This window comes from Haliotis rubra, unplaced genomic scaffold (genome assembly GCF_003918875.1).
Source record: "Haliotis rubra isolate DU_JTF1 unplaced genomic scaffold, ASM391887v1 Scf19, whole genome shotgun sequence".
Taxonomy (NCBI): Eukaryota; Metazoa; Mollusca; class Gastropoda; order Lepetellida; family Haliotidae; genus Haliotis; species Haliotis rubra.
Genome location: NW_025765891.1, coordinates 912,028 through 1,488,743, shown reverse-complemented (window position 1 = coordinate 1,488,743; position 576,716 = coordinate 912,028). Strand labels below are relative to the sequence as shown.

Here is a 576,716-nt window from a genome sequence, read left to right as displayed (position 1 = left end):
CATCTGGTGTACGATGACTTGTGTCAACCAAGTTAGCGAACATGACCACCCGATCCCTTTAGACGAACTCCAGCATGTCGATCATGCCTCCTTTTCCACACATGAACCCACATGCACAAACGCACTCTCATGCATTCACTCACATCACCGTCAAGCCTTCAAGCTCCTGTGTCACTGTAAAAACCAAAAAGTATATCGTGATATAATAAGTCCTGGTGTATTTTTCACCATGTGGATCCTGTCACGGCGAAGTAACAAAGACGCAACGGCCGTCAATGTCAACAACAAAGAGGGCTGATTCATGGCCCCATGTCACAGGAGTACATAGCTCACATGGGCCAAGACACTGCACCCAGCAGGACGTGGTTTGGCACATAAAGGGTGAATGGTTTTGACGCGAGTCTCTTTCTATCAAATGATGCTTCATCCTTGACTGGTCAGCTTGACCTCCACCACTCTAAGCGTGGTGGACAGGATGACAGGACGCGCTGACCTGTCGAGGAAACTCCAATACCTCTAACGTGATCATTATTCCAATGGTTCAGTGACTCTTCACCCCATATTGCTGACGTTCATGTTCAGGTGTTGGAGATAGGATTGAATTAGTTGGTGAGTTAGATTTAGTGCCGCTTTGAACACGAATTTGCTTCACCGAAGGTAATGTGGAAGGCATCGTAGATGGTTCGATGTTTCACAGCGATGTGGCAAAAAACCTTGAGGAAAATGGTTCCGATAATGATCGTCGTCAGCGGTACTTCTGTTGTAAGATCTCTGCGCTTAGGACGACGGCACCTCATAGTATGCCACCCCTTTGTTTGGCTTGTATTAATGTTAAAATATATGCGTGCTCTTTTCTTTTGCAAAGAGTGATAAATCAATGAAATATTTAGCTGTAAGTGTTTCACGCGCGGTCTATGTGACATCCCCTGTGTATTTACTTGTACTAGCTCTGTACATCAAGTTAAGTGGTATGCCGGTACACACTGGTTTGGGTTGCTGCTCTGCAATATTCCAGCTATATGGCGGCGGTCTGTAAATAATTGAGTCTGGACCAGACAATACAGTGATCAACAGCATGAACATCGATCTACGCAATTGGGATACGATGACATGTGTCAGCCAAGTCAGCGAGTCTGACAACCCGATCCCGTTAGTCGCCTCTTACGACAAACATGGGTTACTGAATATCAATTCTAACCCGGATCTTCACGGGTCCGGTTGTATGGAACTGGTTCGGGGTAGAGGTTGGGGTAAGGGTAGGGGTTTGGGTGGGGGTGGGGGTAGGGGTAGGGGTAGGGGTAGGGTTGGGTGACGCACTCTCGTCTTAGGCAATTTGATGAGAAAGTTTGTAACTGACCGTCAAAAGAAACTTTACCACTTTGAAAATGAAATTACAAAAATATAGAAAACATAAGTTCAAATTAAATTAATTGAAATCACATCGTCCAAACACACCAAAAAAAATGCTCTTAGCAGAAAGTGATTGGTCTTGTTTTGTTTCGTTTTTATCTTTTGTTGAAATTATGAAAAAGTGAAGCTTGGGCAGCCGTACTTTCCTGCACAATCAGGTGTTTTAGATGACACTGCCGGCATGTGAGACACTTACACTGATACCGGAACTGACCGAGTTCTATACAAATATTAGAGGTCGGTTCTGTGACTGTGCATTCAGGAGGTCGTGCCGTCTAGTGGTGGGGATGTTACTGTGTGGGAAGGAATTTGTGGACACGAGATAACACCCGTATTGTCCACATCCCTGGTCATTGGACAAGGATAATTTGACAGCTCAGCGGTACATGGATAACATTCTTCTTCCAATCGTCCTACCATTTCTTCAACAGTTGTCACGTGGTGGCTTTCATCAGCATGACAACGCCAGACACAATGCAGCCCGAACTGTTCGGACACGTCTTAACGTCAACAACGTCAACGATCTGCCGTGTTCTGCGTACACCTCTGTCATGTTGTGGGACATCGTCTACAGCGACAACATCATCCAGTCATCCGACAAGAACTGACCCAGGCCCATCCAGAAGAACGATGACTAGACCCACGTCACGACATCAGACGACCGACAAGAACTGATGACTAGAAGAACCCCCACGTCACGACATCAGACGACCGACAAGAACTGATCCAGGCCCACCCAGAAGAACGATGACTAGACCCACGTCACGACATCAGACGACCGACAAGAACTGATCCAGGCCCACCCAGAAGAACGATGACTAGACCCACGTCACGACATCAGACGACCGACAAGAACTGATCCAGGCCTACCCAGAAGAACGATGACTAGACCCACGTCACGACATCAGACGACCGACAAGAACTGATCCAGGCCCACCCAGAAGAACGATGACTAGACCCACGTCACGACATCAGACGACCGACAAGAACTGATCCAGGCCCACCCAGAAGAACGATGACTAGACCCACGTCACGACATCAGGCGACCGACAAGAACTGATCCAGGCCCATCCAGAAGAACGATGACTAGACCCACGTCACGACATCAGACGACCTGACCGACAAGAACTGATCCAGGCCCATCCAGAAGAAGAACGATGACTAGACCCACGTCACGACATCAGACGACCGACAAGAACTGATCCAGGCCCCACCTAGACCCAGAAGAACCGACAAGATGACTAGATGACCCACGTCACGACATCAGACGACCGACAAGAACTGATCCAGTCCCATCCAGAAGAACGATGCCCTAGACGATGACCACGTCACGACATCAGACGACCGACAAGAACTGATCCAGGCCCACCCAGAAATACGATGACTAGATCCACGTCACGACATCAGACGACCGACAAGAACTGATCCAGGCCCTCCCAGAAATACGATGACTAGATCCACGTCACGACATCAGACGACCGACAAGAACTGATCCAGGCCCACCCAGAAATACGATGACTAGATCCGCGTCACGACATCAGGCGACCGACAAGAACTGATCCAGGCCCACCCAGAAATACGATGACTAGATCCACGTCACGACATCAGACGACCGACAAGAACTGATCCAGGCCCACCCAGAAATACGATGACTTGTCACAGGCGACTGAATGTCTGTGCTCTGAAGAATTTGTGTGTAACTTGTAGCAGCGGGAAGTCATACGCACTATTAAAAAGACGTCCAATGAACTTGAGCAAGTTTGTCCATTACGTACAACTCATTCCTACCCAAACTCAACTGAGGCGACTGTCATTTGGTGGTGTATGACCGTCATCTTGAATGTTGCGATTTCTATTATTTCAAAACATTTTACTTTATGCATCTTTTGTGTTTTGTAAAGTAGACTGAATTAAAGTTTCTTTTAGCGCCATTTTATACATCGGTAGGCAAAAGTATCAAAGTAAAATTGTTTATTCATATGTGCAATGAGTTGAAAACAAACACCAATATATATTTGGATGTCATTATGAGTATCAATTTTGTGTATCATGGAATGTAAAATCAGTCCCTAATAAAAACGGAGGAGTATATATGTGGCAAACGAATACGTCATACGTATTCCTGAGCAGTGTGACATACGAAGAAGGGTATCTGACATCATTTGTTCGTAACAACGTGCAACATAAAAGGAATGACACACAATTCCAGTGTTGATATTGTATTGGTCACATGTCATAAGATTCATCTGTATTATAAGTGCGTATAAGTGTGGTCCCGATCCACTAAGCGTTCGTAGCGCTACGACACCCGTAAGCCTATGATAAACTATAGAGTTACGACAGGTCGTAACGTTACGAATGTTTGTGGATCGGGACCCAGAACCGTAAAGGTGCTGGAATGTTTTTTCCCAAGACGTGTCCTCGCGAAAGACGTTGGTGTTCTTTACTTGCAGTATATATTCCTCTGTACTAAGATGAACAGTTGACTAGCCTTTGCGTGTGTTTGTGACGAGTGTCACTGGTGGGGCAGGATAAGATCACCTTCGCGAGCATCTAGCTTCACCACAACTGATAATGTTGATGATGCAGGTACAGATGTGTCATGGTGTTCCCGAAGTCGCAAAATCCTCTTTGGGGTAGATATTTCTTAAGTAGATGAAATATTTTTGTCGATATTATTTTCAGGGTCCAAAGAACCATATCGACAGAACAAACCTCGAAGAAGTATTCAAATACAACAAAAAAGTTCTCTTTGACTGTGATTGTCTTAATTGCCTTCTCGCTACTATCGCAGGACAGGTAGCGTTGAGATATGCTAAGAATGTGTGTGTGAATCTCAGAAGGACAGGGTTTACACGAGTTTTCGATGTCCGTCAAAATGTACACAAAAAGATACCAAAATACACAAATTTAACAATCTAGACAATAGCACCCAATATGAAGCAGGACGAAGGTAGGTGTCAGTGTCCCATGGTTAAGGTCAAGAGAGCAATTACGGTCAAGGTCAGCTCATTGAAGGGCAAGGTTGTTAATCCGGCAGTCGAGTAGCCTGCAACAGAAATAAATGTCGTCAACGCATGACCATCTCATTCCCTCTAATACATCGACTAGATGAAACTGTGAGAGTAAATAAAACGTAAACGTTAACTGTGAATATACTCTGCAAAAGAAGAAACGCAAAAGTACCAACAAAATTGAAATATCTGTCGGAGTTTTACTGACATTCATACAAAATGAATTAATTCAAAATATAAATTTCTCATGTCTCCATACATCGGGAGTGATTTGTGCGGATAGAATAAATTACAACAAACAAAACAGCAAAAAGTAAGGAACCGCAACAACGCAACCAAGTGAGAGCACGTGAGAGCCAAACACACCAACATGAAAAGAACGTGCAACATTAATATTGTGCTGTGAAAACGATGGGTTATATTTGTCTGTCATCACAATTGTACATTTAGTGAAAAGAGAAACATGCCACGACTGAGAAAAGCCCAACGTAACACCATCGGCCGACTGCAGACAGGCGACTCGGCTCCGGAGCCAGTTTTATTTTCCACGTATCGGCAAGCATCATTACAAAACTATGGAACCGTTATCAGACGCAGTCATCACGTGACCTATCCAGCTCAGGTCGACCACGTGTCACAGCTGCAGCGTAGATTCATACGGGTTCGTCACTTACATGATAGACTCACCACGGCCACCTCTACAGCTACAGCAATACCGAGAATGCCTACGATTTAAGCCAAGACAGCGAGGAACCGTCTGCGCACCGCAGGTATTCGGCCCAGACGACAAGTTCCAGGCGTCAGTCTGACTGATCAACGTCGTCGGCCGCGACGTCAATGGCGTCAAGGACACAAAGGTAGGCACAGCGATGGAGACGTGTTTGTGTTAGGGCCGAGTCATGTCTTTTGCTTCTCCATACTTCTACATACGGAAGACGTCGTGTTTACAGACGTCGTTGGGAACGGTATGCTCAAAACTACATGCAGGAAGTTGACAGGTTTGGTGACGAAAGTGTAATGATGTGGGCCGCCATCTCCCATGCCGACAGAACAGCAATTTCGAGGGTAACAACGTTACACAGACAAAAGTCTTCAGCCACATGTCCTTTTCATTATGCAACAAGCAAACGTCATATTTCAACACGAAAACGCCCGACCTTACACGGCAAGAATGACATCGGCCATTTTGAGAAACCACAACATCCATGTCCAAGATATTTTTATGGATTAAACTTCTTTGTTAATTTCTCTCACGACGTTTCGAGACCATTCCAGGTCCCTTCATCAGGTGAACTGACAGTTAGGACTATGACGTCGTCACTATGACGTCATAACTGAGTTATGACGTCACAATGCAAGTGACATCACAGTACACTAGGAGTACTGTATAAGTGAGTTTGAAGAGTTAATTACATAATGATGAAAATTCATGCTAAATAATAGAGTTGAAAGTTGAATTGTCAATACACACAACAACTGCTAATTACACAAAGGTTACTTGATAGCAGGCTTTCAAAAAAGAATAGTAAACTCGTTTTTCTTTTTATCTAAAGTTCATCAAAAGAAAAAACGAGTCTACTATTCTTTTGAAAGCCTGCTATCAAGTAACCTTTGTGTAATTAGCAGTTGTTGTGTATTGACAATTCAACTTTCAACTCTATTATTTAGCATGAATTTTCATCATTATGTAATTAACTCTTCAAACTCACTTATACAGTACTCTCCCTAGTGTACTGTGATGTCACTTAGATTGTGACGTCATAACTCAGTTATGACGTCATAGTGACGACGTCATAGTCCTAACTGCCAGTTCACCTGATGAAGGGACCTGGAATGGTCTCGAAAACGTCGTCAGAGAAATTAACAAAGAAGTTTAATCCATAAAAATATCTTGGACATCAATGTACAACTTCTAAATGCCACTGAAAGACATCACAACATCCATGTACTGCCATGACCCTCAAGGTCTCCAGATGTAAACCCCGTCGAACATTTATTAGATGCTCTTGAAGAACGTCTGCGATCAGCAACAGCCACACTCGAAGCTGCAGGAAGAGTGGGTGAACATTCAACAGCAACACTCCAAGCAGTGCAGGAAGAGTGGGTGAACATTCAACAGCCACAATTCGTTATCTGATTGGTTCCGTGAGGCGACGATGCTAGGTTCTGGACTCCCATGGGGGCTATACAAGATATTGAGTACAGATGACCTTCACCTTGACATTCGATTGTTTCAACTATGCCATGATGAACCACGGTCAGTGACGATGATTGTGCCAAATTAGAACAATTTATTGTGGTGTCATGCGATGTTGCTTATTCATATAATACATGAACTATACAACAGAAAACAACAATTTTGCGTTTCTTTTTAGCAGAGTATACATAAGGCCAACGGCAGTCAACAGACGTTACCCTTTGTATAATTGAAATAATGCAAATATATTTGTAAGATCTTACCTCAGCATTTTAAAAGAATATTGCTTTTTTTTCTATTTACACGAATTACTACATTACGCATATATTGTCAGATGTACCTGAACTTGTCACAGATATGGCAGGTTTGTAGGAAGATGGCCATGTTTTATGCAAGATAGGTACGCCCCGGAACACTTTCAACATGTCATCTCTGCTACAAGTTTTAGTGATTATACCAAGCGAGCGACACATGTCACACACTGAGGTGATAAATGTATGAAGTTAAACATAACCTGTGTTTATTATCGTTTATGAAACATACTCAGCATAGAAGATGGATAATATGTTATTACAAATAAGCACATCTTTTGATTAATTTCAGAATTAATTTTGATGGATGAGGGTTTGCTGATATAGAGGTTAATTATACACTAAAAATATTTTTAAGCTACATTTTGATAATCACATTCAATTCTCTTCATAAAGAACAAAAACAAAGAATACTATGTTTACACCAGCAACAGTTATTAGAAGTCTTATATTCTTTCGACATGTAACATTCAAGGACAAAACCAGTCCTGGTGGGATAGTAGACCCAACCACGATTGTGACGAACAATCCATTTACCACTAGGGTAACATTCAAGGGATAGCGGGAGTGACACAAACAAGTCCTGCCAAACAGTGGGATAGTAGGAGAACTCAACCACGGTATTGTGACTTTAAAGTATGTGACAATGTGGCGACACAAGCCGGTCCTGTCCAACAGTGGGATAGTAGGAGAACTCAACCACGGTATTGTGACTTTAAAGTATCTGACAATGTGGCGACACAAGCCGGTCCTGTCCAACAGTGGGATAGTAGGAGAACTCAACCACGGTATTGTGACTTTAAAGTATCTGACAATGTGGCGACACAAGCCGGTCCTGTCCAACAGTGGGATAGTAGGAGAACTCAACCACGGTATTGTGACTTTAAAGTATTTGACAATGTGGCGACACAAGCCGGTCCTGCCAAACAGTGGGATAGTAGGAGAACTCAACCACGGTATTGTGACTTTAAAGTATCTGACAATGTGGCGACACAAGCCGGTCCTGCCCAACAGTGGGATAGTAGGAGAACTCAACCACGGTATTGTGACTTTAAAGTATCTGACAATGTGGCGACACAAGCCGGTCCTGCCCAACAGTGGGATAGTAGGAGAACTCAACCACGGTATTGTGACTTGAAAATATCTGACAATGTGGCGACACAAGCCGGTCCTGCCAAACAGTGGGATAGTAGGAGAACTCAACCACGGTATTGTGACTTTAAAGTATTGTGACTCCTGTAACAGTATATGACAACGTGGCGACACAAGCCGGTCCTGCCAAACAGTGGGATAGTAGGAGAACTCAACCACGGTATTGTGACTTTAAAGTATCTGACAATGTGGCGACACAAGCCGGTCCTGTCCAACAGTGGGATAGTAGGAGAACTCAACTACGGTATTGTGACAAGTCAGCTAACATTTTCATTAATTCTTAAGCTGACAATATACGTATAATACGATGGAAAATGACGAAGCAGGACGATCGTGTAAAGATTTCATTACCAATACTCCAATATTTTACTGAAAATTAACAATTGTCAGACTCAGTCCTTCGTGTATTTTCTTAATATTTTCCCGCACACATCCAAAGAGGTTATAAACTTTTAATCCCTGTTCGTGTTTGAAGCACACTCTTACATTCCACACAATTTATTCACAAAATGACTCCCGTGGCTTGAGCAATCTTGCCTTAAAATTGTGACTTGCCTCCAGCAAAAGGTGTCTGATATTCCACGCTATAATGATGTCATCGTTATGACAAGAGTCAAAGATCATAAAAACCTGGGCAGGTATAGGAAGAAATATGAATGAGTGAAAGATAATAGCAATTGTTTATCCTATAACAAATTCCGGAATACTATATCTCAATGAGGGTTAGTTGATACATTGTTGTCTTGTTTATATGTGTTGTTTACTGACAGAAGCATATTGGCCACCCACTGGCGTCAGTGGAATGAGGGGCTCGTGGGTAGCCTAGTGGTTAAAGCGTTCGCTCGTCATGTCGAAGGCCCGTGTTCGATTCCCCACATGGGTACAATGTGTGAAGCCCATTTATGGTGCCCCCCGCCGTAATATTGCTGGAATATTGCTAAAAGCGGCGTAACACCAAACTCAGTCAGTCATTGGAATGAGACCATGACGGACATATTCACTGTGTACTCACTATATCTGGGAAGGTTTACTGGTGTTCTAGTTAGGGGGGCTGCTACCTGCAGGATAGGACGTGCTTACCCTTTTTTCGCGAACACCTGGTGTTCCCCAATGTTTAGTAATCCATTTATTATCCATAGCTCACAAAATCCGTTTCGGGGGAAAATCGAGACTGGTTAATGTATCTCGTTGACATCGTATATTGCTGCCAATAATCATGTATTATTAATGCTGGTGTTGAATTCTGAACAACCAATCAAACAAAACAATTCACCATCAAACAGTGTATATTTTCGTGGGGCGGTGGGGTAGCCTAGTGGTTAAAGCGTTGGCTCGTCACGCCATAGACCCGGGTTCGAATCCCCACATGGGTACAATGTGTGAAGCCCATTTCTGGTGTCCCCCGCCGTGATGTTGCTGGAATATTGCTAAAAGCGGCGTAAAACCAAACTCAGTCAGTCAGTATATTTTCGTCCCATTTCAGTTTTTCCATTCTGCAAGCTCCAAATCAAGGATAAAGCGACCCAATTTCTATCTTCACTTATATAGTATATATGACCAGATACCGCGATGTTTTGTTGATGCAAGACCCATTTATGTAAGTCTGACAGCCAGTACTATGCATATGTCGCCCACTCATCCACGTGTTATCTCAACACGCAAACTTATAAAGTGATGATCATTCAGGAGGTGGCTTGTTACCTGAGGCTAGCCAAACAATACACCCGTTCATGACTAAGCTATACATACGCATAGCCAACAACACACCCGTTCATGACTAAGCTATACATACGCATAGCCAACAACACACCCGTTCATGACTAAGCTATACATACGCATAGCCAACAACACACCCGTTCATGACTAAGCTATACATACGCATAGCCAACAACACACCATGTTCATGACCAACAACACATACATACGCATAACCAACAACACACCCGTTCATGACTAAGCTATACATACGCATAACCAACAACACACCCGTTCATGACTATACATTCGCATAACCAACAACACACCGTTCATGACTAAGCTATACATACACATAGCCAACAACACATCCGTTCATGACTAAGCTATACATACGCATAACCAACAACACACCCGTTCATGACTAAGCTATACATACACATAACCAACAACACACCTGTTCATGACTAAGCTATACATACGCATAACCAACAACACACCCGTTCATGACTAAGCTATACATGCACATAACCAACAACACATCCGTTCATGACTAAGCTATACATACGCATTACCAACGACACATCTGTTCATGACGCAGCTGTACGTACACTTAGCCAACAACACATCCGTTCATGACGCTGATGTACGTGCACTTAGCCAACAACACATCCGTTCATGACGCAGCTGTACGTGCACTTAGCCAACAACACATCTGTTCATGACGCAGCTGTACGTGCACTTAGCCAACAACACATCCGTTCATGATGCAGCTGTGCGTGCACTTAGGCATCACAACACCTCTGTTCATGACGCAGTTGTACGTGCACATAGGCAACAACACATCTTTTCATGACGCAGTTGTAGGTACACTTAGACAACAACACATCCCTTCATGACGCAGCTGTACGTGCACTTAGCCACAACACAGCCAACAACACAACCGTTCATGACACACAGCTGTACGTGCACTTAGCCAACAACACATCCCTTCATGACGCAGCTGTACGTGCACTTAACCAACAACACATCTGTTCATGACGCAGCTGTACGTGCACTTAAGCAACAACACATCTGTTCATGACGCAGTTGTACGTACACTTAGCCATCAACACATCCGTTCATGACGCAGCTGTACGTGCCCTTAGCCAACAACACATCTGTTCATGACGCAGTTGTACGTACACTTAGCCAACAACACATCCGTTCATGACGCAGCTGTACGTGCACTTAGCCAACAACACATCCGTTCATGACGCAGTTGTACGTGCACTTAGCCAACAACACATCCGTTCATGACGCAGCTGTACGTGCACTTAGCCAACATCTCATCCGTTCATGACGCAGCTGTACGTACCTGAAGCATACTTCTCACATATGTAACCCGACTTGGCTGAACACGTGGCGTCGTTTAGGCGGCCCCCGAAGGCGGTGCTCACGCAGTGCTCATTGTTATGCCAGTTGTTCGGTTCCGTGTTCCATTTACTGAAAACATGATACTTATGTTCACTATTATCATTTACGATACGAGGTTCCAAGTTGTGACAGGTTGATTAAAGAGTTCGTTCGTCATGACGAAGACCCGGGGATCGTTGCCCCACATGGGTGCAATGTGTGTCCCCCGTCATGATATTGCTGGAATATTGCTAAAAGCATCGTAAAACAAGTTGTGACTGTAACAGTAGTAGTAGGAGTAGTAGTAGCAGCAGCAGTAGCAGCAGCAGCAGTAGTAGTAGTAGTAGTAGTAGCAGCAGCAGCAGTAGTAGTAGTAGTAGTAGTAGTAGTAGTAAAGAGTAGTAGTAGTAGTAGTAACAGCAGTAGTAGTAGTAGTAGTAGCAGCAGCAGCAGCAGTAGTAGTAGTAGTAGAAGCAGCAGCAGCAGTAGTAGTAGTAGTAAGAGTAGTAGTAAGAGTAGTAGTAAGAGTAGTAGTAAAGCCAAGCATGTCTTGCGGTACCGGTAACACCCGCAACTCACATGGTTTGCACAAATAAGAATGTGATTGTAAGCATTGACACCTCTTCAACTCGAACGTAATTATATCGTGTAAGACGAAGTACCGTTATTTAGTCCAGTAAGGGTTGTGTTCACTATTCAAGCTCTGTCAGTTATGTTTCGGTTCAAGTTAAACCACCTGAGCGACACGGGGCAATATAAACGTCCGGACTTTTCGTTGTATTCCGGGTTCTATAAATTACACTTACATCAGCCCTTGGGCCGTGGGAGAGTTGTCGGCACTCCTACTGTACTGCCATAGGCCCTCCAGTGCCCTGTCCGTCAGACCCGTCCAGAAATAGAAGGGACTTTTTGTCACGCCGGCCAGCTGACCCAGAATGAAATCCTGGAAATATAAGACGGCTGAATTAAAACACTATTAATTCTCCGACCACCTGATACTGGGTTTGAGGGCTGAAGTTTGGGCTGAGGCAGGGGCTGAGGCAGGGGCTGAGGCTGGGTTTGGAGGGGGTCGGGGTGATTGGGGTTGCTTTGTATAGAGACGAGATAGTGGTTCTGCTATAGATGCGAAACCAGATACTTTTATCTAAACATACAATCATATTTCGTTTCTTTTTCAAAAATAATCTAGCTGTAATGTATGTTTGTGGTCGACAGGTTCTTCCCTTTAATAATCGTGTTTATTGCCAGCTTTATCCTTATTCCAACGTGTCATCTGGCGGCTTGTGTCGACCTGTTTTGACCTATGTCCCCATGTGTTCATTCTGGTTACGAAGGTATTTTGTAAAATCAATCGAAATTTATTTAAGATTACGGTGCCTTGTTAGCACGTTCCTTTGCTTAGGGGACTGACTGACTGACTGAGTTTGGTTTTACGCCGCTTTTAGCAATATTCCAGCAACATCACGGCAGGGGACACCAGAAATGGGCTTCACACACATTGTGCCCATGTGGGGATTCGAACCCGGGTCTTCGGCGTGACGAGCCAACGCTTTAACCACTAGGCTACCCCACCGCCCCTTGCTTAGGGGAACAGACTTATCTTCGAATATCATTACAACCGATACTTGTCAATTTCCCAAACTAATTTCAGACCAATATTTCAGTTTCATCCAGTTTTGAATAAGTATTCCCTTATCAGATCTGTAAACTATTAATTGATAGTGATGACCAGGTATATAAACAAAGCTAGGGCAGAGGATACAAACACTGAGAACTGGGGCATCGCTCAGTTTGCCAATCCCTACAGATGATATTTGACCACAACAGGGCCCCAGCTACTCACCTGTTCCGCTTGTGTGTCTATTGCCAGTAACGTACCGGAACCATCCCCCGACAACGTGGGGCACTTGCCCGAGGCCTCGTGCCAAGTGGTCCAGTTCGAGGCGATGAGGTAGCACGTGTTGCTGGCGCTGTTGAGAACCCAACTGGTAGGACAGGCCTGATTTTCTGCAAATATTTATTTGTGATCATTTAGACCAAATAAAAAACAGTGCCAAACCAAATTCCACAAGTTGCCTCACACATACAATACAACCTCAATGTGTTATTCAACGTCACAATCAGTAATAATCCACATATAACAAACATCAGCGGCCTCTTGCCTTAAGTAATGACTCCTGGGGAACTATTCCAGGTCCCAACGAAGGTATGAATAATTAACTACCAGTTTGAGGAGACAGGAAGAGCTGTTTGTGGGTAACGATGTTGTATGTGTCGATGGGCAGTGATGCTCCTGTGTGTTCAGTGTCATGGAGCTTATTTGTCATGAAACATGAAACAATATTTATATACCAACTTTTTAAATCTGAATATTGACGCACAGGAATGTACATCGAAACGTGCCAAATACAATACTCCAGAAGTCGTTATCCACAAAGCTGTATGATTTCTTCTATACTCACTGGACGGCGGGGTAGCCTAGTGGTTAAAGCACTTGCTCGTCACGCCGAAGGCCCGGGTTCGATTCCCCACATGGGCACTATGTGTGAAGTCCATTTCTGGTGTCCCCCGCCGTGATATTGCTGGAATATTGCTAAAAGCGACGTAACACTCAACTCAGTCAGTCAGTTCTATACTCACCAATTTCAAACAGTTTCTGAATATAAGAATTTCTATAAAATATAAATAAATGCACGTTACGAATAATTAAAATAACCACGCATGCAGCAATATCATGGTATGGGTGACACCAGAAATAACCTTCACTAACGGCCTTCGGTGCGATCTTCGCTCTCTCCACTCAGCTACCGCCTAAATGAGGGAGGGAAGCAAATCTCACTAAACACACAACAGTCAGGGCCCCCTTACTTTTTGGTTTCTCACAGATGAATCCATTATGGAAGTGCTCGCAGTTCCAGTCGGTGTAGACGCCATCGGTTCCCAATGCGGCGCAGTCCTCATCACCGTTCAGGTCGTCGGGCTCTTGATTCCATACCCTAAACATCAAGTTGGAGTATAAAATTAGACCCATGGGGTGAGCGACGCGGTAACATGGCACACGTGATGAGTAGGGTATGTCATACTGATGTATTAGCAAACACAGTGTTTCAGACACAGCCTCGCCATGAATCATCTTGACCCCCCTTCTTTCACCCAGTAATCTATATAAGACTGACTGACTGAATATGGTTTTACGCCGCATTTAGCAATATTCCAGCAATATCACGGCGGGGGACACCAAAAATGGGCTTCACACATTGTACCCATGAATCTATATACGAACCGCATAGGCTAATTTTGAAACATTTCACAGTGTTCAATTAAATGTGCATATTTCATAGTATTTGATTGATACAAGGATGAATAGTATGTCGATAGTTTCATGTTCTTTAGACAATCGTCCCATCAAGAGACACGAGGTCACACGACCGAGGCGTACCTCTCAGTACCTAGTGTGACCATTCTGTGCTGTTATCACTGCTCTACACCTCCTTGGCACAGAGCGAATGAGTCTACGGTTTCAATCACGTAGAATTCCCCTCTCATATTTTCTGTTCAGTTGTCGCTGTTATGTTTATTAACGTTGACGTACACGTCTATAGAGTTCAGACCCATGCACGGAACAAAATCAACATTCTCATGCCTTTTTGAAGAGTGTATAAAACAATGTCGTCTTACAAGTAGGACGTATCGGCCTTGCTTCCGTCCGCCCAGTTCCAATTGACATGATCCATGCTGGACTGGTCATTGAGGCCAATCCAGTAGCCGCCATAGGACATCTTCGACGTCTTCGACTGGAAACTCAACCAGTGCTGGAAGTATACCCAGTATGAATCATTCCTCATAATGACAAAGAATGACATGCAGCCTCGGATCATATATGTTATATATCTGTGATCACAAAACCAAATGCTAGTGACAGTGCCAAACATCAAAACCAACTTTGGCAAAAGGTCGTTCGCTTTCAATGCAGCAATGAAGTGGAACGCGCTACCGCTTGAACTCAAAACCAGCGAGTCACTAACATTTTTTAAGACTGGCCTCAAAACATTTCTTGTCAAGTGTCAATTTCCATCTTAAGCGCAGAGAGCAGTTATTAGTGAATGAAGCGCTATATAAATGCAATTATTATTATTATTATTATTATCTGCGGTTAGAGGTATTCCTTAACTGCCTGATTAATATTCCTTATTTCAACTGAGTACAACGTCCTGAGGCCCTTTAAAGGCCAATATTTCTTCTATGAATATGGCACAACGTGTTATAGATACATACTTTCAACTTGTGTTTATTGTGTATAGGAAAGTATATACTTGGACGAAACATTACAAACGTTATCAAAATGTTACTAGGTGAAAACAGCCGTCGACACTGTGATCACTATACTCGTATCAGATACAGTACTATAGAATAATCATTTGCCTGTTCCTTCTGAAATAGGTGAATATATTCTGTTGCCCTGTTGTTTATGCCAGGGTGCATTCCAACATACCGACGATCTAGACAAACATTTATTCCCAGAAATTATTCCAGAATCATCTTATCTAAAAAATATATATCAACAAAAAAGAAACTATACTCGAAATGGTGCCCAGAACGAGATTTCATTTCATGGGCTGAGGCGATATAAACTTTCAAAATGATTCCAGTCTTGAGTTTGAGACACACTAGTGATCAAGTGATTATGTGCACTAACCATTTCATCGTGATTTTCTATCTTCATCAGATTACCCCCCAGCGACTGGCAGGATGTCTTGGCGTCTGACCAGGACTTGGTAGGCGAGGAGATGGTCTGGTAACACTTCTGTCCCGCCCTCTCCCAGTCTCCGCAGCCGAAGTTGACCGTATACTGCTCTGGAAGCGGACAATATAGTGGTTATACCCCGGTACTACTGACCTCTGACACGTCATACAGTGGTGACCAGAGTTGACCGTATACTGCTCTGGAAGCGGACAATATAGTGGTTATACCCCGGTATTACTGACCTCTGACACGTCATACAGTGGTGACCAGAGTTGACCGTATACTGCTCTGGAAACAGGGAATATAGTGGTTATACCCAGGTACTACTGACCTCTGACACGTCATACAGTGGTGACCAGAGTTGACCGTATACTGCTCTGGAAACAGGGAATATAGTGGTTATACCCGGGTACTACTGACCTCTGACACGTCATACAGTGGTTTCCAGAGTTGACCGTATACTGCTCTGGAAACAGGGAATATAGTGGTTATACCCCGGTACTACTGACCTCTGACACGTCATACAGTGGTGACCACAGTTGACCGTATACTGCTCTGGAAACAGGGAATATAGTGGTTATACCCGGTACTACTGACCTCTGACACGTCATACAGTGGTGACCAGAGTTGACCGTATACTGCTCTGGAAACAGGGAATATAGTGGTTATACCCCGGTACTACTGACCTCTGACACGTCATACAGTGGTGACCAGAGTTGACCGTATACTGCTCTGGAAACAGGGAATATAGTGGTTATACCCAGGTACTACTGACCTCTGACACGTCATACAGTGGTGACCAGAGTTGACCGTATACTGCTCTGGAAACAGGGAATATAGTGGTTATACCCAGGTACTACTGACCTCTGACACGTCATACAGTGGTTTCCAGAGTTGACCGTATACTGCTCTGGAAACAGGGAATATAGTGGTTATACCCAGGTACTACTGACCTCTGACACGTCATACAGTGGTGACCACAGTTGATCGTATACTGCTCTGGAAACAGGGAATATAGTGGTTATACCCGGGTACTACTGACCTCTGACACGTCATACAGTGGTGACCAGAGTTGACCGTATACTGCTCTGGAAACAGGGAATATAGTGGTTATACCCCGGTACTACTGACCTCTGACACGTCATACAGTGGTGACCAGAGTTGACCGTATACTGCTCTGGAAACAGGAAATATAGTGGTTATACCCCGGTACTACTGACCTCTGACACGTCATACAGTGGAGACCAGAGTTGACCGTATACTGCTCTGGAAACAGGGAATATAGTGGTTATACCCCGGTACTACTGACCTCTGACGCATCATACAGTGGAGACCAGAGTTGACCGTATACTGCTCTGGAAACAGCGAATATAGTGGTTATACCCGGTACTACTGATCTCTGACGCGTCATACAGTGGTGACCAGTGTTGACCGTATACTGCTCTGGAAACAGGGAATATAGTGGTTATACCCCGGTACTACTGACCTCTGACACGTCATACAGTGGTGACCAGAGTTGACCGTATACTGCTCTGGAAACAGGGAATATAGTGGTTATACCCCGGTACTACTGACCTCTGACACGTCATACAGTGGTGACCAGAGTTGACCGTATACTGCTCTGGAAGCGGACAATATAGTGGTTATACCCCGGTACTACTGACCTCTGACACGTCATACAGTGGTGACCAGAGTTGACCGTATACTGCTCTGGAAGCAGACAATATAGTGGTTATACCCGGTACTACTGACCTCTGACACGTCATACAGTGGTGACCAGAGTTGACCGTATACTGCTCTGGAAGCGGACAATATAGTGGTTATACCCCGGTACTACTGACCTCTGACACGTCATACAGTGGTGACCAGAGTTGACCGTATACTGCTCTGGAAGCGGACAATATAGTGGTTATACCCCGGTATTACTGACCTCTGACACGTCATACAGTGGTGACCAGAGTTGACCGTATACTGCTCTGGAAACAGCGAATATAGTGATTATACCCGGTACTACTGACCTCTGACGCGTCATACAGTGGTGACCAGAGTTGACCATATACTGCTCTGGAAGCGGACAATATAGTGGTTATACCCCGGTACTACTGACCTCTGACGCGTCATACAGTGGTGACCAGAGTTGACCGTATACTGCTCTGGAAGCGGACAATATAGTGGTTATACCACTTCAACGTTTCAGTGAATACGTCCAAGGTCCGAAGTCGACGACAAATGAATATAACTGACGAAGGAGCAATTTCTATGAATAAAATGATTGTCGGTTATCTGACATTTGATGTACTGAGTATAGCCATACCCAAAACGTTATTGTGAAATATATATGTCCCTAGTTTACTCGGCTGTCTCCACATCTGTTCCCAAAAGGTATAACATGGGATTGTGACTATCTCTAAGGCCGCTTTCAGTTAAACTACTGCGTGAGTTTGACGTAAGGTGAAAACCCAAAGTGATGCAAGTTTAACACTGGTGTTGTGCGTGGACATGAACCTACTATATCGATCACTGGTATTTCGTGAACCATACTTGACGCAACTCTGTACAGACAACCTTCTGGGACGATTTTTCCAAAGCTAGAGTAAGTGAGTTTTAGTTTTGCGCCGCTTTTAGCAATACTCATTTCACGGCGGGGGACACCAGAAATGGGCTTCACACAGTGTACCCATGTGTTGGAATCGAACCCGGGTCTTCATCGTGACGAGCAGACGCTTTAACCACTAGGCTACCCCACTGAACCCCAAAGTTATAGAAATACACAGTGTTTGTTTCTCGTTGTAAAAATACGTTATGTTTATGAATGATTACTGGACAATGAAGGATTTATTTTTATTCTGAGAAAACTATATGCTTCATGTTTCCACTGGCACTCTAATAGTTTCAGAATATTTCCAGATGAGGACTACTGAAGAGTAAAACGATTTCTGCGCATGCGAATGTTTACATTAGCACCAATAATGGGAAAGATTGAAAATTCATATTGTAATCATTATGACGTACATTTAATGCTTATCGTGTGTATATTCAGATGGGGTGATAAAGCGAAAACGAAAATGTTTGTTTTTTCGTGTTGATATGGAGACAACGGAACAATGTCCCTTCGAGGTTTGCATAGATTTCCAAAGGTGAATATAACAATTGTCTTACGACTGGGTTGTTCCTTCCTGCAGATGTAGTTGTTGCTCTGGGTGCAGTCCCTGTCGCTGAAAGTGCCCTTCTGTAGGATGGTGGCACAGTGTTCCCGGCCCAAGATGTTGTCAGGCTCCTGGGTCCACTTCCTGAACATATACATGACATTGTCCATCAGGGAAGACCCTTGAACCAATCCTCGCACGCGGGGCAACATGCAAGCACGCACACGCACACGCACACGCACACACACTCCTACATACGCGTGTACACACCTATACATAAATAACTTGATCTTATTGCACAAATGTATATTCGCGTATATGAAGCATTAACTTTTTCAGGGTAAATTCACGGGAGAAAATCACTCACACTAAGCTGTTATTGAAAACGTTGCCATTCATCCACTTGTACACCCCCTCTTTTTGCTTGTCCGTTAGGTCTGTCCACCACTTCTGAGTGGTTCTCGCCGACCATTGTGTCGGCATTTTCTCGGTGAAGAAGGTCTGTAAACACAGAACACAAGTGTCTATTAGTTTGTTCTCTCTCTCTCTCTCTCTCTCTCTCTCTCTCTCTCTCTCTCTCTCTCTCTCTCTCTCTCTCTCTCTCTCTCTCTCTCTCTCTCTCTCTCTCTCTCTCTCTCTCTCACTGTCCCTCTTTCTCTCTCACTCTTTGTCTCCGAATCTCTCCCCATTTCTCTCTCCTCTTTTATTCTCTCGCTTACTCACTCTCTATTTCTCGCTCCTTCACTCCTCGCTCCCTCTTCTCGATCACATTCTGTCTCTCTCTCTCTCTCTCTCTCTCTCTCTCTCTCACTGTCCCTCTTTCTCTCTCACTCTTTGTCTCGGAATCTCTCCCCATTTCTCTCTCCTCTTTTATTCTCTCGCTAACTCACTCTCTATTTCTCGCTCCTTCACTCCTCGCTCCCTCTTCTCGATCACATTCTGTCTCTCTCCCATTTCTCTCTCTCTCTCCATCTCTTTCTCTCTCTCCCCTCGCTCTCTCCACTTTTCTCTCTCCGTTTTTTCTCTCTCCCTCTCTCTCTCTCTCTCTCTTTATCTGCCCTCTCACTCCCTCTCTCTCACCGATTCCTTCACCGTGTCCAGCGTCACCAAGTGTGCTGTTCCCCTGCCCCCGGTATCTGTGTTCTGGCAAAGTGAGTTTGCTGCGTCCCAGGTTAGGAACTGGGCGATGTCACTGGTGTTGCTCACCAAGTAACAATTCCCCCCTCCTTGTAGCCAACCAAAGGGGCAAGTATCTGCAACCACAAAACAAATATCATATACATTTGTCAACTTCTATGTTAATGTAATGTACACTTCATTACCCGGTAATACCTTAAAACCAGATCAAAGAGTGCACCTGTTGAGTGAATGGTGACTCCCTGATTTGCACAATTAAACATACTCTCCACTCACATACTGACTCATTTACTGTTGTTTAACCCACTGGTTAGCCCGGGACGCGCAAAAGAAAGTACACCTCATTTGTATTTGACCGAAACATTATGAAAACGTGAATAGGTTCAAAGGTCACAGAACGCTTTAAATGCGTAGCCACACAAGAACCATGTTGTTGCTTCATATCGAACTCCATTAAATATGAATGTTTACTGGCCCTCGTGTTCTGAAAGGCCACTTATAACCAATTTCGGGAAACAGCACTCAAATGTTTGGACAGTTAAATAAGAATAATCAATTCTTGTTTACTGTTTCGTGACTAGGTGACAGAGTACGTTGGTGCATCCATGTTGCTATACAATCATAAATATAATCAGCCAAATTGAATAGATATGGCGAAAATAAACTTTAGCTTGTTCTGTTGTAAATGTAAAGCATTCTGGGCTCTGTAAACATGAGAGCGAGAACCAGTTAAATTAGAAACTCAGTGTATGGCAGTTAAGAATATGTTGAGAATATGTCTGTCCCAGAGTCAAGAATCCGGTTATCTTTAAACAGGATTGTGGCACAGTTTGCGGATACGATTTCCCTGTGTCGCAGTAATGCTCGGGGAGCAGTATCTGTGCCCCAACAATTGTATCAGTGCGGAAGCCATATAAAAGCAATGACACCTGATCTCCAGAGCACCAATATCATCACAGCCGCCAACCACTGTTTCCTCCTTATCTTTTCTTCCCGGGCTCTTATTTTCCCTCTTGGTGTTGGGTGCACTCCTGTTCAAGTTCTTGCTGAACTGACTCACTCTTCTTTTCTCTGTAGTACCTCTGGCACAACGAACACTGATCCTTCTTTGGTACGTGAAAAGTATAGTTATACCCCTCGGTGAATACCTTCCAGTAAAGTGATGACACTGTTTTGGTAGCATCACTGATGCACTTGTCTTTGTACAGTTCGTACATTTCTTTTTACATTTAATGTCGATCCCAAACACTTTCTGTTCGTATGTCGCCAGGTGTAGTGAGCATCAACTGTTGGGAATGATTCTATGTGCTCTCGAACCAGTTTTAGTGTACTTGTGGCAGTCTTTTTATGTGGCTCGTGGTGTCCCCTCTTTTCAGTCCAAGCAAATATCCATTGGTTCTTATTTAGTAGAGCATGATTGATATAGGATTCACCAACATCCAAAGTTTTTCTGTAAATGTTTTACAGCCATTGTGTCGTTCTCCATCAAGTTGAAAAGTGTACGTTCAACGTTCGGTGAACTTCGGGTTTTTTCTGTACATCATTTTCTTCTTCATCCAGGTATGTGCGAGTCTTCTTTTCTGTTGTGTTTGAGCAAACGAAGTCTTTCTGTCTTGTGTATGAGGAAAAGTTCCAACAGGTTTTAAGAAAGATGTTTACAGAACATTTGTACCTCGATTTAGAACAGTCGACTCTTGTACAGACGTAGCCCTCATAGTTTTCTCTTCCTGATTCACATATTCTTGTCCAGAGAGTCTTAAGTGCTTCCTTTTATTTTTAATCCAGGTTTCAGGAGTTGCACGACGTTTCCTGAATAATGTCTCCTTTGGAGGTGTGTTAAAGCTGCTGACTTTCTTGGTGCTGGTGGTTTGGGGATGTTAAGAGTGGGTGTTGGATTATCAGCATCGTTTGTGGGAGTACATTATGATGTAGCAAAAACATCGTTACCAGAATTTAATGTAACGGAAATTGTATTGGAGTCGTCAGAATTGGCGAATGAATGAATTGCCCTGAGGTGTTGCTGAAGCAGACGTCAATGCAGTACTGTCGTGGCAAATGTGTGTTGATGACGTGGGTGGCATTGCCGAAGTCCTGAAATCGATGTATATGCCAAGAAAATTCGTGTTTTATTCTCAATTCCTTGGGCAGTTGGCGTAATGTATATGAGAGGGATAGATTCTGCAAAATATTCGAACACATTGGCCCGACCAGTTTGCCACTGACAGAGGGAGGAAGTCTGCAACTCCGTTGGAGAGGTAGCCAGCCTCACGCAGCTTTTCTACTTCCAGCAAATAATCCTGCCATGTTTCTAGATTACTGTCCTCCTTGATAGGAAAAAAGACAATGTACTCATTCATCCTCTCTTCTAAATGATCACAAAGTTGTTTTCTCAGTTGAGTGGCTGTCATACTTCCGGATAGATGGAGCGCTGACGCAGTAAAGAAGCAGTCACCATCACGAGGCACCTGTTATATAATGTGTCCGTTAAACTGAGCAAGCTGTAACAATCTTCTTTCATGAATCTGGCGCATTTGAGCTGAATAGCTTGGGACCTGTCGACTTTTTAATGCAGCTGACAAAGTTGGGGTCTTGGAAGTATCTAGGCTTGCTTTGTCATGTGGTTTCTTTGTCTTCAATTTTCGCTTTTTGAACAAAAGTTCATTTCAAGATTCTGAACTGGAGTAAAACTCTGAGTCTGATGAGTCGAGTGTGGTTGTATCTGGATCATATTCTTCACCTGACGATGATGCTGGGTCGTTGTCAGGGACCAGTCCTTTACTACTCCTTAGTGTTGACAATACTTCATTTTATGAACTGTCAAAGTCACTGTCACTATCCCTCAGGGACGAAGTTCCTCCGCGCCCAACACTGTACTAATAAGTCTGACTGGTATGTCTATAGGCGCATCAGTCTGTACTAGTATGTCTGTAGGCGCATCAATCTTTTCTGGTATGTCTATAGGCTCATCAGACTGTTCTGGTATGTCTATAGGCTCATCAGACTGTTCTGGTATGTCTGCAGGCGCATCAGTTTGTTCGAGTAAGCCTATAGGCGCATCAGTCTGTTCGGGTACGTCCATGGGCACATCACTCAGTGCCGGTATGTGTATAGGTGCATTACTCTGTACTATTGTGTCTATAGGCGCGTCACACTGTACTGGTATGTCTGTAAGATCAGCACTCTGTACTGGTATGTCGGTAGGCGCATCACACTGTACTGGTATGTCGGTAGCCCCATCACTCTGTACTGGTATGTCTGTAGGCGCATCACTCTGTACTGGTATGTCTGTAGGCGCATCATGTCTGGTATGTCTATAGCATCACTCTGTACTGGTATGTCTGTAGGCGCATCAGGCGCATCTACTGGCGCATCTACTGGTCTGTCTGTAAGATCATCACTCTGTACTGGTATGTCGGTAGCATCATCACTCTGTACTGGTATGTCTGTAGGCGCATCATTCAGTGGTGGCATGTCGGTAGGCGCATCATTCAGTGCTGGTATGTCTGTAGGCGCATCATTCAGTGCTGGCATGTCTGTAGGCGCATCATTCAGTGCTGGCATGTCGGTAGGCGCATCACTCTGTACTGGTATGTCTGTAGGCGCATCACTCTGTACTGGTATGTCTGTAAGATCATCACTCTGTACTGGTATGTCGGTAGCATCATCACTCTGTACTGGTATGTCTGTAGCATCATCACTCTGTACTGGTATGTCGGTAGGCACATCACTCTGTACTGGTATGTCGGTAGCATCATCACTCTCTACTGGTATGTCGGTAGCATCATCATTCAGTGCTGGTATGTCTGTAGGCGCATCACTCTGTACTGGTATGTCGGTAGGCGCATCTACTGGTATGTCTGTAAGATCATCACTCTGTACTGGTATGTCGGTAGCATCATCACTCTGTACTGGTATGTCGGTAGGCGCATCACTCTGTACTGGTATGCCGGTAGGCGCATCATTCAGTGCTGGTATGTCTGTAGCATCATCACTTTGTACTGGTATGTCGGTAGGCGCATCACTCTGTACTGGTATGTCTGTACCATCATCACTCTGTACTAGTATGTCGGTAGGCGCATCTCTCTGTACTGGTATGTCTGTAGCATCATCACTTTGTACTGGTATGTCTGTAGCATCATCACTTTGTACAGGTATGTAGGTAGCATCATCACTCTGTACTGGTATGTCTGTAGCATCATCACTCTGTACTGGTATGCCGGGAGGCGCATCATTCAATGCTGGTATGTCTGTAGCATCATCACTTTGTACTGGTATGTCGGTAGGCGCATCACACTGTACTGGTATGTCGGTAGCCCCATCACTCTGTACTGGTATGTCTGTAGGCGCATCACTCTGTACTGGTATGTCTGTAGCATCATTCAGTGCTGGCATGTCGGTAGGCGCATCATTCAGTGCTGGCATGTCTGTAGGCGCATCATTACCAGTGCTGGTATGTCGGTAGGCGCATCTACTGGTATGTCTGTAAGATCATCACTCTGTACTGGTATGTCGGTAGCATCATCACTCTGTACTGGTATGTCTGTAGGCGCATCATTCAGTGTACTGGTATGTCGGTAGGCGCATCATTCAGTGCTGGTATGTCTGTAGGCGCATCATTCAGTGCTGGCATGTCTGTAGGCGCATCATTCAGTGCTGGCATGTCGGTAGGCGCATCACTCTGTACTGGTATGTCTGTAGGCGCATCACTCTGTACTGGTATGTCTGTAAGATCATCACTCTGTACTGGTATGTCGGTAGCATCATCACTCTGTACTGGTATGTCTGTAGCATCATCACTCTGTACTGGTATGTCGGTAGGCACATCACTCTGTACTGGTATGTCGGTAGCATCATCACTCTCTACTGGTATGTCGGTAGCATCATCATTCAGTGCTGGTATGTCTGTAGGCGCATCACTCTGTACTGGTATGTCGGTAGGCGCATCTACTGGTATGTCTGTAAGATCATCACTCTGTACTGGTATGTCGGTAGCATCATCACTCTGTACTGGTATGTCGGTAGGCGCATCACTCTGTACTGGTATGCCGGTAGGCGCATCATTCAGTGCTGGTATGTCTGTAGCATCATCACTTTGTACTGGTATGTCGGTAAGCGCATCTCTCTGTACTGGTATGTCTGTACCATCATCACTCTGTACTAGTATGTCGGTAGGCGCATCTCTCTGTACTGGTATGTCTGTAGCATCATCACTTTGTACTGGTATGTCTGTAGCATCATCACTTTGTACTGGTATGTAGGTAGCATCATCACTCTGTACTGGTATGTCTGTAGCATCATCACTCTGTACTGGTATGCCGGTAGGCGCATCATTCAATGCTGGTATGTCTGTAGCATCATCACTTTGTACTGGTATGTCGGTAGGCGCATCACTCTGTACTGGTATGTCAGTAAGCGCATCACTCTGTACTGGTATGTTGGTAGGCGCATCACTCTGTACTGGTATGTCAGTAAGCGCATCACTCTGTACTGGTATGTCGGTAGCATCATCAGTCTGTTCGGGGGTGTCTATAGGTGCATCACTGTGTAATATTGTATCTGTAGGATCATCACTCTGTACTGGCATGTCTGTAGGCGCATCATTCAATGCTGGCATGTCTGTAGCATCATCACTCTGTACTGGTGTTGTAACCTGTTGTGGTACCTGGGTGTTGTATCCATCTTTCTTTGTAAATCAAGAGGCACACCACGCTGCATTGATACAAACTGGGCTTGATTATCCTCAGTGGTATGACCCGGTGCTGGTATATCCACTGACTCATCCTCTTCATCATTTGCGTCATACTGTATTGGCATATCCGATAGTGTATCAGATTGTGCTGGGGTATCCAGTCACACCCCACATGGGTTTGGTTCATCTTGAATATAATCAGAATTGACTGATATATTAGTGGCAAGTGATCAACTTGTAGATGTGGCCAAGTCAGATTGTAATAATTCCTCTTTATCTGCGTCGGACCATAATTCAGTAATCTTGCATAGACCTAAAACAAGAGTACTAAACTAAGGGACAGGTTAATATCACACACTGAATTTGATATGTTATTAATAATAACACTCAATAATTAAAGCAATTTAGTTTCAATTTTGATTAGTGCTGGCAAATAACTTTTATACTGACAGCATAATGTGGGGTATATTTAAGAGTTATTCAACAAGTACTTACTATTTACCTATATGAATTACCTCTGATGTTTCAGTGGGATTTTCGTACTGTAAATCTTCCGAGTACAAATACATACTTTGGAAAATAGCTCCTCCCTAAGGGTTAAAATAACTAACCCTGGCTAGTGTGAAACAAGCCCTGTAAACAGCTGGGAATGGCACGCTTATATATGGCAACAACAGAATAATAGTAATTAAGACCATCTGACCCGGAGAGAGGTCCTTATCAGCTGTAAGACCAAAGAGCCAGAACATTCCTTCAGCATATCAGTTGTTTTAACCGGTAAGGGAACTCTTGCCCGACACCACGCAGGCTGCCAGTTAATGGTTTAAGGCATGATAAATATCAAGCGTGGCTAGAGCAGTTGAGCCGGACTGAACAGTGTAAATTAACATAACATAACCTGGTCTAAACTGAAAGGAGAGATAATTCATAAGTTGTTTGAACTCTAATGCATAACCACCTAATCAGGCATAACCACCTAATCATAGCCCCTGATTGCTACTCGCGTTTTAGTATGAATAACATATCAGTATGTGAGCGCATTAATACTTTTAAATAAATTTGACAGAATTATTTACTTAAGGTGTTCTGGCACTAACCCGTCATATTAATTTCACAAATATAGCCCATCTTGCTGGAACAGTGTTCGTCGCTGAGCGTGGCGACGCTGTTCATGGCGATGCAGTCTTCGTCATCATTGTTATCTGGTTCCTTATCCCAATGGGACTTTCTAGAAAAAAAATTAAACCTGTTAATCCGGGCCATACTGTTAATACATGTCCGGATTAACTTTTTAAGGATCTGATGTAATGTACCTGAGTGTATATAGGCATCCCTAGCACATTGGTTCAGAAGGCAGGTTTCCGGACAAACGGGGTACTGTAATTGAAGGGTTCTGTTATCCTCGTGTTTTCACCAAGCCACCAGGGTTATTTGAATCTACGTACACAACATTACACTCTGTTGTTAGTGACATTATCACCATTGTTGTCACATTGAAAACAACAAAAGTCCGATTATATGTGTTATTACAGCCATGGTAATATATGTGAGTATGGTTGTTATTACATGGAAAATGTGATTATAGTTGTTACCGCATGGTAATTGTGGTTATGGATGTTATTACATGGTAAATGTGATTATGGCTGTTATTACATGGTAAATGCCATTATGGTGCTTATTATATGGTAAATGGTATGTATTATAGTTGTTACTACGTGGTAAATGAGATTATAGATGTTATTACATGGTAAATGTGATTATGGTTGTTATTACATGGTAAGTTAGATTATGGTTGTTATTACCTTGTAAATGGTATTATAGTTGTTACTGCATGGTAAATGTGAATATAGTTGTTATTACATGGTAAATGAGAATATGGTTGTTATTGCTTGGTAAATGCCATAATGGTGCTTATTATATGGTAAATGGTATTATAGTTGTTACTACATGGTAAATGAGATTATGGATGTTATTACATGGTAAATGAGATTGTGGTTGTTATTATATGGTAAATAACCTGTGGTACGTACACAACGGAATCAATTGTATATTCATCAGTGCCCCAAAGCCAGATTCCAGTTCCAGCGCCTGTGCCGGACGGGTCACGGTCATTTAAAGCCGTCCAGAAACCGTTGCCACTTTGGTCAAGGGCCATGTTGTTCTTCACAAATGTCTAACTCAAAGATAAGGGGCAGTTTTGTATTATTGTCTATAAATCAATAAACATATGCATAGTTATAACACTCGGCTATTTCGTATTCATAGATACTTGACATAATGAAATAATTAGACTGACTGACTGAGTTTAGTTTGACGCCGCTTTTAGCAATATTCCAGCAATATCACGGCGGGGGGACACCAGAAATGGGCTTAACACATTGTGCCCATGTGGGGAATCGAACCCGGGTCTTCGGCGTGACGAGCCAACGCTTTAACCACTAGGCTACCCCACCGCCCCAGAAATAATTAGAAATATGATAAAGCCAAGTCAAGCATATGCAAACAAAATGATAGTTTTATGTTGCTCAGTAAATTTATACTTTGTTGGCTAGAACTACATTTTGTTCAGAACCCAAACTCACATGCAAATCAATTGCTTGTTCACTTACTTTGCTTTCGTTTTTACCATATAGAATATCAAATCTATTCTGAATTATTTCAAGGTGTAACATAAATATGAACAAATATTATCTCTTACTTAATTCCGAAGGGTCTAAATAGTATCTAGAACAAATATGAGACTGTGTAATTGTTATGCTTTCAGATGTACTAAGCTCCCCTTGATTTCACAGACAGTGGGGCCAGAAACTGACCTATTGACGTTAGAGAATGTACAAATGGTATCTAAAGCTACAGTCGGCAATATTTCACATTGTGAAGTTTCAGCATGTAAGTTTAGCCAAATGATATAATTGAGAATTGGAGCACAGGGGCTTGTAACTTAAACAGATATTGCCCAAGCACTATATAAAACTATATGAGGTCATCACACCTAATTTGTTTCAGGACGAATTCAACAATGTTCACTGTGTATACCCGTATAACTATAGACGCATTTCAAGCCAATAGATCTTCCTACAAAATGAGACATGCATTATTCTTGTTGATTGCAACGTGTACACTGACGACACGCACGCTGTCATTCTTTCACTTAGACCTAACTATCACAATGAGTTTACATACATTTGTTTATCGGAAACAGACCTCTGTCGTGCCCGTTCGCCATTGACGACCTTGACCTCGAGCAGTGTTTGCCCTTAACCCTGAAAAGCTGCAGGCCCTATGAACCCAGAACCATAACAAGTTGTGGGTCCTGATCGGAATGTGTAGGTCCTATATCTTAATATGGAAATAACACTGTTAGTTATTGGGGATGAGAAGGCTGTCGGTCATAAGGACCTGCAGAAAACAAAAGCTGTGGGTCCGAGTGGTTTTCAATCGGCTTTGGGCCTAAGGACCGACGTCATTTTAGAACGCTGACCACGAGTTGCCCCGCACTGAAAAGAGTCAGCGATCTGATGGGGCATATTTTATTCATAGCCAATCAGCTATCTGTCCCTCTCCAACGTCTGGGGACGTGTTCTATCCTATTCTACCCTATTCTGCCCTATTCAAGCCAATATCCGCACTGGATACATTTAATTTATAAAGGAATCGAGTGATCAAAATCAACTCCATACTCATTACACACTGGGAATGTCAAAGGAATATTTGGTCAGCTATGTCTGCCATGAGGCCCCTTTCCTGGTTTACCCAGTCCAGACTTGAACGCTCCCTACCGGGAAGCTTGCAGGCGCGCCACTGACTGACTCACCCACTCATCCATACTCTCCAGTCTCAGCAACTTGGCCAGCCTTGTACTGCATTCATCTTGAGCGTCGGCCCACGTCACTCTGTCCTTGTTGTTAAAGAAGTAGCAGTAGTTGGTCCCTGTCACCCACCCCGATCCCGTGGGGCAGGGGGGGCTTGTGTCACCCCAGACATGCCCTGGAATTATAGACATTGTATTTCAAAGTGAGTGAGTTAAATTTCAACAAGTGATGGGATTCAAAACAAATTGTCACTACATTGAATTGATGTATAAAATAGTTATTATGCTATTAAGTGAAATATCCGACAGCAAGATATCGCCATTGACAAAGTAACGACGATCAGTGACGGGTCATGGCAATGGTCAGTGCTTATAACAGCTTCAACAGGAATCAGTCAATATAAAACAAACTATATGTATAACAACTTCTTATATTTCGTGAGTGCGACGTTTCAATACAGATGCTTGTACAGTTGTTATCCGTAACGTTTGTTCTATAATGTACTTACCAACTTCTAAATGCCACTCAAAGAAGGAAGCAGTCAGTACATACACGCAATAAGGAAACTCCTATAACAAGGGGGACTACTCGTAAACTAAACTCAGCGGAAAGAAAGTGTTCGTTCGTTTTGTGTTTAACTGATTTTTTACATAGAAGTAAATAAACTGTTTCCTTAGCCACAAAAAATCTCCTAGTAAATGTAAGTTATTGACTAGGAACGGTATTCGGAGAGACAATTGCTATATCTGGGCACCAACGCACATCACAGACAACATGCTCTGAATCTCAAGCATGTGTATCACATCTGTTAAATATTGTTGTACATTATAGGAAATGTAAGGCAATATTTTGATGCCATATTTTAAAGGGAATTATACGATATCTAGAATTTAGGAACAACGACCATGTAGTCTTTAATCTGACAAACAGGGTTCTTACATCAAGCATTGTGCTGTGATCGTCTTCAGACAGTGGAACCTGGCTTTACCCTAACAGTATCCATCCTGGCACAATTTAAACAACTTGCCATTCTGTTTAATATTCAGATCAGAACAACTATAGAAACTCATATGCCGATCGGCGCTGCATCACGACTACAGCGATTAGGTGGCAGCTCCGTGCACAGATTTCTGGGTAAGGTGAGCTACAGGTCTCGCATACATGAAGTAAGAAGAAAATGGGTCATACTTACCAATTAGTAGAAATACTGCTGAAAGTAATGCCTTCATTGTTTATTATTGACGATCACAGTATCCAAGGAGGGGTGTGACAATCTGTGTTGTCAGTAGCTTATCAGACTTTGGTCTGCGATTGAAAATGTTATCTCCGTGATAGCGAACATGAATGTCTTGTATATCAGTGTATATCAGTGTATATCGCAGAATATCACAGCTGACCCATATACTGCCCTGTTATCTGTGCATTGAGATTGTCTATTCGGGCAGTGTATATCGACGTGTACTTTTACGGCAGGATATTTTACGGCAGGATATTAATTAGTGGCAATTACTGTTTAAAGAACATCATTGTGTTCTGGTGTCTTCAGTTACCTGTTTATAATGTAGCTTCCTTTTTAATATACACTGGTATCAGAATACCATTATGTCTAGTTATAATACATCTTGGTGCGGGAATATACCGCCACACCTGAACAGTATAGGTCTGGTTAGAAAACGCCTGAGTGTGCGGATAATAATATTGATGCTCATAACATACTTAAGGACATAAGACATTCTGTGTGGTTGTCTGCCACTGTTGTTTGATATTGTCTCCGTGACGTATTATCTGCCCATGTGACGTGATATTGTCTCTGTGACGTGTAACCTGCCACTGTTGTTTGATATTGTCTCTGTGACGTATTATCTGCCCATGTGACGTGATATTGTCTCTGTGACGTGTAACCTGCCACTGTTGTTTGATATTGTCTCTGTGACGTATTATCTGCCCATGTGACGTGATATTGTCTCTGTGACGTGTAACCTGCCACTGTTGTTTGATATTGTCTCTGTGACGTATTATCTGCCCATGTGACGGGATACTGTCTGTGACGTGTAACCTGCCACTGTTGTTTGATATTGTCTCTGTGACGTATTTCTGCCCATTGTCTCTGACTACCTATGCGCCCGTAACTTCAACTGGAATGGCATTAGAAGTTGGCGTGATGAAACAAGGAGGAGAGTTCTATGGATATACTTCTTTCATTTTGGACGTATTATCGAGCTACGTTTCGTTGTAGCTACTAACACCGTTATCAAGTAAAGAAGTGACGTACAATATTTGAGGCAATATATATATATATAGTAAATATAGCATTTGAACAGTAAGTTGATTGATGTTTGCACAATTAATGAGGCTGATGTACAAGGTTGGAGGATGTTTACACAACAAGGATATTGTTACACAAACAGAATAAGATATGGGGGATTTTGGGGAGGAAGCCAGTGATAAGATAGACGGGATATAATAGGATTAAGATTGCTTTGTGACGACTTTGTGGTAGGCAGTCGAGATGTAATATCCTTGGTCTCTGTTCATGGCCGGTTGGAGTCTCTTGATGTGGATGGCTTTTCAGTTTCCTGATCTTGTAGTGGGTGTGATTACTGTTGAGTACATTCATGCTGTTCCAAAGGATGTTGTGGTCTGGGGGAGCTTGGCTGTGGTCAGGGATGGCAGACTTGGAGTCTTTCTTCTTCACAGAGGATTGATGTTCTTTGATTCTTACAGGAAGGGGTCATGAGGTTTCGACAATGCACGTCACATTTTATATGGTAAACTGTGCGTGAAGGGTCTTCTTTAGTTGTGGGGGTTGGTCTGCCATTGGGTTTTAGAATGTTCCTCCAGCTGTTTCAATCTTCAGGAAGGACAATCATTTGTTATGATCTCTCCTATCAATGTGCTCTCAAAATGAGCTGGGCTTTAACGCTGCTTGTAACTGTTATGTATTATGCATATAACAAGGAGTTTAAGTTTAACTTCATATTAATGACAAGGCCATCAGTACATCCATAGAACAATATCCAGTTACAATCAAACCAACAATGGAATTCGGCATTATTGATTACATTACTGATGGAATGGCAATATTTCACACAATGCGGCCACGAGATAACGGAGAAGACAAATACTAGTTTCCTGAATGACCTGATGACCTTTGGTAAGATAGCACTGGAGACTCCTCGTTCAAGGTCATCCATACCATCATCCCCTGCTGACATGTGCAATACCGTAGTCCCTCTGTGTAGAGCCCGTGTCCTTGACCCTTCCATCAGAAGTAGGGATCGGAAGTGTAATGGAATTTACATGTTCCCTACTTCTATCCGTGGGGAATATGCATTCAGAGACACTACTAATATTTAATATTGTCATATAGAGTTATGACGATGATGATAACACGGTGATATCATGATGAAAACATGATATCAAATAATGTTTATGATGAGTGAGATGAGGTTAAGAAAAAGGAAAGAAAGACATTTCTTACTTTTAAGTTGCTCAGTAATTCAGCGTAGAAATTATTGTATGCACGATTCAATGTATGCCTTTTTAACAGATGGAAAGTTGCCAGTAAGGGGTGTTGACATGACAAGTGGCTATATGTTTACAAACATATTTGTTTAGAATGTTTCTCACGGTATTCAGTAGACGTTCTGACGTCTAACCTATGTTGGTGGTAAATCAGGATAAAATTAGCATATGGAGTCGCTGTTGTCGATATTTAGTTAGATTGGGTTCGTTTGCACTCGGGTATTTAGGCCCTGTGATGTTCCTGCAGTTCGTTTGAGCTCCCATCCAAGATACGATCTGGGGTCTGTGACGTCACTGATGACATAACAGTGCCATGTCCCAAACTCCCCGTGACGTCACTGATGACATAACAGTGCCTTGTCCCAAACTCCCCGTTGACTGGCAACAACCCAGGAATAATACACACGTTGCTCTTAGACGGTTACCATAAACACGTGGACAGGGTATACTTGTTAGGTGGAGAGTAACTTCAGTTTGAAACATTTAGTTGGGAATCTTCTGTTTGAGCAGTAGGGTTTTGAATGAACAATGTGAATACCATAGAAAGGCTTATAATGGGCTATGTCTGTGCATGACATTGTAGGGCCATGTCGGGTTTAATCAGATTTTTAACGGCAGTGTTTCACGAGGTATTCAGAAAATGCAAGGCATGTTTTGTTTGTAAATGGTATCTGTATCTGTGTAGAATCCTCGTCAATCATGTATGTATGGTCCGGTTACAGATGTGTACGTTTCACATTATGTTGCTCCCGCCGAACCGCCCCAATCGGATCCATGGGATCCTAGGACTGAATACTGACATACGTATCCTGTATTTGCCTGCAGTGTGTCATATCCCTTAGAACCACTGGTTAAACTACTCGCTGACTGCATTGACTTTCAAAAACCTAGGTTTGTAAGAATCCAGATTTGCAAACAGCTTATTTCAAACCCAACAGTGAAGCCTCGTTAATCTGGACGGTTGCGTTTCTCAGCAAATTCGTCCGGATTGTGAATCGTCCCGACTACTGAATCAAGACCCAAGTTCAAGCAAGAGTTGCTTCCCTTACTATTACAAAAATGACACGAATCTGGATAAAACCGAATTTCCGGATTATCGAGGCAAAATAAATAGGCGTAGATTTGTAACAAGCTAAAATCGTCCGGGAGGCGAGACATCCGGATTACCGGGGTCCGGACTAACGGGGCTTCACTGTATTTGTTTGGGCCAATCAAGACTAACCTGGCAACAAAGTATAAACTTTCAAAAACAGGTCGGGGATATTCCATTTTGTGGTTTGGAAACCAAGTTGTATGGTCGTATATGGATTCAGAACATTGTTCTTCCTCGTGTTTTCCAACGAACACGACAATTTCGTGCATAATTTTGCATGATGTGCACGTGAACATGGTCGGGAATTAGATATTACATTGAGCCGCATCAGTGTGTTGCTGTACATTTCAGTGGTAGAAACTACACTGAAAGTTTATTTATTTTGGTGTTTTTTTTATCTTATTCCATTTCAATTCTCAGATGAAATACATTTGACATAAAAGACAATATATATAACATCATCATTGGTGTTTTGTGAGGTTATAACAAATATATAGATACATAAGATATAATTAAAGTTTCTGTAGTGGGCATATAAAATTGAAGGAATAAGGTTGAATAGTATGATTGTAGTGGGTGGAGTCTGGAAATATCAGCTGATAGTATAAGTAGGATTTAGTGCTTAGTACATAATAAGGTAGATAAATGTGTCCACTTCCTTATAAAGGGATCTAAGCTATTGTTTTTCCTAGCTATATATTTTTCAGTTGTACATATATCTTTTAATAACTTAAGCAATCCCTCAAGAGAAAGTGCTTGTTGTGTATGCTTGAATCTTTTGGCAAGAAGTATAATATGATTTAGTATTTTATTATTTGAGCACACTCCAAACATGATAGTGAATTTTGTAGATGTGACATTACACTGGAGGTGGGTATTTAGAAATTGTTCTACATTTTGCCAAAAGATTTTAACTAAATCACAGTAAAATAAAAACATGCAATATGTCTTCTGAGGTATTTTTACAAAAAGTACAAGTGTCATTATCAACTAGCTTCATCCTCAATAGTTCTTTCTTTGTATAGATTATTCTGTAAATAAATCTGTACTGAAAATCTAACAGCTTACAATCATTTGTACATTTCCTGTAATATCTGAATACATCACTCCACATTCTATCCTGCTGAAAGACAGTATTCAAATGCTCTAGTACCTTAGGGGTATTGTTGTCCTTAATCAATTTATCATAGAATATCCTTGAACCTTTAACATTTGAGATCATATCTTGGTAAACTCTATTAATGTTTAATTGATTTAAGCAGAGACTTCTGTTTCCTACAAGTTGTCTCCAGTTCACTGGAATGTTATTTAACAAATGATGATAATCTAAGAACGTTCCTCTTATTTTGTACCTCTTGTTTTAGATCTTCAAGACTGAGAAATCCATTTTCATTACAAATATCTCTGACATAATGTATACCGCAATCAAACCAATTAGACTGAAAGTTGATCTGATATTGTATTAAACGCAATGAAACGTTTTTTCGACATGCGGTGTTACGTGATGGGTTGGAGTAAGACAGATCAAAGTGGCACGAGCACAAGACCGTTTTATTAGAACGAAACCGTGGTCGAAGTGCCTCTCAAACTGGAGATGGGCTTCTCAGAGCTCCAGGTGTTGGAGTGAGTAGACAGACGGCTACACAGATGGATCCTCCCGACATCCACGTATTATCCCACGACTGACGGGCCGTTACGTTACTACAAGACGTCATCAGTGACAAACACGGCCAATCGTCGTTGGGCAGACGTTGTTTTCGAATGAATGAAGGTTTACTCTGGATTTCCCTGACAGAGTGCCACGTATACAGAACGATAGTTTTGGGAGGGAGGCTTGGTAATAGTGTTGGTTGGGATCATTCTGTCTGGCAGACTGGCAGACCATGATAACGTCTGAGATATTCTTGGACGGCGCGTCCGACAAAACTCACCGGCCACTGTCAACGAGCTTGGCGCTGCCCTCAGGGGTGAGTGAGTGAGTTTAGTTTTACGCGCACTCAGCAATATTCCAGCCATATGGCGGCGGTCTGTAAATGATCGAGTCTGGACCAGACAATCCAGTGATCAACAGCATGAGCATTGATCTGCGCAATTGGGAACCGATGACATGTATCAACCACGTCAGCGAGCCTGACCACCCGATCCCGTTAGTCGCTTCTTACTACGAGCATGGGTTACTGAAGATCGATATTCTAACCCGGACCTTCACGGTACCCTCAGGAAGAATGGGAAGGAATGAACCAAGTTGGCATGAGGGGGTTGATTAGTATTCCCCAGTTGTCCTGAGCATAGAGGCTGATATCAAGTTATATCTCATGGTAAATGACGTGGTGGACACATTTTATGGTCATCTGACGCATCTGATCAGATGTCCCTGTTACAGTGTTAAATTATTTATCTTATTAAAGATATAAAATACCAATAACTGTGACACCTTGTTTATTGAGTATCCCCTACCTATTATAATAGTGTGTGTGTGTAAGTGCGTGCGTGCGTGTGTGTGTTACCACAAGTATAGACATTCGTACATTATTTTACCCGACAGTTACATAAACAGAAATCTGACCCTTATCCCTATTGAATAGATCGATGTTCACTATGTCAGTCACTGGATCGTCTTGTCCAATATATTTGGAGGTCATTTCACCTGAATATACTGACACCTTGTGGTGCATTGTTAGGTATGCTTATGTGCCCAGAAATACGTGGCCTTGTCATACAGCAAGAGTATGGGTGACTATTTCCTCATAAGGCGTTGAGTACTCCTGTTTTTGTCTTCCAGAAATGTCCTCAGTGAATCAGTGAGTGAGGATTAACGGTGCTTTAACCATGCAATGACAAAAGCTGATGTGAATGTGAGGTCAAAACTCACACCGACGGATGCATTTGTTTTACGTAAACTACCAACTCGTAATTAAAAATAAACATATTTCATGTTGCAACCATTTATTATTCCAGAAAACACAATGTGATTTTGGCGGCATTAAAAAGCACAATAGAACATATTTTGTATCTGTCGAACTATCGTATGTCTCAAAGAAAGACATAATACTTGAAAATGATCAATACCCGTAAAATCCTTTGGTTGATTAACAAAGCTTGTATGAGTTAGGTGTGATGGAGAATTGATGAAGACCTGTTGGTAGGGGGTGGGATGTGTATGACGCGACTGGTGGTCGTTGGTAAGGATTGGGGTTGATATCAGATATACGTTTAGATTAATAAATGTACGTATTCTATCAGAGAAAACCCTAACTACTGTGATCTTTGACGTCATGTAAGACTCCATATCACCATGGTAGCTACAACCCCCAGGAGAGCGTCGCTTGTCTGTGGGTCTGCTGCACCTGAAACAAGGAACACTGACTGTTCAGTCGTTTGAGTTAAAAGATGATGTTTGCACCCAATATATAAAAGACTTGGATTAATTTAACCACTTCAACAATATTGGTCTTAGCTTATTTTGGGAATGTGTCGAAAACGAAAACTCGACAGGAAATGTCAAATCGTTCTTCGCCTCCATTACCCCTGCCAGCTTCTAGTTCAACGGAAAGAAGGAACAAGAATAAGCAGAAATTAAACACAAATATCATATTGCATAATTTTACCGTTAAACTGGTGGGGATTATGTTTCTCATCTGCCGTCCTTATTGTTAGAATTTACGTAACATTTATTCTACTAAAAACACTTGTGGCGTGACGGGTAAATGAAAGCAGATTTAAATTTAAGTCCCCTGTTCCTTCACTCCGTTGAACCGGAAGCTGGCAGGGGTAATGGAGGCGAAGAACGATTTGACATGCCACGAGTGGCGCTTAAAATGTTGAATTAAATATATTGTACGTGAGTAATTATTAAATATGAGGTTGGAAATCTGAGAACACAACTCTGTGAGGAAATAAATGTCTACCTTTGATGATGGCGATATTTTGTTTTGATATTAAAAATATTTTGCGAACCGAAGTGAGGGAAGCACGTTGCCAAGCTTTGCTCGCTTCGCTCGTATATGGAAAGACTGGTCATTTTCTCTTTGTTGCGCAACCCTATTTGCGCTACAATTTGCGTGTGGACCAATGCACACTACCCGATCCGATCCCCGCCACACCTTACCTCCCACGCCCCAGGCCATTTTCTCACAGGCTACGTTGGCTCTGACGTCACAAGGGACATCGTTGTATTGGCCGCCGTAGTACATGACAGCGCAGTTCTCGTTGCCCCCATGATTGTTTGGCTCCTTGGCCCAATTGCTACAACAAGATTAGGGTGTCTGTGTAAGGCAAGGTAAAACGTAGTCAATGTTAAATATGGTACAGCGTTGTGATTCATACAGTCGACCACATGGGTACAATGTGTGAAGCCCATTTCTGGTGTCCCCGGCCGAGATATTGCTGGAATATTGCTAAAAGCGGCGTAAAACCATACTTACTCACTTACTCACTTCATACGGTTGATATGAGTGAGTGAATGAGTGAGTTTAGTGCTACGATGCACTCAGCAATATTCCAGCTATATGGCGGCGGTCTGTAAATAATCGAGTCTGGACCAGAAAATCCAGTGATCAACAGCATGTGCTTCGATCAACGCAATTGGGCGAACGATATGAACTAGCACAGATCAACATTACCAGACATGAATACATCGAATATCTTTCTTGTCCGATTCAGTTCGCAACATGTCCACCCGTCGCATGTACCTTTTGTTCTCGTATTGTGCTTTTTCGATTCTGGACAATTCACTTGTCTTTGCATGTGTTTATAACGGGTCTGACCGATGGAGCAGGATACGCTCAACATTCCTCGAACACCTGCTATCATCATTAACTGACATGATAAACACTGGACTCTAATGACATGGCTTTGGTGACTACGGAGAGGGGTTTGCCCGTTTAGTTTACCCTATTGACACAAGCCTGGCATTTACATGGCACTCACATAGATCCCGGCTGAGGGAAGGGTTCCAGTTGTCGGCGTACTGCCACACACCTTCAGAAGCAGCGTCTGTGAGGTCTGTCCACCAGCCGACGGGGGACTCTGGGTACGACCCCAGCTGGGTCTCAATATAGGTCTGGGGAAATAGTTGGAAAAGTGAATAATAAATATTTGGGTTTCACTTTACTGAATATCAACAGCCCTCACGCACATCGACTTGAGGGCGTATCAACTTGGATTTAGAGAAATTGTTAGTGTAGCATTGCCAATAATATCGCTTTTTTATATCTTTTGTTTTCTCGATGCGCTTCCACGTGTTTCTTGCTACCGTCATAATTGCGTTGTCTTCAAAAAGTGCAGTAATACTTATCTGGCCCGATTCAGTGTACTAACACGTGTTGCCATTCCATGGTTTACTCTGAACACTTTGGCGAATGTCTATAAACATGTCTGACGGATGAGAGGGAAATAATAATTCTATAATACTGGTTGATGACGTAGGAACGCGTCTAGCGTGACGTGTGTGTGACGTCAAGTACTTTAGTTAGTATCAGTACTTGGGGAACTTACGGATCGAAGACGTTTATCCATTGGCGAAACACACACACGTGGTTTCGGTTTTGCCAGTAACATGAATAAGATGTAAAATACAAATAACTATAAATTAATTCATTAATTAATTGTATTTTAACAATGAATTCATTGCCTGTTCGTGGTGATCGTTGACAGCCAGCAATGAAGCCTCGTCTAACCCCGACAGTCTCCTGCACAACTCGCGTGCCTCCCACCACGTGACAACGTCGGAAGTAGTTCTGTTGCTGATGTAGTAACACGTTGTGTCGTCATCGTAGTTACGGGTAACCCATTTGGACGGGCAGGGCGCACCTGTAGCATAGCTCTGATTTAATCAAAGCGATGATCAAAACACAACTCACTGATTCAAAACCTTCTGCCTGTATCTTACAGATGGTGAATATATCTCTATCTTCTGTTTCTATGCCACAGATGGTAAATATCTGCCCAACCTTCTGTCTGCATGTCACACTTGTGAATATCACTCTACCTTCTGCCTGCATCTCACAGATGGTGAATATCACTCCTCCTCCTGCCTGTATCTCACAGATGGTGAATATCACGCTACCTTCTGCCTATCCTTGGTGAATATCTGCCTGTATCTCACAGATGGTGAATATCACGCTACCTTCTGCCTGTATCTCACAGATGGTGAATATCACTCTACCTTCTGCCTGCATCTCACAGATGGTGAATATCACGCTACCTTCTGCCTGTATCTCACAGATGGTGAATATCACGCTACCTTCTGCCTGTATCTCACAGATGGTGAATATCACTCTACCTTCTGCCTGTATCTCACAGATGGTGAATATCACGCTACCTTCTGCCTGTATCTCACAGATGGTGAATATCACTCTACCTTCTGCCTGTATCTCACAGATGTAGCCGGCCTGGGAGAAGCAGGAGACGTCCTCATAGCTGGCGTCGTGGCTGATGAAGGCGCAGTTCTCCTCACCCATCAGGTTGTCCGGCTGAAGTTCCCAAGGTCTGCCATGCATGTATATGTCAACAGTTACGTTTTATCAATGTCTTTTCGAAATCTTAAGAATTTGTTCATCTTATTGAAAATATGAACAACAATTAATTAATCTGATGCGAAGCAGAGACGTTGGATGTGTAATGCCAACGTCAAAACGTTTTCGGTGATGATGCAAAGACCGACAATTATTCTCGATCATTACTGTTTGCCCCTTACATGAGATTCATCTGCGCCGAGTCACCATCAGACCACCGCCAACTGCTGCCTCCCGGAGGGTGCCGTTCCAGTCCTGTCCAGAAGTTGTTGCCTAGGATACGCTCTGTCTGCAGCTGAATCCATCTCTGCAACAAATGGTGGTACCTCCATTACACGGGTGCCAACCACATTTGGGTCACTTGTGTAACTTCGTCACAACAGAATCACTTCCCTCAACTAATGATGACGAGATTTACATACAATTACTCGTCAAAACGCTTTCCATTAAATGGAAGCGCTAGGCGCTGTAGGACTATTTTAAAAATTCCTTAAGTGTGTCCATCAATTTGAAGGGTAAATCCATCCATCGGAAGTACTTGACTCTCTTGTGAACACTATTTTCAAGGAATGTGCAGTTTAACACGGCCGTTCAGTATTGAACGAGGCACGTATCTGACATAACTGCCTGCCAACCTTCAAGGGGTCTCACCGCTACCTCCAAAGAGATATTCCACTACGGTTACATCTACCTAAAGGTGGATATAGCACGAATGCCACTACCTAACAAGAACACACTTCCACCAAAGAGCATTATCTAAGACCACTACCACCAAGCGATCTTACTTCCAAGACGAACCTACAAATGTGAAGGGTAACCCACCATCTCATCCTCTGTCTCGACCTTCAATAGACGCCCTCCTCTGTGGCGGCAGAAAGCGACTGCCTGACTTTGGGTCAAGGTCACGTTGGTGTTGAAAACATAACACTTGTGTCCCGCTCTCAGCCACAGTCCAGGACAGCCCAGCTCCTCCTCCACGTGAACGTCAGCTGGGAGTATTCATTAAACCTGACATCTGTGTATCATGGAACTATTTCCTGGGAAAAAACAGGTTCATCTCTTGACACCATTAGAATAGTTAAGTTTTACCTGACATATGTGTCTTCCTGACTAAATCAGGTGCTCTCGGTCATTTCAAAGTGCCTTTGAAAAACCACATTATTAGTATGATGCGCCTGGTAGTGGCTGCCCGAGTTGTATACCTAAAGACCAGGGAGTTGAGATTGAAAATACGATAGAGGTGAGTTGAGTGAGTTAAGATTTTAAGTCACATCGGCAATATTTCAGCCATATCTGTGAATGATGAGGGCAAGACTTTGCCAATCTTGTTAGCCATCGCTGTATAAAAGCGTTAGTGTTACTAAGTATCGGATATGATTAAGACTTTACCAGCAAACAAAGCTAGATTGTATTATTAACATGAGGATGTTAAAACGAATTTGTACATCAATAGCTGAACCTCTGTGTTTACTGTATAATATTTCTTTGAGTCAGTGTGTTTTTCCTTCAGTTTGGAAAACAGGCAATATTACCCCTATTTTCAAAAAAGGAGATAAATCCCTCCCTACTAATTACAGACCCATAAGTTTATTATCTATCCTCGGGAAATTTTTTGAAAAAATAATGTTAAAGCATTTACATAACCATTTCAATAAACATAGCATTTTAAGTAAATTTCAATCAGGTTTTACTACAAACCACTCTACCACATCTCAACTCATTGAAATCTATCACAATATATGTTCAGCTCTAGATACTCATCACCTTTATTGTATGATTTTTTGTGACATTTCAAAGGCCTTTGACGGGGTGTGGCATAAAGGGCTATTGCACAAATTAGAAAATTATGGTATTCGTGGCCATTTACTTAGTTGGTTAACAAACTATTTATCAGATAGACGACAGAGTGTTTCCATCAATGGTACATTATCAAAAGAATTGAATGCTACTGCAGGGGTTCCTCAAGGATCTGTCCTTGGTCCATTTTTGTTCCTTGTGTACATCAATGATTTACCTGAAACTCTAACAAATGTCACAAGACTGTTTGCCGACGACACTTCAATTGGTGTTGCAGGAAAAGATGTAAAAACCATAGAGGCTACTCTTAACTATGATTTAGCAAAATTGAAAGAATGGGCTGACAAATGGTTAGTTAAGTTTAACCCGAACAAGACCAAATTCATGCTTTTTAAAAATGGAAACTGTCCACAAGTTCCTGACTTGATTTTCAATAATGAACATTTAGAACGTGTACATCAACATAAACACCTCGGTGTCATCTTTTCAGATAATACAAAATGGTCTCATCATGTATCTGCTGTAATAGAAAAGGCCTCAAAAATTGTTTCCTCATTACGGACGCTAAAGTACGTATTACCTAGATATATCCTTTCTAGTATGTACGAAATGTATATTAGGCCTATTTTAGAATATGCATCTGAGGTCTGGGATAATTGCCCTAGCTATATTTGTGATAAACTTGAAATGTTACAACTTGAAGCAGCAAGAATTGTAACCGGATTGTTTAAATTCGCTTCAAGATATAGTTTATACAGTGAAACTGGTTGGTTACCATTGAAAGTTAGACGAACACAAAGGAAACTCTGTACATTCTACAAAATTGTTAATATGCAAGCTCCTGATTACCTGATAGATTTACTTCCACCTTTTACTGAAACCATTTCCGGATACAATTTGCGTAACAAATCAGATTTGGCTGTTCCTAAATTTCGCACCTAAATTTTCCAAAAGTCATTTATTTATGATTCTGCAAGTTTATGGAATGCTCTCCCCTCTACAACAAAATGTACAAATTCATTATCATCGTTTAAATCAAAGTTACCTGAAAAAAATGACAAGGTTCCAAAATATTTTCTATTTGGTGAAAGAAAGACAAATATACTACACGAAGTTAAGACATTCGTGTAGTTCATTACATGCAGATCTGTTTCGTGTTAATCTATCAGGGAGTAGAGCTTGCAATTGTGGTGCTCCGGTGGAAGATGCTAACCATTTCTTTTTAAAATGTCTAAAATTTGTCAGTTGCCGTTTTGATCTGAAGCAAGAATTTGAACTATCAAAAGTTCAATTAGACATTGATACCATTCTTTACGGAAACCCTGCTCTGCCAAATGCTATTAATGAAAATATATTTAGACATGTGCATAAATACATTGTACGAAGTAAGCGCTTCGATTAATCAATAATATGTCTTAATGTTATTATGTCCGTTCATTACGTCCATTCATTATTGTTCATGTCTCTGATAGGAGCGGGCGGTAATAAGTTACATAACTTGTGCCCAATCCATTTCAACACTGAATAAAATATTTTCAAACAAACACTTTATCCATTGGCCACAGTCGCGCCTATCCATGCATGCGCCACTGACATAAATAATCATAACTTGACAGAGAATAATGTTAAATGGTTGGGTATGCATGTCATGAGTTTGAATCCCTGATTCCTTGGTGTGGTTCCACTATAGCTGATAGAGAAATGAAAATATATATGCACCTAAGATTATGAACAGGAATTAGTGACCTCCTCTCCTGGAGCCTGGTGATACTGTTAATTTACTTCAGTTATACAGGTAATTGTGTCAGCTCAAACGCCCCACACGTCAGCGTGATTCGAGTCTTCTGTGGTTGCATGTAATGACGTTAATGTCAAAGGCTTGTTGGTTTGTTGTTTAACGCCACACTCAGCAATATCCCAGCTATATGGCGGCGGTCGTCAATGACTGATCTATCTAAACAGGACAGGCATTTCACAACAATATGTACTTCTCAACGCATTCATCATAATAACTCAACATATATGTTCAAACAATATATAACCTGTCATCTTGTTTTAGCAGTAATACAGTCGGAAGAAAGTTTAAATATTGTTAGTTTTTCTTACACACATGACTGACAGTGATAAGGAAAAATATAATTATCTCTGATTACTCATTCAGACAGCCTACCAACATTGGGTTGGAACATGGGACGGGCATAGGTGCGGTGGTCGTTTTCCTTACAGCAACATCCACCTAGACTTGCCCAGGTCACCTACAAACCTTTACATAACGTGTGTGGAATAGCTGTGCATTACTGACGTGAACACCTTTCCAAGATTGTTTGTCGTGTACCTTCCGTGCTGTGATACCTGCAGGCGAAGTAGTTGTCGTTGTCGCAGTAGTCGTAGGAGATATGGCCGTTACTGTGCACCACTCCACACTGCTCCGTCGCCTGCAGGGAGTTTGGTAGGTTTTGCCACTGGCTGCAAAAGAGGGTTCGCCCTTATTCTTGGGCTCGCAAATATTCTTGATTCGTTGTGTGCTCTTTACATGTGTTCGAATAACTAAAAAATAGTGAGACGGTATAAGGATACTTGTTAGAATTACTTAAGTATATACTGGGCATGCACTAGAGATAATTGCCATGCATACAATATTCAATGTATCCAGTACATGCATCAACAATATCGGATTATTTAATGAGTTTTATAATATTGGGAACTTGTTAAACATGCATCATACAATGTTGAACGGATTTAGTATATTCATGAGACAATAGTTGATTCTTTACCATATATTACAGATTGATTTTTATGCACATGCTACCTGTGTGATCAGTAAATCAGTTAACTGATTAGATACATATTGATCCTCATATACATCGTAGGACTACTATGTGATCATATTTCATGGTGGAAGCTGCGGTGGCTGAGTGGGTTAGATGGCTGACTTAATGTGCTGGCGATTAGGTGCCCGACTATGAGAGTGTAGGTTCGAATCCCGAATTAGACTCAACCAAATAAAAGTACTTTTCTGAGGAAGTGTAATCCTTAATATAACATATGCTATATTTCATGGAATTCATAACTAAAGTGAGAGAATTTGTTATCGGCAGCACAGTGGCTTGTAACGCTAAAAACTGCCATCAAGGTGTATACTGTCACTGACGGGGTCTTGGTACTATACTCATGCCAATAATGGTTGTCACCCCCTTCAATCTTTTTAATTGGAGAGGGGTGTGGGTGGGGTGAGGTGTGCGTGGGGTTGGGGTGGGGAGGGGTGACAACCATTATTGGCATGAGTATATATAAAGAAAGGATGTAACGAGGTCAACACACCATTTCGTTTCAGGGCGAATTCAACAATGCTCACTGTATTTATCCCATTTAAAGTATACACATATGCATACTTTAAATGGGATAAATACAGTGAGCATTGTTGAATTCGCCCTGAAACGAACTTGGTGTATTGACCTCGTTACATCCCTTTCCTTTTTTTTAGTACTAAGACCCCGTCAGTGACAGTATATACCTGGGCGGTGGGGTAGCCTAGTGGTTAAAGCGTTGGCTCGTCACGCCAGAGACCCGGGTTCGAATCCCCACATGGGTACAATGTGTGAAGCCCATTTCTGGTGTCCCCCGCCGTGATGTTGCTGGAATATTGCTAAAAGCGGCGTAAAACCAAACTCAGTCAGTCAGTCAGTATATACCTTGATGGCAGTTTTTAGCGTTACAAGCCCCTGTGATCGGCAGTAAATGAATATGTTACATAATGGATGCATCTGCATGGGTGCTGCTGTTGGACCACATCCACTGTCCCTCCACAGCCCTGTCATTGAGGCCAATCCACCACCGATACTTCAGGGAGTACGCTGTCGTCAGCAGCTTCACCACAGTCGACTGCAACATAACGGTAGATTTAAGATAGGTGTATGACCACTGACCAACACTCCTAGTGATGACCGATTAGTGTTGTCAAACTTTCCTTTGGTTTCATTTATTATGTACAATCAATTAAATCACATAAAGAAATTAACCGTGACTGGAAGGGGCTTTGACGAGGCCTCAGTGGGGCATACGACATAAGTCCATCGGCTTTCGATGCAGGTGTTACTCACGTATTCCTGGTTGTCCGTGAAGCTGGCAAGCATTGGGCGGCTCAAAGTTGCTGACCCTTTCTGATAGCATTTGGTCAAGGCCGTTTCCCAGGTGACCAGCTGGGTGTAGTCTGACGTATCACTGACGTAGAAGCACGAGTTCCCCACCAGTGACCATCCGTCATCACATCCGTCAGCAACTGTCCGACAGAAAATTACCATGACAGCACAGAATCTACGCGTTTACTCAGCCTAGCCGATCCTGGTTACTACATGGGTGAGCTGTGTGAGCCCTTTATCAAAGTTGGAGTCACTTGTACCCTGCCGTGATCCACCCGTGAAGATCCGGGTTAGAATTGATCCTCAGCAACCCATTCGTGTCGTAAGAGGCGACTAACGGGATCAGGTGGTCAGGCTCGCTGACTTGGTTGACACATGCCATCTTCTGGCAATTGCGTAGATCTATGCTCATGCTGTTGATCACTGGATTATCTGGTCCAGACTCGATTATTTACAGACCGCCGCCACATAGCTGGAATATTGCTGAGTGCATCGTAGCAGTAATCGAGTCTGGACCAGACAATTCAGTGATCAGCAGCATGAGCTTCGATCTGCGCAATTGCCATAAGATGAAATGTGTCAATCAAGTCAGCGATCCTGACCACCCGATCCCGTTAGTCGCCTCTTACGACAAGCATGGGTTGCTGAACATCAATATTCTAACCCGGACCTTCACGGGTTCAGATACATAACTACTTTGTGCAATGAGCAGCCAGTAAATAGCATCTTTTCAATTATCAAAATAAATCTCGTCTATTTAATGACTATGGTTGAATATATGGTAAGCATGTGTCTATGAACCACTTTCAGCCTTTCCCAGTGTCACCCGTTACAAATACATGGTACAAGTCAAAATAAAGATTCGCATCTGGCATCGTTATTGTTACTGCTGCATTAAGTCTGCAAATGTCCCAAACATGTCTACTATGAACATTTTGAATTTTGAAAGATTTCCTGAAATCTGAGCTGGGTACCACCAACCTGTATCAGCCCTGCATATAAACCCAAGCTGTCGTGTGCACATGTCGTCGCTAGCTCTGCCGAGGTAGTTCACGGCGACGCAGTTTTCGGCGTGTTTGACGTCGTCGGGTTCCTGGTTCCACACCCTGGCAAATCATAGTTTTGTTGAAGCGTCCACAAAATGTACTCTCTTTTTATATTAAAGATAAAGGGAATGAGGTCTTTATAACCATTCGTAAATGGCATTATTATCTTCGACATTTCCCATGCATGTTTTCATAATAACGCTCTTTAAGTTGTTGAAGGAATATATTGTTATTTGAAAACCTGGGCCCCGTTCAAACAAACGATATCAGCGCTGCGTCTGTCGTAATTGCGCTCTGATAAAAAACATGGTGTAATTTGCTAGCAAACGAACGCGCAGCGACAACCGTTGATTTGGACTATGTCCTCTCAAGCAAATCCGTAAAGACTATCAAATCTCTTGATCAATCGTAAATCCGAAGATTACTTCTTAAAATATATTTAGAACACCCGATGATTTCACATTACAGGAGTTAATCCACAGTGTCAGAATTCTGTTACTTCTTCTGAGTAAGTCGTATACAGACTTTCCCAGTGTTAATCGCCCGGGTCCACACATCGACATTAGCAGTATAGACTATACGTTAGTGTTAAGATAGCTTAGTGAAATGGGGCCCTAGAAAGCCGGGTAATTGCGGATCTGGACTAACGTCATGTTACTGCATTATACACATTGTGTAGATAAGACATTTTACTGACACGGTGCCGTTGCCGACTGCCTGGTTTTCCCCCCACGTCCACGTCCCCACGTGGTCCTGTGTGGTTAGGTCCGTCCACCAACCGTCCATCTCGAGGGTCTTGGCAATGGCGGAGAACGCCCCCTGGTGGCACAAAGTACAAACACCACACTCAAGATGTTAAACGTTGTTAGTTTCATGTCTCTGAGAAGATTCGATGGTATAAGGCCACAATGTTTATGTGGAAACGTGCAAACCTCACACATTGATTTGAAAGCGTTGTATAGAAATCCCTACGAAGCATAGTTCTTATAACTCAAGGAAGCCTTGTGGCACAAAATAAGATTCATGGTTACATTAGGTGAACCCATATCTAATGTAAAAATCAAATCTTAGTGCTTGCTACCGAGATACACCCAGATCTGATTTGTCGAAACAAACTTAAATAGTTTTCACTCCAATTTCAGACTGAGTTTGACAATTTGAAAGAGCTGAATTTCCAAAATAAAAGACCCATACAACTCAAGTAACCTATCTACTAAACTTACATTGTCTACGATGTTGAGTTCAATATCAATTTCAGTGTATTCCGGGAAATGTATTTTCCTGCGTTTTGTCAAATTTGAGAAAAAAAACGTTAACTTCAATCAAAACTGAGACTTCAGTTTGTTTCGAGGTCATCCTATTGCAGGGCATTAAAATGTCAAACGCCAAAGACAAAATCCGAATGTGTTTTCTCATCATGCAACCTCTGAAAGGTTATCACGAGGAATTCCGAGCGACAGTTAGTCTGTACGACTTATTTCGTCAATCATCGCCTCTCGGGATACACATCTGAACCGGAAGTACGGCTTGAGAAGTCCTGCCATACAATCTCGACCACCTACTGGACATGAGAACATACTGTTGTACAGCATGGAGGTTTTGGGTACAATATTGATTAAGATACACTGGAATTGAAGTGACCAGTGTGAAACTAGTTCCGTGGTGCTCGAGAAAGCTGCTTAATGACTAATGCCGACTTCCCTCGGGTCATTTCATTGGTTGGTCAAGGTTCACAAAAGGTCGTTCTGAGGTGACCTGTAATTTGATATCCTCGGACCTGAAGTAAATGGTCTCTACTATAATATGAAAATGCAGTTCTTGTAATCACTCACTCACTCACTCACTCACGCACACACTCACTCACTCATTCACTTAGACACGTGTTACATACAATATCCTCGGGCGTCTGGAATCTGATCAGGGTGGACGACAGAGCGGCACACTCGGCGCTGGCCTCCTTCCAATTGAGCATGCGCTGTTTGCCGAACCGGAAGCAGCTTGACCCTGCACGGAGTAGGCCATGATTGCAAGTAGGCGTTGTTGGACTTGTGCCAATAGTCGCCGTCGCCGCGTCACTGATGATGGCTGATGAAGACAGTAATTTCATACGTTTACACCTGTATACACCTGTACGTCGACCTTGACCCCTGAAATGCACTCTCATCAGCCGTAAACAACGTTGAATGTTGATGAGGTCTAGGAATATATTCATGACGCCCACGGGCATCCATACAGTTCTGACATACCGTGGGTCATCATCAGGGTGACCACGCTATTCATACAAGAAGCTGATCCTGCCATGACTAAGGGACGCAATTCAGCCTAGTTGCAGCGATCTGTAAACATTATCAAGCTGAAATGTTCTAGTCGTAGGGCCTACAGAACAAATTGTTTCCGTTTCGGGAGGTAATAACCTCACTGTATGGATCTTCACACAAGAAGAGATCCAACGCTGCTCTCAGCAATATTCCACTTTTGTAAATAACCAAGTCATGACCGAAATACCCTCAATCCTATTTAGGAATATCTGTAACTGAATGATGAGCGGACTGGTCGCCGGAGTTGTTAAATACTTACCCAAGCCGAGACATAACAGTTTCACTAGAACAATAACCTCATTCAAGATCCTCAGCGACACCATGGTATACGGGTGATGGCATGTTTCCAGGTCGTCGGCCAGTATATGGAACACCATCGGGCCAAAATCGTTTCCGATAATTCTTTTGAAATAACATCGACTTGCTCAAGGACGCGACTGTTTCATTAACGCCTCCCTCGATCTCAATCCCGTGGCCTCGTCAGGCTGATGACCTGGGTTCGATTCCCCACATGGTTACAATATGTGAAGCCCATTTCTGGTGTCCCCGGCCGTGATATCGCTGGAATATTGCTAAAAGCGGCATAAAACCATACTCACTCACTTACTCAGTATTATTGGGATCTTGTCCCTTTCACTAGTTACACCATTTGAGTTACAATTTTATGGAGTCGAGGGGTTTAGTTTTGATCAGCCTCTCCTTGCTTGCCCCTGCAAACGAGTTTGATATTAAAACGTGTACAATATTTATTATCTTGCCTCACACATAAATGTCGTTTTCTGATTGGCTGAGCGCTCTTCTATTATTTTCAATGTACCCCGCTTACAAGCGAGTAACATTTTCTATGTACCCCGCTGGGAATGCCGAACTCATTTGGTACTTCGTGGTAGTAATTCTTTATCTCGAATAACGTTGAATCACGTATAATGTACGGAAATTACCGATGTTTTGCGAATGCAAATCTATGGAAGGGAGATAACCCAAATTTGTTTTTCTTTTCGTCTGGTACTCCATACTAAGATCCGATACCGTGCTTCGAACAGTTCACAATTACCATTGAGGTGTTCGGTAAGATAAATACGTTGTTTACTGGTCCCTCGGGGCCAATGGGTTGATGTACCCTCGATGTTTCGTTAGTACCCCTCGCCCTTCCGGCCCAGGGAGCATAAACAAACATCGAGGGTATATCAGCCCATGTCCCCCTCGAGATCAGTGAACAACTAATAATAAACATCAGTTTATTGTTATTGATCTTAAATGTTTCATGGAGGAAATATAACGGACCAGACAAGCCAGTGATCGATGTTATGAACAACGATCCATGCCGTCGAGGAACAATGATACGTCAAGTCGCCGATGGTTGGCACATGTCATCGGTTCCCAATTGCGTAGATCGATGTTCATGCTGTTGATCACAGGATTGTCTGGTCCAGACCCGATTGTTTACAGACCGCCGCCATATAGGTGGAATATTGCTGAGTGCGGTGTTAAACTAAACTCACTCACTCAAGTCGCCTTGCCTGACCATCCGACACCCCTATGACAAGCACAGGTTACTTAACACCATTTCTAACCCTGTGGAATTATTATGCTTGACACCTGGTGTTCAAACTAAAGCATACCTACAATCAATCCCAAAAAAATATAATCATACTATTAATAATATTCAGTGACGTTACAATTAGATTTTATCCTACATGTTTTACGAGGTGGCCTCTATAGTGCTCCATACTGTTATCTGCATATCTGGGTGTTATCAGCCATATCAGCCCAATTCTGCCCGTGCTATCGCACACTGTTGCTCTGTCTCCACACACACCTCACTGAGATGGCGCGGGCTGTGACGTGCTCCCGGCAGCTCAGCTTCTGTAAGAGTGCCAGGAGTTATCTGCCCCTCACGTGACAACCTTTTCCCTAGCTATTTACTTTGTGCAGCGTTGCTATTGTTGCTCAGAGGTGAAATCGAGATGCAGATGATTCAAGGGCCGGTGACAAACTCTCTTTATCACAGGCTCATACCACCAAATTAGTTCAGGTTAAGAAGCTAAGTCACCGCTTTTATCGTGCCCATGATATAAGCATTTTGATATTACACTCATTCGCCACACGTAGACTTTGGGTTATTAAAAACTTTAGGTTTAACTTGAGATATAACAAAGTAAGTTATGGTTATATCAAGCTTCTCTTGGGGCACGGTACGTACAGGAATGTGCACCCAAGTCTTGTCAAGTTCCGGCTTATATCTGAAGCTATTGTCTCCTTCATCTCAAAATATACTTACTCGTGTTCTTGACAATGGATATGTGACTGGAGAGGTTGCACTGGATGTATACTGTTACATATTAGGTTGGTGAAAAGTTTGAAAAAGACTTTGAAAATATTTGGTACAGACTGCGGTTTCTTTTTCTTTAATGCTTCACAATCGTTTTAAAGAACAGCTAAATCGTTTCCGGTTATTGTTTATTATTTCATTTCTTTCTCAAACATTGGAAGTGAAGCCGCTTTAATTTTAATTCTAATCAAAGGGAGGCAATTCTTGAAAACAATCAGTTGAATAAAACGGAATTAATTAATAGTGCGTTTTGTTCCTGAGTGTTCGCAATGCTGTTATTAACTGTGTATGTAAAAAGGTGAAAATTTCTGAAATCGTCAGTTTTAGTCTACAAGTGAGCTGTTTAGTAAGCATCACAATGATGAGGAATCCGAGGCAACAACAAAGAGGCATGAAATACTCAATGCCCTTTTAGAAAGTGGTCAAATGTAACATATGTTATATTTGGGATTACACTTTCTCGGTAAGTGGTTACTCTGAGGGGTCCGCAGTCTAGACTACCAGTTGTCCGACTTCCATTTTTGTGGAAGCCGCGGTGGCTGAGCGGTCTAGGCGTCTGGCTTTGTGTGCTGGCGATTAGGTGCCTGACTCTGAGGGTGTGGGTTCGAATCCCGGATGGGACTCAACCCCTCAAAAAAGTACTAAATTAGAATCTGTACTTTACCGAGAAAGTGTAATCCCAAATATAACGTGTGTAACAAAGAGGCACCTGCAACATCAGGTTAATGTACCATTTCATATAACTTGGTGTCACAAGGAAATTGAAAAATGACACAATTCTAATTTTCAAATAAATTAATACTTGGAACATTTTTTATAATTGAAATGTAACCTAATAAACTTTTTTTTTATGTTACTGTTATCTTTCTTTCATGCTATTTTTCGTCCTTTTCGAAGACAAGAATCGGAAATAAGTCATCCAATCAAATTAAACTTATACTGATGGATGCTCCGGGTAGGAGAGATTCCAGTGATGACGTCATTTCTAAAAGGAGCGAAATGGTTCATGCGTATGTGAAGACACAATGTGTTGCATACTGGAAATATGGGGATAACATCAATTAGAAGCCCACAAAACAAACAATTACAAAGACTAATTATTTTATTAAAACAAAATATATTAAATGACATGTTAAATCACTTCATACAGAAATAGTTTACATTTGTGTGTAAGTGTCCCTACTGTTGGCGTAATGGTCAAGATCACGATGATGAAATCACCACGGTATCCACAACATCAGACCCCTCTACACTGTTAAAGCATTGTACTGTGGAAACGTCGACCGCTACGATTGTTTGAGGAGTGAGTGAAAATTGTTTGACGCCGTCTTGCAGCTATGAAACGTGCATACAATATACTAGTTCGCAGACGCAACTGGTTGGTCCCGATTTGGGGCCAGAAATTGCTGTAATATATACCAGTTCTGTTCTATTATGATATACTGAATATCAACTTCATCTAGAGGCGACCATCGGGATAGGGTGGTCAGGTTCGCTAACTTGGTTGACTCATCGTATCCCAATTGTAGATCGATGCTCATGATGTTGATCACTTGATTACCTGGTCCAATCTCGATTATTTACAGACATAATGTAGCTGGAATATTGCTGAGCGCGGCCTTTACAACAAACAAACTAACCAAATTAACTTCATCTCTAAGAACCAAAATAAAATTGAGAATCAAAATTCACACCGCTTTTGGAATATCTGTCCTGTATTTCAAATCCTGTAGAAAATTATATTCACAAATTTTTCTTATAACCGGTACCGTGTGACTTGAAGGGGGTTCTCCTCAACAGACAGTACCTCCTCAAGACCCCTGAGCTTGATCTCCATAACGAGGTAACGTCATCATACATGTACAAGACGTATGATTATAAACACATGAAAAACAACAACACATTGACTGCACACTTAATCATATTTTGTTTAAATTTACATCCATAATTACTCATCGCGTTGATGCTGACGCTGGTCCCAGCAGAACCCGGATGTTGACCATTATTTAACGCTATTCTATCTGGTGAGATGGGTTTGGCTCACAGAATCTGTAATCTAAGATACAATAACGGCACGATCTGGTATGTACAATATACATTGCACCTGTATTTAATGTCATACTGCGTATAAATAGATTTCGACGTGGAGCAAGATGAGTTGCAACAACGAGAATACCTTGCATCAGCACTTTGGGTTTTTTATCAATTAACATATTCTTATGATACAGTTGAAATGTTACAGATGTTGGATGTCGAACCTGTTGAAACTCACTCCTTACCCTTGGGGCAGCGACGTCAACAACAATCCGTGTGAAGCCGGTTACGTGTGAACCTCAACATTCGGTTCACCATTTCAAAATGAAGAATTATCGCAATCATTGCTTTATTGAAGAGAGAGGCACAAAAGGCGAATCAAATCGCGCATCATGTTTTACTGATGTCCCGAGCAAGCAGGGTATCATGCAACGACATAACGTCATGGGATGTTTGAGTAAGTTTGTAAACATGCCGAAAACAGCATAAAATCAAACTACGTAAAACAAAATAACCTCTATAATCCGAACAATGTGACATTCAAATTGTTGGAGAAACGATCACTTATAGTATAATCTGTACCCCATAACACTGTGTGCAGTTTCAACCTTCTTAATCCGAACCTAAAAAAGGCATAGGTTGAGCTTTGGGAACAACGGCGTTTGGATTAAGGTTGTCCGGACAAAGGAAGTTCTGCTACTCGGGTGTCTGGGTGTTATCTTGTAAGAAGGGCTGCCATCACCCCTATCCACACCAGCAGGGTCGACATCAACGCGCCGAGACCTGAAACGGGGAGATTTACTCACTAGTTTCATCATTATTTTATATTCACAACAGGATCTTCCGGTAAGGAGAGTTTGGGGAATAACGAGGTTTTGTTTATCGTACCTGCCGCACTCTCACAGATGTAGTAGGACTTGGCGTTGCAGGGCATGTCGTTGAAGCGGCCACCAGGCAGCATGACAGCGCAGTCCTCGTTACCTCCGTAGTTGTTGGGTTCAGTGTCCCAGGGACTGCAGTCATAGAGTGAGTGAGTTGGTTGTGAGTGAGCGAGTACATAAATAGGTGGGTTGGCGAGTGGATGTGTGAGTGCGGGATAAAGAGGAGTTAGCGAGTGATTTGAGCGCCAGCGTGAACATGTGTGAGTTGGCCAGTGTCATGAATAAGTAGCACAGAGGATAAAACCAGTGTTCAACTGTTTGTTCATGTCTAACACTCACATCAAAGTCAGGTCGACCGGGTTGGCGAAGTCTGTCGCCCACATCCAGACACCCTCGTTGGCGATGTCGTTGAGCCCCGTCCACCACATCATCCCGAGGTCCGGTTGCTGTTGTAGCTGGGATATCAACCATGTCTGCAAACCAATATAGACATAGAGCCATGGCCCGGTCATCTCTTGCCGCAAAGGGTTGCTACTTCATAAACATCCTCAAGAATGCATGCCTCGTCGATTACAGTCTGTGTGTATTTCCACGACATATCGATTACAGTCTGTGTGTATTTTCACGATATATCGGTTACAGTCTGTGTGTATTTCCACGATATATCGGTTACAGTCTGTGTGTATTTCCACGATATATCGGTTACAGTCTGTGTGTATTTCCACGATATATCGGTTATAGTCTGTGTGTATTTCGATGTCGATTAAAGTGAATGTATGCACTCACCCGATGTATCGATGACAATATATTAAGTAAATATGTACTGACATGATATATTGATTGCTGTGCACGTATATCTTGAACTATTATATCGATTACAGAGCATGTATGCATTGACTCGATATAATGATTACAATGTAAAGAAGTATGTATGTACATGCTTTAAACTACAAATTGAGATCCTTGAGATACCCTTTCTTTCAACTTACATTCATTATGTCTTAGCTGGAAGTTGTTGTTTTAGAGTGCGCATATTATTTTCTGACAGATATCACTAACAATTTTCATAATTTATACTACTCTGTTTTTTCTAGAGAATCGAAACCTCGGTTATCCATACATGTTCACTCGGTAAAGGTTATATCTGACTGTATCAAGTGTAAACAACAATTATTTCGACGGAACCCCGATATCAGAACATAGTTACCGGAAGCGCCCGGATGAACAAGTTCGACTAGAGATTAGGTGATCGTTCTCACCAATTCGGGCTTGCTCTCTATGTAAAGATAGAAGGCCTGGAGCTCGCTGTCGAAGACATGTGCCAGGTCTAGACACCTCTGCTTCACCTCGCTCCACATTAGGCCCTGACTCCGGTTGGCGGAGCTGATGTAGTAGCACCCTGACTGTTGGAACGTCGCCCACCCTGTCGCACACGCTGCCCCCGGGTCCTTGGTGTATTTACAGATGAAGCCGGCCCTGGTGTTGCAGCTGGCGTCACTGAAGGAGCCGTCACTCATCATCTTCGTACAGTCCTGGTTGTTGGCGTTGTCCGGCTCGCTGTCCCACTGACTGAAAGTTTAGCATTGAGAGAAAACATAGAGTTTGGTTTGGATTGTGTCACTAACCCAGTACCCTGTGTGTAATGTGATGACGAACAACACGCAGAAGGGGGTAGAACGTATATATAGTTCTAACTGTTGAAACTTTTACCGTGAGAATACGCTGAGTCGGCTGAGATTAATCGGCAAATCAAATCCTTGTCGATATTAGCTGCCTCATGGGGATAGGGCGGTGACAATGGCAGCTCGACATGAAGTAGAGGGTAACGTCCTCGTAACCCTCCGGGGCCTCGGCTCCATTATTTTTCGGGAATGGAGAGTTACGAGGATATTACCCTACTTAAATTACATTCAAAGTATTGGTAATTTTATAAGCCAAATGTAATGCAAAGAGTACGAACTATCAAGGTCTTACAATTGAAACTGGTACACATCGCTTCATTCCTGAAAAATAATGGAGCGAGCAGACAATGGAATGACGTCACAAATCTAATTTAATACCACTGCATCAACAGTACCGTAGGGTGTCAGCTACACTTTGTTCATGCTCCAAGCTTGCTTGTATAGGTGAAAACCTTTCACCATGATCAGATAACTGGTTTCTGGATCGTCCCTTGGACTCTCCGGGTATATGTTGCCTGGATTATCTTCACTGTAACTCGCAGTCAGGGTTAAACAAGTCGTGCACGGATTCGAACTGACTCACAACCAAACGCATGTATGTGTGTGTGCGTGCGTACGTGAGATCATTCCTCGCTGATATGGTTGACAACATGTCTTCGTCTCCCGACTGCGTGCATACATGTTCCTGATGGCAGTCTCTGCTGTACTATCTGGGCCCCTTCCTCAAAGCGATCGTAGCGTTACGACAGTCACAAGTCTATGTTAAAGTATGGGAGTTACGATCAAATTAGCGCTACGATTGCTTTGAGGAACAGACATCCATCATATAGCTGGAATATTGCTGAGTATGGTGCTAAATAACGTGATACAAACTACACGTACATGTATGAACATACCAGGACAAGCCATCATCGCGGGGTTGTCCAAACACCTTTGGGCTACAGGATAACTTACATAAGCGAGTTGTTTGGGGCGGTACCATCGGCCCACTTGAAATCTCCCTCCTTGGCCTGGTCGTTGAGCCCTGTCCAGTAGCCACGCCCCCCGGTCAGATACATGTGATCAAACCAGTACTGCAGAAAATACATGATACTGTACCAACACTAAATTCCAGGCGATCTGTAGCACCAAATGGATGATGCCGACCAACACTGACACAAATCTGTAAATCTGACTGACCCATCCGTCTGAGGCACAGCGAGGTAGGTAAGGTTTTAGGCTGACCCTGGGCCTGAAAAAGCCTAACTATCTGTCCAATACTTAGACTTGCACAAGGTAACAATTATTAGTGCTGAGCCGTTTGTGTCGTGTAAATGACAATATTCACATACAGGAGTGATGACTTTATTCAAAATACTTCTAAATCTATATGCAGTCAAGCCACAATGGCCTATATGAATACACAATGCCATTTAGAAAGTGGTCAAATGTAACATATGTTATATTTGGGATTACACTTCCTCAGTAAAGTACAGATTCTAGTACTTTTGTTGGGTTGTTTCCCATCCGGGAATCGAACCCACACCCTCATATTCAGGCACCTAATTGCCTTTTTTGTGGAAGCCACGTTGGCTGAGTGGGTTAGATGGCTGACTTTGTGTGCTGGAGATTAGGTGCCTGAATATGAGGGTGTAGGTTCGAATCCCGGATGGGAAACAACCCAACAAAAGTACTAGAATCTGTACTTTACTTCCAAATCTATATGCAGTCAAGCCACAATGGCCCATATGAATACACAATGCCATTTAGAAAGTGGTCAAATGTAACATATGTTATATTTGGGATTACACTTCCTCAGTAAAGTACAGATTCTAGTACTTTTGTTGGGTTGTTTCCCATCCGGGATTCGAACCCACACCCTCATATTCAGGCACCTAATTGCCTTTTTTGTGGAAGCCTCGTTGGCTGAGTGGGTTAGATGGCTGACTTTGTGTGCTGGAGATTAGGTGCCTGAATATGAGGGTGTAGGTTCGAATCCCGGATGGCACCCAACCCAACAAAAGTACTAGAATCTGTACTGAGAAAGTGTAATCCCAAATATAACATATGTTACACAATGACCTAGCCTGAGGCGAGTCAAAACAACTTTGAAAATATAATTGTGGCTCATCGTTCCCTACTGATGTAGTGTTTAATGGCCTTCCTGAATGCATGTCTCTCACCTTCTCATCCACGTCGTCGACCTTCAGCAGATGACCTTTCCCGTTCTTGCAAAACGTCTGGGCATCGGCCCACGTAGCTTTTTGTTTGGTTTTGTAGTAGATAGCAATGTTTACCTCCCCGAATCCAGTGGTCAGCGCACCCCAGATCTTTCGATTCTGCAGAAAACATTCGGCATTTGGGAAACCATAACATACTACTGCGGTGGTCATCCCAACCACATTGCAAACATCATCATCATCCGACTTTACGATTCAGCCGACCACGATTCAAGACTAATATGTCCTGCTACTGTACATTGGCATCTTGTATGTGTAATGTTCAGTACTTACTGTGTACAGCTGAGGTTTCACATATATACCCTGCTCTGGCTGAACACTTAACGTCGTCAACGACTCCGCCGGTGTACATGAGGCCACAATTCTGGCTGCGGTCGCCGCTCGGGGCGGAATCCCAGGGCCTATACAACAATTCTTGAATTAATCTTCAGGAACATGTATATGTACCGAAACGTGTTCACACAAACACGGGAAGCAGTAATTGTAGGGAATCTGTATCAGAAAATATATAAACAGAAGAAATATCTGACGTCATCTCTTGTTTCATGGAGTATGGAATCGCGGATTTGAAAGGTTCGAATGATGAATGTTATAATGATGCTTTGGGTGGCTCTACATTGCTCGTGTATTTTCATAAACACTTCATATAAACATGTAGCTCATCAAAAGTACACATTTGCATATGCTATTTTCTTCTTCTATCTTCTGAAATAGATCTTTACAAACATTACGATAACCTGTCTCTACCACTTCTACGTCCAAAAGGTAGCCTGGTGGTGAAACCGTTCGCTCGTCACGCCGAAGACCCGGGTTCGATTCCCAACATGGGTGCAATGTGTGAAGCCCATTTCTAGTGTCTCCGGTCGCGATATTGCTGGAATATTGCTAAAAGCGTCGTAAACCCATACTCACTCACTCGATGACACCTCTACCTCCAAACTTTTACATCCAACATATCAAGATGTCATACCTGCATTTTCCTTCTGAAAATAACCAAAACACCTACGTGGATCGTCCTTCCGTTCATCATTGTAGTGAACTTACTACCAATAGGTCCTGATTTCACTACTCATCGCCTCATGATACCGTCAATAAAACTATCCATTAAGTGGTACATACTCTATACAAGAAGCAATGTCCCTTTGGTTGTGGTTCTTAGAATAGAATAACAAAATTAATTCACCATGAAAATACAAACCGTAATACATTCGTAACCTAATATTGAATTACTTAATTATTATCCGATTCGTTTACTAGTCTGCCTGATGAATTCACAGCTGGTTTGTGGTTGTTGCCGAACTTGGAAGTCTTCCAGCTATGTCACGGCTAAGCTGGGCCCCGCAAAGGGAGCCGAGAACCAGCTTATGTCACGGCAGGTGGTATTGTACTAGCTTCTTGTACTTGTACTTGTTGTACAGTTGTATAACATGGTGTGGTTATTATGACTTGTAACCTCTGATTGACCAATGGGAATTGAGTATTATCTTACCTTCATGTAAAATAATTTAATTTCATTTCATTGTTTACATAGGTTGTACGGCTCCACGTGCTGTCCTCGAAGCCGACGGAGAGCGAACGATGCAACCAGTTTGATATCTAAATATGTACTGTCATAAACCTTACTGTCGTAGTTGTGGAAGAATATATAAGTAACAATGTAAAACATTGTGAAGAGCGCGCCGGAAAGCTTGCGTTAGGCAAGTCTCTCCTTATTATGTATATGCGCGTTTGTTTACAAACAAGAGAAAAGTCCGGTCACGTAATATGCAAATTAGCCTGTGGCAGTGATGTTATGCTAAGTCATCACTGCGCCGGAGTGTGTTCAACTTGTACAGATTTATTTTACCGACTTTCACTACTTTATTTACGCTATTTAATACATTGAGTGGTTTGCACACTCAGCTTAAACATAATGAATTTTTTATAGCAGTTTTATGCTAGTCGGAATATGCTTCACTGATGTTAAAAATCCAGTCGAGAGGCAGACGCCATTTTGTTTGCATGTCATATAGTCGGTAGCGATCTTTACCATAAAATAAAATGATATTTTGTACATTTAACATGGCGGTAAGATAAATACGTTGTATGCTTCTCCCTCGGGTAATACGGTCTGATGTACGCCTTTTTGTAGGAGTGTCATCCCTCGCCTACCGGCTCGGGTGACCGTACATCAGACCGTATTACCCTCGAGAGAAGCATACAACTTATATTGTTCAAGCCAATGTAGTAATGTTGCACTCACGTGTAGGATGAGTTCCAAGAGGATCCATCAGACCAGACATACATAGACTCAGCCTGTTGGTCATTGAGGCCAGTCCACCACTTCAGTGTCATGCCTGCATTCGACAGATCAGGTAGTTCTTCGTTGAAGTATCTCTAGAAGATGAAGTGAGAACTGAGATGCGGGAATCAGTTTAAATCTATAAACAACATGGTCGACCTAAGTTTTACTGTCAGTAAATGGAAAACATGAAACGAAGGAGGGATTAGATTATTTCGCTCCCCTGTGGCTAACGTTTTAACACTTTTTAAACATATGTTGTTTATTGTTTTTGCTGCGGCAATATGGTAGTTCAGAGACTAATTCGATTCGGCAAATCCGTTGTCCAGTAGACTGTTTCTCCATAGTAAATAATAATACAGCTATAATGTTTACACAAGTTGGGCACGGATTATCAACGATCTCAATCTCCCAGGCACGATGACACACGATTACCAGTGTCTCCGTTCAGCTATTGTAGTAGGTGGAACTCAGTAACGTCACCTATCAGTAGAAGACCATTATACAGTCTTTCCACAAAGATAATTATCAGGACATTGTTTAACAACTAGGTTATGTCGGTACAGGGACAAGGTTAAAAAATGTTCGTCTTGATCAGTCTTATATCCCAGAGATTCCGCATACTGTTGGCGGAAGAAATTTATGTTTTATTTTCTTTGACTAATGATTTGGAAAACCGACATACTAAGACACAAGTGCACGTCCTTGGTCCTGATCCAGAAAGCGTTCAAAGCGCTACGACCTTCCTTATCCAATATAGATAAAATATAGAGTTACGACCACAGGCCCTCGTGCCTCTGCGAAGATTAACGATTAATTTTTTATTTTTGAGATGACCCCCGACTCGAAATGCTACACAGTACAATACATTATGACATAATGCATTGTACTGTGGAGCATTTCGAGTCGGGGGTCATCTCAAATGTTTTATGTTTTTTTAACATCTTTAATCCTCGCAAAGACACGAGGGCCTGTGGTTACGACAGGTCGTAACGTTACGAACGCTTTGTAGATAGGGACCCTGATTCGGTGTTGCAAAAACCAATATTTGATGTTTCCATATTTCCAACACTCACGAACTCGTCAGCTGAAGCTATAGACAAAAGATCCATGTTTGCCGCCACACCCTTGGGTTTCAAGCCCTGGCATTTTGTCCTAGCGTCGCTCCAGGAAAGGCGGTCACTAGTGTCGGAGGGGTTGCTGATGAAGTAGCAGGCGTAGTCCAGGAACACCCAGCGTTCGTCATCGGCAGGCGTGGGGCATGGCTCGCCTGACAGAGACAGCCAACAATCACATGCTTCTCAGTATCAGACTTCTTCCAATTTGATGTACACCATATGGTGTGAACAACTATGTAAAGTACCATACGTCTTCCCCTAGGGTACACATCCAGTGAGAATCGGACCCAGTATCATACGTCTTCCCCTAGGGTACACATCCAGTGAGAATCGGACCCAGTATCATACGTCTTCCCCTAGGGTCCCAGTGAGAATCGGACCCGTATGGCCACATTGAGAATCGGACCCGTATGGCCACATTGCCAAGCATGGAAAACTTCAAATGTACTTTTCTTTGTCTGTTAGTCTATTACCAAGCTGCATCATTGTAGCCCACCCATCCAAATCTCACTCACTCACTCACTCACTCACTCACTCACTCACTCCACAAGGAAGGGGTTGGGGAATAGGGGTGGAGTTGAAGTATTCGTACTTTTAGTCCGTTGTACTTTACAGATGTACCCGTACTGTTCCCGACAGGCGTCGTCGCTGAACTTGCCGTACTCGTTGATGGCGCAGCAGTCTTCGTTCTCGTAGTTGTCGGGTTCAAGGTTCCACTGGCTTTAACAGACACAGACATAACTTCGACACCTCACCCTGAACTTGAAACTATGGTTATCAACTCATATGTACATTTAAGAACTGTTATTCCGGGACTCCCTGTTATCGCGGCACGTGAAAACATCGGCAAAGCGGAAATACCACGCCCCGCATCGGCTGTTTACATATGCAAATTACGTAAAATAAATTAATCGCTCTTGAAAAAGTAATTTATTCCATTGGAATATTATGTCTAATCGTAGAAATATTAAAGTATTCATCTTTGCAGTAACTTCCGGAACATTTTGAAACTAGTATGACCCCTACCTCCATTGCATCTTGTACAAATCAAAACTTACTTCGCCAAGAGTAATCCTGCGACAATTAACTACAAGGTCATTTGCATATTTTCCCTCCTAAACCTACAAGTGGAAGTGACGTATTGTGCAACTTCACCCTGCACATGGCAAAAAAATTGTAATGGTACGTTTTAAGGCGGCCAAAAATTATTTTTTTACGATATTGTTACCTTGCATCCAAATGAAATAAAGTTTTAGATGATTTTGTTAAAAACATGATGATATTACTAATCTTAATGAAATTGCTAAATAATATTTAATATCAAACCTATTTAGATTCATTACTTATCTTACGTAAACGTTTGACAATGACATTTGCTTGTACTGCGTGCTATAGTAAGAAAATAGCAATAACGCGATAACAGAGAGTTGCTTCAATTTCTGGGTCAAACGAGGCAATCGGGATTGCCGCGATCGTATTGAACGAGTTGCGACTATGTGTCACATTGTTTGCGACAGAAATGAAGATTAAACATCAGTCAACTGAAAATATATATAAAATGCCAAATGTCAGTGGGAGGTCATAATCCCGATAGGGACAACTTTCACTACTGCGATAATAGAGGGTCCCATGATACAAGTTGTACCGCCTCTATGTCATCTCGAACGACTATGTAATTGATAATAATGTGCGTTCAGCATGTTCATTTACTGTACACTTGCAGCATATAAATCACAAACTACCTCGCAAAAGAAAGTTTTCACTTTTAAAGTAATTGTATAAACAACAAAAACGCTGATACAGGTTTGAACCCAAGCAGAAAACATTCGTCAAAACGCAACATGATCCCGATAACAACGCATTCGTAACTACTCGCCTCTTTCCGTGATCCGGCTTGCCGGAATGACACGAGTAGTTACGACTGGATAACAACGCAGCAGTCAGAAAACATCGAACGAATCGTGCAAGTCCAGCATTACAATGAATTTTCAGTCAAATTATTGGAAAATGATTTCTGTTTGTAAAATAATTATCATAAATCTCAAATACGTCTTTCTTTCTATTTTTGGTCGGTGTTTACTTTCCTTTGCCCGGTAGCTCATATTCTTTCACCCGTGCGTTCGTCCAATTGTTATGAAGTTATGCTTCTACCCTTTAACTTCTTAGGACCGCCTCCGTGGTGTAGTGCTTAGAGCGTCCGCCCGGAGAGCGGAAGGTCGATGGTTTGATCCCCGACCGCGTCATACCAAAAGATGTTAAAATATGGTACTTGTTGGTCCCTGCCTGACGCTCGGCATTAATGGGTACAACAAGGACTGGTCGGCTCGGAGTCAGTATAATGTGTCTGAGTGGGGTATTCATGCTTCACTGCGGCATGGTATCTCAGTGAGCTAGCACTATAAAACCAGCTTAAGACTGGGCTAGTACAAGCAGCCGCACATACACATACATACGCATGCACGTCGTCATATGAGCGAAATATTCTCAAGTACGACCTAAAACCCAATTTCACCTCACCTCACCTTTAACTTCTTAATTATGTAATCAACCAGTCTTTAAATTGTCTCATAGGAACGCATGATATTGACAGCAGCAACAGATAAACTTGTGATTGCTGAATCAATATCCATCATACATCTCATTAAATCCCTGATATCCCTTAAAATGTACCCCTGGAAAAGGTTTAGCACACCTGAGGTAATGAGTATAACGCCATATTAATATCAACTGAAGACTTCATAAGGAAGTTACCATTTATGTTCGACGTCAGAACTCAAGTACAGTACAGCATGCCACCCCAACATTCATTACGCTATGTGCAGGCACCATATTTGGGTGTTCTTCTGTCCTACAGTGTTTACATGGAGGGGCTGGACCGACATTCAGATGACTCAGATTGTCATTTGTATCCTGCAATCTAACTCGTCGTATGAACTCTGCAACCCTCTACATAAAAGAATTATTCTTTTGGAGTGAAAACAGCACACGTGGTTAATTAAAAGCTACTGTCGGCTGACAATGGTAAGTGTTTCATATTGTCAATGTTTTTCTTACAAATCACATTCATCGTTAGAGCCTATTTTGTCGGTTGTCTCCAGCATTTCGTTAATCATGTACTTAACCCTTTTCCAGGTGTACATTATGCTCTCTGCACCTTGGGCAACACTTGGATAGATACTCGTTGTATTAGCCCCTAATGCTGCTAACAATTACTGACATGCCGTCGATGCTGACGGTAGAGTCCAGCCACTCCCACTGCACGTCGTCCACGCTGTAGGAGAGACCCACCCACCATCCGTCAGTCTTCGCCTCCCCTGTCTGCACGTCCACCCAGTCCTGCACACAAAACGTACAAAGTGACAGTGCCTTCTCTACCTGGTGTGAACATTCCACATGGTCAAAACTTGACGTGCCCTTGCATGTGTTTGTGACGGTTCCGCCATTATGGCACGACCCTTTACCGAACACCTTGTATCATCGCTATTTACTGGAGATTTATGACACATATTTATGGTCGGGAGCGTCCACGTTGGTAACGTTCAGGTGTGAGTACTCACCTGTTCTTTGGCAGAGTTGATCACCATCAGATCTGCCCCCCGAGACTGGCACTCTAGTCGGGCGCCAGCCCACGTGACCTGGTCAGCAACTGTCCAGTAGTAACAGCTGTTGTCCGCTTTCAACCAATTCGTGCGGCATGATATGTCAACTTTCTGGGAGTTTGATGACGTCACTGGTAGGCCTGTGCCAACAATATATGGTAAATATTAGGGCCAAACCCAATATATTGGTAACATGATCTATATATCAAATTAAAGTTAAAAGATGTGGAAATATTCGCGTGGACACTTTCTGGTAAAACCGGATTTGGGGTCAAAAACACTAAAAATCATAATTTTCCAAATATCTTTATTAATGTTCACATTCAAACAAATTCACCATCAAATGAAAGGTTGTTCTCTGTACAATAGAAAAATAATAGTTTTGCAATATTTAGGCATAAAATTTTCATTGCATGATTAAAATTTGGGTAAATAATAATTTTCCCTCCTTTGTCAGCATATAAAATGGTTCGCAAAAACATGTCGGTAAATAATGCACCCTCAATTTAACCCCTCACGTGGTTCCGTCTTGCACTAGCCAAAAAAACTTAATCCAACAGTCACCTTTATCATATTATCATCAGGTAGTTGGTTGGCCTACTGGTTACATCTTAACTTAGTCACGCCGAAGACCCAGGTTCGATTCTTGTTATGGATACAATGTGTGAAGCCAATTATTGTAATTGTGTTGCTGGAATGCTGCTTAAAGCGAGGAGACATTTAACTAGTGAAGTTACTCCTTTATCCCGAGGTCACTGAAGATGGAGTTGAAGCTGCTGCACAAGGCTGAGAGTAATCATTCCGAACCCACGATCACTGGCTCCTGGCACACTAAAGGGGTGCTACTACACAGTGAATTGAGATACCGAGGAAGAACTCGTTCAGTAGATTATATAACGGCATCAAATACACCTTCTATGTAATATGTGCTAACGAATTCACAGAACGATGCTTCGTGGGAAGATGCCAGTTTGGGCATATGTTATACCATGGAGACTATATAACGTTGTAGATTATCCCTGGTTATACCATACCTGTATACACGAGAAGAAAACACGCTGTAACCAGTAGAAGATTCAGACTACTTCCCATCTCGTTGGTCTAAATAGAAAATATATGTAATCAGAACACACGTGGTACAGGTAGAGAATTAGATCATACTTAAAGTTTTTTTAGGTTTCACTCTTTTATGAACATGTTAAAATATCATCTATTATCTTACCTCACACATATATATCGTTTTCTGATTGGCTGAGCCAATCAATGTACCCCGCTTACCATCCTCGATAATCTCCCGGGTATGTATACCCTGGAGATTATCGAGGATGCCGCTAGACGCGAGTAACATTTTCTATGTTACCCGCTGGAAATGCCGAACTGTGGGAATTCGTTTGGTACTTCGTGCTTGTAGTGTTTTGCCCGTTGCCTAACTCCGGTACTTCGTATTTATGATCCAATACCCGTCCTTCAAACAGTTCAAAATTAACATTGAAGTGTTCCGTAAGATGAATACGTTGTTCACTGCTCCCTCGGGGACCATGGGTTGATGTACCCTCTATGTTTGTTTATGTTCCCCTCGCCCTTCGGGCTCAGGGAACATAAACAAACATAGAGAGTACATCAACCCATGTCCCCCTCGTGACCAGTGAACAACTTATAATATAACCTACATTCTGAACCCTGGTCGGGGGTCTTCACCCGGAACCTACATTCAGAACCTTCATCGGAGACCTTCACTCGGAACCTACATTCAGAACCTTAATCGGAATATACATTTAGAGCCCTATTTGCAAACCTGTTTTCGAATCAACATTTGGAATCATTATTTCTTACTGGTGTTCGAGTTGTTCAAAAGGCAGTGACACAGTTCACCCTATGATAGCACTATCAGATAAGTTTGTCAGGTTCGTCACAATACAGCGGTCAACATTGTGAGAATGGTTTTACTTAAACCCACAGCAGTATGGTCAATACACCTTAAAAGTAAAAACAATCAACGCCCTGTTAACTATTTTAAATCCTTAATTGATTAAAATTATTAGAAAATCTATTATCCATTTGTAATCACACAGAACGAATGGTTATCGTCGTTTTTGATATATGTACTCACATATGGTTTACTTCAGCGCGAAATTACTGTCAGTTAACAGTAACTTCACATTTAAATGTGAAGCGGGAACAGGTTTTTAATGCATCAATTTCTGCATTTTACATATGATAGTTACGCATTAAAGAATGCTGACCAATGAAACAACCTACCTCGGTAGCCGATGGAGAAAAGGAGATTGTCCTTGAACCCGACGGTATCTCGTGTTATCATATAGACTGAATAATCAGGTCTCCATATATCAGCACGCTGCATATCTATAGGCTTTAGGCCTCACTGTCAGTACTGCAGTGACCGTGAGCATGGTCAACTACTCACACAGTGGAGATAGCTATATTTCAGTTACATAACAGCGTATCAGTTTAAAGTGGGCGAGCTATTTCAGCCACATAACAGCGTATCAGTTTAAAGTGGGACAGGTGTTTCAGTTACAGAAACAGCTTATAAGTTTTAGGTGGTATAATTCCATATTATGCATAATACGTTTACCTCTCAGGAACGAAAAACTGGTATTGCACGGAGGATCAAACTGTGGGCGCAGTTGGGATTCAAACTCACGCCTGGTGGATCCTGGTAGCTAAGTAGCTAAGGGACGCCACTCCTACCTTTCCGCCCTTGTTAACTTGTTTATGCTCACAGTCATGCATCAATATGGTTCACATTATAGGAGGTTGGTGGGGCATCTCCGTGCTTACATTGTTCACTTGTTACACTGAATTAGGTTCGATTCCTAGATGGGTAATGTGCGTACGACACATTCAGCAAGGGTGCAAGGATGGAATGCCAAAACTCAGCTTTAAAATCCCGTTCATTCACTCAACGGATATATTCTAATCGCAAAATGTACAGCACTTAAGGCGTGTTTCTGTTAATCAGAAACAGTCCATATACTGTGTGGAGTGCGGGCCTTCAAAATCGATATAATTTCCCAACATGTACGAGGCGGTGGGGTAGCCTAGTGGTTAAAGCGTTTGCTCGTCACGCCAAAAACCCGGGTTCGATTCCCCACATGGTACAATGTGTGAAGCCCATTTCTGGTGTCCCCCGCCGTGATATTGCTGGAATATTGCTAAAAGCGGCGTAAAAGCAAACTCACTCACCAAGCATGTACACCCTATCTCTGGCAGGTAACGGGGCTCCGAAGAGAATGAGGCCTGAAGTTTCGCACTATCCGTGCACAATACGTTATCAGGCGATGTGAAACATGTACGACAACACAATCTGAATGGGACTGTCACCTGTAGGATCGCTCTTCAAGTAATGACCTAACAATGAGTCACATATTGCTTCATCTTGGGTAAATGATATTAAGATTACTCACAAAAAGTCTCACTCTGTTGGCCTCTGTTGTAATTAAAGTCTTGAAAGATGTTTAGATCTGCCTGTTCATTGATTACCGGTGTCAATAAGCGATCATAAGGGGACATATACTTACATAGATCCGTATACCTCTAGTACAATGTAAATGCAAGATTGGTGTTATTGGTGTGGTAAGTACGATAAGCTGAATGCGCTCGTAAGTTGTACAGATTGGTTCTAACTGTTACACGGATGATAAATATGCAGAACGCTTTAATTAACCAAGTTAACAAACCAATGGGTACCATCTAAACTGTATCTAATCAATAGACAATAGGACCTGATGGCAAACCCAGGAAAAGGGACAGACTTAGAAAAAGAGTCAAATTATGTGTGTGCGTGTGTGCGTGCGTGCGTGCGTGCGTGCGTGCGTGCGTGCGTGCGTGCGTGCGCGTGTGTGTGTAACAGTAGCATAATTATTTTGTAACAGTAGCAAAATTAATTTAGAGAACAAGGTAGCAAAGACAATAACATAATAATAACCACCCCTCTGCAGAATTGAGGGGTGGTTGGGTAGCCTAGTGGGTCGTCACTCCGAAGACCTGTTCAACTCCCCACATGGGTACAATTTGTGAAGCCCGTTCCTGGTGTCTCCCGTCGTGATATTGCTGGAATATTACTAAAAGGGGCGTAACACTATACTCACTCACTAAAGAATAGAGGTCCTACCGCTTTCTTAAATATAGAAAAGAAAACATTCTAAATGGATATTTCGAATCCATATCTGGTGATGTTGAAACCCGTGTTCACTGAAATTTAGTTAACTTACAGAAATATTTCATATTTGCAGCAGTGAAGTTCCTGACTTTAACAATATTTCGCCAGTGTAAAGTGTCCCCTTGTACGTGTCAGTTCCTGACATTTAAGCCTTACTCTGTGTACGTGTCCTGTTCCTGACTTTATCCCCTTTATTCCTTACTCTGTGTACGTGTCCTGTTCCTGACTTTATTTCAATATTTCGCCGGTGTATAGTGTCCCCTTTATTCCTTACTCTCTGTACGTGTCCTGTTCCTGACTTTATCAATATTTCGCCGGTGTATAGTGTCCCCTTTATTCCTTACTCTGTGTACGTGTCCTGTTCCTAACATCCTGTTGATTCATATTGCGTGTAACTGCTGGGAAAGGGTGTTTTCTAACTTTGATAACTTGTGTGTGATCAGTTTTATTCATGAATAAAATATATTTAAATCATTCACTGAATGGACTGTACAGACTGATCGAAATATCCTTGCTTTACAAGTGTCGAAGCACCGTCTCAGAATATTTCCTACAATACAGAGATAATGGCGATTATAAGGTTTGTTTATGTTGCAGCCCCCACAAATTTACAAGAATATAGAAAACAAATTTTCGAAGACAACAATCGAGCGTAATAAAATGGAAATAGTCGTGACAGTCCACTCTCCCCATTCCCAGCAAAATGAAATAAATGACGGGTTAAAAGTACTGAAGATGAGGAGTTATTTGCCTCTAACAAGTGGTCAGTGTTGTAAATATATGTTCTCCCGTCCTACACTAAACGGTCTTTCTAACCTGACGTCCTAAAGCATCGTGAGTGGGTGAATGGGTGGGTGCGTAAGTGCGTGCGTGCGTGCGGGCGTGCGCGCGTGAGGGCTTCAGCATATACATTATATTTCAGTAATTTTCAATGCATATCCATATGGGAAATGGATCCCCGGTCTGACAAGCGAACGCTTTACCTGCTAGGCGATCCCACAGCCATATTAATGTCTATACTCGGATATTTCATAATCATTGCAATCAGCAGTAGCGCATGACAAAGCCTAAGCCAGGCTAGGCAACTGTACGGTCTTCCACATGGCCAGACCAGCAAGAGGAACAGGTGTGCAGGCGTGGGAAGCCAAGGTGTTTCAGTTCTGGTGGATATAAAGACTATACTTCGAGGCATCATACCTAGCCCAGGTCTTTACAATATCTGTCCCTGAGAAAACGGCATACGTCTTGAAACAGACTGGTCTGTATGTTGTTTCTCTGATTGTCCACCTACTCTGTGCTTCAATAGGACAAGGACACCTACATGGACTTGTGGAGCGAAGATCTATAAAAATACACGTGCACGTCCAGGGAAGGGGCCTCAAGTATGGTTTTACGCCGCTTTAAGCACTACCACAGAAATACCACGTTGTGGACTCCAGACATATAGGCTTAACATTCTACCCGTGTGGGAAGACAAAGCGCGAACAACAAAGCTAAACTGAAATATCTTAAGCCTTGAAATAACGGCGTCAACAGGAATACATGTAGTTTGAATTCCAGCTTGTGACAAGAACTGTGGACGAGATCTGGTTTGTGTGAGATATTGGAGCTCATTCTATAACAGCGACTCTTACATCGCAATATGCTGAACGTGATACCCTTTTAACTTGCTGTGAATGTATAAGTCCTTACTCGTCCAGATATACCATCATATGTGTTCAGTGTGTATGGCGGTCGGTTGTGGAGTTGGATACACATCGCCTTGCCGCTATGACTGAATTCATGACGAACAATACATCATATCTCAAATACTGCGCCCCCGAAATCGTCGAGAGGAGGTTTGAAGGGGCGTGGTTAATGGCCATCACTATTGTAGGCGTTATTGTTGTCATTGTCGGCAGCGTCGGTAACGTCATCGTCATTGCCGCCTTTGCGACCACGAGGACGCTGCATAAATCTTGCAACGTCTTCCTCGCCAATCTGGCAGCAGGAGACGTCTTTTACTGCACCGTCGGATTCCTTGTGAACATCCTCCCCGACCACATTCCGGATTTGTACTGTAGTCGATTTCAATATTTTAGACATTTCGTTATAGCTTTTTGTCTACAGTTATCAGTTGCAAACATCATGGTCTTGGCTGTTGAGCGTATATATGGTGTAGAAAAGCCATTTCACTACAGGAGCCATATGACGGTGGTTAGATGCTTCAAGACTGTCATCCTCACGTGGGTCGTTATAGCGGTCAACGCCGCCGTTCATTCAGCCCTCTATCCACGTCATTCATTTGTGCTTGGTCGTGTTTCCGGCGCAATGGCTTTGCTTTTTCAAGTATGTACAGTTGCCATCTATGCTCGAGTGTTTTACGTCAGCAGACGACATATTAGAAAAGATAAAGCGTTCGGAATCAGAAATCATAGTAAGTCTCAAACAGCAGCTATAGTGACACTTGTGTACGGCTCTACCGCAGCTGCGTCAACGGTGGTAGTTACTGGGCTTAATATTCCATACCGAAACGGACCCTGGTTTAGGATCCCATTCTTCCTCCGTTTGGCTGGAAGCTGTTTCAACCTCGTCATCTTCACGTATAGGATGGCGGATTTCAGAAGAGCGGTGTTTAAGCTTCTTCGCATCCAGCCTAAGATGGAACTGTTTGTGATAAAAGTGGCTGGTATAAGACTCCGCGATGATTTGAAGAGAATTGGGAAAAGAAATAAGAAGAAACCTCCAGAAGACACGAATGAATTCAACAATCTGCAACCAACATTTCAGACGACTGTTTCATCCTTATCAGATTTGGTAAGATGAACGAAAACAGACTGAACTTTGGTGTTAAAAAATGACCACATGATAGAAATTTCAAACGACTCATGTTTATATATATTTGGTATCGAAAAATATTAGAGTTGGATTCTGTTTATAATTTCAATTATTCTTCCAGTAATATTATTTTGCAAACGATAATATCCAATGTCTTGAGGGTACAGCTGACGAGCTGGCCAGAGCGATTAGTAAAGTCATTTGATTGAGACGTCATACTAATTGTGTGCGTCTTTTAACCTATGATCCTGAGTTCGAATCCCGGATTGGCCCCTATGTTATGTTCCTTGGTTTGCCAGTATCATATTGGTCGCGTGGTTTTCAAAAAGGGGTTAGTTGGTTTCCCCGGCACTAGGATATATAGGGCTAGAAAAAATAGTCTTGCAAGTCCAGACTGCCTGAAATTAAGAATTGTTTGTTTCTTTGTAATTTAACTTTTTCGTGGACTAAATGTCATTTTACTGATATGTAAGCGTCTACTGCTTGCATCCCTCCAGACTTCCTACATGAAGCTGATCGCCGCCATATAGCTGGAGTATTTGTCGCGTTAAAAATAGAGACTATGACTAACCAAAGTCACTCACTCACACATTGCTCTGGGTGTGTAGTTATGTAAGGAAATATCAGGCGATAACATTATATGAGTGATAACTGCCATTCTGTGTCTTTCGACGTATAGTCTTTATCGCCCTGCAATCACCCACTTCACCAACCAACAGTGAAGAGTCACGAGTGATTGAACGTAAGCTGGTCAATTCGTCAGTGTGAAAGTTGTCTGTTATAATATCGACTATTAAGTCATTTGCCATCTGAACCCGTTTATCTTCGTAATGCTATTTCGCCCGCGGCTACTTGGGTAGTCTGGAGCTGTGATTAAGCTGTGCAGTTAACGACTGTGGATAAGCCGATCTAAGAGTTATGTCGAATATCTAGCTTGATTCTTAATGTCTGTGTGAAAACTGTATGTCCGGTAGATACAGTCGACCGACGACCTTGTCGTAGTCAGTCATCGGAAAATAATATCAGCAAGTTCGGATTTCTCAAGTCAGGCATGTTGTCACAATGTCTCAAAGTATAACGTATTTCTCAAGTCAGGCATGTTGTCACATTGACTCGAAGTATAACGTATTTCTCAAGTCAGGCATGTTGTCACATTGACTCGAAGTATAAGGTATTTCTCAAGTCAGGCATGTTGTCACACTGACTCGAAGTATAACGTATTTCTCAAGCTAGGCATGTTGTCACATTGTCTCCAAGTATAACGTATTTCTCAAGTCAGGCATGTTGTCACACTGTCTCGAAGTATAACGTATTTCTCAAGCTAGGCATGTTGTCACATTGTCTCGAAGTATAACGTATTTCTCAAGTCAGGCATGTTGTCACACTGACTCGAAGTATAACGTATTTCTCAAGCTAGGCATGTTGTCACACTGTCTCGAAGTATAACGTATTTCTCAAGTCAGGCATGTTGTCACACTGTCTCAAAGTATAACGTATTTCTCAAGTCATGCATGTTGTCACACTGTCTCGAAGTATAACGTATTTCTCAAGCCAGGGATGTTGTTACAATGTCTCGAAGTAAAACGTATTTCTCAAGTCAGGCATATTGTCACACTGTCTCGAAGTATAACGTATTTCTCAAGTCAGGCATATTGTCACAATGTCTCGAAGTAAAACACGGTCATTGTATTTCTGTTTTATTAATCTTGTAATGTTAATCAATTACGGCGAAATCGTGTGTCCCTCCGATCCTTACAACTTCAGTTTAGGGTCTGCGTACCACGTACCACGCACCGTGACATGTGTCACAATAACCACAATCACGGTACCTTACTGGGCGATCAGCTACATGTGATTTCAGTGTTGAGCTTGGTTGATGAATGGGACAGTGTCCTGTACGATTCCCCCGCAACACAAGATGCCATATCCAGAGCAGATCTTGAAAACCGTACAATATTTCTTCACCTAACCTGGCTTATAGATTGGTGAACTCGAGCCTTTTGATACTTTTTGAATTGTTGAAAATATATATTTCAAGTACCACTTGCAACAACTTTGACTGCGGCCGAATATGGTCCGCGTTTCCGGAGCAAATCATAAAAACCCTTACAACATCTCGCCACCAAACTTGGCACATTGTTGGGTCCGGTTGTGAACTGGTGCCTTTTGAGAGGTTGGGATTTTTTCATATAAATTTTTCAATTTTCCATTGCAACGAGTGTGACTTGGATGAAAATTGCAGTAGTACTCGGTACGGCACAGATCTTAAGAACCATACTATATTAATTCTCCAAGCTTAACACATTGAAAGGTCTTGTGGTGAACTGTGCCTTGTCATATTTTGGAATTTTTAAACAATTGTTATTCGAGTTTCGATGACAAGTTTCATATTTTTGTTCATGAAAAATATTTACAACTGTCGAGGAAATCGTTAACTTTGTCCTGAGTATTTTGTGCTTATGGCTGTTAGGTTTGTGTGCCACATGTGGAGTGTTGATAATTAGTTAACAGACGTTTGAGACAAAATGATACCGATGAATTGCAATCTAAGACAAAAACCAATAGACATAAAAGAATCAAACCACCGCGGAATGCAATAAAAACAACAGACCAACTCTAGAAAACAATTGCATAATTTTTGTCACAAAAATAAACAAGTTGCTTAAGAAACTGTCATCATTTATTTGTGCGTTTTCCAAGTTTGTTACAAGGGCGCATTAGCAGCTAAAGGAACAGCGCGAAAGGCGAGATGCACGTGCGTTAACGTGTTCTCAACATATTTTTGAGCTGGCGAGATGACACTTACCCCAGCTGCACAGGCAGTGCGCTGTATGTACTTAGTAATTGCATACTTGGGTCACCCCCTGTTATTTTCATCCTTGATGAAATCATAGACTTTGTACATACGGACTGTACATTTATTTTTTTACATATGTTCTAACTTTGTGTCGACTTTAGTTTATTTTGACTGTTTAAAGTGTTTTGCTACCTCTGAGTTCTGGTTTTCATTTTAGCCCCTGTAGCCTTTGGCAAGCCGTTTCCACATTTATTTCGAATTACTGACGTCTTATATTGTTTTAAAGATAGCTTGCATTAAATTAGAGATATCTTGAATTGAATTGACAGTATGTTGAGGTGAGATAACGATATCTCGAATTGAAATAATTACAGATATCTGCAATAACCTTCAAGGGAAAAAATTGCTGATATCTTAAATTTGATCAGTAATATCAGAATAATATTTAAAGATGTAAACAAAATCATGTTTTAATGCTATCGGTAATTCCATTCCTGAAATCTTGCAATGAAATACAGATATTATCAATTAATTCAGTGGAAGATATATCAAATTAAATTAAAGATAGCTTAAACGAATTCTGCGTTTCGTGGTATGTATAAATTATTTCAAGGCTTTTTCTTGATAAATGAGTAACATTTTAAGATATCAGTAACTCTACTATGAAGGTCAGAACCAACAAAGTTATAGATAGTTCCGGTAGTGGTCGCCTACCACTAACGACCTATATGTCAAGACCAACGGATTCGAGCCACGCACCAGCTGCGACACAGGTTCCAGCTGGCAACCCTTACAGCCGGTAACATACCTGACAACAGAGGTGTCTATGTGAGAACAGATCGACCACGTCTACACATCTACGGCATCCGTGGACGAATGTTTTTGTTGTGAACGTCGCACTCAGCAATATCCAAGCTAAATGGCGGCGGTCTCTAAATAATCGAGTCTGGACAAGACAATCCAGTGATCGACATGGTGAGCATCAATCTACACAGTAGGGATACGATGGCACATGTTAACCAAGTCAGCAAGGCTGACTACCCGATCCGTTATTCGCCTCAACACGTTGCTGAAGGCCAATTCTACCCGTGACTTCACGGGTGCCGTGCAAGACACCCAGTCTGACGGCCAGTTCCAGGCCAGAACGTCGACCTCTAGAAGCCGACCAGACATTCTGCCAGTTGTACAGCAGAAAGTCAGTCAGAACAATCTTAATGTGCTACCCTTACCCCCTATATACCTTATTTGCCATCTATTGTACACGTCTAGGATGAAAACGAGCAATGTTTAGGATGAGATTTCTATCCTCGGACATGGAACGATCTTTTCCTAGGACTGTCAGCAAGTTCCGAGTGAGTCAGTCAGTTTAGTTTTACACTGCTTTAGCAATATTCCAGCAAAATCACGGCGGGGGGACACCAGAAATGGGCTTCACACATTGTACCCATGTAGGGAATCGAACCCGAATCGGCGTGACGAACAAACACTTTGACCACTAAGCTACCCCACCACCCCTCTACCTGGCCTTAATGAGGCTAAGGTGCATCAAGACACCACCTCTCCTGTTGTGTTTCATTTGCATATGCAAGGTGTGCTGTATCGTACTTTTAATCGTTACATTACCATGAAACCTGTCCTTCCACCTAAAATCATTTCATTCCAGATAGTAAAAGTGTAGCACTGATTCTGCTTGTTTGTGTGTCACAATAACTTTTGCCTTTGAGTATATTCATATTAAACACCAAATACCTAAAATTGTTCATGAAAACAAGGTGAGGTGAGGTGAAATTGGGTTTTACATCGTGCTTGAGAATATTTCGCTCATATGACAAGGTGCATGCATGTGTATGTGTATGTGCGGCTGCTTGTACTAGCCTAGACTTAAGCTGGTTTCATAGTGCTAGCCCACTGAGATACCATGCCGCAGTGAAGCATGAATACCCCACTCAGACACATTATACTGACTCCGAGCCGACCAGTCCTTGTTGTACCCATTAATGCTGAGTGCCAGGCAGGGACCAACAAGTACCATATTTTAACGTCTTTTGGTTTGACGCGGTTGGGTATCGAACCCGCGACCTTCCGCTCTCCGGGCGGACGCTCTAACCACTACACCACGGAGGCGGTCCTCATGAAAACAAGGATTGTGCTATATCCCAACATGTGACATTGAAGTGCACAGATTACAAATTCTCAGTAAATATAGGCGGGTCCAGAGACTTGCAAGGGTTTGGATCTTGCCATTCTCTGAAACCCATGTAGCAACTGTGGTGTTCCCTTCGGCAAGTGCCCTGGTTCAAATATGCCCTGCTCACACAGCAGAAAAACAGAATACCCTCATAGGATGAGAAGGTAGTGTGACTGCTACTTAATCTTAAACACTATTCTAACCCAGAATCATCACGTGAGACCAGCAAACGCACCTGCAACTCCGATTCTGGCCCTGAATCAAACCTTTCTTTCATGGAAAGATAGAAAAAGTCATTATCTGATAATGTTTATTTAAACCATGTAAATATTAACCTAAAACATGTAAATGTATAGTTTAACATACCTATTATGAAAATATGGCACTGGATAGAAAGTTATTCACTACACTGGCAATTCTCCTTGAACATTCTACATAAGAATCATACCCAAGGACACAGCCATTCTTATTTCTTGCTATCAGTTAATGTCAGAAGTACTTGAAGCAACCATAAAATCTTCTAGCACGTAAAACTGTACATTTTACTGTTGTGTACAAGACTGCAATACACAATGACCAAACTCTATGCACATTTTTACCAAATGAGGTAGGCTCTAGGTGTTTGTCTTCAAACAACAAGTAAAATTTAGAAACTAACATTCATCCATCACAGGTAGGCCTACCAGTTGTCTCCCTTAGGCCTTCCAAGTTCTCTCCCTTAGACTAAATGTGTATTTAAAGACTATCCATACATTAACACCCTACATTCAGAAACATTGGCAACAAAAGACAAAGTGTTTTTATCTGAAATAATCTCAGCCAAAACATGAATGCCAGTCCACCAAATTATTAACTGTAAGTGACAAATCAAATGATATATACATCATATCTACAGTATCCATAGGATACGTACACAATGAAATGAAGTTGCTGTTTAGAATGGATATGTACAATGATGAGAACAGTGTAGTGATCAAGAAGTGGTTATGTAAACAGGCATGATGATCTCAGAAACTGGCCAAAGTCCCTCTTTTCTGAAAGTCTGGTATGAAGAAACCTCGCTGCATGTGGATCATCACAAAAATAAGTCTGAGTAGACACAACTGCAGCATGGCATCTTTCCACAGCTTCATCGCCATCATAGTGAGCTGGATTTGAATCAATCTGAACAGTTTATACACTTCAGAATATCACAACCTTTTGAAAAGTATACGGTGTCTGAGAGGACATCACGTTCCTGTGACAGTCTTTGAATAAAACATACTTGGTTGAGAAGAACTTGGAGAGTGTAGATGACGGGCGATACAAGATGGAAATGTGTTGCATCACACAAGCTAACAGCTGAGAATTATATGACGATGAATGTTGATCATGGACTTGAGTGTTAACAGACATGCAAATCCACAAAATGTTGGCGGTTCTTAAACAACGGACCCCATGATGCATTAAGGTGAGAGGTCATTGGATTTGAATCTTCCTCCTTCACCTTGCGCTGTTTTAACACTGGACCATCACTCTGTGGTTTGGGGCTTCCATCCCGCTTCCTGAAACACCAGCAGAATTAGTCAGAAAGTCCTCTTAGTTACTACTCAAAAGATTCTTCAGCATTGCTTTACTGAATTTGCCATTGCATTAAAGTCTTTGGAGTAGTATACATCAGGAACAGAAGCATGTAAAACAAATAACGATAATGTGTTCCGCCATGTTTGCCAAACTAGACTTACCAGGCTCAAGACATTAAAGCCTGAGGGATGTTTAAATTTATATATGGAACTGAACAAACAAAAATGTATATCTGATTTTTAGAGTATTTCCTAAATTCAAGTTGTAAACCAGTTGGTCTCCCTGTCTGCATGTAACCACTAATAACAACATACCTGGAATACTCAGTGATCTCCCCTTTCTCTTCACAACACTCGTCTTGAACTGGGATCATGGTGATTCAGACTGAAGAAAGAAAATGTCAACATAAGCTTTTGAACACGACACCCCTATGATATATTTGTGAAGATCCTATAGACATTTGACACACGAAAACCTCATTTTACAATGACCTTCAAGTTTCACGCAACATCTTGAACAAAAAGTTAACACCTTACTTTCATAGGTTCAAACAAAATCCAATTTCCATTTGCCATACTGCATAAACTTTAAAGTATAAGAAAAATAAAACGATAAAACTAAAATAAGATTATCATACAAATTATACTTCAGTAACTATTACCCGTTTAAATATTTGATGAAATGCATTCTATCAACAAACAAAAATAATCATGCAAATATCTTTGGTAACAAAAACAAAACAACTGCATAAACTATAGTGAGTGAGTAAGCTTAGTTTTACGCCGCACTCAGCAATATTCCAGCTATATGGCGGGGGTCTGTAAATAATCGAGTCTGGACCAGACAATCCAGTGATCAACAGCATGAGCATCGATCTACACAATTGGGAACCGATGACATGTGTCAGCCAAGTCAGCGAGCCTGACCACCCAATATCATTAGTCACCTCTTACGACAAGCATGGGTTACTGAATATTCTAACCCGGACCTTCACGGGTCTACATAAACTATAACAATAATGAGCTAATGAAATATGTTTTTATTCTCTTCTCAGCTGATCTTAGTATTATGACTCAGTACAGCAGTATAACGAATAATACTGAGCCTAAGTTTACTTAGACTGATGTCAGTTAAGCCAGATTCCATAAAGCACGACATACACATACATGAGGAATGAATGTACATAAAAGTCTAGTACAAATTCATTATCAAACACATTCTACAGCTTCAATCCTTTACTTGAGTACCGGGTAAGTGATTTGGATTAACATGCTGTCTTTCATCTTTATCACATCATGCAAGCTTGATGAGGGAGGAAACACCCAAGTATTACAAGTCACGACACTTAACAATTTGTTGATACCCAGGACATATATATATACTGCTTACAAAATCTAGAAATATAATCAGGGCCAGTGGAAATAAAACACTGCATCATGCCATCAAAGACAGCAAGCCTGACAACCTGATCCTGTCAGATGCGGAGGTAACATTGCTGAGGTCCTATATTTTGTGACCTCAAAAGCCCATAAAGATTAAATCATACCCGAGAAGTGGCCACAATAAAGATCTAGCCACATGGGCTGCTGATATGTCAGGGTACAAAATTTTCTACATTATTAGTATATTATTGATTCCATATTCCTCAAAATGTAAAACAATACAATGTGAAGTTTCACATTAGATCTATCACATACTACAATTAATACCTGAGATAATACATTGATAAACACATCCTTGAATGATGTGCATAACTATACACGGGATTGATTACACAATGCCATTTAGAAAGCAGTCAAATGTAACATATGATATATTTGTGATTACACTTTCTTAGTGGAGTAGATTCTAGTACTTTTGATGGGTTGACAAAGAATCTGTACTTTACTAAGAAAGTGTAATCACAAATATAGCATATGTCAGATAAACGGGATTACCTGAATACACGTCTACCGGAGGCAAGTGCTGAATTTTTCAAATGCGTTGTGGGTTTACTGCATTTTCATTTATAGTGGCATTGAACCTTGACCAAATAACCCCAAAACGTGTCCTCCCAGCGCTTGTATGTCTAAGATAAGGCACAGACTGTATGCTGTCCACGCTAGCCCGAGTTCAGAGTCCACGCAGTGTCCATATCTCAACAACATAAACAAAATATGTCTGTGCCCCGATTTCGGTACATATGACAGATCAGCTGATTTGATACACTTGTACATGGTTCCTGTGTGAGGAATAGATACTTTACCTATCTGTTGAGGACGGGTTTCAGCGGCTCCGATGTTGCATGTAATGAAATGACGTGACCACGAATTGTGTCAATCACACACGTGCAGTGGATCACGTTTTGACGTGAACTTGTATCTTTTTGAGTTCGGACGAACTGACCCATTATGTCACGCTGACTTTTCTGTTCTCTGTCTAAAAATGCATTGCACAGGTTTCTAATAATCATGCATTGAACACAATACTTACTCACTTACTGCTTTGCCAAACCTGCTTCTAGCCGACAGATATATACCTTCGATCTTCTCAGAGATGTTTCTTCCTTTACCTCTCTCTCATTTACCAATGGATGTTTTGTTTCTAATAATAGAAGACCACGCGTTGTCGCCGTGCTAAGCTGACGTCTATAAAAGAGCGGGGAGATTTCATTGGTTGATTATGCCGGTCTCTCAGATTTCATTGGTTAAGACTTTGTATAGGGTTCATGATATCTGCTGTGCGTGACATCAATCACAATGACCATGACCAAAGATGTTATAATGTACGTGACCCGCAAAAGTACCCCAAGCATGTGAACGAAAGTCAACAACCCAGTTAAATGTCAAGGAAACACCATTAATCGCCATCATGTAAAACTTGTCAGGCCGTGACGTGTGTAAGGAAAAGGAACGTTATCAAGTTTCTGATCATGTTAAAATTTATACGTTAATACGTATGTTTCTGTTAACCAAGTGTAACCGATAAGTGTAAGTGAAACGGAGACAGTGACACTGTATACTCATAAACATAAGACTTATATACATGAATACACAATGCCATTTAGAAAGTGGTCAATTGTAACATATGTTATATTTGGGATTACAGTTTCTTAGTAAAGTACGGACCCTAGTACTTTTGTTGGGTAGAGTCCCATCCGAGATTCGAACCCAATCCCCCAGTGTCAGGCATCTAATCGCCAACACACAAAGTCATACTTCTAACCTGCTCAAAAACCGATTGTTATCATGTGACTCTTGTTAAATACGCCACGAAACACTACAATTGTGGAAACAGGTGTAAGATGCTTTAAACGTCTTCTTGTTTGTGTCATATCATATAAACTTGAATCAAAACTGCGGAATGACCTCAACGCCGTTTGTCAGATTACCTCTCTTACAGCTTAAAGACATTTGCTAGTAGATCGTAAATATACATGGACGATCAATAATGTGCTATATATGAGTACTGTACCCTCATATCAATGCTGTATGGCTTATCTCAAACATTACATCCATTCGGGAAGTTTAGTAATATCGTGTTCCGAAGTGCATATGGATGATATTTCACCTATAATTTTAATAGGCCAAAAAGTATTGTGATATACGAACACATTATGCGAATCTGTACGTGCAGTATCTCATTATGTCTGATTCATTTTAACAGAAGGAAGACTTTCTGCTTGTGAACATGCAATGTTAATATATGTTTTTTACCTTTTTTGTAAAAATGTTTCAGGTCAGTCTTTCCACGGAGAAGAGACACAGTTGTGGCCAGACTTAACGCTTTGATTGTAAAAAATGTTTGAAGGTTTAAAAGGTTAATGTGTGGTTTTAAGTACAAAACAATCTACCAACGTCACCAACATGAATCATACCCGCCCACTTCCTTTCCGTGTCAATTGGGTACAGGCGGATGACATGAAACAAGTTGAGATTGCGTTAAAAGTGTTATGAATCTGTGACCCAAGTACATACCAGTCGCGATCACTCGTCTTTTGAACTGTAACGAGCAAAATGTACTTATGGCCTCGTTCATGTAAATATTATTACTAAACAATACATTCAATCGAAATACACAACGATGTTAGTTTCATTTCAGATTCCATGACATTATTTCGAAAATTATATTTATATAATAAGTTTATTATTCCTCATCGTAATCAATGAAATAAACACGACCCACAGTGATTCAATGCCCGTGTCTTACACCAACATTCCACCATGATCTTCTTGTATGTTAAACCACGTGTACTCAGCAATATTTCATCTAAAAAAGCGACGGTCTGTTGACAGTCGAATCTGGGTCAGACAATCTGGTGATTAACATCATTAGCATGGACCTAAGCAACTGGGAACAATTACCTGCAATCAATATGGTCATCGATCTTGGTGACTGGATCCACATTGTCGCCTCTCCCGACAAACTAAGACTACTGGGGATCTATATTTCTACTTGGAATTTCCAAGGTTCACATTCTGATTGAAAAAAAGCGGGTTAGAAGACTTACAAAGACCACGGGCGATGGGGTAGTCTGTCATACAGACCTGGAAGCAAACATATCAACAAAAGCCCACGCAAGTCTAGAAAATGGGGCAAATCTCTGAAAATGAGGAAAGTCTCAGGGTTCCTTTTCATTATATTTTTTTTTTTTACAATGAACTTTTTTTCTGTAAAATATGTTCATTTCAGACGCTAGTTGATAGTCTAGCAATGGAGTAGCCTATAGTGGTTTAAGCGTTTTCTGTCACGCCGAAGATTCGATTCCCCACACAGGTACAATGTGTGAAGTCCACTTCAGATGTCACCACTGTGATGTTGCTGGAAGAATGCCAAAGCCGGCGTAGACCCGAAGTCACTCACTGACAAGGATGACAACAGACTGGGAGCTTGGCACTACTGGTTCTCTGGTACAGAGACGCATAACACAGTCTGGTTTCCTGGTTATGTTGCGCTGACGAACCAGGATGGGCATAACTAATTTGTAGACCAGTTGAATGTGGCGGTGTTAAACGCCTTTCTCTTGGGCTCGTGTACTTCTTTCTGATAATTAAAGATTTTATCGAATTATTAAGCTTCAGACGATATCATTGCATTCTATAGATACGGTCCCGTGAAGATAATTGGCGATTTTACCCAAACTTGTAAATGATGGATTGGGTTGTGACACTTGCACGAATGTTGTCCCCGCACTGGTACGCAATTTTGATAGCCAATAATGAGTAAATTCAACTTAAACTGTTGTGAAGTGTGCATAAACTGTGCGGGACTGCGTGCCAGTGCGCAAAGAAAATTTTGAAATGTTCAAACATTCTGGTACGCATAATCTTCGTGCCACTTGGGTGAACTAGACGTAAACATTGCACAACCTACTCGCAAACACTGCGGGCGGTGCGTATCAAAACGTGTCAATTTCCGGCCCTGCGCGCATTGACACGCAGTGTCGCGCATTGGCCGCTTTGACCACGGACTGTGTGCGACAAGGTCGCGACTGATTGCGTTAAGTTCACGCCTTCTATAGTCTGTTTGCAGTGAAAACGTACTGATGAGTTTCACTTTAAGCAAAAAAGTAACGTGAACAAGTCCTGAGACAATACACAAGTCCCACCCCATTCGTAACTACTCGCCCTTTCCGTAACCTGAAAGTAGACTCGTACCCCTAACGTAGCCATTTTCTTCACACTAGCCTTGCTTCCTTTTTCTAGTTGGGGTTACGCCTTCTTCTTTGGCCTGCTCTTGCTGCATTTGCTGGTCTTCAAGAAGTAATAGTGCTGCACCTGCCAGATATTGACACCTTTTCTTTTTTCTGGTGTTCAACATCTTGTAGGTCCACAGCAATGCATGAAGCTGGGGTGACGCCTGCTATATAGCGTGGCGTCAAGCGGGACAACGTGGGACCAATTATACCACGACTGTTTCACGCATGCACGAAGTGGTTGTGGCAATATGCATGCCCATGCTGGAATAATACGCGTCGTGCGTACCATGCCATACACTAGACGTAAACAATGCGCCAACAATACTTGACCTGGGCCCTTATTCTCGAAACGTTCGTAGCCCTAAGAATTCTTAACTTTGATCGTAGCCAATGTGTTAAGAATGGGCTTAAGAAGTTCGTAGGGCTACGAACTTTTCGAGAATAGCTAGCCAGGTCGTAAACAGGTCGTGCGATAGCGTGCCAATGCGTGCCAATGCGCACCATTATTGTCGGTCACGCATTGCATGCCAAGTGGGTAACTTATGCGAAAACAGGACACGAACAGTGCGCAAACTAGGCTTCACGCTTTCATGCGTAGCATCTAAATAACACGCATTGCCACGACGAATTGCGCGGAAAGGGCTGGGACATAATTCGTGCATGTGTCAGGATGAGTTCACTTGTTCGGGTGCATATTATAGAGTCCGAACTGCTCCATGCAGGACAGAGTCGGGTTGTCAGATTCGATGACGTGGTCGATGCACATCAGTTTATTTCATTTGATCACTGGATTGTCTGATTTAGGCGGTAATAACAGACAAACGAACGGTATATTTCAAAATAACAATTAAACTGGACTTTGCCTGTTCCTTAAAAGATAAGATGGCCTGAAATGGATTAGGGTGGCACAGTGAGCTAATCTTTTTCTTTTTGACCAAGTCTGCGTAAATTGTGCCAATGTCAGATAAAATACGCAGAAAATAGTAGTTCAGTGTGTGATCAGATAGGTAAACTAGTTACTCCAAGGTTATGTTAGATAATGACAGTGGGAGGTAGGCCAAGGGCACATTTTTTAAGTTGCTTAAAACGCTTAAATATTGGCATGTGAATTATCAGTTCAAATGGCTCAGGACTAGGCCTTAATAATTTTTACAATTGTACCATTTGGATATGGTTAAATACTTAAGATATGACTGAAAGGGGTAAAAGACTTTCCAGAAGATCAGATGATTTGGTTTGGTTGTTGTTTTAACACTCGGCAATATTCCAGCTATAGGGCGGCGGTCTGTAAATAAGACAAAACTGTGATCAACAGCATGAGCGTTGATCTACGCAACTGGGATACGATGACATGTGTCAACCAAGTGAGCGAGCCTGACCACCCGATCCCGTTAGTCGCCTCTTGCGACAAGCATGGGTTGCTGAAAACCAATTCTAATCCAGATCTTCACGGGTATAGGTGAGGTGAGGTGAAATTGGGTTTAACGTCGTACTGGAGAATATTTCGCTCATATGACGACGTGCATGCGTGTGTATGTGCGGCTGCTTGTACTAGCCCAGACTTAAGCTGGTTTTATAGTGCTAGCCCACTGAGATACCATGCCGCAGTGAAGCATGAATACCCCACTCAGACACATTATACTGACTCCGAGCCGACCAGTCCTTGTTGTACCCATTAATGCCGAGCGCCAGGCAGGGAACAATAAGTACCATATTTTAACGTCTTTTGGTATGACACGGCCGGGGATCGAACCCGCGACCTTCGTTCTCGGGGCTTACGCTCTAACCGCCAGATAAGATGTATAAAGCACTGTTTAGGCTTATGTATGTTTAGATTTACACTCCAGTTTACTACTAAGTAACCCACGAGGATGTATTAAGGTAAGTTTGTAATGCTCATGTACATATATAACATCCCCATACTTCAATATCAGTATACCTCACAAAACCTCCACAACAATCATTTTACATGCTCTTCATCCTCACCAAGGATAACCATTACCATTCTTCCACAACAATCATCATTTTACATGCTCTTCATCCTCACCACGGATAACCGTTACCATTCTTCCACAACGATCATTTTACATGCTCTTCATCCTCGCCAAGGATAACTGTTACCATTCTTCCACAACAATAATCATTTTACATGCTCTTCATCCTCACCAATGATAACTGTTACCATTCTTCCACAACAATAATCATTTTACATGCTCTTCATCCTCACCAAGGATAACCATTACCATTCTTCCACAACAATAATCATTTTACATGCTCTTCATCCTCACCACGGATAACCGTTACCATTCTTCCACAACGATCATTTTACATGCTCTTCATCCTCGCCAAGGATAACTGTTACCATTCTTCCACAACAATAATCATTTTACATGCTCTTCATCCTCACCAATGATAACTGTTACCATTCTTCCACAACAATAATCATTTTACATGCTCTTCATCCTCACCACGGATAACTGTTACCATTCTTCCACAACAATCATCATTTTACATGCTTTTCATCCTCACCAAGGATAACCGTTACCATTCTTCCACAACAATCATCATTTTACATGCTCTTCATCCTCACCACGGATAACTGTTACCATTCTTCCACAACAATAATCATTTTACATGCTCTTCATCCTCACCACGGATAACTGTTACCATTCTTCCACAACAATAATCATTTTACATGCTCTTCATCCTCACCAAGGATAACCATTACCATTCTTCCACAACAATCATCATTTTACATGCTCTTCATCCTCATCAAGGGTAACCGTTACCATTCTTTCACAATAATAATCATTTTACATGCTCTTCATCCTCACCACGGATAACCGTTACCATTCTTCCACAACAATCATCATTTTACATGCTCTTCATCCTCACCATGGATAACTGTTACCATTCTTCCACAACAATCATCATTTTACATGCTCTTCATCCTCACCATGGATAACCGTTACCATTCTTCCACAACAATCATCATTTTACATGCTCTTCATCCTCACCAAGGATAACCGTTACCATTCTTCCACAACAATAATCATTTTACATGCTCTTCATCCTCACCAAGGATAACCGTTACCATTCTTCCACAACAATCATCATTTTACATGCTCTTCATCCTCACCACGGATAACCATTACCATTCTTCCACAACAATCACCATTTTACATGCTCTTCATCCTCACCACGGATAACCGTCACCATTCTTCCACAAAAATAATCATTTTACATGCTCTTCATCCTCACCAAGATAACCGTTACCATTCTTCCACAACAATAATCATTTTACATGCTCTTCATCCTCACCAACGGATAACCGTCACCATTCTGCCATGAGAATTCTGTCCGTTTGTAAGGAAATGTTTTGTACAACAAACTGAAGTCTCCTTAATGGTGCTTAACCATGAACCAGAAACAAGATAAGGTTGCAACCATCTGCTCACAACTCATCTGTCTCCTACAAAATGTGAAAATATTGCAAAAACAAACACATTATTTACATTTTATTTACTCTCATGTGCAAAAATGAATTTGATGATAAAACTGAGGTAACATTTATAAGAACACATCGACAAATACGCAATTTCTTTAGACAGTGAAGTTTAACAAACAATGAGGTGACTGTTGAAATAAACTTGAACTAACCAATTCAAACGTCAACACCATAGTACACCATTTACAGCAAAAGCAGTAAACGTACAGACATGTTCATTGGTACATACATGTAACATGAACCATGTGTTCATACATGTAACATGAACCATGTGTTTTAACTCCTGATTCCTACACACATTCCCTGTAGCAGGTGTTCAAAAAGACAATACACAGGTACAACACAGGTGTTACTAACAACTGTTTCAATTTAGTCTTATTCACATGGTTTAAGTGTAGGGAGCACAAACCTTTATATTCAGGAATTTCTTTGTGGGACAAGCCAAGAAAGTACTTCTACATCATTTGTCAGTTTGATCTGTCAAAGGCTGTTTTTATTTCAAAATATCTTATTAATAATGGGTGAATGAACTGAAAAAATGGCTTAATTGATATCTGGATAAAATTAATTGTTTAGTGAACATTTCTTACAAAAGTAATTATTTCACAAATCTAAAACTCAGCTATTCAACCTATATAAAAAATATAACCTGATAGTCTGTACTTGTACTGAAAGAAAATGTCCTTTGAGGATGTGTCCATACTACTGGGATGCTGGGATCTGATGAGCAGAAAGAACCATATATCACCATCTTGCACTGCCCATACTTCCTCACTGGTCTATACTAAGGCATCTCTACCATATATATATAGCTCAATACATGGCAGACTACAGACTGTGTTTCACACTTGCTTGACATTCATAAAGTATCTATTTCCACCCTGAATGGAGACCCTGATAGCCACGGTCCGAGATGTTGCACTGTGTAGCGTATATCTACTTGCATACATGTTTGGTATCTCCAGGAAGAAACTGGTATCACAAGTGAGCTGCATGGACACATCTGAGAAACGACCAGAACATGTTGATGCGTTATTATAGGAGCTATACATCATCTTCCTAGAGGAGGTACTTGTAGTCTTTTACCAGGGTGTCAGTTGAAAATTGAGAGACAGAATACACATTTTATGCTGCACTAGCAAGTTTACAGCTTTCAGATGATTAGTGACAAAGCATTTCTGCCATGATTGACATGGAGTATGATACACAGTATGGGAAAACACCTTTGTTATTTACAACTACATAAAAATCACTCTTGGGTCCACAGACCACAAACATACAATCCACCATTTGGGAGATGATGCTTTCTCTAACGTAATCCTTTCACTCAAAACAGATGTCATGATTTACTTTGATTCTCCACCAATAAAAATCATATTCTGATATATTTATATACCTCAAAACTTCCAGTCTGGTAGCCAGTGATTTAAAATGCAGTAACCATAACGATGAAACATAACAATTTGAAGATGGTCTTTTACATATGAAAAACACTTTTTCAGTTTTTTACTTAAAAATGAAACAAGAAACAATGGCAATGATTTCTGAACTTAAACATGATACAGTTTCATGAAATGATGTTGAACAACATTTAATACTCATATCCAGCAACTATCAATTGTTAGCACTTCCTGCGTGGGTTCAAACCCAGACTCTCTCCAACACTCAGATCTCCTCTGTACAGCACAATGACAGCAAACATTAAGTGCATATTTATATACAGATGGCACCTGCATTTCAAGAGCTTTAACAGTAAATGACAATTCTTTTTAGCAAATCTATCTGATCGTTTTTGGGGACATTTTCAATACATTATTCGTCCTCCCAACGCTGACCATGCCTGTATATCCAGTACCTCAAAGGTACCTCAGCTTACATTGCAATACATGTACTTTGACTTGGGGTCTTTGATATTAACAACGCTACATGTAGTTAGGAGATACAAATCAGAATCTAGTTGCCCACATGCTCTATGGCCTCATCTTTGATGTGGTCAGTTGCAAACTGCCCTTATACTAACTTTAGACAACACTTCTGAGCAAGTCACCTGTCATAATAGACTGATATGGATTAGCCTCAGCTGACTAGTAGCAGTTACTGTGTTTAATACAAGACAGGTGATTCTGAAAGGAGGGAAAGTAATGTTTTAGATACATCTACTGTCTCGTTCTCGTCACCACTGCATGATGAACATGAAATATTGGATCCAGCTTAGCACTGGGCCGCTACAGCTTTGTATCCTGGGTGGTCACACAATTATATATCCCAACTTGAATACAGGGCACACTTTGCGTCCAGGGGTAGCCTCAGTCAACATCAACATCATCCAGTTGAATATTGGGCACACAGACTGAAGACAGAAGGGCCTTTGAGATATTGGTCCCAGATCTTGCACAATATAACAGTAGATAACATTTCCTAGAGGCAAGGCTGATCAAAAGCCCTCTTGGTACTGCTTGCTCTCCAATTTGGCAATAATCCTCTCCAGCATCCGGCGGGCTTCACAGTTGGGGAAGTTGGACATGTCGTAGTACTGCGGCGCAATCTTGATCAACCTGCACACGCAACCAACATATAGCAACATTTCACAAAGTCTTCAAAAGTATTTCAATTTAGTTCCCTTAAAATAACAGCTTAATGTGGGAGGGCCCAAGATGGTGCTCACAGGCGAATGATTAGATATTAACAGTAAATCTCAGAATCAAAACCTGACCACTGTGATCTGTCGTACATTGCATCAACATGTATCTAAGATTTCACGTGACATCAACAGCATCACTAACATACTGTAAGGGTCAATAATAGTAGCAGGCGCAGTCGAGACAGAACCTCGTCCCGCCTGCATCTCTGGTCACTGCTTACAAGCAGTACAAGGACCTATTCTGTCCTACAGGAACTCATGGGAAACAAAGTCATATGCTGTTGCATAATCAGTAAGAGTCCTTTAGCGTTTGTTTAACAATTCCCACAGCAATTCCAGCTATATGACGATGGCCTGTGAATAATCAAGTCTTCAGCAGACAATCCACTGGCTGATATACAATTACTGAGTTCTAGTGAGGTTGGACCCGTGAAGATCGACCTTGGACATGTGGTATTCACCGAGGTCGATATCACATGTCCAAGGTCGATAAATCATTAGATCAACCGAACTGAAGTCAATAATTGTTTTATTACATGACAAAAGTACTGATACAGTCATGAATCTTCGTGGCGTCGTGGCGTCTGCCATTTTGATACAGATGGGGCGTAACTCTTAACCAACACAGTCACAGGGATGAAGCGATGCCTATCGCTTCCTTATCTAACGTGACGCACACAGCTACGTGGCGAGGCTGACATCGCTTAGCGTCAAAGCTGTCATGTGACCAAGTGGGAAATCAGAAGGGAAATCTACCCGTCATATAATAATAGAAAGTATCAAACACCATTGTCATCTAAAAACCTGACCATACATCCATTTAGTCATCTCTCCTATGCAGTACATGTTGCTGCGGACCTATACAAACATGGAATCCTGACACCAGCTTCGTTATTTCCCACAACTGGCCAATATCTTTCACACATTTAGTCTGACATCCGATTCTACAAGCTCAAAAGCAATCTCTACAACTCAAGACTCAACCTCCTAATTCTTTCATACTTACTGGACAAAAAAGTGAGGGATCACAAATATAATTTGGATATTTTTATGAAATTGTGCTCAGTATTTTCTACAAACATCCGCAAAATATCCTGAATGATGCTAGAAACCTTTCTTGTTCAGAATACTACCAACATAAATCTGCTTGATCTTTTGAGTAATATAGATGAATTACTTACCACTCTGGCTTGATGTCTGTGACAGTCCTGATGTAGTTCTTGGTGGTGAGCACAAACTCATTGTAGAGCACCCACTCCGGCTTGTGGTCCAACACGGTGGATGGGTGAAGCTGTACAACCTGGTTGTCCTTCACTGTCAGGTAGTGACCAGTCCGTTCCAAGTGAGCGATCTACAGTACAGCCATAGAGGTTAGGACAAGCACACCTAGCTACTACCACAATCACCTGAACCAACGTTATGTCTGTTTATAATTGAACGACATTGTTAATCATGGTTCAAAACTAATTTTCAACTTTTCATCATCTATTACTCCCAGATCTTTTCAACAATAATTGACAAATAATTCTTTAATGTCCATTTGGAAATTAAAATCTCTTTTGTAAACTTTAAAGACAACCAATCATGCCACAATTAGAAACCACAATTAGAAAGCAAGCAATGTATCAAATTAAACATGGTGAATGTTTCTTGAACAATGAGGATAATGCACTATTTTCTACAAAACATTTACAATCGGGATAACATAGGTTGCCAATTTCATTTGACATCACAAATGATGCCATTCCGAGTTACACTCTCGACCAACCATGACTGTTCCCCACGGCCAAGGGGGACATGCATGCTGAAAGAAACTCATTATCTCAAGGGTTAAATCAAATCTAATTTGGCATGGTGAAAAAGAAAACATTTTATGCAGAAAACATATTTCAAGATATTGACAGTGAAATTGAACTGACACAAATTAGTAGCTGTCCTGTATTTAATATGAGAAAATCCTGCAACAGACTGTCATTCCAATGTATGTAAGGGAGACAACTCAAACACATTATTAAATATCAATTTACATGTGTTACTTTTGTGCAATGTTATTCAATGGATACGGTGTAGGTAAGAACAGGAAAGCTAACCAGTTCTTAGAAATACATACTGAAGGAAATAAATAATGAACAGATAGAAAAGGCAGAATGTGAAATTTCACTTGGTGCTTCTTTGAAATCATTCCATGGTCAATGCATCAGTGAACTTTTATCCTCTTCCCTGCAATGTTCCCTTACTTATTTCCATCAGCATATATAAAGTATTTTCCTCATAAATGTTTCTTAACTGTCATAATTGTAATAAGTTTGCATGAAGGATTATAGTTTCCCTCATTTCCTAAACATCGTACCTGCATGAAGTATCCTGAGACTAAAGCCTTCCTGATGTTGATGTAGTAGTCACGGCTGGTGAAGTCGGTGCTTGATCGCCGCAGGTTGAAGCGGTCCATGATGCGAGCCAGCTGCTGCCGCACATTGTCTGCGCTCTTCAGTGACCGAAAGTTAATGAAGTTGTCGTAGCACCATTGCTGGTCTTCCTGGTCTGGAAATGTAACCAAACAATGGTTAACAGGGTAACCTACTAATACTCTTCAATCATCATCATCATCATCATCATCATGTAAATAATCCAATCTGGACTAAACAATCCAGTGATTGCTATCATGGATATCACCAAACCAAACTCACCAATTAATCCATTTAACTGTAACTGATGTTCCATCCCACCCTCCTCCAAAGCATGTCATATCAAGCACAAATGACACAGCGGTAAGCTGGAAAGGCTAGGTTGATGCACACTATGATACCTACTTCATCAATCAGTTATCAAATATTTACAGACTGCCATGTACATGAATAGAAGCCCTGTGTTCCTATGTACTCACTTTGCTTGAAAGCGTGGTAGACGTTGAGCAGAGTGAGGTGATCACCATCGATGTGGGCGAACCTCATCTTAGCCTCGTCCGCAGGTTTCTTGGCCTCAGCAGGTCGCACAAAGCACTGCGGGACTAAACAGGGGTGGGTGGGGGCCATGACGGCCCGGCCCCAGCGCCATTAGTTCTCATAGGTCAAACAGCATCATGACTAAAAGGAAGCCAGTATGTTAGACAGTGCACCTGCCACTTCTCATTCACAGTGCTTCAACTACAACGGAGACAGATATTGACACTGCAAAAGCATTTACTTATTTAAGAAAATATTAACTGCATTAACACGTAACTGGCTGTGGCAGAGTGCACTGTTTGGAATCAGCATGACAAATATCATCATAAACGTATGCATGTTTCGCGAATATTCACAAGTTTGCTGTATTTTGAGACAGTTAGACAAATGTTGGTCTCGATTAACGATGAATTCCACTGAATTGAACCCACATGCAAATACTCAACCACAAGGGTTATAGTGAATCAGTGAGCTTGGTTTAACTCTATTTTGAACAGTTTGTCTGATATATCACTGCATGTCACTTTAACAAGGAAGGCACGTCTAAAGTGACAAGCATGATTTGGTACTGATAAACCAACAATGATAATCTGTACTAATCTGGCATTCAAATCAACGATTACTGGATCTATGGGACACAACTGGTCTGGAACTGGAACATTCCGTTCACATATCATTGATCAGGAATTCTGACTTTCATGATACGTGCAACTTAAGATCCATTTCTATACAAAATGAGATGTACAAAAGGAAAAATGCTGTTTTCTGCTAAAATCTACTAGCTATTGTTATGTCAACATGCATCTTGAATGACAGAAAATGGCAAAAATCCAGCTTTTCATATAGCAAATGGAGACAATACTATCTAAATACTTATGGAGTTATAATAACTTTGTGTAACAACTCCCAAACACAAACATATTTCATAACACTGTAATAGAAGATTAGAACAGGATGTATGAACGTGTATTATTCGTATGATTCAATCTTTTTACTAAGCCCTTCCTCTGCTTGCCTCAATCTGACCATCTACTACCTGATTCCCATTACCTGACAACATGGCTGTTATCGACAGAATCTCGTTGGAACAGCTGAAATCACAGCTGGCAATAACCATTTTAGCCAGCTGGGGATCCAGCGGAAACTCTGCCATCATGGAGCCGAGTTCTGTGATCTCTCCGTCATCATCCAGTGCAGCCAGGTAGTTCAACAACTCCAAGGCTCTCATCAACGTCTCAGGAGCTAGGGAAATATAAAGCTATCAATGGAACACCATTCAAACCAGATCTTCAACAGTTTTATGATGCCAGGGACTACTATGTGAAACACACTTTTGGAGGGATGGTAAACCCATCTGAGAGTAGGGAAAATTCAAACAGACTAGCTGATATTTTACATAAACCACTCGTCAGAATTGTGTGGTGGACAAGTTGCATATGACCAGGAGTGTCCACCCATGTCAATGATAATCAAGGTGAATCTATGATTTGTGCCAAAGTTAATGATTACACTACATTCCTAGAGGAATACACTAACACGAGTTTCAATAATTCCTTGTGGCACCTACCAGGTGGATCCATGAAGTCAAAGTGCACAAGATCATCGATACCCAGCTTCTTGAGCTGCAGAACCACAGAGCCGAGGTTCGACCGGAGGATCTCTGGGTATGTGTTGTCCTGCATTTCCTGTTTGTAGGCCTTTTCTGTGTACAGACGGAAACACTTCCCAGGCTGTGTCCGGCCAGCTCGGCCAGCTCGCTGCTGGGCACTGGCCTTACTGATAGCTGTCACCAGGAGGGACTCCACTCGGATACGGGGGTTATACACCTGGAATCAGTGGTTACCATGGTCACAAGAGGTCAGAGACAGTATCAGACACAAATACAGTAAACAGTGCTTATAACAAGCTGAAGCATAAAACGAACTGACTTTGGGGTCCTGATGATGTAACGTATATTATAGTCAACCTATGCTCATAAAGAACTTCAATTAATGGTCCCTTGAGTTCATTATAACTGTGATTTACTGTTGTACTAATAGTTCAGGGTTCATGTCCTAAACCGTCTCTTATGTTCATGCGAATAAAAGATTGAACTTTAGTGAACAAGAATAATGATCAAATCAAAAGGTTAAAATCACTTTGGTAGCCCTACCTTTTGTTTAGCAAAGCCAGGGTCTATCACAAACACAACACCATCAATTGTCAGGGATGTTTCAGCAATGTTGGTGGAGACGACCACCTTCCTGCCGATGGCCCCATTTGGTTTCTTGGCCGGAGCAGGTTCGAAGATGCGCTGTTGCTGGGCCGGGGGGAGGGTGGAGTACAGGGGGATACACTTCAAATTGCCAACATCAGGTCCCAGGTTGTCCACCTCACGGGCTAATCTCTTGCATGCCTCGTCAATCTCCTACTCAGCAATAAAGAAAGCGCATATTAATTTCCCTCGAGTGAAACTGTTGAATGTACATACAGTCGAGCACCGTTATCTCGATATTCATGGGACCAAGAAAAAATATCGAGTTATCCGAACTTTGAGATATCCGACCAGGGCATATCATCACATATCACTATGAAAGTTAACAAAACAAAAAGTAGATTTCATGTATATTTATTTGTATATACATTTTTACTCACTGGGAGCGCAATCACACATGATACCCTCATTGGATTCTCAGTATGTTTTGACTCAAAACTATAATCCGTTATCAGTAGTGTTTAGTCGTAACAGTGAGTACTTCCTAATTAATTCCTTCTTAATTAATCCTAATTAAGTATCAAACAAGTGACACCTTCGACTCAATTAGCCCTAATTAGTTTACACTACCGCATCCCTTTGATTCATGCCGCACTGTGTCTAAACGTGTGGAAACAACCTCAGTTCAGAGGGATACTTGCCCATGAAAGGTAGGTAAATATCGAGTTTCTTTGTAAATATCGAAGTTAAAGGGTAATTTTGCTTGTTGGGACCATGAAATAATATCGATATATCGAGACATCCGTATCGAGTTAAAAGAGCTTGAATAATGATAAATTATGAAGGATTTTGTCGGGACCGAGATGTTATATTGAGACAACCGAGATCTCGATTTATCAAAGTTCGACACAACGGTGTAGCTTAGCGTTTTTTTCATAATACAAGTATTAAAAACAAACCTGGGTACATATTATTATGCATTTTCCAAACTGAAAATGTCCTGTGACAGTTGTATCAATGTTTTTGAATAAAAGATTGTACAATAAATAAACTCTTTATTTATTATACGCTCCCCACCTAACGGAGTTACCTCCCGCTGCGCATAGCATGCTACTTTCAACTGGGTAAGCACCTAGGCCCGTATCATCATTCCTTCTGCTGAATACATCAGTGAACAGAATCATGGGCCCGGGGAGGCCCACCCAAGGATCGACTCTCTTGAAGAATTTAAAACCTCTTCAGGTTTGGTTAATTCTTCTTCATAGAGATCATCCTTGGGGTACATATTATGCATAAACACAGACTCCCAAAGACCGGAGGCCAGGGAGGAGGGAATTCTGTCCAAGCACACACAAATAGCTATCGTTAATGGGAAAAAATTGAACAGACGCCATAACACTCACCTGTCACATGTCCCACACACAGTCAGCCAGAGTGGCGGACGACTGATAGTAGCATGTAAATCAACTTCCGACCCTAAGCCCAGACATTACCGCCACCAGAAAACACAGCCTTCCAAGTTAACAACTGAATGGAAATAGCCGATAGGTGTGAGAAAGTTGGACCGACAGCCAATCGAAAGCACAATTGACAAATCCCAAGGTGGGCTGGTTCGCCTGACAGCAGGTCGAACCCGCTCCGCCAGCCATGTGAAAGCGCTAGACGAGGGTGCTGCCCCAGAAGAGCACCATCGACAGGGGTGTGAAAAGTGGAAATAGCGGTGGAGTAGCCGCGAATGGTCGGCCGCCATGCCTTCTTCCAAACGCGGGCTTGCAAAACTCCAATACTGGACTAAATCCGCAGAAAAGGGATCTGCAATCCCCTATCTGAACACCAGCGCCGCGATAGCGGGACCACCTATCCTCATACTGAACGCTTGTCGAATCCCCACCGGGCCAGAATTGTGTCTGCAACTGCTGCAGTAATTCCGCCTGTGAGCTGGCGTTGGGATTTCCAAGGGGACCCCCTGGTGAGATTCCCCGACATTGGTCCACCACTGAAGGTGAGGTGTCAACCACCCGACTGAGACTGCGCCCCAGGTCCTCCGAAAGAGCCCACAGACTCGCCAAAGCTTGCTGTATAGGGCTCATCCTCAACCACGCCCGCCACACTACAGAGATCGCCGCCGCCATATGGCCCAGTAGACGGAGCCAAGTCCGCGCTGGTGCCTGGGGCTGGGAGAGGAACGAAGACACCATCTCCTAACTCTGGTGATCCGGGTCGGGCTTTGCAAGGAAACTAGATCCTTGTGCGCTTGGAACCTTGCCCCGAAAAACAAGTCCTGGGTGGGTACCAGGTCGGATTTCTTGAGGTTGATGATCCACCCCAGTCGAACTAGAATGTCTATCACTGTGTGAGTAGCATCTAGGCTCGCTGGCTGTGTTAGTGCTCCGAGCAACCAGTCGCCGACGTAAGGGTAACAACGCCTTCCTTTGCCGCAGCAAGGGTAGCCGGACTAACATGAGCTTGGTGAACACCCTTGGGGCAGTCAATATGCCGGAAGGGGAGCACCTTGAATTGGTAACACATCCCGTCGTGAAGAGAACCGAAGGTACTGCTTGAACGATGGATGTATGGGCACATGCAGATATCGCGATCCTTTAGGTCGATTGACGTGAGCCAATCGCCGGGCTGAACAGATGAGATCACCGAGCGCAGTGTCTCCATCTTGAAGGATGGTACCCTCGAAAGCACGCGGTTCAACCCCTTGAGGTTGAGAATGGGACGGAACCCGCCGCCTTTCTTCGACGAGGAAGTACGCGGAGTAAAATCCCGCCTGTTCCTCTCCCGGTGGAATGCGCCGATTGCGGACTTGTCCAGAAGAGCCTGAACTTCGTCGCTGCAATATGTCCGCCTTGCCTGACATGACGGCACCGAGTGCGCGATGCCGGTGAAGTCGGGCGGACTCCGCTTCCACAGTGGTAAATGGCCTACACTGATGGTGGACAGCACCTGGCAGTTTTGTGTAGCCTTCTCCCATTCCGGCAGGAATAGAGAGAGGCGGCCTCCCACTGGGATGTCGGGTAAGAGCGCTGCGCGTCGCCCCGGTAGCGGAGCTGACTGGAGCGCAGACACACGGCTTGAACGACAGCCTGATGGGTTAACAGGAGCTCGCGGGCTTGCCGAGACAACCGCTGGTGCTCCAACAAGGCCTTGGAGTCCTTGAAGGAGGTAGCTGCATCGCAGCCTCCCCGTGATGACCTGCTGTGCCCCTGGAAAGAGGGTCGCCCCAGACGGAAGGGAGGGCCAGCAAGGTCTGCTGTGTCGCCGAAAGTAACGAGACGCCGACAGCCACAGCTTGCGCTTCCCCATGACTGGCGACATCACCGCCGACGCAGCGGACCGCAAAGAGTCGCTGAGGTGGGCCTGCACTTCAGACAACTGACGGAGTAGCACGACATACGGTGAAACGCCACCAGCATGCCCTCCGCTTCCAGGGCCGACCTCTGAATCGAGGTGAGGTAGGCCTCATGGACCACCACCCTGACCTGCTGCATAGCGCTTCCTGTAAACCTCCTCAGAGGGTACGGCACGCATGCCGCAGGGGCTTCCCGCAGGGGCAAACGGTGGAGTCACACGCCTTTGCCGAAAGCAGCCGAGCTGCTCGAGGAAGCCGAGCCTCCCCTGGCTGACTGAAGTGAAAACACACTCATCCACGATAGGTACCACGAACAGGGAATCCTCCCTAAGCTGGTATCTCCGGACAAGCTCCGGCAAGTCAAAACGGAGGTGAGAACCAGACAAGAGGGGATCGACCACATCCTGGACTAACGATGGAAGAATGCGGAGCTGCGTCTCATGGAACTCAGCCGAAGTCCGAGCTGCTAACAGGCACCGCTGCCTGGGGTAGGTACTTTCGGCAACTTTGCCTGACCTCCCGCAGAGCCGAAGAGAAACGGAAGGCACCCTCCTGCTCCTCGACCTCCCCAGTATCCATCGACTCGGCGCCCGAGCCCGAGTCTGAGGCTGGGTCTCCTCGCGAAGAGGACCCAAACCCCGACCCGGTGGGCGGCCTAGCACTAGGAACAACAGAGAGGGAGGAGCAGACAGAGTGCCCCGCGTCAGTGCCTGCAGGCGTGCACGGACCCCGGTCCCGAGACGCTGGAGGCATACCAGGCAGAACTGGTGCCTCCGCTCTCATGGGGCGGGAGGGCGCAGGGATCGGAACCCCAGGAATCATCAACGGTCCCTGCGCCAACTCCGAGAGGGGGACTGGGAGCACCTCCCTCTCCGGGGCAGCCGAGGCGTCCGGACCCGAAGCCAGAGGCAACGGGTCGACAGACGCCTCAAGGCCTAGGGATCGAGCCGGGCTCGGCGATCCCCCCCCAAGACTCTCCGCCCCACGCTCAGAGTGGGCGAGGAACTCCTGCCGGAGTCCTCCAACCGACTCATGAACGAGGGACCTCATCGAGTCTGCGTGCTGCTGAAACATCTGTGTGATTAAAGTCATGTCAAAACCGCTACCAGGAGCGGGAGCAGGGGACTGGCTACGGGATTTTTTCCCTTTAGACTTTTTAGCCTTAGACGGGGGGACCTGGGTAAGTTCCCCTCCCGCCTCCCGCATCTCTCTATAAAAGAGAGTATCGGCAGCCCTCCTTCTTGAGCCCGGGAAAACCCCATACAAATTTCACAGGTTTCGCCTCATGGCCGGTTTTCTAGGCAGACAATACATTTAATACAAAGTCACAATTATGAAAACAACCGATCGCTTTACTGTTCCTTTTGCAAAGGTAATAAAGACCATACATACAGGTGGTGTTCCAGACATTATTCTTTTCGCTCTGAAAAGGTCAGCTCTGCTCGACATTACATCGTCTGTTAGGGGCAGTGACAGCAGAAGGAATGATGATACGGGCCTAGGTGCTTACCCAGTTGGTGCGCATGCTACGGGAGGTAACTCCGTGAGGTGGGGGCCGTGATAATAAATAAAAGCGATCTTTATGATCACTGTTGGTAATTGTTTCTACTATTCTTATAATCATCAGCAGCAGCAACACATTTGAATAGAGTTGGTTTCAACAGAGCTTTAAGTGTTTCATTTACGGTATCACAGTGAGTATGTATCTGGGGATGAATACAGTTGATCACATGTTTCCACAAAAGACTACTGCAATGTGAATGTTACCTCCTGGCCTGTCAGAAAGAGAAGAATGTCTCCCTCTCCCTCCTCACACATGTGGATCTGTACAACGGTCCTGATGGCAGCCTCCAGATAATCCCGCTCAGGCTCGGGGGTGTAGAAGATCTCCACAGGATGTGTACGACCAGGGACACTCATCAACGGGGCCTTGTCAAAGTATTGCTGCAACACACAACATTAGGTGTTGAGTCGAGCTTGAAGCTCAGTCATGAAACACAATGCATATACTTCAATATCTGATACAGTTTACCACTGATGGGGTGAGTGAGTGAGTTTAGTTTTACGCCACTTTTAGCAATATTCCAGCCATATCACGGCGGGGGACACCAGAAATGGGCTTCACATATTGTGCCCATGTGCGGAATCGAACCCGGGTCTTTGGCGTGACGAACGAACGCTTTAACCACTACGCTACCCCACCGCCCCTTACCACTGATGGAACTATGCCACTAAAGATGATCATCACTACTTCAACTGCTTTTGGCTCAACAGCCATGGAATCAAAGCACTGGCAGACACAATATTCGCTCAACCACAGAGGTGAACTGATAGTTTCATAAATGTTTCCCCACATGAAATCCATTACTAAATAACATGACCATGATTAACATGACACCAGATGTACCTGAAATTTGCCAGCATCGAGGGTAGCACTCATCACAACTATCTTGAGATCTGATCGCTGTTTGGCCACCTCCTTCAGCAGCCCCATGAGGATGTCTGTTGCCAGGGTACGCTCGTGAGCTTCATCCAACATGATGACTCCGTAAGCTTCCAGCAGGGGGTCTGACATGGCCTCTCTCAGCAACATACCATCAGTCATGTACCTAAAAGCAGGGATGGCTCACATGAACAGAGACAACGCCCACAAACCACTGACACCAACAACTCCTACTGTACTTATCAGCACCACACAGATGATAACATATAACTAAACCATGTTAAACATACATAATACTTATAATTAGATAAATGTAATTTTCTGATTAAAATTGATATTTTATACTTATCCTCACTCATGCTAAATGCCTGTCTCCTTCTTCTTGCGAATGATAGTGGAACACTTGAAATCCCTTGAAGTTCCCTTCTAAAAAGCGGACGTAAAATCATCACTCACCAACGAGTAGTCTCCCTTGCCTCCTTTGGCGCCCTTTTGGGTCACATGACCAGCCATGTTTGTTACTCTCTCCGATTGTACGCCCGACACCCGGATTTACAGGGAAATCCAGAGTGCCCTGAGAGGGGAGGTTGGGAGGGCTGACCTCATGAGTCAGGATAAGTATAAAATATCAATTTTAATCAGAAAATTACATATTTTTCCTTATCCTGACTCATGCTAAATGCTTGCAGAATCCGTCGGAATCGGTGGTGGGTCAGGCCACTTCCTGGATTCACTGGCTGCTGTTTTACGTCCTGTATTACCCCCTATGGGAACTTATGACGGCACTGCTGATGATTCTGTTCTTCTAATTTCCATCTGATGAGCCGGGGGGAAACCACAACTTGTCAGATTTCTTCCGAAGCTTCTCATGACATGTTCGTGTGGATTTTAGATACTAGTATACTAATGTTCCATTAGTTATCTATTGCAACTCCATCTCTTGATGCGTGCATCAAGTGGAAATGCGACCCTTCTTCATGTACGAGTAAGTCCTATACAAGTACAGGGTCTATCACTCATGCTAGCCTGTCCTAGACGTGTGCATGGACCTTAACCATTTGCTCTCCAGAGCGTTGGTTTTCACAAGTCACGTGATAAAAGGGTGAGATTTTTCTCAGCGCCTTTGTGGAACCGTTAGTTGTTGTGCTACAACAAGTGGCCCAAACTGGTGAATGCCTGAGACGTCTTCGGTGGCAATGTCTTTGAGGTAGTGGTTGGCAAACACTGTGTCCAAATTTCCAAAAGCAGCCCTCCATTATTGTTGTAATCGAGCAGTTTCCATGCAGAGCAAGTGTAGACGCCAAGGCTCTGACTTCGTGGGGATTGGAGGCTCGTGGAGGCTCAAGTCCTGCTGCTTTGTAGGCCCTTAGTATGATGGCTCTCATCCAGATCGATATCGTTGTCCGTGAGACTTCCGTGGATAAGGGGATGAATAGGCGCTTGAATTTTCGTCTCCTTATTTTTGTCCTTTGTAGGTAGATTTTCAATGCTCTGACAGGGCATACGGATAAATCCTATGTATCCTGTGGCCCAAGGACTGTAGAAAGTGCTGGGATGTAGAACAATCTGTCAGGCTGGCTGGGCAGTTGGTTCTTGGCAATAAAGTCCCATATCAGTACAATGTCTTGATTCAAATCGTGTTCGTTCAAAGTCCAGAGCATGTATTTCTGACATCCGTGCTGCTGTTGCTGGGGTGATCAGAAACAGCGTTTTCTGTGTCAGTAGTTCAAAGGATGTCCGTTCTAGAGGCTCGTAGGCATCACTGGTGAGATGTTGTAGAACTACATTGAGATCCGAGGCATGAGCCTTGAATTTCTTTTGTTGTCTTCCAACTTGAACGAGCGTAGTAGTGCCAGTATCTCTGGTACTTTGGTCAACTTGACACCCGTCTTCATGGTGATAACTGTGCTGAGAGCAGCCAGGTACGTTGAGAGTGTTGAACCGTTTAAGTGTCTCGTCTGTCGCAAATGACACAAGTATTCTGCCACATGAAGATGGGTTGCTTTCACCGCTGTAAAGCCTTTGCTCGTTGCATACTGTTCAAATCTCTGCCACTTGCCGTCATACAAGTTGCGAGTTGATCTGCGTAGAGCTAGTGTTACTGCCTTCGCTGATCTGGCGGATTACCCTCTTGTCTTTAGGCAACCTTTGATACGCTCCAGGCAGGTAGCTGGAACAATGCAGGATTCCCGTGAGCTTGCTTGGTGTGTGGATGGACGAGCAGGTTCGACCACTCTGGTACTTTCAGGGTTGGACTTCCGAGTTCTTGTATGAGGATGGGAAACCATACCCTCGCTGGCCAATAGGGCGCGACCAAAATCAGTTGCAACGTTGTCGTCTGCTTGATTTTCTGTATTACTTGTGGTAATAGTGCTGGAGGTGGAAACGTGTAACATGTAGTCCTTCCCATGAGATACTTAAAGCATCTGTTGCCCATGCCTGAGGGTCTGGAATTGGTGAGACGAATGTTGGTAGTTGTTCGTTGAACTTTGTTGCAAACAGGTCTATCAGCGGAGATCCTACTGTCTGTATGACGAACCAGAACACTTCTGGATGTAACATCCATTCCGTCGGGGATGGTTGAAGTGGACGAGATAGGGCGACTGCTATGACATTCTTTGCTCCTGGAATGTGACATGCCTTCATGTAGGTGTTCCGGTCGTTGACAATGCTGAACAGGAGAAAGCTGAGTTTTAGTAGAGTGGTGACCTTGTTGATCCTTGTTTGTTGATGTAGAGCGCTACTGTGGAGTTGTCCGTGTGGACCGCGAGCCTTGCGTTCCTTAGTACTGCTTTCATCTCCAACAGGTTGATGTGCAGAATTTGATCCTGACTCGACCACTTTCCTGCTGCCACTTCGTTGTCGAGGTGAGCACACCATCCTTGTAGTGATGCATCCACGTAGAGATGAGTGTTGCAAGCCGGCTCTGACAAAAAGGTTCCTCCGCAAACATTCGACTTCTGAGTCAACCATAGGAGGTATGGTTTTAGGCTGTCCGGTAGTATCAGTGGATCCAAACTGTCAAGATGGGCGTTCACAAATATTTGTAGTGGGCGCAGCTGTAATCTCCCTCTGCGAGTCATGTCTTGAGCTGAGGTGAGTAGACCGAGCAAGCTTTGCCAAGCACGTACTGTCAACGGAGAGAGCATTGCTTGAGATATCATATGTTGAATCTTGACCCAACAGCGTGATGAGTCGTATTCCTAGAAATTGAAGATCCTGTTTCGGCTCCAGTTCCGACTTGAGGAGATTTACCAGCCATCCTAACTGAGTGAGAAGCCTGATGGTGAAGTCTAGTTGCAGTCTGAGTTGACTGGGTTCTTGATGAACTATAATTTAGATGTAAAGGTCCAAAAGAGAAAAGGATATGTGCCTCATAGGGACCCAGGTGCTCTCACAACCGTCCTCTAGGGCGAAGAAGTAGAGAGTGACAAACACAGCTGGTCATGTGACCAAAAAGGGTGCCAAAGGAGGCAAGGGAGACTACTCGTTGGTGAGTGATGATTTTACGTCCGATTATTAGAAGGGAACTTCAAGGGATCTCAAGTGGTCCACTATCATTCGCAACCAGAAGGAGACAAGCATTCAGCATGAGTCAGAAAAAGGAAAAATTTATTCTTTACTATATCAAGTTGGCAGCTGATTTCAGGTCACTGATAAAACTAAATGAGGTGACATTTTTAGTCAGCTTTATCATATGGCATCGTGTGGTCATAGCAACCATGACTGACTGACTGAGTTTGGTTTTACACCGCTTTTAGCAATATTCCAGCAACATCACGGCAGGGGACACCAGAAATGGGCTTCACACATTTTACCCATGTGGGGATTCGAGCCCGGGGATTCGAACCCGGGTCTTCGGCGTGACAAGCCAACGCTTTAACCACTAGGCTACCCCACCGCCCCCATAGCTACCATGAAGATTTCCCATTATGTTGCAGCTAACGATCTACTTCTTAGTCACCTCCTATAATAAACATTATTGACCAAGACCCTATTGTGACACATCTGTATCTGGAGCAGTACTGCTTTCAAAGAGAACTGTATGGAAACCTGCCAAATAGCGAGTGAGTTTAGTTTTACGCCACACTAAACAATATTTCAGCTATATGGCAACGGTATGTAATTTATCGTGTCTGGACCAGACAATCCAGTGATTTTTGGCATGAACATCGATCTACGCAATTGGGCACCAATGACGTGTCAACCAAGTCAGCGAGTCTGACCACCCGATCCCGTTAGTCGCCTCCTACGACAAGCATGGGTTACTGAAGGCCAATTCTAACCCGGATCTTCACGGGTACCTGCCAAATAAGCTGCTGTAACAAACACTGAGGGTTGAAATTTATGAGTGTAAAGTATGACCAGTAAAGATATCAGGAAAACAAGTGTTACAATTGTCCATGAACTCAAAGAGGACACACTTCAATAGAGTTTATTACATATTTCTGACGTGATCTAAAGAAATGAAGCCCCCCAAAATAAACACAGCTTTACACATAAAAACAATGCTTACTTCATGACTGTTTTCGATGAGGTACAATCCTCAAAACGGATGTTGTAGCCCACTTCCTGCCCCAGACCGACATCCATCTCCTCCGACACACGCTGAGCCACAGACATGGCTGCCACCCTTCTAGGTTGTGTACAGGCAACTGCCTTCTTGGCGTACCGAGCTCGCACCCACTCCAGACACCACTGGGGGATCTGTATGACCAGGAAGTAAATACATCAGATTCACATTGATGTCATACTTCAGTTCAAACAGAGTGAGTAAGTGAGTGAGTGAGTGAGTGAGAGTTTAGTTTTACGCCGCACTCAGCAATATTACAGCCATATGGCGGCAGTCTGTAAATAATCAAGTCTGGACCAGACAATCCAGTGATAAACAGCATGAGCATCAATCTACGCAATTGGGAACCGATGACATGCAGAGATGCCAACCCTATTTTGGGCCTAAGTGTAATACTAGAGGTCAAAAAGCGTAATTTTGACCTAAAAAGTGTAATATTTGTTTGCCGATCGCTTCAACATGGTACACGTTTTCACGAAAGGAAGATTCTAGACAGAAACACATATGACCAATCATTATGAGGCTCCATACATTGAAAATTGTTGGTCATGTGACTCAAAATACTTTAATTCCTTGCAAGTTCCTTGGAATGAGTGCATTGCTAAGAGTAAGCGATTCCTATCGATGCAAGGTCATTTCTGCACCCTCGCACCTTTGCGTTACGAAACACTTCCCTGTGAAATTTTACCCACTTTATTGATTTTCGTAAAACGAGTAGAAAAGTGTAATTTTCGCAGATTAAGTGTAATGGCATAATTTACTGGTCAAAATCGTAATAATTACGCCTAAAGCGTAAGGGTTGGCATCTCTGAACATGTGTCAACCAAGACAGCAAGCCTGACCACCCGATATCGTTAGTTGCCTCTTACATGGGTTACTGAAGCATATTTTAACCAGACTGGGTACTAATCAAGCCAATCAAGCCAGCATACATATTTTGTCTCTACGTTTCACGCATAATGTAATGCTTTAGTGCCTGAAAAAGGATAGTCAGGTGAAAGCTAATAGTCATGTTTCGGTGATTTGACATTAATTAGGCCAAGATGTTATAAAGTAACGAGTAACGAGTACCACCTGGATACAGTACAGAGTAATCAGTGTTTGTTGTTTATGTTTATTACTTAACGCCACATTTAGCAAATATTCCAACTATATGACAGCGGTCAGTAAATAATCGAGTCTGGACCAGACAATCCAGTGGCTGACATCATAAACATCAAACTGGGCATTTGGGATACGATATGTGTCAACCAAATCAGTGAACCTGATCACCTAATTCTGTTAATCTCCTCTTACAACAAGCATTGGTTGAAGACCAAATTTAACCTGGATCTTCAGAAACAACAGAAGTAGGATTCATTACCTGTGTTGTTTTACCAGAGCCAGTTTCTCCCACGAGCACAATGGTCTGATATTTGGTCATCATCTCCATGAACTTTTCCTTGTACTCCCATACTGGCAGTGTCATACGCTTGTTGAGCAGCTGGTAGTACCGGGGAGAGTAGGGCATCCCTGTAACCAGAACAGTCAGAGAGGGTTTCAACATCAGCAGGGGCACAACATACAGCGGGGTCGCAATATGAGGTGAGGTGAAATTGGGTTTAACGTCGTGCTGGAGAATATTTCGCTCATATGACGACGTGCATGCGTGTGTATGTGTATGTGCGGCTGCTTGTACTAGCCCAGACCTAAGCTGGTTTTATAGTGCTAGCCCACTGAGATACCATGCCGCAGTGAAGAATGTATACCCCACTCAGACACATTATACTGACTCCGAGCCGACCAGTCCTTGTTATACCCATTAATGCCGAGTGCCAGGCAGGGACCAACAAGTACCATATTTTAACGTCTTTTGGTATGACGCGGTCGGGGATCGAACCCGCGACCTTCCGCTCTCCGGGCGGACACTCTAACCACTACACCACGGAGGCGGACGTCGCAATATGATACTTGTCATGACACTATAGGGGAAATACAATTTGTATCTCATTAGAGTACCTTAATTTAATAAACATGAAGAATGGACATTATTTTTTAAAGCAAATGAGTCAAAAACCTAAATCTTTAATTCTTAAAACTTCAAAGATTGAAGGTTGGATACTGTAGGGTAGAAGTACAATACCTTGAGGACACTGTGAATGTAATGCATTGTATAGCAGAGCTGGAAATACTAGCAAATTGTTATTGGACAGTTTCCATTTACATTAAAAAATATGTTATTTATCACACGTATAGTAAGTCTCACCAATATAACATGTAACGCATCATATGTATCACAATACAAGGGTTATATATCAGTGCATTGGACCCTTACAGTTTCACCACCAACCAACTCATGACAAGCATATCGTGGCATGACATGAAACTGTTCCTGGAAATGAAGCACCTTACACGACCCATGATTCAGGTTGATCTGTTTTGCTAGAGTATGTTCCCGTATTATGGCAAGGGAATTAAGGACAACAGGTGTCTCTGGCTAATTGAGTCGTGGTATCATAATCAAGAAGTTGTTGATGCTATGCTCAACAAGCCTTTTGTACCTGTGAAGGGATTCATTTGCAGAGTGGGTCTCGGGATGTTGAACTGCTCAAATATGGACTTGGGCTTGTCCTTGTCCTTATCCTTGTCCCTGTCGCGGTCCCTGTCTCTGTCTCGGTCATCATCTCTGAGAAATTAATGAAAACCATTCTCAACACCATAAAACAGGCACATTGTTTATATGTTGAAACATATCTTAACTTTCATTTTTTCTTGTTAACCAGCTTGGACTACTAAGATAAAAGTCAGTAGACAGATTTAAGAATAAAGTAAAGATTACCAAGAAAAGGGTCAGTAGATGGTAAATATCTTTACTATCCAAATACAACTAGAAGCTTAAGTAAACTGAATATACAGTGAAGCCCTGTTAGTCCGGACTCCGATAATCCGGATGTCTCGCCTCCCGGGCGATTTCAGCTTGTTACCAATCTATGCCTATATAATTTGCCTCGATAATCCGGAAATTCGGTTTCCGGAACCGGACGGTAAGTAGCTGTCACCAATCAGTAAAATAAACAGTAAATTGCTTCACAGTCCGGACGCTGTAAGTCGTGTTCACGAATCGTAACAACACCTCCCGGCGATGTTTACTTAATTAACTGGCCAACTGGGTTGTTGTTTTAATTAGACATTAAAAGCTCCCGACTGAAGATACTGTACATTTACACTTTGATTGACACAATACAAAGGCGTGGATGACAAGTGAGCTGTTTTGTGATTGGTTAATGTACTTTGACAGACAGATGCGGTCACGTGGACTTAAAGTGATTTTGCTTTAAGACAATGCTGCAAGTCACAAGTGTGCTTCGCTAACTTTGAGAAATGTGACCAAATACCACGTCTCATATTCAACCGATGGATGCAGGAATAATTCGGACATTCAAGGCATACTACAATAGATCGCTTGTTAGACATTACCTCACCTGTACTGAGGAAGGACGTGATCAGACACGTCGGATCAACATGCGGATGTCACTCGGTAAAATTATTGATGTGATGAATTAAGCTTTACATTAAATGCTTATTTGTTTTATCCAGATTCGTGTCGTTTTTGTAATAGTTAGGGAAGCAACTTGGGTCTTGATTCTGTAGTCCGGACTATTAGCAATCCGGACGAATTTACTGAGAAACGCAACCGTCCAGATTAACGAGGCTTCACTGTACTTATCCAATCATTTTAATTTCTGATATTGCTACTACTAGACAGGTTTGATATTTTCAAATCATACATTTTTAACCTCTGGTCAGTTCATTATGTATTCAAGCCAACCAGGTTAAGTCAATTCACAAGGTTAATGATCGATTTCAGTTTTCAAATATTTGATCACCCTAATTAAAAAGAAACAATATCAAAAGGTTTGTCATTCATTCTTATGATCAATAGTCACTCTCTTGACAAGTAATAACATGTAAATTGACCATGGTAGTTTCCATAAACTGGGCCCACCTTTAAAAGTAGTCAGACTCAGTAAGTGCCATTTCATCATGAGCTACAGATTCGGTATATAAAGAATCGTTTCTAATATAGCCCCTCCATTTTGAGAAAATACTGCAATAGGGAATCGGGAATGTGCCTAAAACTGCTCCTCAAGAAAATATCACCAAGAAAAACAGCATGAAAAATACAAAACTTTGCCTAGAAAGCTACATTAAATAAAAACGTATACATATACTAGTACATAACTCGTTAACAATAATTTTCTTTTGCTGTCTTTTATTGGTGTTTGACCTACAGTAGCATGATTTGCTATGGTGCTGTTTTAGACTGCACTCCTTGACCATGTTGACTATAATAAAACAACATGCCAATATGAAACGTAGTAGAAAAACTACGAAAGACTTTTAAACCCCATTAGAAAATACGCGATTAAAGGTCGAGATCTAGATGATTTATGAATGTTGTTGATAGATCAATAAATTGGGTTTTTATGTGTGGCACTGGCTGGCCTAGGGCTATCACTACAAACCGTATTTTGAACGTTCATGGAATTACTCTTTGGCTACCGGCTTCAAAGGTTAAATCAAGAGAATATGATTCTGACCCGTCTGACCAAGAATGCTGATCAATTTGTAAGATTCAAAACAACGACAAATATGTATCAAGATGAAAACAAGTTGATCCAACGAATTTAATAAGATAATAACCTTGTCCTTTTGCCGTGAGAGTCGCCCACATCAATGCGATGCCTCTTCGACATGCTGAAAGTCTCCAAAATGGCGTAAACTACCGCTCACCACAGTTTATGATGTACGATAATAGCGTTTACCAGACGTTGAATGGAATGCTGTGTAAGCTGCTCCAGTTATTTCAGACTCAGGTAAGGACAGGTGCCCGTATGAACACATGGCGGATAAGTAACTCCAAACAGCGATATCGGCATCTTTACACAGTGTGCTGAGCGTACAAGAAAGTAGGGCATGCGCTGTTATAGAGTTACAGTATATTTTCCAAAAGTATTATTTTCCAAATAACTAGTACTATATATTTATTTAAAGAAGTGGTGTATATATTTACCTGGCATTGAAATTATACCCTTCAAAGAAGGTAATACGTTTCTATACATTAGATATTTTTTGAATATTTGCAGCAGACAAATACACTCTCTTAATCGATTATTTCTTATTAGCAGATACTTCCACTATTAGTTTGCCTTGAGGTAAAGTAGTTTGTGCAAACACATGGTAGTGTGTACGAGAAAACTTTCAATCATGTCAGACGATGATGTTGATTCCGAATGTATTGGCTTTCACGAAATGGGACTTGACGATCGCCTTTTAAAAGTAAGGAAAAAGACGTGAATGTAAAGTTATGATTATTATACAAAGACAGCAGTGGAAGGAGGATCTAACAATATATATTTTTTATTCCATTTTTATTCCAAGAAGACGTGTGCAAATTGTAATATCCATTTGACAGCAATCCTGTTTCTGATGTGTGTCAATCCATCCATGGTGTAGATCGTCACCAACAACCAGTGGTTTGTCTTGTGAAGACTTGGTCAATTGGTTTGGTTACTTCAGGATGGTTGATCCTCTCACCGTCTCTTGAGCTGAAGGGGTCATTGTGGGCACAGGGGCTACTACCCAGATAGCATTCAGACGTTGGCCCAACATTGGCAATGGTTTTGCCAACATTACCAACGTTGGGCCAACGTCCGAATGCTATCTGGGTACAGATATGTACACCAGGTACATTTAGACAGAAACGTACCTTAGCCGAAATCTGAATACAGAAACGTACTGCTCCATTCTGCACTGTACCGTTTTATTGATGAAAACTGTCATAATCTTTTACTAGATACATTTGATTGTGTTATATAAGAAACGAGCATACGCAGTACTTAACAAATATTTCGCGAAATATATCACTAGCAATCAGTTGAAAGGGTATAACTACATACCTTTTGGTTTGGGGTTGCAGAATATTAACTTGTCTGCCATTTAGGGTACCGGGAACGTTTCTATATTTTGATTTTCGTGTACATTTCCGAATACAGAAATGTACCTGGGGTTCACATCTGTAATACCTGTGCCGACAATGACCCCATCAGTGTCACTAGACTTCTCATTCTTGACCTGAATCCTAGCCAAAATAAGTACAGTACCCAGAACAGCCACTGTCTCTTATCCTGACTTCAAGATATTGTAGACCTGTGAAGGTCCAGGGTAGAATATTGGCCTTCAGTAACCCATGCTTGTTGTAAGAGGCGACTTACGGGATCGGGTGGTCAGGTTCGCTGACTTGGTTGACACATGTCATCAGTTCCCCACTGCACAGATCGATGCTCATGTTGTTGATCACTTGATTGTCTGGTCCAGACTTGATTATTTACAGACCGCTGCTGGAATATTGCTGAGTGCGGTGTAAAACTAAACTCACTAACTCACTTAAGATATTGTCTTGTTTTCTGGAGAAGCTGATATCTTAGAATTCTTGACTGGCCAATAACCTCTGCTGCACCACCTTTACAGATGTGTAGCCCAGGTATGTTTCTGTATACTGGTGGTGGGAATCGGCTGTGATTTCATAATCGATCATCAGTTACAATCGGATTGACCCAACCGATCAATCATCGATTAATAATCGGTTAAATTAAATCACAAGAATACCCTCTATAAATAATAAATATATTACACAAGGTCATGTGTTTGTTATTGTCTCAGACTTCTGAAGGTAAGCAAGTGCAGTTCAGAAACAGATGGTTGAACATGTAGAGGTACACAAAAGAATTTTTTTTTTTATGGTTTATTAGTTACCATCAACAGCATCAATTACAACCATTTAACAAACAACAGATGTCATAAAACACTACATGACTAAATGCCGGTGACTGACTAGAAAAGTGAATCAAAAACATTCAACCAAGGGGAATGAAACCTCCACTCAAACTTTTGCATCTGGGTACTTCTGTTCTACTATTACTATTTATTTAGATACATAAATATGGATACGTAAATAAAGGCGTTATTCACCAAGGGAAAAGCACAAGAAGTGACTCTCTGCTCGCTTTACCTCGAAGATCCAGTTTTACGTATTTAAACTCATTAAAGTCATTTCAAAGAAAGGTAATACCGTATATTACTGTAGATAAACCTAAGTTTGAAGACCAAAAAGTGCAGCTTGTAGAAGGGGTCGGCTTATCTACGAGTAACACTTTCGTCAAGCCCTTTTTTCTGGACGTCGTATCATTTCGCACAAGTGTAAAGAGAAAACGACTTTGTCAGTGAAGACATCAAATGTGCAATTAAACATCACTAAACAAGATTATTTACCTTTCAGTTCTAATTTGCTTTTGCTAGGCATTATGTTATATGCAGGGATTAAGATTACCGTGTGTATTTGTCTCGTATATAGAGCTGGAAATAGCAATCAGCTGTGCACACGTGTGAATAAGGCGGATAGTTATAATTATATATAATTATCGGTAACTGCCAGTTGTCTTGTGGTCGGAGTTGGGTATTCATTACTGTTTTCGTAAGAATTATTATCGACAATCGACTATGAAATTTTGCAATCGATTGTTGCGTCGGGAAAGGGTAACCAAGCAATTTTCAATTATAATCGATCGTCGGAACACCACTACTGTATACCCTAGCCAAAGTCTGATTACAGAAACATTCTGTATTGTGCCGTTTTCTTGATCGAAACTGTCATATAGAAATTGCATAAGAAATGAGCATACACAATAACAAATACTTTGCGATGCATAAGACCTCTCACAATCAGCTGAACAGGAACGGCTACATACAGTTTCAGTTTTTGGTTGCGCAATATGGACTTTCCCCTGTTTAGAGTACCGGGTACAGTTCTGTATACAGAAACGTACCTGGGGTACATACCTGTAGTACCTGTGCCGACAACGACCCCTTCAGCGCAAGTGATAGTGCTACTGTGGGACATTGAACATCATAAAGATGGGAACATTGATCAGTTGTTAATTGAACACTGTTTTCTTTAGATCTATTTCTATGACGAGGAAAGATGTCCACCAGTAAACCCTGATTGAAAGTTTGTCTGGGTTGGGGCAATGTATCTTGAACCAAACATAAATGATATTTCAAAACTTTTAGGTGTTAAATTTGAGGTAGGCTCTACAGGCAAAGGTTTCGCCCATGTTCAGTGTTACTGAACAACTGATTCAAAGTGTTTATGAACTATACATGGTATATTTTTATTGTTACAATATTTCAAACTTTCTCAATCTCATTATGTTTCATAACGTTGAAGTTTTCAGAAACCTACCGGTCCATACAACTTATTACATGTACTATTGTTTCAAGTAGCACTGTTGATTGTTGAACCTGTGATATTCCAGGCAATCTCTAAGTTAGGCTGGAGAAAACCAACCCCTATTCAAGAGAAAGCCATTCCTCTGGCATTAGAAGGCAAGGATGTGCTGGCTCGTGCTCGCACAGGATCAGGCAAGACTGCTGCATTCTGTCTTCCTGTCATACAGAAAATACTGGCAGCAAAGCAGGTGAGAGAAGTTATGACTTATCTTTATATACATATTTTCAAGTGTTCTTCGGAAACAGCGTAAGTTACATATACAACGTGTACATTAAGACACTAATTTATAACTTTCAAACAGAAAACCTTCGTGCATTTACTTTTTCATGCTCCAATATTATATACATGTATAGTTATAACTTATATATCAAGGAATGAATAAGGATATATCAGTGCACTAGGTATTACAGTGAAGTGAGCGAGTGAGTTTAGTTTGACGCCACACTTAGCAATATTCCAGCTATATGGCAGCTATTACAGTGAAGGGGTGAGTCATTCTTTATTATTTCTTTATTTTTTGACTGACACTTCAGCATGCTTAGAAAACAGAATGGTTGAATGTCATCAGCACTCTTCAGCTACAAAATGTGTATAATTGAATTACCATGACTTGAAGGCAGGCATTTATGTGCAATCAAGTTTAGGTACATTTCTGTATACAAGAAGCGACACACCAGGTACATACCTGTAGTACCTGTGCGACAACGACCCTTCAGCATAGTGATGGTGCTACTGTGGGACAATGAACATCATAAAGATGGGGTGATCAGTTGTTAATTGAACACTGTTTTCTTTAAATCTATTTCTATAATGACGAGGGAAAGATGTCCTGGTAAACCCTGATTGAAAGTTTGTCTGGAGTTGGGGCAATGTATCTTGAACCAAACATAAATGATATTTCAAAACTTTTAGGTGTTAAAATTTGAGGGTAGGTTCTACGGGCAAAGGTTTTGCCCATGTTCAGTGTTACTGAACAACTGATTCTAAGTGTTTATGAACTATACCGTGAATATTTTTTATTGTTACAATATTTCAAACTTTCTCAATCATTATGTTTCTAACGTTGAAGTTTTTCAAAAGCCCTGCTGGTCCACATACAACTTATTACATGTACTATTGTTTCAAGTAGCACTGTTGATTGGTGAACCTGTGATATTCCGGGCAATCTCTAAGTTAGGCTGGAGAAAACCAACCCCTATTCAAAGAGAAAGCCGTTCCTCTGGCATTTAGAAGGCAAGGATGTGCTGGCTCGTTAAGCTTACAGGATCAGGCAAGACTGCTGCATTCTGTCTTCCTGTCATACAGAAAATACTGGCAGCCAAAGCGGGTGAGGAAGAAGTTATGACTTATCTTTATATACATATTTTTCAAGTGTTCTTGAGCATGTGTAAGTTACATATACAACGCGGTGTACATTAAGACACCAATTTATAACTTTCAAACAGAAAAAACCTTCCGTGCATATACTTTTTCATGCTCCAATATTATATACATGTATATAGTTATAACTTATATATCATCAAGGAATGAATAAGGATATATCAGTGCACTTAGGTATTACAGTGAAGTGAGCGAGCGAGTGAGTTTAGTTTTCGCCACTCAGCAATATTCCAAGCTATGGCGGCGGCAGCTATTACAGTGAAGGGGTGAGAGTCATTCTTTATTATTTCTTTATTTTTGACTGACACTTGGCTTAGACACTCATCAGCATGCTTAGAAAATAATCAGAGGACATGGTTGAATGTCATCAGCACTCTTCAGCTACAAAGCATTACAAATGTGTATAATTGAATGACCATGAATTGAAGGCAGGCATTTCATGTGCAATCAAGTTTGTAATTTTGGAGGACATCTTCTCTCATAGTGAACATGCCTAGACCCTCCATATTCATAAATTCTCAACTCTGAAGCTGCTTTTGTGTTGACATTGAGTGGCACTACGATGCGCCCTGTTATGATATTTGCATCAATGATGACATGATTTATCCAATTTGTACCTATCCATTAAACTTCTACTTTAAGGTTAGGAGAAAACACTTTTTACTTACATGTTTAATGTCAGATATTGGCCACAATTGTAGTTACTGCCTGGACTTGTATTAATATTTTTATCTCTGTAGTGTCTGTGTGTGTTCTGCTTGGTGTAAGTGTAAAATCTGTGATAGTCCAGTTATTTTACTGTCCTTTATCGACAGTTATGTATATCATCTAGGTTTGTTTGTCCATACAAAGCGCCGCTTTGAATAGCGAGGATTCTTGGGACTATCTATGAACTGCTCAGCGACACCGTCCGTCCCCGTCCATTACATCCCAATTCTTGTTAACTTTGATATGTCATGAACTGTTGTACCCAATGTCTTCAAATTTGGTGACAGCCTACATTGGGGGATTCGCCTTGACCTTATCTTTAAGGCCACCAGTATATTTTGGTGACCATGGCGTTATCTTCAAAGGTCACCACAGGGGATTACAGCCATTGGGATACATGAAAACCAGTTTATTTGGGTGACCTTGACCTTATCTTCAAAGGTCACCACAACTTTGACAGCTTTTCAAGCTTATTTAGCGATATCTCATAAAACATTGCACCCAATGTTTTTTCATTATGTTGACAGCCTACATTGGGTGATTATGCAGACACCAGTCATTTCAGGCATCTTGTATGTGACCAACCAAATAAAAGTAGTAAATATAGATATTCCATCCTTTAGCGGGCGAGCGACATTGCCATATCAGTGGCAAACACTTGTTTTTATCAATATACAACTTTCATAGTCATGATATGGCTGAAATCCTGCCAATGCAACTATATATTTTACTTACTCACTCACCAATTGTTTTGTTTTTTGTTTATAAATTTAAAAGGACACTACAGTTGATTATAACTAGTCTGCAAACAATAACTAAGATTTTCTAATAACAGTGTATGAAATAAAACCAAAATCCAGCCAACCATCAGGGCTGGTAACTTCAAAATGTTACCAGCCCAAAATGGATATATAACCAGACCAAATATGATGAATTTCTAAAAATTTACCCGACCATCGGGCTGGCTAGCTGTAAATTGGACCCGATCCGACAGAAATCTTGCCCGTCTTGGCGGTCGGATGGGCCTTCTTTCATACACTGCTAATAACCTGTTGATTTTCTACGGCACATTACTAAAAGCGTTTGGGGAAGTTGGGGTAGCCTAGTGGTTAAAGGCGTTAAGCTCGTCACTACTCAAAGGCCGAGTTCGATTCCCCACATGGGTACAATAATGTTAAGCCCATTTCTGGTGTCCCCACCGTGATATTGCTGGAATATTGCTAAAAGCGTGAAAACCAAACTCACTCACTCACTCACTAAAGCGTTTAATAATTGGTCACCAATATTCCAATGTTGGTTGCTTAGTTACCGCTGTTTTAGTCTATGTGAGTACAGTCATCATGAGAGATGTGTTTGTCATGCAGGCTGCCTACAGAGCAGTGTGTCGGGCTGTCGTCTTGACTCCATCTAAAGAACTGTGTAATCAAGCCTTCAGAAACATCAAGGTAAAGGGTGACAGGTTGACTAAGTGACTGTGAGGCTGGGGGTTTGTCTAGTGCTTCAGGGTGTTTGCTTAGCCACCCCAGAGACAGTGTTCACGTGGAGGTACAAGTTGTGTATTACTAGGTGTCTTGGTGAATCTTTGAATGGTTTCTTCCACAGTATGCATGTAGAAAATATGAAGTGTCCTGTAGCTGAAAGACCTTAGCGTTAAAGTATACTTTAAACTGGTAAATTATATGTACTATTGAGGTTCAAGCCACACAAGTATTGTTGATGTCTACAGAATTTTATATTTGGTTGGAGTAGTTCAAGAGTTAAGTCCTGGATATTTAATTAATTTATCTTTTGCTTCTCAGACATCAGTTAAAATTTTAAATGTAAAACAAAATATCCTACATGACAAATCATTCCCTCAGCTATTATTATTGTTGATGAACTAGGACTTGACCAGCAGTTGCTCGGGAGGTGAGGTAGTAATGTCTATTATCTCCCAACCCAGCCCTCTGACCTCTCAAAGGTGAGATCATCTTTATCTGTAAAATGTCAACACTTTTGTCAATGTTTTTACCGGTACATTTTCTCAGACCTTTGTTCAGTTTAGGTTTTTGGACATGCATGCACGGCATGACCTGGTCTCGATGAATCAAGTAGCATCTATCAGCAGTTATTTATCTCTATTATACTGGAAAGCTGTAATGATAATTCCACCTATAACATGGATGTTTGTTGGTAAATGTTAATGGAGATTGTTTGTTATTAGGCGATGTTGATGGGCTTGGACGTAAATTAGAACACCTGATGGGTGCTGGCTCACATTGAGGCCAGCAACCTGTGTCGTGACTCTCTGGAGATGGTCATTATAGGCCGAAAGAGCAGACCTTTGGTACTTTCATTTGGATATGAACTTGACATCAAAGACTTCTGGAGTAAGACTTTGTTCCTATACAGGTTTGATTTCAGTATTGGACCTTGGCATCACTCCATTATGTAGAGGATGTTTGCTACATGCATGAAGCATTAACTAATTTAACTTGATATTGAATGAAGTGGGTAAACAGTATTTGAAAGAAAAACATTCCTATTTTTATTATTGTAAGACTACCTACCCAGAATTCTCATTGAAAGTCTAGTGGAGTAAACATAATTTGAAATAAAATCAGTATATTTTTGTGTATTTTGGACACCTGCCAAGGATTTATAATGAATAAAATTGGACAAACATTATTTGAAAAGAAACTATGATTTTTTTGTGTACCTTTAGACACCTGCCAAAGATCTATCAAGCATTTACTGATGTCTACCACTCTGACAGAAAGCGTGAAGGCCCTGAAGAAGATGGTTCTCCACAAGCAGCTGTTAGTACAGTATTTGTTTTGCAAGTGATGTGGAAAGTTTGATTTGATCTGTTGTTGTTTCATGAGTTCAGACTGAGGGATTTGTGATGTTCATGTTTTAATACGTTTGGGGGCAAGGGGATGGGTATTTGTATGTAGGAATAATTATAGGATGTGTCTGAGAGATTTAGTGTGATTTCACATGGTCTTTAACACCTATAATTGTGGCTTCCCAAGAGCACTGGTGGCCCTGGAAGGTGGGTCCTGTGCCAGCCAGTAATTGTGGCCAGGAGCTTGTGTGGCCCTGGATGTACAGACTGGTAATTTTTGGTCGAACTTCTGTGGCTCTGGATGGGGCTGACCCCTATGCTTGGTAGTAGTTGTGACTAAAAGATGTGAGGGTTCTATGCCTCCAACAGAAAGGTATGACAGCTCTGGCCCTGGATGGGTGGAACACTGTGCCAAACAGTAGTGGACTGACTGGCGCTTCTAGTTGGCCTAGTGATTCTCTTGTGATACTAATAGGATTCACACTTTGCGGGTTTGTGTTGATTCAACAAGCCAGACATTTGGATTCAAATCTCAAGTTCTCCCTGATTGGCTTTAGAACGTGTTGCTGAATAGTTCTCATTAGTGTGGTTCGCATTGGTGTTTTATTTTAAACAAATGTGAAAAGAGTTGGTTGCGTGGTTTCAGAACACCTCCGTGTGGAATGGCGACAACATGATGCAACTTGCTGCTTTAAAGTGATGACTTATATATCATGAACATAAACTTTCTGGAGTCTTCAAAAATATTCAGTCATGGCTTTTCAATTAGTGGAGTGAATTTTCTATGAGACTAAACACATTTTCGAAGCTGACAACTAGCGATATGTTCCATTGTCAAAGTATTTCAAAAGACTAAAAAGAAGTAGTTCAAAATGGATTTTATGTTCGATTATGAGAAAATTTGATCGATTACTTGGTTGTTTGGTCTTTCGACCAATATTGTTTTGTCAGTACTGAACTCATTCTCATAGGTTCAAATCAAGCTGATACACAGTAATAAGTTAACTCCAGTAATTCCCAGCCATATAAGCCTTCATAACACGATATGGTTGTGCTTGTTATTAAGCTGACTTATGGTGTGAAACAAACTAAGTCTGGTCAAAATGAACATTTGTGCTCAGCTACTTATCTTATCAAACTTTTTGTCAACAGGTGATTTTGAAACTGGAAGAAAGTGGGCTTCCAGAAACATGGCAGGCACGAGTACCACATCAAGTAGGTCTACATTGTCATGTCAACAAACACTGATGTCACACTAACAAGCAGAATGTTGTCTACCCACTGGAAGATCAGTGAAGAATAGAACAGTTCACATTGAAGACAAGATCTCAAGTGGATGAGATTTGTCATCCCACTTTAGAATGAGGTGTTGATTGTGAATTGAAAGAATATTGTTGTTCATGTTATAAGGTTACACAGGGGCATGAGGTGGGCCAGTGGTCACAATTCACTGTGAGAGTTGTGTAGCTTGCTTGTAGCAGGATCCACTGATTGCAAATTAAGAGCCAAGATTCATCTTGATTATGGACCTTCATACTGATTCTTAGTCATCACAATCCCTGTCCCATAGATTCATGCTCTTATTATTCATCGCTAAACTGAGCCAAGTGGGGATATAGTATTAAGACCACCGTCCGTCGTCTGAATGGAATATCTTAGAACCGCTTCACTAGATTCTTTTCATATTTGGTACCTATGTTCATCAGAGTATATAATAAAGGCCTAAGTCAGGCTTGGTGACCTTGACCTTCATTTCAAGGTCACAAAGGGGGACTTTAACGTTTACCTGCATGTTAAGCTATCTCAAGGACAGTTGACTGGATTTTCTTCATATTCCATACCAAGCTTTATCTAGGAAAGCGCAGGGCCCAGGTCAATTTTGGTAGACCTTCATTTAATTTTTCAAGGTCATGGCTGACACTTTCAGATTTCAGCATGTACACCTGCATGTTAAGCTATCTCAAGAACTGTTCACTGGATTTTCTGCATATTCTAGGCAGCAAAAGCTTTATCCAGGGAAGGCGTAAGGCTCAGTCGATTTTGGTGACCTTCACTTAATGTTCAAGGTCACAGAGACACTTTGAAGATTTCAGTATATTAACCTGCATGTTGTGCTTGTCAGCTGAGATGACTCAAGAACCATTCACTGGAGTTTCTTCATATTTGACACCAAGCTTTATCCAGGGAAGAGTTAAGGCCCGAGTGATTTTGGTGACCTTCATTAACTTTCGGGGTCCTGAATGACACTTTGAAGATTCCAGTATGTTAACCTGAATTGTCAGCAGAGATATTTCAAGAACGGTTCACTGAATTTCTTTTATAGACTTTCGTAAGACTTCCTTGGATGTTTTTCAATAAGCAATTTCTTTTAGTACTTATTTTCATATTTCATACACTATGACATTCATGTCAAGGTCAAAGCCAGTATTGAAAATATGTGTGTGTTTGAACAGCTAAAGAGCAAGATATCAAGAGAGGCTGACTGGTCATGTTTTTGTTGACATTTAACTTCATCCTAAACTTTCATTACTTTATAAGTTTGATTTGATAATTTGCAGGAGAATTATGTCACCTTAGTGACAATGCTTGTGTTAAAGTGTGAGGCATCCATAAGTTAGTGCTTCCTCCCTGTTCAAAGCTGTATTTTGCTCACTCACTCACTCACTCACTCACTCACCACTCACTCCTCACTCACTCACCACTCACTCACTCACTCACTCACTCACTCACTCACTCACTCACTCACTCCTCACTCACTCTATTGCAGGTGTGAAGGCGAGGACACAGTTCACTTTGATGTGTGCCCTGTTCAAGCTGGGGCTAATCAGAGGAAGTCCATCCTGTTTGTCAACTCCCAGTAGACCGGTGCTACAAGTAAGTGAGCACACACTCAGTAAATCCCTGGGGTAGAGGCTGTATGTAGAGACCCTAAAGGGAAGGCCATAGTTTACTGTTACATGTATTTTACTACATAGTCATCATATATATTCCTGATTAAAACGTGAAAGAACATGATCAGCTTAAAGTCGTTATTGACACTGTGAATGATGATGCCTTGAACAGATTAGTCTTGATTTGACAAGTGCTTTAATCCTAGTGACTGTTCGTACAGGTTGAAGCTGTTCCTTGAACAGTTTGGTGTCAATGCTTGTGTCCTCAACTCGGAACTACCAGTCAACTCCAGGTTTGTAATGGCTCATAGAATAAATGTTTTCCTTTTGGGGGTCCACGCAGGTACATTCTCTTTGCTATTACAGTCACAACGTTTCCTTTACTTTTGTGATGACAGAAGTGATCACAAAGAGATCTTTTCCATTAAAGTCGTGGCTTTTGTTTACTTGACAACATAGTCAAAAGTGTCTACCAAACGTCCATTTCATAAATAGCATGTAACAAAAAGGATCTTTGTGCAGTGCTTGCTCAATAAATTGTTTGTCATGCAGGAAACATTTACTCAAGAAGTGTATTGAAATTGGTCAGATGTAACATATATGATGTATTTGGGATGAAACTTTCTTAGTAAAGTACAAATTCTAGTACAGTTTTAGATGGAGTCCCAAATCTTCAGATGTCTTTCTGTCATGTTTTCGATTGTTGTTTGCCTTGAGAGTGTCTTCTGTAGGTTGTAGTTGCCATGGTTACCTGGAGTATCCTTGACCTTGACTTTGCAGGTGTCACATTGTCACCCAGTTTAATGAGGATGTATACAGCTACATCATCGCATCTGATGAAACACTGCTGGCTGATCCCAAACAGAAGCCACAGGACAAGAAAAAGTAGGTCATATTTATGTCGGTTTTTAATTACTGTTGTCAGAGAGGTGTGTTTTATGCAACATCACAAACACATTATGAATGTTTCATTGCCCATGTTGTGAGACTGGACTTGTAATGAATGTATATAAACAGGCTGCTGTGATGTACAATATTGTTTCACTGACCCTAACTCTGCATGACTTGGGGAATGTTTCAGACACAAGAAGAAGATCCATGAGTATGGAGTGTCCCGCGGAATTGATTTCCAGAATGTTTCAAACGTGATCAATTTTGACTTCCCCCGGAATGTAGAGTCCTATATTCACCGAGTAGGCAGGTAGGTATTTGACAGTTTTAGTGACTTATCTCACTGCCAAAGCATATAATGTGTGGATCCTGTCCTGACTGGGATAATGTTGGAAGTTTTCAAAAAGTAGCAAAACATCGAAACTCACCCAGTAGCTTATTGTGTACATCTAGGTCTACAGCAACCCATGCTTGTCATAAGTGCTGGCTACCAGGTTTAGGTTGTCAGGCTTGCTGGCTTGGTTGATGAATGTCATTGTATCACAGATCTGCAGACAGATGCTTGTGTCAATCACTGGATTGTCTGGTCCTTATTCACAGATCATTATGATATAGAGGGAATATTACTAAGTCTGGCTTTAAACAGCAAAAAAACAAACACTCAGTATCTTACCAGGATTGTTCCTCATCTTTTTGGGGGTTGGGGTGGCCTAGTGGTCAAAGCGTTCGCTCATCATGACGAAGACCCGGTTTCGATTCCCCACATGGTTACAATGTGTGAAGCCCATTTCTGGTGTCCCCCACTGTGATATTGCTAAAAGGCAGTGTAAAACTAAAGTCACTCACTTTCAACAAGCATCGATTGCTGATGATCAATTCTAACCCGTATCTTCTCGGGTTAAACAAAACAAATAAAACCATCTATGGAACATGGATGTCAGATCTCACAGCATCATGTGAACCATCCAATGTTGTAAAGATGTCAGCTGACCACATATATGTTGATGACTACAGGACAGCACGAGGGAGTAACCATGGCACAGCGCTGTCGTTCGTCAACATCAAGGAGATGTCCATGTTGCAAGAGGTGGAGGATGAACTAGCAGATCATGCACGTAGGTAGACTGATACATCCTTGCACATTTACGTACAATTGTTTTGATCCATATATCCACGACCCTCAGAATAATGTAATATATCTTTGTACCCTTCCTTCATCCTGTCAAGTGTTTTTGTCAGTTCCCTTCCTCCCCAACGTAGTTTATGTGTCATGATTACTCGTCTGTTTTTCAGCGGAGGGTGAAAATCTCTTCAAACCTTACAACTTCAAAATGGAGGAAATTGAAGGCTTCAGATACCGAGCAAGGGTGAGGTGCAAAATATGCTACAACACAAGGAAACTCAAATATGAATCAATTCTGTTTCAATTAGTTGGTAATTTGGAGGGGGTGATATTGATGAGGGAAAGAATAGTTGTGTAAAACTTTTCACGATGCCTAGTATTTCAGCATCAAACCTGTGATGGGAGTAGTTGACCTCTCTGATCTGTCGCTGTTTAAGTTTAAAAAAATTGAAACAGTTTTGTCATATTTCTGAAACACTTTTTGGGGGGGAACAGGTGGCCCAGTTGTCTGAGGTTCCACAACTTGCTGTGCATAGTTGCATTCTTTGGGCACAACAGAAACCTGATTGTAGGTTTGAATCCCAAACTGTCCTGATTATGGTTTTGGGTTTGCCTGCAACATTCCCGTGCTCATAGGTTTTTAGTGGTAAAGGTCTTTAAAAATAACTGGTATACAGCTAAAAGCAGCATTAAACCTAAGCCACTCATTCACTGATATATTGTTCAAAATTCACTCACTCTTAGGGTTTTAGGTTTTTGTTGAACAACAGACTGCTACAACATCATATTCACACTCACTCACTCACTCACTCACTCACTCACTCACTCACTCACTCACTCACTCACTCACCCACACACTCACACACTCACACCACTCACCCACACACTCACTCTCACCTCACCCACACTCACTCACCCACCCACCCACCCACCCCACCCACCCACCCACCCACCCACTCACTCACTCACTCACTCACTCACTCACTCACTCACTCACTCACTCACTCACTCACTCACTCACTCACTCACCCACTCACCCACTCACTCACTCACCACCAATGCTGCTGTGATGTAGATGTGTTGTTACTGGCAACTTTATAAAACACTATTTACTCACTCACTCACTCCAGGATGCAATGCGGGCGGTAACAAGGCTGGCCATCCGAGATGCCCGAATGAAGGAGATTAGACAGGAGCTGCTCACAACAGAGAAACTAAAGGTAGGCCACAGGTTGTTCATGAAGCATTATATCAAGCCTATACACATAGGCTGGTTGTTGGTTGTTAAAGGGGACCATATTGGGAAGCTGTGGGTGTTAAACTTCACCAGCAACTTCCAGCAACCTAAGCAGGTTGTAAGGAGTGACTGCTTGTATCGGGCTGCCAGACTCTGGTCTCCAGCAACCTAAGCAGGTTGTAAGGAGTGACTGCTTGTATCGGGCTGCCAGACTCTGGTCTCCAGCAACCTAAGCAGGTTGTAAGGAGTGCCTGCTTGTATCGGGCTGCCAGATTCTGGTCTCCAGCAACCTAAGCAGGTTGTAAGGAGTGACTGCTTGTATCGGGCTGCCAGACTCTGGTCTCCAGCAACCTAAGCAGGTTGTAAGGAGTGACTGCTTGTATCGGGCTGCCAGACTCTGGTCTCCAGCAACCTAAGCAGGTTGTAAGGAGTGACTGCTTGTATCAGGCTGCCAGACTCTGGTCTCCAGCAACCTAAGCAGGTTGTAAGGAGTGACTGCTTGTATCGGGCTGCCAGACTCTGGGTCTCCCCGCAACCTAAGCAGGTTGTAAGGAGTGACTGCTTGTATCGGCTGCCAGTCTCTGGTCTCCAGCAACCGAAGCAGGTTGTAAGGAGTGACTGCTTGTATCGGGCAGCCAGACTCTGGTCTCCAGCAACCTAAGCAGGTTGTAAGGAGTGACTGCTTGTATTGGGCTGCCAGACTCTGGTCTCCAGCAACCTAAGCAGGTTGTAAGGAGTGACTGCTTGTATCGGGCTGCCAGACTCTGGTCTCCAGCAACCTAAGCAGGTTGTAAGGAGTGCCTGCTTGTATCGGGCTGCCAGATTCTGGTCTCCAGCAACCTAAGCAGGTTGTAAGGAGTGACTGCTTGTATCGGGCTGCCAGACTCTGGTCTCCAGCAACCTAAGCAGGTTGTAAGGAGTGCCTGCTTGTATCGGGCTGCCAGATTCTGGTCTCCAGCAACCTAAGCAGGTTGTAAGGAGTGACTGCTTGTATCGGGCTGCCAGACTCTGGTCTCCAGCAACCGAAGCAGGTTGTAAGGAGTGACTGCTTGTATCGGGCTGCCAGACTCTGGTCTCCAGCAACCTAAGCAGGTTGTAGGGAGTGCCTGCTTGTATCGGGCTGCCAGACTTGGTCTCCAGCAACCTAAGCAGGTTGTGAGGAGTGACTGCTTGTATCGGGCTGCCAGACTCTGGTCTCCAGCAACCTAAGCAGGTTGTAAGGAGTGACTGCTTGTATCGGGCTGCCAGACTCTGGTCTCCAGCAACCTAAGCAGGTTGTAAGGAGTGACTGCTTGTATCGGGCTGCCAGTCTCTGGTCTCCAGCAACCGAAGCAGGTTGTAAGGAGTGACTGCTTGTATCGGGCAGCCAGACTCTGGTCTCCAGCAACCTAAGCAGGTTGTAAGGAGTGACTGCTTGTATTGGGCTGCCAGACTCTGGTCTCCAGCAACCTAAGCAGGTTGTAAGGAGTGACTGCTTGTATCGGGCTGCCAGACTCTGGTCTCCAGCAACCTAAGCAGGTTGTAAGGAGTGCCTGCTTGTATCGGGCTGCCAGATTCTGGTCTCCAGCAACCTAAGCAGGTTGTAGGAGTGACTGCTTGTATCGGGCTGCCAGACTCTGGTCTCCAGCAGCCCAAGCAGGTTGTAAGGAGTGACTGCTTGTATCGGGCTGCCAGACTCTGGTCTCCAGCAACCTAAGCAGGTTGTAAGGAGTGACTGCTTGTATCAGGCTGCCAGACTCTGGTCTCCAGCAACCTAAGCAGGTTGTAAGGAGTGACTGCTTGTATCGGGCTGCCAGACTCTGGTCTCCAGCAACCTAAGCAGGTTGTAAGGAGTGACTGCTTGTATCGAGCAGCCAGACTCTGGTCTCCAGCAACCTAAGCAGGTTGTAAGGAGTGACTGCTTGTATCGGGCTGCCAGACTCTGGTCTCCAGCAACCTAAGCAGGTTGTAAGGAGTGACTGCTTGTATCGGGCTGCCAGACTCTAGTCTCCAGCAACCTAAGCAGGTTGTAAGGAGTGACTGCTTGTATCAGGCAGCCAGACTCTGCTGATGTACCGTGACATCATGTATTGCTGACTAGTTAATGTCTGTGGTATAAGGACAGTTATACTATTTTCTATACCTGGATTTCAGTCTCACTTTCAAGACAACCCTCAAGACCTGAGAGTGTTGCGGCACGACAAAGCTCTCCACACAGTCAAGAAACAAGTCATTCTCAAGCACGTCCCAGACTACCTCGGTAAGTCACTGAACTGATGAATGGTTACGAACACAAAAGACTGAGAGCCTTGACTATGGAAACAGGCAATCAGCACTGCTGGCAGATGTAGTTCATTATACACTGTTGGGATTCCAAGTCACTGTAGTCAGCCAGTACCTACAACTTATTGTGAATAAAGCTTGCATCCAGTAGTCAGTTACTTGGCTGGTTGAATGTCGTCATGCCCTTCGATTCACCTGATGAAAGGGCAAGAAGTAGCCCAGAAATGTTGTGTTGTAAATATTAAAGAAATTGTAAATGCATGCCATACTTTGTTATGTTACCTTCCAACTTCTACATGCCAGCATCTCACCATGTCCTTGTGCTCACCCTCTAGGTGAGGTGAAATTGGGTTTTACGTCATGCTTGAGAATATTTTGCTCATATGACGACGTGCATGCGTGTGTATGTGTGTCTGCGGCTGCTTGTACTAGCCCAGACTTAAGCTGGTTTTATAGTGCTAGCCCACTGAGATACCATGCCACAGTGAATCATGAATACCCCACTCAGACACATTATACTGACTCCGAGCCGACCAGTCCTTGTACCCATTAATGCCGAGCGCCATGCAGGGACCAACAAGTACCATATTTTAACGTCTTTTGGTATGACGCGGTCGGGGATCGAACCCGCGACCTTCCGCTCTCCGGGCGGACACTCTAACCACTACACCACGGAGGCGGTCTCACCCTCTAGGTCACCCCTGAAGTACATAGCTTTGTTTTAGTTTCCAACACTGATAATATATCTACATTGAACCAAAATAGTTACAGATCAGGAATATTTGGGTGGATATTTATATGTAATTTGTAATAAAAAAAAGAAGTTTCATTTGCCACATGCCTGCATTCATGTATATGAAAAATTGATCTTCGATTTTAGGTAATATCAAGTGTTTTGTGATGTTGAAGAAGCCACTGTCTTGCCAGTCTTGTGACACAAACACTAACCAGCGAAGTTAATCTGGTTGAAGAATGTCTAATTGTGTCCACTTTCTTCTTGGTCAGAAATGTCATTGTGTTGTTGTTTCAGTTCCGAAGACTCTGAAGAATCTACAGCAGGAGGAAAAGACGGACAAAACCAGAAAAAGTGGCAAACACGGCCCATCAAGGGGACAGCTGAGGTTCAAGGTCAGCCATGAATCCCACCATATTCTGGGCACCATATTGTGTGAACCTTTGTTAAACCAGAAACCCCTTTCTTGGACAACAACTGATGTGATGTATTATGTACATAGATCTCAGTTCATGAGTGTATGTCAGATACCATTTATCTGTTGTTTCAAAAGGCATTTAGCATGTGAAAGTGGACTGGATACATTTTGGAACAAGTTCTGTTTCTTACACCTCTACTTCAGCACTGAATCAATGCATATTTTGTCTGTGACAGTGGCAGTGGCAAACACAACACATCCAGCTTTATACTTATACCAAGTGCAGTGCTCCACAAAAAACATTTTAGTCACATTTTAGGGTTATTGAGACAACAATTATGATGTTGCATGCATAGTTAATCTCTATCATGTCATAAATGTTTTAAGTTTTCGTCAGGTGATTTCATTGCTAACATGCTTCTTACAGAATGTTATGTTCAAGTAATTCCCAAAACAACTACAAATTTGATCTGTTTTCAGAAAAGACAAGGAGATCCTTTGAAAGGTTTTGAGTTCACTGGTCTCAGCACAAAGAAGAAGAAGAAGAAAGCAAAATAGAGGAGAGATGGTGCCGCTTGTATAAATCTGTAAATAAATATAAAAATTATTGAATATGGATGCCTGTGTCATTGTTGCCATGTTTGGTTTATAAAGTCACATTGACACTTGACCCGTGAAGGTCCAGGTTAGAATGAATCTTCAGTAACCCATGCTTGTCGTAAGAGGCAACTAATGGGACCAGGCGGTCAGACTGGCTGGCTTGGTTGACACATGTCATCAGTTCCCAATTGTGTAGATCGATGATCATGCTTGTTGATCACTGGATAGTCTGGTCCAGACTCGATTATTTACAGACCGCTGCCATATAGCTAGAATATTGCTCAGTGCGGTGTAAAACTAAACTCACTCACTCACATTGACACTTAACTCATGAGAACACAAAAGTGGGTGATATCTATTAAACAGACCTTCTGAGCAATATTTTTATTTTGTTACGAAATGTCAGCTTAATGTTGGAGGAACGCCCAAAGTGATGCAGATCTCGGACATCTACCACTTTAGTTAAACCCTGGTGAGTTGCTGAAAAACCTACCTTTGTACATAATGAGAGTGAGCGAGCATGTTTAAACGCCGCTTTTAGCAATATTCCAGCAATATCACAGCAGGGACACCAGAAATGGGCTTCACACATTGTGCCCATGTAGGAAATCGAACCCGGGTCTTCGGCATGACGAGCCAATGCTTTAACTACTAGGCTACCCCACGGCCCTATGTACATAACAAAGGCAAATGAAAATTTGGTCCAGCAATCATGAGTTTCAATCATGCACAAAGAACGCAGCTCTGTACAGTGAATTTAAAGGACTGGGCCACATTTGCAGCCCTACAAAATTCAGAAAATACGAGAGAACAACCAACTTATTTCCAGATTTATTGATATTTTCTCTACAAACCATACCTGACAACAGTAAGACGTGTTTGTTACCGGTATTATTACAGCTGCTCAGTACAAAGGTCACAAATACATAACAGTTACACTTCATACAGCTCAGACAGCATACCTGTATTCTACTCACCTTTTGGTGGGGATAATGAAATGTGGAAGCCTTTCAGTTGAACTTATAGAAAAATAGTAAATCCATAGTACTCAACCTTAAATAGGGATATTGAGGTGTTGAAGCCTAAAACTTTGGCACATAAGTACTACCCAGCTTTGATAGGGATGGGTTATGGAAACTTAGTCACATGAACTTGTGAAACTATATGCCTCTCAATACTTTAAAGGTATACAGGATATCTGTCCAAAATTCCTGTTTTTATTGGTTTACTGACGTGGACATTAGTAGGATGCACATGAACCCTCTACACTGGATAGCTTTGAAAAGTTGAGTGGCATTGTGTTCTATATAAATGGGAGGGATAGACAGTAGACTTTACAAAAGTTATTTATTTTCAAATTCAAGATTTAGTAGTAAAACCTTGTTAAGAAGTTTATGATGTCGTCTAGGACGACTCCAGACCAGGTTAGAGACTCCCTGGGATGCTTAGTAGCGAGGCTCTCTTTAGCCCAATTAAAATACACATGCTCATACTGGACACCAACGGTGAGACTGTAACATTTTTAAGTCAGTGATTGGATATGAACCACGGCCCTTCTGATCGAAGGTTGGGTCCCTGTCGACATGACAGAGGCGGTTATCCCGCCATTAATGCTGTCCTCTGTAAGATGACACTACCTCTCCTTGAACAAGAAGCTTTTTCTGAGTACAAAATATAGTGTTGCGTCAAGGTCAAATTGACTGGTGTGAATGATTGACTACAGCAGTGTTTGGCACATGGGAAACTCCAGCCTGCAACACAGCAATCACTGTACAACATCCCATCAAACATGTATTAGCAGTAGAACTGTACAGTATCCCAGTACACATCTAGTAGCGATGTAACTGTACACAGTGTAACAGTAAACCATTGCATCACTACATCAGAATATACACCATCGCCACATTAAACAAACACTGAATGGACCAATGAAACTGCACGTTGAATAACATTAAATGGATTTCACAACATGTTCTTTCAATATACAGTCATCCCTCGCTATAACGCTGGGTCAAATTTTCCAAACCTGCAGAGGTTTTCAATTCTTTGAAGAGAGTCGTCCTTGGGGTACATATTATGCATTTTCCGGCTGTAAAATGTCCTGTGACAGTTGTATCAATGTTTTTTGAATAAAAAGATTGTACAATAAATAAACTCTTTTATTTATTATACGGACCCTACCTCACGGAGTTACCTCCCTTAGCGCATGCGCACCAACTGGGTAGGCTCCTAGACCCGTATCATCATTCCTTCTGCTGAATTCTCATCAGTGAACAGAATTGCGGGGAGGTGGTGGGTCTACACCCCAAGGACGACTCTCTTCAAAGAATTGAAAACCTCTGCAGGTTTGGAAAATTCTTTTTCAGAGAGATCGTCCTTGGGGTACATATTATGCATAAACACAGACTCCCAAAGACCGGAGGCCAGGGAGGAGGGAATTCTGTCCAAGCACACACAAAATATAGCGATCGTATCATGGAAAAAAATTGAACAGACGCCATAACACTCACCTGTCACTCGACCCAGTTTCGCTTCCGCGAGAGGCATTATGGGAGGGGAACTGACAGGGAGGATTTGTGCTCAAAGACGACCTCTAGCATAATGAGACATTGCACGTAGTGCGAATGTCAGTGAAATCCGACCCACTAAGTGGCTTCTTCGTGAGAGCACCGTAGGGGGAAAACAAAAATACCACTCACTAACGATATCGTAACTCCTTAGAGAATCGAAAGGGGGTACAGGTTCTCTGAGTGCTCGTAGCAGACATGTCAATAATGGAATCATTGTACAGTAGCGTCAACACAAACCAATAAACCAAGACTCACTTGGTCAGGGTGGCAGGACACTGTCCACTGGAGAGAACGGTACGACCAAAGCTCGCACGATTGCGTGAATGTGTATCGAGCTGATAATGGCGTATAAAAGTGCTTGGCCGGCTCCAAATAGCGGCAGAGCAGATCTCTTCAATGGGGAGTGCCGCTGCAAAAGCTTTTGATGCGGCTACTGCCCTGACCGAGTGAGCCTTCAACCCCTCAGGGGGAGGCTTGCCCTTAGCCTGATAAGCGGCACAAATACACGAAACAAGCCAGCGAGACAAAGTTTGCTTGCTCGCTGGCAGACCAGCCTTCCCGCCACCGTAACAACAGAACAGCTGGGTACCCGTACGGATCCCCTGCGTTCGTTTGATATAGACTTTGAGCGTCTTACGGACATCCAACGGGTGAGTGCTCGTAGGAGTGGTCCCCGATGTGGAAGGCTGGGTAAGAGTAGGAAGTTCGATAGGAGCTGTCACATGGAAAGCGTGATCGACCTTCGGTCGGTAAGTATCTGGGAGGCGAATGCTGACACGATCCGTGTGAAACACAGTCAGCGCCGGGTCGGACGACATAGCATGTATATCGCCGACTCTTCGACCAGATGTTACCGCCACCAGAAACACAGCTTTCCAGGTCAACAACTGAATGGAAATAGCCGATAGGTGTGAGAAAGTGGGACCGGACAGCCAATCGAGCACGATCGACAAATCCCAAGGTGGACTGGTTCGCCTGAGAGCAGGTCGAATCCGCCCGCCAGCCAGCTAGAAAGCGCTGTACGAGAGGGTGCTGCCCCAGAAGAGCACCATCGACAGGGGTGTGAAAAGTGGAAATAGCGGTGGAGTAGCCACGAATGGTCGAAGCCGCCAGGCCTTCTTCCAAACGAGCTTGCAAAAACTCCAATACTCGGACTAAATCCGCAGAAAAGGGATCTGCAATGCCCCTATCTGAACACCAGCGCCATAGCGGACCACCTATCCTCATACTGAACGCTTGTCGAATCCTTCCACCGGGCCAGAATTGTGTCTGCAACTGCTGCAGGAATTCGCGCGTCTCGAGGTTAGACCTGACAGAGGCCAAGCCACCCACTGAATCCGTGGATTTGGGTGGGCGCCCGCTCTGAGTGAGAATGTCCGGTCGCAAAGGTAATAGAACAGGAGGCTGAGCCAGAAACCTGAGAATTACCGGAAACCAGCTCTGTGACGGCCAAAGCGGTGCCAGTAGCACAAGTAGCCGAGCTGGCTGGGTGGACAGCTGTGAAAGGACACGGGAATGAGTGGTAACGGCGGGAACGCCCAGAGCACTTTGCCCGTCCAATCCAGCAGGAAGGCGCCGGCAGCCAACGCCTCTGGTCCGTATCCGAGCAGAACACGGTGTCTGATGCGCCCCGCCGACGCAAACAGATCCACCTCGAACGACCCGCATAACTGGGAGATTACTGTGAATATCTGCCTGTCGAAAGCATCCACTGCAAGGGCCAGGATCCGCGAGAGCGCGATCTGCTCGCACGCTCTCCAGCCCCGGAGATAAACAGGAGTACCTGACAATCGCATTGGTCGCCCAGAGGAGAAAGTCCCACGCCTCCCGGAGGAGCGCTGGGACACCGCGCCTCCCCTGCTTCAGGATGTACGACATGGCCGCCTGGTTGTCTAACTGAAGACGGACTACCTGGCCACGGACATGCTCTCTGAAGCCCGAATACCAACCGCACAGCTCTCAGCTCCAACACGCTGATGTGAAGGTGAGCTTCGCTTCGACCAGAGTCCGGAAGCCGACAGACTGCCCAGAACGCCCCCCGCCCGTGAGGGACGATCTGTCTGAACTGTGAGAGCTGGCGCCGGATTTCCAAGGGGAACCCCTGGTGAGATTCCCCGACATTTGTCCACCACTGAAGGTGAGGTGTCAACCACTGGGACTGTGAGACTGCGCCCAGATCCTCCGTGGAGTCCACAGCCCAGCCAAAGCTTGCTGTATGGGACGATTCAACCGCGCCCGCCACACTACAGAGATCGCCGCCGCCATATGGCCCAGTAGACGGAGCCAAGTCCGTGCTGGTGCCTGGGGCTGGGAGAGGAATGAAGATACCATCTCCTCGAACTCTGGTGACCCGGTCGGGCGACAAGGAAACGAGATCCTTGTTCGCTTGAATCGCTTCCAAGAAAACCAAGTCCTGGGTGGTACCAGGTCGGATTTCTTGAGGTTGATGATCCACCCCAGTCGAAGTTAGAATGTCTATCACTGTGTGAGCAGCATCTTGACTGCTGGCTGTGTTAGTGCTCGAGCAACCAGTCGCCTAGGTAAGGGTAACAACGCTTCCTTTGCGAGCCAGCTAGGGTAGCTGGGACTAACATGAGCTTGGTGAACACCCTTGGGGCAGTCGATATGCCGGGCGGGGAGCACCCTGAATTGGTAATACATCCTGCCGTAAGAGAACCGGAGGTACTGCTTGAACGAGGGATGTATGGGTACATGCAGATACGCGATCCTTAGGTCGATTGACGGAGCCAATCGCCGGGCTGAACAGATGAGATCACCGAGCGCAGTGTCTCCATCTTGAAGGATGGTACTTCGAAAGGCATGCAAACCCTGAGGTTGAGAATCGGACCGAACCATGCCGTCTTTCGGACGAGGAAGTACGCGGAGTAAAATCGCCCGCCGTTCCTTCCGTGGAATGCGCCGATTATGGACTTGTCCAGCAGAGCCTGAACTGTCGCGCAATATGTCCGCTTCTGGCTTGGCATGACGGCACCCGAGTGCGCCAGATGCCGTGAAGTCGGGCGGACTCGCCTCCACAGTGGAGATGGCCTATGCTGACCGTGGCCAGCACCCGCTTGTTGGTAGCCTTCTCCCATTCCGCAGCGAATAGAGAGAGGCGCCTCCACTGGGATATGGGTAGGAGCGCTGCAGCGCGTGGACCTAGTAGCGGAGCTGACTGGGTGTGACACACGGCCTTGAGCGGCAGCCTGTTGGGTTAACGGGAGGTCGGGCAGACCTCCCGCTCGCCGCCTAAAAGGCTGGGGAGCTAGTCGGCGACTGCTCCTTGCCCCTACCTCTGGCGGACTCCACTCTCCGCCTACCCCTACCAAGCGCCGGCCAGCCGGGCAGACTCGGTGTAGGCTGCACCTCCGGAGGAAGGTGGCATCGAGCGCTGGGCGAGTGACACCCGCTGGTGCTCCAACAAGGCCTTAGAATCCTTGAAGGAGGTAGCTGCAGCGCAGCCTCCCCGCATGACCTGCTGTGCCCCGGAAAGAGGGTCGCCCCAGACGGAAAGGGAGAGAGCCAGCAAGGTTCTGCTGTGTTGCTGCCGCTTGTACCTAGACGCCGACAGCCACAGCTCTGCGATCCCCATGACTGGCGCGACATCACCGCCGACGCAGCAGACCGCAAAGAGTCGCCGCCGCAGGTGAGCCTGAATCCTCCGACAGCTGACGGAGAAGCACGACATGCGGCGACACGCCGCCAGCATGCCCCTCCGCTTCCAGGGCCGAATTTCTGTATCGAGGAGAGGTAGGCCTCATGGACCACCACTGCGCACCTGCTGCATCGCTGCCCGTAGACCTCCTCGTAGGTCCCGCACGCTGCGTCGCAGGGGGATTCTCGCGAGGGCAAAGGTGGAGGAGGCGCCTTGCCGAGCAGCCGAGCTGCTGCCGAGGAAGCCGCAGCCTCCTGCGGGCGACGGAAGTGAAAACACACTCGGCCCACTCCATCGGTACGACGAACAGGGAATCCTCCCCAAGCTGGTAGCGCCAAGACGAAGTTCAGGTAAGTCAAACCTGACTCGGTACCAGACAAGAGGGATCGACCACGCCCGCGCACTAACGATGGCAGAATGCGGAGCTGCGCCTGTGAGGGGTTGCCTAGGGCAAAACCACCAGGCAAGCGGAACTCAGTCGAAGTCCACGCAACCAGCAGGCACCGCGCCTGGGTAGGCCCCTCGGCAATTCTCTGCCGACTTCCGCAAGGTCGGGGCAAAACGGAAGCTGCCGTCCATGCTCCTCGACCTCCCCGAAGCCCATTGCCTCGGTGGCCCGGAGCCCGGAAGTCAGAGGCTGGTCTCCTCCGCGAGGACCCTAACCCCACCGTGGACCGCCTAGCGCTGGGCACCACAGGAAGGGAGGAACAGACCGACTGCTCCACGCCAGCGCCAGCCGGGCGGCGTGGGACCCCGGTCCCGACGCAGGAGGCAGGCCAGGCAGAACTGGTGCCTCCGCCTCATGGGCGGGTGTGCAGGGACCGGAATACCAGGAATACTCAACGCCCAAGCGCTAAGCCCGAGGGGACTGGGAGCACTCTCCTCTCCCGAGCAGCCGAAGGCGTCCGACCCGGCCAGAGGCAACGGATCGACAGACGCCAGGCTGAGGGATCTAGCCGGTGGCCGGCGCATCCCACCCCGGACTTCTCCGCCCGTCCGGAGTGGGCGCAGGAACTCCTGGCGGAGACCTCCAACCGACTTCTGAACGAAGGACTTCATTGAGTCCATCTGCTTCTGAAACATCGACTCCATTAGAGACATGTCAAAACCACTTTCGAAGTGGTAGGAGAGGGGAAGGGCCACGGGATTTTTCCTTTTGGGACGCCCGCTTTAGATTTTGACGGGGAACCTGCGTCAAGGTCCAGTCCCCTCCACCACGCCATCTCGCATGTAAAACAGGGTGGGGATTCGCCTGCGTGCCCGGGGAAAAGGCCAGACAAATTCGAACATGTATCAGCCACATGGCCCGCTCTTCTCCAGACAGGCCACGATTGGGAGTGACTGTCAGCCCGGGGAATACTTCCCCACAGACCCAACAACAGGTAAAGCCTGAAACAAACACGTAAACATGTTAGTTAACTTGTGGCCAGAAGCAGAGAAACACGTGAGAAACATTGAAAAAAATACGTGAAGGTTACCACGAAAGTAATAGTTGGTTTTAAACGCTAATATTACGCACCACGCCGCACGCCTAAACTTCCGCCATGGCAGAGCAAACTTGCGTGAAACCACGGAAAGTTTATGCGTATTTTGATAGTACTTATACAAAGTCATTAATTATGAAACAACCACTGTAAGGCTTTACTGTTATTGTTTTTAGACAAATAAAACCCAACATACAGGTGGTGTCTCAGACATCTTAAAATACAGCTACATCGTGCACGGCTCATGAAAGGTAATCACAACTAACGCCTGTTCAGGGCCGTGGACAGCAGAAGGAATGATGATATCGGGTCTAGGGAGCCTACCCAGTTGAAAGCATGCTTAAGGGAGGTAACTCCGCGAGGTAGGTCCGTGATAATAAGTAAAGAGTTTATTTATTGTACAATCTTTTTATTCAAAAAACATTGATACAACTGTCACAGGACATTTTACAGCCGGAAAATGCATAATATGTACCCCAAGGACGATCTCTGTGAAAAAGAATCAGAATTTCTGTTTCACATACAAGAAATTTCACGTTCTAACTGGTCGTATCTTGAAAATATTCATCAATCTTACAAGATGCCATGGAAGCACACAGATTCGTTACTACCAGAATTTCTACTTTTAACACAACACAAAAATTATCAGGTTTTCACCCATTTTGGTCTCATGAACATGTTACTTTAGGTTCTGTATTGCCCTTTCTTGAATTTCACTGTTCTGGAACCAAGTATGTTCCACTTGTATCGAAAGATATGTAAAGATACGGACAAGTTGGAAGCATATGATCTCATTTGGGCCTCCGTAACGGAGAATAAAAAGATGTGGTTAAATGAAACACAAAAAACATCATTCCGCGTGGCATGTACAGTGGAAGCCCTCTAAACCGGCGGCATTCATTGGGACCAGCAAAAAATGCCAGTATAGAGGGCATGCTGGGTTAGAGAACCTTTCCCTTTTGAACCTGAGAATGATCTTTCCTGTGCCGCTTTGAACTGTTTGATGTCGTGATCGCTCTCTTCCAACGTTATGCCAACCATCTGATGCCTTTAAACTCAAGGACATTTAATTCTAAGCAAACTGAATAGCTTTCTCTTTAAAAAATAGGGCCAGAAATGGCCATATTTTTACTGCGGGCAGTCAGCAACCAATCATGCGTCAGTGTGTTAATTTTGTCAAATTTACTGTTTTCATTCACACGACAATTTATTTATAATACAAGTGACACGTCACTCACCAATTTACCTCACCTACTTAGGCCTAATCCTTATCCATACTCCTTTTATCAGACAACATCAATGAGCTTAATGCTGATGGTAATCCACTGTGTTGTTAATACACGTTCAGCCAATCAACAGGAGAGCAGAGATACCGGATGCTGGTTTAGAGAGTGTTAATTACTGTACAAACAGTCAATTGGGCGGTCTTTCTTCTGCCGAAATACGGAATTAGACTGATGCTGGATTAGAGGGCATGTACATGATCATAAATTAACTAACTTCTGTGGGGACCAAATTCTAGTGCCGATATTGAGAGCATGCCGGATTGGAGGGCTGCTGGGTTAGAGGGCTTCCACTGTATATATATGCTACTCCAAAGAAGTTAAGAAAATCCTGATTCTTTCATATGACCACAGTTAATGTATCATTCAGTAACAGATGGACATTAGTAATATGAAAGAATAGTGTTTGTCTTCGGGGCTGCATTTAAACCAGACTTTGATATGAAATTGTACTATGCTTATACTTTGCACCAAAATTAAGTTGCATAGCAACAATAAGGAAACTAAAAAACTATCAATAATCCAGGGACCCAGTTTAACAAGCCATTGAAGTGCTACACATACTTTAACAGACGCAACAGTCTTTTGCTCGCGACCATTTTGTGAAATGGGGCCTACACTTATTCTCGAACGCTCATAGCCCTAAGAATTAACTTTGATCGTGAGCTACAGCCAATGTGTTAAGAATGGGCTTAAGAAGTTCATAGGGATTAAGAAGTTCGTGAGGGGCTTAAGAAGTTTTGAGAATAGCTAGCCTGGTTTATTGGAGACACAGACCTTCTACCCCAATAACAGACACACAATCACAACATCCATCACATTTCAAGAGTTTATTCAAGTGTTTGACAACTCTGTCTCTTAGTCTCGTCGATTATCGTGTCGAAGCTTATCTGCTGAGAAAGTCATTACTGCACGTCGAGCCTCCATATCATCCTCTTCGGCCCACTGTCCGCTGACTACCGAGTCCCCGCCACTGGCCACACGGAGTATGTGAAATGTGAGTCGCAAAACCTGGTGGATATATGCATGACATGACAGATCTCTGGACAAACATTGCCAAAACGCTCATCAATCTAAAATGTACACACCCAATAATGAATTACATCATCTATACCATGTTCCTGATATAAACATATTGAGCAATATCGGTACTATACAGCCCTTCTGGCATGATTCATGTTAAATGAGTGTATGAATACTATGTCTGTTTGATCACTGAGGGGGTGGTGGGGTAGCCTAGTGGTTAAAGCGCTGGCTCGCCATCAAGACCCGGTTCAATCCCCACATGGGTACAATGGCAAAAATGCCGGGTATAGAGGGCATGCTGGGTTAGAGAACCTTTCCCTTTTGAACCTGAGAATGATCTTTCGTGTGCCGCTTTGAACTGTTTGATGTCGTATCGTCTCTTCCAACGTGCCAGCCAACCATCTGATGCCTTAAACTCGTTGACATTTAATTCTGAAGCAAACTGAATAGCTTTCTCTTTAAAAAATAGGGCCAGAAATGGCCATATTTTTACTGCGGGCAGTCAACAACCAATCATGCGTCAGTGTGTTAATTTTGTCAAATTTACTGTTTTCATTCACACGACAATTTATTTATAATACAAGTGACACGTCACTCACCAATTTACCTCACCTACTTAGGCCTAATCCTTATCCATACTCCTTTTATCAGACAACATCAATGAGCTTAATGCTGATGGTAATCCACTGTGTTGTTAATACACGTTCAGCCAATCAACAGGAGAGCAGAGATACCGGATGCTGGTTTAGAGAGTGTTAATTACTGTACAAACAGTCAATTGGGCGGTCTTTCTTCTGCCGAAATACGGAATTAGACTGATGCTGGATTAGAGGGCATGTACATGATCATAAATTAACTAACTTCTGTGGGGACCAAATTCTAGTGCCGATATTGAGAGCATGCCGGATTGGAGGGCTGCTGGGTTAGAGGGCTTCCACTGTATATATATGCTACTCCAAAGAAGTTAAGAAAATCCTGATTCTTTCATATGACCACAGTTAATGTATCATTCAGTAACAGATGGACATTAGTAATATGAAAGAATAGTGTTTGTCTTCGGGGCTGCATTTAAACCAGACTTTGATATGAAATTGTACTATGCTTATACTTTTGCACCAAAATTAAGTTGCATAGCAACAATAAGGAAACTAAAAACCTATCAATACTCCAGGGACCCAGTTTAACAAGCCATTGAAGTGCTACACATACTTTAACAGACGTGCAACAGTCTTTGTGCTGCGCGACCATTTTGTGAAATGGGGCCCTGGGCACTTATTCTCGAAACGTTCATAGCCCTAAGAATTCTTAACTTTGATCGTAGCCAATGTGTTAAGAATGGGCTTAAGAAGTTCATAGGGATTAAGAAGTTCGTAGGGCTTAAGAAGTTTTGAGAATAGCTAGCCTGGTTTATTGGAGACACAGACCTTCGACCCACAACAGACACAATCACAACATCCATCACATTTCAAGAGTTTATTCAAGTGTTTGACAACTCTGTCTTTAGTCTGTCGATTATCAGGTCGAGTTTATCTGCTGAGAAAGTCATTACTGTACGTAGAGCCTCCATATCATCCTCTTCGTCCCACTGTCCGCTGACTACCGAGTCCCGCTCACTGGCCACGGAGTATGTGAAATGTGAGTCGCAAACCTGGTGGATATACATGACATGACAGATCTCTGGACAAACATTGCCAAAACGTTCATCAATCTAAAATGTACACACCCAATAATGAATTACATCATCTATACCATGTTCCTGATATAAACATATCGAGCAATATCGGTACTATACAGCCCTTCTGGCATGATTCATGTTAAATGAGTGTATGAATACTATGTCTGTTTGATCACTGAGGGGGTGGTGGGGTAGCCTAGTGGTTAAAGCGTTGGCTCGCCACGCCGAAGACCCGGGTTCGAATCCCCACATGGGTACAATGTGTGAAGCCCATTTCTGGTGTTCCCCCGCCGTGATGTAGCTGGAATATTGCTAAAAGCGGCGTAAAACCAAACTCAGTCAGTCAGTTGATCACTGAGGGTGTTCATTTAATGTCACTTTCATCAGTATTTATGTCAAGGCATGTCAGCTGGTCCTGGATCTCATCCGGGGGAAATTGATGACCCCTAAACCCATTAGTTGTTTATTACAGCCTCACAATGAGTGAGTGAGTGAGCGAGAGCAGTTTTATGCCGCTTTTAGCAATATTACAGCGTTATAGTGAGTGAGCGAGTGAGTGAGTGAGTGAGTGAGTGAGTGAGTGAGCGAGCGGTTTTATGCCGCTTTTAGCAATATTACAGCGATATCACGGGGGACACCTGAAATGGGCTTCACACAATGTACCCATTTGGGGAATGGAACCCGGGTCTTCAGCGTGATAAGCAAACACTTTGACCACTAAGCTATTTCACCACCCCAGACCACCCATACCTAAACCACTTCCTTGAAACTTATAAGGGTTAGTAATGCACTGCTACAACCCAGTACCTCATATATAAGCTCTTCCTCGGAGTTGCTGAAGAGCAGTTCATCACTGGCACCAGATTTCTGTCCTGGAACTTTCATCTGATATGTCTTGCTGATCATCAGGAAGTTGGCAAATTTGAAGTTCATCTTCTTGTTAATGGCTTTCTGGAGGTCCTTCCTGTAATGTATTGTGGATAACATATAAATAGAAAAATAGAAAACAAAAATGTCACAATAAGAGAGAATGTGTAAAGCTTTGTAACTTTGTAAAAATGTATTGCATAAAGTTGGGCAAAAATTCCAAGAGGACAGAATTCCAGCATTTACATATATATATCAGCAATTGACAGAAAACACACTGAGAGTTACCTCCCTTAGATCTATATTATTCAGAAAAAAAATATGTATCAAGAGAATAGTATTTGCGTCATAAACTTAAGATACAAAATTGTGGTTGGGATGTTGCAAATGTAATTCAAACAGTTCGCAATACAAGTTAGATATAAAACAAATGTACCTTAGATGTCAGCTCGGTACATTGAAAATAATAGTCTTGGTCTCATCTTATCAAAATCTGACATTCATGAGTATGGTAATCAAGTTTAAAATGTTCTTTGTCATCTAATTATAACAAAATGTAAGTGAACATGTTTTCATAATGAGCAACGATCCAGCTATAAAAGCACCTACTTGAGGGACTCGAATGATGGTACAGCAATCTGTGGAGGTATGTTGATGAAACGCTCACTTATAAGCAATCCAAGATGGCTGTCTGGATCGTTCAGTAGAAGGGAGAACTTGGACATGTCTACCTGACCTGCTGTCTGACACTTTTCCGACAACATGCCTGTGATCTGTTGGATACTCTCCCGGTCCTGGGGACACAAATACATACTTAATTACCAGCTTGGCAACACATCACCAGGTGACAACACAACTACATCGTCATTGAATCAACCTACAATCTATTGTGTATGGTTCCATATTGATCAAAAATATTTTTGCATATGACAGACAGCCAATTTAAAGTACCAACATTCATTGATACATGTCGGAATACAGATCCATAATACATGTCCAAAATAGATGTTTGGTATACAGGTGCACATTACAGATCCCATTGCACATCTTGGATACATGTCCAAAATACAGGTCTGGGATACAAGTGAAGAATAACAGGTCTGGGATACAAGTGCAGGTCTGGGATACAAGTCTACAGGATACAAGTGTCTGGGATACAAGTCCAGAATACAGGTCTGGGATACAAGTACAGGTCTGGGATACAGGTGAATACAGGTCTGGGATACAAGTGTGGAATACAAGTGTGGAATACAGGTCTGGGATACAAGTGTGGAATACAGGTCTGGGATACAAGTGTGGAATACAGGTCTGGGATACAAGTGTGGAATACAGGTCTGGGATACAAGTGTGGAATACAGGTCTGGGATACAAGTGTGGAATACAGGTCTGGGATACAAGTGTGGAATACAGGTCTGGGATACAGGTGTGGAATACAGGTCTGGGATACAAGTGTGGAATACAGGTCTGGGATACAAGTGGATACAGGTGTGGAATACAGGTCTGGGATACAAGTGCAGAATACAGGTCTGGGATACAAGTGGAATACAGGTCCGGGCTACAGGTACAGGTCTAGGATACAGGTAGTGTGGAATACAGGTCTGGGATACAGGTGTGGAATACAAGGTCACGAGGAATACAGAATGAATACAGGTCTGGGATACAGGTGCAGAATACAGGTTTGGGATACAGGTCTGGGATACAGGTGGATCTAGGTCTGGGATACAGGTCTTGAAATATGGGATACTAGAATACAGGTCTGGGATACAGGTCTGGGATACAGGTCTGGAATACAGGTCTGAATACAGGTCTGGGAATACAGGTCTGGATACAAGTACAGGTGCGGAATACAGGTTTGGGATACCAGAAAAATACAGGTCTGGGATACAGGTCTGGGAGAGAATACAAGTCTGGAATACAGAATACAAGTCTGGGATACAGGTGAGAAATACAGGTCTTGGGATGTGACTGCAGAATACAGGTCCGGAGTACGGTGCACAATACAGGTGGGAAATACAGGTCTGGGATACAGGTCCTGATTAAACACCTCTGGAATATATGTCTTAAGATTCACTGACTTAGCAAACCTATCAGCGTACAACTCAAACATATTAGGTTACTCCCCTTACTACCCTTTAAACATCAATTCATTTCAACTCCAACAACATTGATTTAGTATATTTAGTGCTAGCATGTCAGTGTGAGGTGAGATAAAAAGACAAAATAAAGCCCAAATCTGACCTTCTTGTCTGTGAGGTTGACGACAGTGAATATACCAAAGACAGGATCATCATCGTCCTCTTCTTCATCCTCTTCCTCCGGGGCATCGCACTGGTGAAACAAGCAGGCTGTCAGTCATTGAGTCAACAACATTTGTAACATTCATGCTTTCACTACCACTTGACAAGGTTGCTATGCAATTCTTGCTACTTACACTGTTTGTGTGTCAGCCTTCAAAATTCACAGCAGCACTACACACATAAGAGGCATAAAGTGAGTGAGTGAGTGAGTTTAGTTTTAGCAATATTCCAGCAATATCACGCAGAGGCATAAAGACAAGCCATAGGCAACAAACATACTGCTGGTATATAGAGCGGATGTAATTCAGACATTGAAATTCACTCTTGTAAGCTTGCCCAAGACCTCTCAAAAGTAAAATTTCGATGATGGTAGACCTCATAGTATAGTTGTGTTTGAACAGGTCTCAGTTGCTACAATTTCTACATTTGCTACAAATTCTCACTGAATAAATCTGACAGTTGTGAACATTGTTGTTTCATTTAAACTAGAGTATCCAGGGCATGCATTTGGGATGTTGGTCAGTGTCTAATATTGGATTTAGCATCAACTGGAATGGGACTGGTCAGCATGTCATTGATATTGCCAACTTGGCACTGAGGCTGGTTTGTAACTGACATTGTGACGGGTACGCTAGGCCTAGTAGCAGTGAGGTGAGGTGAACCACTACACCACGGAGGCGGTCCGACCTAGTAATGGTGAGGTGAGGTGAGTCCGACCTAGTAGCGAAATCAATCAAAGTGACAAACAAATGTCAGTATTTTGATTTCTCTCCCCTCAACATATTTTCCAGTTCATTCTGTTCAGGAGTAAAATCCTTTGACTGAAATATATCAAAGTCTCCCTCAACTGAAGCTGCTATATCAATTCTAGACCCATGCCAAACTATTGTTAAGAAGTGAGTGAGTGACGTTTAGTTTTACGCCGCTTTTAGCAATATTTCAGCAACATCACGGCGAGGGACACCAGAAATGGGCTTCACATATTATATCCATGTGGGGAATCGAACCCGGGTCTTCGGCATGACAAGCAAACGCTTTAACCACTAGGCCAAACCCCACCCCTAATGTTAAGACTGGCATGTTGATTGGTTGTTTATTTCAAGATAAAATCATTGATACTATTGTACAACATTAAACCACGGTTCTACGTCACCTTGATGACACTGCCAACATAGTTCTGGCCGATGATTGTGTCAGTCAACTCAGAGAGGTTGATGTTGGCTTTGAGGAACAACTGCACATAAACAGAAAAAGTTGTGAACACATTACTTCACACACATAGTTTACATGGTAGGCTCTGAAACAAATACGTTAAAACCAAATAATTAATATACATGCAGTACATGTTGTATAGTGTTGTACTAATATGATAAACATGTATGTCATAATATTTGTAAGTTGTAATCTTAAACGACAGATTTGTTATGATATTAAATGTGTTGAATGAACAACATGATCAAAGGCAACAACACTTTTAAGAAATCACACTCCTTAACATGAGTGAGTTTTTATTTTTACACCGCTTTTAGCAATATTCAAGCAATTTGACAGTGAGGTACACCAGAAATGGGCTTCACACATTGTACCCATGTGGGGAATCAAACCCAAGTCTTTGGTGTCACAAGCAAACACTTTAGCCACTAGGCTACCCCGCCATCACACACTGTTAGAGATTCAAATATATGTCTGCATGATCACAATATTTTCAACAGAGCAAAACCCTGACAATCTTGACATACCTGTTGGAGTAAAGTTTTTATGCCATGAAAATCTGAATCAATTGGCATCCGAGCCTCAAACTCCACTTGAACCTCCTGTGAAGGCAAACAGAATATCCATCAAATATAACTTTTCATATCTAACTCCACTTCATTATGAATATTTCACAGCAAGTTAAGTGTTTGGACTGACAAACCTATGATTTTGTAGTTGATATGCTTAATTAAGCAGGGATTCTTTACTGTCTCATATTCGTAATCCAAAGTTTTCTTCTTGCCATACACAAGTTGTAAAGGCACATCAAGCATTTTCTCGTGCACTGGAGATTCTTGAACAGAAAATGGGTGGATGGGTACCAGGTAGGATGAGATGGTAACGTGACTCATATTCCCAAGGGAGCTGGGAATGTAAATCAAGCACACACTGACCCATCGACCACTGTTTCAAGCATGCATTGTGTAAAGGGGTATGTACTTTACAAGTGAACAATTAGTATCAATAACAACAGTGTAGAACACATGGTAAAAGGGACAAAACTAGCTAATATTAGTAACCAACGATATCATGAATTGCCAATACATTGATGCAGCAATAATATTCTCTGACGATAAGTGATTGTCACTTACTGTATCAATTCACATATTAATATTATTAATCCTGTCGATTCATATCTTAATTCTGTACTGTCTTCCACACAGACCATTATAAATAGCAACAGAATGACTTTGAAAGCAAAATTAGTGACTGCCTACATTATAGTGATTAATTTCATCAGTAGTAATTTATGCTGTATCTTAATTACCAAATAGTACATAGTTTCAAGACACAAATTCTGTTCAAGTCCTTTTTCGGACAGCGTGTTTACTCTCCATTTTAATCTACAAAAGTACTGATTGCAATGAGAGCAGACATTCAGAAAGTAAAAAGACTTTTAAAGGTTTTTATGCCCTATGAAATATACAAAACTGGTACAATTAAGCATTGCAACATGTATGATATTCATGATGTCAATGTAGCAGTGATGTTTCACTTTGTATTTTAAATTTTGTTTTATTTAAAATGTCAATAAATAAAAAATCATATAAAAACATTTCTTGGTGGTGTTATACAGTTTTGTGGCCAACAGTATTATTTGTGCTTGTCCTGAGTAGGCAAGGTTAATGAATATGCATTTCACGTGCATTTCATGTTTATGGGAATCTTTGTTATAACACGGATGATTTTGATTGGTTGATTGGATCGTCTGCTTCAACATGATCATACCTCGTGGTGTCTTGTGATTTTCATTGCATTCTGAGAGCTGATAATGTGAGGTCGAGTCAGAGGAGTCACCAGGTTAGTTATATTTGGTTGTAAAATGGTTTCTAAAGTTTTAGGTTATAATATCTCAGTAATGCATATAAAATAAAGTTCTACACTAAAAACGTCTATTAAAATATTAATTAATGTTGGCAGTTTGAATATGTAAATATGTTGTGCTAATCCGTGATAGGTTGTAAAGTTTGTATGCCCCAATTGGATTGCTATTATAAAACATATTTTCACATAATGTTTCTTGGATAGGTGTCGTGCCTATGTCTTGCACGCTGCAGTGGTGACTGTTGAGAATATGATATTCACTTCTGTGCTAGTGATGGGTTCATTGTGATTCATGTTAAATTTGTTTTCACTTTATTGTATTAGCATCTAGTCACCCGTCATGCATCGAGCAGATGTCTAGGAGTAGCTTCGTCTTATAGACGGGTGAGCAAATTTTGAATATAATGTAAACGTGTAAATATTTCATTTTCCTTTGGAAAATGTAACCAATATGCATATGTTCCTATTTCATACTCAGTATGGTTATATTTGTGAACTAACTGAAAAGGAAAAATATTTGTTATTAATGTATTTATTTCTGTTCAATGTGATGTGCATCTCACTCAATGTGACCATGATTTATATGTGCTTCAGTTGTCTCCCTTTTCTGTTAATCAATTGTTACAAATGAATCTGTGATAATACCCTTGTGATAAAAACAAAACAAAAAACAACAAACCAACACACTGTGATATTAATATATATAAATGAAATGTTTACAGGGTATTCTTCTGGGAGCACTTTTAGAATACAGCACCACAACTTCTCGTGAGGACGATCTCTGCCGTAGGTCACGTGTCATTAAGACAAGCAGCCAGTTTGTGGGAACCCGTCGAACGCAAACCCGCGACCTTTGGATTGTTAGCTCGACAGCTAACCGACTGAGCTACATCCACACTGTTGCACAATGTGCAAATTTATCAAGTCATTCCTGTGATGTCACAGAAATGAACGGAAAGAGTCGAATAGGTCACGGACAATTACGAAGGTTATGGGTAGACTTGGTGTCTCGTGATCTGAATCTACGGACAATTGCCGAATGGACCAGATGCCATTTGGCACACTCGTCCCATTCCGTAATCTACAAGATAATGTGTTTAAAAACTGAAAAGGGTTGTTGACGTCAGGCGTCAGACGTAGATTTCACGGTGCGTTCATGAATGACGCGCTTTTATATAAATCGGTGATTTTGTGACAGAAAAGTGATGTAGGGAACACTGTAAGGATAATGTGGATCGCACTAAGGAACGAGGGAGACATGAGCATGTGTAGTGATGGCACGAGGGTGAGTTAGCCTTCGAATCATTACTGAACAAATGTTGCATGTGAAAGAGGCTTGAGTGCAAATTCCAGGCCAATTTCCATTAGCCCAAAATTTCTACATCAAATCATTTCATAGTGTACTTTCGACGTTTTGGTTTCCGGTTTTTGTGTGAAAAAAAGTATTAAAATGCAAAAGGAAAAACAACAAATGGTACTCACGTATTACACCGGACATGTACCTACTACATTGGATTAGGTCCCTAACCCTAACCCTCAGCCCTAAACCCTAACCCCTTGAAATAATCCTAATAAATAGAATGTATAGACCGAACCACCGGACATGTACCTACTATATTGGATTAGGTCCCCAACTCCAACCCTAAACCAAACCCTAAACCTAGCCCTAACCCCTTGAATTAATCCTAATAAATAGAATGCATTGACCGAACCGGCACAAACATGACTGACGTGTCTAATGTAATGCATTATTACCGCTTCGAAAAATAAAATACTAATAAAACACTTTTCTATGTAATGGTGCAAATTACTGAATGACAAAAATATATATGTAAATTTAAAAAATACAAAATACACAAAACATAACACATCAGCACCCCGTAATACAAATAAATATGAGCGTATTAGTGAAAAAAGAAAAGTATTTCAAACTGGTGCTTGCAAAATATTGCGCATCCGCCGGTATACAACTATTGGAAACTCTCAACATCGCTGGGCTTATGCAATGACATAGCTCGTAGAGATGAAACACCAGTGAGCGGAGCTTATACGCACTCGCTGAGCCAGACAACCGTGTTGCCATGCAGGCGTCATAGGGCATTGTTTCGAGAACGTGCTATCGAACAAAATCACATGACATTAAGTAAAAGGGTATTATGACGTATTTTTAAAGTTTGTGGTGCTATTCTAAAGGTAGGCCTTCTTCTGTTTCTTCCTGTGGTCTAAAGAATAAATGGATTCGCACCCTACAGCAAGTTGTTGTGTTTTCTTGGCATGGTAGCTGTGACATCAACATATGCATCTGGAGTTAGGCATATTGTGACATCCCCAGTAGCAAGTCATATTGTGACATCCCCAGTAGCAACATTATTGACAAATAAACTGAAGTTTCAGTCATTTGTTTTCACAAATATCATCTGTGTTTGGTTTTACTGCTCTGTCTCTGGCAACAAATACATCTTGTGAATAGTTAGAATAATTAGCACATTTGTCCAATCCTGTGTTCATTACCGCTTGCAAAGGCTGAAAGGGTTCACTCGTGTGGGTGTACATTCATGGTGACATACAAAATTCAGTCGTCGGATGTAGCTACATAAATTATCGTGGCCTTGTCTGAAGCTCATACCAAGTTCTCCATGCCTAAGTGCACACCTGATTCATACTTGAAACGATTGCAAATGCAAATGAAATATTGCCTGAAAATACCGTCTAATTATGCAATGACATTATCGTTAATTCCGGTGAAAATGAGCATATGTACTTGATCTATAAATTCATCATCCTCTTCATCAGATTCTAGGTCGTCATCGTCTACTTCATCTTCTCCAGCCTCCACATCTTCATCACGAGCTGCCAGACTCTCATTAACACGTTTCTTCTTGGAGGACGCCATCTTGATTTTACGATCAATCTAAAAAGTAGAATTGAACATCGGGTATACTAAATTTCATTCAGGAGAAATACAACCATTCATACCAATAAAACACTTTAATTAAGCAATATAATATACCAATTATTTTCCATTGATATCTATATAATCTGGATTGGTGGGAGTACATTTAAATATTAATCATTCAAAAGATACCCATTCGTCTTTTGTAAGAACCTTACCGGAAGTCCTTTTAATGTAGCAGGCATGAAATGAAAGCGCGAATCTGACGACTTGAAAAAACTAGATATCTTCAAGTTTGTCCTGATATCCGCCAGCGGTGGAAAGGATGGACCCCGGTTTTTACAATAGGGTACATTTTACCTTTTAGTGTAGTGTAATTCTCATGGTGATACGCCTTCGATCATGTTGGCTCTAGTTTTAGTCCAAAGCGGTGATCACACTTGAAAATTCATTCACCATAATCTTTGAAGATGTTTGTCTCTCAAACGCCCTCTTATATCTGTCAAAGATCATGTCATGAAAGTAGTGTTACTTGAAATTATTCAAGTTCAAATCAGCTGATAATAGATGTTATTAGTGTCTAAATACTGAGTCAATATAAAATATTGTGAATTTTTGGACACTTAAGAAACATTCGTTGTTATCTTTCTAAAATTCTACCCACATGATCGACAATGAAACATTTAATCAATATCCAAAAGTTGACTTTATCCTAAACACAAGCCATCATTCAAGAATCTACAATGTTTGTGTTACTCAACACTCCTTGTTGTAGTTCAAGTAAGCACTGCCATCCGAAAATTGATGTCCAAAATCTATGATCCGATGATAATGATGGTAGCTTGTGCATTGATTAAGAGTTATTTCCCAATCTGCTAAGGTTAATATATTTTCTGAAATTTTATTGGTTTGAAGATGAAAATTTATTTTTTAATTCACAGGGTGAATCCTCATTTGAGGCAATGTTGGATTCTGACCTGCCAGAATCCAGGCCAGATGAAAAGAGTAATATGTTCCGCCGTCGCAGTGCTGGGATCAACCTACAAAAGTGTATCCTTGGTTGCAGTTTTTGCAAGATGATTCAGGCTGAGGATAAAATTGACCTTTAGTTAGCTTAGTTATAAAGAAACGAACAAAAAAAAAAAAATATATATATCAGTATCAAGTCACCCTTCATGCTGCTCCCTCATACATTTCTAATAGGAGTCAATTTGTGTTTTTCCACAATTGGTCCAAACTTGTCACACTTGCATACAAATATCACAATATTTTCTTACATCACTTGATAAAGTAATCAATAATATTTCTTGTGTACATTACCTGTTTCATTCCAACTATGTACATTAACCCCATCCATTGTATATACATCCACCTGGCTTCCTATCAGTTGTATAAGCTCTAATTCAGTCCTTGTATGTCACCCTACTGGTTTCCTATCAATTTACTCAATCTCTCATACAAACGTTGTACATCAACCTCATCTATTGTATAAACAACTCATTCCCTATCTACTGTAACAACAACTCCTGGATATATTCTCTCAATTTGTTACTCATGTATCACTTGCTTGACAACGACATTAGAACCTATGTCGAAACGTCGCCTCCACAGAATAAAGTTGTATATCCATAATAAATTTCATTATTCTTCATCAACTCAACTTCTAAAATGCCCATCAAAGAAGTTACTGATTTTTGTCATTTTTATTTTTCTTGGTTTCCATGGAAACGATTTGAACTTAGTCTCAAAAGGGAGGGGTGTCCTTTGTTTCTGGAGCACAACTCGAAAACCGTTCAATATCTTTCTTCAAGACTTGGTAGATATATCAAACATAAGCTAAAGTGGTGCCTTTTGCTATTTGCAGGTTTTTGTCATTTTTGTTTGTCTTGGTTTCCATGGAAACGTTTTGGACTTAGTCCCCAAAAATCAAGTTGGACTTTAAGTAACTCTCAAATGCTTTGTTCTTTCAAATTTATTGGAGCCGGTGGGATTTGTCATCTTCTGATGACTCTTGTATTTATTATGAAACAAAATGAAACATTTTCCTTAGTTGCCATCAGCTATACACATGTTAGATGAGGCAGTAGGAGCAACATCCAGCACAGCACGTGGTCCTCGCACACCTCGCAACACGCTTCTCAAGTACAGCACATGTAAGTTTGAGGTGGGAATGACTAACGCAGTGGTGTGAGGTGTAACACTTCACCAGAGTTTAATTTGTTAAAATTCCGTATTTACGTATATAATGATCATGGTAACGATAAACTTTTACATTTTCTGACACTCAACTGAATGTATGACTTTGCAGTAATGAAGTGGCTGCCGAAAGACTTCGCTGTTAATACATGTTACAATGTTTGGTGTGATTTATAAGTAGAAATTCCATATGTTATGTTGTTATTGACTTATGTCTCAGTGCAAATTTATACCCTGTGTGAGTTTTTGTTTCTGATTGTGGGGGCACATTATGTCCCAGTCATCTGTGATGCTACAACTCGCTGTGCATTGACACTGCAATTGACATGCCTGAAACATGATACTGGTTTTGAATAGCAACATTTCCCTATATTATCAGGATAATCATTTTAGGTTTATCACCTTGTGTTTAGGTTCACAAAGCGCAGACCTACATTACTTGCCTCCCACCTCTGAGCTGACATGATATAACTGCTACAAATACTGTTCATAGCTGCGTAAAACCAAACCCACTGTTTCTGTTTGTAGACACCCCGACACATGTGTCCACCTCCGAGAAGTACGATGTGTCCCATGTGTTCACACCAACACCAAGGAAAGGTGGTCAGGTGAGTGCTTTTGTTAGACTAGGCAGAGCTCTCTTATTTGAATAAAAATTAACTTGAAGTTTTATGATCCATGGAATATGTTTTGGTGCATCTAGCTTGAGGTTTTAAGGACCACAGAATATGTGTGGTATATTCATGTTGAAGATATAAGGACCAAGATGTGTCACATTTTTCTGCATTTCGTTGAATTAGTTTTCAAACTATAGTTCGGTTTTTGTTTGTTTCGATTGTATAAGTGTCAAGATAATAAACTGACTGGGAGTGGATATTGCCATGTTGATGATGTAAATACTTTTTGACAGATGGGCCAGGATTCCTTTAATTCATCACTGTCAATGATTCGACCAACACCAACAAAACTGGGTGCAGATATGGTGAGGTTATCTTCTATATTCCTTCTTCAACATGTTTAAGCATGGTGGGCAAGCTGTCTATGGTGCCAAGCTAGTGATCCAGCGAGCTTGAGGTGTCGGGATCGACCCCACCTGTGACCAGATGTAAAAACCTTGAGTTAACTTTGTGTGCAGACTCTTTCAGTGTTGTCACAACCCCTAGTGTACAGTACACAACCTGTGCACTTAAAGAACCCACAAATCCGTTGGTAAATGACCAGATGGTTGCCACATGAATACATGCAAACACCTAGTTGCGGGTACAACAATGTGCAGTAAACTGGGACAAAGTACTGTGACTATGTGTCCCAGTCCACTAAGGGTGTAACGATGCATCGAACTATCGATTGATCGCGATTGTGAGCCCCCGATTGTACTTTATTGATAGGTGTATGAAATGACGATCCAATGCATCGATAATTGCATCAACTATCAATGCTATCGCTTCAATTTGTTTTATAAATAACGGTAACTTGAAAACATGTTCTGTCCTACAGTCCTACCCCCGATTGGGATTAATCTCTATTTGCTGTAAGCGACAGCATTTTGCAGTGATATATGGGGGGTGTAGAGTTACCCCCCTTACCAAATTGTCAGCTCAAGCAGACAGCGGGGATTTTGCAAATTTTGAAATCGTAAACAATACGTCAGCTAAGTCAACTGTATGGGAACACTTTGGATTTGTAAAAACAGATAAAGTGGACAAGAAGCGAGTTGCATGTCGGAAGTGTAAGCTGATATTGAAGTATTGTGGAAATACAACCAATTTGACTAATCATGTGCGTCGGAGGCACGGTCTTGATGTGCTGGCCCCAACCAAGCGTAGGCCTAAGAGACAAACAACCCTGACAGTGCTAAATGACATTACTCTACTTTCGTCGTCAAAACGAGCAAGAGACATTTCGGCAGCCATTCTTGAATTTATTGTGAAAGATTTGCGGCCTTTCAGTGTTGTCCAAAATGATGGGTTTAGGAACACGTTGAGAGTTTTGGAACCACGTTACACAATCCCCTCGCGACAGTATTTCTCAGATTCTGCCTTGCTCATGTTGTATGAGACTGAGGTCAGGAATGACCTTTCCTGTGCTGAGAATGTTTCACTCACAACTGATGGATGGACTAGCAGACTATTAAATCTGCACATGTGGACAGACTCTTGTTTCTAAAGAAGAATTGGAAAGTTGGAAACCAAGATAAAAAATGAACTATTATCTGCCTTCATCACACTATTTGAGTAAAATCAGAGTTAATGTGAAATATTGCCATTTGCCAATTATGTTAACCTATCTTTCAACTTGAGGCACCAAGTTACCTGCTGACAGGTTTATTTGTGAGATTTCTTGATACTTTCACAGTGACAAAAGATTATTGTCTTCTTCAAATCAATTGAGTCTGTTGACATCCTCATGTTGTTAAAACTAAAACATATCTACCTGTGAATTGTTTCATGTTCAACCTTTACACACAGTAAGTGTTTTCTATTGAAACTGAAAGGTGACCATTTGTCAAAAATGTGACAGAGACACAGAGCCAGTATTTATTCTTTTCTTTCTTTCTTTTTGTTCTTTTACATACAAAATTGTGGGAATCAAAGAGTCTGCAAACCACAGTTTTGTACTAAATAGTATAAAATCCTGTGTGAATGTGTTGGCTTGTTGTGAAATGTTTTAATACTAAGTCATGTTCATGAAGAAGTCATCATGACAACTTGACCAATACTGACCTGAAAGTTGTAAGGAATAAACAACTGAACACATTTTATGGTTTAAGTTGTTTAATGTGAACGGAGTTGGTAGAAAATGGCAATTTATCTGAAAGATGAATTTTGTCTGAACTATCGCAATAGTTATCGCAATAGACTATCGACATCGCAATAGTAGCTTGCAATAGGCTATCGACATCGCAATAGTAGCTTGCAATAGACTATCGACATCGCAATAGTAGCTTGCAATAGACTATCAATAGTAGCTTGCATCGCATCGCAATAGTAGCTTGCAATAGACTATCGACATCGCAATAGTAGCAGTATCGCTTGCAATAGACTATAGTAGCATGCAATAGTAGCTTGCAATAGACTATCGACATCGTAGCATGCAATAATAGTAGCATGCAATAGACTATCGACATCGCAATAGTAGCTTGCAATAGACTATCGACATCGCAATAGTAGCATGCAATAGTCTATCGACATCGCATAATAGTAGCATGCAATAGACCTCGCAATAGTTCTATCGCAATAGTAGCCCTACACATCGCAATAGTAGCATGTCCACCCAGCTGTGAATGGACATCGTACCTTGTAAGGATGGGAAAGATGCAATAACTTGGTGCGCCTTGTGGATGCAAGAGTTGTATGATCCCCAGGGAGTTGAGATTGATAATATGATGTGCCGTTGAGACTGATATCCAATAACCAAGGGGAAAAATACCAGCGCCATGAGCATGTACTAGTTGTGTGGATATGTGCTCTATATAAATATCCTATAATAACAAGCAGTTCAAGTTGTTGTAAAAGATGATATATGTGGTACTTGTCATCCTGCGGCTTGCTGAGCATTGAGGTCAAGGTAGAAGTTGTTGAGGATTGATCAGCTTGGAGCCAATCCATGGGGTATCCATGTTAAACTGATGCAGAGTATCTCAGTGGACTTCCACTACATATCAGCATTAGACAGAACTAATACAAGCTGCCATACACACAAATACAGATGTGTGCATGTATACTGCTGTGTAAGGGCTAGAACCTTGAACACAACATTAAATTCCATCTCACCTCACCTCACCACACCACACCCTCACCTCACCTTGCCACACTCTCACCTCGCCACACCCTCACCCACACCTCTTCACACCCTCACCCACACCTCTTCACACACCCTCACCTCACCTCCCCACACCCTCAACCACACCTCTCCACACCCTCACCCACACCTCTCCACACCCTCACCCACACCTCTCCACACCACCTCCCCACAGCCTCACCCACACCTCCCCCACACCCTCACCCACACCTCCCCACACCCACACCTCCCTCACCCTCACCCACACCTCCCCACAACCTCACCCACACCTCCCCACACCTCCCCACACCCTCACCCATACCTCCCCCCACAGCTTCACCTCACCTCCCCACACCCACACCCTCCACACCCACACCCTCCCCACACCCTCACCCACACTTTTCCACCACCCACCCACACCTCTCCATGTCTTCACCTCACCTCACCTCACCTCACCACACCACACCCCACCACTTCTCTTCACCATGCCACACCCTCACCTCACCCACACCTCACCTCACATCCTCACCACACACACACACACACCTCACCACATCCACCTCACCTCACCACACCCTCACCCACACCTCTCCACACCTTCATCTCACCTCTCCACACCCCTCACCCTCACCACACCACACCCCTCACCTCTCTTCACCATGCCACACCCTCACCCTCACCACACCCTCACCTCCCCACACCCTCACCCACACCCCTCACCACACCACCCACCTCACCACACACCTCACCTCCACACCCTCACACACCTCCTCATCTCACCTCTCCACCACCTCACCACACCACACCCTCACCTCCCCACACCCTCACCCACACTTTCCCACCCCCTCACCCACACCTCACCTCACATCCTCACCTCACCATACCTTACCTCACCTCACTACTCCACCTCACCACAGTACTCCCTCACCTCACCTCACCACTCCATCACCTCACCACAGTACTCCCTCACCTCACCTCACCATTCCCTCACCACACCACACCCTCACCTCACCTTTAATTGTATTCCTTGTTTCTACAGTTTGACATGACAGAGGAGGTAACCAGCACCAATCTGGCACTGCTCTTGGAGGATGATCCCGGCATGGCAGGTAGGGGATTACCTCCCTTTATCTTCTTACTCAACCTCAGTATGACAGGGCTCAGTTGCTCAGTTGCTCAGTTTCTCAGTTTCTCTCTTTTCCCCAATTGATTAAACTTAACCACCAGAGCTGCATGAATTGATCTATCTTTCACATGAGCATATATCCCACTGTTTATTGTAGACAGTTATAACTGCAAGATCATTTGTTGGACCCAACCCTGATCCCTTTTTATCCCCCCGGCATGTAATGCAGGGGGATATAGTCATCGCCTTGTCTATATCATTTTGTTTCCGGAGCATACCTCCAAGACCGTTCGATATATTTCAACAAAAATTGATAGATAGATATATCAAACAGAACCTAAGGTGGTGCCTTTTACTATTTACATATTTTTGTCATTTTTATTTTTCTCGGTTTCCATGGAAACAATTCGGACTTAGTCTCAAAAAGGACGGGTGGGTTTCGTTTCCGGAGCACAATTTGAAAACCGTTCAATATCTTTCTACAGAACTTGGCAGATATGTTAGGCAGATCCCAAAGTGGTGCCTTTTGTTCTTTACAGATTTTTGGCATTTGTATTTTTCTTGGTTTCCATGAAACGATTCGGACTTAGTCTCAAAAGGGAGGGGTGGGTTTTGTTTCCAGAGCACAACGCAAAAACTTCTTAATATCTTTCAGCAAAACTTGGCAGATATGTTAGGCAGATCCCAAAGTGATGCCTTTTAATCTTTACATCTTTTTGGCATTTTTATTTTTCTCGGTTTCCATGGAAACGATTTGGACTTAGTCTCAAAAGGGAGGGGTAGGTTTCATTTCCGGAGCACAGCTCAAAAACTTCTTAGCATCTTTCAGTAAAACTTGGCAGATATGTTAGGCAGATCTTGAAGTGGTGCCTTTTGCTATTTGCAGATTTTTGTCATTTATGTTTTTCATGATTTCCATGGAAACGATTTACTTTAAGTAACTGTCAGATGATTTGTTCTTTCAAAGATGTGGGGTCCGGGGATATGTCATCTTCTGATGACTCTTGTTTTATCCCCCATCATGTAATGACTGGGGATATATATAGTTGATGCCTCGTCCGTCCGTCCGTTATCATTTTGTTTCCGGAGCATAACTCAAAAACCGTTCAATATTTTTCAACAAAAATTAGTAGATATATCAAACAGAACCTAAGGTAGTGCCTTTTGCTATTTACAGATTTTTGTCATTTTTATTTTTCTCGGTTTCCATGGAAACCTTTTGGACTTAGTCTTCAAGGGTGAGTGGGATTCGTTTCCGGAGCACAACTCCAAAACCGTTCAATATTTTTCAATAAAACTTGGTAGATATATCACACAGAACCTTAAGTGGTACCTTTTGCTATTTACAGATTTTTGGCATTTTTATATTTCCCGGTTTCCATGGAAATAATTCGGACTTAGTCCCAAAAGGGAGGGGTGGGCTTCGTTTCTGGAGCACAGCTCGAAAACTTCTTAATATCTCTCAGCAAAACGTGGCAGATATATATGAGACAGATGCCAGAATGGTGCCTTTTGCTATTTGCAGATTTTTATGATTTATTATTTTCTCGGTTTCCATGGAAACGATTCAGACATAGCACCAAAAGGGAGGGGTGGGCTTCGTTTCCGGAACGTAATTCAAGAACCGTTCAATATTTTTCAACAAAACTTGGTAGATATATCAAACAGAACCTTAAGTGGTGCCTTTCGCTATTTGCAGATTTTTGGCATTTTTATTTTTCCTGGTTTCCATGGAAACGATTCGGACTTAGTCCCAAAAGTGAGGGGCGGGCTTCGTTTCCGGAGCTCAACTTGAAAAGAGTTCAGTATCTTTCAACAGAACTTGGCAGATATATTAGGCAAATTTTGAAATTGTGCCTTTTGCTATTTACAGATTTTTGGCATTTACATTACTCATGATTTCCATGGAAACGATTTGGACTTAGTCTAACAAAAATCAAGCTGGACTTTAAGTAACTGTCAGATGATTTGTTCTTTCAAATATGTAGGGGCAGGGGGATATGTCATCTTCTGATGACTCTTGTTTCAGTCAGGTCATAATTAGCATTAGTATTTTGGTTATGGCAGGGTAGTTCAGTAGATAAAACTCTGACATATCCCACTGAATTCCTATTTGTACGCTGACTACGAATACTGTAAAACTAAACTCACCTTTCTGCCCAGAATTGCTTCAAAATTAGTGCTATGTTTCATCTATATAGGCATGCTGTAGCAACCTCATTGCCCATGGTCCTGTCAATAAGACATCACTCTTGATTGAGCAGAGTTGTGTCCCCTGGGCACTCCAGGAACCTGTGATTGTGGATTCGATTAGTCAGCACCATACTCCTGCACGCGTGGTTCACCAGTGGTGAACATCTGAGACCTGCATCACTTTGAGCTTTGCTTCTACTTAAGATGCCAGCCATGCAGTGATGTAACTGGAATACTGTTCAAAGCTTCAATAAATTCCACTTGCGTATCACTGTGTTAGACTCTCTCCCCATTCAGATCAATGTTGTCATTGCAGCTTCTGCAGGACTCTATCGGGACTTTGAGCAGTGCATGAAACATAACTCGGGTCAGAACAGTGTCCTTGACCTTCTGCTGGACTATGAGAACGTTTGCTCCGACCAGGTCACCATCCTTAGAAAACTTGTAATCAGGGCATCCAAGCAACAAGACAGGTTGGTCATGCTAGGATTATTGAACTGTTTCGTTTATGATTAGATTTGGTGAATATGATATATCACCTTCAATACCACACACCACACATACATGTTGAGCGTGTTCATGGATGTGATTCATGTTAAACAGGAATGTTCTACCTGAAGGATATATTGGACATACAGCCAGTTTCTTCCCATGTAGGTTGTTGTTGTTGCAAGCTACTGAATCAGCAATATAACAGCTATATGATAAAATAATAATTATAATAATTGGCCACTTATATAGCGCTGAATCCATGCCGCATACATGATAGGCATTACTACCTCCAGTAACCCACGCTGCCTGTGAGGCACAAGAAGGTTAATGATTATATGACTTATACCACCGGGTACCCATTTTCTGCAATTTTGAACGAACTCACTTGCCTAAAGTATGACCACATAGGTGCTTTGTTGTGGGGCTATATGACAGCGTTCTATAAATAGTTGTGTCCTGACCAGATAATCCAGTGATTTTACATTGTGAGTAGTGATCTGTAAGATCTGTGTTTGTGATCAGTTACTAATGTGTGAATGTCCACTTGTAGATTCAAGCGTACATTCGACACATTTGAGTTGTTGGACAAGGAGAAGATGACTTGGCAGCTGGTGCGGTCACTGTACCGTGACCGCCTGGAGTGGGGTGTGACGGGGTCAGAAGACGAGGAGGACATGATGGTGGATAAACCTGCCCCTGTGAGTTTGTATAATATTCTGTATGCTGTAATGATAGAGAGAATCTTGCCTGACTTTCTTCCAGGATTAGATAAAATTGATTGAACTTTGTAATATTCAAAGCTTGCCGATGATATTTTTCCATTTATGAACAAATCTAAATATATTTGAGCATTCTGTTAATAATCCAAAATCATTTTTACAACCTTTTAGGTTGGTAATTCGTATTAGCAAGTATTTAGTACAACTAATCAACTTTAGTGGCAGAGAGAATAATGATGTCATTTGATTGAGACATCATGGTAGATGGTAGCCAATGATGTCACAATGGTGGCAGAGAAGATAGTGATGTCATTTGATTGAAACATCATGGTAACCAGTGATGTCACAATGGTGGCAGAGAAAATAGTGATGTCATTTGATCAAACATCATGGTAACCAGTGATGTCACAATGGTGGCAGAAAATAGTGATGTCATTTGATTGAAACATCATGGTAACCAGTGATGTCACAATGGTGGCAGAGAAAATAGTGATGTCATTTGATTGAAACATCATGGTAACCAGTGATGTCACAATGGTGGCAGAGAAAATAGTGATGTCATTTGATTGAAGCATCATGGTAACCAGTGATGTCACAATGGTGGCAGAAAATAGTGATGTCATTTGATTGAAACATGGTAACCATGGTAACCAGTGATGGTTATTAAAATGGACTCGATCAATCCGGTGCACATTTGTCTTTTCCGAACAGAACTCTAAAACCGTTCAATATTTCTTCACCAAACTTGGCACATACATGGATCTTGTGGTGTACTGGTGCCTTGTGGTAGTTTTGGAATTCTGAATAAAATATTTTTGGCATTTCCATGGCAACAAGTTGGACTTAGACTGAAATTGGTGGTTGTGCTCTTTGTATACAGAACTCTTGTTCAATTTTCTTCACCAAACTTGGCACATACATAGATCTGGTGGTGTACTGGTGCCTTTTGGTAGTTTTGGAATTCTGAATAAAATATTTTTTGCGTTTCCATGGCAATTAAGTTGGACTTAGACTGAAATTGGTGGTCCATTTGTTCTTCGGAGCAGAACTCTAAAACCGTTCAATATTTCTTCACCAAACTTGGCACATACATATTGGTCTGGTGGTGTACTGGTGCCTTTTGGTAGTTTTGGAATTCTGAATGAAATATTTTTGTCATTTCCATGGCAAAAGTTTGACTTAAACTGAAATTAGTGGTAGTGCTCTTTTCGAGCAGAACTCTAAAACCGATCAATGTTTCTTCGCCAAACTTTGCACATAGATTGGTCTGGTGGTGTACTGGTGCCTTTTGGTATTTTTGGATTTCTGAATAAAATATTTTTGGCATTTCCATGGCAACAAGTTTGACTTAGACTGAAATTGATGATAGTGCTCCTTTCTGAAGCAGAACTTTAAAAACCTTTCAATACTCTCCTTCCACTTTTCTATATACACACCTAAATATTTGACATAATCACAACTCGTAGACATAATCATGAAGAGTATTCTGCCATTGCGGGGGATATTGATGACTTTGTCTTCTTGTTTTCTTTGTGTCAGGTGTCAAGTCCAAGTGAATCGAACATCATGAAGATGTTGTTTGAGAGGGACAGCACAGTGAGGCAGAGTCAGGTACGTCAGCCATGTACAGATGTACAGTTGGTGGGGGAGGGATCTGTTGCCCATGGGGGTATGGATATGGGAAAATACTTTCAGGCATTGTCTCTGAACATTACGATATTAGCTTGATGGTAGTTGGCTGATTTGTATTTGAAGGTATTGTTGCAAACAGTTAAAGATGATGTCATTCATGACATCACAAACATTTCATGTGATGTCATTGCAACAATGATCATTTTTCATGAGATAGTTGTCTCCCTTCTCAATCTCATGGGAGGGGAAAACCCTCAATAATATATGAAATTACATACTCAACTTAAGTACTTCAGGAAAGAGTTGAAATATTTTTGCTTAGTTACTATGGTTACATGACCTTACCTGTAATCTTTATAATTGTTTCTGTTCATATTAGAATATTATTAAGTTAGTTTGAAATAACCATGAAATTCATTGTAAGAGTTAAAATATTTTTCATGTTATGGGTAGCCTAGTGGTTAAAGTGTTCCCTTGTGATGACACAGACACATGTTTGATTCCCCACATTTGAGCAATGTGTGAATCCCATTTCTGGTGCCCCCACCATTTTATTACTGGAATATTGCTAAAAGTGGCGTAAATCTATACTCACTCGTTCACTCACTCACTCCAAATCGTGTGTTTGCTCTCCCCAGCTGGTTGTGGACTGGTTGGAGAACTGTGCTGAGGACAGCCTGTCCATGTTGGCTGACAACGTCAAGTTCTTCTCGGATCAGGCCGTTGCATGGTGTGTACATGCGATAGTATTTTAGTGGGAATTGTCAACCTTGCATTTATCTTTTCAGAAAACAATATTTTGGAGAAGTAAATCCCAGTTGTTACCATCTTACCTTGATAAAAATTGAACTTGGTAATCAACCATTCACAAGGGTCCTCATGAAATGTCTGTTTTTGCAATCCTAGGACATCCCATAATGCAACATATTTTATATACGTCTGACAAATATGCTGCTTAGCTTATTTGATTAAAATACTTAACAGTTTGATTTATGATAAATTTAAATAACAGTGAACATGGCTTATTAAGTATGTACCAGGAGTGACCATAATTTCATTATAACTGAGACCGCCTCCATGGTGTAGTGGTTAGAGCTGTCCGCCGTGAGAGCAGAAGGTCACGGGTTCGATCCCTGATCGCGTCATACCAAAAGACGTTAAAATATGGTACTTGTTGGTCCCTGCCTGGCGCTCGGCATTAATGGGTACAACAAGGACTGGTCGGCTCGGAGTCAGTATAATGTGTCTGAGTGGTGTATTCATGCTTCACTGCAGCATGGTATCTCAGTGGGCTAGCACTATAAAACCAGCTTCAGTCTGGGCTAGTACAAGCAGCCACACATAAACACACACACGCATGCACGTTGTCATATGAGCGAAATATTCTCAAGCACGACGTTAAACCCAATTTCACCTCACCTCACCTCATTATAACTGAATTTAAAATCATCAATTTCACTTTTTTCACCTCTAAGTACATTGTGTCATCTGTTGTGTAGGGAGAACACTCTTCACCAGCTTCAGAACAAGGCCCGGGGAGTCCCCACCACCAGTGACCGACCCCTGGTGGACCAGCTGGTAAGTACACAGCAAGGTGGTCAGGTAGTCTGTGGGTAAAAGCGTTTTTTGCTCTTGTTGAATGGCCTGCTTTGATTGCACTTATAGCTAGCTTGTATGAAACCGTTTTTGCTGTCCCCATTCATAAATATAGAGCTGAGTGTTGCCAAAAGCATCATTGAAATTGATTAAAGTACTTCTTGAATATGTTCTGTTGAATAACAGTAATGTACAAGTTTGCCGTGATAAATATGAAAAGCAGCTGATATTGGTTAGATGTAGGAGTGAACCTCAAACCAGGAGGTATGGTCCATTGCCCCTGTTACTGTCTGGGGAACCACCTGGCCATGTTTGTCCTTTCTCGTTTACCGCAAGACTTGTAAAATTATTCAGCTCCAGAACCCAGCAGGATCAATCTGTGACATTTATTAAAGAGTGAGCTTCAAACTTGTCTTGTCCAACATGTCGTCTGTGGCCATAGCTTGTCAATTTTACCCTGCAGGACCCGGATGCCCCAATACGTCAGAATAAGATCCTTGACGACCTGGACAAGGAGGACGAGACGAGGCTCTTGCAGCATCTGTTTGCCTGTATCAGGGCCGGCCAGCTGGACAAGGTAGCCACCGACCTTGCTTTGTTTTACTATATATTTTTTATATCACTAATTAGCCATAAAACACCATTGGTTTTGCACCATATGCAAACTTGTGTTTTCACTATAATAAGAACTTTGTATACAACTGTTAGACTGCCAGACAGTTGGTTACAAACGATTACCTGAATCTGAAAGGTCATTGTGGCAGCTTGTTCTGATGGCAGACATAGATTGATCAATTCTTGTGTATAGTGTACTGGAACATACACAATGTTGGGGTTTTCAGTAATCATGTTTCATATGTGATAGGCACAAGAAGTATGTCAGACATGCGGTCAGTCATGGCGAGCGGCAACACTAGAGGGCTGGCGCTTGTTTCACGACCCCAACTATGAGGGTCTGGGTCAAGACGGTCAGATCGGCTCAGTGCAGGGCAACCCCTACCGCTGATGTATGGAAGCTGGTGTGCTGGAACATGGCGCAGGAGGTAGGTGCAGCCTTCCATACATTCTCTTTATGGGACACAAGGCTTGTGTAAGTTACAGATGTGCAGTGTGCCAGTTCAACTTTTTTGTGTTCAAATAAGATGCAAGATACAGTGTTTATGTTGAGTTCAGAATACAGTGCAAGATGTTGAGAGTTACCCTCAGTAACGCTTGACTATTGTGATGGATAACTCACAGAACGTAGCAGATTATTGTTGCATACATACTCAATACCTTGTTTGTATGATCATGCCCATAAACTATTGATACAAATTCTACAAATGTGTATAGTTAAGATTTTGTAAGACTATTAGGAGCTCTACTACATCACTAGGTTGGAATCTGAAAGAAACAGCAACATATCAATGTGATGTTTATGTATTGGACCCGTTGTGAAGTTCTTCAGCACTATACCCCCATTTACAGCATTTTGTTTCTTTTAAGACCAATTGAGGTCAAAGTGAGATTAAGGTGCTGGAAAATGTCTCTTTCCGTATCTTCAACCTGCTGTAGCCAAATGAACTGAAGTTATTTATCCCCCGCAACGTGTTTTGCGGGGGGCATTTAAATGGGCTCTGTCCGTCCGTGCGTCCATGCACATTTGTCTTTTCCGGAGCAGAACTTTAAAACCGTTCAGTATTTCTTCACCAAACTTGGCACATGGATAGATCTGGTGGTGTACTGGTGCCTTTTGGTAGTTTTGGAATTCTGAATAAAATATTTTTGGCGTTTCCATGGCAACAAGTTCGACTTAGACTGAAACTGGTGGTAGTGCTCCTTTCTGGAGCAGAACTCTAAAACAATTCAATGTTTCTTTGCCAAACTTGGCACATAGATAGATCTGGTGGTGTACTGGTGCCTTTTGGTAGTTTTGGATTTCTGAATAAAATATCTTTGCATTTCCATGCCAACAAGTTTGACTTAGACTGAAACTGGTGGTAGTGCTCCTTTCTGGAGCAGAACTTTTAAAACCTTTCAATTCTCTCCTTCCAGTTTTCTATATACACACCAAAACATTTGACATAATCATAACTCGTAGACATATTCATGAAGAGTATTCTGCCATTGCGGGGGATATTGATGACTTTGTCTTCTTGTTTGTCTTTGTCCACCTGTTTCATCTTCGGATTTGCACCCCACATGGGTACAATGTGTGAAGTCCATTTCTGGTGTACCCCACCGTGATATTGCTGGAATATTGCTAAAAGCAGCATAAAACCATCCTCACTACTCAGATTTACAAGTCAATATCCAATATTCATTATCCTGTACTTGACATCCAAACAAACCTGTTTGCGGTTGTTTCCCAGTCCAAGTTCAACTTGTATGAGAAGGCCATCTACGCTGTGTTGAGCGGGAACCTGAAGTCTGTACTGCCAGTATGCCGGACGTGGTACGACTATCTGTGGGCGTACTTCAAGGTCATGGTTGATGTGAAGGTGGAGCAGGAGCTGCGTCTCAACAGCCAGGCCGACAGGCTGCAGGAGGACATGCCCAATGAGTACTGGGAAAAACTGTGAGCACTGTTGGCGATCATAGAAACAGTGTTTGAGTGTGTTTTCTGTTCTGTATTTTGTTTCTGGAAAATTTATTGAGCACTAATCAATGAATTTTCAACCAAAAAATATTGCATACATTTGGACCCTTCTCTTTTAGACTTCTTGTATCATTCCTTCAGCGGGTTCATTCCCCGTAGCCCCCTGTTGTTACAAGCCACTAAGTGGTACGTCTAGCCTCTTGCCTGGCGGGCGGTAGGGTAGCCTAGTGGTTAAAGCGTTCGCTCGTCACGCCGAAGACCCGGGTTAGATTCCCCACATGGGTACATTGTGTGAAGCCCATTTCTGGTGTCCCCCGCCGTGATATTGCTCGATATATTGCTAAAAGCGGCGTAAAACTAAACTCACTCACTCACTCTTGCCTGGCTGTTCTGTTAGCTTCACTCACTCCCCTGTAACCGGATTAACTGCTGCTAAGCTCGTTAACCATGTCGGGGTGAGGTGTTGGGAGTGAGTAGGTGACTACCAGTACTTACGGAGATAGTAGAGAATCACTCCCCTGTAACCGGATTAACTGGTTCATTAAGCAGCTGATGGTTGTGAGAAGGTTGTTGATTTAACTATGTCGGGGGTGAGGTGTTTGTAGTGAGTAGGTGACTCCCATTTTTGTGGAAGCTGCGGTGGCTGAGTGGTCTAGGCGTCTGACTTTGTGTGCTGGCGAATCCCGGATGGGACTCAACCCAAAAAGTACTAGAATCTGTACTTTACTAAGAAAGTGTAATCCCAAATATAACATACGTTAGGTGACTACCAGTACTTAGGGAGATAATAGAGAATCATGGACAACTGATCATGTTATGTGAAAGAAATCTTTACTCATACCTGTGTGCCATTGGACATACGATGGACAATATGTATGTCGCATACAAACAACTGATCTGACTCTACCTTCAAGATCTGAGTGAGTGAGTGAGTTATAATTTATCGTCACATCGGCAATATTTCAGCCATATCGTGACGAGAACATTTAATTGTTCTACATAGTAATTTATGGTAAATTATAAAAACCTGTCATCGAAAGGACAGTAAAACCGACTAGAATATCACAATATCAAGAAATAAAACTAGCATATATCTCTAAAATAGGCTTTCAGATTGGCACCATGGCACTCCCACTAAATAAATGTTCACACGAATCTGATGATTCGTTGTCTTCAGATGATGAAGCGCAAACAACTGTCAATAATCCTGATAATTGGCCTCGTTTCATTGTATCGGTAGTCACCTACTCACTACCAACACCTAACCTAACGAGCTTACGTGTTAATTAATAGCAGCAGTTAATCCGGTTACAGGGGAGTGAGTGAAGCTAACAGAACAGCCAGGCGATGGGCTAGTGGTACTAATTAGTGGCTTGTAACAACAGGGGGATGGGGGTTAGAGGTTAGAGGGGTGGAGTCCCTTCAGCCCATTTGAAAAGATGTACTATCTTCACTTGAGACATTTAAGTTTTATGTCTTTTTAAAGGATATGTTACATGGTGGCATTGTACGAGGTGCATGATGTGGTGTGAAGGATTAGTTTCACTAATAAAAGTATTAGAGACCATCAAAGTATGTAAAGTTATCCATAGTGTAACAACTTCCTCAGTTATTCCAGTTGGAGTACGTTCTATGCCAGTCTTAAGAGGCGACTGATATTAATGAGTTCAGCATTAAACAACAAACGTTATCGGCGACTGAATGATATTCGTGATGAGATGTGGTTTCAGACAAGTGAGTGTGATTATGAACCATGGTATTGATATGTCAGGATCCTTAACTATAGAGTGTAATACAGTATTTGTATTTTACAATCGTCTAATATACCAGCCTTTCTTTGTTTTAGGATGGAACCAAGTCAAGTGTTTCAAGATATCGAAGCAAGTTTTGATGAGGTAATGATTCACAGTTCACACGGGCTTGAAAAAACTGACATCTGACATTTTACCCCAGGAGGCCCTACATTCATTTAAGCCTTGAAAAGACCCTAATTGCCAGTGATTTGCAATTTAAAGGCCCTATATTTACCAAAACTTGTCACGTCTTTACAGGAAATTAATTAAAATGATCTGTACTGGGTGTTAATTAATCTCCATCACGAAGCGTGAAACTTTCCCAGGGCAGCAATGTAGCTATAAGTTATTTCCCTCTAATGGTGGGTCCCACATTTGACCAACCTTGTGTGTATTCAACTCCTTATATGTTATGTGTTTCTATAGTTGAAGTTGTTGATTGGGCCTTGAAAACACCAAAAAAATATGATGATGATGATAATCTGTATGAACCCTATGATTGTAATGTGCGTAGTCATGTTAGGGTCATATGTACTTTGATTAAAACAGTTAAATGTTTCAGCAGCTTGTTTTAGAAACAAAGGCAGATGTATCAGTATTTCAGTGTAAAAGCTTACGAAACCCTTGTCAGATTTCTGAAATTGTTTTAAATAAGGAATCAGTCATTTTTAAGAATCTTGCCTACTATAAATCTGTTGATATGTATAACCATATGTTGATGCCATACCGTGTGTTTCTGCCAGTTGGTGAGGTCTGAGTCCCAGAGGTGGTTCCACGTCATACAGAAGTACATCATCCTGGGGGATGTGGATGGTGAGTCAACACTCTGTCGGTCAGAATCCCTTCATGTGCTCATGTGACCTGGAGAATGGCCAACTTTAACAAATATGATTTGTTCAGATATTTGCTTATGCTGACTCATAGTAACTGCTATGGTGAGATATTTTTGGGTTTTGTGGAACAGTACAGGAAATTTCCACTCTGTTTGTAACCTGCCAAATTATTTTGAACGACTCGTTCCAAAGAGACTAGGCATTAGAAATTGTCTAATTACATCTTTCGTGAGTGGAAAAGAAGGATCAGGTGGTCAGGCTGGGTGATTGCATGCTGTTTTTAGCCAAGCATCATGGCTCATAATATCAGTCATGGTTTGTCTGGTCTAAATATTTACAGGTCACTTTGATATACATAGAATATTGTTTAGTGGGGCACTGAAAACACCACAACCCAAGAAAGTCATGCATTTATGTGAGATGCTTAATAATTCCTGTGGAAAAAAAGACATTGCCAGATTTATTAATACAGGTATGTCAATGTGTATGTGTTGCCAGCTCTCATAGAGGTGATGTACAGCTGGGTGAAGCGAGATCGCCACAAGCTTCCTCCACATCTCATAAGGTTCATGGCTCACCTGGTTCTGTTTCTGCGGGCTATTGGACACAGCACAAAGGTCAGAACAACACACAAACTTTGAAACTTGTTCACTGGCAGAATATCTTTTAGAACTGTGCAATGGTGGCCTGGATGTCTAATTTTCTGCTGTTCGATATACAGATTTAACACCTTTACCTGGTCTCTTGGTCTAGGATCAAATCAGTATTCCCCCAACTTATGAACCTGAGTGTGTCAGCACTGCATGACTTTGCTCTTTCCCCAAAATTTAATTAATACATTTTGCAATGACTAATAATTCTGATGAAATCAGAGCCAAACCTTTCGCTCCTCACAATGCCACCTCCTTTAGATGTTGTTAGCAGGTTGCGTCTATGGCTTATAAATGATGACTCTGTGTTTGTCAGGAGGAGCTATGCACCACCATCCTAGAAACGTACGTGGAGGACCTCATCAACAACAGACACAAACATCAGGTGGCGCACTACGTCTCGCTACTCTCCCCAAGGAGTCCCAGGTCATCTGGTACGCCAAGTTTCTGGAAGGTAAGAACAGTCTCATGACCTCCCAGGTTAATAGTCATGCTTCATCTTTAAAATATATTACAGGGTATGGGGAGGCCCACTTGTTGGGAAGCATTTCCATCTGAATGGTTAGAACATGACAGCTGCTGTGACCAGAAGTAACATCATTGTCTGATTACTAGAACCTATGGTCCGTTTGGCTCAAAAGCGGACCGATGAATTGCACGTTCACAGACAAAGTTATTTATTCATTAACCTGTGCTGTGCCGTCTCCATCCGTTCTCGAACACCTGGCTGTACCTTTCTCTGCACTCCTCCCTCGTAACAAATAGTGAACTGTGTCAATATTTTAATGATAGATTGTTAAACAACTTTTTTATTTTTAGGACAAAAATTCTGCGAAAACCTCACAGAGTTGGTATGATGTTTTGATTATGATCAGCGTTTCATTGAGTATTTTATGTTTATTAGATTTTGAGTTAGATTGCAGTTCATCGGTCGCTTTTGAGCCAAACGGACTATGATATAATGGCCCTCGTGCTATATTAAAGTCAGGATCCACATGAAGTGGGTTTGAATCTGATAAATCGTCATCCTTCACAACTTGGACAGATAATGACAATGTTATCTTGCATTTTGCCGTTACTGTCAATGTTATCAAACAGGGTTGAAGTATTGACCTTTTCAGTCCTTAGTGTTGTATGTATTGAAAGTGTCACACGCACCTGTACTGACGATCCTTAAGTATACAGGTGTTGATGATGGTTCAGTGTACATTGTATTGACGATTTCACAATACTCTATATTGGTATTGTGACAGGAACAGGTATTGACTGTTACATTGTACAGGCATTGAGCGTATTGCAATATACTCACAATATTTAAATATACACGTGCTCATAATGTTCCAAACTACAGGTATTGATTGTTACATTGTACAGGTACTGACAATGTTACTATAGACAGGTACTGAGAGAACATACAGGTACATTACAATATATAGGTATTCACTATGTTAAAATGTACAGGTACTCATAATTTTCAATCTCAAGGTATTGACAACAAGGAGGAGAGACAGCATTGTCTCCAGCTGGCAGAGGAGGAGGGCCTCAACATCCCCCTCATCACCAAGACCGTTGTCGAGAACATCCGTCATCGGGACTCGGGAGAGGTCAAGGTCAAAGCTGACATGGCTGTCGAAACTGCAGTGTCAGAGGTCAGTAGCAGGTTGAAGGAGGATAACACCTAAAGAAGGAATTACAGGCTCAAATTCTTTTTACATGACAAGAGCTTTGAATTCTGTCGGATTATGCCAGACCAAGGTTTGATTGGTACAGTGTTAGTGTCCCCTAAGTGCCCTTGTTGCTGTGACATACATTCTTGCTGAATCTGCCACTATGGGAGCACTCTCTTCAGGGATCAGTCGTGACCTATTCAAATTATGCAGTTCTGTCTTGATATGTACCTTTGAAAAAGTTCCCAATTTACTTATGTTATGACTTTGTAGAAGTGTTATAACTTTGTAGAAGTGTTATGAATTTGTAGACGTGTTATGACTTTGTAGAAGTGTTATGACTTTGTAGAAGTGTTATGACTTTGTAGAAGTGTTATGACTTTGTAGAAGTGTCTTGTACAACAGCTAGGACTATCAAAGAGGAATATGTTCTTACGTTGAGTTTCAGAAAGATATCATTGCCAATGATACTCAGTTTTCGAATCCTGGATGCATTTATGCTATTGTTCATGTTGAAAGTCCTTCTGGATGAGGTTCTTATTGAGCTCTCTTTCTTTCTTTTAGGACGACCGCAAGAAGATCGAGGCAATAGACTGGCTGGTGTTTGACCAGTCACAGCGGTCCGAGGCTGTGAAACAGGCCAACGCTGTCATGAGGTCATTCATTGGTGAGTTTACTGAGGCTTATGTTGTCATTGGTTGCTTATGTCTGTCCTATCCAGAGTGAGGTGTAGGTTTGCTGCCGCTGTTTTCAGCCCACAGGGGATTCAGGTCAGGGTAGGAGTTATCAACAGGGTACTTTTTTCTTCATAATTTTGACATTTCCTTGTAAACAAATTCATAACAATTTACTGTATGTCTTCACAAAAATCATCTACATTCCTACATGTTGGCGGACATTGGATTCTGCACATGCCAGTTACTGTGGCTTATGGGACTATGACCAGCAGAGATTCATCTGTTATGGAATCTTGAACTTAACAATGATACCTGTACTTGGCAGCTGTGAAGAAGCATGCAGCTGCAAGAGAGGTGTTTGACAAGCTGCCCGCTGACTCGGTAGACGTCATCTATAGAATCTGGCTTTCAAAGGTAATCCAGAACACCAGGATATCAAACTGTTAATAGACTGTTCAGTTTTGGACTATGTCCATGCATTACAACATTATGTTCTTTTTGTAAGACACTAACCCCTCTCTCCCATCATTGTCAGTGAATCTGTTTGTTCAGCCTTGTGTTAAAACAATCAGGACGGTCTGCTGTAATTGCCGACTTTCTCACTTCATTGTGTCAGAAAGCCTTCAAACTTGAACCACGAAAATTCTTTACCACTATAGACACCACTTGCAAATATAGTAAAGAATATTTAGAATATTCCACTAATATCAGTTTTATGAATAAGCCTTTCAGTACATCTTTCCTTTCCTCTTCCAGACAGGTTCCACATCCTTGCCAGCATCAGAGGAGAACGCCATCCGAGAGTACATGTGTATCAAGGCCTACCTGGTGAGCATTTCTGTGTGTTTGGTGAGGGTTTACACAGAATTGGATGTCCTGTTCATGTTTTGTTTATTCTAAGGATGGAAGTTGCTGATAAGGGGCCCTTTTCACAAAGCGATTTTACCGCTACAACTGTCATAAGTCTGATGTTAAAGCATAGGAGCGCATCATCTTAGCGCTACATGTACTTCTCTGAGCTTAGCCTATATTTGATGCTTGTACTCATTGATGTTATTCATTTGAAAAGTATACAGAAACACTTTTGCACACAGTTGATAGTGGACAGTAGACTTTGATCACCATTATGTAAATTTCAGGATGCCATTGAGAGTTTCAATGACTGGTTCTCACTCTGTCATCACGGCAAGCCAGCCAGACCCGATCTGTCGGTGGGCGCCAGCTTCACAGACCGTGTGGCCTACGAACATCGCATGAAGCAGTATCAGATGGAGGTGGACAGATGGAAGCACACGCTCCTGATGCAGACCAAGGTGGGGCCCTATGATAACCAGCAGTCACAGATACATGCAGTCGCTTGTAGTGGTGTACCAAATACATACATGTTTGATCATTGCTATACTCTGTGACCTATAAAGATCTGGGTTATAATTGGTCTTCAGCAACCCATGCTTGTCATAAGAGGCGACTAACGGGATTGGGTGGTCAGGCTCGCTGACTTGGTTGACACATGTCATCGGTTCCCAATTGTTTAGACATGCTCATGACATCAGCCACTGGATTGTTTGGTCCAGACTTGATTATTTACAGACTGCCGTCATGTAGATTGAAAAAATTGAATATGGTGTTAAGCACCAAAACTGACACAGTACAAATATATTGACAGGATGCTATATCAAACTGCAAAATTTGTAAGACATCATACTTTGATGGGCATGTTTTCTTATCAAGTTTGAATGTGTCAGAAAAAATATGAAAATAATCCTGCACAACACTTCGGTTCGATCAGTTGTGTGTTATTTCTCTTGCATTGTGTTGGTATTCTTTCCATATCCAATGACTAATTTGTCTCTCAGTGGTGGTACAGCTAAGGGAGACAATTCTTGCTGCTCTGCGTATAACGTTATTCTTTTGTGTTGCAGACAACCAAGGACCATATATACAATGTACTGCTGTTCACTGATGGAGGCTGGATGGTGGATCAGAGGGAGGTATGTACACACTCTAATCTCCTCATCTGCAGTAACATCATGCCCATTGGGATTCTAAACATGAAGATCCGGGTTAGAATATTGATCTTCAGTAACCCATGCTTGTTTTAAGAGGCGACTAACGGGAATGGGTGGTTAGGCTCGCTGACTTGGTTGACACGTCATCGGTTCCCAATTGCGTAGATCGATGCTCATGATGTTGATCACTGGATTGTCTGGTCCAGACTCGATTATTTACAGACCTCTGCCATATAGCTGGAATATTGCTGAGTGCGGGGTAAAACTACATTCACTTACTCACCCATTGGGATTCTGAGGTGCAGTATATCCAAGTAACCTGTGCTTGTCTCAAGCATCCTGGTCCAACTCTGTTGAGCACAGCATATGCTGTTAAGCTCATCTTTGCCTGACCAGATTACACCACTATCACATACCTGGAACCAACTGCATTGAGTTTGAATGAATGTCTCTTGTTTGTATGTTTTCCAGCATGATTCCGCTATAACCTTCACTCACTTCATGCATGTCATAGTCATCCATGTCATCATATGTCGTCATCTTTCTACAGGAGGAGAACGTTGATGAGTCCCGCCACCACCAGATGGGGTTGCTACGACAGCTCCACCTACCATCACTGTGCCTGAACTTGCACTATGTACTACACACAAGTGAACTGTATGCCGAGTGCCTCCAGCTGGCTGACTATGTGTCAGCAGAACGGTATCAGTTGTACAAGGTAGGAGGCATATGATTGGTCATATCTCTCATGTATATATTTTAAGATTAATTTACAGGGGCAGATACAGCTTTTTGAGAAGTGGTGTGTGTGTGTGTGTGTCTGCGCGCACTATTGCGAAAGGAGGGGTGCCCACTTCATTTTCAAGAGCGTTTCAATGGTCATTTTATATAATTTCAGGACAAAAGGGGGGGGGTGCACACGCACGCACACACACACACACACACACACACATGGATCCATCTATGTTTTAAAATATGTTTGTAATTACACAGCCCCTCCGGTAAGACTGCAGCCACGTGACTCCTGTTGGTCCAAACAATGCGATCACATGTTGTCCTACATGTTGCAGTGTGCACCATTGATAAGTTTAGGAGATCAGAAGCAGATGCAAGAACATGTATTTCTGGTCCAGATTTGCGTCTATATCTGCATCCATCACCTTGCTCAATGGTCTAAAATGCCATTAACTTAGACAGTTGCGCCTGGTCCACACAATTAGCACTTTTTTCCCTTTCCTTTTCTTTTTTACATTTCATCTTCATTTTTTCTTTGGAAAAAGGTATATTCATAAAACAAGATTTAGAAAATAGTTTCCTTAATGGTAAATGTCTTCATCCTTAATGACATTGTACTGATGACAGATGTTGTGTTACAGGAATTCAACAAGGATGATTTGCAACGCCTGCTGCGCCACATACGTGACTCTTCCCTGGCGCTCCTAGACCAGAACAAGGATCCCCTAGGTTACCAGCTGGTGTAGGGGAGATCACTCTAGACAGGAAGCATGGTTTCATGGGAAATGTGTGCGAGCACTGCATCAGACTAGTGCTGTGTGTGTGAGATGGGTAATGCATGGAAGCACCAGTATAATCGGTGAATTACGTTGGATCAATCATGGATACGAGAAGTGTGACTGAATAATCACAGTAAACATGATGGAAGTATGATGGAGATGGCCATGCTGTGAGGTTTGAATACTTGAACAGAGTGTTGATGTGGTCAAGTATGTTTTAAGTGCCCAGGAGTCCAAATCTTACTTGACCTTACACAATGAGTTACATCATCAGTGTCATCAGATACACGTCATCAGCTTCTCCAGCAATCGTACCTCTCAAAATAAAGGGCAAGCGGAATCAGTAGGAGTCGGAAATGGGTCAGTTGTTCAGTGGTTGTTATTGGTTGCTAGCTACCTTGGCTGACCTGTAGAAGCAACAGAATGTGGTCAGACTGGTGTGTTTGATTGGGTGTATTGTGTCATAATGTCAGTCACTGGAGTGTCTGGTCCAATCAGCTACAGGCTGGAGTCATATAACTGGAGAAACCACAAATAAACGTCCTGCTGCAGTGTGGCTATCTGAGCCCCGACAAGATCAGTAGTTTGTAGATAATGTCTTTCTACAGACGAGAAAGGAATCAGTAACTTTTCACAAAGAAGACTTTGTAAGACCAATACAAAATAAGAAGAATTAACTACCTCCAGTCCCCCTCACCATATTGTTTGTTCCTTCATCATCAGTGTGTGTGGCTAGCTAACAGCTGGCCCAGCAGGGACATACATTTGGGTCAAGTGACTGTGTGCTGTTCCGTAGATGCATCACTTAACCTATAAATCATATTTGATATGTATCATGATTGCTTCATCCATCATGCTTCATACTTTGTACAAATTATATTAAAATAAATTGTGTAAATATGATGGATGTATTGTCTGTGGTTTGTTCGGGTGAGGGGAGCTATTGCTAAAAGGCCACGCACTTGAGTGTACACCAGTTGGGATGTAGTTGGGTCTAGTCTTGATTCAGTCATGGCCTCATCAGGCTCATCCTCATAAATCTCCACTATACCCTGGATGCATCTACGGCTTGAGCCGATGATATTATTACCTCCCTTGGTTGGCTTTTTATCCAATCGGGTGTCTACGCTGGGAAGTTGAGGGTACCAATCACAACTCACTTTCGCTTTTTAAATTATCTAACCGATTAAACTTGGCAACACAATATTATATTGTTGCAGAGGTACTCTGAAAGAGGCAGAAGGAGTTCTGACAAGAGACAGGCCAGAATAACCTGAACAGGTGAAAGAAATCATCTCAAAACTTAATGTTCATGGTATTGTTCATTAGTGGCCCAGTGATGTTTATAATTGCGCACAGTATTGATCACTGGATCATCTGGTCCAATGTGATTATTAACAACTGCTGTAAATAGAATAGTGACCCACGGCATCAAACACCTAAAGAAGGAACCCGGTGTTTTTTTCTGGAAACGTAATGTTATGATCTGTGTTTGATCATTACTAGAATTTCGGTTCTTTCATCTGTATTCCGTGTCAGGTGAATGTTTAAATCTTTCCCTCTGGGTTTACTAATGTAGGTGTTTATGTTTCATGATAATCTTCAAGTCCCTACGATAACATTCCACGAGCTTGGTTTACCTGTATCGAGACCATCACGTGTAGTGTTTCTCTTCGCCACTGTCACGGAACTGTAATAATGCGCAGTATTGTTCCGGTGATTAGATATTCCGCTCAAGGCTGTAGCTCGGCTGGGAACAGAGTGCTTTAAGTCCTCGTGATAAATAGAAACCTATTCAGTACACGTAAATATTTATGATAAATGTGACAAATATTTCTACTCCTACACAGAAAATGAAACAGGTGTCTGGAATGTTCGAGAGACCGTCAGTGGGTCTTACAAGGCGTCAAGTAAGCCTGTACGCGGGGGTATTTTGTTTAATATGGGTTTAATCCTACTTCCATCGATAGCTCTGAAATACCGGTAGAGAAAGGAGTATTTCCGTGTCAGGTGACTGTTTCACGCAGATTTAGAGAATAATGACGGAACGTTCCCATACTTGGCATTCGACAGTTTTCAGTGATGAAAATTGTTTTACGCCTCATTCAGCCATTTTCAGCAACATCATTGAGGGGTCTGCTGAGCATAGGCTCTACACTGTAACTGCCAAATATGTAATGTTCATAAGTGGTGTAGACAGTTCAGTGAGTTTAAGGATAAGCTTTGTATCGCCCTACTAAGTGTATTCTACAATATTGTCACCACGACATTCATGTAGTATGTTTCTACGTCGCCTTTAGCTGTGTTCAAGAAATATCACAGCACGTACCCCGGAAATGATTGTCATATTGTGCCCATGTAGGGAATCGACCCCGTGACCAGTCGAACGCTTTCTTGGCTTCCACACTCTGGGCGAGACAGGTTTTACCGCCGCTTTGAACATACAGTATTTCGGTTATATCACGGCATCGTGTGAAATAAACTCCAAACAGATGTCGGCCTTTAACGAATGTCATTTGTGACATTGTCGGAAAAGCCGTGGTAAACAACTCAGGGCATCGAGGGGAATCAGATTCATGCCATCACGAGGGAGGTCGAGGAGACGTAACCCCAAATACAAGAAGTGTTACATTTGACCATTTTCTTAAAGGCATTGTACAATCATAGCTTTTGACCAGGGGAGAGCCGTGTCAATTTACAATTATCAGGTGGTACATGGAGTTAGAGATCGAGACTGCCATTTACCAGATCATCTCTGTGGAAATCACGATGGCTGTAGGTGTGGGTCAGATCACTGACTTTGTGTGCTGACGATTTGCTGCCTGACTTTCAGACTGTGGTTGGACGGGACCCAACCCTATAGAAGGCGTAGAATCTGTACCTTACTGAGAAAGTCTAGTCAAAAAGATGACAATTGCTTTTCTAAATAATTTTATTCCGAAACTGATATCAAGGTAAATATGCAGACCATTTGGGCACGAAGAACCCATATGATGTACCTTGTCTGGTGTTAACCCTACTTCGGCCATATAACATAAACAAAGTATTCATACATGGCGTATAAAAGCTTCCAGGTATGATATGCAATGCAAACAGATTCCATGTTATAAGCAGGGCAGGACCGGACACGGGGGACACTCTACCCTCTAGATGGCCTTGGGGTTATTGACTGGTGAACTTTTCACTCGGACTATGGTCAACAAGTCAGCAGAGCGTTTGGTCAACATGTCACACGGAGCACGACCTCACTGCGAGGAGACTGCACCGACACGTGGTCGTAACCATAGAAGTCATACTGTATCAGTATTGTGTTTATAAGCACTTGAAGAAATCTAGGTAAAATATTTCTCACAATACTTGTTTTTCCCTTTCACTTCACGGTGACTTACAAAAAAAAAGTATGCCATGAGATGGGAAAGCAGGTGGACAACATGGCTCTGATAACCCAATGCCATTTAGAAAGTGGTCAAATGCAACATATGTAATATATGGGATTACACTTTCTTAGTAAAGTACAAATTCTCGGGAGTCCCATCCGGGATTCGAACCCACGCCCCCAGAGTCAAGCGCTGTGTGCTTGCGATTTGGTGCCTGGCTCTGAGGGTTTGGGTTCGAATCCCGGATCCCAAAACACACACACACACAAGTACTAGAATTTGTACTTTACTAAGAAAGTGTAATCCCAAATATATGTTGAACATGGCTCTGGAAGGAATAAATTGAACTTGCTGTAGTTCTACACAGTCCCCACTGTCCCCACAATGAACCACAGGGACTGGTAACATCACGTTATAGGCCTATATTGCTACTGGTGGTCTTGGCACTATAACGATCCTTGTTACCAACTGCCTTTAACAACATTCACCCACATGTCCGAAAGAAACACGAGTTTACATTATCTGCATAGGGGGCATGGTGACAAGGTAATTCTCTGCGTAAATTCTCTTGGCTGTGGCAGGCTCAGATTTGAAGTTTTGAAGATCCTTGTCTGTCGGGTTATCCCTCTCTTTAACGTGGTTTCAGTGTAAATGTAACCCTCCTGATTCCTTCAAATATCCTTCACTACTAAACAGGCTGTACGTTGTAAGCACCCCCATTCGTGCTTGATGTTTGACAATAATGTTAAGTGTCTCCTCAGCTTTGGGGTTCCACTTAAGCTGACACAGAATGACTTCAATCGTCTAACCTTGAGCCAAACTTAAAGATTTGATATACATTAAGGCAATTCGCTGAAACCAATGATATCTACCTTTATATGTGTTACATCTTAAGCCATGTCATTGAAAACACTCGTAAAACCATGTATGTAGCTTCCAAACATTTCACAGTGCACGGACTCACGTGCCAATACTCCCAACAAGTGCGTGTTTCAGCAGTAAATCGCCTTATAAATTATCATCTGTGAAGACGTAGACTCGGAAAAAAAGACAAAAGCTGGTGTTAGCACGTGTGTCTTATCAACACAGACATGTTTCATTATTACCCGTGAGAAGACGATGGTTCAAGTTGAAGTAGATCAGACGCGCACTTGTTCCAAGGACGTGCTTCGGGGTAGATCAGACGCGCACTTGTTCCTTGGACGTGCTGCTTCAACATACTTGGATGGTCTAACTCGAGTAGATTCTCTTGTAAAACACAGAGGTCTCTAGTATCTATCGTACCTGTATTCTGGTGATACGAGTAAATGTATGTCATATATGGGAGGGGTAAATGCATCAAAATTCTCATCTCAAGAACAGAAGCTTCCGTATATGCAACTTCAGCACCAGATACGTATATAAACATCTCTCGTCATGTTGTATTCCAAATGCGTTATATGTTACGAATTTTAAGGACGTCGTTCTGTGTAAGGGAACATTGCTTTAAATGGGACCAAATTAAGTATGGACCTAAAGGGCAACTTTGTTTGTTGCAGATGAGTGCTAGCTAAATCATGTTCTGTTCTATGCGATATCCATATGTAAGACGTAAGTTCTCGATGCAAGCACACAGGCTATTTTGTTTTTAATTAAAATTAAAGAGGCTTTCTCATGGGAGGCAATAATTACAGGCAACCAGAATTAAGACAGTTAAACAGTATACAGGATATCCCTCCCCTACGTTTACCAAACAAAGGTACATAATCTAAAAGATATATTTAATACATGTTTACACAGTTTTCTCCGCACACAGTCTATCCAGTCTACTTTAACAAATATATTCATGGAGGTGTAATGTTTCTATCAATATTTCAGGACGGGTTTTATTGAACGAAATTCAATAATTGACATGTGATAATTGCCGCACGAACTTGTTCAGATAAAGCATTACAAGAATCCAATCAAACAAACCTTGGGTTAACCATAACCAGTGTGCTCTATTGATGTACCAGAACAATCCCATACTGAGTGATGCCAGCGGGATCATTGTCGGACGTTGCCGTGATTCTGAGTGGGTTTACTGACATATGAAAGTATATATCATGTAATTGTTTGCTGTCTGCATGGCTGGGTAACGGCTCTGTGTACATTATTATTGTTATATCTTAAGACCCGATATCCATTAGGGTGTAAATGTCAGCAGGCAATAAATACCAATGCAGTGTATCGGAAGAAACACGTTAATTTACTAAAGCTTAGCTGAACACTTTGCCTCGGGGCAATATGGATCATGAAGTCGCTCAATTGTCCATACATGTCTCCCACTGGATTCCATCACGTCACGCACACACGCGCGCGCACATGCAAGCGCAGTCACCATACGCACACACAGGCACTGGCAATATTTTAATCTCTCAGCGGTATTCTGAATTAGAATAAACAGAAGCTAATACCGGATGTGTCTATTGTTGAATACTGTGCCTCTTAACAAATCCAAATATCGATTACAGCTAATAGCAGAATGGGTGATCGGCAGTGACGGTACAAACCTCATAACACGAGTAAGCGTTCCCATGTGTGAAAGACCGCATGAATACAACGTTAACACCGGCCGCGTTACATCTACAGTACAACCAGAAATTATTGAGAATTTAAAGATTGTAAATTTCTTATTTTTTCAGTTCATATTCCCTTCAAATACACAGAGGACCGTTGCCCCTAACACAGATATGCCACCCCACATGTTAAATTTCGGACTGTACTTTGGGCACTGATACAAAGGTTTTTCAGTTTGTTTGGTCCAGAATTTCAGTGTATTAGGAAACAGCCACACAGAACTTTCATCTGAGAAAATCACATTGTCCCAGTTAAAATTTCTATGCTGTAAGCACCAGTTCAACCTTCGCTCCTTTTGTTCAGGTTTCATGATCGCTGATGGAATTCCTCGACTTTTCTGCCAACCCATTGCATGCAGCTCAGTTCTAATTGTCTCCTTACAGGCAGCCACAGTTCCTCTATCAATCATATCCAGCCTTAACTCCTTCGTTTGTTTTTAGAAACAAGAATACCAAGCCGCCTCCCGTCACCAACAGTCAATTTTCTGGGCCTAACTGCGCCTCCCTGGTGCTCAATGCCATATCCATTTGCAATATTTTTCAAAACACGATAAACAGTGGACAAAGGGATGCCTGTTCTGCATGAAATCACTTTAGCTGATCTGATGTCCTTGTTATAATACTCTAAAATCAACTTCTTCTCTCAATCATCCATACTGAAGATCACTGAAAATGTCGTCTGCTAGCAAGTAAACAAAGGGGATAACTCTTCAGAAACTAATGAAAAGGATTAACGGAGTTGTCTCTCTTGAATGAAACCAAGCGCCCGATAGCTGGTCAAGGTTGTTTATACTAGAAATCCAATTAAACATATTCCTAAAATTCTCAATAATTTCTGGTCATACTATAGAAGCCTGTACTCACTTGCATAATCGTCATATCGTACTGACTTCCAACTAGGGTGGTGGAGTAGCCTAGTGGTTGAAGCGTTCGCTCGTCACGCCAAAACCCGGGTTCGATTCCACACATGGGTACAATGTGCGAATCCGATTTCTGGTACACCCCCACCCCCACCCCACCCCGCCGTGATATTGCGGGAATATTGCAAAAGGGCGTAAAACCCTCCTCACCAACTGTATATCTCTTTGATAAACCTTCCTTACATGGTTGTTGTGTGTAACGTCGGCCGTCACTGACCAATTAACGTAAACACACAGATAACGTTCTCTTTTTACTTGAGACGTGCATTGGGCCAAATGAGTGAGTGAGTTTAGTTTTACACCTCACTCAGCATTCTTCCAGCTATATGGCGGCGGTCTGTAAATAATCGAGTCTGGACCAGACAATCCAGTGATCAACATCATGAGCATCGATCTGCGCAATTGGGAACCGATGACATGTGTCAGCCAAGCCAGCGAGCCTGACCACCCGATCCCGTTAGTCGCCTCTTACGGTCGGGCCGAAATGCGACATATCTAGCTGATATATGTGCCTTCTGTATTTTACAATAATTTAATGTTTTTCATCGTCTCAGGTATTTATAAAAATCTGAGCAAAAATGTCGAAATGGTTGTTGTTTTCTTCAAGTACCTTAATAACATTTTGAAACAAACTAGAATTATTCTATTATGTAAAGTGGCCGTACATTATATTTCATATAAAAATATATGGTTATTTTAAAACGATTACAGTGGAAGAAATAATATGAAAACATTATTTTCCAACGGGTTTTTTTCTTACCAAGGTTTTACTTTCAAACAACCATGGGCCCCATGTTCCTTTCTGCCGTGAGTAATATATGTTATTTTGCCAGTGTATTCAGTGAGATTTGTTCCCAGCTATAACTCTCACACTCAATGAACTTATCAACCTCCAAACTGAAAGTGGAAATTCTTATTCAGGAAAACAAAAAACAATATAATCATAAAAAATAATTTTATTTAAATATATATGCAGCAAACCTATACGTAGATCAAAGATATATTTCGTGTGAACTATTATTATTAAACATTAACACGTATACTGCAAACTAGATTGAACTCTGGGGCATATCTATCAAGTACCTACACTATTTCCGCTGGTTTTGGCACTGAAGTAAACAGTAACACGTCAAATAGTATTTTCTCACGTTACTTGTGGAAGGCCGGCCGATCAACCAACCGCTCCTGAAAGTTTAATGGGTATTTTCTCCATCGACACGGAATTATTTATGAATGAAAACCGTAATGGCATCGATCATGAAGAAAAGCCCTTTAAGTCCGCATATGGAAATGCGAAGGTGATATGAGAGTCAGGTGGTTGATATCAGCTATTATTTCCCAATCACTTCCTGCACGACCCGGAACTGCCACTCCCACGCTTACTGAATACATCTATGGGAACTTATAGGATTGTCGGAAGGCTCTTCAACACGGCGTTGTAATTGGAGACTGTGAAAAATGTGACACTATGTAATTAAGGCAATATTTACCTTTAATAATTTCAAATATATAATAAAACCCGAGTTTTGAAACACGCAAACAGTTTTAAGAGATTTAAATCAAACTCAGAACAGATAATTGTCAGTCGTAACGAGTGAGTGAGAGAGTTTAGTTTTACGCCGCTTTCAGCAATATTCCAGCAATATCACGGCGGGGGACACAGAAATGGGCTTCACACATTGTACCCTTGTGGGGAATCGAACCCGGGTATTGGGTGTGACGGTCAGTCGTAACGAATAACAGCTGGCGACATAAACAGCGACCTGCGTCACTTCGGTCTTTCCTGGGACACGTCGCGAATTGACTGACTGACTGAGTTTAGTTTTACGCCGCTTTTAGCAATATTCCAGCAATATCACGGCGGGGGACACCAGAAATGGGCTTAACACATTGTGCCCATGTGGGGAATCGAACCCGGGTCTTCGGCGTGACGAGCCAACGCTTTAACCACTAGGCTAACCTACCGCCCCTGTCGCGAATTGACGGAATACTATTACAACATACTAACCCCAACACACGACATCGGAGTGACCCTGTATATCTGTCATACTGTCCTTGTATAGTTTATTGATGGAAGACAGTCGCTTCACTCAATCGTCCCGAACCATTAAAGGCTTGGCAAGGTCGTGGAGAACGTTATATCTACGATGTAGCTTATTGATTCCAGGTAGTGAAAGGTACTTTGACCACGGGAAATTTAGTGGAAACTAATTAACGCTTGAAGTAGATTCACATCATTTTTTCTTTTGTATGTAGATGAACAAGACTAAGAGTAGTCGTTGCTATGGCTACCTGGATGGAGGTAGGATAGCATTCGTCACCACTCGCCCCTTTCCGTAACACGAATTGGTCATGAATGGTAGGATAGCACTCGCATCCATTGTTTGGAGTGTCATTTAGTTCGAGCTTCCGTGACCTATGCGGCCGCAACTTTGAAGCCTGCTTTGTCTGAGATGGCAAAGATTAGTTTTAATTCATCTAGAACGAGTGTGAGTTTCTCTTCCTTCAGCCAGTCCACCGTCACTAATCGTGTCTGTTTGACGTCATCGTACACCAAACCCATGAAGGTCCGCGTTAGATTTGATCTTCAGTAACCCATGCTTGTCGTAAGAGGCGACTAACGGGATCGGGTGGTCAGGCTCGCTGACTTCGATAACACATGTCATCGTATCCCAATTGTTTAGATCGATGTTCATGCTGTTGATCACTGGATTGTCTGGTCCAGACTCGATTATTTACAGACCGCCGCCATATAGCTGGAATATTGCTGAGTGCGGCGTAAAACTAAACTCACTCACTCATCATACAACATCTGTCCCTCGTCATCACACCATGAGCCGTCATCACGCCCCAGATGACAGCAACCGCCTCGGTGTTGTTAAGACCACTCTAGCTTTAACGTCGCAACAGGCGTGGGGAGGAAGGTCGATGTTAGTATACCCGGCCGCGTCGTACCAAAGACGTTAACAATCTACTTGTCTCCCTGCCTAGTATGTGTCACAGTCCCTGAACCACATTATGTTCCCTACTGCCTAGCCCTCCCTGCAATGATAAAGCCCTAAATGAAGCAAGTCTAGATTTCTTCAGGTTCAGAATTTCCCATACCACAGGCTTCCTTTCCATATAAATGGGTGTAATTGTTACTGTCAAGATGATATGCATTCAGACACAAAGCGCTAGTCTAACCCCCGAATTGTGCCTCTGCATTGAAGGGATAAAATAGGAATGGACGGCTCAGTATACTGTGTTTAGTGGGGAATCCATGTTAATCTTCAACATGATGTCTCGGTGGGCTAGCGACATGAAACATTAGTCCGAACTAAGACACCCAGTCGCACAAACACACTCTCTAGGGACGTAAAGGAAAACCCAATTGTTTCATTTAACTGGCATGAGATATTAACAAATGATATGGGAGGATCTACAGTGCATTAACTTCATTTGAGCGGTACAAATATAGTAGTATTGTATATTCCTTTGACTGTCGGTCAATGTAGAAATATACTCGCGGAAAGGGTTGGAGATGGGAACTTCTCATATTTCTCTAAGAATGTTTACCTTTGTCTTGAGAGTGGATATCAGTGAAGCACTCTGTAGGGGATGAGACGTGATAGGCCCTACACCGTCTCTCTGACTGTGATAACGTAACAATGCGATCACTTTACATACATCGTGACAGGCTGTCAGGCGAACCTACAAGTCTCGTATGAATACAAGACTTACACACCCTTGTTTAAAACAAACCTTCCCTTCTGGCAATAATTACCATCGATTGTCTTGTGTCTAATGTATCATTTCAGATTAATACTCTGCCTTCGCTGCTGTAACTCTGAATTACGTCATCGTTTTAATCTCGTATATCACTAACTTTCCACACAATGTCTCTCGCACATGAATGCAGTTTCATTGGACAGCTATTTTAGAGTCGCTTCGTTCGAATGGAATTGGAGTTGTGCATGGTGACGTTGTACAAATTGACCTCAGCGCTACGACTGTTATATGTTAAGGTATGGGTACGAGAACCTCTGAGGACACAACAGCCATCTGGAAATCAAATGGAACCAGGGTGTTTGTTACATATCTAAATGGAGATACAATACTCTGAATGTTCAAGGTGGGGAAACATGACTTAGTACAGATGAACACATTGAAACAACCGCTTGTTCTGGGCAGACATCAACCCAAAGGCTTCGAGATGTTCTACACAAAGAATTACTCTTGAAGGAAGTGGGTGCGCGGTGCTTCGTGACCCCAGTGACCAAGAACACCGGTTTATGTCTATGTCCGGCATGAATGTTTTCGGAAATAAGGCCCAACAGTGTACATCCTGAAAAGAATTCCTCGTATTAATTAATGATGTAAACGGGTGTTCCCTGGCACGGAATCGGATGTGTGTGGACGTGTCTTGGTCGAGGGGGTGAGGTCTGGAGGGAGGGTGGAGAATGAGTGGTTTATAGGGTGGAGCTTGGGTGATTTACAGCTTGGGGAAGATAAAAGTGCTGGATATAAGGTGGGACGTGGGTGGGGTGCTTGGCTGAGGGTGAGTAGCAGCGTGGGAGGAGTACAGGACGAGGGGTAGAGTGTGGGTGGTATGTAGGGTGGGGTGTAGTGTGGGTGACATGAAGGATTTCAGGTCGAGCCCGGGCGGAAACTTGAGAGTAGAGAGGTTTGAATGACGGGAAGGAAAGCGGATTCGATATATAGTTGTGTGGGTGGCGGAATGGAATGGATGGGATACTGATGCGTGCGTGTACCTACTACTTTTCACAAATGTAGAAGTTTAGAGCGATAATCACCATAATACCTGCCTTGGTATAGGTTTTACCTCACTAATGAATCCAGATACCTATACTTCCAGCCAAACACAAGCCTAGACTAAACAATAGGACACTATACCAACATTTACCTTCCTCGACAAGTTTGGGAAAGCTTTGTCCTAATACTACAATCAACATTATATATTCAATATATTACAAATATACCCGGATCTAATCCGCCGCGACAACGTAATCCATTTCCGCGAGTGGACTTCTCTGGGGGTCATTCAAACGCTGAAACTCGTACCTGTTTGTCAACTCGACGTGGGGTATATCGGGGTGGCGGGCGTTATAACGAGGCAATGCGTCGTTGGGGGTTTCCGCTCGCTGATAAATAGTCCAGAGTAATGTCAACTCACATACAGAGACTGGACTAAGTGGTGAGTGCACTGGACCCATGCTCCGCCCTTAGGGAGCTGATCGATTGGTACTATTCTCTGACAAAAAGGTTGTGATTTATTCAGTTCCAGAGCCAACAGCGCATGAAGTTTATGTGAAGGAGCAAATTAGTTGTCGCTTGTTTTATTGAAGAAAAAAACGTGTCAGGTTAATGAATTTCGGACGAGTTTGATTGAACGTCTTCAATCAGTTTGTGAGATACTGGACACACGCAAGATCGGTGTGAAGTTTAATTACCTGAAGGACCTGTGGCTTGTAGCCACACACATCACTGGCGGCTTGGAACGCGTGGCTGGAAACTGGGGATGCCTTCTGTCACGCAGGACTTCATCCAATCGTTGGGACTCAAAGACAACGACCCAAACCTCGCCAACATCGACATGAGGTTACTGCAACGGATTCTCACAATCCCAGACCTCGACATGGCTAACAGAGGGAGGAAGGAACGCACTAGGAGAGTGAGCGTTGTCGGAAGGTATCCCCGCTACCTGGCTCACAGTCTCAACCTGTCGGACCTACCTAAGTATGATCCTGATGACCGGATGTGGCGAGATGCTCGGAGCGATATGTCTGAGGTCCACGGCAGCAGACGACACGATGGTATTCCCTCCATCAGTGACAGTTCGAGACAGTTTGAACATGTGTCCGAGTTTGGATTCCATGGTGACAGAGTAACCAACAAGAAGCCTCGACCCCTTCGGCTACCCCCTATCATCCTCCCCCCTCTATATACAGTCAAGCCCACACCCCTCCAGCCGAGGTATTTCTTCTCCACCAACTCCACCCGAGGGCCCATCACTGATGAAGAATGGGAGGATCTCCAAGAGTGCCGATATATTCGCCCCGGACTCAAGAAATTCAAAGAGGCGCTGGTGAGATGATGTTGTGAAAACGTTGGACATTGAAAATTATGAAGCCGTCACTTTCGTGATAATCGTCGTAAAGATTGTAATATTCGCCAGTTAATGGTCCGAAGATGTCGAAATGTCTTCGTTTGGAAAGTCTTTTTTTGACGTCGTATTCCGAAGACCTACCTTGCAAACTGTTTCGTTGAGACACATGCTGTTTAAGACTGCACATAGTGTTACGGCTTCCGGAGACGTGCAGTGAGCACATTTGTCTTATATGAACGTTCGTATATATGAGGACTGTCAGTGCAACCAGAGAAGTGTGTTTCAATGTCCGTGAGAATGGTGCCCCCATGATGGGCTGTCGGGTGATCTCAGGTTGTATGGACAGATGGATCAGCTATGTTGTATGTTTCGTGATGACGTTAACGCCATCCACAGCAAGTATTGTGATATTCACAGTTGTCAATGGCGACTGCCTGCTCCGCATGTCTTTCGGTGCAATAAACTGCCGGGCAAAAGACTGTACACCGTAATGTATGATGGAACCAAACGTGAAACTGAAAAGAAACCTTTAGTCGATGGTCTAGACGAACCTGAAGTATGCTGGGAATTAAGCTGCTGTTTGTATTCTTGATAACGTTTGTAGTGTATGTGGTGTTTTCGTTACATCCAGTTTTCAAGGGGCGGTGGGGTAGCCTAGTGGTTAAAGCGTTGGCTCGTCACGCCGAAGACCCGGGTTCGATTCCCCACATGGGCACAATGTGTTAAGCCCATTTCTGGTGTCCCCCGCCGTGATATTGCTGGAATATTGCTAAAAGCGGCGAAAACTAAACTCAGTCAGTCCAGTTTTCAAGTGTATGCTTCCTCTTGCCCGGCATGTTTCTGTCGCCATATATAATATTTGCTTTCTTCTTATGCACGGTTCCAGCAACGAATTATTGTCATACATATCCTTGTAATTCATATTTGCATCATTATTCAATTATTATACTTGTTATACTCATATAATATATACTTACAAATGATTGTACAATCCGCCATATGCAACGATGGCCAGCTTTGTGTTCATACCACCCGACTGGAATGGGAATCGGGTGGTTATGAAGGCCGAGTGTGTCCCAGTTTCAACCATCAATTTGTCCAGTACACGCCTTATAACAGACACACCTGGTATGTCTGCAATATGTCTGACTGTGGTGTAGAAACCACTTATTCATCGTGCCAGGTTCTAACTACCAGGGGGGCGGTGGGGTAGCCTAGTGGTTAAAGCATTGGCTCGTCACGCCGAAGACCCGGGTTCGAATCCCCACATGGGTACAATATGTGAAGCCCATTTCTGGTGTCCCCCGCCGTGATGTTGCTGGAATATTGCTAAAAGTGGCGTAAAACCAAACTCAGTCAGTCAGTCAGTCTAACTACCAGGGGCGGGTGGGTAGCCTAGTGGTTAAAGTGTTCGCTCGTCACGCCTATTCCCCACATGGGTACAATGTGTGAAGGCCGTTTCTGGTGCCCCCCGCCGTGATATTGCTGGCGTAAAACCGTACTCAATCAATCTAACTCCTAATACAGTGTACTATGGTTATAACGAACTCTAGGGGACCACTAATCAGGGGCGTAGCTACCATTATAAAGAAAGCCCGGGCTTACACTTGATTGCTGCTAAAAAATGTTGGGCAAGCCATCAATACTATCTAAATATAAAGCTTTGCAACCTATCGGGCTTACACGAAAAACTTGGCTTGCTGCGCGCCAGCTAATTTAATTTCGTTATCACCTGAGTTCGTTATACGAATTTCGACTAAAATATACATAAAGTAGTTATTATTCACACTTTGCTGAGGATCAAATCATGGGTTTTAACAGAAAACTATCATGTGGGGTCAAATTTGGTTTCAATATATAAGCTTATTGTAAGCATGGATCCCAGGTTTCAGTATGCCCTTTCATCTTGTGGAACCCATACCTGCTATTGACAGGTGTTGTGTACTTGTCAATGACTCGTTCCATGATATGCAAAGTGGTTGATTGGTGCCGTGAAAACCATTTTTATGGTTACAAACGTATTAAGAGCATAAGGTTAGATTCAAATGACTGTTTGCCTAAAGGGGGTTACCATATTATTATTTATCCAGTTTTAAATGGATACAATTTCAAATTATGAATCTACGTTTTTAAGTAAAGTTGTGAATTTTTGTGATCCTTTGCAAAGTGTGAGCAGTATATTACACATCTTGTAGTATAAGGGCTAAGGTGTATTAGCTGCTATATCTGAGACGAGAGTTCCATGGTGAGTGTCGTCTGCTTTCAGTCTCAGCAGATGACTTTACTTATGAATGTGCACGACTCGACCTTATTGTTGCGGGTGTTTCCTTCATGGCTAAATGTATCTCTCGAGAAATATGGAAGGCAGTCAGTCGGGCAAAATTGAAATCCCTTTTAAACAGATTCTACTCAAAAGGACAATGCAATGTTTTTTAAAAACTTTTTAAGTGTTAAGAACGTTTGTTGTTAAACCATGGACCTGACTGTCACCCTGGCGTGTTCGACCGACTTCTCTTATAGCGAGCTAGGAGAGATTGTGATCAGTTCCTGATATTAGAAGTTCGGTATTCCCATGACCAATTTAACATTTACATGTACCTCCTAGGGTTGACGTCGGTTCGCTTCAGCCGACTTCGATACATCCGTAATTGTAATAATCCTCACTCACTGGTAATTGGAGAACATAAAATGACCATACGCAACATATGTACCAAGGTCCTGTTTTACAGGGCGATCTTAGCACTACAACCTCTGGTAGTCTGTGTTACAGTAGTTGCGGTGGGGTAGCCCAGTGGTTAAAGCGTTCGCTCGTCACGCCGAAGACTCGCGTTCGATTCTCCACAATGGTACAATGTGCGAAGCCCATTTCTGGTGTCCCTAGACGTGATAGTGCTGGAATAATTTGCTAAAAGCGGTGTAAAACCCAACTCACTCTCTCACTGTGTTAAAGTAAGGAAGACTAATTAAGGAACGAGGCTCACAATATACAAGTATGTTCGCATAAAAGCCTGTAATTATTGTTTATATGAATATGCATTAAACTCATAAATTAGAGAGTGTTTGTTCTGTTATTACACTTTGTTTACGTGGAGAGTATTTGGTTTATCAATGAGTTACTTGACTATGTCCCGGATTTATATTGGCGTCATGGGACTCAGCCGAGAAATATTAAATGTTTCCATTTCGAAATCCCGGACCAAGCAGGATTATTTCTACACGACATAATGAAAGGTTTGTGTTGGCCCGAGTAAACACGGATGATAACAGCTTGAGTTGGTGACTGAAAGATTAATTACGCGCCATTGTAGGGGTGTTGTTATGAATATTCACTGATTGGTATCGCACGGAGGTTGGGGCGGTCTGACACGATACCCCTGCATGGAGCCTCACGTCCCCGGATGTAATACCCATCGACGGCACGCGGGATCATCGCCGGCGTCACACACAATACGACACGTCACACGGTAACTGACACGCTTATACACTCTCCCACTGGTAGCGCTGCCTATGTTTGATTTGTGTTTGTTGTTAACGCCGTACTCAGCAGTCTTCTAGCTATTTGGCAGAGGTTTATAAGTAATCGATTTTGGCCAGACACTCCAGTGATCAACAGCATGAACATCGATCTGCACAGCTGGGATACGATGACATGTGTCAACCAGGCGAGCGAGTCTGACCACCCGATCCCATTAGTCGCCTCTTACGACAAGCATATAGGTTGCTGAAGACCAATTCTAACCTGGAGTGTGTGGGTGTGGAGGTTCCGCAGGGACAACATCTATGTGAGCGAGTCTGACCACCCGATCCCATTAGTCGCCTCTTACGACAAGCATATAGGTTGCTGAAGACCAATTCTAACCTGGAGTGTGTGGGTGTGGAGGTTCCGCAGGGACAACATCTATGTGAGTTATAGTTGGGGTCATTCAGGAGATAAACACAGTGACGTACTCTTGTGTCATAGATCACGAGTGTTTTGTACAACACTCCCACCAGTCGTGATATACTGCCCCATAAGCCCACAGCTATTTATGAACATAATAAATCTTGGTATACATACAAGAGATTTCTTGCACTAATCTTACTGTAAATACTTAATAACTCTCTCGACGACATGATGAAGGATTGCCGTCCCTTGGCCTGTCAAGGATCCGCAGATCTTCCGATTGCTATACTTGGTCTGTCACCGCACTATCCCTACTCTTCGCTTTCACGGTGGTGGCGCATACCTACAATCTCCAAAACGAGGCTCTGTTGATACTGACTGAGTTTGGCTTTACGCCGCTTTTAGCAATATTCCAGCAACATCACAGCGGGGGACACCAGAAATGGGCTTCACACGTTGTACCCATGTGGGGATTCGAACCCGGGTCTTCGGCGTGAGCTCTGTTGATAAATACGTTCAATGTGATGCTAATCTCTCTCACTTAATATCTTACATTCTGACTACCTATTTTTCTCATTATTTCACAAGGGAGACATGGTCACAAGGTTGGTTGCTTTGGTGTTTAACGTCGCACTCAGCAAATATTCCAGCTATATGGCGGCAGTCTGTAAATAATCGTGTCTGGACCAGACAATCCAGTGATCAACAGCATGAGCATCGATCTACGCAACTGGGATACTATGATATGTGTCAGCCACGTTAGCGAGCCTGACCACCTAGTCGCCTTTTACGACAAACATGGGTTGCTGAAGACCAATTCTAACCCGGATCTTCACGGATGTGGTGACAAAGTATTTTACCCATTTTATATCAGGACGTTGTATATAGTACCACGCGCGAGACTGAAACATTGCCTCTGTGTGATAACGTCACGTCACATCACCTCATAACATTTAGTCATTAGACAAAGCCCAGTTTGAAATTTTGTTTGGACTGCCACTTTGTCCGGACGTAGTGTCCCTTTAATGTTAACAGAACCAGATCGTGCTGTGCTTTCTATGAAACACCTCCATCGACTACCGCGACCCAAGGAGCGTGTGTGTATGATTGTATACCTGACGTACCTGTCGGTAAGGAGATTAGTCCTGCCACAAAGTGCCTTTGTTCCGCTGATTGTGAGAATTCTTGCAACAATGTCAGACGTCGAATGTTCGCTCATGTTCGGATCGCGCACTCATACAGTGTGTGAATAGCGAGTGATGAGAGAGGTTTCCTATGTTAACGTGTTTCAACGTACCAGCTGTTGTATTTGGCGAGTGCCATTTGTCTGGTAATACTAAACCAGGTTGGTTAGCGCCACTTTTAACAGTACCCCGGCTATATCACGGTGTTTCAACTTGATATAACAGCAAAGTCCAAAGTGGTCCGTGTCCTAATAGAAAACACACAACCGGCTGCTGATAGAGCCAGAGACTTAACATGGGCGGACCGGGATTCGAACCCCTGACTTTAGGCGTCTAGCGCATAAGACTCGCATCGCTGCAACACCAAAAACTCATATGACTGGGCTCCCACACATATAAAGAACCCGACGCTTAGTTGTATTAATGTATTTGTCCTTCTGTTATCTTCCAGTACTTAGGGGTTAGGGCGTTCAGCGCAAACATCGGCCATGTTGCAGCTGGTTCAACCAGTGACTGGAACCTGACAGGCTAGCTAAGCGAGTGAGTGAGTTAAAGGCCTTAGTATTACAACAGTATTTTAGTTACACGGGGCGTGTCAGTGTGACGGGGAGGAAACCCCCGAGTGATTCAGGTCTATATGTACCGGTTGAGTGAATTCCACAAGTACATTCACGGTGTTTACAAAAACATTTAACATGAGTTAAGCCCACGATCACATGTCTCCGGTGTGTCCAAGGGTAGCACCTTTGCACAGCAAATCGGGCGCCTACGGTGCCCAATCTAGTTTTTAGACAAACATCCTAATCACAACAAACTTATCGCTTCAATGTCCTTACTGCTTGATGGGTTCTTTGAGTTCTACTGGGATGTAGGTGTAAGTGGGACAACTCGCCATCTTCACGGAATTGTGGGACAACATTCTATGGGTGAGGTCATCGTGCCCCGACGTCTGTGTTCTGTTCATGTTATCAATCACGGCATTGTCCGGCACATATTTGCTTTCCCTGCCGCCGTGATATAGCTGAGAAAAATAGGAAAGAACAGAAACCCAAAACACCATCTTATGACAAACTGGTAATTGAGCAACTACATTTTACAGAACTCAAAATACAGGCTTTCAAAAGGAACATTTGTGTACAGGTCATGACAGGTTTATCGTACAGAGAGGTTTATCGTACAGAGATTGACCTCTTCCAAGCGACAAGCTAATGATTTACAGTGGATTTGTAATGATAATATCAACACTCCACTGTCTGGCATTTATTGACATGCGCAGTAGAAGTGTTATTTGCCCTAAGTCATAACTGTTCGTATCGCACACAACTGTCACAATATGAAGGTGTATCTACTCTCGATGGGGAGGAATAAATCCTATATCGCCTTTTTACGGCTCACGGCATATGAGCACGCCGTGCCTAATCGACTTTGTACCATTACTGATCAGGTTAGAGCGGTTTATGGGTGCTCAAGTCTTATACAGCCCCGTTTATGAATGTCGATAAAGTCATAAAGTTGCATCATGAACAAGCCTCGTGATCGAATTCACTCTCCATGAGGCTTCGTCAAGAATTAAAATGTCTGCATGCGAAGTTTGAAGTGAGCGAATTAGTGAGTTAGTCGGGTGTAAGGTCACGCTAAAGCGTTATTGATTCATAAAAGGTTTTGTTAGCTTGATGGGACAGGGCAGTTGGAAGTGTTGCACGCCATGAACATTTACCATTTTAATGAAAAACCACGAGAATCAGAGCAAATGTGGGATTCGAAACCGCGATCATATTTCCGATCAAGCGTAATGAGCGCAACTCATCAGAGCGAATTGCAAGGCTTTATATGACTCGGACATCCTTTGTCCCCGTATCAGATCCATCTGTGGTGTTCGTTATAGTAATTGTATTAATAGTTTCATTTGATAAAACAACTGCTTGTATAGTGAACACAAAGGACAACCCTATCCAGGTCTTCTAACCCAGCCACCTTATTCTGTTTTAAGGGGCTTGGTGACCAAGCATTAAATTTGGAAGGATCTCGTCTGATTTTTGTTCAGTTGATCAATCGTGTTCAATACCATAATTCCTACATGATGTACAAAGAATTTGGGGTCTTCGCTGGAATCCCCACGGAAAGGCAGACATTCGGGACTTATTCTTCCCCTTAATTGTTTGTGTTGTTTAACCCTGTAGTGAGCAATGTTCCAACCATATGGCGGCGGCCTGTATGTCTGGACCAGATCATCCAGGAATCAATCCACTTGATTGAGGTAGGATGACATTTGGTCGTCTACTGGTTGTTGACAACCTACTCTTGTCCCAAAAGTCCCACAGGAAGCATGCAAAATGCGATGAGGATCCATTTTGACCAAGAATCTCGCCATGAGTACAGAGTGAGGGAATGTTCTGTATGACTGGCGACACCCACAAACAGCAGCGCCCAGGGCCCATGCATATGCTACATACAGGTAACACAGATAAAGGGGAACTATCTCATAATATATTATGTTTTATTTAGAAATATTTCTATGATGATGTCAACATTGTTATTTCAATGTCACATTTACATTCAGGAAACGCTTTCAAGTGCCTTGATTCATGACATTAAATTACCTGTTCACATAAAAATTATAACATCGAGATGTAAAACAAACATTTCACAGCAATCAAGTGTTCTATCAAGTTTAAGTACAAATGTTCTTCACGTTTACCAAGAACACTGACAAAGATTCTGAATAAATAGTCATTATTAGGTAAGCTTTCTGTAATATGTTTTAGATTCACAAGGCAATGAGATTCTGTTCTTACAAAATCTTGTAGAGACATTTTCAGGTAACATATATTGTATGACAATGATCATGAACAGGATGATCTAAATGAGCAAAATACAAGACAATTATCTGTGTTGCAAACATTCCACTCAAAATGCATTACATTCTAGAAATCAATGTTTTGAAGCAGCATTTTTACAATCAAAACCAAAGTTTAAGAAAATCACTAACTGGAAAAACTTGAGAATAGAAAATTTGCAAATATGGTAAAAAACATAGTAAATATAACTGGGCACAACCATATTGTATAGAGTCAAGTCAAAGTGTAAATGTGTATACTGGGTATACAGATGGACAATCATGCAGCCTACACAACCATATAAAACACTTAAATACAATAAATTACTCAAACCTCATTACATATGGCATCCTTGATGGGGGACCATGTCAACAGTTCAAAAGTCATTTATATTTCTTCTCAATTTTCAAATTATATATACCAAATATGAAATAAGTATGTAAACAAGCAGTCTCACAGATTTAAACGACACCAACTTTGTCCTTCTAAGCCAGGTTTTGCAATTATATTGATTAAAACAAAACTCTGTATGAAATCATCTGTCTTACCTAAATAGTCACCTCTCTTTTTTGAACACATCAGTGTTAACAACAACACAAGACAAGACAAAACAGAAACGTAACCATGGTAACAGACAATTCTACACATCCTGCTGAAGTACACATCTCTCTACCATGCACACACAAAACACACTTCACAGTTCAGTAACTATTGCTCATACAACTCTTGCCGACTATGCTTGAAGAAAATGATAATAAACCTCCTAAAGGCTGTTCCCATTGTCTTTATATCAGTAGGGTCTCCTGCAGCTTAGGGCTATATTGTAGTCATAACAGCTTAACGTGACAGGTAAGTCTGAAGTAATGTTGTGATGCTGACAAACCTAGTCAAATAATCATGTTGAACAAGGATTCAAACCGAAGATATAAAGTTGCTAAGCTTAAGTGACGGAACACTGCACAGCGAGTAGCTATGACATGATGACTGGGGGACCATGTCCCTTAGTATACCATCCTATCTTAAACAATACTATAACATCAGGAATGAATATAGGTCCACTTGTGCCATTTGGGGAATAGAACCAGGTGTTAAGTGAAACAAACACACCACCCACTGGGCTAACAAACTGTCTGGAAGGGAGATAACCCAGGATACAGGTTTAAAGCATCTTAACAAGACTTGTTGAACTAACTGATGACAAAGACAACACAATTACTGACATGGATCTGACATACACATCAGCCATTTACATATGTCCCTACAGTATTATATACATCATGAATTTCCGTTCTATTCTACACGGTAAATATATTTCACAAGGATCGGTCTCACAAGGAAATAGTCAATGAAGATGATCTATGACATGATCAGCACCATAGCAAGCACATTCATATATACAGCATCGGGACACAGGCGGAAGAAATACAGAGACTCGATCACATGACTTGTGTCAAAGGTGTTTGCGATCCTGCTCCAACGTCAAATAATCCTGACAATGAAGTTGACACGAACCAAAACTTATGTAAGCCTTCATAAAGGGAAATGTTTCGGGGGCATCAACATTACAGTCAATAAAAATATATCTCGAAAGTCCTGCATCAATCCAAGCTCACTCTATTATCAACCAAATAAAATGCTCCAAAGGGACATAGTATTATAGGGATCAATGAGCTTGGATAGGAAAAAAACAACAAGTGTATGGCTTTTGTTTTCAACAAAAACATGAAAAATATTTTAAAAGTCCTACTGCCATTGTTAATTCTTTCATGCAGTGTTTATAATTTTGTATATGTTGTACATGTTCTCAAACCAATAATTAAGTGGATTAAATAAATGTTAAATATTATTTTGACATTGTTAATAGTATATTTAACAATGGTAACCAACCTAATTATTGATGAACATTACTTTGCTGTACAGTTTTGTGTCAAAAGCATGAAATCTAAGTGGATTGTGCCAAGGGATCTGTCACATAAACAAAGACATGGATGCCACTAGTCCAGTAGTCAGTTCAGGCGATCATCTGGGAGAAACTAGTCCTCTACACTGCCGTACTCGTGGTTAGGTCTGACCCTGTTTACACATATCTTCAAAAATATTATCTGCATCTGAATATTTTGCGGTATAAAATGAGCCACCATCTTATCTTCGAGCAATGGTGGCTGTATCACTGACATGCAGGTGAAGCTGAGATCACACAGGTTTTGCTAAATCACATGTGGATATACAATTAGAAGCTTACACCTTAGAGGTAATGACAACTTAACGCTACAAACATCAGATTGTTTACAGCAGTAAGAAAACATCATCTAACAGAAATATTTTGATATGGAGTTCAGCATCTTCCTCAGGGCCATAATAGTCTGTGTTAGTCTGTCCTCACAGTTTAACTGCACCATTTTCAAGAGTGTGATGGTACTGTAACCATGGTAACCTTGGTCCAAGAACTTGAAAGGAGAAACTACTTTCCTCCAGCTATTTATCTGATATCTCACAATGATCCCAGTCTGTAGTGTTCATGTTTCCATGATCAAATCACATTCCATGCAAACAGTTGCTTATAGTCTTCAGGTTAACAGAAACTGTCTAGAGTAATTTCCTGGAATTCACTGAGAGCTTTGATTGGTTCAATTCTTTCCTTTCGTGCACTCTTGCGGATTTTGGAGCGTAGTTCATCGGGATCTTCTCGTCTGACAAGAGGCTTCTTGGCTGGTGCCTTCATTTTCCACAGAACAATCTGAAGCAGAAGGAAGATAGTGAACAGGTGAGCCAGTGAGTTGGACTTTACTAGGCTTTTAAACATATCCCAGTACTATCAAAACAGGACACTAAGAAAGGGTTTTTCCAGATGTGGCCATTTTCAATATGGCACTCCAGTTTACTAACACTGCACATCTCTCTTCATACTGTTCACTAAGTGTAGGGTATGGCTGAAAAGTCACGATAATTTTCATATGTGGTGCTGGTTTGAGGCCAATCCAGAGTTTGTTCAGATACTGTTGTGACACTGGAATACATGCAGGCCAGACACTTTGGTGAAATGTGACCTTTGATAAATAATTATATAGGTTATGTTGCGTCAGTCTAATCCTGTTAGCAGCAAATATGTCTCCAGATTCAGCTACACTCACTGTAAGTCAGTTAGCGTCCCTACTTGGATTTCTAGACAAGCTGAACATAGCATATGGACCAACATTTCTAAATTGTGACAGGGATTTATCAAGACCTGCTCAGAGGCCATTCACTCCCAAGTTGGCAGCAAATGCCAGTAAAACTTCAAAAATTGGAATTATAAACTTCCATTTTGTGTCACATATTTAAACTAATGTTATTGCTTTGTAAAAATGACTTGTATGTCACTGACCTATCTGAGTAACATAACATTTTGTTACAAATTGCCTGCCAAAGGCACTTAATTTGGAATCCTGGTTAAGTCTCAGGATGATAAGCTCCTTTCATGTCTCACCCACAGATGTCATTGAGTGACCTTGGATACCGAACAGCTCGTTTCCTAGAACCTATAGTTAGGGGTTATCAGTCCAATCTCTTTCATCATAAGCTGCCAAGTCCCAATCTGATCACATGCACTTATATTATGTTATTGAATATTTTGATAAATCACTGGACTCTTTTCAGTTTGTTTCCAAGCGGCACACATAAGGGTGGATGAGCTTGCTTCTAACAGACATGTTTTGACATGGGAGACAAAAATATTTTCACTTGAAGCATGATCGTTACCACAAAGGTAAACAGAAATATATCATATTTCCTGGTAGAATATATATTTTCAAAATGCGACTTACTACATTGAGATACAGAATTCAAATACTTACATTCTGATTGTTCTTGGGGTACTGAAATCAAATAGAAACTGTTATTAGACAACTGACAAAGCAAACATGATCATGTGCTACGACCAATACCACTCAAGAGAAGTGGAGGATCACCCAATTCTTTAAAATTATAATAGAATATCTGACATGACAAAGTTCACTTGATTATACAGGTGGACAGTACTTGCCATAGTAACTGCCCCTTATCAATTCCTACACCTGTCTATGAAGAATCTTTAACAGTGCCAGTACTAATCTGCAATGTGCACATCACTGTTTATGTATTTTCCATATACAATAATCTTCACATAAAACAGACATAAGAAGGGAATATAATGCCCAGTAAATATTTTCAAAAACAATTGCATTTCAAACGAAGTTTGTGCCCTACCACTCAATCACTAACAAACTGAAGTTCAATATGGTATTAACATGCGCCCCCTTTGTTAACTTTTAAGCACCAAGGACACGTTATGGCAAATATGGTATAGAAAAATACAAAATGATTGCTGCTTTATACGATAGTGTTAGCTACTCTCAGAATTGAGAGGAAACATCTGTTTCCCCTGCTTGACACAGCTCATATATTTGTGGACAGTGAACAGAACTGTGTACACAATTTAGCAAAATGGGACACTCATGTCACTCTTTGCTTCTGTAGAGAATAAAATCTTCCTTTCCCACAATAAGCTACATGTACCTGCTTTTCAAATTGTCTGTATTTCTGCATTACTTCAACACCTGCTAATACAAATGTTCAAAAGACTCACCTTCGTGTGGAAGCAACATAGCACGCTTTGACAGTCAACACAACAGCGTTCATCAGATTCTTGGCAGCCTGGATGAGTGAGGTCGCGCTGTCCAGCTGGAAAAACAACAACAGGTAACTGTGTATAGTCTGGTTCAGTAGTGGGTCAGGACAATGTACTTACTTTGCTATCACACACAGAGTGAGTGAGTGAGTGAGTATGGTTTTACGCCACTTTTAGCAACATTCCAGCAATATCGTGGTAGAAGGACACCAGAAATGGGCTTCACACATTGTACCCATGTGAGGAATTGAACCCGGGTCTTCGGCATGACGAGCGAACGCTTTAACCACTAGGCTACCCTACCAACCCGAACACACAGAAGTAAAAATACTCATTGCAGCAAAATAAAAGGGAATATCTAAAGAATTCATTTCCCAGTTAATAAGAGTTAGGACACTTGAGACATACACATATGTGTATGAGAGTAACTTATAGACCAATGTTCACATTCTGGATAGGTCAGGATTAGAACCTGCAACAAATCTGACAAGGAAGGCAACTCTGCAGAGAGAGCTCCTTGTACCACTGTGCCAACATGTTCCACACAATACACATTCAATATATTACTGTACTTCTTTGGCATCACCATGCTCTTCTTTCAGAAAGAAAAACAGCAGCTTACAAACCACAGAACTGGACAGTTTGGGAGTCAGTAAGTTTGAAGTGTGAATATCTGGTTAGAAACGCAAATGTTAAATACTTCCAACTGTATCGGAGATTAAAACAAGTACATACCCCTGAGACAATCAGCTCTCCACTGACACTCTGTACGTCAGCCTTCACCTTGCTGGTGATGTTGAGTTGATGACAGTACAGGGCGATTCTCTGCATGTACGCCTCAAGGTCCTTCTTTGACTGAGAGTCGGGGCACTGAGAACACAAAACAACAACATATCACACCAGAACAACAACAACAGGCAACTTTGATATAAAACTAAACTCACTCACTCACCTTGCCTGGCATTGAGTATTTGTCATACACAACAGTAAACACTGGTCTACAAGATGGCTGTGTGTATCCTCACGTCTTCCCATCAGTATACACATATACATGACCAAAACCACACATGGACTGTGCATATATATCTGATGAAGTCATTTTTCACAGACATGGAGGTTTAATGTGTATGTATTGTAGCTGGTCTGCATTAATGTGGGGTAACATAACATACCTGGTCTGCAACTGTTCGTGACAGTTTGTCTAATCTGGATCCAGCCTCGGAGATCTTCTTGGCAGCATTGATCACATCCATGGTGCTCTTCAAGGGACCACGACCTCTGTAACAGAGTACATATATCATGAGGGTTTTACATGACACGTAATCATTGTGTATTTGTCACAACAATTTTGTAAATTACTCCCTAAATAATATCATACGAGTCATAGCTGATGCAAAAGAAATATCAAATAAGTGATCTTGAATCCATTAAAATACATTAACCCTGCACCCCATAAGATTCCTTACAACATTGGACAATATCAAAAACATGCTTTTACAGTCCCAATTTAGTGAAGACAATTCATATGAGTCCAACTCATTCAGCAGTAACAGACTGACCTGGTGAAGTCTGTCATCTCCATCATAATCATACACATTTTCTTGGCCAGGACGATGATGTCATTGCCGCTGTCGTCCCACTTGGCCACCTCCCGGTCCAGCTTGTCCTTCTCCACACGGAACATCTCCACCTCCTGCTGGATCAACTCCCTCTGCTCCTTCGGCAGACTGCGCATGAGGGCGCGGTCACTCTGGTCAATTGCCTCCTGCTCCATCACACTCGCTGCAACATGAACGTGTGGGTGAGTGAGGGGATAAACGAATGGGTGATTGAGGGAAAAAAATGGGTGATCAAGGGAAATAAACATGGGTGAGTGAATAAACATGGGTGAGTGAGGGAGATAAACATGGGTGAGTGAGGGAGATAAACATGGGTGAGTGAGAAAATAAACATGGGTGAGTGAGAAGATAAACATGGGTGAGTGAGAAATTAAACATGGGTGAGTGAGAAGATAAACATGGGTGAGTGAGAAGATAAACATGGGTGAGTGAGGAGATAACATGAGTGAGTGAAGGAGATAAACATGGGTGAGTGAGAGATAAACATAAACATGAGGAGGGGAAGATAAACATGGGTGAGAGGATAAACATGGTGTGAGGGAGATAAACATGGGTGAGTGAGAAGATAAACATGGGTGAGTGAGGGAGATAAACATGGGTGAGTGAGGGGAGATAAACATGGGTGAGTGAGGGAGATAAACATGGAGAGTGAGAGGATAAACATGGGTGAGTGAGGAAGATAAACATGGGTGAGTGGGAAGATAACACATGAGGAGAAGATAAACATGGGTGAGTGAGGGGATAAACATGGGTGAGTGGGAAGATAAACATGGGTGAGTGAGGGAGATAAACATGGGTGAGTGAGGGGATAAACATGGGTGAAGAGAGGAGGGATATAACATGGGTGAGTGAGGGATAAACATGGGTGAGTGAGGGAGATAAACATGGGTGAGTGGGAGATAAACATGGGATAAACATGGGTGAGTGAGGAGATAAACATGGGTGAGTGAGGGAGATAAACATGGGTGAGTGGGAGAAGATAAACATGGGTGAGTGAGGGAGATAAACATGGGTGAGTGAGAAGATAAACATGGGTGAGTGAGGGAGATAAACATGGGTGAGTGAGAAGATAAACATGGGTGAGTGAGGGAGATAAACATGGGTGAGTGGGAGGGAGATAAACATGGGTGAGTGGAGAAGATAAACATGGGTGAGTGAGAAAATAAACATGGGTGAGAGTGAGGAAGATAAACATGGGTGAGTGAGAAGATAAACATGGGTGAGTGAGCAAGATAAACATGAGTGAGTGAAGGAGATAAACATGGGTGAGTGAGAAAATAAACATGGGTGAGTGAGAAGATAAACATGGGTGAGTGAGAAAATACACATGGGTGAGTGAGAAAATAAACATGGGTGAGTGAGAAGATAAACATGGGTGAGTGAGGAGATAATATGAGTGAGTGAAGGAGATAAACATGAGTGAGTGAGGGGATAAACATAGTTGAGGGAGGGGATAAACATTGGTGAGTGAGGGGATAAACATGGGTGAGTGAAGGAGATAAACATGGGTGAGTGAGGGGATAAACATGGGTGAGTGAAGGAGATAAACATGGGTGAGTGAAGGAGATAAACATGGTTGAGTGAGGGAGATAAACATGGGTGAGTGAAGGAGATAAACATGGTTGAGTGAAGGAGATAAACATGGTTGAGTGAAGGAGATAAACATGGTTGAGTGAAGGAGATAAACATGGGTGAGTGGGAGATAAACATGGTTGAGTGGGAAGATAAACAAGGATGAGTGAGGGCCATAAACTAGTGACTAGAGAAGAACACATGGATGGAAGACGGAGATTAAAAGTGGGAATGAGAGAGCACACAGGTTTGGGAGAAGACAAAAGACCATTAGGGAGATAAACACGCTTTTCAGAGTAAAAGTATGTTAACTGTTAATTTGATGACACTGAATAGAAATATATTGTACAACCAAATATGCTTTAGCAGTTACTGTTTGGAGATTGTGTGGGTCTCAATAAGCTATCAGTGAAGTGGTGTTTACTTCGACACCAGGAAGTTGTTTACTCACATAGCCCTTCTTGTTCATCTTCATATTCAATTTCACTGTCAGAGTCTATTTCTGCAACCGACTGGAAAAGGAAAAAAGTTCAACATGAGATCTGCAGGACAAACCCATACACCAAGGTTACATAATATACATGGGACTCAACACATAATAATGTCCATCAAGTGAAAAAACAACAGTTCATGCTGCTCATCGATGACTCACCCTGTTCATGAGGACAGCCTGTCTGATATCCCGGACGCCATCATAAACAAGCCTGCTTGCCTCAATGAAGTCATTCTCCTCCATATCCCGATGTGGGTGAGAGCTCAGGGCATCCACCGCTACCTCAACTTTCTCCGCAAAGTTGGGCATGACTGCAGCAATAGAACAGACCACAATATGAACAAGCTACAACAGTTTTGGCAGTTTTAAAAATCTCAAACACTAGGCCTGTATTTGATCCCACTTCTTGAGAAAGAATATATTATGTCACTTCTGGATTATCTTAGCCAAATAGAATCTCCAGATTACAGCATCGCACAAAATAAGTCAGCATATATAAATAAACATACAGTGTATGCATGACATGTCAGTTTACCACTACTGGTGAAAGGGATCTTGTTACTCTAAATTGTCTTCACAATTTGTCAGAAATACAAATTGCTGCGTGCTTGAATAAGGTCTTGACAGCATCTATTGAAGTTGGGAAGTTTTAGAGGACTGAAGTTACTCACTCTGATCCCGGAGCATGATGACGGCTTCCATCACTCTCTCTGTGTATGGTCCAGGCTCGTAGTTGTCCATCTCGGCGCCAACCACGTTGCAGACACGGGCTGACCGACCTCGGATAGCGCCAGCTGTCCTGTCTAGAGTATCTGCGTCTGCCTCCTGCAGGGCGATCACACACTTGTTCACATCCTCCAAGATGTGGTTCTCTGTTCAAGGAAGAATCATCAACATTATTGCCAAAACAACAATTATATCTGAGGCCTTTGATACTGCTTATTTTGAGTAACAGACACAAATTCTCTCCCTTTTTTTTTCTCTCTCTTAATCAAAGCCCTGAGACATCCAGCAAGTCATGCATAGTGGCAATGTCATCAACAGCCTTGGTTAGCAGACAGTCTTCTGTATCCCCCAAAATTATACCCCATGACTGTGTACACCAACCTGAGACAGCCAGGAAGTCATGTATGGTGGTGATGTCGTCCACAGCCTCGGTCAGCAGACGGACTTGTTTTTCCCAGGCATCCTTGAACACTTCCATGTTCTCCTGGGCAATCTTCGACCTGGGTCTGGCAGACAACACTCGGGCTGCGTTGATCACCTGACATTCAAGATCAAGAGTCCGTACTAGCTCTAACACTACTATGCACATGCAATTCATTCATAAAATACTATTAATTTAGAAAATGAAAGATAGCAACATACAGAAACGATTAACTATAACAACACCCTGTTGTTCTCACCCAAGAAGATATTGAACCTCAACACTTCTATTGACATGCCTGTCATATACATGATATAACTGGCGAGTATTGCATGTTGATGTAAAAACAATGTTCAATCAAACAAAAAGATCCCTGTATGAAGGTATTTATCAGTTTGTCCTGAAGTCAACATCCCAATCAAAATATGCCATATCACTCAATATCTTCACTCCCGCCAGAAGAGTTCATGTCATATTGTTGGTAAAGGGGAAACATTCCAATCACGAGTTACAAACCAAACTTCAAAGCAAACATCATGGTCAGACCCTCTATACTGGTAGAATGAGTGTAGGTCACCCACCTGTGGACACAGAGCCTCTATTTCAAAGGCAGCCATTCTGACCATCTTCACACCTTCCTCGTTGTTGGACATCGAGCAGGCTAGGTTCGCCACCTAGATAATCACAAAAAGAGTTGTTAAAAATTACATCAACTCATTCATCATCCTGCTAATTCCTAAACTCTACCTGATCAATTTTATTGACAAGCTGAAACTTTACTAAATAATAGGAGTACGAAATATCAGCAACACTGAATAGATTTTCTATTCTTCACATCATTACAAGTTTTAGCAGCTATAAAAGTGCCCTGTCCTGTGATCTGATTCGCACTGTGAACCTTCTCATCTGACACTGAGTGCCTTGTGCACATGAAAAAACAGATGAACCAGCAGCATACTGTCATGGTAAGGACGACATCAGCTGGATGACTCTACATCCCCCAACTCTTGCTAAACACTTTAATGAACACTTGTGTCAAAACTTCATAATGACTCCATGAAAATCACAGTGTACTCACCTCAACTAGTTTGTTGGCATGTTCTGAGAAGACTTGTGCATATTCCTCCACTCCCTTCTCATCTCCAGCTTTGGCAGCCTCGATGAGGACAAGCAGAGGGACGTTGGTCTCCAGGAAGGTGTCCGACACATGGTCCACCACCGCCTTGCGTAGCTGGACACAAAAACACAAGTCAACATGGCTGGAACATTAGTCACCTTATCATTGATGTTGTATTACTCAAGCCTCAACTTTCAGCCAGCAGTGTGTAACATTTACTTGCATCTATGGAATATTCCAATACAGGCAAGTGATTTTGGTTATAGAAAGGTAGTTAAAACTAGTTATCATTTTACTGCATGCTGCATCATCAACATTTTCAGGTGTATATGTATGATGTAAATTTACCCAATGCGTGCTTACATAAAAGCTGAAAGATATATCGCAACTGTTCTGGCACCAATGGTAAACATGTTACCAGTAATTTACTTTTACTTTTCCCAAAGAAACAGTCTTTCATATTACATAGCAAACTGCTACATTACTCACTACCTGACTTTGTGAACACAAACAATCTTAACACCATTGTTAACACAAGGCTCATCTGAAATATCTGTGTAGTGTAACACTCTTTACCTGTCTGCGTAGATCACGAGTCTTCTGGCACATGTTGTCAATGGCCTGGTCCAGAGATTCACTGGGCTCCTTCTGACCGGCCTGAACACAACATATAAATATATCAACATCTGGACATCTTCACCTCCAACATAGAACACAGACACAACATGCCTTACTTCAAGCACACGTCACACAAGTCTAACAATACACACAACATGAACTGATCTAGACTATTTTGGAATGGTAACCAGGTTAGTTAATAATTTGGGGGAAAATGAAACATTTTATTGAAAGATGGACCTTGTTTCAACTGTAACACTGATGTAAACCTTGATTCATGACACGCACAATAAACATAAAAGCAGAATAATATGAAACAAAAATTAGCAACATAACAACATTTCTGATTTCAACCTGTTTGATTTGTCACACTGTCCATGCTTGCATGCATGTGAAGTGGTTCTGGTGAAGCTTGTCACAAACACACATCATATTATCCTGTGATAGGCAAGAACAGCAGCATCCAGCAGGATCATCTTTAAACATGATTCGTAACCAGGCCAGAATTTCTAATCCAACATGTAGTGAGTGAGTGAGTTTGGTTTTACCCCGCTTTTAGAAATATTCCAGCAATAGCACGGTGGGGGACACCAGAAATGAGCTTCACACATTGTACCCATGTGGGGAATCGAACCCGGGTCTTCAGCATGACGAGCTTATAACCATCAGGCTACCCCACCGCCCCTCCAAAATGTAGATATTATTAAAATAAGACAAGGGAATCAAATCACAGCTAAATATTCATGCCATGGGTGATTTGAAGCAGAAATCCACCCTATTCACTCAAGAACCAGATGTACACAACACGGAGAATTATTATGAATGACAACTACTTAAATCTAGATACACATTTCAGGGCAAGGTTCATCAGGTGATGCACCAGCAAGAAATAGTCCTGAAATGTTGTGAAGGGCAAGAGGTTGTGATCCACAACAATACTCTGTGTCGTTTACAGGACTAACTACTAAACTCAAGACTCTCATCCAAACCCAACTGATGAAGAAAGACAAGAAAAACAAGACAAAAATATTCACTCAAAGCAAAAATAGTAAACAAAATCATAACATTACTAAAAACTGAAAGACAACTCAGCGTTGTAGAGGACATGTTCCTGTTCTGTATTGTACCAATAAACATGATCTGTATTCTTGTCAGTGATTGGCTGAAGGAGATTGTATCAGCCATGTGGTGATCTGTATTGAGGCGAATATTTTTGCGGGAAGACCAATAAAAAATTTGTGTTCTATGATTGCCATAGTTACTGTTTCAGCAAAGCATAAACAATTTACATTTTATTTCAATACAGCTTGACATAGAAAAATCATTCGAATATTGGTAAAATAACAAAACAAATGAGTGCACATCAAAGTCTATCTACAATCTGAAATCCAGTCAAGACAAGTGGTTTAGTCAAGGTTAGGCACAGTTGTGACACAAGCCATGTCAAACAGTCTCATTCTGCAGGCGAACACCGTGTTCAGGGGAGATAACTCCAGTCATGCCAAGTTACCTTGGCAAAATGGACAAAGAGCTTGGTCTGAGTGACTTTATTTTCTGTAGCCGGTGGTTTCTTAGTGCACTGATACAACAGAATGTATAAAGGTAGAGTTGGTATGATGGTGACAGAAAGAAAACATAATTGTGGTGACCATAGTGATGAAAATGAAAAAAACAAAATTCAACAAATTTCACAAATACAAGAATTCCAAGAGATCATTTGCATCTCCTGCATCTGAAACAAATATTGTTTCATTAACAGAGCTGATTACTCAAAAACATCAAAGTACCAAAGTACCATCAACTTAACAAAACATATAGTGACACCAAATCCACAACAGTACATGAGGTCAACAGTCATAACCTTGACCTTAATATACATCCTTGACCTTGTGACACTTACATTGTTCATGTACTCTGTGAGGAGATCCTGTAGTGCCTGTCGGACAGCATTACACTCCTGTACAATCCTCTCCCTCCGCTCATCACGGGTACAGGAGGAGTCGGCCATGAGTGCCGCACCACTGATTATGCTCTCTACCCTCTCCTCCAGGGACGGACGACTTCGGACCTCGTTGTACGACAGCGGATCCATGATGATCTTTTGCTGTAACAGGAACAAGTCATTAAACTAGGGCCTATAGTTAAATGGTAAATTTAACAGTATTAATGGTAAGTAGATATTAATTCATACACTGTAACTATTGGGGGGTAATGTGTAAAATATTCAACAAACACAATAAAGGAATACAGGTACAAGCACATGTAGTCGATCTGATCTCATCAACGAGGCATAAGGAATACAATTTCAGAGAGTCAATTAAACAAAACCATATGAATTCAGATCATGCAAGCTTACTTTCTATGCTAAACAAACAGTAGGATTTGGATTAAATGACTGAACCAGACTGGTCCTTACGACCAAGCAACAGAAAGCAATTTTCCATGATCAAACACAAATGGGTTTGCCTGCTATCTTGATCTTAAAATGTAAGTGTTGCAGTAACTATTGTTTGTTTATACTGGGTGTGATCTGGAAAGATTTTTACTGATCGATTGGTTGGGATGATAAAGACATGATCCTACAAGAGATTTCCAACACCAGCAACAAAAAAGTCAACACAATGAAAGAGTTTAGCTTCCCAACTTACATCTAGTTCATCCAGAGCAGCTGCCAGTTCCCCTGGTCCTTCGTACGGATGAGCCTTGGACGGACCTGTCTCCTGGGCAACCCCTGCTATAGTGCCCACAGCATCACACAGCTGTTTGTAGGCATAGTCCCGGTTTGCTCTTGCTGCCGCCAGCTCTGGATGTCGGACATAAGCCTGGAATACAGTGACAATCCGATTAGTAGTAATCATTAAGTGAGATGCATTTAGTCAGTGCCAAAACCTTTCAAGCACTGCTCTTTGCATCCTTTCAGCAGACTTTTGTGACATAATATGGACTATCATAGCTTAGCTTCCTATTACCAAGCAGAATTTAACAAAACTTCAGACTTGTGACCAAAGTCACAGACTGTGCATTGCTCACGTATACCTTTACTGTTTTCATAATTTCAAATTACCACCATGCAATTCCTTTTTCAGCAATATAAGAATCAGAATGAACTGAATTAATTAAATGCCAAAGGCAACAATATTTCAACTTTATCAAGGCAGTCTGTAAACAAATGCCTTGGCCGTGCTGACAGGTGACTGGCCGATACACTCCCTCATCTCAGCTACTCCTGACCTGGGTGCCGCTCCTCAAAGCGATCATAGCGCTACGACTGTCGTAAGTCTATGTTAAAGTATGGGAGTTACGATCATCTTAGCCCTACGAGGAACTTTGAGGAACAGGGCCCTGGTCACACGACACTCTACCTGTTAACCATCCTTACTGTAGTAATTGTAACACCTACCTTGGATGTGGTAAGCAGCATCATGCTGTTTTTCTTCAGAACAGCCCTTGCAGCTGCAAGGTCGTCACGTCGACGGGGATCTTTTAGGTCCTGCAAAACAAATGTTACGGGACTGAAAAAGGATCCAAAACCAAAAAGAATGCAATCATGCACAGTGAATTTCTGCATCCTACACCAAAGGGCCACCCTTGCCCCGAGATATTTCAGTCAAAACAATTATCAGCTTAATGCTGCAAAAAAATCCTCAATGCAGTGTTGTCCTATATGTAAATCATCTTAGACAAATATCATAGCAAGTTCACATATGGTCCTTACAGCTAAAAGAGCATAATGAAGTCAAAATCTGGTATTTAACCATAACAAGTGGATCCTGGTGCAACTAAGGGAGACAATTTTGCACACCGCGTACCTGTGTCCCCTGAAGAAAGAAGACAACATGGTATCAACTCACAGCTTGTCTCTTTGCAGCTTTCTCAGACAGCTCATTCACGCTCTTGGTGAACTCCTTGAAACTATCCATCAGCTCCTGCTGACTAGTGGCGTTCTTGATGCGGTCAAGGTCGTCCTCCACCTGTACATTGCAACAAGATTTTAACGTCACGCCACGTGTTGGTGTCTGGATTAGTAAATAAGCTACGACCACATTTTAACACAATCTTTTGAAACGAGCTTCTTCAAGAATATTTCCGCAATCTAGTTTGCATGACAACAAATGAGCACTTGTCACACCTTTTCATCTTTAAAATTGAGAAGGCAAAAAGCAACGATTTCAAAACATGATGAAAAGGTTTTGACATATATTTCAAGCTATATATTCAGATTCTAACTGCACTGCACATTAGTGAGGACATAGTACTGATTAAAACCATGGTTTGTAAAGATGTAGTAACATCAACAATAGGCATGAGAAGGCTTATATTGGTAGCCATTATCGTAGGTATATTTCAAAACAGCTTTTAACAGTATTTCAGTTTTCAAGCAGTGTCAGTTTGATATGGGAAGAAAGTCTGAAATGACAGAGGTCAAACCTAGAAACATACTGAGGAATAACATGCGATATTAAACAACAATCATAGGTTTCAGGCAAGCATAAGGGGGACAACTTTGCAGAAAAAATTTTGGTGTCTGAGACAACTGGGCCTGCAGTGTTCTCTAGTCCACATTACAGAAGAGTTTGCGGTGTTTGCGGACTCACCGAGTGGAGAGACTTGAGGAGGAGATGGACATCTACCATGTCGGCCAGGATGAGGAGGCGCGTGACGGCTGACAGAAGACCTCGAGCAGCTCTCACCATAGCCCCACGCTTCATGGATGAACATGGGTCTCCAGCAAACTCACGTGAGGCCTCCCCCATAGCTTCACCTACAACACCACACACAACATAGATAATTCCCTAATGTGGAGCAACATATAGTAATCATAATAGCTGCCATTTTCAGCCTTGTCAAGTTCATAAACGAAAGCTAGTGCTGATATCAATCAGCAAAGTACAATCCATTCCACTGCCTCCTCTTAATTATGTTAATGTCACCAGATCAAAAAATAACCAGCATGCTTGACATTTGAAGGAGTAATAACAAAATCTACCACAAACCATGATACAAGGATATGTGCTAGGATCTACATATCTATGTCAATCAGGGATGCCATGTATTCTCTTCATCAATTCATAAATGGCATTCAGTACATCTTCAGACAATTTCTAATGACAGAGTTCCTGGATCTCTCAGAGGCATGCATACACTCCAAACTCAATAACATGCCACTGACTTGAGCTGTAACCATGGGAACTAATGTTAAGACAGGACAGACCTGTGTTTTTAACTTCTTCTATTGCTGCCATCATGTCAGCATGGACCTCTGGGTTCTCCCTGGCAATCTCCTCTCCCCGCTCGATGAAGTGTTCGGTGGCTTTCTGAACAGTGGCACTGAGGACATGTGCCTTCTTGGATCTTCCCTTCTTCTTACTGGAGGGGCCATTCTGGTTCACTAATGTTGTCACCTGAACAGATGGAGATCAGCAATAATAACTTACTTCAACATCTGTCATGTACAATGTCTACTGACAGATCATGCTAGTAGGACTCACGGTATTACCAGAATAGCAATATATCACAATACAATTTAATAGCCAAGACACAGACCTAATGCTAGGTATCAGCAAACCAAATACAGTTAACATTCAAATCTATGACAATAATAAAATGTTTTTACAAATCAATTAGCTTAAGCTGATAAGGACATATACAACACAGGCATCTTTTAGACATTGTGACAGTAGGAATAAGTTTCCAATCTAAAACTAATACACAGTCATGGTAATATCAGCATGATCAGTCAGCTGTGTATGAAAATCTTGTCCATATCATGTCCACATTGCAAATAGTGCAGTGGCTGAACATCAATGTCTCCTCCATTCTTACTTGGGTGACAAGTGGTTCCAGGGTCTTCTCCACCGATTTTGTGCGGATTTCTAGATTCTTGGGGTCCCACTTGAGCTGCAGGCTCCCTGGAGGAGGACTGGTGGTCATCGTGCTGCAACAGTAACAACTGTAACATCATCATCGTCGTGGTGGAGGGAAGACCTTATAACAACTTTAGTTCCATTCCACCCTCACTTATCCAAAATATACTATCATGATTATAATCATTTGTAATAGATTAAGAGATGGTCTTTTAAGTTTGTTTTCAACATGTTTAAGATGCAGAAGTCAGATATGATGGTCTGATACTCAAATGATAATTAAGAAAACCTGTCACTGATCATGCTGATTACAAAGTTCACCTGGTGCTACTTTCAATGTCAAGGGAGTCAAATTTGTTCACACAAGTACTGCATCTGTGTAAGATAACTTTTTAATGGAGCTGGATACAGCCTATACCTTCCACAGGAGATACCACTACAATGACAATGCATCACCATGCTATGCAGGCCACTGTGTATAACCATGATATCACAATCAAAGGATATCATCTATCTCCCTGCCACTGAATAAGCTGGAGATATATCCAATAAACATGATAAATCATGTAAATGAGGTCCTTTGGAAACATGCAAACCCATTCAAATGTAAAACAAGACCTTCTATATGTTCAGCTTGTTTTCAACAACTATTCAGCTTGTTTTTGCAACAACTATTCAGCAAGTCTAATAACCATGTTAACAATCAATGAACTCATCTTTTAACCAACATCCCCAGAGAAAGGCTTTCTTAACCATGTTAACCAACACTAATAACCATGTTAACCAACACTAATAACCATGTTAACCAACACTAATAACATGTTAACCAACACTAATAACCATGTTAACCAAAACACCATGAAGCGACAATACAGCAGTATTTTATTTATTCATTAGTTTTATTTACCAGTACATCATTAAGCGATAATACTGTTTAGAAAAAGTTGTGTATCAATACACCATTAGTCAATCGTCAGAATTCAGATAGACTGATATAGGGATCAAACTTAAATGTTATCTGTTTGTTTTCATGCATCAGTGAATCATCCCTGATTAGCCCTAGTCAACTGTCAATGAACCTGATCAATACTATTTACAGTTTTAAGATAATACTGTAGCTTGTTTCGAGTAAGAATCACAGGGTTCAGTGAATCATCCCAGCATCAACTGCCATGTATGATAAACTATTTCAGTTTGTGATATCAAAATGCACATCATTGCCATTGATAAACTGTATGATATCAAGCAATTTGTATACTTACACTGTTGTTGTGGTTTTATGTTTTATCAAGCATTTGAGTTGTGAACATCAAACAGGATATGTATACATGATGGGTTGTAGAAACATGCAGTACAATTGTCATGATCATGAAAATTATGAAGCCATGAGAACAGACTACATTTGAAATGATTATGGAACAAGCAGATGCTGACACAAAGAAAGATGGAAGAAGCCAGTGTTGTTTATTTATGTGATGTGTACACACTGATCATGTTAGATTCCTCTGTTGAAACTGCATTGGTGTCTCCTTGTGTAGTGACTGTCTGTATGATTTCGTCTTTGAAGTTCATGAAGGTGATAATGGTGTCAGTGGTATGGGTTCGCTAAGGCAGGATAGAAGAGGATAGAAGATGTACTCAGACTATCTGTGTTCCTTGATCAGTACAGATATCTGACCTGTGTATGTATTGCTGAGTACAGCTGGTCTGTACCTTTCATCATGTTCAGTTTCATGGTGACACCACTTCATGGTGTGTTTTCTGTTTCTTGGAGCTTTACTTTTTATTCGCATAGGGATAGCATGTAAGATAGCATCAATATCCCCCAGTGCTTTATGAGTCTTCTTACTTTGGGTTGCTATTTGTTATTATTGTTGGTTAACATGGTTATTAGTGTTGGTTAACATTGTTATTAGTATGTTACAGTACTTATTTAGAGAAAAATATGCATGTATGATGGAGTTACTTGTTTATTTTTCACAATAATGTTATTTTTAAACACAAATACCTTGAAATAAATCATTTTAAATCTGGATACCGTGTCATTCTTTCAAGGTGTATGTATCGTGATACGTATGGTATCGCAGGTAACATATTGCGATATGTATCGTATCGTGACATAGTGTATCGTCCCAGCCCTACGTTTTACTGTTTGGCAAATAAACATGATCAGTGTTGCCAATTTCATTACTGGATGTTTGATCACGTTAATTGCGTGGATTGATATCAATTTAACATGGTACTGTAATGAAAGAATATGATTCATAGCCATGATTACCTGACATGATGTAACAAATGTATACTTGAGATAACTCTTTGCTATCAAGTACAAATTCTAGTACAGCAGAGTGCAGCATCTAAACAACAGGGCACAAAGCTTGCAATCTGACCCAGTCAGCCATCAAGTTTGATAACTGTTAGTCTAGATCATGTAGTCTGTGTACCTGTCAGATCAGTGTAAAATGACATGGCTATGCTTTTCAGAAAGTGGTCGTATGTAACAAACATTGTATTTTGGATTACACTTTGAGACATGATGTCATCAACATGACTAAGGTCAAGTGTGAAAGATGTTTGTTTTAGGCTTGCCATTATATCACTAGATCTATAAGTAGACTACAGTAAACCAATCAAGTGAAGCTGCCCTTGGATTGGCTTCTATAATCATGATAATTCCTCACATTTATCATTAGTTGCTCTGGTGTACCAAACCTATAATTTTTATATAAGAAATATTCTATGCTTTATCTAACTTATTAATTGACATCATTTGTGTGCACCTACACAACATACTGTTATCAGGGCATTAGTTTTAGGTTCTTGGGCTGAACTTTAGATGTCAACATAGGTAACATATCAATATTGTATATGAAAATCATAATATTTTCGGTGTTCAGAGATCATGCAGATCAACTGTTTCACATAAACATGGGTTCAGGTCCTCGTACTGTACAGACTGATCTTGGTGCAATAAATCTTTTCTGAGACTTCCTGATCACGTGTGTCCTCACAATTAAGCCACGAAATAATAAACATATTCTACTTTCTTATATGGTATGAGTCTGTCAGTACTAATGAGACATGGGGACCGAGACACATGTATGCCATCATGGATAATGAAAATGCACGTCCATGTGTATTGCGTTAAAATCAACGCTGCCAAGATTGTATCAAGCCGAATTTATAGGAAAATGACAAGTGTTTGTGCGAGGCTTTTGTTACGGAATCTTCAACCTCATTCACCATAATTCCAGCCTTATATTCTCATCGGTTTCGTTTGCACACAATTCGATAACTTACCTTGGTTATGGCGTCAATGTATATCCGATCTGAGTCCAAATAACTGTGTAATATGTCATCAAAATAAAGGTGTTCAAATACCTGACGATGAGTAACAGGGTACTTCCGCCAGTTGAGTTATCGTGCTTACTCCCTCGGTAACAAAATTTTGTTTTCAGTTAATTATATTGCTGATAATTGTCGTTTTTCTGTTTTTAACATAAATATTCCTGACTATATGAACATTCAATGGTGCTGATGGCATCTGCTATAAATCTTTATTTTCAGATATAACGTATTTCTTTGAATTTACGTGGGAGGCGGAACAGCCACACCGAGGAATGTTTAATCACGTGACCGTAATGGAATTTTCTAAGGGAGGCAATCAGTACATGACGTACATTTTTAAAATATTAAATGTTTGACAGCGAAGGAGGCGTTCGAATCCTGGAAATATTTGCTGCCTTTTATCATACACCGTCGCACTTAGCAATATTCATGCCATGTAACATAAACCAGTGGCTGATATTATGAGCCCCCCACCACAAAATTGAACCAGCTCATGAACAATTTTCACACTCATGGGTTCGAATTCCATGTTTTCCTTGACATAATGCTTCACACTTGTCAGCATTAAACCAGTGCTTGTGGCTTTTTACCAAACATCGATTAATACCTCATGATTCTCTTCCGCCGCGTTATATAAACACATGATTGGCAGCAGTGAACGGGCTGGACACATCGGTGAATAGCTAATTAAGTATCATAATGAATTCTGTTTCATTAATTTAACGAACACCTGTGTAACCACCCTAATTTGATTATATTGAACTGGTTCCAAAATGGAATAGTACACATTAAGGATATTTGTAATGACCATGATTTCCTTACATTTTCAGAACTTAAAGGAAAATTTGATATTAGGGGTACGATACTTGACCTAAATTGTGTTCTTCTCAGTATTCCAAAAGAATGGAATCCAAATAAATCAAAATTGTTCCAAATTGATTGAGCAACCCCAGTAAAGGCTCAAGATTATTTCATGATAATTTCATATCTGAAAATAATTTTCCCAAAGTCTGTCATAAATGGGACAGCAAATTGAGTGATAATTTAAATTGGAAGACTATATTTCTACAATATAGACAATCTAACAAAGACACAAAACTCCTAGACTTTCAATATAAATTTATATGTAAAGCCATTTATTCAAAGAGGGAGTTGCTTAAAATGAAACTGGTTGATAATGATTTATGTTCATCGTGTGGTTCGGTAAGTGAGAACATCTATCATGCATATATTGAATGTCCAACTATATAGTCTACTATTCCCAGCACATAATGTAATTGAATATGTAAGTGTGCCTTTCTATGCATGTTGTCTCCCACTTTAAGGCTTACAAAATTGATGTTTGTATCCAACTGAAGTCAATAAAAAAACAAATAAACAAAAACACAAGATAAATTGTGTCCAGGGACACGGATGCCCCCGCTGACATACATAAGACATGTGAAGATCAACAATTGAACAAAATTCACGAACAAGTTCAATAAACATCTATGCAACTATGAGATGCACACCTTTCGAGTCCCAATGAAACACATGTATAAGCTTAATCAATTCTGTTGAGCAGTTTTTGTGGAGAAGTGGATAGACTTAATCCCCTATTTCACTATCATCAGAGAGAAATTCAGCAAAATGTACCTAAGTTCAAATGTCTCTAAACTTACAAAAAAACAATTAAAAAAACAAAACAAAATATGAGATGCACACCATTAGAGTCCCAAGAAAGTCCATGTATAAGTTCATTGAATTCCACAGAGCGTTTTTTGTGGAGAAGTGGATAGAGTACATTCCCTATTTCGTACGGACGGACACGGAGGGTAACCCTATATGCCCCCAGCCATATATGGCGGGGGCATAAAAAATATAACGAACGGCGGAGTACTTTTGTAAATACCGCTAAAATATGGTGGTAACTGTTCGGTAGCCAGCATACTGGAGTCCTTGTGTTGTTTTTGATGAATACAAACTAATAAAGAATCTCACTCAAGTGTCTTTTGGTATCAAATACATAAACACGTGTCAATGAAAGTCTAAACTCCACGCCATACATCATTATTCTTTACACCTGTTCAGTGTGTAAACATTTACGACCAAAGTCTTGAGTGTAAAAAGTACAGCTGACTAACTTCAGAGATATTAGTGATGTTGTTGTGACATTGTTGCTATAACGTCACAATGACATAGCAATGATCTGCATATTAATGTGTTAAACATGAAACTGCAAATCTTCAGTAGTTTCAGTCTGTGGAAGACTGACTTATTAACTGCAACTTTGTGTACAACACAACTCCTTGATAGGCCAGTCAAGCAAGGAGCCTGTACAAACGGTATGCTACATACCACCATGTCTCACCTGTGGTATGATCTGTAACAGCATGATGGACATGTGGTTTGGAACATAAAACTATATTTCACACACGGTCGATATATATCAATATCTATGGAACATCAATGCTCACCCATGGTATAACAGATAACTCCATAACAGATGTATACCGATAGTAAACTATGTAGCATGAAATCACACACATGGTATGATATAAAACACATTTTGGATATATGGTAACATAATTATACCATATCTGACCCATTGTGTGATATATAACACCATATCAGATTATGGGATCAATCTAATATGATGTATATTGCCATCTGATATGAAACAAATATAAATGTCAAACTGTTTGAATAACAGGGGCTCATTGAAGCTGGAGGTTCCTCACTCCTGTGTCCTATGATGTTAACAAATATGAAGTAAACTGCAGACACAAGAAAAACTAGCAAAATGTAGAAATGGTTTATTGGTATAGCATCAGAATCTGAATCCTGAGTCGTTCCACTACCACCAGGCTTGGGTAATAACTTCAACATAACTGTACACTCAAGTACATAGCACTTACAAGGATGAGAAAACATGTGAAAGTAACATTTTCAATGTGAGTCCCGAAGGACATGCTCAGTTGGGTATAATTCATCAAGCACTAATGTGTAAAGATGATGTGGGCTACATCATATACAAGACTGAAATATAAACAATAACAAACAAAATTCCAATGCTGATTAGATCATGACACTGTTCAGAGGGATGAAAATATAAAACAAGGAGCACAAATATCTTCATATGACTGCTGTTTATCACAGATCAAGAAATTCATGACAATGTTTTTATTGGTCCATTTTGTTTCTTAGCATGATCTGTGTGATAGCCACCTTGCTACTGTCTGTCTCATATTGTAGGAATTGCCATAGGAAGTCTCTGATGGCATCATGCCCGTGTCAGTCTTATCACAATTGTCTTGAAACACTGCTTATTGAATTTTACTTTTGGTCATGTGGCCATAAATACTGAATAAAGCTCTTCTTCTAGAAACACTGTGCTTGCAAATTTGCCATATAAACTACTGTATAGCATAATCTGTGTCTTGGTATCAAATCATGAAAACACCTAAGTTCCATGTTCCGAAATACAATCAGCACTATGTTTTTTCATTTCATTCCCCAAACAGGACTGAATGACACATGAGGAAGATTTTCGAGGAATGGACTGAAAGTCACTGGATCTCTTACAGATGCTGAAAACTATATGGCTCTCAATGGCCCCCAGTTTTATCCTGTTTCACTGGCAGAACAAAAGTAACTGCTGGCATGAATACTGCAACATGGTCCCAGTGGCTTTCAGTTTCAGAGTTCAAATATAACATTCTGTTGTAGTCTTTGGTAATGAAATACACATCTGTATTGGTCCCAGAGTGCTTCATACTGTTACTGCTCTGGAACTGCTAAGACTCCATGGAAGTTGACGTCTGCTCATCTCCGTCTGCTGTTTGTCTCCTCTGCTGCAGAATGTAACCGATCTTAACCAAGCGGCTCAACCTCTCAACCAACTTCTTCTGTGGCTCACCTAAATTAAAAAACAAACCATGAACCTTTGTCTATCAAATTAACAATCATTCCATTCAAACAAAAGTGTCCTTTGAAAAGAAATCACAACTAAGCACAGTTGACTGATATTTCATATGTAAGAATATGATTGATCGGTTATGGTCAACAAAGTGACATGGCCTCTTCGGCTCAGCTTTTTTTAAATGTTACTAACTAGCAGGAGGTTCCCATATGTAGAGAGTGAGAGAGTTTAGTTTTACGCTGCTTTTAGAAATATTCCAGCTATATCACGGCGGGGGACACCAGAAATGGGCTTCACACATTGTACCCATGTGGGAAATTGAACCCAGGTCTTCGGCGTGATGAGCAAATTCTTTAACCACAAGGCTACCCCATCGCCCTCCATATGTAGAGACAATCCACTGTAACTGACATCACACACACTGACACACAAAACTGTTATCATGGTTACAATTAGTCAAATAATATGCTAAACAAAAAAGAGTTTGTAACTAGTCCTGCTTGAACACAACTAAAGTGTTTACTGCATTAATATTTTATGCCAATTTTGTTCAGTTCAAATATCAGAATTGAGAACTGGTTCAGAATAATACCATCAAATGGTATAGTCTAAGGTTTAGTGGTTTCGGGCTAGCAGACCAGTGATTTTGAAGGCTACATACCCTTGAAATGTGTGTGGAGAGATGGGTCCAGCTTCAGCTTGAACTGGAGTCTGTTGTCTGCAACCACAAGTCCATCCACCTGTACCTTCTCCAAGACATGCTTCATCTCCTCCACAGCATGTTCCGTCAGCCCCTCCATTTCAGCTTCACTTTTGTCACCAGCAATATGTTCCTTTGTAGCACACTCTGAAGGACTCACAGTTTCAGCAGAAATATGATCATATTTACCACCAGTTGAAAACTTTGGAGATTTAGCAGTTGTCTCTACAGGAATATGTTGATGATTATCAGTTTCAGAAAACTTGGGAGATTTGTCAGTTTCTGGAAACATTGCTCCTTCTACAGGACGACTTCGATTGTTATCACATACAGAAAACTCTGGAGATTCAGCAGCCACAGTTACATTCTTACTTGGAGCTTTGGAGCTTGGATGAGATGATGTAACACTGAGTTCATTAGTCATACATTCCATCTCTGGCATTATTGTTTTCTTTCTTTTAACCCGTTTGTGAATAGACTGACTTCTTTTCCTCTTCTTACTTTTCCTCTCTACAGCATTCTCTGACACCTTACTGCTTACATCTACAGCATTACTTGGCTCCACACTGCTTACATCTACAGCAGCATCTGGCTCCACACTGCCTCCATGGCACAAATCTGTCCCCCTCAGTCTCACCTTGAAAACATCTACTGTTTCCAGAGTTGGTTTCCTCAATTCCCTCTGAAGTCTGAAGTTGATAGCAAGTATCATCCATCATCAAGTCTGTATCCACATTTCGTCTTGCATCTAACCCTAACTCAGCTGCCTTGTCCTCAGGCCCTTGATGATGATGAGAAGGATTTCTTTCTTCAGGATCTTGAAGAGAAGTATTTCTTTGTTCAGACTCTTGATGAAGAAAAAGACCTCTTTCCTGTGAATCTTGATGATGGAGAAGATCTCTTTCAAGAACTTCTTCAGTTGACATCTGGGCATCCTCCATTTGCGCATACACTTTCCTTCATCTTCTGAACACTCACGTTGTTCCTCTGGCACAGATGAAGACTTCTCTACAGTTTGGTTTGGATTCAAACTTTTCAGTTGCAAGTCAAGCTCTGTACAGATTTCTATATCATATTCAATACTACTGCTAGAAAATCCTGGTGACCTGCTATCTCCTCCATGGGGCCGACCACATGAGCTTGAATGATCAGTATCAGAAGCAGACAATCTTTCATCATGGCTACACGCGCTACAACAGTCAGAATGTGAGCTCTTGTCAGAATGGCACTTTGCCAATTTATCATCGGGATTACACATATTTGGGTGGTTACGTCTGTTGGGATCTTTCAGATCTCCAGGGTCTGGCATTACTGTATGACTGGAGCCTCCACTGCCTGTGTAATTATTAGCTTGTGGATCAGTTCTTGCTGGAGAGCCATCTGAACAAGCTGACTCAAATATATCGGAACCCATGGCCTCATCTTCATCAGAGATGATAGTGTTTTTACACTTTGACCGCAACAATGGTGAACCCTCTTCTGCATCACCAACAGAGACCTCATGTTCAGTGAAGATGTCACTTTCTGTTTCCTGCAACAGAGGTGAGGTCTCTTCTGTATCACAAACAGAGGACCTATCATCTGGGAAGATTTCAGTGTTATTCCATTTTGCCTGCAACAATGGTGAAGTCTCTTCTGTATCACAAACATAGGACTCATCTTCAGGAAAGATGTGACTGTTACTTAGTGTTTCAGGCAAAATAGGTGAAGAATCTTCTTTTGAATCAGAACCCATGTCTTCATCTTCAGCGGAGATGCTACTGTTAGCATTACTCTGTGTTTCTGGCAGCAATGGTGAAGATTCTTTTGCATCAGCATCAGTGGCTTCATCATTAGCAATGTTGGATCTTCCATCAGCAGATCCTGATTCATTGCAGGGCTGATTGTCAACAGTCACTGATTGTACTTTGCAACTACCACCATCAGTCCCAGCGTCTTTACCATCTCCATCCTCATCGATGGCTTCAGCAACACTGGCCAGTACTGACAAGGAACTGGGAGAGTTTGACTTGTCCAAATTACACCGAGTTACAAGTTTCTTGTAGATAATGGCGATAACTGGACTTTTATTTGGTGAGCTTACTGACAGTCTTGTTGGTGTAGAAAATGGAGTGTCCATTGATTTAATAGGGGACATACTAGATGGATCTGTTTCATTTGTTTCAGTGGACTGAGACACATAAACACACATACCCTGAGCTTCTAAAACTCCAGATGTATCTGGTTTGTATTCTTCAACAACTAAAGACGTCACTCGGGACGCCTGCTCTGTTTTTGATTTCATGTTTTTGACACCCTCAGCAGATAAAGGTTCAGAATTATCTTCTCCACAAACACTGGAATTCTGGCTCTGATTTAAAGACATTGTGGGACCAACAGTACACGATTCAGACTTCCCTTCTGATCTACCCGAGTCAACACTCTTTTGGGAACATGCTGAATCAGGGCTGATGGTTTTCGGTTTCTCTTTCTCTGCCTTTTCAGGAGATACCACCAACAGACAGTCCTTCAGCTCATCCATAGGACCCAGTGCAGTACATTCATAATGTTCCCCATCCTCACTCTGGAACACTACGACATCACCTCCAGGTTTGGTCACTTCATGCATTTTGTTTGGGGACAAGAAACATTTTCTCCTTGGTGACCCAATAGGAGAGTCTTGGAAGAAGTCGACAGGCATGGACAGAAGTTTATCCTGTCCATCTGATAATTCAGATTCCGGCCTGCTGGGATTGTTATTGGAAAGGGCGGGAGTTGGCTCTACAGTCTTAATGTCTTTGCACACAGTGCCTACATTTGTTGTCACAGCATCAAGTCCTGGCACAGATTGAGGTTGAGTTGTCTGTTCAGACGTCAGTTGTTGCAGGATTGAACATTGCTCAATAGATGTAGATTGGAAACCCTGGTGACAAGATGAACCATTTGTATTACTCAATCCAGAATTGTCTATATCACTGGTATATTCACTCTTAGATGCCACCTCTCTGATCTCCTCAGCAGCAATACTAAGAATATCAATTTTGTTCTGTGAAGCAGTTGGTTGTTTCATGACTCTAAACACAAGTCCACTTTCACTTTTATAATCTGTAAAATTCACATTCTCCTTTACAAAATAATTACCTCCTGGAATCTGTGACCTCTCACCACAGAAAACAGAATTGGGTGGCACTATTGGACTCCTTTCTACTGAGTTACTTTGTGTCAATCCTGACACACACTGAATGCCTGGTACAGGATCAGAGGGTCTCGTTGAAGTGGTCGTATTTCCAACAATCATTATCTGACCAGAACCATCAAAGTTCACACACATCTGTTTGGTCTTATTTTGAGCAACAGTTTGAGTCTGACTAAGATTCCCAACATTTGCCACATCTCCTCCACTAACTATCGTCTGACCAACACTTGCATTCACGTTCAAACCCGTCTGGTCGTCTGTTCTGGTCCTATTTTGAGCAACAGTCTGAGTCTGACAAAGGTTCCCAACAATTTTCACACTACCACCAACAACTCTCTGACCATCACTTGCATCCAACCTTAAACCTCTCTGGTCGTGTACTCTCATGCTAGTTTGACCTGCAGTTTGAGGTAGACAGAGGTTCCCCACAGTTTTCCCATCTCTACAAACAAGTATTTGACCTCTAGCTGCATCCACTTTGACAACAGTCTTGCCTGGTGGTGCTTTCCTGACGTTATTTGCACTTGAGTTGGTTGTACTAACTTGGCTGTTGTGTACTTCATGTGAAGGAAGAACCCTTTTAGGTTCTGTCAGAGACTTTTCTGTCTCACCACCTCTGGCATCATATGGAAATTCTTCAACATATTTTCCTTGGGCTATCAAAGCAAGAATCTTGTTCTTCTCTAGATATTGTGTGTTGTTCATCTGACCCACTGAAAAACAAGCAATACATCTCAAATTCTGCACAGAACACCAAACCCTCCCATTTACAAGTTCTTGGGGGTATGCCAGTTTTTGGAAGAAATGACACACCTTCACTGGAGCCTCCATGAAGCAAAGATCCAGGCTTTTCACAAGGCTTACAAAATTCTCCCAGGGGAACTGGTAAAGATGTACCAGGAGGTGACGACAGCTAACATATGTCACTTCACCTTTCGAGAAGGCTGCCACATTTTTCTCACCAACCTTTATGTGTCCCATTATCACGGTCTGCAGTTTCCCATCTTCTCGGACAACAAAGGACGTCTGCTCCACCTTCTGCGTCTTGATTGCATAATTGTTGACAGTGGGCATCTGAGATTGTGGAACACTTGGTGACTCATTTGCTTGAAAGCATATGTCACATTCGTACCTTTGAGTTGTTGCTTCAATTGGTCTCTGTTCCACTCGTAAACACAGAGGACAGACATAATCTTGAGTCGGATTCAACATGGCAACTTTGCGACATGAATGTCCAAGTGTTAGACTGTACCAAGGACATTGTGAGACTGCAGTGTTAAATGCATCCTGTTGCAGAGCAGCCTGAGTTCTGTATATCCACCTCAAGTCATCTAGTGATACTAACCGTGCATTCCTGGAATCTTTCACTCTTCCTTTTTGCTTGAGGAATTCCACTTCTGTCCGAGCCAATGGAAGCAATCTTGACTGACTTCGCAACAGAGAAGAGAACTTTGTGAAGTTGTGTATCATATTTTTGGATTTCAGTTCAGAAACACTGACATACATTTTACCATTTCTTACAAATGTTACCAACTCATGTTCCTGTATTAATACAGAGCCTACATGAGGAAGCCTTACTGGGAATCCTTGAAAAGAGATAGTACATGCTCTAGCCATATCATCAGTGAATGAGGATATCTGACAGTCACAGTAAGGCTTCAGCACCTCTTCTTGCCACGGTACTTCTTTTGTCTCAATCCTCTGAGCAATATCCATCTGAGGCAGCCCAACCCTTCCCAAGTCATCACCACCAGCTGTATGTCCCACTGGTTCTAGGACAACCTGGTCAGCTCCTTGTTTCCTCACTGGCTGCTGCTGATGTGGCATGGACGAAGCTGCTCGGGTCTCACTATCTCCATGTCTTTGTGGCTTCTGCAATTCATCTGTTTTCATATCTAAATTTATGACCACAGAATCACCTGTGTGATCATCTCGAATGTGACTACCACACTCATTACCAGACAGTGGTGGAGGAGGTCGCTCCTCTGTAAGTGCCGTCCTATTTCCACAGTGACTGTTCATATGTACTTGTTCACTGTTATGAAATGTGCTTAGGCAAATAGTACTTGATCCACTCCCTGCTTTACCATGGCGATCATCTGGATTGTGAATGTTAGCTGTACTGTTCACAGATTTCACACAGTCTCTGTTCGTAAGTGGCAGTTTTGAGGTCTGAGGTACACGTGACAGATCTGTCCCAGGGACCGGTACTTTATACTGGGAGTAGCGACGGCGCTTTAGTTTAGATTGTACAACTTGATGGTCATTTAATTTCAGCATGAATGTATTGCTATCGACATTATCTGGCGCCAGTGATGTGGTCGGAGTTATATGGCTGACCAACACACAGTGTTCCATGAGGGTGTTCTGAAGATTCTGATGGGGTACTTTAAAATGCTCATTCCTGATCTTCAAGGGCACTCCAGCAGCAGTGTTTAGTGCTGGTCCAGGGTCATATTTTTCGGATATTTTATCCTCTAGGGCAGTGGTTCCAGATGATAGATCAGTATCACAAGCCATATTCCCAGAACTCTTTTTACAAACTTGGACCCTTCCAATTGACAGAGTTTCTGCAATACTCTCTGAACTGCCAGTAGAAATATTACTTACATCATTTGGGACCTGCAATTTCAGGGAACATCCATTTGGGATTATCTAGCCTGAGGTGGCATCAAAGCTAACAACTCCATTTTCATCCAATCTTAAAGTGTGAAATTCTCCTTCAGGATTCTGGCAGGCAATAACACTATCACTAATCATCAATATGGCTGTGTTATTCTTCAGTGGCTTTTGAACATCGGTAGATTCCAATGAGGTAGGGGACCCTGAATGATTGTCAGCCATTTGCGTGGACTACAAAACTTCCGCGTACGTGTTATGAGGCAATCTGTCTGAACTTGGCACAGTCTCATCCTGGTAGGATTACCATAAAGTTATCTGAAAAATAAAAATGGAATGTAATTTTCTGACTAAAATTGATATTTTATTCTTATCCTGACTCATGCTAATCATGCTTGTCTCCTTCCTCTTGCGAATGATAGTGGAACACTTGAAATCCCTTGAAGTTCCCTTTAAAAAAGAGGACGTAAAATCACTCACCCAGAGTAGCGTCCCTTCCTCCCTTTGGCCTCCTTTTGGTCACCTGACCGACCATGCCTTGTCACTCTCTCCGTATGAATGCCCGACACCCGGATTTATAGGGAAATCCAGAGTGCCACAAGAGGAGAGGTTGGGAGGGCTGACCTCATGAGTCAGGATAAGTATAAAATATCAATTATAGTCAGAAAATTACATATTTTTCCTTATCCTGACTCATGCTAATTATGCTTGCAGAATCCGTCGGAAACGGTGGTGGGTCAGGCCACGTTCTGGATTCACTAGTTGTATATTTATGTCTTGTATTACCCCCCATGGGAACTTATGACGGCACTATTGAAGATTCTGTTCTTTCAACTTCTCTCTGATGAGTCTGGGGGGACCACAACTTGTCAGATTTCTTCCGAAACTTCTCCTGACATTTTCGTGTGGATTAAGATATACTAATATTCCATTAGTTATCTATTGCAACTCCATCTCTTGATGCACACATCAAGTGGAGATGCGACCCTTCTTCTTGTATGTCCTATACAAGTACAGGGTCTATCACTCATGCTAGTCTGTCCTAGATGTGTGCATGGACTTATAGCCATTGCTCTCCAGAGCGTTGGTTTTCACAAGTCACGTGATAAAAGGGGTGAGATTTACTCATCGCCTTTGTGGAACCATTAGTTGTTGTGCTACAACAAGTGGCCCAAACTGGTGAATGCCTGAGACGTCTTCGGTGGCAATGTCTCTGAGGTAGTGGTTGGCAAACACCGTGTTCGATCTCCAAAAGCAGCCCTCCATTATAGTTGTAATTGAGCAGTTTCCATGCAGAGCAAGTGTTGACGCCAGGGCTCTGACTTCGTGTTGGATGGAGGCTCGTGGAGGTTCAAGTCCTGCTGCTTTATAGGCCCTTAGTATAATGGCTCTCATCCAGATTGATATCGTTGTCCGTGAGACTTCCGTGGGCGTCTCAGTGGATAAGGGGATGAATAGGCGCTTGAATTTTCGTCTCCTTGTTTTAGTTCTCTGTAGGTAGACTTTAAGTGCTCTGACTGGGCATAAGGATAGATCCTCCGTATCCTGTGGCCCAAGGACTGTAGATAGTGCTGGGATGTGGAACTGTCTGTCAGGCTGACCAGGCAGTTGGTTCTTGGCGATAAAATCCCATCTCAGTCCAAGATGTACAATGTCACGATGTCTTGTTTCAAATCGTGTTCGTTCAAAGTCCAGAGCATGTATTTCTGACATCCGTGCAGCTGTTGCTAGGGCGATCAGGAACAGCGTTTTCTGAGTTAGTAGCTCAAAGGATGCCTGTTCTAGAGGCTCGTAGGCATCAATGGTGAGATGTTGTAGAACTATGTTGAAATCCCAGGCAGGAGCCTTAATTTCTTTTGTTGGTCTTCCAACTTGAACGAGCGTAGTAGTGCCAGAATCTCTGGTACTTTGGTCAGCTTGATACCCATTTTCATGGTGATAACTGTACTGAGGGCAGCCATGTAAGTTGAGAGTGTTGAACCTTTTGGTAGCAGTGCAGGAGGTGGAAACTCATAAGTGTTTAGTCCTTCCCATGAGATGCTTAGAGCGTCTGTTGCCCATGCCTGAAGATCTGGAATCGGTGAGACGAATGTTGGTAGCTGTTTGTTGAACTTTGTTGCCAACAGGTCTATTAGTGGGGATCCTATAGTCTGTATGATGAAGACGAATGCTTCTGTATGCAACATCCATTCCGTCGGGGATGGTTGTAGTGGACGAGATAGGGCGTCTGCTATGACATTCTTTGCTCCTGGAATGTGGCATGCCTTCATGTAGATGTTCAGGTCGTCGACTATGCTGAACAGGTGAAAGCTGAGTTATGGCAGACTTGTTGATCTTGTTGACCCTTGTTTGTTGATGTAAAACGCCACTGTGGAGTTGTCCGTGTGTACCATCAGTCGTGCGTTCTTTAGTACGCTGGACCAATGTTGTAAAGCGTTGATTACTGCTTTCATCTCCAACAGATTGATGTGTGACTTCTGATCCTGACTCGACCACTTCCCTGCTGCCACTTCGTTGTTGAAGTGCGCACCCCATCCTTGTCGGGAGGCATCCATGTAGAGATGAATGTTGCAAACCAGCTCTGTCAAAAAAGGTTCCTCCTTAAACATTCGACTTCCGAGTCCACCATAGGAGATATGGTTTCAGGCTGTCCAGTAGTATTAACGGATCTAGGCTATCTATGTGGGCGATAACAAATACTGGTAGTGGCCGCAACTGTAGTCTCCCTCTGCGAGTCATGTCTTGAGCTGAAGTGAGTAGACCAAGCACGTAGTGTCAACGGAGAGAGCATTGCTTGAGATTTCATCTGTTGTATCTTGATCCAACGATCCTCTGGAACGGCTATGCGATTCACTGGTGTGATGAGTCGAATTCCTAGAAATTGCAGATCTTGTTTCGGCTCCAGTTCCGACTTGAGGAGATTTACTAGCCATCCTAGTTGAGTGAGCAGCCTGATGGTGAAGTCTAGTTGCAGTCTGAGTTGACTGGGATCTTGATGAGCTTGAACCAGGTAGAACGCACTGCGTAGACCTCGACGATGTAAATATGTGACAATGGGCTTGGTCACTCGAGTAAACAACCAGGGGGCCGACGATATTCCAAACGGTAGAACCTTCCACTGGAAGTGATGTCCGTTGAACAGGAATCGTAGGTATTTCCTTGAGTCTGGATGTATCGGGATGTGGAGGTACATATCTTGCAGATCTATGCTGGCGAGGTAGTCTGCTGGACAAACGAGATGTCGGAGCTGAGGAAGATGTATCATCTTGAATTTTGCTGGTCTGCGTAGATACTCCCGGTTGAACTTCCTCATGTTGTAGATGAGCCGAAATTTCTCCTTGGAATTCTTCTTCGGTACCAGGAAAATTGGGGAGTAGAACCCAGGGCATGATGAGATCTTGATCTATCTCTTCTACTGCCTCTTTGTCGAGCAGGGTCTTGATAGCGTCGTCCAGTTTCTCTACCTGGTCGGCTGCATAGTTGAAGGCCATCGGGTTGCTTGTGAGCGGCGGGGTGGCTTCCAACTGTATCTTGTACCCTCTGCTTAGTATCTGGGACACATAGTCGTCTTGTAGAATTCACCAATTTTCCAAGTATCGTTAAAGACGTCCACCCACTGTCGAAGGTTGTACAGGAACGGCTGGGGGTGGAAGACTCCAGTCATTCCGAACCTGGCCTTCAGCGCTTGATTCCTCTTGCACTCTCTGGACTCCTGCAAACTTGGATTTGTTGGAGTAGCATTGGGATGTCTAACGAATCACATTAGCCAAGGTGTTGATGGATTTAATCATCATAACCTCCCTCGAGTCGTGAGAGACTTCTCTGGCAACTTCTTCAATTCCTCCTCCAAAGATGTAAGATGCTGACCATGGGGCTCTGTATAAGGACTTGGTGAAGCGTTCACTCCCAGTGCATGCTGACAATAACCCTTGTCTTTTCAGGAGAGTCAGGCCTGCTGATGTGGATGCTAAGTGCTCCGACATAAACTGATGATCCCTCTTCTGCATTAGTAGAGCGGAGTATATCATCCGGTCTTCTTCGGCGGAGGAGTTCTTGAACTTCGAGATGAGTGTTTCGTTGATAGCCCTCGATCTGGCTAATCCGAAGAAGGTACGTCTGGTGGTTGTATCCAGCTGCGCTAACTTCTTATCCTCAATCTTGTAAGTTCTCTGACGGGGAGTCGGTGATAATCTTGTAGTCATCATCCACCTCTGGAGCCTTCAGGAAGGGTGCCATCCTATGTAGAGGGAATATCCTGGCGTTGAACGTCGGGATGTGCTGACTCTGACACTTGGTGGCTTTATCAAAAGTTGCGCTGAGGTTGTCTGATACTTGAGACATCGGGTCGATCGGTGGAAAGGTGAGCGTGTCGAAATCATCGTTAGACATCTTGTAGGTAAACGCCTCATCTGTGTCCTTAGAAGGTGATGCTAAGTCCAAGCCATTGGCGATCCAGGAGTTAACTTCCATATCTGAGAATATGCCTTCACCTTCTTCCTCTGATTTGGACATCTCTCACTCTATGGATCCACGACGACTTGAGTCTCTGTGAGATGCTTTGTATGAGGAGCTTCGCGCAGGCGAGAGCGATCCCGATGCGATCGTGTATCCTTTCTGGAGTCTTGAGATGATTCTCTAGGTCTTCGTGAAGGTGGGTTTCTGGACGTAGCTTCCCCTCTGTAGGAGTGCCTTCGCGCAGGTTCTCGATGGGCGTCAGAGTCCGATGGAGATGAAGACTCATATCTGCGACGTCTATGGGGTTCAGGAGAACGCCTCGATTTCTTCCTGCGTGGAGACTTCTTAGCAGCAATCTCTGGAGCGTCTACGGCTGAACTGACGTTGGTAGCGGTGTCCAGACTCCTCACTTCAGATGGGGAAGATCGTCGTGTCCGTGAGCCTTCGCGCAGGCTTCCCTCTTCATCCGGATGCGGTGGAGAGAGTGTAGAACCTTCACTCAGTCTAGTAGTCGTTGTAGAGGTCTTCATAGCAGCCTTCTCCTGAGCGAAGCGACGTTCCATCATCGACATCATCTGGTCTGTAAACTGTTGCATGAACAGTCCCGGGTTGAAGTTCTGCGTTGTCTGAAGAGACTGCTGCAGGGATGATGCATCTGATACTGAAGAGACGTCATCTAAGGCTCGCTGCACTTGTGAAGAGTTGACGCTGCTGCTATCTCTGGTACCCGATGTCTGCGTTGATAGAAGGTCTTCTGTCAATGTCTGCGCTGATAACAATGCCGATGTAGCTGTAGAAGCAGGCTTCGTCTTCTTACTGACGATGGAGACTTCCGGTATGAGGATGGGTGGATCATCATAAACGTCTGCTTCTTCCGGAGGAACAATCTCGGCTGAGAAAGACCTCGTCTTCTGCGTAGAGCTGAGCATAGACTTCGATGAAGTCTTCAAGGTAGTAGCCTTCTTCTTCTGCGTAGAAGATGATTTAGCCTTCTTCATCTGCGACGAGGTCAGCTCAGTAGACGATGATCTCTTATGGCCTCCGGCGTTCACCACTGGTACATCGACCTGCTCCCGAGAAACGTTCGGCAATTCACTGGAATTATGAATGTCTGCAGCAGTGGTTAACACACGGTTATCAGCGCAATCACTCGATTTAGACATGACTTGTGAATACCTACGTACCCAGTCCTTAGCACGTCTATGGATGGAAAAAAGGTAATTAGTAAATTCAACAGAGGTTAAATTTACACAAAACTTACAGCGAGAGCTGAAAGAACATGAAATAGTGCAATTAGGACATAATAAATGAGGGTCAGCCGCAGACACTCGGTACCTACAACGAATACAGGTTTTCATCAAATGTAAACACAATGAAAACACAAGTCAAACAACGGAAAATTTAGATCAAATTTCAAACCGTAATGTAGAATATAATCCTAAAAACCGTATACAGCAATAATTTTGATGTAAGGTCCGAAAATATAAAAGGATATGTGCCGTATAGGGACCCAGGTGCTCTCACAACCGTCCTCAAGGGCGAAGAAGGAGAGAGTGACAAGGCATGGTCGGTCAGGTGACCAAAAGGGCGCCAAAGGGAGGAAAGGGACGCTACTCTGGGTGAGTGATTTTACGTCCGCTTTTTTAAAGGGAACTTCAAGGGATTTCAAGTGTTCCACTATCATTCGCAAGAGGAAGGAGACAAGCATAATTAACTACACTGTTCCTATTTATATCCAGTCGGACCTGACATTTCGAGCATCACACGGTCGCTCAGTTATTTCTCACGCGTCTTCAAATACAAATACATGGTTGGAAATAGTGATCGATGAATCGTCCAGACAAACCACATCACCAACTCGCTCACACAAAAACATGTCAGTACTCCTTCAAAATTCTCAGTACACCTCCACTTGCAATATGATGTGTAAGTACACTCAACACCCAAAAAGTTATCTGGAGCCCTGACAATCAGCAGAGGTTCATATGCCGTACATATATGTAATAAGTTGGATGGAATGTATGTTTGGGGCAACCAGATATGACATGAATACTAAGACAAAGCACACAGTGTCAGTCACTCCTTCCAGGGCGGTGGGGTAGCCCAGTGGTTAAAGCGTGCGCTCATCACACCGAAGACCCGGGTTCGATTCCCCACATGGGTACAATGTGTGAAGCCCATTTCTGGTGTCCCCCACCGTGATATTGCTAGAATATTGCTAAAAGCGGCGTAGAACCAAACTCACTCACTCACTCATTCCAGACAGCAAGCTAAATCATTACTACCGTGCCCAAAGAAATCTCTACAATGGAAACACTGATAATAGAATTTAAAGCATGTTGCTGTATACATGGTATCAAAAAATCATTGCCTTTTCTCTTCAATAGACATTACTCATATACATGAAAGATGCAGAAATCATGTAGCATAACTACTTCACATGCATGTGTAGTTACAACTGGGCATTTCATAAGCTACAATAGTAATTGCAGACGAATATGATTGATACTGAGCCGGGGTGTGCTATCCCTGACGTCACTGCTTGGACACAAATGTGAACAGTTTCTGGATGGCAAAACTCACTTGGGTGATCATTGTAGCTCGCACACTGTTCAACATATCAAATCAGGGAGAATGATAAGATGAGATGCACAGACGAGCGTAGCGACATGTCAGAACCAGCGATGAACGGTGTATACCTGTCAACATGGCTGATGTGTCGGGTACCACTAGGGTGTGATAAAGTCCCAATCCTTGCTCTGTGGAGCACTATATCTATCACATTTCACATGAAACTTCACGGATCCCTTATGGATGTATACGATATAGTTTTAGATTCTGGTGATGTGTAGATTATTAATTACCCGATATTTTCCCTGACTGCTCTTTTTCAGTGACTCGTCTCTACTTGTTATGATTACACAATGCCATTTGTTGACAAAAACTATGCATTTACAGTCAATAAACATATCATACAAACATTTCATTTTATTCTTGTAATTCTTTACAAAAGCATTCATAACATGCAAATAACTGGTATTACCATGTTGTCTATACATTAATATTACTTTTGCTCTAATCAGTTTACTACAGTACTGTCGGAAATAGAAAAAAACTGTTTGTTCGCATTTATATCTACAATTTATGTAGTTAATATGTGAAAGGGTGAAATATCTGTTAAAGTAAGTTCGGCCTAACTACAGTCTCAGTGGTAGGGAGATAGGAAACATAGAAAAAGGACTTTACAGAGGAGAGATCAGTGCAGAAATTAGCTATGCAGTTTTTTTCTAAGTCCAAAGTGACTTAACTGGAACAGACCATGGCTTTATGCAAATTAGTGTGTGAGGATATTGTATTACAAAGGACACTTTTCAAATGCCCATTTTGAAATTAAACTGAGATTTATTATAAACGATAGCTGACATAAAAAATAATAACTTTGATACTGAAACGATTAAGGATGTAGCTACCATGGAGTCTCACTATCACAATAAAAAGAAACAGGTAGGAGGGGTTGTCTCAAAAGCAAAACCAGGACGGGTGTCACAAACGGTGGTTAGGGTTGGGCTAGGGGATAGAGATATCAGCTGAGATAAGATAATCCTTTAGGGAACTAAACTGGGGAAGCAAACGGCATCTCATAACAATTTACAAATCATATCCAGACCTGTCGATCTTTGGGTGGTCATGCCACCAATATATTGAGACATTTAATATGATGGCTGATTTTAAGTTTTTCTATGGGTATCACACTCTTTTACATATCTCAACATAAACTTACTTTAGATGTTAATCAATAGATGAGACATATTCAACACACATGAAAAAGCATAAAATATTTTTGAGATGACCCCTTGTGCCTGTAGGCAGCACATGCATTTCATGCCAGGTGAGTCGACAGTCCATCGTCATACCTGGCTGAGCGACCTAACATTGCCGTCTATAGTCCCATCTATTGCTTTCAGCAGCTATTCAAATTTTTTCTTACATTTTGCCCAATTTTATGAGTAAACATGCTTTTCTGGATATCCTATTACGCATCCTACTGAATGCCCAGTTAGGCTGATGTGGGTTATTTCGACATATGCTATTTGCAATTGTGTAAATTTTAGAGATACAGAGTAACAGCCTAAAAACAGGGTTTTTTTCTATTTCCGACAAAACTTTAATAGAACATTTATCAGAAATATTACTACATTAGTACATATCATATGAAGAATATAATATCGAAGTTGACATAAACTATGCATTTATGGTACTGAGTATATATTTAATCATTTTAAATAAATTGGGGCATTTTGACTACTCCCCTAGGGCAATTTGACCAAACCTGGGGCATGTCATAAAATTTGGTCAAAATACATCAGATTATGGGTCCAATTGACCAATAATCTGATGTATTTTGACCGAATTTGCAGGGGGCATTTTGTAGCTGCTGCGATTTGACTGGCACCCTTCTTATCCAGGGGCTGTTCCAAGCATACTCACCGGTTTGACCACAACCCTACCTAACATTTGTGTTTGAACAGCGGAATATAACAGACGACAATCCCAAATTACATGTTTCTTTTATTTTGACAGCATCCTAAATCATCACATAATCACCAAAGTACCACAAAACACCATCACATGTTGTCTATTGATTTCATACCAGCTGATTCGACACATCCGACACAGTAACACAGTTTTCGGTGTGCACACAAACATATACAAACTGACATATACTTCGTTTGGGAAAACGCATTTTATATGCGATGCACTTACCGGTACCAGATAAAAACAACAACAACAGAATATTAATACAGCTGTTGTATTTTGTCTAGTCAAATAGGTTTGACATAGCCTTCGATCTCTTCGTTCTGACGGATATGGTTTCCATTCGCGCCATGGTGAACACGATTATCTCCCCTTACAAAAGAGGCCGTGTGAAGGTTGTATATGTATTAATCTTTATGAGTGAGTGAGTTTAGTTTTTAGCCGCTTTTAGCAATATTCTGCAATATCACGGCGGGGAACTCCAGAAATGGGCTTCACACATTGTACCCAATTGATCTTTATGGCACAGAACCCGACATATAGTTTTATTTGAATAAATGGTAAGTAAATATGAAATACACAATGCCGTTTTAGAAAGTGATCAAATGTAACATATGTTATATTTGGGATAACACTTTCTTAGTAAAGTACAGATTCTAGTACATTTTGGGTTAAGTCCCATCCGGAATTCGAACCCACACCCTCAGAGTCATGCACCTAATCGCCAGCACACAAGTACAAAGTCAGACGCCTAGACCGCTCAGCCACCGCGCCTTCCACAAAAATGGAAGTCGGACAACTGGTAGTCTAGAACATGTGTTACATTTGATCACTTTCTAAAATGGCATTGTGTATTTCATAGCTTTCGGCCGTGGGAGCAGTGCCAATGAACACTTATCAGAGGGGTACACAAAGCCCGCAGTCTAGACTACCAGTTGTCCGACTCCAAATTTAGTGGAAGGCGCGGTGGCTGAGCGGTCTAGGCTTCTGACTTTCTGTACTGGCGATTAGGTGCCCGACTCTGAGGGTGTGGGATCGAATCCCGGATGGGACTCAACCCCAAAAGTACTACAATCTGTACTTTATTAAGAAAGTGTAATCCCAAATATAACATATGTTACAGGTAAGTAAATAGACCAGCAAATGCAATTTATTTTTATGCCGGAGCTTTTTATCATGACAGATGGTATGACAATCAACACATTTTTAAAAGTAAGCTGACACCATCACATGGTAGGCCTATGTGCTGTTTTATCCCGGAATTTTAACACACAAACCCCAAACAAAAAAACACAAAACAACAACAACCCTCAACCCTACCCAATAAGGGAAGCTCCGTTCATAATTTATAGCTAGGGCGGGTCATGATGATTTTTTATGGAGAAGTATGTACAATGTGAATGATCAACCTTAAATATAATGTACAAAGTAAGTGCCCCCCCCCCCCCCACATCTGCATGTCATGTACGAAATCAACGACTCCAGCCACCTTCCCATAATTTTTAAGCATACTTTTTTCTCATTCTATGTACAAAATTGCTGACCCCATTAATTAAATTATTAATTAATGACATTTCACCATAAAATAGCAACAAAATTACAACAGTTTCCGATATTTTGTATTTCTTTTCTATTTCGTGATTGAAATCATAAAAATACAGCTGTGCTTCACTGAAAAAGTCAAAACGAAATGTTTTTCATATTTGGTGCCAACTCTTACTTTCTGGAACAGTCATGCAATATCAACGACAGGTGCCCGTACGAGTTATCTGCCCCTGCTAATGTCGTTAACACCTAGCGTAAACGGGTCGTGGTGTCAACACGAGAAGACATCTAATGACAACTGTCACTGCATTAAAGGGTATTTTTTGACCAGAAACAGTGACAATTATGGACGAACCGATGGAGGATATGCAACCGGATTCTACACAAGAAAATCAATCCTCAGAAACGACACGGAAAGCGTGTGCCCCCCTCTTGAGACCAGGGAGTATGGGTAAGATTAAAGATGACTCGTGGGCTAGATTTACGACTTGAACATCAATCGTGTACAAACGGAGAGGCACGTTTAATTAATATTATAGAAGCTCATATTGATTGTTGTCAGTGCATGTTATCAATTGTCTTATGAATTGTCTTATCAAATTCACCCGTAACATCAGACTTAGAGAATTATAGTCGAGATAACTATTTCTCGTTTAAAAACAGTTTCTTCAGAGGTAAATACCACGAGGCGCTGTCCCTTCAGTGTCCCAATACTTTAATGATTAAACATGACCCAACCAATAAAACTTAGAACATAGCTTCAGCAGGTACACGAGATGGAATGCCAAATAGCAACGTATATATATAGCCAGACTAGTTTTGGAGGGTCATAACAGTGATTACAGGTCTTACACCTGCTCAGAAGCCCTTGTGTTCAGCTACAAGGCAGCAGTTCATGTCAGTTAAGAATCCCCAGTTCGTACGTCAGCACTCTGTTACTAGTATACCTCAGTATATTTTTCAGATAATGTTAAAGAATATATGAAGTTTTGTGATTAGCTCTGTGGTTTAAGAAAAAAATCTACACAGACTTCCATTCACAATTAATATTTACCTTCTTTGACAAATAGGATACTTTATATAATAAATAGTTTTTAAAAGTAAATTGAAACCCTAACTTTCCATGCAACCAATTTTGAGATTGCTGTTATCAGAACCATAACATTTATATTAAGGGCCACAGTATGTAGAAAATGGATCTGCACGTACAGTGTCGCTGTCAAACACTTTAGCTCCTACTATATCACAACACCCATACCTAAACACATGCTATATCACAATATATTGCAATTACATTTTATTTGCCAATACACAAACCTTCCAGTTTGAATAAACAACTTCACACTTAAATCATAGTTGTAACATATGTTGTAGTATGAATTTGTAATCATGGCTTGTATTTCACAGACCATGCAACAAAATGCAAGAGGACATAAAATAATGCTTATTTTTTTATTGCACCCGGTGCAGTTTTGTAACTACACTGCTATATAAATGTTAAATTCTTCTGAATTTAGAAGAAGAAAAAAATCAATAATTTCCTAATGGTTTGACGAGTATGTGAACACAACTATTGGCTAATTATGAGATGAACATGATCTTGAGTGAGTGTGAGGCGTTGATCATATTGATTACGTAACAAACAAGCATGCAGCTTCTGCGAGTTTATTCTGTACATCTCTTATTAAGTTGCTAGGTATTAGTAAGACAGTTACAACATGCGTGATATAAACATATAGATATGTATATAGTTATGTCATTTGCATGTTTTCAGTTTCATTACCTGACTATGTTGCACTAAACAGTGAAGAGGTGATTTACATAACAAAAGTAGATATGATCTTCCCTATCCTGGCCTTGAAGGGAGGGTGCAGCATGTGGGTGTTTGATTTCAAAGTAGTGCACAGATTCAGTTATCCCTGGTTATACAGGATTCCCTTTTGTCACCTGATGCATTTCCTTCCTGGTGGCTCACATCAAGTTGTCAAACCCAGTCATGTATTACATGGTTTGGTGGGTCAAAGCTTTTTCATGCACAGATACACAAGGTTGACAATCTTATTTGTATCAACAAAGTTAAACAATTTGAATCCTTTCACACCTCAACATCTGATAATGAAATTAAGTTAAGGATTTTCTTTGTCGGGCTTATGATCAAGGTTGATTTTCCTTCTTTGTCTATTCCAGTGATGATGACACTGACTCCAGAAGATTATCAAAATGAATACTGGCCGAAGCTGCAAGGCGCCATTGCTCAACTCCTGACCATGGACCCAGGCAGTTATATCCCCATATCATATGAACAGATGTACAGGTAGGGGTTTGTGACCATGGACCCAGGCAGTTATATCCCCATATCATATGAACAGATGTACAGGTAGGGGTTTGTGACCATAGACCCAGGCAGTTATATCCCCATATCATATGAACAGATGTACAGGTAGGGGTTTGTGACCATGGACCCAGGCAGTTATATCCCCATATCATATGAACAGATGTACAGGTAGGGGTTTGTGACCATGGACCCAGGCAGTTATATCCCTATATCATATGAACAGATGTACAGGTAGGGGTTTGTGACCATAGACCCAGGCAGTTATATCCCCATATCATATGAACAGGTGTACAGGTAGGGGTTTGTGACCATAGACCCAGGCAGTTATATCCCCATATCATATGAACAGATGTACAGGTAGGGGTTTGTGACCATAGACCCAGGCAGTTATATCCCCATATCATATGAACAGGTGTACAGGTAGGGGTTTGTGACCATAGACCCAGGCAGTTATATCCCCATATCATATGAACAGATGTACAGGTAGGGGTTTGTGACCATAGACCCAGGCAGTTATATCCCCATATCATATGAACAGATGTACAGGTAGGGGTTTGTGACCATAGACCCAGGCAGGTATATCCCTATATCATATGAACAGATGTACAGGTAGGGGTTTGTGACCATAGACCCAGGCAGGTATATCCCTATATTATATAAACAGATGTACAGGTAGGGGTTTGTGACCATAGACCCAGGCAGGTATATCCCTATATCATATGAACAGATGTACAGGTAGAGGTTTGTGACCATAGACCCAGGCAGGTATATCCCCATATCATATGAACAGATGTACAGGTAGGGGTTTGTGACCATAGACCCAGGCAGGTATATCCCTATATCATATGAACAGATGTACAGGTAGGGGTTTGTGACCATAGACCCAGGCAGGTACATGTATATCCCTATATCATATGAACAGATGTACAGGTAAGGGTTTGTGAAGTGTCAGTGTCATCATTTTTTACATCTTCCTGACTGAAAGTCCAGTCTCCTGTTTCTTACAGACTAGGCTGGAATTATGGATAACTTTGTATTTCGTCTGCTAATGAATCTATGCACAGCCCAAATATCATATGATGAAATCTATGAACTGTTTGCAAACATTATGATGGCAGCTTTGCAAATTTCAGTTGATTGCTAAAAGCGGCATAAAACCAAACTCACTCACTCACACGCTGTAGTTTTGTACATTATTCCAGGGATATTGTAATCTGGTTGTTATTTTGAAGTTTCCTGCTGTGTGCATAGTGTCCTGTTCCTGTGTTCCAGCTGTGTGTACAAGTGTGTTTGTAAGCAGTTCTCAGAGAGGCTGTACTCGGACCTGCTCGCCCTGATGACGTCGCACGTCCAGATGCTCAATACACAACTCGAGGGCAATGTAAGCTGAAGTGTCTGCTCCTAGCTTGATTACAAGTGATGTGCAGAAACTAAAATACTGCTATGATTGAAGATGACATGTTTATGATAGGGAATATATTATATACCTACCAGACCTAAGTTTGAATTCCATAAAATAAAAATGAATTTTAGCTTAGACTCCACAATCCTTATCAGTAGATGAGAGTAGAAATGTATGATAACTCAAATTGATTTAATGTTTTTAAGACACGTGTACTGAGGTCCCTAAAGTTATTATATGAAATCTCTTCTATTCTTTGTGTTTAATGTTTCAGATGGAGGATTCCAAAAAATTTATAGAATGTTTCTCCTTCACGATGCACCAGTATCTTCAAGCTCTGGCTGTCATTGTCCCCATCTTTAACTACATGGTGAGTCAGACAGGCTCCCACCACCTACTTCAGGGGTTTGAAATTGGGGTGGAAGCATGTTGGGTTTGATCATTAACATGTTTAAGATGTTGAGTTAAACTTGGCAAAGATCCACACCATAGATCTATCAGGGCCAGCCAGCCAGCACCCTGGATGTGGAGTATTCCTGTAAGCAACACATGTATTATAAGACCACATTCAACACTGACAACACATTGTAATACAAACAGCAATGATGAAGAGTAAATTTAGGAATAATATTCATGTTACAATTGGTTGCTTGGAAATAGGTTAGATATAGATCATCATCAATTTGCTTGGCTTCATTTCAGAATCGGTTTTATGTTGAGAACAAGTTAAAGAAGGATTTGAATGAAGAATTACGGCGACTGTTTCGAATCCATGTGGCGGACCATCACATCAATACCTTACTGCGTAAGTTCATTGTCATTTTGAACTAGGTCAAGGACATTAAGTAAGTGCTGGCAAGGTCAAGGACACTGTTAGTTCTAACAAGGTCAGAGACATTTTGTCAGTAAAAGAATGTTTCCGTAGCCATTGAAATGTAATGTATATCAAGTTGGTCTGTACCTTGTGTTCCTTTATCAGCTGCATTTGTGGCCTGCTCCTCTGTGTAACCCAAATTGTTAATCGGTCTTATAATATTCATCATTCTTCAGCTCTGTTGGAGGAAGTTAGCTGCCAACCATTTGCCATTGCACCACCTGTGATGGCTAACCTCATGAGAAATCTTCACTCATTAAACTCAGGTAAGTCTTCCTCCACTCAGAGCTTTGTGTGTGTTACACAAAGAGTATTTATTGATTAGCACTGTAGAAGTGTGTTGAGAATCCCACACAAGTGTGTTAGTATATGACAGTTGCCTTCAAAACATTATGCTGCATTATAACTGTAGTGATATCGTCTAGGAAATGTCACAACCATAGGAAGCTACAGGTGTACAGATCACTCATCACTGAAAACTCACGTTTGATTCCCCACATCTTCACACTCGTAAAATCCACTCTCTCACTAACGCTAGGAGATATCACTTGATCTCACCAAGCACAGTAGCAGCCACTGGATGATAACAGAATAAACCAGAAGCAATTTGTATGGATGACAGCATCTATATCAGGTGTGCGAGGTGACTACATCTAACAGAATACATGTGTTGGGACAAATGTGTCCATAACAAGTGGAATAATAGGCCTGTAGACATACACAAAGACATCGGTGATTGTTAGGAAGCATGTCATTAGCACACACTGAGGGGATAGGAAAGTGCTACATTGTGCTCAACTCAAGGTAGGCTGTAGTGTCTATTCAAATGGTGTTCTTCCTGACACGGGGGCAGTGGGGTAGCCTAGTGGTTAAAGCGTTGGCTCGTCACGCCGAAGACCCGGGTTCGAATCACCACATGGGTACAATGTGTAAAGCCTATTTCTGGTGTCCCCAGCCGTGATGTTGCTGGAATATTGCTAAAAGAGGCGTAAAACCAAATTCAGTCAGTCAGTCTTCCTGTCACCTGTGTTGTCAGGGTTTGCTTCCAGAAGATAATCGATGTATTCAGATGCTGACTACATTCATCAATATTGAGCAGATCACTGTATTATGACTGGTCCTTTCTGGTTTCAGAGTATGTGAGATTAAAACCAGCTTTATTTGCTAAGTTCATACCCAGTGTTCTTCCACCGACCTCTGTGGCAGATTTAGAGAAATATATCGACGAGGTGCAGCAGATGCAGAGGGATATTCACCTACTACCAGACTTCGCACAGTGAGTTGCTAGGATTATGTGTAACCATGGTAACAGAAAACCCAACAACTATGGAGAAATTAACCATTATGTAAATATGATACTGTTTTTAAACATTAGTAATGTCCCCGACTTCACAAAAACGTCTTGTTGATAAACAGATAACATGTTATAGGCTGTGGAACTGAATGATGTAATATCATTTTGAAGTAGTAAGTACAAGGGTTATTAGCATTGTGTGTTTTGATCAAACTTACTCAATAAGCTTTCATTGTTTCTCTTGCATGCTCAGTCTTGATTGATTGATTGTATTAGTTTCTCGTCCACGCGTCAAAGACCTTTCGAATCTCCACATGGGCACAATGCTACTGTTGCTGGAAATTGAAAAGCATCTTGTATCATTCAGCATCATTCAGCATAATACTTACAGTCCTAGATTTAGTAAGGGGAGGGTCAAACAGCCTTCAAATCCTGTACAATCTATTAGAGTAAGTATATATAAGACAACAGACTGAGAATAAGTAAAATACATTGATAGTAGTCCTCATTGGCAAGAACTCAACCTGTTCTCAGTGCTTCAGTTTTGCTTGTACACCAATAGAGCACATGCCCAGAAAAGGTTCTTGTCTTTTTCTAACAGGTCTTGCTACAAACTGAAGACCGTATTTTATTTTACTTAATGAACATGAACTCTGGGAATGGTCTGATTCCTGTTGTCAGAAGTGATAAAGATGGCAAATGGTTGGCCCTAAAGACAAAGTGCTGTGCTTTTCAAAATGTGGATATTCTCACCATGCTCACAGAACAGACATCATGGGGATAGGCTTACAAAACAGTGATATGGACAATTTGTATTTCAGCCATGATCAGAGCCGGAAGAGGGGGTGTGAGGAGGACATATCTGTCAATTGACACAAGGTGGGTACAATACAATGCACACAAGGTGGGTACCATACAATACACACAAGATGGGTACCATACTATACACACAAGATGGGTACCTCACAATACACACAAGATGGGTACCTCACAATACACACACGGTGGGTACCTCACAATACACACAAGATGGGTACCTCACAATACACACAAGATGGGTACCTCACAATACACACAAGATGGGTACCTCACAATACACACAAGATGGGTACCTCACAATACACACAAGATGGGTACACACACACACGAGGTGGGTACCTCACAATACACACAAGGTGGATGCCATACTATACACCTCACACACAAGGTGGGTACCACATCACAATACACACACAGGTGGGTACCACAATACACTGGCATACACACAATACCTACAATACACACAAGATGTGGGTACCATACTATACACACACAAGGTGGGTGCCATACAATACACACAAGGTGGGTACCTCACACATACACACACAAGGTGGGTACCATACAATACACACAAGATGGGTACCTCACAATACACACAAGGTACCTCACAATACCATACAATACACACAAGACACACAAGATGGGTACCTCACACAATGGGTACACACACAGATGGGTGCCATACCACACAACGCGGTACACACAACACACAAGTGGGTACCTCATCACACAAGGTGGATGCAATACACACAAGGTTGGTACCATACACACACCTGGGTACAACACACACACAAGGTGGGTACCACACAATACACACAAGGTGGGTGCCACACAATACACACACAAGGTGGGTGCCACACAATACACACACAAGCTGGGTATCTCACAATACACACACAGGGTGGGTACCTCAATACAATGCACACAAGGTGGGTACCTCTAACACATGGGTCACACAAGGTGGGTACCATACAATGCACACAAGATGGGTTCCCTCAATAATACACACAAGTTGGGTACCATACAATACACACAATACACACAAGATGGGTACCACACAATACACACATGGTGGGTACCATACAATACACACAAGGTGGGTACCATACAATACACACAAGGTGGGTACCATACAATACACACAAGATGGGTACCACACAATACACACAAGGTGGGTGCCACACTTTACACACAAGGTGGGTACCATACTATACACACAAGGTGGGTGCCACACGATACACACAAGCTTGGTGCCACACAATACACACATGGTGGGTACCGTACAATGCACACAAGATGGGTACCACAATACAGACAAGGTGGATGCCACACAATACACACAAGGTGGGGACCATAAAATGCACACAAAGTGGGTACCACACAATATGGGTGCCACACGATACACACAGGGTTTGGGACCATACAATACACACAAGGTGGGTGCCACACGATACACAAGGTGGGTGCCACACAATACACACATGGTAGGTGCCACACAATACACACATGGTGGGTGCCATACAATACACACATGGTGGGTACCTCTAAATACACACAAGTTGGGTGCCATACAATGCACAAAAGATGGGTACCACAATACACACAAGGTGGGTACCTCTCAATGCACACAAGGTGGGTACCTCTCAATGCACACAGGGTGGGTACCTCTCAATACACACAAGATGGGTACCTCTCAATACACACAAGATGGGTACCACAATACACACAATCTGGGTACCATACAATGCACACAAGGTGGGTACCATACAATGCACACAAGGTGGGTGCCATACAATGCACACAAGGTGGGTACCTCTCAATGCACACAAGGTGGGTACCTCTCAATGCACACAGGGTGGGTACCTCTCAATACACACAAGATGGGTACCTCTCAATACACACAGGGTGGGTACCTCTCAATACACACAAGATGGGTACCTCTCAATACACACAAGATGGGTACCTCTCAATACACACAAGATGGGTACCTCTCAATACACACAAGATGGGTACCTCTCAATACACACAAGGTGGGTACCTCTCAATGCACACAAGGTGGGTACCATACAATACATACAGTGTATACCTGAGGTATACAATGGGTATATAACAATGCACAATGATGCCTCACATCACACCTCTGCTGGGTTTTACACAACTCAGATATATAGTGAGTGAGTGAGTTTAGTTTTACACTGCACTCAGCAATATTCCAGCTATATTGGCATCTGGACCAGACAGTCCAGGGATCAACAGCATGAGCATCAATCTACGCAATTGGGATACGATGACATGTGTCAACCCAGTCAGCCTGACCACCAGATCCCGTTAGTCGCCTCTTACGACAAGCATGGGTTACTGAAGATCAATTCTAACCCGGACCTTCACGGGTCTCAGATATATACGTCCAGTATGCAGAGATGACAACAAAAGAAATGTAGATGACGTTCTTGGGGATGCACATTAATATTCACTGTTCCAAATTCTTGATAAAGATTAATCATTGACTTGCACATTTCACAACTTTATGGGAACCAGGAATATTATGGGCCCATCTCAGATTTCTATTTTCGCCTGTTGTGTAAATTTTTTTTGGTTAAAACTATTTTCCTGATAATTAACACTTATTTTTTTTAACTTTTTTTCAGAATCCCAAGATCAAGCAGTAATTCCCTGTGACCCTTTGGGGTTAAATGGAACCCCTCCATGAACAATTTTGATGAGGAGACTGGATAAGTCTGTTACTTCTCAGAGGGGAGTTGTTTGCTTGGATTTGAACTGTTATCATGCAGTAATTATATGCAAACTACAATCCCCTAATAATTCAAGATAAACGAAGAGAAAATCCAAGATGTGAAAGAGACACTGGAGTTTTTGTGTTGCTTCTGTTGGAAGATGAGGGTCATGTGTTGTATCCTTAACCCTTTGGGGTGTATGAGACTTACCACACCATCTCTTGTGTTGTATCCTTAACCCTTTGGGATGTATGAGATTTGCCGCACCATCTCATGTGTTGTGTTCTTGACTGGGGCAGAGTTTGGGATGTATGAGATTTACCGTAACCATCTCATGTGTTGTGTTCTTGTGTCCTAGGTCAGGGCTTTGAACCCAACTTCACCAGGATATGCTGTTCATAGGTTTGAATCAATGTTTGCAAGGATATGCCCATCATAGGTTTGAACCCAGGTCTGCCAGGATATGGCAGTTGTAGGTTTGAACCCAGGTTTGCCAGGATATGGCAGTTGTAGGTTTGAACCCAGGTTTGCCAGGTTATGGTGATTCTAGGTTTGAACCCAGGTCTGCCAGGATATGGCACCTGGAGGTTTGAACCCAGGTCTGCCAGGATATGCTGAATGTAGGTTTGAACCCAGTTCTGCCAGGATATGCTGATTGTAGGTTTGAACCCAGTTCTGCCAGGATATGCTGATTGTAGGTTTGAACCCAGGTCTGCCAGGATATGCTGACTGTAGGTTTGGAGCCAGGTCTGCCAGGATATGCTGATTGTAGGTTTGAACCTAGGATATGCCGGTATTTTTTAACCCAGGTTTGCCAGGATATGCTAGTAGGTTTGGACCCCTTTTCGCCAGGATATGCCAATGATAGGTTTGGAGCCAGGTTTGCCAGGATATGCCAGTTGTAGTTTTGAACCGGTAGATGTCAGTTGTAAGTCTGCTCCAGTCCACACCTCTCATCTATCTTACTTATATTCACGGACGACTTCACCAAACTGGTACAAGGCGATGACCAGTATCACATTGGCTTACCTCACATCTCACTTAAACTGATTTGAATAGAGACCTTAAGGCTACATTAAACCCAACAGTCTCATTCTGCATTATCTTGAAAACTATACCAGATGTAATTAACACGGCTGGTTGTAACTGTTGCCAAGGTGTTGATGAAAGCCAGAGAACCTACCAGGTTAGGGATCGTAACTTTCTGTTGGAGGACATGTTCTAATTGGCAATTTGAGCTGGTTTGGACTGGTGGCTGAGCATGTCATGGTTTGTCCGGGAATGCAGTATAGTGTGTGTTTCTCAAGTGGATAACATTTTGATGGAATCTGGATCAGGGTATGTTTTGCTGTTGTTTTGGCCCCCATCTTGGATTGGGAGTCCTCATGTACCTTTGAGGAGAATTGTCAAGCAAGCCCAGTTAACATGCTACAGGGTAAAAGGGTAAATTCTTGGTGTTTTTACATTTACTTGTCACCATTGGTCACACGTATAAATTGCGTGTAAGTATTTTTGTCTACAGTGTGTGTAGTAATTGACATGTTCGATGCATAGACATTTCATTTTGATTCAATGGTTTGAGACTGAAGGTTCAAATGTGAAGATACCTTGGCATGAAATACTCCCTTTTAGACATGTAAACAGCATGTACATCAGAATTTAAAGTACAAAAGAAATTTATACCTTTGGGCAGCACTTTTTTGTCTTTGAATTCAATTGTGCAAAATATATGTCACTTTGACTTGTATTGTATGCATGATGCCTCAGAATGATGCATGACCTCATTCAACAATCAATGATGTCTTTGTTCAGTGTCATAAAACACTTCATAACATCAAACAATGTCATCGAACAATGCATGACATGGTCTAACAATGTCTCAAACAATGCATGACATCATCAATAAACGATGTCCTTAAACAGTGTAATCAAAGCATGATGTCATTGAACAGTGTTGTCAAAGCATGATGTAATTGAACAGTGTTATCAAGTGATGTAAGACATTAAACAATGTCAAACAATGCATGACTTCATCAAACAATGAATAATGTCATTGAACAATGTTATCAAGTGATATTAGACTACAAACAGTGTAAAAGAATGCATGGTCAAAAAATGATAAGAAACGACCCTTTTGTTTGCTGGGCACTCATATGAGCAAATCATGTTCCCACTCTCATGGCAGGGACACTTCAGAATGTGTGACTCTGCTGCAAGGTTCGGAATGTGAGACTGCTGCAAGGTTTGGAGATGCACATGTCAGTTACTGCTGTGGAGATACTGCTTGAATAATAGCTAAATAACACCTCAGCATAATCATATGACAAGGCAAGGCCAGATTTAAAACTTAAATTTATGGATCCGCCAACAGTTAAACTCACAGTTGAAAAGACGCAGTTCAAGGCAGTCAGCATAGTCGTTGTTTTAGTTCACATCCGATACAAGTCGGCGACATCAAGACAAGCTACAATCAGCTGGTCATGTGTTCAGGTCCCTCATTTCTGTGGTTTGGTGCCACAAGGGCGTTGTTGTACAAAACAACCTTAGCGCTATGACAGTCGTTAGTCTATGTTAAGGTATGGGCGTTATTGTCACCTCAGCCCAAAAATCACTGTGTACAATGGCACCCATGGCCAATGGGTTTCATCAAAGGATATAAGGATGAAAAATATTTGGCCAGATCCACCCCCAGCATCCATGTATTATTACAACAAGACAGAACCTGTGTCATTCTCAGCTCATATTTATCTGGCAACTTGACATGACGGAAACTCTGATCAAAGTTACATAAGCAGAACTCACTCATTGTTACCACATAATGGAAAACTGTTCTTCCCAACAGAATGATACCAGGATGTAATAAACACCTTGTGTTTGTACTATAGTGTGTATATGTGTGTAAATAATGTGCCCATATGCTGTATATATACAACTGTAGCTTGTGTAAACATACCTGTAACCTTGTACATTATTGTAGCACATGTTTACATTGAGCCGTAGCTGTAGCTCAGGGGATGTGTAGTATTAGGTCAAGGTCATACCCACTAACACCACGTCTACTGGAGTAGCATAACACGCTAGCTCCACGTCTACTGGAGTAGCATAACATGCTAGCTTGTTTACTGAATAATAATTTCAATACATTGGATTTCATATTGGTCAGGGTCAGTGGGGTAGCCTAGTGGTTAAAGCGTTCGCTCATCATGCCGAAGACCCGGGTTCGATTCCCTACATGGATACAATGTGTGAAGCCCATTTATGGTGTCTCCCCCGTGACATTGCTAGAATATTGCTAAAAGTGGCGTAAAACTAAACTCACTCATTTTGGTCAATGAAAAAATCAGTTCTGTTTAAAATGCAATCCTGATCAACTAAACGTGGCAAAATAGAATGACTTCCTGAGTCCTTTACATGTAATAGGAATTTAATGGTCACAAAGACTGCTGTGTTAAGGAGCTGAGATAGCAAAATGGCCTCTCAGCTCTGAAATGACATGGAATAATTCTGCCAATTATCATCTCAATAACCCCATTGGATTGTCAGCCTAGGGCTGGGTTACCATGGTTTCTTAACTAATTTGCAAGTTTACCTTTGTGGCCATCTTGAACCTGAAATAGTTCATCTCGCTCATGGCTGCCTAGAACTTTCGGACGCAGATCTATTCTGATTTTGATTTTTTTTACCAAACCTGATTATCTATATACATAAAGTTTGAAATGTGTTTTTCTTTAAAGAATATTAGTTTGGTTTGAATGATCATGAAAGACGTTCTATATCCCCTTTAGTAAAATACTGGTGATGGAATCATGATATAAAGTTTTGTTGGAGAAAGACAACAGGGTGTTATGGTTGGTTATACACTGGAGTACATCTAGTGAAGGGATTATATCATTTCTATTCTTATTTGGATCGGTTTTCACTACAAGGAATGTCCACTATTTCCGTTCTTCAATCCCAGTGAGACACTCACTCATCCCATGTTATATTTGCTGTGTGTATTCAGTCACTTAAGTGGGAATAATGAATCATTTTTGTTCTGAAGTTATACTTTTGTTTCAGTGGAGCAATAAATTAGCGTTCTCTTACTGCTTGTTTGCTGTTCAGTGTTACCAAAGTCTGTTTCTGTTATCAAATTGTTTCCAATCCAAAACCCTCCCTGCTTATTATTTTAATGTTTTTCTATGCCATTTTCATTGTTTTATCAATCAGTTCTTGAACAAAATTAGTAATTCTTGCCTATAATTTCCTTGATCGTTTGCTTTTGTTAAAGTATGGGCATTAAAATGGGGAAAGTCATGGTGCTGAGAGAAGATCTACCAAGAGGTCCAAATTCATTCTCTTAGTAAGAGAACCAGTACCTTATGAATGTCCTGGGCCCCCTTTCCTCAAAGCGACCATAGCTCTAAGATGATCGTAACTCCCATACTTTAGCATAGACTTACGACAGTCGTAGCACTCCCATACTTTAGCATAGACTGATCGCTTTGAGGAACGGGACCTTGGACTATTATAGCCCATTTAGTAACACATATATTACACAGCAGCAATACTTCATAACTGAAATAAGGTTACTTTAGAAGCATCTTAAACATTTGGTGTCAGTGTTAAGGGGTTTGGGTATGGGAGAGTGTCATGGTGTAAATTCTTCTATGGGTTTGCCTTATTTATATGTTTACTGAATCACCAAATAGTTTTCAGATATTAGTACTTGTATTTCATGATACAATGTTACTGTGTGAGACGATATTTTTTACCCTGGGTCTTCAGTTAAAGGGATGGTTTCTAAGGTATTTGTAGTCAATCTGTCACACTTACTGGTATACATGTTCTCCAGAAACAATGACAGTATGTTGCTTTGTTCATAGTTTGTGTACAGAATTGTCAATATACAAGTTGTTATTCTTTGCAACATGATATTAAATGACTTAAATATTGTCTCTGTTTGGTTGTTTTTCAAGTTCCTGTTCACAATTAATCAACAAATACATCGCGGGAACAGTTAATGGCACAACTGGTCCATTTGTACAAGAAACTGACCGAGCGTATGCCCGGAGAGCGGAACTTCGCGGGTTCGATCCCCGGCCGCGTCATACCAAAAGACGTTAAAATATGGTACTTGTTGGTCCCTGCCTGGCGCTCGGCATTAATGGGTACAACAAGGACTGGTCGGCTTGGAGTCAGTATAATGTGTCTGAGTGGGGTATTCATCCACATACACATACTCATGCATGCACGTCGTCATATGAGCGAAATATTCTCCAGCACAACGTTAAACCCAATTTCACCTCACCTTGTACAAGAAACCACAATTGTCTGTACAGAGTTGTGTCCCTTTGCTCTGCCCAAACCTTAAGATCCCAGAATTTGAGTTTTAGGCTTGTCAGTAGCATACACTTTCTCATATGTTTCAGTAAAGTGGTAAAGTCTGACTCATCCCTCACAAGTCAAGTCAAGTCAAGTTAGCTGACTGATACATTTGTAATACTGTTAAAAGCAGGTTAACACAAACTCTCTCAGTTAAACTCACTACAATCAGAGTTACAACTATTGTAGAGATACAATAGTTTTGTGCAGGTGGGCCCAGTAAATTCACTTGCATGTCTTCCTTAACTACATTCAGTTCTTCCTTTAAATTACCCCACATGTGTAAAATGTGTGAAGCCCGTTTCTGACAATTAAATTGCTGGAATATTGCTAAAAGTGGCATAAAACTAAACTCACTCACTCACTTTAAATTACCAGTTCCACCCAACCAACATGAAGATACTGGGCATAAGATATCCGATTTAAAGCCTTATTTCAGCTGGTGAGGCCGCCTCCGTGGTGTAGTGGTTAGAGCGTCCGCCTGGAGAGAGAAAGGTCGCTGGTTCGATCCCCGGCCGCGTCATACCAACCGACGTTTACAATATGGTTCTTGTTGGTCTTTGCCTGCCGTATTAATGGGTACAACAAGGACTGGTCGGCTCGGAGTCATTATAATGTGTCTGAGTGGCGTATTCATGCTTAACTGCGGCATTATATCTTAGTGAACTAGTACAAGCAGCCACACATACACACGCATGCACGTCATCATATGAGCAAAGTAATCTGAAGTACGACGTTAAACCCCATTTCAACTCACCTTCTGCTGGTGCCGGTGTGCCCCCAAGGTTGTGTGCCCCTTATAGATTGATACTACTGACCAGCGACTCGGGGTCTGCTAAGGATCACCACTTTAAAACTAATAGGTCAAACTATGTCAGTACGTGCTTATGTTGATTTTTTTAAAATTACCTTTTTATTACAGAAATCCCTGTTACGTATAGGGTAGCAGGAGCCCAATTGCATTAAAGAATTAAAAAGATAATTTCTGAGTTTTTGTTTTTTCATAACATCAGACATGGACATCACATTCGCTCACGGGGCGGTTGGGTAGCCTAGTGGTTAGATCGTTCGCTCGTCACATCGAACACCAGTGTTCAATTTCCCACATGGGTACAATGTGATGAGTCCATTTCTGGTGTGCTCTTCGTGATATTGCTGGAATATTGCTAAAAGCGGCGTAAAACCCAACTCACTCACTCATTCGCTCACACATTCACACTCTGTACTTATGTTGAAATTGCCAAAGACCACATTTTGCGTGAAGACGTAATGAAATGACGTCCGTTGTCGTGTGCTACACAATAATCTACAAAGAAGACAGACCAATAATCGGTCGCATCATCCGTCAAAATAAGATATGAAACCAAACTTGACCAAGTCCATATGGTCTCAGTTTGCACGTACTTGGAGAGCACGTGCCTTACTTTTGTTTGCTCCGCGAAGCAAGTGCCGTTCAAGCTGTCTGCTCAAACTCAACATGTCTTCAAACATTACGTTGTTATGCTGATCACGTCTTGTTTTGTGTTGTTGACGACTTGCATGTCGATAGGAAAACCTAAATAATGATCTTCACAGATTTTCAGCCAAGGTTTAAAAATACACACAATTTCTGTTTCTTGTTAACAATCCGATCCGGGTTAGAATTTATCTTCTACAACCCATGCTTGTCGTAAGAGGCGACTAACGCGATCAGGTGGTCAGGCTCGCTGACTTGGTTGACATGACACATGTCATCGTATCCCAATTGGGTAGATCGATGTTCATGCTGTTAATCACTGGATTGTCTGGTGCTGACTCAATTATTTACAGACCGCCGCCATATAGATGGAATATTGATGAGTGCGGCGTAAAACTAAACTCACTCACTGTTAACAATCCCAAAGCCTTCTGCCAAGCTTATCATTAACGGTGTTCAAGTACAAGAAGTTTTTCTTAACTGATGCCTATGTTCTATTTTCTAGGGCAGATGCCCTTGGTAAAATAATATTCTATAATTCATTCTGAATGAAATTGTACGAAACATTTTTGTTATGTTTTCAAAGCAAAATCCACGAAGAAACACATAAGTAAAGCTCAATTGCTGACATACTTACTTTTCTGAATAGCTGCCTCGTGCATCGTGGGGGAGGTGGGGTAGCCTAGTGGTTAAAGCGTTCGCTCCTCACGCCGATGACCCGGTGAGATTCCCCACATGGGTACAATGTGTGAAGCCCATTTCTGGTGCAAACACACACACACACACACACACACACACCTCTTCCCGGAATATTGCGAAATGCGGCGTAAAACCATACTCACTCACTCACTCGTGCATCGTAATCCAGGTGACACGGCCCTTGCACCATCTGGTGAAACATTTGCTGCAGTTTTCATCAGGTGTCGGTACATATTAGATATCCATGTTTAACAAAACTGTATCAGTCAAATGATATATTATAACGTAATTACTCGGGGATACAAAGGTTAGTAATCTGTTTACAAACCCCCATATTTCTTAGAAGAAAAAGTGTCATATTTAGTTACACGTTGTAGATGGCGACATCAAAATGCTTTTTAAAGCACACAATCAGAAATGTGTATTATATGTTTGATGTGTTTGTATGATTTTCGCGATTGATCGAGCTTTCAGAAAGATTCGAATTGCACCTTAATATCTTTGCCCCTCTACATCATGTTATTCTTTAACGGAATGACGTTCACGCGGATATGCCCCCGAGTGAACACAGCAGCGTTTTGGCCATAAACCCCCTTCCCCCTCCCCCCTGTACAAACACATGTATTACAGCTATTGTCTTTACGATATCCGTAGTGGAGGAGAAGTGTGTCACATGGCGGTTTGGGTGTTAACAAGGTCGTTGAGCCTTTAATTGGTGTGTTGTGAAGATCAGCCCCAGTGTTGACTGCATTACGGCGCGTGGAGTCTCCATCCCATACTCTCATAACAGATCCAAGCTACTTGATGTCTTCATCCACTAAGCGTCTATTAAAGTAACAATCACTGACTTTTATACAAAGGTAATCAACAATGGGCAATTAATTTGATCAAGATCACGAGAAAGGTATAGTTAATATGTTTTGCCATTATACCAATAAGTTAGTATTCTCCGAAATTAACAGTTCTGTCAACAGTTCTGTGTTGCATCTCGCCTTCACTGAGAAGGGGTGCAGTATATTAACGCTGGTCTGGGTGCTACCCACCATCACTTGGATTCCAACACAACTGATTCTCAACACAGAGCTTTGAGGTAGGTTCATGGTCGTGTCATAGAAATGGTAAGGATAATAAAACGACTTTTTTTTCCATCTTCGTCATCAGTTTAATGGGAGCATTTATTACATAAGGTGATTCATAAAGTGAAATATTTAGTCTGTAACGAGCAAGCCCAGGATTGTTTTCACTTTTGATTTAGTAAAGGGTTGGAGTTTAGAACGGTATTTCGCCATCCTCAACACTGTACAAATAGAACTGTGTAATGTGATGATCGACGGAAATTAAGCCATGTACTGATGTTAATAAAATAACTCTTGGGAAAATATAAAATGAAACCTCATTTTACCTACAGATATATTGATGTTAATGGATTATATATGTTATGTTTTTAGTTGCTGTACTGATCTTGAAGACATGGAGAGCCAACCAGACAGAGATGACATTCTGGACAGGTGCGTGTTTCTTTAAACCGGAATACAGAACTTAGGGCACAAACTGCCTTTGGCAATAATATTGCCTAATATTCCACACATCACCGTGGATAGGGGAACATTTTTAGATACAATATAGTTTGATGAATCTACTGCAACTCTGTTCTCGTTTGTACAAGAAACATGATTATGCGTCTACGATTGGATTACAACGTGTCTGTTTCATATCTTTAGGTGTTCCAGCGACCCAGACTCGCCAGTCTTCCTGGAGGTTCCCGCCACTCACTGGCAGCAGAAGTCGCATGTAGGCAGCAGACGCCCTGGAACCATTCCAACCGGCGTCAGTTCCTGCATCCCGCGTTACCGTTTGCCCAGCGAGGACGACGACGCGTTCGCCCCAGACATCGTCTTCCAAACCAGAGGCACCAAACGCAGTCGTCTTGATAGTGACGATGACGTCTTCTTTCAGCCCCGAGCCCGGCTCACTGGTGAGAGTACACCTTTGTATCCACGAGCACGGCTACCCAGCGACAGCGACTCATCATCAGTGTTCTACCCGAGGCATCGACGACGTTTTCGAGGAAGACAGAACACGCCCTTGCTGCAGCGCCCACGAGACTCCTCCAGTATCCAGCTTGACAGCTCCCAGTACACAGCAGACGATACACCAGACCCCGCCTTCAAGACTCCCTACTCCAGACCCCCAAGACGTCGGAGCAGTGAAGCTTCCAGCGCCTTCCCAAACAGCACAAGGTACGGTTAGGTTGGAGAAATGGTTTAGATTTTAACCACAGCTATCGAACTGCCGCTCTAGATAGTCTTCTAGTCTGGAGTTAGTGAAATTCATTAACGACTAGTTGTCTCAACTTCAATTTTACGTCGCACAGACAAAGACACACAGTTGTGGCCAACAATGGCATTAATCCGTATCTAGAATATTCCAATGTCACGGGATGTTTCATAAAGACAATACACGAGTCAGTATTTGGTACATGAAAATCTAAATCTAAGGACCTAGGTAGTGTACCCCGGTATACCCAATATCCGTGTGACTGGGCTTCTGATTGGGCATGTATTTAGTTTTGTGTTAACATAGTGGTGTTTCTGTTGCCAGATGCACGTCTAATGACTACCCAAGCCACAGTACTAACCTCTCGGAACCTCCACGAGTGACCAGGACACCATTTGCGTGGATCTCACCCAACCTATCAGGCGTCTCTCCGCAGGATAACATCATCCCAATGTCAAGGAACAGCATAACCGACGTCAGGCAACGCCTTTTCCGACAGGTCTTCTCATTCTCGTCTGCGTCCAGCGACACCTCCGTACCTAACAACGCCAACATGACCTTCAACCCTGCTTCTGCACCCACCACATCGTCTCCAAAGACATTGATGAGGAGCCTAATCTGGCGGAGAGCATCTTGTCAGAAGAGATGAGACCCGACTCTGGATTTTCAAGTCTCCCATCCTTTGACGGCAAGACCTGTTTCAACCAGTACCAGAAGCGCTTCGAGGACAGACTAGTTGATGTCATGGTGAATATTCTGGCTAAGGTTGAACCTATCTCAGATGTGCCGCATCGAGACTCGGAGCGATCCAAGACCGTGAAATCAACTCCCAGTCTACCGGATATCTCGCCATTTCCAGCCCCGATTGGCTTCCAGTCGCCCGAAGAGATTTGTGTCTACTCAGCTGTCCCGGCATCATCTTCTCCAGTTGACGACGTCTTTTCCTCTTTGCCGCCAACACGTCTGCAATCTACAGCCGTCTCTGCTACGCCATCGTCGAATTCAGCATCCTTTTCCAACATCTCTGACATTTTAACAGACTTTTTAGACTTTTTCCCTGATGCCCCACCTCCATCACCATGTTCCTCAGTCTTCACACTTCCAGGATCTCAATCTTCAATCTCCTCTGACGTCCTCTCTTCAACATCGACGCCATCCCCACAGCTACATCACGACAACAAGCAGCAGCAACCATCACCATCACCCGTCTTTAGTCATCTCGTGGACCCGACCTCGAAGAAATCCAGAGAGTGCAAGATCTGTCACAAGATCCTGGCTAGCGCCTCAAACCTCCGGATTCACATGCGCATCCATACGGGGAACGTCCTTACCTTTGCCTATTCTGCTTCAGAGACTTCCGGGACCGTACAACCTTCCGACGCCATGAGAGGCTCCACACCGGCAAACCATTCGGGTGCAAGGCTTGCAGCAAGGCCTTCGTTACCAGGAGCGATCTGAGACATCACATAAACAAACACCACAGTAGCTAAAGATGGACCATTGGAGTACTGGTTGACATACCCAAATTTACTTGAGATTATGTCTTGTGTCTCATTAGGGATCTTGTAGCTACTCGTGGCTATGATGTTTCTTGGCAACGGTTGGCGGCCTGGGTTAGGGCATGACCAAGAGCATCCAGAACTGAGACTTACTCTTGTGTAACTTCTTCACAGAGAATCCATGTATCACATAGTGAATCAATTGATCTAATCATGATACCAACTGATGTCCATCCAGTTCTCCGTATGTATATTTCCTGACGGTGTATATATTGCCATCTCCCTCGATTGTATGTATGTATATATACCTTTATGTATATACTTGAATGTTCAAAATACAAAAAATACGAAATAACCTTGTTTCTTTGACGTTATTTTCCCCATGCTGCGTTGTGAATTGTATCCTCAGTACCAAAACCATGTAACTTCACAGACTCCGGAAGTCTTTTGACATTAGTTAAGTAATCCTATTGATAATACAAACTTGTTCAGAGCGTATTTACAGCTGAGGGCAACATCAACACATTAAATCATGGATACTCACACAAGATCAAAATATGAAAAAATATATTTATTTTACAAACTCATATATAAATGATTGCTATTAACAATGCTGATAAGTGTACTGTTATGATCATACAATTCAAACATGAGACATTCTAACATAAGTAACAAACACAACAGTGTTAAGCTCATAACAGTATCATAGCGGATGACCTCAACAGCAGTGACCATGGCAGTGTGTGTATGATGCTGGCTGGAAATGGCAGGAAATGATATGTATCCCACATAGTTGGTCAGTCTTTATCTGCCTAATCAATACAGTGCTATCACCAAGGTTTGGTTTGTTTGTTGTTTAACTCCACACTCAGCAATATTCCAGCTCTATGGCAGCAGTCTGTAAATAATCCAGTCTGGACCAGACAATGCAGTGATCAACAGCATGAGCATCGATCCATGCAACTGAGATACAATGACATGTGTCAACCAAGTCAGCAAGCCTGACCACCTGATCCTGTTAGTCGCCTTTTACAATCACCAATACAAGGACAATGGTGGTCTACTAGGCCGTGTTCTGGCAAAGACGCTGTATTGCCATCCATCTGAATATGGGTATCTGTACTCCAGTTAGTCTTGAGGTGCACGGTGTATTGGCAGTGCTTGACACTGAGTGTCAAAAGAGGTCTTATTTCTTATGAAACTCAGTCTGTATGATCAGTCATGGCTAGTTTGAATTCGTGGATAAAATGTGAGAGAAAAATCACTTCCACATATTCATTGTTTTGCTCAGTTTAATTAAGGAAAAACATCTTTTGTGATGAATACTGTGTAGATTTTAGGTTAAACCATACTAATTAAAGTATTTTCCAGAGCAATAATGCCACATTCCAGAGCAATAATTGATATTTTTGTCATACACCCTCTGGCCATGTGCTCCACTCTCTCCTGATTTAGCTTGAGCCCAACACTTGAATTTACAGGAAATCCAAAGTGTTATGTGGGGAGGATGGGAGGGCTAACCTCATGAGTCAGGATAAGTATAAAATATCAATTTTACTCTAAAATTACATATTTTTCCTTATCCTGACTCATGCTCTTTGCTTGTAGCATCCTACACGAACAGGTGGGTAACAGAATACTTTGGATTTATAATTAGTGATTTTGTATAGATATACTGTAATATCCCCTACGGGGAACTTCATGAAGCCTTAGATTTAGGATGTTTCCTGTATAAAGAAACCATAGGTTATATAAAGCCATTAAAGGGAATTACATTATGAATATATTGAACAATACATATAAATTATATATATATATATATATATAGGTGACTCTGATAGAGGCACTGAAATTGACTATATCCAAGTATATGCTTAAGGTTGAATACTTAAGCTGAACATATATACATAGCCCTAAAACTCCTTAGAGTTATAAGCTAGATGAGTGTGTATAAAATACATATTAATCTTGTGAGGCTAATATTTTAACGCCTCTCTGAGGGACTGTCAGTTGCTGGCGAGGACCAGTGGTCGAAATGGTGAATGCCAGAGACATCTTCTGTAGTGATGTCTCTTAGGTAGTGATTAGCAAATACCATGTTAGATTTCAATAGCATCCTTCCATAATCGTGTTCAAGGAACAGTTACCGTGTAGGCGAGGGTAGAGGCCAGTGCCCTGATCTCATGTGGATTTGATGCTGTTGGTGGGTCCAAGCCTGCTGCCTTGTAGGCACGGAGAATGACAGTCCTTATCCAAATAGATATTGTGGTCCGTGACACTTCTGTTTGATTCGTAGGCGATAATGGGATGAATAAACGTTTGAGAAATCTTCTCCTTGTTTTGGATCGTCGTAAATAAACTTTGAGCGCTCTTACGGACACAGTGATAGGTCTTGTGTATCTTGTGATCCGAGAATAGAGGATAGCCGAATGTGGAATAATCTGTCTGGTTGACCTGGCAGTTGATTTTTGCAATGAAATCCCATCTTAATCCGAGTGCGCTGTGTTATGATTGTCATCAAACTGTATCCTCTCAGTAATCCAGAGCGTGAATTTCAGACATTCTTGCTGCTGTGGCTAGCGATAGCAGAAACAATGTTTTCTGTGAGAGAAATTCAAAGTTTGTCGATTCCAAGGGTTCATAGACCTCACTCGTGAGGTGTTGTAACACTACATTCAGATCCCAAGCTGGGGCGTGGAACTTCCGCTTTTGGTCCTCCAATCGAACGGCTCGTTAGTAAGGCCAGTAACTCTGGAGATCTTGTCAATTTGACACCCGTTCTCATGGTGATTACAGAGCTAAGCGGCGGCAAGATATGTTGATATCGTTGAACCTTTTAAATGTTTGTTTTGGCGTAGTAGTAACACAAATAGTCTGCCACTTGAGGTTGTGAAGCCTCTCTTGCTGTAAACCCTTTCTTTGTTGCATAATTTTGAAACTGTGCCACTTGTCGTCGTACAAGTTACGAAGTTGAGTAACGTAAAGCGTGACTGCTTTTGCCGCCCTGGCAGAATATCCTCTCTTGTTTAAACACATTTGTATACAGTCCATACGTGTAGTTGGAACATTGCTGGGTTTCCGTGCACTTGTTTGGTGTGAGGATGAATTAACAGGGTTCTTGGCGGGTAGCTCCAGTGTTGGTTGACCGATTTCTTGAATTAGTATGGGAAACCACGTTCTGGCCCGACCAGTAGGGCTAGCGACCAAAGTGAGTTGTAGGCTCTGTGTTTGTCTGATTTTCTGTAATACTTGAGGTATTATTGCTGGCGGCGAAACGCTGCGTCACGCATTGAGGCCTTCCATGATAGACTTAGAGCGTCCGCGCCCAAGCTTGGGGGTCTGGGACTGGTGACACGAATGTCGGTAGCTGATTGTTGAATCGCGTGGCGAATAGGTCTATTAGCGGCTCCTAATTGCTTGATTATCTGTGCAAAAATTTCTGTTGATCATCCACTCTGTCGGTGATGGTAGATGAGGGCCGAGAGAGAGCCGCCTGCTAGTATATTTCTGGCTCGGGAATGTGCACTGCTCTGACATGTAGATTTAGATCTTGTATTAAATCAACAGTTGAAAGCTTAGGTTCAAAAGGTTCATCGATCTCGTTGAGCCTTGCTTGTTTATGTAGAACGCCACTGTCGAATTGTCTGTATGGATCATTAGTAGCATTTTGTAGAAATGTGCTCCAATGTAGAATGGCGTTGATTACAGCTTTCATTTCTAGACTGTTTATATGGAGTTTGCATTCTTGCTGATTCCATAACCCTGATATCGTGTGGTTGGTGAGATGAGCTCCCCAACCTTGGAGTGGCGCTACATACAGATGGGTTTGTATTCCTGCTCTGCTAAACAAATCCCTCGCAGACATTCGATTTCTTGGTCCACCATAGTAGATGTGGTCTGAGATGTTTCGTAGACTGAATGGTTGTACATCGTTGAGATGTGTTGATGAGGACCTGTAGGGGCGTAACTGTAATCTGCCTGTGACAGTCATGTCTTGGGCTGATGTGAGAAGACCTAGTAGGCTCTGCCATTGGCGAGTGGTAACGGAGAGTAGAGCTGGTGGAATGGTCTGTTGTATCTTGAAGCCAACGGTCTTCTGGTACCATAATACGGTTGCGATTTGTGATGAATCGAATACCTAGGAACTGTAGGTCTTGGCGATGGTACTAGGTCCGACTTGCGTAAGTTTACTAACCAACCTAGTTGTGTTAGTAGCTTTATGATGTAATTTAACTGTAGTTTGAGACGCAGTGGATCTTGATCTACTTGTATCCCGTCGTCGAGGTAAAATGCACTCGTGAGCCCTTGACGATGTAGAAATTTGATAATCGGTTTCGTTATCCTCGTGAATAGCCAGGGGGCTGATGATATTCCGAATGGGAGTACTTTCCACTGGTAATGTAGCCCTTCTAGAGTAAATCGTAGGTATTTCCTGGAATCGGGATGAATGGGGATGTGCAAGTAGGCATCCTGTAGATCTATGCTGCCCATGTAGTCCATAGGGCCGAATCATCTGGCGTAACTGAGGTAAATGTATCATGCGAAACTTCGGTGGTTTTCGTGAGATAGTTCTTGTTGAAAAAGCTCATGTTGTAGATGAGTCTGTATTTCTCCGTGGAGTTTTTCTTGGGAACTAGGAAAACTGGGGAGTAGAAACCTGGTTCGATGTTTGCTTGATCTATTACTTCTATGGCCTGCTTGGATAGGAGTGATGAAACAGCCTCTTTTATCTTTGGTAGTTGTTGCGCTTGTAAATCGAACTTGGGGGGTTTGATTGTCAGCGGAGGCTTGGCCTGTAGAGGGATACGAAATCCGTGTTGAATAATGTTGGAGACGTAAGGATCTTGCAGTATTCCCCAGTTTTCCCAGTGTAGTTGGAGGCGTCCACCCACTTGAGCTGGTTGTACTGGAACGGCTGGGGGTGGAAGACTCCAGTCGTTCCGAACCTGTGTTTCAGCGTCTATAATTGCGGGAACCTCTGGGTGTCTGCCTCTTCCTGATCCTCCTCTATAGTTGCCATATGGGCGTGAAAAGAATCTTTACCTCTAGAGCTGGCTATCTTCCTTTCTCTTGCTCTTTGTAGGCCCGTGAACTTAGATCTGCCTGAGTATCTTTGTGAAGTCTGACCTAATGACGCTGGCTAGTGTGTCCATTGATCTAATCATAAGGACTTCCCTGGAATCCTTAGAGACTTCCTTGGCGACCTTGTCGATTTCTCCGTCAAAGATGGATGTTGTCGACCGCACGGGCTGTATAAAGTGGGGCTGTAAAGTTCTCCCCAATTACAGGAGGCGAGGAGGCCTTGACGACGAGCTAAGGTCAGTGCTGCTGAAACAGATGTAAGATGATCCGTTAAAACTGCTGATCTTTCTTTTGCATAAGTAAGGCAGAATAAATCATTCTATCATCTTCCGTCGTGGAATCGGAATCTAGTAATAAGAGTCTCATTGATCGTCCTAGATCTATTTAACCCAAAGAACATCGTCTCGTCATGGTTTCTATATGAGCCAACTGCGATCATCCATCTTGTAAATCTTGTTCTTTACATCGCTGATGATCTTATAGTTCTCATCGATGTCCTGGGCCTTGTAGAAGGAGTCCATGTTATGCGTGGAGAACTTCTTGGCTTGAAAGTTGGGCAGATGTGGTATCTGAACTTTCGTAGCTTTCTGGAAAGCTGCATCTAGATTCTGTGGCACTGCCGCAATCGGGTCGATCGGGGGTAGAGTGATTGCATCTGGATCATCTTCCTTCATCAAATACGTCTGAGCTGTATTGCCACTTTTAGATGGTGATGTGAGATCTAGGTTATTGACCATCCAATACCGTATCTCTGCATCAGAAAATATGATTCCTCCATCATCCTCAAAACCATCATCATTAATAAATTGTAGATGCTCTTCGGGACTGCGTGTAGCTGTCTGTATATCTGATGAGGTTTGTGGCGATCTAGTTGACTTGTGCGCCGCTCTATGTGGAGATCTGATGGGTGATCGACCTGGTGATGAACGGAGTGGAGATCGTCTATGGGATGATCTTCTCGGAGACTTGTGAGGTGAATGTTGATAGCTTCGCGAAGCTCTTCGGCAGTCCCTCGATGTTCTTCTAGATGATGAAGATCTGGAATCATATGTCCTTCGCGAATGCCTTCGCGAAGCTTCATTTGCGTCCGGTCCGGGGGATCGATGATATGACCTTCGCGAAGGCTTCCGTGATGTCTGATGGTCTGAGTCCATATCTAGAGATGAAATCGAAGATGGTGATGATCTCTCCCCGCCTTTGCGAAGGCCTTGAAAGCTGTACATCTAGGTCGCCGTCAAGGTGGTGCGGGGACTTCCTTCGAAGGTGACATCGTCTTGGCTGCTACGTTGACGGGGGTGCCTCTGGGGTGCTGTCTCACGTTGGAGCCTTCGCGAAGGCTTTCGGACCTACTAGCGCCAGTTTGTAGTGGTCCTCCATGATGTTCATAATCTGCGCATCATGTCTTCTGGGATGATCTGTGGCGAAGTCGCCGGGCGATCTTTTCTGCGATGGGGTTCACATCAATGGCGTCTGGCGTCGGTGTAGAGGCATCAGGCTGCATGGAGATCTCTGCAGAAGTCACAGTCGCTGACACGGTCGCTTCTTCTGCCGTAAGTCGGGGATGATTATCGGCTGATCATCGTAGAGGCCCAACTCTGCTGCTGGAGCGATCTCGGCTGAGAAAGTTCTTGCTGTCTTCGTGAGATTTCCCTTTGGAAGTCTGCTGCCCTGGGTGTCCTCAATCTGCGTTGAGACGCACGATGAGGCCCTCTTAGACTTAGTCTGCAATGGCGGGATGTCTGGGAGGCCGGTCGTTTCTTCGAAGTAACGGACTCGTCCCGTTCCTCTGCCGCAGGGTCTCTAGCAGAACACCAGGCGGGAGAGGGTCGAGATCGCTAGCAGCTGACTGGAAGGAATATCTGGACTCTCTGCCATGTTTTGCCCTTGTTTGCGTGATCTATCTGCAGCACGTCTTAAGAGCCTAAAAGATGATATTTATTAAATGCAGAATGAGATAAATTAATGCAGTAACTGCAACGTGAATTAAACGCACCACGGCAGTAGAACAACTAGGGCATATTACATGTGGATCGGAGGCAGAAAACGCGTAATCTACAAATCGTACAGATTTTCATGAGCGTAAAGCTAGCTGAACAATCCGAATACACGTGAATAAACAGTAGAAATCGATAATTAATCAATACAAATAATAAAGGATACTAGCTATACCTCTATAGTAACCTATGAGAGGTAAAAACTAAGAGATTATCAAAGGATATGTGTGTAAGGAGACAAAAGGCGCTCTCACATCCTGCTCACTGGGCGAAGAAGGAGAGAGTGAAGCACATGGCCAGAGGGTGGCGACACCTTTTCCCGCCAGGGGAGACAAAGGGGAGCAACTCGTGGTGAGTACCAATTAGTGATTTTATTTTGAAGGGAGCTTCAAATAAGGAGATACAAGTGTTCCACTATGTTAGCAAGAAGAAGAAGACAAGCAAAAGAGCATGAGTCAGGATAAGGAAAAATAAACATATTTTGGAAATTGTATTGGTATGGTATACTGGAAAACTGTGCGGTCCTATTCACTATTCACTTGATCCCCTATTCACTTGATCCCTGAATTAGATTCATCGCTTGTAAATCAAGGAATATATTGCTAAAAGCGGCGTTAAACCATACTCACTCACTCACTCGTAAATCAAATTCCAGTTCCTAAGGCAACATGAGGAGCTTTGTCAGTTAACAAGAACTAGTAATTAAGAGTACTTGCAACAGTTCAGGTCAGACACTTCATCTGGACAGCAGGAACTACCCTGTGCAGGTCTCTTTGTGATGCATGTTTACTACCTGGGGAGTCCTGGCTGGCTGTTACACATCTTCATGTAATTATCAACACTGACACAGTATTTTATGTAGCTTGTATCAAGCATGATGGAATGCAGTCAACTGAAAACATTAATTATCCTAAAGCAACTTAACAGGCACTCATTCATGCTATACAATTCTGACATCTTGCCAGTGAGACAAGTTTCCTATGATGTCATCAAAACCACACAGACACATCAATCTTTCCAAATACTTCCAAATGTCTACAAAAAACCCCAAAAGAATGAAACCTGAAAAGAACAGATTTTCGATTAGTTTATGAGAGTTATGTCCCTTTCTGAAAAATGTTTGACTTGGTGCAGCCATTGTTCAGCTCCACAGTAGAAACCATTGGTCTGTGAGTACCATCAGCTCGGCCGGCAGTCCATGTCCCCATCACTGGTAGCTTTCATCTTCTTGAACTCTTCCTGCAGTTGTTTCTCTATATCCAGTATTTCTTTGGGTTTTTTATACTGTGAAAAATTAAGCATAGAATAAAATATTGTGGTTGAGGAATGAATGAATGAATGAATGAATGAATGAATGAATGAATGAATGTTCTTTATTTCCACCAATGGTTTGGAGAGTTATACATCCAGTTATGTATATATTTTTGACAAAATGGAAAGTTCAATAATATTTGAAACATTCAACAGAACATAAGAAATCATAGCTCTTGGCAACAGATGATCACTGGGCAATATCTACAACGCATTGCATGCTATTCTTATAAATACAGAATGCTGGCTAAGTTCCATGCACTGATGCGTTTTGCAATAATGCTCATGAACCTAGCCCAGCTATCAAGGGTCATGTCCTGCACAACCGGAGTAATGGAACCAAGGTATGTGAGGATTTTAACCTCGTCTTCAGCATCTTCGAGTCTCATATACGTGTCAAGAGACACGTTATCAAACAGATGCTCGCTCAGTGCGTTCCTGTTTTCTACCAGCTTGTCACAGTATAGGAGTTGATGTTTTACAATGTCCTCACTTTCAGTCTCGCATATAAGACACAGTCCAAGTGTGACGGGCAGTATACCCAACTTTATCAGAGCAAATGGCACCAAAATCTATGCATATTCGGAGAACAGAAAATCTTTAAAATTTATCATGTCATTACAATCACTGCTCAATTCAGACATCAGTGATATCAGCAATCAAACTAGTGAGAATGGCTTAATGTCTAAACTTTGTTGAATAACATCAAACAAATTTCTTCTAAAAATGTCAAACAAGCAAAATCGAACCTACTGATATTATAAGTGTGTTATTGGCATGAGCCAAGTGGATCTGATCAGCTGACAATTTCAGTCCCAAGCGCTCCATGTCTGGGATGTTAAACTTCTTGTAGTATCTGAAATCACAGCAGAACAAGTAACGTAAACTTTCTTATGTGGCTCCAACATTTAATGAACTGAGGAACAAAAACTGAAAATTAAAAAAATCAGAATTGACAGAATATACATTTATAAACACAAAAATGACCTAGTGCGTCTTCTTTATGTGAGATGAAAACCTAATGTCACACATGTACTAGTCATCTGCCACATATTGTTGGCATCCAATGATTATATTTGGTGCCAACAGAGACCATATGATAGATGGTCTTTGGTGCCAGTCTTGGATTCAACTCTGATCACCACATCGAACATCTAAGGGACATAACTCTGTATGGCACCATAGATGACTGGCAAACCACTAGAAAAATGTGTGAAAGTATGGCCAAAGTAGGTGAGTGAGTTTGGTTTTACACCGCTTTTAGCAATATACCAGCTATATCATGACGGGGACACCAGAAATGGACTTCACATATTGTACCCATGTGGGGAATCGAACCCGGGTCTTCGACATGACGAGGGAATGCTTAAACCACTAAGCTACCCCACTGCCCCGTATGACCAAAGACAACCTGAGCAACCACAATGATTCCTAACAGGACCATGCAATATCTAGAGTTATTTACCAGCTGTGGTCAAAATATCTTATCTGACTTTGCTATGAAAGTCTCAGTAAAACAAGTTGACCAATAGGCCTGTATTTTTATAACAACATGTACAACGTCGTTTATATTTGGTAGGTCATGAGACCTTTCTTCTGTTCATTGTTGTTTAATGCCTGCTGCAATATTCCAGTTATATGTTGTCAGTATGTACATAAATCTGGACCAGATAGTACAGTGACCCATCACAGTTATATGTTGTCAGTATGTACATAAATCTGGACCAGATAGTACAGTGACCCATCACAGTTATATGTTGTCAGTATGTACATAAATCTGGACCAGATAATACAGTGACCCATCACAGTTATATGTTGTCAGTATGTACATAAATCTGGACCAGATAGTACAGTGACCCATCACAGTTATATTATATGTTGTCAGTATCTGGACCAGATAGTACAGTACATAAATCTGTTGTCGACCAGATAGTACAGTGACCCATCACAGTTATATGTTGTCAGTATGTACATAAATCTGGACCAGATAGTACAGTGACCCATCACAGTTATATGTTGTCAGTATGTACATAAATCTGGACCAGATAGTACAGTGACCCATCACAGTTATATGTTGTCAGTATGTACATAAATCTGGACCAGATAGTACAGTGACCCATCACAGTAATATGACCCATCACAGTTATATGTTGTCAGTATGTACATAAATCTGGACCAGATAGTACAGTGACCCATCACAGTTATATGTTGTCAGTATGTACATAAATCTGGACCAGATAGATAGTTATATGTTGTCAGTGACCCATCACAGTTATATGTTGTCAGTATGTTGTGACCCATCACAGTTATATGTTGTCAGTATGTACATAAATCTGTAATACAGTGATTATATGTTGTCAGTATGTACAGTAATACAGTGACCCATCACAGTTATATGTTGTCATAAATCTGGACCAGATAGTACAGTGACCCATCACAGTTATATGTTGTCAGTATGTACATAAATCTGGACCAGATAGTACAGTGACCCATCACAGTTATATGTTGTCAGTATGTACATAAATCTGGACCAGATAGTACAGTGACCCATCACAGTTATATGTTGTCAGTATGTACATAAATCTGGACCAGATAGTACAGTGACCCATCACAGTTATATGTTGTCAGTATGTACATAAATCTGGACCAGATAGTACAGTGACCCATCACAGTTATATATTGTCAGTATGTACATAAATCTGGACCAGATAGTACAGTGACCCATCACAGTTATATATTGTCAGTATGTACATAAATCTGGACCAGATAGTACAGTGACCCATCACAGTTATATATTGTCAGTATGTACATAAATCTGGACCAGATAGTACAGTGACCCATCACAGTTACAGTACAGTTATATGTTGTCAGTATGTACATAAATCTGGACCAGATAGTACAGTGACCCATCACAGTTATATGTTGTCAGTATGTACATAAATCTGGACCAGATAGTACAGTGACCCATCATGAACATCAATCAACACAATTAGGGTGCAATAACATACATGAACCAAGTAAGTAACCACAACCACCTGTTAGTTGACAAGCATGGGTTGAAGAAGCATTTCAGGAAGAGATTGAAGTGAGTACAAGTGTTACGCATGCTTAAGATAATCATGTAATGGTTCTGATATTGGTAAGAATCAGTCTTTTGCAATCGAGGGTTGTCATAAGAGGCATCTAATGGAATTGTGTTGTCAGGGCTGCTGACTTGGTTGATACATATCTCCATCAATGTACCTGATGTCCGTCACTGGATCATCTCTTCCAGATATTTACAGACCACCTCTCTTAACTGGAATATTGTTGAGTGCAATTTTAAACAACAACAAAAATGGACTGTTCTTACTTTTTGTTTGTTGTTCTGATGATGACCTGTGTGGAGGAATCATCTAGGCTAGCATTGTATGTCTCAACAGGGTAGGGCAGGTTTCTCACTCGCCACTGGAACTTGCTCTTGATGTCTTTCCTGACAAACATTGGCTGCAAAGGGAGAGCTTAATTAGTTTTTATGAACAATATTGAAGTAACATTAAATCACCCCCTCAAACATAATGTGGATGAAACTAAAGAGGTAAACCTTTTTAAACACTTACAAAACTTTCTTTACTTTTTTATGCTATCTTCAGCTCTAACAGGCAGAATAGTGGGTGAGGATGATTTAGCGCTGCTTTCATTAGTATTTCCGTTTCTGGTATATCAAAGCGTAAATGAGGGAGGAAAACCTCAAGGGATGCAGGTCTAAGACAACTTTGGTGAAACCCACAAGTTCTGACTGACAAACCTAGAATCATAATTCAGGTGAGACAAGATTCAGACCAAGAACTATATCTTGTGCCCAAGGGATGTCACTCTGCAAAGCAATTTGCAGCAGCTTAGACGAGTGGGCCCCTAGATGGCAATAGTGATCATATTGATGAATGACTTACTGTTTCATCAATGCTGCCTTAACATCATTCTGTCCCGGTACAAAAGTGAGTGATACCACGTTAACCACCCAACTATGTAGGATGAAGATTCATTGTAGCCATCCAATAATCATTATTTCAATTCTTCCACAAATATTTCACACTATATCAGATGGTATCTGACTGGTGACAGATGAATCTATGTTGTGTTGGAGTAAGTGGTTGTGATTAGTAATACACAGAAACCTGTACAGATATGTGACTTACATTGCTGCTACTTTCCACTATGCCCTCCATTTCCAGCATCCGGGGCACACCTTCCTCTCCCACCTCTGTCTCCCACTTGCCTGCCCCGCCCAGCTTCCCTTGACGACGCCATCGACGAACTATTTTCAAACAAAAATAAATACATGTACATATTCAGTCTCTACAAAAGGAAACTGCCTCTATGTAATACAAACAAAATCATGCAACAAATAAAAAATGAAAGACCATTTTAAGACGTGTATGTAGTAATTATTGCCTTTTTGGTTGGTTGCAATATTCCAGCTTTTTAATGTGGACTGAAGACAATTGAGTCTGAACTGGACAATCAAGTGACTGATGTCATAAGCCTCAGTCTGTGATATCTGTCAACTGAGTCGACTGGGAAATTGACACATTTTAGTGGGACACATCTGTGTACAAATGATGATAAATATTGAAGAAATTTCAAAGGGACTAAAGGGTGAATTCAAGACAAGGAATTCAGCATATCCCAGTTCGATACAACAAAGTTCTATTGCAGTAAAGTGTAAGCCACAATTTCAAAATCATAATAATACGTAACATAGACACAGGATACTGACTCCAAGATGACCTGTCCTTGTTTCCTGTTTTTTTAATGGTCTTTGTGTTACTTACCGACAAGCTCGCTGGTCTGAAGGTCATATTCCTCTGTCATCTCTGCCCCATCTTTAAAGGTGAAGTGTATCTTCCTTCTGCCTACAATTCAATAAAACAGATTAACTTTTAGTACAATTAGTCACACACATTATTGGTGATGATTGCGTTTGATAATATAAAGAAAAGGTATGCATATCCTCTCAACTTAAATAGGCATCCAGTTAGAAACATGTCAACTTTGCCTGTAGTGAGATCAACAGTGCCCTGGGCAGAATTTCAATTAAATCATCAAGATCATGTCTTCTTACAGTCTGATAAAAGCATGCAGTGACCCAGATAGGAGACATTTACCACTTACCAGAACCAAACAAGTAAAGTAATAATCAGGATTGAATCAGATTGAAATCCACAACTGTCTGTACAGATTATTTATTACAAGGAAAACTCAAAAGGTTATTCAAAATGTCTAGCACTTCAATTTGACAGTGGATGATAGATACTTTACAGCATCTGAAAAAACATACCAAGGGCCTGCACACAAATAAAAACTAACACTAGTTAAACCAATGAAGTTTCAACATAATTTTTACTGGGAAAGTTTCCCCAATGTTTGTCTTATTGGTTCTTCTCATATGCCTTCTCACAGGCCCAATACAATGTCATGACATAAGAGCATGGTGATTGGCAAAAGCAGTGCATGTAAGGATGTGAAATTCTATAAAATAAACCTGACCCACGTAATTTTGTAAAGGTATTTTCAGATAGTCCACCGAGTAAATATCCAGTCGGGCTAGTAAATCGCCACAGTCACTGGCCCGACTGGCTAGTGAATTTTCATGGGTCATTATGTAAATATATCACTCTCTCTGACTTGTTAAGTTATAACACACTTTTAAATCATGCAAGATTATGGCCTGATAAAAATTTCACCATATTAGCAGTTTAATGATGAAACCTGTGTCTACATTCAGTTTTCGGACTAGTGAATTACTTTGTGGGTTAGCAACTCTCAGGCACAGCTAGCCCGGCTGGCTAGCAAAATTTTGAAACTATTTCGCACGCTGCTGTCGTGGTACCTAATCGGCTGTGTGCGGTCAAGCCAGCAACGGAGTTCTGTAGAGTAAGAAGTAGGTATATCGCAAGACAAATTCTTAGGTATCGTTTCAATGTTCTCTCGTGCCTCCTTCAGGCTTGATCCCTATGGTTAGTTTAGGCAGGGATACTCTATATAGTCTCCCTGGTTTAGGGCACTGGGTAGGGCAGGTTATACAAAATCCTTTGCCCTTGGCTCATTGGATATTTGCTTTTATAGTGAACATATTCTCCGATGTATTATGTGTCTCAGGTAGTTGCTCAATGCTTCGAAGAACACTCACCATCTTGAACTAAGCACGTTTTCTGTGCCTCTTTCAGTTTTTCCAACCACGATGACGCCATGTTGTTTATTGGATACTGCGGAGTTTCCATACTCCAGTTCTAGAGAGTTCTTTGTTTACAAAAGTTTCAACCACGTGTTGCAACCTGTCAAAATTATGTTTTCGAAAGGATCAGCCAATATCTACCGTAGACCAGTGGATTGGTAATAGACAACATGGATATAATTAATATTATTGATAATTGATGAGAATATGACCGAATTAGGGATGTTTTGTTATTTACTGAGCACCATATTAGAGTTACCCCTCTTACTACACTAAACGTGTCCTCATGCTTTCATTTCCTTGCTATATAGTGAAAGTAAACTTTTGTCAGGCAAATGTACGTTATTCATCATCGCTCAAATGGATTTCAATAAGACTTTAGTGGTGGCCGAATGTTTTTGTTGTTCTTTTTAAAACATTTCTATCAGCTGTTCATACGTATAAGCTTCAATAGTGGTAGTTATTATCATAAACGCTATTAATTACAGACTCGATCCATAGTCAATCGCCACTTCGTTAGTCTCCTAAATGAGGTATTATCATGCATCCCAGCAGTATATTAGATACTCACAGCCAAAACGCCACAGGTCTCGCTCTCAGTTTCGCACTCCACACAATTACAATTCAATCATCTGTACAGTTCCTATAACTGGAGCAATGCATAATTTAATTTTTCGTGGAGGAATCTACCGTTGCAATGCAAATAATTTCTCAGTATTCTCGACTGTATAGTCAGTTATTTTTGTCAAAATTATTTCCGTACATTAAACGGAATGTACATACTGTGAATGTAGAATGTTTGTTGTTTCAACACCTGATGCATATACATACAACAGGGAAACGAATAAGAAAAAAATACTTTCCACCGATACTGGGATTTGTAGGCCATACTCGATATGCAGCTGCATTGCTTTATACAATGTCTTCCCTCCGGTTCTTGAATTCATTTCGATCGTATTTTTAATTACTATTTTTGCGTACGAATTTGTGCGTTATTTTAAATCGAAGTGGTTCTTAATGTTTTGGGGCTATTTTTAAATCACGCTATCCAGTTTTGCTCGCGTCTTTTAAGGCAGACGTTTTCATAGTATAACTGGCCATGGCGTACCATAACTACAGAATATGAGGCCATGTGCACTCTCTGAATATATCACAGGAATTACGAATATGGGAATAACCGGCAAAATATTAAAATCGAGAGATTTTAATTAGCCTAAGGATATAAATTTATTCAATATGTTTTTGCACTGCATTTAAATACAACTGAGTCTGGTTAGAACTTGTGACTTTTAATATGAGCAACCCACAAATGAGAAAAACGTAAATGTCGAAGAGGCCTATATAAAATGAAGAAAGTTTGTCAAACTGTTTATTCAGTTTCCTTAAAGCATCTCAGGTGAAAGATATCAATTTATTCATAATTTATTTGTGACATAAACATATATAGCTGCGGTCCGTTATCCTATTTCATTGCACTGAAAATACTTTACTTTTATACCCGACATTGATCTGTATTAGAAGCGATCTATATATGACTTGCTTCTTATAACCAACCCATATTTATCCTTGGCATTAACGTATTTTCTGAGACTAGATATTGACAACCTCGCTTATTTCACGTAACGGTTTGTCAATCAATATTTATGTTAATTTCAATTTCCCGCCATCAGGGTCAAGGTTGGGAATGGCATTGCTATCCCCGCGAGCTTTGTTCACTACTTTCAGAGAAAAAGAATAAAATTGAACAGATTAGGTGTATCTACCAACAATCAGTTTCAAGAAATGGATCGAATTTCTAAAAAAAGAGGTACGACGCTTTTTGACACTCGGCCAAATTGCATTCAATCGACAATCGGGTGTGCAGCTTAACTCCGCCCTGATTGGTTGAGTGACAGATGACGTCACCGTGCATTCACCGACATAGCTGCATGGGAGCTGCACGTCGGGCAGGTGTTTGATGGCGAAACCTGACTGTTAATGGTGAAAATCTGCGTCCAAAGGGTCGCATCAAAGTAGAAGTGAGTATTGGCCCCCCAATACTTTATTTAGTTGGATGTTATGCGACAACTATCCTCCCATTGTGCTGTTTCCCCTCACTGAACCACTTCCATTCATCTGCTTAGAGGAACTGCTCTATAAATAGACCAATGTGTGTCAATGCGCTTTCTGAGAGCTGCACACTAAAATTTGAGACCCCACAATGTGGCAGATTTTGTTTCAAGAGAAATAATTACTGCTTCCTGTTTCAGAAGCTTAGAACAGAGTTATCAAGCTTGAGATTTCATGTGTTGTCAGGATATAATTGTTTAAATGAAAACCATGTATTTCACTTATCAAAAGAAAATGACATTAAAAGGCACTTAGTTTGATTGATTAGGTTTCAAATGTACTTTTTTTCCACAGTTAGGAATGCACATTAATTTCTAGACTGTCAAGTGAAAGTTTCCACCTTAATATATGTATCCCTCTTTACTTTGTGAAAGTGTGTTATGTCACTCAGAAATCATCTGCACTTCAGTGACATGTGAGACTGCCTTGTCAATTTGAGGCATCTTTGTGGAGGGTCACCTTGACATGCTGTCATATGAAACATTTTGCATTGTTAGGTAATACATAAAGTAGCAGAATATGAGGTCTACATGGCGTCATGGTGATGTACAAGTGAGTGTATCACGCCATGCAGACCAGTTGGTCAATAGTGATCAATGCTATTTTAATTTTGATAGACGCAATAACCTAACCTGATCACTTTTATTTTCATACATACAAGGTTTAAGATGGGTTAATATTTTTATCTTTTGTCTAAGTTTCTTGGTCAATGACAGATTGTGGCTATTGAATATGCCTCGTAAGATCCATATAAAATGTATATTGTAACGATTATACATATGTATAAATCTCCTTGAAAATCTTAAATAACCTGATAGGGGTGTTCATGATTGGAAATATTATAATTATATGATTAACAAGATTATGTTATATCGGTTTCAGTTAATCACCCTCAATAAATGTACGTAATGCAAGAGTAAATTAGGCTGATCAATTGAATTGTATTAAATGAATTTCGATTGTCACATGACAAAGTGCAACATGGCAAATTTGCAAAACATACCCACGCATCCATCAATCCTGCACAAGCGTGCACACACTGAAGACCCGGGTTTGATTCCCACATGGGTACAATGTATGAAGTCCATTTCTGGTGTCCCCCACTGTGATATTGCTGGAATATTGCTAAAAGCAGCATAAAACCAATCTCACCCACATCATACCAAAAGGGGGGCGGTAGCTTGGGTTTAAAGCGTTTGCTCGTCATGCCAAAGACCCAGGTTCTATTCCCCACATGGGTACAATGTATGAATCCCATTTCTGGTGTCCCCTGCCATGATATTGCTGGAATATTGCTAAAAGCGTGTAAAACCATACTCACTCACTCACCCCTTGTTAAACTGTACCAGGATGTCAGTCAGGCTGGCACTGAAAAACAGGAATTATTCCATACTAATGCAAGAATCCACACACATCACTATATGAGGGAGATAATCTCGACTGTGACTTTGACCCCCATTTCACATCACCTAGTTGCTAGTACAGGGTAAAGATTTGTTATCTTCTTGTCTGTGAGCCGAGCTGCCACCGTATACAAATATTCAAATACATTTGCAGTGGTAGCAGATATTGATGAGCCACCTATATGCATGGCTAGCTTTGAAACCAGTTTTAGCCTCGTGACTTTTAAGAAATGAAATGAAACATGTTTTTGTCATCAGTGCGCGACATATTGAAAAGTAATGTGGTCCAAAGTCTCTATCTTATGCCTGGCTTGAATCCCCAGGAACTTGTGTTTAAAGTTTGTTAGGAGTTTTTGTCATTTTTCATGGAGTTCATCCTGTGTTCATTGTGTCAATCACTGGATTGTCTTGTCCAGACTGGATATTTTACTGGAACTTTCAGACTGCTGCATCCAACAATCAAACAAATAACAGGCTAAGCATCAAGAACCGGAACTGGTGTACCCTGAAACTGCAAACTGCAACCTTAATTTTATACTAACTTGCACCCAGCGCATGCCAATAGTTTGCTGTTCAAATAACGAAGACTTCAGCTGGAGAACAGAATGATGATGAACTGGCTTGGAGCAGGGATTGCGATCTCTTCATGAACATAGGTTGAATGACTTTTACACAGACTTCAGCTGGAGAACAGAATGATGAACTGGCTTGGAGCAGGGATTGCGATCTCTTCATGAACATAGGTTGAATGACTGTTACACAGACTTCAGCTGGAGAACAGAATGATGATGAACTGGCTTGGAGCAGGGATTGCGATCTCTTCATGAACATAGGTTGAATGACTGTTACACAGATTCAGCTGGAGAACAGAATGAAGATGAACTGGCTTGGAGCAGGGATTGCGATCTCTTCATGAACATAGGTTGAATGACTGTTACACAGATTCAGCTGGAGAACAGAATGATGATGAACTGGCTTGGAGCAGGGATTGCGATCTCTTCATGAACATAGGTTGAATGACTGTTACACAGATTCAGCTGGAGAACAGAATGATGATGAACTGGCTTGGAGCAGGGATTGCGATCTCTTCATGAACATAGGTTGAATGACTGTTACACAGATTCAGCTGGAGAACAGAATGAAGATGAACTGGCTTGGAGCAGGGATTGCGATCTCTTCATGAACATAGGTTGAATGACTGTTACACAGACTTCAGCTGGAGAACAGAATGATGATGAACTGGCTTGGAGCAGGGATTGCGATCTCTTCATGAACATAGGTTGAATGACTGTTACACAGACTTATGACAGAATGATGATGAACTGGCTTGGAGCAGGGATTACGAATTCATGAGGTTGAATGACTGTTACACAGACTTCAGCTGGAGAACAGAATGATGATGAACCAGGGCTCGACTTTGTTACTTGCACTGGTGCAACAGCAATCTAGCTATTAGCTGAACTTCTGCACCTGGTGCAACTTATGGGTAAACTCACAATAAAACATCTAAATAATTAAATACCATATTTCTTACATTACATATTGCAATAAAAGCAAAAACTGGAATTTGACTGGTGCAACTATGTAATCTTAGGTTGCACCTGGTTTGTAGGTTAACATCTCTTAAATCGAGCCCTGTGAACTGGCCATCTGTTACTGTTCATGTTATGAATTTTTATGAAGTGAGAAAAAAAGAGCTTATCAGACCCAGAAAAATTCTATTATGATTCTGTTCTAATTCATCAATATCAAAATCCAAGCATAACATGTAATTATATTTTGCACTGCCATCTGTGTCTGGTGCAACAAGGTTATTACTGTTTCCAAAGTTTTCCATAAATTAAGTCATGCATAGCTTTTGTTGATTATTTTGAGGTCTGGCAGGGCAATGTCCAGATGATTAACTCTTAAGGCCCAATTGGATTTACTTTGGTCAATGTATTTGTGAAGCTTTAGGATTCCTTTATTTGTGAGGCTTTAGGACTCCTGTATTTGTGAAGCTTTAGGACTCCTGTATTTGTGAAGCTTTGTGGACTCCTTTAGGACTCAGGACTCATGTGTTTGTGAAGCTTTAGGACTCATGTATTTGTGAAGCTTTAGGACTCTGTGTATTTGTGAAGCTTTGTGTATTTGTGAAGCTTTAGGACTCCTGTATTTGTGAAGCTTTAGGACTCCTGTGTTTGTGAAGCTTTAGGACTCCTGTATTTGTGAGGCTTTAGGACTCCTGTGTTTGTGAAGCTTTAGGACTCCTGTATTTGTGAAGCTTTAGGACTCCTGTATTTGTGAAGCTTTAGGACTCATGTATTTGTGAAGCTTTAGGACTCAGTAATAGATTTTTCAAGGGCAAGGCATTAACAGGAGAATGTATAATGTACATCCTGGGTATTGCTGTATTCTTCATGTACACTGTGTGCCATATAAGATGTTATTGTATATACTCGGTGTGCCCTGCAGCATATCTTCTTTGTATATACTGTATGCCATATAAGATGTTATTGTATATACTCGGTGTGCCCTGCAGCATATCTTCTTTGTATATACTGTATGCCATATAACATATTATTGTATATACTCGGTGTGCCCTGCAGCATATCTTCTTTGTATATACTGTATGCCATATAACATATTATTGTATATACTCGGTGTGCCCTGCAGCATATCTTCTTTGTATATACTGTATGCCATAAAACATATTATTGTATATACTCGGTGTGCCCTGCAGCATATCTTCTTTGTATATACTGTATGCCATATAACATATTATTGTATATACTCGGTGTGCATATCTTCATTGTATATACTGTATGCCATATAACATATTATTGTATATACTCGGTGTGCCCTGCAGCATATCTTCTTTGTATATACTGTATGCCATATAACATGTTATTGTATATACCGGTGTGCCCTGCAGCAAATCTTCTTTGTATATACTGTATGCCATATAACATATTGTATAAACACTGTATGTCCTACAGCATATCTTCTTTGTATATACTGTATGCCATATAACATATTATTGTATATACTCGGTGTGCCCTGCAGCATATCTTCTTTGTATATACTGTATGCCATATGATATAACATATAAATGTGTACACTGTATGACATGTGTCATATCCTCTTTGTATACACATTGTATGCCTTACAGTATATGCTCTCTGCACTCACTGTGACACACAGTATGTCATCTTTGTATACACACTGTATTCCTACAGAATATCCTCTTTGTATGCACTGTAAATGCACTATCTGCCATACACTATATCCTCTCTACACTCACTGTGCCACAGCATATCTTCTTTGCATACAGGGAGCACAGGTGACACAGCCATCTATGACATTTCAGTTCATTGAGTTGCGTCCCTTGTATACTCCAGAAGCCTAGGCCAAACAAAAACAATGTTGTGGTTCTGATTACACCTCTTTAAAATTTAGGGTAGGTAGGTAAGAATTCTTTTTTTCACTTTTTTTATTTAGAAGTAAAGTATGAACAAATAATACATTTATCAATGTGTAATTGTTTATTCAATCAATCTTGTGGCCATCATGTTGACTTTCTCTATCAGAATGACCAATGTCCGTTGGTGCCAGGAACAAACAATGGTGTCTGAAAGCTTATTTTATTATACCTCTTAAAAAAACTAGGGTCGGCACCAGAACTCAAGGGTCGGTCGGGTAAACGGAACCACAGCATATATCTTTTTAGGCCCTATGATAGTGGTTTTGAATCGTGGTTCATGCTGATTATGTTTCTAAATTTGTCAGCAAAGTGGTAAATATGTGAGACCTGCATCATGTTGCCTTCCCTCCCACACGAAGATGACATGCTGTGGTATAAGTGTAATAATGATCAACGTGTCCTCTTTGTGTACACACATATGATACTCATATTACTAGTCTTGATTGTTACACAAAATATCCAAATGCATCATGTTTGTGGGATGTATAGGGAAATATGTTTTAGGAGATGGTGTTCATGTCATCAGTGACATTTCTTTACACATTTAACAATGACTGCTGGATCTTGAGGTTCAAATGATATCCAATGTTCAGTTTCAGAGTTGATATAATAGCATTCCTACTGTTCTCCTGTTCTAGGTGTTAGCTATTTGTATTGTTAGTTCAACTACAATCATGCTTCAAGGAATGTATATTACGCTCCTGCAGCTGTCTGAAGGCCAGTGCCCTAGGGCTATCATATTCAGCATGACAAAAGCATGTGTTTATTAAATACCTCCCAGTCGACAGGCGAGTCATGTGATCCGGCAAACTGAATCTGGTTGGGATCTTTAATGTGATAAGCATTTTAATGTGGTAAAGTGACAATAGAGGGAGCTAGAGTTACTGTTGGGTCCGTTATAGTTCAGAAGAGCCAACAGTTAACTTGTCATGCATACTATAGGCTGGGATAAAGAGGACATGCTAGCCCCATGGCATACTGGCATGACACCCTTTTGAGGCTGAATAATTATTGCATGCGTGAAGTGCCCCGACGTAAACTGATTGTGCCATTAAGGTTACATTTCTTTCAGGTCACCCAACCAGCTTATGTAGTTTATAGATTGATTGAGAAGAACTTATCGGATGATTTTGGAAGATATAAAGAAAACTTTTCGTTGTTATACTCAATGCCAATAATTTCTTTGGGTTGGTAGGTAGCTTAGTGGTTTAAGTGTTAGCTTATCACGCTGAAGACCCGGGCTCGATTCCCCCCTCTGTAATATTGCTAGAATGTTGTTAGAGGTGGTGTAAAACCATACTCACTCACTCACTCAATAATTACTTGAGTCAAAATTTAGTTGTATAATTGGGAAATTTTTAACATCATTACTGTATTTATATACTTGAAATTAAATGATTAATTTACTGTCGCAGAAATGTCTACGTGGGTTTACCATTGTTAAGTTGGACAGTAAGAAGGCAGAACATTCAATTTTTAAACATTTTACAAATAGCATGTAGAATAATAACGTATTATTTATTGACATAATATGTCGATAATTCTGTGATACCTGTGAATCTGTGCATTGATGCTAAAACTGATCAGTGACACCCTTTGGCACCTGTTTGACGTCTGCTTTCATAACACATTTAGAAGTAGACGTCCATGCCCACTCCACAAGATGCAAAATTTGTTGTCAGTTTTGATTGATGGTTGGTGCTATACCAAAGACATTTTATTGTAAAGTTTGTAAGTTCAATAAAATGTCAGGATAATATTTTAAGAATCCCAGTTGTAGTCTTATTATTTATTAAAGTCAGCATTACCTTGACACAGAAAAGGTAATACAGGCCTTGAATTTTGAAGTCCTTGAAAAACGTAGAATTTTGGTGACAGCCTTGAAAACCTTGAAAATCATAATAGCTTAAAAGGCCTTAAAATGACAGAGGCGTTTAGTTGTTGATAAAAGTATTAGATTGATGATATACTTAATTCTTGTTGATTGTGAAATCAAATCTTGTTGAAAAAATTACTTATTATTCAAACTGCTTTTTAGGTCTGACAAACTAGAGTTGATAATCAAGCTAAAACAACCTTGAGTAAAGTGGACAGCTTTGAAAATGCCATGACCTTTAGTGTTTCATTATCTACATGAATCTTGACATGACCTAATGCTAGAACAGATACAAGGTGGTGTCTAAATGTTTGACAAATACCTCCACCATGTCTACCATCAGTGTCCACTACTCTTGTTATTACTGCTGGGGGCGGTGGGGTAGCCTAGTGGTTAAAGCGTTGGCTCGTCACGCCGAAGTCCCGGGTTCGAATCCCCACATGGGTACAATGTGTGAAGCCCATTTCTGGTGTTCCCCTGCCGTGATGTTGCTGGAATATTGCTAAAAGCGTCGTAAAACCAAACTCAGTCAGTCAGTCAGTGTTATTACTGCTTGTAAAACTGAGAGTTTATCTGTTGGTAAAGGGTCAATGGGATAATTGGGTTGTGGGATGCATCGTTTACGTCAGTTGAGGTTTGTACTCAGGCTTGTCAGGATCATGGATAGAATTCCTTTTACTTTTTTACTGTACAATATATATTTACAAATTCTTGTAAACTCTTAACTGTGATTTGCAGGAGGTCATCCCTAATCACATTTTCTGCTCATCCCAGAACTGTTTCATGACAGGATGCCCCAAATATCACGTTGAAGTGTAATGGAATTCTACACTTTCCATGCTTCCGCTGCTGGGACACCATTCCAAGGAATCTGATGCTGATATACTGGTCTAGTGGTTAATGGAGTCCGAAGCCGATCAGTGGGGTCGTTCTCAGACGGCCTCTTTGCTGTATGTGAGCAAAATATGACAGTCGAAGTGTAGCAGATTGGTTGTCACTTCATGGAGCCAGTCTTGATACAGATTCAGGGGCGGTAGGGTAGCCTTGTGGGTAAAGTGTTCGCTTGTCACGCCCAAGACCCTGGTTCGATTTCCCACAAGGGTACAATGTGTGAAGCCCATTTATGGTGTGCCCCACCGTGATATTGTTGGAATATTGCTAAAAGCGACGTAAAACCCAACTCACCATGCTCACTCACTGATACAGATTTGTTGGAAAGTGAAACACTTCTGATGGTGACCTGGGTTTTCATATTCTTACATTTAAAAGGGCTGGTGGGGTAACCTAGTCGTTAAAGCGTTCACTTGTCACACCGGGTTTGATTCCCCACATGGGTATAATGTGTAAAGCCCATTTCTGGTGTCCCCCCTCATGCTAATGCTGCAATATTGCTAATAGTGGCGTAAAACTACACTCACTCAGTCTTACATTTAAAGGTATTTTAACTTTGATTTTAATGACTTCAAACAGAATCAATGCATTATTTCCTGTAGATTTTAGTTTTACCATATGACTCTGAATAATCTGAACTTAAAAGAGTGAAGAAATTTTCCTTAACTCGGGCTTTGCAGTGGTGTCCTAACAAAACCTCGACTTTTAGTCTGGCCCCTTTTTGCTAGAAAGTGGCCTTGAGCCAGTATACATTTTTGGGATAACTTTTTAGACCGTAGTAATACAGTCTTCCTCAGTGACAAGAAATGGTGGCCAGCACTCTGCATGAAATAAACAGACTACATGCTCTACATGGTTTGATGTGTAAATATACTTGAAGATCATATCTCACAAATACAGGTGTTCGTACAAATACAGAAAGATTATAGATAACACGTCTTCCATTTCCAATGTGCTGTGTACAAATGTAAATGTTAATGGTAGTATTCAGATTATTTTCTATACCTTTTTATGCCAAGGAGAATAACGAGTGGATTTTCTTTCAATTAATTGTCCCGTGACAGTATTGGTTGTCACAGGGCTGATAAAGAAAGGCCTTTAATGGCTGTGTATGTGGGGGTGGGCTGTGACAGAGAGTTGTTGTGTTGAGGGCCAGATAAATAGTGTGAGTTTTAACAGTTTGCTTACTCGATAGTCAGGATCTGATGATCATGACTGTATATATTCAATTACCATTTTTTTGTCTTCTTGAAAATGATCCTTGGGGATATGACCTTAATGAACTGTCACTCCACAGCAAGGCAGATCTGATGTTTCTCATGTGTGTCTGTGTGTGGGGATTCTTGGGCAGGATAGGTCTGATGTTTCGCATGTGTGTCTGTGTGTGGGGATTCTTTGGCAGGAAAGGTCTGATGTTTCTCATGTGTGTCTGTGTTTGGGGATTATTGGGCAGGATAGGTCTGATGTTTCGCTTGTGTGTCTGTGTGTTGGGATTCTTTGGCAGGATAGGTCTGATGTTTCGCATGTGTGTCTGTGTGTTGGGATTCTTTGGCAGGATAGGTCTGATGTTTCTCGTGTGTCTGTGTGGGGATTATTGGGCAGGATAGGTCTGATGTTTTGCATGTGTGTCTGTGTGTTGGGATTATTGGGCAGGATAGGTCTGATGTTTTGCATGTGTGTCTGTGTGTTGGGATTCTTTGGCAGGATAGGTCTGATGTTTCGCATGTGTGTCTGTGTGTTGGGATTCTTTGGCAGGATAGGTCTGATGTTTCTCATGTGTGTCTGTGTGTGGGGATTCTTTGGCAGGATAGGTCTGATGTTTCTCATGTGTGTCTGTGTTTGGGGATTCTTTGGCAGGATAGGTCTGATGTTTCTCGTGTGTCTGTGTGGGGATTATTGGGCAGGATAGGTCTGATGTTTCTCGTGTGTCTGTGTGGGGATTATTGGGCAGGATAGGTCTGATGTTTTGCATGTGTGTCTGTGTGTTGGGATTATTGGGCAGGATAGGTCTGATGTTTCTCATGTGTGTCTGTGTTTGGGGATTCTTTGGCAGGATAGGTCTGATGTTTCTCGTGTGTGTCTGTGTGGGGATTATTGGGCAGGATAGGTCTGATGTTTCGCATGTGTGTCTGTGTGTGGGGATTATTGGGCAGGATAGGTCTGATGTTTCTCTTGAGTGTCTGTGTTTGGGGATTCTCATTCAGGATTTCTCACATATGATATTTCATGAATGTCTGTGTGTTGATATTTGGGAGCAGTTTTGGGTCTTGCATTTATCTGGGAAAAAATATGTCGGATGTATCTCATGAACGTTGCCATGTGGGTATTACTGTAAAGATCACAAGTATCCCATGACTGTCTCCATAATTCTGGGACGGGACAGGTCCCAAGTCCCACTGTTTTCCCTGGGTATGCTATGTACATCAAATGGACTGATCTTAATGTGTTTCCTGTTTCCGTATCAAAGTGCATTCCTCCGAAAAATCTTCTAAGTAGTTCACAGTAAGCAGTACAGTGCTGTTTCGCTTTTCAATAATTATCAGTGTAAGAATACAGGGAAGTTACCTATTTCTTATTCATGCATGTTTTTTACAGAGGGTGTACTCCAAGAAATAACATGTCCCAGGCTGCATAATGTATGCCAAAACATGTACTTATCTTTTTTTTATATAACTAACATTGTTTGTCTTTGAAGAAGATATACAGCATACCTTCAAACAGTAGTGGTGGCTGAAAAGACTAATGATTGGAAACCTCTATTTGGGAAGAATTGTTTACAATTATTGATAAATTTTTATCCATGAGCCACTTTGGATTTATGTTCTGAACACTATTTTGTAAGTATCATTATTCACATGTTATGTGACATATGTCGATTTCTTTCAAACTTTTTTGGCAATTTTGCTCAAAGTTACGTCTCTTATATTCATTGATTGGTAATCAATCGATATTCTGTTGATTACCGATCTCTGACCTATATCAGTGTATGAAATAAGGCCCGTCCGACCGCCCGAGACGGGCTAGATTTTTTACGGACGGCCTAAATTTGGAAACAGCGAGCCAGCCCGATGGTCTGGTAAAAGGTTTTAGATGTTTCATACGTCTGAGTAAATTCACCATATCTTGGTGTCTGGTCTAGTTAAATCCATTTTGATCTGGTAACATTTTAAAGTTACCAGCCCTGATGTCTGGCTGGGTTTTGGGGTTATTTCATACACTACCTATATTGATGACCAGTTGTCACAAACCGCTGCGTGGATCCAACTGATCTCAATAATCTCCTACAATGGTGTCCCCTGCAAGGTGAGCTATAACACTCAGTGGTTATTTTAATAAGAGGGTTATGAAAAGGACCCCTTGACATACATCCTTGAACCACTGTTTATGCAGTGATTTCAGCCAACTGGGCGGACCAACTTGCAGCTGTCACGTGACTGACACTGTTTGTAAACCCACATGTTGGGAATCGATACAAATTGATTATCACTCGGGTGTGATTACTTTACAGGTTGGGTAAACTGTGTCATAAAACCTCGCCCGCCCACCCACTCACTCACTCAGGACGGTGGGGTAGCCTGGTGGTTAAAGGGTTCGCTCATCACGCCGAAAACCCGGGTTCGATTCCCCACATGGGTACATTGTGTGAAACCCATTTCTGGTGCCCCCTACCGTGATATTGCTGGAATATTGCTAAAAGCTCACTCTCAGCTCACTCACTTTTGTGAAAACAGATATGACAGCATTGTTCCCATCCCTTATGCATGTTCTGTAGGGCACTTGGTGGCCTTGAACCTGTGAAAGAGACTGGTAATAACAGATCCTTCATGTGTTTGCACCTGACACTTACGCTCAGGTAAACTTCTACAAGCTGTCACTGAGCATAACACCACCTGCCACAATACAGCCACAGTACTGTTCAAATCGGCGTTAAACCAACTCACTCATTCACCATGTACACCTAATTCTAAAGGGTTATTGAAGAATGCCTTACTGTTGTCACAGTCATTGATGTGGAATTTCTGTGTGCAATTATCAGCTTTACATGAAGATATTGATTGATGTAACTCTGGTGGTGGTGTTTTTTAATTGCAGTCTTCTACCTGTATTGAGACAGGTGTTGAGTGGGTGTAAGACCTTCATTACACTGTGACAGACTGCAGTTCCCAAACTGACCATCAGGTATTGAGATAGTGATCAAGGTGATACTAACTTCAGCTGACCTTTCCCTCACCTCTGTTGTTCAAGGTACACAGGTACAACTGCCTTGAGGGTGGGGCCGGGGGGAGGAAAATGCGGGAGATAAATTAATAATCAATACAGATCATTGCCCTGTGAGGTGGTGATCATTTCTCTTTGGGCAGCAAGTGGCAGCAAATTCTGTGGAGCCCAGGTGTTGTCCAGGTGTTGAAGAACTTCATGGCTGTGCAGGGTTTGAGTTCGATGCCCACAAGCCACAGGTATTAAGTCCCCTCTTAGTGTCCCTTTAATATTACGATATACTACTCAAAGGAAGTGAAGGACATCCACATTTAATCCCACAGATGATATCCTTACCTTGTCAGCTTGCTGACGGGGTTAACCTCTTTGGTCATGTGGAAAGGGAACTTCGGTGAAGAACACTCCACATGTAACGTGAGGACTATAGTTATATAAGACTATAGTTATTGTTATTATTTATCATTAAACAATAGTTGTAGTTACAGCTGGTGGGTATTGCAACCTAACAGTTATGACTGTTCCTTAACTTGTTTTGAGTAGTACAACAGTCTTTAAGTGCCAGCAAAGCCCCTAAAGAGCTGTGTGTAATCCTGGCGTAGACCCTTGTAATATACTGTGTAATCCTGACACAGCCCCTTATAATGTACATCACGGGGCAGTGGAGGGAGTCTAGTGGTTCGTCAGCCCCTTATAATGTACAGCCCCTTATAAGGAGTCTAGTGGTTCGTCAGCCCCTTATCATCACAGGGCAGTGGAGTCTAGTGGTTCGTCTTAGTACATCACAGTGGAGTCTAGTGGTTCGTCAGCCCCTTAGTCTAGTGGAATTCGTCAGCCCCTTATAATGTACATCACGGGCAGTGGAGGGAGTCTAGTGGTTCGTCAGCCCCTTATAATGTACATCACAGGGCAGTGGAGGGAGTCTAGTGGTTCGTCAGCCCCTTATAATGTACATCACACAGGGCAGTGGAGGGAGTCTAGTGGTTAGTTCGGCCAGCCCCTTATAATGTACATCACGGGCAGTGGAGGGAGTCTAGTGGTTCGTCAGCCCCTTATAATGTACATCACGGGGCAGTGGAGGGAGTCTAGTGGTTCGTCAGCCCCTTATAATGTACATCACAGGGCAGTGGAGGGAGTCTAGTGGTTCGTCAGCCCCTTATAATGTACATCACAGGGCAGGGGAGGGAGTCTAGTGGTTCATCAGCCCCTTATAATGTACATCACGGGGCAGTGGAGGGAGTCTAGTGGTTCGTCAGGCTTAAGACAGGTTCTATTCCACACATTTCTGGCGTCCCCTGCAGTGATATTGCTGGAATATTACTGAAAAGGGCATCATAAAAGCCCACTCACTCATTCACTGACTTCTTCCATTCATAGATAACTGTAAATAGATCTCAGACTAAAGGTCACGTGTAGCAAGAGTAGTTTCTGTCCAGAAATATTTTGATATATTCAATTTTTAAAAATATAGCGTTTTCATTTTATCTGGATTTCAATTTTATGAATATTGATACCAAATGTGACATGTATCACTCAAAAATGATCCAAGGTTGTTGTTTAGTTGTTGGCTTTGATATAAACTGATGTATAGGAGATGACACAAAGACCTTGACAAGGAGATGTACTCTACTTTTTGACCAGATTTGTTAAAGAGGCCCTCTTAGGGTTTGTCTCAAATGGAACTCCATTTAGATTGGCGGATCATGCTGATCGTAATTTCAGAGTTTGTTTGACCACCTGTTGAGCACAGCTTCACTTTGATTCTCGAGGTTTTAATTGTGTCCTGGCACAATATTATATTTGTTCATCAAACTGAAACCTTGCTTCAATTCCCCACATAGGTACAATGTTAAAAACCAATTACTAAACTTCCTCTGCTGTGATATTGATGAAGCCGGTAGGGACTTGGGACAGGTCACTGGTTGTCTGTGGTGGTAGAAGATGAAATGGATCAGTTGTTAGGCAGATTGTTTTTCAATGTACCCTTTTGTAGTGGGGCATTTCTCAGTGTCAATCATGGGTTTGTGTTTTTCAGATTCATGTATTTACTGCCATGGTATATCTTAAATATTGAACACCACTGATGAATTTTCAACAACCTAAAGAAGTTATATTGCTTGAATATTGCAGTGTTCACGAATGATGTTTCAAAATAACATTACATTGCGTCCTGTAAGTTTCAGATGTCTGTCTGACCCACTGAAAATTCACGGGACCCACAGAAGAAAAAATAAACACACAATTCAGATTTAACATTCCTTGTAATTAGCATTGAAAGTATTAACTTATTAACAAGCGTAAAATTTATAAGCAGCAAACAAGTGTCACATGTCATATATAACAACTTCAGTGAAAATCATTGTGAAATATACAGTCAGACATTGGGGCTGGGGGTTGTAGACTTCCATCGGACCAACAGCAAATCTGCCGGTTTTGTCCGAGGGTCCGACGCTATTCATGAACACTGTATTGATAGTGTCTGAAAAGTGTTACAAGTGATACAGGAAAAATGGAGTGGATTCTGAGGAGAACACCCAAATATAGATACTGCTGTAGATGTTTCATTGACGTATTCATCAAGTTTTCCCTACATGGCACAGCAAGCATGCCTGGTTGTTTTTGTTGAGCATGTTAAGAGTGATCAAAGCATAGTTTGATGCAGAACATTAGAAACAGGAAGTGTGTTTTTGTGTATAATAGTCTTATCAAGGGTTAAATAGTGCAGTGGTTAGGTTGGTGCACATATCAGGACCTGCATTCAGGGACAGTCTCAAAAGTTAACAAGCAACGACCATCTGCCCATCCTTGATTACTGAGAAAGTCCAACAGTCAGTCTGTCTCCTCCATTCAGCCACATATCGTGTAGCCCCTACTTGTTCCACCTTTAGTTGTTCAGCTCAAGTTGTTTTGTTCAGTTCCCAAGTTGTTCAGCCCAAAGCTTTTCGTCCCAAATCATTAAGCCAAGCTGTTTTGCCCCTAATTGTTCAGCTCAAGATTGTTCAGCTCCCAAGTTGTTCAGCCCCAAGTTGTTCAGCTCCCAAGTTGTTCAGCCCTGTTGTTCAGCTCCCAAGTTGTTCAGCCCTGTTGTTCAGCTCCCAAGTTGTTCAGCCTGTTGTTCAGCTCCCAAGTTGTTCAGCCCAGTTGTTCAGCTCCCAAGTTGTCCAGCCCTGTTGTTAGCTCCCAAGTTGTTCAGCCCTGTTGTTCAGCTCCCAAGTTGTTCAGCTCAGTTGTTCAGTTCCCAAGTTGTTCAGCTCATTCGTTCAGCTCCTAAGTTGTTCAGCCCAGTCGTTCAGCCCTGTTGTTTAGCTCCCAAGTTGTTCAGCCCAAGTCATTTAGCCAAAGTGTTCACACACCTGGTGTTGGTGTTCTGCTCTGTGTCTTTCAGGCTGAGGTTGTTCAATCCCTATTGTTCAGTAGAACTTATGTAAGATATTAGTGTGGAACAATGGTTAATAAGCTTCATATGATGTTGTGATGAATTATCAGTCCATGAACCAGGATATTACAACATACTGCAGTGTGTGTGTTTGCCTGAATCACTCAGACATGTGAAGAGACACACTCTCTGACCTTACACTGCGGTTCATGGTAGTAATCTGCTCATGTGTTATCTGGTTGTTTGTGGTCTCTGACAAGACCCTGACTCCCAACATTCCCCCCCATTTGTATCTTGAACCCTGCATTCATCAACAGTTCATCAATGATTTTTGCAAGCGTTGCAAAAATTCGGATGGTAATGTTAAGAGCCCATGTGTTAATGGTAAAGGGCATGGCCATTCTATTGTCACTGAAAAGAAAATTTCCTGTTGATATTTAAAATTAGCTGCAGTGTTGTGAGAAAAGGTTGCTAGGCATTCTTTCTGCTGGTTAGCGACAGTAGGGCCACTTACCACCATGATTCGTCATGTGAACACTTGTGTTTTTCACAACACTGTAACTAAGTGATACGTGGTAGTTCAGTAATTACATGGTGATTGTCTTTTGAAGCAGGAATATGGTCTTAGTGGATTTGGGGGCGGTGGGGTAGCCTAGTGGTTAAAGCATTCGCCCGTCACGCTGAGGACCCGGGTTCAATTCCCCACATGGGTACAATGTGTGAAGCCCATTTCTGGTGTCCCCACCGTGATATTGCTGTAATATTGCTAAAAGCGGCGTAAAACTAAAACTCAGACAGTCAGTCAGTCAGTGCTGGGCCTGGACCATGGGTTGAGTTAGTAGGCTGTCAGTGCTAGGCACGGACCATGGGTGGAGTGAGTAGGCTGTCAGTGCTGGGCCTGGACCATGGGTTGAGTTAGTAGGCTGTCAGTGCTGGGCCTGGACCATGGGTGGAGTGAGTAGGCTGTCAGTGCTAGACATGGACCATGGGTTGAGTTAGTAGGCTGTCAGTGCCATGGGTGGAGGCCTGGGCCTGGACCATGGGTTGAGTTAGTAGGCTGTCAGTGCTGGGCCTGGACCATGGACCATGGATGGAGTTGAGTTAGGCTGTCAGTGCTAGGCCTGGACCATGGATGGAGTTAGTAGGCTGTCAGTGCTGGGCCTGGACCATGGATGGAGTTAGTAGGCTGTCAGTGCTAGGCACTGGACCATGGGTTGAGTTAGTAGGCTGTCAGTGCTGGGCCTGGACCATGGTGGAGTGAGTAGGCTGTCAGTGCTGGGCCTGGACCATGGGTTGAGTTAGTAGGCTGTCAGTGCTAGACATGGACCATGGATGGAGTTAGTAGGCTGTCAGTGCTGGGCCTGGACCATGGATGGAGTTAGTAGGCTGTCAGTGCTAGGCACGGACCATGGGTGGAGTGAGTAGGCTGTCAGTGCTGGGCCTGGACCATGGGTGGAGTTAGTAGGCTGTCAGTGCTGGGCCTGGACCATGGGTGGAGTTAGTAGGCTGTCAGTGCTAGACATGGACCATGGATTGAGTTAGTAGGCTGTCAGTGCTCATGGACCATGGGTGGAGTTAGGGAGGCTGTCAGTGCTAGACATGGACCATGGATGGAGTAGGCTGTCAGTGCTGGGCCTGGACCATGGTGGAGTTAGTAGGCTGTCAGTGCTAGGCACGGACCATGGGTGGAGTGAGTAGGCTGTCAGTGCTGGGCCTGGACCATGGGTTGAGTTAGTAGGCTGTCAGTGCTGGGCCTGGACCATGGATGGAGTTAGTAGGCTGTCAGTGCTAGGCCTGGACCATGGGTTGAGTTAGTAGGCTGTCAGTGCTAGGCCTGGACCATGGGTGGAGTGAGTAGGCTGTCAGTGCTGGGCCTGGACCATGGGTTGAGTTAGTAGGCTGTCAGTGCTGGGCCTGGACCATGGATGGAGTTAGTAGGCTGTCAGCGCTGGGCCTGGACCATGGATGGAGTTAGTAGGCTGTCAGTGCTGGGCCTGGACCATGGATGGAGTTAGTAGGCTGTCAGTGCTGGGCCTGGACCATGGATGGAGTTAGTAGGCTGTCGGTGCTGTCCCGGACCATGGATGGGTAAGTAGGCTGTCAGTGCTGGGCCTGGACCATGGATGGAGTTAATAGGCTGTCAGTGCTGGGCCTGGACCATGGATGGAGTTAATAGGCTGTCAGTGCCATGGATGGCCTGGGCCTGGACCATGGATGGAGTTAGTAGGCTGTCAGTGGGGCCTGGACCATGGATGGAGTTAGTAGGCTGTCAGTGCTGGGCCTGGACCATGGATGGAGTTAGTAGGCTGTCAGTGCAGGGCCTGGACCATGGATGGAGTTAGTAGGCTGTCAGTGCTGGGCCTGGACCATGGATGGTTAATAGCCTCAATTGACCACCATGGATGGAGTTAGTAGGCTGTCAGTGCTGGGCCTGGACCATGGATGGAGTTAATAGGCTGTCAGTGCTGGGCCTGGACCATGGATGGAGTTAATAGGCTGTCAGTGCAGGGCCTGGACCATGGATGGAGTTAATAGGCTGTCAGTGCAGGGCCTGGACCATGGATGGAGTTAGTAGGCTGTCAGTGCTGGGCCTGGACCATGGATGGAGTTAGTAGGCTGTCAGTGCTAAGGCCTGGACCATGCCGGGGCCTGGACCATGGATGGAGTTAGTAGGCTGTCAGTGCTGGGCCTGGACCATGGGTTGAGTTAGTAGGCTGTCAGTGCTGGGCCTGGACCATGGGTTGAGTTAGTAGGCTGCCAGTGCTGGGCCTGGACCATGGATGGAGTTAGTAGGCTGTCAGTGCAGGGCCTGGACCATGGATGGAGTTAGTAGGCTGTCAGTGCTAGGCCTGGACCATGGATGGAGTTAGTAGGCTGTCAGTGCTGGGCATGGACCATGGGTTGAGTTAGAATAGAATAAAATAATACTTTAATGCTTTTTCAGGAATTTGTGTTACATCAGCAGAGCTACTGACACATTAGAGAGATACCAAACATATTTACATAAATTCTTTGATTTAGGTATGTTCACATTTGTTTAAGAGAGATATGGTGCTTGGAATAAAGGATGTATGGGCTCTCTTAGTTTTCACAATTGAAACTTTGTTGCGGCGGCCTGAAGGGAGGAGGTTGTATTCCGAATTTAAGTAGTGAGTACGGTCAGATATGATTTTGACAGCTTGATTCAGGATTTGCCGCTCATATATTGATGATAAACATTGAAATCTTACTCCAGCGATTTTACTTGCAGTGTTAACAATTTTGTCTATTTTAGATTTGAGATGATCTGAGAGAGACTCGTACCAACAATGGAAGGAAAATGTTAAAATACTCTGAATAAATGCTACATAAAAAGATGACATCACAGATGGGTTAACATTAAAAGATCTCAGTTTACGCATGAGATGAAGACGTTGTTGACACTTTTTGTATAGGGCTTCAGTGTTAGAGTTCCAGTTCAGCTTAGAGTCAATGAAGGTTCCCAGATACTTATATTCGGAAAGTCAATGATCAGTTCCTAGTAGGCTGTCAGTGCTAGGCATGGACCATGGATGGAGTTAGTAGGCTGTCAGTGCTAGACATGGACAATGGGTGGAGTTAGTAGGCTGTCAGTGCTAGGCCTGGACCATGGATGGAGTAAGTAGGCTGTCAGTGCTAGGCATGGACCATGGTTTGAGTTAGTAGGCTGTCAGTGCTAGACATGTACCATGGGTTGAGTTAGTAGGCTGTCAGTGCTAGACATGGACCATGGGTGGAGTTAGTAGGCTGTCAGTGCTAGACATGGACCATGGGTGGAGTTAGTAGGCTGTCAGTGCTAGACATGGACCATGGGTGGAGTTAGTAGGCTGTCAGTGCTAGGCATGGACCATGGATGGAGTTAGTAGGCTGTCAGTGCTAGGCCTGGACCATGGATGGAGTTAGTAGGCGGTCAGTGCTAGGCCTGGACCATGGAAGGAGTTAGTAGGCTGTCAGTGCTAGACATGTACCATGGGTGGGGTTAGTAGGCTGTCAGTGCTAGGCCTGGACCATGGATGGAGTTAGTAGGCTGTCAGTGCTAGGCCTGGACCATGGATGGAGTTAGTAGGCCGTCAGTGCTAGGCTGTCAGTGCTAGGGTCGAGCGAGTAGGGCTGTCAGTGCTAGACCATGGGTGGAGTTAGTAGGCTGTCAGCTGCTGAGAACGATGGACCAGGCTGTCATGGCCTGGGTGTTAGCAGGCTTCAGTGCTAGGCCCGGACCATGGGTCGGAGTTAGTAGGCTGTCAGTGCCATGGACCATGGGTGGAGTTAGTAGGCTGTCAGTGCTAGGCCTGGACCATGGGTGGAGTTAGTAGGCTGTCAGTGCTAGGCATGGACCATGGGTTGAGTTAGTAGGCTGTCAGTGCTAGGGCATGGACCATGGGTTGAGTTAGTAAGACAGCTATTCCCTCTAATCTGTGTCAAACCCTGTACCTCAACTTAATATTTACTTGTTTTTCTGATGTTTTAATTCAGTGATGAAGTATTAGATGTGATGAATCCATAGTATCTTAACAAGCAACTGATGCCTTTACACTTGTAATTAGCAGCCTCAGTCCATCAATAAGTAAACAAACATTTACAGCAAAAATAGAAAAATAAATATTGAGCACCTTTACCACAGCATGTGAGTGCAAGTGACCATAGTTGTTGGATAAAGCTGTGAGGTTGTCTGGCATGTTGCGTGTCGATACTGATGTAGCTTTCCCATGGTATGCACATCAGGAAGGAGGGACGAGGATGCCCCTTCCCCCTTGTCAACAAACACTGGATTGCCAGCCTTGCTGTTGTCAACAAAATCGAGGCTGTATTGCATTAGTCAAATTCTGCAAGTAAATTCACTGTGAATAAACAAAGGTTTTTGTCCGAACAGGAGTGAAAATAGCCGAGAAAAGAATAAAACATGCTACATCAGCAGAATCAAGAATAGCGAGGAAAAAGAAGTCATTACATAATAGGAGCGAGTTGTACTTGAGATGTACTTCTATTCCGCTTGCACAGTTAGCAAGTTTATGTTTGTGGGTTGGAGGCTGCACGGGTAGCACCTGACTGGTGAAGTAGTCTATTGTCAGTTCGTCTCCTGAGCTGCGTCGTAGTATGTGTGTTGTGTACGTCTTATCCATGTTGCTATTGGCTGGCTCATTACTTAGTATTGTCATGGTAACGCTTATTGCAACCAAGATGATGATTAATATCTATTAGTATTATTGTTATGATGATGAAGATGATGGTCATGGTGAGGGGATCAGAGCATTTTATCATATTTTGTTGTAATCATGATCAATGAGTTATTATCATTATCATGTTGATGAGAAGTTAAGGAGTTTCTAGATGTTGCTCTCTTTTATATTTATGATGTCACATCAAGGGCATAGACTGGTAAAAGATGTTATTTTTAAAATTCAGTGTGTTTTTAAAAAAAAAATGCATTTAACATGTTAATTTGTGTTTAATTGCCCTGTTATCACATTTGCAAAACTGAAATGGTAATCTGTATTATAAAAACTTGAAATTGATAATTTTTCTCCTTTAAGGCTCTTTACCATAGATTTATTAACTCTTAGAATATAAAGATTTACCTTTCAAAAGGAATTAAAGAACGGCCAGCTCTTTCATATTAGTAATTAGTATATGATGAAACTCAGTGAAAATTGGCGAATTCTTACGAAAATTTTACAGCAAAATGCAGCTATTCACTATTTGCACCTGCTTTTCAGCAATTTGATGTATGATCATCGTGCAATTCATGTGCATAAAGTTTGCAGCTGGTTCCCCAAGTTACTGGAGAAATTCATCTTCTATGTAACCATATGTATTTACATAATACATAGCGAGTGCTTTAAGTGAGTCTAAACTTTTGATGGGTAGTATATATGTTGAGGAGCATGCTAGCTTGACATTACGGTAAGGCAGGAAAGGATTTTGACATTGCGGACAAGGCAGCAACTCCTCCATTGTTAGTGGGACATCTGAATGTATGTAGTATTACAGTGATGCTTGAGACTTCCGGCGACATGATTCATTTCAGGGAGGGTTTGTGTTTTTCTTCATGTTCTAAAGAAGATAAGAGTTTATTTTATTTTTTCAAATTGCTGAATCTTCTGTGTTTGAGTGAATTCTGCTGTGTCTGTTTCAACCTAATCTGTCTTGGCTAAAGTACATCCAACTTACATGACTCCTGGAACAGATATTTGTTTCACCAATTGTATTTCCCATGGAGATTAGGTGTAGGTTTACCTGGAGTGAACTTCAAGGACTTCACTGCTTCTCCGGGATTAATGATCTTTTTCTCAAAGAATTTCAAGAGTTAACTTCACTGTCAATCAGTTTTTTCAAACCTCCTGTGTCTGCATCAGATAAGAAGTATTTTTATGTAAGACGAGTATACTGAGATCGTACCCAGCAAAGTTAAACATATACCCAGTTAAATGCAGAAAAAATCCATGTCCTTAGAATACTTATGGTGATGGGTGTGGGTGACATTGGAGAATGTCTTTGTGAAGGGAATTACAAGGCTGAATTCAGTTATATATATGATGTTTTAGAGATCATCTACTCCTACTGTATTTGTGTTGTGTTTATTTCTTATGCTATGACACACAATGTAAACACACAAAGCTTCCCTTCTGACCATATGACACTGTCAGCTAAACAGTGCTGTTCGGCCCAGGCACAGAAATGAGCACTGAGCAGACAGGATGTACTTGGTGAACAATTGCTGAAATTTGAAACTTGGAAAAACTTCTGTTTCTCATGCGTTGTGTAGTCAGCACCCATGAGTGGCCCTGTGATGACTGAGGTTTCATGTCCCATACAGATACTAGTCCATCTCTGGTGTCAAGTCCTGAGATGGCAGTACTGGCTGCTTCAACTGTCATCACTGATTCAGGGCTGTGGGGTAGCCTAGTGGTCAAAGTGTTTGCTCGTCACACCAAAGACCCGGGTTCGATTCCCCACATGGGTACAATGTGTGAAGCCCATTTCTGGTGTCCCCCGACAGTGATATTGATGGAATGTTGCTAAAAGCGGCATAAAACCATACTCACTTCACTCACTCATCACTGATTCATTGTAACTGAAGCCATGGTAGCCCAGTGGAGTAAGCATCATCATGTTGCAGAGTTGCCTCCCTTGGACATGCCAGAAATCATTCATCATTGGTTTAAATCCCAGTTCACTGAGTCTAATCATGTCTTTAGGTTTCTCAAAAGCTATATAGCAAGAATATTGCTGACTGCATGTCTTTAGGTTTCTCAAAAGCTATATAGCAAGAATATTGCTGACTGCATGTCTTTAGGTTTCTCAAAAGCTATATAGCAAGAATATTGCTGACTGCATGTCTTTAGGTTTCTCAAAAGCTATATAGCAAGAATATTGCTGACTGCAGTGTTAACGGCAAACAAACAAACAAGCTGGACATAAGTTGATTGATCTCTTGGAATTACACCATGGAGGTAGTAGTACCTTGCTGGTACAACTAACGTATGGATGGGGCTACTCCTTAGATAGGTGACCACCTTGGATTTGCTTTTGGTCTGGATAAAGATTTGTGATTTATACTTCCTGTATTGAACTAAAAGGGAGCAGTTTTCATCATCTCATTAAACTGTGTCACAGCCTGGGGAGCTCTGTGAGCATGGTAGTTCTTCCTTGTGGAATGGCAACAAAGATAGGGCATAAACACCTTGCACTCACACTCTTAGTGCTGAGTGGTGTGATAGAGATTCCTGAGGTCATGGCTAGGCCACAGTCCAAGGTACTGAAACTTGTGTTTTAGAGTTTTGTCACAGCATCAGCTTGTTGGTTGAGACCCGTCAGTTGACCCTGATCTCCGAGCACAGTGCAGGTGTCTGTCGGTTCATCTAAGGTACAAATGAAAGGCTTCTCCCACAATAAGCTAACACCACTGAACATTTAGGCCAATGTTAATTCCAACTCATTTTCGGGGCGGTGGGGTAGCCTAGTGGTTAAAGCATTGGCTCGTCACGCCGAAGACCCAGGTTCAAATCCCCACAATGGGTACAATGTGTGAAGCCCATTTCTGGTGTTCCCTGCCGTGATGTTGCTGGAATATTGCTAAAAGCGGCGTAAAACCAAACTCAGTCAGTCAGTCAGTTCAACTCATTTTCCGATGAGCTGTGTTTGACGTCACATCCTACAAACTAAAGCTGGCTTCACCAACATCTGTCGTTACCCTTCACTTATTATCTTCCTGATATTATGTCCATGACATAATCCGGTCATCTCCCTATCAGTTAAGATTTGTGAACAATAGTGATCTGGATGCTCTGCAATTGTTCATGCTAATAGTTATCAAACTTGCAAATACACCTGTCTACGTCATATTTGAGTTTCGTGGGTTGACTATTGGAATTTTGGTGGCCGTAACTGGTGTTGGTTGATTGTGCATGTGATAAATATGGTTATCGCCTCACGTCAAGTGACATAAGTAATAAGTCTGTATCCTGTTTCAACCATGCCACACACTATTGTTCACAAACCGTATCCATTGCGTTACTATCGCCACAGGTTAGCACAGCCATCAGGGAGATAGTATCTTGCACAATATTGGCTTGGTTAGGTACTTCCAAATGGAGGGTATATCGAGCAGCGTGATCCACGCCATTTATCTTTATGGAACTGAATCAAGATGGAATATCGGTCAAGGCATCACAATTATTGTCTTTGAGGTTGTGAAAACTGGGGTTGGGGGGTGGGGTTATATGTTTCCATTGTGTCATACTTTTTACCACAATGACTGTCATAGCATCATGCTTAATTACCACAATGACAGTCATTGCATTGTGCATATTTACCTTAATGACAATCAGGCATTGTGCATATTTGCCATAATGACATACATGGAATTAGAATTGAGTGTGCAAATTGTGGAGTGATTTAGCAGCTCTATTGCTCAACGTTGCTGATTTAGGTGGCCTTGCTATTCCAATACTTGACATGATACTTGAAACTGTAAGTCCAGTGGTAAAATTCAGGAGAGACTAGTTCTGGTGGAGTTACACTTGGTAAAGTTGATCATTATTGTGCAAAAAAGAAAATGAAAATAAACATCTGACCCTAATAAATAATTTCTGCCCCTACTATGGGAGCGAACCTGAAAGTCTCCAGAGGCACCATAATTGTGTCCCCTGCTGGCTGATACGTGTTACACACCATAATTGTGTCCCCTGCTGGCTGATACCTGTTACACACAACTAACAGGTGGCATGATCCGTGAAAGCCAGGTCCTTGATCATCGTCTTGGTACATGTATTGATGGGTGACATCAGATGGTGTCCTGGCTATTCATGTGTAAATGAGGTCACTATGTACTGAAACTAATGAAACTCAGATCAACGGACCTGTTTACTATTAATGTGTATAGTACAGTTTATTTCACTGCTGTGGAGTGTGCTGTCATGGCATTGTATAAATGACGTCCATCAATACTTCTTATAGTGAGTGATGTTCTCAAGGTCATAAATAATAATCGAAGATTGATCAGTTATGTCAATGCCAAGATTGTGTTGAAAAATCCTATTTGCGGCAAACCTTTATTCTTTATGTTCAACTGATCCTCATATATGTGAATAATTAAGCATAGACTGTCAACATGAAAACAATCAAGAATTTTATTAATGAAGTTCAACAGATGGAAAATACAGAAAAATAGCAACAAGTTCTAACAGATGATTGATCATATGGAACAAATCAGTCTTAGGCGTCGATTGATCCTCAGATCCACAACGGTTTTTTACCCTGACTACAACCCAGTTTGGCTAGATTATACTGATCTGTATGTTGTATAATATACCCAGGTTACCTAGCTGTTGTGTATTTGAAAGGGACAATATGGACCTTGAACTGAAAACCATACGAACACTTGCATGAATACACAGACAGACAGACAGACAGACAGACAGACAGGCAGACACACAGACAGGCAGACACACAGACAGGCAGACAGACAGACACACACGAGATTGAACATACACAGGCAAACACTCATAGACGAACACACACACATGAACACACAAACACACATGAACACCAAACACACATGAACATACAAACACACACAGATGAACACACAGACGAAGACATTCACAGATGCACAAACTCACACTTGAACACACAGAGACGAACACACAAACACATTCACAGACGAACAAACAGACGAACAAACACATGAACACATTCACAGATGAACACAAACATAAGCGTTATTGTTTTATTGGCCTGAAAGCGAACATCGACACTTACATAATGAGAGGGGCCCCTATCTTTAATGCTTACTTTTGAACGTGTTGATGAATGTTTCTGATAAAGACTATAAGTGTTTGGGCAATGTCTGTTGTGTGACACTATCTGATAGTGAGAACCTGGTGTTTACACACATGTGTGATACAGGCTATAGGTAACAGGTTTTTTTGGGCCACTGACAAGTTGCATACACAGCACGGTGTAATATCAGCAGGCAGTGTGCATACTGCCGGCACATGGCTCTCGGCTTGTAGACTCGGATTTTACTGACAGTGTTTGATAGTAAGTGAAACATACATCACTTACCTTGAAATGTTGACTTTCTTTGTTTAAATGTTTCACATTGATCTGTTTCATATTGTTTTCATGTCTTTAAATAAAGTACTCTAGTTAAGCCTTGAGGCAGGTTGAGACATTAAAAATGGTAGTCCACAAGGAAACGTGGTCCTGTCTGCATTTGACTAGATTCTTGAAAGGTTATTTCAAAGTTCTTACATTCTTGATCTCAAACATGGCAGTAACATTGTTTTGTCGTCATACAGGTTTGTCAGACATCGAAGCTAAGTGTTTTCTTTCTCCTTTACATAAATGTGCTTGATGGTAGGTTAGCCAAGTGGATAAGGTGTTAAGTCATCACACCATGTCCAGGGTTTGATTCCCTAACATGGGTAAATTGTGTGTCATTAGAACAGATTTGGAAGGTTATTGTGAAGTCAATATCTGTTTCTCACTGGCAGATAAGCTTCACTGGGTAAAACTTTATACATGATTACAGTAATGAGTAATGAAGAATTCCTTATATCGACTTGTCTGAAACTGTGTAGGCAAGGAGAGGTGATATTTTCAATATATCCTGCGCTAATATTCATGAGTTGGTATGAATACAAATATTGGTCACACTTCGCTTGTCAAGGACTAGTTTCTTGATACAGTGCCCTGGCTTATCTTGTGTAGAAGATGGTATCATGGGTCTAATAAGGAAAGGTATGTTAGGCCAAGATTACAAATACTCGCTTCTGGTAACATGGCTCTCTAAGTTCATTCCACATGTAATCCTGAAATTGTTAAGACATGCTTCTTGCTTAAAGCTGTACTGAGTAATCAACGTTTTAAAATAAAGGTTCCCCATCACTGATACCTTCTATGGTTTTACCAAGAAACATCTGATTCAGTAGTGTCCATTTTCTAATGATAACTGTTGAAAGAATATGTGAAAATATGTAAACATTACTCCAAATGTAAATATCCTGTAAAGATACGGGTTAGAATTGATCTTCAGTAACCCATGCTTGTCGTAAGTGATGACTAGTGGGATCTGGTGGTCAGGCTTGCTGCCTTGGTTGACACATGTCATCGGTTCCCAATCGTAGATCGATGCTCATGCTGTTGATCACTGGATTGTATGGTCCAGACTGGATTATTTACAGACTGCCGCCATATAGCTTTAATATTGCTGGGTGCAGCATAAAGCTCAACTCACTCACTCCAAATGTAGATACATCTAGACATGTGCTGGGCACTACTATAAACAGCAATATTGTAATAGTGATAGAAAATTGAAACTTACGAAACTGACTGAGCGATATGGAGAGTAACCCACTCACAGGGTCATTACTGACATTTAAGTAAAATTACTGAAAATTACGCCTGATTTAGCCAGATATTACTGAATGAACCTTTGCCATGAATCTTCTATTTTGACATCAGGGTCATGACAGGTTGAGTGCGTGTTTTGAATTTCAGAGACAAAGGAATCTCATAATCGACTTATTGTTTGTATTACCAGTTTGACGCTCTGATAAAACAAAGAGCATTTGTAAAGATAAGATATTACATGCTTCATTGCAAAATATCTTCAGGAAATGTTACGAGGGAAGGTTTTGTTTTTAACATTACAAGTAGTACGATGAAAACAGGTTTGTGTTCAGTGAACATGTTATAGTTTTAATTAACACAATGTTGCTGTAATTGTTCGAAGTATCATGAGCCAGTGGAGTGTTGTGTTGTGCCCTGTCTGCAGGCTGGTCGCCATGTATTATGTAGGAGGCTTCGGGATAACAAGGAGTTCAACAATTAGCTGCTATCTCAGGTAGATTGATTTTTACCTGTTTGGGAAATTACAGGTAATTAGACTAATTAGATAACCTGTTTTATTGATTGAGTTTAGATCAACATTTTTTGTGCAACAACACATGAATTCTGTCATGAAGTGTCCGATGTAATGGGTTCTTCCGTGACATGGGGACGTCTGCAACCCTTTGGGAAATATCCCTTTTGAGGCATCATAAGATCCAACTCGTTTGGAGTATAAATTATTTTGTCCCTGTTGGGAGTCCATGTTGGAATACCCCGCCGTGATGTTGCTGGAATATTGCTAAAAGCGGCGTAAAACCAAACTCAGTCAGTCAGTCAACCATGTTGGAATAGGTCACCAGCAACCTGTGCAAGCAACAAGGGGCATCCCAGTGGATTGGGTGTCTGGCTCCTTCACGTGGTTCATTTCATGTCTTTGATGCTCACTATATCTACCACTAGTTGTACAGTCGCGACTCTATAACTAACATGCTACCATTATACAACTTGAATATTGCAGAATTCAACTTTAACATGAAACAAACAAAGTATATTTGTTGAAAAACTTTGTAGACTTCATAGTTGACAGCAGGGTTATTTTAAAACCATTATTTCAGGTGTATTATGTTAATCTCGTGTGAACTAATGACATATTTTATGCTGAAGTCAGCAATAATTCAGCTATGTCCATAAATAACTTTGTCAGGGCCAGATAGACCTGTGGTTCATTGCATGAGCGACAACTAGTACTGTCACTATGACGACAATCAGCCTGGGACACACATTTCAACGTTTGAACCTCTTTAGAAATCCATTAGATTTGTTGTGAATGAACATGGACATATTTGCTGAGCATGAACTTGGCTATATTTGTTATGTATGAATTTGGACATATTTGTTATGTATGAATTTGGACATATTTGTTACGTATGAACTTGGCTATATTTGATGTGTATGAACTTGGCTATATTTGATATGTATGAACTTGGCTATATTTGATATGTACGAACTTAGCTATGTAGTACATAAGCTCAGAGAACCATTAGGATAAGCACAGAAAACCGTAAGTATAGTATTCATAACTGAAATAGTCTAGATAAATAACCTTTATTTACTGTGCTTAAAGGAATTAGATTTAGACTCTGCCACTTGTGTCCTGGTCGTAGTATTTGAGAAATGTTTGATAAAGCTTATCTTTCTTCTGGGAGTTTATGTTGTAACGAGGTGTTGACATTTGTAGGTGTGAATGGCATATGCTCAAGTGTTGGGCTCCTTCCACAACTGCAGGCAGACAGACAGGCAGGCATTATGACATTGGGTGTTTCACAAGCAGTAAATATAGCACGGCTGACTATTATGTATGTCTCAGCTTGTGGTCATGCTCTGTATCAACTCATTGAGACGTGGCTTATGCATGGCTGTGTGTGTTCACAGTTGAAACACCATGTTTGGTGGTCAGTCGACTGTGTGCTTGTACATGTTGGGTATTGTGTATTGTCTGGGTTTTTTTAAGACTATGTCAAGCTGTCATCTGCAAAATTCTCATTTTGTCTGTGTGATGTTCAATAGAGTAGGCAGCAATCAAATTTTATTTAGGTCCTGGGGTTCTTCATTTGAATCTAGGAATCTAGGTGATTACGGAAATGTCAGAATCAAGAATGCCCCCCTGCAGTTGTGCACTAAGGAATTGCATGGTAAATGTCCAGCATTTATGGTCTGTTTGGGGCATTGGGTTTTGGTTGCAAACACGTTCTATCTGTCATATCATAAAAGCTATCTGTCTTTTCACAACCGATCCTAACATTGACATGGCTTGATATCCTACATAGTTTTGAGAGCATATGTCATAGATCTTACTTCAGGGAGCCAGTACGTAATTCTGCAATAGAAACTGATCCTCATGATAATGTCAGAGCTTACATTCTCAGAAGTTCTGCTATTAAAAGAATTAATGCCAATAATTTATCACTGTTCCTTTAACAGGTGAAATTACATCATTAAATAATATATAAGTCAAGATAATGTGAAAGAACACATCTAGAAATGTGTAATACACACAGAAATAAAACATAAGTACGAGAAACATGAAATATTAAATCGAAAAATTGTGCAAGCATTAAAAGCTATTTTAAAGCCAAATATTGTGGGGATAAACGACTCTATAGGATCTGTTCTAAGATGCAGTGTTAGATACAATCATTGTTGGAGATTTTAACATTGATATTTACAACAAATTAGACGCTAAAATAAACAATCTTATGGTGGCTTACGGTTTGCACCAACTTATAAACTCACCAACCAGAGTCACCCAAAACAGTAGAACCCTTATTGATTTGATATTTGTTTCTCGTCTCGATATGGTAAAAGAGTCAAATGTTTTAGAACCTTTTTGTAGCGATCATTGTCCAGTATCCGTAACATTAAAAGAATGTATGAAGTCAACAAAAATATATCTGAGAAAAGTTTACGATTACACATTGGTAAACAAAGACGATATCTGCTTCCACGCTGACAATACTGATTGGGAAAACGCACTGTCATCACTTGACATAAATGTGAGCACAGGTGCATTTGTGAAAACCTTATCTCATATCTGCGATTCCAATATACCAAACAAAATTGTTAGAATAAGATGTAAAGATACTCCCTGGATGAATAATAACATTCGCAAACTCATGCGGAAACGAAATCGACAACATAAAAATAGCGAAACAAAAATGGTGAAAATGACTGGGCTACTTTTAGATCATTAAGAAATCAAGTGACTTCTGCAGTTAGAAAAGCCAAGAAAGATTATGCAACAAAAATTAGACACTCAAATAAACAATAATCATAGCACTAAACTATGGTGGCGTTTAGTTAAAAACTATATGAACAGAAAATCTGAAAGTATCTCCTTTCCTCCTATTACCCACAATAACTAAGTCTATCAAGAACCAGAATCAATAGCAACGCTTTTAAATAATTACTTTATTGACCAGGCAACAATCGCTGACCCAAATAAGGATCTTCCAAATATGACCTTAAACAATAATAGTAAATATATGAGGAATTTATATCTTACAAAGCAGGATGTTGAAGATGTTCTATCATCGTTAAACATTACCAAAGCGAGTGGACCAGATGGTATAGGAAACCGCTTCCTACGCTTGGTATCCCCTCCTTGTCACTAGCATTAACTAAACTCTTTAACAAGTCACTACAAACATCAGTTTTCCCAGACATATGGAAAGAATCATCAGTTATACCAATCCACAAGAAAGGTAATATTAACGATTGTTCGAACTATAGACCCGTTGCCTTAACATCTTGTTTATCCAAGGTCTTTGAAAATGTATATTTAAATATGTCTTTAACTTCATGAGAGATAACAATTGCCTTTCAAATTTACAATCTGGATTCATGCCAGGAGATTCAACAGCTTACCAACTCACGCATTTGTATAACTTTATTGCTAAAGCTATAGACAACGGAAAAGAAGTAAGAGCTGTATTCTGGCGATATAAGCAAGGCATTTGATAAAGTTTGGCACAAAGGGATTATCCATAAACTAAAAATCATGTGGGATAGATGGGAAGTTACTGAAATGGTTTGGAAGTTATTTGCAAAATAGAATGCAAAGAGTAGTTATCCAAGGTTACAAATCAGAATTAAAACCGATAATAGCCGGGTGCCCCAAGGATCAGTCCTTGGACCTCTTTTATTCTTAATATACATAAACGACATAGTTGATGGAATCGAAAGTAATATACCTTTTCAGAGATCTACACATCACTCTATGTAATAATCGAATCTTATCCCCATAATGAAAGTGCATTTATTCTTAACTCAGATTTAGACAGAATATCTAAATGGGCTGAAACCTGGCAAGTAAAATTTAATCCAAACAAAACTGAAACTATCCAGTTTTCACACAAAACAAGAAACCTTCTACTCTGAAACCTCCCTCTCGATGAATGGTACACCTATAAATGAAGTGCAGACTCATAAACACCTAGGCATTATTTTTTCAGGAAAACCTCCTCTGGCATTCCCACATTAATGAAATGATAAGGAAAATTAGCCCTATGATTAACTGCCTTCAAGTAGTTTTAAATATAGACTATCACGCAAAACTCTCGAAACAATGTATAAATCCTTTATCTTACCTCTGTTTGACTATTGCTGTCATCTCTGGGACAATTGTACAAAGGAACAGTCCTTGTCACTAGAAAACCTTCACTTAGATGCCTTACGCACAATATATAAGCGGTGCAGTTAGAGGCACAAGCCATGAGAAACTGTATCATGAGACAAACATGACTTCCTTATCAAAAGCGGAGAGAAACGCTTAAATTAACATTATTTTACAAAATGGTAAACCATATGGTTCCTGACTATCTTTGTGATCTTGCTCCAGCGAATGTGTCTGATAACAGTAACTACAATCTTAGGAATAATGAAAATTATCAGTCTATAAGATGTAAATCTGCTAATTACGCCAAATCGCTTTTGCCCGATACAATTAAACTGTGGAATGACCTACCTACAAATGCGACAAACGCCTCTGTTGGACAGTTTAAGAATTCAATCACACCACAAGTTAATACCAACACAATGTTCGATCTAAATTTTGGTAGCCGATTTTGTCAAATAATACACTGTCGCCTTTAGATTGGGATGCAGTGACTTAAACAGTGATAAGTATAATCGCTTCATTTCTGATAATGCTTCTTGTTCCTGCTCACAAGATCATGAGGATGTATTCCACTATTTTTTTTCATGTGTCCTAGATATAATACCACTCGATACTTAATCGTATTTCTATGTGAAAGGGTTCTCCCTGCGGATGTGCTAAATGGCAATAACTTCGGTATCTCATCAGACGAATATGGATATTCTACGGTCAATCCATCAATTCATTATTACATCAAAACGTTTTGATTCATAAAGTTTTGTAGCTTCTCTTATATTTTTTATTTGTATCAACTGGCCACGAAACTGAACCAAGATAAATTGTTGATATCCATGATTGTTATTATTCAGAGATAACTTGTTATAACCACTATAAATATGTATTTTGCACAAATGTGAACCTTCATATGTATTATGGAGCGGCATTAATATAAGCCACTTAGGCTTGTTTGCCAATCCTTTTCTTTCTTCTTGAATGGAATAAAATATGTTTAAACCAGATACTGCTAGTGAGATGGTAGTTGAAGTACTCATGTGGGTGGGACAAGATAGCATTTTATTTCAAAGATTGACGTGTCCTAAAGAATAAGTAAATGATCAAAAGGAACCTCGGAAAGTTTGTTTGCTATTAAAACAATTTTCGTTAAAGTGGCGTATGTTTTTGACACCAGGAGAGCCCTATCAACATAGATTTGAAAGGGTTGTAGTAATTTTAACAAAACAGTGGTAGCATGAAGACATACCAACAAGTGGAAATTAGTGATCTTTGGAACATGTCTCTCAAAACATCAGGAACTTACATTTTGTTGTCATGAAGGAGTGGGTGGGTTTTAGTTTTAGACCGCTTTTAACAATACTCCAGCAATATTACAGCAAGGGATGCCAGAAATGGGCTTCACACATTGTACACATGTGGGGAATCGAACTCGGGTTGTGACGAGCGAACGCTTTGACCACTGGGCTACCACTGCCCCTTGTCTTGAAGGATGACTGATGAGTAATGTACCGGTACCTCAATTCTTAAAGATGGTCATACAGTTGTGTTGCTGATCTGTTGTCAATATGTGGAGTGTCAGTCTTGTATCAGCTGTGTATGGAAAGGCGGTCCCTTGTGTATGTCTGATCAGTTGATGATCTTCCGATGATCTTCCGATGTGCTTCCAAGGGAACAGTATCACACTGACAACAGAAAGTATCAAACAAAAATACTAAATAATCAATGTCTAATGTCTGCTGACACAGCAGTCCTGGTTTCCGTGCAGATCATGGATTTACTAAGGTTTCATTCTGTGATTGAGATCCTTGTTCAGATACACTGTGTGAAATAGTTTCTAAATTTTGCTAGCCAGTCGCTCTAGCTATTCCTGAAAGTTACTGACCCACAAAATATTTCACTAGCCCGAAATTTGAATGTTGAAACTAAGCAAAAGATTACAATAAGGTAAAATACCATCAAATACAAATAAGAAAGCACATGTCTGAAGTTCTGGGATACGTCATCATTGAGCTGCAATATATGAGGATCATATTTATATGGCCATAATCTTGCATGATTTAAAAGTGTATTATAACTCCACAAGTTAGTGATATGTTTACAAAATGACCCCATGAAAATTCTCTAGCCAGTGGGGCCAGTGACTATGGAGATTTACTGGCCCGACTGGATTTTTGCTAGCCACAGTCTAGCAGGCCAGTGGCTATTTCACACACTGTTCAGATATCTACTGACATTCTGTGGACATAATGTTGCATGGGACTGTTCCGTCTCTGGTGTATACACATATACTACCGAAAATAGTCAGTGACCACCTGAGTATGTCTTTCTCTATACTTCAACTCTGCCAGAGTTACTGCCTACATATTTCATTACTTTATGTCATTACTGCAGACTTGATATCAGATCTAAATAACATCAGCAAATGACATCGCATGCCATGGTTGAGATAACACACCAGAGACCTATCATCTGAGCCCTGCTTGTATTCACATTATATTCACATGTTGTGAATGATGCATAGGAGTAGTTTGGTGCATGAGTTGTCAGTACTTTTGATTTTTACCTTTCTTGATTCACTGTAAGACCCGTGAAGATCCGGGATAGAATAGGTCTTCAGCAACCCATGTGCTTGCGATAAAAGGCATCGTGTGGTCAGTTTCGCTGACTTGGTTGACACATGTCATATAGCTGGGATATTGCTGAGTGCGGCGTACAACTACTCACTCACTCACTCACTCACTCACTCACTCACTCACTCACTCACTCACTCACTCACTCACTCACTCACTCACTCACTCACTCACTCACTCACTCACTCACTCACTCACTCACTCACTCACTCACTCACTCATTGTAAGAGGGACCCGTGAAGATCTGGGTAAGAATTGGTCTTCAGAAACCCATCCTGTCTTAAGAGGTGACTGGGCCAAATAAAAAAAATGTTGTGGTTCTGATTACACCTCTTTAAAATTTAGGTAGGTAGGAATTCTTTTTTTTTTCACATTTTCTTTTAGAAGTAAGGTATGAACTAATGATACCTTTATCAATGTATAATTGTTTATTCAATCAAGCTTGCAACCATCGTGTGGACTTTCTCTATCAGAATGAACGATGTCCATTGGCGCCGGGCAACAACAATGGTATCTGAAAGCTTGCTTTATTCATACCTCTTAAAAAACTAGGGTCAGCACCAGACTTCAAGGGTCGGTCGGGTTATCGGAACCATAACATTTTTTTTTAGGCTCTAATGGGATCGGGTGGTCAGGCTCACTGACATGTCATCGGATAATGTTGTGTAGATTGATGCTCATGCTGTTGCTCACTGGATTGTCTGGTCCAGACACAATTAAATACAGACCGCCACCATATAGCTGGAATGTTTCTGTGTTAAACAACAAACAAACAATTATTGTAAGAGGCAACTAAATGGTGCCCAGGTTTGGCATCAGGGTTGATTCCATGTCATAATATCCCAACTGTATGGATGTATGTTCCTGATGTTAGGAATGGTATTGTCTGGCCCAGACTTGATTATTTACTTCATTATTATTAGCACAATCTTACAGCTGGAATATTGCTCATCAACAAGTAAACTAACACCTACCTCTTTAGTCAAACTGTTGTACCTATTGTTTTCAAATGTTTTCATGTCTTTGTTCATAACAAAGTAAGGTTTTATGTTTTAAAAATCAAAATGGTTTAACTAAGTTTGGTGCATGAATTCTGTAAATTATCCAATTCTTTGGAATTGCTATTACATTTCTTGCGTGGATGTATCATTTCTTAAGTGGAGTAGCTTTAGTTTAATTTATTTGGATTTATTCAGCTTGTTAAAAAAAGGGCAGTGGGGTGCTAATGGTTAAAGCGTTTGCTCGTCACGCCGAAGACCGGGTTCGATTACCCACATGGGTACAATGTATGAAGCCCATTTCTGGTGTTCCCTGCTGTGATACTGCTGGAATATTGCTAAAAGCAGCGTAAAACTAAACTCACTCACTTCTTAGAAAAATTTAAATTTTCAATAAATGGTGGCTTTGTGACAAACTAGCTGGTTTACTACATCCATGCCTAGTTCTTTCACTTCCCCTGCTTCCGGCAGGAACAGCAGAGGAAGTATTCAGTCTCTCTAAAGAAATGATCAAAGTTGTTGAATTATTGTGAACAAAATGAATGGAAGTTTACTGTTTCCTTAGTGGACATGGTCAACAAGTTCATGTTCTGCATCTTGTGCATTGCCCTCGATAACGACTTAACGGTTTATAGACGACCCCACCTAATTTCTAACACCTGATCTCACAATGCAGGATCACTACAGTAAACATACTGCTTGTCTTCAAGAGTCCCAACTTGAGATATTATCGCAGTAATTTCCTCAGGCCAAATGAGTGGCTGTAATAACATACACCTGGCCATCTCCACTGTTGTATTGTCAGCGCCAGCGCTATTGTGGGTTTTAGTTTATACCGCAACAAAAGAGCAAGTGAATATTGACAAACAGATAGCTGTATGGGCTGACAGAGAGAGTAGTTCTGTTAGAGATCTGGCCATAACGGATTTAAGCCTTGTCATATCATGGTTCATCTAGGTAGGTGTTTAATGAGCTACTTTAGAATATGTTGTCTTTGGTGGATGTATTTGATATGTCTGTTTGAATAAGGTTCCGTGGTAATTTGATTGTCTACAAACACTTGTATTCTTAGTTAGAGTATTGGTTATTGTGGGTTAATGTTCATCTTTTCAATGTGATATGTTTTGTTTGGTTGTGAACGTAGGTTTCAGTTTTGTGGAGCACCATTTTTATGTCCTGTCACCTGGAAGCAAGATTCACTGAATTACGGATGTTGTAATTCCAGCTTGGATGTCTGTTAGGTGCCCTAAATTGGTTCTATTGTGAGTGAAGTTATTACGTGGAGTCTTGTTACATGTAGGTTGGATTTCATGCATCTTAAGCACAAGTAATCGATGTCAGAAAATAACCAATCTTGCCAAAACACACCACGTTGTACATGAAACACACCACGTTGTACATGAAACACCCCACGTTGTACATGAAAGGCAGAAAGTGGTGGAATGTGTGTAAGGGGATTGTGCCAGGTGCTTACCAAAAGTGTAAGAATATTTTGCCCCGTTGTTAGCACAAATCATTCACAAGATTTACAGGGGAAAAAAAAGGTGTTTTTTATGCCTTATCTTGGGGAGCAGATAGTAACACATGTTATATTTGGAGATTACACTTTCTCATTAAAGTACAGATTCTAGTTCTTTTGTTAGGTTGAGTCGGACTTGAACCAACACTCAGAGTCAGGCACCTAATCACCAGCACACAATGTCTGCTGTCTAGCCCACTCAGCCAGCTCGGCCTCCACATGTGGAATGTTAATTAGACAGTGACTTCAGCCACTTGTGCAGATACAAAATATAATTAAAAGTTCTGTCAAGTCAATGCTGAACAAAAACAGTTTTGATGGATATTTGTCTGTAGTGAAGATGGAGAACTTAAATTTAAAATTTGTGGTCCCTAACTTTTTCTGCTCAGTATATAAACTCAGGAAATAATAGTCCGCATTTCACCACTAAAATCTACTTTTAATGATGTCAAGAGTGGACTTAAGCCCTCAGATTTGAAAGATTATTGTGCAGGCGGCAGTTTATCTGGTGCCAGCTCTACTAAAAGCTGTAATATTGCTGAATATGTAATAAAAACTGAAGGAACAAACTAAGGAAGGTCGGTGAAAACACCCTTCCACATGTGCTGTAGTCGAAGCTAGTCAACAAGTGGGATGGTTAGCTCACACTGATGGAGACACTCAGCTGGGATCTTTGTCAGTCCCCCTGGAAGTGTTTACAAGATGTTTTTTCACCTCATTTTATTGACTGTCATATTAATCCCCATATAGCACTTGTTTGAGGACAAGGCTGTATTTAGAAATATGCTGACTGCGGTGTTTATTATTTGCCATATTTGCTGATATAACATGGGTCTGGTTGTATTTGGTTAACACAGCAATAGGGTACAAGTTTGAAGACTGGCTGTCAACAAGCCTTGCCAGTAGGGAGGAACATTTAATGCAGAAGTGTTGACTTAGATTATCCACTTCCATTTAGTGGGGTTGTTAATTTTATTTTATTTACATGGGAATGAATGTGATGAGTAAACTCAAATATACTACAATTTTCTATGAATATAACTAACTCCCAGGGTCCAATAATGCGAATTACGAACTATGTTTCATTTTAACTGTAGTTCGTAATGCATTTCTCTAAACTATAAAACATAAGGCTGGGACGGTAAGACCCATCTGTTTGTTTTATCCCTCAGTCAGTTATGTGCATGTTTGTTATTAGCTTGGTATATTCTGTTATTACTTGTATAAAGAAATGACAAATCAGCATCTGATGTTTGTTAATCACGTTTCATTGTCTCGAAGGAAATCAGCAACATATTCTGAAAATATTTGAATAATTTATTTGCTTAATTGCTTTTTAATACGTAATGGAACCCCGCCCAAGATTTTATGAAACTGAAGAAATCTGGACAATTGATTTAATGATGTTTTTGTCCCCCGCCGCAACGCTAAACGGGGGACTATGTATTCAGCGGCGTCCGTCTGTCCGTCTGTCCGTCCCGATTCTTGTTAACGCGATATCTCATGATCTGTTGAACCCAATGCCTTCAAATTTGGTGACAGCCTACATTGGGGGATTACGCAGACACCAGTGTATTTGGGTGACCTTGACCTCGTTTTCAAGGTCATGGCGACACTTTGACCACTTTTCAAACTTTTGTTTACAAGATATCATGCATTGTTGTATCCAATATCTTCAAACTTGGTGACAGCCTACATTGGGGATTACACAGACACCAGTCGATTGGGGTGACCTTGACCTTATTTTCAAGGTCACCACGACACTTTGACCACTTTTCAAACTCTTGTTAACGCAAGATCTCATGGACTGTTGTACCCAGAGTCTTCAAATTTGGTGGCAGCCTACATTGGGGGATTATGCAGACACCAGTTTATTTGGGTGACCATGACCTCATCTTCAAGGTCACAACGACACTTTGCACACTTTTTTAACACTTGTTAACATGTTATCTCATGGACTGTTGTACCCAATGTTTTCAAATTTATTGACAGCCTACATTGGGGGATTACGCAGACACCTTTATTTGGGTGACCTTGACCTTATCTTCAATGTCACCATGACACTTTGACTGCTTTTCAAACTTATTTGGGGCGGTGGGTAGCCTAATGGTTAAAGCGTGGAGGCTCTCGTTGAAGACCTGGTTGAATCCCCACATGGGCACAATGTGTGACCCCACCCGTGATGTTGCTGGAATATTGCTAAAAGCGTCGTAAAACCAAACTCAGTCAGTCAGTCAGTTCAAACTTATTTAAACGCGATATCTGATAAAACATTGCACCCAATGTTTTCAATTATGTTGACAGCCTACATTGGGTGATTATGCAGACACCAGTAATTTCAGGCATCTTGTACGTGACCAAAAAATAAAAAGTAGTATATAGATATTCCTTTCAATATCGGCGGGCGACATTGCCATATCAGTGGCAAACCATTTGTTGTAACAGTAATATAGACAGTGGTATGACCGTTGTAAAATAGCAATATAACATGGGTAGTATGACAGTTGTACAGCAGTAATATAACATGGGTAGTATGACAGTTGTACAGCAGCAATATAACATGGGTAGTATGACAGTTGTACAACAGCAATATAACATGGGTAGTATGACAGTTGTACAACAGCAATATAACGTGGGTAGTATGATGGTTGTACAGCAGTGATATAACATGGGTAGTATGACAGTTGTACAGCAGTAATATAACATGGGTAGTATGACAGTTGTACAACAGCAATATAACATGGGTAGTATGACAGTTGTACAGCAGTAATATAACATGGGTAGTATGACAGTTGTACACAGTAATATAACATGGGTAGTATGACAGTTGTACAACAGTAATATAACATGGGTAGTATGACAGTTGTACAACAGTAATATAACATGGGTAGTATGACAGTAATAAGACAGTTGTACAACAGTAATATAACATGGGTAGTATGACAGTAATAAGACAGTTGTACAACAGTAATATAACATGGGTAGTATGACAGTAATAAGACAGTTGTACAACAACAATATAACATGGGTAGTATGACAGTTGTACAACAGTAATATAACATGGGTAGTATGACAGTTGTACAACAGTAATATAACATGGGTAGTATGACAGTTGTACAACAGTAATATAACATGGGTAGTATGACAGCAGTTGTACAACAGTAATATAACATGGGTAGTATGACAGTAATAAGACAGTTGTACAACAGCAATATAACATGGGTAGTATGACAGTAATAAGACAGTTGTACAACAGCAATATAACATGGGTAGTATGACAGTTGTACACAGTAATATAACATGGGTAGTATGGCAGTTGTACAGCAGTAATATAACATGGGTAGTATGACAGTTGTACAGCAGTAATATAACATGGGTAGTATGACAGTTGTACAACAGTAATATAACATGGGTAGTATGACAGTTGTACAACAGTAATATAACATGGGTAGTACAGACAGTTGTACAACAGTAATATAACATGGGTAGTATGACAGTTGTACAGCAGTAATATAACATGGGTAGTATGACAGTTGTACAACAGTAATATAACATGGGTAGTATGACAGTTGTACAACAGTAATATAACATGGGTAGTATGACAGTTGTACAGCAGTAATATAACATGGGTAGTATGACAGTTGTACAACAGTAATATAACATGGGTAGTATGACAGTAATAAGACAGTTGTACAACAGTAATATAACATGGGTAGTATGACAGTTGTACAACAGTAATATAACATGGGTAGTATGACAGTTGTACAACAGTAATATATAACATGGGTAGTATGACAGTTGTACAGCAGTAATATAACATGGGTAGTATGACAGTTATATGACAGTTGTACAACAGTTGTACAACTAATATGACATGGGTAGTATGACAGTTGTACACAGTAATATAACATGGGTAGTATGACAGTTGTACAACAGTAATATAACATGGGTAGTATGACAGTTGTACAACAGTAATATAACATGGGTAGTATGACAGTTGTACAACAGTAATATAACATGGGTAGTATGACAGTTGTACAACAGTAATATAACATGGGTAGTATGACAGTTGTACAACAGTAATATAACATGGGTAGTATGGCAGTTGTACAACAGTAATATAACATGGGTAGTATGACAGTTGTACAACAGTAATATAACATGGGTAGTATGACAGTTGTACAACAGTAATATAACATGGGTAGTATGACAGTTGTACAACAGTAATATAACATGGGTAGTATGGCAGTTGTACAACAGTAATATAACATGGGTAGTATGACAGTAATATGACAGTTGTACAACAGTAATATAACATGGGTAGTATGACAGTTGTACAACAGTAATATATGGACAGTTGGGTAATATAACATGTATGACAGTTGTACAACAGTAATATAACATGGGTAGTATGACAGTATAGACATTGTACAGCAGTAATATAACATGGGTAGTATGACAGTTGTACAACAGTAAACATATAACATGGGTAGTATGACAGTTGTACAACAGTAATATAACATGGGTAAGTATAAGTTGTACAGCAGTAATATAACATGGGTAGTATGACAGTTGTACAGCAGTAATATAACATGGGTAGTATGACAGTTGTACAACAGTAATATAACATGGGTAGTATGACAGTTGTACAACAGTAATATAACATGGGTAGTATGACAGTTGTACAACAGTAATATAACATGGGTAGTATGACAGTTGTACAGCAGTTATATAACATGGGTAGTATGACAGTTGTACAACTAATATAACATGGGTAGTATGGCAGTTGTACAACAGTAATATAACATGGGTAGTATGGCAGTTGTACAACAGTAATATAACATGGGTAGTATGGCAGTTGTACAACAGTAATATAACATGGGTAGTATGACAGTTGTACAACAGCAATATAACATGGGTAGTATGACAGTTGTACAACTAATATAACATGGGTAGTATGACAGTTGTACAACTAATATAACATGGGTAGTATGACAGTTGTACAACTAATATAACATGGGTAGTATGACAGTTGTACAACTAATATAACATGGGTAGTATGACAGTTGTACAACAGTAATATATACATGGGTAGTATGACAGTTGTACAACAGTAATATAACATGTATGGCACAACAGTAATATAACATGGGTAGTATGACAGTTGTACAGCAGTAATATAACATGGGTAGTATGACAGTTGTACAACAAACTAATATAACATGGGTAGTATGACAGTTGTACAACTAATATAACATGGGTAGTATGACAGTTGTACAACTTAGCGTTAAAATAACCATATAACATGGGTAGTATGATGGGTACAACTATGATGGGTAGTTAGCAGTTGTACAACTAATATAACATGGGTAGTATGACAGTTGTACAACTAATATAACGATATAGGTTGTAACAGTTGTACAACAGCAACTATAACATAAGTAGTATGACAGTTGTACAACTAATATAACATGGGTAGTATGATGGTTGTACAACTAATATAACATGGGTAGTATGACAGTTGTACAACCAATATAACGATGTTGTACAACCAATATAACGGTAGTATGGTAGTTGTACAACAGCAATATAACATGGGTAGTATGACAGTTGTACAACTAATATAACATGGGTAGTATGGCAGTTGTACAACTAATATATGACAGTTGTACAACTAATATAACATGGGTAGTATGACAGTTGTACAACTAATATAACATGGGTAGTATGACAGTTGTACAACATAATATAACATGGGTAGTATGATGGTTGTACAACTAATATAACATGGGTACTATGACAGTTGTACAACTAATATAACGTGGGTAGTATGACAGTTGTACAACTAATATAACGTGGGTAGTATGGTAGTTGTACAACAGTAATATAACATGGGTAGTATGACAGTTGTACAACTAATATAACATGGGTAGTATGGCAGTGTGTGACTTGATTTCGAGACAAAGTGAGCCTATGAGAAGAAAGGAAGTATGGTTATTATGGTTGTACTGTTTGGTGGGAAACAACAGTAGGGTCACATGTGTACGCGGTCTAAACGATATTGCCTTGGTCTTGTTGAGGGTCTACTTGCCCTGGTTACCAAGAGCCTGATCACAGGGTTTTCGAGCCAAGGTAAGAATGCTATTTGTCATGGTATTAAAAGTCAATATGAAAAATTCTGGGTAAAATGCTTGGGTGGTGTTCTTTGTTTAGGTAAGTGTTTAAGTATGTAACATAGCTGTGTACTACAGCTCTTAACAGTTTCTTTATCTATGATAAGAGGTCTGTTGTGACTGAGTGATATAGTAGCAGACAGGGCAGTGACCATCAGCATTGCTAACTGAGTCATCGTGTGTAAGGGGTAGCCTGTTTGAGGAGATGGGTGGGGAAGGGGTAGCCTGTTTGAGGACATGGGTGGGGAAGGGGTAGCATGTGTTGTATGAGGAGATGGGTGGGGAAGGGGAAGCCTGTGTTGTTTGAGGAGATGGGTGGAGAAGGGGGTAGCCTGTGTTGTTAGAGGGAGATGGGTGGGGGAAAAGGGGTAGCCCTGTGTTGTTTGAGGGAGATGGGTGGAGAAGGGGTAGCCTGTGTTGTTTGAGGAGATGGGTGGGGTGGGAAGGGGTAGCCTGTGTTGTTTGAGGGAAGATGGGTGGGGTGGGGAAAGGGGTAGCCTGTGTTGTTTGAGGAGATGGGTGGGGTGGGGAAGGGTAGCCTGTGTTGTTTGAGGAGATGGGTGGGGTGGGAAAGGGGTAGCCTGTGTTGTTTGAGGAGATGGATGGGGTGGAGAAGGGGTAGCCTGTGTTGTTCGAGGAGATGGGTGGGAAGGGTAGCCTGTGTTGTTCGAGGAGATGGGTGGGAAGGGTAGCCTGTGTTGTTTGAGGAGATGGGTGGGGTGGGGATGGGGTAACCTGTGTTTGATGTGTATGTGTTTGAGGGGAGGGATGTTTTGGTTTCTAGGGATGTGTTGAAGGTGCTGATGAGATGATGTTCATGTTGATAATGGTAGGATATGAGTTGTGATGGGGTTGTATTGAGTTTGTGATTGTATCGACAGACAAATGTAAGCATTTATTCAAATCTGATGGCCAAATGTTCTTCCCAAGGACTGACAGTCTGTCGGCTTGGTGTTCTACAACACCACACCTCATGCACTTAACCCTCAGGAGTGTACTAGACTCTAAGCTACTTAAGCTATCCAGCTTTACATGGGTCTCTATAGTATCATTTTCCCATAAATTTTTAATGGCGTCACAAACAGGTGAAGCTGTAATGTTAACCTTTGAGACGGGGCAGCTTGCCAGCATCGTGCCGTCACCTGCGGAATAGTGCAACCTGATGCAGGTACACTACCCATCACTCAGCTGTTATGTGGGCGATCATCTTGTAATACGAACAGTCTCCAGTGTCATATGCCCACTTTCAGAATTATTAACAAACATCAAAGGATAAGTGTTAATTTGTTATGAGCCTGGCTTGCTTGAAATGGTTGTAGTTCACAACTCCCTATGCTGTTGGCAGCCAGATCTGCCCTATCATCCATTTCCCAGGAAGAGGGTTATAGGGTTGCACAATGGCCATAATTTACTAAGCACCTTTTTTGAAACATTTTTCACTGTGAATTATCTTCAGAAACATGATGGATGATCTTCACATGTGTCTCAAAAGCTGGTAGCCATTGCTGATGATGAACGTATTTATACAGCATGAGGGACTTCTGTTATGGAGTTGCCAAGTCATTAATTACCGCGATTAGTGTTCATGGTGACTTGTGCAACTATTACATACAGTCAGTAGTTCAAACGTGCCGTTATGATCCCGCTGGTGATCCGGCACAAGACTTGTGGCATTTGCCGATGTAATTTCAGTAATTGCATGTTGTAGTTGGTCCCAGCATTGTAATGACACAGAGTGGAGTGGTATTCAGTCACTGACAACGGAACATATTGGTTGCGCTCCGGTGAACTGTAAACCTGGGTATGGATGAACGTCACTCGACCCACACAAGAATTCACGTCTGCTCTTAGGAAGCAGATTCCGGGCAGATTATCAGACCAGAATTGGGACCATGCCAAGCAGCCATTGTTTGCAAATCTCTCTTCAACCAGATTTACATGAAGCAAAAACAGAGGTCTTGTACTTCTGCCATGGCCTTTTGATATGTCGTGAATGTGCAGCCTTGATAAACACTGGCCAAGGTCCAATTGAATTACTTCAATAATGTTTGGATAATGTGAACATTATTAATCAGGTTGTAAATTGGACTTCTTTGGACTTCAATGCAGCTGACCAGCTGTGGCCACGGTTAGTGTTGACTTTAAGAAGTGGCCATATCATGTCCATGTTTCCGCATGTTCCAGACTCTGTTTGACCTGTGGACCCTGTTTGTGGTTGGAGTCACAGGTCATCCTGATCATATTTGTGGTTTGGGGGGCAGTGGGGTAGCCCAGTGGTTAAAGCGTTTGCTCGTCACTCCGAAGACCTGGGTTAAGACCCACTGTCTCAATAATGTGCAGACACAAGGCCTCAATAATCTACTGACACAAGGCCTCAATGTGTACAGACACAAGGCCTCAATAAAGTTGACACAAGGCCTCAATAATGTACAGACACAAGGCCTCAATAATGTAAGACACACGTTCTCAATGTACAGACACAAGGCCACAATAAAGTTGACACAAGGCCTCAATAATGTACAGACACAAGGCCTCAATAATGTAAGACACACGTTCTCAATGTACAGACACAAGGCCTCAATAAAGTACACAAGATCTCAATGTACACACAAAGGCCTCAATGTACAGACAATGTACAGACACAAGGCCTCAATAATGTAAGACACACGTTCTCAATGTATAGACAGACACAAGGCCTCAATAATGTACAGACACAAGATCTCAATGTACTGACACAAGATTTCAATAATGTACAGATACAAGACCTCAATGTACAGACACAAGACCTCAATGTACAGACACAAGATCTCAATGTACAGACACAAGACCTCAATGTACACACACAAGACCTCAATGTACAGACACAAGACCTCAATGTACAGACACAAGACCTCAATGTACAGACACAAGACCTCAATGTACAGACACAAGACCTCAATGTACAGACACAAGACCTCAATGTACAGACACAATACCTCAATGTACAGACACAAGACCTCAATGTACAGACACAAGATCTCAATGTACACTTTCAATGTACAGACACAAGATCTCAATACAAGACCTCAATGTACAGACACAAGGCCTCAGTAACATTTTGTAACTTGTTCCCAAAAATATACGGGTCCACACAATTTGCCAATAATTCACAGTCACTAGTTCACAATAATGTTGTGTCACAGTTGCCAAATATGTACTGACATTAATTACAATAATGTTCTAAACATAACCAATGAAATACCCTGTTTTCATTAAATTGACTATCAGATATGTTGTTTATGTATTGTGTAGTATAAACAATATTAGGAGTAATATTAAATCAGTTCATTATTGACTTTTAGGAAAGGTAATGCCTAAAAAATATATCTTCAGTAGGATCAAAATCGATTTGTCATCCCGTACGTGATGAAAATCCATGTGCATTTTGGTAACCTTGAAAACATTTACAAAGTGCTCATTGTGTCGAATGCTGTGATCAGGGCCGGTGAATGACTCACCGTTTGTGGACATACTGGTGCAGGTTATTTGCATCGATATATCTTCTGGATAGTTCCCGTGTTTACAATACCTTGCTCTTATAGCAAGGCCTTTGTTCTGTTCAGGGTGTCGTTTGTCCGATGTGTTTGCTGTAGAGAATATTGATAATGTTGATCACACAGCAGAGTATTTCAGAAAACTCATGTTTGATGTGTGCCTCTCCAAGTGTTTTCAATCGTTTGTGTGTTTGGTCTGTTTCTTCAATAATTGATTGGTTTTCTTGTGAACAAAATAGTGTTTTGAAATGGTGCTTGTGACGACCTATCAGGAAATGATACCCGTGACTAACTCTTTCATGTGTATTTTTTATTGTATCTGAAGTAATACAATATTTGCCTGTTTTTGGTGCTGACTCCTGAAGTGGGCCCCACCTAGTTAAGGCCAATAGTTCATACTGGTGATAAATCGTGTATATCCTGCAGACACCTTGCTGTATGTTTGATGAGTCGGCAGAAATAATTCCTTTGTTAGCTGTTTACATTTGTTAGAGACAGTTGCCAGCCAGGTGTGTGGACGTCTGAAAAATAACTGGTTAGTTTTTCTGGGGTGGTGTAATGTTCCTGATGCTGTCATCTTATGACTGAACTCAAACATTCACTGATCCATTCATTCACTCACTCACTCACTCACTCACTCACTCACTCACTCACTCACTCACTCACTCACTCACTCTCACTCACTCACTCACTCACTCACTCACTCACTCACTCACTCACAAAACCCGTGAAGATCCGGGTTAGAATTGATCATCAGTAACCCATGCTTGTCATAAGAGGCTCGGGTGGTCTGGCTTGCTGACGTGGTTGACACATGACATCGGTTCCCAATTGCGTAGATCGATGCTCATGCTGTTGATCACTGGATTGTCTGGTCCAGACTCAGTTATTTACACACTGCCGCCATATAGCTGGAATATTGCTGAGTGCGGCGTAAAACTAAACCCACTCACTCACTCACTTGTTGCAGCTGTGTCACATAGGCTTTATCCTGTGTCTTGTTACAGCTGTATGTCACATAGGGCTTATCCTGTGTCTTGTTACAGCTGTATGTCACATAGGGCTTATCCTGTGTCTTGTTACAGCTGTATGTCACATAGGGCTTATCCTGTGTCTTGTTACAGCTGTATGTCACATAGGGCTTATCCTGTGTCTTGTTACAGCTGTATGTCACATAGGGCTTATCCTGTGTCTTGTTACAGCTGTATGTCAGAGACACCTGCAGCTGGCTGAGACTTTGCTTGTCAGTGGCATAATGCTGAGTACAGATAGGTCAGCAGGCCTTTGTTCTGACCATGATGTCCGTTCGTCAGGCACAGTTACCATATACTTTGATGTAGGATGTTGTGGTGACCTTACAATATGAATGGTCAATGATTGGAGAGGGTGGGAGATGATTGGATGGATACTGACTGGAGAGGGCTAGAGATCACTAGAATAAGATACTGATTTTATGTTTGTTTTTACATCAGAAGTGCTACACAATACGACTAATTTATAACAGGGATTGTTTGTAATACATATTTTTGAGTTGCCTTGCCATTGATTGCTTCTTGTAGTTGGAAGTCAAACTGCCCAAGTTTTTGTACAGTTTCTGAAAGAAAGCAAACAAATACCGTTAGAACATTTACTAAAATAACACCTTTCAAGAAAAATGTCAAGCTGTTATGGAATTTGTTTCCATTAAGGGCTGGCTGATCCAGAGTTGTCTGTCCCATTCAGCATGCTTGGACCAAAGAAGTTTGCCAGTGGTTGATTCAGTGTCATTCACTGAGGATGGATTCTGAGGGAAACTGTAATAGTCCTGATGCTATGAATGGTTGATTCAGGGCTCCATTGTTTCATATAGTGTATGCGGCAGTGGGGTAGCCTAGTGGTTAAAGCGTTCGCTTATCACGCTGAAGACCCGGGTTCGATTCCCCACATGGGTACAATGTGTGAAGCCCATTTCTGCTGTCTCCTGCCATGATATTGCTGGAATATTGCTAAACACGGTATAAAACTAAACTCACTCATAGAGTGAACCATTGGCTTAAACCATGCTTAACCATCTTTAATGATGGCTGCTCTCGAGGTTTAATAATGAATTTCATCACCGCACAAGCAGTGATGTCTGATTGTATGACTTGTCTTTTGAGTGGAACTGTTCAGTGTAGGAGGTGGTGAGAAAACTTAATGTGTCATTTGAAGAGGCCAGTTCGAGGTGTGTCATTGAGATGTTTCATTTGAAGACAGTGGGTAAATGAACTCGCGTATAAAACTCTCTCTGTGTACACCCTCACCTGTGAAATGTCAAGAAAATGTGATTGCAGTTCAGTATCAACAGATGTTTTATGTCTGTCAATGGACTACTTTATTTTTGTTTCTTTCAGAGACCATCAAACACGTGCGCTTGTCCCGACAAACCTCCCAGCAGTCCAGCATGGAGCTTTCTCACTCTCGCCTGGGGTCTGAGTTCCAAGCTCAATGATCCGATGTGGTGGCAGCCACTTGCTGATTGGTCAAGGAGTGACCACGCAACCACACCTCCATGGCCAGGCATTGAGCCCCTTCGCACCCTGGTTTTATGCCTTCCAGGCCTCGCTCTTATCTCAGACGATGCTAGCGCTGATAACAGAGAAGCTTCAGAACCAATCTCTTGATGATGCAGCCGCAGCAGCAGCCGCTGTTTCAGCCAATCAGGCAGCTAGACACTTGAAAATACCAGTAAGTCGAACATCTCAAAACAAGTCCGAACACCTTAGTTTCAGCCAATCAGGCAGCTAGACACTTGAAAATACCAGTAAGTCGAACATCTCAAAACAAGTCCGAACACCTTAGTTTCAGCCAATCAGGCAGCTAGACACTTGAAAATACCAGTAAGTTAGTTTCAGCCAATCACATCTCAAAACAAAGTCCGAATCTCAAACACCTTAGTTTCAGCCAATCAGGCAGCTAGACACTTGAAAATACTTTAAATCTCAAAACAAGTACCCTTAGTTTCAAGTCGGACATCTCAAAACAAGTCCGAACACCTTAGTTTCAGCCAATCAGGCAGCTAGACACTTGAAAATACCAGTAAGTCGAACATCTCAAAACAAGTCCAAACACCTTAGTTTCAGCCAATCAGGCAGCTAGACACTTGAAAATACCAGTAAGTCGGACATCTCAAAACAAGTCCGAACACCTTAGTTTCAGCCAATCAGGCAGCTAGACACTTGAAAATACCAGTAAGTCGAACATCTCAAACAAGTCCAAACACCTTAGTTTCAGCCAATCAGGCAGCTAGACACTTGAAAATACCAGTAAGTCGTCTCAAAACAAGTTCGAACACCTTAGTTTTTTGTATGACAATAGTTTATGTGTGGTACTAGGACGACTTCTTTTAGTGGCATTGCAGAAGCTGGTATGAGGAAGAGGATCAATTTATATGGATAGACAACTTCTTTATTGCAGTTTATCGTTATTCGGTTTAGATGCTAGTACTGTTATCAAGCCTATGATACACATTATACACAAGGAGACTATATATGTGAAGGGTATTTGAGTTGATGTACAGTGTACCGTGATGAGATTATTGATGGTTGTTGTGATTACAGGTACTAGGATGTCTCACTGTATTATTACAGCACACAGACCCGTGAAGGTCCGGGTTAGAATATTGGTCTTCAGTAACCCATGCTTTTCTACCCGTGAAGGTCCGTGTTAGAATATTGGTCTTCAGTAACCCATGCTTGTCGTGAAGCGACTAACTAACGGGTGGTCAGACTCGCTGACTTGGTTGACACATGTCATCGTATCCCAGTTGTGGAGATCAATGCTCATGCTGTTGATCACTGGATTCTCTGGTCCAGACTCAATTATTTACAGACCACTGCCAAATAGCTGGAATATTGCTGAGTGCGGCTTTAAACAACCAACCAACCAACTACAACATACAGCTTTCCAATTGTGGTTGGTCTTTAACTTGTTTTGAGGAGTATGTTAACATTTGGGCTATTCCTTATTGAAGTTTGGGCAGGTTCCATGTGTCAGACTGGTCTTAGAATTGAAAATGGCGTAGCATGCCTACTGCACTAGGATCTGCTGATCATAGGTTGAAGTTTTAAATCCAGATTGTACTGTCTGTAAAAGTCTGTGAAAAATCATTTTTCTGGACTGAAGCTAATATAGTCAAATATTTCATCCAACTCTCCCTCAACTGAGTCAAATGAAACATGTTTCAATGCCAGATTTAGACTAGTCAGCTTTTGGTGAACACAATTAACATCTGTAAATCATGTTATGGAATTAATGGTTGGTTGGTTGTTTAACGCCGCTCCCACAATATACTAGCTGTATGACAGCAATTAAAATTAATGAATGCAGCTGTGCCTTTGAACTTTTACAAAAACTGTTGACATGGAATTTCATGGTTTGTTTTTAGTGATACACCTTAATATTATCATCACGAACCTAGAAGCACTGTCTTGACTTTGTGCTTAATTGCAATATACATTGTGAACTTGGTTAAGCAAGACAATTGTTTCTGCCCAGACATTGTCCTAATAATCATGTGTCCAGTTCAGAACCCATAAGTTCATTAATGCAGCAATCACCATTAACTGCATCCTCATGTAACAGCCTAGTCTGTCTCACAGTCCCTGAACGTCATTCTATTTCCTACTGCCTGGCCCTCCCTGCAATGCTGAAATCCTAAATGAAGCAAGTCTAGATTTCCTCAGGCTCTGAATTCCCCCATCTCACTGGGGTTTCTTTTCAATTTAAATGGGATTATTTGTTCTGTAAGAATTATGTATATTCAGAGACTAAGTATTTGTTTAGTGACAGCCATACATGTTCCAAATCCTGTCATGGGACCAGTGAAGGTCCGGGTTAGAATGAACCTTCAGTAACCCATGCTTGGTGTAAGAGGCGACTAACGGGATCAGATGGTCAGGCTCGCTGGCTTGGTTGACACATGTCATCGGTTCCCAATTGCGTAGATCGATGCTCATGCTGTTGATCACTGGATTGTCTGGTTCAGACTCGATTATTTACAGACTGCCGCCATATACTTTGAATATTGCTGAGTGCGGCGTAAAACTAAACTCGCTCACTCCTGTCATGGGATTCGAACTATAGACATTCTGATCCAAGGATGGACTCCACATGAGCGGGGAAGTCGACACATTAATGTGATGTGAATGTCATCTGTAGGATGATGTCTGACATTTACTCCATGATTTACAGAATATATAACAAGATAACTGGGAGCTTTGCTCTGGTTCTGACATGTAAGCAATTCTATTTTTCTGTTGGATGAAAGAGGTTTCACTGTTTGTGGATAAATATTTCATTCTTAATGTTTATACTTATCTGATGTGGATAAAAGGAAGCTGTTACATGCACTTACGTCAAATGTTTTAAAGCTTACAAGAAACCTGTTATCTCATTCATGCCACATGCTTAATGAATGGTAGAAACTAATGAGGACATATCTCTTAGATAATGATGGAACGCTGGAAACACTCTTCCTGAAAGGATTATCTTTCTGCTTACTGACTTAAATATTTACAATTTCACAGAAACAAATTTGTTGAACAGCATATGCTGAGTTGTTGGAGGCAGCTGCCTGAGAAACAGTTGTCTATATTTCTTTAGCTTTACAGTTTGCCAAATTGAAGTATTTTATATTTATTTATGGGTTTTATGCCTAAGTGTCTAAGTTGACCATTAATGCCTAATGGAGATTACTGTTTGATCTAGAATGACCAGGGCTGCTTTGTGTGTGGCTTTCTTCCAATGGGCATGTGTTATACTGCCGTACTACATGCCTAAGCGCTGTGGGATACAACAACTGACCAGTGGTCAGCTGGTGGTAGCCTTCCCATGTGTTTAACGTCAATAACAGGTAGTTTCCACTTCCCGGGTGTGTTTGACTAACCAATCCTAATGTATACATCTTGTTGACCAGGTCCAGAGACTGACCAGTGGTTTGTAGAAGTGTCATAACACAGGATAGATGGGCCAGATGGCCCAGGTCACAACCTAGGCCCGAACCCAGTCCTTGATATCACTACTGATAAAGCGACATAAAGTGTGGGTTTTAACCAGACATTGATGTCAATATCTCTGTTGTACTGAGTAATAATTATTCAAATAATTATTTACCAGACATTTCAAGTAAAGCACCAGGTTGGTGTTGTCTGCCATATGTACTACCCCAATACAGAATCTCTGTGAGCAGACCAAATGGCAAGTAGTGGCTAATGTGGACCAACAGATGTCAATATAGCAAGGTGCCCAAATGTTTGGCAAGTCCAAAAGTGCATTTTCTTGACTGTGGCCAAAGGTATGGTTGCAGTGAGACCTGGGCCTCCTTTAACAAGCACTAAGGTGATCGTAAGTCGCTAAGGTGATCGTAAGTCGCTAAGGTAACCTTAGTGCAGTGTTAGAGAATGGGAGTTAAGATTAACCATAGTAAAGGTTGCTTCGAGAAAGGAGACCCTGGATGTGTGAGGCCTAAAAACCGTCGCCTAACACGATTGTCTCATTACATTAATTGCACAATAGATTCACATCTGCTCTTGTTAAGAATAGGTAATTCCTGACAATAACAGGAAGAGAATTTCAACATCTGTTGACTCTGTGCAGCCAGCCTGAAAGCGAGGCATCCTCTGAAGGATGTTGCCGTAGAAGACACAGCAAGGAATGAGATGGCCAGGGTGACATGGGCTACGCAACACCAGGAATGAACTGTGTATCAGTGGCCTAACACCATGTTAGCGGGCAAATCAATGGTTTGCACACATTTGGCATCTAGTTTCTGGTGGTGAGACAGGGTGAAAATTGTTGACCATAGTCGGTATCGGTAGTTGAGCTGTTACAGCTGCAGTTTAGTCGTTACAGCTGCAGTTGTTGTCACAGTGTGGCTCTGTGTCACACACAACAGATGAACGGAGTTGGAGATTGGAAATGGACATGTTACTTACCAGCGATATGCTGATGAAGTTTTGCCTCCAGTTATTGTTCCATTCACTTTAATTATCGGCAGACAATTTGAACTGTCAGATGATGATGCCAGACCACAAGGTTTCCAAGTCGTCCCTGACAAGAAGGCATTCTGACATTAATCTGGCCCACTGATAGTCCGGAGTGGAGATTCCTTACAATGACCATGGGCAGTAAGTATATGCTGGAGACCAAGCACCCATGGCCCAGCTTGAATATGGACCCTGCTATACCACTACCAACAAAGTACAACAGAACAGGTTATCATTCTCCAGTTGGTATATGAACCCTGCTATACCACTACCAACAGAGTATAGCAGAGCAGGTTATCTTTCTACAGCTGGTATATGGACCCTGATATATTGCTACCAACAAAGTACAGCAGAACAGGTTATCATTCTCCAGTTGGTATATGAACCCTGCTATACCACTACCAACAGAGTACAGCAGAACAGGTTATCATTCTCCAGTTGGTATATGAACCCTGCTATACCACTACCAACAGTATAGCAGAGCAGGTTATCTTTCTACAGCTGGTATATGGACCCTGATATATTGCTACCAACAAAGTACAGCAGAACAGGTTATCATTCTCCAGTTGGTATATGAACCCTGCTATACCACTACCAACAGAGTATAGCAGAGCAGGTTATCTTTCTACAGCTGGTATATGGACCCTGATATATTGCTACCAACAGAGTACAGCAGAGCAGGTTATCCTTCTACAGCTGGTATATGAACCCTGCTATACTACTACCAACAGACTACAGCAGATCAGGTTATCCTTCTACAGCTGGTATATGGACCCTGCTATACTACTACCAACAGATCAGGTTATCCTTCTACAGCAGATCAGGCTATACTACTACCAACAGCTGGTATATGGACCCTGCTATACAACTACCAACAGAGTACAGCAGATCAGGTTATCCTACAGCTGGTATATGAACCCTGCTATACTACTACCAACAGACTACAGATCAGGTTATCATACAGCTGGTATCCTGCTATACTACAGCTGGTATATGGATATGGACCCTGCTATACTACTACCAACAGAACAGCAGTTAGATCAGGTTATCCTTCTACAGCTGGTATATGGATCCTGCTATACTACTACCAACAGACTACAGCAGATCAGGTTATCCTTCTACAGCTGGTATATGGACCCTGCTATACTACTACCAACAGAACAGGATAACCTTCTACAGCTGGTATATGGACCCTGCTATACTACTACCAACAGACTATAGCAGATCAGGTTAACCTTCTACAGCTGGTACATGAACCCTGCTATACTACTACCAACAGACTACAGCAGATCAGGTTATCCTACAGCTGGTATATGGACCCTGCTATACTACTACCAACAGAGTATAGCAGATCAGGTTATCCTTCTACAGCTGGTATATGGACCCTGCTATACTACTACCAACAGACTACAGCAGAACAGGTTGTTTTGTGAGTTCCAGCATCGTTTCGACAAGCGTTCAGGACACATTGATCGCTGGCTTTCTGTCCCATTACATGTGATCAATCATGCACACTCATACAATACCTTCAAAGTACCACTTCTCAAACAAAAGACATTTGTGTCATGTAAATTGCAGGTTTTCTGTTGAAAATGTATTCAGTGTTTGACCTACTTTGTGATGCGCAATACCCAGAAGACCTGCTCGTGTTGTTGTTACTACAGAATGGCTATGCCTGTAGCTGGATCAGGTCTGTGTCACGTGTCCAGGGACCTGTTTCTCATCACATGAGTACCTGCTTTATGTTACTGAATAAAGATCAAATGTTTGAGATTGGAGACATGTTTAAATGTTATTATGAGAAATGTTTATTGGAACAGTAGGTAATTGTGTCATAGATATCTGTTGATTCTGCAAAGTTCGTGATGATATTGTTGTACAGTCATGGGTGATTTGGAGACAATAGAGGGAAGTAGTTTTGGAAGTAGTGTTTTAGTATTCTATTTGATGAGGTGTTTCTTTACTGCTTGTCTTGGAGATAACATCTGCCACTCTCACAGCCCTGTATCACTGCCGGGGGTAATACAACTTGTATCGTCTCAACCACATGTGATAACCTTAATATCACATGACTGAGCTATATCGGATTAGATATAATCCTCTGATGCTTGTGCTTATTATATATTGATAATAACTGAAGTGCAGGAGATCTAATGTTTGCTACACTGGCAGTATCGGAACACAATGGGCTTGTATTTGTATGAGATAATTTGAGTAGGTCAGACACACAACACTTATGTAATCAATTCTTCATTGTTATCAGTGTGTCCCTGTTGGTAAATATTCCACGGGTGTAGCACGTATGTGTGAATCTGGATATGTGACCATGTGGCAGATTAAGTCTGGATTAAGTGTGAGATCCAGATCACGGTGGTGTGTATTCATGTGTCAGGAGTTATCTACCCTTGAGTTCTTCCTCACAAAATCAAACCAGCAATAGTGGCTGTACTGTGTGCATGTATGGGCTGGTTTGCTTACCTGTTCCTCACTAACCAACGCATGAAATAAAAACACCTGATTGTACTTATTTATAAGTTGTTCCTGGCAATACTTTACGTGGTACTGATTTGATTGACTTGTGCAGGAAAACAGGAATACAAAATGCCTGATTTTGATAAAAAATAAATTCTTGATTAGTTTAATGGTCTTATTTACTAGTCCTTTAATGGGTTGAAAAGTTGAGAATGATTTTAGCTAGGTGTTACATTTGCTGATACAAAATACCCTGTTCGCACCCACAAAAAGTACCAGCTGCTTCGTGGGGTGTGGAGTATATACAACAATAACCGAGATTTCATGCACAGGTTAAATGGCGTAGAAAATTACTGTTGTGTTTCATGACAGTTTGATGAATGATTTGACAAGTATAGACATGTTTCATTGGTTTCCAGACTAGCTTTCCATTTTTAACAAATACAAATGGCCTTGACAAATACATATTAAATCAAGACATTTGATATTTTTTGTTCTGTAACTTCTTATGGGTTGTATATGGCAGTACAAATTATATCACACAGCAGGAATATTTTATAATGTGTTGATGCTCCGAGGTTTATTGTACTGCATTGTGATGCTAGCGATTGTCATGAAAACGAAGCACCTGTGGATCAGCTGTATAATATAGTCTGGTCGGGTGAAATAGTATTATTACTTCAGGCTCTGTATATTGGAATGCATGTGAAAGTATGACAGTAAGATATTAATTTGTTTCTCGGTCTATTTCCCCACTGAACATAGCTAGACAGAGGATGAAACAGGTTTCTATCTGAGGGTTAGGCTGCGTATTATCGAGAGCAGGCAGGGAGTCTGTGGGTGTGGTATTGGACTGTAGTATGTGTGTGGAACATAGTATGTGTGGGGGTGTTTGGGTTTAGGTGGAAGACAGGTGTATGTATACACTACAGCACATTAAATTCTCGTTGATATCTTGAGGAAAGCTTACATTGGAAGTAATATCTTGTTGAAAAATTGTATAGGAAGCTGTAGTCTAAAGGAAGACTTGTATTGGAAGCTGTATTTGGAGGAAGTATTGTATTGGAGTGAGTGAGTGAGTTTAGTTTTATGCCGCACTCAGCAATATTCCAGCTATATGGCGGCAGTCTGTAAATAATAGAGTCTGGACCAGACAATCCAGGATAGACAGCATGAACATGGATCTACTCAATTGGGATACGATGACATGTGTCAAGTCTGCCTTGTATTAGAAACTGTATTTGGAGGACATATTGTATGGGAAGTTGTATCTAGAGGAAGGCTTGTATTGGAAACTGGATTTGGAGGAAGTATTGTATTGGAAGCTGTCTGTCATGAAATTCAGACTTTCTATGTGGGTACCCTTTAATTTGTTTGGAAACAATGTTTCATATCTGTCTGTTTTCTGCTATTTTGGTAGCCATATCGCTGAATTCTTCAAATCCTCTGAACTTGTTGTATCTCTAAGAGTTTTTCTGCACCATGAATATTTTTGCTGATAAGGTATAATGAGCCAGCCATCTGCCATGCATGAAACTGTGTGATGTGAGTTGTGTGTAGAGTCATATCTGGAACTAAGTGCATTACATGCACTGTGCTCATTATGCATGCAGCACCAAGTGTTGTAAGTGGGTGATGAAGTGTAAGGATTGCCCAATGAAATGGTTGTACACGTCAGATGGAACACCGGCTACTTCCTGGTCTCTGATAGTATGAGGACAGGCCTTGAGTTTGTTGGATTCTGTCCGGTATATAGTAGCATGCATGCAATACGTTCCATACAGATTGTAAACAGTAGAATTTTGAAATTTGGTTTTCAAGACAAAATATATGTAGGACTCGGATCCATGGCAGATTTTCAAATCCATGGCTAGTTGCCGTACCTACCCAAATCTGTGGCCGATTTCCTACACATCATCATTAGAAAATTTCACCTTGGTAGAATAGGGTTAATGGCATTTCATTTATTTATGTGTTTCTAACTTACTGATACCCCTAGATTTTCGAAGCTCTGTTAGCTCTAAGATCGTCTTTCGATGTTGCTAATGTTTTACGACTATCATAAAACTAAGAGAGCTTCTAAAAATTTAGGCCATGCTAATCTTGCAAATCTTTACACTTCCCCATTTCGGATTCAGCATTTTCAGTTTTGTAATCTCACATATATTTTCCATGTCGTTCCAAAATGTTTCTGCATTGGGATCTTTTGATACGGGTTTCTTCTTCTTTGTAGGTGGCTCCGCAATTACAAAACTATCATTTTCTATGGTTTCCATTTTCTTAGCTTTGAAGATTTTTCTGAGATTACTATCGCCACGAACGGCTAGTGTCGAATAACATCGGGAACGGTTAGCGATTATGACGTCATCGCGCAATGACGTCATTATGCGATGATGTCATGTAACAATTGAACAATCCAACCGGCCATGGATTAGGAAACCCGCCATAGATTAGAGACCCGCCACAGATCTGAGTCCTACATATATGCTGGTATAAGTTGTGAAAACAGATCTGTAGTTAGATAAAAACACTGAAGCAATACGAAGTTTGTAATTATATGTGGATATTGAGTGTAGTTGTGGGTCACAGTGCACAGCTACATGGTCAGGTAAAGTAAGGATAGCGTGTTGAGAGTAGTCATAGTATATAGGATTGGTATGTGCTGACAGTCCATGGCAGAACTAGTTTCAGTACCCCGTGATTTTAGTGTGAGTCAGACCTGTGAAGATCCGGGTTAGAATTCGTCTTCAGTAACCCATGCTTGTCGTAAGAGGTGACTAACGGGATCGGTTGGTCAGGCTCGCTGACTCGGTTGACACATGTCATGGTATCCCAATTGGGTAGATTGATGCTCATGCTGTTGATCACTGGATTGTCTGGTCCAGACTTCATAAATTACAGACTGCCGCCATATATCTGGAATATTGCAGAGTGTGGCATAAAACTAAACTCACTCACTCGCTCTCCCACAAGTAGGTCAGCTTGATGTGGTGCCAGTAGATTGATGCTCATGATGTCGTGCTGGTGATTGTCTGGTCCAGACTGGATTATTTACAGACCACCGCCATATAACGAATATTGCTGAGTGCGGCATTAAACAGCAACCAAGCAACCAACCAAATGTGTGTCAATATATGTTCGTGAATGAGTTATATAAAATGTGTGATCTGGCTGAAAGTATTGGTGTATGCCTTTTGTGTCTGGCCCTACAGTTAATCTTCCTGTAGTGATTCCAGATGAGTTAGGGTCCTCAGGGAACTTTGCTTTGTCATAAGAAGAGACTCAGTGGTCAGGCTTGACGACCAGTTGGTTGGTTATGTGTCATCATTTCCTCAGTCGATGGATTGTCAATCACTGGATGTTGTGATCGAAACCCAATTACTGACCACCATGGCTTCAATATTGCTACATTTGTCATAAACCATGATAAGATTATAGTGTTATTTGGTTCGTCTTATGTGCAGTTGACTATTTACATGCCACATTAATATTGTAATTTTTATACTGACAAATTATGATGAATAATACATATGTTGAATACGTTCCTAATAAATAACCATTAACATGTCCGACATCCTGGTATACCACCGTCATTATTAGTCCCCTCCAACATTGCTGTTGTGGGGAAATGTGAGAAATTTCATTTTATTTTAAACCTTGATAGTGTTTTTAGGGCAAGAAAATGCTAAATTACAGCCATTAAAATTTATGTTTGGACATTTATAAATGATGTGATGCCCATGCTCAGAACATGAGAACAGCTGATATCAGCCTTGTCTTTCTTCAGCTTGTACTTCTTGGGGAGAAGCATGTAGTTTTGTTATGTTTAGGTGGTGAATCATTTGTCAGGTGATATTTTTGTGAGGCTGACATGGATTTATGTGATGCATTTATTTTTCTCTCAAGAGAAAATGTGGAATGTGAAACTAAAGTCCCAGTGAATAACTGCTGATGGTCATGTCGTTCTTACCTGTTGTGGCAGTGCAGAGTAGTGGTACACCTGTCTTAGTAATGTTGTCGCTATCTGTAGTTACACCTGTGTCAGTAATATCGTTCTTACCTGTTGTAACTCCAGAGTAGTGGTACACCTGTCTTAGTAATGTTGTCGCTATCTTTAGTTATACCTGTGTTAGTAATGTTATTGTTACCTGTAGTTACACCTGTGTTAGTAATGTCATTGTTACCTGTAGTGGCACCTGTGTTAGTAATGTCATTGTTACCTGTAGTGGCACCTGTGTTAGTAATGTCATTGTTACCTGTGGTGGCACCTGTGTTAGTAATGTCATTGTTACCTGTGGTGGCACCTGTGTTAGTAATGTCATTGTTACCTGTGGTGGCACCTGTGTTAGTAATGTCATGTGTTGTGTTAATGTCATTGTTACCTGTAGTGGCACCTGTGCTAGTAATGTCATTGTTACCTGTAGTGGCAGTGGCACCTGTGTTAGTAATGTCATTGTTACCTGTAGTGGCACCTGTGTTAGTAATGTCATTGTTACCTGTGGTGGCACCTGTGTTAGTAATGTCATTGTTACCTGTAGTGGCACCTGTGTTAGTAATGTCATTGTTACCTGTAGTGGCACCTGTGTTAGTAATGTCATTGTTACCTGTGGTGGCACCTGTGTTAGTAATGTCATTGTTACCTGTAGTGGCACCTGTGTTAGTAATGTCATTGTTATACCTGTAGTGGCACCTGTGTTAGTAATGTCATTGTTACCTGTGGTGGCACCTGTGTTAGTAATGTCATTGTTACCTGTAGTGGCACCTGTGTTAGTAATGTCATTGTTATACCTGTAGTGGCACCTGTGTTAGTAATGTCATTGTTACCTGTAGTGGCACCTGTGTTAGTAATGCCATTGTTACCTGTAGTGGCACCTGTGTTAGTAATGTCATTGTTACCTGTAGTGGCACCTGTGTTAGTAATGTCATTGTTACCTGTAGGTGGCACCTGTGTTAGTAATGTCATTGTTACCTGTAGTGGCACCTGTGTTAGTAATGTCATTGTTACCTGTAGTGGCACCTGTGTTAGTAATGTCATTGTTACCTGTAGTGGCACCTGTGTTAGTAATGTCATTGTTACCTGTAGTGGCACCTGTGTTAGTAATGTCATTGTTACCTGTAGTGGCACCTGTGCTAGTAATGTCATTGTTACCTGTAGTGGCACCTGTGTTAGTAATGTCATTGTTACCTGTGGTGGCACCTGTGTTAGTAATGTCATTGTTATACCTGTAGTGGCACCTGTGCTAGTAATGCCATTGTTACCTGTAGTGGCACCTGTGTTAGTAATGTCATTGTTACCTGTAGTGGCACCTGTGTTAGTAATGTCATTGTTACCTGTAGTGGCACCTGTGTTAGTAATGTCATTGTTACCTGTAGTGGCACCTGTGCTAGTAATGTGTCATTGTTACCTGTAGTGGCACCTGTGCTAGTAATGTCATTGTTACCTGTAGTGGCACCTGTGTTAGTAATGTCATTGTTACCTGTAGTGGCACCTGTGTTAGTAATGTCATTGTTACCTGTAGTGGCACCTGTGCTAGTAATGTCATTGTTACCTGTAGTGGCACCTGTGTTAGTAATGTCATTGTTACCTGTAGTGGCACCTGTGTTAGTAATGTCATTGTTACCTGTAGTGGCACCTGTGTTAGTAATGTCATTGTAACCTGTAGTGGCACCTGTGTTAGTAATGTCATTGTTACCTGTAGTGGCACCTGTGCTAGTAATGTCATTGTTACCTGTAGTGGCACCTGTGTTAGTAATGTCATTGTTACCTGTAGTGGCACCTGTGTTAGTAATGTCATTGTTACCTGTAGTGGCACCTGTGTTAGTAATGTCATTGTTACCTGTAGTGGCACCTGTGCTAGTAATGCCATTGTTACCTGTAGTGGCACCTGTGTTAGTAATGTCATTGCACCTGTAGTGGCACCTGTGCTAGTAATGTCATTGTTACCTGTAGTGGCACCTGTGTTAGTAATGTCATTGTTACCTGTAGTGGCACCTGTGCTAGTAATGTCATTGTTACCTGTAGTGGCACCTGTGTTAGTAATGTCATTGTTACCTGTAGTGGCACCTGTGCTAGTAATGTCATTGTTACCTGTAGTGGCACCTGTGTTAGTAATGTCATTGTTACCTGTAGTGGCACCTGTGCTAGTAATGTCATTGTTGTAGTGGCACCTGTGGTGGCACCTGTGCACCTGTGCTAGTAATGTCATTGTTACCTGTAGTGGCACCTGTGCTAGTAATGTCATTGTTACCTGTAGTGGCACCTGATGTCATTGTTAGTAGTGTCATTGTAACCTGTTGGGGCTATCCCCAGTAGTGATACACCTTTAATAGTAATGTTTGTTTGCAGATATCAAGAGAGGAAGCCACCAACCTTTCACCTACCTCACCAGCCAGTCTTGCAGTTAAAGGTATGTCCAGGGTTGGGGGAAGTAGTTGTAGGTTGGAGAAGTGGGGTTGGTGTTTGAGAAGGGGGTTGCTTGGGTTGCAGAAGGGTATTTTACCAGTCCAGTGTTTTTTGCTGTTGGGCAAGCAAATTTGTATATCACGATGTACCTGTGTCCAGTTGACTTTCCAATGTTAATAATGTTTATTTAAAAAATCAACAAGAAAACGGACGGTATAGTGGAAAAATGATCAGGGCAAGTGATTTTACATGTGCCACTGTACCGGAGTACACTAGCAATTTTAAAGTTACTTCCACCCCTGGTATTTTAGGGTTGGAAGAAGGGGAGTTGTCATGGAATTTGAGAATTTGGTGTTGAGGAGTTGAAAGGGGTTAGGGAGGATGGTGTTGTTGGGGGAGCGGGCAGGGACTATGGAGCTAATGGAAACTGGGATGCAGCTAACGGAGCTGAATGACTGTGTGATGATGTCATTTTCTATCACGTGTTCGAGGTGTTTTTAAAAGAGGATATGTTTTAAGTTCAAACCTACTTCCTGTTGATGTTTAGAAGCAAAGACGATATTGCTGGAAAAGTGTTTCACTGATATGTGGCATGAACAAAGTCCTCTGGGAAAAATGAAAGGGAAGCTGAAAGTGCACCCAACCACAGAGCTAAGTTTCTTTGGATTTTATCATTTAGAATCACAGGCAAACTTATCTGGCTATGAAGCAGTCCTGTGTAAAAGGTAATGTCTTTGTTAGAAGAGGAACTTGCTGTGTGGGTTTTGATTTATAAAATTTACTTTTACAGGTAAGAATGTATGGGCATTGCCTGTCTCCGCCTCTCAGATGCCACCTCCCTCTACAGGAGTGAAGGGGAAGGGAGACAACTCTGGCAGCAGACATGGCAAAAGTTGTGATAAGCACTCGTCTGTGGTAACATGTCGCCACAAGAACCCGCTACACAAATGTATTCTCTGTGATACGAACTCCGGCATCGCACCACCGAAGAAAAAACACTGCCGATCTCTCTCAGTGCCGGTTGACTCCATGACATCATCTCCATGGCAACCAGACGGAACCAAACTTTGGCGACCAATAGCTGTGATTCCGTTGACAAACAATAATGTAGATCAGCAAAACAGGAACATCACGTCCCGTGTTCCGGAGTTCAAGCCCACATGTAGAAATGTGACAAACTTTACGCGGTTTGTGTCGTCACCTTTGAGCATGGACAGCGGTCATTTCACTACATCAGACTTTCAGACTCCGCCTGGTTCTCCCGTACCTAGGCCAGCATCTGCTCTTAGTGATTTTTCCCAGAGTTCCTTTGGAGCACCGTGGCTTGAACACAGCCCATTACGGAATAACAGATTTGAAATTCTCCAGAACCGAAGTCTTTCTTATGAGGAACAGATATCACTCGGAGCTGGATCTACACCATGCATGTCCGCACATCTCGGCTCAAACCCGTCCTCGCCGTACCGACACAAGATCCCAAGGTGTCGCTCGCAGCCCTGTGTTCTCCATGATAGACGTTACGCCAAGAAACGACGACGTGAAGATTGCAGACCAACCCTCAATTTTCAGAAAATGACAGAGGTGAGTGTTTTTTTGTAAAGATATATACCTTTGATGATGATGATGATGATGATGATGATGATGTCACTATTCAAGCTCTGCTTGTGTTTATTTTCCTGGTTTTATAATACAACATTTATATTATAATTACAGAAATTAGAAATGCACGAAAGATGTAGCTCCTTATCTTGCAATTACTTACCTAACCTAAATATATTTATATCAGACTGAGAGATGTTATCCCCATTGGAGTTTAGTGGGTTAGAATAGGTCCACAGTAACCTAAGTTGGTTGTAAGAGGTGACCAAATGGATCTGATTGTCGATGTCTCACTTGTATGTGATTGTGTGCCATCATACCATGACTGCATAGAATTCACTCACAATATCGATCTCTTATTAGCAGAGCTGTCAACCCCTAAAGATGGTTTGGAGTGAGACTGAAAAAAATCAGCCGGGTCATGTCGAAAGGCCCCGAAAATGAAGTTTAGTGATTTTCAGGAGCATTTGGAGCCTTCTGTTGGCATTATTTTGACACTAAAAGATGCATGCTAATTAATAATAATAAGCCGAATCATTCGCATAAACATCGTTTTAGTACTTCGTTCATTCAGGCGTTCTTTCAATGTTCAACTTTACGCAAAAACGAGTGAAAATGCGTATTAATTTTGAAATTATTTTTGGCTACCAGATATGCGTGAGATTATTATTTGGAGGCGTGAGAGCGTGACATTTGTCAATAAAGCGTGAGACTTGCGCCAAATGCGTGAGAGTTGACAGGTATGTAATTAGTGAGGATTTGTCAGAGTTTTGGCTCAAATCAAACATTTTTAACAGTAAAGACGCAAATGGTAAACTGGACGAGATTGATATAGCTCATCGTGTTTAACATTCCCACAGTGATCAGAAGCTACTTGCAGTGTATGAAATAAGCCAAAAACCCAACCAGACCATCGGGCTGGCTAGCTGTAATTCTAGACTGTCCGTCAGAAATCTAGCCTGCCTCGGGCGGTCGGACGGGCCTTATTTCATACACTGCTACTTGGTATATGTATGAATCCCTAAATCCCGTTTTTTAAATCTGGCTCTGTTGACCTCCCTGGCTTGTGGTTTACTCCGAAGATGTACCGATGGCACCACATCAAGCTGACCTACTTGTGGGAGAATGAGTGAGTGAGTTTAGTTTTGTGCCGCACTCAGCAATATTCCAGATATATGGCAGCTGTCTGTAATTTATCAAGTCTGGACCAGACAATCCAGTGATCAATAGCATGAGCATTGATCTACGCAATTGGGATACAGATGACATGTGTCAACCAAGTCAGCAAACCTGACCACCCGATCCGTTAGTCGCCTCTTACGACAAGCATGGGTTACTGAAGATCAATTCTAACCCAGATCTTCACAGGTAGACAAGCATGGGTTACTGAAGATCAGTTCTAACCCGGATCTTCACAGGTAGACAAGCATGGGTTACTGAAGATCAGTTCTAACCCAGATCTTCACATGGTTGACCTTCCTTGTGACTACTGGTCAAAGTGATGTTACATCTTTATTTACTCCCTGACCCTTGTGATGATGTGCAGAGGCGTTCAGAACAACATCTCAACATGGTCCATCAAAGTGTCAGTTCTACACTCCCACATCAGCCACTGTCCCCTGATCTGGCAATATGGCTGACTCACCAAAACATTATCTGGTCGTCAACCCAGACATTTTATTAAAAATGCATGCCACATTTGAAAAACACTTCTCAGTTTCTCTGTTCCTTTGGAAAACTGTCATGGCATGTAGCCTCCTGAAGTGGTATTGCCATGGTTATTGTCACGGTTACGTTATGCCAGTCTTGTCCGATATTTGCAGAGATTCAAGTTGGTCAAACATGGTGTAATAATTACACAAGTGAACTGTGGGTCACCCCTCCCTTCTTTTCTCTCCTGACAAACCCTGTCGCCACCCTCAACTCATCAGTCGCATCCTGTTTCTCAGTGTGTCAGTACCATACCCTGGCCAGAGGGTTTCATTCATGTTGGAAATGTCAGAAATCATGCATCACTTCAGATCTTCCTGGTCCACACCCCATTTCTCCTTTCCCTCCTCCTTCACTCGACCCGTGAAGATCCGGGGTAGAATAGGTCTTCAGCAACCCATGTGCTTGCCATAAAAGGCGACTATGCTTGTCGTAAGAGGCGACTAACGGGATCGGGTGGTCAGGCTCGCAGACTTGGTTGACACATGTCATCGGTTCCCAATTGCGCAGATCGATGCTCATGCTGTTGATCACTGGATTGTCTGGTCCAGACTCGATTATTTACAGACCGCCACCATATAGCTGGGATATTGCTGAGTGCGGCATAAAACTAAACTCACTCACTCACTCACTCACTCCTCCACTCACCCACCCTCTCTCACCCTCCCTCCACCTTCTTTCGTTCCACCTTTTCTCACTCAACCTTTTCTCATTCCCGCCTCCCTTATCCCCTGGCCTCTGTAGATGACATTCAGTACATGTTCATCAGCTGACTGGAGGCTCGTGTTGTGATGTAACTGACGTTTCTACCGAACGGATGAGTCATCATCGGTTTTTACTAGTTCTGCCCACGTCATTGAGTGTAATCTACCTGCTCTATCTATATCAGAATTAACTAGGATACTGAAGCCATGAAGCGTGCATAGATACATGCAGACAGACAGACAATATTATCATCTAATTAATAGCTTTAGTTTTGTTTCTTTGTCTAAAAGACATTACTTTTTCGATTGACATGTCAAACCAATTCCAGCTAGACACGTTACATTTTAAGATGTTTGTTTAGGTCTGAAATATGGTTTCTTCAATCACAGCTGGAGAAGGGTGTGAAACGTTAACTTTGACATATAGGTGCACAGGATGTACATTCTCACTGCACTTGCTGTCCATGTTGAATCACTGTCGGTCGACGCCCCCACACACCCACGCCTACAAGAGCTGTAAATTATACATAGAGGTCTCACATGAAACGAGGGAAGAATTTTACATGAGTTTTAATCTGCTAATGTTTTTATGAAAGTTGAATCAATCAGGTATTAGTTCTGATCGTTACTTGTATGGCCTCCTGAGATTAAATGCAATTGTAGAATGACACTTGGAATCTATTATTTATATGGGTGTGGGAGTCTAGATGACAAGTGTTACCTTAGCTTTAAATGATCCGGCTTTGACCGCATACCCTTGTGTTTCATTGGCTGTTGTGGACATGATGTCTTCTAAAAGGTTCAGTATGATTTATGGAAGGGATTTTGATGCAAATGTGGCTTCTATTGCGGGTAGCCTTGTGACAAAACAATACAACCCCATGTAGGTTTCACATTCGGAAATTATCTCTCTTTTGTTGTATAAGGAAATATCTGTTATATTTCATAAGTTGCATTAAGTGTTGGCGTGGGTAATAAATTCATTTTACACATAGAGATATTAATTATTTCTTTATCAATTGATGTTTTAATCTGCTGCTGTTTCCAATATTTTATGGGACATTGGTGGCCTGAGGCACTGCAATTTGCTGTGCAGAGATTGTGTCCCTTTGGCAAATCCTGTTATTCTGGGTTCAAATCCTGGTACACCCTGATCATGTTTCAAGGTTTGGCAGCACCATACCAGTGCTCATCGGTTTCACAAAGGATGAACATCTCAGGTGTGCACCACTTAGGTGTTTCTTCCAACTGGGGTGGTGGGGTAAGCTGCTGGTTAGAGCATCAGCTTATCACGCTGAAGTCCCAGGTTCTATTCCTCACATGGGCACAATGTGTGAACACTCGTTCCTGGTATCTCCTGTGGTTTGTCGAAATATTGCTAAAACCGACATAATATCCACCTCACTCACTCAACCAGGAGCTCAGTCTGTATCATAGGGATATACTCATTACACCCATCAGGAATATGTTTTATATCAATTGACACTGAAGCTTCAGGTCACTAACTGGGCGCTGGGCTTAAAGTTTGGCAGTGATGACCAAGATTAATATTCATTAACTCAGGGAAGGCATTTAGATTTAGTGACAGGTTTGTTATTTTTGTGTTTACTTCATGTTTTTGTTTGAGTATGGGAGGTAAGACAGTCAGAGCGCTACAGATTTCGTCATGTAAGCATTACCAAATTTATTGTCATAACAATGGAACAATATTTCTATTTATCTATTTAAAACTATCTATATAAACTGATGTTTTTCTCTTTTATTGTTTAAAAGCAAAATCGGCATATCGAACGCTGGTACAATATGTGAAGCCCATTTCTGGTGTCCTCACCATGATGTTGCTGGAATGTTGCTAAAAGTGGCGTAAAACTAAACTCATTCCCTTAAAAGCAAAATCGGAATAGACATAAATATGAGTCATAAGAAGACTAATGAAAAAAACATAAAGGGTAACTGATATTTTAAACTTAACGGAAAGTATCAAGTAACAAAGGGAAAATATCAACGGTTTATAGTTTTGAAATCATTAGTCAGCTTCCTTGTATATATGTTCGGATAATATTTAAAACAATGTTGGCGCTTGATTCTTGATGTCATTTTCGTGCTTGTGAAAGTCGGTATTTTTGAAGTCACAAGGATGAAGTAAATCAGTATGAGTATGGCTTGAGATCACAGAGAAGTAACTTTATTATCTAAGCATCACACCACATCATTTAATAGGCCAATTGCCTTGTTTTCTATAGCCAAATCAACAGAGTAGAAACTTTGAATATACTTGCCAAGAGCTTTGACATGACGTTACCATGACATGTCAAGTATAGAATTTGTGGCTGAAAACACAACCAACTTTAATAAAATGGTGAAATTTAATATCCTGTCTGCCTTTACAACATGACATGTAATACTCACCTAAAGGAAATTTACTGTCTTTTCTTCAAATAAAAGTTTGCTCTTCAATGCCGAAGACCCGGGTTCAATTCCCCACATGGGTACAATGTGTGAAGCTCATTTCTGGTGTCCCCTGCCGTGATATTGCTGGAATATTGCTAAAAGCAGTGTAAAACCATACTCACTCACTCACTCTTCAAATAAAATCGTTATCTTGTTATCTGACAGACTGTTGAATTTGTAGTTGAAATATTTAATTTAAGTATGAATGAGATTTGAAATGAGAATGCTGGCTTTCGAAGACATTTGATATTTACAATTGTTCTGAAAATAATTGAATGCATTGGAGTGTTGGACATGTGTGCATGGAGGTGAAAGGTTTCTTGTAATAACCCCATATTACCAGATAATAACCCTACCTGTCCTCAGATTCAAATGCAAAAACCTCAATGTTTTAAGATTGTAATTGATGTTGAAAAAGCATATTAAAATAAATGCTCCCTGACAGAATTGTGGTAATCAGTTGAGTAATATCCTATGTTCTGTGGTCGGTTGTTTGTAGTCCATGTGCAAGTGAAATGTGCAGGCCTTCTGTGTAGATGTATCTGTTGCCATCACACAGCATGCCATCCATGACCCTGTTGCTGGCCAGGGAGGGGGAGGAGTTGGTGATTCACCTCAAGCAGAGCATCTATCATCCAGTTTGTGATGGTTCATCTGTCTTAAATATAAAAAAATCACAGGGAAGTAGTGAAAATGTGTGGGATCCTCATGACTCCAGGCATCAGTGATTCCTACTAATGTGCTCACAATACACTCATGGTGTATGTTATACTGTCCCGTCCCTTGTAACACGTTATTATTGATGCCATGTGATCTATGTCCTTGATGCCATGTGATCTATGTCCTTGATGCCATGTGATCTGTGTCCTTGATGCCATGTGATCTATGTCTTTGATGCCATGTGATCTATGTCCTTGTTGCCATGTGATCTGTGTCCTTGATGCCATGTGATCTATGTCCTTGATGCCATGTGATCTGTGTCCTTGATGCCATGTGATCTGTGTCCTTGATGCCATGTGATCTATGTCTTTGATGCCATGTGATCTGTGTCCTTGATGCCATGTGATCTGTGTCCTTGATGCCATGTGATCACATGTCCTTGATGCAATGTGATCTATGGCCTTGTTGATGCCGTGTGATCTATGGCCTTTTGATGCCGTGTGATCTATGGCCTTGTTGATGCCACGTGATCTATGGCCTTGTTGATGTGTGGTCTATGGCCTTGTTGATTCCATGTGATCTATGGCCTTGTTGATGGGATGTGATCTATGGCTTTGTTGATGCTGTGTGATCTAGGGCCTTGTTGATGGGATCGGATCTAAGGCCTTGTCGATTCTGTGTGATCTAGGGCCTTTCAATGCCATGTGATCTGTGGCCTTTTTTATGTTAGGTGATGCATGGCCTTGTTGATGTGTGATCTATGGCCTTGTTGATGTTGTGTGATCTATGGCCTTGTTGATCTCATGTGATCTATGGCCTTGTTGATGCCACATAATCTATGGCCTTGATGCCACATGATCTATGGCCTTGTTGATGCCACGTGATCTATGGCCTTGTTGATGCCATGTGATCTATGGCCTTGTTGATGGGATGTAATCTATGGCTTTGTTGATGCTGTGTGATCTATGGCCTTGTTGATGGGATCAGATCTATGGCCTTGTCAATGCCGTGTGATCTATGGCCTTTCGATGCCATGTGATCTATGGACTTTTTTTATGTTGGGTGATGCATGGCCTTGTTGATCTGATGTGATCTATGGCCTTGTTGATGATGTGTGATCTATGGCCTTGCTGATGTTGGGTGAACTATGACCTTGTTTATGCCATATGATCTATGGCCTTGTTGATGCCGTGTCATCTATGGCCTTGTTGATGCTGTGTGATCTATGGCCTTGTTGATGTTGGGTGAACTATGACCTTGTTTATGCCGTATGATCTATGGCCTTGTTGATGTTGTGTGATCTATGGCCTTGTTGATGTTGTGTGATCTATGGCCTTGTTGATGATGTGTGATCTATGGCCTTGTTGATGATGTGTGATCTATGGCCTTGTTTATGCTGTGTGATCTATGGCCTTGTTTATGCCATATGATCTATGGCCTTGTTGATGCCGTGTGATCTATGGCCTTGTTTATGCCGTGTGATCTATGGCCTTCTTGATGCTGTGTGATCTATGGCCTTCTTGATGCTGTGTGATCTATGGCCTTCTTGATGTTGGGTGAACTATGACCTTGTTTATGCCGTATGATCTATGGCCTTGTTGATGCCGTGTGATCTATGGCCTTGTTGATGTTGGGTGAACTATGACCTTGTTTATGCCGTATGATCTATGCCTTGTTGATGCCGTGTGATCTATGGCCTTGTTGATGTTGGTTGCTATGACTTTGTTGATGTCGGGTGATCTATGGCCTTGTTGATGCCATGTGATCTACAGCCTGATCAGGATGCCATGTGATCTATGGCCTTGTTGATGGGATGAGATATTATGATATATGGTTAGCTGAAGCAAGATCTTGCTTTCTTGTCCTCCATTGATATATCCTTGTCACTGTCCTATCCTCAGTGACATAGCTTTGGTACTTTCCTGTCCTCAGTTACATAACCTTGGTACTTTCCTGTCCTCAGCGACATAGCTTTGGTACTTTCCTGTCCTCAGTTACATAACCTTGGTACTTTCCTGTCCTCAGTGACATAGCTTTGGTACTTTCCTGTCCTCAGTGACATAGCTTTGGTACTTTCCTGTCCTCAGTGACATAGCTTTGGTACTTTCCTGTCCTCAGTGACATAGCTTTGGTACTTTCCTGTCCTCAGTGACATAGCTTTGGTACTTTCCTGTCCTCAGTGACATAGCTTTGGTACTTTCCTGTCCTCAGTGACATAGCTTTGGTACTTTCCTGTCCTTAGTAGCATAGCTTTGGTACTTTCCTGTCCTCAGTGACATAGCTTCGGTACTTTCCTGTCCTCAGTGACATAGCTTTGGTACTTTCCTGTCCTCATTGACACAGCTCTTCGTGTCCTCCTCCCATCTCACCACACTGTCCTCCTCCCATCTCACCCTACTGTCCTCCTCCAAGCTCACCACACTGTCCTCCTCCAAGCTCACCCTACTGTCCTCCTCCCATCTCACCACACTGTCCTCCTCCCATCTCACCACACTGTCCTCTGAGCTCCAACACTGTCCTCCTACAAGCTCACCCTACTGTCCTCCTCCCAGCTCACCACACTGTCCTCTAAGCTCCAACACTGTCCTCTAAGATCCAACACTGTCCTCCTCCAAGCTCACCACACTGTCCTCCTCCAAGCTCACCACACTGTCCTCCTCTAAGCTCCACACTGTCCTCCAAGCTCACCACACTGTCCTCTAAGCTCCAACACTGTCCTCCTACAAGCTCACCACACTGTCCTCCTCCAAGCTCACCACACTGTCCTCCTCCCATCTCCAACCATACCCAACTGTGCCAATCTGATCTCTGAAGCTAACATAACCAGGCAGTGATACTGGAGCTATTTATAGATCTGGCATCATTGTCAGGCTAAACAAGACACTGGAGAGGAGGATCTGTGACAGCTGCATCAACTGGCCACTGTAGCCCAGTGCCTGTAGCAGTTTGACCAGATCAGCTGGGATGAGGGAACAGGGCCTCAATGGACACAACAAACATGGCTGGAGTTGCATCAGCAGTTAGGCTATTTACTGAACAAGGAGACAGTTTCCATGACCCAATAAATGAAGCATTTGAATGTGGATCAATCTGTGTATGAGTCATAGATCAGATGTATTGATTTCTATCTTAGTAGTCTGGATTTGCGGGAAAACTGCCTTATTCTCCTTATTCTTTTGACTACTTGTAATGATTGTGTAATATCTTAGTCCTGTCTAAACAGAAGAGGACCTTTGCCAACATTCTGCAGATATCTTTAGTGAAGAAATATACCAAACCATCACCATTTACATCTGCTCAGCCAATTTTCACAGTGTGTAAACCATTTTCTTCAAATACCTTCATAAATGCAGTTGTTATTGATTAAGTTGCAATATTTAACTATCAACAGTAATAACAGATTGCTTGTTCAATCATTAACTCAAAAAGTATTTGTAGACAACAGAAACGAAATCAGTGGCATGCTCTGTGCAATAACAAAGTCCATTATCCGCCCTCAATATTGCAGCCAGTCAGGAATCAGTACACGACAAGAGGCCAAATGAACAGTTTGTTAAGCCTGTTGAATTCCATGGAATCACTTAAACAATTTTGTCTCACAGTTCATTGTATTGTTTTTGTTAGTAGATACCCTTTCAACAGCATAGTCAACATGCATATCTGTTACCTGTCAGTGAACAACAATAAACAAGTTTTCCTTGTGAGATTCTATTGCTTCCATCTTATAGGTCTTGTGATGGGCTGGGGACTAGGGGGTGTATTTGGCACCAACATTGTGGGTTCAGCCCATACTTGCTTTGGGGTTCATCCCCCAAAATATGCTAATGACGCTAACAAATCTGAAGAACTTCATCATAACAACGCTGGTAGCACGGGTTGCAGTTTGCTGTGCGTAGTTGCATCCCCAGGGCACACCATTAGCTTGTGATCTAGGTTTGTCAGCAGTACACCTGTACTTGTTGGCGTCATCAAGGTGGCACCTGCACCAACTAGTGGTTGCCTGTCACCGGGCTGATACAGAGCTGTCAACCTCTAAAGATGGTTTAGAGTGAGACCGAAAAAAATAAGCCGGGTTCCAACCGGGGTCATGTCGAGGGCGATGCCCTGGTGGGGGCAAAGCCCGCCGCCCCCGAAAATGAAGTTTAGTGATTTTCAGGAGCATTTGGAGCCTTCTGGTGGCATTATTTTGACACTAAAAGATGCATGCTAATAAATAATAATAAGCCGAATCATTCGCATAAACATCGTTTTAGTACTTCGTTCATTCAGGCGTTCTTTCAATGTTCAACTTTACGCAAAAACGAGCGAAAATGCGTATTAATTTTGAAATTATTTTTGGCTACCAGATATGCGTTAGATTATTTTTTGGAAGCGTGAGAGCATGACATTTGTCAATAAAGCGTGAAACTCGCGCCAATGCGTGAGAATTGACAGGTATGCTGATAGTGTGATGAACATGATGTGTGATCTGAACACAGTCAACTATTGGTTGCAACAGGCTGATAGTGTGATGAACATGGTGTGTTATCTGAACACAGTCAACTATTGGTTTCAACGGGCTGATAGTGTGATGAACATGGTGTGTGATCTGAACATAATCAACTATTGGTTGCAACGGGCTGATAGTGTGATGAACATGGTGTGTGATCTGAACACAGTCAACTATTGGTTGCAACGGGCTGATAGTGTGATGAACATGGAGTGTGATCTGAACACAATCAACTATTGGTTGCCTGTCACCGGGCTGATAGTGTGATGAACATGGTGTGTGATCTGAACACAATCAACTATTGGTTGCCTGTCACCGGGCTGATAGTGTGATGAACATGGTGTGTGATCTGAACACAGTCAACTATTGGTTTCAACGGGTTGATAGTGTAATGAACATGATGTGTGATCTGAACACAGTCAACTATTGGTTGCAACGGGGTGAAAGTGTGATGAACATGGTGTGTGATCTGAACACAATCAACTATTGGTTGCAACGGGCTGATAGTATGATGAACATGGTGTGTGATCTGAACACAGTCAACTATTGGTTGCAACGGGCTGATAGTATGATGAACATGGTGTGTGATCTGAACACAGACAACTATTGGTTGCACCGGGCTGATAGTGTGATGATCATGGTGTGTTATCTGAACACAATCAACTATTGGTTGCACCGGGCTGATAGTGTGATGAACATGGTGTGTGATCTGAACACAGTCAACTATTGGTTGCAACGGGCTGATAGTGTGATGAACATGGTGTGTTATCTGAACACAATCAACTATTGGTTGCCTGTCACTCGGCTGATAGTGTGATGAACATGGTGTGTGATCTGAACACAATCAATGACATGACCCACAAAACAAGGACATTGTCAGTCCTGGATATTTTGAGTATTTGACAAAGGTACATTTGTATTACTGTTAACTGCTGTTATGATGTGATCTGTTGTTAGGGAAACAAGATGAGCTATTGACCAGCAGATATGATTAAAAAATGTATCAGATTATAATTGTGGTCACAATCTCCATGGTTTTGATGATCCAGCAATTGTTTGTGCTGCCTGCATGTTTCTAGTATGGCTATAAGTGGCGTGGGTCTGCCATGCGATCAGACTTCAGCGTCCCGCCCACACTTGAGGCTGTGCACTGTGGATACAGGACAATCTGACATTGTTGTAATGTCACGAGTGCCCACGCGCAGTTGGTACACCATATTCTATACATCTGTGTTGGAGGGTTCAGGGGAGTGCTCATTGCGAGCAAGAAACGTATATCATAATAATGGTATGAACATTTACTTTGAAGCTGAATACAGACAACACGAGGGAGTTCCCCTCCCAAATAAGCCCAAAGTACACTGTAAATATTAGGCAAAGTGTTGGGACAGCAGAGTCATTGGAGGTGAAACTTTAGTTGAACAAACAACATTAAGAAGTTTCAGTGGAAGTTAAGAACTTTTAGATAGGTCATGGTTGAGTTTTTCTCAAGGTGAGGTATGATGGTGTAATGGTTGATGTGTTTGCTAAAGATTTGGGTTCAGCTGCACTCTTTGGCACTGTGTGAAGTGGATTCTTGGTTGACCTTGCTGCTGCAGTACGACCTTGCAGATTTACTCACTCATAAGTGCTGCAATAGGGAATCAACATACACATCTTGCTCAGTAGAACTAAACTTAGGCTCAGTATTATCCATTACACTGCTGAGTCAAACAAACCCAAGTAGAAGGTCGCGTCAGCTAACCTTTTGGACTGACCAATCAGAACACAGCTTACCAAATCACGAAGTTAACATTTGCACATATCGTTTGAACCTTTACCTAAAAAACTCGACAGATTTAGAATGCTATTTTCTGCCCAATCACATCCGAGTGATACACATGGAGGACGGAATGAGTAAACAGTCGCTGAACATAGTGTTTTGTCAATATTTAAGGATGTCATCTTGCAGAAATATAAGCTAATAGTAACCATGTCAGTAGAAACCCCTAATCGTATATACTGCAGGGCAAATATCTGAGTTGTATGCGGATTCTAATTTGTTGATAGATCAGTATCAGCGACAAGAGAAGAGAAAATCCAAAAAACCGTTTTGTATGTCCCGCCGAACCCTAAGAAGTAGTTGTTGTCTTATTGGTTAAACCCGTTCAGCCAGCTCGCGATTGATTGGCTGGTCATGGGTTGCTCAAAGGTTAGGTGTAACAAATAATACTGCACCTAAGTTTACTTAGACTGACATCTTGCTAAACTGTCAAATGTTATATTTTCAGTTATTTTGTCATGTGACATGTTTCACAGTGTGACCTTGATATGGAGGAGTGTCCAAAGTGATGCAGGACTTAGATATTTAGCGTTTTGGTGAAATCCACAAGCACAAACTAAATATATGGGATTCAAACTCAAGCCATGTGAAGATCCTGGTAAGAACAGGTCTTCATAAAGCCATGCCCATTGAAAGGGATTAGGAGGTCAGACTTTCCGAGTTGGCTAATGCATGTCATTGTATCCCAAATGTGTAGACAGGTGCTCATTATGTCAATCACTGGCTCGCTGGTTGAAAATTGGGTTACGTTACAGAATATTGCTCAGTGGGGCTTTAAACAACATTATCCAGCCTCATGTAAGAATGTCGAGTTTTGATTGGTTCACGTGACTGATAAAATACCATGTACACCCGTCACGATCCGCGAGCAGGGAGTACAAAAGTCGTATTATCCCGCCACGCCTCGGTGACCACGCGAAGTGAGCAAAGCGTGCATCGCCAAGCCTTTAGTAACGTGCGCTGCATTGAGGTTAATCGATCAGCTGGTGTCAACATGGCATCTCACATAAATAAAAACAAGTCGATTCGTAGCGTATTGTTTTCTTTTGATTTAGTAAAAACATTTGGCTAGATAAATGCGTTATCACATCGTGTCTCGGGAAATACAGGGTTTTATCAGTCCCGAGTAAGGTTGTATTCGGGACTGATAAAACCCTGTATTTCCCGAGACACGATGTGATAACTTATATAGACCAACGCCATAATAATAGTGATGAGGTATAGAAGGGACATAACTCTGAATTGCCAAATAGGCATTCCTCTCTGTTTGGGAGAGGGTTCAGGCCTGATACAAATGATGTCAAGATAGATGTGAAATGTACTTATTGGTAGAGTTAGTATCTGTAAACACCTCTCTGTTCTGATTTATAACAAAACATGTGGAGGGACTGAGAGAACTATAGATACGTGTGCTGGTGATGGAAACTATGCTTGACCACACAGCATAATCACTGCTATTTGTTGTAAGCACACAGTTTAAAAAATGTTGGACACATAATATGACCACAATATCCGGTTACCTACACTAATCAATGAAGTGTCTAATGCCTACTGACCTTGAACTTGAGTTAACTGCTTGAAGAAACTTCCTCATCTGTTGTCGATAATGACTTGCTGTTTGTTTTCAGACTGCTTATGGACGAGTGCGGAGGTCGGTACCTGTTGGAACTCCTGGGGCAGACAGCCAGGTAGAGTACACCACATCAGCAAGTGTCTGGGTAGGGTACACGATTGGACTATGCAGTGGCTGCAAGCAGGGTTAGAGGTAGAGGGATCAGGAAGGTGGGGTGAATAATTCCTGGCCTACATGCTACATGTGGAGAAATGAACCTGTGCTTGTCTTTTATGTCAATATTGATGCACCTATTACCATGAACATACCCATTTTACCCACCATACCCATCTTACCCACCATACCCATCTTACCCACCATACCCATCTTACCCATCTTACCCACTATACCCATCTTACCCACCATACCCATCTTACCCACCATACCCATCTTACCCACCATACCCATCTTACCCACCATACCCATCTTACCCACCATACCCATCTTACCCACCATACCCATCTTACCCACCATACCCCACTATACCCACCATACCCATCTACCCACCATACCCATCTTACCCACCATACCCATCTACCCACCATACCCATCTTACCCACCATACCCATCTTACCCACCATACCCATCTTACCCACCATACCCATCTTACCCACCATACCCATCTTACCCACCATACCCATCTTACCCACTATACCCATCTTACCCACCATACCCATCTTACCCACCATACCCATCTTACCCACCATACCCATCTTACCCACCATACCCATCTTACCCACTACCCATACCCATCTTACCCACTATACCCATCTTACCCACCATACCCATCTACCCACCATACCCATCTTACCCACCATACCCATCTTACCCATCATACCCATCTTACCCACCATACCCATCTTACCCACCATACCCACTGTGGATGTTCTCACGAGTATATATACACAGTGTTGATCCACCTACGAGTTGCTCCAGTGGTTACCTGGTTGGATGTTTTCGGGTTGTAATCAAGGTGGATGGGATATGGCTGACTAGAGGATACAGCAATATTGTAATTCACTCTCTGGCTTTAAATCAGTTTCTTCAGAAACTAAATGGTCTTTTTTTTGTTTTATAGAAACGCAGTTCCAGGTTTCACGCAGAGTTGGAGTCGGCCATGAACCTCATGCCCATCGCCAGCTCACCCCTTGACCCTGACATTCCCATCCGGAAGGTCATCAACATGTACCCACCTGTCGCAGAGCTATCCAGGGTCGCGACCCTTGACCTCCCGCCCACGCCCCCTCAAAGTAGCAGCTGTAGTGGTTTTGATATCCAGCAACCAGTGCGTCTCATTGGAGAAGAGGACTCTGAAAGTGGATGCGGTTGTCGTGGAGATGACCTCGAAGATGAAGGAATGGAGCTGTTTCCTCTCTGCGACCTTGATATTGAACAAATCGAAAACCATTAACTCAACAGTTATAACTCAGGAAGTTGGCATTGGGAAGAGTTATCTACTCTTGTGAGAAGGGAATTATCTCCCTTTGTCAGAACTTTACACAGTTGTAAAATATGTCTGAATCAAGCCTTGCCCTTGTTGATAAGAGAATATAACAATATATTTAAACTAAATCCAGAAAGTGCATTTTATTTGAAGTTTATTGTATAAGGGTATAACCCTACTAATTGAATGCTTAATTGTGTATAATTAATCATTAGCAATTAGCCGAGGTTTACATATTTTTATGACCGACAATTTGTGTCCTAGCAGCTGCTTTGAAGATGCTGTGTTGTGTCCACCTGTTACAATCCTCGATCCAGAGGCTGCTACATTGACATCACTCATCTTCTCACGCACATGTAATGACACTTATTTGCTGGTTGAGATTGTCACATTCCTAGCCCCAAGTCTCCCCGATGTTTGTCATGGCTTCACAAGCTTGTTACCAGTTTCATTTGAGGATCTTCCAGTAGTTTACTTTGACCTTACAATATTTGTTGGTGTATCATTCGTATTGCGTGTGTGTATGTGTATGTGTGTACAGGGATGTGCATTAGCGTGTGTATGTGTGTCACAGAGTACTTAAACTTGTTTATTCCAGTTCTGATGGATGTGTGTTGGTTGGAGTTTGTATTATACTGATGGCCACAAGTTAAACTACTGCAGAATTCAATATTTTGAATTCCATATATAAAAAAATTATTGATTGTTTTACAATATATGGTCAATCTGAGAGTAATTTGATTCTTAAATTAAATTCTGTTATTGATTGACTGCTTTTTCACATCATTTCTATTTTGACTTTAAAATCCACAAGCACAGATCGAGGAGTTATCGATGTTTTCATGTTATATACCACTCAAAGGAAGTTGAGGATCACCCAATTACTCTGTCATGGGATGTTTGAATGGATGGCCTAAGCTGTGAGATCACTAACCTCAGTGTTTGTAAGTTACCACGAAGTTAAGGAGTTGCAGACACATTGAGATAGCCTAGTGGTTACAGTGTTTGCTTGTCACCATTCTCCACATGGGTACAATGTGTGAAGCCAATTTCTGGTGCCCCCCAGGTGAAGTTGCAAGAATATTGCTAAAAGTGCCATAAAACCGTTCTTGCTCACTAACTAAAGGTGTTCCAATCCTGAATCTTTACGTGCCATATTTAAAGGCCTTAGTGGTATTCAGTGGTAACAAACATGAAGACCTCCAGGTTCAGACGAGCTCTGTGGAGTAGTTGATGCATGTGTTTTTCCCAGTGTTACACATGGTTGCTTAACTTTTGACCATCAGTATATTGCAAAAATGATGTCAGTTTTCCTTGATGCCAGTGATAAGTTTATGTTGATTTCTTTCCTAATTACTACTTATTCTGAACATACATGAAACATGTTGGACCAATCCTTGTTTAGATGTAAACTCAACGAATTCAAATGTATGACATTTCTGTTTTTTCCTTGGAGATTGGCAGAATTGTTTGGACAGTGTTCTGTTTGTTACCTAAGTCAAAGGGAACGTAGGTGTGGGCCTTTGCCCCTGACATAGATAAGACATGGCTGTGAAATTATATTCCATGGTTGTTTTCACATCAAGTCAGGCATGTAAAGAAATAGTGCACAATTGTGATTATTCACATTGACAATCACAATTGTATTTTTTGGGGCAAGCCCTGAGACACTTAAGGTACTTTAACCAGATAGGTACCTTCAGACAGCTATTGTCCGACATGCTACCAAGTCAAGTATGAGATTTGAAATGATGAGAATTAGCGGTACTGTTGGATTCAAGGAGAGAAAAATGAAAACATGCAGGCAATTCTTGGCATAAGTGAACTTTGCCTTTTTCAATCTTCTTTAATCTGTGTTGTCATGGAAACAGACCCGAAATTAAATTAGGGAAATAAGTTATTATTTAGTCATTCAGACAGAAAATCATGAGAAAATGTTTCTGGTAAGTTTTGTAGAATACTCTAGTGTTCAGGATGTGAGCATGGATGCGTGATTGTGAAAGGTTGTGTATAAAAGCACACTGGCAACTAAACATGGATGTGGTACACAGCAGCTGTGGAAGGATGTTGTTCATATAGTGGTCCACATCCTTGAGATGATTAATATAATGATTGTCATTGTCTTATAATGCTTATTTTGTTTGTTTAATTTAATTCCAATTGATTTAGCAATCCACAAATTGATGCCCACCGGTATATAGCGCCTCCATGTAAATATCACTAATGAGGTCGTAGAAATACACGCAGGATATTTTTCATCCAAGATGTAGATTTTGAAATCCTGATCCCTTATCATGTAGCATGTTAACAGTCTAGCAAGATAACAAGGTATTTGTTCCCACCATTTAGAATGTCATACGTTTTGTTGAAAATTAACTTTAATGTAGTGTAATTAGCAAAACGTTTCCTTATGTCGGAGCCACTTGCAAAATGCAATCTTAGTGCTATGGCTTTTGAAGAAATGCTACATATGATTGTCAGTCTTAGCTCTAAGATAGTTTTGCGCAAGGTCAGCGAAATCTGGAAGGCAGGTAATGCATTGTTAGCTTCATATTTGTTTATATATTGAATTGGTATGTAATTGTCTGGGTTTCCATAATTATGGCAACTCATTGTTTGATGGAATTTAGAGTTTAACAAGTACCTTGTAGCTATTAAACTTTTGTTATGAGCTATGTATAGCTCATCTTGCATGAGCCTCTCCTGAAACCCCAGTCTGATGGCCACAGTGGATGAGGATGGCAGACGGCGTTTGTTCTTGTGGGAATTACTATTTTCAGTGTGGTTCTGTATAAGTTGGCACTATTAGGTTAGAAGCATTCAACATTAAGTTTGACCCATGCTAATAACAAACACGGGGTAACAAAAAACATGTGCACATGCTTCATAGATGTAATCAGAATTCACAGCGAAATAGATCAGTGAAATGTACATTTTTTACATCACTACTTTAATAGCTTTGTAATTTTTATTGTTTTTGTACAATATCTAAGTTTGAAAACAAATTAAGCATTGAAAGGATACTTTCGGTTTGAGAGCTTTGAACAGTTTCTGGAGAGCTGGGCGCTACATGTAAGCATGCTCTGGTTATGTTGAGTGTAAGAATTGTAATGAAATATTCTCCCTTGAATGATCACGTGATTGTTATCAGAAGGAAAATGATTCTACAGTGTAAGATTGCTTTGTTATATCTTGAGCTGTGAATCTATTTACAGATTGTTGCTGTTTTACTAACAATATAACCATGGTTACGCGGTGACCTGACGAAGAAATGGCATTTGCTTTTTAACAGCTAATGACCTATGAATGTGTTGTTCAAAGCATCGGGCTATAACATATTTATTTCTGAATTTCTCATTTCATGACTAGTGATTCATTCATACTATCAGAATATAATTATTTTCCTAGCATTTTTAAAGTCAGATATAAGATAAAAACATCTGTGTCTATTTTTCAAGGAGATATAAATGGAAATTTAAAAATGAGTATATTATGGCCCAAAAGTTGTCATCAACCAAGTCATATTTCATGGGACTATTTTCTGTAATCAGTTTTAGTCTTTGTCTACAAGTAATGATAGGCCTGTGTATATTGGATACGACATAAAGTTAATAACATGTTGTATGCATACACTGAAGCCTTGGACATGGCATCAGTACTTGAATTTATGAAATTGCATACACTGGGTAAATGAAGCCAACAGTTGACTTCTACGATATGTTAGAGGTTGTATTTTGGAGACTCGGTAATGTTCTCATTGTATGTAAACTCATGGTATACACTACAGAACACTACACCATAGGCGTCACAATGTTGGCGTGGTCACCGACTTGGTGGCTCTACATTACACATATCTATGTAGGTTTGATAACTGTCTCTCTTTCATACCGGTCATTGTATTCCTACCTATTTCAGCTCAGGCTCAACCACACCCCTCTTAGTGAAGAGCATTTCCCTCCTCTTGCAAAACTATTCCCCCTCTCCCATTCCCCCAATCATCCTTTAGCTTTCCTCTTTCTCCACCAACAAACCCATTCCAAGATGTCTGCTGCAAGCATTCCCTTCCCCCCAAGGCACTTTAATCTCCCCTTGTTCACGTCCAGCAGAAGCACATGCCTTCCCCAAACATATCCCAGCCCTTACCCTCTTCACCCTGTGTATTCACAGGTTCCACCCCTCCCAAGCTCATCCAATCACTTTGTGTATTTAGATGCCCTCTCATATAAGCTCAATGCCCCAAATCCTCCCTACTACAACCCATCACCCTTTACATACTCAAACCCTCACAAGCACAACCCCACATCCTGTTTCTTTACATACCCAAACCATCCCAAGCACAAACCCAACTGCCTTCACATACCCAAACCCACACAAGCACAACCTCTCCCTGTTTCTTTACATACCCAAACCATCCCAAGCACAAACCTAACAGCCTTCACATACCCAAACCCTCACAAGCACAACTTCTCCGTTTCTTTACATACCCAAACCACCCCAAGCACAAACCCAACATCCTTCACATACCCAAACCCACACAAGCACAACCACTCCGTGTTTCTTTACATACCCCAGACCCTCCTGTCTACAACCCTGTTGCCATTCCCTCGCCGCCACTCGATACTTCAAGGGACCGATATAAGCATCCTGTGATCAGTCAGTGTGTTTAGTATTGCTTAGAACCAGCAGGAAATTGCGACGTTGACACTACAGTACAGCACTTGCAGCTTTTTGTAGAATTCTCATTACATGGGGAATGTGTATTACATACATTGAATATCTCATGATGAAAAGACAAAAAGTGACACCAGTGTGTATTAATCACAAGTAAATATTCTATATTGGATATGGCATTTACTGTAGGCAGTCTTCAGTCGGCAGATATGGTGCCGACTGTTTTGGTTCAGTGCTGACACTGTTTTTGTCATGTGCCGATTGTTCCGGTCTCTGCGCCGGTGGAGTGCACAGAGTGGATGCTATATCCACAATGTGTTAGAGAGAGCTAGTCAATGCAGAAGGTTAGAACGGGATATATACCCTGTTTATCTGTCAATCTATGAATAAATTTGCTGTGAAAGACTTGATTTGTTATTTTCCTGTTTAGTCCAATGCATTCAAATTCTTCCAGCTGGATTCAGTTCAAGATTCCATTGCTGATATCTTGCACAGTCTTCTGGAACCGTTCCAGGTGGAATTATCAGAAGGAGGAATATCACAAGTTAACAACTAGAAATGATATTGTACAGCGATAGCCTTGTGGTACAGGACCCTTGTGATACAGGACCCTTGTTGGATGATGTCAATACCTGCGAAACAGTCCACTGCACCATGCTGAAAGACAAACGTGTGTCACTAAGCACTTAGAAAGTGCATCTGTTTATTTACACCTCAGTCGCCTATATTCCACCTACATCATCATCCATGTCTCTACCAAGTCACTGAACCTGACATCCAGATCCATTAAGTCGCCTTTTACAACCAACCTAGGTTCCTGTCACTTTCACTAGGCTTCCTGTGGGTAGTAAAGGAAAAAATACACTTTAGAGCATTTAACATTTTATTCACTTTTTTCACTACATTCAAGGACAGTTTTCATTTTCAAAGCTTCCAAGCTATGATGTAATAGACCTATTGGCACATAATGATAAAATGACTGATATTTCTCGTCATACCATGGTAAGTATCGATATGTTAGGCCCTCTATGATCCTCGATACCACTGCTACGGCTTGTGACAGTGCAGACAGAGAAACCTTTCCTGTGGAGAATCCACCACTCTAAAGATCTTAACGACCACCCAGTTCTTTTATATTTATTTCTATGGTTGATCAGTCACACCGGGAACAGGGTGGTCCTTAACTTCTTTTGAGTGCCAGTATCAAATGGAGTTGGGCTAAATGCCACAATGAACAGTATTTCAGTTATATCACGGCATGTCAGCTTCAGGAAAGTTAGCAAACATTCAGCACATCAACCCAGAATTGGATTTGGTGCTGACGAACCAAGAAACTCTGGGATAGATCTCTGCACAGCTGATGTGGTGCCATGGACAAATGGGCCACCCCCCAAAACACTTTTTGAACAAAATTAGCATTTCGGATATGTGCAGGATAAATGTGAACAGCTTCAGTGGTCTGAACCTTTTACATCATGATAGAGAACACACTTTCAATTCTGATACAGAGTTATGTTCACAGTTGCAGTCAACCATTGCCTTGTGAGGACTCGGTGAAACACAACACCTGGAACAGAACAAATCTACAAAACTCTGTGACTAGTAAAGTATTGGAATGAATGTTTTCAATCCCAAAGTCCTCAGTCATCCAGCTACAGGCAGCTTGTCTGGACCAGGCAATTCAGTGACTAAAGGCCTCAGTCATCCAGCTACAGGCAGCTTGTCTGGACCAGGCAATTCAGTGACTAAAGGCCTCAGTCATCCAGCTACAGGCAGCTGGTCTGGACCAGGCAATTCAGTGACTAAAAGCATGAGGAACAATCCACATAATTTTAGTTCATTAAGTCACAGAGGTAACCTGGTCCTTACTTTGTCTGCTGATAAGTCACAGAGGCCACCTGGTTTTTACTTTAACTCTGCCCTGGAAGGTACAGTTGTTACTTAGTCCTCTGACAAGCATAATACAGATCTCAAGAGACTGGTACATACAATCATTATTTTGGTTGTTTTTTTAAAAAGATTGCCTAACAAAATAATATTGAATATCTTTATGTTGAACATGTTCCTTTGGCAAAGTGAGGCAGGACTGCATCACAGGAGTGAGTGAGTGAGTTGGGTACCATGTGATACAGTAATGATACCATGTCTTTACAATGTGCAAGGAAAGCCACACCTTCAGCATGGGTATGGTGTTGGTGTTCAGTGCAAACTAGGATTCAAAACAATGAGAATAGGTTTCCTGCATGCCCATGGTATGTAACACTGTACACTAATCTGACAATCATTGAAATATTTTATTCTTGACATCATTCAGAATAAAACAAGTGCTCTGTCTGCATATACATGAAACAAGAAATATCTCAGCGCTTGATGGATTCTGTAGAACACACCTGTCTAGGTTTACCCTGGGTTTAAAGGAAGTCAGATGTGTTGTTCTCTGGTACTCAGCTCTTGATCACAGATCACATATTCAGATCAGTTAATTTTCTTCTTTACAGATAAAACTAGCCCATTTTTTGTGAAAGTGATGTAAAAAACACTTCTTCAAACGATCATTTTCTTGATTTCTTTTGGTCACAATATTCTTATTAACCCCATCGAAACAATACTGAAAATATGGCCTCAAAACACTTGCACCTTGATGATAAAGGGTCCCAAAACAAGCAATGACATGGGTCTGGCACAAGGTACAGAAAATATGAACAAACAGGCATCTGAATACGCTCATTTCAACCAGCTCAAAGTGTGTGTTTTTTTCCAAAATATGGTTTGAGGCCTATTCCCATCTCAACAAAATCTGACATTACTAATTTTGCTACTCCTAACAATGAAGTATATATGCAGTTACCATGGTTACATGTAAAATGTGAAAGAAATTGGCTTGATCCACAAAATATACATAATTATATAATACACATCTGGACACATGACATCAAATTTACCTAAATAGATACATGTTATCTTCCCACAAACAGGAAGCAAATCAAAACTTTATGATCAAAAACCACTATTTCTTGTGTGATAGTGAATACATTGATTGTTAGTTTCAATTCATTTGTTGATGAATTCTGAAAGTAATGTAATGTTCCACACACAGTTTATATATGTGCACACAATAACAATGTAGCCATAGGTCATTGTTGTATATGTACATGTTCACACTCCATTCATACAAAACAAACTGGTATCTATAGATACACAATACCGAGCATCACAACATTCAAGTATAAATGTGACAAGTATCACAATATCACTCCAGAACATAATAATTGACAACCAAATAAACATTCTACTTTATGAGCATAGTATATACCGAATGAAACATAGAGTGACATTGTATCAGCACTTATTATATCGAACACAACAGTCTGACTGCTCATACCTTGTGGTCAGTCATACATTACACGTTAATAATGTGAGGACAACAAAAATTAAGAAAAACATTTTCTTTTTACAGTGTGTTCTTTAGAACATGTTCTGTTTGTGTTCTTGCTTGAAATTTGCATGACACGGAGGACTCTTCTACCACAGAATTCCAACAGGGAGACAAACACGGGTTACCGAGAACGTGTTTTAGCCCTGGCCCTGCTGACTTCTGTACAGACAATAATCCATTCAATTTCAGTCACATGCTTCAAATAGACTGTGTCTAGTCCTGAGTCTTCTTGTGAGTAGACAGGAAGCATGTCTACAGGGGAGACCACTACGGACATGAGTGTTCAGCGTGTCTTAGCGGCCTACCATGGGTTTCCTCCCTAGATGTAGAAGTGAATAGGTTGTGTCAGAACTAACATGCGCTGACAGTATTAACACAGGCATATCAACAGATCCAAGATATTGCAATTCACATGGTGAATGTATTTACTTGTGATCTATCACACATTATCAGCATTCATATCACACCATTCAATAAGCATGTCTTCATTGAAGCACATCTTCCCAAGCAACATTAAGGGGAGATAACTTTGTAACATCTCAAATGAACCACATCCAGCCCAATCACAAGTAGCAAAGTATATCCATAAACAAGATGAAGATGTTTATAGTTCATTTCCTGACACATCTTCAGGACTTTACATCTCAAAACGTCAATCACAAAATTAATATACAGACTCATATTTAATTCCGCCCTACTTTTGTTAATACTGATGCATCAACACCTAAACATCCCCTGGAAACTTGTTTTGTTTTGCTCAGCTATTTCAGTTTGAGCTTTGAATAATAGATCCGTTCTACCACATTTTGTCAAAAAATCAAGAAAGTGATGAGACATGTATCACTTGTGCATGTAGCACTGTGACCACAAAGGATCATAATCACAGCAACACTGAACTTGTGATCCTGGGACAACAAAGGGAAGCAACTCTGTACAGATAGATCCCGTGCCTTAGAGGCCATCATGGGGCCATCATGACCCAATAAGCTTTTAAAGATCATTATCACTCTGAAAATGCAGCTCAAGTTATATGTAGGCCGGTTCTTTCAAAATTAACATTCCTCTTAAGATAACAGAAGATTTTCTAAATCTTCAAACTGTTTGCCTCAAGTAATAACAAAAAACATTTTCAACATGTCAAAAAAATCCCATAAAAATATTTATAGAACTAGACAATTGCCCTGAAAAAGATCTTAAAAATGTATCTACAAATTATATCAATATCTTGGTATATCTTGGATTTTTGACAATTGCAGTCTTCTGAAGCAGCAGATAATAATTTAAATGGAAATATAGACTGGACAAGTGATTTCCCATCATTCATCCCAGTTAACAGGGAAATATTGTCAGCTTCAGGTGGAGCAGCTTGCAGTCACATTGTCCTCATATCACCTCATAGTATCACACAGCACTGATTTGTTTTCTTGGCCTGCAATACACAAAAATATCTCTTACAGAGGAGCGGTTCATATTTCTGTACAAGAAATGAACACATACAATAAATGCCACAACAATATTTAACATGACTTACTTGTTTTCCAATAACACACCAACTTTGTATTATGACTTATGTGGGGAAAGAAAACCTGAACTATGAATTGCTGTGAGGAAGAAATAACAATAATCTAGAAGTCAGATGATGGTAAACAAAAAGGATTTTAATAAGGACAAAACAAATCTAACAGTGGAACATATTAAAATCTGTCTTATGACATTGGTCTGACGGGACAACTAAATATACTCTCCTTAAAATAGATCAGAGTTTTGGTGGGACAGTACCACAACACTTGGTATGTAGAATGACCGACTGACTGAGTGTGGTTTTACGCCGCTTTTAGCAATATTCCAGCAAAATCATGGCGGGGGACACCAGAAATGGGCTTCACACATTGTACCCATATGGGGAATAGAACCCAGGTTTTCGGCGTGACGAGAGAACACTTTAACCACTAGGCTACCCCACCGCCCCGTATGTAGAACGAGAATAATGACAAAGGTTGTACACATCTCCACCTTGTTGAATTGAGTAAATGAGTGAGCGAGTTTGATTTTATGTCGCTTTTAGCAATATTCTAGCAAAATCTTGGCAGGGGGACTTGAGAAATGGGCTTCATGCATTGTACCCACGTGGGCAATCATACCCGGGTCTTCAGCATGATAAGCTACCCCACCGCCCCTACACCTTGGTGAAGCTAACGAGCAATGCTGTGAACACACTGACTACTAATCCTTCACATAGAGACAGCGGTGACTCACGGTTTTATAGAAAGCTTTAGACTGTGTACTGAGGCCCTCGGACTTGTCGACGAGATCATCCAGCTTCTCCCCACGTTGCAGGACTGCATCTATTGTGTTGTGCTGGAAAAGGTTTTCAGGTGAGTATCTGACAGTATAAGCATCAAAAGTTGGGGTACAATTACACATCATCAGTCATGCCAGGGCTTGGAACCTCCAAGAAACACTTCAGCAGTGTACACAATGGGTAACAACATCAACAAAGTCACATCCAAAAACAAGTGATCCTTAGTTGTCTCCCTTCATCAATGGAGTTTCATCTTGGCCACTAAATACCATTGAGTGGATTCACCTCACCACAATATGGTCACAGGGTCTGAATACACAGGAGAATGAGGGAGTGAACATTGTTTTATGCCCAATCAGTTTCATTGGTTGGTTGATTTGTTGTTTAATGCAGCACTCTTCAATATTTCTGCTATATGGCGGCGGTCTGTAAGTTATCGAGTCTGGACCAGACAATCCAGTGATCAACAGCATGAGCATCGATCTGCGCAATTGGGAACCGATGACATGTGTTAACCAAGTCAGCAAGCCTGACCACCCGAGCCCGTTAGTCGCCTCTTACGACAAGCATGGGTTACTGAAGATCAATTCTAACCCGAATCTTCACAGGTTCCTTCAGATAACACACATTTGGTCCCTTCACTGTAGGAGATAACAGACACTATTTGTCACCTACATCTGTGACCATCAGACCCTTCTAACTGTCCGTCCTGCATCAAGTGAGGGGTGCTGTGGTGCTATTCTTCTAACTGTCCGTCCTGCATCAAGTGAGGGGTGCTGTGGTGCTATTCTTTAACTACACCATCCAAGAACATCCCCAACTCACCAATATTATCTTTGTCTCATCCAGATCATTCTGTATCTTTGTCATAGCATCTGCTTCTTTGGGGTTCTGATACTTCTGCAGGTAATCATTCAACTGTGGGAAGTTTATCTGACTGTAATAGACAAACAGATCATCCATCAATGGCTGTTGGTGTGTTTAGAATCTCACCTATGATGCAAAGCGAATCTAACCCGATGTTACGTAGTGTTGATATATTTGTTATCAAAAGACAGACGGAAAGTTTCTATTTTCCATTCAAATGACTGGTGATGTCATTTGATTGTGATGTCATGGTAACCAATGATATCACAATGGTCTGCAAAGTACAATCAAGCTATAGCTCCTGAGGCTGCTTGGCTTATAAAGTTCAGGGATTGGCTACAAATCTCCTGAGGCTGCTTGGCTTATTCAGTTCAGGGATTGGCTAAAATTCTGATGAGTCATGATGACTGAGACAAACATTCTCAAATGAAAAATGAACCATAATCATAGCGAAGGAAAATGTGAGTCTGTGAATGTACTAATCTGAATTTTACTAGATCAAATTTACTACAGTTAACAAACTGGATCATTTCGCCAAGGAAGTGATGCTTCTGTTTCTATAAACAGGAAAAAGTGAAGCCTTACCTGCTACCAAGGACATCCCAGTTTGACTTGGGGTATTTGGAAGCAAAGTCATCAAGCACCTGAAACAATAATGATGAAGTAGTGCAGTGAGAGAGTTGGATGTGAAGTGCTTTGGACATTATTTCAGTTATATCATGGAGTCCACTTAAAATAAGAAGAAAGCCTGATACAAGTCTCACAACCTGAAAGCTTGGGTATGATGAGGACAAACCTAGACACATATCTGGGGCAAACCGAGATTTGGACTCAAGAGGATACAATTCCGGTACCGACAATTACTTCACCATCCACATACAAACATGCAAAAAGGTATTCACTCCAGTTTCTACTTACCCTTGATTTTCATTGTTAGGGAATTTTACAATTACATTATAAAACTAAAACATACACTCCAAAACCACCCTCATGTTAATCATCATAGTACAATGCTGTGTGTAAATACCTGTACAGGTACAACAGTAACAAGACATATTTTTGCCAATTTACTATGTAATTATTACAATTATGAGCTGGGTAATGGATTTCCAACCAATATATTTCACTGATGAATGTTGGTCAACATATAAGTTTTAACCATGAGGGATCCCTACAAGATGCTCATGATGTGAACCACTTGTTTGTGGTTCACACATGATGCGGGCAGTGGGGGTAGCCTAGTGGTTAAAGCTTTGGCTCACCACACTGAAGACCCAGGCTTGATTCCCCACATGGGTACAATGTGTGAAGCCCATTCCTGACGTCTCCTGCTGTGATTTTGCTGGAATATTGCTAAAAGCAGTGTAAAACCAAACTCACTCACTCACTCACACATGATGCAAAGGATATAGTTACGCCAGTATGTTCTGTGAGAGTTTGGATAAAGTACTATTTGCATGAATCATACGGTGACACCAGAGCTTCAAGCCATCATTACTGTCAGCCAGAAATTATCTCTGATGTGGGGAGTATATATCATACGAAGGGCGGTGGGGCAGCCTAGTGGTTAAAGCGTTCGCTCATCACACCGAAGGACCCGTGAAGATTAGGGCTGGGACGGGTAGGGAAAAATGGAATCGAGTACCCGCATGTTCTTACCCGAATCGGAATCGAGTACCCGGAAACGTCAAGAATAAAGCGCTTCTGTCAACTTTCTGAATATTCAATCACGATTTGACAGAGATTTTTTTAGAAAACATGAGAGGATGGCAATAAGACATTGAAACTGATCTTAAACTATTTAATTTACGTCTGTTTAACTGATACAAAGAGCAACACCATTACTAACTTATATTCCACTATGACTTGACAACTCATTGCTCATGTTCAGATATATTACAATCGTTAATAATAACCTCCATTAACCGGACAATACCAAAGATGTAATTAAATGTGTGTTACGTCAATGAAAAAAGGCAATTTATTCTGTTGTTGAACTGCTTTCAGATGTGATATTCTAACTGAACCTATAATGTTTTACATGGGGACTTTATGTAAACTTACATAGAATGAAATGTGATTGATGTATTTACTGACTGGAAAATTCTATACGAGATATACAGATCGGCAATCTGTAATGCAACTGAGTTAAGCAGCATAGCAAAATGCTTCGCTCGCATGAGGGAAGACTGGTCATTTTGCTCTGTTGCGCAAGTCAGTTGCATTACAGTGTGTCTATTATACATTACATAGTACAGACAAATACAGGACCGTGAATAACTCATTAACCGTAATTAAAGTTTTATCCTTCCAGAAGGTTATTAAAAGTTGCATTAAAATACTTTTGTTTGAATGTAGCGACAAAAGAAATGCATCTAAATGCTATATTTTTACGCTTAGATAAACAAAACAGCACAAAACTATTGTTATTTAAATATTCTAAATTTGTATAAAAGTGAACACTGAGTTCTTTCATTGAAGTTGTGTTTATATATTTCTGATTATCTTTCTTCTTATTGTCATGATAATCAGCCTAACATTGAATTTGGTAAATCAGAATGTGCTCTTTTAATAAACGCTCGCTTTATTATGTTAATTTATTAGTTTTAATTGATAATCCCAACACATACAATCATTTAATTACAATCTCTTTTATGGTGAATGTATTCAGCTTTGACACAGAAGTTAAATATGTGTCTCATGAAATTGAAATGAAAAACTAAAGACAACATTCAATGTAGTCTTAACAGCCAAGCTTTTATGAACTAACTTAATAAGCAATTAGAGTTACATCGATGTAATGAACACCTTCGTGTTTTACGCTGTGTTTTAGAGCAAGATGTTTGTGCATCAAACTTGTACTGTTTCTGCAATAAATAGCATGGTACACGCAGTCGCCAATTGGTTCTGCCATTTGCACCAAGCTCAAAATGAGCCCAAACAATCAACTTAGCTCATTTGCTTTAGGTTAGCGTTTACATTCCCTTGACATTACAGAGTTCTCTCCCTTTCCGGGTACTCGATTCCTTGAAATAGGACTCGATTCTAGCTGTACGGATTCGAGTACCCGAGTATCCGTCCCAGCCCTAGTGAAGATCCGGGGTAGAATAGGTCTTCAGCAATCCATGTGCTTGCCATAAAAAGGCGACTATCTTGTCGTAAGAGGCGACTAACGGGATCGGGTGGTCAGTTTCGCTGACTTGGTTGACACATGTCATCGGTTCCCAATTGTGCAGATCGATGCTCATGCTGTTGATCACTGGATTGTCTGGTCCAGACTCGATTATTTACAGACCGCCGCCATATAGCTGGAATATTGCTGAGTGCGGCGTAAAACTAAACTCACTCACTCACTCACTCATCACACCGAAGACCCAGGTTCGATTCCACACATGGGTACAATTTGTGAAGACCATATGTGGTGTCTCCCGTCGTGATATTGCTGGAATAATGCTAAAAACAACGTAAAAGTAAACTCACTCACATATCTTATAAAAAGTAGTGACATTCAACTCAGTCAATAATACTCCACTTTTGTATAAAGGAGTGAGTATGGTTTCATGTCGCTTTTAGCTATATGATTACAGCAATATCTTGATGGGACACCAGAAATGGGCTTCACATTTTGTGTCCTTGTGGGGAATCGCTTTGGCATTATGAGCGAACGCTTTAACCACTAGGCTACCCCACTGTCCCTCTTGAATATACGGTTAAAGTGGCATCTTCGACATACAGTACAACCAGAAATTATTGAGAATTTAAAGATTGTAATTTTTTTTTTTTTCACTCATTACTCACGTATTAATGTGAATATTAGCAGAACATAACTCCAGATTTAAAGACTGCTGAACAGTTAGTATTTTGTCAAGTCACCATGGGCAGCAATGCAGGCTTCAATGCGGCGGGGCATACTACTGATCAAAGAAGTTGGAAAGTCGTGGTCCATGCTGTCCAAATATCAGACCACCTCTTCTTTCATTTCAGCAATATTTGTCAGATTTTTCTTATTGACACTTTCCTTCATAAGTCCCCAAACATTTTCTATTGGATTTAGGTCAGGGCTATAGCTTGGCCAATCAAATAATGTCAATATTTTGGGTCCGAAACCAGGCCTGTGAATGCTTTGAACGATGTTTTGGGTCATTGTCCTGCTGGAAAATCCAAACATTTCCATAGAACACGTGAGCAGATGGAAGTAAATGTCCCTCGAGAATATCTGTGTACCGCTCACTGTTCATATTCCCTTCAAATACACAGAGGGGCGTTGCCCTAATACAGATATGCCACCCCACACGTTAAATTTCGGACTGTACTTTGGGTGCTGATACAAAGGTTTTTCAGTTTGTTTGGTCCAGAATTTCAGTGTATTAGGAAACAGCCACACAGAACTTTCATCTGAGAAAATCACATTGTCCCAGTTAAAATTTCTATGCTGTAAGCACCAGTTCAACCTTCGCTCTTTTTGTTCAGGTTTCATTATCGGTGATGGAATTCCGCAACATTTCTGCCAACCCATTGCATGCAGCTCAGTTCTAATTGTCTCCTTACAGACAGCCACAGTTCCTCTATCAATCATATCCAGCCTTAAGTTTTCTAAACTCCTTCGTTTGTTTTTAGAAACAAGAATACCAAGCCTCCTCCTGTCACTGACAGATAATTTTCTGGGCCTACCTGCGCCTCTCTGGTGCTCAATGCCATATCCATTTGCAATATTTTTCAAAACACGATAAACAGTGGACAAAGGGATGCCTGTTCTACTTGAAATCACTTTAGCTGATCTGATGTCCTTGTTATAATACTCTAAAATCAACTTCCTCTTCTCTAAATCATCCATACTGAGGATCACTGAAAATGCCGTCTGCTAGCAAGTAAACAAAGGGGGATAACTCTTCACAAACTAATGAAAAAGGATTAACAGAGTTGTCTCTCTTGAATGAAACCGAGCACTTGAGAGCTGGTCATGGTTGTTTATACTAGAAATCCAGTTAAACATATTCCTAAAATTCTCAATAATTTCTGGTCATACTATGCCTCCAATCCAGTGTATAGCCAGAACAGCTTTAACAATAAAGGGTACGAGAAAATTGAAATATCCAGTATCCTTGGCTGACAACATATTGATTGATAAGACAGGTGTTGCAAATCAATCTCATGTTCAATAGTGATTATTGATCAAACTTTTAAAATATGTTATTAAACCTACCATTTCTATTTACACACATCAATACAGAAGTTTTAGCAATGAAGAACATTAAATCATGTTATGCTGTTATAAACAGATTGAGTGGGCGGTATGAGTGACCTGGTTCACTACATATTTTAACCTGACACCTTCAGCTCATGGTTCAACCACTGGTTTAGCCCAAATTTAACTCAGTGAACTCTCATGGACTCCCTTCATTCATGAATGAATGAACTAGTCTTTCCTTTGTGTTAGTAGAAACCAGCAAAGTTTGTGTATTTCTTGGTAGTCTCAAGTATTCACTAAAACCACTGTTGCGTAAATCACTCTGTTCTTCATACCTCCAACGTTTCTTTTACAGTCCCACAGGTGAGAAGATAGCAACATCTATACTCCAATAGTGACTAATAATGCCAAGATGATGGTACCACCCATACCTTAACAGTGACTTACGAGGGATGTAGTGCTAAGATGATGGTACATGTACCACCCATACCTTAACAGTGACTTACGAGGGATGTAGTGCTAAGATGATGGTACATGTACCACCCATACCTTAACAGTGACTTACGAGGGATGTAGTGCTAAGAGGATGGTACATGTACCACCCATACCTTAACAGTGACTTACGAGGGATGTAGTGCTAAGATGATGGTACATGTACCACCCATACCTTAACAGTGACTTACGAGGGATGTAGTGCTAAGATGATGGTACATGTACCACCCATACCTTAACAGTGACTTACGAGGGATGTAGTGCTAAGATGATGGTACATGTACCACCCATACCTTAACAGTGACTTACGAGGGATGTAGTGCTAAGATGATGGTACATGTACCACCCATACCTTAACAGTGACTTACGAGGGATGTAGTGCTAAGATGATGGTACATGTACCACCCATACCTTAACAGTGACTTACGAGGGATGTAGTGCTAAGATGATGGTACATGTACCACCCATACCTTAACAGTGACCTACGACGGATGTAGTGCTAAGATGATGGTACCACCCATACCTTAACAGTGACCTACGACGGATGTAGTGCTAAGACGATGGTACTACCCATACCTTAACAGTGACTTACGACGGATGTAGTGCTAAGATGATGGTACATGTACCACCCATACCTTAACAGTGACCTACGACGGATGTAGTGCTAAGACGATGGTACTACCCATACCTTAACAGTGACCTACGACGGATGTAGTGCTAAGACGATGGTACTACCCATACCTTAACAGTGACTTACGACGGATGTAGTGCTAAGACGATGGTAACACCCATACCTTAACAGTGACCCTGAAGGATGTAGTGCTAAGACGATGTTAACACCCATACCTGACTTACAACGGATGTAGTGCTAAGATGATGGTACATGTACCACCCATACCTTAACAGTGACCTACAACGGATGTAGTGCTAAGACGATGGTACCACCCATACCTTAACAGTGACTTACGACGGATGTAGTGCTAAGACGATGGTACCACCCATAGTACCTTAACAGTGACTTACGACGGATGTAGTGCTAACACGATGGTAACACCCATACCTTAACAGTGACCCTGAAGGATGTAGCGCTTAGTCGATGGTAACACCCATACCTGACTTACAAAAGATGTAGTGCTAAGACGATGGTAACACCCATACCTGACTTAAGACGGATGTAGTGCTAAGACGATGGTAACACCCATACCTTAACAGTGACTTAAGACGGATGTAGTGCTAAGACGATGGTAACACCCATACCTTAACAGTGACCTGACTTACGACGGATGTAGTGCTAAGACGATGGTACCACCCATACCTTAACAGTGACTTACGACGGATGTAGTGCTAAGACGATGGTAACACCCATACCTTAACAGTGACTTACGATGGATGTAGTGCTAAGACGATGGTACCACCCATAGTACCTTAACAGTGACTTCACGACGGATGTAGTGCTAAGACGATGGTAACACCCATACCTTAACAGTGACTTCACGATGGATGTAGTGCTAAGACGATGGTACCACCCATAGTACCTTTAACAGTGACTTTACGACGGATGTAGTGCTAAGACGATGGTAACACCCATACCTTAACAGTGACCCTGACGGATGTAGTGCTAAGACGATGGTAACACCCATACCTGACTTACGACGGATGTAGTGCTAAGACGATGGTAACACCCATACCTTAACAGTGACTAACGACGGATGTAGTGCTAAGACGATGGTAACACCCATACCTTAACAGTGACCCTGACGGATGTAGTGCTAAGACGATGGTAACACCCATACCTGACTTACAACGGATGTAGTGCTAAGACGATGGTAACACCCATACCTTAACAGTGACTTAAGACGGATGTAGTGCTTAGACGATGGTAACACCCATACCTGACTTACGACGGATGTAGTGCTAAGACGATGGTAACACCCATACCTTAACAGTGACTTACGACGGATGTAGTGCTAAGACGATGGTAACACCCATACCTTAACAGTGACCCTGAAGGATGTAGTGCTAAGACGATGGTAACACCCATACCTGACTTACAACGGATGTAGTGCTAAGATGATGGTACATGTACCACCCATACCTTAACAGTGACCTACGACGGATGTAGTGCTAAGACGATGGTACCAGCCATACCTTAACAGTGACTTACGACGGATGTAGTGCTAAGACGATGGTACCACCCATAGTACCTTAACAGTGACTTACGACGGATATAGTGCTAACACGATGGTAACACCCATACCTTAACAGTGACCCTGACGGATGTAGTGCTAAGACGATGGTAACACCCATACCTGACTTACGACGGATGTAGTGCTAAGACGATGGTAACACCCATACCTTAACAGTGACTTAAGACGGATGTAGTGCTAAGACGATGGTAACACCCATACCTGACTTACGTCGTACGGATGTAGTGCTAAGACGATGGTACCACCCATACCTTAACAGTGACCCTGACGGATGTAGTGCTAAGATGATGGTAACACCCATACCTGACTTACGACGGATGTAGTGCTAAGACGATGGTAACACCCATACCTTAACAGTGACTTAAGACGGATGTAGTGCTAAGACGATGGTACTACCCATACCACAACAGTGACTTACGACGGATGTAGTGCTAAGACGATGGTAACACCCATACCTTAACAGTGACTTACGACGGATGTAGTGCTAAGACGATGGTAACACCCATACCTTAACAGTGACTTACGACGGATGTAGGGCTAAGACGATGGTAACACCCATAGTACCTTAACAGTGACTTACGACGGATGTAGTGCTAACACGATGGTAACACCCATACCTTAACAGTGACCCTGAAGGATGTAGCGCTTAGTCGATGGTAACACCCATACCTGACTTACAAAAGATGTAGTGCTAAGACGATGGTAACACCCATACCTGACTTAAGACGGATGTAGTGCTAAGACGATGGTAACACTTATACCTTAACAGTGACTTAAGACGGATGTAGTGCTAAGACGATGGTAACACCCATACCTGACTTTACGGCGGATGTAGTGCTAAGACGATGGTACCACCCATACCTTAACAGTGACTTGACGACGGATGTAGTGCTAAGACGATGGTAACACCCATACCTTAACAGTGACTTACTTATGGATGTAGTGCTAAGACGATGGTACCACCCATAGTACCTTAACAGTGACTTACGACGGATGTAGTGCTAAGACGATGGTAGCACCCATACCTTAACAGTGACTTCACGATGGATGTAGTGCTAAGACGATGGTACCACCCATAGTACCTTAACAGTGACTTACGACGGATGTAGTGCTAAGACGATGGTAACACCCATACCTTAACAGTGACCCTGGACGGATGTAGTGCTAAGACGATGGTAACACCCATACCTGACTTACGACGGATGTAGTGCTAAGACGATGGTAACACCCATACCTTAACAGTGACTTACGACGGATGTAGGGCTAAGACGATGGTAACACCCATAGTACCTTAACAGTGACTTACGACGGATGTAGTGCTAACACGATGGTAACACCCATACCTTAACAGTGACCCTGAAGGATGTAGCTCTTAGTCGATGGTAACACCCATACCTGACTTACAAAAGATGTAGTGCTAAGACGATGGTAACACCCATACCTGACTTAAGACGGATGTAGTGCTAAGACGATGGTAACACTTATACCTTAACAGTGACTTAAGACGGATGTAGTGCTAAGACGATGGTAACACCCATACCTGACTTACGACGGATGTAGTGCTAAGACGATGGTACCACCCATACCTTAACAGTGACTTACGACGGATGTAGTGCTAAGACGATGGTAACACCCATACCTTAACAGTGACTTACGATGGATGTAGTGCTAAGACGATGGTACCACCCATAGTACCTTAACAGTGACTTACGACGGATGTAGTGCTAAGACGATGGTAGCACCCATACCTTAACAGTGACTTACGATGGATGTAGTGCTAAGACGATGGTACCACCCATAGTACCTTAACAGTGACTTACGACGGATGTAGTGCTAAGACGATGGTAACACCCATACCTTAACAGTGACCCTGACGGATGTAGTGCTAAGACGATGGTAACACCCATACCTGACTTACGACGGATGTAGTGCTAAGACGATGGTAACACCCATACCTTAACAGTGACTAACGACGGATGTAGTGCTAAGACGATGGTAACACCCATACCTTAACAGTGACCCTGACGGATGTAGTGCTAAGACGATGGTAACACCCATACCTGACTTACAACGGATGTAGTGCTAAGACGATGGTAACACCCATACCTGACTTAAGACGGATGTAGTGCTAAGACGATGGTAACACCCATACCTTAACAGTGACTTAAGACGGATGTAGTGCTAAGACGATGGTAACACCCATACCTTAACAGTGACTTACGACGGATGTAGTGCTAAGACGATGGTAACACCCATACCTTAACAGTGACTTACGACGGATGTAGTGCTAAGACGATGGTAACACCCATACCTTAACAGTGACTCAGAAGGATGTAGTGCTAAGACGATGGTAACACCCATACCTGACTTACAACGGGATGTAGTGCTAAGATGATGGTACATGTACCACCCATACCTTAACAGTGACTTACGACGGATGTAGTGCTAAGACGATGGTACCACCCATACCTTAACAGTGACTTACGACGGATGTAGTGCTAAGACGATGGTACCACCCATAGTACCTTAACAGTGACTTACGACGGATGTAGTGCTAAGACGATGGTAACACCCATACCTTAACAGTGACCCTGATGGATGTAGTGCTAAGGCGATGGTAACACCCATACCTGAACAGTGACTTCTGACGGATGTAGTGCTAAGGCGATGGTAACACCCATACCTTAACAGTGCTGGGCGACCTACGGATGTAGTGCTAAGGCGATGGTAACACACACCATACCAGACTTACGACGGATGTATGGTAACACCCATACCTTAACAGTGACTTACTTAATGGATGTAGTGCTAAGGCGATGGTACCACCCATACCTTAACAGTGACTTACGACGGATGTAGTGCTAAGGCGATGGTAACACCCATACCTTAACAGTGACTTACGGCCGGATGTAGTGCTAAGGCGATGGTAAGGCCCATACCTTAACAGTGACTTACGGCGGATGTAGTGCTAAGGCGATGGTAACACCCATACCTTAACTTACCCTGACGGATGTAGTGCTAAGACGATGGTAACACCCATACCTGACTTAAGACGGATGTAGTGCTAAGACGATGGTAACACCCATACCTTAACAGTGACTTAAGACGGATGTAGTGCTAAGACGATGGTAACACCCATACCTGACTTACGACGGATGTAGTGCTAAGACGATGGTACCACCCATACCTTAACAGTGACCCTGACGGATGTAGTGCTAAGATGATGGTAACACCCATACCTGACTTACGACGGATGTAGTGCTAAGACGATGGTAACACCCATACCTTAACAGTGACTTAAGACGGATGTAGTGCTAAGACGATGGTACTACCCATACCATAACAGTGACTTTACGACGGATGTAGTGCTAAGTCGATGGTAACACGGATGTAGTGCTAAGACGATGGTAACACCCATACCTTAACAGTGACTTACGACGGATGTAGTGCTAAGACGATGGTAACACCCATACCTTAACAGTGACTTACGACGGATGTAGGGCTAAGACGATGGTAACACCCATACCTTAACAGTGACTTACGACGGATGTAGTGCTAAGACGATGGTACTACCCATACCTTAACAGTGACTTACAACGGATGTAGTGCTAAGACGATGGTAACACCCATACCTTAACAGTGACTTACGACGGATGTAGTGCTAAGACGATGGTAACACCCATACCTTAACAGTGACTTACAGCAGTCGTAGTATCCAGCGCTGTCTTGTCTAGCAGAATTAACCATGCAAGTGACATGCATGAGATCATTATGTTAGCTAGTAAATCTTAACTATTTAGCAAAGGAAGTTAGTGAATGTTGTTTAATGCCAAAGTAAGCAATATTTTGTGGCCAGCAGTCCATACTCAAGCCTTGACCAGACAATGAAGTGATTGACATAAAGAAACAGCCTCCCAGGTCAGACACCTCAATCCATTAAACCCCATTATGGGGGCCTTGGGACGGGGGCCTCGGGGCTGGTAGCAGATTTCTCCGTACCTTGTTCAGCAGCGTATGAGCTACCCTCTGTGGATATTCGTGGTCTCCTACGAGAACTCCTGTCAGTCCGTCACTCCTCACGTACACATGACACATATATTCTGAAACAGCAGACAATATTAGGCATCTTGACAGAGATCAATGTTTAACATTAAAGAGGACCTTGAGTCAGTGAGATTTTGATGGTATGTCAAGAGACCCCCTGAATCTTAAATCTTTAACATTGAAACGCCATTACAATAAGGATTCCCTTGACATTCATGCTTAATGTAGACCACTGTGGATCACAAAAATCAGATAAACACAACTTACACATGATACATGTTTTCAGAAAAAATGAATCATTGACATCATATAGATCATAAAGATCACCATCAAACACAGCCTGTCACTATGTTCACTCATCACAGACACTTTAAAATGTTCTCTGTAACAGTGAATGAGTGAGTTGGGTTTTACGCCGCTTTTAGCAATATTCCAGCAATATCATGGCTGGGGACACCATAAATGGGCTTCACACATTGTGCCCATGTGGGGATTTGAATCCGGGGTTGTCATTGTGACGAGCCGACGCTTTAACCATTAGGCTAGCCCACCGCCCAGCTCTGTAACAGTGAATTGCCTGGATTAAGCAATATTTCATCACAACTTTCATTCAGTTAAAGCATCTTTCACTTGTCTGAACCATACCATTTTAAAGGTATGGTTCAGACAAGGGAGTTTATGCATGACACTGGACCAAATCCTACCATTTTCCTTGACAGAAGCTCTGGAGCACACAGCTGTCCTCTCAGCAATAATCTTACTGGTGAAATCCATAAACTCTTTGATGCTGAAATAAACATCTCATTGAAATGAAGAAACCAGAGACATCTTTCTTTATTGAGATGTTCATAAATATAACATGATAATTTAAACTACTCAATATCCTACACCATAATAATGGCATTAGGATCTATGTTATCATACAGATATTAAAGAAGTATAATCCATACAAATGCTACTTGAATTTAGAGTTAACTCCCTTTTATTATGGGCATGAATCTGTCATGATTTGTCATAAATTCTTGTGTTTGGAAAATTGTAAGATAAATTTGTATTCATATTGATAAATTAGTTTGTTATTATTTCTGATCGGCTGAATAAAAAAACACTGCTTTTCACATAATTTTTTCAGCATTTAAATCTTTCATAGTTGGCAGATTTATACTGCAAATTTTAAAACAAAGAGACTTTAATCCCAGCAACATTACAACAACCGACAGTTACCTGCTCCTCTGGAAGTAGCCAAAAGATGACACTTCATAGGCCACAGCCATATCTTTAACCTTGGAGGACCCATCTTTGTATAACACTGTCAAGCTTAACAACTTCATGGCTGCTGAGTTTGTCCTCTGATCTAGGGTATGAACAAAACATGGCAAAAGGTGAAATTTACACAAAGTTAAACTTATTCACCTTGACAGCAGGACAGGTGAAAACACAATGGTTTGGTTAACCAATCAAATGCTACATGATCACTGATAATGTTATAGAGGAATATTCCATAAAAAATGGATAAAATCACAAAAATGTCTTGTCACCAGCCTAATCACTGATAATTCATAACCAGTTGATAACATACTAAAATATATTCAAGTGTAAATTTTCAACAGTAGAATGTGCATCTTCCTTTGAAAATGATAGTAGATTTAATAAAGTGAAAAACATTGTAAATTAACAGTATTTGGTAAATAGGCAGGTTGGTTATTACTCTTAATAATTTTAATCCCATTTCAATTTAGCCCAAACATGAAGAAATACCTTACATGACACTTGTAACAAAGGAGACAAGAATAATAATTCAAGAAAGTTGACCAGGAATGACAACTAGGGTAACAACTTTAGCTGACCTGGACATGAAGATGTCAACACACACTCACAATCAACAAAAGTTACTACCAGCAAAAACATTTTATAAACATATTGAGGACTAAAATACAAAAAATCCCATTTTCTTATCAAAATATGATAGTAAGATAGCATGACAACAGTCACTGTTATCTAAGTTCTATCATGTTGGCTGAGCCTGTTAACTAAGAGGACAAATCTGATTTTATTACACTGCATTGGTGGTTAAAAAGGACGTTTTGAATGTGGAAAATATTGTTGTTGCTGAACTGATGGTTGATGAGATGGTGAACAATTCCAATACATATGTGCATCCAAATCACACAACATTAGTTTTATCTCAAGTACCCGGGGCTGTAAGCGTTTTGTGGGAAAGGTGAGTTAAATATATTTTACAATGTACATACATCATACAGTTATGTCAAATGGTATTGTGATTTGTTTGTAAACTATATTGTACTGAAGTCCACAGAAAGGTTTCATGTACAAACCTTCTATTTGATTAAACATCGGATTATTGCAGCTCAATCATTGCCAGCTCAGTTCTTTGCCTTGTTTTTTAACTGGTGCTTTTTAAACATTTTATGTGGGAACATATCAAAGGACCATACAAACTAGCCCACTTTGGGAATACTGTACCCTCCAAGGCATACTGGTGTCATACTGAGAAAGAAACTTCTATTGCCAGATGAAAAAAAGCTGGGCTAATATGCTAATCCTATATGGCAACACTTGACGATGGCATCAAAATAGTATCATGAATAACTAGTTCTTGTTTACCTTGTGATTAGTGCTTAATCGTTTACCTTGGTGCACCTGCATAAAAGTAATATAATCTCAAAACTTGGGTGTGGTTATAGATATGTTCGCCACCTTATTTTGTAACCAGTTTACCAATAATCCTTTCCTCTAATAGTCAATAGTCTAACAGCGGTTCCAGCTGATATAAGCCATATGGATTCAATAGAGCTAATTAGTGCTAAGAAATACAGCGAATCTTTAGTAACAACTCACTTAAGTGTATTTACATATTCCATATGAAATCAACAAGTATCGCGGATATTCCCCAAATCCATGTTTATTATATTTTCATGTGAGAAAGCACTAAAACAGACAAAGATAACATAAATATTTGAGTTTCAGGGAATAAGTTACTACATACTGACTCAATGGATACAGGTCCATGTTAACTCAGTAAACAGTTCGACTTACATCACTTGAATCACTTGACTGTGACACTGACAGGCCTGTGGCAGAGGCAATACGCGTCGGCAAAACAAACAGGTAGAATCTTGTCGGACACGGAATCAAACAAAGTGAAGATCCTGACGGTTCAATAAATTCTAGGGTTGATTGTATTTGGTGATTGTGGTGAAAGTTTCGATAGGTCTCTATTTAGTATCTGCCACTAAACACAATTATTGTATCAAACAGAAGTGCCAAGTTGGTCGTGACTTAAACCGGATATGACGTCACATGAAGCAGAGGTATCCCCGTAGGGCGAGTTTCGTATTTTGTCATGTACTTCACACAGGGTTACACTTATACGCATTATACATGTGTTCAAGTCGTACTTCTTAATTGGAATACCTTAAAGCACCCGTGAAAGCCAAAACTATAGCATGACGTAAAGGCCATGTGTCAAATACTGAAAATAGAATATTATCTTATCTAGTGTCAGATGTGTGAAGAAATGTAAACAAAATATAATAATTAACAGCATTTCTGTATGTTAAATGTTTATTGAAATAGATTCACATTGAATTTAAAAGTCATAACAAGAACCCCTGTTCACCCATCAGCTCCTTTCAGTACTAAGTGTTTTTATAAGTACTTTTCCATAAGCTCTTAAAAGTGTGAAATCTTGGCACGTGTACATTCAGTTTTGAAGCAATGAACGATGTGTTCTGAATATATACTTTATATGTATGTTCATTTGGCTCAAGAACTTTTTCATATGCAGCAGCTTCTCTGTGGAACTCTCTCCCTATCGAGTTAAAATCATCTCCTTCCCTAGGTACATTCAAAACACGACTAAAGACTCATCTATTTCTCCGCTACAAGTGACTTCCAATCATCCGTACCTGCCAACTGTATATACATTGTAGTTTTAACTTGAGCTCAGGAAGCGCTTTGAGCATATCCCTGAGACGTGGAAAGGCGCTATATAAATGGCCTATTATTATTATGTATTTTCATTCTCAAATTAAATATAAATAATATACACACATTTTTTAGTAAATTTAAAAAAAACCTATATCGGTGGCTTACCGTTGATGCGTAGCAAGCACTTGTTTCTTTTGCTAGCAAAGTGTTAAACCTTTCTCATTTTGTGGTGCTTATTAAGATATATAAACATATAAAGAATGTAGTAGTAAACATTAACCAAATCTGTCAAAATCAACTGTGTAATGTTTCGAACAACGGAGAGAGTTCTATGGATATACAACTTCTTTATTATCCATAGAACTCTCTCCGATGCTCATCACAACAAAAGATGTTCTAAACGGGGCGGATACAGCTTTTTGAGAAAGTGGGGGTGCACACTCCATTTCACCCGTTTTCAATGGTCAATTAATAAACTTTCAGGACAGAAGGGTGGGGGGATGGCCGCACACACACGCACACACACACACACACACACACACGCGCGCGGATCCGCCCATGCCAAATGCCACTCAAAGAAGTTGTGTAGTGTTTTTATAATGTCTTCTGTGGGTATGTGACAAAACACATGCATTAAGCCAGCATGTTTTAGTGGAAACCTGATGACGACAGTAAACTTACCAGAGTTATGCCCCTTCTTCTTGTGACCGCACAATCATTTTCTGTTTCGATGTTATAAAGGATTTTAAAATTAGGGATATATGTTGTTCTTATCTCAGTATTTAATTAAACATAACGATATATGTGGATTTGACGTATCTATATACAAAGGGTATAACCTATTTTTTTCCATATTACCAGCTTGTAATTTGTCTGAACTAAAACAAGGAGATTAAGTGGTTAATAGGCCCTGCACTGTCTTGATAATTGCAAAACCTATGATTTGTATGGAGAAGCATGTACAATGTGTATTGTATGTACAAATTAAGTGACCCCCCGGAATGTCATGTACAAATTCAATTACCCCTATTTTTTAAGCATACCTTTTAAATGTTTTATATACAAAATCAATGACCCCCAACCCCCACCCCAACCCGTTGTACATGTGTACAAAATTGCTGACGCATTGCATCAAACATAACTATTCATTTATCGTCGGGCCATTGACCTACCCTTAAACATTATCACTTGTATTTGTGGAAATGAAAACAGTGTAGACTTTTGGATGTGAACCGCGCTGGAACATTCATTAAACAAGAACTGCGTTGTCCGAGCAGGACGCTGTTATATAGACAGGGATACATATGCATAGAGACCGCTTCCGGTCAGGTGGATAGAACCCGGATTGGTCAGTTCGATCCCCGGCCGCACCACACCAAAGAAGATGGTACTTGTTGTTGCCCTGTCTGGCGCAAGGGGTTAAGGGGGATAAAACAATTAGAACACCCACGTATACACATGGGATTGAGGCTCATGTAAGGAATACATAATTCAACCCCTTGTTCAGTGATACTGAAGCTGATTAAAATATATTTCTAGCAAAATGGTAGCAGTGATTATGACAAAAAGACCGTTGATGCTTTTGACCAATGCCCTCTTCTCCCCGAGACCCCAGGTTTGAATTAATCATAACAGGTGAAAAAATAGGTCGTGTACTGGCTGATTGCATGTCATTGTACTCCCAACGTAGACGTGTGCTCATGGTGTCAGTCATTGGATCGTGTGGTTCTGAAGCCATTATATACAGATCGCCGTCCCATACAGTTTGAACAGTGAGGTTGCCAACACACTTTTGGTTACGCCGGAATCTTGCATCTGGTAAGCATGACATTGGTAAAGTCGTATTTAGAGTATCCGCATATTGAAACCTCGACAAGAGTGCAGCTAAGTGTGCCGCAATATTATTTCAAAATTAATTGATTAATTCAACCAAACACAGATCCAAGGGTTCATGTAGAGAACATTTTGTACAACAATATTATAACAATCCATCCCATGATAAATTTGTCTCATTAATGTCAACAACATATTCTGTTCGTATGAAGAAGATATCATTGTTTTTCAAAAGAAATGCTTCATGTTAAGTAGTTTTGCATTGTAGATCAATATATCTTGCGCACTGTGTGATGATTTTGGTATCGATGGGCCAGGAGGCATCAAATGCACATTAAACTTGTCACTTGTCATTGTCACTAAATGCAAGAAGTTTCATCTATATGTTTCACATCGAATTTAGGAATCAAAATACAGAACAATTTAGATTTATCCATTTGTGACCAACATGCATTATGTGTTGAAAATCAGTCTCCTGTCTGCATTTTGGGACTACTACAGTTACGTTTTGAGGTGTCTGCAATTCAAGGGGTTTGCCTTTAGAGAGGTCTGCATTTCGAGAGTGCTGCGTTTTAAGAGGTCTTCGTTTTGGGAGAATACTGAGCCAAACACCTGCAACTAAAGCACGTACCATATACTCCTTTCTTGTCAGTTTTGAAAATATAATAGGACATATAACCTGATATCACGATCACATTTCAGTAAATTAATCGCGCATGAGAACTTGGCCGTCTAAATTATTTCGGATGAAACCCCGCATAGAGCCCATGGCAGGGCCGTGAACTGATAGCTTCGTTGCTAAAGCACAACAAACACGCCCATCTGTCCCAAAGACGCATCGCCTGACTATATTTTGAAGGTAAACCCAGTTACGCTCAGTCGATAGATGGCACTGCTGGGGTTATTTATAGCACTACGGCTTCCGCGTTCTAAGTTTAGCTCACGGCCCGTAGATTGTTAGCTGGATTGCTATGAGATGTACTGCCATGGACGTAGTGGTGTATTTTACATACCTGCTTTCTTTTCTCACCTATGTCCTGCCTGCTCAGGTCAGTATGATCTCTCTTCCAATACCGCAATGTGTGTACTTACTTCAGAACGCTACATTTGTCTAAAGCATTGTTGCGAGTACACTGTCAGCTGATGAGCCGGGGTTTCCCGACAATATTCAGCAAACATTCCAAAACTGGGACAAACTGACATAGGATGTAAGACCCGTAATTTGTAGATGAGAAATCGGATGAGGGATGCGTTTATGGCTGTTCCAAATACAACTTCCATTGTGCAATACAAACAGACAGTCAAACCTTCAGCTATCGGGACGCATGACAAAACATGTAGGAGAACGCTGTTTTTATGTGTGTGCATATCTCTATTGTTTACCACTGTTAAGTGACCTCATTTGTCTTCTTCACCCATGTAACCATGACTTAGTGAGAATCAGATTTAAACCATGAACACTTACAGATAACAAACTATTTAACGGAGCGAGCAATGTTAATGTCTTTGTGTTTCATAATGCATTAACTGACAGAGAAAGTATATATTGTTTGTATAAATGTAGACAGTTTTTTTTATGTGAGTGAAATAATTAAAATAGATGTTCATTGCATTTGCTTTCTACAGGCTGATGGAAGTTTCCTACAGTAGTGATTAACATAAGTCAATTTGACCTAATTCCTGCAGTCAGGCATGACCCTTTCAGAATAATAGCTCTCCTAAACAGAAACTAGAATCGGGATTCATCTTATAGAATAAAAGCGCATGGGAATTCATTGTTGATGTTTTTGAAGGCGTTCCTTTAAAATTTTGCCTTGTACAGACTGCCTTTCGCCAAATAGAAGTTGGGGCAATTGCACGGTCTATTTCACATAATGACATTTAGTTGTTGAATTATGCTGGATTTCATTTGTCCTCAATAGACATCATTACTCAGATAAGTGTATAGTGTATTTACACTTTGTGCACATAAAATTTGTGTCATGATAATAGGGTCCCAGTATTGTTCAGTTGGGACACACTTGTGATAGAGCCTTGATAAATAGGCTCCCAGTATTGTTCAGTTGGGACACATTTGTGATAGAGCCTTGATGAATAGGCTCTCAGTATTGTTCAGTTGGGACATATTTGTGACAGAGCCTTGATAAGTAGGCTCCCAGTATTGTTCAGTTAGGCCACATTTGTGACAGAGCCTTGATGAATAGGCTCTCAGTATTGTTCAGTTGGGCCACACTTGTGACAGAGCCTTGATGAATAGGCTCCCAGTATTGTTCAGTTGGGCCACATTTGTGATAGAGCCTTGATGAATAGGCTCTCAGTATTGTTCAGTTGGGCCACACTTGTGACAGAGCCTTGATAAATAGGCTCCCAGTATTGTTCAGTTGGGACACACTTGTGATAGAGCCTTGATGAATAGGCTGTCAGTATTGTTCAGTTGGGACATATTTGTGACAGAGCCTTGATAAGTAGGCTCCCAGTATTGTTCAGTTAGGCCACATTTGTGACAGAGCCTTGATGAATAGGCTCTCAGTATTGTTCAGTTGGGCCACACTTGTGACAGAGCCTTGATGAATAGGCTCCCAGTATTGTTCAGTTGGGCCACATTTGTGATAGAGCCTTGATGAATAGGCTCTCAGTATTGTTCAGTTGGGCCACACTTGTGACAGAGCCTTGATGAATAGGCTCCCAGTATTGTTCAGATGGGCCACACTTGTGACAGAGCCTTGATAAATAGGCTCCCAGTATTGTTCAGTTGGGACACACTTGTGACAGAGCCTTGATGAATAGGCTGCCAGTATTGTTCAGTTGGGCAACATTTGTGACAGAGCCTTGATGAATAGGCTCTCAGTATTGTTCAGTTGGGACACATTTGTGATAGAGCCTTGATAAGTAGGCTCCCAGTATTGTTCAGTTGGGACACATTTGTGATAGAGCCTTGATAAGTAGGCTCCCAGTATTGTTCAGTTGGAACACACTCCAAAGGTACACTTGATATTAGAATTGTTTTTTTGGTTTTTTTGACAACCTGAATAATGCAAGAAAACATGTAATCCCGCTGCATAATATGATAGATAAACATTGTTGTAAGTTGAACCATGTTCTATTGTGTATGTGTTAAAGTTACCCCATTGGCACACTCGAGGTTCGTCTAGTTACAACACGATTTGTCCTGGCTTTTAATTGACAGGCGTAGTGGCATCTCAGGCTATGCCCTCGTGCCCTACGCCTGTCAATCAAAAGCCAGGACAAATCGTGTTGTAACTAGACGAACCTTGAGTCGTGGGTGGGGTAACAGACTTGTACCATGAGATTTTGGTGGTGTGTTTACAACAAAGTGGCGGGAAAATGAGTGCACCATATGATGTCATGAATATCACGTCATACGTGCCATCTTAGGTCGTTCAAATTTTCAAAAATGAATTCTCAACCATGGAGGATGTGGAAACAACTTTCATACCCAGCAGTGATAGCGTGAATGAGTGGAATGATGAAATTGATGATATTACACTTTCCCAAGTTGGTGAGGCGATGGAGTTAAATTTAAAGTTTGAGGACCTAACTTTATCCCAGTCTTTGAACATTTACTTGTGTATCGGAACTGTTTCTTTAAATTTCAATTCAAGATTGAAAACAATCTAAATTTTAATTTCTTTGCTCTTTTTGTAGTTTAATACAAATGTTTTAAAATGATGTTCATTTTTTCCAAATTTGTCAACATTGTACATGTTTTTATGTTCTACAATGTATCTCAACTTCCTTCTGGCGAAACCTGTTTAAGATGACATCATAGTTTCGGCACACGAAAGGGGGCGGAGCAAGCATTATCCAGTGAGAATCAGTAGGGCGAAACCATGACTTATTGAGAATAATAGCTCTCCTAAACAGAAACTAGAATCGGAATTCATCTTATAGAATAAAAGCACATGGGAATTCATATTTGATGTTTTTGAAGGCGTTCCTTTAAAATTTTGCCTTAGTGTACAGACTGCCTTTCACCAAATAGAAGTTGGGGCAATTGCACGGTCTATTTCACATAATGACATTTAGTTGTTGAATTATGCTGGATTTCATTTGTCCTTAATAGACATCATTACTCAGATAAGTGTATAGTGTATTTACACTTTGTGCACATAAAATTTGTGTCATGATAACAGGGTCCCAGTATTGTTCAGTTGGGACACATTTGTGATAGAGCCTTGATGAATAGGCTGTCAGTATTGTTCAGTTGGGACATATTTGTGACAGAGCCTTGATAAGTAGGCTCCCAGTATTGTTCAGTTAGGCCACATTTAGGCCAAATTTGTCAACATTGTACATGTTTTTATGTTCTACAATGTATCTCAACTTCCTTCTGGCGAAACCTGTTTAAGATGACATCATAGTTTCGGCACATGAAAGGGGGCGGAGCAAGCATTATCCAGTGAGAATCAGTAGGGCGAAACCATGTAGTAACTAGCACTGGTTACAACATGGGCAACATCAAAGAGACCGCTGCAAAGCCATGGTACAAGCTGCTGATACTGGGCAACAGGGAGACAATACAGAGAGAAATGACCTAAGACTGACACAATGTCGCCATAACTAGCACTGTGTGGTACAATATGCATGCTATATAGGTGATATATCACCCTCCAGCTAGACATCAGTCTATATTTCCTGGCCTCTGTTGTACAACCATAGTACCAGGACTCACACTAAGTTCATGCATTAGAATCTCACTAAACAGTCTGATGACACTCACAGTTATAAATAATAACTGGATGCCAAGGTTTAGTTTTGTATTTATTTCGTACATTGCAGATATTTCTGTAACCTACTATTTCTGTACAATACATTCTCTTACATTGTAACTATTCAGTGTTTTTGTTTTGCTTACAGTAGTTCACTGTATATAATGTATGGCTCACACAAATTTGTATGGTCGTTTTTATTTCTTAGAACAACCAGTTAAAACTGTAACCATTCATGATTACATTGCTTTGCCTCCATGTATACTTGTTGACAGTGTATAATATGTACCTTACTTACTGAGGGGCCAGACTTACTGTTACAGAGCTAAATTGCTATTCTGAAGCTGGCTGCTAGAACCCAAGTAATGTTGTTTGATCTTCAGGCATGTTGACAGAAGAAAATAATCACTAATCCGAATATTTGTATCACATTAATGACAGGAAGATTGAGTTAGTGAATGTTAACATGATAAATACTCACTGTACTTCTGCCTCCTAAACAAGTGTATGACAAAGTACTGTTTTTAGAAATGTATGACAAAGTGTATGACAATTTTTTTACAAAATGTTTGACAAAGTTTTGAGCAATATATGAAAGAGAAAGTGTATAACAATGTTTTTACAATGTATGACAATTATTTGACAAAGTGTATGACAAATGTATGGCAAAAAGTATGACAATCTTTCCGACAAAGTGTATGACAAAGTTTTGACCAATATATGAGAATGTGTATAACAATGTTTATACAAATACTTGACAAAGTGTATTACTAATGTATGACAGTGTATGACAATTTTTTGTCAAATATCCGAGGGTGTGTATAATAAATATATGACAACATGTAAAACAAAGTATATGACAAATATATGGCAATGTGTATGACAAATATATGACTTTGCTATGTATGATGTAAGGATCTGATTTCACAGTCACAGTCAGGTTTCATGACTGAATCTATACCTTGTAAGATTATGCACATTACAATACACAACCCTGTTGCGTGCAGGATGAGAACTAAGACAATTGGATATATGTCATGTGACATGCTTATGTCATGGATGGCATGCACAGCAGACTCTGTGTAATCTGACATGGACTTGGAGGAAATGTTGGATTAGACAGATGTCAGATTAGACAGACTTTCTCTCAGTTCCTGGTTCACTTTGACAGTCAGTAATCCAGCCTGTTCATTAAGGAAATGATCAGGAATTGGCTTTCATCGTGTGTGAATTCAGTGGAAAGACTGAGAGCCAGACATTGTAACATCATTGCAAGATCAGAAGATTAGTACTCAACTTGTACAATTCTCTAAGTCATCTGTTATAATTTTTCATTTCAGTATTGTGTGCCTCAATTAGTATGTATGACATCTTGTTTACGCTGACAGTAGTACAACAACCCGTTGTATCGCAGAATAAAACTCAATAAAAGAGTTCCCCAAGCGGAGACATGAGTGAATGTGTGCTTGAAAAGCTCCACATGCACTGTAGGATCTGTATAGGTTAGCTTCATAAACGGATAAACAAGAACCACACGCACTGTAGGATCTGTATAGGTTAGCTTCAAAGCCAAGAACCACACGCACTGTAGGATCTGTATAGGTTAGCTTCATAAACGGATAAACAAGAACCACACGCACAGTAGGATCTGTAAGGTTAGCTTCATAAACGGATAAACAAGAACCACACGCACAGTAGGATCTGTATAGGTTAGCTTCATGGATAAACAAGAACCACACGCACTGTAGGATCTGTATAGGTTAGCTTCATAAACGGATAAACAAGAACCACACGCACAGTAGGATCTGTATAGGTTAGCTTCATAAACGGATAAACAAGAACCACACACACTGTAGGATCTGTATAGGTTAGCTTCATAAACGGATAAACAAGAACCACACGCACAGTAGGATCTGTATAGGTTAGCTTCATAAACGGATAAACAAGAACCACACACACTGTAGGATCTGTAAGGTTAGCTTCATAAACGGATAAACAAGAACCACACGCACAGTAGGATCTGTATAGGTTAGCTTCATAAACGGATAAACAAGAACCACACGCACTGTAGGATCTGTATAGGTTAGCTTCATAAACGGATAAACAAGAACCACACACTGTAGGATCTGTATAGGTTAGCTCTTGTAAACGGATAAACAAGTAGGATCTGTATAGGTTAGCTTCATAAACGGATAAACAAGAACCACACGCACAGTAGGATCTGTATAGGTTAGCTTCATAAACGGATAAACAAGAACCACACGCACTGTAGGATCTGTATAGGTTAGCTTCATAAGCGGATAAACAAGAACCACGGATCACTGTAGGATCTGTATAGGTTAGCTTCATAAACGGATAAACAAGAACCACACGCACTGTAGGATCTGTATAGGTTAGCTTCATAAACGGATAAACAAGAACCACACACTGTAGGATCTGTATAGGTTAGCTTCATAAACGGATAAACAAGAACCACACGCACTGTAGGATCTGTATAGGTTAGCTTCATAAACGGATAAACAAGAACCACACGCACTGTAGGATCTGTATAGGTTAGCTTCATAAATGGATAAACAAGAACCACACACACTGTAGGATCTGTAAGGTTAGCTTCATAAATGGATAAACAAGAACCACACACACTGTAGGATCTGTAAGGTTAGCTTCATAAACGGATAAACAAGAACCACACGCACTGTAGGATCTGTATAGGTTAGCTTCATAAATGGATAAACAAGAACCACACACACTGTAGGATCTGTATAGGTTAGCTTCATAAATGGATAAACAAAACCACACGCACAGTAGGATCTGTAAGGTTAGCTTCATAAACGGATAAACAAGAACCAGATGCACAAGAAACGGATAAACAAGAAACGGATAATTAAAGAATGGATACACAAGTAGTGATGTAGTAAATATTCAGTCTGGTGTGGATTTCTCAGGTTGAAGCTCTTGTCATGTTTTTCATGAGATGGTTCTTATGGTAAGGTACAAAAGTGGAAAATTCTGTCTTTGTTAAGTGGTGTTTATCTGACAATTCAGTTGATTCTACTGAGTAGATTTGCTCATGGCCTACAAAACATTGTTGGAATTCAGAATATCATGTCAGATTATACTGAGTAGATTTGCCATGACTCACAAAACAGTGTTGGAATTCACTGTTAGGTATCAGATTGTCCTGAATATAGGTATCAGATTATACTGAGTAGATTTGCCATGGCTCACAAAACAGTGTTGGAATTCAGAATATAGGTATCAGATTATACTGAGTAGATTTGCCATGGCTCACAAAACAGTGTTGGAATTCAGAATATAGGTGTAAGGTTATACTGAGTAGATTTGCCATGGCCCACGAAAGAGTGTTGGAATTCAGAATATCATGTCAGATTATAGTGAGTAGATTTGCCACAGCCCACAAAACAGTGTTGGAATTCAGAATATCATGTCAGATTATACTGAGTAGATTTGCCATGGCCCACAAAACAGTGTTGGAATTCAGAATATAGGTGTCAGATTATGCTGAGTAGATTTGCCATGGCTGACAAAAACAGTCTTGGAATTCAGAATGACAGATGTCAGATTATACTGAGTAGATTTGCCACAGCCCACGAAACAGTGTTGGAAAGAATATCAGTGTTGGAATTCAGAATATAGGTGATCCAGATTATACTGAGTAGATTTGCCACAGCCCACAAAACAGTGTTGGAATTCAGAATATAGGTGTCAGATTATACTGAGTAGATTTGCCATGGCTCACAAAACAGTGTTGGAATTCAGAATATAGGTGTCAGATTATACTGACTAGATTTGCCACGGCTGACAAAACAGAGTCTGAATTCAGCACAACAGGTATCAGATTATACTGATTCTTCACCATACTCCACATGTGGTTGTGTGGGGAACAGCCAAAAGCCCCACAGGACAAAAGCCCCTTGGTACGAAAGCCCCTCTGGACAATAGCCTCTCGCTAATTTGAGCACCCCTGTCAAAAGCCCCTCGATTCATGTATTTCATAATAAAACACTTGTTTCAAATATTTCATAATCATAATAATTGACAAACAAACATTTCTCACAGCCAAACTCAGGCTTTCCCAAGGCCTCAGGAAATGGGTATAATGCAAAACAAAAACATATTACGGTACCTATTACACTGGGATCAATGTAGTTTCCAAAACTTTACTTAATTGAGCTAATTTGCTCTAGTCATTTTTCAAGGGGCATTTGGTCGAGGGGCTGCAAACAAAAATGAACTTAAATTTTATTATAAAGAGCAACCTCTTGATATTGTAGATACTTTTAAATACCTTGGAATCACATTTCATAGAAATGGTAGGATGATAACAGCTATTAAACATGCTGCCGAGATGGGTAACAAAGCTTCAATGTCCTCATTAAAGCGTGCGAGAAACTTAAACCTACCTTTGGATTGTCTCATCTCTGCCTTTGATAAACTTGTACTTCCGATTCTGCTTTATGGTTGCGAAATGTGGGGGTTTGAAAACATTAATATTATCGAGTGTGTTCATTTGAAGTTTAACTCCACTCTTTCAAAATTTCTATTTTTTGTTCCCCCTCATTTCTTAATAAGTGTACTACCCCGTCGCCGAAATACCTTAGTTGTGCGTGCGACGTTAATTAAAGTAAATAACAACAATATTTGAAGTTCTTAAAATTGGCAGCAGGTTTAAAGATGTCTACACCAAATTTTATAATTTACGGTGAATTAGGCAGATCCCCACTGCGCTTACAAGTAGCTAAACGTGTGATCTCATATTGGTCTAAATTATCATGTCCACAACCAAACAATAAAATTGTGTCATTTCTGCTTAATTACCGGGTATATATATAACAAGAGTATTCATGGTCAATCATATCCTTGGTTGAAGTACGTTAAAACTATATTGGTAACATGTGGTCTACCACTCATTTTTGATATTCCTTGGAATTACTGCAAAGAATGGATAATTGCAACAGTTTGTGGCATTTTAAAAGATCAATTTTTGCAGTTATGGCGAAGTGATGTTAACAATTCATCGAAAGGTTTTTATTATTCTATCATTAAAGATTCCCCATGTTTTGAGCAATATCTTTTATTGAATGAAAATGTTTATAAACCAATATTATATTTTAGAACAAGCAACCACAATTTACCAGTAGGAAAGGGACGCTATTATAATATCCCTTGTCAAGATAGATATGTACTAAGTGTAACTCTAGACTTATTGGAGATGAATTCCACTATCTAGTTGATTGTACTACCTTATCAACTCAACGTAAAAGTTTGATTAATGAGTATTATAACCAATGTCCATCTTTAGTAAATCATAAGAAACTGATGTGTAATGGGAATATTAATATTATTAAAATTTGTCACATTTTCTCAAAAAATTATTTGCCATCTTGTTGTAAATATTATTATGTTTGTTCTATGTAACTCATGTACTACCGTTGGTGGTAACTGCGTGAATAAAGACAGATTGATTGATTTATACCAAGGGGCTTTTGACATAGCCCCTGTTGTGTTGCTCAACATTGCATCAGCTCACTGTCTGCCAAAACAGTAAGAAGTTCAAAATATCAGCAGAAACACACCATCTGATGAATGTAGAACATCCAGAATCAAACATCGTTTTTCTGGTAAGTAGGATCTGCTCATGTTTTTATCTATCAAAGACTGTAAACATTAAGAAATATACAAGGAATTTGGAAACCTGGGCCTTGTTCCAAAACATAGTGTTACGACTGTTGACTGTTGTGTGTTCAGTCTCCAACATACACTTGGTGTAGTCAAAGTGCTGTTTGGAATGAGGCCTGTTGGTGTTATAAATGTGAGCATGTGTGTCACACAGAGTATAGTGTCAGATTGTAATACCTCAGTATTGAGGGCCTACAGGAGTAGGTATGAATTCATGATGTGAGATTGTGTATCACATGCAGTATAGTGTAACACCTCAGCATTGAGGGTCTCTAGGAGTAGGTATGAATTCATGATGTGAGAATGTGTATCACACGCAGTATAGTGTAACACCTCAGTATTGAGGGCCTCCAGGAGTAGGTATGAATTCATGATGAGAGAATGTGTATCACACGCAGTATAGTGTCAGATTGTAGCACCTCAGTATAGAGGGTGTTAAGAATGTTTGGTGTAATTGTATCTCAGTAAAGTACAATTTTCTAAGCAAGCAGATCCAGGAATTAATATTTATTTTAGAAAATCATGTATGGGACTCAATGATAAGAAGCAGAGAATATTAACATTGCCCCAAACCCACAGAGACACAAGTGTAGTGAAGTAATAAATATTTGACTCCCACTAAGTAGACAGTTTTGACAACCACAAATTATAAGTCAGAAGGGATCACTTCTGTTTACAAACATGTGATATCAAGCTTAAAGAGGTCGGTCAGTGGTAATAGTAGCAGGCACAGATACCATTTAGTATGATTGATATGACAAATTATTTTGTTGTTAAGTTCGTGAGGATTTGCAGTTTGTCATGTTTCATGTCATGGACGCCTGGGTGTGTTGTCTATGACAGTATACCAAGCCATCTTGTCAGACAGAAGTTGGTACATAAGATGATATTAACCCATTTTGCAGGTATAAGAACAAGGATGGTTCTTTAATAATCCAACACCGAAGCATGCCACAACCAGCTCTTACTGTGTTTAACTCTAAGCATGTTCCTGCAGCTTAGGATAATTAATGATGTTGACCAGTGAAAGAAGTCGAAATGTTTTAGATTGGTCTAGAAAGTTTTTTTATATTTTGTGTTGCCAGGCGCCCAAGTAGCTGCAATACAATGTAGATAACCAGGTGATAACAGCTGATAACAGCTGGTGGTTCCAGGCTTAGTAAGATACCCTTATTATCCAAGCCAAAGATTCCTTTTTTCAGGACTACAATATCGTTTATTCTAAAACATACTCATGTTGTATGAATGTACCATGAAAAGGCTCCCAGATTTGCTGACTTGGTTAAATAAACAAATACTTGTGTTTTCGGGGGAAATCATATATTTTACTTTGGACCTGGAAATTGTATTTATGTTCAGATAGGTATCAAGAAAACTTGTCATAGTATTTAGAAAGTGTTTTTAAATGTTGCATCTAATATATGTCTATTGACTGAAAAGTGATAAATCCACAGATACGGGAGAATAGGGAAAAGCTTGTTCTATCCATTAGGAAGCAACCATATGATTTTCTGTAGTATTGGACCCGTGAAGGTCCGGGTCTATTAGAATAGCCCTTCAGCAACCCATGCTTGCTATAAAAGGCGACTATGCTTGTCGTAAAAGGCGACTAACGGGATCGGGTGGTCAGGCTCGCTGACTTGGTTGACACATGTCATCGGTTCCCCATTGCGCATATCGATGCTCATGCTGTTGATCACTGGATTGTCTGGTCCAGACTCGATTATTTACACACCGCCGCCATATAGCTGGAATATTGCTGAGTGCGGCGTAAAACTCAACTCACTCACTCACTCTGTAGTATTGGATTAGATTAAATATTTTTTCAGACACCTTCCAAAACAGTTGTTTATGTAAAGGATAAAACATGACTCCGAGGTCTTGGTCGGGATTGTAAAACCTGAGAGCAGCAGGGATGGAGCTTGTAAAACCGAGGGTGAAGCTTGAGGTTTTACAAGCTCCGTCCCTGCTGCTCGAGGGTTTTACAATCCCGACCAAGACTGAGGGGGGCTGTTTTATCCGACTATTGAACCGCCATGAATGTAAAACACAAATATATATTATTTTCAATTTGTGCATGTACTGAGCAGAACAACACTGACGGAACAGCCCGCAAATGATGGAACAGCCGGTGTCAACTGGGATGCGACTGGCAGCCAACACCTTGCCCCGCACGCGCAATCCGTGTCCTGCACGCGCTACCCGTGCCCTGCACGTGCGCTGCCCGCAGTACCTGTCGTGTGAGAAACACATGGTTCATACTGACAAACAATCTCATTCCTCACAGCGATCCTTCGTAGCGTAGTGGATAAAACCGCCAAGCTAGAGAGCGATGGGTTGCGGGTTCGAAACCAGTTATGGCCAAAGAATATTGGAAGTTTTCAATAATTAGATATTTTACGATCAGTCATCAGGGTATGAGGTTTTACAACGACCATTGTAAAACTTCGTACCTCGTATGAGGTATTACAACGGTCATTGTAAAACCTCCTGCGAGGTATTACAATGATCATTGTAAAACCTCCTGCAATCGTAAAACCTCTACCGAGGTTATTCCATAATGCGAAGCAACTGCAAGAACAATAGACAAAATTGGCCATAGGTTTATAAATGAGGTTTCGAAATGTGTACTTCAAAACCTGGGTTTAGAATTGATAAGTGCAAAGTCACGGCAGAGGTCTACCTGATTCTGGAAGGAACCTACATTACTGCAATAATTAATGAAAACTGCCTGAATATGTTTTATCAGATTAAACACCATGCAACAATTTCTTTTTGTCAACTGTATGAAGCATTGTTATCATTTTTTGTCAAGGAATAAAAAAATAGTTATATATATTGTTATGGAATAGAAAATACAATCAGTCCCCCTAATTCATTTTCCCCTCCAATCTCCATAATCACAACTTGTCAGTTACTTACTGGTAGAAACAAGTTCAGATTTATTTCTAAGAAAGAGAATGAAAGTTTCCCGAGAATACTCGTTTAGAACCAGTGAAGCAGGACTTGTCTTGATAAATGATGAACTAGATTCAATTTGACCTTGAACTTCCAAGTTTTTTTCAGGTGTACCCATTTGCGTTGGACTTTTCTGTATTTGATGCAGAGTATCTTGTGTTGTTGCTTTGTACAGATGCAGACAGCAAGCAGTATGGCCCGTTTAACATGAATCACCTCTACCAAACTGTAGCTTCAATGGAAGAAGTGAGAAATAAATGGAAGAAAGCTTTAACTTAAAATCATGATAAATATTAAACAGAGTGTAAAGAAAGTTAACTGTGTGATTAAATGCAGATATATTAATCAGCTTACACTGCATTTTGAGCATTTATGCTGTGGACTCGGTGTATCATACTTATTGTGCTAGATTCTGTGTTAATTTGTCCTTGTTTGTCTGTATCATCTTGCATCTGTAGCAGGATGTTAGTGTCATCCTTGAGAGACCTGATGATATTAAAGCCTCTATCAGTACTGATGTGAGTTGTCGTTGTTTAGGCCTTTAACACTGATTTGAGTGACTGAGTGAGTTTAATTTTACACTGACGTTAGCAACATCACAGCAGGAGACACCAGAAATGGGATTCACACAAAGTACCCACGTAGGGAATCGAACCTGGGTCTTCAATGCATCGAGCGAGTTCTTTAACACCTAGGCTAGCTGCCCCTCCTCCCCCCCCCATCTTTTAAAGATTAGGTACCACCTGATTGGTTCATGTTATTAATGTCATGCCATGACAATTGAAGATAGTGATATGAAGGAACTGTGTGGTTCTTTACTGTCTGTAAGTATGTTGTATGATTTAACTTAACAACCTAACTTGTTATAATCTGTTATTTCAGATATGTGAGTGGATTATTCTTCATGAAAGGAAATGTTTGTAATTATACCTCATTATCTGTTATTAATATTGCAAATTGTAGTTATTACCGTGTGTAAACAAACTCATGGCGGGTTCAGATACACAATTTACTGGTGTTTTCAAGCCTTAGTTCACAACTATGTTACATGCTAGGCGTGAAGCGGCAACACAACATAACTCCTGTAACCATCCCAATGAAAACATGTACAAAGTAAGTAATGGTATATCCGTACATCAAATTAAAGCAAATTAGGACTTGATTTATATGTAACTGAGCTCTAATTCAAATTCTATTGGTTAATTTCATAAAAGTGAGACTATGTATCAGTATCTGTTTCAATATTATGTTGTTATAATTCAGTGTTATTAAAATCTAATGTCTTTTACAGTTTTCATGGGGCAGTGGGGTAGCCTAGTGGTTAAAGCATTCGCTTGTCACACTGAGGACCCGGGTTCGATTCCCCACATGGGTACAATGTGTGAAGCCCATTACTGGTGTCCCCAACCGTGATATTGCTGGAATATTGCTAAAAGCAGCGTAAAACCAAACTCACTCACTACAGTTTTTGTTTTGTAGTTCCACTGCCTTGTCCAATTCTATATGAACATGATGAAGTAACAGACCCTAATAGACAAACAATGGACCCTTTCATGTTTTAATGCCTTAAAGATTGAGCTAGATTAAAGTAATACATGGAGAATGTCAGTTTACAAAGGGATACTAGCCATAAAGTTTCAAATGACATGTTGTATTTTGATTGACAATTAGATCCCATGTTGGTGGATCTCCGCCAACCTGTTACACTCAATGCGGGTATATATTATCATTATTATTAACTTCATCAAAAATGTCTCATAACAATGAATATGGTAATTGTTCCATCCCAATAATCTGACTGCATACTAAATATGTGTCAGACCAACTCTGATAATTTGTCTCATAATTTTGGACACCCGGAAAAAAAAGTTGTTTAACAAACGATCATTATTTTGTTGTCACTTTTCGCTATTTTTTATGAGGGGGGACCACTTGCTGGTAGAACACCCAGGTAATCAACAAGTGTGTGTAGTGAAATTGAAATTCACACACCTGGCTGTTCCACCAACAAGTGGTTCCCCCTCATACAAAATAGCGAAAAGTGACAACAACATAATGATCGTTTGTTTAACAACTATTTTTTCTGGCGTCCAAAATTATGAGACAAATTATCAGAGTTGGTCTGTCGATTTCATGTGACTGTGCAAAATTTGGTTTTGTTGCAATTATTAGATTTTGTGTTAGTGAGCAATTCATCGGTCTCAAATGAAATCAAACAGACTATACTTAATGTTCATAGCAGTGAATACTTATATGTCAACACATACAATGATGCCAGTCTAAATCTGTTTCTCCTGTCAGTATTCATACAAAGTTGGTGAGGATTCAAGACTGACAATGACAGTGGGACACTTTAACGCTTTTATGAATAGATACAACACAGGCCCTGACTCAGCTGCAGGTTTAGAAAGGGAGTCTCGTGACAGTATCATGAACAACTGTTCTCACAAGGAAGGATATTATGTACAGCTATTATTAAACTGGAAATTACGTGTGTCTAAAATATCCTGACCCGACATGGAGATGACACAGGCTTAAATAGCAGTGGACCGTGTTAAATGTGAGCTCTTCAGCTGCTGTACACTGTGTGATTTGCGTTGGACTTTCTGTATTTGATGTGGAGTATCTTGTGTTGTTGCTTTGTCCAGGTACTGATGTATTACCAGTCCAGGTACTGATGTGATACCTGTCCAGGTATTGATGTATTACCTGTGCAGGTACTGATGTGATAGCTGTCAAGGTATTGATGTATTACCTCTGATATTCAGATACCTGACCAGGTGTGTGATAAGCTGTGTAGAGAGACTGGCTCTTGCCGAGGATTATTTTGAAACGATATTTAACCACTGTTTGACAGATTACACATGGTTAGATGTGGAAACATTCTGTCAGCCTCCATAAACAACTGAAGGAAGACTTGATTGAACTGAAGATGTTGAATGTGGAACTGAAATGTGCTTTTTGTTAAAACTTAATTTGTGAGAGATAAACTTCAACTGAAAAAGTAAACAAAACAGGAATGGCGGCCACAGTGAAAGTAACGTCTTCACAACCTGGAAGACCAACTGTGGTTAGTTAAACTGAATATTAGATCGAGTTGGAACCTATAATGGATGTATTGTATCGAAGTGTCAGAGAAATTGGAAATGCAAGAGGAATTCCTAAAGAGGTAGGAATGGACACGACCATAAGTAATCAGACAGAATTGTATTCTGGCAAATATGATTAGGTCAATACAAAGGGAAGATATACATCTGACTGTTTGGTCAGAGATATTTTCCAGTTGCATGTTATTTATTACTTTAAAAATAGCAGTTTTCTGTGTAGGATGATGTATGCAGGTGCATCAAACTGGTGCTTTCTAACTGATGACTTTATACACATCAAACTGGTGCTTTCTAACTGATGACTTAGATAACCAAGCATGTGACTGGTGCTTTCTAACTTAGTCATCTTTGACTAAAGTCATCAGTTAGAAAGCACCAGTTTGATGTGTATAAAGTCATCAGTTAGAAAGCACCAGTTTGATGTGTATAAAGTCATCAGTTAGAAAGCACCAGTTTGATGTGTATAAAGTCATCAGTTAGAAAGCACCAGTTTGATGTGTATAAAGTCATCAGTTAGAAAGCACCTGTTTGATGTGTATAAAGTCATCAGTTAGATGCACCAGTTTGATGTGTATAAAGTCATCAGTTAGAAAGCACCAGTTTGATGTGTATAAAGTCATCAGTTAGATGCACCAGTTTGATGTGTATAAAGTCATCAGTTAGATGCACCAGTTTGATGTGTATAAAGTCATCAGTTAGAAAGCACCAGTTTGATGTGTATAAAGTCATCAGTTAGAAAGCACCAGTTTGATGTGTATAAAGTCATCAGTTAGAAAGCACCAGTTTGATGTGTATAAAGTCATCAGTTAGATGCACCAGTTTGATGTGTATAAAGTCATCAGTTAGAAAGCACCAGTTTGATGTGTATAAAGTCATCAGTTAGAAAGCACCAGTTTGATGTGTATAAAGTCATCAGTTAGAAAGCACCAGTTTGATGTGTATAAAGTCATCAGTTAGAAAGCACCAGTTTGATGTGTATAAAGTCATCAGTTAGAAAGCACCAGTTTGATGTGTATAAAGTCATCAGTTAGAAAGCACCTGTTTGATGTGTATAAAGTCATCAGTTAGATGCACCAGTTTGATGTGTATAAAGTCATCAGTTAGAAAGCACCAGTTTGATGTGTATAAAGTCATCAGTTAGATGCACCAGTTTGATGTGTATAAAGTCATCAGTTAGAAAGCACCAGTTTGATGTGTATAAAGTCATCAGTTAGAAAGCACCAGTTTGATGTGTATAAAGTCATCAGTTAGAAAGCACCAGTTTGATGTGTATAAAGTCATCAGTTAGAAAGCACCAGTTTGATGTGTATAAAGTCATCAGAAAGCACCAGTTTGATGTGTATAAAGTCATCAGTTAGAAAGCACCAGTTTGATGTGTATAAAGTCATCAGTTAGAAAGCACCAGTTTGATGTGTATAAAGTCATCAGTTAGATGCACCAGTTTGATGTGTATAAAGTCATCAGTTAGATAGCACCAGTTTGATGTGTATAAAGTCATCAGTTAGAAAGCACAGGTTTAGGAAGAGATTGTGATGTAATGTGATTATGTGTAAGGTGGGTGTGATGTAATGATTGTGTGTAATTTGGGTGTGATGTAATGATTGTGTGTAATGTGCTTGAGATGTAATATAATTTTGATTCAGTGTGTAATATGAATGTGTTATATAATTGTGATTTCATGTGATTGTCTGAGTGACTGTGTGTTGTGATTGTGTGTAATATGATTGTGTGTAATATGATTGTGTAAGGTGATTGTGATGCAATGCAACTGTGCGTAATGGGATTGTGTGTAATGTTGATAGTGATACAATGTGATTGTGATACAATATGATTGTGTGTGAAGGGATTGTGAGTAACATGATTGTATGTAATTGTGAGTGTATGAAGGACAGAAATGATCCAATATGCAATGTATACTGACACTTCAGTCTTGTAGGGTGGATTAGGATCAAGATGACCTTGAAAGTTAGGGTGTCAGTTTGCTTCTCTGAAACAGAAAGGTGGAGGGTTAAATGTTTAAGCAATGTCATGTTTCTGAAAGCCAGCAGGTCAAGGGAATAGATATAAATGTGTTTTTACTGTGACAGAGCATCCCATTACCTTGAGAGAGATGTCATTGTTACTGTGTGAGGGGGGAACATTCCATGTGAAACTGAAAAGAGAAGTATATGTATCTGCAGTCCAACTTCGTCCAGTCCAGCTCTGTTCCCCAACCGTGTTATACCAAAAAGACGTTAAAATATGGTACTTGTTGGTCCCTGCCTGGCGCTCGGCATTATGGGTACAGCAAGGACTGGTCGGCTCGGAGTCAGTATAATGTGTCTGAGTGGGGTATTCATGCTTCACTGCGGCATGGTATCTCAGTGGGCTAGCACTATAAAACCAGCTTCAGTCTGGGCTAGTACAAGCAGCCGCACATACACATATACATGCATGCACGTCGTCATATGAGCGAAATATTCTCAAGCACAACATAAAACCCAATTTCACCTCACCTCACCAGTCCAGCTCTGCTCTCTACAGGTTACGAGGATCACAGTTATGCCTATAATGAAGTTGAGGTTTACATTTTTTTAAATATTCAGTGTTTTGTTTTACTCTGTCGTACTGTCAACTTTAAAATCATAGACATGATGTAAGTTTATACATGATGTATCCTCTTTAGTTTATATTAGGTCTATACATCACAACAATCATTGTCATCCTCTTAGAGTTTGCTTGGAGACATAGACATGGGGGTCAGACTATCAAAAGCCAGATATGAAATCAATTAGTATATTTCAAGCAGAATGTTAATGTTTTTATGTGTTGTTACTAGGGAGATATTCTTCACTTGTAGACCTGTGAAGATCCATGTTAGAACTGATCTTCAGTAACCCATGCTTGTTGTAAGAGGCGACTAACAGGATCGGGTGGTCAGGCTTGCTGACTAGATTGACACAAGTCATCATATCCCAATTACGCAGATCGATGCTCATGCTGTTTATCACTGGATTATCTGGTCCAGATTTGATTATTTATAGACTGCTGCCATATAGCTGGAATATTGCTGAGTTCGGCATAAAACAAAAATCACTCACTCACTCATTCTTCTCTTGTAGACTGTGGGTATAGCAGAGTAATTCTTCCTGACACACTGTGGGTATTGGATAAGTGTATTTCTTCCTGACACACTGTGGGTATTGGATAAGTGTATTTCTTCCTGACACACTGTGGGTATTGGATAAGTATATTTCTTCCTGACACACTGTGGGTACTGGATAAGTGTATTTCTTCCTGACACACTGTGGGTACGGGATAAGTATATTTCTTCCTGACACACTGTGGGTACTGGATAAGTGTATTTCTTCCTGACACACTGTGGGTACTGGATAAGTGTATTTCTTCCTGACACACTGTGGGTATTGGATAAGTGTATTTCTTCCTGACACTAATAGCAGAGTATTTCTTCCTGACACACTGTGGGTATAGCAGAGTATTTCTTCCTGACAGACTGTGGGTATTGGATAAGTATATTTCACTGGTCACTGGTACTGTGGAAGTGTATAAGTATTTTCCCATACTTTCTCTTTCATTCACATACTTTCTCTTTCTGTGACTGGCACCCCCGATGTATTGAATCTGTTCTCACAAGTCCATCATGACTGTGGCACATTTCTCATGACTTGTTGGCACTGCTGTGTCTATATTAACTTATATATAGCCACCTCATTGGACATTTTGATATGTGCTATGGCATATCGTAGCCTGGTTTAAACAACATGTATTCATTGCTGACAGTGAAGATGTTTGGTTTCATTTGCCTATATATGTAACTTGGGTAATTATGTAGGGTTCAGCTTTCTGCATCAATCTGTGTTTCTGTCAGCTTCTGTTTCTTTTGAAGCATGTACAAGAGTTGGTAATGTAGGCCAACTCTGAAACATGGGCTGTAAATGGGGATGATTAAAGGTGTAGTCACTGTGATCCCCCAGGTGATCATGTTCTGTGTAGAGTGAGTGAGAGTAAGTGAGTTTAGTTTTATGCTACTTTTAGCAATATTCCAGCAATATCACATCAGGGGACACTAGAAATGGGCTTCACACATTCCACCCATGTGGGAATCAAACCCAGGTCTTTGTTGTGACGAGTAAACACTTTAACCACTAGGCTACCCCACCGTCCCAACATGGAAGTAATCAGTCAGTGTTTTTGTCATTTCATGGATAGTTTCATCACCACCACCACCATCATTATCATCATCATCATCGACATAAGGGGCGGTGGGGTAGCATAGTGGTTAAAGAGTTCGTTCGTCACGCTGAAGACCCGGGTTCGATTCCCCACATGGGTACAATATGTGAAGCCTATTTCTGGTGTCCCCCGCCGTGATATAGCTGGAATATTGCTAAAAGCGGCGTAAAACTAAACTCACTCACTCACTCATCGACATAATTACCACTGCCTCAAGTAATCAGGGAAATACCTGGTCGTCCTGACAACAGGATACAAAAATGGACAAGCACAATCACATAGGTCATGATTGCAGTGAGAAGCAGATACAGAGCGTTATGCACTGGGGAATGCGGCCAATCAAGCTGTGAACACCTGCCATGATTATGAAATATATACGCACAGGTTGTGCTGTGCCTTACATAAAACTTATCATATTACATGAATCAGATGATTGCATGTTTGCCTCAAAATTTAAAGGTTCTTGTTCCAAATGAACTTACTATTGAAAATTGAAGAAACAAAATTACAACTGGTGATCGCAGCTGATTGCCTAATCTATACCGCAGTAAACCTCAACAGGTGAGTGAGTGTGTGAGTTTGGTTTTACGCCGCTTTTAGCAATATTCCAGCAATATCATGACGGGACACCCGGAAATGGGCTTCACACATTGTACCCATCTGGGGAATTGAACCTGGTTTGTCGGCATGACGAGTGAATGCTTCATCACTAGGCTACCCCACTGCCCCATCAACAGGTAAACAACAACAGGTGTGACTTTAGAGTGATTTGTGAAGCCATGAGTTTGTTCATGGTATTGTGTGTTTTCCCAATACGTTATTTCACACTAATATTCCAGCCCTGGAAACGGTCTATGGTAATTCTGCTGGAGTTCATGATTACTGAGAAAGTGTAATCCCAAATATACCACATGTCGCGCTGTAGAGTGATATTCAGTGAGTAGCTGTGTTACAAGTGTGGTAATCTCATGCTGGTCATGTTTCCCATACAGGTGTATGGTATTCAGAAGCATGGAATGGCTACCTATATAGCAGTGTCACTTAATAACAGCTGTCACTTTATCCCAGCTAATTCCTGCTGTGCCCTCACTGCATAAATAAATAATTAACATATACAATGAACTTATTATATATATATTCACCCAGAAAGGCAAGTTATGCTGTTTGACACATTTTTTACTGAGTACTATTTTACAGTGTTAGCCTTTGATTTTTGACCTCATTGGGTTGCTTTGGACATTTTCACTTATCATTCTTGAACTATTCCTAACATTTTTGTTTGGATTTTTCAAATAGTTTAGATGGGCTTTCGCTATTCCAAACTTCCTTGTTGGGATATTCCAAATATTCTTGCTTGACTAATCCAAAAATCCTCGTCAGGCTATTCTGAAGTCTTGTGATACTTTTCCAATACATTCCCACTGGGCTATGCCAGACACGTATGTTGGACTAATCCAAACATTTTGGGCTAAGACCAAACTAACACCAAATATTGTACTTAGTATTATTGCAAGACAGCTTTTGAAATCCTCTCTCTACACCATTCCCTTCCGCCTTTTCTATTGTTCAGTATCTTAACTCTCCGAAATAATGAATAGTGAACCTAAAATAAAACTCAGGTTAAAGATATAATACCCATCATATTTTCAAATCAGCATTTCTGCAGAGCTGGCAATGGTGTTATCAGGGTGTGTTTACTAACAGAATCAGTGGACTACTACCATATCTCACAGTAGGTTGCCCCAGAGGTCAGAGGTACATGGAGGGTGGAGCATTAGGAGGACAACATGACATGTATAGGCTGAGGTACAACACATATATGTTTGTCTTCATTAGCACAGGCCACAGCAGACTGTGGTGGGATCTTGAAATTGTCGTTTTCCATTGATTTCATTTATTTATGTTTTCCATGTATCTTAATTGTTTTTTTTTCTATCTTTATAAATGCTCTCAAGGTACTCACAACTATTTGCAATTTCTTCATCACTACTAATTGAGGGGACGGTGGGGTAGCCTGATGGTTAAAGCGTTCGCTCGTCACGCCGAAGACCCGGGTTCGATTCCCCACATGGGTACAATGTGTGAAACTCATTTCTGGTGTCCCCCGCCGTGATATTGCTGGAATATTGCTAAAAGCGGCGTAAAACCAAAACTCACTCACTCACTCACTAATTGAGGTATGCTCAGATTAGCTGATTCCACCCAGAGGTACAGATAAGCTGCGTATCTGCGTAAATTACGCAAATATTTATGTGATTACTCAATTCCTGTTAAGTCTATTGCGTACAAGTACGCTTGAATTTTTGTAAATACTCAGTACATTTGATCTTACATGTGTACACACAAAAATCGACAAAATAACTGAGGTATATTGAGAGGTTCTATGTCAGCACATGAACTTGGCAACTTGCAGTCTTTCTTATCGTTTCTCATATTATGGATCAAATATATATATAACAAACACGTAAACCAACATTTTAACTTTATTATATTTTTACAATGCAAAATACCCAATTGAGTTTGAGTGAGGTGTGTACAATTTATTTGGTTACTCAAAGGAAAATTAGGATACACAATTGAGATGACCACAAGCGAGTACGTAACTCAATGACCCAAAAAGTTATCTGTAGCTCTGTTCCACCCCACCTTGAGAAGAATAATGACAATTATTATGGATATACAACTTCTTTTATTCTGTGGAGGCGACGTTTCGACATACCCGGTAGATTCTAATGTTGTTGTCAAGCAAGTGATGCTTGACACTTGCTTGACAACGACTTTAGAATCTATGTTGAAACGTCGCCTCCACAGAATAAAAAAAGTTGTATATCCATAATAATTGTCATTATTCTCTATCAACTCAACTTCTAAAATGTCCATCAAAGAAGCCACCTTGAGAAGATACTGGCACATCTTTGTTGGCTTCATCCATCATTTAACATGTGCTGTCAGTCAGTTTGTGACAAGCATGCAATAATAATACCCATGTGAGTAGTGGTAATCTATGGGGGTGAAACGGTATACCACTGTATCAGTAGAACTGCTGGATTTTGCCTTCGGTTCGTTTTACCAGAAAGCAATCCAAAACTTCAGAATTTTATTAACCTTTTTAAGTGACAGTTTTGTTCATTCGATATAAGATTATTATTTTTTTTCCATGTTATTAAACAATGTACTTAAGTTTGGCTCTTGTCAATTTTCTGCATTGTGATCATATCTCATAGCGAACCAAAGGCCTTGTACTGCAATACGTACACTGGTAAGAGCGTACTGTTTCACCCCTAGTAATCTAATTATTGTGCATTTCAAATAGTTAGATCAAAAATAGTATCAGCCCTAAACATGCATACATAAGTGTCCAGGAGTTTGAAAAGCATGTCATACACACATGCCTATGTCTGACATTTCTGTTGGTTTCATTGTAGCAAGGCAATCATGAAAGCAGTTTTTCAACCGTCAAATCAAATGAACCTCTGCACAAAAATAGGTCGCTGGTGCGACACTAGTATTACTGCATAAAAAGGGGATTGCATGCTGTTAAAAGTAGGCCAGTGATAATAGGATAGCCTACTTGGACCCTGGAGTTTCAGCATTGAAATGGTTTGTTAAAGCGTTTAGCTATCCATTACAACACTCAAACCTAACATGGGCGGCACTGCACCATATTCTAACTGTACTAAGTCTTATGTCTGTATTTTCTTCTGTTCAGATGTAGAGCTTCTTTGTGTTGCATGTTAGAAGCTGGGAAGTATACAGAACAAACTTGACGGATAACAACTGCAAGCAGGAGACATCGGTACAAGAATCTGTCACGAAATACAAGAAGTTGTTATCCATAAAGTTTTGATTACACAATGCCATTTAGAAAGTGGTCAAATGTAACATATGTTATATTTGGGATTACACTTTCTTACTAAAATACAGATTCTAGTACATTTGTTGGGTTGAGTCCCATCCGGGATTCGAACCCGCACCCTCAGAGTCAGGGACCCAGCCCAACAAGAGTACTAGAATCTGTACTTTACTAAGAAAGTGTAATCCCACATGTAACATTTGTTCCATGAAGTTTGTTCTATATAGATGTAGAGCGGTGAGATGTAAATAAAATAGCTGTCTGTCTTAACCCCCCTGGTCTTCATGGCCCCATTGATAAATGATCTGTGCAGTCATACCTATCAAGATATTCATAAAGATCCTAAAGAAAACCCTGTGTTTGTTTTCATCACAGTTTTGTGATGGAAAGACATAGACTAAGAGTGAGTGAGTGAGTTTGGTTTTACGCTGCTTTTAGCGATATTCCAGCAATATCACAGCGGGGACACCAGAAATGGGCTTCACACAGTACCCATGTGGGGAATGACCCATGACGCGCAAACACTTTAACCACTAGGCTACCCCACATAGACTAAGAAAGGCATTATCTCTTTATATGGCATTTAGAAGTAATATGCATGAAGGGGAAACTTATGGATGTCAGCTTGACATTTCCCCTGTATAAAAGTCATGTTTGTTAGGTCAGAAATAACTGAGGTATTCATATTTAAATGCTTCAAAATGATATGATTGTGTTGTCCATTTTTACAGAAGAAAGATCACCTTATATTCTTGAATAATGTGAGAAGACTGGGTGTTTTTCAAGACAATCCTGGCAATATGTGTTACTGTTTGAGATAAGAATGTTTAAATACTAGCCAACACCCCTTTACATATACATCTACTGTCAGATGCAATATCAGTGTTAAGACTTTAAATTTGTATTCATCAGTGTTCTGGAAGACTCTGACCTAATAACAGCAACTAAAAAGAAACAATCTTTCTGTCTTGCCTTATCACGTCCTTTGTATAACTAATTAAACAATGTGATTCCCCACAAGTTTAAGTGTGAACTGACATTAAGTCTGTGTAATGTAACACACTGAATACTGGCCAGTGAGGCTTTGTAAACAGAAATAAAAGTATGCCATGAATGTAATTAGTATTCACTGTTGCCAAATTTGAGGGCAATAAATGCTCCAGAACATTCACACTTTTGTTTTATCTCAAGTACCAAACGATATGTACAAGGGTGAACAATTCAATTTTTAGGTGCACAAATTTTCACATCAAGATGCAGGACACATATCATATTTATATAGGAAATAATTTATCTATCTTCACAAATGTTGAAGTCTACCCTCACAAATGCTATGGTCTTCCATAGTCCAAAGTCTGCCCAAACAAATATGAAAAACTACCCTAACAAATATGAAAGTCTTCCCTTACAAATGCTAAAGTCTGCCAAACAAATATGAAAGTCTTCCCTTACAAATGCTAAAGTCTCCCAAACAAATGTGAAAGTCTTCCCTTACAAATGCTAAAGTCTGCCTCCAAAATGCTAAAGTCAGCCTTCAAAAGGCTAAAGTCTTCCCTTACATATGCTAGCATTTTCCCTAACATATATGAACGTTTTCCCTAAAATCTTCCCTAGCAAATCCTAGTCTTCCCTAACATATATGAAAATCTTCCCTGAAAAATGGTTAAAGTCTACCCTAACAAATATGAAAGTCTTCCCTTACAAATGCTATTCTTCCCTAACATATATGAAAGTCTTCCCTAACAAATGCTTAAAGTCTTCCCAAACAAATATGAAAGTCTTCCCTAAAAAATGCTAGTCTTCCCTAACATATATGAAAGTGTTCCTTTACAAATGCTTAAAGGTCACATGCAACCAAAAAATCAAACATAATTAAAACACAATTATCACTTATTCATGACATATAATACACATTGCTGATTATGAAAAAAACATATCAACAAAATTATAAGCGTACAATCGCAAATCAAAAGTGCAATATTTTGTACTTGGGTTTACTTCCCAAGAAACGAAGCAGCCGGGATACCGAACCCAGTCAGAGCGGGTGGGTGTGCACTCAAGTGTAACGGCTGGTTCATTTGCAGATGTCCTCACGGCTCATTGTGTGTATATATAGAGAAGCTGGGTTTTGTAAATACATGCTCATTTTTTGTGTATAACATTTTGCAATCAACAGACATCATAACATGTCATGTGTACAAGTATCACACCTGCCTGTCTGTGTAATTACATAATGTGACAGAGACCGAATTCAGGCCATAAATCAATGCGTTTTGTTTATGGTGTATAGCCTGATAGGTGTTAAGTTCAAATCTCATGTGGTCATTGATCAAAGTTGTGTATTGAATATTGTCATTAGCAGACAGGCAGGCAGACACATAGATGTCAATAAAACAGACATTGAGTTTTGTCTGTGACAACGACATATCTATATCACAGTTAGAAATTCTGTCGCTAAAGAATGACATTGCTTTTAAGTATCGAACTGAGAAAGTGTTGAGTTGAGTTGGGCTTTACATCCCATCGGCATTATTCCAGCCATATAGTGACGAGAACAACAACTGAGAAAGTGTCTCGGTAAGAAGAACGTGTGGTGAAATAGACAAATGAAATTATATAAATAGTTAATCTACTGTCATAACATATAAAAAAGCTCGCGCCTGTGAAATATCAACAAAACATTAGAAAAATAGCTCACACCAAAGTCTTCACCGAGCATTCACCGGACAACCTGCTTCCAAACTGCGCGAACCTATTTCACTGCACATGTGCTATGAGCGCAGCCCAGCTGTTGAAACCACTTAAATTCCCCCAAGTGCTGGGGGAAAATTAGTGAATCGTTTGAACTACGATTTCGTGCGGGTTTTTTTCATCGCATTATTTTTCAACTTTATAAGTTGAATGTGCATTTTTGATGATTTGTTTCGGTAAGTCCATACCGAAAGGTATCAGAATCTGCAAAGTTGTGTTTTATGTTGCATGTGACCTTTAAAGTCTACCCTAACATATGTGAAAGTTTTCCCTAACAAATATGAAAATCTTCCCTGAAAAATGCTAGTCTTCCCCTAACATGTATTAAAGTGTTCCTTTACAAATGCTTAAAGTCTACCCTAACATATGTGAAAGTCTTCCCTAAAATATGTGAAAATCTTCCCTGAAAAATGCTTAAAGTCTACCCAAACAAATATGAAAGTCTTCCTTTACAAATGCTAAAGTCTACCCTAATATACTTGAAAGTCTTCCCTAACATATATTAAAGTCTTCCCTTATAAATGCTGAAAGTCTACCCTAACATACATGATAGTCTTCCCTAACATATATGAAAGTCTTCCCTAAAAAATGCTTAAAGTCTTCACTAACAAATATTAAAGTCTTCCATAAAAACGCTTTAAGTCTTCCCTAACATATATGAAAGTCTTCCCTAACATGTATGAAAGTTTTCCCTTACATATATGAAAGTCTTCCCTAACATATATGAAAGTCTTCCCTAACAAATGCTAGTCTTCCCTAACAAATATGAAAGTCTTTCCTTGCAAAAGCCAAAGTTGCATTATCTACATTATGTGTCAATTAGTATATGTTTTGTTGTTGGAAAAAAGCATAGGCCATGTTTGGAAATAACGTTTCATGTTTTCATACACTTCCATCCTAGGTGTAGAAGAGTTCAAGTAGACATTAAATGGCTGTGTTTGGGGTCGTGTGAGGTCATCTTTATGTCCATGGCTCCTGAGACCTGTTCCAGCTGACCACCATGTCACAGCTATCTGATCTATTGTGCAAGTGCCTGTTGTCACTGGTCAGTCCCTCCAGGGGTGAGTCCCATGTCAGAGGGCACCGGTCAGAGGGCACCTGTCAGAGGGGCTAGTGTAGTAGCAGTGGCAGCTGTTGCTGTCCAGTAGCTTGGACACGTGGCTATGATGAGTGCTGGAAATACCACAATGGACTTTCACCATCACCATCCTGTGAGTTGGATCATCCTCTTAGAAATGTTTGTCTTCTTCCATTGGGAGTCTTGAAATGTGATGGGATTTAATCAACATGTATTCATCAATGTGCCAATTCAATGTGTAGTCAGATGTCAGATCAAACTTCTCAGCTGACAAAAGTCTCAGACATCGTGCTGTGGACCTATGTTAGGTTGTGTTTTTGTGTTGTCACGAAGTGCTAAATTTGGTTTGCTGGAAACACTCATAAAATCTCTAAATTTTGTCACTATTTTGATGATAACCAAAGAACCATCAGCCATTTCATGTGTAGAAACATATATTAATTATCTCTTGATGGCAGTTTAGCATATCTCCCGATACATCACCCAGGTATCATGTGCTGATTTCATTATGTAGTGCTTGAGAAAGTGGGATGCTACTGAATCGGTGAGTTGGATTTAGCACCACTTTGAATACACGTGTTATTCAGTTATCTCACAGTGTGTCAAATTAATGTGAGAGGAATGCCTGAAGTCAAGACTGTCTCAATCATTATAACCAGTTTGACAAAAACCCACAAGCAGTGGTTTGGTGCTAACTTACATGCAAACATGATTGTTGTGAAACCGGGACTAGAACTCATGCTCACAGGTTACTGGTGCGTTCAAGGGAAGCAACTCCTCACAGTGAATTGCATTGCCTTAAATGACAGGTCCCCTCTTCCCCCTGTGACGATTGTGGATCTTTGTATGTGCATGGTATATAAGAACTACAGACTAGAGAGAAATAGTTTGTAGTTGCCTAATGATTAAAGATAAACCACCATGTACAACATCAGTATTATTTTTATCTGCCAGTGTTCAGCTACATTGAGGGGCAGCCTAGCAATCACTTAATTTGTTATGACAAAGACCTTGGTATTTTTTGTTTGTTGTTTAATGCAGCACTCAGCAATATTCCAGTATGGTGGCGATCTGTAAAGAATCAAGTCTGGACCAGACAATCCAGTGATCAACATCATGAGTATCAATCTACGTAAGTGGGATATGATGACATGTGTCAACCAAGTACGCAGAGCCTGACTATCCCGTTAGTCACCTCCTACAACAGGCATGGGTAGAGGAAGACCAATTCTAACCCGGATCTTCACAGGTCCAAAGGCCCTGATTCGATTCCTGTCATAGGTTCAGTCTGTGAAACCCATTCTTGTATTCCCCCATGGTAATAATGCTAGAATGTTTCCATGAAAAAAGGGCTGAAATCTTACTTCATTCGGGATTCGGGAGGGTTGGCAACAACATAACAATACTCCACGAAAATGAAAGTTTTTCCCTTCTCTCGTGTTACTTAAATCAACAGTGTGGTACATGTAAACCAAACAATTTAAACAAAATGCCTGATGACTTGTCAAATATATGTTGTGAAGGTCATGACTTATGACTGATTGCTAGGTCCGTGGGAGGTCAGCGTGTACAGAAGGTATTCCATGTCAGTGCGTTGACGTGAGGGATTGTTCATGTCGGTGTTGATGTCTGAGACGAGACATGCTGGTCTATTGTTTGTGGTTGCAACTGTCTGGATGGTGATCACTCCTCCCTGGCCCACGTTGTACTGAGATAATAGGGTTGTACCAAGCTGTGACAAGCCTGACCTCAGTAAACAATGAATAAAGTTGTCTTTATCATCATACTTACACAATGACACATCATTTAGCAATACTTCTCTAAGGCCCCTTCAGTTAGTTGTCTTGTGTTGCAGTTGACCTTGACCTCAGTTTGCAAAAATAAAAAATGAAATAACCGATTTTACTGAAAATGTGTTTTATTAAACGTGTTTACATGTTTGTATTTTCATTAAACCTTTAATCCCAGATTCTTTCAGGAATGTGACCCATAAATGAACACAAATGATTTTTTTCGGTCTATTTTGCTTCCTATCTCTTGGCATATTGACCAAGAAATCCACGGTTACGAATAACTGATATTAGAATTCTGAATAGATATGATTGGCTCTACCGTGACAGAAATGGGGAAATCATGGGAATATGGTGATTCCTAAAGTAATTTCTCTGACTTAAACCACATCTTGGTTGATATAATATGTGACAATAATTTTGCATGATGACCAAAACCTTGGTAAATTTTACTTCCACTGAACTACACGTTCAAGATGACAGTGAACCCATAGCTCAGTATCAACTGTAACAATATTTACTACAGAGGACTTATCAGTGACATAGTGACACACCACATGACCTTGATCAACCATCATGTTGACCTCTGACTGGTGAGAGTGACAAAAGTATATTAACATAGCTTGTCCACCATGACCGAGGTGATTTTGGTCATATAATGCCATTGATGGGACACGAAGACTCAAAAAGGTACAGTGGTCAGTTTGTTCAAGATATTTGAAATGCTTTTATAAGGTCTTCACTGGTCATGTGGGTTTGTTTTTAACTTTCTGGTGTATATCAGTCAAGTAGTTGCTGACTGCCCTTATCTTAGTGACAAGGAACAGTGAGTGAGGGACTGGAAGGGTGAGTGAGTGAGTGGGTGAGAGATAAAGGGTATGTTGAATGGATAGGGGGTGGGTGAGTGAGTGAGTGAGAGATAAAGGGTATGTTGAATGGATAGGGGGTGGGTGAGTGAGTGAGTGAGAGATAAAGGGTATGTTGAATGGATAGGGGGTGGTTGAGTGAGTGAGTGAGAGATAAAGGGTATGTTGAATGGATAGGGGGTGGGTGAGTGAGTGAGTGAGAGATAAAGGGTATGTTGAATGGATAGGGGGTGGTTGGTGAGTGGGTGAGAGCTAAAGGGTATGTTGAATGGATAGGGGTGGGTGAGTGAGTGAGTGAGAGCTAAAGGGTATGTTGAATGGATAGGGTATGTTGAGTGAGTGAGTGAGATAAAGGGTATGTTGAATGGATAGGGGTGGTGGGTGAGTGAGAGATAAAGGGTATGTTGAATGGATAGGGGGTGGGTGAGTGAGAGATAAAGGGTATGTTGAATGGATAGGGGTGGGTGAGTGAGTGAGAGAGAGCTAAAGGGTATGTTGAATGGATAGGGGGTGGTTGAGTGAGTGCCATTTCACTATTGAGTACACCTGAATTAAGGGCTTCGCTCCTTGTAATAACTGAATCCCATTTATCATGCCAAAGGCCTGGGTTCGATTCCCCACATAAGTACTGTGAGTGTGTGAAGCCCATTCCTGGAGCCACCGTGGTGATATTACTGGAATATTGCTAAAAGCAGCATAAAACCACACACTTAACACCAGTTGTTCTTCATTGACATCATCATCATCATCATCATATGAAGGTCACAGTTCAGAGGTTTTCCACTGCAGGTGCCACTTGCCACAGGTCACTCATACAAGAAGTGCACTTGTTGAGTGAGTGAGTGAGTTGGGTTTAGCATCCTTAAACAGTGTTTATTTTGAAGCCTTGCATGTCAGTTTAAACATGGGAGGACACTCTAAAGGTAATGGAGGCTGAAGACATGAAGTAATAATTAATTAAATCTTCTGGAAAATGTCCCTGATAACACATAATTCTGTCAACAGGGGGCGCTATAACAGAAACACGGTTTGAAACAAGCTGACATTCTTTGAGAAAACTCTTGGCATTAATTAGGATCTACCATAGTTATCATGCCTGTAAGCAATAATAGTGTTTGTCAATGGACAAATGATACTTGTTTGGCACCATTTCAGCTTTACGAAATCTGTTATTAGATCAGGCCATGGTGACCTCAGCTAAAAAACAATAATGAGTACACGATGTGCACAAATTGTGTGATCACGATGAGGCACTGGCATAATCAAATCAAGTTGCAGGGAATAGTGATAATGTGCCTCTTTCATGGCTAAAATTACTTGAAGATGTGTGAATATATTTAGAGATGTATTTTGAAGATCTCTTTAGTTGATACAGTGTCGATGTATACCATGTAATACAATATAGAACTATATTTATCTTTCAAGATAATATGGCAGTCGTGTTGAAACATGCACCACCGCTTTGAACATTTTTATTACCTGAAGTTTGTTAATTGCAAATTACAAAGTGATGTTTTAAGGTCATAAACGTGATGAAGTGCAAAAAGATTATATCACATTAATTGTCTATGGCTATCCATATTTTTTAGGTGTTTCTCATCTCCAACCTCAAAAACCATGAGTGGGTGAGCAAAAAAGATATATAAAATATAAAAATATTAAATATTATTTTCATATATTGTGTAACTGGTTTTGTGAAACTTTACAAATTAATATCTCTTGGTAATGGTGTTTAAATTGAATAATGATGTAGATTGAGGGCAGGCAGGAGATGGGAAACAGAAAGTTTACCGACAGCCTGATGTGATATTGTCTGGGAGTGGAAGGAACTCCCTCTCTCTTTATTATGTAGCCAGTGAAGACTATCCTGTTGTAATGTCAGAGAGTGCACATATAAACATGATGTTGGATGAGATAAGAGTAAGAACCGCAGATAAATGTTCTGAAGATGAGGATGGACATTGTTCATCCAAGGGGAGATAACTTGTTGACACATGGCAGTGGCCAGGTGAGTGGGGACATTTGTGATGAGATATTGTTGATTTGTTTGTGTGCCACACACAGGTTTATCCAGTGATAAGATGATGCCCTATTAATGAATGAGTTGGACCAGATAATCCAGTGATTGATACAGATCCATGTCAACAGAGTAATATTGACGGCATTTGTCATCCAAATCTCTGAGTCTGACAACCAGAACCATTCATTTTCAGTCACTGAGATACATTGCCAAACACATTAATTTCCTCATGGAAATTTGTTCAGAATATATTTTACTCAAACTTCTTTACAAATCATTGGGTTGGCAAACGTACAGTTTATGTAAAACATGCAGTAAATGTGTTTCTGCATGGACGACCTGAATAACACACTGAATGTCTGATAAAGCCTTCTGTGTATGAATTTATATTTGATTGCCTTGTCATATTTCTCAGCTTGGTATGAGTTTCATGTAATTTTCTTTTGCAAAGTGAAAAATGTATAGTAGCAATTTGATTATTATTATTTAAGTGTTGCCCTGAACTTTAGGGAGTAGAATTTCTCTCGTGTAATAGAATATTTTCTCCACATTCATTGGTATATTGATGGAGGAAAAAATGACTGATCAAATAAGTATGTTAGGTTATTGGGGAAATTATTATTTTGGTTAAATGATTTTGATAATGATGACAATAGTTTATCATTTCATTTGGAACCATTATTTGATGTAATAAATTCTGCTATTTCAGAGAAGTTCAACACATCCATGTTTTATCTTGAACATCAGTGAATGAAATCGCATCATATACCACTGGATACTGCTTATCATTTTAGGAACAGTATTATCATGATTAAGTTATTAAACTTATTACCCTTGCGTGTTTCCTGATTGTGAAATATCGCATGTTAGTAATATAAGTTGTTCACTGGTCACGAGGGGGACGTGGGTTGATGTATCCTCCATGTTTGTTTATGTTCCCTCTATGTTTGTTTATGTTCCCCCTATGTTTGTTTATGTTAACACAATCAAACATAGAGAATACATCAACCCATGGGCCCGTGGGCACGAGTGAACAACATATTTATCTTACCGTTAATTTTGAACTGTTTGTAGCATTGGTATTGGATCATATAAGGAGTACTAGAGTTACTCAATTAGACGATACCAGATTTTCAGATGACATAAAATCTAGCAGACAACAAGAAAAACAAATTTAGAGTTATCTCCCTTCCATTTATTTGCATTCGCAAACATTTCCCTACATCATACATGACTCAATTATTCAAGATAAAGAATTACTAACACAAAGTACCAAATGAATTCCCACAGTTCGGCATTCTCAGCAGGGAACATAGAAAGTGTTACTCGCTTGTAAGCAGGGTACATTGAAAATAATAGAAGAGCACTCAGCCAATATGAAAACGACATTTATGTGTGAGTTAAGATAAAATGTATTGTACTATGTGACACTTGCAAACAACACATATCTATGTTCCTAATATTCCTTCTTATTGTTTATTATTACCATATAGACACATATGAGGGTAATGATCTCTTTACTATGTATATTTGTTCTTAAATAATCTACTGTTTTGTACCTATCACGAAACTCAGGTAACTATTAGAAACTGTGAAAGAATACAGGTGTTTGTGATTGAAGCACCTTGTTTCAGACAGTGCCATGTTGGCTGACAGAAACACAAACACATGTGGAAATACCTAGCTAGACTTACTGGGGACTTTTCGATAAAGTCGGCAATACAGTGAGGCCTGAAGCATTTTTATGAATAATTTTTGCTTGGTGACGATCTTTACACGTTTATCGGCTTGTGGCTTCAGATTGTTCATCAGACTGGTTTATTGCGTGTCTTATCGTTGATACTATCTATCAAATGATGAAATGGATAAATGCTATTATTTTGATACAGACTTAAGTCTTATTATGGCATACCATTTGTGTTTTTGTTTACTGTCAGTTTTCTGTCTATTATCTGTCTAATGTTAACTGATGTCAATATGATCTGTCTGTCTCTGACTGTTTTGGCCCCTGAAGATCAGGGTTAGAACTGTTCCTAAACAACCCCTGTTGGTAGTAATATGCGACTAACAGTATAGGGGGGTCTGGCTTGCATGTTATCGTATCCCAGATGTGTAGATCGAACCGATGCTCAAGGTGTCGATATTCGGCTTGTCTGACCTTCATAAAACTGAAATGTTGCTGAGTTCAGCACTTACGAAACTGAAACTGCCACGAATTTGTTGTCTAAATTGTGTAACTACTCTATATGGTTTCTTGTCTACTGACTGCTGTTTGTCTTGATGTCTCCTTTTTGTCTACTGAATAGTCAGTGTCATCTACCTTTAAGTGTCTGTCTGATCTGTGTTATGTCTACTGTCTATACAGTGTCATCTACCTGTGTCTGTGATCTGTGTTATGTCTATTATGTCTACTGGCTGTCTATACAGTGTCATCTACCTGTGTCTGTGATCTGTGTTATGTCTATTATGTCTACTGGCTGTCTATACAGTGTCATCTACCTGTGTCTGTGATCTGTGTTATGCATACCTGTCAACTCTTACGCATTTGGCGTGAGTCTCACGCTTTATTGACAAATGTCACACTCTCACGCCTCCAAATAATAATCTCACGCATATCTGGTAGCCAAAAATAATTTCAAAATTAATACGCATTTTCGTTCGTTGTTACGTAAAGTTGAACATTGAAAGAACGCCTGAATGAACGAAGTACTAAAACGATGTTTATGCGAATGATTCGGCTTATTATTATTTATTAGCATGCATCTTTTAGTGTCAAAATAATGCCACCAGAAGGCTCCAAATGCTCCTGAAAATCACTCAACTTTATTTTCGGGGGCGGGGGGCTTCACCCCCTAAAGACCCCCCACCAGGGCGTCGCCCTCGACATGGCCAGGGACCCCAGGTTATTTTTTTCAGTCTCACTCCAAACCATCTTTAGGGGTTGACAGCTCTGGTTATGTCTACTGTCTGATCTGTGTCTGTCTATGATGTCTACTGACTGTCTAATCAGTGTCTGTCTATGATGTCTACTGACTGTCTACTGTCTACTCTACAGGCCCAGGAGTACTGTAATGGGAAGACCCTGTGGTGTGACAAGGGGCACTGCTGCGGCAAGGGGAAGTGCTGTGCCTACTACTATGAGCTTTGGTGTGAGTACCGTGTTGGAGCAAATAGCACAGGGACCCTAGCTACACAGTAGTAGCAGCTTTTCTGTGCTCTATTACAATAAACTGTATGGATCTTCAGAATTATCTTTACAGCTTTTTGTTGTAAAAATGGTATGGGAACCTGTAGAAATTGGAATGATGATATTGTTTGGGAATATTTCATTTAGAATTCAAGACAATTGTTTTCAGTTATGATAATATCTCATTAAGTAATGTCTGGCATCTGTAATTTTTCGGTCAATTTTCTTCAAAATTTTAATATGGTGAATCTACAACTGTTTACAATAATAAACATAGATTTGTTCATCTAAATCAAAGGTAGTTATATTTCACATGACAAAAAAACTTGTCCTCATAATTCGTTGTTGGCTAATGAATTATGTTCCAAATATTGAATAGATAAAGTGTCAGCAAGATACCATGGTTACAAAAAACTTTATCCATGTGCCATGTTCCACTATACCCTAACAAATTTGGCAACCTTACATTTCAGGCAGTGGGTTTCTATCTCAAGCTGGTCTTTGTTTACTTTCAGGGTTTTGGTTGATATGGGCATTAATAATCCTCCTGAGCTGCTGTTGTCTATATCAACAAAAGCGATTTCGTCGCCGTCAGTCTCCCTCTCGACGGGGGAATCGAGGGAGACCACGAAACAGATCAAGGATTGCACAGGCACTAGATGCTGCTTTCATAACACCTATTTTTGATCCAGGTGAATTTTTATATCCTTCATTCAGGTGAACTATTTATATCCTTTATATAAATGCAAGTGATTTTCTTCAAAATGTGATTCAGATCACCAAGCAGTTGATGGGTACCCAGTAGATTGAGGTGATAATGCTTCTGTTAAACTTTTAGCAGCTTTGGTTTAATATAATCAGTTAATGAATATATTTTGCCTGGTTGCAACTCACTGCTTTACACAGCACTTTATTATAGTGAGTGAGTGAGTGAGTGAGTGAGTTGGGTTTTACACTGCACTCAGCAATATTCCAGCTATATGGCGGCGGTCTGTAAATAATCAAGTCTGGACCAGACAACCCAGTGATCAACAGCATGAACATTGATCTATGCATTTGGGATGCGATGACATGTGTCAACTCAGGCAGCGAGCCTGACCACCCGATCCGTTAGTCGCCTCTTACGACAAGCATGGGTTAGTGAAGGTTCATTCTAACCCGGACCTTCACTGGTGCACTGTATTATAGCTAAATGACATGCACTTACCTGTCATTCTTCTGTCATCTGCATCTTGATAATTTATGTAATTGTGAACACAAATCCTGATGATGGTAACTTGTTTGAATGGCATTTAGAAGTTGGTATGGTGAACAACGAGGAGAGTTCTATGGATATTGCTGATGAGGGTGTAGGTTTGTCTGCACCAATTAGATTTAAATTAGGTTTCGAAACATTTGAGATATCAGAGTGTTTAAAGACTGACAGCAGAAAGTCACCTACATCTGTTTCATCTGCCCATTATCATTGCTGATTTTGTTACTCTTCTTCATTTTATTGTTGAAACGGGCGGTGTTTAAGCCTCGTCATTAAAGCGTTCACTCATCATGCCAAACACCCGGGTTTGATTTTCCACATGGGTACAATGTGTGAAGCCCATTTCTAGTGTCCCCCGCCGTGATATTGCTGAAATATTGCTAAAAGCGGTGTAAAACCTCACTCACAGGATGGTGGTAAAAAAACTAGAATTACAATCAAAAGATTTGAACCCATAACAGTAGGTGATTCTACACAGCATTGTTGAGGTGCCTTTCATGCCACAGTCTTTATGTGTGGTCAGTAGTTGTGTTCTTCATTTTCCAGATCGGGTGAGGCTACCAACATATGATGAGGCGAAAGAGATGCCTAAAGATCCCCCACCTTATAACTCTCTGTATGAAACAAGACTGCCAGAGACATCTGTTGGTGGACAACAAACTTCCCATAATCCATCACAGTCACTACCTGTCTTGAGAACTATTAATGATGCGTAAGTTTGATTAATGAATAATTAAGTCATATGACATAAGTTCTCATGGTGAAATGACAGAATATAGTTTTGAGTTAGTTATTATGTATAATTCAGGCTGTAAATATGTAGAATATCCCCCTACAATAAGTTCATTGATTATTCTGTGTTTCAGGCCACAAGCAAGCCTAATTGATAACGAAGAAGAGGCAGCTGTGTCAGTTGACATCGACCAGTGGAGGGAGCCCCCACCTCCCTACACCACCCAGGCCACACCTGCACAGTCCGTCCACATCCCCATCCCATCCTCATTGCCCCTCCCTAACCCAATCTCCCCCCAGCACCACCCCTCCCTCCCTGTCACATGTCCCCAGCCCACAAACACCCCATAGTCCTGCAGCTACTTCACAACCTGTTACCCCCAGTCCAGGTGGTAGTGCCACGCCCACATCTTCAGCACCCCACGCCATAAGAACTGTTCCCACCCAAACATCCTTAGTTACAACCCCAACAAATAGTTTCCCCTCCCCCACAACTTCTGTCCCCACCCCTACATCTTCTCCATCAACAAACTCGTTTACCCCCTCTTCTGCCACCCCCATACAGCCTACCCCCACCCCCATGTGCTCCACCCCTCCTGAATCTGCTCAATCTTGACACTGCCCATGTGACGAAGCTGTTTATGTTTCTATTGGAAACAACAGCATACAATGTCTGGTGCTTCTGAGGACTTCTCAGTTGACAAACTCTATGCATATCTTAAGTGTACAACAGTGTGTTGTTTACTAGTCCCCTGCTGCTTGAGTCAGTGAGGGACAGAAGCATAGAAAGGTGTGCAAAACGGGATTTTTTATCCAAACCAGATAGCATTAAGTTAATGGAACTGTATGCCATGAAAAAAACATTGCCATCGAATCTGTGATACAAACCTACTTGCCTTATGTTGTGTAAGGGAGATAACTGCAGTTACTCCAGCATCATGGCTTCCTGTGTATAGCTGGCGAGATAACGAGATACATGTGAAAATAGAAACTTTTGTATCATTATTTAGTCTTGAAAGAATAATCTAGATAGTATCATATGTTGTGAGTCAACCTTGATTGTTAGATATTTTGATACAAAGCATGTGGACAGATTTCTAATCAGAATTTATATCATACCTAAGAGTTTTGACTGAAAGAATATTTCTGCTGGAATATGTAATATTTTGAACAAGAGTGACAGTCGACCATTTTCGTTTAACTGAAATGATATGCAAAATGCCATAATCTAAAGAAAATCAAAAGAATTTACTCAACAAGTGTTTGCTTAAAAGCTATGTTCCATAAGAATGAATATTTTAATAATAACTGAATGATAAACTATATGAGTACATGTACATGAGTATTTAGGGAAGTAGTATACTGTAGGTTGTCAGGTATGGCTGTCAGTGGACATGCTGTGTGTATAATGGTGGATATATACCTTTGATCTCTCTGTGAACCCAGACTATAATATTTCCCAAGTGCCTTACTGCTTGATCTTTTTTCTATCAATCTTTTTTATTGAGTGTTTTCTTAAGTGCTCACAAATCAAATTTATAAATTTATAAAATATATGTGTTGTGTGTAACAAACTGTTGGTAATAAGTGTTGTTTTTTCATGTTTGTTATTGTTTAATTGTATCTCGTTCAGGAAGTGCTGCTTCAAGCTTGGATATATACAGTGTATTAGCCCTAGCAACCAGGGAGGTCACTTAGTGACAACTTAGGATTCACCTAGCAACCAGAATGTTTAGTTACCTCAGATGTACTTAGAAACAGGTTTTGCTCAGCAACTGGTATCCTCTAAACTGCCCCAATTTCACTTAGCAACCCCTGATTCACATAATAACCTAACATTTCATAGAAACACAAATTTATCTTAGCCTTCTAAGATGTAAGCAGTCACATACTGTCTGTGTAAGCCTTATAGCTGGAATATTGCTGAGTGTGGCATAAAACTAAACTCACTCACTCACTCTGTGTAAGCTGTGTTTAGCAACAATATTTATGTGTCCACTTTGTTTTGAAACTTGGTGCCTGAAAGTTTGTGGTTACCAGTTGATATTTGATGCTATCAATGCTAGTGCTACTGGCACAGAATGTGTATCTGTTATGGTTTGTTTGGCTTTCTTATGGAAATATGACACTGTCTGTTTATTATGTATGGTCCTTCTTGTAGAATTTCTGCAAAGATTCATATATAAACTCTTTACATATTCACATATTTGTTTTGGGTCCCCAGCAACCAGTTGCGACTGAATGGATGGTCAGTCTTGGTGATTGGGTTGCTTGTCATTGTTTTCCAGTTGTATGGATCAGTGTCAATCACGGGGTTGTCCGGTCCAGATTGGTTGATTTAAACATATTTTATTCACAAATGTGAAAGGGATTGGGGACAAGATTGGGGACAAGATTGGTTTATATACATGCTTCTGTAATTTAGTTGGAATATTTCTGAGAGCAGCATTTTTCACAATCCTTTTGTCAAACAAATGTAATATATTTCATGTATAGTATCATGCTGTGTATGTTTAGTTTAATCAGGATGTGAGTACTTGCGTCAAACAGATAATAAAGATGTCACAGTGTTCATGAAGCAACAATATGTCTGGCTTTCTAACAGGCTGCTCTTCTTGTTATATACATAAAAATCTGATTATATACGGTCCTGAAATATCACCTTTTTTGCCAAAATTGGTTTTCAGGCTATTTTATTGCATTTGAGACAAACTCTCTATGAAAAGTCACCTTCAGCAAGATTCTCATCACCAACATAGCTTCATGCAGGCAGCTGTTAGAAACAGCTGCAATCAGGATCAAATGGGAAGTAATCTTATCATATATGTATCAACCAACAAATCTTCTTATATATTTGTCTGTGTGTATGCTTGTTTATGTGTACACACATACATGCATGAGTGTAGAGTAGTAGAGTGTGCTACAGTATACATAACACACGAAAATATCACCCTGTGTCTTTGGGTGTTTAGGTTGAGTCTTAGGGTGTTTGGGGTGGGATTTTATTATTTTCTTTTTTTTTGTGGGGGTGGGGGTCGTTAGGTGTTCTGATAGTGCTTGTGGGAGTAGAATTCAGAGGGTTTGCTTCTTAAAAGTATATTCATGCTTAAGTAAAAGGAAAATAGTTTGAACTTAGAAGCAAGTTTCAATTTTATCAAACTTATGACAAGTCCCTGTTTTGATGGCTGAGATGGAGTTGTTGTGGTCCACCAACTGCTGAATGGGAACTGTTGGTGTTATATGCCAATAGTAGAGCTGCTTTAGTCAGACTGAACAATTGGCAGCATGTTTCACTTTGTAACAGGTGCTCATCCTTTTCTCTTATTACTCTTGATGTTTAATTATTTAAACACTTCATAACTTGAATCATTTGCCTATACTGCAGTTACTGCTCACGTATGTATGAAAGATTGAGAGGTTCTTGACTGGCTTCCTGTTGATGTTGTCCCTCCCTGGCCTACACTAGCACCATGTTTACTTGTGCATGCATGCATGTCCAGGGATGTGCTCCTCCTTATGACCATTGTACACTTTTATACCTCATATTATTAATAAACTCATTAAGTCATCAGTCCCTGTGTTTTGTTGTTCAATGTCACGGGTATCTTTCAATAACAAAATGTTGCTTATGTAACCTCCATGGTCTAGTGGATAGATGGTCTCCCACAAGTGTGGAAGGTTGACAGTCCCTGGCTGTATCATACCAAACATATGAAAGGATGGTACCTGTTGCAACCTTGAGTAGGACTCGGTACAAAGGGGATACGTTAGTCAGTATACCATGGCCATTAAGTCCAGACTAGTAAAACACAGCACACAGACACTCACACACAGGAGTCCCTGCAGAGGTGCAATAATATTGAAGATGACTTGAGGCTACACCCCATATCAGCTCGAGTCTGTCAGTGATTGTTTTTACATCGTATTGGTAGTATTAGGGCTGTATCCTTATACCTCTCGAAGTCACAGTGTGAGGAGCCCTGGGTATTGGAACAGAATGAAGATGTAATGCTCTAATTGTGTGTGCCTACTCACTTGTAAATATGAGTAAATACATCGGGCAGTCAGGCTCCCTGACTTGGTCAATGGTCAATCATCAGTGTCCGGTACTCATTTGTGTGAAATGTTTTCGAAGCACTCGTAAAATATACGCGAAGTCCGTGCATATATCGAGTAATGTGTGGATGTGGTAACACTGTTGGTAGCAGGGATTGCATTGAGCCCTCCAACCAACTGGCTTACATCCAAATTAGGGATCAGTCGGAATGAATAAAACATCAGTCTTACCCAGACGATATTACCACGGGGTATTTATAACACACGAATTATTGCGATTGTGCGCATACCGTGCTGATAAAATCCCACTCAAGTAATAACATTGATATCACGACACTCCTGTGAATAATATCTCCCTCGACTTCGCTCTTGAAAAAATTATGATTTGAAAACTGGCACACTGTTTGTAAATCATCGCCAAGCATACTTCCATACGATTCCTTATATGTGAACTGGACACGTTTCTGTGAGAGAGGAAAGGCACGTGTCATAGGCGGATCCAGAGGGGGTTGGGGGTGTTGTGTGTGTGCAGGGGTGCGCACCCCCCTTTTGTCCTGAAAGTTTATTAAATGACCATTGAAACTGGTGAAAATGAAGTGTGCACCCTCCATTTTTTCAATAGTGTGCACACCCCAACCCCCCACCCCCCTTTTATCAAAAAGCTGTATCCGCCCCTGCGTGTTGAGACCGCACCTAAACATACAAAGTGTTATGTATATACGAATACGTGCTACCATTTCACACAATGCGATACTGATAGTTATTACGTATTTAGTATGTTTACTTTCTTTACAGACAGACAGACATTCAGGTGTAAAGGTCAAACGAAACACAGTGCTAGACAACTTTGTCACGTTATAACTGTTCCCAATAATATTAACCTCGATCATCATATCAATAGCTGATTATTCAGAGGCTACCGTGATGCACTAATCCTATATTTGGGATTACACTTTCTATGTAAAGTACATATTCTAGCATTCTTGTTAGGTTGTGTTCCACCCGGGATTCGAACCCTCACCCTCAGAGTCAGGCACCTAATCTCCAGCACACAAAGTCAGCCGTCTAACCCACTCAGCCAACGCAGCTTCCACAATCAACACTTCCACAATCAACACTTCCATGTGTAGAAGCTGCGCTGGCTGAGTGGGTTAGATGTTACATTTGACCACTTTCTAATCTGCATCGTGTATTCATATCATGATGCAAGTGGACTAGGCTAAAAGCGGCGTTAAACTATACTCACTCACTCACTCAACAAACAACATTAACTATGGGCTTTTTGTTTTGTTTTGTTGGACAGCTATTCCATACAGACCGTTCAGTAATGGCACTGGTCAAAAGGAATAACCAGAATAAGCATCAACAATTGTCGCCGGGAAGAAGTTCGTAACATTAACATTAACATTTTTGATTTAGTCATTTTATTCCCTACCATTTGGGGAATCCATACAGATCTCACTCTTCATATTTCCAACAAACCATGAACATGAAAATATACCACGTGTGACGTGTTGCTGCAACATAGTTGTACCTTGATGCACTTTTGATAGGTGGATAAATTTCATGAAACACTAAACTGAATTTAATTATGCATATATGCCAAATCTATATTTGAATTAATGATATATCTGATTATCTTTGTGAAATACTCAGTAGTATATACCTAGATAAACACGAAACTTAAAAGCCTAGCTCGAACAATTGTTATTACCGAGATAAAGGACTTCATTAACAGTGAAACATATTTAGGTGAAAAAGGAAAAATCTTGTTTGGTCAAAAGATTATAGTAATTTTCAGCTTCACGTGTCTCAACGAGCAACTGATTCCAAATGATAAGTACTGTGTAGCCATGATACGTATACCGCGTGGGTACAATATGTGAAGCCCATATCTGGTTTCCACACCATGATATTACTTCAATATTGCTAAAGCGGCGTAAAACCAAACTCACTCACTCATGATACGTATATGTCCAGAATCACTTGACTGTCATTACTTATAAGATGCTATAGTCTCCACCGTTAATCACAACTGTCAGGTACGTAATCTGTCAGACATTCTGAACGAGCTCAGCAACTATGCCACTTCTCATCAATTGCTGTTTATATTTATGACTCAGTCCGTGGTGACCTTGGCCATGTACGCCTAGGTCGAGAGATTCATCCTTAGCCTGACCGTGGTCAGCCTACCCAGACCGGGGCCCCAACACCACAACCTCACAAAATGTATTTATTCTTGTATAATATCTACTACACAGACAAGGTATACCCGTAAGTATCGACTCGAAGTTGTCACTGATCCTGGTCAGCGTCACTCTTGGGTACCGTTACGTCGTCACTCACTCACTCATGCGCGCACGTATGTACGCATGCAGACACCGACCCACTCACTCACTCACTCATGCGCGCACGTATGTACACATGTAGACACCGACCCACTCATTCATGCGCGCACGTATGTACGCATGCAGACACCAACCCACTCACTCATGCGCGCACGTATGTACGCATGCAGGCAGACACTGACCCACTCACTCACTCATGCGAGCACGTATGTACGCATGCAGGCAGACACTGACCCACTCACTCACTCATGCGAGCACGTATGTACGCATGCAGGCAGACACTGACCTACTCACTCATGCGCGCACGTATGTACGCATGCAGGCAGACACTGACCTACTCACTCACTCATGCGCGCACGTATGTACGCATGCAGGCAGACACTGACCCACTCACTCACTCATGCGCGCACGTATGTACGCATGCAGGCAGACACTGACCTACTCACTCACTCACTCGCGCACGTATGCGCATGCAGGCATGTACTCACTGACTCATGCGCGCACGTATGTACGCATGCAGGCAGACACTGACCCACTCACTCACACCCAAGTTGGTAACGTCGTTGGACACCAGCACCCCGTGTTTACAACACAATAGCTTATGCATGCATGTAAAGTAAACGTTTTTACATTTCATGTCTGCCTTTTTCTGTATCAATAATCAATAGTACTTGAATGGATGTCTGCAGCAATCCATTTTACACTTCTATCGTTTCCGTGACCACGAAGTAAAACGTTTGTGAAAATATTGTCTCGTGGGGTGTTTTCAATTTGATAACAGCAGGATTCGTCTTGATGAAAAAACATAATTTAATTACACTTCATCTCGAAGTGGTGCCAGAGGGCAAGACGGCCCCAATGTCGCATGCAATTTTCAAGCTTTTTGCTGCAAGCCAAGACCTACTACAAGTTTACCCACTCAACGTGTGTGTCGGAATAGTATTCCAGTATCAGTATACTTTCTACATACTTTAAACAAGTGTAACATTTATTTCCAATCTGACCGTAAACACTTGCTAAAACATAAACATGCTTTAAAGCTGCCTTGTGTGTTAACATTGAGGTGAGGTGAGGTGAAATTGGGTTTTAACGTCGTGCTTGAGAATATTTCGCTCATATGACTACGTGCATGCGTGTGTATGTGTATGTGCGGCTGCTTGTACTAGCCCAGACTTAAGCTGGTTTTATAGTGCTAGCCCACTGAGATACCATTCCGCAGTGAAGTATGAGTACCCCACTCAGACACATTATACTGACTCCGAGCCGACCAGTCCTTGTTGTACCCATTAATGCCGAGCGCCCGGCAGGGACCAACAAGTACCATATTTTAACGTCTTTTGGTATGACGCGGTCGGGGATCAAACCCGCGACCTTCCGCATTGAGGGTGACACCATGCCAAATCTTTTCATATCCAAGCCTTCGTACTAACCTTTAAACAATGGTTTTGTTTCCATCACTAATTTCATGTAAATAATTTCATCAAAACAAAATCTCCAGTATATAAACCTGTATGTTTATTTCATACTGCGCCATTAACAACGAAACATATTTAAGTTAAAACAGAAAAAATAATTAAAATACCAATCAAATTTAAACAGTTAAGGGGAAGACTATACTCACTCACAATCGCGGTGTAACAATACCATTTGCGACGCTGCCAAACAAGGGTAGAGAGGAAATGCTGATTAGAGAACTTCCGAAGATTTCAAAGACAGATAAAACCGATGTTCATCGTGTTGTCAGTAAATTCAAGTTTGGACCTGACAACCCAGTGATTGATAGCACGAGCATCCTTTCACTCACACAGGATACGATGACTTGGTTCACCCGGTCCCGCAGGTCGCCTCTTAAGTGAGTGCGTGAGAGTGTGAGTGAGCTTGGTTTGAAACCGCTTTTAGCAATATTCCAGCAATATCACAGCCGGTCGCCTCTAATGGCTAGTGCTATATTGCAAACTACTATTTCAATAGTTCATTCAGCTGTGATAAATAAATTAATAGAAATGAAAACCTTATTAAAACTATGTTATGAATTATGAAATCGATATCCATAATTTCATTTGTAGGCTCGGAAACGTTGGATAGCTTTACACATAGGTGTGTTTTATTTCAGCAGAAGCTGTTTTTTAATCATTATTAAGTACTTAATGGATGTGCCTGTCCTGTCTCGGGAAGATAATCCACATGCTCGGTTTCATAGTAAGACTTATGAAACAGTATGACAAGGCAGTGTGGCAGGAAGGGTCACTGCAACATTGGTCAACTTGACCTTTATGTGAGAAAGTTCCATTACCTCCGGCCTTTGGTGTGTGCGTTTTACAACACTTGAGGTACGCTCGAGCATGCTGTTTGAAAGATCGTTTTAAAGTTGATTGCTAAGGGTTACAGAATTGAAAGCCTTAGTGAAACATAAAATTAATCAAAATGTCACACCTGACCACACGTGACCAAAACGATATCTGATGTAATTCCATATTTTTACCTGTACCATATGTGGCGGTGTTTTCTCAAAGGAGTACACATGACCTGCCTCTGCATGTGTTTGTAACGGAAGCCTCTGGTGAGGCAGGATACACTTACCTTTTTGCCACACTTGGGGTCAGCATGAATTGATACTGGAGTCATTAGAATTCTAATGATTACATGTGAAGGTCCGGGTTAGAATTGATCTTCAGTAACCCATGCTTGTCGTAAGAGGCGACTAACGGGATCGGGTGGTCAGGCTCGCTGGCTTGGTTGACACATGTCATCGGTTCCCAATTGCGCAGATCGATGCTCATGATGTTGATCATTGGATTGTGTGGTCCAGACTCGATTATTTACAGACCGCCGCTATATAGCTGGAGTATTGCTGAGTGTGGTGTAAAACTAAACTCACTCACGAAGATCAATTCTAATCCGGATCTCCACAGGTCGACTGATGATAAACAAAACATGACTGTCGCGGCATGATGAAAACAACACAACGTTGCAGACTCATGGAGCATGAGACAACTTTGTAGTTGATGATGAACAAATCAACATCGTCGAGTATCAACAATGTTGTAGGTTAATGAAGAACAAGACAATGTGGCAGTATGATGATGAACGAAAGGGTTGACTAACGATTAACAAAACGATGTTGTAAAATGTACTGAAAAGACAAAACAGTGGCGTAGTTTGATGAAATACAACAAAATGTTGAAGTCTGATGAATGTGGTTTTACACCGCTTTTAGCAATATTCCAGCTATATCACGGCGGGCGACACCAGACAATGGGCTTCACACATTGTACCCACGAGGGGAATCGAACCCGGGTCTTCGGTGTGACGAGCGAACGCTTTAACCACTAAGCCACCTCACCGCCCCCAAGTCTGATGAAAAGCAAGATAATGTTTACAGATAATGAGGAACAAGACACGGTTTCAGTATGATGAAGAACAAGAAAATGTGATGAAATTAAAACAGGGATATACATCGCACAGTGGTATGGTGAAAACAATAACACCGAATGCATCGGATTTAAAACGGGTTTATCCTGAGTGTTTATGAGTCTCATAACTGAATCAGTTCAGTGGGTTGACAGTGATGCTGGTTACTTAAGGGATAAGGACTAAAGGTTACAGACGTACGACCTTAACATTCCGTACATACTGAAGATGTTTCTTATCTCTGTCACGACTGTTCCTCCCACTGGTCACATATATCTAGGACTCAACTTGACAATTTCAAGATTACACGGACACAAGTGATGTAATAGTCTCTCATATGCATAACACCGACTCATTAGCCTGACGGAAATTCGTTGATGTAGAATGTAATCAATTTAGTAGTCATGGATGATATAATAATGAGGATTCGGGGATGCCTTGTGGGCACACACCGTCAGGGCCTATTGTTGCAGGTGACATCAGACAGACACACACCTCCAGCTGAGCGTTAACGGGGTCAGTGTACTCTAACAATCTGCAACTGACCGGTGAGTTGGCTTTGGAATACACGATTTTTGTGTTTCACTCTTCTTTGAACGAAAATTAATAACCGGCTTATTCTTCAGTCTTAAAAAAAAGAAGTGCATTATAGATGTGTAGGTTCCGTGGATATACGCAGTGAACGACATGGCCAATTCACATGAAGTGACATCATACGATGGTCCTTTGGAATATAAGTTTATCATTTATCTTCCTGAAATCTGACAAAATGCCAATATTGTGCCTAAATCCCGTTTTTGAATGGATAATTTACAATATACAGAAATTGTAATTTTTATATATTTTTTATATTATACATGTATCGACTACCTGACCTTGCATATCAGAACTACTTCATGTAAATGTACATGTATATATTGACTGTATTACATTTATAGCATTGGTTCCATTTTCAATAACGCATCGTGAAAGAAAGTATAATTAATTTCGTTAAAGCGCAGTAACAGTTGACAATGCCCATGCTGTGAATATCATTTCCTGAAAAGCGTCTGCTATGAATTATCTCCCTTTAGGTCAATGGGCGGAACTGACCGAGCAACTGCTTCCGGTTTTGTTTCCGCAAAAACATGGCTGATGGTGGTGGATGGCTAAAGTTGACTGTGTGGTTGTTAGCAGTTCTTGTAACGATGTGCAAAGCAAGTAGCCCCAAAACATCAACGGTGGCTGCAATACTGTCAACACATGCGGGCACTAGAGATGCCAGCGGCACTCTCACAGTGACTATTTACGAAAACACCTCAATCCGACTCATTGGCACTAACTTCACCAATTCCACAGAGATTTCATTCACAACAGAAAAACTGCTTCCTACAGATGAAGGGTCCACGTGTGAAAGCTCTAAAAAGACGAAGTCTTTCAGTGTCAGTAGATTGATATCGGATACAGTTGTAGAATTCAATATTTCGTTAGAAGACGTAAATATTGCTCGGAATGAAAAGTATTACTACTTGTGTTTGAAAGAACAATCGCAGTGGACTAAACAGGGCAATGATCCCTGGTTGCGGGTGGCAGTCTTACCGAAGGAGGAAAAAGTTTTCCTACTACCGTTATGGCTCCAGATAATTTGCTTAACTGTTTTATTGTGTCTCTCTGGTCTTTTCAGTGGACTCAATCTTGGATTGATGGCTTTGGATAAAACTGAACTTAAAATTATTGAAAAGTGTGGTTCTCCAAGTGAGAAAAAATATGCCCGTGTGATTGTTCCACTGAGGAAACGAGGTAATTTCTTGTTGTGTACATTGTTGTTAGGTAACGTGCTCGTGAACAACACCTTGACAATTCTTATGGATGATCTCTCCAATGGACTTATTGCTGTCATTATGTCCACTATTGCAATTGTCATTTTTGGAGAAATCATTCCACAGGCAATTTGTTCAAGACATGGACTGGCAATTGGTGCAAGGACTAGATGGATCACATTGTTTTTCATGCTAGTAACGTTTCCATTATCATTCCCTATCAGTCTTCTGCTTGATAAAATTCTTGGTGAGGAAATTGGTCAGGTGTACAACAAAGAAAAATTACAAGAGTTAATACGAATGACTGCTGATTCCAAAGTTATTCAAAATGAGGAAGCAAATATCATTGCAGGAGCATTACAACTTTCCAACAAAAAGGTGGAAGATGTGATGACTAAAATTGAAGATGTGTACATGCTGGATATCAACACAGTTTTGGATTTTGACACAATGTCTGAAATCATGAACCATGGTTACACAAGAATACCTGTTTATGATGGAGAGAAAAGTCACATTGTGAACCTGCTTAACACAAAGGATTTGACTTTAATTGATCCTGATGACAAGACTCCCCTGGGAACTGTGTGTAAATTCTACGATCATCGTCCCTTGTGTGTTGACAGTGACATCAAACTGGACTCCATGTTGCAAGACTTTCTCCAAGGTAAGATTTTGCTAAACTGTTATTTAAAGTTGTTACACGACCTCTGATCGGTTATCAGTTGTTGGTATTTTGTCTGTGGCATTTCTGAAATATCCCTAAAATGAAAGTTACTGTCCTACCATCTTTGATTTTTTAATACAACGATTAGTACAAGATAAGTGCCCACTTCAATTCATGGAAGAAGGTAAAACTGGTATCAGTTAAATTGTGATGAGAGGGAAACAAGCTAGTTGCAGATATTTGCCTCAGCTGCTTCTTTGCTTAAGAATCATAACTGTTATTTATATATAACAGTACATTCCCAAAAGAAAGGTGCTTCCAGAGGTGGATGGCTCTAGAACAAGGGGGTATACACGTTTTGTAATTTCAGTAATTTCAAACACTGATGGAGCTATAAAATATTGATTAACAAGAATCTGTTTTGTGCGTCATTGTTGGTTAATCTCATTCAAATAAAGAAAGAAAATTCTTGGTGATTACTGGTTGCTTTGCTTGTACATGTAATAGCTTTAGACTTGCATGTTATATAATAATGTTCTTTGTTTACCATGTATATCATTGGTGTAAACTACATATGTGACATTGATTTGAACAAAGTGGTTTACATTTACCTGCAGATAAACAAAGTAGTTTACAAGGGCCATAGGTCCTGCAGGTAGACAGACTGGTTTACATATGCTAAAGCCCCCATAGATAGAAGGACTGCTTACCAGGGCTATATCTACTGCAGATAGGCAGATTGGTTTACCAGGGCTCTGTCACCTGCAGATAGGCAGATTGGTTTACCATGAGTATATCACCTGCAGATAGGCAGATTGGTTTACCATGGGTATATCACCTGCAGATAGGCAGATTGGTTTACCATGGGTATATCTACTGCAGATAGGCAGATTGGTTTACCAGAGCTCTATCACCTGCAGATAGGCAGATTGGTTTACCATGGGTATATCTACTGCAGATAGGCAGATTGGTTTATCGGGGGCTCTATAACCTCCTTATATGTTAATCACTGGATTGTCTGTTCCAGAGTTGATTACTACAGACTGCTGTCAAAGAGCAGTGTGGTATTAAACAATAAATAAACCAAACATTTTGTTATCAAGGTAGCAGCACAGGAGAAACTGAGAAACATGTTGACATGAGAATATGTGTTGCTCTTTTTCCATGTTCTCTGAAATATATGTTAAACCCTAGTCTGTGTCACAGTCCCTGAACTGCATTATTTTCCCTGGTGCCTAGCTCTCCCTGCAATGTTAGAGCCTTAATTGATTCCCTCCCACTACTGCTCCTTTTCAACTTAAATGTGATTATTTGTTACCATCAATATTATAAATATTCAGAGCCGAAACATTAGTCTAGTTAAACCCGAATTCTGTATCAACTATCAAGTGTCATTTTTCAGTTTTCATAAAGACCTTTAGCATGTAATTATTTTGAAAAATTGTATCATAATTTATATTTGCTATTGTTTCAAGATCAGATATGCTTATGTCAGTGTGCAAAGTACTAAAGAGTTGTCAGCGGGCTGTAACGATGCATCAAACTATCGATGGATTGCAATTGTTGAGTCTCCAATGGCAATTAATTGATAGTAGAAACGAAAAACTATCGATGCATCAATAGTGACTATCGGTAGTTTAGTAGTTGACTTCTACTGATAAATGTGATCTGGATTTCTAGTTTCTTGTCAATCATTAAAAGAGACTGAAACTCCGTCATCTTGTTTTTATTTCATATTAACTATACATTCATTTGGGAAATGACTTCAGATGAGACAATTCAAGGAGAAAAGATAGCAATAGACTATCGCTATCGCTATCGCAATAGTGTGCTGCAATGGATTATCGCTATCGCAATAGTTGTTTCCCCCTCAATAGTCACCCCTAAGTACTGGTATGTATTCATATTAACCAGTTGTGCACTTAATGAACCCTTTCATAACTTGCTGTAAGTTCACCATAACCCAATTAACAGGAGGTGTTATGCAAGTAGCACTGTGGCAGTGTATTCAGGAAGCTGTTAATGGAGCACACGCCTGTATTTTACTCTCACCTGCTGTTAAATTGCAATATCTGTCTGAATTATTAGCATGGAGGCACTCATGTGTGTTATAGCACCTTATGAGGTTTATTTAGCTATTAACAGTGCATATGTATATTATAGCACCTTGTAAGGTAGCTTTACCGTGCATATGTATATTATAGCACCTTGTAAGGTAGCTTTACCGTGCATATGGGTATTATGGGTGTAAGGTAGCTAATATCATGTATGTGCTAATATGTGTATTATGGCAGCTTGTGGGGTAATTGTCATTGCAACTGATTTGGGACAATTATTATCTGAATAAACATTTAATTTCAAAGGCTATTGACGCCTTATCCAGAACATGTACATTGTATATGTCTTAAATCAGATACTTGTCATTGCTTAAGTCTGTCATACAGACCCTGAAGCAAATACATCCAAGAAAACCCATGCAAGTCTAGAAAATGTGGCAAGTCTAGATTTCCACAGCTTCAGCTTCTGAAAATGAAGAAAGTCTCGGCTCCTTTTCATTAAATTTTAATTTTTTTACTATAAACTTTTTTTTCTGTAAAGTATGTTCAATTCAGAGACAAGTGGTTTGTTTAGCCATTGTTTATAAAATGGTTATCCCATTGTTAATCCCCATTGCATTATCCATTGATTGTCGACCATCCTCACTGAGCTATGCAACTGTGTCTTTCATTAATTTCTGTTGTCAGGTGACCTTGGGTATTTTATACTATAGCAGGGGTGGAAATAACCCATTGCCCGACGTCCGAGTCCAGTGTTTTTTTCTGTCGGGCAAGCAAATTTGTATATCACACTGTACCGGTGTCCAGTTGACTTTCCAATGTTAATTATGTTGTTTATTTAAAAAATCAGCAGGAAAACGGTCGGTATAGTGGAAAATTTATCAGGGCAAGTGACATTACATGTGCCACTGTACCGGAGTACACTATCAATTTTAAAGTTATTTCCGCCCCTGTATAGTCCAGAGATGATAAAGTTAACTGGTTTCAGAAAGCAACATCCCCACTCCTATCACTATGTGCTGACCTGGCACACAGTGATTCGTGTGTATAGATATATCTACCTTTATAAAGGAAACTTGTAAGAGTGCAAATCACTGACCTCAAATTGTCACTCCCTACCAACAACTGTACACTCACCCCTTGTATACGGGAAGATGCCAATACGTGTTATCATCGTCATGTGGGATTGTTTCGATGTAGCCAGTCTGTTGTTATAGTCATCAGCATCACAGTACTTTGTTAGGTGTATGCAGCTGTTAACAGTGTATATCTTTGTTACAGTAGTGTGTAGGGTATTAGTAGAAATGTGTATCATAGCACCTTGTGGGTCATGTGTGATGTTTAGCAGTTCATAAGTGTATTATAGCATCATATGGGTGAATTCAGCTATAAACAGTGTATATATCTGTTATACCACTTTGTATATTCAGTTATTAACTGTATACATGTGTATCACAGCACCTTGTGGGTTATATGTAGCTCTTCACAACAGTTCATATGTGTATTATAGCACTATGTGGGTGAATTCAACTATAAACAGTGTATATCTCTGTTATACTAGTTTGTATATTCAGTTATTAACTGTATACATGTGTATCACAGCACCTTATGGCTTATATGAATCTGTAACAGTAAAGTCAATATTTCTGATGTTGATGTTGATTAAGGAGAAGATGTTGGTCATATGGCGGCTGGATATTTCATGTAATAATTAATGCAAAAATTCATATTAATCATTATCACTACAAGCAATATATTAGGATTCAGATATTAGGAAAATATAAATATTAATTTCACCATTTAGCCCAGAGTAGGCGTGTTTAATGTAATACAATAGACACTCTTACTCTGGGCTTAATCTTAATGAGCCTAAATTGAAGTATTAGCTTAATGTTATTCTAATATAGGTGATGACATGTTTACTTTATAAAATAAATCAAAGCACTATATTTAACAGTGTAGACATAGCTTTATTTGTCCTGAAAGGTGTGTCTAAGAGATGACTTTCTATTACTTTAAAATGGTGTCTTTCTCCAAGCTATTACTGATCATGATGAAATTAATATTCCATATTTATCCTAATATCACTAATATATCACTTGTAGTGATAATGATTAATAATGAATTTTTGTATAAATTATTACTCCATGATAATATACCAAGTCTCATGAGTGCCGTCGGCCTTGTCAGTTTGTCAACTGGCAGTGGTTTGTTCAATGTCAAACGTCATGCTTCATGGGTTCAATGTCAAACGTCATGCTTCATGGGTTCAATGTCAAACGTCATGCTTCATGGGTTCAATGTCAAACGTCATGCTTCATGGGTTCAATGTCAAACGTCATGCTTCATGGGTTCAATGTCAAACGTCATGCTTCATGGGTTCAATGTCAAATGTCATGCTTCATGGGTTCAACGCTGAATACAACTGGTGCTCGCTGAATACAACTGGTGCTCGGTTTTGAAGGTAACACAAACAATCAAAGTCTGTTTATAGGAAAACGTGGCACACTCCCAAAATATGTTGTACTTCTGCTTGGAAGAGTCACGCCATTGATGTAGGCACATGAGTAGTAACATTAGTCGTGATAGAACGTTAGCACACTACAGGCTCGTCCATATGGTCCTAATTTACAGAAGCATACATACTCTAGGTGTAAAAAAGCAACCAGCATTTGAACTAAACAGGGTTATGACAAGGACTTTCTGCTTGATTTCCAGCACTGCATCCATAAACATTTGTAAAATTACCATGTGTTTGTATGCCCAATAGTGACAGGTGAAGATCCGAGTTAGAATTGATCTTCAGGAACCCATGCTTGTTGTAAGAGGCGACTAACGGGATCGGGTGGTCAGGCTCGCCGACTTGGTTGACACATGTCATTGGTTCCCAGTTTTGTAGATCGATGCTCATGGTTTAATCACTGGATTGTCTGGTCCAGACTTGATTATTTACAGACGGCAGTCATGTAGCTGGAATATTGCTGAGTGCGGTGTGAAACTGTAAACTCACTCGCTCAGTTATATCTGACTGCCAGCTGGAGACACTATTTGTCGTGGGACATGGGGAAACAGGTGGATTCCATATACGATGGGACTCTCAAGTAGGAAGAAATAAACTGTATGAATTGAAGCCAACAATTGGTTATACCTACTTGGGTTGTCAGTCAAGACGTGATGAGGTATTTTTACGACGATGTTGTATTGGCCACAGTCGATTTTCTCATGACTATCTGCTGAAAACGGATGGGGATTGACCCCACATGTGTGTCTCTTGCGATGAGGTTTTCACCATCAAGCATATTCTGCTTGAATGCGTGGACTTATCATCTGCAAGGGACTCACATTATGATGCAACAAACCTAAAAGATCTGTTCTCCCGCGTGAGCGCTCATCTGATAGTGAACTACCTGAGGGAAGTTGATCTGTATCATAAATTGTAACTGTGAAATGTAACTATCATAAATTGTAACTGTGAAATGTGACTAACAAATTGCCTGCCTTTAAATTTGATGCTATGACTTTTTCTGCTTTAAAAAGGCAATGTAATGAATATATGTTTTTGAAATAAAACTCATTCCGAGTATGTACTTACAATGTTTATTAATGCAAACTTGTTCTCGTCACTATATGGCTGAAATAATGCCGATGTGACGCAAAACCCAACTCAACTCAACTCATATGAGGGGCTGGCCTGTATGTGACATGCTGGCACGAAGCAGGTAGTGCATCAAAAAGGCATGCATGTAGATTCTGTAACAATTCTGTTTGACATGGTATATATTCATTTATGTAAATTAGATTCTGCATTACTTCCTGACATGATGCACGGTTAGCAGCTAACATATACTGAATTTATGAAACAACACATTTATTTGCTTGTACCTTTGTGAAAACCGACAGGTGTGCATACCTTTGTGAACACCTACAGGTGTGCATACCTTAGTGAACACCTACAGGTGTGCATACCTTAGTGAACACCTACAGGTGTGCATACCTTTGTGAACACCTACAGGTGTGCATACCTTTGTGAACACCTACAGGTGTGCATACCTTTGTGAACACCTACAGGTGTGCATACCTTAGTGAACACCTACAGGTGTGCATACCTTAGTGAACATGTACAGGTATTCATACATTTGTAAATAATCACATACAAGCCTACATACCTATGTTGTCACATTCAGGTATATTAACACAAGTATGCAAATGTGTCCCTTATAATAGGGTGTAAGTAACAATCGAGGAAAAGTGAATTTTGAATTGCTATTGCTCAAGTTCCGCTGGCAATACTTCTATATATGTTAAATAAAATTAGTTAACATCAGGTGACTGAACTGAAACTGTGCCGTAGTTAATATTGCATCACTATTGCTGAAGCAAATGTCGTCAATCCAGACCTAAAGGAGACACTACCAAACAGTGGTATATTGAGAGTCTGACCAGCCCTGAGGAAACGGTTAACCTAATGGTATGAACTAACAGGCTAATTCCTGTAACTGTGAGGGATGTTTGATGAGGAAGATGAAACAGGATGCCACTACATCAAAGTGGTGTTTTCATCAAAACAGTGGCAACAATGTGCTTCTTTCTGTGTCTTTTATAGCAGTTTTTCAGTCCTACTTTACTATTGACAGAAAAATATTTCACATGAACCCAACTTGGTGAAAATGACTGATGTTAAATATGGGAGCGGTCTCTAGGATGGCCTAGAACCTATCCCAGATGTAAAGTTGTCTGGTGGATATGTATGTATTAGAGTAGAGTGTACTTTCATTAGCCAACGTTCCTGAATGTTGCCACATGTTCTAGATAGGTGGGTACACACACCGCCTAATTCCATCAGCATTAATAATTCATCTTTTTGACGTAATGGAATCAGTCGTCCCTGGCATGCTGCTGGTGGATTTGTTCACCAGCCTGCTTGTCAGTTTCTGAGTATTTCCCTCAGGTAGACAGGAACGGGAGAGTCAGTGAATGTAGTTATTTGTCACGTACAGCTATCTTTTTGTCCTGTATCATCAGTTGTGAGTCTGGCCATTAGTGGTCGATAGCATGAACAACGCACCATGTTGTCGGAACCTGATGATGCATCAGGATCTATCAGAGGCTGTTATTCGGTCCTAAGGCCAGACCAATGTTATTTCTTGTTTTACGGCTTTTTGTCCTCCGAAAACCTAAAGGCAGGAGGAAAAAAAATCACCAGTCAAAGTAATATTCCTTTTGAATACTAAAAGTATTACCCGTGAAGGTCCTGGTTAGAATAAACCTTCAGTAACCCATGCTTGTCGTAAGAGGCGACTAACGGGATCGGGTGGTCAGGCTCGCTGGCTTGGTTGACACATGTCATGACTCATCGATTCCCAGTTGCGTAGATCGATGCTCATGCTGTTGATCATTGGATTGTCTGGTCCAGACTACGATTATTTACTGACTGCCGCCATATAGCTGGACTATTGCTGATTGCGGCATAAAACTAAACTCACTCTCACACTAAAAGTATTTTACTTTTGTCAATTTATGAAGTGTATATCGGCCAAACAACAATCTAACAAACATTTTCTTGTATGTTTACATATTTAGCCAATAAAAGCATTAGAATTGTATTTTTTAAGCTGGGAAAATTAGTGCATTTTTTTCTTATTCTTAAAAAACCCGACTGGCGGATCCGTAAAACAAGAAAAAAAATTGGTCTGTCCTAAAGACCGCAAATACCCACATTCCCAAATTTTCCAAAGTTTAGGATTTAAACTGTTCCCAGTATATGTTATAGTAATATCTATTATTATGGTGATGATGATGACTGGTTGACTTGTACTTCATTGATATCTGGACCAATGATGAAGAAGAAGATGCTTTAATGACTAGTTTTATGAAATATTAATTGTAATGTTAACATACAACACTGATATCCACCTTTTGAACAAAAATATCCTTCTCTGCCCCCTACCCTAACTGACAAGCCAAATTGGTTAAGAGTCCTAAATAGACACTGCACATTCTCATTCCGTTGTATAACTTGTGTGACCGGAAATCAACGTGGGCTGATTGTACTACTGGTCTTTCAGATAGCAGAAGTAGCAGACGTCCTCTTACAGGGCTCCCACAGGTCAGGGAAAAGTCAGGGAAATTTGGCCTGCCATGCCTATGGGAACCCTGTGCTTATCATTTCAAATCGTTTTCGTATTAGGGTGTAGTTCTGGTGAAGCAGTTGGTATCACCACATATACTTCGTTTATTAAATGGCTAGCTTAGAATGATATCTGGTTTTCAGCAGATCGGCAAGCTGTCTCTGCAACATTGGCTGATCGACCTTTCCTTCTTCATCCCAGGATCATCCATATCTGTTTCTCATAACACTGTATAAACAAATGTTAATGTTTTGGTTTATATACATTTGACAGCAGCAGACAGCTCCGATATTGTTTGTTGATATTGTGGAAATGATAGTGCCAGGTGTAACTGTATGTTGCAGATTTATTGGTTTCTTGACATGACGTGATGCAAAGGTCCCAATCTCAGGGTGGCATCTTTCCAAGCTTTGTGACCTTCAGATCATCATTTTGCACAAACCTTGAAAGTATTGTCGGGTATACACTTATCTCTGATCAGCACACGTGTTCATCTTTATTTTGAATTCTAGATTTTGAATGGATCCTTCAGAGTAATCTTTACTTGTTCATTCATAGCACTCCTGAACTTCCCAGTGTTAATATTAACTCCATTGTACCCAAGGAAAAGGTGTGTATGATAGTTCTTGAACCTGTTCTCCCATGATTTAGGCGGAAACATCCAAGTTGCAATCTTGTTTTCTTTATATCATTTACTGCCAACATTGATTGTCTGTCTAAAACTGAGAAAATGCTACTAGACAATAATGTAGTGTGAAGACGTGGATGGTGGACAGGGCTATGTATTGGCGTGGTGTGGTGTGGCGTGGCAGTTTTGGGCTTTCACTCACTGGTTTGTGTGACCTCACTGTACAATTTGGAAACACCAACATATGACGATCTCCTTTCGACGCCTGATGAAGAGTCTCACAAGGAACACTCTGACGCTATGTGTCTCAAGATGGTCACAGAGGCGGTGGGGTAGCCTAGTGGTTAAAGCGTTTGCTCGTCATCGCCGAAGACCTGGGTTCGATTCCCCACATGGGTACAATGTGTGAAGCCCATTTCTGGTGTCCCCCGTCATGATATTGCTGGAATATTGCTAAAAGCGGCGTAAAACCCAACTCACTCACACAAGATGGTCACAAAAGCTGGGTTGTATCATGTGATATGAAGAAGCAGAGGAAACAGATTCAAAGTGTCGTCAAATAACTTGTTACAAAATATGTCATGATTATATTGATTTCTGTCTTTCAATATCATTAGGTCAATTCACTAAAATGAAAATTTGTCAGAAAATTAACTCATTATATAGTTTTGACAAAATGGCTATTGTTTATGGAATGTACAGTTCGCAGTGTATGGTTATTTTGTAGGTGATATGATCCTTATGTTGATATAAAAGTAGGAACCCGTGAAGATCCGGGTTGGAATTGGTCTTCTGCAACCCATGGTCATCGTAACTGGATCTGGTGGTCAGATCCTCGCCGACTTGGTGGACATATGTCATCGTATCCCAGTTGCGTAGACCTATGTTCATGATGCTGATCACTGGATTGTCTGGTCCAGACTCGATTATTTACAGACTGCCACCATATAGTTGGAATATTGCTGAGTTGGGCGTTAAACACAAAACCAACAAACATAAAGTAGACTTGAGCCCTTTCTATCATGGTCTAATTTACTGGCTGACTTGAGTGCTTTAAAAATATACTGAAATACACATGTTTAAAGTAATATATTACTTGTTTGAGAGGACAGATTTGGGAGATGATATTTATTGCACTTGTATGTGATATATTGCGTGACACTTTTCTAGCACACCTGTAGTTCTGCATGGTACAAGATTTTAACACGAAAGTGTTTTAAAAATATATATTTCCTGAGGACAAGGAACTAATACCACTTTCATTTCTGTTTCATGTGTGTAGATTCAAAATGTGAAGTTCTTGACTTCACCTCCTGTTGCTGAAAGTGGTGTTAAACCATATTGACTCACTCACTCACTCACTTCACCATGTTAGTTCCACACCTGTGGTTATAACACATTTATCTAAACACCATCTTTGTAAGACAGTGAATGAGTTTAGTTTTACGCTGCTTTAAGCAATATTCCATCAATTTCGCTGCAGGGGACAACAGAAATGGGCTTCACACATTGTACCCATGTGGGGATTCAACCCAGGTCTTCGGTATGAGCGAATGCTTTAACCACTACCCCAGCTCCCCTTGTAAGACAGTGTTGTTCTTGTGGGATTGATCCTAGTGGTGGCACTAACTGGTACTATATCCACTACCAGTCTGCTGGCCATTATGGAGGGGTGCAAGTGGCCCAGAAGTCTATGGCATTCCTGAAAGCTTTGGAGACCTATAGCCTGAACTTTTCCTTGTGCATACTCAAAGCCAATTTTATACTGAATAGAATACGTTTCACTCACTATAAATTGACATTTTAAGGTGGATTCCTTCTCTTGAGCTTTAAAGAATGTTTTTGTCTCCAAACAGATTTTGCACAATAAACCTTAGATTATGGGTTTGAATCCTAGACTTGCCCTGAGTAGGTTTGCTAGCGTCGTTTGTGGGTGTCACCTAAGTAGCAGATGTCTAGGATCTACATCAGTATATTCAGGATATCTCCCACATTTAGCTGACATGCCGTGGTATAACTCTGAAATATCACTCACTCATTCAGGAAATAAAAGTCAGGAAATAAAACTCTATTTACACTATATTCTTTTATTGTCTGAGAAAGGTTCACAGATGCATCAAACTTTGTTGTGTCCACATTTCTCAGAACCAGATGAATAGTTTGACTAATCAGGATTTGACACGTCACCTCACCCATATTACTGCAGAAAACAAAACAATGTAATAAAATTATAAACAACAGCATCTGTCAACTATAAATGACGCATCTGTATGCATATTCTACAAATTATGTACAGTAAATTCAACCAGAGATTTTATGGCTTAGTTTGAGACACTAGATTAATTCCTCTTCAATACTCTGCAGCTGAAGTATGCTGAAATAGTTTTTGGGATGCTTTGGTATCCCCCAAATTATTTTTCTTCAGTAAATATACTTTTTTCTTCAGTATATATAACAGCCTTGTAATTACCATGAAGGTGGTGATCTACTAGGAGAGTCATTGAAGTCACAAGTTTGGGCTCACTCATTTTTTATAAAGCGTAATAAATTCTGTGCGTGTCCCCAGAACATTTGAAACGACCTAGCTGTCTTTTAGCAAGTATTAATATCTCATTCAACATTTAAATACCCTGTACAGGACATTTATTACGTGAACATTTCATCCCAGAGGTCACTGCTGAGTCGTGTTTGTAGACTAAGTAGTTGTGAAATTATGGAAATTATTCGTCTTTATCATCTTGTGTCGTGATTTTAACATACCTTACAGTAAAGTTTGGAGTGAGTGAGCGAGCGAGCTGCTTTAAACATAAGTACAGTCATGTAGGGGATCAAACTTGGGCTTGACTGATTTGCTTGAAACATGAACATTTTGTAGGTGTGCTTTGTTATTTAACTTTGGCGGTGGTAGCCTAGTGGTTAAAGTGTTCCCTTATCACGCCGAAGACTCGGGTTCGATTCCCTACATGGGTACAATGTGTGAAGCCGATTTCTGGTGTCTCCTGCCGTGATATTGCTGGAATATTGCTAAAAGCGGCGTAAAACTAAACTCACTCACTTACTGTTATTTAACTGTATTGTGTCAGCATGTAAGTAACCATTCTTTCTCCACCTAGAAACATGTTTTTCATAGAGGGACTCTTTCTGCAGAAAATATAGAAACGTGTTTTAAGAATCATGACACGTGACACAGTAAGGTCACAGGGAATCTTAGTATAACTCCCCATCAATGTTTTTCATTAACTTCTGTATACAGAAGATTTTATCAGGGTGTCTGATGGCCATGTGGCCTTGTGATGATGAGCACATGTTGAAGTAGAAAGTCATGAATAATAGATTGTAGTACCTCATGCCACCTATACAAAATTGGATTTTCCACATGGAAGCTACAATAGGCAATAATTATCATGTTGTATGAGTGTGCAAACACTGGTCTTGGACTGACTGACTGACTGAGTTTAGTTTTCGCCGCTTTTAGCAACATTCCAGAAATATCATGGCGGGGGACACCAGAAATGGGCTTAACACATTGTGCCCATGTGGGGAATCGAACCCGGGTCTTCGGCGTGACGAGCCAACGCTTTAACCACTAGGCTACCCCACCGCCCCACACTGGTTTTGGAGTCCAGTTGGAGAGCAATGCTGTATTCTCTATAGTGGAGATCAGCCGTCAAATATTCTGGGAGGGGGTGTGGGGTGATTGTTTTTTCATATTGGGACAGAATCTTTTCTTCTTGTGTTTCATGATAAAAGCATTGCATTTTCAGGACAACCAGTCTGTTCACCAGTTTCTTCAGTTCCTTGAAGACGAGGAGTCATTTAACTTATATTAAAACATTATCCCATGTCCTCTGTGATAGGACTCCAAACAAGCTTTGGTGTATTGGGGGTGGTGAAGTTGCCTAGTGGTTGAAGCGTTCGTTCGTCATGCTGAAGACCTGGGTTTCGATTCCCCACATGGGTACAATGTATGAAGCCAATTTCTGGCGTCCCCTGCCGTGATATTAGTGGAATATTGCCAAAAGCGGCGTAAAACTAAACCACATACTCACTTTGGTGTAGTGTCATGATTTCATGGGGGCAGTGGGGTAGCCTAAAGTGGTTAAGGCGTTTGTCACGCTGAAGACCTGGGTTCGATTCCCCACATGGGCAAATTATGTGAAGCCAATTTCTGGTGTCCCCCATTGTGATACTGCTGGAATACTGCTAAAAGTGGCATAAAACCCAACTCACTCACTCATGATTAATCATTTCACACATTCATAATTAATCATTTCACACATTGCAATCAATTTCTGCTCACAAGATGGCTTTCTACAGCTAAGGGTTAACATACTGCTAATATGAAGACTGTTACAAGGTGTGACCATGTACTTTCCAGGACAGAAGCACAGACTGTAACACATCTAGAAGACAGATCTGTGGTAGACAGCAAGTTATTCACGCCTGGCCACCAGTCAGTCGAGAATCCTGGTCCTTTTTTTAGTCAACCTTTACAAGCAGGGAGTGTGGGAGACATGTCTCTCTCCACGTCCCCACAGGGTGCTAATTATTGGATAATTCTTGAGATAGCTGATTGTCAAGTTGTCCTGGTGTTGGAAGTAATGGTGATCAGATTAACTGTTTGATTCATGTCAGTTGTGGAGCGCTACAATTGTTATAAAGCTGCTGATCAACGATATGAGTTTTGCATTAGCATGATTAGAAGCAGTCCTGTAGCCATTCGTTCTGTCCACATCTGGTACAGATCTCTTTACAATGGTTATCACTGGGAATCATGGTTAGATACATGAAAGTTACATGTTACAAGTTACAACTCTGAGAGTTTATAGGACCGTATCATTTCATGTATTTATATTATTGATGCTATTTGTGGAATATGTGTTCTTTAATACCCTGCCAGACTGGCCAACCTTCTTAAGTGGTTTGAGGGTTGGTGTAGGCCTTGCTGGCTAGGGCTACTTGCAGGGGCCAGAACTAACTAAGTGCCCATGGACCCCAGATTGGTGGCTGATCACTAGTCGATTAGTGGTGGTCCGATTAATTGAAATAATCGAAGATTGGTCGTAGTGACTAAACGACCAAGCAATCGATCATAATTTCTCATAATCGAACACAAACAATTCTGGAACACTTGTTTTCATTAACAATATTTTTCACATGGTTGGTTTTGTCTGTTCATTTCGTAAGCACTACAAGCTCGTTTCAAGTCATGATTGAATTTATCTTTAAGATTCCAAGAAATTTATGACCCTAACATACTAGTCATCTTTTAAAGATGTGAAATTTTGCCAAACAACCCCAGAAGAACTACATTTTTCCCCCTTATTTTAATGTGCATTAACAAATTTCATAAATGATGCTAACCAATTATTTTCGATGATTGATCGATAGTAATGAACCAATCATCAATTATGAGATTTTAACCAATTCCCAACACTATAGTCGATAGACTGTATTGTCCTTACACAGTCACATGTTTTCAGTACCTTATTAATACTAGCTTCAGATACAAAACTGCGATATACTAGCTGCCATACTATTCATCACTGACAAATTTTTATCTGCTTTTATTAATTTAATACTTTTGAAGTTGAAATATGGTTGAAATAATGCAGATTCTATTTAATCTGTTAATTCATTATGACAGGAGTTAGAGACGTAACAAATTAATCTTTATTAGTAGTTCCCTGTTGAGGGCAGTGGGATGCCTAGTGGTAATCGTGTTTGCTGGTCACGCAGCGAAAACCCAGGTTTGATTCCCAGCATGGGTACAATGTGTGAAGCCCATTCTTGTTGATATCCCTTGAGGTTGCTTTGCTGGAAACTTGCTGAAAGTGGAATGCTTACACCTAAAGTCTTTTGCACGACATTAGAGCAGAGTATTTTGCCACTTCTGTTTTCCCATTAACTGCTTGCTGTTATGCTGAATAAACTCTGTGAATGTGCATGTATTCCACATCAATTGTACTGAGGGAATTTCAGACCCAAATCAATGTCTGATAACATTTCCATTAAATCTGAGTATGATTCAATTGTCGTTGCTCATGAGCTGAAGGAAGGACATCAAATATTCATGATGAAGTATGATTCAAGATCAGGTGGGCATATTTAGTGGTGGCTTCTTGCCCGAGTCAACAATTGGTAACTGTATAATACAAGCACTGGAGGGACGATGTGAAAATAGAGCAGTGTTAGAAATTAATAGGGGTAAATTGCTGTAGTAATTGAAATAGGGGTCTGAAAACTTTAATCTTTTACCTCATGGATGCAATGTCAGTTATGGCACTGAGACCTTGCTAGTCGACATGGTCTGTGATGGCTTGAAGGTATTGCTAAAATCGTTAACAGATGTGGTCTGTGACTAAGGTATGTCCTTGCTAGCTGACTTTGTGACTCAAGGTGACTTGAGGTGTGACCTTCTTAGTCGACATGGTCTGTGATGGCACCAAGGTATTGCTAAAATTGTTAACAGATGTGGTCTGTGACTTAAGGTATGTCCTTGCTAGCTGACTTTGTGACTCAAGGTGACTTGAGGTGTGACCTTCTTAGTCGACATGGTCTGTGATGGCACCATGGTATTGCTAAAATTGTAAACAGATGTAGTCTGGTCCCCTACAATAACTTTGCTGTCTGAAGTTTGCAAACAAATGATTCAGGTGTAACACATGTTGTATTTGGGATTGCATTTTACAGTAAAGTACATTAGGGGCCTGACTCTGAGTTTGTGGGTTTGAATCCAGGATGGGACTCAACCCAAAAGGTACTAGAATCTGTACTTTACTAAGAAAGTGTAATCCCAAATACAACACTGGTTACATTTGACTGCTTTCTAAATGGCATTGTGTATTCACCCAATGATTCAGGCTTGTGATTCAAGAAGTGGGAGAATAAGAAGTATGCCCTTGTTATCAACATTGTCTCGCTAGAGGTCCATGTTGGTCCATTTTGGTTAATGCTACTGCTACTGATGCTGTGCAAGTTATCAGACACAATTTGAACAAAACATATTGTAATGGGCATATCTATACTTATTTTGTATCATGAAAATGCGCATTAATGATACAAACTTAGAAATCTTGAAAGTCAATATTTCCACTTGTCCCACCCTTCGTCTAATATATGTTAGCAATATAAACTTTATACCAAGTTATTTACAGATTTATTAACCAGGGACAAACACACTTGTACATCGGCAGAGAAAGATATGGGCTCTTATTGGTAGTTATTGTGAATGTTATGTGTGTATCACACGTGTAGCACATGTGTATCTCGCCACATGAGTGTTGTGAGTCACCTAGGCATGTGTTATGACACCTCATCAACACATTGTTACACATTGTTACACATGTTGCACACAAAGCTGTCATTGTCACTGTAGTGCCTACACAGATTGGTTAAATGCTTGTGAATGAGAGCAGGGAGAGGGCACTTTGAAGCACAGAGTCTTTGCATGGTAGTAAGGTTGTCTGTGCACAGTACCTTTTAGTCTACAAGACAGAAAATATATTACAGAATTGATGTTACCATTTTGGGATTTAAGGGGGTTTAAATGTAAAACTGGTGTGCACGCTGTGTATGTCTGTGATGCCAGTGAGTTGTTACAGTTGATAGAAGTGCAGGTCCCACAGAATCTGTTGCAGTAAATCTATTTTGGCGTAATTTTCAGAATGTTTTTGGCTCAGATTATTGACTGGTATAATGCGATCTTTAAATATCAGGCTTTGGACTAGTTGTCTAAGCCTCAGACTGGCAGCCAGTTGCAGAAATATATGTTTGCAGTTGCAGTATTCATCTTAGTGGTGCCAACGTTTTTACTGTCCAGAATGTTCCAAAGGTTGTGTGTTGGTATTGGTGTTAACACCTATTGCAATAGTGGTGCCAAAAATATCCAGTTTTGTGATTGGCAGTTGTTGTACCACTGGTGAATAGTTTGTAAGATACTGAAGATGTTACATGCGGGGAATTTATTTGCCTTGACTATATGTAGCCTTTGTATTTGCTTGGAAACAGCGTTAAGTTCATTTATTATTGGCTAAAAATATATAATCAATAGTTCTCGTAAGTTTAATTATCTCTTTTTGGCTGAAACTAATTTGACTCAACCGCAATGGGACCATGGTGTCAGAATATGAATGTTTAGAAAATGCAAATAAATAGAAAACTTGATCTTCTGGTGAAATGTTGCATGTATATTTTATCACTATATAGGATTTGACATTTTCACTGAATATTGTGGGGTGGGGGGGGTTAGCCTAGTGGTTAACGTGTTCGCTCGTCATGCCAAAGACCCGAGTTTGATTCCCCACATGGGTACAATGCGTGAAGCCCATTTCTGGTGTGCCCTACCATGATATTGGTGGAATAGTGCTAAAAGCGGTGTAAAACTAAACTCACTCGCTTACTCTCTCCAGAAGTGTGTACAGGCTCACTTGTAGCCCAGCTGTCTCAGGCAGCACAATTTGCAAACATGCAACAAAGCTGTGTACATGAGTGTGAATCCTAGTTCACCCACATTACATTGCTAGGCATGTCAGTGGGTAGTACCTAAGTGGATAACATCTGGGTGAGTGAGTGAGTTTAGTTTTACGCCACACTCAGCAATATTCCAGCTGTATAGCAGTGGTCAGTAAATAATCAAATCTGGACCAGACAATCCAGTGATCAACAGCATGAGCATCAATCTATGCAATTGGGATACGATGACGTGTGTCAACCAAGTCAGTGAGCCTGACCACCTGACCCAGTTAGTTGCCTCTTACAACAAGCATGGGTAACTGAAGATCAATTCTAACCCGGATCTTCACAGGTCCGCTAAAATCGAAGACCTCTATCACTTTGGGATTTCCTCCAACATTAAGCTGGCATGCCATGATATAACTGAAATATTGCTCAACGCTGTGTTAAACCAAACTCGCTCACACACTCAGCAATTGTGATTTCAGTTTTGGTATTTTTCGGATACGTCCGCAAATTTTAAATGTAAAATTAGATAAAACTGAAATGTTTTTTAAACTGTTGAGTATGTCTGTTAGGGATGTCACGATACATAAGTTTCATGAATCGATAGTATCACGATACCCATGTCACAATTCGATACATGTCACAATTCGATACATATCATGATACCTATTTTCGCTGCAATTGCCTAAATTTAGTTACATTTTGAACATTAATATTTCATATTTTATAATTGTCCATGAAAAGATCAACATTTTTTATTCTCAGAGATTAATCATACTTTACTCTCATAACATCAAAAACATGATACAATTGCAAAATGTAAACGATACATAAACATATATAAACTTTCTACTTTCAAAACTAGATATCGATACGGTTTTGAATGTATCAATAATTGTATCATCTTAGAAAAAGTATTGATGCATCGATGTATTGTGGCATCCCATTGGTGTGATTCCTATGAATCCTAAATATTTTTTAGGGTTATATTTTGTGTATTTATCAAGTAAATGAAGAAGTCAATTTTCACAGCAGTTTCTTCATCTCATGGTGTAATTCTTCAGGGACAATTCAAGCAGTATGTTAGGTTGTAAGGCAGGTGAAAATGAAAGTCTCATATCAAATATCTTTTCGCCTTCAATGTGGCATTTATGATTTTTATCACAGAAACCTAGGAATTTGGTCAGTTTACCCATACTGCATGTGACAGTCTGTAGCTATGATTTGATAATGCCCTGTTATAAATTATGCTGAAAGTATGTCCATTCAAAAGAATATAAGTCCTGAAGAAGTAGGTTATGATAAATAATTATGAACTAAAGAAGACATTTCATTGTCGTGACACATTAATCTGCTGCTGTTATCCCTGACTGACGGCTCGGAGACAGGAGAAATGTGTAAGCGATAACATTGACAATAACTACATGATAACAGGTGATATCCACCAGACCAGGATAATGGCAGTATTTGGTGATCAAGTGGTTTTGAGGGCTTGCAGGGGATTCTTTGTTTGTTGGTGAATGACTATATAAAGATAAATGGTCACTTCTTGTTTTTTTGTCATTTCCATGTATCTATGGAGATGTTTGGGTGCAAGCATGGCAATGTTTTGTGGATCAATGACTGCCTACAGCTTTGTTTCATCAAGAGTAGCTTGTGATGTGTTTCAATGCAACATCCATATAAGTCCTATCATTCCCTCCATCCCCGGTGGGGTAGTCTAGTGGTTAAAGCGTTGGCTCGTCACTCCGAAGACCCATGTTCGAATCCCCACATGGGTACAATGTGTGAAGCCCATTTCTGGTGTCCCCCGCCGTGATGTTGCTGGAATATTGCTAAAAGCGTCGTAAAACCAAACTCAGTCAGTCAGTCAGTCCATCCCCGGTTGACTTCCAGTGTTTCTATTGTTTAAAACTTCTCCATCTTGAATGTGTCATACAGATGTTGTTGAGGTGTCATTTATGCATTCTTTGACAAAGGCAGGTTGGCATTCCTGCCCACGGGTAATAATAATTTAACATTTATAATAATGTAACATTTATAATTATGACCCTCTTTGCCTCATAAAAAACCTAAATAACTGTTTTCTTCTTTCAAATATAGGAAGCTGTCTAATAAACAAATTCGTAATTTGGTGTGGCCGTATAAAGTGTTTGTAATAAACATGTGGTGGGACCTTGAAGTGGTCTGATGTCCCTATAAGAGAGGACAGATATGAAACTATTTTTGTGTACCAGTTAGATAATTATCTGTTAATAGTCTGGTTGTCCTTCGATCATGATTTATAGTGAAGCGAGTTGGATTTCATGAACACATACAGAAACACATGCATGCATGCATGTACGCATGTATCACTTACAGAGCCACTCATTTCTTATTTCAGCCTTAGTTTGTTTGCTCTAGCTCAATACAGTTTGTATATCATGAACACATACAGAAACACATGCATGCATGCATGTACGCATGTATCACTTACAGAGCCACTCATTTCTTATTTCAGCCTTAGTTTGTTTGCTCTAGCTCAATACAGTTTGTATACTTACTGACTGTTATGTGCACTCAACAGTGAGGCTTTGAACCCAACGTACTAACTCTTCTACATGGAACCATGGATGCTATTGTGGTTTTTCTCTGTACTGAGCTTTGTTTAAATTGCGTTTCCTTGATCTGACCTTGTGTGGCGATTGCTGCGTTAATGCTATAACCACATCTCAAATGTTCCTGACTCATCGCAGGTATCACCAACATACTAATCCTCGAAAATCCTTTCTAACATCAAAGTGTCATGTGACCTTGGAATGTCATATGCCCTGGAACATGTCACAAAGGACTGAGTGGATTTCCTGGCCACTTCCGTCAAGACCTTCACTCATGTTAGTACCAGACTGTCAACATGTCAGGCTTGGCAACACTCCCTTGTATCTCACTCCTTCTTGTCATTTACTGTTGTTCCTTGAAAACTGCTGCTCTGTTACTTTCAAAAGTACTTTCAACTCTGCATTGAAATCTAAACAGTTTTAGATCATTATTCATTTTAATGGAATAAATTATCAGCAAGTTTCTCCTCTAATCTATTTTCCTAATATTGGTATGGTTTCAGGAACATTTCAAAGGGGATGGTTAGTGCTTGTTTAAAAATTCATATGATAAATTGGGAGTAGTGTTATTAGTCTGAAGAGAATCCTTTCATTTCAGCTTCTCAATAGAAAATATTTCTACATTTTTTTGTTGTTATCTGCTGGGCAATAGAAAATTAAAAAGATCAAAGTTCCATGAGATGTTCAATGCAGTTCCAGAGTTGACCCTTCAAACTCTATGCTTAGCTTTGTGTTGATTGGCTTAGCTCAGGCAGCAGATCCAAGTGTTATGTTCTTATCTCATGTCTTGACACTTGAATCCTTGTTGAGGGCCACTTGGGTAGCCTAGTGGTTAAAGCGTTTACTTGTCACTCCGAAGACCGGGCTTCGAGTCCCCACATGGGTACAATGTGTGAGGCCACAGTTGCTGGTGTTCCCCGATGTGATATTGCTGGAATATTGCTAAAAGCAGAATAAAACAAAACTCACTCACACTCACTCACTTGACACCTAAATCCTTGTTAGAGGAATACGTCTTCCTTATGTTTGCAACATTACATAAAACAGAAAAAAATGTCTTTTGGGTTAAAGTACCAGCATGTGCTTTTATGAAGAATAGGAATTATTTTGTACGAAAACATAACTATTCTACATGGATCTTGGGACAGATATCATATGGTCTGGTCTAATCTGTGCTCATACTACAGATGGATCTATAGGGAATCATGTTGTTTTCATTGCTTATCTTCTTTACATATTCTGTATGTGAGATGCTGTAAACTTCAACATGTTGTTAGTCTAGAGTGCACGCAAGCATGATGGACAAACCTTCTAGGGCAGTGAGTATTATGGAACAAATGTGTTTTTATTATATTGTGCATTAAAAAGCCTACAAAGTATCCTTTCAGCAAAGTCAGCTATAAATGAACACGCATTAACAAACTTTGTCAATAACAGCTTAAATAGACCGTAGAGCAACTGACTCAAACATCAGCAAGTCCCCTACAGTGTTGGCCATGGAAAACTGGTCCTCCTCTCAATATCGACTCCTGAATTATTTTCAAAGTAAACTGTTTTCATTCCAAAAGAAACACTCAAAAGAAGCCCAGACTTTAGCCAAAGGCTTGCACAAGTTTGTAGCGTCACATTTTGTGAGGGAAGGAAAATTTGGTTAATTCATGCATGCATTGATGTAATTTTCTGTAGCAGTTGGTGGGATGACGGCAGATGCTGAATTAGACCTGTCCTCTTGAAAGGTTTGAGAAGGGATGGAAGACAAATCAGAAAAGGTCCCTAATGACATTGGTCAATATTTATCAGTGACTTCCTACGTGTGAGTCCCCTTGTGCAGCTCTAGCCAATCATGCCAAGCACATGTTCTGGAAGAAGCTGGTAACCGGATCTTCCCTATAGCCATTTCAGTTTGCTGAGAGGCTTAAAGCAGGTGCTTTTCAGCGTTCTTTCCTTTGAAACTGATTGGTTTGGGTTTCTTTCAATGTAATAGTATTAGAGGATGCATTTAGGTTGAAACATTGATAGGTACAATTTAGTCCTCAATGAGCTTACTCTTGTATATTTAGCTACAAAGTAGTTGTGTGCAGAGAAAATAGAACTAGTTAAATTTTATTGTGTTTGGTTGCTCAGATGGGTCTGGAGGGCTGAGATACTCATATATATTCAAATTGTGATATTTTCCACATTTGTTTTATGTCATTGTGCCCAGTGTTTCTTTTGTGTCATGGTGACATTTTAATATTCAAATCTGAGCCATTGGTTGACATATAGATTGGTTTGTTGGTTTGTTGTGTAACTCCACACTCAGCAATATTACAGCTGTATGGTGGTGGTCTGTGAATACTCCAGTCTGGACCAGACAATCCAATGAACAGCATGAGCATCAATCTATGCAATTCAACAGGGAACCGATGACATGTGTCAACCAAGTCAGCGAACCTGACCACCCGATCCCGTTAGTTGCCTTTTACGACAAGCATGGATTACTGAAGACCAATCAAACCCGGATCTTCACAGGTATTACACACAGAGCAACGTTCCTCAAATGTGATCACACACAATAAAACAAGTTTTCAAGGCTGACCAAATGATCACCATGTTTGTCATCTATTATTATGGGATACATATTTCAGGTGTAAGAAGGTTGATGAAAGTACAGAATAACCAGGGTACTAATGGAAGGTGCCCTTGTGTTACGAGTGTTAAAAAGCATTTCGGGGTACTTCGTCGACGTGCGGGGGCGGTGGGGTAGCCTAGTTGTTAAAGTGTTGGCTCGTCACGCCGAAGACCCGGGTTCGATTCCCCACATGGGCACAATGTGTTAAGCCCATTTCTGGTGTCCCCTGCCGTGATATTACTGGAATATTGCTAAAAGCGGCGTAAAACTAAACTCAGTCAGTCAGTCAGTCGTCGATGTGCGCATGTTTAATGAAACACAGTGCCAATGTTTTGGTCCACACTCAATTAGCTAAATGTAAGTGACCATGCATAAGTGATTACCTGCACAATTGGTGACACATATCAAATTGATTGATACAAATTGTGATCAGAATTCAGTATGGATTTAATGTTACTAGTTGTATGGCAGTTAGCATGCAGCTATTGTAGGTTTGTTGGGTAATAGTACACTGGTGTCCATATTTATTAAGCTAATCATACTGAAAGGGTTCCTTTCTAAAACCAAAGATTTCCTAAAATAGGCTCTAACCATGAAAAGTCTTTTGTCAGTGGGTAATCCTATAATGATCAAAGTATTTACTGCTAATGAAATATTACCCAACAGCGTCATAGGCATTATGACAGAATGCAATTACTGTCCCGTTCGCCTGCTGTTATGGAAAAGGCAGCTAGGGATCATGTCGATATTGGAATTAAGAGCTTTTAAGGTCCACATTAGTTAGGCCTTTAATGGAGAGTCTCCCCTGAGGAATCAGAGGGATGAGTCTGTTCATATTGATGGTCACATATGTGGTTGGTTGTGTGTCACTAGGATGGTGTCCATGTATGAATGGTGCCAGTATCTACCTGTGGGTGTGGTTGGTTGTGTGTCACTAGGATGGTGTCCATGTATGAATGGTGCCAGTATCTACCTGTGGGTGTGGTTGGTTGTGTGTCACTAGGATGGTGTCCATGTATGAATGGTGCCAGTATCTACCTGTGAGTGTGGTTGGTTGTGTGTCACTAGGATGGTGTCCATGTATGAATGGTGCCAGTATCTACCTGTGAGTGTGGTTGGTTGTGTGTCACTAGGATGGTGTCCATGTATGAATGGTGCCAGTATCTACCTGTGGGTGTGGTTGGTTGTGTGTCACTAGGATGGTGTCTGTGTATGAATGGTGCCAGCATCTACCCGTGGGTGTGGTTGGTTGTGTGTCACTAGGATGGTGTCCATGTATGAATGGTGCCAGTATCTACCTGTGGGTGTGGTTGGTTGTGTGTCACTAGGATGGTGTCTGTGTATGAATGGTACCAGTATCTACCTGTGAGTGTGGTTGGTTGTGTGTCACTAGGATGGTGTCCATGTATGAATGGTACCAGTATCTACCTGTGGGTGTGGTTGGTTGTGTGTCACTAGGATGGTGTCCATGTATGAATGGTGCCAGTATCTACCTGTGGTGTGGTTGGTTGTGTGTCACCAGGATGGTGTCCATGTATGAATGGTACCAGTATCTACCTGTGGAGTGTGGTTGGTTGTGTGTCACTAGGATGGTGTCTGTGTATGAATGGTGCCAGTATCTACCTGTGAGTGTGGTTGGTTGTGTGTCACTAGGATGGTGTCCATGTATGAATGGTACCAGTATCTACCTGTGGGTGTGGTTGGTTGTGTGTCACCAGGATGGTGTCCATGTATTGAATGGTGCCAGTATCTACCTGTGAGTGTGGTTGGTTGTGTGTCACCAGGTATGGTGTCCAGTGTATGAATGGTGCCAGCATCTACCTGTGGTTGTGGTTGGTTGTGTGTCACTCTGATGGTGTCTGTGTATGAATGGTGCCAGTATCTACCTGTGAGTGATGGTTGTGGATGGTTGTGTGTCACTACCTGTGATGGTGGTCCACTGGATGGTGAATGGTGCCAGTATCTACCTGTGAGTGTGGTTGGTTGTGTGTCACTAGGATGGTGTCTGTGTATGAATGGTACCAGTATCTACCTGTGGGTGTGGTTGGTTGTGTGTCACTAGGATGGTGTCTGTGTATGAATGGTACCAGTATCTACCTGTGAGTGTGGTTGGTTGTGTGTCACTACTGATGGTGTCTGTGTATGAATGGTGTCTGCCAGTATCTACCCTGTGAGTGTGGTTGGTTGTGTGTCACTAGGATGGTGTCTGTGTATGAATGGTACCAGTATCTACCTGTGGGTGTGGTTGGTTGTGTGTCACTAGGATGGTGTCTGTGTATGAATGGTGCCAGTATCTACCTGTGAGTGTGGTTGGTTGTGTGTCACTAGGATGGTGTCCATGTATGAATGGTGCCAGTATCTACCTGTGAGTGTGGTTGGTTGTGTGTCACTAGGATGGTGTCTGTGTATGAATGGTACCAGTATCTACCTGTGGGTGTGGTTGGTTGTGTGTCACTAGGATGGTGTCCATGTATGAATGGTGCCAGTATCTACCTGTGGGTGTGGTTGGTTGTGTGTCACTAGGATGGTGTCTGTGTATGAATGGTACCAGTATCTACCTGTGGGTGTGGTTGGTTGTGTGTCACTAGGATGGTGTCCATGTATGAATGGTGCCAGTATCTACCTGTGGGTGTGGTTGGTTGTGTGTCACTAGGATGGTGTCCATGTATGAATGGTGCCAGTATCTACCTGTGGGTGTGGTTGGTTGTGTGTCACTAGGATGGTGTCTGTGTATGAATGGTGCCAGTATCTACCTGTGAGTGTGGTTGGTTGTGTGTCACTAGGATGGTGTCCATGTATGAATGGTACCAGTATCTACCTGTGGGTGTGGTTGGTTGTGTGTCACTAGGATGGTGTCCATGTATGAATGGTGCCAGTATCTACCTGTGAGTGTGTGGTTGGTTGTGTGTCACTAGGATGGTGTCCATGTGTATGAATGGTGCCAGTATCTACCTGTGAGTGTGGTTGGTTGTGTGTCACTAGGATGGTGTCTGTGTATGAATGGTACCAGTATCTACCTGTGGGTGTGGTTGGTTGTGTGTCACTAGGATGGTGTCCATGTATGAATGGTGCCAGTATCTACCTGTGAGTGTGGTTGGTTGTGTGTCACTAGGATGGTGTCCATGTATGAATGGTGCCAGTATCTACCTGTGAGTGTGGTTGGTTGTGTGTCACTAGGATGGTGTCTGTGTATGAATGGTACCAGTATCTACCTGTGGGTGTGGTTGGTTGTGTGTCACTAGGATGGTGTCTGTGTATGAATGGTACCAGTATCCAATACCTGTGAGTGTGGTTGGTTGTGTGTCACTACGATGGTGTCTGTGTATGAATGGTACCAGTATCTACCTGTGAGTGTGGTTGGTTGTGTGTCACTAGGATGGTGTCCATGTATGAATGGTGCCAGTATCTACCTGTGGGTGTGGTTGGTTGTGTGTCACTAGGATGGTGTCCATGTGTGAATGGTGCCAGTATCTACCTGTGGGTGTGGTTGGTTGTGTGTCACTAGGATGGTGTCTGTGTATGAATGGTACCAGTATCTACCTGTGAGTGTGGTTGGTTGTGTGTCACTAGGATGGTGTCTGTGTATGAATGGTGCCAGTATCTACCTGTGAGTGTGGTTGGTTGTGTGTCACTAGGATGGTGTCCATGTATGAATGGTGCCAGTATCTACCTGTGGGTGTGGTTGGTTGTGTGTCACTAGGATGGTGTCCATGTATGAATGGTACCAGTATCTACCTGTGGGTGTGGTTGGTTGTGTGTCACTAGGATGGTGTCCATGTATGAATGGTGCCAGTATCTACCTGTGAGTGTGGTTGGTTGTGTGTCACTAGGATGGTGTCCATGTATGAATGGTGCCAGTATCTACCTGTGAGTGTGGTTGGTTGTGTGTCACTAGGATGGTGTCCATGTATGAATGGTGCCAGTATCTACCTGTGGGTGTGGTTGGTTGTGTGTCACTAGGATGGTGTCCATGTATGAATGGTGCCAGTATCTACCTGTGAGTGTGGTTGGTTGTGTGTCACTAGGATGGTGTCCATGTATGAATGGTGCCAGTATCTACCTGTGGGTGTGGTTGGTTGTGTGTCACTAGGATGGTGTCTGTGTATGAATGGTGCCAGTATCTACCTGTGAGTGTGGTTGGTTGTGTGTCACTAGGATGGTGTCCATGTATGAATGGTGCCAGTATCTACCTGTGGAGTGTGGTTGGTTGTGTGTCACTAGGATGGTGTCCATGTATGAATGGTGCCAGTATCTACCTGTGGGTGTGGTTGGTTGTGTGTCACTAGGATGGTGTCCATGTATGAATGGTGCCAGTATCTACCTGTGAGTGTGGTTGGTTGTGTGTCACTAGGATGGTGTCTGTGTATGAATGGTGCCAGTATCTACCTGTGGGTGTGGTTGGTTGTGTGTCACTAGGATGGTGTCCATGTATGAATGGTGCCAGTATCTACCTGTGGGTGTGGTTGGTTGTGTGTCACTAGGATGGTGTCCATGTATGAATGGTGCCAGTATCTACCTGTGAGTGTGGTTGGTTGTGTGTCACTAGGATGGTGTCTGTGTATGAATGGTGCCAGTATCTACCTGTGGGTGTGGTTGGTTGTGTGTCACTAGGATGGTGTCCATGTATGAATGGTGCCAGTATCTACCTGTGAGTGTGGTTGGTTGTGTGTCACTAGGATGGTGTCTGTGTATGAATGGTGCCAGTATCTACCTGTGGGTGTGGTTGGTTGTGTGTCACTAGGATGGTGTCTGTGTATGAATGGTACCAGTATCTACCTGTGAGTGTGTGGTTGGTTGTGTGTCACTAGGATGGTGTCTGTGTATGAATGGTACCAGTATCTACCTGTGGGTGTGTGTTGGTTGTGTGTCACTAGGATGGTGTCCATGTATGAATGGTGCCAGCCAGTATCTACCTGTGAGTGTGTAGGTTGGTTGTGTGTCACTAGGATGGTGTCTGTGTATGAATGGTGCCAGTATCTACCTGTGGTGTGTGGTTGGTTGTGTGTCACTAGGATGGTGTCTGTGTATGAATGGTGCCAGTATCTACCTGTGGGTGTGGTTGGTTGTGTGTCACTAGGATGGTGTCTGTGTATGAATGGTGCCAGTATCTACCTGTGAGTGTGGTTGGTTGTGTGTCACTAGGATGGTGTCCATGTATGAATGGTGCCAGTATCTACCTGTGGAGTGTGGTTGGTTGTGTGTCACTAGGATGGTGTCTGTGTATGAATGGTGCCAGTATCTACCTGTGGGTGTGGTTGGTTGTGTGTCACTAGGATGGTGTCCATGTATGAATGGTGCCAGTATCTACCTGTGAGTGTGGTTGGTTGTGTGTCACTAGGATGGTGTCTGTGTATGAATGGTACCAGTATCTACCTGTGAGTGTGGTTGGTTGTGTGTCACTAGGATGGTGTCTGTGTATGAATGGTACCAGTATCTACCTGTGAGTGTGGTTGGTTGTGTGTCACTAGGATGGTGTCTGTGTATGAATGGTGCCAGTATCTACCTGTGGTTGTGGTTGGTTGTGTGTCACTAGGATGGTGTCCGTGTATGAATGGTACCAGTAGTTAATGCTCATTCTTGACTGGGCTTCTGTGGTGTTTAGCTTTGCACCAATCACATTCTTCGATCAAGTCAGGTGTTGATGTTGTATCTGGTGGAATCTTGAAGCTTGTTAACTGAATATGCTTACTGAATCCTGGAATGGCTGGAGAAACAGGGTATACACACTACCATCCAAATCCACCGAGAATTCAGATAGTTTGACGTATAATTCTGCTTATGAATTTCAGTTAATTAAGGAGTATCTAGAACACTCAGGTGATGTCACGTTTGTTGTGTGTATTAGCTGTCTGCTTGACATGCCATCTGCAATACAGAGATAAGGTCATGATCAGAGAGGGTGCCGGAACTTCGTTTCACACCAGTCTGCCTGTAATCCTGGGGCTTGGTGGCTCAGTCAGGTGGCTCCTGGTGGACTTGGAGGCAGGCAATAACTGCACCAGACATCAATGAGAACTTGATGGGATCTTGAGAGAACTATCACGATGTCTTTAATAAGGGACTCTTCATATTCCGTTTGTCTTAACAAGAACCTGAGCCTATCAGGGAGGGATTGTACTTGACGTAAGGGGCCTACTGCCTGCAGCTCATCCCCATGGAGAGGCATGGAAAGTGTATGAGCTTGTTATATGGGTAGATCAATACATGGCACAATTCGGGGAGAAAATGCAAAATGAGGAGGCTGAGGTAAAGTCTATTTTTACGTAGGATGAGTCATGGCTCAAGCTCGGCCACTTCAACCTCCGCATACTCCTCCGTCAATGGATCAATGTTCGATTGTCGGACCTGCATTGATGGGAACTGCCACTTCCCTGCTTACACTGGACTTGCAATGTGAAGGTCATGTGGCAATAAACTCTGATCATTAGATCAATATTTGAAGCAGCAAGGTGATTTTGATCAGATCAGTTATATTTGGTGCTGTCAAGTTACCATACCCTTGTCATTTATTACTTAATGTCGCTGATTCCATAGGACAATCTCATTACCTTTGTCATGTTCTCACCATGTTCTCACCATTACTCGCCGAGAAGTGTGCTCTTGTGCTTCAACAACTTATACTCGCATCTTCTATTTGCAACAGCTACCTACGCTACTACTATTACTACTACTACTACCTACTACTACTACTACTACTACTACTACTACTACCACTACTACTACTATACTACTACCACTACCACTACTACTACTACCACTACTCTCTACTACACTACCACCACTACTACCACTACTACTACTACTACTACCACTACTACTACTACTACTACTACTACTACTACCACTACTACTACTACTACTACCACTACCACTACTCCACCACTACTACTACTACTACTACTACTACTACTCACCACTACTACTCACTACTACCACTGACTACTACTGCACTACTACTACTACTTTCACTACTACTTGACTACTACTACTACCACTACTACTACTACCTACTACTACTACCACTACACTCACTAATTACTACTACTACTACTACTACTACTACTACTCACTACTACTACTGCTACACTACTACTACTACCACTGCTACTACCACTACTACCACCACCACTTACTACTACTACTACTACTACTTACCACCACTACTACTACACTACTACTACTACTACCACCACTACTACCACTTCACTACTACTTTACTACTTACTACTACCACTACTACTACTACACTACTATTGCTACCACTACTACTACTGCATACTACTACTACTACCACCACTACCACCACTACTTACTACTGCTAATACTACTACTACTCACCACTACTACTGCCAATCTACCACTTACTACTACTACTACCACTACTACCACTACTACTACTACTACTACCACTACTACTACTACTACTACTACTACCACCACTACTACTACTACCACCACTACTACTACCACTACCACCACTACTACTACTACCACTACCGCTACTACCACCACTACTACTACTACTACTACTACTACTACTACTACTACTACCACTACTACTACCACCACTACTACTACTACCACTACTACTACTACCACTACTACTACTACTACCACTACTACTACTGTTGCTATTAATGCGTCAACTACTACAACGACTACCATTGCTGGTGCTACTAATACCATCTCTACCATGTATGCTTTTAATACAATTATGACAAATGAGCAAGTGATGAGGTACATATCATAAAACCTTCATAGTTTTCAATGGGGACAACTTAGAACAGCTGAGAACAGTGATGTTGACCAGCAGTAATAGCATTAATCAACACGAAACATTTCATCGTCTTTCCTTACCAAATTAATTCTTAAAGTTTCTGGAAGTAAGGTCATGGATTGTGTGGTCTTATTGAAATGCTTAAGTTATTTTTTTTAGAGTGAAAGACTGTGACCTCTGTTTAGGACAGAATTTTAATCAATCATGTCAGTAAAATTTGCATTTTGCAATGTGTATTATTTTGCTCACCCATGGGAATTTATTTGTTTTGGATACCCCTACCCCACTCCCCATTTTTCAAAGCAAATATTGCATAGTGTTTTTTTCATGAAATCATAGAAACTCTTGACCCAAGAGTTATTTAATTAATGTTAGAATAGAGAGTGATGAACAAACGTGTTACATTTTCATTATAACCTATATTCTGTTCAAACTTGAGCCTTCTGTTTGGGTATAATTTTTCTCGACCAGTCAATGCCAATACTCCGTGTTTCTCTTGATATCAACCACCTGCTGGCATTGTTTCATGACATTACATGGAGGCTGCTGTGATACGGCAGAATATTGCCCGGGCCACGTCTCCCAACGTTGTATATTAATGTCGTCATGTTCTAATGTTGGTACATTATCACAATATTTACCTTCCAGTACCTAGAGTTTGCTCAACAAACTTTGGATCAATATGTTTCATGTATATTTCATATGAGTCTCCCTATGAAGCTGCACTGGAACAAGAAATAAGGTTTACACGTGACACTTGCTGTTCATGTTACGAAGGAATTACTGCAGGGGACACGGACGTTCTAATTTCATGACAGGGTCGCGTTGGTTTGGCTGACTTCAGCTTCAGAAGTGATGTCTCTGGCATAGCTTCTTGTACATGGTTGCACACAAGTGGCTTGTTTGTACGGCTGACATTCCAACTTCAGAAGTGATGTCTATGTTGTAGAATCTGAAACATGGTTGTATACTGTTGGCTGAAAAAGTGTTAATTGTGGTTGGTTGTAGGCCTGGCTATTGATATAGATCAGTGATATTGATAATTGTTAACGAAATATCGATTGATTATTGATAAATATTATTGATTATTGATAAATATCGCAGACATAACTTTGAGCAAAAATTCGAAAAATGTCTGAAACAAATGAACATGTTTCACATCATGTGTTTTTGCATGGATCATTAACAAATAGCGTCCTGAACATGATTGCATATTGTGTGAGAAAATTACAACTTTTTTCTGTCACAAAAGTTAATGTACAATTTTATCGATAAGACAATTCTCAAATCGATAATCATTAATAATTTTTCCCATCTACAATATTTCTGATTATCGATTATTTTAGTCAGCCCTAGTTTATTTGGTGGTTGGTTCATTGGGAGGTTTGTTAGGGTGGTTGGTAGTGAGATGATTGTATTGTTGGGGGGTGAGTGAGTGCACGAGCCTGGTTTGTTCAGTGTCTGGAGTACGGAAAGCCAGATGTTGACCACTATAAGGAAGGAAATATGCATTTCTGGGTCCATGAGCTTTGAAGGTTATAATTGCAAGTTATTACTAAAAGCAACTGATTTTATTTCATAATCTTATTCATGGATGTTACAGTGGTGGGCAGCTTGCATGCTGATGTGACCATTTTAAGAATTTATTTTTGTTAGTCTAAATTAATTTTGAATGAATGAAAGAAATTTTGTGTTTCTCATTTGATGCAGGATAATTAAAATGCATAATTCCAGGCACTGAAGATTCAATGACACTTGCAAACAGACTGTTTGTCTCCTTAATCAGACCCTGTCAGCACCTCTTATCACTTGCGTCAATACCTCACCTCCATCACTCATGACAAAGTGCAGTTTGAACAGGAACATGAAAACTGTATAGTGTCTGCATGTTTCACGTTCAGTTTGAGGTTTAAACAGTGAGATGAGGTTGTAACAGTTGAAGGTGATGCAAATAGATGAGGTTGTAACTGTCAAAGGTGATGCTGTGAGATGAGGTTTAAACAGTTGAAGGTGATGGTGTGAGATGAGGTACAGTTGAAGGTGATGGTGTGAGATGAGGTTTAAACAGTTGAAGGTGATGCTGTGAGATGAGGTACAGTTGAAGGTGATGGTGTGAGATGAGGTTTAAACAGTTGAAGGTGATGGTGTGAGATGAGGTTTAAACAGTTGAAGGTGATGGTGTGAGATGAGGTTTAAACAGTTGAAGGTGATGGTGTGAGATGAGGTTTAAACAGTTGAAGGTGATGCTGTGAGATGAGGTTATGTGAGATGAGTGATGCTGTGAGATGAACAAACAGTTGAAAGGTGATGCTGTGAGATGAGGTTGTAACAGTTGAAGGTGATGGTGTGAGATGAGGTTTAAACAGTTGAAGGTGATGCTGTGAGATGAGGTTTAAACAGTTGAAGGTGATGGTGTGAGATGAGGTTTAAACAGTTGAAGGTGATGCTGTGAGATGAGGTTTAAACAGTTGAAGGTGATGCTGTGAGATGAGGTTGTAACAGTTGAAGGTGATGCTGTGAGATGAGGTTTAAACAGTTGAAGGTGATGCTGTGAGATGAGGTTTAAACAGTTGAAGGTGATGCTGTGAGATGAGGTTTAAACAGTTGAAGGTGATGGTGTGAGATGAGGTTTAAACAGTTGAAGGTGATGCTGTGAGATGAGGTTTAAACAGTTGAAGGTGATGCTGTGAGATGAGGTACAGTTGAAGGTGATGGTGTGAGATGAGGTTTAAACAGTTGAAGGTGATGCTGTGAGATGAGGTACAGTTGAAGGTGATGGTGTGAGATGAGGTTTAAACAGTTGAAGGTGATGGTGTGAGATGAGGTACAGTTGAAGGTGATGGTGTGAGATGAGGTTTAAACAGTTGAAGGTGATGCTGTGAGATGAGGTTTAAACAGTTGAAGGTGATGCTGTGAGATGAGGTTTCACTTGGTTAAAGAAATATGGGTTAATGGGCATCAACAATTTCATGATCATATGATACTTTTAAGAACAACATCAGTGCTCTTTATGTGTACCCTAGCAGGATTAATTATGATGACAGGGATGAATCTTCATGGAAGCACTTAATACAAACCACTATTTAACCTCTATATTATGTTGAATTGAAGAATATAAATCCATGGAAATTGTTTTTGTCCAGTGTCATTCAGACAACCATGTTGGTTGGTTTTTTGTTTAACGTCACACTCAGCAACATTCCAGCTATATGACAGCGGTCTGCAAATAATCCAGTCTGGACCAGACAATCCAGTGATCAACATCATGAGCATCGATCTACACAATTGGGATACGATGACATGTGTCAACCAAGTCAGCGAGCTGACCACCCGATCCTGTTAGTTGACTCTTACAAAAAGCTGTGAACCCATTTCTGGTGTGCCCGCCATGATATTGCTGGAATATTGCTAAAAGTGGCATAAAAGCCAACTCACTCACTCACTTACAACAGGCATGCAGACACCCATGTAACTGGAACCATGTATGTCTTCTCTGAGTGAAAAACATCACATAACATCTTGAAGATACTTAAACTTTTGTTTTGGGCAAAAATATGTTGACAACAAAAATGGTTCATGAGGACATTACAGGAATTCTGTCTGAGAGTGTCATTGTGATCCTGGAAGGATACTCTGGGACACCTGGTTCCTGACCAGAACAGACCAGCATCCCATCATCACCTTCTGAAAATAACCGGAATCAACAACTAATCATTACTTGGAAGACAAATGCTGTGAAATAATTGGCTTCATTGCACATGCCTGTAATTCTCTGCAGTGGTCAATACTGGTAATAGAGTTGGGTATACAACTGGCATTGATCTTCTGGCAACCAGGTTTGCTGGTATCTGTAATGCAGGAGGCTGGAAAAAGAATCAAAACAAATGGTGTTATTTCAAAGTGATCGCAGGCTTTGGGTAATCTGTTGGTGTGCAAAGTCGTCTAGCTGTGTATGGTTTTGCCCATGTTTCTTGGTAGATGGTTGCATGGATATGTCGAGACAGGCGTGATTGAGGCGATTATTGCTTTTGTTTGGTGGTTATATTCGAAGTGAATCTGTTGTTGGCCTGTTTGAATCTGTTTTTCTCGCATTAGGTATTGTTGACAAATCTGTCCTGGCCTTTGAGGTCGGTGATGCACACAATGAGGTGGCTTTTATACTGCTAGTTTTGGAGTAGTGATGTAATTTGGTTGTTATTTTGGAATTGTGTTGGAGTGTGTCAGGTGTTGAATCTGATATGGATTGTATGAGGGTTTTAGTGGGTTGTGTTGAATCCAATAAGCATTGTATGTGAGGTTTTCAGTGTGTTGTGTGGGATCTGGTATGTCTTTGTGATGCACCTTTACTTTGCCGGATTGTGTTGGATTTGATATGGAGTTTTTATGTCCTTGCAATGGGTTGTGTCAGGTGTGCTTCGGATTGTTTCTGGGCTTGTTTGAGTTATTTGAGATCTGTCCTTGGTTGTGTTAGGTTTGCTCTGGGTTGTGTTATGTTTTCTATGGGATGTGTTATGTTTTCTATATGGGTTGTGTTATGTTTTCTCTATGGGAGTTGTGTTAGGTTTACTATGGTGGTGGCTTAAGGCCTGCTCTGGGTTGTGTTATGTTTTCTATATGGGTGTGTTAGGTTTGCTATATGGGTTGTGTTAGTTTTCTATGGGTTGTGTGTTATGGTTTGCTCTGGGTTGTGTTATATGTTCTATGGGTTGTGTTAGGCTTACTGGGTGTGTTAGTTTGCTATGGGTAGTGTTATGTTTTCTATGGTTGTGTTAGGTGGGTTGGTTTGTGTTTGATTTGATATTGGTAGTGTGAGGTTGTGATGAGTTCGTTCACGACGGAAGTTTGGGGAATGTTATGGGTTTTGGGGTTTTGAAGAGGCACTCTGTGACTTAACACAGAAGTTCGAGCGCAGTGTAGTAAACTATGTTTGTCACAACTCATCTAATGGTAGTCCCTATGTTTACAAGAGAATCTCGACTCAAAGGCATTTGGCATGGACCGATGAGGGTTGTAATAGTTTTGATGATATTTGTGATGTTAAAATGAAGGCGTTTGGGTTTACTAATGACCTTATGAAGTGCAAAATATAATCTGTTTACCCCGGTACATCATATTTCACACAAGGAAACTGACATGTGTGACCAAGCTTACAATGCAGGGATTGCTTCATTTTTTTCCCATTATTTCCGGCAGGTGCCATTGCACAACCGCTGTGTTCCAGGGACAGTGTCAAGAACCCTTTGACTTCCTGCACTTACTTGCACCATTTATCTGTGTATAAACAGACACTCTGGAGGGGGAAAGTTTGGGGAAGATGACCTCCTGCTTCAATCACGTGCTTGTTACTTCCAAGGCCCTCGGCATGAGTATCAGTACCATGTCAGCTCAGTAGAGCTTTGTTGTCAGAAAGCAGGGATTCACTTTGATCAATTCCCCTTGTGGGTATTCAATACAATAGATTTCTATATCACCTGGTCTCCTCTTATGGTAATTTTCGTATCTTCTTTATGACAACATAAATGATATTCATTCACTCTTCTTAAAGTTTCTTTACTACCTTGCAGATATTCGCTTTCTTTGACAATTAGCATACCCTTAAGAGAGAGATATGCTACACGCTATTGCTTCGTCACATGAAGTGTGATGACTTGAAGTATAGGTAACACTTCATTTATCACTATCTATAGACATGACAGTTCCATCACTAAATGTCATGGACAATCCCAAAACCAGTGGCTTGGACAGTCAGTGTTATTTTTTATGACTTTGTGGAACACTTTCTTTTTCATTTGTCATGAGCAGAATTATATCATTCATGTTACATCTGTTGTCATCAAGAAGACATTGAACTGGTCCTAGAGACAGAAGGTCCAGATGTCTTGAAAGCATATGCTTCCTGTTATCTCTTATGTGAACATTGGCAGGATCAGTGTAGAGAAACCCACACTTGTTTCTCATGTGGACCTTCTGAGCAGGTAAATGTACCGTGGTACACACCGAGATCTCGTGCCACACCCGTCTCTCATGTGGACCTTCTGAGCAGATAAATGTACCATGCCACACACCCGTCTCTCATGTGGACCTTCTGAGCAGATAAATGTACCGTGGTACACACCCGTCTCTCATGTGGACCTTCTGAGCAGATAAATGTACTGTGCTACACACCCGTCTCTCATGTGGACCTTCTGAGCAGATAAATGTACCGTGCTATATGCTCGTCTCTCATGTGGACCTTCTGAGCAGATGAATGTACCTAGCCACACGCTTGTCTCTCATGTGGACCTTCTGAGCAGATAAATGTACCGTGCTACACACTCATCTCTCATGTGGACCTTTTGAGCAGATAAATGTACCGTGCCACACGCTCATCTCTCATGTTTACCTTCTGAGCAGATAAATGTACCGTGCTACACACCTGTCTCTCATGTGGACCTTCTGAGCAAATAAATGTACCGTGCTACACGCTCATCTCTCATGTGGACCTTCTGAGCAGATAAATGTACCTAGCCACACGATTGTCTCTCATGTGGACCCTCTAAGCAGATAAATGTACCGTGCTACATGCTCATCTCTCATGTGGACCTTCTGAGCAGATAAATGTACCTAGCCACACGATTGTCTCTCATGTGGACCCTCTAAGCAGATAAATGTACCGTGCTACATGCTCATCTCTCATGGGACCTTCTGAGCAGATAAATGTACCGTGCTGCCACACCCGCCTCTCATGTGGACCTTCTCTGAGCAGATAAATGTACCGTGCCACACGCTCATCTTGCGTGTGGACCTTCTGAGGAGAATAAATTTACAGTACCACATGATCGTCTCTCATGTGGACCTGTTTGGCAGTATTGGTGTACAGTACAAACACTTGTCTATCCTATCTACCTATGTAAGTGTTGCATGCCCAAATGACCGATGCTATGCATCCTGTTTGTGGTACCAACAGAGGAGAGTGCAGATTAGAGGTAACTGCTGGTACGTCTGCCGTTGATGATGGTTTATAGTACTGGGGAAGTCATTAAGAAGGCTGCAGGTATTGTCTGCCTGTTATGGCGGGACCGGCAGGCCTTGTTCTCTCTGTCGGGGATAATTGCCTGTATTGATTGCCCAGGCTTGCGTGGCTTTCTGTTGATACAAGCCATATCATTTATATGCCTGGTTGCAGATCACCTTTATTCTTGGTCGTGACACATATCCCTTCTATGCCTGGATGTGACTTGAGTCTATCTCTTATTCCTGGGTCTGATATCACTGTAAAATATGATTGCCAGTAGACAACCTTACAGCCATGGAATCTTCTGACAATTTTATGGATTGCCAACACCTGGTACTGTTAATTCTTGTGTGTGTGACTGGTCAAGAAATACCTTGTATGCCATGGAATGAAGGTCATGCAGTTCCCAGGCATATCAGTTACAGGCATCTTGAGGACAATGATGAAACAAACTTTGCATTATTCCTTTATTCTGAAGGATGCTTTATCTGCTTTCTTGAATGAATAAGTCCACCATCCATCCATTCAGCCATCCATCTATTTCCATCAACCCAACTGCCTATGCTTTTATTCATCTGTTCTTTCCTTCACATCCATTTGATTACTTATCTATTCAGTCAGTATGGGTCTTACAATCCACCAATCTATACTCATGGAAACAAATAAGGGAACACATGAAAGTTCAAGTGTTCCTGTATTTATTTCTAGAATTTCACCCACAGTGCAATGCATACTTTGTGAAGAAACCATGAAATGAATAAGGCTACACTTGTACTTTCATGTGTTCCATTATTCGTTGCCATGAGTTTATCTTATCACCTTGTGCTAGCCCAGAGCCTACCTTTAATTGAATACTTTTGAATGAATACCAGTGTGACTCCACGCACCAATACTTACGCATCCACCCACCCACCTATACCTCCACCCTGCCATACCATCCAGCCACCCACCCAGCCACCCAGCCATATTAATCACGCAACCATGTGTCCATCCTAATCTATACACCATCTATCTTTCAATCTGTTTAGCTATCTGAACTGTTAACGCAGCTATCCAGTATCCACCTACCGGTACATATCCATCCACTTATTCTGTTAATGCATTAAATAGGTCCATTTGTCCAGTCTGCTAAAATGTTAAAGGAAAAAGTCCAAATAATTGAATCAGGAAAACAATGGAAATTTACTGTGAAAGAATTTCATTGGAAACTAAAGATATGTTTGTCTACAGTCCTTAGGTCTCAGTAAATAATCTGTCCTGTTAAAGCATATTGATTGTGGTTCTTCTGGAGGTGATCTATTCTATCAGCGAACAGCCTTGTCTGAGTTAATTGCATGTGTAGTCTTTCAGTAGCCATAAAGAATTAACTTTAGGATTCAAAGGCTTTTCTGCCATCAGAAGATGTTCTCACTCAGCTCTGATTGGCCATGGCCTCTGATCTGGTCAGTATGAGGTGTTATCACACATCAGTGCAACATGTCTCGTATGTTGCCTCCAACAGAAACAAATCAATACCAGCTTTCACATTTCACAAGAGTAATATATGTGTTTGGTAAGATAAAGTATAATTTTCAAAATTCAATAAATGATGCTAAGCTAATATCGAGAAATAAGTACATCTATTTGTGATGATCAGTATCTGGTTTTAACTGCATCATTTTGCAAAATTCTTTAACTGCTGGATCAAGCTAGCTAGATTGTATGAGCATCTATGTCTCTTTAGAGATATCTGTGGACTGGGCAAAGAGCCAAGAATATTTGATTTTGTGATGCTGTCATGTGAAAGGAACACTGTCCAGGAATTGGTGGACCAGGCAATCATTCATCATATACATACCACTTAGGCTGTTACTGTCATTATCACGTCAAAGATAGAAGTTGAAAAATGGTCATAAAACTTGCATATGAGTTTTGTTAATAATTGACTGTATTCTCACCAGCTAAGAATACGCTACACTTAATGTTGGTGAATATTGATGTGAGGGGAGGGATATCCATCTTGTCACATGTCTGGTAGGGAACTATTGTGAAACAGGATGCTGGGGTGTGATAAATGAGAACACACATTAATACATGGTGTTATTGTACATATTTTGGATGTTGTTAGCATACAGAACTTTTATTCGCCTTCTAAATGTGTGTCTTTACTAAGGCTGTAACGATTCACTCGCATATTCGCTGAATCGAACCGTAGCCCTTCATGAATTCAATTCGTTATTCATGGTCACCAGAACCGAATATTAACGAATATTTACGATTTTTTTAAGGGAGCATGTTTTACTTGAACCCTTATGTCCTTTCCAAAGTGAGATATGCAAGAATGGAACATGTACTAGCATTGCAGTAGTGCAAGTCATGTTAGTTTGCCAAGGCCGCACATGGTATTGTCGATTATAACTATTACATACCAACTTTGAGTGCCATGAGATCACTGGTTATTGCTGTGACAAATCAAAACTGTCAACATCGGCGTTCTATAAAGTGCATCAATCACTTAACTACAATATTGTATTCGTGAATTATTATTCGTATTCGTTACCCAAAATTCATGATACATATCATATTCGCCACATAGTGTATTCGTTGCAGCCCTAGTCTTTACAACACTAGACATGTACCAGTCTAAATCCATCCTAATATTCAGTCGTCTTTAACACAAAGCTGAGCCATTGGGTGTCAGCAACATTGTTATGATTCCATACAGCATTCATGAAAATGCTCAATAGCTTACATTGTTTTATATGGCTGTGTCTGAACCTACAATTTAAAATGGGAGAGTGTGACTGCCATGGTCCAATGATCCAACGTTTGAAACAGGCACCTGCCGAACAGCCTGTGGCAGTTAGATCTGACCGCAATTGTACTTCAATATTTGTGTGGGTCTTTAGAGCTTATCAGTGTTCACGAATGGTGTTTCAAAGTAACAGGACATTGGGTCCTGTAAGTTTAAGATGTCTGTCTGACCCATTGAAAATTCACAGGACCCATGGAATAAAATTAAACACACATTTCAGATTTAACATTTCTTATAATTGGCATTGAAATTATTAACAAACATAAGAAAAATTAAGATAAAATAAACAGCAAACAAGTGTTACATGTCACATATAACAACTTCAGTCAAAGTCATTGTGAAATGTACAGTCAGACACTGGGGCTGGTGGGTTGTAGACTTCTATCGGACCGTTGGCGAATCTGCCGGATTTGTCAGAGGGTCAGACACTATTCGCGAACACTGGCCTATTGTAAATTTAAGATGTCAGTTTAAGTGTCAGAGGTCGTGAGGAGTTAGTCAGGGCCTGCTGTTTCTAAATCAGGCATGCTAAATATTGAAGTGGCATGGATGAAATATTTTCAATGTGCCCTGGCAGCATCAATAAAAGTATAAAAATATACTCACCATGATTCATTTAATGCAAAATACGATAAGATTGACAACTCAAATTATTGAATAATTAAATATCTATTTTAGCAGCCTATCGATCTGTTTATTGACAAGTGAAGGTGAACTATTCTTGTTGTCATAAGAAGCTGAAGTGTTCAGGAGAACCAGCTCTCTCATTTACAGATTTACATGTTTGCTTCTTAATTAAACAATAGACTGAAATGACATACCGGTAATTGTTGTGATGTATTAATTGTAATTGAATTATCTAAAGGTATGGGCACACTTATTTTCACAAAGGCACACTAATATTATCTGAATGGTGCCCCATGGCAACATTGAAGAAATTGCATTTCTATCCCTATAAATTCAATGTGTCTGGATCAGTGGATGGCAACCTGGCAATATTTTATACTTCAGAAACTACTTCATCCTTCTGGTTATTTGCTCAAAATATGCATACGAACATTGTATTGAAGGGATGGAATGATAGCAGTTGATGCTAATGACTTGTTCTGATATGGACAACACATAAGACATCAACTTGATCAGTAAAATATCGTAGTCATGTCCCTCATTCTGTCTGTTCCGATATTATAAAGTATCAAAGCAGCCATTGTGGTCATTGTGTCATTATCTATGGTTGGCTGGTGTGTTTTGAGAGAAGTAGACTGGTTCATCTTATCCTGTGTCTCTGAATACAGGTGAACTTCTGTCCCTCTGGTGCTTAGGTTAAAATGGATCTTATATTAAAGTGGATCAGCCTGACTGTGGAACTGGGCAAAAAGCCTTTTACCATTCATGGTAGTTCACTAGCTTGAGACTACCAGACTGTACTAAGGACTAATAGATATCCCAAGACGGTAGTTCATATTGATGCGTGGCATCCTGGGCTATAATTCTGGACCTGAGTTTTCAGTAAATATAAATATAATAACTTTGTCTTATTAAAGGTCAACTACCTGAGGAATAGTGAAATAAGCTTTAATTAAGTGTGACACTTCTTCCAAATCCCAATTTTCTGGGGCTGCTTTATCTCCTGGGCCTCCATTCTTCAGTACAATACAATGGCACTCTTTCACTAGTTTGGATTGGCAGATGCTGATGTGTACGTACATCGTTAACTACAACATGGTCAGATTGTCCATCATGTGCCTTCTCTACTATAGTCATCTTTCAACTTGATAAATAGCCTTTAAATACAATCAGTATTTACTTGCCATGATAAATAAATAATGTCTCATCATATAACTGGTCATTACGTATGAGTCATTGGTCGGCATTATTTAGTAGGGAGCTTTCACCTAATTGCATGGCAGTAATCTATTGCCAATACTGCTGGTGAAACAGTGGACAATGCAGAGGCCTGCTTCACAAAGCGATCATGGCGCGCTATGATTGTGATAATTCTATGTTAAAGTATGGGAGTTACGATCATCTTAGCGCTACGGTCGCTTTGTGAAACGGGGCTGTGGACTGTCTGTGTGAGGAAATCTCTGCAGACAGTGTAGTATTTCATCAACTAGTCACACACCAGATATATACTATACTGTCTTGTAGACTCTCTGGTGTTAATTCCACTGTTTACCCTTAAGATAAATTTGTTGAATTCTGATTGGTCAATAGCCAAAGCATGCGAAACCATGTAGGCGGATTTAGGGTGTACGAACCATACACCCCGTCAAATCTGTCACGTGACACTCTACATGGGATGTACAAATGACCTTGACCTTAGATGGAATGTGGCTGCCAAACGGCTGATCACTTTGAAGTTTTAGAGTATAAACAGAGTAATAAAATTGTTGCAATAATTTCTTATTTGTTTGTGTCAATAATTATATCAAAAAAATAAAATGTTTCTGTATTTCACTTGTCGTTTAACAAAACCTCAAATTCGATAAGTTTTATCATAAACTAAGCCATCCCGAGTTCTATTAGCTCAACATGCAAATGCTATCCCTACAGTAGATACACGTCTATTAGCTCAACATGCAAATGCTATTCCTACAGCAGATACAACGTCAATATCTCAAGATACAAATGCTAGACAACAGATACAGCGTCTATTAGCTCAACATACAAATGCTATTCCTACAACAGATACAGGTCTATTAGCTCAACATATAAATGCTATTCCTACAACAGCAGATACACGTCTATTAGCTCAACATACAAATGCTATTCCTACAGGAGATACACGTCTATTAGCTCAACATACAAATGCTATTCCTACAGCAGATACACGTCTATTAGCTCAACATACAAATGCTATTCCTACAGGAGATACACGTCTATTAGCTCAACATATAAATGCTATCCCTACAACAGATACACAGATACCGTCTATTAGCTCAACATATAAATGCTATTCCTACAGCAGATACACGTCTATTAGCTCAACATATAAATGCTATTCCTACAGCAGATACACGTCTATTAGCTCAACATATAAATGCTATCCCTACAACAGATACACGTCTATTAGCTCAACATATAAATGCTATTCCTACAACAGATACACGTCTATTAGCTCAACATATAAATGCTATCCCTACAACAGATACACATCTATTAGCTCAACATATAAATGCTATTCCTACAGCAGATACATGTCTATTAGCTCAACATATAAATGCTATTCCTACAACAGATACACATCTATTAGCTCAACATATAAATGCTATCCCTACAACAGATACATTCCTACAGTCTATTAGCTCAACATATAAATGCTATTCCTACAGCCGATACACGTCTATTAACTCAACATATAAATGCTATTCCTACAACAGATACACGTCTATTAGCTCAACATACACATGCTATCCCTACAGCAGATAATCTTGTACAAGCTTCACAGATGGCTAGGTTAATCTCTTTGGTCATGCAGACAAGGTGTTCAGACTCAGATCAGAAGGTCTGGTTTGAAGCCAATAACATAACTCAGATATTTTATGGTTGCTACAAATTATTATATAATTAGAGTTAATTGTAGTGAAGAATATCAATGTTTTGGACTTCTCTCTAAGTCTGTAGGCTACATGTGTATATTCTTGTGTATCATCTTGTGTATCATGTATTGTATCATGTACCCAACAAATGTATGAGTTAGTGTGTTGAACATGTTGTTCCATGTCTTACAGGAAACTCCCATATGGCCATTGTTCAGTACCTACGCAATGAGGGGGATGTGGACCCTTGGTATCAGATTCTGGGCGTCGTGACCTTGGAGGACGTCATTGAGGAGATCATCCAGTCTGAGATCATTGATGAGACTGACATTCTCAGTAAGTTGTAGTGCTTTATTGTAGGAGCTCCTTTATTCTCCATGTTTGTCTGTTGACATGACAGGCCGTACTGCCAGTGACTGCTATTCACAGAACCTGTTAGCCATTACAGTTTTGGACATTACAACAGAGTGTACAAAGTTCTGCCAATAAGGGGAAGTGGACTATATTAAGATTGATTTCTTAAGGAAACATTTCCAGTTATTTAGATAAATATTGACCTTGCTACTAGTATTATTACATATGCTTTCAATATATTATCAAATTTTATTGCTTGTTTCAGTTTGTGATTTTGAGATGATTTGGTAATAGGAAGCAGTGCAAAATATTTTTCTAATGAAAGCAATGCATTCAAGCAAACTGAAAAAGAATATTATATTTATCTCGAAAGCTCTTTTCAGCTCTTAGTTTAGGGTTTGGCATATCTCCATACTGTGGCATACAAGTTCATTCTGTCTTCAGTGATTGATATAAACTGTGAGAGTGATAGAGTGAGATTTTCATTGGCTTGGGCGGTCATATAATAACCACATGGTGGAAGTGTTTTGAGTTTGGATCTGGAGCAAGCAACCAGTGTAATCAGTTCCTACCAGACAAAGATTGATTATTGATCAGACCTGGAACTGAATGACATTGAGCAATGTTACATGGCTAGGGAAGCCTTCTAAGGACGTCTGGAGTGTGAAGGCAGCTAAACCGCTGCATGGCTTGTTTAATCTCACGGGAGAATAGATTTTAACCCGTGGTTGACCAGATGCTTTTAGCTATTTTTATAAAATTATCTGTGTTTCAACATGCACTGTGTTTATTAAGTTAAGATCAGAAAAGTCACTGGGTACTAACTTTTAAGGTAAGAGCAAGATCAGGTTCATCAGAATGTGTGTTTTTCACAAGTAATTGATGAAGTTAATATGCATATTACAACAGGAACAGCATTCTGTTCGTGATTGAAATGATTTGTGATACTCCAGCTGTTCGTGATGTAACACAAGTTCAGTGTATTAGTGAAACATTTGGTTTTGTGTTGCATTTAGCAATATTCCAACAATATCAAGGCGAGGTACACCAGAATTGGGCTTCACATATTGGAACCATGTATGGATTCAAACCCAGGCCTTCAGCATGACGAACAAATGTTTTTTCCACTGGACTCCCCCATGTCCCCTACACAACTACAGAACAAGCAGCTTGGTTCACTGCGCATCATCTTGCCCGTCTCGATCATATACAGGACTTCATGGTACAGCAAGCATATTGCTGATTCAGCTTTAAACAAGCAAGGGAAAGTGTGTTTAACAGACAAGAGTGTTAGCAAGGATACAGCTAGTATCAACTCAGCTATGAATTCATTAATGGACTCTAAGATTTTAAGGCTTCACTGACCTTATTATTACATCAGGACCTTTCACTGAACTATTTAGGATAACATTGGAACCAATGTGGCCAAAAGACAAAAGCCATGCCTTTTAAACATTACCTGGCAGAAGTGGTGTGGAAAATACTTTTCTTAATAAAACATTATCCAGTGGCAGTGGTGAGGAAGTCACTTTCATCATGGCTGTCAATTACATGTGTCTGGAGAGGTTATTTGTGCTTCCACTTCTTCCACTGTTCTGTATTCAAACTGTACGGTTCATTTGACAGTCTTGATACTGGTAGACTAGCTTGTTCTAGACTCTATACAAACGCTCTGTTATTGGTCGACGGTCATGTTTTCAGGCCTGCAGTAACTCTTATAAAACTGGTAGACTGGCGTGTTCTCAGATCTAGGATACCCGTTAGATTAGTTTGGTGTCAACTGTACGTAAGTCTACATCAACTCTCTGATCCTGGTAGAGTGGCTTGTTCTCAACTCTCTGATCCTGGTAGAGTGGCTTGTTCTCAACTCTCTGATCGAGGTAGAATGGCTTGTTCTCAAGTCTACATCAACTCTGTGATCCTGGTAGACTGGCTTGTTGTCAAGTCTACATCAACTCTGTGATCCTGGTAGACTGGCTTGTTGTCAAGTCTACATCAACTCTGTGATCCTGGTAGACTGGCTTGTTGTCAAGTCTACATCAACTCTGTGATCCTGGTAGACTGGCTTGTGGTCAAGTCTCCAAGTCGCGCCTCTGATCCTGGTAGAATGGCTTGTTGTCAAGTCTACATCAACTCTGTGATCCTGGTAGACTGGCTTGCACAACTAGTTCCTAGGTGGTGTAGTGGTGTTGACCTTCCCCAATGATGGTAACGTAGAAGCTGGGGAAGACACTGGAGCAATTGTTTGAAGGCCTTGTATTCGCAAGAAATAATATTTAGTTTGATGATTTGGCAGGACAGGAATTGTCAGGATTGTCTCGAACAATGCCCTTTCAGTTGTTTAAAGAATGTCTTTCAGAGGAACAGCAACATTAAAGTCCCGATGACTTTCAGAACAACTTCTTGGGGTCCATGAATGTCATATGGTCCCTGGCATGTTTCACTGTCTAAGACTTTTATTGATGTCATATGAGTGCATGTTCTGAAGCCTTCAGGGTATAATTGATGAGATTTTGATGTTAGGTTACAGAAAATCAACCACAGACACTTTGATCTTTGAGCATTTATTTACCAGAATAGAATTGTCAGGTAGTTGTAACATGCCAAACTGTAATTTTGACTATTTCCCATATTTCTGACTGCAGTACCAATTTGCATTCAAGTCTCAACTTGTTGGCATATAGTATGCTACCTGTCCATGTTGACCTTCCTACCAACCAAATATTGTTTCTTTAGAAATTTATGAATTTGGACAGTTTCTGTTGGAATGATATTTGTGACCAATTTGGTAGAGACCAACTTGCTGCAGTCTGCGTGCTCCTGAACTACTACTACTGCCAATGAGAAGACACACTTACTTTTCATCTGATTCAAGAAGCATACTTGACCGCCTCTGTGGTGTAGTGGTTACAGCGTCCGCCCGGAGAGCGGAAGGTCGTGGGTTCGATCCCCGAACGCATCATACCAAAAGACATTAAAATATGGTACTTGTTGGTCCCTGCCTGGCGCTCGGCATTAATGGGTACAACGACTGGTCGGCTCGGAGTCTGTATAATGTGTCTGAGTGGGGTATTCATGCTCCACTGCGGTATGGTATCTCAGTGGGCTAGCACTATAAAACCAGCTTAAGTCTGGGCTAGTACAAGCAGCCGCACATACACATACACATGCATGCACGTCGCCATATGAGTGAAATATTCTCAAGCACGATGTAAAACCCAATTTCACCTCACCTCCAGAAGCATGCTAAGTTGTGAGGTTCATGTTCACTCTATCACACAACTCTTCGCGGGACCTGACATCTCCAGCAACCCTTGCTGGTTGTAGGAAGTGGCTAATGGATTGGGCAGTGAGGCTTGGTCACTACATGACCTGAGGATTAGGATTAGGCTCGGTCACCTTGTGATCGGAAGTCTCCAGCAACCCATGCTGCTTGTTGAAGATGAGTACATGGATCAGATGGTGAGGCTGAGCCACTTCATGACCTTGGGTCTCACCATGAGTACATGGATCAGATGGTGAGGCTTGGTCACTTCATGACCTGAGGTCTCCAGCAACCCATGCTGGTTGTTGAAGATGAGTACATGGATCAGATGGTGAGGCTTGGCCACTTCATGACCTGAGGTCTCCCGCAACCCATGCTGGTTGTTGAAGATGAGTACATGGATCAGATGGTGAGGCTTGGTCACTTCATGACCTGAGGTCTCCCGCAACCCATGCTGGTTGTTGAGGATGAGTACATGGATCAGATGGTGAGGCATGACCTGAGGTCTCCCGAACCCATGCTGGTTGTTGAGGATGAGTGAGAGGTCTCCCGCAACCCATGCTGGTTGTTGAAGATGAGTACATGGATCAGATGGTGAGGCTTGGTCACTTCATGACCTGAGGTCTCCCGCAACCCATGCTGGTTGTTGAAGATGAGTACATGGATCAGATGGTGAGGCTTGGTGAGGCTTGGTCACTTCACCTGACTCCCAAACCCATGCTGGTTGTTGAGTCTCCACTGACCCATGCTGGTTGTTGAAGATGAGTACATGGATCAGATGGTGAGGCTTGGTCACTTCATGACCTGAGGTCTCCCGCAACCCATGCTGTTTGATGATGAGTCAGAGAGGTGAGGCTTGGATCAGATAGTGAGGCTTGGTCACTTCATGACCTGAGGTCTCCATGACGATGGTGAGGCTTGACTTCATGACCTGAGGTCTCCAAACCCATGCTGGTTGTTGAAGACGAGTTTATGGATCAGGCAGTTAGGATCGATGACGTAGTTACTTAGATGCCAATGTACACTGAAGACATGGATCATATTGCTTTGTGTCAATCACTGAATCGCCTTTTCCAGACCTACTTATTAACTGACCACCTTTAGACAGCTGGAACTTGCTGAGTCTCCTGTTAAACAACAAACAAACTGTACCAGGATCCGTGACCAGTGAGTCTGAATCTGAGAGTCACCACAGAGTTTTGTTTCTTGCACTGTCATTGCCATACCATTTCTTAAGTGGTCGATGACTATTTGGTCTGACAATAATGTGTGTACTTATATTATGCTAACTTCTGTACACAAGGTGTATGCTCAGCGTGCTAACTTTATTACTCTGGTCAATCGATCAGTGTGCTATAACCCAAGCTGCCTGTCAAGGTTGACAATCATGTTCTGTCTCGTTCCACCGGGTACCCATTCACTGCTGGGTGGACAGACAATTTCTTCTCACATTAATCTGAAAGAAAGTGATATGAAGATGTGAGCTTCTGTTCAAAGTATTTGTTTTATTTTAACCGCAATGAAATGATTCATTCTATTTTTTAACTCTTCATTTAATGTTATTTTTCTTGACAAAGCTCTCTTTGACCCTCCTGCCTGGCAAAAACAAAATTCAGTGGGGAAAGATTATTTCAATTCATGAATGTTTAGCTAAATTTATTTCCTTGAAGAAGTCTGATTCAGCCTTTAAGTCTGAAATTACAATTTGATGTAGTGTGAGCGTGATGGCTGGCACAGATCAATATAAACCTGGAAGTGTGGATCTCTGAAGCTTGCCTTTCTTTGAATAAGTGAAATGTTTTTGGCAATTATGCTCACTGAAACCTTTGTTTTTACCAGAAATTGATTGAGCGCTTGACAAATGCCTGGTTTAAAGTTCACTGAACCTAAAAATGCTGGCAAACATCTGAGTGTTCCTAAAGGCTCAATATTTTAATCATTGTGGGAATACAAATCCTTTTACAATTAGGCACGTCATGCTTGTCTGTTTTCTCTGAAATAGAAATATTCCATAATTCCTGGTTGCGGATGGTAAGGATCTTGGTTCAGTGTGTACAAGGTAATAGGATGTGGCGGTGGGGCTCATGAGGCAGTTGGATGCTTCAGACATTGTGGTCTGATGGAGGGTTGATTACCCATGATCCTTTCCGTCAAACACAATCACATATCTCAATGGTGAATCTTGCTTGCTTGTCTGATCTTGGTGAACGTCTTGCAGAAGTGTTTGGTGGTTGCATAGAATATGTTAGGTGCGTGTGTAAACTGCTAAGACTGCATAGACTGAGTAGACTGTGTGTATACAGTGTTCACGAATGGTGTTTCAAAGTAACAGGACATTGGGTCCTGTAAGTTTCAGATGTCTGTCTGACCCACTGAAAATTCACAGGACCCATATACTAAAATTAAACACACATTTCAGATTTAACATTTCTTATAATTGGCACTGAAATTATTAACAAACACAAGATTTATAAACAGCAAACAAGTGTCACATCTCACATATAACAACTTCATTCAAAGTCATTGTGAAATATACAGTCAGACACTGGGGCCGGCGGTTTGTAGACTTCTATTGGACCGTTGGCGAATTTATCAGAGGGTCTGATGCTATTCGTGAACACTGCTGTATAGAGTGTCTAAAATGTCCAGAATGCTTAGATCAGGCTCTTAGATTGGAAGAATTGTGGCCAAGGACATAGATAAGTTGACAATGCGATGTTCAGAACTATCTCTCCCAGAGATTATGTTGTTCCGAATATCTTGCTTGGAATTGGTCTCCTACAGCCCCTACATGTCATAAAGAGGTGACTAATGGGATCGGATGGTCAGAATTGATGACTTGGTTGATACATGACATGGTATCCGAATTGCATGAATCAATGCTGATTATACTTTTGATTGTTTTTTTTTAATGATCACTGGGTTTTTTGGTCTTGACTGATTGTTTACAAACCACTGTTATATTGCTTGACTCTGATGTCTGAACAAGTGCGACATACACAGGTACAAGATAGACAAGGCAACAAGCTTCATATACTGTGAGCCTGTCATCAACTCTTTGTATCTACATAACTACAGTCTGCAGTAGAACTTAATGCTTGCCCATAAGCTAGCTAGTACAGTTAATGGCTGTGTTTTTCTCATGATTTGAAATAGATATGATTTGTTTGTTTGTTGTTTATGCCAGCTATGTGATATTAGTATTTGATTGAATCTAGCTGGAGCTATGTAACGCTAAAGAAAGATTATTATTAAAAACCCCTGTGTCTTTTGAGATGACAGATGTCTTTTAACATGGCAATTTTTATTGTATCACATCACGTATCAGGTGCTTACTGTTGAGATACGTATCATATCGCATCATGCATCTTTCAGTGCACTTACCATGAAGATATGTATCATATCGCATCATGCATCTTTCAATGCACTTACCATGAAGATACATATATCGCATCATGCATCTTTCAGTGCACTTACCATGAAGATACATATCATATCACATTATGCATCTTTCAATGCACTTACTATGAAGATACATATCATATGGCATCATGCATCTTTCAATGCACTTACCATGAAGATATGTATCATATGGCATCATGCATCTTTCAATGCACTTACCATGAAGATATGTATCATATGGCATAAGCATCTTTCAATGCCCTTACCATAAAGATATGTATCATATGCATCATGCATCTTTCAATGCTCTTACCATAAAGATATGTATCATATGGCATCATGCATCTTTCAATGCTCTTACCATAAAGATATGTATCATATGGCATCATGCATCTTTCAATGCACTTACCATGAAGATATGTATCATATGGCATCATGCATCTTTCAATGCACTTACCATGAAGATATGTATCATATGGCATCATGCATCTTTCAATGCACTTACCATGAAGATTGATCATATGGCATCATGCTTCTTTCAATGCACTTACCATAAAGATATGTATCATATGGCATCATGCATCTTTCAATGCACTTACCATAAAGATATGTATCATATGGCATCATGCATCTTTCAATGCTCTTACCATAAAGATATGTATCATATAGCATCATGCATCTTTCAGTGCACTTACTATGAAGATACATATATCGCATTATGCATCTTTCAATGCACTTACCATGAAGATATGTATCATATGGCATCATGCATCTTTCAATGCTATGTATCATATCGCATCATGCTTCTTTCAATGCTCTTATAAAGATATGTATCATATAGCATCATGCATCTTTCAATGCACTTACCATGAAGATATCATATGGCATCATATCGCATATGCATATGGCATCTTTCAATGCACTTACCATAAAGATATGTATCATATGGCATCATGCATCTTTCAATGCACTTACCATAAAGATATGTATCATATGGCATCATGCATCTTTCAATGCTCTTACCATAAAGATATGTATCATATCGCATCATGCATCTTTCAATGCACTTACCATGAAGATATGTATCATATGGCATCATGCATCTTTTACCATAAAGATATGTATCATATGACATCATGCATCTTTCACACTTACTATGAAGATATGTATCATATGACATCATGCATCTTTCAATGCACTTACTATGAAGATATGTATCATATGCGTCATGCATCTTTTGAAATGCACTTACCATTCAATGCACTTACCATATGTATCATATGGCATCATGCATCTTTCAGTGCACTTACTATGAAGATTCGTTTCATATTGCATCATGCATCTTTCAGTGCACTTACCATGAAGATATGTATCATATGGCTTCATGCATCTTTCAATGCACTTGCCATAAAGATATGTATCATATGGCATCATGCATCTTTCAGTGCACTTACTATGAAGATATGTATCATATGGCATCATGCATCTTTCAATGCACTTACCATGAAGATATGTATCATATGGCATCATGCATCTTTCAATGCACTTACCATGAAGATATGTATCATATGGCGTCATGCATCTTTTAATGCACTTACCATGAAGGTATGTATCATATCGCATCATGCATCTTTCAATGCACTTACTAGGAAGTTACATATTGTATCACATTATGTATCTTGCTGTGTGCTTTCGGTGAAGATATATATCATATCGCATCATGTGACACATATGTTTCATCTAACATCATACACTCTGTTGCCTTGTTTTTGACAAACTTATCTCACTGTCTCATATGCTCACTATGGAGATGAATGAAACTTGTCACAGAGGCCCAGATAAGCTGCGTATCCGGGTAAAATACGCATAAATTTTTTTCCAATTACGCATTGAAAAATAATTATTGAATGAAACTTGTCACAGCGATACTGCAATTCACATAAAATTTAAAAAATGTTAGATATTAGCAAAAGTTTAAAACAAATGCGTACGGAATATATTTATAAAAATCGCTCGCGTAATGAAAGAGACATCGATTGCTATCAAGTTGTACTGTTAGTATAGGACTAGTGTTGTACTGTCAGTACAGGATGAGTGATTTTTTTATGAAATCATTTCCATTATATTTAAGTTGGTTTTGATTAGGTATGACATAAGGCAGAACATACCTGCTTAGTAAACTTACTCAATGACATAATACTTATTTTTAGGTGAGTAAAATGACTGAAATACTCACATATTTGAAAGCAGTGGGTAACGGAAAATGAAATATCCACTCAACATTCATAATACCCACTCTAAAAAAATACATTGGGTACAGTACCCACATGAGCTAAATCTTATCTGGAGCTCTGTTGTCAACATGGCATCACACTGATGAATCAAGATTGTCACCATAGCAACATTCTGATAAACCAAGCTTGTCAACAAAGGAACAGCTGATGAATGAAACTTATCACCATAGCAACTCCAAGCTAGTCACCATAGCAACACACCAATGACAAGTTTTGTCAGGAAAGTACAACATGATATCCAAAGACAGCATTTTAGATGGTACCAGTATCTCAGTTTTAAGAAGTTGGAATGCGAATTGATGATGCACTCTGCCAGGGATGACCATAATAGATTCTGAATCAACCACTAGAACAAAATTAATAAATACCCGAGTGTCTTATAAAAGAAATATGGTACATTTGTAATCAGATGATTTTCACAACGACCTTGATAGTGTAGATTGTAACCCTGACCTGTTTGATGATAAGATCACGTTAAACAAAGGCATATCTTACATACATAGTGTTTATGATACTCTCGGTGAGATGGTCCATAGTTTCCTTGCTTTCCTTGATAATGAAAATAGAATAAAACATTATATAAAGTGTTTTGGGAAAACTTTATTCATTACAACATAATATGGTTACTGACTTGCATATTCATCTGTGTGGATCAGTAATGTCAGGATTTGGAAGGAGGGAGTTGAAAGCCTCTTGGCCAGTTGCTCCCCTTCAAAGGCCATGAAATCTTGCAAGCATAACTACATAGTCATAGAACAGGCATTTTCTCACAACAGCTTATCAAACATGATGAAATTCTGTCACATCATTAGCTTAAACATGAATGATCCCTCGTGTCATCCAAACGAAGGTTGGCCTGAACATGGGTTGTATTTAGTGGTTCCATTGACGATCACATTCTACAGGCAGGCTCATTCCCATTAGTCTACAGGATAATACAAAACTACATCATAGATCAGGTTGTCATCTGACATCTTCATGTCAACAACAACACTGGCAGCCATTGACAGTTAGTCATGAGTAATTGGGATGTGGATCATGTTCAGCTACATCCAAGATTGCGATGGAGAGGTATATATTTTGAGTTTGTGTTATTTTCCTGAGGTAATTGCAAACTAATTGATAAAACTTAGACTCAGTATTGGTAAATAAATGTTCTTTGTCGTTGTTGGAGAAATATACTCTTTCATCTTTCTTTTCCTTATTCATCAACCTGTCACCCCATGCCATGGGAGATGGCAGCTTTCGCTGATTTCCCAGAAATGGCCTTCGAGTCCAAACAGTGCAAATTTGCAACAGGTTATGATGAAATGAAAACATATATCATGAAACTCAGTTTGTCATCTTCTTTTTTGAAGAATATGTGTTTTAAACCCATATTTTGAACTTGTCAAAGCTATGAATATTTTAATCCCTGAACATCAGTAATATTGGTTACATTCATAACTACCTGGGACCCCTTTCTGGAATGTCCTAAGATACCGGACATTTGTAACAAAGTATATTTACACATTCATAGAAAGCCCAGTTTTCAAAGCATGTCAGTGATTATTGAGGGGCATGGGACTTATCCATATTCATAAAAAATGAAATATCAAATTAAACTTTAGAAAGTATGCTTCTTATTGTAATGTTTGTCAAATCAGCTGATACAGTTTCCTGAGTCATAAAACTGCAATGTAAGCAACATACTCAAGTACGTTTCTCAACTGGAAATATCGTTGATCATCTTCATTGTAGTATTACCCGGTGCCTGTTTCCTTTGCACAGTGTCATGATTGTGTCCCATAATTGCCCAGGGGTGGTGGGGTAGCCTAGTGGTTAAAGCATTTGCTCATCATGCCAAAGACCAGGGTTCGATTCCCCACATGGGTACAATGTGTGAAGCCCATTTCTGGTGTCCCTGCCATGATATTGCTGGAATAATGCTAAAAGCGGAGTAAAACTAAACTCACTTACTCACTTATTATTGCCCACATGCGTTTTGTCTTGGGGTTTACAATTCCAATCAATAATTGATTGATTACCTAGTTCTGATTATCGATCTGTATATTGTGAGCAATATCCAGCAGTAAACATAACAAACCTTTGTGTTTCATTTAAACAGAAATAGCTACAGGGGCGGTATGGTAGCCTAGTGGTTAAAGCATTTGCTCATCACGCCAAAGACCCGGGTTCGATTCCCCACATTGGTACAATGTGTGAAGCCCATTTCTGATATTGCTGGAATAATGCTAAAAGTGGCATAAAACCCAACTCACTCACTCACTCACTCACTCATTATTGCACAAATCACATAGTACATGTAGTTAGCTCTATTGATATTTAGCCATGGATGGTGTGAAATGGTCTTGCAAAATATCATTTAGGGAGACTCAATGGGACTTGTGATCGAGCGTGAAATGTATACTTCCCTGCCAGCGATTGAAGGCATGTTAATATGGCAGATGGAGACCTTGTAATGGAATGTGAGAGGAATTCCAATCAACCAGGGCTGTATGAGAATGCTGTTTTTGTGCATGTAATATGTGTTGTGTAATGTTTCCACTGTAAGACTGCCACCCACACAGTCTCGTCTCATCGTGCTGGCTGACTGGGGCTCTCTGGCAACTGAAGACACAGGTAGTTTATCACATCGTTATGACAACCTCTACGTTACTGTCTACAAAGTTAATGGCTATGCAGATTGGCTTATTTTTTAATGAGTAATGATAAAGAGGTTTGTTTGTGAATATGAGAAGGAAAGAGGTTGAATCAGGGGTTTTATGGTCGATGGAGGGCTTGTACATCATAGAAATATTTAGACTGAAGATTTAAGATCTGAATGAAGAAGAATGTTGGTGTGTGATAAAGAAACTTGTCTGCAGATAAGGTTATGTAGAAGAGCACTAGCTGCAAGAGTGCCGGTGTTATGGCTAAAGAAACCATGGAAGCTGCACAACACAACAATCAATTCTTCCTTGAGCGAGCCAGGATATCGCCAGGCTTTGCTGATTTGGGACCTGAAGAACGATTTCAAAGGAAGATTAAGTTGAATATATTAGGACGTTTGAAAACTTTGTCCACTCTGCTTAAGAGCCCACATGGGTGCAATGTATGAAGCCCATTTCTGGTGTCCCCTGCCGTGATATTGCGGGAATATTGCTAAAAGTGGCATAAAACTAGACTCACTCACTCACTGTTAAGACATTGTGAAGTGTTTAACAAGTTTTCTTTTACACTTGCAAATTTTCTCTGGTTTGATATATATTGCTGATTGCAATGTTTATAATATTCAGTAACTCGTGTTTGGGCCTTCTCATGTTCTCTTTGGTTAATCACAAGGCATCCATGCCCAACTGGTCAAAGGCCATGTTCTTTGCTTTCCAGGGTTGTGTCCCTTTGCCATGCCAGCATCTGCTGATTCAGATACCAGATTAATAACTATAATCTGTTTTTCTGTTGTACACTAATGCATGTGTAGGCTTTTCTCATATATAACAAGGTAAAACATCTGGGAATAACAGTTCTGTTTAAAAGGAGAGTTAATTCACTAAGAGGCTAATGTGTAGCCTTGTGGTTTAAGTGTTTGGTCATTTCGCTGAAGGTCGAGACGTGATTCCCAACAGGTGTACAGTATGTGAATCCCTTTATTCCATTTGAAAAGCTCACATCATAGCCTTAAACTCCTGGTTTGTCTGTAATATCACTAGAAAATCTTGAGATTTCTCACCAGATGTCATCACTGAGCCAACATATCTAATATCTTTTAGGTAAATGCTATCCTCTGCACCAATGCACCTATGAATATGCAAGGTTGAGGATAGGGTTTGCCTCAAAACTAATACATATGTTGGTTTTCCATCTTCAGTTGTTTGAATTCCATCAAGGAAATATTCAAATTTTCCAATTTCGATAATGCCTTTAATATTGGATTAGGTTGGGAATTGTTTACTTGGCAAATTAATGTTTCATCTGATAATATTAAAGCCGTTGGGCCTCTAAAAAGCAAAATGGTGAAATTCCTGAACAATATGGTCTATGGTGAAAATGGTATTATTAGAACAATAATCAATTATAATTATCGTTTGATTTATGGTGTCTCACATCATACTGTTGGTGGAATTGTGCTAAAGCAGCATAAAAACTCCCTTCCTTCCTTCACTCTCACTCACTCACTCACTCACTCACTCCAGTATAAATGCCAGTGGAAATGCCATGGAAGAGGAAGGGATATTTCTTTACCTCCCATGTTCACAGAGCAGACTGTGTTCCTGCTTTAGTGGAGTGACCAAATTAGGGCAGATTAGTCCTCTACTTGAGGTAAGGGCAGGAACTGAGTTGTGTGCCTCCGAAGCACAATCTAGCCAGTGAGTTGAGAGAGCAAATTGGATAATCCATACTTTCCCCAGTTTCAATCCTATGGGGGCTTAAACTTATCACTTCCCATCAATCTACTGCCTGGTGTATGGGGGATTGAAACAATCTAATTTTCTGACGTCTCAATTTCATCTATTGAGAAGAAGCTACTTGTGTGTTAAGCTTGAAACAATCAGGTGCCGATTGGAGTAATTCCTGTTCAGTCCTTAACAGAGGACCTTTGAACAATGTGTAACTCACGTACTTGGGAACCTTGGAACAATGTGTAACTCACGTACTTGGGAACCTTGGAACAATGTGTAACTTGTGTCCTTGAAGACCTTGGAAGAACAGCTTGTAACTTGCGTACCTGAGGACCTTGGAACAACAGCCTGTAACTTGTGCACCTGAGGACCTTGGAACAATGTGTGTAACTCACTTGTGCATCCCTGAAGACCTTGGAACAGCCTGTAACTTGTGTCCTTGAGGACCTTGGAACAGCCTGCTTCATAACTTTGGAACCTGAACTCCTGCGACCTTGACTTTGGAAACAGCCTGTAACTTGTGTACCTGAGGACCTTGGAACAGCCTGTAACTTGCGTACCTGAGGACCTGTGAACAACAGCCTGTAACTTGCGTACCTGAGGACCTGTGAACAACAGCCTGTAACTTTGCATACCTGAGGACCTTGGAACAACAGCCTGTAACTTTCATGTACCTGAGGACCTTGGAACAGCAGCTGTAACTTGCATACCTGAGGACCTGTGAACAACAGCCTGTAACTTGCGTACCTGAGGACCTGTGAACAACAGCCTGTAACTTGCATACCTGAGGACCTGTGAACAACAGCCTGTAACTTGCATACCTGAGGACCTGTGAACAACAGCCTGTAACTTGCATACCTGAGGACCTGTGAACAACAGCCTGAGGACCTGTGACTTGCATACCTGAGGACCTGTGAACAACAGCCTGTAACTTGCATACCTGAGGACCTGTGAACAACAGCCTGTAACTTGCGTACCTGAGGACCTGTGAACAACAGCCTGTAACTTCCGTACCTGAGGACCTGTGAACAACAGGCTGTAACTTGCATACCTGAGGACCTGTGAACAACAGCCTGTAACTTGCATACGTGAGGACCTGTGAACAACAGCCTGTAACTTGCATACGTGAGGACTTTGGAACAGCCTGTAACTTCCGTACCTTGTGTACCTGAGGACCTTGGAACAGCCTGTAACTTGTGTACCTGAGGACCTTGGAACAGCCTGTAACTTTTGTACCTGAGGACCTTGGAACAGCCTGTACCTGAGGACCTTGGAACAGCCTGTAACTTGTGTACCTGAGGACCTTGGAACATGTGTACCTTGTGTACCTGAGGACCTTGGAACAGCGTGCAACTTGTGTATGCCTGGGAACAGCCTGTAACTTTTGTACCTGAGGACCAACAGCATGTAACTTGACCTGAGGACCTTGGAACAACTTAACTTGGATTCTTGTACCTGAGGACCAAATGGAGGACTTAAGAACAAGTTTATGAATTGGAGACTTAAGAACAAGTTAGAATTAGTGTCATGGATGTATTTAATAACCTTACACTAAATGTGACAGAGATGTTATAAACATGGAACAGCCACGTGTTTGTTTAAACTGTAAACATGGTAATGAATACTCATATCACTGAGACTGCTGTGTAAAACAGGGTTCAGCTCCAAAGTGCTCATTAATCCTCTCAGTGCTGCTGTCGAACCCATTTGACAGCGACAGGAGAGCAGCACAATGACATCCCCTAATAAACTTGCAATAACTAATTACAAAGTAGAATTTACATATCATTTAACCCATGCTTTATATAAAGTTTAGCAAGAAAGTCTTGTGAGCTGCTGATCCTAATGGGATCAATATCAGATGGTCAGGCTTGCTGACTTGGTTGACACATGTCATCAGTTCCCAATTGTGCAGATCGATGCTCATGCTATTGATCACTGGATTAGCTGGTCCAGACTCGATTATTTACAGACTGCCGCCATATGGCTGGAATGTTGCTGAGTGCAGCGTAAAACCAAACTCGCTCACTCACTCATGTGAATGCTCAGCTTTCTAAATATATCAACTTTAACTTTAAGTAGTTTATATCCCTTAAAATGAAATCCCCATGAATTAATAATGTATTTGTCAAATTTTTCACCACACAGCCACAATAGTCCATTGTTGACTTCAGGCACATCACGTCAAGTGGTACTCAGTCTCATATTTTCGTCATAATGAAATCATTTTTTATAATTCGATCAATATTTTTGTTCTTTGGTGAAGAGAAAACACTGAAGTTTCCCATTTTTGAAACAATTAGCAACTTTCTGTTTAATGAGCTATAAACAAAAACAATTTATTGCATGAACCAATTATGTAACTGTAGATGTCTTTCTAAAAATATTTTCATATTTATCAAGTTTATAATGATTTCGTTTGATAATCATTCCGACATTGACATTGTTAACAGCCTTAATTAAGGGCGTGGGCCAACTCACGATTTCTATAGGCGACAAGATGAATGTTTGAAAAAATGTGTTCATAAGCAGAATCAGAACTTATACATCCTAACAAAATCATTCACTAGCTGAATAATGCAGATCATGAAAAATAATAATAATATTTGTCATTGTATCCTCCCTTGATGAAACCAGAAGGAAGTACAGCATCGCACACATGGAGGTAAAATATGTACATGTTGGTAAACTTCCACTGATACAGTTTGTAAATAGATCCAAATTCCTGTAATATCGCAACATTGCGAAAGATCTTTTCTTCACAAATTGTAAGTCGTAATGGATTTCGTGGTCGATGAATTTCGAATAATCTTCTGATATATGGGAGATATTATAAAATGTCAGTATAATTAAAGATGTTGATGCATGAAATCCTTTTCTGATAGACGACCTGTTGTTCACAGAAACAGATGAAATAAGATCTCGTGTAAATCTTGATTTATAGTCATTGGATTTCTTGGATTGATGGGATGAAGAAATATTCCTTGTCTATATGACTTAATTGCACTCAGAATGGGTATTTATTTTAGACATTAAAACAGGTAACCACTAATAACACATATTTTATACAGGAATGCTGCAATACGCTTTCTAAATTATGCTTTTGTGATACAGTTTATTTGTCATTACACAGCCTCATTGAATACCAGGGAACAACTCAGAACAGTTTGAAACTAGAGGATAATATTAATACAAAGACATATGTTTGAATCCTCCGTGAACAACGTGTGAAGGCCATATCTGACGAAACTATGACATATCTGGAGTATTTGCCATAAGCAGCATCAAACTGTACTCGCTCATCAACAGTGAGTGAGTGAGTTTGGTTTTACGCCGTGGGATGAACATCGGAGTCCAGCATTTATTCTCGCTGATAATCTATTGTAATATACTCTTGCGATAGCGATAGTCTATTGCTACCAACTATTGCAATAGTTTTTTTTCTCCGTAAATTGTCTCATTTGAAGTCATTTCCCAAATGAATGTATAATTTATATGAAATAAAAACAAGTTGAAGTAGTTTCAGTCTCTTTAATAACTGACAAGACACTTGAAACCCAGATCAAGTAGACAGTCATGTTTGTTAAACAGGTAACTGGGGCAGATAACCCTAAATCAAAGTGAACGAATCTGGTACTTCCTCTATTTTGTGCTGCACATTTATGAACAAAGTCAATTACTAAACTATCGATAGTCCCTCATACTAATGATGCATCGATAGTTTTTCGTTTCTACCATCGATTAATTGCTATCGGAGACTCAACAATTGCAATCCATGGATAGTTTGATGCATCGTTACAGCCCTAGTAAGCAGTCATGCTATGATATATGCTGAATATGCATGAATGCTGAACAAAGTGGTGTTAAACCCGACTCACTAGTTACTACACAATCAAGATGACTACATGTGTAGAACTGCATAGCTGGAAATGGACAAACATGTATATTATACGACCAATCATATTTTGCAGCCAACATCAAGTATGTTGGTGTGTGATGTATATTAATCAGTTTGTCAACGTGTCCTTTTGAAAGTCACCCTTACGGGGAGCCAAATCAGATGGTAAATGTCAGGTTGTTTACACAGCTGACACACCCAGAACAAGGCTGTACCTCGTTATGTCTCCATCAGCACCGTTGATGAACCTACAGAGAACACCAAAGGTTACATACTGATTAACCATTGCAGTTCTCGGACCATAGACTGCTCCGACCCTGAGCATCAGACTGAACCATTGACTCTCTTGTCTTGGTAAATTGAGACAGAAGGATTTCATTTACCTTTCACTGTCATGTAGGTTATGTTGTGTTGGTGAGGCTAGTTATATTTTCAGTGTGGCTGGTAGAGCTGCCGGTTGACCTTGTCTAGGGCATGCTGACACACTGTGTTGCAGGGATAACAGTATTGATTATGTAATGAATTTGATTTTTTCATGGTTATTGAATTACCGAGTGCAGCGGAGTGGAAACTATTGATAGAAGGGAGGTAACTCATACATGTACAAGATTATGAGTACCCACTGGGCAGGAAAATTCATTGGGGATTGACGTGCGTGGGTGGATTGATCTGCAGCCATTTGTTCAATTTAGCTTAACATTCAAATTTGTATTTCTATTTCAGCTCTTTGAATTCCATCTAGGAAATATTCAAATTTTCCAATTTTAGATAATGTCTTTAAAATTGAATAAGCAGGGACAATTGGATAATGCTTTACTTTCAAATGAATGTTTCTTGTTATCGTATTGTAGCCATGGGGCCCTAAAAACATTGCTGGCATTTCTGAAGGATTTCGTCCCCAGACCACACATTGTCACAGGTGATTGGTTGACCTTAACGTCTGCAAAGCTTTGGATAGACACTTGGAGTGCTGACTTGTTATAACCACAAATGTCCAGACATTGTTTCCATAGCTACAGCTGAGATATGGCCAGTGCACACAGTGAAACCTGTGTGAATTTTAAAGATGTAATGTCGTGTACATGTAATATAAAGTGTTGTATACAGTCATTGGTTTACATATCATAATTCTCTGGAACTGTTTTTCAGCTGACAACCGTAAGAAGAAACCTCGGCGCCGCGAGAAGCAGGACTACAGTGTATTCAGCGGACCAGAGGAGGAGAACTACACCAAACTCTCCCCCCAGTTGGCGCTGGCAGCCTTCCAGTTTCTGTGGACCAGTGAGTTGTTAGACGAGGTGGTCGTGAAGACCGCATTGCTCATCTAGTCAAATCAATGTCAGGGCCACTGGTAGCTCAATCGTCTGCTGCATGACACTATGCAGAGTTGCTTCCCTTACCCATACCAGAAACCTATGATTAGGGGTTCATGACATGCAGCTAGATTTGTCAGTTCCAGATTTTGGGTTTCACTAACGTGAAGGAAAACCAAGTTCTATGGATAGTCAACTTCTTTATTACAATAAGTGCGACATTTCGGTGCAGGTACTAACACCGTTATCAAGCAAGTGATGATAACTTGCTTGATAATGGTGTTAGCACCTACACCGAAACGTCACACTCATTGCAATAAAGAAGTTGACTATCCATAGAACTTGGTTATCCTTTATCTATACAACTTCTAAAAATGCCCCTCAAAGAAGTTCACTAAAGTGGTTATCTTCTGAGAGTCAAATCACTTTGATCTTTTCTCCCGTGTGAAGCCGATTTGCTGTGATGAAACTGAAATGCTACTCAAAGAGCCATTACACGGAAAACTCTATAATCGGACTGAAATACTGTTCCAAGCAGTGTTGTACCTGAACACAGTGTGGTATAACTGAAATACTGTTCCAAGCAGTGTTGAACCCGAACACAGTGTGGTATAACTGATATACTGTTCCAAGCAGCGTTGTACCCGAACACAGTGTGGTATAACTGAAATACTGTTGACAGTAACTTGGTGTTTCATTAATGGTTTATGACAAGTTTCCATTCCCACTTTGTTGAAAAGTCAGTTTTGCTAAAAGAGAGAGACAGTGTTCATGTTTAAATGTGCTAAACCATTTATCATATGATGTTGTATCTAATGTGTGTATCAGATGGGAACCTATTATTTAACAAAGTACATGATGTGACTCCTCGTCATGACGTCATGCTTCAATGGATGTCACATGATATTATGATGCAATAGGCATGTGCTGATGAACTCCAGGAAATAGATCAAGAAGAATATTGTTGACAAAATACTTACACACAGACATACAGTTTTTTAACTCAGTAATTTTTGTATTGACCTACATTTCAAATATTATCTGTCTCTGAAATGTTAAAAATATTCTTTAGTGTATAGTTGTTGCACTCTTGATTAACATGTCAAGTATCAAATGTCAGAATTACATCATACCTGAGTTTTTGAAAGACCAGGTGACAAGAGTGTCTCAGTGGTTTTAGCAATGGCGACTGGAATTTTGGATTTTTGAAGTCAAAATTGAATGAGTTGTTGCTGATGGTGTTAAGGTTCCAGATGAACTTTCGTCAGTAGCCATTTCTCTTCCTCATTAAGTAGACAACTGAAGTGCTGTTCAGAGCCATGTTCATCCCAAGTCACTCTGTCACTCACTGTTGCAGGTGTGGAGCCTTTCTCTGAAGACAACCTGACTCGCAACGTTCTCAAACGCCTCCTCCAACAGAACATTGTCGTTAACCTTACCTTCACAGAAGATGACAGTGAGAAGAACTATTTATACAGGGCTGGGATCGAGTGCGACTACTTCATCCTCATCCTTCAAGGTAAGATTACCCACCAGTTGCCATGTTGGATTATCCAAGGTTTACCTTCAATTGTGTATAGCAGTTATTTAATAGTAAATGGCTAGAGAATGAGATCTGGGTTATTTTAGGGGTGGAACCTAAGGGTGGGTGTTTGGGTGTAGAAATTAGCAGTTGGGGATGTTAGCATGGGGATTGGAAGTTTGAGCTGCATGACTGAGGGCTTGGGGATGTGGAAGGTGGTGTTTGCAGGTACAAGCTTGTGTATTGGGTCTTTGTGATGCAGGTGTGAGGGTGGGCTGAGAGGGGACGAAAGTTGGCCTTTTACGATGCAAACATGTTTATTGGGTCCCAAGCATGAGGGTTGGGTGTTGGGGAAGTTTGAAATTGGGGTGCAAGCATGGGGACTGGAAGTTTGTGATGCAAGCCTGAGGGTTGGTGTTAGTGATGGAAGTTGACAGTTTGGTTTGCAAAGCATGGGTGGAAGCAGACAGTTGGGGATGGAAAACGGCTGTTGAGGATGGAAACATCCAGGTGGAGAGTCTGAAGTCAGTGGGCTGTATTTGGAAATATCTGACCTGGCCTTTCTCTACTCCGAACTGTGATAGAAAGCTTTTAATGTGCCATATTAATCCAGTTCAGTCAGAAAGGACACCACACTGTTCCTTCAGTCGGTATTGATCCTACACAAGGAATGGTATGGAGAATGGTACCTGTGCCAGAGTGTGGTCACATATGATGTAGCCTGAACATGATTTGTTGTATTCTTCTCTGTCCAGGCCATGCTGATGTGTACGTCGGGAAGGAGAACGTGGCATTTGAAGCGGGACCATTCAGCTACTTTGGCACCGGAGCTCTCAGTAAGACTGGTTGTTTATCTGTCTCTCTGAACTGTAGGTATATAGCCATGTGCTGATCTGGGATAGGAAATATATGGACTTTTATATCATGAACATTGAGACATGTGAATAGCCCCAAACCTGGCATTTCAGTGCAGTGACAAAAGTAGCAGTATAGAGAACAGAGGCCCAGATAAGCTGCGTATCCGGGTAAAATACTCATAGAAAATTTCCAATTACGCATTGAAAAATAATTGTTGCGTACCAATTATGCATTTAAAATGTTAGATACGCAAAAAGTTTAAAACAAATGCGCTTTTATAAAATTGCTTGCGTAATGAAAAAGACATCGATTGCTATCAAGTTGTACTGTTAGTATAGGACTAGTGTTGTACTGTCAGTATAGGATGAGTGATTTTTTATGAAATAATTTCCATTATATTTAAGTTGGTTTTGATTAGGTATGACATAAGGCAGAACATACCTGCTTAGTAAACCTATTCAATGACATATACTTAGGTCAGTAAAATCACTGAAATACTCACATATTTGAAAGCAGTGGGTAAAGGAAAATGAAATACCCACTCAACATTCATAATACCCACTCCAAAACAATACAGTGGGTACAGTACCCACATGAGATAAATCTTATCTGGAGCTCTGAGAGAAGAAAAACTTATGTTAGACTATATGCATACCTGCATACAGTGTACAGGAAGGATGATATGTTGTGTATAGATCTGTAGCAGTGGTGGATCCAAAGGACGATTGGGGTGGGGGTGCGTACACCCCTCTTTCCCCGAAAACATTTTCCCTGAGGAGCTTTTACCCCTAACCAAAATCCTGGATCTGCCCCTGTGTAGGATATACAGTTTATAAACCTGGAGGGCATACCACGTAAAGACTCATAGGATATACCGTGTATTGACCTGCAGGATATACTGTGTATAAACCTGGAGGGCATACCATGTAAAGACTCATAGGATATACCGTGTATTGACCTGCAGAATATACTGTGTATAAACCTGGAGGGCATACCATGTAAAGACTCATAGTATATACCGTGTATTGACCTGCAGAATATACTATGTATAAACCTGTAGGATGTACCATGTATACACTCAAAGAATTTACCGTGTATTGACCTGCAGAATATACTATGTATAAACCTGTAGGACGTACCATGTAAAGACTCATAGCATATACCGTGTATTGACCTGCAGAATATACTATATATAAACCTGTAGGACGTACCATATATAGACTTGTAGGATAAACACTGTATACATCAATATGATAACCATGAATAGATCTGTAAAATATACTATGCATAGACTTGCAGGATGTACTACTTTTAGGATATTTAATAGATTGAAATGTGGGATTTTCAACATGGTCATGAAGTTAGACCTGTAGGACATGCTGTATAATGGGAAAGTTGTGGATGCGCTGTGTTTGGAGCTGAAAGCTTGATCATGTCTGTTTTGTTTCTACAGCTTTTAAGGAGAAACAACTGGCACCGCCTGGCCAGGACAGTGTTGACTACAAGAAGGAGCCATACACGCCCGACTTCACCATCAAGGCCAAGACCTTTGTGCAGTTCCTGCGCATCCGACGCAATCACTACATCGCTGCCAGACACACATCGATGATGGTGCGCAAGCAGCAAGAGTACAACCAGAATGAAGAAGAGCACTTCAAGAAGGAATGGCACAAGGCACTCAATTCCTCGCAAATGAGTCGCAACAACAGCAGCATGACCTTCAGTGATATCCTGGACAAGAAGGACTCTGTTGAGGGCCTCCATCATAAGGCCACGACCCCAGACATGCCCACCGTTGAGATCAAGAATGCCTCTAGCAACGAAGCAGAGAAGAAGGCTTCAAAAGCTCAACTTGAGGATTGGTCAGAGGATGCGACTAAGTTGGATGATGTCATGTTGAAGAAAGTCGGAGAAGGAGATAGGAATGCAGATGGAGATTCTGTTAAAGAGGAGACAACTCCAGCTGACTTTGATGAAGAGAAGACTCCACTAGTTGGACACGGAGACCAGAGGGAAGCCCAGCGTTCTCCCAAACGTTCTCCCAAGTTATAGCAGTAGCTACACCCGACAGGGGCAGATAACTCTTACAGTATTTATTTGATTAAACACCATTTGGAAGTGGACAGTACCAAGCACTGTAGAACACCAACAGGGCTCTAGTCTTTCAATGCTGAAGCACTGTAGAAATGCAGCTCTATACCAGTAGAATATATTTCATCATTGTTGTTACGGTTTCGATTGCTGATTAATGAATGAAGGTTCTCTACTCACAGGGCAACATTTCTCACGTCTTGCTAAAACATTACTGAAATAATTTCCACCCCAACCCAATAACAGCCCCACCGAAAGTGGCTTACCCACTTTATGACTAAACCAAAACAGAACCTATTCCACTTCGGACTTGTTTACCATGAACTTAATATGGACCCCACCACTACTCCATGCCCACCTTATCATCACTCTACCTTCCTAAAGATGGCTGTTTGACAACTACAACTATATTAGACCCACCTCCAACCCAACCCTGTAATGACTGCAATACTTAACCACTAAACTAAAATGGACCAATCCACAACCCTCATTCTCTTGTCCTAGTTTCCGAGGTACTGTTTTGTTCAGTGAAGAATCATTGTGTACTATTACAGGACTAGGACCATGTTGGATAACTTACGATGTGTGATGAATATTCAGACCATTGTTAAAGGGTAGAAACAATCATGTGATTTAAATGTTCAAATAAGCACCCCTCCCTTAGTGTATTGCAGTAGTGTCTCCCTTGGCATCTGATTGGCTGAAAATTCCAGAGCACCAACAGTCTATGCCACTAAAAGTCTTCTAGCCCTAACATGAGGGGCGGTGGGGTAGCCTAGTGGTTAAAGCGTTGTCTCGTCACGCCGAAGACTCGGGTTCGAATCCCCACATGGGTACAATGTGTGAAGCCCATTTCTGGTGTCCCCCGCGGTGATGTAGCTGGAATATTGCTAAAAGCGGCGTAAAACCAAAACTCAGTCAGTCAGTCTAGCCCTAACATGCCTCTCTCTACTTTTTGTTCAGTTCAAGTGTTATGGTGTGGACAGTTATTAGCTGAGCTAACTTGCCCAAAGAAAATGTTTACTTGACTCTTACTTCAGACTAGTGGTTAGAGAGGCTGAGTGCACTAATAATGTTTAGTCATTGGAAGAACAGTTTGCATTTCTACTAGGCTTCAGTAAGTTCTGTATGTAGAACAGTTTTATAGGTTTTGGTAAAGATTGTGCTGATACACATCAACTATCGTATACCACGCTTGACTGTTTGATATTGCTAATATTTAGCCTTGCTTTGGCACTAATGTTTACACCATCATGTATTACACGCCAAGCAGCATTTGCTTTAGATGTGAACAATTTTTGATAGTTTATTGAGGATAGTGGGACAGTGTGTCCTTCACTTGAACTGGGATAGAGTTTGATAGGACTATCCATAATGATCGGAGAGCATGAGTCCACAACAGATTAATGATTTGTTCACGGAACTGACTTCTACATTTTAAACATTGTGGGGTATTTCATGGAGATTGTTCCATCAAGGACAGGTTACATCCTGATAAATTGATAAAGTTACACCTGTCTATAGGCTAATAGAAAATTGTATTACCTTAAATACTGTTGTAATTGTTATTGTTTACAAATTATTATCATCACCTTAAGATATTTGGACAAACATGAAGTTGATTTGTTGTGGCCTTATTGAGAACAAATAGAAATTGATTGAATATTTGTTTCAGTTCAGATTACCTTCAATTTGTTATCTACCAACTTTTAGAACAAATCTGTGTTTTCCCTCATAGCAAATATTAGCAGTTTCACACATCATGATATTGATAATTTACATATTTATATAAAATGCTGTTATGTAACTTATGATCTTTTGAACAAATAGCTCTTTTACATCTCTGACACTTCTGCTTGGGCAGTGTTGTTCAATTTGTTTTGAATAATGACAAAATTCCTAATTCAGTTGCATGAAGAGAATGTGCTGTGATTTCTACCTGAGTGCCCCAGTGGTTTAGTCCTGAATTTCAGGTGATTGAGAGAAGCAGACATAAAATCAGCTCTGTGGATGCTATTGTCCAGTGAACAAGGAAACTGAAAAGCAGTCCTGTGCTGGAGGATTAATATGGATGTGTAGAGACTGGGCAGTTACATAGCAAAGGGATGGAAGTCAAAGGTAGGCCAAGAGGGTGCAAAGTTACAGAATAAGCTGGGGAGGATCAAGGAAAGATTATGTTTGAAGAGCCTTTTTAAGTGTACCTAAATTTCTTACTGTCACAATGTTAGCTTGTTGTGCAAAGGGAATTGGTTAGGTCAAGACAAACAGAACTTTGAAGTTTGAAGGAGACAAAGTGTACCTGAAAGATATGACATTCAGCTGGTTAGGGTCAAATGTGTAACAATCATTGGGAAAATTGATTGTGTTGATATGACTTAATGTACGCTAAGCTACGGTTTTGATTTTTGTTTAATTTTATCAATTTCATCAGGGATGTGACTAAATGACTGTGAGAAATGCTTACAAATACTTCTGTTAATATGTAACACTCATGTAAAATGTGTTGTCACGGGAGACATGGTTGATGTAACAGCTGGTATGTTGAAATTGTGTGTTAAACCTTGAAAGGCTTCTTTGTGGAGCTTCCTGTTGAAAAGTAACCTTAATTATGATGAAAATAATATAAAACTCTGTGTGGAGTTTAATCAAATAGATGGACCAGTGTATATTGTCTGTGATTTGTGTGACAGAAAGGAATTATGGATTGAATGAATAATTATCGCATGACACAGTGTATTATATATGACAGTTGTTAGGAAAACTGTTTTATCCCTTGATTGTCATGGAGAATGTTTTGGGGAGGTGCATTTGTGTTATGGGAGATCCAGTAGTAGAGGTCACAGGAACTTACGACATCTGTAGAGTCGCCTCCCTTGGGTGATTGTCCATCATACTTGTGATCATTGTTTGACTTTGGGCATTAATCCCAGACATAATAATAAACAATCTGTTTAGTTGGTAAGCTACCTGTGCTGGACATGAGAGGTGACTTTGGGTGGAGTGGTCAGGCTTAGTGACTTAATTCAATGTCATTGTACCATGGCTCATAACATCAGTCACTAGATTCCCTGCGGCCATAATTGGTTGGAAAAATGATTTGTGTCGTTAAAAGATCCCACAAAAAAGAAACAGAAAACAAGCAAACAAACAAATGCTTTTGAATGCCTTACTCTCCTGAACCTTGTCTAAAGTCCGTTTGAGACAAAATGATACCGATGAATTGCAATCTAACACAAAAACAAATAGACATAAAAGAATCAAACCAACGCGGACAGCAATAAAAACAACAGACCAACTCCAGAAAAGAATTGCATAATTTGTGTCACAAAAATAAAAAAGTTGTTTAAGAAACTGTCATCATTTATTTGTGCGTTTTCCCAGTTTGTTACAAGGGCGCATTGGCATCTAAAGGAACAGCGCGAAAAGTGATATGCACGTGCATTAGTGATGTCAGAGACGTGTGATTACTACTTATGTCTATTTGTTTTTGTGTTAGATTGCAATTCATCGGTATTCAAACGGACTGTAAGATGAATAAATAGGAACAGTTTTCAGGTTTCATGTGATTGCAAGGGATTACTTACTAGTGCCAGTCATTGAATTTGACAGTTTGTTATTGTTTGACATAATTACATTCATGAAAATAGTCAGAGATGGAGGACATGTGTCCCTTGTTAAACGTTACACTCATTATTTCTAATCAGACTGTTTATGCGAAGTTGACAGTGTTATATTTGGTACATTTCACAAGCTGTGTAGAGCCACTGTTGTATGCATATATCATCATATCCCTGAGAAAGACGTATGCCGTGTTAAAAATATACCAGTTTGGTTTTCAAACAAATGTACTCTTTTTGTTGGTTTATATTGGATGGTTTTTTAGAGCTTTGAGTATTTTTCTTTTGACATCAGGAATTGTCTGAACGATATACTCCTATTTTCGGATATCCCACTTGGGTAGATATACAGATTTGTTTGTCTTGTTTTCATAGTAGATTATTCTGAGATAGGGCATTAGCTACTGATGTGTACAAATGTTACTGAGTGGCTGGACGAAGCTGTTGTATGTCGACGATGTGATCACCGTATGCATCTGAAAACACTTATCACGTTTAATTGCCAAATGATATCATAGTTTATAACTTGTTCTTTTAAACTTTAACCCATAATTACATGAATTATAAAGCACTACTGAGGATGACTAGTCATCACTGGCTGCATACTGGTAATGATGTATGTGAAGATTGTACAGACTGCACCTAGTTACTGTTGTGGGGTTTCTGTAATAGTCGGAGGAAGATGGAGCGTTGGTTCAGGTAAGGGAGATAACTTCTTCACACATAAAATTGTTTTGTATGGGAACTGGATATGTGTGTATCTGATTTTGTTTCCCCTTGCACTCACTCACTACCTGCTCACTCATTCAGTCCCTCGCTCACTCTCTCACTTCAGCAATAGTCGAATCAGATGTGTTTAGGTAGCCTGGTTGTTGGCCGGTCATGTTGAAGACCCTGTTTCGATTCCCCACAGTGGTACAATGTGTGATACACTGGAATATAGGTAACAGAGAACCAGGGGATAATTCCAGATATGTTTGTAGCTGCATTGTCGAAGAAGCAGTCACAGTCTATTAAGGATGATTTAAAAGATAATTTGAGTGAAGCAAAAATATGATGCCGAGAGTATATATGTAGCTTTGTATTATGTTGAATTCATATAGGATTTTTTCTCTCACAACAATATTACTTTATGACAAAATGTTAGAACAAAGTGTAAAAGAACGACCTCATCCAGTTCGAGGTGCATGTACAATGTATACCCAGGGTATATTCAAAAGTGTCAGTTAAAGAATTCTTTTAAAGTGTTTGGATATCACATCTTAAACCACTAGATGGGCCTGATTGAGCTGTACACCCTAGTGGTACATTCCTCCTGTTTATGTGAGAACTGCTTCCCAGGTACAGCTGCTGATGGACTCATCTGACCAGGTGTCAGTCCAGTTCTTAGTCATTCCAGAGTGGACGTCCTTGTCGGGGTGATTGTTCTGGCTATCATGTCCATGGCACGGTGCTGCGCGGAATCAGAATATACTTGATTGGTTCATTCTGTTGTACTTGGTTCCATTCATCCTCCGTAACTAAATCGGGGCGGTGGGGTAGCCTAATGGTTAAAGCGTTGGCTTGTCATGCCGAAGACCCGGGTTCGAATCCCCACATGGGCACAATGTGTGAAGCCCATTTCTGGTGTCCCCGCCGTGATGTTGCTGGAATATTGCTAAAAGCGGCGTAAAACCAAACTCAGTCAGTCCGTAACTAAATCTGTAATAAGGTCACCGAAGGAATATGAAGACACCTCATGCTGTTCCATGCTACAACCATGATGGATAACGATGTACGAGATCAGCCCTGAAACCTGTCTGCAGATCACCCAGTACACCAGTACTCATCACAAGGAGAAACCTGGCTCTGTGATATGGGACTGACTGGTGCACTGGATTGAGTGTCTGCTGGGAGTGTGGAACCCTGGTGGTTTGATCTCCCGGTCAGTCAAACCAGACGTTGAAAGATGGTAGTTGGCGTTCTCTCCCTTGTTGGCATGGCAGGGATCAACCAAGGACTAACTAAATAAGAGTCCCATGTGTCTGAGTGGGGTGTCCATGTCATGCTGAAGGATGGTATCTCAGTGGGGTATTGCTACATACATGCGTAGATCGATGTTCATGCTGTTGATCACTGGATTGTCTGGTCCAGCCTCGATTATTTACAAACCGCCGCCATATGGCTGGAATATTGCTGAGTGTGGAGTAAAACTAAACTCACTCACTCTATATAAATGCGTAGATTGATGTTCATGCTGTTGATCACTGGATTGTCTGGTCCAGCCTCGATTATTTACAAACCGCCGCCATATGGCTTGAATATTGCTGAGTGTGGAGTAAAACTAAACTCACTCACTCTATATAAATGCGTAGATTGATGTTCATGCTGTTGGTCACTGGATTGTCTGGTTCAGACTCGATTATTTACAAACCGCCGCCATATACCTGGAATATTGCTGAGTGTGGCGTAAAACTCACTCACTCACTACATTAATGCAGTAGTCAATCCCACCTTACCTTGTCATTTGCTATGTGCACTTTGCCTCAATGATGTTAAACCCTCATGCTTTCATTCACTGGTTTGCCCTGGGCAGACAGGATTCTTTACAGGAAATTGCTTCACTGCATTTAATTTTATTTGACTGTTGCATTATAACTACACCTTTGGTCATGATGACATATTTCTGTCACTGTGTATTTAATGTACAGTAGTATGGTTGCATTCTTGAATAACCATGGGTTATTTCTGTGTCACAATGCAAGATCATGATCTTATACATTGTGCATGAATTATCACCATTTGTCCACCATGTGGCATCCACACTGTACATTGTACAATAGATTGCACATTAGATTGCACGCTAGGCTGAAAAAGAGTCATATTGGGTTCTGAGGCATAGACTTTTGAAGATTGAACAGCAAGAGTGAAAGGAGACTTATAAATTGAGGATGTTTAACTGACAGAGAAAACCTTTAGAGCCCAAACTACACATTTCCTAATGATGTATTGCGACTGTAACTACAGAGGCTGGATCAGGATATAGGTCCCGGGCTGCTGAACTTTGTCCTAAGAGTCGACTAACTATATCAGGTGGTCAGACTTGGTGACTGGTGGACTGTGTAGTAAGTTGTCCCAACAGTGTTGATTGGTGTTCAGTCACGGGATTGTCGAGACTTAGTTATTTACAGACTGCTGTCTGATGCCGAGCGCAGTGTCAAGCAACAAACACGTCCACCACATTAATGATCAGTCCTTGACATTATGGTCGTAAGTGTAACTATCTCTATAACTTAAACCTAAACTTTGTTAGCACTATCAAACCATGAATTGCCACTGCATTTACTCCTCTCTAGTCATGTGTGCCCTCACACACCCTCACACTCTCTTTCTTCAGTCCCACATTAACCCAGGTTCATCAACCCTATGAGGATATGTTGTCCCTTGTGGTTGCTACCTTCACTCTCACATGTACTGTAGAGACGTGTCCAGTAGTTGGACAGAGGTGTGACAAGCACCTGTTTCACTGTAGACCTGGGTAGGACTTGTCTGTCTGCACACTCACTGCACACAGCACCCAGCACACACAGCACCCAGGGTACCACTGGTCAAGATATTGGCAGGACAGAGGTGTGACAAGCACCTGTTTCACTGTAGACCTGGGTAGGACTTGTCTGTCTGCACACTCACTGCACACACACAGCACCCAGGGTACCACTGGTCAAGATATTGGCAGGACAGAGGTGTGACAAGCACCTGTTTCACTGTAGACCTGGGTAGGACTTGTCTGTCTGCACACTCACTGCACACAGCACCCAGGGTACCACTGGTCAAGATATTGGCAGCACACCTGTTTCACCCAGGGTCTGTCCACTGGTCAAGATATTGGCCACTGGTCAAGGACAGAGGTGTGACAAGCACCTGTTTCACACCTGTAGGACTTGTCTGTCTGCACACTCCGGCACCCAGCACCCAGGGGTAGGACTTTGGCTGGACAGAGGTCTGTCTACACAGTCACTGCATGCTCACTCACAGGATAGTGGCTGATATATAAGGATAAGTCATAAACCCTTGTTGTGTGTATAATGGAAATGGAAACAGAAAGCTTATTATATGTTGTCCAGCTTTGTTTGATAATGAGACTTCATTATTCCCAAGCTACACAGCTGCGTACATCAGATGATATACCTGGAGTTATGGAATCTGCATCACCTCCATGAAAGCTGGAATATTGCTGAGAGCTGTGGAACAACAACCAGTACTGGAGTACCCTTACTGGGGCCAAAGACATAAGCTTGATGCTGAAACAATGACTTCAACTCACCCAGCCAAGTAAAACAAAAAATATAAGTAGCATGTCTTAACACTTTATGTGTTTAGTTTTTGCACATCTGTTTAGGGAACACATATTTGTTGTTGGTGAAAGCGTGTGTATCACATATACGTCTAAAAAAGGGTTAACCACCTGATTATGTCATGTTACTATAGTTAATTTGTCTTGCCATGACCAATTGCTGTGGGTACATGAAAGAACTGGGTGTTCCTCAACTTTTTGAGCAGTATATTTGCAACCATGAAAAATGCAGGAATTATGCAATGTTCGTCTGTTATTGGACTGTTAATTTTGAAAGAATATTGAAACTGTTTATGATACTTAAGGTAAATTTTTTATACCTTGTTTCATTCTCACCTTAGACAAAGTGAGCCGACATTTTTCCTTGGGCAGTGTTGGATTGAACTGTGTGAGTTGCCCCACTTTATGTCCGAGGTCTTTCTATAGACCCCAATTGTTGATCTCATGTATGTACTGGTTGAGACAATTATTCAGTATCACATTTAGTCCTATTTATCCGAAAGTGTTATATATCAAACACACTTGTATAGTAACAACAACTGTATTGTATATTTGTCTTCAACATTGAAACTTATTTTTATTGTTTATCCAAAGATATTTTTGTTTTGTTGATTAGTACAACCTGTTTAGAAACAGCCTACATTATCCCTCGGTTCCTCTCAGCTACAAAACCTGCAACCAGGATCTTCATTATGATCCTTGGTCTGTCAGGATGGAACATGTGTTTGAGGACCTCACCAAAGTGGTGATCTTGACAACCAGCGGTACTCCAGATTTTCCTCCCAGGTTTTTGTAGCTAACAGGCCATGACGAAGCAGTGTTAAGTACAATGCACTGGGTCAGGCTTCAGAGAAATATACTACTCAACTTTTAATAAGGACACAGGTATTTTATGCAAGTTATGTATACAACATGTGAAGTGCCCCCAGACCAACTTCTGGACCAAGGTGTAAGTTATCTATATATTTGCCCCAGACCAGCTGATGAACCAATATGGGGCAATTGTTATTGCTTAGTAACACTGAACAAGTTTTATCTTGCTTGAAATGTTAGTATATATTTCGAACTGCATCTCAAAACAAAATTATTGACAAAAGTCATTGTGTATGATTCCAATAAGATCTTTCCTTTGTCTTTAGATGCATGGGGGTGTTATGGCTCTGAATATGGAACAGGAAAGTCCCTGTGAAAACTTGAGTAGTATATGATGTTTTTCCTCAGTTGATGTAACTTCAAGGAGAATGTGGGTATCTGATGTTAAACTGATTGATATGGTAAGACTGTTTGTCTTCATGAATATGTATGTCCAGGTACAGCTGCTGGAGAGTCCCTGAGAAAATGACATCTGAGGGTTAGTCAGGGAGTTGTAGATGCTTTATGCTGCATTGTCATCTTTTTAGAAACATTGGGGGCAGTGGGGTAGCCTAGTGGTTAAAACGTTGGCTCGTCACTCCGAAGCCCCGGGTTCGAATCCCCACATGGGTACAATGTGAGAAGCCCATTTCTGGTGTCCCCCGCTGTGATGTTGGTGGAATATTGCTAAAAGCGGCGTAAAACCAAACTGATTCATAGAAGCATCCCCGCAGGTCCTCAGTCCCCTGCCTGTTCAGTGTAGGGTGATGGTACCATGATCAACAGTTTGATCACTTGGCCAGTGCTCATGTTATCAGCCACTGGTTTGTCCTCATTGGTTTCTCGTAAGGTATTAGTGACATGACTCTAGTAGTCCAGATGGTGCCTTTAAACATATTCTACCATGTGTTTTAGCTTATAGGATTCATTTGACAATCTGTTGGCAACTTTATCAGCAAGGAAATAATGTTCCATTGACTAAACTGTCATGGTGGGTTTCGGGACCTGGCTCACATAAACTGAAATCAGTGGTTAGCAGATTATTGAGTGAAAACTGATATTTACAGTTTTAGCAATGGGCGGTTGTTTTACAGGGACTTGCAGAGAGGAATGAGAAATGCTTTTATGTCATTAGTTTCATGTCAGGCAAAAGCATTCAATGACCTGTTGATGAAATTCGGTTGCCAATCACCTGCTCCAGAATCCTAATAACAGTCAATTTTTTTCATTCTTGAGTCCTAACTATACCCGAGTCCCTATACGAAACGAGTGTTGGTAGCCTTTCAAATGTAAGTCTTGACTTTTCTCATGGACTTGATGGAGCTGTACCTGGGTGTTACCATGTATCCTGATTGCTAATGGACCAGAATGCATTTGTTGGATGCAAGTGAAGGTGAAGGTTGGGTGAAGGCCTGGAGCGGCAACTAGGCCAGTTATAGCTTGTACAGTACACACATGTATGGTCATAGTGATCCAGCGGATCCATATCTTTACGTGTGCTTTGTTAACTTTTCAGAAATAAACAGACTTGTTGTTCCATAGTTGTCATCCCTGTGTTTGTGTTCCTCCCTTGAGCGTGGCATTCATCACTGACGTGTGTGTTCTTAATCACCTGTCCCATCATATGCCATGAGGGCAACGGGTAGCCTAGTAGTTAAAGTGTTGGCTCGTCGTGCCGAAGACCGGGGTTCGATTCCTACATGTGTACAATGTGTGAAGCCCATTTCTGGTGTCCCCGCTGTGATATTGCTGGAATGTTGCTAAAAGCAGGCGTAAAACTAAACTGATTCATAGAAGCATCCCCGCGGGTCCTCAGTCCCCCTGCCTGTTCAGTGTAGGGTGATGGTACCATGATCAACAGTTTGATCACTTGGCCAGTGCTCATGTTATCAGCCACTGGTTTGTCCTCATTGGTTTCTCGTAAGGTATTAGTGACATGACTCTAGTAGTCCAGATGGTGCCTTTAAACATATTCTACCATGTGTTTTGAGCTTATAGGATTCATTTGACAATCTGTTGGCAACTTTATCAGCAAGGAAATAATGTTCCATTGACTAAACTGTCATGGTGGGTTTCGGGACCTGGCTCACATAAACTGAAATCAGTGGTTAGCAGATTATTGAGTGAAAACTGATATTTACAGTTTTAACAATGGTCGGTGTTTTACAGGGACTTGCAGAGAGGAATGATAAATGCTTTTATGTCATTAGTTTCATGTCCAGCAAAAAAGCATTCAATGACCTGTTGATGAAATTCGGTTGCCAATCACCCTCTCCAGAATCCTAATAACAGTCAATTTTTTTCATTCTTGAGTCCTAACTATACCCGAGTCCCTATACGAAACGAGTGTTGGTAGCCTTTCAAATGTAAGTCTTGACTTTTCTCATGGACTTGATGGAGCTGTACCTGGGTGTTACCATGTATCCTGATTGCTAATGGACCAGAATGCATTTGTTGGATGCAAGTGAAGGTGAAGGTTGGGTGAAGGCCTGGAGTGGCAACTAGGCCAGTTATAGCTTGTACAGTACACACATGTATGGTCATAGTGATCCAGCGGATCCATATCTTTACGTGTGCTTTGTTAACTTTTCAGAAATAAACAGACTTGTTGTTCCATAGTTGTCATCCCTGTGTTTGTGTTCCTCCCTTGAGCATGGCATTCATCACTGACGTGTGTGTTCTTAATCACCTGTCCCATCATATGCCATGAGGGCAACGGGTAGCCTAGTAGTTAAAGTGTTGGCTCGTCGTGCCGAAGACCGGGGTTCGATTCCCTACATGTGTACAATGTGTGAAGCCCATTTCTGGTGTCCCCTGCTGTGATATTGCTGGAATGTTGCTAAAAGCAGTGTAAAACTAAACTCACTCACTCACACTCCTATGCTGTGCGTATCAAATGAACACAGCATCAAAGAGTCTTTGTGTTTTGTAAGTAAATCCTCAGCAACAACAACACACTTCATTCACTCAAGGCTACCTCATGATCAATATAATTTAACAATTTTTTAAGAACCACATTCTTTTGTCCCTAGAGCCCATAGTTTTTATCGACTAAAATATACAGCATGTGGACCAACACAAACAACCCAAGTGGTTACAAACGTGTTCGTTCTAATGACCCTTAGCATATAATCAGCCCCGCCCGAGCTCCAAATCCTAGTCTGTCACACTGACCCAGAAGCAAATATATCCAAGAAAGCGGGGGCGGTGGGGTAGCCTAATGGTTAAAGCGTCGGCTCGTTACGCCGTCGACCCGGGTTCGAATCCCCAATGTGTGAAGTCCATTTATGGTGTCCCCCGCCGTGATATTGCTGGAATATTGCTAAAAACGGCGTAAAACCATACTCACTCACTCACTCTAACACGCTGAAATACAAGCGACAAAATCCTTCCCCATCCATACACATCATGGGATGACTTATTGTTAATGAATCATCATAGAATAGTGATGATACCAGGTGTTCGCGAAAAAGTTTGATTCTACAGTTATGGTACCTCACACATTGCGTGCCTTATTACGATGATTACTGAAGAAACTCGGAGGAAATACATGAGAAACGAAACAGGAACTTCATGGAAACCCAAGCAAACAAAAGGATTCCTGGTATTTGGATGGCCTTCACTAAGACTGTACATATGTGACACTTAGATCACTTGCCAAGAAAGGCCAAGACAATCCTCTGGGGTAATTATTGGTAACAGCAGAGGACCGGATGAGACTCCCGCCGTCTGAACCGAGTCGGGCCGCTTCTCGAATTATTGAGATAATGCAAGATTCGTTGTGTTTCCTGGCATATTGAATGACTTACAATTAGAGGTTCTTCCAATGATGAAATGATTTGACTATGAAATATTTTATGAAAGCTAAAATTAATATTTTTATTAAATAGTGTTTTTCTGGTGTTTGTCGAAGTGAATTCGTCTATTCCTCTCTTTCAAACTTTCGACAAATAAACATAAGCTTATATATGAGAATATCGTTTGACATGAGTTTTCGCCAGGCAGTGGAATCGTTTTGACGATTCCATCAGATCCAAACCTCTTCACATGCCAGTACCTTACAACCTTCAACTCTCATGACGGGCAGCAAAGCAGTGACGGTGGTTAAAGTGATCACATGTCTACCCCATGACACGTGTTCCATTCCCCATTTGTGTTGATCCAATTCTTAGTGATCCCTACCACGACGGTGCCAGTTAAATATTGATGATGTGACTAAAATATGCATAGAATTCCTACTCACGACGTGTTTTGAATTTGAACTCATTCAAATGTAAATGTCTTCTAGCAGCAGACTGCAGGTGTATGCGTGGTATGTTCCTCCCAAACCTTCGTGATGGACGTTTAAACATAGGGTGATAATTGACACGTAATTTGCGGAAAACAACACACTGAGCACCTGCTTGAAGCGGTTATTGGGATAATGATGGGTCATTATTCCTGCAACAAAGGTCGACCTGCTACAAACAGGACTACGTCAAATTACACGCTTCCAGTTTGGATGAGTGTTTACACTGTTACGGTAATTTCTGCTGTCATCTGCCATGGTCAAGGAAGGATTAAATCAAATTGGCCGTCACTGAAACACTTCCGGAAGTGTTTTCTTTTCAGTGTCTCGAAGATTTGAAAGTAGGCCACAGAATCTAGGTCCGTGATGTGGATGGAAAAAGATAATTCTGTTATGGTAAGTAGACGGAAAGATATAAATTGTAACGTTCTTCAGGAACTGGTTATTTATTATAACCAATTATGGGCCATGTCGAAGTGTACATGGAGGGGAGGGCTTGGAACTGTCGGCGAAATATAATACTGTCTTAAGACAAATCCCCCTTTATCTTCTGTAATAAATGACCTGTCCACTTAGACTGACCGCCATATGATGTCTAGCCAAGTGGGGCTATATCTGTAAGATGTGTCATGACAATCTGATGCTTATTGAGAATCGACTGATGAGTTCTGAGCCTCACAAAAGTCAACTTGACCTGGAATAGCCGCGGTAACTGCATCTAGGTACTACTCCATATACTCGGGTTTCATTTTGCCTTGTCGCTGTTACAAACCCACCGGCTGCCCTATACTGTTTTCCTCACAGGTCTAGGGTAACAGCCCTTTGCATATACCTCAGCAAAGTACAAGCATTTTGATCTATCAAAATGCGCACCTTCATTCACTGAAACTGAAACCTTTCTTCAAATACATTCAAGTACATAATATACATTAGATTATGCAACACTATGTTTACCTATCGAATGTGGTTACCTATATTCTCCGTGATTCAATGCATTGTTAGTATCCCACACCTGGGATGGCGTACCTTTACCTGAACTACGGTATACCCCCGTACTTTGGTCCTGACGACTAGGGATGTGGAGAGGTACTTGTGTCAGCACCCGAGGGCCTTTGGATCTTTACCGTAGTTCACCCAGCAAACACAGGACGATGATCTTCGTTCAATAGTTTTATTCACACAGTGTTGCTGGTCAACTCTATTCTTACTATGTAAGACTTCAGTTGCAAAGCTTCAGTCTTAAACTACAGTACTGGTGCTTCAAGATAATTTCTATGACTAGTTCTAGTGATCAAACATCAAGAGTGGGTGCACACCAGCCTGGCTATCGTGAGCTCTGCTCTACCTTACGACTGGGTTCCTACGTTACAACCCACGACATTTTCTTTTTTTCTATTGAACGGTAACCTTTTCCCCTCGCTGTAGACTACTCCCCCTTCCTGTTTCTTACCCCTATTACCTTATTCGTAAGATTGTGCGGTGAATTCCAGGAATATAAGCATTACTTTCCCTATGACCATATATGTCATCCATAATTCCAAAATCTGCTGCCGCTTCTGACCATTTCTGTCTTACTATCACCAAGGTACCTGGCCCTGTTGCTCGATCCCTGATAACACAAATGTTTTCTTTTAACCTAAATCCACTTGGCACAGATTTATAATCACCTCTCCTGGTTGGGCTCCCGAGTGTACTAACTGTACCAACCTACCTTCCTGTATCTATTTCTCTCCCAAGCTAATGAATATCTACCTTAAACATATTATTAAATCATGTTATAATTTGTCTCCCAGGCTTGAGCAATATGCATAATTAAATGTATCATTACTGGGAGCAGGACAAGAGCGGCCCTTATACAGCAAAGACAGCTCTATTATCAGATCTAAATGCATTAATTACGACACGTTGCTCTCTATTTTCAAGATAACTCTCAAACCATATTAACAAACTACCCTTTATACCATATCTTTTTAAGTTATAAATGATTAGAAACTATGTGACGTGTTTGAAAACACACTTTTCAAAAACTTTTCCTTGACAAGTACAACGTGCCTATAACTGGAACAAACTTTTTTATGAATAGGGACGACAGAGGCTTCTTTCGAAACTTGTGGAAGTCGTAAGTTTGGAAGCTATATGGACGAACATGTTATTATTTGTTATGGATTACCTTGTCAAACTCAGTAAAAGTTGGTAAAGAAGCTGAATATTTTTTGATGTTTTGGGTGACAATTGTCCGGGTGTCAATTGTCCTAGGTGTCAATTGTCCGTATGACAATTGTCCAGTGGCAGTTGCCCGGGTTGTAACTGTCCTAGACCCATCATTATTGAACACGTCTGAAATGGGATACTGCTGTATTCTGTTAACCTGTGTAGAATCATACATACTCGTGAAACGTCTCCGTGGAGTGGAGTCAGGCAGCGACGCACATTGTCAGTACACATACATAAAGAATACACCACGAAACAAACTGGGAATACAAACACAACAAAACACATTGTATCAAATATTTGGAAAATATTCTTTGGAAAAAAGAAAAAAAAAGAAGAAGAAAAACCAAACAAGATAATTTGGCACATCCTCATCTTGATAAGTGAGCTCCTGTACCTCTGATACCCTGCTTACGCTTGACGGATTCCACGTTACCGGATTCCAGATTATAATTTTATGGATATACAACTTCTATATTCTATATAGGCGACATTTGGACAAAGATCCTAATGTCGTTGTCACCCCTTGCTTGACAACGACATTAGAATCTATGTTGAAACGTCGCCTATACAGAGAAAGAAGTTGTATATCCATATAATTGTCCTCATTCTTCATCTCCTCGACTTCCAGAACGCCAATCAAAGAAGTCAAACGTGCGTTTATTCGATTCCAGGTTTTGAAAAGAAATCTCCATTGGTTGTGTTTTCTTATGAGCTGAAACAAAGCCAAAGTAATGAAAATGTCAACCACTGAACAGCACACGTTTTAATTTACACCGGGTAGACATCTTTAACTTGAACGACTTAGAGTTAACAGGCAAAAGTGGTCGTACAGGATTTCAGAAATTGGTGTCCTCTAAGCTCTACATGTTCAGAAGGTCATTCGACAATAAGACACGCATACTAAAAATATGCAACCGAGTGACACATGTACTTTATGAACGACCTAAGATCTGACATTTATTTCAATCATCGTTTGCAAGATACCGGACGCATTTATCTTTACTCTCTGCCACTCTCCGTGTCCAACCGGAAGTGATTGTCTGCATGCTACAGGACGCGACATTATCCTCCGGAAGTGCACAAACAAGCTACAGAATAGTTCGCACGCTTTATAACAAATAATGGTCTTAAGTATGGCTAATAGTGGATTAATATCCTATAATAGAGGACGTGGAATTAGCTGCCAGTTTAGCACACATTGCATCGTCCCATAACATTCATCACCAAGTTGTTACAGGTTTCCAAATGAAGACAGTTGTCCTGGTATCACCGGATCTATTATCGGATTGTCTCAGTAGTCCTACATAAGGAACAATGGTTCTGCTGTTTTGTAGGCAGTCATTATCGTGCTGTATTGATGGTTGTTTGTTTTAAATACGAACCAAGACCGTGTTTTTGTGGAAAAAAATTAAAAGAGGTTTACGTTGTGTAATAAGCATACATTCATTTGAACAGGACGCCCACTCCCCAGATCTAGGTATGAAATGTGATGTTATCGTCAATATTTTACCTGAGATTGCAAGAATAAGCCCCTTACATCCGACACCAGGTTTCATTGTTCCAGGTATATAAGCTTGGCGCTCTCAAGGTGTGTTGCGCCAAACATTGGAAATTACGGTACATGCAACGTAATATAGATAAGGTATGCAAACGTATTCGGGCCACATTCCAAAAACAAATGTCATGACGCTATTATCAACGTAGATGATTCTTAATATACGTTGACCGTGCTTACATCTCCGGAGATGATACTGCTGACGTATAGGTAGTTTATACAGTCATTTATGAAAATGATATTACATTCGCGGCTATTGGTATTGAGACAGTGATTTTGATCGATGGCACATGGTACCTTCCTCGTTATAGGTTAAAATATCATATTCGTGTCATAGTGCAAACCATTTCAATAAGTTTCTTTAAATACTTCACATATTCAAAAGACCTAATTGTTTCAAAACATGTCCAGAGTGACCTAAATTCTATCTGCCTCCTTCATCATAAGTTACAATATCATATACGTAACAGACTCTAGCATAAATATAGGTATGAGTATCGTCTACGTTAGAGACAGTCGTATCGTGTAGGTAGATGAAGTAGATTGTACGTAGTGGAAAGTATCGTCTATGTTAGAGACAGTCGTATCATGTAGGTAGATGAAGTAGATTGTACGTAGTGGAAAGTATCATCTATGTTAGAGACAGTCGTATCATGTAGGTAGATGAAGTAGATTGTACGTAGGGGAAAGTATCATCTATGTTAGTGACAGTCGTATCATGTAGGTAGATGAAGTAGATTGTACGTAGGGGAAAGTATCATCTATGTTAGTGACAGTCGTATCATGTAGGTAGATGAAGTAGATTGTACGTAGGGGAAAGTATCATCTATGTTAGTGACAGTCGTATCATGTAGGTAGATGAAGTAGATTGTACGTAGGGGAAAGTATCGTCTATGTTAGAGACAGTCGTATCATGTACGTAGGGGAAAGTATCATCTATGTTAGTGACAGTCGTATCATGTAGGTAGATGAGTAGATTGTACGTAGGGGAAAGTATCATCTATGTTATTCGTATCATGTAGGTAGATGAAGTAGATCGTAGTCAATGTTAGAGACAGTTGTATCATGTAGGTAGATGAAGTAGATTGTACGTAGGGGAAAGTATCATCTATGTTAGTGACAGTCGTATCATGTAGGTAGATGAAGAGTAGATTGTACGTAGGGGAAAGTATCATCTATGTTAGTGACAGTCGTATCATGTAGGTAGATGAAGTAGATTGTACGTAGGGGAAAGTATCGTCTATGTTAGAGACAGTCGTATCATGTAGGTAGATGAAGTAGATTGTACGTAGGGGAAAGTATCATCTATGTTAGTGACAGTCGTATCATGTAGGTAGATGGAAGTAGATTGTACGTAGGGAAAGTATCGTCTACGTTAGTGACAGTCGTATCATGTAGGTAGATGAAGTAGATTGTACGTAGGGGAAAGTATCATCTACGTTAGAGACAGTCGTATCATGTAGGTAGATGAAGTAGATTGTACGTAGGGGAAAGTATCATCTATGTTAGTGACAGTCGTATCATGTAGGTAGATGAAGTAGATTGTACGTAGGGGAAAGTATCGTCTACGTTAGTGACAGTCGTATCATGTAGGTAGATGAAGTAGATTGTACGTAGGGGAAAGTATCATCTATGTTAGTGACAGTCGTATCATGTAGGTAGATGAAGTAGATTGTACGTAGGGGAAAGTATCATCTATGTTAGTGACAGTCGTATCATGTAGGTAGATGGAGTAGATTGTACGTAGGGGAAAGTATCATCTACGTTAGTGACAGTCGTATCATGTAGGTAGATGAAGTAGATTGTACGTAGGGGAGAGTATCATCAACGTTAGAGACAGTCGTATCATGTAGGTAGATGAAGTAGATTGTACGTAGGGGAAAGTATCATCTACGTTAGTGACAGTCGTATCATGTAGGTAGATGAAGTAGATTGTACGTAGGGGAAAGTATCATCTACGTTAGAGACAGTCGTATCATGTAGGTAGATGAAGTAGACTGTACGTAGGGGAAAGTATCATCTACGTTAGAGACAGTCGTATCATGTAGGTAGATGAAGTAGACTGTATGTAGGGGAAAGTATCATCTACGTTAGTGACAGTCGTATCATGTAGGTAGATGAAGTAGATTGTACCTAGTGGAAAGTATCATCTACGTTAGTGACAGTCGTATCAAGTAGGTAGATGAAGTAGATTGTACGTAGGGGAAAGTATCATCTACGTACATGTATATCATGTTTTTGTTTGGATTGTGGCCGCAATATGCTTCCATAGTGTGCGGACATCTAAGCATGGATTACACTATCGTTGACAAGGAAGTAAATAGAACACATTACCGACAACAGGACAACCGGGATGCATCAACAAACATTAATTAGGAGTATTTGTGTACACAAGACGGCATGCACTGAGGCTTTGTAAACACGTGGGTGACATTATCTGCTGACATAGCACATATATGTTTGGTTCGTACGTCTTTACATTTCGACTTCTCAAGAAAAATAGCCATCGTAACACGTATGATTGTCAAACATTAACCCATTAACAGCTGTCAGTATACCTGTAGCCTTTAGGTAGAGTGTTTTTAAATGTTAAATAATTATCTTACAGTGTACTATTGGTTTTTGGTTATAATAAAATATCACTAACAATTACCATGTGACACAAGCTGAAAGACAAGTTCTCATTTTGGAAACTTAAAAATGTAAGTTTCAGAAATCTTTGTGTGGACATATTCGCGGTGAATTTCTATGCGGAAATCACACGGGCTTTGATGGGCTTGAATCAAGCGGCCTTTTGATGGGATCTTCTTATGATAAGTTACAAGGTTTATGAGGGAATTATATTGGGGAAATTGGTTGTCAAATGCATTTAGGTTAGGTCTACAGAGACAAGTTAAAACTCACAAAGCCAAGTACAGACAGGCAAGATTCAAGACCGGTTCCTGGATGACACCGTCAAGTGGGAAGGGTTTGATCCATACTTCACCAAGATCAAGAGTATGAAGTCATACTTCTGTGCTTTTGTCAATTAACAGATGCTAAGAGAGAAGAGAGACTATCGCTCACTTATAAGCCAAACACACTCCACCTAGTGTAAAAGTCGAAACAGTGAAGGGAATTATACGAACTAATCACTGTAAATCAGTTATTGCAAAAAGTGGCAGCCTCTCCTGGCAGGAGGATATATGTTATAGTCAATGTGTAAAACGAGTCAAATTGTAAATTGGCTGAAATTTTCAGTTAATTTACAAATTGCCTGGAAAATTAGTCGATTTATTCGACAGATTGACTGAAAGTCAGTTTCAATGGTTTTAGGGAAGTGAAACAATAGGTTAATTAAGTCATGTTTATCATCCTCATCCATTGTGCTGTGAAAGCCTCACTTGTGCAAACAAAATGTGAGCAAACAATGTCACCATATGCTTTTTATGTTTTGAAATTTTGTTGAAATATTGGTTTTTGTCAATAAAGGTGTCCCTTAAGTGTCTGTGTCTTAGGTCTTTCTCTAAACGTTAAGTATATATACACTAATAATGATAATACACACTGAAACTGACTGTCAGTCAATCTGTCAAATAAATCGACTCACCTAACATATACCGTGGACGACGCTTATGACGAACACGCTCTTCTTACACACCCGTGGGTGAGAAACCCATGAGAGAAAACTGGTATCACACATATGTGTGAGATCGATTTCTAATCCCGTGATTGGCTACTCCATGGTGATGGTTATGACGGACTACTTTCCTGATTAAAATTCATTGATAAGTTACTCCTGCTTCAATCGAACAGAAACCTGTTACTCGTGCAATAAATGCCCCTTTACAACTACCTGTTATTTTCGCGATTGCAACATAAACAGGTATTTATACAATGAGTCACAAGTAGAATAAATATAACACGAATCTATTTATTTTCTAATTCCTTTCATTAAAACTTTTGATTTCTAGTCATGAATTCAAAATGGCTCGAACAATCAGTGATACCTGTGTAAACAATTATGTGAAAATCACCGTTAGAGATAAAGCCTGGGATTCCCTTCGAATATTCAAAATGTACAACACTGGTACTTTTACTGGAGAGTCGACAAGTGTCATGTGTCGTCTTGCAAAAATACCTGACACGATAAAGTCCATTATGAGATCGATTTGCCTCGTTGTTTCTTTCATGCATTGATGAAGATGACATTTTTCACTGACAAACATGATGAAGACCCACTTCCAGCTCCGAGATACTATGTGATTCCAATGTTATCAAATTCACTCATGACAATCAGAACCAAAACACACTCGTTGAAACAATGTACAACATAGAACGTTTTGCAAGACTTCATGAATGCAAATGGCGGCACACGTCCTTTCTATTCAGTCGAACATGTACAGGAACGGTTGATCTACACATTCGTCATTGCTCAAGATATTCCTCCGACGCATGATAATGCAAAGTTTATGTCTTGATAACATACAGGATGTAATCAACTCTCATTTCATACTGAAAACGCCGTAAATTCCATTACATTCCAAGTGGCAATTTCTGGCTCGGGAAAACGAGAAGGATGTGGCGAAGAAGAGGAGTCCCCCATTGACAGTGAACGTAACCTCAGCAATGTCACATTCAAGCACACTGGGTGCGCCTAATTACACACGCTCAAAAGTTTTGGCTCCGGTCGATGGGAGAACATTGAACGTAAACTGGTACACACGTACAGATCCCAAATGTGCAGAGATATCCAAAACAATCTTCCGATGACGACAACTACCAAGCGATAACGATGACGACAACCACCAAGCGATAACGATGACGTCACACGCTCAAATATTTTACGCTTGCAAGAATTAAAATCATCCACATTTGCATGGTAACATTATCGTTTTAGAGGGTTTAATGAAGTTTCTGTGATCTTATCTAGTTTGCATTATCACTATTGCCTTGATGATGCGAAGAGGTGGCGGAAACCTTTTGTGGAGGGTCACCATGGGGATGAGTAGTGATTAGGAAGCCAAGTGACGTCACTCATTCATAAACGTTGTGTTGTGTATTATTGCGTAGTTACGATGAGAAAATATGAAATTTGAATCTAATCGACAATAAAATGGTGCGATTTTATGGTGTGTAAGAAACAGATTACTGTACTTGTGTCTGTCTCGTTAAATACGTTTTGAAACAACTCGTTGTAAGATAAATGGTATCTGACAGACACTCGTTTAGTAATCTCTATATAACGAAATGATGACTACAAGGAACTGTGGTTTTGTTCCTGGCCACTAGCTGTGTATTTTAGTCGAAATGCATATAGGAAACTACGGCCATTACGAACTACAAATGGTGGTCCCTTTGAGTTCGGTATAACCGTTCTTTACTGTATAAGCTGAGATATCACAGGCAAGGGGTTGAACGATGGACGAAGGAAACACAGGGAAAACATGATGTGAACACCAGGTACAATAGATTGCTGTCTTATATTACGACTTATATTACCTGTGTTATATCATTATATTGCACATGAATTCGTACGTCTTCTACCGACAGAGTATTACTGCCTGGTACAAATACTAATGCTTGTAGTTTTAGCCACAATTTCTTTTTTTTCACTGGTAGTCAAATGTGGTACTAATTCTTCTCCTCTTCTCTTCTTCTTCTTCTACTACTACTACTACTACTACTACTACTACTACTACTACTACTACTACTACTACTACTACTACTACTACTACTACTACTACTGCTACTACTACTAGTATTACGACTACTGCTAGTTGCATGCGCACTTCCAATGTCATTTGTATTGAAGACGAGGGAACATGTCCCTACTAACCTCCTCTACAGCTAAAGTACACCACCCTTTATGGTCTTGTCACCCCGGACATAGGAAAGTGTATCTCACGACAGGTGTCGGCCGACGGAAGTGAGTGTCACGACTTGTCGGCCATCGATAACATCGCCAGGAAAGCGTTAATCCACCGCTCACGCAACACCTTCTGTGGACAGACATCACCTTTGTTCGTGCTACTATCTGACCAGAGAATGGATCCAGTACCGTTAAATCTTTACCGATTAGTTCTCGCAATGGGAGTTACACGACTAACATGATTTTATCTTAAATGGCATCTGAGATGAAGATTTCCGAATTAGGTTTTTGTACTTTCCCCACGACAAATCTCCTTTCGATCTGTGAACTGTCTGAATACCGTTATGTGTACTTGTTATTTGTAATTGTTTAGTGAGTTGTTTCGTCTTTCCGACTGAGGAAGTATTAGGGATAGCCTGACTGATTACATTCAGGTTAGGAATACACAATTACTGAGAAAGTGTAATTCCAAATATGACATATGTTACATTCGAGTTGTAGTCATTTGCGCTGAAATATATGTTTTGTGTTTGAACCCTTTTGTCTTCTTCTACGTGGTGTGGCCTAGTGGTTAAAGCATTGGCTCGTCACGCCGAAGACCCGGGTTTAATTCCCCACATGGGTACAATGTGTAAAGGCCATTTCTGGTGTTCCCCGCCGTGATGTTGCCGGAATATTGCTAAAAGCGGCGTGAAACAAAACTCACTCACTCACTCTTCTACGCTCAATATCTATTCGAACCTGTTTCGTGAGATAATCGAGACTGGTGAGTTGCTGGTGCTGACACCTCGTATATGTTGAATTAAACATATTCACTGGTGCATGATAATGAGGTTGTGCTGCTTGAGGTTTCGTTCACACTACAAAACTGTGTTGTTTTTCATTATCCGTGTTGCACATAAACAATGACATCATGGCGATTCAGAAGACGTATTTACAAGATCAGTTTGGAACATAGTCAAGGAGCCGTTAATACCATGTGCATGGCCTAGACATTAAGCAAAAATAATGACACTACCAATGATAACAGGGCCCTGTGTATACCTGACACAATAGGTAATATACTTTATCCTCCAAGCGAATACCGTGCACCGGATACCTCTTTGCGGATGCTCTTCACGCAGCTTACAGTTAAGTCGTTGTGAATCTCCCGGAGCACCTTGAGTAATTAACTCCAGTCCGTGTGGGTTCCTTCTCTGGCAGCCTTGTGTGGGCCACTGGCTGTCATTGTGGAGCGAAGCAGGGATCTGCAGCTTACTGTAATGTTCACAAAGGGTTTCACCTTGACAGCACCAATTGTCGTATCAGAAGACAAGCTGACCATGATGTTCCTGGGGCCACATCAACTATTCTCTGACAAAGACTTGTAGCTCAGTAGCCATGTATTTATAACATGGTTTCGCAATGTTGCATCACTGTGAACACTATTATGTGACGTCATTGTCATCCACTGTGGTTTTGGACCATTCTGTAAATAGTCCAATTATCATCATGGTGGATGGCGTGGGTACATACTATACGCTGTTATATCCTCAAGCAATTGTTGGTGATTATCGCTTATGTTAACATTTTCACATTGCCTCATCTTCGTACTTGGTTTGTCTAAACCTCCTTCAACAGAAGTGAGAAGTGGGCGGCGATATGTACCAGCTTGGCACCATCAGATGAACTCTTGGAAGGAGGGTCTATTGTGGCCTCTATTTTCCTGAAGATGGTGAAAATGAAATAAACTGATGTCTTTTCTCTTACTACTTAGTTTTAGAATGAGAAAGACATAACACTGGAAATGCCATAACATGAACACAAAAGCACTTGAACACATCTACATACTTGTAACACTAATGTTAAGAGTTACTTATATCCATTAAACCTCTGCCTAGGACAACCTCGTGCCACCATGAAACTGATTCCTTGTTTTACTATGAAGTCTCTACTAGTATACATATCCCAGTGATCCCTTTGTGTCAAAGATGAAACCATAAATATACAATTTTCACTCTAATCATGCATTATAAATAATATATGATCAAAGATAGTGTACCACTTTGTGAAGGTGTTTGGTACTTGTCCTAAGTTGATGTCCCTTGTGGTTTGTTGAAGTACGTTTGTTGTCTCTGGCGTTCCGTTGGTGTCTGTCGTTTCCCGTCCTTCATCATCGGTTGTTTTCCGTCCTTCATCATCGGTTGTTTTCCGTCCTTCATCATCGGTTGTTTTCCTTCTCATGATTCACACTGCTATCATTGTCCTTCGTCGACGTCTTCGATGATGTCGCCTTCTGTTGGTAAGCGCCGTCTGTCGTCAACTGTCATCGCTTGACATCGTCGGATTTACATTACACGTCCCCTTCGGTGACTTCTCACACTTGTAGGACTTTCATCACCGAATCTTGCTGAAAGTCGTCATATGCACCAGGCTTATATACGGCCCATCACGTGACAGCATGTAGGTTATTGGCAGCTTCTAAAGTCAGAACGTCAAGCATTGGACAACAGTTCCATATAAACTTCTATTTTACATTTATTTTCCATACTTTCAAATACAGGAATTGTACAGAAGGAATATAACTAAGTCATACATGTGAGACACGTTACAGTGTTTATAAACAGTATTTATAAAAGTAAAACATGTTTTAATTTTAAGAGAAGTAATAAAATTGTACACACTTGGGCCTAATTCAGTTACCTAACTGGTTCTCACGTGTAAGTCTAAAACTAAAGACACTCGTATCTAAATCATAGAAGCGACAAAAATAGTTTTACATCCAAAAGAAATCTCAGAGTCGATTGTACAATTCTGACTACATCATGAAGATGAAATTGTTTCAGCAGTATTGCATCTGTACGAAGTAAGACATTTTGAAATGCAGCATGAACACAACTTCCTTCAGAGTGGCTTGTCAAATGCATGTAATACTTTTAGTAGTGTTATAATATCGAATGATATTTCGTTTTACGTAGTCTGTAATAGGCCCTTTTTAACTAAATCTGTAACTGATTTGCTTATCAAATACAGTGATAATTCCTTATGTGGCTTTTAGACAATTTAATTTTGAATATATTATTGAAATAGAGTAGGGATAGAGGGATTCATCAAACCATATCTTGAACAACATGGTTGTAGCAAATGGAAATGATATGATCAGTTAAATTGAGGAGTAGGCGATCAGACCTAATGGGTTCTAAGACAAAAATATGTGCCTGCACACAACCCTGTCTAGGTGGCAATGGTAAATCCTTTGTACGTGGTGACTGAGATCAAGATCCCTAAGACTGTCGCACTGTTGTGTTTGGGAGCTGGATTTCTTTGGAAATGTTCTTGCCACATAAATCGCTTTCACTGCCAAATATTGGCGTTTTTCATCTGGTTTCGTCTAAAACAAAATTCCCCCTACTTTATTTGCAAAGTATATTCTGAGAAGCATTTAGGATAAGTCCTAACCTCTATTTTGAGTCTACATACGCCATGAGTTGAACATCATGTGTATCCTTACATTCTCTAAGTTGGTGAATTTTCTGAACGAGGGAAGCTGAATTTGAAGTTTTCTAATACCTAGGATTATAGTTTGGAGTCGAACGAAGCCACATTGTATTAAGCGGCATTGCCTTTGTACTTACTCAACCATTGACCGACATGACATACGTCTCATGTATTTGTAAACGTCTCATGTATTTGTATACGTCTCATGTATTTGTATACGTCCCATGTATTTGTACGTCTCATGTATTTGTATACGTCTCATGTATTTGTATACGTCTCATGTATTTGTATACGTCTCATGTATTTGTATATACGTCTCATGTATTTGTATACGTCTCACGTCTCATGTGTACCCATACGTCTCATGTATTTGTACACGTCTCATTTGTATGTATGTATTTTCTGGTCATATTTTGCGTCTCATGTACATGTATTTGTATACACGTCATCATGTATTTGTATACGTCTCATGTATGTATTTGTACACGTCTCATGTATTTGTATCGTCTCATGTATTTGTATACGTCTCATGTATTTATACGTCTCATGTCTCTCATGTATTTGTACACGTCTCATGTATTGTATACGTCTCCATGTATTTGTACTCGTCTGTTGTGTATGTGTACGTCTCATGTATTCATGTATTTGTATTTGTACGTCTCATGTATTTGTATACGTCTCATGTATTTGTATACGTCTCATGTATTTGTATACGTCTCATGTATTGTACACGTCTCATGTATTTGTACACGTCTCATGTATTTGTATACGTCTCATGTATTGTGTACACGTCTCATGTATTTGTCTCATGTATTTGTATACGTCTCATGTATTTGTACACGTCTCATGTATTTGTACACGTCTCATGTATTGTATACGTCTCATGTATTTGTATACGTCTCATGTATTTGTACACGTCTCATGTATTTGTACACGTCTCATGTATTTGTATACGTCTCATGTATTTGTATACGTCTCATGTATTGTATTCGTCTCATGTATTTGTATACGTCTCATGTATTTGTATACGTCTCATGTATTTGTACACGTCTCATGTATTTGTATACGTCTCATGTATTTGTATACGTCTCATGTATTTGTACACGTCTCATGTATTTGTATACGTCTCATGTATTCTCATGTATTTGTATACGTCTCATGTATTTGTATACGTCTCATGTATTTGTACACGTCTCATGTATTTGTATACGTCTCATGTATTTGTATACGTCTCATGTATTTATACGTCTCATGTATTTGTACACGTCTCATGTATTTGTACACGTCTCATGTATTGTATACGTCTCATGTATTTGTATACGTCTCATGTATTTGTATACGTCTCATGTATTTGTACACGTCTCATGTATTTGTATACGTCTCATGTATTTGTACACGTCTCATGTATTTGTACACGTCTCATGTATTTGTATACGTCTCATGTATTTGTATACGTCTCATGTATTGTACGTCTCATGTATTTGTATACGTCTCATGTATTAGTACATGTCTCATGTATTGTACACGTCTCATGTATTTGTATACGTCTCATGTATTTGTATACGTCTCATGTATTTGTATACGTCTCGCGAGACTACTATTTGTTAGTTTGTTGCGTGGTAATTCCTCAAATAAAGGATTCAAAGCTTTTTAATCCATGTTGTTACCCGGATTCTTTCCTTGCTCAAACTCGCAGGAAAAACACAGGACACGGATCGCAAAGTACAATATGCCATCGGTATTATCTAAAGCTCTGTAATGATTTGTCGAGCGACCCTTATCGACGCCGATCGGGTTCCACTGCAGCTTTAGAATGACATCCATCATTTAATAGACGCTTTACGGTAGAAGCTAGGCGTGATAGGTCAGATTTACTGTCACGAAGAAAACGAACTAAATAACACAATAAAAGCTATTTGTAATCTGGAGTCCCAAGTACAAAGTTCTACACACCATGAATAGGAAGCAATCAATGCAGAAGTTTTCGGAGAATATGGCCACCACGAATAGCTGGAATGTATCTATTTTGGTAAAGTTATAGTGCTCGTCTTGTTGTCTATCAAAATATATTTGATTGACGTCAGTTCATGTGTCCAAACAATGTGGATATTTGGTAGAAATCAATTTCTTTGTTTACTAATCACATCAGTTGAAGTTTGGGTTGCCCATAATGTTGTGTAGGCGGATTTTACTTCGTATTTGCTATGAACACCCTTGGGTTTAAATTTGAAAACTATAACCTGGTTCGAAAGAAAAATCATCCCCGAATCCATCAGAGATGCCCATGATCAAAACAAGGAATGCTTTTCACTTATCACTTCAACTTAACGAACGCTGAGTGTAAAAGACGAATCAATCACTTTTAACGAATCCGATATCCCGTGTATCAAGGTGTGACTGCTATCGTTAAGTGGCCGACGCTGACTGCCGGCACCAAGGCAGTGTTGCTGTTTGTTCGGGGGCTGTGATAATGCCTGCCGTTTATTGACTGATTACTGTTTTGTTTTAGAGCAATGAAGATTTGCAGTCAAATCGACCGCATTTATAGTCTTTACATACAATCCACCGTGTAAATACGTTTAGATTTTTCTGGATGGAAGAGATTTAATAGTGCCGCATTTGGCATTAGTTAACAAAAATACCTGGTGTTCTGGAAGAGGGAGCAAACAAACATCAGACAAACCACTTCCTGCCTCTTGCTTTATTCACTGACATGTACAATGATCACAACAACTGTAGCAATCTGTGTGACAACAGGGGTGGTTACCATTTCCTTCACTAACCCATGCTTGTCGTATTAGGCTAACGGAATCGGGGGGATCTTGCCTGCTGACTTGGTTGACCAGGAGCGGATACAGTGTGTGTGTAAAGTGTGTGTTTGTGCGTGCGTGCACACGTGCACACACGCACACACACACACGCACGCACGCACGCACGCACGCACGCACGCACGCACACACACACACACACACACCTATCCCAATTGCGTAGATCGATGCTTATGTTGTTGTTGACTGGATTGTCTGATCCACCCTCGATTATCTAGAGATATATTTCCGCCATTTAGCTTGAATATTGCTGAGTGCCGCGTTAAACAACCAACCAAATATTTCTAACCCCTTCATTTCTAGCCCTATATCAGCTCCAGCGTGTGGCGTCGTCTTTCACCAGCTATTTAGCAACAGGCATTTAAACGAATGTTTCAAATGGCATCTTGACATTCATTTTGCTTACAGATAAGCTCATCAAGTAAGGTTTCACCATCAAAGGCCTGGTTAATATATTACGTCAGTGCAAGGAATACCCAGCTTTGACTATTCTCAAAAATAGATTCCATTTGGTGTAAAGGGCAAAACAGCTGTGAAAAACGTTTGAGTGGATCACTGAAAATCATTGATGACACCCGGTGTTCGCGAAAAGGGTCATCATGTACTTCCATTAATGTTATGGTAAACATGCAGAGGAATTTACTAAATGTGACAAGTAATACTGAAATAATTATTCCAGGAAGTAACACAAATTGTTATATACCTATGAATAATAAGGACCATTTTGCACTGACAATACTGGCTGTCGGCTTATGTCTATATTGACCACCTGGGCCAAAATGCATATGAGCCATATCAGCCCTTGGGTCGAAAATCCATATCATTCCGTATTGCCCGGCTACTAAACTGGTACGGAATGAATACACGCAAACGCTCGAAACTTCAATAGACGGAACCTATTTCATTTTAGAGTTACGTCCCTTGATGTGGTATCTGATATGACTACCTTCGGCCCTCGGGCTGATATGGTAGTCTCGTGCTGAAATGACTGGCGAAAGGAAAACTGTCATGTAATAACCTCTTAGTAAATAATGATAACAATGATAAAGGATATGACGTCTCGATGGGCAAAACGATGATGTCGAATACTATGCGATACTATATGCCTTTGAAGTTTTTCTCATCAGTTTCCTCACTGGCTGTTATTTTAACGGATCTCATTTGTGAATTGGTTGATACCGTAGCGTGATACGCCAATACCATGGGGGCGGTGGGGTAGCCTGGTGGTTAAAGCGCCCGCTCGTCACGCCTAAGATTCGGGTTCGAATCCCCACATGGGCACAATGTGTGAAGCCCATTTCTGGTGTCCCCCGCCGTGATATTGCTGGAATATTGCTAAAAGCGGCGTAAAACCGTACTCACTCACTCACTCCAATACCATGGATTTGTTTGCTCCAGACTTAACTGTTTCCACCCCGCCTTTGTAAAGCAGTTTCTTTCGGTGCGGCATCAAACAACAGCCATTTACTTATTAAGGACTCGCGTGTGTCTGATGCTGTCGGTAGAACATGGTAACGGTTCACTGAGATACCATAGAGAACTGATTCAAATGGATGAACAACCAAGAGCATTAAGATCCGCTCCATCACACCAGACGGCAAAATAAGGTTGGCTGTCTGATCTTTGTCTGTTGCCAGTCCAATCTCTGGAACTCTATATCGCTCCAACTACTCTTTTCATTTATTTCGACGTCAACTAAAACCGTTCTCTTTACACCAGCTTATGTTCACAAATGATTGAGCAAGACATAGAACACAGAGAGAATAATATACACAGAGAGATGTAGAGTGAGAAGGATATTGATGAAGAAAAAATGAAAGCCGGTTTGAAAAAGACAGTGGAAACAGAAAGAGAAATGTTATATTAAATGACACAGAGAGACAATGACGACAGCGAGAAAGGCGAAGAAAGTTTGAGGTTTGAGGATCGTATTAAGTAGAAATCTGGTATATATATATATACTCTCCCAAAAAAGAAACGCATAATGAAAATAGCGATTTCATGTAGCAATGAATTACAACGTTATTCATTTTACAAAAGGTTTTGCTCTGTTTATGAGTCCTATGGTGTTTATGTTTTGAAACATCACAACAAAACGCACCATCCGTAAAATACCCGTATTTAACAGCATGAGTTTCAATTTCGGCGAGCAGTGTCACAGAATACACAATTCATATGCAATGCACGTGAAAATTGGGGATCAAATAGTCTCAATGATGGGTATAAAAGGTTGATCGCTGTCTGTCGATTATTCACTGCATTTGGAATAATGTTGACGAACGCAAAATGCCACGTCTAAGTGAAGCCAACCGTCATATCGCCATTGGTTTGCTTGAAGCTGGCCAGTCTCAACGTGCAGTTGCCCGACGCATGAATGTTCACCAAAGCACCATTTCACGGCTCTGGGAGAGATATCGCCGGCAGACTTCGGTAGCAGATGACCCTCGTAGTGGGCGACCTCGAGCGACCACTGCGGCGCAGGATCGCTACATCCGGGTACATCACCTGCGTCATCGAACAGCTACGGCGACCAGTACTGCTCGACAAATACCCGGATTGAGGAGGCTTTCTGCACAGACCGTCAGGAACAGGTTGAGAGAGGCTGGTTTACGTGCCAGAAGACCTTATTTTGGCCCTGTGCTTCGACAACAACATCGTCGACATCGAGTTCAATGGTGCACCAACGTTCAGGCCTGGAACCTACCGAATTGGCGTAGAATCTGGTTCAGTGATGAATCTCGATTTCTATTGGAACGACGCGATGGAAGAATGCGGGTGTACAGACGTCGACGTGAACGTTTCGCCGACGCTTGCGTTCCCTAGGTGGACAGATTCAGCCGGGGCAGTGTTATGATGTGGGGAACGATCACCTGCCGTAGGAGAAGTGATTTGGTGATGATCCAGGGCAACCTGACAGCTCAACGGTACTGTGACGAAATCCTACGCCCACACCTCTTTCCACTGACTGACTGACTGACTGAGTTTGGTTTTACGCCGCTTTTAGCAATATTCCATCAACATCACGGCGGGGGACACCAGAAATGGGCTTCACACATTGTACCCATGTGGGGAATCGAACCCAGGTCTTCGGCGTGACGGGCCAACGCTTTAACCATAAGGCTACCCCACCGCCCCCAAACCTCCTTCCAATCATTGATCGCCAGAGGGAGTTGTTTCAACAGGACAATGCCAGGCCCCACACAGCACGTCACACAAGAGACTTCCTCCAGAACCACATCAATGAACATCAATGTGCTCCCCTGGCCCTCAAGATCACCGGACTTAAACCCGATCGAACATCTGTGGGATGCCCTGGACAGACGGGTGCGACGCCGTAACCCTCAGCCCCAGACACTTCAGCAACTCTCACAGGCACTACAGGCAGAGTGGGCTGCGATTGGGCAACACGAGATTCTGAGACTTATTCGTTCGATGCCGAGGCGATGCCGTGCAGTTCTGGATGCCCACGGTGGTCACACGAGGTATTGACTTCAGCACCACCACACGTCTCCATGTGACACTCAAACTGACTTTCCTCGAGTTGGTGCCAAAGACGGATAAGTCTGCATTCCCAGTGTGCAATTTCGCTATATTTCATTGACTCATAAAGCCTACAAGATATTTCAAAATAAACATAAAAATACAGTTGAAATTCCTATATGCGTTTCTTTTTTGGAAGAGTATATATATATATATATACGGCCTATAGAAGAGTATCATCTGGGCTGTAGTATAACCATCTATATCAATATGACTTCACACGCTATATATATATACGGCCTATAGAAGAGTATCATCTGGGCTGTAGTATAACCATGTATATCAATATGACTTCACCCTAGAGTTGCTTATTAACGATATTTGCTGTGTACCACAATGAACTGTACTGACTTTTATTGTTTACCAAATCAGTCCAAGATTAGGTATGAGCTATTTCCGTCAATCATGAATGGACTTTATTTTCGTTTGACAAAGATTCTTCGTTTGGGGTCATGTATCATTGGGTCGTATACTTCAGCATCATTTCCCCAAGGGCGTTGTATCACCAATGTTGTTCAGAGACTAATCAAGTGGAAAAATCAACAACCAATTTAGACATAATATATTTGTCTTCGCTCTGAGCAAATACAAACACACACTGGGTACAGTGTTCCATTTTTGGTTTACCCTGACAAACAGGTCGTTAAGATTTATCTGCATCAGCTTCAAAGTCAGTGCTTTATACGTGTATGTCCCGATATAACCATTACAGGATTAAAAAAGCGATCACCCAGCTCGATAATCTCCACCCACGTGAGATGACGTAGGAAGGCGTTACACTTCATTGATTCGCCGTCAGTATGCTAAATCTTAAAATCGGTCTCAATGCCAGCGCTTGATATAGAAAAATCAGTGCTTGCAAAGTATTATTTGAATCGATAGATGTCTATTCCTGGCCGAGCGGGATCCGGACTCTGGGCTGTATCAGAGGCAGGGCCATGTACCAGGAACGACTCGGGCTTAGTTCCATTGTTTGACGGGGTCGGTGCCAACATGGCTCCCCCACTCCAGTCACAGACACTGTTTCTGTGTTGCTTGAAACTGTAGCAGCATCAACAGCAAACTGAGACGTTGTTATTGTAATCCAAGTCGCAAAAACACTTAACACCAATTAGTAGCTTTCTTGTCCCACGCGATACGATGAAGGAGGTACTAGAGATACCTCTGTCGTTTGTTAAACGATATGATTCAATTGTTTTTGTAATTATCTTGTTGCCTACCATGTGTGAGTGTGGCTGGTTTTCATGTCACAATTTGAGCAGTATTCAAGACGACACCAATATACTTCTTACACAGTAACCGTAGCGTCGGAAATAAACTTTGCATGTATTGAAACATTATCCTGGACCCTTTGCAGGTCGAGCAATAAAAGTAGCTTTATCGGCGTCTTTTAAAATAACTCGGTATATTGCATCTGTAGCAGAGTATCTATGTTAGGACATACTGCATTAGGCGATATTCTTACTCTCATGTGTAACTCTACACCTAATTTGGATATATGTGTAAAGCTGAAAGGCAATAAAAGCATGAAGAGAGAGATAGTCGTTTTTCCACGGACACCTTATACCCCATGGAGACTACAGATACGTATATGTTTCACTCACGCCAACTACAATCCAGATGATTGGCTATGGTGTCATCTCTATGTCCTTGTTTTTTAGCTGTCAATGTCGCTTAAAGAAAGATGTTTGTTCGCAAAATTTCGCGTGGGAACAGTTTGAAACTTGACATGAAGTTAACCTTTAACCGCATTTTAAACTTCGACTGTAATACCATATATAGATTGATTTTAATGACAACTTTAACGGTATTTTCAACATTATCTTCAACCTTTTTTCTATCTTTACGATTATCTTGAATCGTACCCTAACTGCCTCTTTAACTGTATCTTTAATAATACATGTAACTTGTACAGTATCTTTAACAGTTGTTGAGTTGGGTTTATCTTTCAAAATTAAGTTTATCTTAAACAGTATTTTTAACTGTTTCTTAAAAATCTGCATCTTGAACCGTATCTTTATCATTAATGGTGTATTTAAGTACACCTGAAACTATATTTTCACAATCATCTTTATTTGTATTGTTATCTTCCAATTTGTCACTAACATTTGTAAACTTAAGCGTATCTTCAACCGTATCTTGAACTGTATCTTGCGGCACTGATCATTTATTTACCTGGTGCTATAATGAGACCCGATGTTTGATAGGCATTTGGAAGTTGGTAGGGTAATACAACACACTTGCAATGGATGTGCGACTTCTTTATCATTTACACTACGTTTCTGGGCTAATACTTGCCCCTTCATCAGGTGAATGACAGTCAATAGTTACAGAGGTATATATAGTATGTACAGGAAGCCAAAGAGTTGTTTTTACAAGGTATATAGAGTATGTACATGAAGCCACAGAGTTGTTTTTACAACTCCTTTGTAAAAACAACTACCCTGTGGCTTCATGTACATGCTATAATGATACATTTAAAGTAAAAAAAAAATCAAACATGTACGTTCATATAGATTACAAAAACTGTTCACGCCGGTTTCAGAACTTTCTTGTTTCAGTCGACTTATTTGCGAGCTCAGTGGATCGTAGACGTTTGGACTTTGGACTTAAACCTATAAAGTTGAATTCAATTGAACTGCATTTTGTTTCTACCTTTGTCAAAATATCATATTGTTCATTTGCGGAGAACACAGTGATGAACTAAGCGTGTTTGTGTTCAAATACTCAGAGGACATTTGTAAAGATGTAATGTAGTATGTCTTGGTATGTGTGTTTGTAGTTTAATGCCATACTAAAAAGATATTCCCAGTAACAAACCCTTGTCATAGCGTACTCAACGCCTGTTTACAATGGCTCAAAAGTAGAGGTGACAACAGGATTCCGACATGTAATAAGCATGTTCTTATGAATCATTTTAAAATAGTGAAACCAAATGTTTGGGAAACGTTGCTAACACGCAATGAAGGTACTGTGCAATGTGTCTGCAGAAATTCTGCAGCGACCAAACTGTCCCAGATCTTTGACATCCATTCATCGTGTGGGAAGACAAGTTCAGTCTTACAAGATCATCAATACCGGTTTGCATACTACGTCTGCTTCAAGAAGATTGTATTTACACTGAATGAGAAGATGAATCTTAAGACCAACCCTGACCATATATCCTTATAAACATACACTCCCAAGTACTAGTGTTGTTCCATGGCGTATGTCCACTGATATTCTAGGCTTTATGCCATGCGCAATGACCCATTCACTGTGACATCGAGGTTCTCGCTTGTCTACACTGTTGTTAAGAGGGATATTTTCGTGACAAAGATGGCTATATATATACTCAGTCTTTATCGTCGTGCTTTGGTAGTACAGGCATCAGCAATGGGTTTTTGACAAAATGAATTGTCCAAAGTATCCCTACTAGCTATTGAGAAATAAATCACGATGAGCTCCAATCACACACGCCGGACTGTGTATCAACTGGTCGGTGTTGGAGTGGGAGGGAAGCTGCTATGACGATGCCGCGAAACAGTATGCAGTTCCTCTAATGACACCTTTGAGAGTGGGTGGAGGGGAGTGGGAGAGAGAGGAGAGGGGGGTGACAGGGCGGGTTATAAAGGAGAGCTCGGACATAAACACAAATAGCCTTAATTTTTGTTAGTCTTTCACACGTCTTGAAACATAGCACTCCTAGGAAATTGCAGAAACTTTAACGTCTTCCATAGAACTGCTGGAACGTCCAACTGATAGGCCTGGGCGAAGACTATTTAGAATTCAAACTGTTGTGTGTGTGGGTAGTTGTGGTCTCCGATGACCGATTGGACATACAGACACACATAAAAGACATACATTTGCCGTTGCAATCGGAGAGAGATAGTACTTATATCGAATATTGAAGGTGAGTAATTTGCGATCGAGGCTGTCTTTTTAACAAAAATTTCTTACTGAATACTTGATTTTTAGTAATTTTGGTATTTTTTAAATTCTAAATTTACGTTATGATTTAGAATTAAAAAAGTCGTTTGTTATAGCATACAGTGATTTCAACGACACAATTTCTGCGCACTATTTTTTCTTGTAACAAACGTTGTCATTCTTTTCTTAGTATTCACCAGTAAATAATCTGTTGAGATTTCATCATCATGTTGTTTTTGTTTTATGATGAAAAGGATATTTTATGGGCTTTACGAACACTTGGCATAGTCACCATTCGATAGAGATTGATAAACACATGCTCATGATGTCATGAATCGTACTCTGCTTTTTCACTGGTTTCTTTTGAATAATTTATAATATTACCAAACTATCAGTAATAGCAAGCCCCAGGCTCACCTTAAAGGATGATGGTAAACACGATGTTTTGAAGTAAATGTTTAATCACAGTGCATGTTAACAAGCAAACATTCGCAGTTTGTGAAGATACAGTGCCGGGCAAAAGGAGGTATACACATATGTTTAATTGTGGCTAGAAATGAAACCTAGAAGAAATGGATAATCGATAGAGATGTATTTGATGCTATACCCGGCACAGGCTTGCAGTTTGCCGACTGTCTCAGCCTAGTGACTACATGCTAACATTTGAATTTGTTTTGGTCAAATATATATTTTCAAGTGTGTACTTCATTTGCTCGGCAGTGGTGACAAGCTTTTTCTTCCAGCTACTGTAAAATGGATTATTGTCACCACTTATACCACTTGTATGACGATGATTGTCACAACATATATCACTTGTGTATGACGATGCTTGTCACGGCTTATACCACTTGTATGACGATGATTGTCACCACTTATGCCACTCGTTTGGCGATGATTGCCATCACTTATACGACTTGTATGACGATGATTGTCACAACATATATGACTTGGGTATGACGATGATTGTCACCACTTATACGACTCGTATGACGATGATTGTCACCACATATATGACTTGTGTATGACGATGATTGTCACCACTTATACGACTTGTATGACGATGATTGTCACAACATATATGACTTGTGTATGACGATGATTGTCACCACTTATACGACTTGTATGACGATGATTGTCACAACATATATCACTTGTGTATGACGAAGCTTGTCACGGCTTATACCACTTGTATGACGATGATTGTCACCACCTTTGCCACTCGTATGGCGATGATTGCCATCACTTATACGACTTGTATGACGATGATTGTCACCACATATATGACTTGTGTATGACGATGATTGTCACCACTTATGCCACTCGTATGACGATGATTGTCACCACTTATACGACTTGTATGACGATGTTTGTCACCACATATATGACTTGGGTATGGCGATGATTGTCACAACTTATACCACTTGAATGACAATGATTGTGGGTACAGTACATGTCGTATTTATATGTGAAATCGATGGTCAGCAAATTCAAAGGGTAATTGATTGATTGCTGTTGACTGGGACAACATGTTTATTCGCACCCGGAAAATAGATAGAACTAAAATAATAATAATTATTAATGTAATTCTAAAACACCGAAATTCGATTTCATGTTCCAAACTTTAGATATGTCCTAATAGATATGCCCTTTAGATATTTAGTATGCAATAGCATTTCTGTTTCTTGTTTCGATAACGGAATTTAAAATTGAAACTATGCAGACTTCGCTTATCTGACTGAAACATATTGTTCGTTTGACATCCTAACACAATAACGTACTTGTGTTGAAGTAATACATGATACGTGTGACAATGTTCATTAATATTCTTAGAAATAGACAGAGTGATGATACATATTCAGGGACATATCCACGAACTTTAAAAGATCTAAATACTATTAAACAATCAATAATTGAGGTTAAATATTCCATGCATGCTTTACCCACATTACGATGCCACGCCAAAGGGGTAACTGAAATACTGAATAAAGGGCAGAAAACTTCATATATCGTTTGCTAATGTTTTGCGTACCTACTTTAAGTAATACACATATGAGCGCAAATTGTTTTTAATCAATGTCTAGGTCTACCGTTTAGGTACGCCACGACACAATTGTTGGTCGAAGGCCACCAACCCAAACAGGATATGACAGTTTATCTGCAAGAAGTCGATGTTACCGTTACCCCAGTCGATGTTACCGTTACCCCAGTCAATACAGCGTGTTGCACTCAGCTAACCTGACGCTGTACTGGCCAGAGTCACTGCACAACATTCGATCATGTGTTAGCACTCTGTTGTGTTGTGATCATGTGTGATGCTGTACAATGCTGATACGAAAGTGTTCGCTGGCATGAAGCAACGCTTCGGGAGTGAGTGAGTGAGTAGTGAGAGGTGAAAGAGCGAGTAGTTGTTACAGTTATTGGGATAGTTTAGTGCCGACCATCAGTACAAAGTGACAGAGGTCTTAAACTTAGTTTTGAAAATGATTTTATCAATAATGTCATTGGTGAACTCCCGGATGGTGTGCGAGTACCACATATTCCATAGTTCCAATGACTGTATGCTCAGTTTCCTATACTTCACCTTGACATAGGTGCCTCCAGTGAAGACCGTACAGAATACACAGCATCTGTCAATTGCTATCTGGACGTTATTGATAAAATTTATTTCAAACATATCTGTAACTGTATTCCTCTCATATAATAGATAAGGACAAACGTTATGGATGAACAACCTCTCTATTCAGGTAATGAGGCGTTTCGATACAGATTCTTGTATCGTTGTCAAGCAGCATATCTGCACATACATGTCGTAAGAGGCGACTAACGGGATGAGGTGGTCACGCTCGCTGACTTGGTTGACACATGATCGATGCTCATGATGTTGATCACTGGATTGTCTAGTCCAGACTCGATCATTTACAGACCGCCGCCATATAGCTGGAATATTGCTCAGTGCGGCGTTCAACAACAAACAAAATAATCCCAACGAATTCCCCCTTCACAGATTAGTTAGAAACAGTGCAACATTTTATGCTTTCAAGAATGGCATCCGGTTTTGCAATGAACAGCCGTACAAAATGAGTGTCTAACAATTTCTGAAAAACAGAAAGTGAAACTGATAATTTGTTCCAACAAGCTGAAGATTCTAAGGAATAAAACGAAGGGATCAAAGAGGGCCATCATCTCAAACTTAACATATTTGTAAATTCGATGTCAAGGTCTCGCGGTGACACCATGTAATCATGTTTCGGTGTGTTGTCTGCTTTCTGTATGTTTCCTGTGTGAGGAACAATACAAATAAATCCCTCGCGGACTGATGTTCATAATATATATTTATTAAACTTTCATCACATTTTATGAACAAAACGAAAAATTACCACCAGTAAGTACACTAAGAACAACCAAGTTCGGTAAATCATATGAATGTCATAACATTTAGAAACTAAAAAAATGACTTATAATTTTAAACGGAATACGATATGTCTGGGCCTCATCTGTTGTCTGATGGTGATTGCCCTTTGTTCTTGGAATCTTTTACCATAACATTTTCCGTCAGACAACAGGCATATTGTATTTCTTAAAGATATAAATGGAACATTATTTTTACTTCAGTTTCTTTGCTCTTCTTCAGAATTAAAACCATTTGGCCGATTAAAAGGTTGGGCTCTGAGAACATTATTGCTACATATCAACAGATAATGTGTGTTGTGTTGCCATGAAGGGTGCTTGGATTGTGCTTAACGAACACTTGAACTACCACTTATGTGCTACTTTCTGCAGTATTTTGCATGTTTCTTTAATACAGTATTGTCTCAAGATTTACGAATACCTATTTGAACATGTTATTTTACTAGAATATCGACGAAATTCTGAAACTACCGAAACAAAACCCAGACATAATAAAATTTCCTGTACTATCACTGTATCCTGACGCCTAGAGCAAGCTGGCATGTTATCATGAGCAATTTTCAAATTTCTGTTGAAATGATACATCAATAAAGTTTGGTATGTATGATTCGAAGTTAGAAATGATATAAATTATCATTTACTTTTAAGCTAAAGATGACTGTTTCAATGTTACGCAGGTGCAAAGCTGCTGCCCGTGACCTTTCACCTGTAATGAAAGCTGTAGATTGCCTCCTCATCAGCGCCCTTTCGTGCCTACTCCTCACACCGTCTACAGGATTCACTACAGGCTTGCTTGACATGTGAGTACGTGATGAGAAGTTTTCACCATGCACGGCCATGCTGTGACATTTTGGTGACACGTTGTTACCTCCCGTGAATATTTTGTTGTAGTTGAATTCCACACTGATCCATGTGGAGCTGACTAAACGAAAACTGGGCTGCACGACGTCTACTTATGAAGGGATGTTGTTTGTGAAAGCTTATTTGTGAAATCAATTGATATTATAAGGAGCATGTATATGTTGGTTCATTATTCCTGGTTATCCAATGAATCCCATATATACTTTATACAATATATGGTAGCTATGATACGCTATACAACAATGATCTTTGGCCCACTTCTCAACAACCAAACCATGTCGTGAAAAAGGTCAGAATAACGTTATTTGGAAGATGTTACCGCAACAACGACCAGGGAGAAGTTATCAGTCAAGAATATAGGAATGTGTTGTTTTGGTCTGTCAAAGGAATGGGGAAAACCCGAACTCTGGTACTAAAACACTGGAATGGTAATAGGAAAATAAGAAGTATAACCTGGGATTCGAACCCACATGGATCGAGGACTTAATTCACGAGTTGAGGGTCTTCAGATAATTGGGAGTCACACATGTAATTGTTTGAACTGTGGGTTTCAGTTATCCATTCCGATACTTTTCAGGGCTTTTTTTTTGCATTTTGCGACTAGTTATTCTCTGGTCGTTGATATTGTATACTGAATGACCTAAATATTGTCATGACTGATCTGCTCACTAATACGATCATACGTACAACAAATTTAAGAATCTAATATGAATCAACGTTTGAATCAATTAATAGATTGATGTATGAAGTAATTATCAACTCATGTGTGAAAATCCAAATAGGAATCAGTATGGGAATGAATCTATAAATCAATACATTGATCAACGTTTAATCAGTTAATGAACAAAGCCTTTGAGAAGCGAGTTAGTATGTTTTGTCTGACATATTCCCGTAGTGAGTGAAGGTCAAGGTCAACCGCTGTTCCGGAAAATAGTTTCACTTTGATATATTGAAGATATAGTCATTGGTAATGTCTAAACTTTATGTCAGTGCACGGTTAAGGTTGCATTAACAGAACTAGGAATTGGTGGAATGCGTGTTTTCCCCGCCAATATCCCAATGTATTTCTCAACACGTTCTTGCATAGCTTGCTTCTACGCGAATAGATACTAACATCCTATTGCGGGCGTAATGTAAAAACCGATTTGGTATGGAGAAGTGGCCGATATGATGCGTTCCAATTAAACCGATGGATCTAGCGAAGCGATCATATCGACATTAGTGTAACCTCCAATTATCCTCTGAAATCGTTCTACTGCCTGTGTGACCATGGTGCCATCCCCCCGGCTGCCCCATGGCCAGAATAATGGGAAGTGCCACCACGTGAAGTTGCCGGGTAAGAATGACCCCACAAGTAGCCAACTAAAGCGGTGTAATTAGCTGAATCAGCCTCCCACACACTTCTCATCTAGGGGGGCAATAGACAGGTTATTGTGCCTGGGCACAAACTTCAACCTTTAATTAAAACAAAGAATAGGTTTTCTACTTTCGTTCTCCCACACAGGACGTCTGGTAAGAATTTTAATTAAGTAAGGACTATGACAAATAACGTTTTCCCTGCCAGTTTTTGTATCCCTGAACGTATTAAAATAAATAAGGGCAAAATCATTCTACGATCTCACTATATCATGAGCAAGTGTGGATGAATCGTGAGGCAAACAGTCAAGCGTCTCCTGTCCTATCATCCATTCCCAACACATGAGTGAGTGAGTTTAGTTTTACACCGCAATATTCCAGCAATATCACAGCGGGGTCACAAAATGGGCTTCACACATTATGACCATGTGGCGAATCGTCCCCCAACACATGAACAACCATGTCAATCACTTTGCCCCAGAAGATACAGGAATGCATGGTAAAAGTCGAAATAAAGAAATACATCGAAGATTATATTGTCCGAAGCGCGAAGACACTGGTTCTATTACACAAATGGGTACATTGTGAGAAACCCATTTCTGCTGTCCACCTCCGTGATATTGCTGGAATATTGCTAAAAGCGGCGTAAAACGTATCTCACCCACTCACACTCTTAAACGACTGGGTCACTCTTGACGTCAAGAGCACATTTAGAATTTGGAGTTTGATATACCCAATGAAGAGCCTAAAAGGAAAACACGAAACCTCACATACATACTCATGCCAAAAATGGTTGTCACCCCCCTCGTATCGCATTGGCCTCGATTGATGTGCATGATGTCAGTCAGTTTGGCATCTGGTCCAGAATCGAATGTTTAGAGTCCGCCGTCATATAGCTGGAATAATGCTTCCAAACTAAGACCTTCGTATTATATTGAAACACTACAGAGATTGTACGGCTTTGATTGACTACATCGTGATGAACGCAAAGTGTTTTATAGCAAATAGGCTTAAATATTTCTTACCGCATTACACCTCGGACCATTCTGACCAAACTACAGCCAGATTACACTATTACAAATTATTAATACTAACAGTTCGCCAAGAAGTCATCAAAGACAGTTGATGTTGGCGCAGTGTTGACTAAGCAGGAACATGACCGACTGACATTTCTACCAGTACACTGTGACGGGGGCGGTGTTGGCTAATCAGCCAGTAATTACTACACTGGGAGGACATGCTCAACTGCCGAGAGACGCCGACAGACGGGGAAATTGGGAGATGTAATTGGACAGATACAATGTAGAAGACGTATCACCACATTGAATAGTTGACGAACATGTCCTTTGTGGGTATTGGAAACACAACTTCCACCGGTACATGTAGTTGCAAGTAAATAGGGTGTTGGAATACACGTTCATGCAAATATTCAAACTATTCTAAATGCAAGAAACTTAACTTTGTAAATTCTCGTAAATCCACGCCTTCACATTGTCAACGTTTTAAATAATGACCAGATTTCTACATTGCCATTTTGTTATTCAAGTTTACCTTCTTTATACCCTCCATCAGTAAGGTAAATTTATTTCAATTAATCAAAACAACTACTTTCGACTTTCAACATCATATGCATAAAACGAAATGAGGTAAAACTTGAAATCTAAAACGGTGCTGCCCAAACATCTTCACTGCATCACTGACATTGACATCAGTCCCATGTTACATGAATTATACATTTGCTTTTACCTCAGGAAAATGTGCAAATGAACAAAACAACTTGTTTTGCTGCCAAGATGACAAAATAAAATACCATGATCTCTTTTGAGATTGTTCTCTTTAACAGGCATTTATGTACTATGATGCCAAAGTCTCGTAGAAAACATAACGTTGAGTGGGACGACACTTCTAACGTCTCCTCCGCCATGATGAAACGTTAAATGTCACCGTCGACGTAAAAAATAAGATAAAAAGAAAGAGAACGATATGTCGACTTTAAGAAAGTATTAACAAATTATTGAAGCAAAATAACAATTTGTCATCAAAGTATAATGATACTTTAATGTCCAAGGCAATTTATCAAATAGGACTTGCTATTTCCTGAAGTATGAAGCAACATGATAAATCCATTACATGCAGGCTTCCAGTACGCCACATATCTCCAACCACAGGTGCATCACGCCCGCACAGCTTTTCAATTTTCACGTTTCATGGGACACTTAACAATTTAAGCACTTTTTAGACATGTAGTTTAAATTCTCTACTTGTGAGCGAATTTTGAAGTGATTACCTATCAAACTTGACTCATTTTTTAAAATGGTTTCCTATTTGAGAAGTTGTCAAGAATTCTGAAGCAAAAGCACAATGAAACGTCATTAGTTTCGACGCCGTCTTTCCCCAACGTTTGTAACAGGATATGTTTGCTCTTTCGTAAACACCTGGTATAACCACTGATTTTCAGTGATATATTCATAATGACAATTTGATCACTATTTTTCTTTATCGGCAGATAACCGAGACTCATTATTCTCTGACGTTAACGCCGCTATATAGCTGGAATATTGCTGAGTCCGGCGTAAAACTTAGCTCACTCACTCTGACGTTAACGTGTATATTCCAACAGAGGAACATTTCTACGTAACAAATAGTTTCGAGATGTTACCTTCACCTGTCCTGTAGTGAATAACATATTTTGTGTTGTGTGAGGGGTGTTTGACCGTTGTCGAATGACATGAGATTTGCTGGGTTCGTTTCTTGGCATAAAAACGCTAACTTGATTATGTCAGTGGCTATTGCTCCTGATGGAGCAGAATATGCTCACCCTGTACACTATGGGCAGTGGAGTAGCGTAATACTTAAAGCGCCCGCTTGTCAAGCTGAAGACCCGGTTTCGATTCCCCACATGGGTACAGTGTGTGAAGCCTATTTCTGTGTCCCCTGTCGTGATATTGCTAAAAGCGGAGTAAAACCGTACTCACTAACCCTTTTCATATAAACACCAGGTGGTCATGTCATTTCCATCACTATTTTGACTTTTACTCAAACGTGGAAACTGGGAGATAATGGAAACTGATCATTCTCTGGCAATGACATTTGTCATGTCAATGGTGACTCAGTTATCAATTTTTCTTTTAGGATATGTGTTATATATACTGATACTACTCTATTTTTGTACATCTACTACATTAAGACAACGTCTTCGTGTGAATTAATTTGGTACTTGTATGTCGCCGTGACATGACTTGTGTCATGCGGACTATAATTATTTAACCGTGTCTTGGAAACAGCTATGTTCCCAACTGCCTTTTTCTACCACGCGTATATGTTTGAGTACTGTTAATTCTATAGAGTTGTAGGTGTGGAGAGTCAGATGGATGTGGCTATTGCTCCTCCCTACAAAGTCTGTATCTATATAACCACTCTCTCTATACATTTATGCCTATCATAATTTGACAGAGCAGGTGCTTTGAAGAGAAGGACAACTCGATGACTATGAAAAAGCATTATGCATGCAGATAGTGGCGCAGAGCCTTGCTTCTTGTAAAGCGAATTAAAGTAAAGTCAATAATTACAACAGATGTCTACATGTCAATGAATGAAATACACATGCTAATTAACACATTATTCTTGTCTCAATCTACATTCTAAAGTACAGTACCAGTAGGGTTAAACATGACTGTTACCCATTAAGCCAACCAACTATACCTTGCAGGTTAATATCTCAGACGTTCCGTGTATTTAAAATGCCAATTTACCCAACTGAAAGTAATGAGAGTGAAAGTTTTTTCTGAGGCTGTACGGGTAAATTGTCATTTTCAAATAGCAATAACAGAAAACCTGCCGTCTGTTTGAGGAGCAAACTGAATCATTTCGCGGAAGCAGACAAGAATGCATTGACAAGAAGCCACAACAAGGCTTAACTAGTGATTCATTCACATTGGTCGTGTCTTGCCTAAATGACAACAACTCAAGACGCCAACTTGGTCCGAGAAACGTCCTCCTGGCCTTCTGATGGGGTGATAGATCACATCCTCCGTATAGGATGTTGCTGGACAAGCGTGAGGCAGATGTTGTCCACACTCGCCACCAGCTTTGTGTTGAGCAGTAAGACCGCGGGGATTAACATTGTATTTGATGAAACGGAGCATGGGCTTGTGATGTATTAGAAATTTAAGCAGGTTTGGTGTTTTGTGCCTGTGGTGAGGAGACAAGTGATAAATGCTGTGCGCAGTCAGACAGGCGTGAGGATGGAGATACAGAGGCGTGGGAGGAGGGAGGCAATGATATTTATCGACGCTAAGCCAATAAACGAAAAACCCAGATGTTCCTAAACTCCAAGGCAAGCCTTTACCGCCCTTACAGAGAAATAGCCTTCTGCGGTCAAAGGCAACACATTGATGAGGAGACATAATGGAATAATGAAGGATATTGTGTATTTACCTTTTGAGGAAAAGAACAGAACGCTATTTGTCTTTATCTTCAGTGAGAGACAGAATGAAATAAATATTTACCTTTCGAAGAGACACAACTTTTCTCCTTCTGAGGAACGACAATGATATGACGTATTCTCGTTCTAATAGACAATGCTATTATGTTTTTACCTGTTGAAGAGACACAATGGCACTGTATGTTTACCTGTTTCTGAAGAGACACAATAAAATATGTATGTACCTTTAGAGGAGACAATGTGGTATCATATCTTCTCGTTCTAAGGCTGGCATGGTGCGATGTACATGGACAGCAACACAAGTGTACGTTACCTTTTGACGACATGCAGTAGATGCATTTCTTTCTAGGAGACATAATGTTAAGGAGTATCATCCATGAAATGGGGGTGGGTACTATGAAAATATGAACCAAACTGCAATTCTTCTTCATTCAGAGAAATGGATGATAGATATGTAAATAATAAATAAAAAGTGTAAATAAAAATCCGGAATGTGGTGGTACATTTCTGCAACTAATGATTTGTATGAGAATGGTACTTATATTTCACTTGCTACGCTTCAAATTCAAGAACTTGCGGGTCTTGTCTGATATAGTGGAGTCTGGTTCTGTGTACGTATATATATATATATATAGTCACAAGATGCACAAGGTCCCACTTCCATCAAAGTGCAAACTTTGTTTAAACAAACAAGTGTTTAAACTTTAATATGTAAAATGATCAACTTCATAGGTACCGTTATCGGAATGGCAACGGCTTCGTAGAACCAAATTAATATATCAGGTGCGTGTGTTTAGACACCAGTAAACTGGTACCATCATTGAGGATGCCCCAACAACATAGATGTTTGATCTGAGTGTATATTCATCATTATTACATCTGATGATAGAACATTTAAAAAGATTTAAGATAAGATAATACTTTATTACCCGTGAGGGAAGTTTGTGCACATCAGAGGTATATTGTATGTTAAAACAGCACGATACAAACAGACATCGAAAGCAATAGGACATGTAGAATCCCTCAAAGTTAAACATAAGTTGTGAGAATAGCTACGACACAACACAACACATAACAGAATATTTAAGATTGGTTTAAGTTTGTTTTGCTCTCTTAGATTTAACATTGGGGATAAGATATCTGCGACCAGAGGGTAAAAACTTATAAGAAGAATTTAAAACATGAGACGGGTCATTTAGAATTCTTGAGGTAAGATTGAAAACAGTTAAAATGTTTAGAGTTTCTAAAATTCCAAAATCACAAGATGCTATTTTCCCTGCAGCTCTCACAACTCTATTCTCAGCTTGTTCATTAGAAAGTTTATTGTCAATAATTGTCCCGAGATACTTCTTCAACTACTTCTACTTCTTGGCCCTGGATAGTTACAGGTGTGATTGGTGATCGTTTCCTACGAAGGTTGAGTTCTTTAGTTTTCTTGACGTTAAGTTCGAGAACACTATCTTAATAACCTAATATCATTCATAAACATGTTCCCTAGATGCGATTTTGACAGAATCATATTTGCAAGATTGCAATTTTCATTCAAGGAATCGTTTAACGTCATAACGATCACATATATGTTTTAGTGATCAGGTTAGATATGATGTAATAAATTGTTTAATCAGACTGTGCTGCAGAGAAATGCAGGGCGCCCGTGTGCTTGAGTTGTAATTAGCGTGTGTCAGTATGTGGTCCTATATTCATCAGCAATCTCTGTCGTCTAGTGAAGGATTTTGGGACGGCTTTTGAGTATATTCATGTATTAACTGGTAATAGTTTTTATCGGTGATTGATGGAATGTTTCTCATGAAGGAACGAATACAGCAACAGTTATCAACGTTCATTATGTGGCTGATGATCTGGTTATAGGTAAAACCGTGATTAAGTCCGGGAACAGTCAGTGCAGGTGCAGTCAGTTCAGGTATATGTCAACAATATTCTTGATTGGTAAGTTATGCAAATTAAACCATGGATAAATAAACATAAGGTATGAAATAACGTTTTCCATATGGTGACCTGGGCTCCTGTTACCTGAATTACGAGAACGTCAGGGGAAGTGCTGTACAGTTAATCTATTGTATATTTATCGAGACGTATCAAATTAATGTAATCAATAAGAAATGTTCACTAAACCACATATCAGTTCTACCAATACGTACTGACTTCTGAAACCTGAAGACATTTTCTTTCCGGTTTTGGTTCTGGATTCCACAGGTCGTTACACATTCCTAAAGACAGATGTACCACTAAATCCCTGTCTCAAAGATTACCCATATCCCTTAATGCAAAGAAGGAAGGACATTCAGAAAGTATTTGGGATAGATAAAGCTGATACCGTGTGGATTAGGCCTTTCTTGACATTCAACAAACTGAATCGTCTCAAAACGTTTAACATTTTAACATTATACAGCCATATTCAACACTGCAAACTACTGGAAAAACGAAAATCCTTGATCTATTGGTATTTTGTTACGAAACGTTGCGACCACGGATATAGTTTGATCTCAGTTTCAGTCAGGGGTTCAGGACAAATTGTCAAAAACGTAAGCAAATGTCATCTGAAGTGTACTGACAAATCAACATGTAAACTGCTGGACACCCTTCCTTAGAGATGACATCCATGTCGTCTCAGGTGTGCTCACCTGTTTCTTTATACATACTCGACATTATGCTAAGACTCGACATTTCTGGTAAAGCCAGGAGTTTTGTCAAGAGCAAAAAGCAAGAAGTTCAGTTTAAGATTTAGGGAAGCCAATTTCTGGTGTTCCTCGCCGTGATATTGCTGGAATATTGCTAAAAGCGGCGTTAAACCAAAGTCACTCACTCATTTTAAGCTTTAGGTATTTTGATAACATGATTTATCATCCAATGCTGATTTCCACAGTAGATATCGCTTGGGTGAGATCAAGCGATATCTACTAGGAGATATCGTTTTGACATTACCAATTACATGACTCGCAATGCTATGACGTCATAAAACTTGATGACGTCACAATGCTATGGCATCGTTGCACTGCAAGTCTAATGGCACTACCGTGTTCAGAGATGAACATTTTTTTAGTGAAAACTAATGAAGAATGATATTGGACGATAAATATATTCTCACCCTCGTATCATTTGATATCAAAGGAGTTTTTGTTTCAATTTTATCAACTTGTGGTGATATTTTCGATATATCAGACACTCGGGTGAGATTCTCTATGTCTTACAATAGTGGCCAAATAGCTGTTGCCCTTCAACAGTGTTATCCACCTGAAATAGAAAATAAAACAGTAAGAACACATGTTATGATTCATATAGATTCAAAGTGACTAACATACACCACACAATTTTATGAAGAGAGTGGCCATTTGTCAGTGGTCACCCTTCCCTTAGTCAAGCAGCTCCAGTCATTGGGATGATCACATTGACGTACTATCAAACATGCGAAGATATGTTTTTACTCTTTTAGTCTTTGACAAACAATAAAACAATCAATGTAATTCATTAATACGTTTTTCGATATAGTAGGAGTTGAAATGATTGAACTTTTTCTCACGATTAAAGATTTCTTTTTGTTTATCTTTGATAACGTGCTCACCCTAAAGATGAAAATTCGCACAAAATCATGGAACAGATTCAGAAACGTACAAGTATATAGGAGGCCTTTACCAAGCCTTTTGTGTTCTGTGCTTATGGTGAGACGCGGTTCAATGAGGATGTTCTGATTAGACTGAAGTCTCAACTCATCAGCCGGTTCATCAGAGTTTCAATATTGCACAATTTGCTTCATCGCCTGTAGCCTTTGAAAGTACGTCAAACGTTGATGTAACAATGGCAGGTTGTGGACGGCACCATATCTCGGTGTTGTGAGCCTATAACGAATGAGTTATGATATTACTTTCATCTTGAGAAAAGCCTGCAATCAATACACACGTTACTCGGCGTGGGAGGAACCCATTATTCAATACTTTTCGCCAAATGATTGAACTCTCCTATATTTTGTCGTTATTCGTAGATAATCTCGTAGACTACTTCCATAGATCATGATTGCGGGAAGGACATCACAGGAAGAAGTGACGATTCACTATACGTCTTGCAGCTCTGTTTCGGGGAACCTTTAAACCTCATATATTACTCATCAAATTATCCCGACTCCAGCGTGTATAATGACGCAGTGCTCGGTAAACACATTGCTCACTTGGGTAATGCCTTTTTTATTCTTATGCGATTCATTAATAACTTATACCGGATTAAGAATAAAAGTCTCTAATATTTCAAATTATAGAAACTTAGTTGAAATAGTTCCATGGGACAGAGATATCTGGACATTATCATGATGGCTGTGTGGGTGGCGCACGCGCGCGCACATAGAGAGAGAGAGAGAGAGAGAGAGAGAGAGAGAGAGAGAGAGAGAGAGAGAGAGAGAGAGAGAGAGACTTATGTTCACACACACACACACATATATATATATATATATATATATATGCGAATGCATATATGAATGTATATATAGATATCTGTCTATATATTTGTGTGCAGATCTATCTATCTATCTATCTATTTATCTGTCTATCTATTTATATCTGTATGTATATAAAAAGGTCTAACTCTAACAACACTCGGGTTCATTGTATTATTTCTGGACTGCACTTCCTAAAGTTACTTCACCGTATGGCAGTGAAATGTTTGGCAGCTTCATTCGCTTTGGTAAATAATACGACGTGAACTGATTTAGTCTGTGAAGGAGAACTGCCGTCTCCTGTTTCCTTTTAAAAGTCGATGAGTCCCTTTTGTGGTCCACTTCTAGTCATGGCTGACAGTTACCGGAAGTGTCGAGAGTATCTCTTAACGGCAGGGGAGAAGACAAGTGGCATATCCTTATAGTCTCAACAGCAACTTGTCAAACTTGATTAAGAAACGCAAAACAGTTGGATTTATATATACTTTACGAGATGTTCTACCGACCTTCTTGACTACGGTAAATGATAGGGTTGTCACAGCCACGGAAGTAAGATTCATTAACAAATCAACAAATTATATGGAAAGCTATATCAAGCCAGTCTTACACATTAAAAAATATAGAACAAAGAAATTAGATAATGACTGAGTTGTATTTACGCATGTACTTATTGTTCATATCTTTTATTGCGCAATTCGTTCATCAAAATATTACTTCATTTGTAGCTGTGTTGGGGTATAAGCCGCTTTCAACAGTACTTAAGTTGTAGCTGTGTTGGGGTATAAGCCGCATTCAACAGTATTTCATTTGTAGCTGTGTTGGGGTATAAGCCGCATTCAACAGTACTTCATTTGTAGCTGTGTTGGGGTATAAGCCGCATTCAACAGTACTTAAGTTGTAGCTGTGTTGGGGTATAAGCCGCATTCAACAGTACTTAAGTTGTAGCTGTGTTGGGGTATAAGCCGCATTCAACAGTACTTCATTTTAATTTGTAGCTGTGTTTCAACAGTACTTCATTTGGGTATAAGCCGCATTCAACAGTACTTAAGTTGTAGCATTTTGTAGCTGTGTTGGGGTATAAGCCGCATAAGCCGCATTCAACAGTACTTCATTTGTAGCTGTGTTGGGGTATAAGCCGCATTCAACAGTACTTCAAGTTGTAGCTGTGTTGGGGTATAAGCCGCATTCAACAGTACTTAAGTTGTAGCTGTGTTGGGGTATAAGCCGCATTCAACAGTACTTAAGCTGTGTTGGGGTGTTAATAAGCCGCATTCAACAGTACTTCATTTGTAGCTTTGGGGTATAAGCCGCATCCAACAGTTGTTGTAGCTGTGTTGGGGGGGTATAAGCCGCATTCAACAGTACTTAAGTTGTAGCTGTGTTGGGGTATAAGCCGCATTCAACAGTACTTCATTTGTAGCTGTGTTGGGGTATAAGCCGCATTCAACAGTACTTCATTTGTAGCTGTGTTGGGGTATAAGCCGCATTCAACAGTACTTAAGTTGTAGCTGTGTTGGGGTATAAGCCGCATTCAACAGTACTTAAGTTGTAGCTGTGTTGGGGTATAAGCCGCATTCAACAGTACTTCAGTTGTAGCTGTGTTGGGGTATAAGCCGCATTCAACAGTACTTAAGTTGTAGCTGTGTTGGGGTATAAGCCGCATTCAACAGTACTTAAGTTGTAGCTGTGTTGGGGTATAAGCCGCATTCAACAGTCCTTAAGTTGTAGCTGTGTTGGGGTATAAGCCGCATTCAACAGTACTTTTGTAGCTGTGTTGGGGTGTAGCTGCGTTGGGGTATACTTAAGTCGCAGCTGTGTTGGGGTATAAGCCGCATTCAACAGTACTGTAGTGTAGCTGTGTTGGGTATAAGCCGCATTCAACAGTCCTTAAGTTGTGTATCTGTAGGCGTATGCCGTTCAACAGTACTTCATTATAAGCCGCATTCAACATTCAACAGTACTTAAGTTGTAGCTGTGTTAGGGTATAAGCCGTGTTGTTGTATAAGCCGCCGCATTCAACAGTCCTTAAGTTGTAGCTGTGTTGGCGTATAAGCCGCATTCAACAGTCCTTAAGTTGTACCGCATTCAACAGTACTTAAGTTGTATGTAGCTGTGTTGGGGTATAAGCCGCATTCAACAGTACTTAAGTTGTAGCTGTGTTGGGGTATAAGCCGCATTCAACAGTACTTAAGTTGTAGCTGTGTTTGGGTATAAGCCGCATTCAACAGTACTTAAGTTGTAGCTGTGTTGGGGTATAAGCCGCATTCAACAGTACTTAAGTTGTAGCTGTGTTGGGGTATAAGCAGCATTCAACAATCCTTAAGTTGTAGCTGTGTTGGGGTATAAGCCGAATTCAACACGTGTTGGTGGTTAGGCACAAGAAATTGCAGGATATAGTTTTCACAAAAGAGCGTGTTGTATGCACCCCGTGTGGTTCACCACAGTTGAGATAGGCGGATGCGTCAGGTTAGACCATGCCATTATGGTATTCTGACACAGTCACTGTTGCATGAAGTGAAAAATGTGAAAAGTGCATCAACCTGCTTCAATGGCGGAAACAACAGTTATTGTTGCATTTGATCGTGACGTCATGGTGACTGGTAACGTCACAATTGTCTACATAATCTTGTGCTGTGATTCGATTGTAGTGATATCTCTGAGGAGTCGTTGCTAACTCCTTTGTTTCGTTTGGTGAATACAATCGGTCAGACCTAGCTCTATAGAGTACACACACTACGAGGGGCGTCCCAAAAGTAGTCAGCCTCGCCTAGAAAATTATACAAATGCAGATGTTTTTAAATTTTATTTTTCTACATATTATCTGTCAACCTCAAGCAAATTGCTTTTGCCATGTTCCAGCCTCACGATCCCCGTTTTGTTTGACTCTTTATCTTGCTACCCCCCAAAACGCAAAATCTCCAATAAATGCATCACAAACTTCAGGAAACAGAATATGCAAGAAACATTGTGTGTTTGAGATAGTCCTCTAGAATCAAATGTAGATATTACTACAATGCCTGTTAAAGTGACTCCCCTCATGATGTTTACTGGAAGAGCTTGTTTTGGAGACACTACCAAAACCCTTCAGATGACGTTATCATAAGGACATAATTAATTCTAATGTATTCACTTATTCATAAATGATACCAAGGGTTCAAAATAAATACTGAATGGTCACAAAAGTGTCAGCACTCAATATATTGTAAACAGTGCCAGCTTGAATATCTGAACACAATGTTTTTGAAAGATAAAAATGGGGGTGTCCTTTAAAAACAGCCCCGTCTAAATATACACTAAACGCCAAAAGAAACGTTACCCTCCTTCCTTATTGACGGAGGTACCTATCTTCAACTGGCATTGTGATGCGTGGACGTCCACTTTTTGGTCTGTCTACGGTGACCCCAGTCTGTCTGAAGCCCTGAATAAGTCTTATAACCGTGATCCGGTGGCATCCGGGGGCGTTGGCAACATCATTGTATGTCGACCCCATCTGCACCATCCCAGTGGCTCTTTCTCTCTCTTCAGATGCTAATCGTGGCATATTTCTCGCACTTGTGTATCATATCATCTTTTCTAGGCTCTCTTCATACTCTATAAAATCATTCTACATGTGAAATGGATGCAAATACTGCTTGAATATTGCTGCGTTTTGGCGATTGATATTGCTATGTGTAAACAGAAAAAGGTAATATGTTACTTTGCAAGCAAAAAAGTGAACAAAGATAATTGTAGATGTTCCTACACATTTTTTCGCAATATCAAAGACAAGTTTCACTTGATTTTACTAATGCAAATCAGCAGAAAATGTTTTAAAAGACTGAAATCATATGAACGATTATTTTACAACTTTACCCACTCTACAACAGTTTCTTCTTGTGTTAATAGTTGAAAAATGGTGACTTTAAATGGTTTACCTTTGTCCCAAAGCAGAATGTTATTTCAACCTTTCTTTTGGACATCTAAATCACAGTTGTTGGTTATTTCGGCATGGACGAAAATAGGACGATTTAACTCTTCTGAAAAAAGATGCATTTCACCTAAATATGAATGCATTTGAGAATTGTTTTTCGTGATTTGCATAAATCTTTGTTGTTAAGCTTTCTTCTAAACTAATACCTCTAACATATCTTTGATAGTTTCTAAGTAATTTATAAAGTTAAGAGGGTAACGTTGTTTTGGGCGTTTAGTGTATATCACGCAATATTGTTGATTATGACGGGAAGTCACCCAAGACTATACTGAACATATTTTGTATGATATTATCTGAGGGCATACCATTATCCAAGAGGTACAAAATGACAGATCGTTTTTCACTTTCTGCAATTTTTAAAGAAATATCATACCCCAGTGTGATGAGTAATATCTCGTTAACCACAATACCCACATATGTGAAATTTTGGATATGGCTTTGCTAATGATTCCTTCAAAATACAATGGAAGCTTTTCTAACATTGGACATAGAGAATATAGTTAGGCCGACTACTTTTGGGATGCCCCTTGTATTAATTTTGATTTGTAAATGTTGGCATGTTTTGATTGTTTGACATGCGTTAGACTTTCGATAGATTTCATGTGATCCAAGGACCCTAGTGCCGATGTTTATGGGAATTTCGGAGTGGACCTATGGTAAAGCCAAGGACTCCTGTGTACAATACAGTAAATATTTGACGTCGACGCCCGAGAATAACCAGTTTGGATTATCTCTGGCGCTAAAGGCAAAATATGGGTGGAAGGATGGCTAAATTTAACTGATGACACCATGTGTTAGGGAACAGAATACGCATATCCTGGCCTACTGTAGCACCATCACACACACGCACCATTTGAACAGAATATGTTTGTGGTTGACTGATTTTGTTGAAACTAAAAATGCCATGTTCGTATTTAATTACGTCTAAAGTGTACAAAAGCAGACGAGATGTTGCTGCTAAAATGTTAAGTCAGACAGTTTAGACATGTGTTCATATTTGCAACACAATGGGGAGTCTCTATTTAAATATTTCTTTAAAGGTTGTTCTTATGAAAGAATGAATATTTGTAGCTGTGTTGATAAATGCTAGGGAACGTACGATGAAACTCAGAAATGTCTTTCCACCAGCAGAAACGTAGGCTCACTTGACGTAAATAAGTAACATCAGAGAGGAGATGTAAAGGGTCCAGATTCTGAAGAATATTCATTAAACATCTCACCCGTGACATGTCCTATGGATTATTTCGTTCATGTGAACCTTTCAAAATGGATTATTGAGGTTCCACATCAGTGTATTTGCTGCGTTGTTCTTAGTTTCTAACGTTCTCCTTTCCTTGCCAGGATGCATCCCCAACAGAAGAGGTCGTCCTTCCTGAACCTAGCGTTCTATCAGATATATGACCTTTGTGATTCCGACCGAAATGGCCACTTCACGGCGAATGAATTCAAGTGTGTCGATGACCTTGTTCACATCTACTTCGGCAGAAGGTGATGCGACTCCCCAGCAACGTCCACACACCATATGGATCTGGACCAGGTGAGCTATAGAGTTTACTCTCCTGAGGTGTAGTTGAATAGTCTAGTAGGTATTAACGGTGAATATCGGTGTTTGAATCCACAAATGGCTACGATGCACCAGTACTCGAATCCCACGTCACAATGGTGATGAAAGTATTGCTGCCGAAAAGGCTGACAGTGTACAGATATGACATCACATTACGGTCTTTGGTAAACTTACATATGTCTCTATGCATAAATAGATCAGTACGTCACGTGTGACGTCTTGTATTGAGGGGGCGGTGGGGTAGCCAAGTGGTTAAAGCGTTCGCTCGTCACGCCAGACACTCGGGTTCTATTTTTCACTTGGGCACAATGTGTGAAGCCCATTTCTGGTGTCCCCCTTCGTTATATTGCTGGAATATTGCTAAAAGCGGCGTAAAATTAAACTACTTGTGCTGAATGTTGGGTATTGTATAAATGTCCAGTATCACAGTGGTCAGTGTACATACACGTGTGTCTTGTGTTGCAGACTGGTCCACGGGGTGCGTCGAGGGATGACACGATGTTAACGTTATTCTAACTATGGTTCTACATCATTTTCTGTACTTCCGTCATGAATAAAACGTCCCAATACAGCATTCGTCAAATGTTCTCTATTTACATCGTCTTCTGCTCTTCTCATTCGGATCATCATGTAATGTCTGTCGTCCACCCGCTTGTGGTGCATTGGTCCACCATTAATGTTAGCTGCTGGTGATCGTGTTTTCTGAAGTCATCATTAACATGGCCATAGCTACACACTCCACGCCTGCTGCAGGTACAGCGGGACATTCTCTCTGTTTCAGACTGGCGTGTTCTTTCGGAAATTTAGATTAGTGAGTTCCTCGCTTCTGTGCCTTTGGATTCTGTTTTATATCTTGGATTACAAATGCGAATGACCCATTTGCGGATTAGTTGACCTCATTTATTGAATGATGTCTTTTTGTCACAGATTCTACAGCATTCTTTTGGGAAGGACATGACTTATTTAAGGAAGTAAAACAGGAAGTAAACCGTCAACACTATGAACACTGTAGTGAAACGGGAGTCTTGCATTTGGATATCTTTCGGACATCATACATTTTCGTACAGCCATATTTTATGGCTTTACTGGAATTCTCACAGATCTGTGGCGTCACAAACAAATTTTATATATTTGGATGATGATCTGTTTTTAAGATAAATTAACCTTTTATAACTTGGTGAGATAATTTACAGTTGTAAATGTGATTAATGAGAAAATGCCAGAAAACTCCTAACACGAGGATAATAGTAGTGCGATGTCATGAACAGCGGGTGGTGTCATATCTTATTGCTGCAAACAATGAAAATACCTGACAGAATCACCACAAACTGTGCGAATAACCCCCACAACAATAAATACAAACAAATTCCATCTTACTTCCCTGTGGTATAATGAGTAATGTATTTTGTAAAGGTCACAGAAAGGACAGACTGTTGTGATATAACATGTGGGTATACGGACTCTCTTTGATATATACTACCGCTACACATGATTCTCTCCCATCTTTACCAGTTTGTATTGGCAGAGCAAGGTTTCGGATGCAATGACGGTTGAGCTTCTGGCTAAGCCTCCAACTCCCACGCAGCCAGTGCCTCCGACCCATGTTTTACATGCTTTACCAAGTACATGTATAAACCTTCAGTCAATACTTGTCTAGATAATCTTCTTTTGACGAGGTATATCGCAACATACCTGACAGGAAAACGATTTTCAGCAGCGTTTCAAATGGCGCACATTAAGTAAGAGGTCGTGCCTTTCGCGAGTCTGCGGAATTCAGAACACACAGATTACGTTATAAGACGACATGGTTTTAATTGCTCACGACTAAACTCAGGTGATGAGGTCATGGCTAGGTCACATAACAACAAATATCTGTGGAAATGCGACAATGTTTCTTTCAAGATTTATGTGTTCTGTTTCATACAATAAATAATTGTTCCGCCACTTTCTTGGAAAATAGCGTTCATGGTTTAGAGTAAAGCGGCGCTTGTCACAGTCAGGATAATGATAAAATACTTACTTGTGCTCATTACAGCCTTCATTTTCAACAGGGGCGGCGGGGTAGCCTAGTGGTTAAAGCGCTCGCTCGTCACGCCGAAGACCCGTGTTCGATTCCCAACATGGGTACAATGTGTGAAGCCCATTTCTGGTGTCCCCCGCCGTGATGTTGCTGGAATATTGCTAAAGCGGCGTAAAACTAAACTCACTGCAATCATTTTCAACTAATTGTGTTTTAGAACAAATATTTCTAAAATTTAAATGGTTCATATGCTGCTGTAAGTGAGTTAGTGAGTTAATGAATGGATGTTGTGTAACATTACAGCTTAGTTTTCGAGTCTGGATCAGACAAACCTCTGAAGGAACGAGCCACGCCAAGGTACGGTAAGACACAGAGTCTGATCATATCGTTGTATCAGCAGCTACCGCCTGTATTGGGTCTTGCGACCTGTGTGTGGCAAAGTGAGCAAGTATTGCATTATGCCGCATAAGCCATATTGTAGCTATCTATGTTAAGATGTACGATTTCAAGCTGGATATTGCATCTGAATAACTAATGTAATATTTTCGATTAAAAATAAAACACAAACAAAATAATCAACTGCTTTATTATTTACAACCAAGCTGAGTGATATTATACAGAAAAGGTTCCTCTATCACTTAGAGCTATATAGTTATCAACGACTGGTGCCCTTATAAGATGCGAATCATCACAGAGCCAAGACTTGTATACACAATATATGATATACTGTATGTCACCCTGTGCATGCATGAGATCAATATTGTGAACACCCAACAACTATATATGCACATTGTGCTTGACGTCAAACATCATAACCAGATCGAACATAATCATCTCACTGTTGGAATGGAACAAGGGTAATTTACTGGATCCGCCCACACTCCACTCACCGGGTACTGGTCAGTCTTACCTATACTTTACATACAGCGCATACATACTGCTATATGTATGGGCCAAATGCTAAACATAAGAAAATGTGACATTCCTTATTTTCTGCAATTTCTTTCATTTTATTATTACAAAAGATCTAGCGATAGATAGACAGACCCAGTTCGGAACCCATCTGAAGATTCACCGTCCTCAGTCATGGTGTCGTACTCTATATACAAAAGTCGTTGACATCTTGGAGATGTGAAACACCATTAGGAATAGAAGCATGGCACAGTATGGCGGCTGTATGTGTTGCATCTCCATGATCGCTTCATGCCCCGGATGCAACAAGTGGATAAGACTACGTCCCTAACAACTACCGCTGATTGCAGGATCGTAATTAGGGTTGTCACAAGAGGTAAAAATATAGTTTTCATGCACAAAGTATGATGTTTCAGACATGTCAGCTAATAAATGTCATGCAAAGACAGCTCGAGAAAGCGTGACGTGACAGGACACATGCAACCGGTAACATATTATCACTGACTGAAGTAAATGTCTTATTATATATTATACCAATATGGTGTAGTTTTTACGATTATACACAATAATCGTGTTTAGATGGTGCACATTTCTCTTGACATTATGTGTAAATGACTGTTGTCAAAAACGAAATTGAATAGTAATGTTTCCAAGAATGATTGAGATAGAAAATGTGATAGATGTAGCAAAACATTACATCGTTCTTTTAAGTTTAGTCAGAACACACGCACGTAACGTTTAACCAAATGCTGAAATATACAGATGTTAATCATTTCAGCACAACGCGATAGGAGGTCAGTACCTGGTGCCAGCGCATCTAGATATAATCACGTAATTGTGTACAGGTCCTGATACACCAATCATGGGCTTAACATAGTTCGGTGACTGTTCTGCACTCTTATTTAGGTAGGCTAGTTGCTGCAGTACACAACTTTGGAATAACACTTGGGATTGAACTTTATACGCAACATCGGGAATCAGGCCGCATCAGTCTGATGGGTTTGTTTGTCCCACTAGTGTGTAATTCCATCATCATCATCATCATCATCGTCACTGCAGTGTTGTGGACACTAGGTGTTTGGGATATACACAGTTCAGAGAAAATATCTCATGGGTACACGTAGCGAGCTATCCAAAATACAGACGCTATATTTTGTGTGAGAGTTTTACGACACGCATGATATGCTTTCTGAAACATAGTATTGATGACATGTGGGCAGGCTAGTACTTTAAGAGCTCTCGATTGATAAAGTCAAAAGACATACTTTGAAAACCGCGTGAACTTTATAAACGTTGGTACTCGAAACACAAGTCTCTGCAAACTCCGTACTAATAGCAGTAACACATAATATAATATTTCTTTTGTAAACAGGACCAAAAGCAGGAATAATACTATCAGCATTCTAACTTTCACAAGTGTCCTTGGCAAAAATGAACAGGTCAAATCTGATGTTGATTTTCAGAGAAAAAACTCAAAGGGAAATTGCATATGTGTAACACACTAGGCTTCATATTTAAATATATTTCCCACCCGGTGGTTTAACATTGGACACTGGAGCATTTGTAATGCCACGACCATGTTTACTCCGACGTTTCGTCCACGTCCAAGATGGTATACGTCGTTTCCATGCCGGCGTGTATGTGGTCGTTGACGTGGCAATGCAATGCCCACGTTCCGGGGTTAGTGGCCTTCATTATCGCTGATACCCCCGTCTCGGGGAACACAGTGATGACGTCAGTACGCTGGTCACCCCCTGAACGCTGGAGTAGGGTCTGACCGTGGAAGTGCACGGTGTGGATGTCTTGTGTGCCGCCGAAGCCCAGGATGTGCCACGCCACCGTGTCTCCTTTCTTCATGGTCAAACCCCGAAGTGACTGATACACAAACCCGTTGATCATATGCATCTTATTGCTTTCTATAAATTCTTCATCTCTGTAGTTCCTCTGATTGCTTGCAAACTTCTTCTGATTCCATATGATATACCAGCTTTGATTTTCGTCCATGATTGAGAAGAGTAAAATAAATTCCTTATCAACATCTTTCCGGACTCTTCCTTTACCAAGAACTCCTTTTCTACAGATGACCAGCGGACCGATCAGCCCAGAGTAAGCGTCTCTCACCTGGTTGTGCGCGGAGTAATACATCGATGATATACAACCCGGGTCTTTCGAACCAGGGCCCTTGGTTATCTCCCATCGATACACCTGAAATCCGCCAGGGGGCACCCCATCGTCAGTTTTCGTGTCCGTCCGGTCTGAGTACAGGCTTCCTTCGTTTGCCTTGTTTGTGTTGACCAGATGAGCATGTAACGAATATGTTCGTGACGCCATGTTTTTAAACACAATTTCCACGACATCGCCCACCTCTGCCCTGACGACGGGGCCAAGGAATCCGAGGTAGTCGTCTCCTTCATTTTTGTGTACGGGCTCGCTGAAAGCAGAGTCTCGGAACTCCTTATATACAGCTTTACGGTACTTGGTGCCCACGTGTTTGTTGTCGTCAAGTGTGAATGCAAAGGACTTGCTGGAAAACAAACACAACAGTCGATAAATGTTGAGTGACACTTTAAGCACATTTCCAGCAATTTATCGAACCTACGCGGGGATTCAACCCTGGACCTTTGCGGGAGCAACCATAGCCTTCACCAGTAGGCTACCAAATAGTACCCAATGGTAGACTACAGGAAATGGATTTACATATTATCCTTGAACAACAGGAAACCGGTACAAGAGAGAACATCGTTGAGTAAGCCTAAGTGGGTATTTGGTACGTGGATCAGTGTGTGGTCAGCAGGTGACTGTGTGGGTGGATGTATTGAAGCGTAAGTAAGTGAAGGCATACATGTACTTTAAACAGTGTTTGCAGTATTGCAGTGAAAAAGCCTTAGAAGAGTTTCACACACGGCATTCATGCTGAGTCAGCCATTAAGCCTGCGTAGTCACTATAAAAAAAGAGAACGAAATTCTAAAACCGATAATATCTTACGTCTACCATTTCATCCATGGTTTAAATTTACTTGCATTTCGTTTCGTCTGCGTTAGTTGCTCATTAGTAAATTACACAAATACTCACCTTTTCGGATCCGTCAGCTCACTGTCATCGAAGACTGATTTCTTTGAAGGAGCATACTCCCACTCTGTTTCCATGGCAGCGATGTAGTACTGTCGTTTCGGGGGGTTGGGAAGGTGGGAGTAAGAGAGGAGGGCTGGGTGGAGGTAGTTGCAGTCCTTCACCTCGTACAGCATGCTGAGCCCTGCCTGGAAGTGGTCGGTGTTCCGGTCGAAGACACCCCAGTTACCTGGGGAGAATCACGTCCACTGGCATTGCACTGTTTGCTTAATCAGTGAGTGAATAGTGAGTGAGTGAGTGAGTGGGTGGGTGGGTTTAGTTGTTTGCTGTTTTTAGTAATATCTCGGCAATATCATGGCGGGGGACACCAGAAATTGGCTTCCTCATATATTACCCATGTGGGGAATCGAACCCGGGTCTTCGCCGTGACGAACCAACGTTTCACTCACCCCACCGTCTGTTTGCTTAATGAAGAGAGAAGTGCATTGACTGTTTTTCAAGTGACGGTATTAAAGATTCCATGCATCCAACCCACCCCCACCCACCCACCCACCCACACACCGCCAGTATGAGTATGAAGTTTATTTGTTGCCATAAGTGGCATCATCGTTTATTGATAGTCCGTCGTCGTGGACGGTTTACAACATTATCAAGCACTGATTATCCTGTCTTTGAACTAACTTAGGTTTCATGTTTATTGTTGTTCAACATAACACTAAACCAGCTATATGGAGGGGATCTGTGTCGCGACCAAACAATCACGTGACTGACACCATGAGCCACTGACTTGAATCCACCATGGCACGAAAACTGACCAGCCGATCCCGCTAGTTACGAGTCACGACAGACAAAGGTGTGTGACGCCTGACTGTGGTGTGTGACTCACCTATGTGTGTCATGACGTCTGACTGCGATGTGTGACTCACCTATGTGTGACGTCTGACTGTGGTGTGTGACTCACCTATGTGTGTCATGACGTCTGACTGCGGTGGGTGACTCACCTTTGTGTGACATGACGCCTGACTGTGGTGTGTGACTGACCTATGTGTGACGCCTGACTGGTGTGAGACTCACCTATGTGTGTCATGACGTCTGACTGCCGTGTGTGACTAACCTATGTGTGACGTCTGACTGTGGTGTGTGATTCACCTATGTGTGTCATGACGTCTGACTGTGGTGTGTGACACCTATGTGTGACGTCTGACTGTGGTGTGTGACTCACCTATGTGTGTCATGACGTCTGACTGCCGTGTGTGACTAACCTATGTGTGTCAAGACGTCTGACTGTGGTGTGTGACTCACCTATGTGTGACGTCTGACTGCGGTGTGTGACTCACCTATGTGTGTCATGACGTCTGACTGTGGTGTGTGACTTACCTATGTGTGACGTCTGACTGCCGTCTGACTCACCTATGTGTGACGTCTGACTGCGGTGTGTGACTCACCTATGGACCTATGTGTGACGCCTGACTGGTGTGAGACTCACCTATGTGTGTCATGACGTCTGACTGCCGTGTGTGACTAACCTATGTGTGACGTCTGACTGTGGTGTGTGATTCACCTATGTGTGTCATGACGTCTGACTGTGGTGTGTGACACCTATGTGTGACGTCTGACTGTGGTGTGTGACTCACCTATGTGTGTCATGACGTCTGACTGCCGTGTGTGACTAACCTATGTGTGTCAAGACGTCTGACTGTGGTGTGTGACTCACCTATGTGTGACGTCTGACTGCGGTGTGTGACTCACCTATGTGTGTCATGACGTCTGACTGTGGTGTGTGACTTACCTATGTGTGACGTCTGACTGTGGTGTGTGACTCACCTATGTGTGACGTCTGACTGCCGTCTGACTCACCTATGTGTGACGTCTAACTGTGGTGTGTGACTCACCTATGTGTGACGTCTGACTGCAGTGTGTGTCTCACCTATGTGTGACGTCTGACTGTGGTGTGTGACTCACCTATGGATGTCATGACGTCTGACTGTGGTGTGTGACTCACCTATGTGTGTCATGACGTCTGACTGCCGTGTGTGACTAACCTATGTGTGTCAAGACGTCTGACTGTGGTGTGTGACTCACCTATGTGTGACGTCTGACTGCGGTGTGTGACTCACCTATGTGTGTCATGACGTCTGACTGCCGTGTGACTCACCTATGTGTGACGTCTAACTGTGGTGTGTGACTCACCTATGTGTGACGTCTGACTGTGGTGTGTGACTCACCTATGGATGTCATGACGTCTGACTGTGGTGTGTGATTCACCTATGTGTGACATGACGTCTGACTGCGGTGTGTGACTCACCTATGTGTGTCATGACGTCTGACTGTGGTGTGACTCACCTATGCGTGACGTCTGACTGCGATGTGTGACTCACCTATGTGCGACATGAGCGTGACGAACGACAGCGACTTGCCCGGCACCAACTCTACTGTGTCCTTCATATTGCCGTCCACGTCGAAGTCCATGCCGTGAAAGTAGATGGAGTGGACGTCGGTCTGGTCCCCTACACAGAACAGATGCCAAGACACCTGCTCCGCCCGACACAACTCCATACCGCCCAGGTTGCCGAACGCCCGGCCGTTCACGCCTGGAGATACAAGGGACGAGTATACACAAACGTGTAATTGCATACAGGATGGTACAGTGCATGGATACAATGATGGTTAAAGCGTCCGCTCGTCACGCTAAAGACCCGCATGTAAAATGAGTGACCACCGCCGCGATATAGCTGGAATATTGCTAAAAGCGGCGTAAAACCACACTCACTCACTAGGATTAAAGACTGAATGTGGCGTGGGGTGAGGTCTGGTGAGGTGGGACGAGTTGACCATATATTTGCTGATAGTTGCTTGCCTCTCATTTTGTTGGATTCAATAAACTTTGGATCTTCCTTGTCTATCATGGAGGCTATGGTGAACTTCTCCATGTTCTTGTCCAGGTACCAGGATTTGTTCTCGTCAATCACGCCAAAGAACAAGACCCGATCCTTGTCCACTCCTTTCTGAAGTGAAATCGTCGACGTTAGTTTCACACGTGATAAATCAGCAATATATGGTTCGAGATTCGGGAAACACAATTCACCGTAACATATCTAGAAACCAACCTGCTTGCCTTCCTCGTCGAGGGATCCCTGCTTACAGACCAGGAGCGGCCCGAGAAGGCCCGAGTTGATGTCCTTGACCGGGTCCACGGCGGACTGGTACATGAAGGTCACACATGCAGTGTCCTTGTCGGTTGGTGCAGCCGTCTCCGGTACGTAGAACCGGTACATACGGAAGTCCTGTCCCCCAGTCGTGATGGACTGCACAGAATCTAGACAGAAGATATAGGCAGTTAAAGAGTAGACAATAATATAAATGAGAGACTCTTTCCACATCCATCAGCTTAATAATAATGAAAATATTTCCGTCTATGTCGTAATCATTTGTTTATGAATCACTATCAAAATGGTGATAGTACAAGGTGTTCCTGAAGAGGTGAACGGATCCTGCCTCACCGATGGCTCCTATCATAAAATATGCAAAAACTAGTCAGTCATTCGTCTGAAAAAAATGGGAACCTCTGGAGTGAGTGAGTTTAGTTGTACGCCGCTTCAGCAAATATTCCAGCAATATCACGGCGGCGGACACCAAAATGGGCTTCATGTATTGTATCCATGTAGGGAATCGAACCCGTGTCCCCCTGAACGCTTTAACCACTAGGCTACCCCACCGCCCCTGGGAACCCCTGGAACAAAATAGGGAATTACATAGGGCTTTAGTTTTGTCACTGATACGTCAACTTCAATGAACATATGAACAAATGTCTTGAATGTCTGGCCATTTCTTCCTGAACTGACAGTCATGGAACTGACTGTGAAGTTGATGTAACCTATGTCAATACACACCATCTTTCTCTGCTTGTCCATACTGTATGAGGCCCTGAGCGTAGAATGAGAAAGGCCGTGATGCGTTGTTCCACAGTGTGACCTCTAGAGTCTCCCCAGCCTCTATCCTGATAATGGGGCCCAGGAGCCCCAGATGGAAGTCGTCCGGGCCTCGAGGTTTCACCTTCTCAAACTCCTTGTCCTCGTACTCCACAAACCGTGCCTTGAGGTACTGGCTGCCGATGGCGTTGGACTTGCCGATGAAGTATTGAGATTCTGGGCTGCCAGTAAGAAGGGCAATAAACAACCTCGGTGTAATTTGATTACCGAAACATGCATTATAATATATTTAAATCAGCCCAATCTATGATCTAAAACGTACAAATATATATTGACAGAACATAGTCTTGGAATACGAGGAACCTATAATACAATAGTTGCAATACGAGTCTGCCAAATTGAAAGTTTTACGAATTTGTCGAATAATGGTACGGTGATATGCCAGAATCTCTAAATCACATGTGGCTAATAAAGCCCAACATGAACTTTTCAGAACTCTTTCTCTTCCCTTGCGAACAATACCTACGTACCTGTCATCTAAGAGGGCTTTCTCTGTGAGCTTGTCCACCCCCGACGGCAGGTAGTCCCACACATCTTCATGGATCATCATAAACACCCTGCGGACACTGCCTTCCTTCAGCAGAGGCTCCGGCTTATCTGCACACTTTTTCACACTGAAGAACGCTTGCATTCCCTCTGTACAGTGAACATATGTTTAGTTCGTCAACAGTTTGTAACAAATCTTTCTGGGTTATTGAATGAATCAATTGTTCACGTTTTAATGCATTTGAAAAATATTCAGAATTGTAGCAATCATTCTTCTGTTCCTTCAATTCCCGATTAAAAATAAACAAAATAAAGACAAAAGACAACAAAAAGAAGACCAAACAACCTAGAACTACAACCACCAAAGTATATCGGTCCACTGAGTCCGGATGGAATGAAATTGATATGTGTTACTATGATTTGAAACTGGCAGTGAAGTACTGTTGTAACACGCTCGACAATGGCATTTTACTCCGTGAAAAGGTTAATTCACCTGCTCTCTCAGTAAGTACTTAGTCTCCATTGAGAGCTTTTCATCTGACTGTCTGTCTTACCGTCAAAGTGGTCATTCGCCTTGCAGTACACAAGCTTCCAGCCTTGACGACTGGCCACCATTTCTGCTGAAACAAATTTGGACGGGAACACATCCACTGACAGAACTCTGAAAGTACAAAATCATTTCCACGTTCATAGGTATGTTGCCGTGCAAATACATTCTTAAAACAGAAACTCACAGGCTAACTTTGAAGACATATCTTGTGTTGTTTCATTTAATGTAATTGGTACAATAATGAAACTTAGCAGTGCTCATAGTCACATGATCTGTGGGCATAACAGCAATACTGATTGTCCTGTAATGCTGTATAAAGCTACACAAGCTTAAACTCTTTGCGTTTGTGCACTACATCATTTAACAAACATGTGACTAACATCGCTCAATACATAATATTGCATCGGAATTGAATGTTTCAAGAATATAAAAAGTCAGCTCATCATCTTTCATGCTTGGTAAAAGTGTGTATTCATATATTACGCTGAGATATCTGAGACATTCTCTTACCTGTGGTCCCCGTACGTCATACTTTCCCCGTCCACCATGAAGCTGTGTACGTCATCCTCATTGCCCATGCCGATGATGTACCATGCTACCTTGTCGCCGGAACAAGCTTCGAACTTGGGACCGTTGCCATACACGTAGCCGTTCAGTGCATGCATGAGGTTCGTCTCTGCAAAGTCGTCGTCCTTGACCTTCGCAAGATCCACACAACATGTGGGGTCCACACAGGAGTTCATGTTATGGTCCAGGTACCAACTCTCATTCTCATCAAAGATCTTCAGAACAGCTACAAATTCCTTGTCCACATCTTTCCGATTACCTTCCTCGTCCAGGGCACCTGTCGATAAACACATGATGAGTGAACGGTTTAATCATTATCCCTTCGCCCTATCCACACTTATCCATGGTTCATTGTGTTGCAGGGAGCTGTACACATTCATTTAACAATTGGATCAAGGCCCATCTTTAAAACTCTCTAACAAGAAAACCAATGCCGCAAGAATTGAAGTTTAGGAAATTTAAGTAACGATCGACACTATCCACTGATATACCGCGCACAATAAAACACAACACACACGTTAGTAACACATGATATTAAACATTCCAAGGATGTTTATAGTGATAAGTCAGGAACCGTTACTCACGTGACATGACCAAATAAATAGAAAGTTCGAATTATATCAACTGAATACAAGTTACCGTTAAAACCTCCCTTTACAATCATTGCTAGTAATAAAAACAAGCATAACCAATATGTTGAGAGAGGTAAAATTCTATCGACATTATTAAAATCGAGCAACATACTGAAAGGCAGTTTTGTTATGTGGTTCTTGTAAAAAGCTGGCAGATTCGTCCGAGATGAAACACAAATATTTTCATATTTTCTTGAAGGGACAGAAAGTGTGACTGTTAAATTTGAAATATGGAAAGAGGTTTCAAAAATCTTTTTTCGTCTTGAAAAGTTATGAAACGTTGGCCACAAAACTGCTTGGGGAATATAGAGAATACCAAAATGACTTATGCATGAAAAGATATTTACTGATATGTTCGGGAGCTTGTTTGACGTCAGGTACCCTTGTATATGCAATATGAGACATTTCAGCTGCTGTATATATAACTTGGTCACACCTCACCTGATACACTTACCCTTTTTGCAGGTGAGCAGCGTTCCTAAAAGTCCGCTGTTGGTGTCTTTCGACGCGTCCTTACTGTGTGAATGATAGGCCCAGGGTATACACGCCTTGTCGTCAGATGTGGGTCCAAACTCCTCGGTTATCTCCCATGTGTACGTATGTTCGCCACCAGGGGCCACTGTGTCATCCATCTTGTCGCCATCCTTAGTTCCGTCACTATACAGAGCTCCTAGAATACACAAGTGTGTTATTAAACATAGTCTCAAAGGTTGTTTTGTATGACATGCGGACAGTCAATGGTTCTGTGTGAATATGTTAAAGCTTAATGTAAATCTTCAATTGGTTCATCTCTTTTAGGCTAACCAAAGCAGTTTAATGCTAAGCGAATGTTGTTTTGCGCACTGTTGACGAAGAACGCCGGGAATGGCCCTTAGATATTGCACCCATGTTGAAACCTCTGAGCCAGGAAACGAGCGAATGGTTTACAGGTAGACCACACACAATTCCTAAATCGTTTAGAGATTCTTATTTCAATGTTACACTTTAGCAATTGGTCTGAATAGCATATTGTGGACACTGTCTGACACCAGAGGGGGAAACTGAGGCACCTGTTTCAGCGATACATCTTACTAGCTATAGTGACATGTAGCAGGGTCTGATGATCTACTTTCATGATTCAGAGAGTCTTGGTCATAAACAAAGATCAATAACAATTAAAAGCCAAGAACGCCCAGAACGTGCCAGCCCTTTATATTGGCATCATGAAACAGTTCTAGTGCAAGATGCTTAATAACATGAAGCGCTCGTAAAACCTTTAACATGCAAACCGGATAGATTTCTTTAAAACATGTTTTTTTCAAACTTTACCTTCATTTGACTTGGAATATTTGACGCCATGGGGATGAACCGAGTACGGCTTAGTCGCTAGGTTTTTGAAATGTACGATCAACTTGTCCCCGACTTCTCCCTTCAAAGTCGGCCCAATGAAACCCAGCCAGAGTGGTTTGGTCACCTCCTTGGTGAACGTCTTGTCCGTGTACAGACTGAATACTGCCTTGCGGTACTTGCTTCCGATCCGGTCAGGACCCTTCTCAATGAATGCTTTGGCAGATCTAGAATACAACTGCTAGTTTACCACTGGTATCGGTATAATTTCATATGCCTGGAAATGAGTGTTCTTTCGTTAAACTGTTAAGTGTTCTTTCTTTTAACTGTGCTTATTTCTCAATATTACGTTTGGCCATGTCTAGAGCACCTTTGTTTTGAGAATGACATTGTCACATATTTAGGTCATATGTCTTCCAAACTATGCGCACCGTTCTATGACTTCCTTTACGTGACGTCATATGACTTAGAAACATCAATAGCCATGCTCAATACAGTTACATGTATATATATATTGTAGTTTGGACATCTTACTTGTCGTTCTTAAACCATTTAATAAAAAACGTTTAATATTTAACGTATTCGAACTAATTATAAGGAAAGAATGGCCCACCTTCTAAATAATTTTTGAACACAATTTAAAGAAAAATAATATACAATAGTTGTGTGGTATCTTGGACTGAAACTTGATCTCCCATGCATTTGAACTGATATTGAGCAAACAGATTCTAAAATGTCGCCTCTGTGCATCGGGGTGGTAATGACATGACATCACGTATCTCCCCTCAGATTGCGATACATTATGGCTATCAGTAGGAGTGATAAATTCCTCATTACATCTTGGAAACATACGGGTCCTGAATGTTCAGTTTCACCGCCACAAAACTTCATCTCTAATGCACTCCTGGATGTGACGCTTTGATTTTGAAGCGGAAAATATTTGTTCCAATGTTATTCAAAGTGACAACATAATACTGTCATGTTCCTGTGTTTGAGAATGCCCTTGAGAGAAATGCTTCAGAGTGGCCTCAAGTATGAATGACCGTATCATTGTTTGTAGATTAACATGTTCAAGTTACACATGACGATACATCATTATTGTTAGCTCTCCTAGGTAATATCAAGTTTAAGTGAGACCATTTCCATTACTCGATTTACGGTTATTGTTGGAAAATGACCCCCAGAGACAGGATAGGAAGAAAACATTCAAAATGCATATTGAAACGTGTGGCTTCCATACATAACCATTTCAAATCATATCTGGTCAGACGAGATTGAAAGACTTTATCTTCTTTTTCTGTAGTTACTGGGCAAGACACAAAAATGTATTTCAGGTAAATTATCTATCTTAAACTAAGTACAAAGAGACGGAAAAAGATAACATACTTTTAAATCAAACACATCTATAACTTTATCAAAAGAATGATTTGTTACCAACAATACAAACGACAAATTGGAGAATTTCATCTTGCTGATTGGGAATAATACAAAGGAATATAAAATGTCAACTCCACAGAATATTCTCGAAACAGATTCCTGAGTGCATTAAATCCAACATAGCTGTGTAAATGATATAACTTGATCAACGATGACACAGGGTTATCACCAATATGACGTCTTTTTGATCGATGTAAAGCATATATAGATGCATTAAGATGCAATAGTATTAGGAAGAAGAAATCATTGTATTATGTACTGGGTTAAGGTTAAATATCCATTCTCGGTATTAACCTATATGCTTGAAAACCAACAACAATGTTTGAAGCTGACAGAACACAGGTCCCACGTATTGTCGACGACAGGAACAGTCGTGTGCGACATTTTACACGAAAATGAACCAGTGAAGTAACTCTTGGTACAGCCTTTACTATTTTCTCTGCGGACTCCCGCGGTTGACTTGATTCAATTCTTATTCAGTTATAACAAGTGATATATAATCCTGATATTAGGAGGATTTTAGTTTTGTTTATACGATGAATGTTTTCAGTTACAGTACTACCATTTCCACTGCGGACATATGATAAAGTTTTATCTTGGGCTAAACTGTCATGTTTGACAAGGCATTAAAATTTGAAATCGTATCATCAGAAGGTTTTCTCGATTCACATTTTGAATACAATTTGTATATTTTTCAAAGCATTTTTTTGTATTTGATATTGTAAGCTTGTGTTTATATTTCTGAGTTGACACATGTTATCGTATCCCAATTGTGTAGATCGATGCTCATGCTGTTGATCACTGGATTGTCTGGGCCAGACTCGATATTTACATATAGCTGGCATATTGCTGAGTGCGGCGTAAAACTAAACTCATTTACACACTCACTCACTTATATTTCTGAAGTTAAATGTGCAGCCCTCAAGTCTGTTGTGCGTGCGATAATGCGAGCTATAAGAATCAGAACAGATTTGTAACACCTACGGTTCGTGACAACACAAAACACAAAATTCATCCTCGCCTCAGTTTGAAATACTCGACAAGACTCTTATAATTGCGAAGTTTTAAGTCTTGAGATGTATGTTGAATCGAATCAGCGTTGAACAAACTTATAAAGCCAGAGAAGTCTGACTATAACCTCGGAAAGGCAATGATTCGAAGCGGCGTTATTCATACAACTGAACAAATCATTACTTGGTAATTCACAGGAGTCAATTATTGTACGTCCTCATAATCTTTCAGAAAGATTTTTCTCAATTTGAATTTTCCTGTCATGAATTGCAATGATGATAAGATCTCTTGATGGGTGTATGGATATTACCGACATGTTAAATGTACGAGAGGTAAGTAAAGCGTTTGTTAAGGCCCATAACATAAAATGAATATTAATTCACCTGGGAACACACAGCAAACAATACAAAAGTCGAACTCGTGGAGATATATGTCGAACATTATATTCTAGATATGCGATGTGGGTGTGGGTCATAGAGGGGCGATTAAGTCGAATTCGAGTTTGAGTTCGACTTAACGAGGTTTTATGGAAGTATTGCTTCAGATTGTCATCACTTACCCTGCTTCATCCTTGACGACACTGGATCCTGTAGGTGCATAGTCCCAGTCCACCTCCACTGACGCCAGGAAGTACTCCCGGTCCTTGCACACACTTACCCCACACAGGGCGAAAACAATCACCATCTTCATAATAACCATCATGTGTTCAGTCAATGGTCACGCTAAGCTGAGACAACTAGACTGGAGACAGGTGTGAAAGTTTGAAAAAAATGAAAATTATGAATAAATAAGTTTACGAGTAAGTATAAAAAGTAAAAGGATAAAATTATGACGACGCGCCTAGTACACGGTGAGGCTGCAGACATCAAAGGGTTTGAAGACTAGAGAGGCTGGGGAGTCATGATCTCAGTGGTCCATGGGAGACTGAACTGAGATGTCTCAGGATGATTATGTATGAGAGTGAAAGCAGTAGATGCGAGACGACTGACTTATATCATAGTAGGCCGCGTTATGTCAATAATGGCATGCCCTGTGGTCGCCAATGAGCGTGATGGCGAGACTAAGATACCGTCCCCATGTTTTTCTGTGTTGACATAAGCCTGAAGTGACTTAGTGAACGTTAGGGAAAGCCCCAAAGACGTGTGCAACCCTCCTGCTTAATTACACTGTTGAGACTTATTTTACTGAAAAAAAGTTCAAAAGGTCTTAAGATGTTTCTTCAGGCTAAGCAAATGACCATGGTGTTTTGTATCGAAGCTATGTTGATGTCGACGTATGAACGTTAGAAGTAATCTGGGACCTGGAGAAGTGTTAAGAACCCCAACCTGGAGGCCTGGACGCTCCACAGGTGTGAGACATGACAATCAGTATTGTTTACCTGTCCTCTCACGCAGGTGTTATACAACATAACAAACAGATTGTATGTTGCTGTCGGTGGTAACGTCAACACGACGGCTCACAACTATGCTACGACAGAAACTTGTTTCACTGGTATGCACACTCCGAGGTCTGATAATTATTGTGTTCATAGGTGAATCAATACTGGGAAAGAGTTGACATTGAAATATTTTACACATCTTTCAATAATTAATAATCAGTTTTGTTCGTCATGGAATAAAGGAACCATATCAATGCTAACATTTTGAACATGTTCAGACAATGCATTTTACCATCTCGCATGTATCAGAGTAAAGTGGCTAGATTGGAATAGCACGTAACTGTAAAAATAAATAGAACGTGACAATATCCTCTAATAAGTCTGTAATTTGGTACTCTCAAGGAATTTTTATATGGGTTTAGAACTAGACTAATCAGTGTAGATCATCTGAAGAATCTGATGCAAATGGGCGTAAAAAGTGGAAATAGAGGTGAAAATTGTAAGGAAAATTGTAACTGTATGGATCAGTGAAACAACGATGACACCAGGTGTCTTGCCTGTCCTGCCCTACTGGTAGCACCCTCCGAACAAAATTTGCATAAGATATATATGTCTGTACATGAATGTTCTACAGCCTTGTGGCATTTCAACTCTACTAGCCCGATGACTGTAACTATAGAAGAACGTACAGCATGTCTGAAACACTGATACATTTGAAGAAAGAAGAGGAATTTCCATCAGATTCGCAAATGGAAATGGAAAGAGCAGCTGAGTGACAGCTGATTGATTA

The 576,716-nt window shown here is 41.1% G+C and overlaps 19 protein-coding genes and 5 long non-coding RNA genes across 34 annotated transcripts; 10 read left to right on the top strand and 14 right to left on the bottom strand.

The window, feature by feature from the left end:
* Positions 1–3,366: 3,366 nt before the first annotated feature.
* On the bottom strand, positions 3,367–31,007 carry LOC124274350 (macrophage mannose receptor 1-like). Its single transcript, XM_046709712.1, has 14 exons — positions 30,895–31,007; positions 29,705–29,877; positions 27,921–28,063; positions 26,988–27,118; positions 20,145–20,317; positions 19,432–19,565; positions 19,078–19,208; positions 15,871–16,028; positions 14,853–14,986; positions 14,043–14,170; positions 13,018–13,181; positions 11,981–12,117; positions 11,137–11,264; positions 3,367–4,459 (listed from the first exon to the last, which is right to left on the bottom strand). The coding sequence occupies exons 1-14, from the start codon at positions 30,929–30,931 to the stop codon at positions 4,371–4,373; spliced, it is 1,860 nt and encodes a 619-aa protein (XP_046565668.1). The 5' UTR covers positions 30,932–31,007; the 3' UTR covers positions 3,367–4,370.
* Positions 31,008–37,249: 6,242 nt separating this feature from the next.
* Positions 37,250–50,478, bottom strand: LOC124274346 (macrophage mannose receptor 1-like). The gene is made up of 14 exons (XM_046709710.1): positions 50,395–50,478; positions 49,709–49,902; positions 48,515–48,636; positions 47,753–47,877; positions 46,733–46,911; positions 46,384–46,514; positions 44,968–45,098; positions 41,658–41,824; positions 41,018–41,142; positions 40,682–40,809; positions 39,953–40,131; positions 39,250–39,382; positions 38,429–38,565; positions 37,250–37,667 (listed from the first exon to the last, which is right to left on the bottom strand). Exons 1-13 carry the CDS (start codon positions 50,456–50,458, stop codon positions 38,459–38,461), a joined length of 1,785 nt encoding a protein of 594 aa, XP_046565666.1. The 5' UTR covers positions 50,459–50,478; the 3' UTR covers positions 37,250–37,667; positions 38,429–38,458.
* A 3,073-nt stretch (positions 50,479–53,551) lies between these two features.
* On the bottom strand, positions 53,552–68,109 carry LOC124274347 (macrophage mannose receptor 1-like). The gene is given in 15 exon segments (XM_046709711.1): positions 53,552–55,284; positions 55,390–55,514; positions 55,722–55,855; positions 56,642–56,951; positions 58,019–58,137; positions 59,227–59,376; positions 59,378–59,382; positions 59,557–59,684; positions 61,526–61,659; positions 62,641–62,834; positions 63,275–63,402; positions 65,900–66,018; positions 66,240–66,421; positions 67,316–67,382; positions 68,077–68,109. Coding segments are annotated over 15 exon segments (1,881 nt in total). The 5' UTR covers positions 68,095–68,109; the 3' UTR covers positions 53,552–55,216.
* Positions 68,110–78,559: 10,450 nt separating this feature from the next.
* Positions 78,560–82,444, bottom strand: LOC124274349. Its single transcript, XR_006897920.1, has 3 exons — positions 82,302–82,444; positions 80,144–80,213; positions 78,560–79,810 (listed from the first exon to the last, which is right to left on the bottom strand). It is a non-coding gene; the product is annotated as an uncharacterized LOC124274349 (long non-coding RNA).
* An 8,045-nt stretch (positions 82,445–90,489) lies between these two features.
* LOC124274345 (putative pre-mRNA-splicing factor ATP-dependent RNA helicase PRP1) lies at positions 90,490–112,028 on the bottom strand. Its single transcript, XM_046709709.1, has 13 exons — positions 111,849–112,028; positions 109,706–109,830; positions 108,529–108,677; positions 107,109–107,299; positions 102,557–102,758; positions 101,917–102,093; positions 96,750–97,004; positions 96,165–96,423; positions 95,648–95,839; positions 94,540–94,662; positions 94,006–94,196; positions 92,837–93,006; positions 90,490–91,569 (listed from the first exon to the last, which is right to left on the bottom strand). Exons 1-13 carry the CDS (start codon positions 111,899–111,901, stop codon positions 91,449–91,451), a joined length of 2,208 nt encoding a protein of 735 aa, XP_046565665.1. The 5' UTR covers positions 111,902–112,028; the 3' UTR covers positions 90,490–91,448.
* Positions 112,029–112,370: 342 nt separating this feature from the next.
* On the top strand, positions 112,371–130,576 carry LOC124274291 (probable ATP-dependent RNA helicase DDX56). Its single transcript, XM_046709634.1, has 16 exons — positions 112,371–112,484; positions 115,520–115,681; positions 118,947–119,027; positions 119,466–119,542; positions 119,786–119,792; positions 119,825–119,951; positions 120,287–120,380; positions 123,522–123,593; positions 124,081–124,185; positions 124,382–124,501; positions 125,206–125,306; positions 125,485–125,558; positions 126,445–126,534; positions 128,685–128,790; positions 129,844–129,941; positions 130,445–130,576. The coding sequence occupies exons 1-16, from the start codon at positions 112,383–112,385 to the stop codon at positions 130,520–130,522; spliced, it is 1,494 nt and encodes a 497-aa protein (XP_046565590.1). The 5' UTR covers positions 112,371–112,382; the 3' UTR covers positions 130,523–130,576.
* Positions 130,577–131,383: 807 nt separating this feature from the next.
* Positions 131,384–132,571, bottom strand: LOC124274310. The gene is made up of 2 exons (XR_006897910.1): positions 131,703–132,571; positions 131,384–131,668 (listed from the first exon to the last, which is right to left on the bottom strand). It is a non-coding gene; the product is annotated as an uncharacterized LOC124274310 (long non-coding RNA).
* Positions 132,572–142,040: 9,469 nt separating this feature from the next.
* Positions 142,041–151,654, bottom strand: LOC124274344 (BRCA2 and CDKN1A-interacting protein-like). Of its 2 annotated transcripts, none has more exons than XM_046709707.1 (8): positions 151,611–151,654; positions 151,261–151,410; positions 147,161–147,235; positions 146,575–146,655; positions 145,363–145,455; positions 143,734–143,918; positions 143,065–143,221; positions 142,041–142,230 (listed from the first exon to the last, which is right to left on the bottom strand). In XM_046709707.1, exons 1-8 carry the CDS (start codon positions 151,635–151,637, stop codon positions 142,060–142,062), a joined length of 939 nt encoding a protein of 312 aa, XP_046565663.1. In that variant the 5' UTR covers positions 151,638–151,654; the 3' UTR covers positions 142,041–142,059. The 2 variants fall into 2 exon arrangements, with proteins under 2 accessions (XP_046565663.1, XP_046565664.1); XM_046709708.1 differs by having other exon boundaries at positions 145,363–145,452.
* LOC124274343 (nuclear pore complex protein Nup107-like) lies at positions 151,617–177,750 on the top strand. The gene is given in 28 exon segments (XM_046709706.1): positions 151,617–151,741; positions 152,334–152,442; positions 153,453–153,545; positions 154,117–154,196; positions 154,499–154,570; positions 158,408–158,477; positions 161,004–161,160; positions 161,730–161,877; positions 163,438–163,509; positions 164,169–164,260; positions 165,030–165,108; positions 165,590–165,703; positions 165,992–166,129; positions 166,131–166,169; positions 167,478–167,683; positions 169,551–169,599; positions 170,241–170,310; positions 170,829–170,947; positions 171,297–171,383; positions 171,386–171,434; positions 172,466–172,629; positions 173,212–173,314; positions 173,650–173,738; positions 174,081–174,152; positions 174,464–174,637; positions 175,247–175,315; positions 175,884–176,051; positions 176,710–177,750. Coding segments are annotated over 28 exon segments (2,811 nt in total). The 5' UTR covers positions 151,617–151,717; the 3' UTR covers positions 176,815–177,750.
* Positions 177,751–197,400: 19,650 nt separating this feature from the next.
* LOC124274342 (catenin alpha-like) lies at positions 197,401–218,261 on the bottom strand. The gene is made up of 21 exons (XM_046709705.1): positions 218,130–218,261; positions 214,789–214,900; positions 214,178–214,367; positions 213,561–213,727; positions 212,817–212,936; positions 212,366–212,455; positions 211,614–211,787; positions 210,866–211,069; positions 208,924–209,004; positions 208,309–208,461; positions 207,812–207,904; positions 207,191–207,347; positions 206,755–206,955; positions 206,243–206,394; positions 206,042–206,102; positions 203,959–204,181; positions 203,572–203,677; positions 203,135–203,269; positions 202,358–202,452; positions 201,588–201,608; positions 197,401–200,491 (listed from the first exon to the last, which is right to left on the bottom strand). Exons 2-21 carry the CDS (start codon positions 214,894–214,896, stop codon positions 200,473–200,475), a joined length of 2,550 nt encoding a protein of 849 aa, XP_046565661.1. The 5' UTR covers positions 214,897–214,900; positions 218,130–218,261; the 3' UTR covers positions 197,401–200,472.
* Positions 218,262–221,542: 3,281 nt separating this feature from the next.
* LOC124274341 lies at positions 221,543–223,599 on the bottom strand. Its single transcript, XM_046709703.1, has 2 exons — positions 222,740–223,599; positions 221,543–222,075 (listed from the first exon to the last, which is right to left on the bottom strand). The coding sequence occupies exons 1-2, from the start codon at positions 223,488–223,490 to the stop codon at positions 221,954–221,956; spliced, it is 873 nt and encodes a 290-aa protein (XP_046565659.1). The 5' UTR covers positions 223,491–223,599; the 3' UTR covers positions 221,543–221,953.
* LOC124274340 lies at positions 223,285–237,914 on the bottom strand. The gene is made up of 4 exons (XM_046709702.1): positions 237,792–237,914; positions 224,434–228,890; positions 223,611–224,352; positions 223,285–223,580 (listed from the first exon to the last, which is right to left on the bottom strand). The coding sequence occupies exons 2-4, from the start codon at positions 228,471–228,473 to the stop codon at positions 223,533–223,535; spliced, it is 4,830 nt and encodes a 1,609-aa protein (XP_046565658.1). The 5' UTR covers positions 228,474–228,890; positions 237,792–237,914; the 3' UTR covers positions 223,285–223,532.
* Positions 237,915–239,362: 1,448 nt separating this feature from the next.
* LOC124274338 (CDK2-associated and cullin domain-containing protein 1-like) lies at positions 239,363–253,501 on the top strand. Of its 6 annotated transcripts, none has more exons than XR_006897919.1 (11): positions 239,363–239,559; positions 241,296–241,422; positions 242,716–242,824; positions 243,120–243,215; positions 243,548–243,650; positions 243,896–243,985; positions 244,854–244,995; positions 245,835–245,892; positions 246,330–246,354; positions 248,481–249,092; positions 249,448–253,501. XR_006897919.1 is itself a non-coding variant. In XM_046709699.1 (10 exons), exons 1-8 carry the CDS (start codon positions 239,454–239,456, stop codon positions 245,884–245,886), a joined length of 825 nt encoding a protein of 274 aa, XP_046565655.1. In that variant the 5' UTR covers positions 239,363–239,453; the 3' UTR covers positions 245,887–245,892; positions 246,330–246,354; positions 248,481–253,501. The 6 variants fall into 6 exon arrangements, 3 of the variants coding, with proteins under 3 accessions (XP_046565655.1, XP_046565656.1, XP_046565657.1); XR_006897918.1 differs by having other exon boundaries at positions 248,481–249,101; positions 249,139–253,501; XR_006897917.1 differs by having other exon boundaries at positions 248,481–249,277; positions 249,352–253,501.
* A 5,021-nt stretch (positions 253,502–258,522) lies between these two features.
* Positions 258,523–260,547, top strand: LOC124274334 (sal-like protein 1). Its single transcript, XM_046709696.1, has one exon. It carries the CDS (start codon positions 259,009–259,011, stop codon positions 259,819–259,821), a length of 813 nt encoding a protein of 270 aa, XP_046565652.1. The 5' UTR covers positions 258,523–259,008; the 3' UTR covers positions 259,822–260,547.
* A 7,465-nt stretch (positions 260,548–268,012) lies between these two features.
* On the bottom strand, positions 268,013–274,497 carry LOC124274335 (protein DPCD-like). Its single transcript, XM_046709697.1, has 6 exons — positions 274,422–274,497; positions 273,064–273,144; positions 272,428–272,546; positions 271,602–271,735; positions 269,003–269,105; positions 268,013–268,222 (listed from the first exon to the last, which is right to left on the bottom strand). The coding sequence occupies exons 1-6, from the start codon at positions 274,480–274,482 to the stop codon at positions 268,118–268,120; spliced, it is 603 nt and encodes a 200-aa protein (XP_046565653.1). The 5' UTR covers positions 274,483–274,497; the 3' UTR covers positions 268,013–268,117.
* A 1,875-nt stretch (positions 274,498–276,372) lies between these two features.
* LOC124274331 (protein FAM53A-like) lies at positions 276,373–356,312 on the top strand. Of its 2 annotated transcripts, none has more exons than XM_046709691.1 (6): positions 276,373–276,484; positions 325,547–325,880; positions 338,997–339,057; positions 339,844–340,634; positions 354,117–354,176; positions 355,179–356,312. In XM_046709691.1, exons 2-6 carry the CDS (start codon positions 325,641–325,643, stop codon positions 355,509–355,511), a joined length of 1,485 nt encoding a protein of 494 aa, XP_046565647.1. In that variant the 5' UTR covers positions 276,373–276,484; positions 325,547–325,640; the 3' UTR covers positions 355,512–356,312. The 2 variants fall into 2 exon arrangements, with proteins under 2 accessions (XP_046565647.1, XP_046565648.1); XM_046709692.1 differs by lacking the exon at positions 276,373–276,484 and adding an exon at positions 302,300–302,359.
* On the bottom strand, positions 353,033–359,889 carry LOC124274337. Its single transcript, XR_006897916.1, has 3 exons — positions 359,809–359,889; positions 353,840–353,848; positions 353,033–353,044 (listed from the first exon to the last, which is right to left on the bottom strand). It is a non-coding gene; the product is annotated as an uncharacterized LOC124274337 (long non-coding RNA).
* On the top strand, positions 356,585–360,620 carry LOC124274332 (extensin-like). 2 transcript variants are annotated; one of them, XM_046709694.1, is made up of 2 exons: positions 356,585–360,024; positions 360,065–360,620. In XM_046709694.1, the coding sequence occupies exons 1-2, from the start codon at positions 359,235–359,237 to the stop codon at positions 360,181–360,183; spliced, it is 909 nt and encodes a 302-aa protein (XP_046565650.1). In that variant the 5' UTR covers positions 356,585–359,234; the 3' UTR covers positions 360,184–360,620. The 2 variants fall into 2 exon arrangements, with proteins under 2 accessions (XP_046565650.1, XP_046565651.1); XM_046709695.1 differs by having other exon boundaries at positions 359,235–359,943; positions 359,984–360,620.
* Positions 360,621–361,080: 460 nt separating this feature from the next.
* On the bottom strand, positions 361,081–382,067 carry LOC124274336 (synaptobrevin homolog YKT6-like). The gene is made up of 8 exons (XM_046709698.1): positions 381,809–382,067; positions 379,976–380,105; positions 379,456–379,538; positions 378,707–378,807; positions 367,406–367,464; positions 366,779–366,890; positions 365,908–366,009; positions 361,081–365,080 (listed from the first exon to the last, which is right to left on the bottom strand). Exons 2-8 carry the CDS (start codon positions 380,080–380,082, stop codon positions 365,045–365,047), a joined length of 600 nt encoding a protein of 199 aa, XP_046565654.1. The 5' UTR covers positions 380,083–380,105; positions 381,809–382,067; the 3' UTR covers positions 361,081–365,044.
* A 3,389-nt stretch (positions 382,068–385,456) lies between these two features.
* LOC124274330 (WW domain binding protein 1-like) lies at positions 385,457–424,990 on the top strand. 3 transcript variants are annotated; one of them, XM_046709688.1, is made up of 5 exons: positions 385,457–385,584; positions 420,677–420,770; positions 421,324–421,500; positions 422,610–422,775; positions 422,930–424,990. In XM_046709688.1, exons 1-5 carry the CDS (start codon positions 385,507–385,509, stop codon positions 423,144–423,146), a joined length of 732 nt encoding a protein of 243 aa, XP_046565644.1. In that variant the 5' UTR covers positions 385,457–385,506; the 3' UTR covers positions 423,147–424,990. The 3 variants fall into 3 exon arrangements, with proteins under 3 accessions (XP_046565644.1, XP_046565645.1, XP_046565646.1); XM_046709689.1 differs by lacking the exon at positions 385,457–385,584 and adding an exon at positions 400,440–401,110; XM_046709690.1 differs by lacking the exon at positions 385,457–385,584 and adding an exon at positions 400,441–401,092.
* Positions 424,991–433,078: 8,088 nt separating this feature from the next.
* Positions 433,079–503,688, top strand: LOC124274329 (metal transporter CNNM4-like). The gene is made up of 7 exons (XM_046709687.1): positions 433,079–433,158; positions 433,684–435,073; positions 478,854–478,997; positions 497,406–497,537; positions 498,927–499,088; positions 499,847–499,927; positions 501,403–503,688. Exons 2-7 carry the CDS (start codon positions 433,738–433,740, stop codon positions 501,999–502,001), a joined length of 2,454 nt encoding a protein of 817 aa, XP_046565643.1. The 5' UTR covers positions 433,079–433,158; positions 433,684–433,737; the 3' UTR covers positions 502,002–503,688.
* Positions 503,689–508,748: 5,060 nt separating this feature from the next.
* Positions 508,749–509,728, top strand: LOC124274328. The gene is made up of 2 exons (XR_006897913.1): positions 508,749–509,421; positions 509,637–509,728. It is a non-coding gene; the product is annotated as an uncharacterized LOC124274328 (long non-coding RNA).
* Positions 509,729–538,228: 28,500 nt separating this feature from the next.
* Positions 538,229–559,120, top strand: LOC124274309. The gene is made up of 4 exons (XR_006897909.1): positions 538,229–538,487; positions 542,590–542,712; positions 558,326–558,521; positions 559,014–559,120. It is a non-coding gene; the product is annotated as an uncharacterized LOC124274309 (long non-coding RNA).
* A 3,941-nt stretch (positions 559,121–563,061) lies between these two features.
* LOC124274290 (hephaestin-like protein) lies at positions 563,062–575,232 on the bottom strand. Its single transcript, XM_046709633.1, has 12 exons — positions 575,108–575,232; positions 572,083–572,327; positions 571,229–571,444; positions 570,086–570,419; positions 569,580–569,686; positions 569,010–569,175; positions 568,441–568,700; positions 567,658–567,866; positions 567,408–567,555; positions 566,929–567,141; positions 564,554–564,779; positions 563,062–564,004 (listed from the first exon to the last, which is right to left on the bottom strand). Exons 1-12 carry the CDS (start codon positions 575,230–575,232, stop codon positions 563,062–563,064), a joined length of 3,192 nt encoding a protein of 1,063 aa, XP_046565589.1.
* Between the last annotated feature and the right edge of the window lie 1,484 nt (positions 575,233–576,716).

Bases quoted from the DNA above. Each gene is read 5' to 3' on its own strand.
- LOC124274350 (XM_046709712.1), bottom strand. From the start codon at position 30,931: ATGAAGGCATTACTTTCAGCAGTATTTCTACTAATTG. The intron at 19,566-20,144 runs GTGAGAGAGAGG...CTGTGTTTACAG, and splicing joins TGGACACGGTGAAGGAATCG to ACCTTCTTCACCGAGAAAAT. The intron at 13,182-14,042 runs GTAAGGGGGCCC...AAATATTTGCAG, and splicing joins CATCTGTGAGAAACCAAAAA to AAAATCAGGCCTGTCCTACC.
- LOC124274346 (XM_046709710.1), bottom strand. From the start codon at position 50,458: ATGGTGTCGCTGAGGATCTTGAATGAGGTTATTGTTCTAGTGAAACTG. The intron at 48,637-49,708 runs GTATGTAACACG...TTGTGCCACCAG, and splicing joins TCCAGACGCCCGAGGATATT to GGGGCGTTCTCCGCCATTGC. The intron at 47,878-48,514 runs GTCAGTAAAATG...ATGATTTGCCAG, and splicing joins GCAGTCGGCAACGGCACCGT to GGTGTGGAACCAGGAACCCG.
- LOC124274345 (XM_046709709.1), bottom strand. From the start codon at position 111,901: ATGTCGAAGAGGCATCGCATTGATGTGGGCGACTCTCACGGCAAAAGG. The intron at 108,678-109,705 runs GTACAAAAGGCT...TTCTGGTTACAG, and splicing joins GCAAATGAATCCCTTCACAG to GGATGCCCTACTCTCCCCGG. The intron at 91,570-92,836 runs GTAAGTAATTCA...TTGCGTGTGCAG, and splicing joins ACAGACATCAAGCCAGAGTG to GTTGATCAAGATTGCGCCGC.
- LOC124274291 (XM_046709634.1), top strand. From the start codon at position 112,383: ATGGTAGTGTGTACGAGAAAACTTTCAATCATGTCAGACGATGATGTT. The intron at 119,028-119,465 runs GTAAAGGGTGAC...TTGATGAACTAG, and splicing joins AAGCCTTCAGAAACATCAAG to GACTTGACCAGCAGTTGCTC. The intron at 125,559-126,444 runs GTGAGGTGCAAA...CACTCACTCCAG, and splicing joins GCTTCAGATACCGAGCAAGG to GATGCAATGCGGGCGGTAAC.
- LOC124274344 (XM_046709707.1), bottom strand. From the start codon at position 151,637: ATGCCTGCTACATTAAAAGGACTTCCG. The intron at 145,456-146,574 runs GTGACGTAGAAC...TGCTTGTTTCAC, and splicing joins ATGTTGGCAGTGTCATCAAG to CAGTGCGATGCCCCGGAGGA. The intron at 143,222-143,733 runs GTAGGTGCTTTT...AATACATTACAG, and splicing joins CCATCATTCGAGTCCCTCAA to GAAGGACCTCCAGAAAGCCA.
- LOC124274342 (XM_046709705.1), bottom strand. From the start codon at position 214,896: ATGACCACCAGTCCTCCTCCAGGGAGCCTGCAGCTCAAGTGGGACCCC. The intron at 211,070-211,613 runs GTAAGTTGGGAA...TTCCTGTTACAG, and splicing joins CTGCTCTGGATGAACTAGAT to CAAAAGATCATCATGGATCC. The intron at 209,005-210,865 runs GTAAGTGTCACA...TGTTGTGTTCAG, and splicing joins TCACAGAGTACATGAACAAT to GCCGGTCAGAAGGAGCCCAG.
- LOC124274341 (XM_046709703.1), bottom strand. From the start codon at position 223,490: ATGATACTTGCTATCAACTTCAGACTTCAGAGGGAATTGAGGAAACCA. The intron at 222,076-222,739 runs GTATGTAGCCTT...TTTTTAATTTAG, and splicing joins TCTCCACACACATTTCAAGG to GTGAGCCACAGAAGAAGTTG.
- LOC124274340 (XM_046709702.1), bottom strand. From the start codon at position 228,473: ATGGCTTGTGATACTGATCTATCATCTGGAACCACTGCCCTAGAGGAT. The intron at 224,353-224,433 runs GTCCTATGTTTG...CCCAGATGATAG, and splicing joins CACATCTTTCCTGAAGATGA to GTCCTCTGTTTGTGATACAG. The intron at 223,581-223,610 runs ATACTTCTCTTC...CTGAAGAAAGAA, and splicing joins TCAAGAGTCTGAACAAAGAA to ATCCTTCTCATCATCATCAA.
- LOC124274338 (XM_046709700.1), top strand. From the start codon at position 239,454: ATGGACGAACCGATGGAGGATATGCAACCGGATTCTACACAAGAAAAT. The intron at 239,560-241,295 runs GTAAGATTAAAG...TGTCTATTCCAG, and splicing joins CTTGAGACCAGGGAGTATGG to TGATGATGACACTGACTCCA. The intron at 241,423-242,715 runs GTAGGGGTTTGT...CCTGTGTTCCAG, and splicing joins TCATATGAACAGATGTACAG to CTGTGTGTACAAGTGTGTTT.
- LOC124274334 (XM_046709696.1), top strand. From the start codon at position 259,009: ATGAGACCCGACTCTGGATTTTCAAGTCTCCCATCCTTTGACGGCAAG.
- LOC124274335 (XM_046709697.1), bottom strand. From the start codon at position 274,482: ATGGCGTCATCGTGGTTGGAAAAACTGAAAGAGGCACAGAAAACGTGC. The intron at 269,106-271,601 runs GTAAGAACAGTC...CTGTGATTTCAG, and splicing joins ATCAGAACAACAAACAAAAA to ATACTACAAGAAGTTTAACA. The intron at 268,223-269,002 runs GTAGGTTCGATT...AATTTTTCACAG, and splicing joins ATAACACACTTATAATATCA to TATAAAAAACCCAAAGAAAT.
- LOC124274331 (XM_046709691.1), top strand. From the start codon at position 325,641: ATGATCCGATGTGGTGGCAGCCACTTGCTGATTGGTCAAGGAGTGACC. The intron at 339,058-339,843 runs GTATGTCCAGGG...TTACTTTTACAG, and splicing joins AGCCAGTCTTGCAGTTAAAG to GTAAGAATGTATGGGCATTG. The intron at 354,177-355,178 runs GTAGAGTACACC...TTTGTTTTATAG, and splicing joins CTCCTGGGGCAGACAGCCAG to AAACGCAGTTCCAGGTTTCA.
- LOC124274332 (XM_046709694.1), top strand. From the start codon at position 359,235: ATGAAGCCAACAGTTGACTTCTACGATATGTTAGAGGTTGTATTTTGG. The intron at 360,025-360,064 runs ATACCCAAACCA...AACATCCTTCAC, and splicing joins CAACTTCTCCGTTTCTTTAC to ATACCCAAACCCACACAAGC.
- LOC124274336 (XM_046709698.1), bottom strand. From the start codon at position 380,082: ATGAAGTTGTTAAGCTTGACAGTGTTATACAAAGATGGGTCCTCCAAG. The intron at 379,539-379,975 runs GTAACTGTCGGT...TGTTTATTTCAG, and splicing joins GGCTACTTCCAGAGGAGCAG to CATCAAAGAGTTTATGGATT. The intron at 378,808-379,455 runs GTAGGATTTGGT...CTGCTGTTTCAG, and splicing joins AGCTTCTGTCAAGGAAAATG to AATATATGTGTCATGTGTAC.
- LOC124274330 (XM_046709688.1), top strand. From the start codon at position 385,507: ATGAGATGTACTGCCATGGACGTAGTGGTGTATTTTACATACCTGCTT. The intron at 421,501-422,609 runs GTGAATTTTTAT...TTCATTTTCCAG, and splicing joins AACACCTATTTTTGATCCAG to ATCGGGTGAGGCTACCAACA. The intron at 422,776-422,929 runs GTAAGTTTGATT...TCTGTGTTTCAG, and splicing joins TTGAGAACTATTAATGATGC to GCCACAAGCAAGCCTAATTG.
- LOC124274329 (XM_046709687.1), top strand. From the start codon at position 433,738: ATGGCTGATGGTGGTGGATGGCTAAAGTTGACTGTGTGGTTGTTAGCA. The intron at 435,074-478,853 runs GTAAGATTTTGC...CATGTCTTACAG, and splicing joins GTTGCAAGACTTTCTCCAAG to GAAACTCCCATATGGCCATT. The intron at 497,538-498,926 runs GTGAGTTGTTAG...TCACTGTTGCAG, and splicing joins CTTCCAGTTTCTGTGGACCA to GTGTGGAGCCTTTCTCTGAA.
- LOC124274290 (XM_046709633.1), bottom strand. From the start codon at position 575,232: ATGGTGATTGTTTTCGCCCTGTGTGGGGTAAGTGTGTGCAAGGACCGG. The intron at 569,687-570,085 runs GTAAGAGAATGT...TTGTACTTTCAG, and splicing joins ATGACGTACGGGGACCACAG to AGTTCTGTCAGTGGATGTGT. The intron at 569,176-569,579 runs GTAAGACAGACA...TTCACTGTACAG, and splicing joins GGCGAATGACCACTTTGACG to AGGGAATGCAAGCGTTCTTC.